Consider the following 520,000-nt stretch of genomic DNA (forward strand, 5'->3'; position numbering starts at 1 on the left):
CATTAAAAATCGGCCTTGTGCCTAATTTGCTCGGTGGGGGAGCAAATAAATACCACTACAGGCCGAAAGCCACTTGCCCGCGCGCCCTCCGGGGCCCGGGTGACATGATCAAAGTGTAGCATCTGTTCCGACAGATACTGCAAGCTATGACTAGCTAGGACTAGCTATGACTAGCAAAGACCAGATGTGGGGGCAACCCCACATGCTTGATCTTTAACTAGCTTCCATTTCCCTCCTCTCGGGAGCTGGTCCCCTTTTTCCCTTCCCCCTCCCTTCACTCCTCACAATAAAAATTGGCCTTGTGCCTAATTTGCTCGGTGGGGGAGCAAATAAATACCCACATGCTGAAAGCCACTTGCCCGCGCGCCCTCCGGGGCCCGGGTGACATGATCAAAGTGTAGTATCTGTTCCGGCAGATACTGCAAGCTATGACTAGCAAAGACCAGATGTGGAGGCAACCCCACATCCTTGACCTTTAACCAGCTCCCATTTCCCACCTCTCGGGAGCTGGTCCCCCTCTCCCCTTCCCCCTCCCTTCATTCCTCACATTAAAAATCGGCCTTGTGCGTAATTTGCTCGGTGGGGGAGCAAATAAATAAGAGCTATGACTAGCTAGGACTAGCTATGACTAGCAAAGACCAGATGTGGGGGCAATCCCACATGCTTGACCTTTAACCAGCTCCCATTTCCCTCCTCTCGGGAGCTGGTCCCCTTTTTCCCTTCCCCCTCCCTTCACTCCTCACATTAAAAATTGGCCTTGTGCCTAATTTGCTCGGTGGGGGAGCAAATAAATACAACAGGCCGAAAGCCAGACTGGCCTGCGCGCCCTCCGGGGCCCGGGCGACAAGATCAGAGTGTAGTGTCTGTTCCGACAGATGCTGCGGGCTGTGGCTGGCAGGGACCGGCTGTGACTAGCAAAGACCAGATGTGGGGGCAACCCCACATGCCTGACCTTTAACCAGCTCCCATTTCCCACCTCTCGGGAGCTGGTCCCCTTTTTCCCTTCCTCCTCCCTTCACTCCTCACATTAAAAATTGGCCTTGTGCCTAATTTGCTCGGTGGGGGAGCAAATAAATACTCATAGGCCGAAAGCCAGTTGTCTCAAGAAAGCTAAGTAACGTTTCTTCAATGTCGACTTCGTCATATCAGACTGTAGCTTTCATTTCGCTCCTCCTAATAAACAGGGAGCGGGTTTTTAAAAACAAACAAACCGATTTATTCCCCTCATTCAAAACTGTCCCGCACAAAATGCTTACTGCTGAATACCTATCGACGTCACGTCAATCAAAAACGCGCACCTGTTTTTTTTTTAAACACTTTACTATTTTCCAACTGCGCGTCGTGAAGGCTTCGTTTTTTTTTTTCACGGGCACCTGGGTTTTTTTTCACATTTTCGGGGTTTTTTCACATACCCCGAAAAACACCCGGGCAACGCCGGGTACCCCTCGCTAGTCTATCTTCTATATATATAAAAGCCAAACGTCTGTGTGTATGTATGTATGTATGTTTGTTTGTAACGCTAAAACTTTTGAAAGACGGAACCAAACTTGACAAATTTGGTATCATATCGAAGCCCCATCACCCGGATGACAAATATCAAAATTTCACATCAAACGGACCGCTAGAAGTTGGTCAACTGATCAGTTATCTTCGAGGGGGGCCCCCAAAAAACCTGTCATTATCTATATATATAAAAGACAAATGTTTATTTGTAACACTAAAACTTGAGATGAAAGATTCCTCTCCCCTAAGAATAAAACATATGTTCAATATCTGCTTTTGTTTTTTCATTGTTTATACGGTCCCGAGCAACGCCGGGTAGCCCTGCTAGTATATATATAAAAGCGAAAATGTATGTATGTTTGTTTGTGTGTATGTATGTGTGTATGTTTGTGTGTCTGCTATAAACTTTCGACACACGCGACGAAATTTCACAAACTCGATATCATATCGAAGCCCCATCCTTCGCTTGAAAAATATCGAAAAATTGGCCAAAAACGTTAACTTTTTCAACCCGAAATCGACAATTTTCCACAGGGGGGGGGGTCAACAAAAACGGGTTTCTCGTAACGATGACCGATTCTACGCATGCGTCAGATGACGTCATGACGTCGTGACCTGATTTACTTTAAATACTTGAAAAACCGAACACATTTCATCTATGTCGTTTTAGCGCAGTTGGTTAACGCGTTTTTTCATTATCTAAACATTTTGGGTTCGAATCGTGATATGAGATGGTTTGTTTGTTTTTTTTTTTCGATTTTTTAAATTTAAATATTGAACCCTGTGTTATTTAAGCCATTTTTCACGTAACGTTCGTTTTCCTGTTTTTTTTTTTTCTTCTTTTTTTTACTTAGCTTATTCTTAGCGACACCCGGGTATCCACCGATTTTTTTAATTTTAATATCGAAACAGGCTTATTTAAAGCCATTTTTCACGTGTTCGTTTGCCTTACGTTAGATTTTTTTGTGTATTTTTTGTTTTTTTTTTATGTTTTGATTATTCCTCCTCCCCGCTTAAAACGTTGTTTTCTTTTCTTACTTCGCTTATAACAATGCTTACGTCGTCGTCGTCGTCGTCGTAACGCTCGACGGCTTTCAAACATCTTTCACTAACTCATTCTGGCTGGCCGATTTTATTTTCAAACTTCGCCTCAGGGCTTCGGGTTCGATCCACCCCCCCCCGGTTTATTTTTTATTTAACACCACACACACCTACAAACACCCGGGCAACCCGGGTACCCCTGCTAGTTAATAAATATTAGGAACAATAGAGGTCCAAGGATAGACCCCTGAGGCACTCCCGCATTTATATCACACTGTTTAGATGTACAACCGTCGAGGACAACCTGGATTTTTGTCTTATCTAAGAAGGATTTAATTATGCTAAGTATTCTACCAGTGATACCGTATGATTTAATTTTCCTGAGGAGACCCTCATGCCATACCCTGTCAAAAGCCTTAGATATATCTAAAGCTACCGCTCTGCTAGGTGTGTCATAAATTTCGTGAAAATAGTGAATAATTCCACCCCATCTTTCCAAGCTTATAACTCCTCGAAAAATGTAATTCAAGCCCTAATTTTTTTTTCAATTAAAGGAGCAAGGACCAAGGTTTCATTAAAAAAACAGAAAAAACAACGTTGTTTTTTTTTTAAGGTTTTAAACTTCGGACTTTACAGGTAAATTTCTAAAAAAAAAAAAGTTCTTTTTTGTTGTTTTAAATTTGAATTTATTATTTATTGACCTTTTCTCTTCAATTTGTGATATATAAGACTTTGGTACATAAATTAATTATTTACTTTTTAATAGACATGTCAAAATGGGAAGCGTGAATTATTCGACCCCCTGTCTTTCCAAGTTTATAACTCCTCGAAAAATGTAATTCAAGCCCTATTTTTTTTTCAATTAAAGGAGCAAGGACCAAGGTTCCATTACAAAAAAAAAAGAAAAAACAAATAACGTGGTTTTAAAAAAAAAGGTTTTAAACTTCAAACTTTACAGGTAAAATTCTAAAAAAAACATTACGTTTTTGTTTTTTTGTTGTTTTAAATTTGAATATATTATTTATTGGCCTTTTCTCTTCAATTTGTGAGTAAATTAATTATTTACTTTTCGGTGAGTAAATTAATTATTTACTTTTTAATAGAAACTTGAAAATGGGGGGGGGGCGTGAATTAAAAAAAAACGTTTGTCTAAAATATTATATTCGGTTTATTGAAAAGAACATAAAATTTCACATTGACCCTGAAAATATCGTAAAAATAGAATCAATAGAAAAATTTTGATAGATTTTTAAAGTTTAAAAATTGAAAAATATTGAGTTCGGAAAATTCATTACTGTTTTTAAAAAAAATATATATATATTTCTATTACTTTTAAAACAACCTTAATAGTTTATTTTGAAAGTATAATCCATAAAGAAAATAAATAACCCACTTTTAAAAGAGAAATTACGAGATTTTTATATTTTATTCGCAGTTTCGTGTTAGGGGTGTAAAAAATTCCTACAAAAATTCTGATACACCTACCGCTCTGCCCTCCCCCGCTTTGTCCAGTGAATGGTATATACGTTCAGAGATTACAGTTAGGATATCTGCTGTGGAACGGGCTTGTCTAAATCCATATTGTTTGTCAGTCAGAAGTTTAGCATCTGTAAGATGCCGGACTAGAGCATGGTTAATTATGGTTTCAAATATTTTGGCGAAAAGTGGGAGGAGGCTAATGGGGCGATAATTTGATGGGTCAGTTCTTTCGCCAGAATTCATGAATACTGGTACAACAGAAGCAGTTTTCCAACAGCCCGGAAAGCATGATTCATTAAGGCATTTGTTGTAGAGTTTAGAGAGAACTGGAGCTACTTCGGCTGAGCACTTTTTTAATAGCACAGCTGGGATGAGATCAGGTCCACGTGCTTTTGAAGTGTCAAGGTTTTTTATGATAGCGTGTACCTGAGCAGGGGTGATTTTTAGATCGTCTAGCGTGGCGTCTGTCCGCAAAGGAAAGTCAGGCAGGGGGTAGTTGGAAGGGTCCAGTGTGGAGTTCGAGGCAAACCGGCTGGCAAGCATTGTCGCTTGCTGAGCAAACAACCTCGTGATGTTTGGTTAGTGGGGGAATTGTTGATTGCCCATTATTTACTACACTGTAGATTTTCCAGAAGTCTCGATTTCCTAATTTTTGTGATCGATGCGTTTTTTATTGGTTTCAGTAAATTCTCTCTTAGCTGTCGCTATTTCTTTCTTAACGTTACTTCTAACTTCTATATACTTCTGTTTGTTTGAACGTATTCTAATTTGGCTCCTCTTCGTACACACAGACTTACTACATGTATCCATCTTCTGTCAAATGCCGCGTGATGCAGCCTTCTTCTATCACATCTGATCTTCATTCGTAGTTGGTATTTAAAGAAAGCGATCAGATCCTGATCAGAAAAGACAACACTTCACGGCCAGGATCGTAATGTAGTCCATTTGTCTTTCCCGGTCCCACGGCGGCCTCACGTTGTCAACGACATTGGATACGGTAATCGGACGAGGATGCTCGGGATCGATGCGAGCCGTCACCTCCCTGACATACGACTAGTACTGGTGGGGTTCGCGGCAATCGAAGAAAGCGTGATTAGTCGTTTCTATGGCTGTTGTTTTGCAACGGGGACAAGCAGGCGACTCCAAAAAAACAGAACTGCATTCTATGTTGTTAAGTGGAAGTGCATTTTGGGCCAATCGCCAGGTAAGAGAGAACGCCGAATTGTTCAGATGACCCGAACCTGGCACCCAACTCCACGCGTAACGGATCTCACTATGCTGCCAACCCAAACGCGCACATAGTGGGTCGGTGGCGGTTTCCCTCACTAGATCCCTACGGGTAGCAGTCACAAGGTCGCTGGACCTTGGTAGTCGTTTTAGTGCGGCTCGGCACTCTTTCAGGAAGGCTGAATCTTCCTGCAGCCTCTCGATAGAGGAGTCGAGAATGAGGTCGGGAAAGGCGGCAGTAATCGCGAGTTGCCACGGTTGATCTTGTAGTGGCTCAGGAAGGCCAGCCTCTTGGCGTCTCGATGACACTTCAAGTCCGGCATTCCCAAACCTCCCTCACACAGACGTTGAATGCAGACCTGTCAGCTCACCCAGTGTCTTCCTCTGTCCTAAAGTAGCGAGGACAAGAGTTCGACAAGAGCTTTTAGGTGTTGTACAGGCAGGGAAAGTACGGCCAGTTGGTAAAGGATAAGAGGGAAGACGTATGTGGCGCACGCCTTGGCTCTACCCTTTAAGGAAAGATGCTACACTTTAATCTTGACCAAAAGGCCACAACGTTGTTTTTTCTGAGCAAGCAGGAAGTAAATTGGTGTGATCATTGACATGTACTAGCAAAGAAGCCAGACGTTGCCCGGGATTGAAAGATGATGAAAAAATGTTTCATGCCATTTTTTTATTGCCATCGAAATCGGTGAAATTGTACATTGTAGTCTATATTGTACTGAAGAAAACATAGTGTTGATTTTATAAAATAATTTCTATACTAGCAAGAAGACCCGGTGTTGCTCGGGATTGAATGATAATCAACGATGATTTCACACTCCGATGTTTTTATTGTCATCGAAATTCTTCAATCAAATCAAGTCTGCTCTCGTGGGGACCCATCACGTTGCATGGGGAAGGAGCTTCCCATGTCTCATGAATATGTGAGTATAGTATCCAGGCAACATGTTAGCAAAAACAAGAACACCAACACATCATTAAAGCTGAACCAAGATATTTCGGTTGATTGGTTCGACCATATTCATTTGGTAAAATGGGCTTTATGAAACAGAACTCAACCTTTTAAACAATGGAGAAAATGAAGTAGGATGCAGTAGGGAGGGAGGGTGTTTTATCGTATCACGAATTTTCATTAGGTGTGGCAAGTGTTTCAAACTGAAATTCGAATCTTAGAACCCTGAACTGGATGCCATTGCCATCGCTATAAAATAGGGAAAATTATGGTGCTTATGTAATTTCTTTCGCATTATCAACTGCATAGAACGCTCAATTCTTTTACGAACACGTACGCCTTGCGCTAAGTAGGAATGATTCATTCCGCTCCTAGAGAGTTCCACCCACAAGTGATACAGCTGTTCCGTCGTATCACGGCTTTTGTGTATGGTTAGAATCGTTTTCAATGAGATTTTTTAAAAATTCAAGCTTGAATTTCAGTGGAATTTTTAGTTTGATTTAATATGTTCAATATCAATTATAGTTCATACTTGAGCGGCATTGGTATCTGGGTATGTCAACTTCCGGCTTGATATAGCCTTCACTGCTTTACATATAGTACGAAGATAAAATATTTGCGAAATCTCGTCATAAAAATACACAATTTCGTATTTGAATAAGAGATTAAGTAACTACAATGAATGCATTTGAGTATTGTTTTTGTTTTTTTTACCAAAAAACACGAGAAATGTTTTTAAACAAAAAATAATTCACTTTGAATTAAAACTCATTAATTCTTGCCTTTCCCGTGTATCATCAAAACACGGAATGGCGCTTGTGAACTTATGTTACGTTCTATTTTTTAAATATTATTTTCAAGTTCAATTCAAGTTTTCCGATAACTTTTTTAATTATGTAAATGTTAGGTGACAGTACAGAATAGTTACAAAACACCCCTGCCTCCCCTCCCCCATGTTAAGAATGGTTTTCTAAATAATAATATTGTTATTTCAGTGCGCGGGTCTAAGTGCATAATATTACTGATAAGTACCCTAGTAATATATATATATATATATATATATATATATATATATATATATATATATATATATATATATATATATATATATATATATATACGTACATTGGAGCTTCTACAGTCTTCATAGACTATGGAGACCCATTGTAGGGGAGCCTACACGTGGAATTTTTGTTGCAAGATTTGCACAATCTCCGAGTCGGCATTGTTAAATACCAGTGGCAAGTGAAGGTTCAAGACGACTGGAAAGAAGGCCATATAAGTGGAGAGCAGATCCAGCGCCTCCTCCTCCTCCTCCTCATCATCATCATCATCATCATCATTGTCAGGACGGGTCCCTTGCCCGGACCAATGTGACTCTTTCTCTTTTTAATTTCCTGTCTTCCACCAGCTGCCTCAGATCTTCAGGTTCACAGTTGGCGTCGTGTGCTATTTTCATGGTTGTACGTGGATCTAGGTCGTCCTTTGCTTGCGCTCCGTGTCGTGGAGTCCATAACAATACGTCACTCACCAATTTATGCTTGCTCCTCGGACAGTGACCGGCATATCGTAGCCGTCTTTCCCTGATGGTATTAAATATGGCAGGTAGGTTACCATAAAGTTGCTTCGTGTGATGATTTTGCCAAGATATATTTAATGCTGTCTGTAGCATACGGGTGTATGTGCCGTCTAATTTTCTTTCCAATCTTTTGGTAAGTGCCCAGATGTAGCACCATAAACAAGGACAAACTCTACCACTGGCCCGAAGAACTGCCTTTTCAGTGTATTAGTTATCCGTGAAGTACGTACTGAACGCAGCCCATCTAATGCGGCCCGTGCTTTTGAGATATCTCTCTGTGGAAACTATGCTGCTGCCAAGATACGTAAACTCAATGACTTCTTTCAGTGTTGCTTTAGCCAGGACCCTGATCTCTCCTTTCACATTGAAAGTCCTACACTTTGTCTTATCCGCATTAATATGGATCCAGCGCCTAAAATTCCCAAATAGTCATCCATCTGGTACTAGTCAGGCTCAACGTTTATCGTTCCATCCTGTATGTATGTATGTATGTATGTATGTATGTATGTATGTACATATAATAATGTTTTTCGAATAAATATAACTTATTTTTATGCCTAGAAATACTTGTGTCGCATGCTTCTGTAATCATAGGAAATGATAATTATTAATGGCCAATAGATTTAAATTTAGTCACAAAACCACTCTTGATTTTGTAGGCATCTTACCTCAGTGCCACCGGCAATTAATGCAACAATTGAAGGAAATTAAGTGTTTATAAATGGCATGTCAGCGGGAATTCATAGTAAACAGTCGGAGAGTATTCACCGTCCGTAAGTTGGAATGTTGTATACACACAGAGACGCATACACACACACACACACACACACACACACACACATATATATATATATATATATATATATATATATATATATATATATATATATATATATATATACGTTAAAAATATATTTAAATTTCAACGTTATTTCTCGCGGTTAATGATCGCCGTGTGGATTTGTTACTTGCTAATGGAGTCAGAGATAACTTCGATACCGGCTTCGAATCTCTCGACCGGCGGTAATCGCGACACCCTGCACTGATGATTAACGAAAGGACAAAACACTATTATCTATAGGTAGTTAATAATTATATTGTGTATACCAATCCTTTTTGTTTGGAAGCTTTATATATGTTAAATATAACTACATAACATATATGAAATACATGTGTGCGTTATTATGCTATATTGATTTATTTCAGCTTAAAAACGTATTCAGTTTTTTAATAGACTTACGTGAGATTCAAACTCGAGTATTGAATTCGTAAAAACTACTGCCTTAGTAACGTGTACTCTTCATTTTTTGCCTACGAACCACATGTTTCTAATTGTGTTCGAACAAACAAACTCCAAAAGCAATTTTAAAAGCATATAGATTAATATGAAAATCTTGATGGTGGATGGAAATATATTTAGGGTTGTGACCGCCCTCTTTCATAAAAGGGGTCCTCCCCATGACTCTGGCACTCATCCCTACACACCCCTAGTTATATTTGTTTAGTATCACGTGTTAGATTAGTAAGAAAAATAAACTTTCAAGCTACATTTGTAATCAAAGAAATACATTGAAAAAAAAAAAGAACACTTGAATTTAAAATAACTGACATTGCGCCATGTCGCATTTCCATCTAGCCAGACAACAATGGACAATGTGACGATAAAATCAACCGGAAGTTGTTTTCTATCTTTTCACGAATTCTCATGTTGGGCACCTTATTTATTTATTTATCTATTTATTTATTTATTTATTGCTGTCCAGAAATTTGATTCGCTTTTGTTTGGGCTGCGCGTCTTTTTGTTCCTTTGGTACACATTATTTTGTTGCTTTTGGTAGCTGTCTTCGTTTGTGACTGATCGTGGGAAAACAATTATATTAGTGGCCTGGCAAGGCCACATGGGAGACAATAGAAGCAGCAAAACTAATGCTGGCCTGCTAAGACAATGTATATACAGATGCAGGCAAATTTGGGCAGATTTTATTGGTTTGAACATATAGGTTCTTTATTAACAATTGTCATGGAGTACTGCTGCCATATCTGGACAGGAGCTGCTAAAAACGGCCTATCCTGCCTTGACAGAGTACAAAATAGACTTCGTATCCTAGTGGGAGATGCCCTTTTCTCTTCCCTGCAACCTCTCTCCCACAGAAGGGACGTTGCAAGCCTGTCGTTGTTTTATCGTTATTTCCATGGCAAGTGCTCATCTGAGCTCCAATATCTTGCCCCCCTCTCGCCAATCTTTCACGATAAACACCCGTCTAGCTGAAACCACTTTATCTGTGCCTAAATCAAAGCGTAGATTCCATGAACAAAGCTTCTTTCTTAGAAGTGCACGACTGTGGAACTCTCTCCGTTTGCCTGTTTCCCACCTGACTACAACTTGGATGTCTTCAAGTCTGTCAAACAAATACTGGGAACTCCAAGAAAGCGGACGTTCGCCGGTAGTCGAATGGAAAATAGTAAGACAAGCAAACACATGTAGAGACCTAGAAGATCCATGTAGATTATGCCTTCACGAAAAATTTGCTATCCTATACTTTAAAAAAACCCAACATCTATTAAACTGTAGGAGAGAAATAGCGAACAACTGTGTTCGCAGGATAACGATACAAAATAATTTTAAAATTAACAATAAAAGATAAATAAATAAAATAAACATACATATACATAAATCATCATGTATATACAGGGTGAACAGAAAGTCCTTGGACCAATTCAAAAGTGGTTTATTAATAGAAAATTACAAAAATATAAATTAAACATGAATGAAAATTATAAGTTAGGAAACCAAGAATAAATTCAAATTATTTATTTTCAATGTGATGTCCCTTCCTTTCGATTAGACGTTCAATTCTCTGTCTGAAGTTACCAACCGAGGCACGCAGCGTTTCCTGAGGTATTTTAGCCCATTCACTCAGAAGAGATGTCTTCAAAGCATCAACACTTGGATGAGCAACAGAACAGACCTTTGCCTCTAACAAAGACCACACCGAAAAATCCATGGGATTCAAATCAGGCGATGCAGGAGACCACATCTGTTACTCCAGAATCTTGGAAAATGACGTTGGCACCAGTCCTGAGTTTTTCTGGAGGTGTGGGATGGTGCTCCATCTTGTTGGAAGGTGAAAGGCTGATCTTTGAAGTGTTTCTTCATCTCTTCAAATGCTGGAACCAAAATATCGTTAATGTAGCGATCTGTGTTGATCTTAACCCCCTGCTCCACGAAAATCAGAGGCGACTTCCAAGATTTGGAGACTGCAGCCCACACCATGAGGGAAGACGGCTTTTGTCGACAGAAAACTATTCTCATAGAGTCATCAATATCTGCTGAAGATTTTGCGCAAACTCTGTCGTTCTGATTGTTAACAGTCGCTTCAATTGTGAAGAGTTTTTCATCAGAAAAAACGATCTCTCGCTCTGCCGTGCCAGCCTTCAGTTCTCCAAGAAGAAGCTTTGCTCTTTCAAGTCACTTGTGCTTTTGGGCAGGTGTGAGGTACTGTCTCTTTCTCATCTTGTAGGGGAACAACTGGAGATCGTATTTTACGATGGTTCTCATCGAGGTCACGCTCACATTCATGTCTTTAGCCATTTGTCTTGCAGATCTCTTCGGGTTCCCCCATTACCCTCTCTCTTTAATCACCTTCATTGTTCGAGCAGTGCGAGGTCTTTCACTCCTAGGACGGTCTTCAGATGTACCAAGTTCCTTAAATCTGTTCACAACATGGTACACGGTGGATTTAGCCACTTTCAAGAGCTTAATAATCTCTGAGTTTGTCCTTCCCGCGCAATGAAGCTGAATTATGGCCTCTCGTTTGCTCATTTTTTCTGAAAGTTTAAACAAAATTATTTTAATATTTTTGTTGAAAATAATTAGATCAATAGTTAGACTAAATACTTACTTTATTCGAAATGAGAAAAAGTGATTTTAACAATATTTAATTTTAAAACTAAAAATGGTCCAAGGACTTTCTGTTCACCCTGTATATATATATATATATATATATATATATATATATATATATATATATATATATATATATATATATATAAACTAACATAAAATTAAAAAAAATAAATAAATAAAAATAAAAAAAACACATTTAACCTAGGTTTAAAATAGGCCATGACACTAGATGTCTACGCTCCCTGATAAAATAGCACACACAAAGGAAGGGGTGAACCGGAGGTCAACTGAGGTTTTGTCCTGTAAGTGCCTGCTCATTGGCTGATTAGGAAGGGTGCGGTGGAAACTAGAAAGCTGATTAGTTAACTAAAAACTCAATAGAATGTGCGTATATAAAAACGCGAGACAACCACAACTCCTCGCATAAGCCTGTCGAATCCTAGCGTGGATGAAATGCGGAATATTTTGTGTAGCTTAATCGCCATATATATTATATATATATATATATGTGTGTGTGTGTGTGTGTGTGTGTGTGTGTGTGTGTGTGTGTGTGTGTGTGTGTGTGTGTGTATTTGAATACTTATCTATTTCAGATTCCATTTATCTCTGTTGTACGCATACTTTCTTTACACCCCCTCTCTCCATTTCTCTTCCGCGCTTTCTCTCTCTCTCTCTCTCTCTCTCTCGCTCTCTCTCTATTCGTTTCTCTCATTCGCTCCTCTGATTTGCCTCTCCTTTACCTCTCATTTCCCCCCTCACTCTCTCTCTCTCTCTCACTCTCTCTCTCTCTCTCTCTCTCAATCTTTCTCTCTCTTTTTCTCTCCTTTTCTCTCTCTCCAACTCTTTCTCTCTTAGCTTCTATATCATCGTGTTTCTCTCTCTATTTACACGTTCTTGTTTAATCGTACATACTATCCTCACCTCCTCATTCTCTCTCTCTCTCTCACACACACACACACACACACACTCTCTCTCTCTCTCTCTCTCTCTCTCTCTCTCTCTCTCTCCCTTTCTCTCTCTCTCTCTCTCTCTCTCTCTCTCACTTTTTGTCAACCCGAGCTTCGACTTGTCTTATTACTATTATTTTCCGAAACATAAACACCAACGCTGCCCATCAAAAAAAAAAAAAAGAAAGTGGCCAACGCCCTATTCTCTATTTGGATGGAACCCCAGGGACACGCTCGCCTCGCTCGAGTGTCAACCTCGCACCCTTACTTTTCTATACACTTCCCTTTCTCTTTCATTTACCCTTTCCTCCTCCGATATGGGTTGGGCTACCAAGCCCTCTGCCTGGGGACCTCGACGACGTAAGAATTACACTCAAATCATTTGCGTTCTTGATGTTTTTTCTTTAATTGTTACCAAATAAAATGTCTTATTATCCGAACTTATAAAATATATATATATATATATATATATATATATATATATATATATATATATATATATATATATATATATATATATATATATAATGTGTGGAATCTGCTGAGGGTGCGGCTGTGCTGACCCGCAAGAGACTAAAAGACTACTATCGGTCTGTCATTAAGCAATATGCTTCGGTATTTCGTCTCGTGCTTCGGGTGTGATGATCCCTTGTTGATGCCTTCTCCACTTTTCCCCGTAACCCATACCCTAACACCGGCTAAGCAAATGTTAAACTAAAACCATTCTCAGTTCACAGCTCACGCGCCTCTTCTTGTGCAATCTCACTGTTGACAAAAAAAAAAAAAAAAAAAGCGAGGAACGTCCAGTACACACGAGAACAATGTTTCAAGTTCAAGCTGTTACGCAACGGAATGTATTTTGGAGTAACGTTTTCCCAGAGTTTCATGTCATAAGCGTAAAAGAAACACAGAAATATGGTCTCACCTATCATTAAGAAGAAAAGCTGTTAATTTCGAAGTCGATCGATCGATGCTTCCGTTCAGTCTCAAAAGACAAAGGATACCCCCTGTAAGAACAGCTGCGCATGTAATTGTGTAGCAGGGGTTGCGCAATTCCCAACCACACCTCTCCTGAATCAACACTGTTTGAGTCCAGTGTCAAGGACAAGTCCAGGACGACCATAAACAATGCCGAGATAAGCAGAGAGCATATACAGCACCTAGAAATCTCAAATGGTCACCCACTTAGTATTGACCAGGTTCAACGTTGCTTAACTTCGGTGATCCAGTGAGAAACGGTGTGTCAACGTGATTATGCCGTACTTTACGGCATAATCGTAATTTGGAAGTAAACATATTGGGAACACCTGAATTTCCCTTGTATCGATATTAGAAAACAGGCTTGTTTGCTTGTTTGTGTTATTCCGTCGGTTATTGACACAGCTGAGCTAATAATAATAATAATAATAATAATAATAATAATAATAATAATAATAATAATAATAATAATAATAATAATCGTTCAGGTTACTTGGCATCCCCCGGAAGTGCCCTATATAACAATATTCTAACTGTCTCTATAATACAATTGAGCATTCAGCAACATTTTTCACACTCCGCTTTGCTGAAGTCTAGAACAAACTTGTTAACTAGCGAAACATTGCATTCTTGAAAACACTCACGCGTTTCTAAATTCGATAAAGTTCAACCTAAACTCCACTCCATCGGCGTGAACATAAGTACATGCAGTGTTGGTTAGTTTTAATGCGCCTAATTTTATTATCTATATATTAATAAGGTAGTACCTTTAACATACGTGTGTCACGGTTCCCGGATTATAAATTATTCAATCGGGAGATCCTACTTATTAGAAAAGGAGGATAAAAGCTGATAACTTACTACAAACATTAAATTATCATGTAGATTCGCTAGTTCGTAATATGTTATCACCTTCTAGATAGATACACTCATTTAATGTTCATAGTATGTTGTCGCCTTCTATTTTCATTTTTAATAAATAGGATCTCCTGATCACCAACGATGCAATGTTAAAAAGAAAACTAAATGATGTCGCTTTTAGGCCGTACATGAAACTAAAATATTCCTTCTTTGTCTTCTGTCTGAGATCAAGGGTAGTAACTGTTCTGTCTAACGATGGTATAATGATACAGTGGGGTTTCCATTCGCGCCGGGCGTCCATACAATGGAAATATGTCACAAACTCCTATAATAATCAGATATATTCTGACATTACATTAACCAGATTACTTAGATACATGCTTTTACAATTTTAACAAAAGGGATACAATAATATCGCGGGGTCTCCATTCACTCTGAACGGTCACAGAATGCCCAGCAGTATTATATTATATATGAAAAATGCCACCGTGGAATTTCCACAAGTCTTGCTAGTTAGATTTATTTCTAGAAAGATATCGGATACTTATGGATGGGACCATGTGAACGTTTCCAAAATCCTACGTGTAGACGTTTCTGTAGAGTGAACTGGATTCGAACCTGGGGTACCCAAATCGTCCTGTGACTTTACAGACGTTTATACACGTGTTAATATGTGGGAGCCATTGCAAAATGATATAAGAAAGGAAAAGGAAAGAAATTCGACTCGTTGTTTCATGTTTTAACAAAGGATGTTTACTTTTTTCTTTCTCCGGCCACGCATGACTTCTTGTCTCAGCTGAAACGTCACCCACGCGTCTGTAACCTGATCCTCGGTCTGCGCACACGTTCTTCTTTTTATAACTTTTTTCCTTGCCGTGACGTCATCTCGCACACGGCTCGTTCATTTGCATAGCTGCCATGCGCATGCCCGCGCTTTGTTACAATTAGTCTGTGTCGTTGACCACGGCCATCATCATTTCCATTAGTGGCACGAAGCCCTAAAGGTATGGTGAGCCGTAATCAGTTTTTGTTTTCTTTCTTTTTTAATAAGCTCTAATCAAAACCTGGAGCCATTCGACGATAAAGTTTAATGAGTGTCAGGGGAGGTACTCGTCTGAACTCCAAACTATAGTTCCTTCTAGCCTGATTTTCATGAAAAACACTCGTCTACCTGAAACCACTTATAATAATTTCCCCCAATCTTTATCTGTGCCTAAACCTAAACGTAAATTCCATGAACAAAGTTTCTTTCTTAGAACTGCACATGTCGAACTCTCTTCCGTTTTCCTACTTTCCAACTGACTACTATATGGTTGTCTTCAAGTTCAACGTGAACAAATTCTCGATGAGCCATCCTCTTAAGTAATCTAATTTACCAAATTTCCACGACTAACGATTACTACGATATTTTCCCATTGACTACTGTACACTCATTAACCTTTGTCCTCGAATGGCCTCCGGGCCTTGGTAAGTGGTGACTCCTTTGTAAAAAAATAAATAAATAAAGATGGTGGGAATTCGGTAGAAATTGACTATTTAAAAGGACTGCTCAACAAGAACTTTTTACGTTGGACTTGAAAACCACCATGTTATAGTCAACTGAGAAGCAGCCCGGTGGTATTGTGAGTTATGGACGGACAATTCTGAGAAAGAAGTTTTACTCATGGAATTTTCGTTTAGTTTGAGGCATATTTAGACAAATGTGTCGCAGCTTATCAAACGAAATACACTCAATTATAAGTAATTATTAGACTAGGAAAAATGCCACAGAAACGTATGGAATGCTTCAGGCTGCTTTTGGACCATCTTGCATGAATCAAGTATCAGTTTTTTTAGTGGCATAAGAGTTTCAAGGGTGGTAGGGAGTCTGTGAGGGATGATGAGAAGTATCTGGAGAGTAAGAACGTCAGAACACCAAAATTGATTGGCCAAGTAAAGAATTTCATGGATAGGAACCGTTGTGTGTCTATATAGACAATGAGTGCACAGCTTGATGTCAGTGTGGGAACTGTACACACAATTATTTGCGAGGAACTGAAGATACGTAAGATTTGCGCAAAGTTTGTTCCAATAGTGCATCCTTGTCACAGACTATTGAACGAAGATGGGCATCGCAACAGTTCCTCACCCTCCCTATAGTCTAGACCTTGCTCCCTGTGACTTTTGGTTATTTCCTAAGCTCAAGGAACATTTAGAGGCTGTCGTTATGAAACAATTGAGGAGATGACGGAGGCTGTGATGAAGGTCATTGATACGCTCACACAAGAGGACTTCCAGGGGTCTTCCATAAGTTGTTGGAGCGGTACAACAAGTTCATAAAAGATGGAAATTACTTCGAAGGGTTCTAGAGTTTCATGTGTGTATTATCAATAAAAGTGCCCATACGAAAAAAAACGTTTGGAAACTTATTTAGGGCACCCCGTACATCCTTTAGCCCTAACAAAAAAAAGACTGATGCTCGACTATATTTAAAACCCTAAAAACAGAAAAATATGGAGCACCCTACATAAAACGTCTCTTGATAGTTCTATTGCCCCTTTTTTTTTAAATTTCCTATGTATATTGCCGACTGCATCAAAGGCTCTTAACACCTAAAAGATTGCTCTCAACCTGCATTTCCATCACGTAAGCATCTAAACGGATTGTAGTGATGCCTACATGTACAATCCTAAACAACAAGTGTAACAGAACTGCGGACGCTATAATAAGCAAATGACCAAGCCAGCTGCAAAAAGTGACGTCACAGCAGAGACAAAAGGGCGTGCGGCCAGAAAAGCAGTGGTGTTCGAAGAGTCGCGAGACGTGACGAGAGAAGCACGTGTGAGAGACATGTGAGTGACGTCACGCGGACGGAGAAGAAAAAAAATGAATTGTTTAACTATTTAGAAAAAAATGCGTTGTTTGTAAAAAAAAAAAAAAAAAAAAAAAAAAAAACAAGAAAGTGCGTTGAGATTTTTCTTTTTCTCTGTTTCCTTGCGACGGAGTCTACAACGTGTTGAGTCCGTTAAAAATGTAACAACTACATTACGCAAGAAATGTATGATGCCCTACATCTAATTATTGTACCTGACTGGATTCCTTAGATGTTTTTTTTATTGTTATTGTTTTCTTTTCTTTTTTTTTCTCTCTTTTCTTTTTTCTCTTTTTCTTTCTTTTTTCTTTTTTGTTGTTTTTACTGATGTAGATTCTAAACATCGTTAGGTGGGTCTTGTCATGATTCCAATATTATTTCCGATTCCGATACAATTACCAATTCCGTAATGAATTCCCGATTCCGATTCTTTATAAATCTCTAAATATTTAACCATAAAGTTGTTATTTTTTCCCAATTACCATAAAAACACACGTTAAATGTGCACATTTTTCTCAAACGTAAAAATACACTTGTGAGGGGAGTGATCTATATATCTTAGTTTTACTGGTAGTTGAAAAATCAATAAATATTTTTTGTTCTATTATTAATAACAGCAGTGGAAGATTTTAATTTTTTTAAAAAAGTCAAATAAAACACAGATAATTAAAGGAATTGTTTTGGCATCAGAAAATATGTAAACGTTTTTCCAGATGCCAATACCAATACCGATTCCGATACCCCCCCCCCAAATTATGATTTTTCCGATTCCCAATTATTATTCCCATTAATCGTACCAACACTACTTGTCATACCTGGGAATATTTCTATAGAACTCTGGAATATGTATGGAATTTTGAACGGAACCCTTTACTTAATCTACGGGGGTAACTTGGCTTCGTTTCCTCAGTCGTGATCAGGTAGAAACACTTTCAAGAACGACAAATAAAATTGCGTTGCACCTGGTTCGATTGCCACAAACTGAGCAGGAACACTTTCTTCTTTCTGAGGGATTTCCAACACTTTATTGTAATGGAATGAGTGTCGTAAATGGACGGTAATATTTAATGTTGCTAAGACTAAGCGTCTTTCCTTGCAAGACTTGTTATCAGCCACAGACAACCATGACAAATAAGACCCTACCCGAGAACCCATATTTCAAATCGTTCAGCTCATTTTTCACAAACAATATGAAAAGAAACAAATACATTGAGGACATTGCCAAAGCTGCTGCAAAAGAGGTAGGTTCCCTCTATCATGTTAGAAAATTGTCATCACGTGATAGTATCCTGCCTCTACACAAAGCCACGATTCACCCATGCATACAGTATTGTTAGTATATTTGGTGCAGCTACCATTTATCTGCCACTTTTCGACAGTCTCCAATCTAATAAGTCTAATACTATCAACCAAACAATAATCCCTGCCCCATCACCCTAATGTTGCATTTCTGTGTCTGTGTTACAAATACTTTAATGGGATGTGCTCTGGTAAACGTACCCTCCCTTCGACGTACATACACGCATCTAACTTGTCAAGCAGCAGTTAATGCCGGATCAGAGAATACAGACGATTTTAAAGCCTTCCTTTTCTTAGTTAGTTCACTTGTAGACTTGTATATAATCATGTTTGTCGGCTGTTTTCAGTTGTGAAGTGTTTCATTTCGGCCTCCAGATAATGTCGGGTCATCAGGAAAGAACGCCCACCGTTTCGGGGATTTCCTCTCGACGGCTTTTACGCGTATTTGCTCCCTTCACTAATATGAGGTCTCACACCAGTGCTTTACTTCAAGTTTTTTTATATCAACAAGTATACTTTTCATTGTTTCGCAGGCAACATAAAAGATCTGAAAGCAAATGCAATTGAGAAATTATTCCAAAACAATTTATTTTAGTTTAGCTACTCATGTGTGACGTAGCTGCGTTAAAAAAAACGATTTAAACATTTAACAGAAAATGTAAATGTTAAAGTTATCGCGAATATTTGTTGTAAGTAATCTTCTGTGTTAGCCATGTTAATTTCTTCCGGAAGTAAGGCATACAATCGCACCAGAAGTGATTAAGATCAATAATATTTTTAAATTAAAAATGCAATATGTTTGTGGAAGCGTCAAACATACATGAAAATAAAAACGTATGTTCGCTAACGCAGCTCTCCACATTTTTAATGGAATACCCTTTGAAATTCTTGTATCTACATTGGAAATTCTTGGGATTTCGGATTCGAATGACAATGTTGCTCTACAGAGGACGCACATTGCTGCCATTCTCCACACCAGTATTACAAAACCATTTTATGTCACCAATACTTATGTAAGTCGAAACTTTGTTATTTCTTCAAAACTACGGTACCTTCAATCATAGTCAATTAATTTAATTAATTAAAAAATTAGAACTTGAAAAGCAAATATAAAATATCACTCAATAAGTTTTAGGCCTAACTAATATAACAACTTTCTTACCTACAGCATTTAATGTGTGGAACAAGATATCACGAGACTGCTTTCCAACTGACTACAGCATGGTTGTCTTCAATTCTAATGTAAACAAGTACTTGCTGAGACGTCCTCTTGGATAATCAATTTCTCTTCATTCATTTTTTGCCTTTTCCACATATTGTTTCAAAATGGTAATCATCGCCTAGTTGATGATCTCCGTAACTCTTATTCTCGAGTAGCTCCGGGCCTTAATAAGTGGTAAGTTAAAGAAAAATCCGACAAGAAACAGATGAAATTCAAATTTTATCCATTATTTTGAAAATTTGTAACAGTCGATTCATCAAAATAATTGTAATTTGCAAACTAGCCAGCCATGGTTCTCTCCGGAGTGTGCTGCTGCCATTGCGCACAGAAATCACTTTTTCCACTGCTTCCAATGTAATAGATGTATGGAAATAAAAGCCGCTTTCAGGACTGCCAGCAACCATTGTAAGAAAGTAATAAAGAACACAAGAGAGTTGTATGCTCAGTTCGTCAAGTCCAAAGTAGCTGAGCAGCGGCTTGGTTCCCACCAGTTTTGGCAAATAGCAAACAGAATCCTGAACAGAAGCGTGTGCTCTATCCCAACTATCATCAATGGACCTGAGGTAATCTCGTCAGCATCAGACAAAGCCAAACTCTTTGCCAAGAACTTTGCAGCTAATTCTACCCTTTGCGACGAAGGCCGCCAACCCCCAATATTTCCTCTTGTATCAGAAAACACACTATGTGATATACAAATATCTGTTCGTGATGTTGCTAAGCTAATCAAAAACCTTGATTCCAGTAAAGCAACCGGCCCTGACGGGATTCCAATTATAGTACTCAAAAAACTTCAACCAGAACTAGCGCCCATACTTACAAAACTGTTTAAACGTTGTCTTAAGGAGAATTGCTTCCTATCACCCTGGAAAATCTCATCAGTATGCCCTGTATTTAAGAATTCAGGTGATCGTTCATCCCTCTCTCAGTACAGGCCAATAAGTTTCCTGTGAGTCATGAGTAAGTTGCTGGAATCTGTGTTAAATAGAGAAGTAATCAACCATCTCAGCAAAAATAACCTTAGTGACACACAATATGGTTTCCGTTCTGCTAGATCTACAGCAGATGTGCTTACAGTTATATCTCATATGATTAGCGAATCTCTCGATGGAGGCAACCTTTCTAGGGCAATTGCTCTTGACATATCAAAGGTCTTTGATAGAGTATGGCATAATGGTTTACTTCACAAGATCTCCAGCTATGGTATAGCTGGAAATGTCTTCTTAATTATTAAATCATTTCTCTCTGATAGGTTCATAAGAGTAGTAGTTGATGGGTAAAAATCAGAAGCTCACACTATTAATGCTGATGTCCCTCAGGGGTCCATCCTGGGCCCAACTCTTTTCCTGATCTACATTAAGGATCTTCCTAATCACATCCTTACATCATTCGTAGATATTTATGCTGATGACACTACCATCTATGGTAGCACATCTAAGACAGTAAACGACCAAATTCTCTCCGAGTCTTTCTCCTCTGATCTTGATCATGTTGTACAATGGGGAAAGGAGTCCCTAGTTACTTTTAATACATCTAAAACCAAGCTTCTATATTTGCATCATCAACGCTCTGATCCCCATCTGGCATCAATTAAAATGAATGGCTCTCGTCTTGGAGAGTCCTCAAGTTTTGACAAGCTTCTCTTGACCTTTACTCCTGATCTTAAATGGAATACGTACATCAAATCTATTGCCAAGGCCGCTGTAAAAAATGGTAGGATCCTTCTATCGATCCAGTATATATCTCACTGCTGATGCAATTCTCTATCTATATAAGAGCCAGGTACGACCAAGGATGGAATACTGTTGCCACATCTGGGAAGGAGCTGCTAGAAAGAACCTGTCCTGCCCTGACAGAGTTCAAAATAGACTTCGTAGCCTCGTGGGAGATGTCCTTTTCTCTTCCCTGCAACCTCTATCTCACAGAAGAGATGTTGCGAGTTTGTGTCTGCTTTATCGTTATTTTCATGGAAAGTGTTCGACTGAGCTTCAATCTATGGTCCCCACTCGCCAGACTTTCCAAGAAACACTCGTCTAGCTGAAAACACTATCAATAATTCCCCCACTCTTTATCTGTGCCTAAACCTAAACGTAGATTCCATGAACAAAGCTTCTTTCTTAGAACTGCACGTCTGTGGAATTGTCTTCCATTTTCCTGCTTTCCAGCTGTCTATAATATGGTTGTCTTCAAGTCCAACGTAAACAAGTTTCTGATGAGCCGTTCCACTTAACAAATTTACCGAACTTCCATTACTATCGATTACTATATTGTCCTTTTGACTACTGTTCACTCTTTAACCCTTATCCTTGAGTGGCCTCTTGGGCTTGATAAGTGGTGACACTTATGTAAAAAAAAAATAACGCTGTTAGGGCTAAAATTTGGATACGGACAATTTGAAGGTTAGTACGTTATAAAATTATGTAGATTTTTTATGAGAAGCGCCATCTACAGGATTTATTGAATGGTGCGTTAATTCTGCACTATTTTTTATTTAGATGTTTTTAGGTTCGCCCTTTTTGGGGGCGAAGGGCTTTTGTCAAATCCTAAATACGAGACTATTAACGCCGCCAATCAATTGGAATGAACAAGTCTACTTGTGAAAGGGGAGGGGGAGTAAGGAGGGATGAAAAAGTGACCCAGAGGGGGGAGGTGCTAAGATTCTTGCCGGTTGTTTTGTGTCGGACGAGATAGCAAACACAGACCGGAAGTCGGCTGGTCAGAGATAGATAGAGGCCGTACGTGAGATTCTTCCTTCTTTTTTCTTTTTAAAACTCACACTAGGTGGGGGTGAAGATGGACTGCAGGACCACCCTTGCTGTGAGTGAGTGCTGAATCGGGTTAGAGCGGCTAAGTTGCCTTTACGATTGTACAACAAACTCCTTTCCTTTCCGCAATTCTCCCCCCCCCCTCTCTCTCTCTCTCTCTCTCTCTCTCTCTCTCTCTCTCTCTCTCTCTCTCTCTCTTAGCACTTCTCTTGTTCTATCTCGCTCTCTCTTATTTCTCCGTGTCTCTGTCCCCGTCTCTATTCTCTGTTTCGGTTTATCTCTTACCCTCTCTTCATCGCCTCTTCTCCTTCCCGTTTTTATCTCTGACACACTCTTCTTCTTCTTCTTCTTCTTCTTCTTCTTCTTCTTCTTCTTCTTCTTCTCTCTCTCTCTCTCTCTCTCACACACACACACACACACACTTTGCGTGTAGATAATTTCTGAACAAAATAGCACTACACAGAAACAAAACAACGTGCCAAGTGATGGGAGGAAGAAGAGTCTCTAAATATAGGAAGGGGATTCTTATAACGGTGGTGGGGGTGCTGAATCTGCCTAGTATCTATCCCCCCCCAAACACCACCCCCACCACTAAACACCACTCTTGTGCGGATATGTTGATAGCCACCAACTTCTGACCCTGAAGACCTTGATAACGGTTGTTAGCTGTATACAAAAGTTTCGGACATTTTCCTTATGTTTTTTTTTTTTTTTTACATTTTTTTGTTTAAATAATACAAAAAAGAAAATGAAAAGAAACAGTAAATGATTACACTTGTGCAGAAAGAAATCTGGTTCCAGGGAAGGTGTAGGGGCTTTCCGTGTGAGAAGGGGCCGATGACACAAGAGATGTGCTCCTTTGCCGCGTTCTCTGCATTCTCAGCACTTCCTGTTTTCAGCAGATGGCGATGCTGTCGTCATAATAATATATATATACATATATATATATACATATATATATATATATATATATATATATATATATATATGTATATATATATGTGTGTGTGTGTGTGTGTGTGTGTGTGTGTGTGTGTGTGTGTGTGTGTGTGTGTGTGTGTGTGTGTGTGCGTGTGTGTGTGTGTACCATATGTATATATGTATAAATCTGTATATGTATATATACGTTTATTTATGTATATAAATGTTTGTATATATGTGTGTGTGTGTGTGTGTGTGTGTGTGTGTGTGTGTGTGTGTGTGTGTGTGTGTGTGTATCTTCCGCCTTCCCGGTTACAGCTTCTTCTACCTCCCCTTACAACTTCCACGAAACAAAATTAACAACAAAAAAAACAGAGGTACGTTTCCGCTTATGGATTCCCTTGTTTACGTCTCGGATCTAAACAGTGAAGAATACACGATAGCCCCTGTCTGCCAGTGCTAGTCATACGGACGACGTTGGCACACAGGCACGCAAAAAATATCCTACTGGTACTTTTGCACTGAAATAAAAGAATAAGTATGTTGATTTTAGCACAATTGATCTTCCATAGAAAAACGAGAACGCATATTATAAGGTTGCGTTTTAGGAGCTTGGATAGTAGATAGATCATGGCCAATCTTTGAAAATATACTAGGACACACACTGACAATTGGTTTAAGCAATAACAGCAAGTGCACGCAGAAGTAGAGAGTGTTAGCCACGTGACACCCAACTGTAAGGTTCTGTTGTGAGGTGGCTATTATACGACACGACACAATGGAGTCGTAAATATCTTCACTTGACGATCTGCAAAAAGCTGAATATCGAATGCAGCAGCAAATCTTGAGAACATGTTTACCAGCAAGAACAGTCGGTAATAAGTCATACACCATCCACTATGACTATGCAGTTCCTACACCTACGTATCTAGAAAACAGAGCCATAAAACCTGACATAGTGATATACGACACGAAAGAGAAAGGAGCAACCTTAGTAGAAGTTAGTGTCCCCAATGATGCTGGATTGGACAGAGCTTAAAGGGTAAAGATAACAAAATACCAAGGTGGTATTTATGACATGGAAAGAAACTGGAATCTTAGGAAGATCTTTATAATTCCAGTTATTATAGGAACAACTGGAATCATGAAAAAGAATTTCAAAAACTACCTGGAAAATATACCCGGTAGCCCAAGTGAAAGAGAGATTGGAACAATTGCACTTAAAGGGACAGTCAGAATCTTAAAACAGATCTCTCTTGCAATATCTGAGTTAGCGGGTGAATGTTTGGCATCCGGTAGGATGCTCCATCCTCAGCTTTAAAAACTGATAAGAAAATTAAAAACAAAAAAAAAGCAAATGTTGCTAGCCTTTCTCTACTGTATTGTTATGTTCATGGTATGTGCTCTGCTGAGCTCCAATCCCCGATATCCCCCCAACACACACTATGTAAATTATTCTCAGCAAAAACTTACCTAGCTACAATAACAGCAAAGAACGTTTCATTCTCTTCCTATGTTTTTCATTTTCTCTCTCTCTCTCTCTCTCTCTCTCTCTCTCTCTCTTACTCTTTCTTTTACTACATCTCTATCTCTTTCTCATTCTCTCTCTCTCTCTCTCTCTCACTCTCTTTCTTTCTCTCTCTGCATCAAAGACAAAACAAAATTTCCATGGCTAAAGTTTCTTTCCTAGAACATTCCATCAGCTGAGCAAAAACTTCCCAACCAACTATAACATGACCGTCTTCAAGTCTGATGTAAACAAATACTTTAAGGGCCTGTCCTCTTTTATAATCAATTTCTATTAAAGAAATTTTCTTCCCATTCCACCCACTGGTTTCAGTCCTCTCGTGACGACGAACAACTTACGATCTATTCAATCCTTGTCCTTGAATAATCCCATGGTCTTGATAAGCATTGACTCATAAGTAAAAAATAAAAAATAAAAATAAAAATAAATTATACATCACTCAATACTTCCCGGGCTTGTCATATAGATGGCGTCACTAATAAAAAGAAATCTATGTATAATTTTTATAAAGTACTAACCTTCAAATGGAACGTGAAAATCACACTTGTGGATGTGATCTATAAATTTTAGCTTTTACTGGTAGTTTATTTTCAATAAATATTTATTATTTTATTATTACAATTAGAAACGGAAGATTTTGTTTGAAACAAAATCAAATAAATGAAGATAATAAAAGGGATCGTTTTTTTTACGGCATATCAACCCTTTTCAGGTTATTTATTTCTGAATCCAATAATTTTATAGAAAAAAAAAATGCTTCAAGTTGTTTATATCTTCAAATATTTATTCACGGTGTTTGGTTTGGTCGTTTTGTGAGGAAAAATATTGTTGTTTTGTCTTTTACTTGCAAATAAAAATAAAAAAAAAAAATAATATCAATGCTTGGTGCATGTTAGGTCAAGATGTCAGTATCTTCAGACAGCCTAATCTGGTAGCACCACTGAATAAAAGGGGGGGGCAGGTCTAACGAACAATGGATATCTACAAGTTTTCAACAAGTTTCCAACATTTTTCATATGTGCACTTTTATTGATAATACACACATGAAACTCTAGTCCCCTTCGAAGTAATCTCCTCTGGCTGCAATGCACTTGTTGTACCGTTTCTACAATTTCTGGAAAGCCCCATGAAAGTACTCTTGTGTGAACATGTCAATGACCCTCATCACAGCCTCTTTCATCTCCTCAATTGTCTCACAACGACAGCCTCTAAGGTTTTCCTTGAGCTTAGGGAATAACCAAAAGTCACAGGGAGCAAGGTCTAGACTATAGGGGGGCGAGGAATTGTCTTCATGTCCATCTTGGTCAAATAGTTTGTGACAAAGATGAAGTTGTTGACGGGTGCATTTGAGCAAATCTTCCACATCTTCAGTTCCTTGTAAATAATTGTGTATAAAGTTCCACACTGACATCAAACTGTGCACTTATTATCTCTATAGGCATACGACAGTCCTTATCCATGAAATTCTTTATTTGGCCTATCAACTCTGGTGTTTTGACTTCCTTTCTCTTCACAGACGCCCTTGAATCTCTTATGCCACTCACAAACTGATACTCGATCCAACAGCAGTCTAAGGTATTCCATACATTTCTGTGGTATTTTTCAAGTTTAAAACAGAATCTTATTACATATCTTTCTTCTAAAATGTCCTTACGTCCAGACTGCATTTTTGAAATTCATTAGCTGCAAGAATCAGGCTTTAGTCGGGTGTATTCCAATTCCTGCTGTAGTATTTGAATCTGAAATCATAAAAATGGGTCAATCGTCTCTTAAGATGTATAACAATAACATACTGAATTTTCAAGGGTCTACGAAAATTTTAAATGCCTGTACAAAAAAAAAGTCTGGAAAATTATAGAAGGCACCTCGTATTACAACTATGCAATCTTGTGGAAGATTCTTCGAGTGATTCATATGTTAATTGATGTTTTCTGAATTTTGGAGATGACGATTGATAATTTATTTGGGTTATTCGGATTACTATTTTCATCTTGACTCTTATTCTCACAACGATTCGCCCGATGTAACCCCACGACCTTCTTCAAGTGCATCTTGTTGAACTCAAATATCTTGGGTGTTATTCTCACAATGGTTTGGGCGATGTGACTTCCGACCTTCTTCAGATACGTCTTGTTGAACATATGCTTATTTATGTCGAACTCGGGAATCTGTGCGGAATTTCAGACCGTACCATAATCTATGAAGGAAGATTTTTCTCGTTTCATCAGCCATGGCTGGTTATAAATCATAAGTAATTGGTGCATACGACACTAAGAATACAATTACGACTTACTGAAGACTTCTAGACGGTCATGGCTGATTAATTAAATAAAATGTTTCGTTCGAAATTCCGTGCTTATTTCCGAGTTCGACATAAAGTGTTTCGACAAGACGCACCGAAGAAAATCGGAGGAAACAGCAGCCAAATCTTTGTGGGAATAACATTCAGGATGAGAGAACAGTTAACCGAAATGTTTTTTTTTTTTTTTGTTTTTTTTTTTGTTTTTTTTGCACTACGTTTCATTTTGGCAGTAAAATAAAGGAGTGCTTAGTGATAACGTACGTACGAACACAAAACGTCTTCGTGCATCATTATAGAGACGCGGGTGTCGTTGTGTATATGTATATGTGTGTGTGTGTGTGTGTGTGTGTGTGTGTGTGTGTGTGTGTGTGTGTGTGTGTGTGTGTGTGTGTGTGATCGTTTTCAATGTCCGTTTAAATTATTTTATGTGCATAAATTCTGATCGCGAGATATAAAATAAATTGAAATAGGAAACGATCGTTATCATTTGGTTATAAATAGAATCATTAATAAATCTTTTTCTTTTTTTTTTTTTTTCAAAAATCGTCTTTTCTTCTAACTTTGCAAGCCAAATGTTTCGTCATACGTTTCTTGTCTTTAAGATCAGTGTTTATTACCTTGCATCAGACTGCAAAGAAACGACCTGATTTTGGTTAACGATTAAAGTTTGCACTGGGAGCCGATCACCTGCTGATGTTTACGATATAAGTGAGAACACAAACGCAACCGAGAGACCAATCACAAAAATAGTATTATTAACTTCTACATATACACATTGCAGACGAACTAAATCTATTGGCATCTCGCTCGGCAAACAGCACAAGCCACTGGCATCTTCACATTTTATGAAATATCACAATAATGGTTTCTTTATGTACATTGTTAGACTCTCCCTCATGTACATGCTGAAAGGTGTATGTCAATGCATTTATCTACTGCTAAACTTGGTTACTGCCACCAACGAGGGGACTTCATGCAAACCAGACGACAACTGCAAACGCGATTAAATAAAATATTTTAAAAGGCATTTGTTTCAGTTTATTTTCATGGTTTTTACATACAAAAACATGCAACACGATGCGATGTAGTTTGCATGAAGCATCGTGTGAGTTATGTAAGGAAGTGTTAGAAGGCTATCACAATGTAAGAAAGGGGGAAGGAAAATAATAAACAAGCGATATTACATAAATCTCTCTCTCTCTCTCTCTCTCTATATATATATATATATATATATATATATATATATATATATATATATATATATATATATATACTAACAAAATCACCCGTCGTTGACTGAGTTCAAAAACAGCCTACAGAAAATGGACTCTGATTTATGAAAGTATGATAGGTCATAAAAAGGAAGGGTTGTAAAGAGATAGCTTCGAATTTGGGGGTATCAAAACCAAAGCAAAATATGATGAAAGTAAAAATAAAATAGATAAACCCCATAATTTATTATACCATACCTGTTCACACTGAAACACTTATCACAATATTCTGTGGATCTATATTAAAAAAAACTTGTTAAACTTTGTGACATATTTCCATTCTATGGAGGTCAGGCGCGAACGAACACCCCATAATTTTATTATACCATATTTCTTAAAACTGAAACATAATTATCAAAGTATACTTACGCAGATAGATATGAAAAGTCTTTATTAAAGTTTGTGCCTATTTCCATTCTATGGAGGCCAGGCGCGAACGCAGACCCCACAATTTTATTATACCATCCCTATGTAAATTAAAATATACTTATCAAAGTATTATTATGTACATATATATCAAAAACACTTGTAAACGTTTTTTTTTTTTTTTTAATTTTTCATTTCCATACTTTGTAGACCAGGCGTGAACGCAGACCCCACAATTTTAATGAACCACTGTTCTGCCAGATCAAACATACCTATTCCTGTGTCTCGATACATCTTCTATGATTATATGCAATCAGTTTTTAAAAATAGTCAACCATATAGGAGCCTATTCGTGACCAGATACACACACACACACACACACACACACAGACATTCAGCTTTATATATATATATATATATATATATATATATATATATATATATATATATATATATGTGTGTGTGTGTGTGTGTGTGTGTGTGTGTGTGTGTGTGTGTGTGTTCAACAATAGGTATCATCTGAGTGAAGACCTTGCTCCTGACACAGCGTTACTTTGGGGCGGGAGATTATTATTTTTTAAGGCCTACACCTCCTCCTCTAAGAATATAACCACGCCCCACCGGTGCAGTGCAAGACTCCGATCGTAAGAATCCCTAGTTTAGACTATATAACTATTCCTTTGTGAGCAATTACGAAGCTCACAATAATTTTTATATCAACATTTCCTTTGAGAAAGGAAAGATAATGATAAAACAGTCGAATAAAAACAAAGAATTTATTGTATTTGAGATCCATTTTCTTTTTTTATTATTTTTCATTTTTTTTTCTTTTTGTTTGTTTCATCATTTTTCATTTTTTTATTTCTTTTTTATTATTTTTCATTTCTTTTTTTTATTATATTCATCTTGTTTTTCTTTTGGTTTGTTTATAGGATATATATATATATATATATATATATATATATATATATATATATATATATATATATATATATATATATATATATATATATATATATATATATATATATATATATATATATAAAACTAAGATTGTTTTATCTTTTAATCTCCCTTCGCGTCTGCTAATTTCATCTTTAAAACCATCTTTATTTATCTTGTCTTTTTATTATTATTATTTTTTTTTTTGCTTTAGTAATAAAAAAAAAAAATAGTCCACCCCCTTTTTCTTTTCGTTTGCAAATGCGGCTGAGCCGACTGTTCTTTACGAGCGTTTGTCATTTTTTTTTTTTAACTACATTTTTTTCTTCAGCTAAGTTTTTGGTTTTTTTGTTTGTTTGTTTTTGTTTTTGTTTTTCGTTTTTTCATTAGTTTTTGTTCCAGTTTTCGTACTTTATTTAAAAACAACAAAACCAAAAATATTCTCAAAATGCGTCCATTTAATCAAGGCGCTTGACAATGAGAAGGAATTTTTAAACTGATGACCTGAATATATACGAGGTGTCTTCAGTAAGGTTTCAGACATTTTTGTATGGGCACTTTTTTTTAATAGCACACACAGGAAACTCTAGTCCCCTTCGAAGTAATCCACTCCCGCCTCAATGCACTTGTGTTACCGTTCCAACAACTGCAGAAAAGCCCCATGAAAGTCCTTTTCTGTCAATGGCCCTCGTCACAGCCTCTTTCCTCTCCTCAATTGTCTCATAAGCCTCTAAGGTTTTTCTGGAGCTTAAGGAGTAACCAAAAGTCACAGGAAACAAATTATGGATTACAGGGAAGTGAGGAACTGTCTTCATGTTCATATTGATCAAATAGTGACAAGGATGGATTTGTGAACTGGTGGAAATGCCACTGATCCGATTTGAAGAGTGTTGACCTCTTCTGACAGAATCTCTTCCTCAACTCCATTAAAACCTCAAGTATTCCTTGTTGACTGTCTGCCTAGTGGACATCCAGTGCATGTAGATGATGCTCGTGCTGTCAAAAAAAAAGGGGGGGGTCATCATTAAATTCTGGATGGATTTGCTCTATCTGACTTTCTTGGATCTGGGGAAGCCAGTATGCTTTCACTGGGAACTCTGTCTCTTGGTCTCTGTATCATACCAGTAGATTCACCTTTCATCGTAGATCACCAGAGCAGCAAGAACTGCGGGATCTGAATTGATCAGCTCGACCATCTCCTGCTGTCATGACAACGTCTTTCTTTCTGATCTTCTCTGATCATCCTTCGCAGAAACTTCACATAAATCTTCCGCATCTTCAGTTCTTCGCAAATAATTGTGCTTACAGTTCCCACACTGACATCAAACTGTGCACTTATTGTCTCTATAGACACACAACGGTCCTCATTCATGAAATTCATATTTGGTCAATCAAATCTGAGTTCCTTACACCTCCAACACACCTCATTATCCTTCAAAGACTCCCTGCCTTTCTTGAATCCTTTATGCCACTCAAAAATTGATGCTTGATTCATGCAAGATGATCCAAAAGCAGTCTGAAGCATTACATACAGGAATCAGGAATTTAATATGGAGTCAGTAATTTTATCGGAATCGGAAAAAATATTGGAAACGTCCCATCACTAATGCATATATGTGTGTGTGTGTGTGTGTGTGTGTGTGTGTGTGTGTGTGTGTGTGTGTGTGTGTGTGTGCGCGCGCGCGTGTGTGTGTGTGTGTGTGTGTGTGTGTGTGTGTGTGTGTGTGTGTGTGTGTGTTGAGGACAGGATGGCCTGTTTGTTTAATTGGGATCCCATCCTCCACGTTGTTTAATGAATGGTAGTGTGATTGAAAAGCAAAAGGTCGCATAATGATGACGAAAACATGTATATTATATATATATTAGTGAAAGAATGCAGATTTATTTACATAAATTTATATGAGAAATAATATATATTAATATATGATATAGATAGAAAGAATAAGAGTTCGTTGAGAAAGGAGTAACGTTACTTGCGATTGATGAGAGGCTGAGGGATTAGTCAAGGGCGCTGGTTGGGTGGCCATTCCACCGGAGCGGTTCTTTGTTACATGTTGACTGGTCAAAAGTTCAGCAGAAAAAAGAGGGAGAGATATAAGAAACAGGAAGTGACGTGGCTGTGTCGCTCTCCAGTTATCAGAGTTAAAGGGCGACAATAGAGTTAACCTGGGAGTTTAAATTCCCACATATATCTACGCGCCAATTTCTGCTCGCTCGCCATCGTAGGGTTTCATTATATAACAATATTAACTTTTTCACCCCGTCATTGTTGTCAATGAACCAGTGCTCGTGTTTGTGAATAGGAAGGGATGAGGCATAGACCAGGTCTTCGAGCGTTTTCCGGGAACCTTCAATGCCGTCCGTTTGCTCAATTGAATCGAGAGAATATTCTAAACTATTCCTGAGCTCTGCCTGTTTCCCACTGGTTTTCAAAGGTGCGACATGAATGCATTTTCTAATTATTGGCGTTCAGAGTATTCTCCTCGTCACGCAAAAGAAGGCCTTACTTCGAAGAAGAGCATGATCAGTAAAGAAAGCATAGGCTATGAGAAGAACGTATGATTGCGTTGTCCGCCTAGAAGAAATGATGTCATCAATCACGTGCCAAACCTTGGATTAGGGATGCGCCCAAGAAGTCTTATGCTGGGGTTTTTTTTTCTGTTGAAAGCTTGGATTTGAAAGTTGGTTTCAATAAAGTTGTGTAATGCTTTCCGCCTACGGTTTTTTCTGATTAACTCAAGCAGTCTGTTGCACGTGTCTGTCTCCGTAACACTTACAACTCAACTTCCTGTTCTCTGCTTTTATGTGTCTGGTTTAGTCTCATTTGCATGGAAACGATGAGAGCTCGCGTTACACACGCGTGATAGTCACTATTGTTATTATTATTATCATCATCATTGTTATCATCATCATCATTATCACCATCATCATTATTACCATCATCATCATCATCATCATCTTTATTATTATTATTATTATTATTATTATTATTATTATGACGTATAGAAAACTATTACGTATACATGTTTTACTAAAGTGAACACCATTTTGTTTTTTTTTGTTTTTTTTTTGCATTTTGATATCAAAGCGAGTTCTTGCTGAGAATGTATTTGACGCACCCTTGTTTTTTATTTTATTTTTCTGTTTTTTTTTAATTTTTCTTTATTTTTTCTTTTCTTTTTATATTTTTAGTTTTCACTTTTGTTTTTTCTTTCTTTCTTTCTTTTTGTCTTTTCTCCCTATTGTTTTTGTATTTCCTTACTTTTTTTTCTTTCTTTCTTTTTGTCTTTTCTCCCTATTGTTTTTGTATTTCCTTACTTTTTTCTTCTTGCCTTTTTTCTTATTCAGTTTTTTTTTCTTTTTCTGCCTTTTTCTCATTTTGTTTTTTTCCCCCTTATTTTGTCTTTTCTCTTTTTTGTTTTTTCCTTTTTGTTTTTCTTTTTTCCTTTTCTTTTTCTTTTTTGTCTTTTCACTTTTTTCTTTTTCTTTTCTTCTTTTTTGTTTTTTCTATTTTTGTTTTTTGTCTTTTTTTTTACTTTTTTGTCTTTTCTTTTCTTTTTCCCCTTTTTTCCTTTGTTGTCTTTTTCATTTTCTTTTTGTCTTTTCTCTTTTTGTTTTTCCTTTTTTCCATTTTTGTCTTTTCTTTTTTCATTTTGTTTTTCTTTTTTGTTTTTTTTTTCATTTTCTTTTCCTATTTTTGCTTTTAATCTTTTCTTATTTTTCCTTTTTGTCTTTTTCATTTTATTTTTTATTTTTCTCATTTTATTTTTATTTATTTATTTTTATGCTTTTCTTTTTCTCTCTTTTTTTTCTACTTTATTTTTCTTCTTTTGGTTTTGACGCTTACTTAATAGCGAAAACAAAACTACTTTATCTAAAAACTTCCCCTGTTCAAACAAAAGACGACCCATCCGATATTTCGATAAAAATCTAGGAGTCCTTAACTTAAATAAATTTAGTTGTGATGTGACATGCCTTGTTATGTGTGGAGAGATTGTAGTTGAGATAGGAAGATGTTTACACGAAGACATTTTCCCGTCTGCGATTGTCATTAGAGATGCGATATGGGCCACTCTTGTCGACGACAACTGCAGCTGATCAATGCAGTGAATTACCAGCAAAACCTCAAACCAAGCACCAACAGCCAAACCAGACCCAGTTTTCTGAAATAATACTGATCTAATGAATATGAATACATCCGGGTTCCTGCTCACTACATTATGATTGGCTGATACAAGACATAAATACGGACTGGTATTGCAGCCTGCGAGAGACGTTGTAAGATACGCTACAACTACGAACGACCTAATGTAAGGTCAAAATATAACCAACAACAAGTCTAAGATGGAATAAAATAGCAATTCTTCTCCCTTTGTCAGAAACATCGCTTACGGAATGCAAGGACTAAAGGACAAAATAAAAGAAGCAAGAATTACGCGGCTGCCGAAATTAAACTCAAGGTCCACTTCCTACTCTCATATTTTGATTCTTTAATGCAATGAATATAAATACATCCGGGTTCCTCCTCATATAATTGGCTGGTGTAAATCATAAATGCAGACGGGTATAACTATATAATTGTATTGATGTTGGCATTAGGTTGGCGCAAAAATAATGTCGTTTTTTTTACGTTCAACTATTTATAAAAAACATTATTTTTGCACCAATGTAGGTTGTTGCCGCGATAAATCCGAACTTTCACGAGCATTTCTGGCCAGATAACGGAAAGAACCGGAACATGCCGATGTGGAAACGCCTAAAGATAGAAAATCCAAATAACCAGAAAAAATTAAATAAATAACTAATCTTTTCAGGAGAAAATAATTAAATGTTAAAGTTTTATTTTAACAAGAAATCGAAATCGAAAATGAAATAAAATGAAAGAATGAAACAACAAAATATGAAAGATTTCTTTTTCTTTTTTTTTTTTTCTTTTTGTGTATGTGTTTTTTTCTTTGTTTTTTTTTTTGTACTTGTACAGTTTAATCAAGACATTCAAAAATGAAAATATCGAAAAAAGGTTATTTTGTACGTATCCGTTTTGGACTGAAGATCTCTGAAAAAAAATCACTTAATTTGATCGAGTAGTTTTTTTGTTTTTTGTTTTTTTTACAGCGAAAAAACACGTTTTTATGAGAGCGCGTTGAAGTCAGCCATTATGGAAATTTTTAACACGCCACGGGGAGATAACTCCAGTTAAAGCGCCGACACTCCCTCCCCATCTTTAATACTAGCTTTTCTTCCTAAAAGTCGAACCTTTTGCTCGATATCATAACAAATTGTTTATTCGCTGTAAAACAAACAAAAAAAACTACTTGATGAAATTAAGTGAATTTTTTTTTTTTCGGAGAACTTCGTTCCATAACGGATAGGTACAATATAACCTTTTTTCGATATTTTTAGTTTTTAATGTCTTGATTAAACTGTACAGGTACCTTGTTTTCTTTTCTTTTTTTTTGCATGAATGAAAACAAATAGTAATGAGACTATTTTGTTAATTTATTATATTGGGGGGGGGGTTATGATTTTTGCTTTTTTGTGGATGTAGAGGGGAATTTCTTTGTTTTTAAAAACGTAAACGAAAAAAAAACAAAACAGAGATTTTTTTCTTGTTTCTTTTTTTTTTTTTACAGATTAAATAATTTTTGTTGGCCACATTTATGATTTTTTTTTTATATATATAAGGCAGATTGAAGTTTTTCGCTGCTATGAATTCATTTTGTTTTGGCAGAAAAATATTATTGAATTGAAAATTTTGCTTCTTTTGCTTTTATTGTTTTGCCCAGTTCTTCATGTTTCTTGTTTAGCCTTTCCCTGCCATTCACATTTCTAATATTCTATCTTCTCCACATTGCTTTCTTCCTGTTGATCATTTTGGTTTCTTTTTTATGTTTGGGTATTTGAGCTTCTAGTCTCATTTCCCATGCAGGGTTTGTCGGTCCGCTTGTCCCCGGTTGTTTTTCTGATTTGGAATTCATAATTACCATTTTGGCGCCTGCGTAAATTGGGTTGTTTAAGTCTGTGATTGTATCTGTTGGGATGTGTGGGAGGAGCTTGTTAACCTTCTCTATTTCTGTTTTTAATTTCTTCTGCTCTTGGTTCCTTAACGATATAGATATAAATCTGAACAATGTAAACAAAACAGGACATTTGAAACTAATGAAAACCATTTCTACCAAAATGTGAACGGAGGGAAAACAAAAACAGAACGACTAAATCCGATAGAAAAAAAACTCTAATGGAGTAAAATATGGAAAGAACGACGAGATCACAATAGAAATGCCGAATGGCTGAAGGATATGAAAGAAGAATTACAACAAATAGAAGGAACAGTGAATGAAATCAGCAAGGAAACCCTAAAGAAGACCATAGGAAAAATGGCAAACTGGAGAGCACCAGGGCATGACGGGATACATGTATACTGGTTAAAAAAATTCACAACCTTACACGAAAGACTAGCCCAAAACCCGACAAGATGTATACAGGAACCAAGCGTGCTAGACTGGATGACAAAAGGTAGAACTACACTGCTACAGAAGGACACAGAGAAAGGAACCGTCCCCAGTAACTATAGGCCAATCACGTGCTTACCCACTATGTGGAAAACACTGACAGCACAACTAAAGGAACAAATCTACCACTCCTTGAATAATCGTGGACTCATCCCCGAGGAACAGAAAGGATGCCAAAAAGGAAAAAAAAAGGAACACATGATCTGCTATATATAAATCAAAAGATCCTAAGGGAGGTAAAAAGGAGAAAGAACTTAGCCATGGCATGGATCGACTACAAAAAATCGTACGACAGGATACCCCAAGCATGGATAATAGAATGCCTAAAAATGTATAAAATACCAAGCGGGATCACCAACGTTATAGAAAATGCAATGAAAACATGGATACTGGAATTGACAGCTGATGGACAACACATAACAGAAATTAACATACGAAGAGGCATCTTCTATCACCATTACTGTTCATCATCGCCATGATGCCCCTGAATAGTATTCTGAGAAAGTGTCAAGCTGGATACAAGTTTTCCAATACAGAGGAAAAAATGAACCACCTGATGTACATGGGCGATTTGAAACTTTTTGCAAGGACCGAAAAGGAGCTAGAGACACGAATTAACACTCCAGAATCTTCAGCCAAGCTATCCAAATGGAATTTGGAATGGAAAGTGCGCACTACTAGTTATAAGAAAAGGAAAACTGGAAACGGCAGAAGGCATGGAACTACCCAACCAAACGGAGATGAGGGTAATAGGGGAACAAGACGACTATAAATACTTGAGAATTCTGGAAACGGATACCATCAGAGCAACAGAAATGAAAGAGAAAATTGGAAAGGAATATCTAAGGAGAGCAAGAAAACTCCTGGAAACGAAATTATATAGCAGAAACCTAATAAAAGGTATTAATACATGGACAGTATCACTAGTAAGATACTCTGGACCGTTTATAAGGTAGACAAAAGGAGAACTGAGACAGCTCGATCAGAAGACCAGGAAACTCATGACTACACCCAAAGGACAATATTGACAAACTCTACGTGAAAAGGAAAGACGGCGGGAGAGGACTGGTCTGCATAAAAGACTGTGTGAATGATACAAAAAAAAACGAAACAATAAACAATAAGTGCATGCAGCAAACTGGCCCAAAAGGAATACAAAAATAGGCACGACCAAGTGGGGAGGGCAGTACACTAGGAATTATGCAAACAACTGCATTTTGAACATACAGACAAATGGTACAAACATAAACCCGCAACAGTGCTCGAAAACGAGAACCACAAAATCCTATGGGACATGGACACACAGATAGACAAACCCATCCAAGCAAGAAGACCAGATGTCGTAATAATTAACAAGAAAGAAAAATTCTGTCAAATCGTAGATTTTGCTGTCCCAGCTGACCACAGGGTGAGTATGAAAGAAAAGGTGAAACGGAGCAAACACACAGAGCTAGCCAGAGAGTTCAAAGGGATTTGGATGATGAAGAAAATCAAAATAATGCCTATAATAGTAGGAGCACTAGGAACAATTCCGAAAACTTTTGAAAAAAGAATGCGAGAAATTGGAATCAGAGGAATGGCTGCAAAAATACAACGACTAAGGATAATGAAAACGGCTGAAATATTAAGGAAAACTCTTGAATGCGGAGAATAATACAAGTATACAATATAATGAAGAAGCGTTACAGAGAATGAAGAACACTGGAGCTGCATATCTACAAGTTCTACATCCCTATCACGCATCCCCTCCCATTTTCTCATCACCCTCCCCTCCTCCCCCATCAGATGCTGCACTTCAATTTCTTGTTCTCTGTCAGTGGAGGAGAAATCCTTCACGACTGAGACAATTTTTATTTTTGTTCCTTTTTCTCCACATTAAAAAACGACCCTGGTGTCTAACTCTGTCCCGTGGGGAGGCATTGTAAATAGGAACTTAACAATGACTTTTTTTAACATTTCTTTTTTCTTTTTCTTTTTCTTTTTTTTTTGTATTTCCACCCTATAAATGTATGTGCTGCACATGCGCAGTTGAGCGAATGAATGTCTTACCTTGTTCGGCCTTTGGATTTTGGACGAACGGGATTCAGAGGTCGGGTTGCGCGAAAGGAGGGAGCGGCTTCGGACAAACGCCACACTGTCCATCATGTGGAGTGAGGGTTGGTCGGCGCAGGAAGAAAGCGTGCCAGTGTTGGAAGAATCTTCCGAAATAGTCGAACAACCCATTCACCCGCCTACTTATATTCCCCACCTCTCGAAAAGCAATTCCCGAGCTTACCCTTCTGTTCTAGCTCCACCAATTTTCGCCTGCGACTTTAAAAAACAAAAGTTAAGAGTAAGAAAGAAAGTGAAAAAGAAATAAAAGGGGGGAGGGAAGAAGACGAGAAAAAAAGCAAGAGAGAATAAAAAAGACAAATACATGGACGAAAGAAATATAGAAAGTAAGGAAGAGAGAGAGAGAGGGGGGGCTTAAAGAAAACAACAATAAAAGGGGAAAAAGAAGAAAGTGAAAACGAAAAGGAGAAAAAGAAATATACAAGGTCGAACGATAAAATTGTCGCCCTAGAAAAGACGACATGATTCCATTTCCGTTTAATAATTTTTTTTTCTTTTTTTTTTTGCAATAAAAACTACTAGTTGGTCAGTTGTGTACAAATCCCAAGAGCGATAGGAGCTTTCTATCATGTCTGAATGTGACACAATGTTCAATGAGCAAGATCGTCGGATATGCGCCACTGTACAACCCGTGCTTTTTACCGATCCCTATTATGAAAACAGGACCATTGCCAGCACCCTCAAAATGCATCTGGATTGCCACGAATAACAGGGACGTGTCCAGGGTGATGAAAACAAAGTCTCTGGCCACGGTTATGGTCTTTGGCGTGCTTTCAAGTGAGGGCCACATCACGCCATCTTACATCTTCGAAGTTGGTTTGAAAGCAAGCACCATAGCATATCTGAATATGCTGAAGAGTACGGTGATCTCCTGATGGAATCAGGTGGCCGCTGGCAGACCCTAGGTGTGGTAGCAGGACTCGGCGCCAGCCCACAAGTCCGAAGAGACCCTAGCTTGACTTCAGAAGGAGTGCTACGACTTTGTACCCTTCTCTCACTGCCCCCCTCCTCCTCCGACCTGAACCCGCTGGACTACTTCATTTGGTCATACGTCGAAAACATCACCAACATGACCTCCCACAATACCAAAGCCTGCTTGATCGCCGCCACCCACCGAGTATTCGCTGAGCTCCCGCCGGCACTGTTGGAAAAGACATGCCCCCAGTTCCAAACCCGTATCGAGGCGATGATTGAGGCTGAAGACGGCTACATTGAATAAATGTCAGTTCTACTACATAATCAAGTTACCTAAATTGATTTTTTCAACAAAAGTTTTAAAATAAAGCTGTAGTGTTGTCTATCGTTCCACCCTATATAGAAATTAGGAAGAGAGAGAGAGGGGGGAGTTGAACAACAATGAAAAGGGTAAAAGAAAAAACGAAAAGGAGAGAACGAAATGTGGAATGAAGAGGAGGAAGAAAAAGAGAGAGAGAAATGAAAAAAAATGAAAGAAACAAAGAAAGTGAGAAAGATGATAAAAGAAGAGAAAGAAAGAAAAAAGAAAGAACAGAACAAGAAAAAGAGAAAACGAGAAGGGAGAAATTGAAAAGAGAAAAAGAAGAAAAAGAAAGAAAAGAAAAAGAAAGAAAAAAGAAAGGAAGACAGCAAATATAAAATAACGAAAGAAATAAATAAATAGAAAATAGAAAAAGAATAATGAGAAAATAAAAAATGTGGGCGTAAAAGAAAGAAAGAAAGAAAGAAAAAGACACAGAAAATGGGAACTAAAGAAAAAAGGAAAAAAACAGTATAAAGAGAATGAAAGAAAAAGGAAAGCAAGAAAAAGGAAAGGGAAAAGAAAGAAAAAGCAAAAAAGTGAACGTAAAAGAAATGAAAAAGAAATAGAGAAAGAAAGACACAAGAAAGAAGGAAATAAAAAAAAAAGGAAGAACAGATTATAAAGAGAGATAAAGAGAAACGCATTAAATAAACATAAAAAAATTTAAATTAAAAAAATCGGCAAAAATACGATTTCTCTCAACCCTAACCCGACTCATCCCTTGGAGCCGAGCCCACAAGTTTCTATTTCGAGATGTGACAGACAAGGAGTACATTCTGGAAATATCTTAACCTTAAACCTTATTCTATTGGAATGCAGTTTTTCTGTTTTTTTTTTTTCTTTTCTTTTTTCTGTTTTTTTTTTTTTTTTTTTTTTTTGTCAGGTCAAAGGTTAAGTGTAAGCAAGTCGTCCATTTTTTCTTGTAATCATTAAGGTACACAAGTACTGCGAAGAAACGTCGCAGTTGAAGATAGTTTAATCGCCAGATGCAACAACTGAAGGCAGCAGATCAGAAATAGACATGCTCGGTTTCTATATGCCGTGTCGGCAACATACGTGACCAAAAAAAAAAAAGAAGAAGAAGGTTGGCTCCCTATACCGTGCTAGAAAGCTACTTACACCTGAAAGTATCCAGTATCTTTACAAGGCCCATGTATGGAGTACTGTTGTCACATTTGGGCTGGTGCATCTGCTACTGGTCTCTCGCTCCTGCACAGGGTTTAGAAGAGAGTCGCCAACCTGATAGGTCCTGAACTGTCATCTAAGCTTCAACCTCTGTCCCATCGACGTAATGTTGCATCCCTCTGCCTGTTCTACAAGTATTTTAATGGTGAATGCTCCAAAAACTACAAGCCCTTGTACCCCCTCAACGTAAATCCCCCCGACAAACTCGATAAGCAGCAAAATCCCACCCCTTCACAGTTGAGATCCCTAGATGTAAGAAAGCCTTCTACTCTAATAGCTTCTTCCTCAGAACTGCCAGACTTTGGAACTCCCTTCCAGGTTCCTGCTTCCCCAACTGTACTAACATTCAGAAGTTCAAGCATAATGTGAACAGATATCTTGCTGCTCAACTCCCTACATAGTATCCCTGCAACTTATGTCCCCGATAGTAGCCCCCTACATCAAAGTGGCTCTGTGTCTTGTTTGGGGTGAAAATGGAATTAAAAAAAAAAGTTCTGTTTTAATGGCATTGGTGACCACAGCTTTCCAAATTGTAGCGCCATAGTAATCTCAGGAAGGCAAGTAAACGTGGTAGTTTCTTCATTTACTTTCTGTCTTGATTCGAGGGTCTATCTCCCTCCGTGAGTTACACGCTCCCCCAGATACCAACACGGAAATTTCTTTGACTCTGCGCGGTACATACAGCGCCTAGTTTTTTCCCAAATGGTCACCCATCTGATACTAGCAAGGCTCATCGTTGCTTAACTTTGGTGATGCTGGCATGTCAACGTGATTGTGCTGTAAGAACTATACTATTACAAACAAAAAAGACACGTTTCAAAATTACAACAAAAACAGTTAATAAGATTTTCTACAAGAAGTGGCTCTCTCCCCCCCAAAAAAGAGAAAATGTAAAATTAACAAGTCAGTTGACTTGTCTACAATTACGTCCGCAAACTAAAAGCTTTTCCGGGGCCGTTAATGTAAACAAAAACATCACATTTTCTTTATAGCTTGGGCTATTGTATTCGTAGTCAAGTGTTTAAATTCAGGTTGAAACGCTCGACATGTATAGCCACACTGAAGATGAAGAACCGTGATACGGCTAAATAGCTTTTTTGTGGATGAAAAGCTCATATCTAGTGATAGTCTTGTGCTTGCCTTTCTTCACCAAACGCAAAAACTTGATAAAAAAGATAGAGATAGAGAGGGGGGAGGAAGAGAGAGAGAGGGGAGGAGGAGGTTTCAGAAATAGACGCTTAATTCCTAGGTGCTTTATCTGGATCCAAAATTCATACTCTCTGGGCGAAGGGACGAAACTGTAAACTGCATAATAAGCGAATGCAGCCAACTAGCTCAAAAAAGAATATTATAAGTACATCCACGACTACGTGGGGATAGCAGTACGCTGGAACCTCTGCCAACGACTGCACTTCGAACATATGGACAAATGGTACAAGCACTAATCGGAGACAGTGTTGGAAAATGAAAACCACAAAATCATTTGGGACATGAAAGTACAAACAGATAAACTCATTCAAGCAACGAGACCAGAATTCATAATAATTAACAAGAAGGAAAGAAACTTCCAAATTGTAGATTTTGTTGTCCAGACAGACAACAGAGTGAAAATTCATAGAGAAAACCGAAACAAATACGCGGAACTTGAAAGAAATATGAAACATGAAGAAAAAGATTTGTAGAAACACTAGAAACAGTCCCAAAGAACATGGATAAAAGACTAAGATAAATCGGAATCAAGGGGAAGATTAAAACTATATAACAGGCGGTAATGTTGAAAACAACTGAAATCTTCAGAAAAAATCCTCGGATAAGGAGAGTAATCCATATGATGAACTACAAACGTCAACCGGCCACATGCAAACTACAACAGAAGTAAAAAAAAAATGGATAGAAAGTAAATAGTCGTGAAGGGTCAGGGAAGATGGAAAGACTCAGAAGGGAAAACGCTAACCAAACCTCAACTGAGTGTGTGCAGAGAGGACCTCGACCTTGAGGAGGCTTTTGTTACCTAAATTTCAGTGAAGACTAATGGTTGTTGCTAGCGAGAAGTCAATGGTAAGTGGCTGTTGCGATAATGCAAATTTATTTGCAAAGGTTATTGAAAGAGGTGGGGAGTACTAGAAATCTGGGAAAAATTTTTGTCACCCAGACTCTAGGGAACACCACCAATTGTTACCAAGGATTAATTTTTGATGATGCTCTGTGTGAGAACTTTTAATGAATAATAATAATAATAATAATAATAATAATAATAATAATAATAATAATAATTCTGATTTAATTTATCAACGTCTGTCTGGAAAGGGATGGGATTCATTTCCAGAGGATTTCCCTCGATCCCGGCTCTAAACCAGGAGCTTCAAAGATCAAGGGTTTTTCTAAGGATGTTGGTGGTACCTACAATTGCAGAGGTCTGAAGACCACCTAAGACATTGGGGATTTGTAGTTTTTTCAATTATCCTTCCAGACGACTTGATACTACTCCTAATGTACCAACTACAACCGGGATTATTTGTGTTTTAATCCCGTGTATACGCCTTATCTCCAAGACGAATGAAGCATAATTGCTCCACTTCTCGTTCTCCTTCTCTCTCACATGAGGGTATTGAAAAGTCTATAATCTGCCAGTTTTTTGAGATTTTGTTAAGGACGACCAAATCCGGCCGATTATGTTCCAATTGCTTGGTCATTCTGACACTTTTGTCCCACCATACCTCTACCTTGCCATCCTCACTTGTTCTCACTTCATCAGGCACCTCCTCAAACCATTTTCCAACACACTTCACTCCAACCTTCGTACACACCTCCCAATATATCCGGAGTCCCATGCGATTGTGTCTTTTGCGGTACTCTCTCTGGGCTAATCCACTACACCCTGCTGCAAGGTGCGCAATTGACTCTGAGGTCTTACCACAAATCCGGCATTCTGCAACAACTTCCTCTCCTAGAACCACTTTTTTTAACAATCGTGTTCCTAATGCCTGCTCTTGTACTGCACAAACAAAAGCTTTAGTACTCTTAGACAGATACCCAGCTCTAAGCCATTGCCATGATCTTTCATCAGACACTTCTGCTATATCTTGGAAGAACCTTCCATACATTTTCTTCCTAGTCAGTTCCTCTGCCCTTTCTCTATCCATACGTTTCACATAATCAGCCTTGGTCTCACATACCTCCACTTCATTGGCCACAACCTTAAGCATCCATTCCTCACTTCTAACCACATGCTCCTTCAACGACATCTCCTCGGTTCTTACACAATCTTTTACACTTTTCAATCCTCTCCCACCGTCTTTCCTCTTTTGATACAGCCTTGCTTCACTACTTCGAATGTGAAATATACCAAACATTGCTAAAACTTTTCTTGTTTTGATACCCATGGCATGCAAATTCTTGTCAGACCATTCTAAAATTCCCGCACTATATCTCAAAACACTGACTTCCCATGCATTCACTGCTTTCATTAGGTTTCCTCCATACAGTTTCGACTTTGCAATTAGTTTCACTCTTAATAAAATAAAATAAAAAAATAAATAATAATAATAATAATAATAATAATAATAATAGTGAACGTATGTGTGTCCGGTTCACTTTTATAACCATGCATGCTTGTGGAACTCTATACAGCGAGGCTGCTTTCTGGCTAACTACAACATGGTCGTCTTCCAGTCCAATGTAACCAAGTTCTTGTTTAGCCACTTTCTTAAATAATTAAATTCTAACCAATTTCCACGATCATTACACTGTTGCCTCGGCGACCACCTTACACTCGATTAACCCTTATTCTCGAGTGGCTTTTGGGAGTTGATAAGTGTTTTTTTTTCTTTTTACAATAGGCATCAGTGTGATTCCCTTGTAAAATAAAATCAGTTCAGAACGCAAGATTATAATTTACGCCAGCCATTATAAAGAACGAGCATATATAACTGTAACATTTTCGTAAGCAAAGCAGTTCGACGGGAAGCACGTGCGTACTTGTTGTGCGGATGTGTATTGTTACTGGTGAGCGATCAAGAGATGCAATTAATTAAATTAATTTTTTTTTTTTTTTTTTTTTTTTTTTACACATACGTGCGGTGTTCATTCCCTGGTCGTCGGTTGCAAAAAAGAAAAAAAAAAAAGAAAAAAACATGGAAGAATGAATCAACCAACATCGTGCTAAGTATTTTCTAGCTGAATTCACTCAGGACTATATATTACATAGTCGGGAATGATATAGAGAAGAAAGATTATCCTTCATACTTTTCTGTCCGTAGGTCCTTTGTCTTCCTGCTGCTAGAGGCTGTAATGACTGTCCACCATACTGACGCAATAAAACAATTGAGACATACCTGACTTTTCTTCTTTATGAACCACATGACAACGACTTTATATTTTATCAATATAAATTTATTTCAGTTGTCTCAATGTCTTCACCAGGAATCTGCTTACGTGTCTACGTGCTTGCTTTTTGTCTAGCCTCGCTTCGCGGCCTTCTTGGAGAACGTCCGCACATCTTGGTGACAAAACCCAATCCCTCTGCTCTAATCTTTTTGACCTGTCAGTTTCGGTAACGTAGCCGATTAAAGGACACTTCTCCTTAACGTGACTTCCGGTCACCCATCTAAATGTGGCGTGAACAGTGTCACTTAACAATTATTGTTTTTGGATTTCAAAATTCTTATGTTTATTGCTACGAAGTACAGATAAATCTATAAACATATCACTTTACTATTCACATAATTAACTTTCAGCTAAACTTATTTTACCAACACAATATTTCTATTCTTAGACCAGCAAAGTCACTGGTGTTATTCACTGATCAGTAGATAGATAGATAGATAGATAGATAGATAGATAGATAGATAACACTTTAACCCTGCTATTATCTAACCTATATTGGTAAGGAAAACTCTAAACTGGCTAAAAACTGGATCGGTCTACTATGATCGAAACTGTAGCCCTTCATATATCCAAGGCCTTTGACAAAGTCTGGCACGAAGGGCTACTAATGAAAATAAAACCGTACAGTTATATAACTGGATGAATAGTCAATATAATTAGATCCTTGACCATCCAGGTTGTCATCGACGAACGACCATCCAAACAGCATAACATAATTGCGAGAGTGCCTCACGGGCCGATCCTTGGACCACTATTATTTCTGATATTCATTAACGGCTCCCTGATAACATTGTGTCCGAGATGGGTATACTTGCTGATGACACGACGCTCTATAACATGCACGAGGGAAGAACGGATGTACGCAAATCTAAAACAATGGCAGAATCCTTAGAGAATGATCTTCAAGCCATTGTGGAATGGGGCTGCAAATGGATGGTAACATTTAATGCTAGTGAGACTAAGCTGCTCTCCTTTAACAATTACGAAAAGTCCCTCCAACTAGCGATATCCATGACAAATAACACCATATCTGAAAATCCTTCCCTCAAACTCTTGACCTAACATTCACAGGCAATATTAACTGGAACAAATACATTGAGGACATTGCGAAAGCTGATACAAGAAAGGTGGGCTCCCTCTATCGTGCTAGAAGACTACTCACACCTGAGAGTATCCTGTACTTCTACAAGGCCACCATTCGCCCATGCATGGAGTATTGTTGCTACATCTAGGTTGGTGCATCTATTACTAGTCTCTCTCTCTCCCTATCCCTCTTTCTCTCTCTCTTGGATAGTGTCCAAAAAAGTATTTAATCTAATAGATCCCACTTTGTGAATTAAGCTCCAACCCCTGTCCCATCGCTGCAATGTTTCATCTCTGTTTCTGTTTTACAAATATTTTAATGAAATGTGCTCTGATGAATTCGTTGCAGGTGTGCCTCCTCAACGTACATATCCCTGACAAACCCGCTTAGCAACAAAATCACACCCCTTCACTGTTGAGGTCCTTAAATATCAGAAAGCTTTCTACTCTAATAGTTTCTTCCCTCGAAGAGCTAGACTTTGGAATTTCCTTCCTGCTACCTGCTTCCCTGACTGTTCTAATATACAGAAGTTTAAATGTAATGTAAACAACATCTTGTTAATATTTCCCAAATGTCCAAGTGGTGGTATGCCTTATTAGGGGTGAACGTTAGTAAAAAAAAAGTAATAAGATTTGGTTTTGACGTAGGCCATAACTACACTTTACTCTCGCATCTTGGTACTTATGCCGAATAAGGACTGCACATCGTCGGAATTTGCTGAGCTGTTTATGTAAAACACTGGAAAGTGCCGAAGAAAAGTTTTGTGATTTTTTTTTCTGCATAAACGCTGGCCAATTTTTTTAATGGAAAAAATACTATTTCTGTTATTACGAAGATAATTCAATGAAAAAATAATGGAGAAAATGAAAACCATATTTTTTTTTTTTTTTACCGTTGGATATTTGGCAGATGACCCTTGCAAGAGAGTCATTTGATTAGCTGCACACACGCAAATTAATCCCATTTGAGGAATGCAAGGCTTTCCATAATTGTCTATTGGAATGCATAATTTGGCCAGAAATATCGGGCAAGGGATTAGAACAATAGACAATGGGAAATAGTAAACATTCCAAGGTGAAAGAATGTTTATATAAATCGACAGTTACGAAGAAAATACATTTTTTACGAAACTTTAAGAAAATTAAAATTCAAATCAAGAAAAAGCATTTATGGTAAGGTAAGGTTCATGAATGAATAAGTGATAGCAAACAAAACATTTTTTTTTTCATTTTTTTATGATTTTTCAATTTTTTGTTCAAATCAAGATAAATATTTAATTTCTTTATTATAAACGAACGATAGCTTTCTTAATGATTTTTTGTGTGACTTTTTTTTCTTAGCTTTCAGTTGTCACATTTGTCGGCACCTTCCGGCATTTTATGTAAACTGCCAGAAAAATTCCGACGATAGCAGGGTTCATATTTTGCATAAGTACCGGAGTCCTTAATAAGTATTCACCAGCAAAAAAAAAAAAATTAAAAAAATAAAAAAAAATAATAAAAATACACCGCGCAACAGTAATTCTATGGAGAAGTAGGATTGCGATAGAAACGAACGCAAAATGTTTCTAGCTTGTATTAGCTACTTTCTTTCTCCATTCGTTTAACTTGACGCGTTAGACGCTAGATACATTGCTCGTGGGCGTAGGAAAGGTGGGGTCAGCTAGCTCTGGTAGTTCAAAGTGAGGGGTTGCTATTGATGCGTTATGGCCCCGCTATGATTTCACATTACAGCATGCATATTTAAAAATAATACTTAAACGGTAAATCTAGTACGGTTATGATTTGCGAATAATAATATCCGTTTAGGTGTAAAATTGGATGTGTAAAATGTCGGAGTATTTCGCATTTATTCATATAGATTTTAGTTTGACGATACTCCTCTGGTAGACATTAGTTGAGGACATGTTCTTGAAAACGAATTTTGCTTTTAACTTTTAAAAGGAAGAAATTTTGAAAAGTATTCAAGTTAAAGAAAGAAGAAAGAAAGGAATGAAAAGAAAGCAATAAAAAAAAGGAAAAAAAGAAAATGGTGTAACCGTAATTAAAATTACAACATTCGATTTGAAATCGGTTGATCACGTGATTCGATCGTCTGATGAAACTTGAACGAAATGTGATGCCAAGCTGAAATCAGGAAAGGGAAGAGAAAGGGGGCGGAGGTGCACACTGCGGAAGGAGATGGGGGCTGAAGATTAGATATCAGTTATTTAGTGAGAGGAAGTAACGTTTTGTACAACAAAAGATATTCGGGAGATAAGAAAACTGTAAAGAGTCGCAATTCTGACGACATTTTCAGGTGGCTAATTTTCAACGCGTATATTACGTCACAGTTCTTCTTCTTCTTCTTCTTCTTCTTCTTCTTCTTCTCCATGTCATTCAGGATTTCAAGAAAGGGCAAGGGGAGACCAACAGACGACATTTTCAGGTGGCTAATTTTCAACACGTATATTACGTCACAGTTCTTCTTCTTCTTCTTCTTCTCCATGTCATTCAGGATTTCAAGAAAGGGCAAGGGGAGACCAACAAAGATACGCGCATCAATATAAGAGTTGAGATATTTATTTCCCTCCTACGGCACTTATCAAGGCCCAAAAGCCACTCTGGGATAAGGGTTACTGAGTGTACGGTAGTCACTGAAACAACAGCATATTAATAGTTAGTGGTGAAAATGGAGTAGAAACGGATTATTTAGGAAGGGCGGCTCAACAAGAGCTTGTTTACATTGGACTTGAATACAACCATATTGTAGTTAGCTGGAAAGCAGGGCAGCGGAACAGAGTTTTGTTGGAGTTAAGCGAGCCATTAGAAATTGGTTATTAGAGCTATTAGAACTTGGCTGCGTGAAGTGCTGTTAGAAACTATCTCCCTTGGACTGTAATTTCGATGACCTGTGTTTCCTGTTTAATCTATAATATAAATCTTACCTATCTGTTTAAATGTGTGTATGTATGTTTGTATGTTTGCCTAAAACTGTTGACAGACGCGTCAGAACATGATAAAACGATATCGTTTTAAACCTCGAACTTTCGGACGACAAATATAAAAAAATTGACCAAAAACATTAATTCCTTCCCTCTCAACGGGGCAGTTTTCTACAAGGAGGGGTCGCTTTTTTTGCAGATATTTTTGAAAGTCATCCATTCAATCGATTGACTAGTCTTAATTTTGACGTTTGTCACTTCCGGTTTTGCGATGGACGCAATAGCAAAGACGTCACGTCTTTTTTCACATTTTTTCCTCCTTCACAGTACAGGTTCGAGTCTGCCTGCCTACTACCATTTTTTTTTTTTTTTTTTTTTTACTCAACAAACACTCGGGCTAATTTATATATAAACAGTGAGTTACCATGTATCGTTGTTTTTTCTTTCTCAACATGTAAATAAAAGCTGATCACACATTTCTTGGGTGCGGGTGTTATTGCGTGTGTTATTGAAAAGGCCTTTCCAAAATGTCTTTCATTTTCTTTTTTTTTTTTTTTTTGTCAACTTCCAAAAAGTCTGCACAATGTAATTATTTGATTAATTGATCTCAATGATTTTATAATTACCCAACAAGTCCTACAGGCAGGCAGTTCTAGGAAAGAAACTTTGTTCATGGAATTTGCGTTTAGATTTAGGAATAGATAGAGAGTGGGAGAAATTGTTGATAGTGGTTGTAGCTAGACGAGTGTTTGTTGTAAAAGTTTGGCAAGAGGTAGCATAAGTTGCTGAAGTCGGTCAGACGTGTAGTGCAGGCTATTTCCGTCACCAAAGGTCGCATCTAATACGATGTTGTCTCCGTCATGCACTTGCAACGTGATTTCCACAGGGTGGTTGTCGACGCCATACAATGTGTCTAGTACAATATCCACAACGGGACACATGCCTACAATTGTCAAGGAGGCTGTCTGCTGACTGAGTCCATTTTCGGCGAAGAGAGACAAAACGTAGGTCCCAGAGAAAGGCAGGTATTGAACGAACTGAAAGAGTAATCAAAGAACATTAAGTTTTAGGAATAATAGAAAAATTTGCAGAAACAAAGAAATTTTGGATCAAATAGACTTAAGGCACCCCATAATAAACAACAATCAAAAGAACACATTTTCTGTATGTGCTCTTTTGGTTGTTGTTCATTGTGGCGTGTTTCAAGTCTATTTGCAATTCATCATCACTAGACGGCCATGTTGTAGTCATCTAGAAAGCAGACTTGCAGTAGTTCCTCAGGTGGGCATTTCTAGGAAAGAAACTTTGTTCATGGAATTTGCATTTAGATTTAGGCACAGATAGAGTGGGGGGGAAACTTTTGATAGTTGTTGTAGTAAGACGAGTGTTTGTTGTGAAAGTTTAGACGACGAGCACTTGCTATGAAAATAATGATAGAGCACAGATCGGCTCACAACGTCTCTTCTGTGGGAAAGTGGTTGAAGAGAAGAAGCATCATCTACTAGATTTCAAAGTCAATTTTGAACTTTGTCAAGGCAGGAGATAGGGTGCTCCAAGTGGCTCCCGCCCATATATGGTAACAGTACTCCATTTTAGGACATACGAGGGGCGTGCAATAAGTAATGCCCCAGACCCACTTCCCATAGCAGTAGAGCAACGCAACTTGGCATAGTTATTAGTCTTTCTCTACATAGGAACCACACAGAGTTATGCATTTCTCCCATCGTTTGATGCAGCTCTGGAGACCGTTTTTGTAGAACACCTCAGATTGGTCCTCCAACCATGACGTGACTTCAGAAATCAAGGCTGCATCATCTGGGAAACGCTTTCCTTTCAAAAACAACTTCATGGTTGGGAAGAGGTGAAAGTCAGAGGATGCATGGTTAGGAGAGTAGGGAGGATGGGGCAGAATTTCATAACCACACGCCCGTGCTTCTGATCTGGCGACATGTGAGTTGTGGACCGGAGCGTTGTCCTTACAGGGGAAGGATACCTTTGCTGATCTTGCCCCGCCTCTTGATTTTGATAGCCTCCCTTAATTTCCTCAGAAGTGAAGCATAATAGGCTCCTATAATTGTGGTACCCTTTGCCAGGAAATCTGTCATCACTACTTCGTCATGGTCCCAGAAGACTGTGAGCATGACCTTGCCAGTGGAGGGCTGCACCCTTGCCTTCTTTGGAGGTGGTGAGTCCAAGTGCTTCCACTGCATTGACTGGGCTTTGGTCTCTGGATCATAGTGATGGACTCAGGTTTCATCCTGTGTAATCAGTCTTTTGAAAAACTTTGACTCATCTTCTTGGCACATCTCCAAATTCATCTTCGAGCACTCGACGCATTCTCGCTTCTGGAATGGTGTGATCAACCTGGGAATCCATCTGGCAGACACCTTATGCATATGCAAATGGTCATGAATGATAGTTTCCACAGACCCTGTACTAATCTTGACATCTTGGGCTATTTGGGGAATAGTAATGCGCCAATCTTCCAAAACGGCAGCCTCAACTTGACGGACAGATGCCTCATCAATGGCAGAAGGGGGCGACTAGGTCTGGGAGCTGTTTCCACAGACTTCCGGCCATGTTTGAATTCACGATGCCAGCATTTCATAAGGTCATATGATGGGGCATTATCACCATAAGTTTCTTTCATTTCATCAAAAGTCTCCTGTGGTGTGCGTCCTTTCAAATACAAAAATCGGATCACTGCTCGACATTCAACAGGCTCCATTTCACACCTGACTCAGTTTAAACACCTGTAAAACAGAAACCACAATTAGTTCAGAGCTGTAATTTGCCACATAACCCGTAGAGATATAAATCATTGCACATGCAAAATTTCAGCTAAATCAGACAACTGGAAGTGGGTCAGGGGCATTACTTATTGCACACCCCTCGTACTTGGCTCTTATACAGGTGGAGGATTGCATCAGGAGTTAGATATCTTCTGGAGCGGTAAAATTGATGCAACCATTTTTCCAGCAACATTGGCAACAAATTTGATGTAAGTCTTTCATTTCAGGCCAGGAGTAAAGGTCAGACGCAGAAGTTTGTCAAAACAGGGAGCCTCTTTTAGAAAGGAGCCATTTATCTGGAACCAAGTGGAGATCAGAGCATTTATGGCGAAAAGATAAAAGCTTGGTTTAGCATGCGTTAAACCCATCGCACCACGTGCTCAAGGTCTGAAGAGAGAGGCTTAAAGAGATTTTGGTCGTTGTTGGCCTTTGAAGTATTTGCCATAAATCGTAGTGTCATCTATGTATACGTCGACAAATGATCTTAGAATGTGATTTGGAAGATCATTGATGAAGATAAGGAAGCAGTTGTGTCCAGGATAGAGCACAGCATTAAAAAAGTCAGCATTAAAGAAAGGAGGAGGTAATTCCTGGAAGGACAGTCTTAACAGGACCGATATTACACGTCACTCCTTCATTAAAAAATAGTACAATAATGAATAAAATCAGATCTTTTCTCATTCATTAAAAAATACCTAATCATAAAATCATTGTCTTCTCCCAAATTACATTCATCTTGGAAGAACATCACACACTCTTCAAACTCTCTGGCTCCGTTTTTTTTTTTTCATCCCACTTAAATCTCACTCCCGCTTAGAGATTGACCTGCTTGTTTTGGGTTCTAAACAAACCGGAAAACAGTGGGCAGTCTGTTATTTAGAAATTTTTCTTATTTATAGTTTTTCCCACTCCACTATTCTCGTCAATGAAATAATTGTATATAAACGTTTCTATTTATTTTCAATAAAATTTTTCACCATTTAGGAAATTTTAAGTAGGATGACACTTGGAGTAAATGTGGTATTATGGTGATTGATCATTCTAGCTAAGAGTAGCATAGATATGTTCTAGTTATCGTGACAAAGGATTACGAACGATATTTATTTCCCTCCAATTTTGAATGGCCTTGTGCCTGATTTGTTTAAAATGTAAATTTTTTCTATTTTAGCAAATAATTCAAAGTGTAGTATCTGTGTTCTGATCTTGGCTTAAAGTTTGCATCTTTATGTGTACAGCATAATCGCGTTGACACACCGGTTTTCTTTAGACCACCAAAGTTAAGCAATATTGAGCCTGGTCAGTACCAGATGGGTGACTAATTTGGAAATACCAGGTGCTGTATGTAGGAGGAAGTCAACACCTCCACACAAGAACTGCAAAAACCTAACGTCGTCATGTCCTCTAACGGGGTATATATATGCAATTGAGGACCGCTTGTGAATTTCATACTCCCATGGAACTTCTTCCTTTGGAGGAAGCCGGTAAAACTTGCATAGGGTTAGTGCCGTTTCCTTTCTTTTTACATCTTTTGTGCTGTTTTGCTATCCTTGTATTTTATGGGACAACAAATGCAGCAATGCCTTTCTTTTTTTTTAGTAGTTTATTAGCTTTTTCTGTCTTTATGTCTCCGTTTCGAGAGAGACTTAACGTGCCAACTTGTAAACCCCCCCCCCCAAAAAAAAAGACTAATGTTTTTTCACCCTTTTTTTCTTCATTCTATCTTGCTGTTTTTTGATTGACTTGTTGGACAAGAATCAGAACTTTGAATACTCAAACGAGCTACTTAATAAATGGCTAACTGGCAACCTGGCGTTACCTTGTCGTACAATACGCTTAAACATCATATTTTAATTTTTGCAGGTTGCGTATCCATTATTATAGAATCAATCGAAGATTGATTATTTTATATGACGAGGAATTGTTTGCCGGTGGACTAAGTCGTAAAAAAATATAAAAATAAAAAAATTATGATGAAAATGTCGTTACAACAAATTCCGCCTATGTTTGTTCACAATATCACGTCAGGTTTAACGATGAATGCCCTGAGAAAGCAACTTCTGTTTAATGTTTAGCTTTAAAATATGCAAACGACGAAATGATTTGCAGTAATTTATATTAGCACCTATTCTTTTATCGTAAATTGAACTCATTATTAAGAAAAAATAAAAAATAAAATGGTGAGGTACACCTGGGCTTGAACTCGGGATCGTTCCATCTGTAGTCGAATGCTTTTATTGATAATACACACATGAAACTCTAGTCGCCTTCAAAGTGATCTCCTCTGGCTGCAATGCACTTGTACCATTTCAACAACTTCTGGAAGGCCCCTTTGAAGCCTCTCTGCGTGAACATGTCAACAACTCTTGTCACAACCTCTTTCATCCCCTCGACAGCTTCTAAGGTTTTCCTTGAGCTTAGGAAATAAAAGTCACACTGACCAAGGTCTGAGCTATAGGGATCTGAACTGATCAGCTCAACCATCTCCCTGCTGTCATGACTACATCTTTCTTTCTGATCTTCTCTGAGTACCCAATGGAACAAACTTCGCCCAAATCTTCCGCATCTTCAGTTCTTCACAAATAATTATGTATATTGTTCCTACACTGGCATCAAGCTGTGTACTTATTGTCTCTATAGACACATGACAGACCTTATTCATGAAATTCTTTATCTGGCCAATCAACTTTCATGATAAAAACAGTTTTGTTTTTTGTTTTTAAATCGTCCCATTTCCTTGCCAGCTGAAACTGTGATTTTTATCCAGGTTTATCAACGTAAAATGGAAGGAGTGGATGAAAAAGGAACCTGGCTGCAAATAACGAGAAAAATCAGTATGAATGAAACCCCAACCCGGGTGCATCAAAGAGTGGTCTCACTATCAAAAGCTAGATCTCTTCTTAGTGTGAGAGCAAAAAAGGAAAAAGAAGAGATTCTCTTTACTTCCAGCATCTTCCAGGCTCCCCAAAAGTGAGGCTCTGCTTAAATGAACCAAGGTGCACTCAATTCCACCATCAGAAATCAGAGGTAGGCCAAAGCAGTACTACCAAGGAAGCCCACGTGAAGGAAAGTATTTCCGCAAAAAAAAAACTGTACTTAAGACAGTATAGACAGTATATTAAAGGGAATGTGCTGTAGCCTGCGTCTGGTTTCCAAGAGATGATTGAAGACAGGGTGCTGTTCCTTATCACCTCAAACAATTTGGACACAAAAAGGAGAACAGATGGAGCCCATGAAGACACTGAACATTCTGGAAATCTACATCTTCCAGAGGATGTGAGGCATCCTTCTCCCTACAAAAAGGGTGACAGTGAAAAACTCTCCCAGAAGAAATGGGGGAGGGGAGAGTGAAGTTACAGCTCAGATACCACGGCAGGAGAATGAGCCGAGACCATGTTTACAATACTACAAACTGAGTTATGCATAGATTAGTTTGGAGGTGTACTTCAGCTAGTTTGGTGTCATGGAGCAAGTGGACTTGTTAAAGTCCAAGAGCAGAATCTATATGGCTGATTACATAGTCGTCATGGGGTTGAAGAAGCGGAGTTTTCAACACAATTCTAAGTGTTGACATACAAAAGCTGGGATATGAGACAGTGCCCAATTAACAAGCAGGCCAAGTCTCTGGCCTAAGGTTAGCTCCACTTCCAACTGTTATGCCAGCACCAGCCAAAAAGCCAACAGAGCCTTTGAGAAGAACAGAGGAGTGGAGGACAGTGGTGTGCAGAGGATGCTACAATCTCATCCACAGTTACAGCAGTAATTGCAGATGCAGAATTAAAAACAGAATGATCAAATGCTGCAAAATCGACAGAGGCAAAAGAAAACAAAAAAGAAACAGGCAAAATTCCTCTGATGATGGAGCTGGTGAGGAAGAAGCTCAAGCTTTCTCCCCCTTTCCCAGCTCAGAAAAAGAAGAGAAAGAGCAAATGGGGAAGAAAAAGATTATCCAGTCCCTCATCGAGCATGCACCATCCTCAACAAAATCAACACTCAGACAACTCCGATCCCAAGAACAACAATGCCCCTATTCTGCAAACACTGGACTCCACACCAACACCTGCAACAATGCCTACAACAACACCCACACTAACACCTGCAACAACACCTCCACACTACAGTCAGCAACACAGACACACACACATCACCATCTTACTCCGAATCCTTTAGACGAGATCAAAGCAAGTTGAGGACAAAAAGAAGCCAATGCCTCACGAAAAGAAAAAAGAAAAAAATCTTTTAATTGGAGAATGGTATTTGAAGGGAGGATCCAATTTTCCGGAATTCTAGCATCCTCCCATCATGAAAACAATAATAAAACTTCCAATCGGTCAGAAGAACTCTGTATGGCAAAAGATAGAGGCTGTGAAAGGGGAAGGGTGCATACTCGGAACAAAACGTTTTAAGGACCAAGACTATTTGCTGGATGGACTTTTGCCAGAAAGCAAAGGGAGGGTCTGAAATTTTAATGCATCCATCAATATATAGAGCACTAAATGTTTTCCATGGATATTAGTGGCATTGCACGCAGCAGCCAGGAGACTAAAGACTTGGCCACATTCAACATGGCACATATCATCGGCATTCTTTCACAAAATTCAGAACCGGGTGTGACATGGCTCAAGCAGCAGATCTGTTGTCTTTGGGATGCCCTTTGTTTTGTTTAGGAATTATAAGGTGTTGATTAGAGACCTTAACATTTTTCAACATATGGGTACTCCCAGGGGAAAGGGTGTCTCCTTGCTTGTGAAAACCACCTTGACCACAATGGTCAGCACTGTTTATAGGGATGTAGGGGAGAGTTGATGAAGGGGATATTAATTTAGGACACCTTTTATCCATTTCGTATGATTCTTACACAGACCATGTTCATCAACTTGGATCGCTCTGTCAACAGGGTCGACCATCGTTTTTGGCATCTGTTTTAGAGGCTGCTGGTTTTAAACTAGACTTCCACAAATGGATGATGTAGATAAATGGAATACGGCACAATCACATTGACACACCAGTTCCCACCAGGTCACCAAAGTTAAGCAACGATGAGCCTGGCTAGTACCAGATGGTGTGTATGTACCGCGGTGAGTCACAAGAAATTTCCAGGTTGGTATCTGGAGTCACATTAATTCACTGGGAGAGATGCACCCCTAGTCTTAGTTAGGATATGCATCTAGGGGGAGGTAACTCTGATGGCATCGGCAGCAGGATGTTGGATGGGAATGGAGGAGGATGAATCTCTAGCAGATTAACGGTTCTATGGTATTAAGAGTTACTTTATTAGACTGCAGCTATGTGGAAGATCTAAGGACAACAGATAGGTGTGAACAGGTGAGTCAGATACCACTGCGCTGGGGAAGATAATGGCAACCCACCCCATGTATTCTTCCAAGTTAAAAATTATATGATGTCTTCAGAGGAATCGGACCAACAATGGACTAAAGCTTATGGAGAACGCTAACCATGATTTCATCTATGGTATGAACATGCTGTGATACAAGATAGATAGATAGGTAAACAGAAAGTAGTTGCAATCTTTCATTATTTCCGGTATTTTTGCTATGTGGCTGTGCTTGAGTGACATGGGGCCTTTAAACAAAGCAGTTGCCTCTGGGAGTGCATGTCGCTGCGATCAAGGAGATGCACTTTGTTTCGTTAAGGGACTTCAAAAGGTGCTAACTAGACACCTTAACATCTTTCAAAATATGGGCATTGGTCGCCAAGGTCGCTGGGAAAATGGTTGGATCCTTCTACCGCTCCAGTAGATATCTCACTCCTGATGCAATTCTTTACCTATATAAAAGCCAGGTACGACCAACGATGGTGTACTATTGCCACATCTGGGCGGGAGCTGCTAGAAGCAGCCTATCCTGCCTTGAGAGTTCAAAATAGACTTTGTAGCTTAGTAGGGATGCTCTTTTTCCTTCTCTGCAACCTTTTTCCAAAAGAAGATACGTTGCGAGTCTGTCTCTGCTTTATCGTTGTTTTCATGGCAAGTGCTCATCTGAGCTTCAATCTATGATCCTCCCCCCCTCACCAAACTTTCACGAAAAACACTCTTTTAGCCAAGACCACTATCAATAATTTTCCGACTCTTTATCTGTGCCTAAACCTAAACATAGATTCCATGAACAAAGCTTTTTTTAGAACTGCACGCCTGTGGTACTGTCTTCCGTTTGCCTGCTTTCCAGCTGACTACAATTTGATTGTCTTCAAGTCCAACATAAACAAATTCTTGATGAACCATCCCTCTAAGTAATCCAATTTACAAAATTTCCACTACTTTTGTTTACTACGCTATAATCCCATTGACTAATGTATATCCATTAACTCTTATCCTCGAGTGGCTTCCGGGCATTGATAAGTGATGATTCCTATGTAAAAAAAAAAAAAAAAAAAGACACTAATATCCCTCTCCATCGAACAATGCACTGATATTCGATGGCTGACTGGGACGGTTTCCGAACATTTGTGTTGGAACTACCCCTATGTTCTATGTTAAAAAAGAATGCATCTGATATTAGTTAACTATTGGTATAAACGGCTACAATATGGTCGTCCTCAAGTCTAATGTAAACAAGTTCTTGTTGAGCCCCTCCACCTAAATAATCCATTTCTCCCCCATTTTCGCCACTAACCGTTAATACGCTTTGTCCTTAATAGTTAACGTACTCATTAACTCTTATCCTCGAGTGGCTTTCAACCTTGATAAGTAGTGGCTCCCATGTAATGCAAGAAAGAAAAAAAGAAGAGAATAAAAGAAAAAAAGAAACAAAAACAAAAAAGAAAGAAAGAAAAAAGAAAAACGAAAAGAAGAAGAAAAAAGTAAGAAAAAGAAAGTAAAAATAAAAATGGCTGCCATTCCCAGCAAAAACTTGTCTATTGCCACAACTATAAAAAATACTTTCCTTTCTTTTTCCATGTACCTAACATCAAATGGAATTTCCATGGACAGAGTTTCTTTCCAGAACATGTTACCATAATATTGCTTCCTTGCAGGATACAAATCCAATGTCAACAAATACTTTTCATAAACCATCCTTACGTGTTATTATTATGAGATGATTGAAAATAATGCATCGTCATAATTTTCAATCCTCTCATTATTCATTGATAATCTATCTCGTTAATACTTATTCTCGAATGGTTTTTAGCCTTTGGAAATGGCGACTCATTTAATTTTTTTTTTTTAAGTAGCAATCTACCGCTGATCAAGGGAAATTATGTTAAGGATTTTAAAAAGTTGTATAAAATTAGACGCCGACAGCTCAAGGAACAAGATCACCATTGAACCAAAAGGTATCACGTAATCTGTCTTCATAAATAATTTGACCCACGTTCAAGTCTCCAAAGTGTCACCTGAGGTACCCATGAGAGCTCTCTTCAGCCAGTTTAGTGAGGTGGAGCTAGTGGCTTCGATACGATTAAAAACCAGTCTACACCTGGGTTGCTACACAGTGACTATGAAGCTGAAGAAAGAGGGCTTCTTGGTGATACCGGCGGTGCTGACCTTCAAGGGTAACAGTATGATGGTGGTGGTGGCGGGCTGTATGCCCACAATGCTATGAAGGTCAAGTAGTTAGGGCTAGATAAATGAAAGTTTCCAACATTGATACTGTTGAGCGTAAGGCTGTTCTACACCGTGGTTCGGATGGGTATATTCGAAAAGTAAATGACCTGGAAGAACACACCCTCATATTGACACGGGAGATATGCGGGGGCTTCCGGGAGCATTTGAAACAGTGTTTCACCCAACCACCCAGACTTAGGGTCGAGTAGTTTGGCAGCTACTTGATTGACTTTCCCCACCTTACTGTGGCTCGAGCTGTGATGGTTCGGTCACGGAGTGTAAAAGCGTTACTGCGTTGAAGCAAATCAGCTACAACAAATCTCTGGGACTTGATGGTCTTCCCTACGTATTCTACTTGAGACTGTCGCCCATGTTGGTCCCTATTCTGAAGGATGTGCTCAACCATTGGTTTGCTCAGGGCTCCATTCCCGGGTAGGTGACCATGGGAGTGATCACATTGCTAAGGAAAGGAAGGAGGAGGAAAACTTGCAGGTTTTCATCACTGACTTGATCGAACCAGACCAGAGCTATGCTATGAAGGGGAGATCGATTCAAGAGAATCTGCATCTGATCTGCACGATCATAGAGGGAATAGAAGACGACACTGAAGCTGCGCTGATCAATTTAGATCAGTCTAAGGCTTTTGATAGGGTCGACCACCATTTCCTGGGATCAGTTTTAGAGGCCACTGGTTTTAATCTGGACTTCTGCAAGTGGGTTTCTGTAATGGTAAGCTCTCAGAGTCGTTCTTGGTCCGTGCGTCAGGATTGCCCACTGTAGCTTCTGCTGTATGTCCTGGTGTTGGAGCCCCTCCTTCACAAGTTAAGGGACGAGGCGGTGAGACCAGTCGTGCGCAGAATAACTTTCCTTGGTGGCCCACACCCTAAGGTTTCTGCATTCGCCGATGATGTCACCATCTGCATGCTGGTAACCAAGGCATTCACTCAATACAAAGAAATCACAGTGGCTGTTTTCAATTGAAGCAGGTCTTTTAACCTGCGGTTGGGAGCCTGGAATGGTGAGTCCACCCTTCCGGGCATATTCAGCTGGTCCGATGGCCTGGTCCACATCCTGGATGTCTGTTTTGGACCGGGTCTACAATTGGATAAGAACTGGTCGGCAGTACAGACAAAGGTCGAATCGTTGGATTCAAGGATATCGTGGAGGCATGCATCACCTACGTCTTCCCGCTCATATCTTACCATCTGTCTGTACTACTTTTGCTCTCCTCGCTTCTTTGGGAGAAGGGAAAGTACTATGTTCGCAGGGAGGTCTGTACTCAAAGTCTAAGCAAGGGAGGCCTGGGAATACCTGATCTTAAATGTCACAGACATGCCAAGAGGTTGGCTTTCCTAGGTCGTTCTTTGGTGTAGAATGTTCCCTGGGTCCTTGTAGTTGGAAGCGGCTTTCCCAACTTCAAACTTTACCCCTTGGTCGAAGGCCATCGTAGGTCAAGGTGGGAATCTAAGTTCTTCGCCAAATGTCGAGCTAGGCGTAGAACTGCGCCGGGGATCAGTGTCCTCTTACAGCCTAGCTTTACTAACTTTATCGGGCACTAATGATGGGATCGCCTAAGGAAGTAGCTGAGATGGTCAGAGGAGGAGATCTCCTCACAGTGGAATCGGGTGCTGGGTCAGACTTATATCAATAATTCTGAGCTTTCCCTGACCTGGCCACTTGTCTGGAATGCACTAACCCTCTTTGCTAAACTTCACAAGAAAGATGCAAGGATCACTCGCTGGTGTCCATGTTGTGATGACAGAAAAATCAAAGTGGGCCGAACATTGTTTTTCCTATTGCAGCTCCAGGGACTCAGAGTATATCAGAGAGGTAACAGCTCGCATTGACACTTAGCGCCTGTTGTTCGTAGATGCTGCTTATGTTATAGACAATCTAGGGAGAAAAAAATTATTTTTTTCTAGCTATCCTGGCAGTAGCATGAATGGTGACATGGATCATGCGCCTCAAAAAGGTCTGTGAGGGGACATCTGTTCGGGGTTGTGATTTAATTGTTTACTTTAAAAATCTGCTTGAAGTGAAAATCAGATGCGATTGGAGGAGGTTGCCTCGAGTGGATTGTGATAACCCTTATACCCGAGTGGCTTCTGGGCCTTGATAAGTGGTGACCTCCATGTAAAAAAAAAAAAAGAAAAGACAAAGGTGGGTGCATGACACTAGATGGAGCGTACGGGGAGGAGCCAGGTATGAATACATATTTCCTTCGTGAGCATGGCATATGCAGTCCTAGGTTCTTCAGAACCCATCCCTTAGACTCAGTCTAGCATAGTTGTAAAAAGACTCTTAGTTGGTCGTACAAATGAGATCCTAGTCCTGTTTTGTTTATTAGTGCTAGAGAATCTCCGAAGATGCCCAACCCCCACATTTTTATGTCCCTGGTTTTACCTACGTTATTATTTCTCAGAGATCACCTTCCAACCCCACCACCTGTTTGTTCATTCCCAATTTTTTTCATACCCCCTATTAGCGCCCACTCCCAATTAGAGAACGTCCTGCTTCTTTTCGGTTTCCAGGAAAACAGTGGGAGTTCTAATACCTAGACAAGGGTGGAGAAGGACCTTACTAACACACCCCAGTAAATTTAAGACTTTTTATTTACCAATTAACTTTTTCCACATCACACATTTGATTTATATAATAATAAAAAAAATAAATACAAATTTTATACACATACACACACACATATGTATTATATTTTTGGGGATTCATTAAGTAGGATTATCTCAACTGTGTGAATGCTGTATTGTGGTGAAAGCTGCCAACTAAAAGTAATCACAGGATTCGTAGACAATAGAAAAACCCTCGACCATCATTCTTATTAGGACTTCATGCATAAGTTTGTTGTTTTTGTTAATTACAAATGATTGTATTCTCACTTTAAATTGTATTTTTTCAATAAACTGAATATACAAGATCACAGTGTTAGTAGTACTTCATCTTTTCTGTCCTCGGACACGGTCAGTGGAGGAGAAATCCTTCATGAACGAGAAAATTTTTATTTTTGTTCCTATCCAGAGTGCTCCTTCTTGAGGAGCTGGAGTTTCTCCACATTAAAAGCAGACCTTGTATCTAACTCTGCCCTCGTGGGAAGGCAAGTCAATAGGAACATCTACAGCGTAGACATTTTTTACAGTAAACTTTTCTTAAAGGGAAATAACTGGCATAAATTATATTAAGAGTTGCCTCCCTTAGAAAAAAATTTTTTTTTTTTTAATTATTTCATCAAACTGGTTGGAGAGACATCAGTTCTTGAACTACCTACCCTTTCTTTATCGGAATGAAGTATAGTCGTGCTCAGTCCTATGAAACGTTATCATCCCGAGCACTATGTCTTCATTCGGGAGGGGATTGGTTTATTGTCGTTCGTCTAAGGAATATCACATTTAAAATTGTCGCCGACAAGTAGTTTTCATGAGCACTTATGTCAGTGACATGCGGTAAATGTGTGTATTTTAGTTTCAAGAACCGTCACCAGATGTCACTTGTCAACGAAAGAACAGGGGTCGATAACTCTTCCTTTCCTAAAAGTGCGTTCAAACTAAAATTATATTTTGCTACATTTTTATACAATCTTTCTATACAAAACAAAATAAATAAATAAATAAACTTAAACCTGTAAATGTTTCATGTTTCATGCAACATACAAACTTACTGAATAATAAAAAAAAAGAATTCTAAAAAAAAAATTTATAAATATTTCATATTTTTATCATATTTATTTTATTTTCAATTATAAGTCATTTTTTTAAAAGATAATTATATTAATACATTAAAATTATATTGTGATACATTTTTTATACAACAACGGTTTCGATTTTCATATATCTATGTGTTATTTTTTTTTATTATATATTTTGCGCTGTCGTAAACACTTATTTATATTCGAGGTTCACATAATGGCCGCTAGATGAAAGTTCTGTTTCGAACAACAGGGGTCGATAACTCGTTTTGTTGCTAATATATCACTGACATGCAGAAGTGCCTTTCATGATATTAAGACAGTTATTATCCAATCTTTTCCCTGTTGCTTTCACTGGCCGCCATTTTTGCTTTTGCGCTTGAAAAAAAAACATGACAACCAATTAAAACAACACGGAATATATTGTATATTAAAAAGGTTTAATATTCCTTCAAAACAGACCCGAATACCCCCCTCCCCAAAATCAACTTTTCAAAAGTAAGTCTTTAGTTGGTACTCTAACGCATACTGACCATCAATTATTGCCCTTAGATTAGTAAATAAAAAAATTATATATAAGACTAGCCTGGGTGCCTGGCGTTGCCCGGGTTTTTGGAGGTGTGTGTTGAGCAAAAAAAAAAAAAAAAAGTGATAGTAGACAGGCAGGCTCGAATCCGTACCGCGAAGGAGAAAAAGAACGTGAAAAAAAAAAAAAAAACCATGCGATGTCTTTGCCGTTGCATCCATCGCCAAACCAGAAGTGGTGAAAGTTTAAATTAAGTCTAGTCAATCGAAAAGAGGGTTGATTTTCGAAAATATCGGCGAAAAAAGCGACCCCTCCTTGCAGAAAAGTGCCCAGTTGAGGGTGAAGGAATTAATGTTTTTAGCCAATTTTTCGAGATTTGTCAGGTCTAGCTTGAAAATGATACCGATCTCATGAAAACCATCGCCTCTGTCGAGAGTTTTAGGTAGACATACATGATGATTGCTTGCTGCATCTTTCCAGATGATCGCAGTCACATTGAGTTCTCCCAATCTCGTCATCCATACCATCTCAGATGACTCTGCACTCCCGCCGTAGATTTGCACATCTTCTAGCAGATGTGACATACAAATTGAACAATTTCCACTCAGTTAACTTCCTCTGGAGGCTGAAAAGTATTCATATGTACCGTCACGTCTTCTCAAACCAGCAGTAGACTTGCAAACTTTGCTGCATATTAAACAAATCGTTTGATTTGGGCTAATAGGGGCAAAGGTGACTTGAACAGGAGTTTTGTGCAACTTAAGGTAGTTGACATAGACAGCTTTTGACAAAAGCACTCGTTCACAAGTGCCGCATTTCCAGCTCTGTGTGTCATGGTTGAGGCCTTCAATTAAATGTTCGCGAAGCTCTTGTTTCACATTGCTGTGAGCCTGCTTTCTTTTCTCTAAAGCATCACAACTTTCATGCACAACTTTCGCCATACATGCAGGTGAGATTTATATTATAGAAGGTTGTGCATGTTCTCGTCAAGTGGTTCCAATATGGTGGAACGATTTATTTTAAAAAACTAGGTACGTGCAAAATGAATAAACATTTTGACCTCTCCCTTTACTTAAAATTTCACTAAAAAATCTGGAAATTGACGAATTTGAATGAACTTTACAGTATTTATCAAATAATAATCATGGAATATATTGAACTTATTATTTTTTATTTAACTCTTAGTGAAAATGTATTATTTTGTTTAAACAAAAAACACCTCTACTAAAGTTATGGTTTTCAGTAGTAAAAAAAAAAAAAAAAAAAAAAAAAAAATGAATGAATTTATTTTTGCGTTTTTTATGCATTGAAAATTGTAACAAAATAAAAATAAAAAATTTTTCAGGAACATTACGAAAAAGCCTCTAAAGTCTGTATTAATCAATTCAATATGACTCCCCAAAAAATGAATTTCTCGAACTACCGATATTATAATTAAATTAAGCATTGTTTATTTAATATTTTCACACAAAAAAAATTATAATTGCAAAAAATATTTCTTTTTTTTAGATTACATGTTTCGCATAATTTTTATATGTAAGATTCTAATATTTTCCTTGCTTGAATGAACGTGAAACTTAAAAGCAGGAACATTCTGTTCTACAAGATAATCGTCATAGTTTTTTTGCTCATAATTTTTTTCTCGTTTTTCAGAACCGTTAAATGAATTATCAAGTAGATAAAAATCACATTTTCGACACCACCTTCTTTTCGTCTTTAATCGAGGTCAAAAAGTGAGTGAAGCGACCAAGGATACTTGTCATATATGGAGAAAACGCTATAGCTGAGAGAACTGTTTGAGATTGGTTTACCAGATTCAAACACAATGATGCTCCTTGTTCCGGAAGAGCAATCAAGATAGACGAAGTTCAACTCAGGGTTCTTTTGAAGGAAGATGGCCATCAAACATGTAAATAATTGGATGAAAAGATGAAGTGTGATTTTGCAACAATTTCACGCCACCTTCAGTCAATGGAATTCACACAAACACTTGGAGCTTGGGTCCACATGAATTTACTTTTGCTGTTAAAATTCTTTTTCTTTTAAAAAAGTGGGAACTTATGCAACACCCTAATATTTATATATTTGAAATGTTTTCATATTTTGAGGCTCCTTTGATTAAATGAAAAACAAAACTGAATTTTTTTTCCATGTTCAAGGCAGATAATTCATCATTGACATAAGCTAAATTCAGCGCCAATCAGAGATTTGCCTGATCATAAATTTCAAATGACTATTTATCTTAGCAACAATGTTATCGTTTGCCACTGGGCTTTTACTTCAAGTATTAGTCGGTTTATTAAAACACCATTTTTTTAAATTTTTTTTTTTAAATCATATCGGAAAATGCCTAAGAGATCTGGCTTAAAAAAAATTTAAATGGCAGATGGAGTAAGAACTTTTAGTTTACAGCTTAGCTAACCTGTAAGTATGAAGTGTCTTCAATAACTTCCCACACTTTTTTTTTATCATATAGGCACTTTTATTGATAATACCCACATGAAACTAATCCTTTCAAAGTAATCTCCTCAAGCCGCAATGCCCTTGATGTAGTTCCAAGAACTTTTGGAAGACCCCATGGAATTCCTCTTGCATCAATGTCTCTTGTTACAATCTCTTTCATCTCAAATACCTCATAGCAACTGCCTATAAGGTTTTCTTTGAGCATAGGGAATAATCAAAAGTCAGAGGGAACAAACTTTGGAGTATAGGGAGGTTGAGGAACTGTCTTAATGCCCATCTTGGTCAAATAGTCTTTAACAGTGATGGAACACCATGGAAACAAACTTTGCGCAAATCTTCTGCATCTTAAGTTCCTCACAAATAATTGTGTGTACAGTTCCCACTGACATCAAACTATGCATTTATCGTCTCTATAAACACACAACCGTCCTTATCCATGAAATTCTTTATTTGGCCAATCAACTCTGGTGTTCTGACTTCCTTACTCCTCCCACACCTATCATACCCTCAATAACTTCCTGCTTTCCTTGAATCTCTTATGCAATTCAAAAACTGATGCTCGATTCATGCAAGATGGTCCAAAAGAAGTCTGAAGCATTCCATACGTTTCTGTGGCATTTTTTTTCAAGTTTACATACAGAGTAGTCAACCACCTCAGCAGAAATAACCTTTTTAGTGACATGCAATATGGTTTCCGTTCTGCTAGATCTACAGCAGATATGATTATGGTTACTTCTCATAGAATTAGTGCAACTCTCAACAGAGGCTTCTTTTCTAGGGCAATTGCTCTTGACATATCAAAGGCCTTTGATGCAATTCTCTACCTATATAAGAGCCAGGTACATCCAAGGATAGAGTTTTGCTGTCACATCTGGCCAGGAGCTGCTAGGAAGACCTTATCCTGCCTTGACAGAGTTCAGAATAGACTTTGTAGCCTAGTGAGGGGATGCCCGTTTCTCTTCCCTACAACCTCTTTATCACAGAGACGTTGCGAGCCTGTCTCTGTCTTATTATTTTCATGGCAAGTGCTCGTCTGAGCTCCAATCTGTGCCCCCCCTCGCCAAACATTCACCAGAAACACTCATTTGGCTGTAAGCATTATCAATAATTTCCCCCACTCTTTATCTGTGCCTAAACCTAAACGTAGATTCCATAAACAAAGCTTCTTTCTTAGAACTGCACGCCTGTGGAACTCTTTTCCATTTCCCAGTTGATTACAATATATGGCCGTCTTCAAGTCCAATGTAAACAAGTTCTGGATGAGCCGCTGCCCTTAAGTAATCCAATTTACAATTCTAACGATTACTATGATATTGTCCTTTTGACCACTGTACACTTTTTCACCCTTATCCTTGAGTGGCCTCTGGGCCTTGATAAGTGTAAAGTGTACCTGATTATGCTGAAGAGTGTGATCATCCCTGGATGTGGCAGCAGGATTCAGCACCGGCCCACAAGTTCAAAGAAACCCAGGTTTGGCTTCAGAAGGAGTGCTACAACTTTGTACCCTCCTCTTACTAGGCCCCCTCCTCCTCTGACCTGAACCCACTGGACTACTTCATTTTGTCAGAGGTTGAAAACATCACCAAAACGACCTCACACAACACTAAAACCAGCCTGAGCGACGTGCTCCCATCAGCACTTGTGGAAAAGGCATGCTCCCAGTTCCAGACCCATATATAGGCAGTGATTGAGGCTGAAAGTGGCTACATTGAATAGATGTTAGGTCTACTACATAATCAAGTTACCTGAATTTATTTTTTCAATAAAAGTTTTAAAATAAAGCTGTAGTGTTTTCTTTAGGATGACAAATTTATCGTCCCACCCTGTACTTGCTTAAAACTGGAACTGTGGTTCTATTGGAAAAATACTTTTCTTAGTTATGACAGACTATATGGACGACGAATCAAACACAAAATTCAGGCAAACACGAGGTTAGTGAAACGGTGGTCTCATTTGGAAGGCACTTGTTATACACCAAGGCCAGTGCTGAAATAAGCACTAAATTCAGACAAACAAGCAGAGGCTTACAACCTGTGAAGTAAACACAAAACTAAAAATTTGTGATTAGGCAGCTGAAGTATTTTAATGCAATGTGCTTTAATTCATTACACTTGTGCCCCCTCGACATACATATTCCCGACAAACTCACTTAGCAACAAAATCTCACCCCTTCACTGTTGAGGTCTCTAAATGCCAGAAAGATTTCTACTCTAATAGTTTCTTTCCTCGAACAGCTAGACTTTGGAATTCCCTTCCTGATACCTGCTTCCATGACTTGATAAGCAAAAGTTTAGATGTAATATAAACAAATATCTCGTTAATCTTTCTTAGGCATGGTCCCAAATAGTAGCCCCTTACATCCAAGTGGTGATATGCTTTGTTAGGTATAAATGCAAGTACAAGAAAAAAAAAAAAGATGTATTTCCTAATTTCCAGCGTAACATTACCGGAAGCGATGACAAAAAATCAGTCCTCTCACTTATATTGCTCTCTTCAGTATTTGTATTGTGAAGCGATTTATTAAAATACTATAAAATCTCACCTGTCTGTTTGCATGCATGTATGGATGTCCTTTTCTCTTCCCTGCAACCTCTTTCTCACAGAAGAGATGTTGCGAGTTTATCTCTGCTTTATTATTTTCATGGCAAGTACTCGTCTGAGCTCCAATCTATTGTCCCCCTCCTTTACCAAACATTCACGAGAAACACTTATTTGGTTGAAAACACTATCAACAATTTCCCTCCACTCTTTATCTGTGCCTAATCCTAAACAGATTCCATGAACAAAGTTTCTTCCTTAGAACTGAATGCCTATGGAACTCTCTTCCGTTTGCCTGCTTTCCAGTTGACTACAATTTGATTGTATTCAAGTCCAACGTAAACAAGTTCTTAAGCCGTTTCACTTAAGTTAACAAATTTACCAAATTTCCATTCCTAACGATTACTACACTGTCCAATTAACTATGGTAGACTCTTTAATCCTTATCCTCGAGTGGTCTCTGGGCCTTGATAAGTGGTGATGCCTATGAAAGGGGGGGGGAAAAAAAAATGTATGCCTGTTTGCATGTCTGCCTAAAACTTTTGCCAAAATGCGACAGATTTTCACTAGATTAGTATGACGTTCGACCTTTTGGACCACAAATATCGAAAAATTGGCTAAAATCATTAATTCCTTCACCCTCAACTATGCACTTTTCTACAAGGGGGGGGGGGCCAATATTTTCGAACGGCATCTCCTCTTTTCGATTATCTAGCCCTAATTTAAACCTTTGCCCCTTCCGGTTTGGCAATGGACGCAACAGCAAAGGAGTCATGTTTTTGTTTTTTTTTCACACCCTTTTTCCTCCTTCGCGATATGGGTTCGAACCTGCCGACTACCTTTTTTTTTTTTTTTTTGCTCAACACTTTCGAACACCAGGGCAACGCTGGGTATCCAGGCTAGTAAAATATAAGGACAATATTTTTATTGTATAATTTTAATTAATGAAAGACATACAATAAAATAACAATTAGTTTTTATTTACACTTAATAATTATAACTAAATTAAAAGAATAAGTTTTTATTTTATTTGAAATTTTGTAAGAAATATGTTTAGAAAATTATAAAAGATTTTTAATTTAAAAAAAAAAAAAAAAAAAAAAAGCAATTGATTTTCCTTGTAATCGCTTCCGGTAATGTTACACGAGAAATTAGGAAGTATGTTAGCTGATAATAACCAAATTCGTAAACCGGTTTAAAGTTGTTATTCCGCACCAAGTGGAAATAAAGTACAGTTACAGCCTTTCAGACGATTTTTTTTTTTTTTTTTTTTTTTACACAATTTTGTTAGATAGCCAACACAGCAAGACATATCATAAAGCAACAATCCTTTAACATGTCGGCCATTCCAAAGTGGCTTTCTTTACGAAAAGAACCTTCCTGTTTATTTCTGTGCCATCGTGGCGTCTCACTTGTATTTGTGACGGTTATCATCCTGGTCAGATTAAGCAGGTTCCTTCCTAAGCATGATATACATCTTAAACCATCGCAGTCCAGTTTCAATCTTGGGCCAGGTTGCAGGATATGGATAACCGCTCCTGATCCCGTGACTGGACACCAACTAATTGTGAACCTAATAATACACCTAGGTAGTTTTTAACTGTTGTTGCTAAGAGCTTCAACTGCCCACCAACACGTTTGTCCCAGCCAGGCAGAGAGGGGGGGGCAGGACCTTATGAATGAGCTCCCCCTTTGGTTGACGAGCTGCCTGTACAAACCATTGGAGACGTTATTGTAGGACAGACGGCAAGCCAAAAGAGCCATTCTCTTAGGCTTTTCTTCACTTACTCTCAATTGAGATGCACGTACATTTTTCCACACCATAGAATTATCACATGCGAACATCTGTTTATTCAACCACAGCTTCGTTGAACATGTCCATACTACTGTAGGTGGTCATAATACAAAACTTACTCTAGTCTGGGCAATAGCAGGGAGTTGGAACACTGTCAAAATCATAAGTATCTTCTGACAAAAATATGTCTATACATTTTTTTTTTTTTTTAATTTTTTTTTATTACTAATTTGAGACGTTAGCAGCCAATGAGAAAAAAAATAAAATAAAATATAAAAAAAAAAAAAACGAAAAAAAAAGAAAGGAAAGCTGAAATCAAGATACATCCCCGCCTCATATCTGATGGGAGAGAAGATTAGAACTTGGATGAAATAAATTTCATCTAATGCCGTCAGCCTCTACATGAATTTAATGTATTAGGTTTCATAACATATGCCGTTTTCAGAGAGAACTGTAATAAGACTGAGAAGGAAGGCAAGATGGAGAGAGGAAAAGGAAGAGGAAAAGAGGAAGCTAAAGAGAGAGAGGAAGAAAATAAAATTAAGCCAAATAGCAAAAAAAAAAAAAAATTTAAAAAAAAAAAGGGGGGGGGGGGTTAGGACGAATTTCTCAACTTCATTTTTGTTTTTTAAATTTATGAAAATTCATTAAAAGTAAACTTGTGTAAAAACAATGTTTTAAGTTTAAAACAATGTTTGATCTAAGAAATAAAAATAGCTCTTAGTAAGAGAAAGATGCCCAATTGTGTAAGAGGTGGGGAGGTACGAGATAATTCTTTGATGAAACAAAAGTCTTCTCCCTCTCCTACATTGTGAATCGTTTGAAGTATGGCAAAATAAAAATTTTTAGAGAGATAGAGGAAAGGAAAATAAGACAAGAAAAACAGCTAAAGAGAAAGCTCTCTAAATGAAAAAGCACAAATTAGACTATTTTTAAAGGGGGGGAGGAGAAAAATCAAGTCAAGCCAAAATTAAGAGTGATGTAATGAGATTTTTTTTTATTGTTTTTCATTTTTTTTTTTTTGTCTTAAGACATCTGACCAGTCAAAAAAAAAAAAAAATTTTTTTTTTTAATGTATATGGGGGCGGGGGCTGAAGAAGTACAGGAAACTGACCGACAATTTTGAGCTTCACAATATTAACTGGCACCACAGCACACACACACTAAGGGGTTAAAAAGTAAAATGAAAATCGTTTTTCTGAAAGTGTTGGCTCCAACTTGATAAAAAAAAAAAAAAAAAAAATAGGAATGTTTTTTTTTAGGAATTTCTTTTCTATTTTTGACCGCTTAAATTCATTTAATTGTATTTTCAATTGTTTTGCTTACAGAAAATAAAAATAAAATACAAACGGATTTTTGTATTTCCAAAACTAAAAATGTTTTGCACTTGTAAGATCAAGTATTTTGAGTTTAATATTCAAGTTTAAAAACAAAGAAATGTTTATCGATTTAAAAAGGGAGATAATCATTGGAATTCATGTTTATTTGCACAAAGCCATGAAAATCAACAGACCCGAAGTCCAAGATTCTAGTTTCACCCTCATTTGGGCTCATCAGTTGAGCAGAGATTTGAAGCTAGAGTTCGAATTTGTTCAACTGAGGGCGAAACTAAAGTCTTGAACTTCCGGTTTGTTAGCTTTCATGAACTGGGATGTTGTTTAACTGGAAATAATTATATCTCTCACATTCTGAAAATTCTAATTATATATAATGATGTTTTTAGTTTTAATATTTTAAATTTCAAGCAGTCCTCTGCTGTTGTTCACAAAAATTGATACTTTTTGTGAACAAGAGTGGAGGACAGCTGGAAATATAAAAAATAAAATATTACATACAAAAAAAAAAAAAAAAAAAAAAAAGTTTTCATGCTTCCAAAAAAAATCCTCATAACCTTGAAATTACTAATCTAGAAGCATATACACACACTTACATATATATATATATATATATATATACACACACACACACACACACACTAGTGTTTAGTGCATACTAATCATTTTTATAATCCTAAATATCAATGTCAAAGACTCTAAAAAAGTTACCATATGCAATAACTATTGATTATAATTTAGCATCATAAACGAAAGTCATTTGATTAGTTAAAACTCAGAACTATAAAAAATACATTTACAATACTTAAATTTGTGTATGCACACACACTTTAGGTAATCAGTGTGAAGAAATTCGTGACTTGAATTAAAGAAAATTTACTGGCTTTCATGGTTACTGATAATTATTCAAAGACTGGAACTAGGTCAAAGAATCAGTCAGCTGCTGATTAGCATCACTAAAACAATGACAAGTTTCTTTTATGTTATCTCCTTTTCTAATTAGATTTGTCGCCTAAAACATCTCATGGCAAAAACTTTTAAGATAAAAAATAAATTGCAGAAGAATTGACATTGTTCTAACTGCAGCCCTTTGATTTTGAAAGCAGATTGGAAGGGTTAGTTATCATATATATATATATATATATGCTACATTTTGGGATCTAAAACAAGAGTTGAAGAAAATGTACACTGAAATAATATTTTCATTATTTTGGAGATCCACTGTCCAGCTAGATAATTGAGCCATTCTGTGACCAAGTAAGAGTTCAGCAACAACTAAAAAATGTGGCCACAACTGTCTACTGTCCAGGAAGAATTTAAAGTTTTGCTAAAACCAAGGAATGTTACATTGGAGGAGGAGGAGGAGGAGGAGGAGGAGGAGGAAGTTTTGAGAAATGTTTGCATTACTGGTGGATTAAGTCTGATTTTAAAGCTTAAAACTTCCAGTTCATCTACACTAGGGATTCTCAACTGGGATCCACATGGACCCTAGGGGTCCATAGGCAAAATATAGCAAATTGGGGGTCCATGATGATATTTTGGTGGTCCATGAATAAAACCAACGCAATTGTTTTTATTTAAAATTTAATTTCTAATGTAATTTTGGTTTGACGTGAAAAAAGCTGAAACGAATTTGGATGTATTTAGATTTCAAAACATTTGCATAAAATTGCCTTGAAAGCAATAAAATAAAAAAGTGATTGGAGCTGGTTTTAAATATGCACCTCAGGCAGTCGGTTCTTTTCCTATTATATTGTCTCCCATACTATGACAATCGTTATGGGCAGAGATGGGGGAGGGGGGTCCACCAAGAAGGGATCCACGGGTAAAAAAAAAAAAAGGTTGAGAACGACTGATCTACACAACGTACTTTAGAACACTTGAAATAAATTTTTTAAGATTAAAAGTATTATAACTCGATGAAAAATATTTACCTATATTTAAAGTAAGCAGAAAAGAAATATCATAAACGTTGAAACATTTTATTTTTGCCATATGAACAAGATACTAACGCAACGGATAGATGGCGTCTAAAGCTGACACACCACGGATGCTGGCAAAAACATTATCCAATAATTTAAAGAGTCGACAAAGGTAGGCAGGAGACAATTGTCTTTAAAAATTTTAGATAAGGCATAGGTTGCTGGTGAAGAAATTTGTCTTAAGTGTTCACAGAACAGAGGATCATTTTAAAACTGATTACACCAAATCTTACACATTTTGTTTTTAAACTTGCCATTTTATCAAAAGCATCATTTAAAAAACAATCATTTTTTAAATTGCTTCTATAACACAAGTGCTGATGTGAATTATACAAAGACAAAAACAACCGAGGAAGGATATCCAAACTATGTACAAACATTGTAACCAATAGTTACAAAGAGCAAAGCTCTGGTAATGATGTCCGTGAGAGAAAAAAGAAAATTGACAAGATGAGGGTTAGGCATAGAAGATGATGAAATATTTACTATTGTTGCAAGTTCAGAGTGGGGAAAGTGGGATGGCGGAAACAACGATACAATTTAACTGATGGATACAACTTTCGACTTTTATTTTTTTTTAATCTTAAATTTGTTTTATCAATCTAATATTTATTGAAATATAAAAAAAAAAAAAAGCTTTTGTTTTGTCATATTATAGTCAGTGCGTATCAAGGACAAGAGATTAGTCAGGGATAAGGGTCAGAGTAGAAATAAAAACTGATGATAGTGTCCATATAGCCGTTTTACAGGGTTTAACAAGTAAAATTAACAGCACTTTTTTTTTTTTTTTTTTTATTACAATATTAAAAAAAAAAAAAAAAAGAAAGAAAACACTTGTCTAGCTGAAGCCACTATCAATAATTTCCCCGACTCTTTATCTGTGCCTAAACCTAAAACATGGATTTCATAAACAAAACTTCTTAGAACCGCACGTCTGTGGAACTCTTCAGTTTCCCTGCTGACTACAATATGGTCGTCTTCAAATCCAACGTGAACATGTTCGGGATGAGACGTCCCCTTAAGTAATCTAATTTACCAAATTTCAATTAATGATTACGATACTGTCCAACTGACTAACATACACCCATTAACCCTTATCCTTGAGTGGCCTCTGGGCCTTGATAAGTGGTAACGCCATTGTAAAAAACAAAAACAACAAAAAAGAAAAAAGGTCCAAACTGTTCAATAATAATAGTCTCAAGAATGAAGAGATGCTTATATTTTTTTTTTTTCAAAAAGAAAAAAAAAATACTAAAGATGTGGTCAAAATTGGCTTGCCAAAATATAACCAAATATCTAAAATCTGTGTGAAATAGTAAGGGGGGGGAGGGCTGTTGCACATTGTTCATACGTAGATCAAGAAGGGGGGGGGGGTCGTCCAGTCAATCAGTCAAACTCAGGTCAGTCGGTCATTTGAGATGGAACTGCCCAAGGCAGTGGTCAAAAAATGTCCAATCCTAAAAATAATTATGTAATCAAAGGAGAAAAAAAAAAAAAAATTAAAGAAGAGGTCGCAAGTAGAGTCACATGTCACATCCAATAAACCAGATCCTTGTTTTATTTTTTTTTTTTTTGGTAATGCAAATGATGATGATTGATGGTTAGGCTGTGGGGTTAAGATGCTGCTGCTGTTGTTGGTTGCAGCAACATTCGATCGTCAGATACCAACTGAGGAGGTTAGGAGAAAAAAGGAGAGGGGGGTAGAGAACACACCCTTTCATCACCTCCCAACCCCCCCCTCAGATCCTTGTGTCCATACTGGTCAGTAGGTTTGTCCTGATGAGAAAACGTCCACACAAGATAGCCATTATTAATAAAAATGAGCAGTCAGCACCCCCCTCTAGCAACCACCTGTTTGCTCTTGGTAGACTTCAATGACATCATCATCTTCCATCTCAAGCTGAAAAGAAAAATAAATAAATAAATTAGATTACATGTTTTATTTTTTTTATTATCTAAGCTAGCAAATTTATATCCATACTAGCAGACGTACCCAGCATTGCCTGGTATTAAACTTAATTTCTTAAAACACGGAAAGAAACCGAGACGTGCAGGTGAGTATTATGTTTTTTTCTAAACAGTTCACTTCTTGTATGAAATGACGTGCCGAGACTGAAACCAAAACTTAAAAGGCAGCGATCAAGTACCATAACCATTAGGCCAGCTTGACTCCTTCTTTAAAGGTGTTTCAAACCTACTTATTCTTAACATAAGGAACCCATCCTGTGAACGGTTTTCACATGCGTACTCGTGAAACAGTTAAAAATCTAATGAACCCCTCCCCCCACAAGTACCAATTTTGACCCCTTAGCAGTCCTTTTTTCCAGATGGAAACTGATTAAAATGTTTTTCCACGTGTCTGAATACCCTATATACCAAATTTCCAGTCTGTAAATCCAAAATTTTTTTGAGTTGTCCGCACACACACACACAGCAACTAGAATCTAGATAATTTATATAGCAGTTAAAAACAAAGAAAAAAATTCCCTGGTGAGATTAGTTTAATGCTTTTATGTGTTCTACATATTAAAGAAATAAAGTTGATAAATTCGACAACTGACGAAATAAATACAAAGTTATTCCTTGAATATCCATGTCAATATTAAAAGAAAATCTTTAAAAAGATTGTAGTTAGACTTTTACAAAATATATACAACAAGTTTGGCTAAAGAAATTGGTACTTGTACAGTTTAATCAAGACATTAAAAAATGAAAATATTGAAAAAGTTATATTGTACGTATCCATTTTTACAAAGATCTCTGAAAAAAAATTTCACTTAATTTGATTGAGCAGTGTTTTTTTTTTTTTTACAGCAGAAAAACTTTTATGAGAGCACGTTGAAGGCAGACATCTTGTTTTTTTTGTTTTTTTTAAATTTTGTTTGGAGTTTATAAACGCCACAAGGAGATAACTCCAGTTAAAGCGCCGACACTCCCTCCCCATCTTTAATAACTAGATTTTCTTCCTAAAAATCGAACCTTTTGCTCGGTATCATAAATTGTTTTTTCGCTGTAAAATAAAAACTACTTGATGAAATTAAGTGAAATTTTTTTTCAGAGAACTTCATTCCATAACAGATGCGTACAATATAAACTTTTTTTCAATATTTTCATTTTTTAATGTCTTGATTAAACTGTACAAGTACCAAGGAATTTAAATAGTATGGACTACTGTTTAACTTTTTTTTTTTATTATTAATGTCTCAATTCTCAATGAAATTTCATTTGGACTTAACAGCAATAAAAATGGCCTCAAAATAAAAATTGCCTCAAAATGGCAAAACAGTTAAAGCAAAACAGTTAAAGCAAAACAGCTTAAGCAAAACAGCTTAAGCAAAACAGCTTAAGCAAAACAGCTTAAGCAAAACAGTTTAAGCAAAATAGTTTAAGCAAAATAGTTTAAGCAAAATAGTTTCAGATCAAAATAATTTTCAACGTTATTGATAATTAGTGTCCGGATGATTAATCACGAATCGGGGGGGGGGGGGATCAGAACTTGAAACAAAATCTAATACTGTTAGGAGTAAAATTAAAATAAATATTCATTTTAAACAACCAGTACAACTGGAATCTATATATCCCCCAAGGTTTTTTTTTTTTTTTAAATGTTTGAGAAAATATCTGCACATTTAATGTATTTTTGCAGTAATCTGCAAAAGATGACAACTTTATAGTTAAATATTTAGAGATTCATAACGAATCAGAATCGGTAATTGTATTGGAATCATCTTATTGATAACGTTTCTTATTTTTTATTATCACTCGTGTTTGAATTCATATCTTGAAACAAAACAAAATGTAAATCAAAGCTATGACATCATGTTAGTGCTATAATTATTTTGTTATGGTAAAGTATTTTTTTTTTTAAACTTTGTCAAGGATAGAAAGAAGATTTCCATTAATATTTTATTTGTTGGGAATTTTATTATTTATTATCAACGCAATATTAGCCACTTCTGAAAGTGAACATTTCTGATATTTCGAAAGGAAACAAATTCTGCAACATATTTTTAAAAAATGTGACTGACAAAATGTATTTTGATACACAGAATCTCAACTGATAAATTTGAGGGATTAGAATACCCTTTCAAAATATTAGATCTCTTGACCTTGGAAATGGCTCAATATCAGTAATAAAGTATATCTGTCTATTTTGAAGAACTACCATGTGCAAACACTATTTCTCTGTAATTCAAGCTTACTTAACGTGACGCAACATTCATTCAGGATGGGTTAAGTTGAATCCTCTCAGATGATGATGAAAGCTGACTACACATGACAGTTTGCAGCAGACAAGATAATGATGGGCAGTCAGTCTCAAGACCAGTGACGAATACCATAGACCTGTGAACCCGAGCTAGGTTAGATGTCAGCTTTGATGGTGTGTAACTACATATTCAGCTGGCCTCCTTGGCATCATCATCATCAACCTTCAAGTGGTTCTGGAGCTGTTGTTTTGTTGAACTCCAGTTGCAGTGTGCAGTATGGCCAAACTCACAAAGTTTCTTTAAAAGAGACTGGTTGAGAAGGGATGATCTTGCATTGCGTCGTAATTTTGGCATTGATACGAAATGGTGCCAGCAGTCTTGCAGAATTTGGCGGAGGCAGTAAAAGTCAAACTACCAGCCTTTGGAGATCTACAGCTCTTATCGGCCAGGTCTCAAAGACAAGGATCGTCCAAACAAGTGCCTGATAAATCTGGACTTTCGTGTCTATTGTGAACTCAGGTAGAGACCACAGTTAGGGTTATAGGCAACTAAAAACTTAGATATTTTAAGCTTAAAAATTTCCAAACATATTCCATTTCTTGAAATCCCATTTCAAAATGAAAATTTCTCAAAACTGGAGTATTAGCAGCTAAAAAAAATGTGCTGAATGACCGGAAATATTGCCGCCAGTAAAAAGGCCAAAGATGCTAGATCTCTCAGCCCATTATAAGGACAGCCTTGGATGCCCCAGCCTTCATGCAACAGAAAGGGGGGGGGCGGGGTCCTTCAGCATAGAATTGATCATAACTTTACCACTAACAGTTATTGCCATGTAACAACAGATTAAAAAAAAAAAAAAACTTTTTTAAATAAAAAAAAAAAAAAAAAGTTTATTATACATTATACGTGCTATATCAACAGAAACTCTAGTTGGCCAAATTGAGTGCATTAATTGAATTCTCTGCTTAAAGTTTGTCAACTTGTCTGTCTTATATTTATTTAAATTGTTTTGTTCTTACAATAAATAAATAAAAATTTAAAAAAAAAAAATTCATCTATGTCTTTTTATACAAGCACAATTCTCTTCTGTTTTTTCTGGGTTTTATGAGATGAGGGTTGATTATTTGTCATATTTTGATTATTCGAACTACTGTTCTACTACTTTACTGTTATTTTCACGTTTGAGATTTAAACTCCGACTTTCTCCAGGTGTACATTGCCAAACTTAAAATCTGCACAAAATTTTGAACGGGGCTTTTATTTAATACAAACGGATAGCCTACTTTCATTCGATCAACAAAATCCCATTCTTACACTGTAGAGATGCCTAGATGCCAGAAAAGCTACTCAAATAGTTTCTTCCCTTGAACTGCTAAACTCTGGAATTCCCTTATAGGGCTGTGCTTCCGACTGTACTAACATACAGACATTTAAGTATGTGAACAGACATGTTGCTGCTCAACTCCCTACATAGTATCCCTGCAAATACTGTCACAATAGTTACCCCTTACATCCAAGTGGCACTGTGCCTTGTTTGGAATGAAAAAAGCAATAATAAAAAAAAATGTCAAATAAATTGCAATTGTATTCTTAGTATCATCCACACTGAAGATTGAACCTTCAACCTCCAGAAGAATATATCCAGTACTTTATGCATTATGCCACAGGTCCTCGCCAACAATCACCTACTAAACAAACCTAGTATAGTATTTAATACAAATAAGAATTATAAAACGTCACAATTTTATTTTTATATTTAAATGTTTCTCTCTTTGTGCACAAATTTTTTATGTGAATTTCAAGTGCAGATTTTTTTTTCTGTAAATGTTAGAAATTTTGAAGAAATTAGATTGAAATTGAAAATATGTTTACCTGCTTTGGGGTTTCATCATCATTTATTCTTCGACCATCAAATAAGAATCTCAATGAATTGACAGGGACACCCTAAAAAAATGAAATAAAATAATTTTCAAGCGAGTGATTAATTTTCAGCTTCATACAATTAAAAAAAAAAAAGTGCATATCAACCCATTTTGTTATTTTATGCTGACAACATTAATCAAACGTCACTATTTTAGTGAAGTTGGGCAGAGAGTATTTCTAATATCAAACCGTGTGTGTTTCCTATAGAAAAAAAAACTTATCAAGATAACGAAAATGTTCCCAAATCTCAAAATCTAACAGGGAGGAGGATACAAGAGTATAACACTCTTAAAGCTCCAAATATCATTTTTATGCAAGCCCTACATGTACAAAAAATTTTCTGGAACTTATACATGCACATAAATTTTTCTAATTTACATATGTACAAAAATTCTCTGGGAGAGGACAATGGATATGATCTTTTATCTGTTAACCACGATGTGATAAATATTTACATGATCCCAGCTTTAAGTGACCCAAAGTATTAAGTAAACGCCGAGTAGAAAGTATTTATTCAGGTATTGGTTTATCTATCTAATTATCTATCTAGCATGGTAAACAATTAGTTGAGCGAGATGTAGGTGCACAAAGGGTCATGCTGTGACATGAATCAAACCGTAACGAAACAAGTTGCACCGGAGGGTATGCAAAAGGAGATCGGATCTGACGTGTTAGGTGTCCCGATTTGAAGAAGCCGAGTTAATTTTAGTGAACTCATTCTTAGACGCCAAAGAGACAAGATGGGATAAACAGGCTCCCCACAAGCAAAGACTGTCATTCACTCCAGTCTGCTGTGATGAGACACCTGGAAGCGAATAAAATATAAAAACAACTATTCATCTGGGCTTCCTGTTTTGCACGCAAACAGAACCAGCTCTACCAAGACATGTATACGCAGAGACTAGATGTTCAAGACCACTAGTCGAGCATAAAATATTTATACACTAGACGTTCATGGCCTGATAAAAACAGTTAAAGAGTTAAATATGCAAATAGACCAGATTATTGCACATGTAAATAGGAACAACACTCCTTTAAAACTGTATTAGATTAAATTAAATTAAAACTATTTGTACAAGTCAAAGTTTTCCTATTTTTCAGTTTCTCCCAACTATATTAAAGGGCGAAACAGGAAGCGGGTACTATGGGCATAGTGAGCATACAACGATCTTCCTTCAATTCCGAAGAACATCGGATCTTCCTGCTAGTTTCTAGTGATATTAGTTGAACACAATAGATCAAATAGGATTTGTACTGCATCAATCACTGCTCCCCTCTCCCCCTATTTTTTTTAAACTTTAATCCCATACAATTGGTTTTGGAATTTTTGGAGATGCAAAGTGATAATTTGTATTAATTAGACAATTGGTCTTATCTTTCTAAATACACCATTCATCATTTTCCAGTTTGTTTGACACCGAAAATAAGCAGATACTACACTTTGCTCCAAGCCAAAAGGTCAAAGAGTGTAAAATTCTTGTTACTCTAGCAAAAATTAATAGAATACAAACTATTTGCATTCAGTTTATTCACTTTAATAAAACGAGAAAAAACAAGACATCAGTAGAAAAGACGAAACACATGGATGCAACGCCATGGCTTTTTTTTTTTTTTACACACAAAGCTAGAGATTGATAAGGATAATTTTACTAATTCTGCATGACAAATTCAAGCACAACAAATCTACAACAAGGCACAACTCCTGATTCTCTATTCAGATGCTATGCAGGCACAACAATCTGTTTTTTTTTTTCTTTTTTTTGAACAATCTGTTCCTGCCGTTTTTTTTTTTATTCTTGTAAAAATATTTTTCAGACTTAGAATATAAAAAAAAGTCAAAGTTCTTTTAGGTTAAAAGTCAAAAAAAAAAAAAAAAAAAATGCAGTTCATCTAAATTAAAATCTATTGCTTCTTGTTCTTGACATAAAAATCCCAAGTTGCCCGGATGTTGTGCCTAAATATTACATAAATAAAAAATCAACAGAAGCAGTTGTTGTGGCTTAATTTGTCGTACATAATTAGTGAACCCCTTAGTAAAAGGTAAGAATATAATGGAGCCACATGCCATGTTAGCAGCAGCAGCATGACATGTATATAAATAACAAAGCCGGTGCATGATGTGACCTCACAGAGGAGGAAGAGAAGGGAAAGAAAAGGTAGAGAGACAAAAATGCACCATGTGGCAATGACTAGAAAAATGCATGTGTCAGCAAAAGATGTGGTCAGTGGCAGCGACTTTAAAGCTCGTGTCAAGGGCAGGGTTTTGTAATGGCAGACAAGATGAACTAGAAGATTTTTAAACCAAGATGCAACACACTTTGGAAAGTACTATGAATAAATGCCTTTAATTTTAACTAGAAAAACGCTGATTTCACATTTTTTTTGGGGGGGGGGGGATCCTTTGTGACTATCTCCACACGTTAAAATGTAACAACACTGTTGAAGATGATCAACAATACCACGTCACAGATTTTCTAATAACGTTAAGGAGTTTGCGCAAAAAATTAGAAAAAAGTTTCCACTTACTTGTCGCTCACTATATGATCGTTTCAACTTTTCCATTTTTGTTGTCATCCTGACACGGAAGTGGATCTCTGTGTTATCCTACAATCATAAAAATAAATCATGACATTTAAAAAAAATAAATATTTTACTAAAATTGAATGCCCTAAAAAATCTGGATACTGGAAATAATTAAGCAGTTGAAGATAGTGTAGCTGCATATTTATCCTTTGAATTTTGATCCCCCCACCCCACCCGTAATTTTGTCAAAGATCAAAATTTCAATTTCAGATAATGCAGAAAATAGGTGACTCCAAGTCATCAAAATAGCATCGGATAAAAAAATTTGCATTATACTTAATTATTTTTTTTTAATAAAATGAAAAGTTTTTCACTGATTTGAATTTGTTTTTAATATTATATAAAAGATACTTTATGAAATATTTAAAGATTTTTTTTTCTTTAGCAAAAAATCGTTTTTTTATCTGACACTGTTTGCTGAAAAATTTGAGTTGTCTATTCTTCTGTATCAAATTTCATTTTGTAAAATACAAAAAATACTTATCATTCATATGTTCCCATCAAAATGGATTATTTAAATCTGCAATACAACAGCATTTTGAAATACTGTAGAAATAGTGTAGAGACGAACGGCCCGAAGAGAGAATTTTTAATACTTTATTTGCATGAATTAGTCTGGTGTTATTTGTCATGCAATATTTTTTTTTCCATACATATGCAATAATTTTTTTTCCATACATATGCAATATTTTTTTTTCCATACATATGCAATATTTTTTTTTCCATACATATGCAATATTTTTTTTTCCATACATATGCAATATTTTTTTTTCCATACATATGCAATAATTTTTTTTTCCATACATATGCAATAATTTTTTTTTCCATACATATGCAATAATTTTTTTTTCCATACATATGCAATAATTTTTTTTTCCATACATATGCAATAATTTTTTTTTCCATACATATGCAATAATTTTTTTTCCATACATATGCAATAATTTTTTTTCCATACATATGCAATAATTTTTTTTCCATACATATGCAATAATTTTTTTTCCATACATATGCAATAATTTTTTTTCCATACATATGCAATAATTTTTTTTCCATACATATGCAATAATTTTTTTTCATACATATGCAATAATTTTTTTTCCATACATATGCAATAATTTTTTTTCCATACATATGCAATAATTTTTTTTCCATACATATGCAATAATTTTTTTTTCCATACATATGCAATAATTTTTTTTTCCATACATATGCAATAATTTTTTTTTCCATACATATGCAATAATTTTTTTTTCCATACATATGCAATAATTTTTTTTTCCATACATATGCAATAATTTTTTTTCCATACATATGCAATAATTTTTTTTCCATACATATGCAATAATTTTTTTTCCATACATATGCAATAATTTTTTTTTCATACATATGCAATAATTTTTTTTTCATACATATGCAATAATTTTTTTCCATACATATGCAATATTTTTTTTTCCATACATATGCAATAATTTTTTTTCCATACATATGCAATATTTTTTTTTCCATACATATGCAATATTTTTTTTTCCATACATATGCAATAATTTTTTTTTCCATACATATGCAATAATTTTTTTTCCATACATATGCAATAATTTTTTTTCCATACATATGCAATAATTTTTTTTCCATACATATGCAATAATTTTGTCGATTTTAACAGTAATTAAAATGATTTCATTAAAGAAAAAAAAAATTAAACCTTTTGTAAAATATTTGCAGTCAACTTTTCAGGGTTGGTTGGTTGTTTTTGTTTTAGGGCATATCAACCTTTTTGGGGTTATTTAATGCCGAATCCAAAGATTTAAGAAAATTTTTTTTAATAGAATATATTTGTTGTTTTCACGTCGGTTTCTATTTAACCCATAGTTGGGACCCTAACAAGTACTACCACTCCGGGTCAGAGTGGACCTGGGAGCAATGTTAATTAAAGGGTGGCTCCACACTCCCCAAAGCCCACAAGCTGGGGCCTCACCACTGGATATAGTTTAAGGTCATATCCAGGACCCTCATTGAGGGACTTTTACCCTCTTCAGGGGGAGGCAGTCGGCGTATTCTAATGCCCCACCGACAGGGCCTAACTTTTCAGGGAGGTGATCTGTTTCCGTCTTTAGCAATATCTTAGAGGAGAGGGTAACTTAGTACTCTCTATCTCATTAGCAACCAACATTGTTTTAAGTTCATAACATCGCTCAGGCAAATGGACTTCCTCTTTCTTTTCATGACCGACTTAAAGATATAAATTCATATAAAAATTATCAAAATGGAAATGTTTACAAATATCAATTCTGAAGTTATTCAATCTCGATTACTTCTAGAAGTGTGGAGATATAGACTGCAGTTTATATGTTTAGAACACAAAACCTTTGACCCTCAACTCCAAACCTTTACGTAATAAAGTGATTATAGCCTATACATGTGTCCAAACTTTTTTTTTTTTTAATTTTTTTTTTTATTACATTTTCACCCCAAACAAAGCACATTGCCACTTTGATGTAGGAGGCTACTATCAGGGCATAAGCTACAGGGGTACTATGTGGGGAGTTGGGCAGCAAAATGTCAATGCACGTTACACTTGAACTTCTGCATGTCAGTACAGTTGGGGAAGCAGGAATCTGGAAGGGAATTACAAAGTCTAGTGGTTCTGGGGCAGAAACTAGTAGAGTAGAAGGCTCTCTTACATCTAGGGATCTCTGAAGGGGTGGGATTTAGCTGCGTGTCGGGTTTGTCGGAGGTATTTATGTCGAGGAGGTACAAGTGCTTGCAGTTTTGAGTAATCACCGTTAAAGTACTTATAGAACAGGCAGAGGGATGCAACATTTCGTTGATGGGACAGAGGCTGAAGCTTAGATGACAGTTCAGGACCTATCAGGTCGGCAACTCTTTTGAACCTTGTCTAGAAGTGAGAGACTAGTAGTAGATGCACCAGCTCAAATATGACAACAATACTCCATACATGGGCGAATGGTGGCCTTATTGAGGTACAGGATACTTTCAGGTGTTAGTAGCTTTCTAGCACGGTAGAGAGAACCTACCTTTTTCACAGCGGTCCTGGCAATGCTCTCAATGTAAGTTTTCCAACTCATGTTTCCTGTGAACGTTAGGCCAAGGAGTTTAAAAGATGTACTTTCAGATAAAGAGTCATTGGCCATTGCTATTGGTGGTAGAGAAGGTTTCTTGTAATTATTGAAGGAAACAAGTTTAGTCTTGGCAGCATTGAATGTGACTATCCATTTTTGTCCCCATTCCACTACAGATCGGTGGTCATCCTCTAGTGTTTCTGTCATTTCTTCAGATATGTGTTCATTTGTTTTCCTGTCCTGTCTGTTATAGAGCATGGTGTCATCAGCATATATACCCATCTTACAAACAATTTTGTTAAGGAGGTCATTTATGAATATTATGAATAATCAAGGTCCAAGAATTGACCCTTGAGGCACTCTCATATTTATATCAGATTGTTTAGATGTATGACCGTCGAGGACAACCTGGATTTTTCTCTTATTTAAGCAGGATTTAATTATGTTAAGTCAACTCTAGTTGATTTATATCATAACTGGTTTATATCAATAAAAAAAAAAAAAAAATGTCTTGGTAGGTGAGTCTGAGGATCGAACCCGTACCCTTAAGTTGGAAATTAATGTGAAAAAAAAAAAAAAAAAAAAAAAAAGTGCGACGTTAACCATTGGGCCACCACGACATACGTAGACAGGTTTGAATTTATTTAACTATAAAAACAGGTGTGCGCAATAGAAGTTAACTCCGCTGCTTCCATTTGACGTTAATTAGGTCAAATAGAAGTCATGCAGCGTTTGGGTTTGTTTACCCAAATTATTTGACTATTTTTTCCCCCCAACAGATGTTGGGGAGGGGGAAAGTAGCTCCCAATTGTCCAGATTGAAAAGCAATTGTATGATATACAAGATTGATCAAAGCTGATTGCTTCTGGACGTTTCCCAGTGTGATGCCGAGAAACCTTACTTAGCTTTGAATTAGTTTTGCTTTTTATACAAAAAAGCCGAATCAACACATGAGAAGCCAAAATAGCAATAATTTTGTAAAAGTCATCGCAAATAAATCTAGACGCGACACACTTTCCCAAATCCAACATATTATCTAGGACCTATATAAACAGTTGTAAATGATCGTAACGAACCCGGGAGCGTGTGCGAGAAAAGCCTTTTGAAGACACACGAAATCGTCACACATTTTGCCTTTTATATATATATATATATATATATATATATATATATAGATAGAGAGAGAGAGAGAGACTAGCGGGGGTACCTGGCTTTGCCCGGGTGTTTGTAGGTGTGTGTGTGGGGGGGGGGGCAGAACAAAAAGGAAACTTAACCCTGTTTAAATATAATAAAAACTGTTAACTTCTTAAAAAGATAGAACAAAAAAAATCTTTTGTAGGTGTAAAAGAATAAAAAAAAAAAAGGGATGTTAGTAGCAGATAGGCTCGAACCCAGAGCCTTGAAGCCAATAGGCCGACGTTAAACACATGCGCTACGGCAATGGAAGCAATGTAACACGTTAAATATAGTAATTAAAAAGTGAAGGAGTTCAAATTGAGGTCAGACATCACGCTATTCCGCAGTTTTTTTTAAGTGCGTGTTTAATGAGGTCAAATTCTTTTACTGCGGGATAGTTGTCTTGAGTTTGTTTACCCAACTTTGTCTGGTTGGGAAAACCAGCTCCCCCTTTATTAGGGGAGGGTGTCCAAATGAAAGCAATTGTCTGATATGACAGTGAAAACCGACAGTGACCAAACGCCTGTGTGCAGGAAACTGCTGATACAATTCAGTTTCACTTTTTTATACTGAAAAGCGAAACAAACACGCGACAATCGAAAAAAAAAAATCTTGAAAATAGCGCATAAAAGTTGGGCAAATTAAAGATAGACGCGACCCCTGTTCTTAACTCGTAGGTAATTAAGATTTAGACAGCATATAAAAAGTTTTAAGGAGTGAGCCGACCGAGCGCCCCCTGAGAAAAAGCCTTTTGCGGACATACAGAAAAAGTGCACACACTAAAAACACATTTTCGCTTTTATATATATATATATATATAGATTAGCGGGGATACCCAGTGCTGTCCGGGTGTTTGGAGGTGTGTGTGGTGTTAAATAAAAAAGAACCGGGGGGGGGGGGGGGGGATTGAACCCGAAGCCCTGAGGTGAAGTTTGAAAATAAAATCGGCCAGCCAGAATGAGTTAGTGAAAGATATTTGAATTTATTTAAGAACCAAATTGACAGGTGTGCGCCCGGAAGTCGTCGAGCGTTACAACGACGTCAATGACCAAGTTTGTTCGTTATAAGCGAAGGAAAAAAGAAAACGTTAAAACTTAAGCTTGGGGAGGGGGGGGGATCAAAACCTTGAAGGAAAAAAAAAAAAAAAAAAAAAAAAAAAAAACTAACCTAAGGCAAACGAACGATGAAAACAGAAAAACGAACACGTGAAAAATGGCTTAAATAAGCCTGTTTCGATATTAAAAAAAAAACAAACAATCGTTACATGAAAAATGGCTTAAATAACACTGGTTCAATATTTAAATTTAAAAAAAAATAATCGGGGGGAAAAAAACAAAAAACAAATCTCACACCACGATTCGAACCCAAAACATTTAGATAATGAACCAACACGCTAATCAACTGACCTAACGCGACGTACATGAAATTTGTTCAGTTTTTCAACTATTCAAAGTAAATCAGGTCATGACGTCATCTGCCGCATGCGTAGAACCGATTTTAGTCACGAGGGGACCGTTTTTGTTTGACTCAAAGTTGAATTGTAATGCATTTTATAGACAAGAAACAAACCTAATATTAAGACTTTAAAAATTAAAGATTTCTTTAGTATTATTGTAGATTGACATTTTCTAAAAATGCCCCACCTGCCTGGCAGAGTTCCTATTTACAATGCCTCCCCATGGGACAGAGTTAGACATCAGGGTTATGGAAAAGTTTTTATTTGGAATTCAGACTTAGGGTTAGTGGTAAGATTAAGGGAGTTTTTTGTTGGGGGGAGGGTACTTTTAGACTTGTCACTCAGATTTAGTGATAAGGTAATTATATATATATAACACACTTTTCAATTTGTAAAACCATCAAAATTTGGATTACTAACTGCTCTAAAAATGCAAAAATGGTCATGAAAAGCGGAATCATTATAAATTAAATTTATATGCAAAACTGATCCTTTTTTTTAATCTAAATTACTTTTGTCAATTTATTCTTTATTCCAAGGTTTTTCTTTAGGATAGTAACTTATAAATAAAATTCTTTTTTTAGTCTATTATTTTATTTTTTTAAATTGGCAGCTACAAAATCATTTATTACAAATTAGAGTTGAGTATATTTGAAAAAATATTTCTTTAAGGAGACACTATTTTATAGAAGAATCACAACTGCATTAATTTTAAACAAGTGTATTTGCTTTTAAAAATAAACCTGTAAACATAGTTTACAAAACTGTTGATATCAAAGTAAAAGACACCGGCTGCTGCTTCAACTGCTGGCTTAGTTTTAACTGAGCCATCAAGTCAAATTGTTTACTTTCACTGAAAAGGTGTTAATATTGGGGGGGGGGGACTAATTAAAAATTGTATCTACCAAATAAGAAAACACTAAGAATTACAATTTTAATGCACACATTGATTTACTAAAATTAGTTGGATTATGAAAAAAAAAAAAAAAAAAAAAAAAAAAAAAAAATGCTCATTTCACATGTTGAAATTTGATTTTCAAGACAAAAAATAATAAAATGGGCCTGTTTATTTTGTACCTCAATGCTAAGTGAGATTGAGTTATTTTCGGATAGTTTCCCAAATGTCATGACAAAATTCCTCATACAAACATGATACCAAGCTTTTAAGTATACGGGGACGTAAAAAACAAGTTACCAAAATCATTTCATAGCAGCTTTTCATCACTTTATTTTCTCAAAACTCTTCATATATATCATGTAAATTATTAAAACATGTGAAAGGATATTCATTTGCAAACAAAATGGTATTTTAAAGACTTAACATGCTTTAGTTTTTAAAATATGCCTATTTTAGTAAAAACTACCTTGAAATATATGGTCCATGGTTATTGCTATTAGGTTGAGTTCTTGTGGAATTTTTTATTTTCATCTCATAAAACTTTTACACGTATCATTTTAAAGAGCATTTTTCGAGCTATCGAATCATTTAAGTTGCAATCGGTTTAAAACGATTATGTATTCTTTTCAGAACACTGAATACAAGATGGAAAGAAAGCAAATTTGCACAATTTTCTTATTTCAATTCAAGCCAGGCCAAAAAGCTGCTGAGTTTGGCCGAGGAACCACCACTGAACGCACAATGATGATTTAAGAAATTTTGTGGTGGCAACAAGTGTCTTGAAGCTGATCGGTGTAGTGGTCAATCATCGAATATTGACAATCAACTAAGAACCTTAGTCAAAGCCAATCCACATACAACTGTTCAAGAACTTGCTTTTGAATTAGACGCAACATATACAATTTCCAACCACTGAAGAAACTGCAAAGACAAAAAGAACTTGATAAATGGGTGCTTCAAATTAAACACAACCAAAAGAAACGTTATGAAGGGTCATCTTCCCTTTTACACAACAAGGGCCAGTTGCGACTTGCGATGAAAAGAGTTTTTTACAACAACCGTCGATGTTCAGCTCAATGGTTAGATGCTAACAAAGCTTCACACACTTCCCGAAGCCGGAGTTGCACCAAAAGGTCATGCTGTTTGGTTGTCTGTAACCAGTCTCATCAAGTTTTGAATGCAGGTGAAACTATTACAACAAGGAAGTACTGTTAATAAAAAGATGAAATGGATCGCAAACTTCAACCACACCCAGCATTAGTTAACAGTAAAGGCTCAATTCTCCTCTACACTGATACCCGACTGCACGTTGCTAAACCGACCCTGCAGAAGTTGAACAAATTAGGCCGCCTCATCCACTACACTCTCCAGACCTCTCACATACCGACTACCACTTTGTCAAGCATCTCGACAACTTTCTGTAGGAGAAATGCTTCAAAAACGCCTCTAGAATGCAAGATTTTTACGTTACTGGCATAAACACACTTTTTTTGCGTTGGCAAAAGTGTGTTTATTTTGGTGGTGTTTATTTTGATCAATAAAGTTTTGTTTGAGCTGAGATATGTTTATCTGAAGTTGAAAATGTAATCCTCAGTGCGGGCGACAATCAAAATACCATTGCAAATTACTCAGAATGTCTACCCAGTCATGGCTGACAGAACAAGAGCATACAATCCTCATGGATTAAATAAAGAGTTCAATTTAAAATGTTGGCACATTTCTAGTTCAACAAGATACACCTGAAGATGGGAGGTTACATTGACCGAAATGTTAAACAGTTAATGAGAATAGTAGTCTGAATGCAACTCTGGCTTTGGTAAGGGTCGTGGAGCTTCATCTGCATCTAACCATTGAGCTGAGCATCATCGGTTGTCGTAAAGAACCCCCTTTCAATCGCAAGTCACAACCCGGTCGAGAAACTCAGTCATGTTCAACCGGACATGTCTAGAGATTATTTTAAAATGAAATTGTGTATGTGTACACATTTCCCTACCAAACTACTGTCAATTTTCTACAGACTCTAGATTTGACATAAAGGGGTATTGAGATTTGGAAAAGTCTTTTTAATTGGTTTTTGACTAGAAATTTGACTGCCAAGGGGTCAAAGTTCAATGATTTGATCTTTAAAAACTACCAAACTTCCTCGCCAATTTTGGGTCTAAACACTTGAAATTTTAGATGTAGGTTACTTGAACACGGATCAACCTTTTTAAGTTGATTTGAGCCCAAATCAATAAATGTTAAGGGGGGGGGTCAAAGTTTAAAAAAAAAAAAAAAAAAGTTGACCTCTGCGGTTTCTACCAAATTACTCAGCCAATTTTTGGTCTAAATATTCGAAATTGTATACAATGTGTATTCAAAGATAGTACAAGCTTTTTAATTGAGTTTTGGCCGAAAATGTTACTGTCAAGAGGTCAAAGTTCAAAAGATTTGACCTTTGCAGTCTCTAGCAAACTTTTCAACAAATTTTGGCTCTAAACATTTGAAATTTTACATAAAGGGTATTCAGGCATGCAAGCTTTTTAATCAGTTTTTGGGCGAAAATTTGGCTGTGCCAAGAGGTCCAAGTTGAAAGGGTTGACCATTGAAATCTACCAAACTCCACCGCCAATTTGGGGTCTAAACAAATGAAATTTTAGATGTAGGTTACCTGGACAAGTCAAACATATATATATATATGCACATAAAGTTACGGACAGTACATAGCGCCCAAGCAAAGACAGGCTGAACTGCTAGTATATATTCTATCTTCATTTGTAAGAACTTAAAGAGAAAGTGTCACTTCCCAATTTTATATAATTAATCTGTTACGTGACAGGACAGATTAGTTAACAGTCCCCTCCCTCATCCATGCAAAGAAGATTGTTATAAATAATAGTTCATCATGGACAGTTAACAGAAGATTATTTATTGAGCCATTCTTAACAGTTTCATCTAACAATTGTCAAACTACGATGGTAGTTGGGTGTTATTCCATAAGACATGATTGATATTGTTGTAGATGGTTGCGGGTTCCATGTTATTGCACATACTTTCAGTTATAGTACGATTTTAATTTTCTCCATTCATACATTTTTTTTTTTTTACTTTATTATTATTATTATTAGTAGTAGTAGTATTGAGATAGTAGTGGTAATCTTTTTGTTCTATTTTTTTTTTACTATTCTCAATATTACTGTTACAATTATTATTATTTGTATTAATATTATTTATTACTATTCTATTTAGTACAGTAGAACTCTGGGATACAGCATTAATAAGTTCCAGGGTTGGGATCATAAGGTAAAAATCGCCGTATGGTGGGGTCTATACAAAATTTTATACAGTACATATTCAAAATTAGTAACAAAATGCAATACAGTATATAATCAAATAACATAAATAACACCGTAAGGCAGGGCAAATACTGTAACCAAGGGCTGGACAAACATTGTATTCCACATTGTAACCTGAAAAACTATCCCAGGGCAACCGTATCCTGAGGTTCTACAGTATTTGCTTTCTTTTCTCCATTAAACCTATTTCATTGGTATAGTTCTATTAGTATTATTATGAGTATCATTTTTTTCTCAATATCACTTTTATTAACATCATTAGTTGTAGGAGTATTACAATTGTCACTCCATCTAATTTCCCAGGTTACACCGGGACACAGGTAGGCAAGTATATATTTGGTTTCGTTTTAATGACTCGATTTTTTTAAGGTTCTTAAATACACACCTACTGTAAATATAGCTTACAATTCATGGTAAAGGAGAAGTTTCGGGATATCTTTCACATGGATATAATTACCTAAATTCAAAAGATCGAAATAGGATTTCAACATTGCAACTACGAAATTGAGGATAGGATTAAATGATTAAATTCTCCAAAATATTTAAGTTGTAAAGGTAAAATAGGAAGTGTCACTTGGTGATGACTACAGTTTTTGAAATTGACAAGCCCTGTTTGTTTAAAAAAAGCCCAACATTATTTTAGACTGCTCACATTTTGGCAGAATTTCTTGCTAGTTTAACTGTTTTTGTAATTAAAAAAAAAAAAAACCCTCAGCAAAGGATTCCAGCCAATGAAAGAATTTATGGAATTTTGTGTATATTGTTAAAATTTCTCAGTTTGATTTTATGTGTTAGTAATTAAAAAAAAAAAAAAAAATTGGAAATCTTTTTTTTTTTGACAATCAGCTGTTAAGTTCTTATTTCAAGAATTGCTCGCATCACCAAGTGGACACTATTTTACTAGTACAAGGAGCATGCAATGAGTAATGCCCCTGACCCACTTCCAGTTGTCTGATCTAGCTGAAATTTTGCATGTGCAATGATTTATATCTCTATGGGTTATGTGACAAATTACAGCTCTGAATTGTGGTTTCTGTTTTACAGATGTTTGAACGGAGTCAGGTGTTAAATGGAGCCTGTTGAATGTCGAGCAGTGATCTGGTTTTTGTATTTGAAAGGACGCACACCACAGGAGACATGATGAAATGAAAGAAACTTATGGTGATAATGCCCCATCATATGACCTTGTAAACACTGGCATCGTGAATTCAAACATGGCCGGAAGTCTGGAAACAGCTTCCAGACCTGCTCCCCCCACCTCCTGCCATTGATGAGGCATCTGTTCGTCAGGTTGAGACTGCCATTTTGGAAGATTGGTCAAATAGCCCAAGATGTCAAGATTAGTACAGGGTCTGTTGAAACTATCATTCATGACCATTTGCATAAGGTGTCTGCCAGATGGATTCCCAGGTTGCTCACACCATTCCAGAAGCGAGAATGCGTTGAGTGCTCGAGGAGATTTGGAGATGTGCCAAGAAGATGAGTCAAAGTTTTTCAAAAGACAGGATGAAACCTAGACCCATCACTATGATCCAGAGACCAAAGCCCAGTTGGATTCACCACCTCCAAAGAAGGCAAGAGTGCAGCCTTCCACTGGCAAGGTCATGCTCAGTCTTCTGGGACCAGGACGGAGTAGTGATGACATCATAAACGCTCTGATCCCCATCTGGCATCAATTGTGATGGATGGCTCTCGTCTGGGTGAGGCCCCGTGTTTTGACAAGCTTCTGGGTTTGACCTTTACTCCTGATCTGAAATGGAACACGTACATCAAGTCTGTTGCCAAGGTTGCTGGAAAGATGGTGGGATCCTTCTACTGCTCCAGAAGATATCTCACTACTGATGCAATTCTCTATATAAAAGCCAAGTACGTCCAAGGATGGAATACTGTTGCCATATCTGGGCAGGAGCTGCTAAAAACAGCCTATCCTGCCTTGACAGAATACAAAATAGACTTCGTGGTTTAGTGGGGGATGCCCTTTTCTCTACCCTGCAACCTCTCTCCCACAGAAGAGACGTTGCGAGCCTATCCTTGTTTTATCGTTATTTCCATGGCAGGTGCTCGTCTGAACTCCAATCTCTGGTCCTCCCCTCGCCAGTCTTTCACGAAAAACACCCGTCTAGCCGAATCCACCGTGAAAAATTTCCCCACTCTATATCTGTGCCTAAATCAAAACGCGGATTCCATGAACAAAGCTTTCTTAGAACTGCATGCCTGTGGAAATCTGTTCCGTCTGCCTGCTTCCCACCGGACTACAACTTGGATGTCTTCAAGTCCAACGTTAACAAATTCCTAATGAACCGCCCCCTTAAGTAAACACTTCATCAAATCTCCACACTAGCGTAATGTACTTGCAATAACCCTTATCCCTGAGTGGCTTCTGGGCCTTGATAAGTGGTGATCACTGTGTAAAAAAAAAAAAAATTTCCTGGCAAAGGGTACCACAATTACAGGAGCCTATTATGCTTCACGTTTGAGGAAATTAAGAGAAGCTATCAAAATCAAGAGGTAGGGTAAGACCAAAGGTACCCTCCCCCTGCAGGACAACGCTCCGGTCCACAACTTGCATGTCACCAGATCAGAAGCACGCGCGTGTGGTTATGAAATTCTCCCCCATCGTCCCTACTCTCCTGACCTTGCACCCTCTGACTTTCACCTCTTCCCAGCCATGAAGTTGTTTTTGAAAGGAAAATGTTTCCCAGATGATGCAGCCTTGATTTCTGAAGTCACGTCGTGGTTGGAGGACCAACCTGGGGTGTTCTACAAAAACGGTCTCCAGAGCTGCATCAAACGATGCGAGAAATGCATAACTCTGGGTGGTTCCTCACCTCACCTCAAAATACTCGGGCAACACTGGGCAGAAATGCTAGTCAAGTATATTTCTAATGATTTGTTCCAATAAAAAAATAAAAAAATACAGAATATTATTAAAAGAAATATATTGTGTAAATAAAATTGTTGACAAAAAATAAGTTTGTTTTATTTCGTTCAATAAATTTTTCTATTTATCTTTCGGCATAAAAATGCAAATATTTGGGAACTAACCTCTTCAATTTAGTTATGACGAAGACGTTCTATAATTATAAAACTCAAATGACCTTGTAACGGGTGTTGTAACCCAACATCTGGTTTACGACTTTCGGTTGCGCATGAGTACATAAACAAATAATCAACGCAACAGTAAAACTTATTGTTTTACTGTGTACATTTTCAGCGTCCTAATCGTTTTTTTTTTGTTTGCATTTAAATTATCCAAATAAACAATTGTTAATACTTTCTGCATTTTTTTACATCGTTCATTTCCATATTACGTTTAAGTTATTTTAACGCAATTTTCTTAAATCTACTTTAACCCATTGACAACCATAAGAGCATTTTACGATGGCGATTTACCCACAGCCTTCTTTTTTTAAATTTATTCTCGATTTTTTAATACACCTTAAAAAAACATTCATACATTTTCTTCTACACTACCAACATAAATAACCCCGAAAATGTTTTTTTTTAAATTTGTGTTACAAATAAATAATCAACGTGACAATAAAACGTATTGTTTTAATGTGTACGTTTTCAGCGTCCCAATTGTTTGTTTTTTTGTGTTTCAAAATTTTAATTTAACTTTAAGTATTATGGTATGTGTTCAGTGCACATTTACCTATAAGTATGGCAAACAACCTATCATTCAATGGTTGTAAGTTTTTTTTTTTTAAACAATTATAAACAGAACGACTCGTAGAAATCTATTCTTTCATTTTAATAATACTTTCATAGAAATGTTTGTTATGTCACAAAAAACTATTTTCTTTACATCACAAGTATTATGCTCATACATTAATTCCATATCTAATATAACATACTGACCCAACAGGTCACGGGTAGTCTAGTATTAATATAAAAGTCACAAATGTTTGGGAGCTAAACTCTTCAATATACAAATACATATGGAATGCGCATTTTCAAACGTCACCAATGTACACCCAGTGTGTTTTATGGTAGAAGAAAACGTTTTTGTTGAGGTTTGGACAAAGACGTAGTTGCTGTTGTAGACGCCTATGACAAAGAATTTTATGGATAGCCTATTTTAAACTTTGTATAAGAAAGCAAGTAAATTCGCTTAATGATTTTCGCTCTTATATTTTTCATCTTACATCTCTGTAATGACTTGTGCAATAATACCATAAGGTAATGTTAGTAAGTATTCGCTTATGGATTCTGGAATATGTGATTTTTCAGAGTTCAGCCAATCAGAATGGATGGAATTTGGTGAGGGGAAAATTTATGAATCAGAAATTGGAAAGATTATGTCATCTCTATGCATCTTTGAGCTAGTTATGGTTGGTGTAATCACATTATCTGTGGAACATGTAGAATTGGTCCCGACGACATGATTAAATATTTAAAGAGAAAAATACGGACTCCTTTCTCTAAAGATGTTGCGATTGTGATGGTGTGCTCATCGGATGCAATGTAACATTTTACTATAACGACTAAATGTGTCTAAAATGGAATTTTCAAGTTACACAAGATAATGGCTAAAAGTCTAGACTTAATGTGCATGTGGCATACTTTGGTCTGGAGGGGAAAGTCTGCAGTCATTTAATTATATGGAAGGACCAAACAATGGAATATTTCACTCTTTCACTCACTCACTCACACACACACACACACACACACACACGTGTAATCACAATTTGTGGCAAATCCGCCACTCCCATTCTCTCTCACTGCATGTATCTTGTCAGTGAGAGTTAACATGTCAAAATAAAGACTTTTCATAAACGGAGTCGTTGAGCTATTATATATACATCTATGAGAATTTGAGAAAAGTATAGGATAAAAATTATACACGTTTTTCTAAAACTGGTTCATATAACATATTTGGACAGCAAGATATTTGTTCACATTATTTTTAAATTTCTGCATGATGGTATAGTTTGGGAAACAGCTTCAAGAAAGCTACCAGAGTAACTGCGGGCACGATCTTGAATTAATAAATGCAGAAATGGGAACTACAGAATTATTTGATTATGTCTAGATTATGTTCAAAACTAATTTAACATCGCTGTTGAAAAGGCCCGAATCCATACCAATCCTACTTTATTATTTTGCCTCAAAATCTAGATTATATTACATAGAAAAATTCGAGTATGAAAAGTAATATGGTTAAGATTAAACTTATAAAAGTAAAACAACTAGTTAAAACTGGAAAAGAAAAAGACAAAAATTCTAATAAAAAATATAAATTTATAGGTTAAAATATAGCAATATGTTAAATTGAATTTTTTTTTTTTAATTCTTAAAGCTGCAATATTTGAAGTTATAAATTTATATTTTTTTACTAGAATAGCTTCTTTTTCTTTTCTGGTTTTAACTAGTCCTTTACTTTTCTAAGTTTAATCTTAACCACATTACTTTTCATGCTTGCATTTTTTCTATGTAATCCATGATTTTTCCATGCTTTGCTTTGAAATTTTTTTTTTTACGTTCAATATCATACACATTGTCAATCCATAAATAAAAATGATCAACTTCTTAAATTGACAAAATAAAAAAAATAAAAATAAAAAATGTAATTAAGTAAATAAACAAAAGGGACAAAATAATAAAAAAAAAGAAACAGAATTAATGGGCAACGTCGTAAGCGAAAGACTATCAGCCCTAGCATGGCTAAAAGCATCACTTTTGTTAACTCTATATAACCCAAATAAGATGGCATGCAAGCAACATCCCCGCTATGATTTATGAAGATGTTGACGACCAAAATGTTGGTATGGTAACCAACAGCCAATCAGAAGAAACTGTCTCGTGTTCTTATTCTGAAGACTTTTGAACAATGGTAATTTTATTGTAACTTGTTTTAATGAAAATTTATTTTTTTTTATTTTCAAAAAGTTGAGAAGGTAACTTATGAACTGTAAAAATTGTTTTAAATTTGGTTGAAAAATGAGTGAGCTGTGAAGCTTTAAAACAGTTCTAAATGAGTAAAATTGGCACCATATATTCAAACACGGTAGTATTTGAATGGTAAGTAGAGGTGCGCAGGAAGATTAAATCTTGAAAGTTATGGACATGAGTCAGAGCCTGAACCTGGATCAAGGAATAGAAATGATCCTAACTTGCCATATCTCAGTCATAAAAAAAAAAAAAAAAAAAAAAAAATGTCAATCATAAGTTACTAACATGGATCAAACTCTGAGCCAAGAAGAAACAGAATTAGTGCACTGCAAAAGGTGAACCCAAAATTATGTATTCTCATTAGTTAAAGAAAAAAAAGAAAAAAAGTTTGTTGGAAATCTGACTTGAGACTCAGAAAGAGAAATCAATGTTTAATAATTTTGACTCACGTTATTTTTAACTATGGCAACAAATCCATTATTTTCATATTTATCTGATGAAATTAAGTTTTAATGGCCCCATTGAAGTCAGTAAGCAGTTTCTTTAGTTTCAATTCTTTCATAAGGAAAGGTGTGCATAACAGAAGACTTTGTTGCTTGGGTCACATTGGAAGAATGAGAGTTGTGGATTAGAGAGCAGTAACATTTCCAGTTTATTTTTTAGGTTAGCAAGGCTACGTGGTGTTGCCTGGAGGTAAAAAGTAACATTCTTATCCCTCTCACCACCACTCAGCCTATTCCTCTCTCCGTACACAACTCCTTTATATAGATTCGACACACTAATTGTTTTTTTTAATAGCCCTACACAATACCATGTAGCTCTGCCAGTCAAATCTAAAGGTCTTTAAGACTCACATAACCCATCATATTTCTCTCCATGCAACAAATGCCCTCAACCCTCACAGCCTAGGTTTCACTTCCATACATCATGCTGCATACACATGCCCGATAGACTTTTTCCTTTGTTGATGGGGTTAACACTCTGCTAGTTAGTAATGGCAGAAGTTCCTGAACATACTCCATCCACTCAAACTTCTCGCAATCACAAGCACCTGTTCCAATGGTAAAACAAAACAAAAACCAGACAATTTTTAAAAGCCGTCCAACATATGCAAAAAAGATGTTAGAAGCAGCTTATCCTGCCTTCACAGAGTTCAAAATAGACTTTCTAACCTAGTGGGGATACGCCCTGTTCTCTTCCCTGCAACCTCTACCCACAGACGAGACGTCACGAGCCTGTCTGCTTTAACGTTATTTTCATAGCAAGTGCTAATCTGAGCTCCAATCTATGGTTCCCCCCTGGCCTGACTTTCACAAAAAACACTCGTCTAGCTGAAACCACTATCAATAATTTCCCACACTCTGTGCCTAAGCCTAAACGTAGATTCCATGAACAAAGCTTTCTTAGAACAGCACGTCTGTGGAACTGTTACATTTTCCTGCTTTCCAACTGACTACAATATGGTTGTCTTTAAGTCCAACGTGAACAAGTTCTTGATGAGCCATCCCTTTAAATAATTCAATTTACCAAAATTTCCACTACTAACGATGACCGACATGTTTCCCTTGATTACTGTACACCCATTAACCCTTATCCTCAAGTGGCTTTGATAAGTGGTGATTCTTTTGTAAAAATAAAATAAAATAAAAAATTAAAAATAAAAAAAATTTTAAATTAAAAAAATTTTTTTTGAATGAAAAAAAAAAATAAAAAATAAAAAAAAAAAATAAAAAATAAAAAAAAAATACCCAGACTCTTTATTTAAAGTTTGAAATTGAAGATTTTGCTTTGTCAGAAAATATAAAGGACAATATGGTTCATAATTCACGGAACAATGAAAGTAAAAACCAAAAATATACACATTATCGTCTACAGTAAAAACTTGAAGCTGTTTCATGTATATGCCATCAGGTTATGTAGTCAGATTATACTATGTTTAAATAGACAATTTTATTTATGTTTAAAGTCAAAGTTCATCTCACACCAAAATTACACAAAAAATAATTTAAAGCCTGTCGAGCTTTTACACAAACGTTTCAAGATTCTAAATCTTTTCACTTTTTTTATATTTCTTTGATTAAAAAGATTTTGAAAGTTATTCTCATGCAAATTTTAAATCTATTTACCGATTTTTTTTTTTTTTTTTTTTTTTTTGCTAATAGAGCATGATATTTTGGGAACAAGTTGGTGTCGGGTACTGGGATTCATATTTTCAAATTCTCGGTGTTTGACTATAAAGATAGTTTGTTTGGTTTTTTTTAGAGGCAGCGAACTTTAAATTGACAATTTTAATTTTCTTGAATTGTATATTTAGCAACTATTGGTTATTTCGAGTTCAGCTTAATTTGGCAATTCATCATGTGGTTTCAGCAGGATGGCACCACGTGCCACCACAGCGTGCCTAATTTAATGTGTAAAGTTTGAAAATTGGACTGCTAGATTACACCATATGCTCAAAATTTCAAATTATAAATGCAAAAAAAATGAATCTTTGTAATAAACCACATTTGTATGATAAAAATATTTTCCGTGTGATTTATTATAATTTGAAGTTTGCTGCCTGTATGGAAAAAAAAAAAAAAAGAAAAAAAACTTTGATTCAACAACCTGTTTTCACATACAACCAAGAATGGCAATAACGTATAACATTTTAAGATTGATTTAGATAAATTTAAAAAGCAGCATTTTCAGCATTTTTATGGTAAAAGAAAAATTAAGGGGTATTTTTTTTTTTTTTTAAACTAAATCCATCACATGTCAGATTAACTTCAGATCTTTCTTGTGGCTCTACTACGGATTGAGAGTAATTAACCATACTATTCTACACAGATGGACAGAGATGATTCATATCGTCCTCAAAAACTACTGCTGTAAAACTAGAAGATGGTACGCCACAGGCTGGGTAAATAACATTCTGCTGACTTCAACTTGCAAAAATACAATTGTTAATTTCCGATAATTTCATTAGTTGAACACAAATTACTGGTTTCTCCATTGTAAAGTGAATAGTGCAAATAAATCGAGACAAGGACGTAATTAAAATAAAAATTTACACAAAAATCTTTGATGAATACAAAGTTGTAACGTGCAACTTGAACCATCATAATTCGTTTTAATACTTATACATTACTTAAAACATAATCGTAAACAAAGAAACATTAATCTTTATAAAACATGTGAAAATATTTAACCAATAAACTCTTAAACTACCAATTTATTTGCGGACTGTTATCCTCATCTTCAAAGTTGATCTCCATAGCCTCCAACAACGATGGTTACCATTGTGTGGATCAAGTATCAACTAAAGAACTATCTTCAACCCTTTCTATCCATTCGTCTATTGCCGTTTACGATGGTTGGGGCATACAGCTCGGTGCCCAGAGAGAGACCTCACCCACAAAGTCCCTTTCTCCTTCACTAGTTTATTTAAATGTGCTGATGGGTAGCTAGTTGTATAATGGTAGCCTTACGTAGACAGACTGACAGTTTTTAGAATACATTAGAGATAGATTTGAACAATAGCACCCATTGTTAGTTTTCAATGATTTCAAGTTCAGAAAATCACAGCACAGATGAGTAACAGATAGTCATGAGTAACGCCAGAGAGGTGAACGCATATAAACATCTGTGTGAGCCAGACTCATGATAAGATGATTTGAAAAGTTTTGGAGATTCACATCGGGAAAACCAAATTTGAGAGAATAAACTGTTTTAGATATTGACAAAAACAGACCAGGCAGGTTTCCGAGGCGGCCAAAACAAACAGAATCTAAGACACTCACCCGATTGCTGTTGTGATAAGGTGTTCAAAATTTCATCATTATAAAGATCTAAAAGATACAGCTTTTTAAAGATGGGTAGTTTTACAAATTGTGCAAATTTCCTACCATTTTCAGCCACAAGCTTACATGCATTTAAATAGACAATGACTTCAGACAAAATGTCCAGTGAACAATGCATTATTTGATACTTTGGTCATAACTTCGGCTCTAATGAACCCATTTTAAAAACACTAAAGACCATATTTCTTTTTTTTTTTTTTTTTTACAAAGGCATCACCACATTATCAAGGCCCAGAGGCCACTCAAGGATAAGGGTTAAAGAGTGTACAGTAGAAATTGGTCAATATAGTAATCATTAGTAATGAAAATTTGGTAAATTTAATAACTTATATGGAACGGCTCATCAAGAACTTATTTACTTTAGACTTGAACACAACCATATTGTAGTCAGCCGCAAAGCAGGAAAACGGAAGACAATTCCACAGGCGTGCAGTTCTAAGAAAGAAGCTTTGTTCATGGAATCTACATTTAGGTTTAGGCACAGATAAAGAGTGGGGGAAATTATTGATAGTGTTTACAGCTAGACGAGTGTTTCTTGTGAAAGTTTGGCGAGGGGGGACCAAAGATTGAAGCTCAGTTGAACACTTTCCATGAAAATAACGATACATCAGAGACAAACTCGCAACATCTCTTCTGTGAGATAGAGGTTGCAAGGAGGAGAAAAGGACATCTCCTACGAGGCTACGAAGTCTATTTTGAACTCTATCAAGGCAGGACAAGTCCTTTCTAGCAGCTCCTGCCCAGATGTGGCAACAGTATTCCATCCTTGGACGTACCTGGCTCTTATATAGGTAGAGAATAGCATCAGCAGTGAGATATCTACTGGATCGATAGAAAGATCCCACCATTTTTCCAGCGGCCTTGGCAACAGATTTGATATACGTGTTCCATTTAAGATCAGGAGTAATGGTCAAGCCCAGAAGCTTGTCAAAACTTGAGGCCTCCTGAAGACGAGAGCCATTCATTTCAATTGATGACAAATGTGGATTAGAATGTTGATGATGTAAAGAGAGAAGCTTGGTTTTAGATGCATTAAAAGTAACCAGCCACTCCTTTCCCCATTGTACTACGTGCTCAAGATCAGAGGAGAGAGAATTGGAGAGAACTTGGTCGTTTACTGTCTTAGATGTGCTACCATAAATGGTAGTGTCGTCAGCATAAATGTCTACAAATGATGTAAGGATATGATTTGGAAGATCATTAATGTAGATTAGGAAAAGAGTTGGGCCCAGGATGGATATTGCAGACTTATTCTCATCTTTCTTAGATGTGGTTTCATGACATTTCGGCCAACTATTCCTCTGGCCTTTGTCAGGTGCTAACTGCGACAGGATAAGAACTTTTAATCTTCAACTGCCATCCATAGTTGTTGTCTCAACATCTTTTGGCCAAGTAAGCCTCTGGCTGGCTTTGGGTAGGATTGAAACCGCTATCTTCAGACAATTCTCACCTGGAACTGTAGAGACTCAATGTCTTTATCAACTGCGCCACGGGCTCCGAAGAGCGATCAAGGCTGTATTTTTTGGTCTCATAAATCCATGTTTATTATCTGATCTTCCATGGTTGGATCCGTACAGAATGGTATATATATTATTTCATTGGAATTCATTATTGAGATGAGGATAATAGTCCACAAATAAATTAATAAATAATAGCCATTTCAATGAATTCCAATTAAATTAAATTTATATTTATTTATATATATATATATATATATATATATATATGATTGCAACGTCTTGTCAGACGAGTGCCACTCCCTCAGGTACTGAAAGTCCATGAGCCCGAAGATAACCTTAACTTTAGTCCTGCCGAAAAAAAAAAAAAAAAAAAAAAAAAAGAAAAAAAAGAAAAATTCACACGCACAAGCAGACATGACACTGAAGACGGTCACTGGTATATATACATGCACGCATGCATACATGCACATACAAATAACCCACATATATGCATACATACACATTACATATATGCATACATAGACATACTTATACATAAGCATACACAAGACGGTCATATATTTAAACGCAAATATACATATACAGATACACACATATCTGTAAACATACACATATGTACATACACCATGAATACACATACATACGTATACAGACACACATGCATACATAGATATACATATACACATATACACACACACTTACCTACATATACATACACGTATGTAAATATGCACTTATACATAGATATACATACATACACACCTACAAATACATACACACATCCATACGTACACATACGCACTGTCGCGAACCAATATAATATCAGTGAACACTGTATTAATAGTGATGATGATGACGAGGATAGTAAACAGTAACATAATTGGTCGAGATCCGGCCAATCACTTCTTAGCCATGGTCGAGAATCGACGATAAAATAAAATTAGTTGCAGAATTTGGGGGAGGGAGATAACAGCGTATATTGACGGCTGGCCGCACTCCAAACTTCAGGTTGTAAACCGTTGGATATAAAAAAAAAAAGGAAATATATAAGAGAGTGACAAGTGACTCCACCAGTTACGGTTAGTAAAACTTGAATACGCGTCACACCTATTTTGTTCCTAAGAATATCGATAATTTTCATCAACATATTTATTTTCAAGTGCGGCTATAAAAAAAAAAAAAATATATAAATCCGCGTAAGACGCACCAACAGTTATCTTCGGACTTTTTCTGTATTATCATTTTCTTTATTATTTGAATTTTGAACTGTTGCAAGATCTCTTTCGAAGTTGTACTTGTTTCATATATCAAAAAAAAAAAAAATAAAAAAAAAGGGGGAGATTATATATTTATGTATATACTAAATTTTTGCTGTTGGATTCGAATTTAAACTTCACCCTGCTTACCTGAATGGAGATGTATTTAAATCCGAAGGAAGATAATTTTAATCACCAGAATTAAAGAATAATAACAAAATGAATTAATAGCTATAAACCTTATCGGCTATAGATTCCAAGGACAATCAGCCTGGATCGGGTGATGGTCAAATCTAAAGAATTAACGTCTGATATTGGTTTCGCGAAATTCTCCTCCCTCTTCATTCGGGCTTTGTCTGAGACATTGAAAAAGGAGTATTTTGTCACAGCACATACATATATAGACACACACACACACACACTTACCTACATATACATATATGTACGTAAATATGCACTCATACATGCCCACACATACACATATATATGCATACATACACAAATGCATAAATACACGTACACATACATATAAACATAGATATACACACATACATATATATATATATATATACACACAGATACATATAATAATGGCAGATCAATTACTACATGCTTCCAGCATTTCAGACCTACACGCGTCACAACTTTTCCATCGCAATAGGACCGTTTTTTGTTTTTTTTTCTTATAGCCTGAGGGAGTATCTGTACCTGATGGTGTTACAGAGTTTTAGCTTTGTACGACAGCTAAATCTCTCTCTCGGTTCAAAATGTTGACATCCAGCAACAAGCAAGAGCAAGATAGCCAGCAACAAGTCAAACTGCAGATCAGCTTAATGCGGGTACTGGTCTCCTGCTTTATGTTTTTTAACTCCGAGATTTGCTTCTCCTAGAGGGGTTGCCTTCACCACGGCTTACGGGAGCCTCCTCCACCCCGCATACACATGGAAATAAACACATGCGTACATAGACGTACGCCAACATACATGTGCATGCGCACAGACATACAAACGTAATCACGTAGAGGCACACATACGCATATACACACATACGTACACACACACATGCAAAATACACACGAATAAATAGTCCAAAAGTAATAAATAGTAAGTAAGTGATCAGCGATTGGACCATTTTTGTCCCTTTTCCTCCCTGCTTGTATTTTTTTTTTTTTTAAATAAAATTAAATTATATATACACACACACACACACCATATTTCTGTTTTTTTTACATTCTTTTCAATGTTGGATTTAAGTTTCTCGGATGTAATGGAAAAAAAAAAAAAAAAAAAAAATGGTTTAGTATTGCTACTTTTATATTTAGATTTTTTCTTTTTTTTTTTTTTAAATTGGACACCGTTACTCAAAATTCTATTTTTAAAATTTCACATTGCAGAATGAAATTGAATATTAAAAATTATTTTCTAGAATTCAATTATATTAATGATAAAAAAAACTTTTTGTAAAACAATATTGATCTTATGTCGATTTTTATTTACAACTTCAAAATGAAATAACGGGGATGTTTGTTATATATATAATAGAGATAAGACACTGATTAGAAATCAGATGAAAGATCCTGATAGATATTACTTTCAAGGCGATCCTTTTTCCTTTATTTCCATATAATTATCATTCACCACTCAAAAACTATTTTCAATAATTGTGCTAAAAAGCAAAATAAGTGTCTATTCACAGCTGAACATTTTGCTAACCGCATTTCATTTCCTCTGATGATATGAACCTTTATCGAAAATCCATGGAAATCAACATAACCCCTTCTATATATTCCTTTTGTCAAACATTCTTAATTCGAGGTTGTTTTTATCAGAATTTAAATATAATTACTAAACTATATATATATATATATATATATATATATATATATATATATATATATATATATATATATATATACACAGGATAAAGATTAATAATTGTAAATTATGAATCCGTTTCAAAAGGGGAAAAAAAATTTTAATTTTTGTTTCTCCTTTTAAAACTGATTCATAATTTACAATTATCCTTAATATTAATATTAATATAGTATAAATATAATTATTTAGCTTCAGTACTGAGCAATGTTTTTTTTTTTAAATTAAACTGCTCTTCTAGACTTCCGGTCTAATTCTCTCTCTCATATATATATAATTTAAAGGAGATTAGAGTAATAGTCTAAAGAGCTAAGTGTATTTTAATGTAATAGTGAAATTACTAGTTTAATTAAAATACAGGAAATGCTCGTTGTAATTTAGATATATAATAAGCTCGATAGTTAAATGTCCTAGAGCTAATTCAATATTAAGTAATGTGATTTATAATTTAAAATTTTTTAAAATTTTTAAAATTTAAAAATCAAAATTTAATTAAATTAAAAATCAGTTTCATAAGTTGTTGTTCCTTCTTATGAAACTGATTTTTAATTTAATTAAATTTTGATTTTTAAAATTTTAAAAATTTTTTAAATTTAAAAATCACATTACTTAATATATATGTATATATATATATATGAGATAATTATTTTCATTTAAACGCTTCAGCTTTACGAAATTTTCATCAACATAAATTTATTTTGTTCAGTTTTTATAACATGAAATATGGGGGGGGGGGCGTAACATACAAAAAAATATTTCTCACTCATTTAACGAAAATTGCTTTTAAAATATAATTCAAAAATGAGTAAAATATCGAAAATTTCATGGAAATCTGAATATTAATTTTTTCTAGACTTTATAAATACGGGTGTGTATAGGTCTTTGAAATAATTATATAGGAACAGTTTTAAGGCGTCAATAATGTAAACACGATTTTAGTCTTGCATTTTTCATTATTTCCATAAGCTGGGGTGGCAATGTCAGTTGCAGAAAAGTAGATTTGTTCATCGCATGTGCACAAACATGGCGGCCAGTGAATTGCAGTGCATAATACAGGTCTTTATATCTCGAAAACTACTTGTCTGTAAAATTTAAAGATTTGATTCAGCATAGTTGAAAACCTTTAAAAGTCATTTTAAATAAAATTGTAGGTGAATTTAATGTAAAAAAAAAAAAAAAAAAAAAAAATTTCTTCAGTTATTACTAGTTTATTACAAGCTTTTAAATCGTACAAAAAAACCATGAAAATAGTAACTTCTATTAAAATTAGATCGTGGTACATATAATAGTATTCTTTTGTACGCGTTGAAGGTGCCTATTGTGACCACTTTGTCATAAGTACTGTTGCTACATCTGGGCAGGAGCTGTTAGAAACGACTTATCCTGACTTGATAGAGTTCAAAATAGACTTCGTAGCCTTGTGGAGGATGCCCCTTTTCTCTTTCCTGCAACCTCTTTCTCACAGAAGAGATGTTGCGAGTTTGTCTCTGCTTTATCGTTATTTTCATGGCAAGTGCTCGGCTGAACTCCATTCTATGGTCCCCCCGCCTCGCCAAGCTTTCACAAGAAACACCCGTCTAGCAGAAAACACTATCACTAGTTTCCCCCCACTCTTTATCTGTGCCTAAACCTAAGCGTAGATTCCATGAGAGAAGCTTCTTTCTTAGAACTGCACACCTATGGGATTGGCTTCTGTTGTGTCTTCAAGTTTAACGTAAACAAGTTTTTGATGAGCCATTCCATATAAGTTAACAAATTTACCGAATCTCCATTACTAACGATTACTATATTGTCCAATTTCTACTGTACACTCTTTAACCCTTTATCCTCGAGTGGCCTCTTGGCCTGGATAAGTGGTGATGCCTATGTAAAAAAAAAAAAAAGTATATTTTTTCTACAATGTAAATTTATATAAAAAATAGTTCACAAGTTTCATATCTTGAGCAAACACTTTCCACCTTATCACTATAGTTATATGCGAAGCAACAACCGGAAGTGAAATTCAGTAGTTAATCGTAACCATAACATTTCTCGAGTTTCGTTAAATTCAAAGTTCTTTGTATTTTTCTTTTAACAAGGTCTGTTGCCCGTGAAGGGTTAGTGGTAAACTAGGGGGAAGTAGGTATATATTTTTTACCGCTAAGTTTTTGTTTGTTTTTTTTCTATTAGAAATTGCCAACCTTTGACATTTAAAAATTAGTCATGCGTCTAAGTTTTATATTTCATTGTTTATGTAGACTTTTTTTTTTTTTAACCAACGCATTTCAGGTGAAAACAATTACATGTCGAAATTAGTATAAATTCAAAAATTTATAAAATAATCCAGTAGATGTTATAGACGTATTGGTACCTTAACATGAGGGGAGTGTGTTTTGTAACTATTCTGTGCTTTCACCTAACAATTTAATAAGAAAAAAGATATCGTGAAACTTAACTTGAAAATATATTTAAAACTAGCGCGGTACCAAAAATACATAGGCACCGACGTAGTTTTACACGTTTTGTTTTAAAATGGCAGACCTTTAAGTCAAGGGAGATAAGTCAGTTTGTCATACTGAATTGGTCGCACAACACCTCCATAATTCGATTTTTACTTTTATTTAATTTTCTATTGGATCATTTTTCATATTTTTTGGAATTTATAATAATTTTTCTTTAACACGTAAGTACGAAATGTTTTCAGCTGAAATGCGTTGGTTTAAAAACATAACCAATATTTCGATTAATTATGGTCAAGAAATCGGTTATCATGCGAAAATTTATACGCGAATCTGAATTTTTTCTTGACCGCCATTTTTTTTCCAGTTTTTACATGTAAAATAAATAAATAAATAAAAATAAAAAAATTAAAAGTCGAAGTAGATTGGGGGTAAATGTGGTATCAACTTGCCTGTACTTAAAACTAATAAAAATATATATTCAATAAAACCCATCCTTAATAATGTATAAATAATATCTTCCTTGTACAGACTGAGCGAAACAACGAATACCAACATGTGTGTATTTTTATTTAGCAAAAACCTTCCAAGATGGCAAAAAAAAAAAAAAAAAAAAAAAAAAATCGAATAGGAATAATTTTAGTAAAAAAGATGGTACTCATGTAGAGAATGATCCGTGTTGAAATAATACCGTTATTATTTAAAAAGCCATTCTTAACATGGGGAGGTGAGGGTGTTTTGTACCTATTCTGTACTTTAACCTTACAATTGAATAATAAAAAAAAAATTTCAACGTGGAAATACGATTTAAAAATTAGCGCGGATCACTCTCTGCATTAGCACCGAAAAGATAAAATTGTCTTTAGTTTAATGTTTACAAAAGACATTTTTTTTTTTTTTTTTTCAAAAATAAAATATCCGACGAAATGCACGCGTCCCACGAACTATTACGATTCATTCATAGAAATTTTACTATCATTTATTTTGCCTTTGATAAAAAAAGGGGGGGGGGTACATAGAATTTATCCTCAACTGAATTCAGTGTCAAATATCTTGAACTTTTCAGCTTTAAGATGGCTTCCATCGAAACAATTAAGATTAGTTCTAGGGATTTTTTTTTTTTTTTTTTTTAATATAAATTGGTTGAAATCAAAGAAATTTGATAAGTATTGCACTTGCAGTATTTGTTTGGTTATTCAAATTCATTAAACCAAATTATAAAACTGAAACTAGATAAAGATGCCGTTTCAATCTTACAGTTGACAAGTTCGAGATAGCCAGTACTTTATATGCACCAATTATTAATGGAATATTGAACACTCCTTTAACAGTAAATTACAAATATAAGAAATGTTTTTTTTTTCCTTTTATATATTTATTCAAATAAAATATGAATACACATATACATTTCCGTTCAGTCTATTTACTAACAGACATTAAATATATATATGCGTTTTAAAGAAACCTTTCTAAATAAATGGCTAGAGCAAACGAATTTAGAGCGAATAATAAAATTAAAAAAAAAAAAAAAAAAAAAAAAAAAAAAAAACCGCATGGACATTTCCACTATTTTCAGAAAAAAAATTTTTTTTTTTTGTTTTTTAAACTATTTATTTTTTTTATCCAAATTTCCTGATAAAAAAAAAAAAAAAAAAAAAAAAAAAGCCGGAAAAAATCTTTTAAAATACGTACATTTTTTTTCTTTCTTTGAAATTTATAAATAATAATACAAGGTGGCCGGTGGCCTTATAATGGGGGTTCGGTTTTAGTTAATACGGACACGTAAAGTGAACCCTCTTTTATGACCACATGAGTAATGGAAGAAGGAAAATGGTTTTCGGTGCTTCCAGGTTTTCATGAAAAACAATTTAGAAATATTTATGCAAACGTGTTTGTGCACAATTTTATTTATATATATATATATATATATATATATATATATATATATATATATATATTGGATACGTACCTGTCCTACAACTTTTAGCCGGATATATTCAGGGTCGTTAGCAGAGGAATCCCCGCTTTCTGGTTTAGTATTCTGTTAAAATAAAAAGGTTTTTTTCTTTAATTGAAACACACACACACACACATCTTTATATAATATATATATTACATATACATACACACACACACACACACACACGTTATGTTTAAAAAATAAAATCAACTAAAATCGAGGATATATATTTATATACTTATAATACACACGTGTTTGCGGGCGGCGTAGATATTAAAAATAATTTAATTATTAAAATAAAAATTCAAATAAAATAAAGAGGTTCGATTTTTTTTCTTCTTTTGTTTTAATAAAGACTTTCAATTCTACTACTATTACGAGGCTAGGAAAAAAAATTGGACACGACAGACCACGCTGTTTAAGACTAAAACGGGCCAAACAAATAAAAGGACTCGTTTATTAGACAACGGGGACTTAAAACGATTCCCCAACTTTATATTAAGCTTAAAGCATCAGAAAAAAAAGATCAGTCTACTTTCTTTTACAAAAAAGATAATAAATGTTTTTATAAAGGAAGAGTTACTCGCCTGTTGTGTGGAATCCGACATTGTTATTCTAGAAAGCAGCAGCAGCAGCTAACCGAGGGGAGGGGGGTATTTCTACTGAGGCTCACGGGAAATAAAAGATACAAATTCGATTTTTTTTCTTCTTTTTTTTTCTATGTATAATTCTTTTGTTATTTATTTTTTGTTGTTTTAATGAATTAACTACGAAAAATTTAAATTTATGTCGATATCGAAAATATATCCCTTAATTAAAATGCAATGAAAAAAAAAATAGATAAATGTTATTTATTTTATTGTTTAACTTTATAACGTCCATGACAAAAAAAGAAAAAGAAAAACGGACATTTTTTTTTTTTTTTTTAAATCTCGTTTGGATGAGAACTGAAAATTAAAAATGAGACTACAAAGGAAAATAGTTATAATCGTTTTAATTATTTTATCTTAATTATTTTATATGTATAATTTTTTCATTTATAGATGTTTTAATTTTTTTTTTATTAATAAAACAAATTAATGAAATCCGTAAGAAAATATTTTTTTTATTATTATGTGCAACCAAACTTTATCATTCTTTTTTTTTTTTTTTTTTTTTCAAATCTCGTTTAAGTGAGAGTTTAAATATTTTGAACATTTACATTTGAAAACTTCAAAACTATTTAGCTTCTCTTTTTAATTTAGATTTTTCAAGTTTTATTTTATTAAATTGTTTTACTCAAAAATCGATTAATTTTAAAATAAAATAAATGCTCAAAATTAAAGTTTTCTAAGTTTCAAATTTAAATAAGTTTAATTTTTTTCAAATTCCCATATATAAAAATTCTAAAATATGACGATATATTAAGCTATTAAAATGAAAATACTTATACTGATTAACATGTCTTCCTATTTTGTTTTTTTAGAGACATTTCCAATATGCCAACTCCAGCCCATCTAGAAACTGAAGGTAGAAGAAAAAAAAAAACTATCTGTGCCTAAACCTAAACGTAGATTCCACGATCAAAGTTTATTTCTTAGAATTCTCTCCCGTTTCCCTGCTTTCCAGCTGACTACAATATGATCCGTCTAATATGATCCGTCTTCAAGTCCAACACGAAAAAGTTCTTGATGAGTCGTCCCCTTAAGTAATTCAATTTACCAAATTTTCACTGCTAACGATTACTGCGTTACTGTCCCATTGACTATTGTACACTCAGTAACCCTTATTCTCGAGTGGCCCAAGGCCTTGATAAGTGGTAACTTCTTTGAAAAAAAAAAAAAAAACTGAAACAGCTTTAATAAAAGCTTAAATTTCTTCCATTTTCTTTTTCTTTTTTTTTTATTCTCTTTCTTCCTAGAGAGAGGTGATCCAATCGTCTCCAATCTGAAAATAAGTGAATAAATAAAGAGATAGAAAAAGAAAAGTCGGTGGATATTTATTTTATTTTATTTATTTTTTTTTTAATTACATTTTCACCCCAAACAAGGCAAATTGCCCCTTTGGTGTAGGGGAAACATCTACTGGGGTACTATGTAGGGATTTGGGCAGCAAGATATCGGTTCACGTTGCACTTGAACTTATGCATGTCAGTACAGTTGGGGAAGCAGTGACCTGGAATGGAATTTCAAAGTCTAGCAGTTCTGGGGAAGAAACTACTGGAGTAGAAAGATCTTTTACATCTAGGGATCTCTACAGTGTGGGGGTGGGATTTTGCAGCTTGTCGGGTCTGTCGAGGGTGTTCACGTCTTGGGGGCACAAGTGCCTGCAGTTCATCAGAGCATTCACCATTAAAATACTTGTAGAACAGGCAGAGGGATGCAACGTTTCGACGATGGGACAGAGGCTGAAGCTTAGATGCCAGTTTAGGGCCTATCAGATTTGCGACTCTCTTTTGAACCCTGTCAAGGAGCGAGAGACTAGTAGCAGATGCACCAGCCCAAATATGACAGCAATACTCCATACATGGGCGAATGGTGGCCTTATAGAGGTACAGGATACTTTTGGGTGTTAGAAGTTTTCTAGCACGGTAGAGAGAGCCCACCTTCCTCGCAGCGGCCCTGGCAATGCCCTCGATGTAATTGTTCCAACTCATGTTTCCTGTGAACGTTAGGCCAAGGAGCTTGAAAGACGTACTCTCAGATAAAGAGTCGTTGGCCATTGCTTTAGGTGGTAGAGAAGGTTTCTTGTAATTATTGAATGAAACCAGTTTAGTCTTGGCGGCATTGAACGTGACCATCCATTTTTGTCCCCATTCCACGACTGATTGGAGGTCATCCTCTAGTGTTTCTGCCATTACTTTAGATATATGTTCATTTGTTTTCCTGTCGTGCCTGCTATAGAGTGTGGTGTCATCAGCATATATACCCATCTCAGAGGCAATTTTGTCAGGGAGGTCATTTATGAATATCAGGAACAGCAGAGGTCCAAGGATAGATCCCTGGGGCACTCCCGCATTTATATCATATTGTTTAGATGTACGACCGTCGAGGACAACCTGGATTTTTCTCTTATCTAAGAAGGATTTAATTATGTTAAGTATTCTACCAGTGATACCGTATGATCTAATCTTCCTGAGGAGACCCTCATGCCATACCCTGTCAAAACCCTTAGATATATCTAGAGCTCCCGCTCTGCCCTCTCCCGCTTTGTCCAGTGAATGGTATATGCGTTCAGAGATTACAGTGAGGATGTCTGCCGTAGAACGGGCTTGTCTAAATCCATATTGTTGGTCGGTCAGAAGTTTAGCATCTGTAAGGTGCTGGACTAGAGCATGGTCTATTTATTTATTTATGATGCTAATCACTCCAGACAAAGACAAGGCATGAAGCCACTTGACGTAAGGAGCCAACAAGAACGAAAGTTGATTATTGCAAAGACAGGAGATGACTGTTGGCTTTAGTCTTAAAAAGACCAAGGCTATAGGTAGGAGGAAAACAGTCAACAGGAAGAGAGTTCCACAAGCATACAATCCTTTGAAATAAGTTACTGGAATAGGAAACTGTATTATAATGAGGTATTAAAACAGTAAATTGATAAAAACCAATAGACTAACGAGTCAAACGAGCTGGAACAAAGGAAGCAGGGAAAAGATCAGACAATTCTGAAGAATAAACATGCAATAATAGTATTTATAGAAAAGACAGAGATTAGAAACATCACGTCTGTTGCAGAGGAGAAGAAAGTGTGAAGCCAATCAAATTACAGATACGTTTCTGTACCTTATTAAGAACTCTCAAATTGGATAGAGATTCACCTGCTCAAATATGACAACAGTACTCCATACCTGGTCAGATAGTATATTCATAGGGATAGAGAATAGGCTCGTGTGTAAGAAAGTGTTTAAAAGCTCAACAATCATGACAAATCTCCAAAAAAGAAACATGAATAAACCTAGAACACCATCCTCCAATGTAGACCCCTACTACCAGGTCTCCTTCTCCAACGTCAGGGGTCTACGTTCCAATCTTCCAGGAGACAAAACCGGACATATTCTTTCTAAGTGAAACTGGCATAGGGCCAACCACTTTTCTAGACAAATTCATAATTAAAGGCTACTCCAACTTAACATCTAAATCTGACCCTCAAGATCGTCATGGGCATGGAATATGTGCCTACATCAAAGATGGCTTTCCATATGGTAGGGATATCTCCAGAGAAGACCCTAATTTATCTTATATGTGCTTCCGGGTTGCACTAGCTTACACTACTGCGTTTATATTTGCCCTCTATCGCCCCCACAACAGTGGGGTTACTATCTTTAAGAGTATATCTGAGAAAATTGACCACATCCTGTCTGCTCATCCTTCGGCTACCATTCACATTTGCGGTGACATCAATGTTCATAATGTGGAATAGCTGACCCACTCAAATAAGACCGATGACGAGGGGAGGTTTTGTCATGATTTTGCCATTGCCTATGACTCCACTCAGATTGTTCACGAACCCACCCGTATGCCCAATACACCCGGTCAATATGCAAGCCTTCTAGACCTTTTCCTCACAACTTCCCCTGAGCTGTGTTCATGTTCCGTTCTATTTCCTCTGGGATCCTCTGACCACTCTGTTGTGTTAGTTAAGATAAAAATGAAATACAATAAGTCTTCAGATGTACCTCTCCATCGTACTGTATACCGATACTCTATGGCTGACTGGGATAGCTTCCGTACATTCATATCTGCCCTACCTATGCATTCCATGTTTAAAAAGGATGTGCCCTCTATAGTATCAGACCTGACCAAATGGTTATTAATTGTAGGCATAGACCGATTCATACCATCCAAAAAATTTCAACAAAAACCTAACAGCCAGCCATGGTTCTCCCCTGAATGTGCTGCTGCCATCACGCACAGAAATCACTTCCATAGCTACCAACGTAATAGATGTACTGAGACTAAAGCTGCTTTCAGGACTGCCAGCAACCACTGTAAAAGAGTAATACAAAATGCAGGAGAGCTATATCTCAGTCTGTTAAATCCAAAGTAGCTGAGCAGCGGCTTGGTTCCCACCAGTTCTGGCAAATAGCAAACAGGATCTTGAACAGAAGCATGCATTCTATCCCAACTATCATCAATGGACCTGAGGTCATCTCGTCAGCATCAGACTGATACTTTATAAAACTCTAAATATTGAACTATGTAGTTGTTATTTTTTTCGATTATCATAAAAACACATGTTAAATGGTTAGATAAAAAAAAAATGAAGATACTCCATTAAGAGTTACTCCTAATCTTTATCATAAAAACACATGTTAAATAGTTAGATAAAAAAAAAAAATGAAGATACTCCATTAAGAGTTACTCCTAATCTTTATCATAAAAACACATGTTAAATGGTTAGATAAAAAACAAAAATGAAGATACTCCATTAAGAGTTACTCCTAATCTTTATCATAAAAACACATGTTAAATAGTTAGATAAAAAAAAAATGAAGATACTCCATTAAGAGTTACTCCTAATCTTTATCATAAAAACACATGTTAAATAGTTAGATAAAAAAAAAAAATGAAGATACTCCATTAAGAGTTACTCCTAATCTTTATCATAAAAACACATGTTAAATAGTAAGATAAAAAAAAAAAATGAAGATACTCCATTAAGAGTTACTCCTAATCTTTATCATAAAAACACATGTTAAATAGTTAGATAAAAAAAAAAAATGAAGATACTCCATTAAGAGTTACTCCTAATCTTTATCATAAAAACACATGTTAAATAGTTAGATAAAAAAAAAAAATGAAGATACTCCATTAAGAGTTACTCCTAATCTTTATCATAAAAACACATGTTAAATGGTTAGATAAAAAATAAAAAATGAAGATACTCCATTAAGAGTTACTCCTAATCTTTATCATAAAAACACATGTTAAATAGTTAGATAAAAAACAAAAATGAAGATACTCCATTAAGAGTTACTCCTAATCTTTATCATAAAAACACATGTTAAATGGTTAGATAAAAAAAAAATAAAGATACTCCATTAAGAGTTACTCCTAATCTTTATCATAAAAACACATGTTAAATAGTTAGATAAAAAAAAAAATGAAGATACTCCATTAAGAGTTACTCCTAATCTTTATCATAAAAACACATGTTAAATGGTTAGATAAAAAAAAAAATGAAGATACTCCATTAAGAGTTACTCCTAATCTTTATCATAAAAACACATGTTAAATAGTTAGATAAAAAAAAAAATAAAGATACTCCATTAAGAGTTACTCCTAATCTTTATCATAAAAACACATGTTAAATGGTTAGATAAAAAAAAAAATAAAGATACTCCATTAAGAGTTACTCCTAATCTTTATCATAAAAACACATGTTAAATGGTTAGATAAAAAAAAAATGAAGATACTCCATTAAGAGTTACTCCTAATCTTTATCATAAAAACACATGTTAAATGGTTAGATAAAAAAAAAAATGAAGATACTCCATTAAGAGTTACTCCTAATCTTTATCATAAAAACACATGTTAAATGGTTAGATAAAAAAAAAAAAATGAAGATACTCCATTAAGAGTTACTCCTAATCTTTATCATAAAAACACATGTTAAATAGTTAGATAAAAAAAAAAAAATGAAGATACTCCATTAAGAGTTACTCCTAATCTTTATCATAAAAACACATGTTAAATGGTTAGATAAAAAAAAAAATGAAGATACTCCATTAAGAGTTACTCCTAATCTTTATCATAAAAACACATGTTAAATGGTTAGATAAAAAAAAAAATGAAGATACTCCATTAAGAGTTACTCCTAATCTTTATCATAAAAACACATGTTAAATGGTTAGATAAAAAAAAAAAATGAAGATACTCCATTAAGAGTTACTCCTAATCTTTATCATAAAAACACATGTTAAATGGTTAGATAAAAAAAAAATGAAGATACTCCATTAAGAGTTACTCCTAATCTTTATCATAAAAACACATGTTAAATGGTTAGATAAAAAAAATGAAGATACTCCATTAAGAGTTACTCCTAATCTTTATCATAAAAACACATGTTAAATAGTTAGATTAAAAAAAAAAATGAAGATACTCCATTAAGAGTTACTCCTAATCTTTATCATAAAAACACATGTTAAATGGTTAGATAAAAAAAAAAAATAAAGATACTCCATTAAGAGTTACTCCTAATCTTTATCATAAAAACACATGTTAAATAGTTAGATAAAAAACAAAAATGAAGATACTCCATTAAGAGTTACTCCTAATCTTTATCATAAAAACACATGTTAAATGGTTAGATAAAAATAAAAATGAAGATACTCCATTAAGAGTTACTCCTAATCTTTATCATAAAAACACATGTTAAATAGTTAGATAAAAAAAATAAATAAAGATACTCCATTAAGAGTTACTCCTAATCTTTATCATAAAAACACATGTTAAATGGTTAGATAAAAAAAAAAAATAAAGATACTCCATTAAGAGTTACTCCTAATCTTTATCATAAAAACACATGTTAAATGGTTAGATATAAAAAAAAAAATGAAGATACTCCATTAAGAGTTACTCCTAATCTTTATCATAAAAACACATGTTAAATGGTTAGATAAAAAAAAAAATGAAGATACTCCATTAAGAGTTACTCCTAATCTTTATCATAAAAACACATGTTAAATGGTTAGATATAAAAAAAAAAATGAAGATACTCTGTTGTGAAGGAACATAACTGGCTATACACCGGTTACAAACTGTATATATATATTGGACTGTTTGGCAGACAGCGGCAGACAGCGGCAGACAAGCAGTCGCAGTAAGACGGATAGTCTTACGTGTTGATTATCAGACTTTCTTCCCCATACTTGTTACTATGTACTTCTATTTACCTTAGGCGAGCAGCCTTACGTTTCTGTATGATAAATAAACCCCATTACACATACCACTCGGTGTAACTCACGTTTGTCTTTATTTCCTAAGTATTTAGGAATATAACAATGGCGACGAAAGGATGTTCTTTCTCTTAACAGAGATAAATTACCGTACCAAGGACTGTGTACAATGCAAGGATTTTTTGTTTTACGAAAAAAACAAACTACACAAGGATTTTTGACCACGTGCGTCAATGAATTTAAAAATTTTTCCTACCTAAAGTAGCGAAAAGTACGGATTTTTCTTCGTAAAGAACTCACAAGAAATTATAGAAACATGTTCAAGGTAAAGTGGAATTTATATTTATTTTGACAAGTAAAAAAAAAAAAAAAAAAAAAAAAAAAATGGTCGCAAGTTGAATTCGAAACTACACTAAAGGATTACGAGTTTCGAAAGAAAAAATATAAATACAACGACTATTGTACCATTTTATGCCACGTGGGAACGGCAGCCATATATTTTTTTTTTTTTGGAAAATTAATTGTTTGTTATTGCCTTTATATAAATAATTGGAACTATTTGTCGTGGGAAGTAAGAAATATTTTGTGTATGAACTTACGTTGTTGAAAAAAAAAAAAAAAAAAAAAAAAAAGAATTATTTTACAAAGCCTGTTGAATTACTATGGATGAACTTTGTTGAAACGTGTTGTGTCTGCATATTGCTACTAATTTACGATATACGTAAATTTACGATTTTTCTTTGGAATTATTGTGTAGAATTCGAAAAGACATTTTTGTACTAGAAGCTAACATGGAACAATTAGCAGAGTTAACTAAGGCTCTAGCCCTTAGCATCCAGGAACAGACAAAAATGACTCAACAATTTTTAGCGCAACAACAACAACAACAACAAATTCAACAACAACAGCTACAGCAACAGCTGCAACAACAACAAGAAAGAACACAAAAAACTTTAGAGGCACAACAAGAACAAACAAACATACTACAACGACAAATGTCGACACAGCAAAAGAATTTAGAAAAGCTAATTCTAACGTCGACCGGGAAGAAGACTAATTTTTCTGCCGAGGGTATTTCAAATTCACTAACGGAATTTCGTTACTCCCCGGATACTGGTGTTACTTTCCCTGCATACTACAGAAGATACGAAACAATTTTTACGAAAAGATGTTTAGACTGGACCGATGAGGAAAAAGTTACCCTGCTACTACAAAAACTGGGTACTGATGAAAACACCAAGTATGCAAATCTAATTCTACCAAAAAAACCGGAGGAGGTTTCGTTCGAGGAAACAATTAGTACCTTGTCGAAAATATTTGATAAAAGGGATAGCCTATTTCACTCTAGATACAAATGTTTGAACATTCAGAAGGCAGAAGCTGAAGACTATCTAGAATATGCTTGCACTGTGAACTGTTTATGCGAATCATTTAAATTGAATGAAATTTCCGCAGACCAATTTAAATGTTTAATCTTTGTACAAGGTCTCACAGCACCAAGGGACAAAGATATACGTTCACGGATCCTAACAATTATGGAGGCGGATCCTAACATAACATTGCAAAAAGTCACTGAAGAGTGTCAACGTCTGATTAACATAAAGAAAGACAACACTCGCATTGAAGAGAAAAATATTTTTAAGGTGCAGCAAGTAAAAAGGCAAGGGACCACAAGAAAGTCCAGGTTCCAAGAACACAGGATCCTTAAAGGATACAAAGACCCAAAGCTAAAGTGTAAATGTTGTGGTAGTTTAAGACACAACAATAAGACCTGCTGGTTTAGGAACAAAATATGTTATGAATGTGGTCTCAGAGGTCACAAGGGAACATACTGTGCCCAGAAGAAAAGACAAGGGACCGATAATGTAAATACGCTTCGCATGAATAAAGAAAAAAGCTGCGAAAGACGGAAATATGTTGATGTTCGGATAAATGGACATCTGGTTACATTGCTTCTGGATAGCGGTGCAGATATTAGTATTATAAATGAAGATATATGGAAAAGGATAGGTCGACCTGAATTAACGAAAACCAGAAAGACGGCGAGAAGTGTGTGCGGCAAAAGATTAGAGTTTAAGGGAGAATTAAAATGCAAAGTGACATTCGCTAACCAGACTCATAAATCCAAAGTGTACGTCGTACCAGGAAAGAATACATGCCTGTTTGGGGTAGATTGGATTGTCCTGTTTAATTTATGGGAGAAACCCATAAATTCGTTTTGTAACGTTTTAACTGCAGAAAAAGCAAACCAAAGGGAAGACTTCCTGAAGGATTTGAAAACTGAATTTCCCAATGTTTTTGCCGAAGGACTAGGACTCTGTATTAAGACAGAGGCAAAATTTGAATTAAAGAAAAATGCCACTCCAGTATTCAAACCTAAAAGGAATGTGCCTTTTTCAGCGATGGACGCAATCGAAAAAGAGTTGGATAGACTTCAACAACTGGAAGTCATTGAAAAAGTTAACCACACAGATTGGGCAAGTCCAACCGTGTATGTAAAGAAAAAAAATAACAGAATAAGGGTCTGTGGAGATTTTTCAACGGGTTTAAATGACTGTCTATTGGACCATAATTATCCCCTTCCGTCCGCAGAAGATCTGTTCTCTAAGCTTAACGGAGGAAAAATTTTTTCTAAGATAGACCTCTCAGATGCTTACTTGCAAATTAAGATCAGCGATGAATGCTCCAAATACTTAGGCATAAATACTCATAAGGGCATTTTTAAGCTAAAGAGGCTTCCTTTTGGATTAAAGGTTGCTCCTGCTATTTTCCAGCAAATTATGGACACGATGCTGGCAGGGTTGGAATTTTCAATGGCCTACCTTGACGATATCCTAATTAAAAGTGAAAATTTGCAAGATCATAAGAAGCATGTAAAAGAAGTATTCAAAAGAATACAGGAATTTGGTTTTAAATTGAGCCCAGAAAAATGCGATTTTTTTATGAAAAAAATTAAATATCTAGGTCAAATAATCGACAAAGAGGGTCGAAGACCGGATCCACAAAGGACTGAAGCAATTGAAAAGATGCCTGCTCCAGATTCAGTGACAAAATTAAAATCGTTTTTGGGATTAGTTCAATACTATGCAATTTACATCCCTAACATACATAATTTAAGAGCTCCTCTTAACGAGTTACTGAAAAAGGGTGTTAAATGGAACTGGAATAAGGAATGTGAATCTGCTTTCCAAAATATCAAAAGATGTCTACTGTCAGACTTAGCATTGGCACATTTCAATCCAGAAAAGGAACTAATACTAGCAACGGACGCCAGTGATTACGGTGTTGGCGCTGTATTACTTCACAAGTATGAGGATGGTAGGACAAAAGCTATCGCCCATGCTTCAAGAACGTTGGTTGCAGCGGAGAAAAATTACAGCCAAATTGAAAAAGAGGCGCTGTCGATAATATTTGGAATTACAAAGTACAATCGATTTCTCCATGGACGATCTTTTATTTTGCAAACCGACCATAAACCCCTACTTACCATATTTGGATCAAAGAAAGGCATTCCCACACATACTGCGAATCGATTACAGCGATGGGCTGTAACCCTCTTAAACTATCAGTTTAAGATGGAACATGTATCCTCAAAAAAGTTAGGACACGCAGATGCATTATCACGGTTGATCCCTAAAAGAAGCGAAAGTTTCGAAGAAACGGTAATTGCTGCGCTTAAAGACGAAAGTGAATGTACAAGTTCAATGTGTAATATGATACGTGAACTTCCGGTAACTTTCGAAAAAATAAAAAAAGAGGCAGTAAATGACATTTTCATTAAGAAAATGAAAAATCAATTGGGATGGATAAAAAAAAATAAAAAGGTAGATCAAACAACGCCTTTTTCCATCTGTGAAGATGTGCTCATGTATGGTGAGAGGATCGTAATTCCACTAACGTTACAGAGGAAAATTCTGAAGGAATTTCATACAGGTCATCCGGGCATTTCGAGAATGAAATCCCTTATGAGAGGATATGTGTACTGGCCTGGTATGGACAAGGAAGTTGAAAAATGTGTCAAGACATGCAGAGGATGTCAATTAGCAGCTCGAGATCCTCCAGTAAAAACGACGCCATGGCCAAAGACGGACCTACCCTGGTCACGTCTGCATATTGATTATGCGGGACCTATAAATGGTTATTTTTACTTGATTATTGTAGATTCTTTTTCAAAATGGCCAGAAATATTTAAGTTTAGACATCCAACAGCAAAAAACACTGTGAGTGCGCTTAATGAAATTTTTAGCCGTTTTGGAGTGCCAAAAACCTTAGTGAGCGATAATGGAACAGCATTTACTGCTCATGAATTCAAAGAATTCTGTGACTCACTAAATATTCTACATATGACAACACCTGTGTACCATCCACGATCGAATGGGTTGGCCGAAAAATTTGTAGATACGTTTAAAAGGGCACTTAAGAAAAATCTTACTACGGACACAGACGAACAATGTATTCAAACATTTTTAGCAATTTACAGGGTGACACCAAATCCTAATAATAATGTCAATTCTTCCCCGGCTGAGCTAATGTTTGCAAGAAAGATAAGATCTGTCTTCGATAGGCTGCTACCAGAGAAAAAGAAAGTTTTAAAAAAAGAAAACCTTAATACCAAGTGCTTCTCCCCAGGTGAAAATGTATATTTCAAAAATTTTCAAAATGGACGAAATCAGTGGGTTGAAGGTATTATCAAAAAAAGGATTGGGAGCATGGTCTATACCATCCAAGGATTAAGTTTTGTCTGCAAAAGACACAGAAATCAAATACGTCCCAGACTGTCTCCAAATGTGGAAGAGACACCAATGGAAACATTGTGCGATATTTTTGATATACCAAAACCAGCGTGTGTACCGCAAACAATGAATATTTCGCCTGAACCGACCATACGGGCTGGACAGAAACCTTTACCCCGGGTAACGCTGACCAGAAGGAAAAGCGCAAGAAAGAGAAAAGTTACCAGGAGATTAAGCCCTGACCCTAAAAGGAAGAGGTATTTAAGCTAAAATCAGGAAGATTTCAGCTTCAGGGGGAGGTGTTGTGAAGGAACATAACTGGCTATACACCGGTTACAAACTGTATATATATATTGGACTGTTTGGCAGACAGCGGCAGACAGCGGCAGACAAGCAGTCGCAGTAAGACGGATAGTCTTACGTGTTGATTATCAGACTTTCTTCCCCATACTTGTTACTATGTACTTCTATTTACCTTAGGCGAGCAGCCTTACGTTTCTGTATGATAAATAAACCCCATTACACATACCACTCGGTGTAACTCACGTTTGTCTTTATTTCCTAAGTATTTAGGAATATAACATACTCCATTAAGAGTTACTCCTAATCTTTATCATAAAAACACATGTTAAATGGTTAGATAAAAAAAAAAATGAAGATACTCCATTAAGAGTTACTCCTAATCTTTATCATAAAAACACATGTTAAATGGTTAGATAAAAAAAAAAAAATGAAGATACTCCATTAAGAGTTACTCCTAATCTTTATCATAAAAACACATGTTAAATGGTTAGATAAAAAAAAAAATAAAGATACTCCATTAAGAGTTACTCCTAATCTTTATCATAAAAACACATGTTAAATGGTTAGATAAAAAAAAAATAAAGATACTCCATTAAGAGTTACTCCTAATCTTTATCATAAAAACACATGTTAAATGGTTAGATAAAAAAAAAAAATAAAGATACTCCATTAAGAGTTACTCCTAATCTTTATCATAAAAACACATGTTAAATGGTTAGATAAAAAAAAAAAAATGAAGATACTCCATTAAGAGTTACCCCTAATCTTTATCATAAAAACACATGTTAAATGGTTAGATAAAAAAAAAAATGAAGATACTCCATTAAGAGTTACTCCTAATCTTTATCATAAAAACACATGTTAAATGGTTAGATAAAAAAAAAAATGAAGATACTCCATTAAGAGTTACTCCTAATCTTTATCATAAAAACACATGTTAAATGGTTAGATAAAAAAAAAAAATGAAGATACTCCATTAAGAGTTACTCCTAATCTTTATCATAAAAACACATGTTAAATGGTTAGATAAAAAAAAAAAAATGAAGATACTCCATTAAGAGTTACTCCTAATCCTAGATATTGTCTCAAACATGAAAAATACAGTTTTTAGTTTTACAGTTTGTTTAAAATCAATAAATATCATTTTTTTTTTAACATTACTACCAGCAGTGGAAAATTTTATTTTAAACAAAATCAAATAAAAAAGACAATTCAAAGAATCGTTTTTGGCATCGAAAAATAGGCACAAATTTTTATGATTCTGGTACCGATTTCAATACCCCCCCCCCTCCAATACCAGATTCCAATTCCGATTAATCGTCACAACACTAGTGCTAATCTCATACCCAAAACTCTTAATGCAATCAAGCAGTTTTGGGAGCGTGACTGTAACAAGAAGACTACTCAGAGATGGACTGCATCCTGGAAATGGCCTGGCAACAAATCGCCAATTACATTTGTGGAATATCCAGCCGTACACAAATTTAGGTGTTATATGATTGGGAACTACAGATATGGATAAATAATAACTGGCTACTTCTGTATCCAGAAAAGCTCAGACCTCCAAAGTGTCTAATCACTCTGATGGTTATTCTGCAGAAAAATAAATAGAATGTTCGCTTCATAATGAATTATCAAAAACCAAATGAATATGTTGATGCATATAAAGTCAATGTAGACGTTTGCTCACAAAAATTAAGGGAATGGTGTCAGCAAGGCTCAAACATTGCAGTGTTAGACTTATGTTATGACTATCTGAAAGTACATATCGCCAAGTGTAACTGTATGGGTAGATGCAAGTTCCTCAGCCACCAGTGTTGTTGTCAAGAGCAATGCCTCTATGTCAGAAGATTCAAGCCGGCCCCAATCAGTACATAAAGAAAAACATATCAACTTGGCTGAGCCCGATGCTATGCTACAAGGTGTAAACATTGTCTAGAAGTGTAAGCCATGTTTAGTTTCAGAACAGTTTCCGATGGTTAGTTGTTCTACACAAGTCCTGGAGGTGACTGGTTCTCAGTAGACAGTTCTCGAGTTGGAATCCAGCGCAAAAAATTCTTCTCATGTTGACACAAAGAAAACACATGCAAAGTTGCTATAGAAAGGAGCAATTCTGGTTTCTGATTGGTTGGTAGCAGAACATGAATTCTGGGCTTGACCTTTACTCCTGATCTTAAATGGAAAAATGGTGGGAATAGTTATCTCACTGCTGATGCAATTCTCTATCTATATAAGAGCCAGGTACATCCAAGGATGGAGTACTGTTGCCACATTTGGGCAGGAGCTGCTAGAAACGACTTATCCTGCCCTGATAGAGTTCAAAATAGACTTCGTAGCCTTGTGGGGGATGTCCTTTTCTCTTCCCTGCAACCTCTTTCTCACAGAAGAGATGTTGCGAGTTTGCTTTATCGTTATTTTCATGGCAGGTGCTCGGTTGAACTCCATTCTATGGTCCCCCCGCCTCGCCAAACTTTCACAAGAAACACCCGTCTAGCAGAAAACATTATCACTAGTTTCCCCCACTCTTTATCTGTGCCTAAACCTAAGCGTAGATTCTATGAGCAAAGCTTCTTTCTTAGAACTGCACGCCTATGGGATTGTCTTCTTTTTTTCTGCTTTCCAGCTGACTACAATATGGTTGTCTTCGTCTAATGTAAACAAGTTTTTGATGAGCCGTTCCATATAAGTTAACAAATTTACCGAATTTCCATTATTGACAATTACTATATTGTCCGATTTCTACTGTACACTCTTTAACCCTTATCCTCGAGTGGCCTCTTGGCCTTGATAAGTGGTGATGCCTATGTAAAAAAAAAAAAAAAAAGTTGACTAACTAAAGAATGACTAAAGCTAAGGTGCAGACAATGTTTAGGGATTGCAGAAAATGCCAGTCAATTGTCAGTCAGAAAATGCCAGTCTTGGTGCATTGGAAGTTTGATATCACAGAAAACTGGAGGATTGCAGTCGATGTAAACCACTTTCGAAATCAGCTATACCTGACGTTAATAGACTGTGAGCCCCCCCCCCTCAAAAATTTTGCCATTCAGAAGCTCTTGCCTCACCAAGACTCTGCTATTTATATATATATATTATGTTGGTGCAAAAACAATATCGTTTTCTCACATATGTTACTTTTATATATGATTTCTGAATTAATTCATTGATATGTATATAGCCATGATATATATCATTTTGAAGCGCGTTTTTCGTTTTGTCGAATCGTGTTATTCATTACCGTTCTCAATCTCTTCATTCATTTTTTTTGCAGACTTTTCGACGGCATGCACAAAATTCAAATCCGCACAATTTTCTTGTTCCAGTTCAAACTAGGCCAAAAAACTGCCAAGACAGCTTGTGATATCAATGATACGTTTGGTCCAGGAACCACTAATGAACATGTGGCACAACAGTGGTTCAAGAAATTTTGCAATGAGAGCTTTGAAGATGAAGACGGACGTGGCCGGCCGATTGTGGTTATAACAAAAATTTGCCCGCCTTAATTGAAGCCGATCCTCGCAAAACCACATGAGAAATTGCTGTTGGACTCAAGGTCAACCACTCAACAGTCGTTCACCATTTAAAGCAAATAGAGAAGTAAAAAAAGTTGGATAAATTCACGGAAGAACTTAATTGGTCAAAACGTCGGCCCTTCTTTTTTATACCCCCTCTTCATCCCACTCGAGTGATTGCATCATGATAGACTTTAACAGTCGTCACACCCCCTCCCTCCAACCCATTTAGGGATCCTTCAACCCCAAATTGTGATCCTTCAGCACTATTCACCGTGAAACGCACGTTGACAGGAATGTCTGGCAAACTACATCCTTCATTTGAGAGGACGTTCATAAGAGCTCTTCCACATGCTCAGGCAATAAATCCACACTGAAGACATCAATCTGACATGCTGCTAAACAAAACTGTAAGCCTGCATAGTTCTGCCAAGAAGATATTTATTGTTTCATCTGAAGGCGGCATGCTGCAAATTGCTTCCATACAGCTAAAGGATCTAAAGCAAAAGTGGTGTACAACGTTTTCTTCAATTGAAATCTGAACATTTCTCCTGACTCGATGGCTTGATGTTGCACTCAATACGTTTTACTTCACTCAATTGATATATCAGTTCTGCCTTCTCCAATCATTCCACTATCGACTGTGTCATGATCATGTACACACAATACAAAATCAAAAAGACTCAGGGTGGAAGGTGTCGGCCACCATAGCAAGAGAAAATCATGTAACGTAGGCAAAGACCTGCCAGAGTTTGATTGACGTAACGCCCATGCACTATGTTGGAGCTGAAGGGGAAAAAAAGATTTCTGGGCGCTTCTTGATTTGTGTTCGACAATAATGGACCATTACCCTCATCTTTATTGGTTGTTGTTTCATAACGTTTCGGCGAACTATTCCTCTGGCTTTCGTCAGGTGGTAACCGTGACAGGATAGAAACTCCGAATCTCCTAACTGCATCCTCAGCAATTACTGCCATCCACGGTTTTTGCCGTCTCACCACGTTTTGGCCAAGTAAGCCTCTGACCAGGTTTGGGTAGGATTGAAACCGCTATCTTCAGACAATGCTCACCTGGAAGGTCAGAGAATAGTTGGCCGAAATGTTGTCGAACAACAACTGATGAAGATGAGGATAATAGTGCACCAATAAATAAATTAATAAATAATACTCATCTCAATAATGGATTCCAATTAAAAAATATAAATAATGGACCGGTTTTCTTTTTTTGTTGCAGACGATCTACTAGTTGGTCAGTTGTGTACAAATCCCAAGAGCGATAGGAGCCTTCTATCATGTCTGAAAGTGACACAATGTTTAATGAGCGAGATCAGAGATGTGCCGCTGTACAACTCATGTTCTCTACCAATCCAAGTTATGACAACAGGACCATTGCCAGCACCCTCAAAATGCAAATCTGAATTGTTCAATGCTTGAGAGCACAGCTCAGCAAAGTTTCCAGCCATGATTATTATCTTTGGTATAGTTTCAAGTGAGGGCCACATCATGCCACCTCATATCACATGGCTTGAAAGTCAACACCAAAGTGTGCCTGGATGTGCTGAAGAGAGTGGTGATCCCCTAGTGCAATCAGGTGGCCGCTGGTAGACCTTGGGTCTGGTAGCAGGACTCGGGATTGGTCCACAAGTCCAAAGAGACCCAGGCTTGGCTTCAGAAGGAGTGCTATGACTTTGCACCCTTTTCTCACTGCTCCCCCTCCTCCTATTACCTGAACCTGCTGGACTACTTTGTTTGGTTATACGTCGAGAATATTATCAATATGACCGCCCACAACACCAAAGCCTGATCGCTGCCATCTGCCAAGTATTCGCTCTCCCACTGGCACTTGTGGAAAAAGTATGCTCTTAGTTCCAGACCCGTATCGAGACAGTGATTGAGGCTAACAGATGTCAGCTCTGCTACCTAATCAAGTTATCTGAATTGATTTTTTCAATAAAAGTTTTAAAATAAAGCTGTAGTGTTGTTTTCTTTAGGGCGACAAATTTATCGTTCCATCCTATACACAGGCATCTACAGAATTTGTCCGAGTCTGTCTTTTATTTATCTTGTGTGTGTTTGTTTTTTTATAATTGTGAACCAGTGATCACCCACGGCAATATGTGAGCAATGATGACACAGCCAGAATGAAAAGAGAAAATGGAGAAACAAACATGAATCGAAACAAATATATTGAGGATATTACCAAGGATATTACCAAAGAAAATAGGCCCTCTCTATTGTGCTAGAAAATTAGTCACGCCATGCATGGAGCATTGTTACTACATCTGGGCTGGTGTATCTACCTCTAGTCTCTCTTTCTTAGACAGGGTCAAAAAAAGAATCGCCAATCTAATAGGTCCCACACTATCAACCAAGCTCCAAACCCTGTTCCATCATCGCAATGTAACATCCCTGTTTTGTACATACTTTAATAGAATGTGCTCTGATGAACTTTTCGCACTTGTACCCCCCTCAACATAAATACCCCCAACTAACCTGACAAGCAGCAAAATCCCACGTCTTCGTTGTTGAGGTCCCTTGATGTCAGAAAGTCTTCTATTCTAATAGCTTTCTCCCTTGAACTATTAGACTTTGGAATTCCCTCTATGTTTCCTGCTTCCCTGACTGTGTTTATATGCAGAATTTTAAATGTAATGTGAACAGAAATCTCGCTGCTCATCTCCTCGCATAATCCCCTGTAGACATGGTTTCAAGCAGTGACCCCTTACGTTCAAGTGTTTTGATTGGCGTGAGCAAGCGTTAAACACAAAAGCAAGTCAGTTTCAGAAACCATAATCTTCTTTTTTTTTATTTTTTTTTGTTATTGTTGTTGTTTTCCTTCTTTTTTTTTTTTCAATTTTCTTAGCATTTCATTCTAGCTGGAGATGGGGCATCCTACTGGATGCTGGACATTCACTCACTATTGCATGCATTTTTAGGGTTCCCAAAATTTTGGAGAGGGTTTTATGTTAGTGTTTTGATCTGGTGGAGTAGTATTTTGGGATGAGACGGATTCAGAGAAATATTTTCAGTATTTTATGTTTATCATTAAATGTGAGAACTGTGAGAAAAACAAGAGACAATGTCATATGGTAAACAACAAAAAAAAAATAATGAGTTCATATATTCACAAAACAGATATTTTATGTATGTCTAAAAGGGAAGTTTACAGCAATAGGAAAAACATAGACGGTTGTGAATATTCATAGAGTTTTTGTAAAAACAAGGGGGATTCCTTAGCTGAGACAAGCCGTGAATTTTAGGGGCTAGGAAAAATAATATACAAAACTTCTCTGCTCATTTATATAAATTATAATCCATTGAAAGTTGTTTATGAGGGTCAATGTTCTTTGTTTTTATATTAGAAAAATAGTTCAGTGATAAAAGCTGGGAATATTTCAATTTAAATTTATTTAAATTCTAAATTTGTTTTAAATCAGCAGACGACATTAAGGGATTTAAGTAGTCATTGAGTGTGTCTGCATGTTCACTAATGTTTAATGGGGTATGAGACGAATGAATTCGCCAATCATTTTTATAACCAATGGTTTTGATTGGTTGTTTAGCACAAACAACCAATCAAAACGTCGCAAAATTATTATAAAAAATCGTCGAATTTTGGATTCAATCAGTTCGCCATTTGCTACGTCACGGACCGCATTTAATTCTTCACCGCCATCTTGGTTACTGATCTGAACTATGCCGCCATCTTTATTCAACACAAATGTCTCAAAACTTAACATTCATAAATGACCTCCCTGATAAAATAGTCTCTGAGATGGGTATATTTGCTGACGACACCATACATTATAACAGGCACGAGGGGAAAATGAATGAACACATATCTAAGGCAATAGCGGAAACCCTAGAGGAAGACCTCCAGTCTGTAGTGGAATGGGGTCAAAAATGGATAGTAAGGTTCAATTCTGCCAAGACTAAACTTGTTACCGTCAATAATTATAAGAAACCTTCTAAGCCACTAATAGGCTAAAGATATATTACCTAAAAGTACTTAATTCAAACTTCTCGGCTTAATGTTCACAGGGAACATGAGTTGGAACAGATACATCAAGAGCATTGCCAAGGCTGCTGCGAAGAAGGTGGGCTCTCTCTATCATGCTAGAAAGTATCCTGTACCTCTACAAAGCCACCATTCGCTGATGTATCTGCTACTTGTCTCTGGATGAATTTATTTTTGCTTTTTTTATGAAAATAAAACCATCGTAAATTGTTACAATGAAAAAACAAAAAATAATTTTTTCAGGAACATTACAAAAAAGAGCCTAAAGTTTGTATTAATGAATTCAATATAACTCGAAGAAAAATTAATTTCTCGAACTACAGATATTATCATTGATTTAAGCATTGTTTAAAAATGCTTAAAAAAAATCATAATTGCAAAAAATATTTCTTTCTTTTTATATTACAGGTTTCGCATAATTTTTATATGTAAGATTCTAATATTTTTCTTGCCTGAATTTTCGGGGTAACATAATTTTTATATAATCTTGAAAAATTAATTTTTATTTGTTTTAAAAAAGCAGAAACATAGAAAAATAATTAAATAAAAAAGTGGTAAAAATTATATAAACGTTCACGGTAGGAATGTACGGATGCACTGCTGGGGGAAAAAAAGAAAAAGAAAACCAGCACTCCCTGCCTCTCTTTAACTACCTGACGTCATGTTCAGACAGTCTTTTGACTTTGTGACATTTTGGCAAGAAATCTGTCATCACTACTCCGTCCTGGCCCCCTATTTTTTTCCTGCCATTTTTGCCCGTACTTACTGAACAGTATCTCAGTCTAATAATACGGGAACAACATTTATTTATGAAAATCTGGCTTTTATAGTTATGGATGGTGCAAAAGAACCTATAATTTTCCTCCATCTTTCCAAATCGTAGCCCAGTCTAAGGCCACTCTTGCAAATAATTTATTGATAGTGATCAATATTTTATAGTCAACAATAGCTAAAATAATTTATAATCTACCTCCAACTCTTCTGAACAGGAGCCTAGTTCAAGTTGGAAAAATTTATTCATAAAAATAAAACTTTTATATTTATGGGTGGTTCAAGTAGACTTAATTTTCCTCCATCTTCCCCAAGTACTAGCTTAGTTTAATGATACTTTTGTGAAAATTTATTTATGAAAATCAAGCTATGATAATTATGGCTGACCGAATTAGCCCCCAAATTTTCTTTAATACCTTTGCAAGAATTTATATATGAAAAGCAGACTTTTATAGTTATGGATGATTCAAAGAACTTATAATTTTTCTCCGTCTCTCCTGAACACTAGCCCAGTTTAATAATACCGGAACAAGTATGAAATTTATGGAAATCAGATTTTTATAGTCTTTTTTTCTTTTTTAATTTTTATTTAAAAACAATTGATTGTACTATACTTTCTTTTTTCCATCCCCTAAAATGAAATAAAAAAAAAAAAAATTCTTTTTAATTTTATTTCAAGTCAAACGAAGTTCACTAATCGGTTTGAAAAAGTAAGCTTCGAAAATGTTACCACACATATTTCTATATTATTAATGGTTTTTCAGCTAATGGAAAGTAACTTCTCAAATTTTAAAAAATTGAACAAAAGTTGAGCCGTATTTTTTTTGTTTTTGTTTTTGCATTTTGTTATTATTTTTTTTTTTTAATTAAGTAATTATTTGTGTCACTCATTTAACTAACGATCTGCATTCAAGAACTCATTATAAAATGTTTAAGAGTTGCCTCCCCTAGTACAATCATTTACTTTTTTTTCCTATCTTTTAAAAGATTTTATGAAAATGAGATTTCTTTTTCTCCATCTCTCCTGAACCCTAGCCCAGTCTAATAATACCTGAACAAACGTTTATTTATAAAAATAAAACTTTTATATTTATGGATGATCCAAATAACCTATAATCTCTCCATCTTTCCTAAATGCTAACCAAGTTTTATAATATGCCATAAGGCAAATGTTGTCAATGTCTACATAACTCACTCTGCAGTTAGAAACTTAAGTTATAGAAATAATAATTATTAAGATAATATCAGTCTCTCTCTCTCTCTCTCTCTCTCTCTCTCTCTCTCTCTCTCTCTCTCCAGTACCAATTCTCTCCAAATAAAACCATTTTTTGAAAACTCTCAACAGACGTCTTCACATGTCATCTTCCTTCATGAAAAGAAACAAAAAAATGACGAAGAAAAAAACAAAAAACAACAAAGGCAATCATTAATAAAAAGTCTAGAAGTGTAAGCCATGTTTAGTTTCATAAAAGTTTCCGATGGTTCGTTGTTTTAAACAAGTCTTGAGAGGTGACTGGTTTGCAGTAGACAGAACAGTTTCCGATGGTTCGTTGTTCTAAGCAAGTTTTGAGAGGTGATTTGTTTGCAGTAGACAGTTCCGCAGAGCAAAATATTTTTACCGTGTCGAGACGGGGGGGGGGGGGAAACATGTGAAATTTCTCCTGAAAAGGTTTAATATTTATGGAGCAATTCTGGTTTCTGATTGGTTGGTAGCAGAACGTGAATTAATTCGATTCATCAGTTCCTAGCAGCATCGTTTATAAATAGAATCGTCCAACTGTGTGGGATCATACCCCATTATAATTCCTTTATGATGGGATGTGTCTCCTCGCGGCTTCGGCTGCAGGGAGACAGGGTAGTACACGTCAAGCATTCGTCACTTGACATCAGACCAACAGGTGAGGGGCCGGGAACCGGCCCAGCACCTGTTGGACTGAGGTACACCGCCTGGGTAATACCTAGGAAGTCCACCCTCCCAGGCCTTGCCACCGGGCTTTCCGGTGGGGCAAGTTTATTGCTTGCTGCCTGAGGCGCCCCGACCAGGGAATGCCGACGGGGTTACTCAGGCAATTTTTAAAATTGCATGAGTGCCCCTCCTTTAGGGGAGCCTGCGGGGTTCCCACTTTCCAGGACTTGTGCCAAATATTGCCGATGTGGGCGGCAATTAAATAACTACCCCATTACAAGTTCAAAATATTGAAAAAAATAACGATAATTCTAATTTTATATCGGTAATTTTTTAAGACAATTTACTGAATGGTAAATAATGTTTTTGGTGCCTTGATATCAGGATTGGACCTAGTAATTCTCTCCCATTCTTCCATTCATTTGTTTGCACATTTCTCAATAACAACTCCTTGTATTTTTTTTTTAATTTTCACAAACATTAGTCATGGTGAAAGCAAATTTTTGCCAGAATGGATTTTCCAGGATACCTCTGTTTTCCCTTCCCATGGCGCATTATAGAGGTAAAATTGACCCCAAATCGTTCATCCGTTCATTTGTTTGCACTTTTCTCAATAACCGCACCTTGAATTTTAAAAAATTTTGCACAAACATTAGTCATAGTGAAAGTAATTATTTGCCGGAATAGATTTTCCGGGATAACTCTGGTTGCCCCCCCCCCTTCCCAGGGGGCGTTATAGGGGCAAAATTGCTCCCCAAATCGTTTGTCAGTTTGTTTGTTCACAATTTCCCCAATAACCATGCCTTGGATGTTTTTGAAATTTTTCACAAACATTAGTCACGGTGAAAACAAATTTTTCACTAATTGGGGGGATCGCGCGTGTTGAAATTTGTAATCTGCGTTCAGCCACTTTGAATGACTCTGTTCCGTGAAGAGCTATTGTACCTATTTACAATGCCTCCCCACGGGACAGAATTAGACACCAGGGTCGTTTTTTAACGTGAATAAAAAATTGTCTCAGTCGTGAAGGGCTGTTCCTCTATTGACAGAGAACAAGAAATGGAAGTGCAGCATTTGAAGAACAGATACTACACTTTGATCTTGGCCAAAAGGCCAAGAGGTATTGTAAATAGGAACTTATCTCAGGGGAGGCAATTCTGCCTATACCGAAAAGGGAGTTATTTCCCTTTGATCAAATTTATTTCAGTTGACATTCGGTATTATATCTTAAAACTAGCAGAGAGACTTTAAATTTTCTTGACACAATGAGTGAAATGAAACAGATGCAGCAAATAACTAACTCTACCGGGTGGAACAATAAATTTATTGCCCTAAAGAAAGCAACACTACAGCTTTATTTTAAAACTTTTATTGAAAAAAATCAATTCAGGTAACTTGATTATGTAGTAGAACTGACATCTATTAAATGTAGCCACCTTCAGTCTCAATCACCGTCTCAACACTGGTCCAGAAGTGAGAGTATATCTTTTTCACAAGCACCAGTGGTAGCTTGGTGAATACTTGATGGATGGTGGCAATCAGGCTGGCTTTGGTGTTGTGGGAAGTCATACTGGTGAAGTTTTTAACATATGACCAAATGAAGTAGTCTGGCATGTTCAGGTCAAGAGAGGAGGGTGTGTAATAAATTGCGAACAGACGGGCTTACCTGACAAACGCTCGAGGTGTGCACTCTGCAAAGCGGGCACGTCCAAAGAAAAATGGCAAGATGGCGGCGGCCGGTTAATATTGCCAAGTAATCACGCAAAATCTCGTGTTCTCTCGCACACACGAGAGTTCAGCTTAGCATAAAAACGGGTCACTGTGAGCAAGAAGGAGGGAGGAAAAACGTAGTCAAGACAAAGACGACGCTTCTGACGACTGAGAAGAAAAAAGAAGAAAAAGAGCAAGAAGTAGAAGAGGAAGAAGAGAACGATACATGAGAAGACGAGGTGTGTGCGGTTTTGAGTAAATCGAAACAGACAGAAAAAAAAACTCTGATTACAAGCTATTTCGGCTTTGGTATGGAGAAATTTGACATCAGATTAATTCCGGAATTCGATGGCTCCCCCACTGGTCCCTCGGTGGTCGAATGGCTGGAAAAGGCTGAGCGCGTTTGCCGGTTGTGCAAGATTAAAGACCCAGCTATGGTTATCCCATTGAGACTCACTAAAGGGGCTTATGCCGTGTACCAGCAGCTAGGGGAGGATCCGACCATGGAGCAGATTACACAAGCGCTATATGGGGCATTTGGTACAGACCCTTTTGTCGCCTGGAGGCAGTTTTCCGAACGCCGACTTGGGCCGGGGGAGACAGTGGATGTCTACATGGCCGACTTGAAAAAGCTTGCCACTCCCTTCGGCGGTGCAAGTGATCACATATTCGCATGCGCCTTTTTGTCGGGACTTCCGGATGAGGCAAGTCGACTGCTGCGAGCATCGTCAAGACTCACTGAGATTGGATTGGAGGAGTTATTGGCGAGAGCACGAAACATCTTGAAAGACGATCGAGAACTAGTCTCCGGAGCTGTTGACACTCTGGACTCGCCAACGAAGGGTCTACGATGCTATACCTGTGGTGGCCCCAACCACTTTTCCAGAGACTGCAAAAGCGGTACAAGGCGCACCCCTAATTATGGAGCACGACAAGTAATACGGTGTCACCAATGCAATAAGCCAGGCCACATAGCGCGGAATTGTCCGGGAAACGGGCAAGGGGAGGACGCCGCAGCGCTAGCACCCTCTCCAACGCGGCATTGAACAAAGCGCTGCCTGCAGTAACAGTTCAAGTTGATGGATGTGAACGTTCAGCGCTGGTTGACACCGGCTGTACCCAAACCCTTCTTTGAAAGGAATATTGCGCCACATGGAAGAAATGAAGGATCCCTGTACTTACTGTCGGCCAAGGCTCATTGGTGTGTTGTGGGGTCAGCGTTGTTCATATCAGCATTGGCAATGGCTCTCCGGTTGCTGTGACGGTATTAGTGGTCGATGGGGAGCTGCTCGGATATGACCTTCTCCTTGGAATGGACGCTATCACACAGCTAGGCGGAATTACTGTGAACGGCGCCGGTGATGTGAGCTTCTCTCGACCAAACAAACAAATGTGTGCAGCAATCACTCTCGATGAGCCCGACTTCCATACAGAATACGATAAGGGCACAAACATTTGGACAGCGTCCTGGAAATGGGCAGGCGACCAGCCACCAGTGTCATTGCGGAATCGACTTACAGAGTATCCCCCTCCTGCGTGGCTTAGGGGGCAGTACGAGGCAGAACTTCAAGTGTGGCTGGATAATGGCTGGTTAGTTCCATACCCAGAGGATGAGCTCGGGCCCCCGCGGGGGCTAATTCCCCTGATGGCTGTCAGACAAGAGAACAAGCAGAAAGTTCGACCTGTTCTTGGTTACCGGGAACTTAATGAATACGTTGACCCACACACTGCGGGGGCTGATGTCTGTGCTCATAAACTACGGGAGTGGCGGCGGCAGGGTGCGGAAGCAGCCATACTGGACTTGCGAAGAGCGTACTTGCAAATACGTGTTGAGAAATCGCTGTGGCCGTTCCAGACGGTGGTGATCAAAGGAACTCGCTATTGCTTGACCAGGCTAGGATTCGGCCTGAATGTAGCCCCTAACATCATGACAGCAATCATGCAGGCGATCCGGCGTCAAGATGAAGCGGTGCAACATGCGACATCGTCGTATATAGACGACATTTTTGTCAATGAGAGCCTCCTGTCTGCCCAGGCGGTCAAAGAACACTTCGAGCACTTCGGATTGTCGTGCAAAGAGCCGGAGCGGCTACAGGACGGGGCGAAAGTGCTCGGACTGCAGGTGAGCGGAAGTGCAGATGGCCTTCAATGGGGAAGGAGTGGTGAAATCCCGGAAATCCCATCTACCATCACACGTCGGAGCACGTTTTCCATTTGCGGAAAATTGGTGGGTCACTTCCCTGTGTGTGGGTGGCTCCGAGTGGCTGTAGCGGCCATAAAGCGATGGGCAACTTCTATGTCAACTGGATGGGACGATGAGGTGCATGATCCTGCCCTGCGAAGCATGCTGGTGGAAGTTGTGGCCAGAGTGACCAATGATGACCCTGTACGGGGGAGCTGGTGCGTTGATGGGAGTGAATTTACAGTTTGGGTAGACGCCAGCTCACTTGCCCTTGGCATTGCTCTGGCGGTCGACGGAAGGATAATAGAAGATGCCTGCTGGCTTCGGCCGGAGAATGACGCCAAGCATATAAACCAGCCCGGAGCATATTAATGATGTCCATTGCCAAAGCGGGCACCCCGGTGTAAACCGAACACTTTACTTCGCCAGATTGGTTGACCCCTCTGTGTCTCGGAGGGCTGTGAAATCTGTTGTGGGAAGCTGCAACACCTGCCGATCGATCGACCCAGCACCTGTCCGGTGGAAGAAGGGAATACTCAGTGTGAAGCGTAATTGGGATAGGATTGCGATGGACATAACGCACTACAACGGGAGGCATTTTCTGACGCTTATCGACTGTGGACCATCTAGGTTTTCATTGTGGACCAGTGAGGAAAAGGTACAAATTCGTAGCACTCCTTCTGAAGCCAAGCCTGGGTGGGTCTCTTTTGACTTGTGGGCCGGCATCGAGTCATGCTGCCACACACAGGGTCTGCTAGCAGCCACCCGATTGCACCAGGGGATCACTTTGATGTTGACTTTCAAGCTGACTACGAAGATGTGAGGTGGCATGATGTGGCCTTCACTTGAAACCACACCAAAGACCATAACTGTGTCTGGAAACTTTTTTATCACTCTGGGCATGTCCCTGCTATTCATGGCAGTCCAGCAATACATGAGAATGCTGGCAATGGTCCTGTTGTCATAACTTGAATTAGTAGGAAGCATTAGTTGTACAGCGGCACATCTTTGATTTTGCTCGTTGAACATTGTGTCACTTTCAGACATGATAGAAGGCTCCTATCGCTCTTGGGATTTGTACACAACTGGCCAACTAGTAGATGGTCTGCAACAAAAAATAAAACCCGGTTTTTATCAAACAGAAATGGAATCATGTTGTCTTTTTTAGGGTGACAATTTTATTGTTCCATTCTGTATTCCTTCTTAGAAGTGAAATTCAGCAAGAAGTGGTGATCGCATACATAGCTAAGGCAACGCCCTATTCTCAATGTGTGGTCAAATCAAACACACACACATATCAAATGCAACAGCTGAGTCCTTTTAAGGTAACACCCAGACTGGCTTCATCATAGGAAAGGCAAAGTTTGCTCCTTATCGAGAATGTCCATACTAAGGATGGAACTTTGTGCTGCTATCTTGGCAGCTGAGCTAGGCGAACTGATCTCCTTCAAGATAAACCTTCAGTTTGATTCTACTGTCTATTACACAGATAGTAGGGTGGTTCTCAGATACATTTATAATGAGACCAGACACTTCTACGTATACGTAAAAAAAAAAAAAAAGTCATCATATGTTATGCACACACAAGTTTTCTCATCCAAAACAGTGGAGACACATATCTACTGATCAGAACTCTGTTGGCACATGATCGGTGCTTGTTCAAAAGGAGCAGCTGGATACATGGCCCAACATTTCTTTCCTCCGCAAACGAAACTTGTGCTGAAACGACTGACTACAGCTTGGTTGAGCCCCATTCAGACACCGAAATTCGGCCACAGGTGCTCATGACTTCCTCCACAAAAAAGCAACTCGGATCCCAGCGTTTTGAAAGGTTCTCTACCTGGTCATCCCTACAGCCAACCTCATCCATATCGTCTATACTTTCCATCAAGCATGAGACACAACAGAAGATTGGTGCACCAAGTGGCACCATTGCCAATGAGTACATACTGTTGAGGAGCTTCTGCAGGCAAAGAAGGTGATCATCCAAGCCATCCAGGAGGACGTTTTTACTGAGGGTCTAACACAAATAAGATATAACAGAAAACCTTCCAATGACAGCCCCCTCAAAAGTCTCAGCCCTTTCTTGGATGACCGATGCCTACTGTGAGTTGGAAGACGCTTAACCAAAGCAGAAATGCCTTCAGATGAAAAGCATCTCATTATCATCCATGGGAAACATCATGTAGGGTTGCTACTGGTGTAAGACTACCATGCACAGATTAAACACCAAGGGTGTTTCTTTACTAAGGGGGCCATTCATGCAGCTGGATTTTGGATTGTCAGTGCAAAAGGCGCATGAGCAAATTCATCAGCCATTGCATTATATGCCAAAAACTGTGGGGCCCTACCCAAACCCAAAAGATGACTGACCTTCCTGCCAATCGCCTCCTCATCAACCCACCTTTTACCAGCATCTAGACGTTTTTGGCCCCGGGACAATTTCTGCATGTTAAGCAAGGGGTGGCTTTGTCAACAGCAAGCGTTGGCCAGTGATGTTCATATGCATGGGGTCCACATTGAAGTGATCGAATCGTTGGACCCCTCAAGTTTCATAAATGCACTCAGACGTTTTTTTTTCTCTATCAGGGGACCAGCTAAGAACATACGCTCTGATCATAGTACCAACTTCATAGGAGCTTGCAGGGAGCTAAGTATAGAATCCAACCTAGAGTTTAACATCATCCTGAGGTATTTGGGGGAGCAAGGCTGCACCTGGTTGTTCAACCCTCTCCATGCTCCCCACATAAGAGAGGCTTGAGAAAGGATAATCGGCATAGACAAAGAAATTTTTGAATCCCATATTGCTGGAACATAAGCAGAGGTTGACTCATGAACTGCTTAATACCTTCCTAGCAGAGGTCACTTCTATCATCAATGTCAGACCTCTCCTAGAGGTATCTACAAACCCAAATGACCCCTGCATACTCCTTCCTGCTATCCTCCTAACCCCAAAACCAGGAGGACATTTCGTCCACGTACTTGAATTCGGACCAAGAGATATAATAAAAAACCAATGGGAATTCATTCAACTCCTGGTAGAGACATTCTGGGCAAAATGACAGAAAGTATACATAGTTTCACTCCAAACACGGACGAAATGAACCTTCAAAGAATGTAATCTCAAGGAAGGGGTTATAATGCTGCTGAAGGACAGTTAGATAGAAAGAAGTTTATGGCCTTTATGGCTTGTCACACGTGTTTATCCTAGTGCGAACAGGCTTGTCAGGAAAGTGGAAGTAAAGGTGTCCAGAAAATACAGCACTAGATATTTACTTAGACTCATTACAGAAACTGTCTTTCTCATGGATTGGACATGTTTGGATCCGTACCATCATAGACCTTCCTCATCACAGATTCAGTGACATGTCAGACATCAGACGGAGAGAGTCATGACTCACAGTCCTTCTTTTTACTGCCCCTCACTGTTCCCTTTCTTTGAAGGGGACAACTTGTAACACTTCACTGCTGACACTGGTATTTTCTTTTTCCCTTTCTATGGGGTGACCACCACGAGGTCTTGGCTGCTACTACCTCAACATTTTTTTCCTCAACGTCACACCTTTGCTGTAAGTTTTCCGTCCTCCTGTTTCCTCATTGGGACTTTATTTTTCTTTTCTTACTTTTCTATTTCGTTGGTATTTTGTTCTCTGGATTTATTCAATTCTCCCGTATTTTTAAGCATTTATTGCATTCCCTTCCACTCTAGGCCTCACGCTAATTCTGTATTTGTTCTTTCCGTTTTCAGTTTTTACCTTCTTCATTTTCAATAAACCTGTTGATTTAACGATAAACTGTCTTCAGAGTTTTGATTTTGAAAAGGTGTTTATACTTTCTGTTGTAAGACTTCAAACACACTCAAGACAACAGAGCAGGTGGTCTTTATGAGACAGAACATTCATGCCTCAGAATCTTGATTGTCGATTTTATGCTAACTGTCCAAGGATCGCACGTTTTCTTTGAAAGACATGCATCTCAAAGATCGTATACATTTAAACAAGTTCTCTAATCTATACTATCATGGAATCTCTTCAGTTAATCTCCTTTCCCAGTCAATGCCGAGACATGGATAGCTAGTATATTTAGCATGATTAGTTGTCGGCTTGCTTCCCTAGGAACTGTAACAGCAACAGCGAAATCTCGTGGTTTGAGATTTTGAATAGTCTTTGTTCATAAGCTCAGAGCTGATTGGTGTTAGCAGTCAACTTTCCTTTGGACTTGTTCGATCAGAGGCTATTTCTCTGGCAAGCTGAGCACTTTACAGTTTATAAAAAAAGGTTAAATGCACAGCAACTCTTTCACGAGAAACACCCGTCTGGCTGAAACTACTGTCAATAATTTTCCCCACTCTTTATCTGTGCCTAAATCCAAACGTAGATTCCATGAGCAAAGCTTCTTTCTTAGAACTGCACGCCAGTGGAACTCTCTGCCGCTTGCCTGTTTCCCATCTGACTACAACTTGGACGTCTTCAAGTCCAACATAAACAAACTCCTGACAAACCGCCCCCTTACGTAAGACACTCTATCAAAACCCCAAATACTAATTATTACTACAATACTATCTCATTGATTACTGTACATGCAATAACCCTTATCCCTGAGTGGTCTTCGGGCCTTGATAAGTGGTGACCCCCATGTACAAAAAAAAAAAAAAAATGCCGAGACATGGATAGCTAGTATATTTAGTATGATTAGTTGTTGGCTTGCTTCCCTAGGAACTGTAACAGCAGCAGTGAAATCTCGTGGTTTGAGATTTTGAATAGACTTTGTTCATAAGCTCAGAGCTGATTGGTGTTAGCTGTCAACTTCCCTTTGAACTTACTCAATCAGAGGCTATTTCTCTGGCAAGCTGAGTACTTTACAGAGTTTATAAAAAAAGGTTAAATGCACAGCAACTCTGTCTCTTCCTTTGAGAATTCACTTATTTTACACACTTCGAACTTTCATTCTTCACTAGCGGGAACTGTGGAAATTCCACAGGGGGCTGATTCATATGTAATATATTGATGTTGTTGTTCTGTAGATGTTCAGCATAAATGGAGGCGCTCTGATATTTTTTAACGTGGAGAAAAGGTACAAAAATAAAAAATTGTCTCAGTCGTGAATGACTGCTCCTCCACCAAAAGAGAACAACAAATGGAAGTGCAGCATCTGAAGAACAGATACTACACTTTGAGATATTAAATCTTTTATTCACAGGAAGAAAAATACAATTGGGAAAATGAACAAAAAACTTAGGCACAAGGCCAACTCAAAAAGAAGGGGGGATGGTGAGGTTGGTTGATCCATCTCGTCTCTGTTGTAAATTTTAAATGATTTTTCTCTCGGCGAGCATCTTTTATCATGGTTACCTCTTTAAATTTGTATTTATGTGTGTGTGGTGGAAGGGGAAGGGTGTTCCTACTTAAACCCAGTTATAAAACATTTTTTATTTATATCAAAAATACAAAAAAGATAACAATATTAATAAAATTTCATTTGTGTGGAGGGACTTGGAAAAAAAAAAACAAAAAAAAACCCCGGTTAGTAAGGCCCTCCCAACCCTATCTGAAATGCTAGACGACCTGTTTCACTCTGGTTTGTAAAGGAACCAGGTTTTCGCAGGCAGCCTCTAAATGGGGGGGGGGGCTGTGTCCTAAATAGGGAACAAAAGAAAAAAAATTGGCGGTGAGGGCGGGGGGGGTGTTAGTGTTTGATTTGATTTCCACCAAGTTGGGTTGAATTTGGAGGGAAGGGGGGCAAAAGAAAAGAAAAATTGTTGTTTTTGGAGGTTGGGGGTCTTGGAGGCTTTCTAATAAGGGAAACAAGATTTATTCGGCTGGCTGAGAGACTGAAGGAAGTAGAATTGGAAAGGGGGGGGGGTCCAACAGAAACTCCAGAACCGCGCACTCCACACCTAGGCGGGGAACACGTATTCAAATTTGGCCCCTCTTTGTACACACAGACTTGCGATCTTCTTTCAAAAGCCACGCAATGCAGCCTTCTTCTATCGCATCTGATCTTCACCCGTAGTTGGTGTTTAAAGAAAGCGATCAGATCCTGATCAGAAAAAGGCAGTACACCCTCGCCAACATACGACCAGTATTGGCGGAGTTCGTGGCAATCAAAACATGCGTGATCAGTTGTTTTTGCGGCCATCGTACTGCAACGGGGACAGGCCGGCGACTCCAAGAAACCAGAACTGCATTGTATATTGTTGAGGGGAAGTGCATTTCGGGCCAATCGCCAGGTCAGAGAGAACTTTGAATTGTTCAGATGACTCGAACCTGGCGCCCAGCTCCACATGGAGCGGATCTCACTCTGCTGCCAACCCAAACGTGCGCATAGTGAGTCATCGGCAGCCCCCCTCATTAGATCCCTGTGGAGTTCCCTACGGGTGGCAGTCACAAGGTCGCTGGACCCTGGTAGTTGTTTTAGCGCGGCTTGGCACTCTTTCAGGTAGGCTGAATCTCCCGCGGCCTGCGACGACTCTCAATAGCAGGTTCGAGAATGAGGTTGGGAAAGGTGGCAGTGATCGCGGGGTGCCACGATTGATCATCTTGAAGGTAGTGGCTAGGGAAGGCCAGACTCTCGGCATCTCGATGACACCTCAAGTCCGGCATTCCCAAACCTCCCTCACACGGATGTTGAATACAGACCTGTCTGCTGACCCAGCGTCTTCCTCTGTCCCAAAGAAGTGAGGACAAGAGTTCGACAAGAGCTCTTAGGTGTTGTGCAGGCAGAGGAAGTACGGCCAGTCGGTAAAGGATAACAGGAAGACGTATGTGGCGCATGCCTCGGCTCTACCCTTTAAGGAAAGTTTCCTTGAAAGCCACGTGTTGACCGCAGCTGCCACCTTTGACCGTACCTCCAACCAATTCTTATCAAGCTGGAGACCTGGTCCGAACCACACGCCGAGGATCCAAACTGGACCATCTGTCCAACTGAAGGGTGCCGGGAGGTTTGCGTTTCCACTCCAGGCGCCCAACCGCAGTCTGACCGACTTGCTGTCGTTTATCTTAGCCCCTGTGATTCTTTCGTACTGTGCAAGCGCCTCCGACACAATCTCGATGTCTCTGAAGCCCAACACAAAGACTGTGACATCATCGGCGAATGCAGATACCTTGGCAGCTGAGCCGCCAGGCAGAGCCATTCCGCGCAGGGCCAAATTTGCCTCCCCACATCTCAGCTTGTGGAGCAGAGACTCCAAGGCCAGGACGTAAAACAAGGGCGACAGTGGACAACCAGGACGAACCAACTGAGAGATAACAAAGGATTTCAAGCGCTTTCCGTTGACTTGCACAACAGCCATGGGCTGTCGATACATCACAGAGATCCACTTGCAGAAGTCCGGTTTAAAACTGACGGCCTCTAAGATAGATGCCAGGAAACGATGGTCGACCCTATCAAACGCTTTGGACTGATCTAAGTTGATCAGCGCGGCCTCCATGTCGTCATCTACTCCCCCCCTCTAGAATCATGCAGATCAGGTGCAAGTTGTTCTGAATCGATCTCCCCTTCACAGCGTAGTTCTGTTCCGGTTCAACCAACGCAGATACCTTGGCAGCTGAGCTGCCAGGCAGAGCCATTCTGCGCAAGGCCAAATTTGCCTCCCCACATCTCAGCTTGTGGAGCAGAGACTCCAAGGCCAGGACGTAAAACAAGGGCGACAGTGGACAACCAGGACGAACCAACTGAGAGATAACAAAGGATTTCAAGCACTTTCCGTTGACTTGCACAACAGCCATGGGCTGTCGATACATCACGGAGATCCACTTGCAGAAGTCCGGTTTAAAACTGACGGCCTCTAAGATAGATTCCAGGAAACGATGGTCGACCCTATCGAACGCTTTGGACTGATCTAAGTTGATCAGCGCGGCCTCCATGTCGTCATCTACTCCCCCCTCTAGAATCGTGCAGATCAGGTGCAAGTTGTTCTGAATCGATCTCCCCTTCACAGCATAGTTCTGTTCCGGTTCAACCAACTCTTCGATAACAACCTGCAGCCGATTCGACAGGACCTTGGCCAAAATCTTCAACTCTGTGTTCAGCAGAGTTATGGGCCTGTAGTCGTCTAACTCTTTCTCACCATGCCCATCACTTTTCCTCAGCAATGTGATAACAATGGTTGAACACATCTGTCAGAAGAGGCAGAAACATGGGCGACAGCCTCAAATACAGTTCATATGGCAGACCATCCAGTCCCGGCGATCTGTCACAGCTGACCTGCTTCAGCGCAATAAAGACCTCCTGCTCCATCACCCGGCCCTTGCAACTAACTGCTCTAGCCGCGTCAAGACGGGGGGAGTCGGCCAAATAGTTGCTAAACTCAAGGACGATCGGGCTGCTGTGTAAAATGCTCCTCGAAATGTTCTCGAAACCCCTCGCAGATCCCCCGAGTCGATTCAAGGGTGCGTCCATCCGGATGTCTAACTTTTGCAATGTATTTGTCCGAGCCATGCCTAGAAATCTCACAACATGCAACAGCGTCAGAGTTGACTGCTTCGTTGCCTATCTTTCTAAGCCTAGCTCTGACTACTTGACCTTCGTAGCGCTTGCTAGTCTCGTGCAGAAGGTCCTGCCTCGCTAGTTCCTGACTAACCCTATCACCCTCCCCCATAGCCTGGGCTAGTTTCTGCTCTAGCTGCTTCTTCATCTTGGCCTTATCTAGTGCGAGGCGCTGGGCATACTTGACAAAGAAGCTCCTAATGTTGGCTTTTAGACCTAACCACCACTTACTTCTGGTAACCGCCCCCACTAGTGCCTTTTTAATAAATTCTCTAAAGTGGTCTCGGAAGTCTTGTATCTCCAGAAGGGAGGTGTTTAACTTCCAGTACCCCGCTAACTTAGGCCTATTTCCTAGCTTCAGCCAGGCCATAACTAGTTTATGGTCCAACTGGCCTAATCAATTGAACGTGGGGCAAGATAGGAATTCTGTTTCACCTCTTCTAACTAGTATCCTGTCCAAATAGGTATTTGGATAGGAGGGAACACTATTGGTCCACATCCACATCTCTCGCCCTGGATGCTCAACCTGAAACCTGTCGACCAGATTGCATCTAGCTATCAGGTCAGCCAGGCTGGGCTCACATCTTTCCAACCCTCTAGCTTCGCCTCCTACTTTATCTAAATCTGGGTCTAAGATGGCATTCCAATCCCCCATTAGCACTACCCGCTTCCGACAATCTACAAATGCGTTAAGCTGACTGAAGAATGAGACCCTCTCACGAGCGGTGCTGGGCGCATGAACCGCAACTACCCGAAATATACAGAATCTTTTACGGCAACATTGGCCACGACCAGCCTGCCCACCGTATCTCTATGAACAATGTCGACTGTCGCAGACAGAGTTCGTTTCACTAGCAAGGAGACTCCTTTTCCCTGCGGGCTGCCCTATGCTGAGAAAACTTTGAAATCCCGGTTCGGCACCTGACAGTCCACAGAAGAAACAAAATGCATCTCCTGGATCACAGCAACATCCACTCCCAGGGACAAGAGGTTGTGTCGGAGGTGAGCCGCCCAGCCCGGTGATCTCAAGCCCCTCGCATTCAAACTGCCCAAATTTAAAGACATGGTACCTACCTTAGGGTGTGTTGCACTTGAATTCGAAGTCGATCGGCGTAAGAATGCCGACGTTGTATGCAATGCTCAAGGAGGTTAGGTTTTTCAGGTCCTGGCCTTCTCTCACGGCAGCTGTAGAGGCTTTGGTTGGATTTCTTTTGGGGAATTCCTTGGCCATGTGTCCCTTCTCCTGACAGTGCCAGACATTGTCTCCTCCTCGCACCTCAGTGTCGCTGGTATTTGATTGAAGCCAGCTTTGTCGAGGCGCATCTGGAGTTTGTAGTCTCCAGTCAGGATGTCCCTCTTCTTACTTGTTGGGGGCCACAGACACCATGTCCCTGTACTGGCTGAAGACTGCTCCTAGTTGCTTTGCTCCCAGGAGACAGGGGACGTTCAGTACGGCGACATTGGTGACTGTTTGACTAAGGTATTCTGGCTGAAGTTTGATGTTTTTCCAGCGCAGATTAGTCCTATTGGCTGTCTCTTCAGCCTCTCTTTGGTTTGGGAGCAGGATGTCCCACATTGCATAGCTCCTCCTGCATATGTATTTGGCTGGGATCTTCAGATCAAGGAGGAGGTCGACGATGCTGTCCTTGTCTACTCCTGTGAGGCCTCTTTTCTTTGTGTCCGAGGTGATGAAAGACACTATCCTCTTCTTAGTCCTCTGCGGTGCCTGGAAGGGGTTTTATTACGTTCCCTTCCGTGAGGTCCTTGTAAGTGGACGTGAAGAGGTCTCGGTATTCCTGAGGGGACATTTGGGTTTGTGGACCCCATTCAGTGTCTTCATTACTGGCAATGCGGGTCCAGGACAATGTCGTCTGGCTTGGGTGTTGCTGTTGCTGCTTCTGCTGACTGGGGTTTGATAGTTTGCCCAGTGGGATGAGAGCCGGCCAATCGGTGTTGAATGTTGCCAATCTGCCAGTCCCTGCCTCCTGGGCCTCTTTCTTTTTCTTCCTGGGAGGAGATTGTTGGCTCCTGGGTGCCACCTGTTGTGCTCCACCACTTATGGGGGGTGCCTCTGCTCCAGTGTTCGTTGCCAGGCTTTTGTTGCTGGGTATCTCCCTTTCTGGAGGGGTGGCTGGTTGGGGCTTGGTCTCTTGGGGAGCGTTGAAGTAGGCTGGATCTTTGGTCATCCCGCCGAGGATCTTTAAAAACGCTATCGCTTCATTGATTAGCGCTTTAGTCCTTCTAGCTATTCCATCCTCATCATTTTCCCCTTTTTCCATGAAGGGGTCGTCCTCTTGGGGAGTTATAGTGCTACATTTGGGTGATGATGTAGTGGACTCAGGAGCCGGGTGTTCCATCAGCTGTGGTCGGCCCACGACGTCCATTGTCTCCTCGTCCCTTGATTTCTTCTCCGCTTCTCCGCTTCTGCTGGGCGTTTGCCCTTGTGGGGAGCAGGAGTGGGGGGGGGGGGGCGTCCGGGAGTGGGTCAAGTGGCGGAGCCCTTTGAAAAAAATAAAAAATGAGGTAACTGGGAGAACAGATACTACACTTTGATATTGTTTATATAGTTTATTTACTTAATGAAAAAATTTTACACTTAAATAATGAGAAATAAAAAAATAAAAGCAAAAAATTAACATTTGTAAACAAACTTAGGCACAAGGCCATACAAGTGGGTGGGGGAGTGTTGCAGGGTCTTTGTTACTACAGTGAAAATGGAGTCTTTGGCGACTTTACTCTTGACTGGCAAGATTTACCACAATACCTCATCCACTCTGTGGAATCTAAACTAACTAATGAAAACCCCAGTGGTTTTTTTTGATCTTGACTAAAAGGCCAAATTGTAGCTCTTTCGTTAAAACTTGCAAAAGTATTTATCTAAGCTAGCAGGGATTCCCCGCATGGTCTGATCATAAAGTATGCTTAAATATGATATTTTAATCCTTGCAGATTTTGTATATATTATTATAGAGTTAATGTTCTATCGATTTTTATATATTATAAAGTTGCGATTTAAAAAATAAAAAATATATCCATATTACTCGGGTGCATCAGCTTGAATCAAAACTAAAACTTATGAAAAAAAAAAAAAAAAAAAAAAATATATATATATATATATATATATATATATATATATATATATATATATATATATATAACTTGAGTTTCTTCAGCTATAATCGAAACCGAAACCAAAACTTATGAAGAATTCTTGGCAAAATTATATATAAAAAAATAAATGATTTGAGTTTCATCAGCTATAATTATTTATTACAAGAGATGGAGGCCCATAACAATTAAACGACAGTCACTCAGGTGTAAGCGTGACATACAAAATAAATAATGCACACACACTATTCTATTAAAAAGAAAAAACAAAAGAAGTGGGAGTAGACAGGCTCGAACCCATACCGCAAAGGAGAAAAAGAATGTGAAAAAAAAAAGGTGACACCTTTGCTGTTGCACCCATTGCCAAACCGGAAGTGACGTAGGTTTAAATTAAGGCTAGTCAATCGAAAAGAGGGGATGGCTTTTAAAAATATCGGCAAAAAAAAAGCGACCCGTCCCTGTAGAAAAGTGGCCAGTTGAAGGTGAAGGAATTAATGTTTTTCCCAAATTTTCGACATTTGTCGTCCGAAGGGCTGTGCTTTAAAAGATACCAATATCGTGAAAATCCATCACCTCTGTCGAAAGTTTTTGTGAGACATACATACATACATACATACATACATACATACATACATACATACATTTAAACAGACAGATGAGATTTATATTAAAGATGAACATTCATTATTATTCTACACCATTTTAACTTTAATTCTTCATGAACTTTATCTTTTATCGTCTTAACAAGTTGTTCGATAAAAAAATAATTTTTGCATGGATAGGCTGTCATAGTTTCATTTGCTAATATTAGAGAGAGAGAGAGAGAGAGAGAGAGAGAGAGAGAGAGAGAGAGAGAGAGAGAGAGAGCCCCCTACAACATAACCTAATACTCATGGACTAATACTTCCACGACTCATCGCCTTTTACATAATTCATACAAACGAAGACAATCATTAAAGTTTTTTTGTTTGTTAAAATGAACGTTGGTTGTTATTGTACAGCGTTTGAACTTTTATTCTTCATGAACTTTATCGTCTTAACGAGTTGTTCGATAAAAAAAAAAAAATGCATGGATAGGCTGTCATCGTGTCATTCGATAATATTAGAGAGAGAGAGAGAGAGAGAGAGAGAGAGAGAGAGAGAGAGAGAGAGAGAGAGGGGGGGGAATAAGCCCCCTACAACATAACCCAATGGACTAATACTTCCACGACTCATCGCCTTTTACTGAATTTAATTCATACAAACAAAGACAATCATTAAAGTTTTTTTGTTTGTTAAAATGAACGTTGGTTGTTATTGTACAGCGTTTGAACTTTATCGTCTTAACGAGTTGTTCGATAAAAAAAAAAATTTGCATGGATAGGCTGTCATCGTGTCATTATTGCAAACGACATCCTGTTTGTCATGGTTTCACGAAGTGTTCTAAAGCGTAAAAGACGACGTAAGCGTAAAAACGCAAAGGCGAGCCGCAGTAATGGGAGCCTTTCAAAGTGATAAACATATCGAGAACTGATAATCGTATTTTCTTTGGGGAAATTACATTTATTGAACGCCGCTTTGAGTCGATTATCAAAAGGGATTATTCGTTATTTGCTTCTCTCCATTTTGACGCAAAGCAATTAATTTTAGACGAACCTAGTTTGCTGTGTGTGTATGTGTGTATGTATGTATGTATGTATGTATGTATGTATGTGTGTGTGTGTGTTTGTGTGTGTGTGTGTGTGTGTGTGTGTGTGTGTGTGTGTGTGTGTGTGTGTGTGTGGTCGTGTGAGCCAGCCTATAAAATCCCCTACATATTGTGCTCCGATCTCTTTTTGAGCTGAGAAGGACATTGACTGACTCTGGTGACAAAGCCCTGGGTGTCACTTCTTTCTCACCACTATGTCTTGAACTGCTTAACTACTTCTCAACCCCAATAGAGCTAGACTTTGGAATTCCCTTCCTGCCACTTGCTTCCCTGACTGTACTGATATGCAGAAGTTTAAATGTAATGTAAACCAACATCTTGTTAATCTTTCCTAAGCATGGTCCCAAATGGTAGCCCCTTACGTCCAAGTGGCGATATGTCTTGTTAGGGGGAGAATGTGAGTAAAAATTAAAAAAAAAAAATAAAAAGATTATTAATATTATTTCAGGTCCAAACTGACAAAAACAAAATCACACCCCTTCACTGCTGAGGTCCCTAAATGCCGGAGAGTCTTATTCTGTGATTTTTTCTTCCCTGGAACTGACGTTGGAATTCCCTGCCTGTTCCCTACTTCCCTGGCTGTATTGACATGCAGAAGTTTAAATGTAATGTGAAAAAATATCTCGCTACTCCACAATCTCTTGTCAGGCATGATCCCAAATAGTAGTCGTTTACGGCCAAGTGACAATGAACATTGCTAGAAGTAAAAAAGAGTTTAAAGAAAAAAAGAATTAATTTTACAAAAACAGAAACTGCATAGAATCCATTTCCTCTTTTAAAAAGAGGAGGTAATGCCTGGAATAATGGCTTACTGATTGTGCAGTACAAAAGCTTGACGTGATGAATTTAAGTAAGAATGGCACAGGTTATATGGGATCAGTAAAAATGGTGTGATAAAAATGACACAGGTAAAAATGGCACAGGTTAATAAATATGAAAATGACACAGGTTAATAAATCTGAAAATGGCACATGAGAAAACATAAATAACAAAAACAAAAGAATATAAATCTCGCATAAGATATAGGATTGGTAAAAATTGTATAATAAAAAATGATACAGGTAAAAATGGCACAGATGAATAAATAGAAAAATGGCACATGGGAGAACATAAATAGCAAGAATATAAGTGTTGTGGTTTAAATGTTGAAAGAAGAACGAGAAGGCTTGGAATCAGTGAAATGAAATATATATTAACAGAAAATACAGAAACGTATGTTGGTTGGATGGAACTCCTCTCAACTGGAAGGACAAAGTAAGGTTACAACCCACTCCCTCTAAGTTTTAGGTACAGTCTGCTCGATCGCAGAAAGTGGTTACCGGAAGTGATGTCAGAAATAGTCCATCATCAGAATCTGTAGGGGTGACACACCAACACCCCCATCCCAAGTTTTTTCCTCATAAAAACTGTTAATATCTCTTAGGTTTAGGATTGATCATTAGTAGATCAGTGACTTTCCTTTTCCGAACTGACTGCTGTGGTTCTGGTGTTAATTGGGGAGGGTTGAAATCGAATGTCTGGATAACAGACTCAATCGGTTCTTCCTCCAATGGTGATGTTTCACTAGTGTCGTTCGAGCGACATCTTAACTGGTACTGGTGGCATGTAAGGGTATATCTCAGTCCTTACACGATTATACCATGTCCCTGACTCTCTTACTGATCATACCCACATCCCAGAATGAGGTGTTATTCTTGTAACTCTTGAAGAAAACTCTCTCTCCCAGGATGAAACGTTTCCTGCTTACACAAGTAGCCACTTGTGGTTTTGTCTGCTTTGGTAAGAGTCTGTCAAAGATGGATCTCACCTTCCATTCAAACATGGTTTTTGCCGGCGAGACCATAGTTAGAGTATTAGAACTAGGTGTAATTCTGTACATGTGTAAAAACTGATTGAGGGCTTCATCCGTTTGTGTACCTTGAACCTTCTTCAGTGCTCTTTTGAGTGTATCCATGAATCTTTCCACCTGCCCATTCAATCCAGGGTGATATTGGGGCATGGTGATGTGTTTGATCTGGAACGTATCGCAAAAACTTTTGAACTCTGCGGATGTGAACTGAATTCCATTATCGCTCATGATGCAGTCTACTACACCAAAACGTGCAAACAGCTCATGTAAAAAAAAGTATTGTTGTCCCTGATGTCTTTTGCATCTTAATACTTCTGATCACTTGTTGTAGCTATTGACTATAATTAACTAAATGGTCATCAAAAGGACCTGCAAAATCGATTCTTGACCATCGCTGGTCAGTTTTCAGGTTGGGATACTGAAAGCACTCTAATTGCGTTGCCTGTTTTTTTTTTTTTTCAGAATCGGTACAAAGTGCAGGAATTATGGAATGTTCAAAAGGTTCCCTTTTCTTTGGTATCAATCTTGATAGACCATCTGCATGGCTAATTTATTTCGATTACAGCTACTCCATTTTAAAGTCATAATTTGGCAGCATACACCTTTTTTGGATCTGAAAATCATCAGTAACAGCTTATGATCAGTTTATAACGTAAAAGTTCTGCCATGTAAGTACCTATGAAATTTTGTTATGCGAATATGATACTTAGAGCTTCTTTTTCAATTTATGAGTACTGTCTCTTAGCTGGCAATGCATAGACAATCAGTATTTTGGTACTGTGAGGCATTATACCAGATGAGCTTGTGTCGCTTGCTACTATTATTTTAAGCTTGTGGTCAAAGTGCGTAAGAAACAGTTCTGATGTAAGAGTATCTTTGATTTTTTCAAATGCCACTTGACATTCAAGCGTCCAGTTCCTTTTCACTTCTTTAGTAGTTCATTCAGCAGCACATACAAGTCACGTATGTTTTTTATGAAGACTTGGTAGAAGTTTGCCAGTCCCAGAAAACTTTGAAGCGCTTTTACATTATCAAGAGCAGGCATTTTCTTTATTTTTATTCATATTTATTCTTCCCTCTCACTGTTCCATTTTTATGAATTACTTGACCTACATACTTTATCTCATTCATGAGGAAATCACACTTTGCTTCTTTTATTTTAAATCCGAAGTTTTTAATTCTTTTAAAGACCTCATGTATATGTTTGGGATGCTCGTCTGCAGATTTACTGGCCATAACAGTGTCGCTCAGGAAGGCATATGAGAAGTCGAGTTTGCCCAGCATGGTATTCATAACCTGCTAGAAAATCGCAGGTGCAATCCTGATTCGAAAGGCTAACCTCTCAAACTTGTAGTAGAATCCCCTGTGTGTATTAATGCAGAGAAGTTTAGAGCATTCCTCCTCGACAAGGATCGCTAGATATGCATCACTTAAACCCATCTTAGAGAACATTGTACCACAGTTGAGTTTGCTGAATACCTTCTGTGGAGTGGGGAGGGGATACTGGTAATCTTTCAGAGCCGCATTCAGGCCTGTTGAAAAATCTGCACAGACATAAATTTGGTTGGTCTTTTTTGTAACATATACGATAGGGGCAACCCATTAATTTTTGCTTACTTTCGATAGTATTCCGGCCTTTTCTAGCTGATCCAGTTGCTTATCAACTGCCACAAATAGGATGTTTTGCTTCTTCTTGAAAATGAGTAAAACGTTTCCCTTCAGCTCAAATCTGGCTATAGCCTTGGTACATCTTCCTAGTCTGGATGAGAAAACTTCTGGAAATTTTTCCTTCAACTTGTCCTTTAATTGCTATGCCCTAGTAAAGTTTTCTACCTTTTGGCAGAAATTGTTTATTGGTTGGTCCCAGAGTTTAGATTGCTCCATCCAATCTGTTCCGAAGAGGTTTTCGGATGTCTTGTGCACAAAGACTTACTTTTTTGGTGGTACCATTCAATGTCACAGGGAGTATCAGCTCTTCCTCAAATTTTATCTTATCATCTGTTACTAGACAAGCTGATTTGTTAGTTCTCCTCAACCTTTCCCATGTCTGTATACTGATGATGATTGACGTCTGAACTGAAATCCAGCTGTAAATCTACTTCCTTGTTGAGGATATTAGCAGTTACATATTTCTGCCAATTCCTCTCTGATTCAATGTTGGATCTCACTTGTTAAGACCCTGATATTTCTTGTTCTTTCTACAATGTGTCGATTTGTGGCCTTTCTTGCCACACGCATTGCATGTTTTATTTTTGTAAAAACAATCCATAGACCAATGTTGTCTGCTGCAATGACTGCACGGACTTGTGGGCGATTTTGGTTTGGAGATTGGATAACTACTCTTTGATTGTACCTGGGTTGTCTTCTTGTTTCCTTGTTTTTTTCTGAAGGAGTACTCCTTTGATCTGTAACTAATCCTTCATACGTATGACATGCCTGACTCCTCAATGGTTCTTGAATCATTCTTTACGCTAACTATGTATTGGCAATTTTATGCCAACTTTTGAAGTGTGAGCCCTTGTTCGCTTTTGAGTCTTGAGAGAACTTGTCATCTTATGTCTGCGTTTTTCATTGAGACGAGACACTATGCAAGCATTTGAAATCATTCACTGATAGTTCAGTCAGATGAATGTTAACAATGGATGCAAAGGTGAGGTAATCTTCGCCGTTGCATTTCGGCAGGTTGAAACACTTCCATCTCTTGTGATAAAGAGTCATATTCAGCCCAAAATTTCAAATAAAAGTTTGATCACCTCAGAGAATTCCAGTTCACTTGTCTTTTTGGGTAGTAAATAGTCAACGAACTTACTGTGTTCTGTAGTCCCTAGTTTCCCTAAAAGTAAGCAGACCTTTTCAGCATTACTCCACTCTTGACAATCAATTAACAGTGAATAAATCTTTGTATTGCCCAAAAAAGCGTCAAACGTGTTCTCCTGCTCTGGTACGTAGGTGAATGTTTCAATTGAATCCCATATGGTGTTTTGGGAAAAAGTTACACTGCTATCTTTGTGTTCCGTTCTGTTCAACATTTTAAAGAAAAGTTCCTCTTGTTGTTTCTGTTAAAATAACAATTTCTCCTCCACCACTTGTTGTTGTTGTCTATCTTTTTGTTCTGACAGTTGCTTTTGTCGCATTTCTTCCTGCTCCTTGTAGAACTCCTTGTTGTTGCTGAAACTATGGCTTATTTACATTAGATTTGAAAACGACCATGTCATAGTCAGGTGGGGAGCAACCCTGCGGTATTGTGTTCCATGGACGAATAGAAAATAATTTGCGATCTGAATTAATAATTAATGGCAAAAGTCAAGTATTATAGTTAATTTGTGCCGAGTTGCTAAGTTAGAACAAGAACAAGCTGCCTACCATGAGACGGTCCTCTTTGAAGTCTTCATAATTGCTTGAAACGCGAAAATGAAAACAAAATGCTACTAGAAATCCACACAATAAATTACATAGTGACAATTAGTATGTGGATTTCTTTTTTTTTTTTTTTTTTTTACACAGTGATCACCACTTATCAAGGCCGGAAGCCACTCAGGGATAAGGGTTATTGCAAGTACATTACGTTAGTGTGGAGATTTGATGGAGTGTTTACTTAAGGGGGCGGTTCCGGTTCATTAGGAATTTGTTAACATTAGACTTGAAGACATCCAAGTTGTAGTCCGGAGGGAAGCAGGCAGACGGAACAGAGTTCTATCAGTAGTTTGCTTCATTTTCAAGTTTTGAGCGATTATCGAGAACCCCCCCCTCCTCGAAGATGTCATCCTTATTTCCACGATCTTATGGTCGTTTTAACTCAGCAACTCGGCACTCTTTGTGTCCCAAACTTAAAAAAATAACACTTTAAAATATATGAAAACACGAGAAAAACAAAAACAAAACAAACTTATCCAGGTAGGTAGAAGCGTAAATTATCTTGCCTTTGGTAAGTTAACATTTATTTTATTCGTTTCTTTTAACCACTTTTTCGATTTGTTGTCTGTTGTCATAGTTAACACAATTCAATAATATAACATTGTCTCTAGTGAAAGATGCCCTGTGCTAGTAAATCAAAGGAAATATGAATGTTTGCGTGCGGCTCTGCTGTACGAAAGAACCCCAGAAAAGCATGACGGTTTCATTGTTAAAGTGGTTTTTGACAAATCAATTCAAATAATATAATATCCGGTCAAGGGCAGATAACTCCTCCTCCTTATTATTCGCACTTGGTCGACTCCGGCTGTTGCGGCCAGACGTCTGAATTTTAACAAAGCCATCATAATACTTGGAACATATATATATACACGTATATATATTGGAATATTAACTTAAGTAAGTAATATTTAATCTCCTTTAACGGGCTTTTTGTTGTATGTAGTGAGACTAAATAATAACAAGCCAAATTGAAAATATCATGTTCAATAGTATTATTTTTTTTAATTACACAATATTACACGTGAATCAATAGCAGTTAAAAATAAAAGTGCCATAAAATGGATGTCTGATTTTTAACTTTGTGTTATATATAAATCGGACCCCCACTTTATAGCCATTTTTCAAGTTAATCTTCGCTCATTTATTATGTTTATGTACAGATCGCGTGACTCGGGCTTTTATCTTTGATCTGAAATTCCCTTAAACCTGTGACCCCTTTTATTGGGGGGTCAGTCTATTTTGCCCCCCCCCTTTTTTTGAGGGGATTTACATGACCCCCTCTTTGTTTTTTTTATACTGTATCGTCCCCTCCTTTTTTTTCCCTTCATATAAGGTATTATTATTCCCCTCTTTTTTGTATAATTTACGACCCTACCCCTATGTGTATATCGTGTAATGACCCCCTTTTTTTTTTTTTTTTTTTTTTTGCATACAATGTATGAACCCTTCCCCCCCCCCGTCTCTTTCGTATACCTTTTATTTTATTTTTTTTATTAACACGTGGGGGCAAAGGGTAAAATTTTATCAATTTTGGCAAATTTTTACCGGTAAAAAAAAAAAAAAAATGCCGGTAATTTTTTTTTTTTTTTTTTTTTTTAATTTATTTATAATTTTTTGAATGTCGGAAATTGAATTTAACCAAATTTAATTTAGAAAAAAAAAAAAAAAGATTACTTTTACAATATAATCAATCAGCATCATAAATTATATCAAGTCTTAACTCCGTCAGTCCGTCCGTCTCCGTCACTGTTATAAATTAATTCATGACTCGTCTTAAATAGTTTTTACTGTCATTAACCCTACGTTTGCGTTTTTGTTGAGAACAAAGTGTAGTATCTATTTTGATGCTGCACTTAGTCTATTTTGTTCTCGGTTAGTGAAGGAACGAGTAATCCTCCTAGACCGAGGCAATTCTTATTGTAGCATTTTTAAATGGCATTTTCAAGTTAAATTGAATTTTTACGATATCTTTTTAATTAACTTGTTAGGTGGAAGTACAGAATACTTGCAAAGCATCTTCCTCTCCCCATGTTAAGAACGGCTTTCTAAATGTTCATTATGGTACAATAAACGCATAAGAACCACTTTGCCTTCGTGGAAAGGTTAGTAAATAGGAACCTTACGATAACGTAACGTTAGTATGTGTGTATAGATGTTTCTTTTTAAGGCGATTACGTGTGAAAAAAACTTGGCGGAAAGAGATTAATTAATATATTATATATAATTTTTTTAAAGTTAAGGATCAGTTTCACATACATTTACTTGCCCTCTCCATTTTCAGACAATTCGGTTCTAGCGTTTTTGGACAGTTAACCAATTATTTCTGTCTCTTATGGAAAATAAATCGTATGCGTTTATTTTACTCTTTTTTTTTTTTTTTTTTTTTAAGTGTGGATGTTCCTATTTATTTACAATGTCTCCCCACGGGACAGAGTTAGACACCAGGGTCGTTTTTTAATGTGGAGAAAAGGAACAAAAATAAAAATTGTCTCAGTTGTGAAGGATTTCTCCTCCACTGACAGAACAAGAAATTGAAGCGCAGCGGCGCACGCAGCGTCCAGCGAAGAACAGATACTACACTTTGATCTTGACCCGATGGTTTAGTGGTAACAAAACAAAAACAAATCGGTTAACTGCTCCAAAAAGCTAGAATGGCTCGGAAATGGGGGATTCTTTTTACGTTAAATTTATATACAAAATTCTTTAAGCATTTACGAAAACGGCTGTAGTCTCTCTCTAGCTGCATCTTTTCTCATCCTCCTCCTCGATCTGACTGGTGACAGAACAGGCACTACACTCTGAGCCCAGTTATTACCAAAAAATAAAAATAAAAACATGAATAAATTATCCCAAATAAATGAAAATTAAAAAAAAAAAAAAAAAAAAAATCGGTTCAATTGTATCATAGACATCTTTGCAATACCTCGCTTATTTCGCCTGTTTTTATCCAGAAAAACTTAATGTTGCTATTTATGTTGTAAGAGTATCAATAAACCAGAAGCCTGGCACCTTACTCACAACTAATAATTACGTGCTTGACGGCTTGACTACTTTTTCGTTGTCTTTTGCATTTAACGTAAATAGGTCACAAATAAGTAGGTATACAAAATTGTTTTTCACTAATTTTCTCCAATTGCATGTAATTTAAAATAATTGGTAAATTTTTACGACGTACCCAGCGTATTATAAACACCTCAACCTCCCCATGTTAAGAACGGCTTTCGGAATAAACACTCCCCAACCTCGAAAGCCGTTCTTAACACGGGAGGTTGGGGATGTTTATCCCGAAAGCCGTTCTTAACATGAGTGGTTGCGGGTATTTATACTACGCTGGGTCGCTGGGCCCCAGCGTCGCTGGGGCAGGTCGTAAAAAAACTACCAAATAATTTATGTCGGTAGTACATTTTTTTTTTTATTGTTGAGAATCGAACTTTAAATGTTTTAATCGCTGACATCCATATATTTCTTTTCCTTGGAAGCCAAATAATTTTAATTTGAATGTTATTCTTACAAAATAAACTTTAGACATTTTCTTTTTTTATTTTACAAAATACAGCGTCGTACATAATGTCGTATTTCGTTATCTTTTCCTTATCAACTCTGTTCACAAACTAACGGAATTTAACAAAATATACTAAAAATAAAATACTGATAATTTAATGTGTTGCTACTTGGACTTAGGGTTAGTGATTGGATTAATGAAGTTCGTTAATCGTTGCAATCTCATCTGATTGCGTGGCATCTCTTAATAATCTTGACGTCACTGTATTATTATTATTATTATTATTATTATTTTCTTTTTAATCAATTCGGAATTTAGGACCGTAAACGTTTTTTCTCTCGAAAATAGCCGTCATCAAGAGTATTTTTGAATAAAAATTTAAAAATAAAAATTAGCCATACTCTTTTAAAAAGGAGGAGGGAATTCCTGGGTAGACAACAAAACTGATATTACACTACTCACCCCCATTAAATAATTTTTGTGCTAGTGAAGTGCACTTATTGATCGGCGCTATTTTTTTTTTTTTTTAATAGTATTTAAGTTTAAAGTTTTGATATCTGTTTTTATTAAGTGAAAGTGCACAATAGGCACAAAACACCCTCTCCCCTCCCCATGTTAAGAAAAAGCAGGAAAACGAAACAGAGTTCCATAGGCGTACAGTTCTAAGAAAGAAGCTATTTTTCATGGAATCTACATTAAGCTTTATGCACAGATAAAGAGTGGGGGAAATTATTTATAGTGGTTTCAACTAGATGAGTATTTTTCGTGAAAGTTAGGCCGATGGGGGGGGGGCATAGATTGGAGCTTAGACGAGCACTTACAATGAAAATAACGATAAAGCAGAGACAGGCTCGCGACATCTCTTCTGTGGAGAAGAGGTTTCAGGAAAGAGAAAAGGGCATCCCCCACTAGGCTATGAAGTATATTTTGGTCAAGGCAGGATAAGCTACTTCTAGCAGCTCCTGCCCAGATGTGGCAACAGGACTCCATCCTTGGACGCACTTGGCTCTTATACATGTAAATAATTACATCAGCAGTAAAATATCCACTGAAACTGTAGAATGATTCCACCATTTTCCTGGCAGCCTTGGCAACAGATTTGATGTACAAGTTCCATCTGAGATAAGGAGTAAAGAAGTTTGTCAAAACATGCAGCTTCCTCAAGATGAGAGCCATTCATTTCAATTGATGCCAGATGGGGATCAGAGCGTTGATGATGTAAAGATAGAAGTTTGGTCTTAGATGAATTAAAATTAACCAGCCACCTCTTTCCCCATTGCACCATGTGCTCAAGATCAGAGGAGAGAGAATCAGAGAGAACTTGGTCGTTTATGGCCTTTGAAGTGTTACCATAGATGGTAGTGTCGTCAGCATAAATGTCTATGAAGGATCTTAGGATGTGATTTGGGAGATCATTGATGTAGATCAGAAAGTTGGGCCCAGGGTGGATCCGGGGAGGGACTCCAGCATTAATTTTGCTGAGCTTCAGATTTTTGCCCATCAACCACTACTCTTATGAACCTATCAGGGAGAAATGATCCAATAATTGAAAAGACGTTTCCAGCTATACCGTAGCTAGAGATTTTGTAGAGTAGACCTTTATGCCACACTCTATCAAAAGCCTTTGATATGTCAAGGGCAATTGCCTTAGAAAGGAAGCCTTCATTGAGAGATTCACTAATCCTATGAGATATAACCGTAAGCACATCAGCTGTAGATCTAGTAGAACCAAAACCATATTGCATGTGACTGAGGAGGTTATTTTTGCTGAGGTGGTTGACTACTTCTCTATTTAACACAGATTCCAGCAACTTACTGATGACGCACAGGAGACTAATTGGTCTGTATTGAGAGGGAGATGAGCAATCACCTGAATTCTTAAATACAGGGCATAATGATGAGGTTTTCCAGGGTGTTGGGAAGCAATTCTCCTTAAGACAACGCTTAAATAGCTTTGTAAGTACAGGAGCTAGTTCTGGTGGAAGTTTTTGGAGCACTATAATAGGAATGCCGTCAGGGCCAGTTGCTTTACTGGAATTTAAGTTTTTGATTAGCTGGGCAACATAATGCACATATATTTGTATGTCGCATAGCGTGTTTTCAGACACAGGAGGAAATATAGGGGTTTGGCAGCCCTGATCGCATAGGATAGAATTAGCTGCAAAGTGTTTGGCTTTGTCCGATGCTGACGAGATTACTTCAGGTCCATTGATGATGGTTGGGATAGAGCACACACTTCTATACAGGACCCTGTTTGTTATTTGCCAAAATTGTTGGGAACCAAGCCGCTGCTCAGCTACTTTGGACTTGACGGATTGAGCATACAACTCTCTTGCGTTCTTTATTACTCTTTTACAGTTCTGAAAGCGTCTTAGTACATTTATTACGTTGGAAGCAATGGAAATAGTGATTTCTGTGCACAATGGCAGCAGCAAATTCTGGCTAGCTGTTAGATTTTGACTGGAATATTTTGGAGAGTATGAATCGATGTATACCTAAAATTTACCATTGAGTTAGGTCTGATACTATGGAAGACACATTCTTTTTAAACATGGATCGAAGAGGTAGATCTGATATAAATGTTCAAAAGCTATCCCAGTCAGCCATAGAGTATCGATATACTGTACGATGGAGAGGTATGTCGGATGACTTATTACATTGTGTTTTTATCTTAATGGAGACAATCAAGTGGTCTGAAAATCCCAGTGGAGACAGAACGGAAGACAAACATAGCTCAGGGCATGTTGTGAGAAAAAGGTCTAGGAGACTTGCATATTGACCATCAGTGTTAGGCAAATAGGTGGGTTCGTGAACAATCTGAGTTAGGTCATAAGCAATCGAAAAATCGTGACAGAATCTCCCCTAGTCATCTGTCTTGTTTGAGTGGGTTAACCATTCCACATTGTGAACATTCAAGTCTCCACAGACGTGAATGTTAGCCGAAGAATGAAGACAGGATGTGGTCAATTTTCTCAGATATGCTCTGATATGTGTGTGCATGTGCAATCCGAAAGAACAAATAGGGCCATTTAGGGTCTTCTCTGGAGATGTCCCTACCACATCGAAAGCCATCTCTAATGTATGTACATGTTCCATGCCCCTGTCGATTTTGGGGATCAGATTTGGATGTTAAATTAGAATATCCTTCAATTACAAACTCATCCAGGGAAATAGTTGGTCCAATGGCAGTTTCGCTTAGAAAGAATAGGTCAGGTTTGGTCTCCTGTAATTGGATTTCAACCTCTGGAAGGTTGGAATGTGGACCCCTGATGTTGGAGGAGGAGACATAGTAGTGGAGTCTACGTTGAAGGTTGGAGTTCTGGGTTTAATCGTGTATTTTTTCTAGATACTTTTTATGATGGAGTTTTAAGATTTGTGGAATAGGTTGACAGATTTGGTTTGAACAACCCAGAGAGGGAAACTAAAGGAAGAAAAAGCTCCACACTAACGTAATGTACTTGCAATAACCCTTATCCCTGAGTGGCTTCCGGACCTTGATAAGTGGTGATCACTGTGTAAAAAAAAACAAAAAAAAAAACTTTTTTGTTTGATAAAGTAAAGCCATAACAATTACACACTAATATGACATGAAAAATCCCCACCAGAAGCTACTACATGGTTCAGAATCCATTCACCAAATGGCAATACAGCAACCCCAGTACTTTACACCTGCTAATAGGACGGCCTCCTTAGTGGTTAGTCCAAGGTTTGGGTCCCTGACTATCAGGTGGAGAACGTCGGCGCAGAAGAACATTTACTTCCAGCACCCTTACCAATGACATGGTTACAAGGATAGAAATAGGAACAGAAAAATTTCCGACATCTCAGGCTATTGTTAACGCAAAATTCTGCCGACCTAAAATACAACTTTTTCTTCTCCTTTTGTCAGAAAAATCATTTGTTCCAAATGAGGACGGAGAGATAAATTAGAAGTGTGAGTTATGGGAGCTGCCGACAATGTATCCACAATGCATCATCTACTCTCCATTAAAAAAAAAAAAAGAAACTGATACTTATATTAAGTAGAATACTTAATATAAGTACAATAGGCCTGGTTAGGAGAAAGTAGTATGATAGGTTCCTCTCTCACTGAAATATATTCCGCGATACAAAGTTTAAACAAAGATTTTTTATATAACAGGTCTCCAATATTAAAAAAATATATTCATATAATAGAATAAATGACTCTTAATAATATTAAAATCGGAAATCCAAAGTCGGCTTAAAAAAAATCGTTTTGATTTGATTATTTGAATTGATGTACTGTGAATTTTATTTTTTGCGCCATTTTCAAAAAAAGTATGAAAGTTTTAAGTAACATCTTTATATACATAAGTGTCAACAGAAGACGCTAAAATTAATTTTATTAACTCTCATCTGTAGTTTGCTAAAAAAACTTTGTTTGTTTTACAAAAGGTATGTCTTATATTGTTTTTGGTATTTATGTATTTTTGGGACCGCGCGGAAATAATGTTATTTTGAAAGCCATTTTAATATGGGATAGGGAGAGTGCTTTGTAACTATTCTGTGCTTTCACCTAACAATTTAATAAAGAAAGGATATCGTGAAACTTGAATTTAATCCGAAAAAAAAAAAAACTATTTAAAAATAGCACATAAACACCTTGTTTTTTTTAACCATTTTTATTGTTTTTTATTCATTTTTATTGTTTTTTATTCATTTTTATTGTTTTTTTATTCATTTTTTATTGTTTTTTTATCCATTTTTATTGTTTTTTATCCATTTTTATTGTTTTTTTATCCATTTTTATTGTTTTTTTATCCATTTTTATTGTTTTTTTTATCCATTTTTATTGTTTTTTATCCATTTTTATTGTTTTTTTATCCATTTTTATTGTTTTTTTATCCATTTTTATTGTTTTTTATCCATTTTTATTGTTTTTTTATCCATTTTTATTGTTTTTTATCCATTTTTATTGTTTTTTATCCATTTTTATTGTTTTTTATCCATTTTTATTGTTTTTTATCCATTTTTATTGTTTTTTATCCATTTTTATTGTTTTTTATCCATTTTTATTGTTTTTTTATCCATTTTTATTGTTTTTTTATCCATTTTTATTGTTTTTTATCCATTTTTATTGTTTTTTTATCAGTTTTTGTTTTTTGATCCATTTTTGTTTTTTTATCCATTTTTATTGTTTTTTATTCATTTATTTTTTATTTATTTTTATCCATTTTTTATTTATTTTTATCCATTTTTTATTGTTTTTTATCCATTTTTTATTGTTTTTTATCCATTTTTATTTTTTTTGTATCCATTTTTTAAATTTTTTTATTCATTTTTATTGTTTTTTTATTCATTTTTATTGTTTTTTTATTCATTTTTATTTTTTTATTCATTTTTATTTTTTTATTTATTTTTATTGTTTTAATTTATTTTTATTGTTTCTTATCCATTTTTTATTGTTTTTATCCTTTTTTTGCAACAATATTTTTGTTGGTGATGGTCAAAAAGTTATGTCAATTTTTTAATTTATTCCGCCCTTAACTCATCAGAAGAATAGGTACTCATCAACTTTAAAAGAAAATAAAGGAACGTGAGCATGATTACAAAATCCGAAAATCGGAAATTCAAAGATGGCATAATTAAAAGAAAACACAATTATGACTTCACTTCCGATTTTCAGATTTTGTAATCATGTCCATGTTGTTTTATCTATTTCGACATGCTTAAAAAATAAATGGTAAGATAGACAACATTTTGAAATTTGCAATATAGACTTTTGTCATTTATATATATATATATATATATATATATATATATAGGTGAAGGCTTCGTGTAGAACCAACCACACTTTCTGTTATTACTGCTAATCTTTGTCAGTGCAAATATAACTGCCACAAGACAGAGCATACAGTAGACCACAGGTTTTTTACATCAGTTTTTCCTTCTCTGAAGAGCATGTCTTAAAGATTAGAGGTGCATCTCTCCCAGTGAATTAATGCGCCCCCAGACACCAACCTGGAAATTTCTACGACTCTGCACATACAGTGCCTAGCCTTCCCAAATGGTCACCTATCTGGTACTGGCTAGGCTCGTTGTTGCTTAACTTTGTTGATCGGCCAAGAACCGACAGGAGAGTCCATATATATATATAACCTTTAAATGAGAAATTTGCAAACTTTGACGTGTCAGAAATAATAAAATCATTTTTATTAACTTTTTTTGTTGTTGTAAGTCCAATATTTCACTAAAAATAGCCTCATCAGGGTAAGAAGTTCGATCCGTAATTTCTTTTTTTTTTTTTTTTAATCTTTTCTTCATTTTGGTGTTATGAAGGAGGTGATCCCTCAGAGCAGAAGAGAAGAGAAATATACGTGCATTTCTGGTGGTTCCACATCTTTCGCTCCAGCTTTTGAGCGGGAAATTTAAAGTAAAAGATAGTCACCCACTTTAGAAGACACTTATTTTGAATAAAATTTAAATGAGAAATTTGAAAACTTTCAAGTGTCAGAAATAATGATAAAATCATTAAAAAAAAAAAAAGTAAATAAAAATAATTTTATCATTATTTTCGACACTTTCAAGTTTTCAAATTTCTCATTTAAATTTTATTCGAAATAAGTGTCTTCTAAAGTGTGTGGCCATCTTTTACTTTAAATAAGTTGGGGTCCTGGATATGACCTTAAACTATATCCAGTGGTGAGGCCCCAGCTTGCGGGCTTTGGGGAGTGTGGAGCCACCCTTTAATTACCATTGCTCCCAGGTCCACTCTGACTCGGAGTGGTAGTACCTGTTAGGGTCTCAACTATGGGTTAAATAGAAACCGACTTGAAAACAACAAATATATTCTATTAAAAAGATTTTTCTTCAAAATCTTTGGATTCGGCAAAGGGTTGATATGCTGTAAAACAAAAACAACCAAAACAACCAACCAAATAAATTGGCTGCCCGGCGTTGCCCGATTGTACAATACGCTTAAGCATGATATTTTAATTTATGCAGATTACATATGTATAATTAATTATATATTACAAGGAATAATTTGCCTGGTGGACCAATTCGCAAAATTCACAAAAATATTAATGATAACATTGTTCATCAAATTCCGTCTGTGTATACGATATTACGTCAGCTGATATTTGGATTTGACGACTTTAAAAATGGTCTTTCTTCTCTTATAGATAAAAAGTAAAAAAATTTTCAGTGTAACGTAAAATATTCCCCAGTAAAAATTATTTTTTATCTATAAGAGAAGACTATTTTTACGATGGGTTTCTTTTCGATTTTTGATACTTGTTGGATGAATACCTGTACAAAACATATCTAAGAACACTGCCAGATATATAAATTACCTTGCAAAAAATAGGCTCAGCCGTTTCGGAACTTATGAGGAAGGAACTCGCATGCACAAAGTGACATATATATATATAAACGTGCGTGTGTGTGTATATATATATATATATATATATATGGTGACCCCAAAAAACGGGCCCCAACTCTAATTAGGCCCCATTTCTTAGTGTTTTGTCCGAATGAAATGAAACTTTGGTCCTAACTAGTTTATTATATTCAAAACATCACATCAAAACACTAGGTTCTTTGGCCTTTTTTTCTCCGTTCTATAGCATATGTTCTAGATGGTCTCCATTTAGCTTTTGTTTTGGATTTTTGGGTCACCCTATATATATATATATATATATATATATATATATATATATGAAGCTTTTTCAGCACATCCGGCAATGCTAAGTTGTCGTATTTTGTGGTCTAATCTGCAAATCTAAAAGTGGCCTGACATGACATTCGAGGATTCACAATATTATCATGTAATCACCTTTACAAGAAGAAAAATTTTATGTCACATATGTGTACTTTCATGTAGGACTGAAGCTGGATTAAAAAGTCACCTACATGCACGCAGACGCACAACACTTAACTGAAGAGACAGCAAACCGATATATATGTGTGTGTGTGTGTGTATATAGAATGTAAAAATAGCATGTCCTGTCAAAATCAAATAAGTTAAACTTGTTTTGACATCTGGCTGGAAGTGTATGTCTCTCCATGTGGACAAGGTGAGTTCACCCCGTAGCACCGGCAATGTGTGGATCGTCCCGAGTTGTACCTGTTGAGAGAATAAATAGTTAACAGGTATTTGTTCAAGGTAACTTTCAGGTTAGAGTGGGGAAGAGACATAAAGGGATGGAGTGGGGTTTGTATTTAAAAACTTGTCACCTGCTTTTGGTTAGTGGATGACAAGTTTATTTTTAGAGGAAATGTTTGATTTTAAATGTAAACAGTGAGTTGTAGTGTGTCGTGGCTAGATCATCCTCAAGCACCTATGTGATACCTGGCTGGTTTTGTTTTTAGAGTTAGCATGTGTTCTCTTGAGATCTTTTTTTTTTCTTTCTTACTCGCCTTCACCCCAAACAAGGCATATCGCCACTTGGACGTAAGGGGTTACTAATTGGGACCATGCCTAAGAAAGATAAACAAGATGTTGGTTTACATTACATTTGAAATTTTGTATATCAGTACAGTCAAGGAAGCAGGTAGCAGGAAAGGAATTCCAAAGTCTAGCTGTTCGAGAGAAGCTATTTAGAAAGCTTTCTGGCATTTATGGACCTCAACAGTGAAGGGTTTGTCAGGGATATGTACATTGAAGGGGCACAAGTACAATGAGTTCATCAGAGAACATTCCATAATACTTGAAAAACAGGCATAGGAATGCGACATTGTGGTGACAAAGTGGGACCTATTGGATTGGAGACTCTTTTTTTGGAGCCTATCCAAGAGGGAGAGGCTAGTGGTAGATGCACCAGCCAAGATGTGGCAACAATACTCCAGACATAAGCTTTGTAGAGATACAGGATACTCTCAGATGTGTGTAGTTTTCTAGCACGGTAGAGGGTGCCCATCTTTATTGCAGCAGCCTTTGCAATGTCTTGAATGTTTTTTTTTTTTTTTTTTTTTTTTTTACACAATGATCACCACTTATCAAAGCCACTCAGGGATAAGGGTTATTGCAAGTACATTACGTTAGTGTGGAGATTTGATGAAGTGTTTACTTAAGGGGGCGGTTCATTAGGAATTTGTTAACATTGGACTTGAAGACATCCAAGTTGTAGTCCGGTGGGAAGCAGGCAGACAGAACAGTTCATAATTCCTGTGAATGTTAAGCCGAGGATCTTATATCTAAAATATTTTTTTGTGTAGAAAGAAAGAGAGGAAGTGATAGAGAGAGCAAAAAATTAGAGAGATCCACCCGATCCACCTTGTTTTAAAATGTGACCTCCTTGACCTTTCCAAGAACAAATAACATCACTCGAAAATAATTGACTCCAGATTTAACTCTGAGCAAATTGGGGAAAAAGCCAAAGGTGTCATCGTGCTGCTGCAAGAACTCCTACTCATTGATCGTTACTAGTCTTTTTCTACTCTGTTATTTCTTTCCTTTAACATGCTCGACTGAGCTCCAATATTTGGTTTCTCCTTGTAAGACATTTACAACATTTGCATGGAGTATTGTTGCCACATCTGGGCTGGTGCATCTACCACTAGTCTCTCCCTCTTAGATAGGGTCCAAAAAAAAAAAAAAAAAAAAAAAAAAAAGACTTGTTAATCTAATCAGTCCCACTTTATCAACTAAACTCCAGCCCCTGTCCCATCGCCGCAATGTTGCATCACTGTGCTTGTTTTACAAATATTTTAATGGAATGTGTTCTGATGAACTTGTGGCACTTGTACCCCCTCAACGTACATATCCTCAACAAATACACTGAGCAACAAAATCACACCCCTTCACTTTTGATGTCCCTAAATGCCAGAAAGCTTTCTGTTCTAATAGTTTCTTCCCTTGAACAGCTAGACTTTGGAATTCCCTTCCTACTGCCTGTTTCCCTGGCGATACTGGTATGCGGAAGTTTAAATGTAACATAAACAAATATTTTGTTAATCTTTCCTATTAGATGGGAGACTCTCTTTTGGATCTTGTCTAAGAGCGAAACACTAGTGGTAAATGCACTCGCCCATATTTAGTAACAATAGTCCATGCATGGGCGAATGATGGTTTTGTAAAGATATAGCATACTCTTTGTGTGAGCAATTTTCTAGCTCGGTAGAGGGAGTTTACCTTCTTTGCAGCAGCTTTGGCAATGGCCTCCATGTATTTGTTCCAGTTCATTTTGCCTATTATCTGGATTGGAGCAGGAGGCTTTCTAGCATCTAGAGACTTTGACAATGAAAGAGTGGGATTTTGCTGCAGAACTGTTTCCCTGCAGACTGCAACATAGTCGTCTTACAAATTCAATGTCAGTGTTCGCAGAGAAGTGTTATTGCAGCAAGATTATTTTTGCTCTTCATCAACGACCTGCTGACATTAATGGACAGTGCAACATCTCATTTTAACTGTGACGACTTAACTGTGTTCCCAAGTTCTTATGCCGATGACATAAATTTCTGTCATCCGCAAACTCTTATATAGCGTCGGTATACCTGCAATTGCTGCTTATTTTTGCATCTGAGCAAGTGGGTTACTGAGGAATGTTGTTCAACCCAGCAAAAACAGTTGTTCTATTGTCCTTTAGATATATCTCTCCTGTCCCTGTCCATAGGATTTAGTGTCAAGACATATTTGTACGATTCTCGAAACGTCATAACTATCTGGAAGTAATAATATCTAGCAATCCCTAGTTTGATGACCACTTGTCACACACACACATATATATAATATATATATATATATATATATATATATATATATATATATATATATATATAATCTCCAACAGGGTTAATAGAGAGCTTTATGTGTTGTGCATCCTGAGCTACCAAATTCCTCATAAATGGCTTTTGCTAACTAGGCTTTACAGGCAGTGATTCCATGAGGGTATATTGTTCTTGTTCTATGACCAGGTAAAAGTGTTACTTGCTATATTATTTTTATACTTATTATTGGCTGTCGTAAGGATTGAACCTACAATCTTCTGAAGACTGTTACTTAGAATTAACTAGCCTGGGTACCCAGTGTTGGCCGGGTGTTTGGAGGTGTGTGTTGAGCAAAAAAAAAAAACAAAGTGATAGTCGGCAGGCAGACTTGAACCCGTACCATGAAGGAAGAAAAGAACGTGAAAAAAAGTGACATCTTTTCCGTTGCGTCCATCGCCAAACCGGAAGTGATGTAAGTTTAAATTAAGGCTTGTCAATCGAAAAGAGGGGATGATTTTTTAAAATATCGACGAAAAAAGCAACCCCTTTCTGTAGAAAAGTGCCCTGTTGAGGGTGAAGGAATTAATGTTTTTAGCCAATTTTTCAATATTTGTCGTCCAAAGGGTCGAGCAGCAAAACGATACCAATCTTGTGAAAATCTGTCGCCTCTGTCAAAAGTTTTAGACAAACATACATACATACATACATTTAAACAGACAGGTGAGATTTATATAATAGAAGACTAGCGGGGGTGCTCGGCATTGCCCAGGTGTTTGGGGGGGGGGGCGTGTAAAAGAAAAAAAATGTCTTCGGAGGAAGGTAAGCTGGAACCCGAATCCTTGAAGTGGAGGCGGAAAAAAAGTGTGATAACTTACGTCGACGCTACGAAGGCAGTGGAATGAATTTGGATGAAATTAAATGATTGAAAAGTTAAGAGACAGGTGTGCGTAAATTTAATGAGGTCAAACATCATGCCATAGGGGAAATGAAATCCTGCACTTAACTTTGGCTGCAAGGCAGTGTTTTGTTTTCCCAAGATGTTGGGGGAAAACCAGCTCCCCATAAAAATATGACGATTTTCACCGCATTCATCAAACCTGATATTGCTTTCTGGACGTCCCGGCAGGAAAACCGAGGGATGACTCTGCTCCATTAGTTTCACTTTGTTCAGCTTTTTAGTATAAACAAACACGTGACAGAACGGAATAGCGCAAATTTTATAAAAGTCAATCAAAATAAATCTAGACACGACGTCCCTTTGCAAGTTTTAGATATTATGATCTAGGGGGTATATAAACAGTATTAAGAAATAGTACCCCCCCCCCTCGAGAACCCTCGTGAAAAAAGTCTTTCTGGAGATACAAAAATGTACGCGTCACTTTTGCCTTATATATATACATATATATATATATATATATATATATAGTTAATCAATGCTTTTATCCAGCTCACCATGGGTTCATGTATGTCGATATATCATGTTGAATGTGTAGAGTAATTTGTAGGGAGGCGTGGTTGCTGTGCATGCACGGTAGATTTGAAAGAAATGTGAAAAATCAGGTAAATGTCTGTCTCGCTTTCTATACACCTTTTTGAAGTGACGACTCGTGATTTTCAATTAGTTATGGTTGAACACTGTTTTTTTTTTTTTTCTAAATTAATGAACCCAGAAACTTTTTTTCAACCCATCCTTATTATATTTACATCAAAAGGAGTTATGTTTATTCAATTTTTACATGCAACATAAAATTTAAAAATTTAAATAGTTCTGATTGAAATAAAATTTGATCTATAGTCATTAATAACCACCAAAATTTCAATTTCTTATGACCCCTTTAAGCTTAAACCATAATTTTAGGCATTTTCTAGAATCAGTCATGTGATGGTTTTTTTTATCAAAATCGTAATTAGGATTTTAGACATAAGGTTTGGTATTTTGATTTTAATCTTTGTAAACAGACATAAGTGTTGCAAATCTGTTTTGATTAGGTAATTTATCTTGCCCTTCCTGGGACGGGTATGCCTCTTGTTTAATATAACAATAGGTGGATTTTTAAAGGAATTTTTTGTTGGAGGGGGGGGGATATCGACTATAATTTTAATTTTTTATTTTACCGAATTTGAAGTATAAAAAAGATCAAATGTTTAATTTAGTTTCAAGCAAAATGGATAAAACAGATGAAACTCCTTCATTAAAATTTACATATCTTTGATTCTTTTTGTAGAATATTTGCTAGACATGAATAATTACACAAATTTTTAGTTTTATGAATATTTTAAGTGTTTTTACTGGTCATAGTATGGGTATAACCAGGTATTTCAGATTTGCATTAAATTTGATCTATATTTATTAGACACCAATTAAGTTTCCCTGAATTTTAATTTCTAAAAACCTCTTAAGCCTTAAATTTCAGACATTTTCTGGAATCAAAATCAGGTAATGAACTTTGATCAAATTGGAATAAATATTCTAGACATAAAGTTTAGTATCACTATATCTTGATTTTAATCTTTGTTAAGGGGACATAAAAACTGTTCTGATTGGATAATTTATATAGCCTGTCCTGGGACGAGTATTCTAATATTTATATATGCATGAATGTACGTACATATGCATACACGCATACACATGCAATCCTACAGCTACGTACATAAAAATACGAAGCCATAAAATGTGACAGTGATATAGAACGAGGAGAAAGTAGCAACCTTTGTAGAATTTAGTATCCTCAACGATACTGGGTTAAACAGAGAGGGAAAAGATAGGACTTCTACCGGGTCATGGCTGATGGAATGAGAGCATACTACTCTCATGGATTAAGTAAAGAATTCCGTTCCAAATTCTGTGCAGATTCCCGAGTTTGACAGAAAGATTCTGGTGTTTGACAAAATACACCTGAAGAAGGTCAGAGATTATTTCGACCGAAATGTGAAAATGACATTCAAGATGAGAAGAGTTGTTCTAAGAATCCAAAGAATATGAATATAAAAACTATACTTTACCATAGTAATCATTGCATGTGAATGTACTGCTTTGAGCAGGGATTGAACTCGCAGCTCTTAGATTATGAATTTTCTATGTTTAAACCTTTCTCCTCTTCCTATTCCTATCCTCCCACCACTTCTTGTTCTAATCATCACCTATTACATCATATTTTCACTGGTCAGATGGAAAGACGTACAGCACCCCTATGCCCCACCACTCGTTATGGTTATTGATTTATAAGCAAGCATGCATAGCTGATACAAGTAATTGCGTGGGTGTTTATTGTATTTATTTGCTTCCCCACCAAAGCAAATTAGGCACAAGGCCGTTTTTAATGTGGGGTAAAAACCAGCTTCCCCAAAAGTAGGCAAAAAGGAGGCACTCTAGTTACCAAAAATAATAATTGTCCCAGTATAGAGGGTTTCCCCTCCATTGACTGGTACAAATTATCTTTAAGTGCAGCATCTGCAGAACAGATATTACACTTTGATCCCGACCCGAAGGCCAAGTTTTATTTATTTATTTATTCTTTTTCAACTCATCGTGTGTTGTTTTTAATCAATTCTTCATATTTACCCATTTTTTTTTTATCATTACCAGCAATCTTATTTACATACAGAATCCACTCCGGGTAGTAGTTGTCCTGGATATAACCTTAAACTATATCCAGTGGTGAGGCCCCAAATTGCGGGCTTTGGGTAGTGTGGAGCCACCCTTTAATTACCATTGCTCTCAAATGCACTCTGACCTGGAGTGGTAGTACCTGTTAGGGTCCCAACTATGGGTTGAATAGAAACCGACTTGAAAACAAACATATTCTATTAAAAAAATTTTCTTCGAAACCCTTGAATTTGGCATTAAATAACCCGAAAAGGGTTGATATGCCGTAAAACGAAAACAACCAAACAACCAACCGGGGAGTGGGGGGGGCGGAATCAGTGTAATTATCCAGTACAACCTGAATAATGTTGATGTTCTCATACAGGAGTCTCGAAAATTTTCGAACTGGGTGGAGAGCCATATTGCTGACATTTTAGAACTACGCGGGTCAAAATAGTAAAAAGAAATGACCTGGACGTGTTTTATATTGTTTTGCTCATCAGCTTTACACCATCCACTATGGCGATGCAGTTCCTGCAGCTACGTACCTAGGAAACGGAGCTATTAAACCTGACATAGTGATTTGCGATAAGAAGGAGAAAGAAGCAATATTAGTAAAAACTAGTGCCGCAATGATGCGGGGTTAAACGGAGCTGAGAGAGAAAAGAAAAGAAAATACCAAAGATTTATGTACGACATGAAAGGAAACTGGAATCTTAGGAAGATCTTCATCACTCCAGTAATTATAGGAGCATCCGGATTCATTCTGCACTTAACTCTTTATACTGTCCACATTTAATCTTCCTCTGAAGTCATCAGATCTAAGCCTGTTTTCATGATTCACATTGCACATCCATCATACTATTCTCATCACATCCCGTGTCATAAGCCAATCGTAACAATGGCAAGAGTGCATGAATTGCACTTGGAAATGCTTCCGCATCCATCCTATTCCCTGAACCTGGCTTACAGTGAATACTGACTGTTTGCATATCTCAAAAGAATGCTTCAGGGAAAGATTCAAGGATTCAATAATAAAGTGATATCGTAAAGTTGGGCATATTTTCAGGCCAAAAACAAATATCGTTCTACCAAAAAAGCTTTGAATTGTTAGTGAAGCGTTGGAATCGGGGGAAATCCAGTGTAGACGACGCTCAAACTATAACTGTGAATTACTTTAGGACTTCTATGCAGTGATGGTTGACAGAATGAAAGCATACTACCCCGTGGATTAAACAAAGTATTCTGTTCAAAGTTCTGTGTAGATTCACTAGTTTGACAGAAAGATTCCCGAGTTCGACAAGATAGACCTGAAGAAGGTCAGAGGTTACATCGGCCGAAATGTGAAAATAATGCTCAAAATAAAAACGGTAGTCTGAAGAATCCGAAGAATACGAATATAGAAAACTGTATTTTACCATAATAAACATTGCATGCGAATGTACTGCTTTGAGCAGGGATTGAACTCGCAGCTGTTAGATTCTTGCCATGCAACAAATATCCTCAACCCTCACTGACCAGGTTTCACTTCCATGTAACATCACGAATGCCTGACAAACTCTTCTCTTGATCAAGGATGGTAACGCTCTGCTGATTAGGAATAGTAGAAGTTCCATTTGCTGAATCATATGCAGAAATTTACGAGTTTGGCATCCATGTTCTTAGATTTTGTTGTAACGTACATCTGTGATGCACGTTACATCAGAAAAACTAAGAAATCCTGAAAATTTGAGCATGCACCTCAAAAAAACAAAACTAACCGAATTAATTTTTAGGGATACATCATGTTTCGAGCTGAAAATGTTCAAGAAAATCTAATTATTAAAATGTCGTCCGAGCTACATCTTGCTAGATTTATGCAAAAATGGAAAATGTTCTAAATTGGCAACCGTTTGGAGTTACAAGCTCAAATTTGAAGGATTTCTTAGTTTTTATGATTTTCATGTTTTGTTGTAAGTGAAATAATTTGAGGACATGGATTTCAAGTTCTGGATGATTTGGCATGGATTTACTCTTTGTCTGCGTTGCTTACGAGTGGCAGATTATGCTATTTTTTTTTTTTTTAAGGGACTAACGAGAAGATTCACTTTCATAATAAAAAAAATAAACTTTAAGAAAATTGTTTTCACATTTGTTTGAAGTTTAATTTTGCAAATGTTTCTTTTGTTGCACATGAAAGTCGAGTTTTTGTTTTCTTTTTACCAAGATGAGAACAGTAATATGACTGCACACTCGTGTTACGATATTCGCGATTAATGTTATAACGTGATATTATGTTAAATGTTATAACGTGATATTATGTGGAGCATGACATGAAAAATTTTTTATAAAACATATTTAGATTTATTTTTAATGTTAAGTTTTAACTTCAGAAATAGACAACTAATCAATCCATAAAATATTAATGTCACTTAATAATAAAAGACCATTCAATTCCTGTGAAAAGAATGAGGAAGTTGTTTGAATGATTGCTGAATGAGGGTTAAAGAGAGGACCTCAGAGAATAAGCAGAGGTTGGAATGTGACGTCTCTCCTGCCCGCTGTCCTCGCCCTGTCTCTCCCACCCCCTTATTCTCACTCTTGCCCTGTCTCTCCCACTCCCTCTTTCTTCTATTTCTTTGGATATGTAGAGGACTTGGACTTGTGGAACAAATTTGATTTTGTTTTTAGCCGGTAGAAATAGCTGCTAAGGGGGAAAAAAAATTTTAAACTTGGAACTTGCCAGGTGTAAGCCAACTCATAGTACTCTTCTACGCATGCACAAATATACGTTTATAGTTATTTTAAAACTTTATTATATGCGTATGGGTGATGCTCAGAGTGTTAATGAATAAAGCTGGAAAGCTGAATGTATTGGTTTTAATTCTAGCTGATGGCGCCTTAGTTCATGTTTGGGAACTTAGCTAAGATGTGGATGCTAGCGTTTTGGGGTCATTTTCTATGACGACGTTATCATACACATACGCAAAGCACAACTGACTTATACACAATGTATCAGTTTGTATTTTTATTGTGAGTTTGCGCTTTTGTTTGCTGTATTTTTGCAAACCAGTGCGTGTACTCGCGTTGGTCATTATCAAGACAACATGGCCAGATCAAAAAGATAAAGAAAAACACAAATGTGGCAGTCAGTGATTATCAGGAGTAAATGGTCTTATATTGGTTTACAATATTTTTTTTTTTACCAGTTCCAATCAGTTCAAAACTGACCAGAATTGAAATGTCCAACCATGTCCCCTATTCAAAAAAAAAAAAAAAAACGTTCTAGCTGATATATGGGAATTTAACTAAGGTGTAGACGCTGGCATTTGGGGGTTCCCTTCTATGCTGACAATGTCACATATGCAGACACACGCTCAGAGAACTTCTATAATATAAATCTCAAACGTCTGTTTTTATTTCTTGCTAAAACTTTCGACACGTGACCAACACCGACAAAATTTGTATTGTTTGAAAGCTCAGTCTCTCGGTTAACAAATATCCAACGATTGGCCAAAAGCATTCTCTCACCGTCAACTGGGCCGTTTTTTACAAGGAGGAGTCAGTTTTTTTCATTGACGTTTTTGCAAAGTCATCATATGCCTTGCAATGACTAAGCTTAATTTGAACGGCGGCGACGTATCAGAGTGGGCGCGGCGGCTAAACCTTTTTTTTTTTTTTTTTTTCACTTCCTTTTCCTTTTAGCGTTACAGGTTCAAGCCTGCCTGCCTGCTTGCTATTTTTTTTTTTTTTTTTTTTTTCGCTCGCACGGGTGCTTGCTGCTATTTATATTTTTTTTTTTAGGGAGTTGGTTAATTTTAGAAATATTATTTATTTATTTATTTTGCTCCATTGATCAATGTTCTTATCATAAAACTTCTCCACACCCAGGCAACGCTGAGTACCCCCACTAATACACAATATATCGGAGTTTGTTTTTTTTCTTGTAAGTCTGTATTGTTTTTGGTTTTTATAAACCAGTGTCTTTTGTTTGTTTTTTTTTTTATCATCCGTTCCAATCAATTCAAGACTGACCCAAATGAAAATGTCCAGCCATGTCTCCTATTAAAAAAAGAAAAAATGCCAAAAAAAAAAATATTTGCCACAGACATATGTCACATGTGTCGTTATTTGATTTTCTTTTGTTCTTTTTGACTGCATTTTTTTTAAAACTTATTTTTATTTTGTTCTTTTTATTTGATCTTGCATTCATTTATCGCACCTGGCAAGACACAATTGACCTAACAGCTGTAGAACTAGGATTAAAAAAAAAAATGTGCAATTAAGAATTAGTATAAACCTGATTTTGTACAGCATGCAGTGTTCGCACCAGGCAAAAAGAAAGAGAAAAAAAATGGCCACTGCGTTTTTTTATAGGCTGGCGATCTCCTGAAATAACCGGACTTCAGGGCATTTTTTTTTTTTTTTAAATTTTTTTTTGCAAAGGAGTCACCTCTTATCAATGCCCAGAGGCCACTCGAGGATAAGGGTTAATGAGTGTACGGTTTCAATGGGACAATATCGTAGTAATTGTTAGTAGTGGAAATTTGGTAAATTGGATTACCTAAAGAGACGCCTCATCAAGAACTTGTTCACGTTGGACTTGAAGATGACCATATTATAGTCAGCTGGAAAGCAGGCAAATGGAAAAGAGTTCCATAGGCATGCAGTTCTAAAAAAGCTTTGTTCGTGGAATCTATGTTTAGGTTTAGAGTTGGGGAAATTATTGATAGTGGTAGGCAGACAATTTCAATAAAAAAAACTGTTGATTACAGAAGGGCATTCTTTTTGGCAGAAGTGAGTTTTGTCAGATGTGTTTTTAGCCAGATTTAGAATTTTGAGATCAGGAATTGTGAGGAGGAGAAGAATCAGCTGTGCATTGTATTTTGATACTGAGAGTTGTGAAGAAAGAGTAAAGTGTTTAGACATGTGCTCAAATCTCTGAGAGTCAACCACGTGTGTGTTTGTCGTAGTCCAGATTCACTGGGTGCATCGAAAGAGCATCTTCTCCTCCTTTTTCTATTTTATTTCAGTAAGTTCTCGGGAATCAAGGAACCCCTTCTTTAGGCTAACACTTTTTTTTTTTGTGAGATACATAGATATCCAAATTTTTTTTTATTCAAGGTTGTTTTCTATTTTCCATATTTTAAATAAGTGAATAACAATGTTTTTTTCCCCCCAATTAACTATGGCCATTTTTTTGTATAGTACACACATGAAACTCTAGTCCCCTTCCAAGTAATCTCCTTTGGCTGCAATGCACTTGTACCATTCCAACAACTTCTGGAAGGCTCCATGGAAGTCCTCTTGTGTGAGCATGCCAATGACCCTCGTCACAGGCTCTTTCATCTCCTTAATTGTCTTAGAACAACAACAACCTGTAAAGTTTTCCTTTACCTTAGGAAATAACCAAAAGTCATAGGGAGCAAGGTCTGGACTATAGGGAGGGTGAGGAACTATCTTGATGCTCATCTTGGTCACGACAACGTCTGTCTTATCTTCTCTGAGCTACCTTGGGACAAACTTTGCACAAATCTTCTGCATCTTCAGTTTTTCACAAATAATTGTGTGTACACTTCTCACACATCAAATTGTGCACTTATCTCTGTAGACACACCAGTCCCCATCCATGAAATTCTTTATTTGGCCAATCAACTCTGACTTCCTAACTTCTCTAAGATCTCTCATCATTCCTCACAGACTCCCTGTCTTCCTTGAATCTCTTATGCCACTCAAAAACTGATGCTCAATTCATGCAAAATGGTCCAAAAGCCAGTCTGAAGCCTTCTGTACGTTTCTGTGTCATTTTTTCCCTCAACTTTAGAACAGAATTTCATTGCATATTGTTCTTAAGTGTTTTCATGTCCAGATTACATTTTCGAAATTCACCAGCTTTAGTAGGATGTATTCCAATTTCTACTGTAGCTGTTCATTTGAACCTGAAATCATAAAAACTGGTCAATCATCTCATAAGATGTATAGCAATGACATACTGAATTTTCAAGAGTCTAAAACAATTTAAAATGCCTGTTCAAAAGTCTGGAAACTTATTGAAGTCACCTCGTATGTCTTGTGCTCTTGATTTTGGTGGATTCCAGGACAAGAATTCATCTGGTCTGGTAGGGTATCCAGCTTACTGCTGTTACTTGTGATATCATCACTAGAAAAACTTTGAATACCATGTTCATATTTTTCTCACTTTATATTTCTGATGAGGACAATAGTCAGAAGAGAAACCTTTTTTTTTTTTTTATTATTACATTTTCACCCCAAACAAGGCACATTGCCACTTTGGTGTAGGGGACTACTATCAGGGACATAAGCTACAGGGGTACTATGTAGGGAGTTGGGCAGTAAGATGTTGGTTCACGTTACACTTGAACTTCTGCATGTCAGTACAGTTGAGGAAGTAGGGAGCCGGAATGGAATTCCAAAGTCTAGCGGTTCTGGGGAAAAAAACTACTGGATCGATACTTATATTTATACTCCATTTCAGCCGATGCACTCTCCAGCCTTCTGCAGGTTTATTGTTCAGTTACGTTGAAATGTTACTGTTTGTCGCCGAAAACTTTGTTTTTCTTTTACTTTTACTGGTTTTACTGGTACCTTGATAAAAGCACTGATCTTCATCATTACAGTGGGTTGGCCTTTGGTCGGGCCTATAAAAATCTTGCCATCTATTAATGCAATGAATTCCAAAAATAGGTTAGTTTAAAAGTCAAGCTGTCAAACTTATAAAAGCTAACATTAAACCAATTTGTTATACTAAAATTCCAGAACAAGAATTCATTTGGTCTGGTGGAGTGTCCGGCTTAGCACTGTTAGGAAAGGCAATGTGGAGAAGATGTACCATTCGGTTTGTAACGATATGGAAGGACTCTTATTTTGGCTTCGGATACCATGTTATTTTTTTAATAATTTGCTCAGGTTTTACTTGTAGGTTAAAATAGCTTTATGTCAATATTTCCTGATAAACCCTTTTACAGAGAGACAAAAGCTATTCGAGGATGGTGTTTAGTAGCCATTGTTTTTTTTTTGTTTTTTTTATCTTTTTGTTTTTGCTGGGGATGGGGTATCTTGCCCGGATGCCAAACACTCATCTGCTATTTTACAGACTTCAATGGAGAGATTTGTTTTAAAGATTCTAACTGCCATGTTAAGTTCAATTGTTTGTATCTTTCTTGCACTTGGTTCACCGAGTATATTCACCTGGTGGTTTTTGAAATTCATTTTCATGAGTCCAGTTTCTGCTAGAATTACTTGAATAATGGAGATCTTCCTTAGATTCCAATTTCTTTTTGTGTCGTATATAAAATCTTAGTATTTTGTTATCTTTTCCCCCTCATCTCTGTTTAACTCAGCATCATTTAGGACTTTAATTCTCTTCCTATTTTTTTTTTTATATTACTATTTTTCTTTGGTTATTTTTAAGAGATATGCAAGCCCTTTCTGCTCTCATACAAAAACACCCGTTCACATCTCAAGCCACTTTTCTTGTCATACACATATGCGAACACAAACATACGTGCGCACGTACACACACGTACATATATTCACGTTCACACACTCACATTCATGTGAATACACATACATGCTAATGTACACACATGTACGCACACATACGTGCACACATGGGCAACGTCACTTCCCTTTTAAAGGAAATCCACGCATGCGCGAAAGACCACCGGAAACAACTACAAAAGCAAGAGACCTGAGCTGTTTCCTTCCTTTTCGATTTGGCTTCCGACCTGGGCGGTCAACAGACAAACCGTTTCCTCTGGGGGCGTGCTCCATGTCCCCTGCTACTATGTGTGGGGCAGGAGCCAATAGATAGTATGTACACTTTACACACTTTCTCTCTCCATGGCCTGGATTGATTTTCTCTCTCTCTCTCTCTCTACAACAATAGACTTTCCTTCTCACCAACTAACAGCAAGAGACGCACGCCAAACTAAACACGTGCTGTACCCTTTTCTTTCATTTGCTTTTCACAAAATAAATTCTAGTTCGTTTATTTCAATAAATGCGTTGTTCGTTCCTTTCTCAATTCAATTCATTTTTCCTATTTTGTACGACTGGAGGATTTATATAATATATAATAAAAGATCTTTCTACTCCGGTAGTTTCTTCCCCAAAGCCGCTAGACTTTGGAATTCCATTCCGGGTCCCTGCTTCCCCAACTGTACTGACGTGCAGAAATTCAAGTGTAACGTGAACAGACACCTTCAGCCCAAATCCCTACATAGTACCCCAGTAGATGTTATCCCTGATAGTACCTATTTACTATGCCTCCCCACGGGACAGAGTTAGACACCAGGGTCGTTTTTTTAACGTGGAGAAAAGGTACAAAAATAAAAATTGTCTCAGTCGTGAAGGATTTCTCCTCCACCGAAAGAGAACAAGAAATAGAAGTGCAGCATCTGAAGAACAGATACTACACTTTGATCTTGACACCAAAAGGCCAAGAATTATCCCTGATAGTAGCCCCCTCCCTACACCAAAGTGGCAATGTGCCTTGTTTAGGATGAAAATGTAAATAAAAAAATAAATAAAATAAAATAAAAATATCCACCAGTCCCGCTACAGAGATCAGGGGAGCGAACTCTTGATTTCATTATGATTTGAATTTATATCCGAACCTCTTTTAAGAATAGACGTTGTTGTCTTTATGGTTGCTATCTGTATTTTGTGCCAGCTTGGTCTTCCAGCCGACTGTGTGTGTGTGTGTGTGTGTGTGTGTGTGTGTGTTACCGATATCCTTTACTTCTATACTAAGTACACACAAATCAACGTCCTTGTAATTTTGATAGCAGAGATTTTCAGAAAGGAAAAGAAATTGGTTGTGTGTGTGGTGTATCGGGGTTGGGTGTACTGCCCCCCCCCTACCAACATACACCGTCTAGATAGAAATCAATAAACTTTGAGAATCAAATCTCTCGAGTCCTGCTAGTCCTGCTGACCCTCCAATCCCCTCTTCTATCAACTGCTCGGTTTTAAACCTGGCTATTAATTTATCAAGTGGCGGCTGCTGCTGTGCGTGGGAGGGAAAAGAAGAGTAGAGAGGAAGAGAGGCTAGACTTGTGATGACGAGGGGGGCAACTGGAACAACACTCCAGATATATTTTCTTTCCATCAATCTCCTGCTTTTTCCATACATACACAACGACACAACGTCCATTTTCCCACTATTTTTGTCCATTTTAAAACCAAAAAAGACCGGCACATGATTGCCACATTTTATTTATTTGTTTTTGATGGAGTTCGGCTAGAGAGTTAGAGATCGTCCATTTTGAATAGGCTGACTTTATTTTTTTTGTTTTGTTTGTCCATAGGACAGCAACACTGACTAGCCGTTTGCTTATGGGCAAAGTCTAGTTTTCATATTTATTTATTTTTTTAATACTGCACCAGTGGCACCACTTCATCTTTGTTATTCTTGATCAGTGAAAACGAAATCCTTCTAGATTGAGGGAATTTTTGCTTTTGTATTTTTTGGAAGTTGAATTCCTTTCTACATTAAAACAAATGCTTTATGTTCTAAAATAAAATAATATATGGTCTAAAGAAATAAAAAACTTATAGAAGACGGGGGAAAGCAGAAAAGAAACCGCACAGCACAGTGTGTGGGGGCGTTTATCTGTGTGTGTGTGTGTGTGTGTGTGTGAAAGCATTTATCTGTTTGTGTGTTTGTGATGCATGCGTGAGTGCTTTTATCTATGTGTTTGTATGTGGAGGCGTTTATCTTTGTGTTCGTGTGTGGGAACGTTTAACTATATATATATATATATATATATTTGTAAGGGAATTTATCAATGTGTATGTATATGTGTGTTGGTAAGTGCTCATTAATGTACATATGTTTGTCACAAACATTGTTTGTGCGTGTGTGTGAAAAGGGATTGTTAGCATGATTATCAATATGTATATGTGGGGGCGTTTATCTACGTGTGTGTGTATGTGTATATATATATATATATATATATATATATGTTGTTTGTTTTGGTTTTAGCGATATGTTTTGACTGAATTCAATTATTTACGAAAGTGCATTTTTACCTAAATGCGAGTTGGGAATAATTTTCCCTTTAACCAATTTGGTACCCCTACATGGGGAGAGGTATATATATATTATTTTTATATCTGCTTCTGCTTGCCTCAGCATTGTTTCCAGTCGTGTGACTGTGACACACACGACTTGTGTGTGTATATATATATATATATATATATATATATATATATATATATATATATATATGGAGGGACATTACTAATCAATAGGGCATTATCACGTTTAACAAGGAGAAAAAAATCTATCAGGGATGTGTACAAAATGATGATACATGGCAGTGAAACTTGTTTGAAGATATGCGTTGCATGGATATGAGAATGATATGATAGATGTGTAGTGTGAATCTCAAAGACAGGCTTAGATCTGATGAGCTCAGAGGAAGGTTAAGTTTTGAAGTATCAGGAGATGCATGCAGAAGGAAACTTTTTTGGTTTAGTCAAGAATGTCCAAGAGTTCTTGGGTTGGTAGATGTAGAACAGTTGAAATAGCAGGGGCAGTTGACAAAGAAAGAAAAATATGGGAGGAATTGATTAGGATGGATTTGAGAGAAAGAGTGATAAAGACTTGACCAGAGATGGATCAGTTTGGAGATCAATTTAAAAAAAAAACGACCAACACCTGCAAGCATTTACAATAGACATTAAACGAAATACAATGATAAATAAATGTACTTCCTTTTTATCTCCTAGTTATGTATGTAAAAAAACAAGTGTAGGGGAAAGGAGAAAGCAAGTAGCAAGTGAGAAAACCCTGCTGTCTGAAATGAATTCGGAAAGAAATCCATCACACTATTTCCATAATGAGACATTTCATTTTTCCCCCTTCCTTCTGTGATTACGCCTTTTGTTTTTATTTCTTTCTCTTTCTTTTTAACTTTATCGACTGAGACGTTATTTTATATAGACATTAGTGCAAACGCTGAAGTATATTTTTTTTTTGTTTTTGTTAATTTTAGTAAAAAAAAAAATTTTTTTAAATTAATGATGTAATAATCCCTCTAGCTTTTTATTTGATGTAAACTAAATTAAGAGTTATGTTTAGATTGTGTGGGTTAGGGCTAGGGTTAGGTAGTGTGGGTTAGGGCTAGGGTTAGGTAGTGTGGGTTAGGGCTAGGGTTAGGTAGTGTGAGTTAGGTTAGGGTTAGGTAGTGTGGGAGATGTTAGGGCAAGGTAGTGTGGGTTGTTGGGAGAGGTTAGGGCAAGGTAGTGTGGGTTGTTGGGAGAGGTTAGGGCAAGGTAGTGTGGGTTGTTGGGAGAGGTTAGGGCAAGGTAGTGTGGGTTGTTGGGAGAGGTTAGGGCAAGGTAGTGTGGAGATATGTAAATAAAATAAATCCATTTTCTGTTTTATTTTCATTTTCCCTTAATTTAGCTATGATGAAATGTGCATGAATGATGACTGTGCAGTTTGGGTGTGAACCAAGCGTTTCTTAATACATAGAAATATTTTCCATGGTTTGGACAACTCTAACAAATTTCGTTTTTGAAAGAAATATCACAAAACTTTGTCAAAATCTGTAAAAAAAAGTTTCTTAAGAGATTCTAGCAAAACATATGCTCCCTCTTGTATATTTTGCTCATATTTGATGATCATATACATGCCTCAAAAGAAAGGTAATGCCTGGGAGAATGGTGACGTGATGAAGGAACATATATTACACTACTTTCATTCAATTTAATTTATTTGGCAAAAAATAAAACAACCCTGCTTCAATCGCCATATAGAGAAAAGGGTGGAAGAAATTACTTTTCTAAACCTGTCGGATTTGATGGTCAAGAAGATATTTCTAGATTTTTCATAACCAGCAATTTTATGAAGCAGACATTTGTGTCAAACCCATATATATTGAGAGCTATTGCTCCCACCTCGTCAATAGATTCACTGATGCTGTATGATATTACAGTCAGCACATCAGCTGTTTATCTTGCAGGATGAAATCCACATTGTTATGAATTGTTTTTAGTAAGATGGATGGCAACTTCTCAATTTATCATAAATTCAAACAACTTACTCAGGAGGTTGATTGGTCTGTACTGATATGCAGAAGACCAATCTCCCATCATTACTGGGAAAACTGAAGTTTTCTAAGGTGATGGGAAGTTTTTCTCTTTTTTAAAAAAATGATTGAACAACTTTACGTTGTAAGACTATTACACTTCTGAATTTTGAAGATGTGGATTGGTTATTCGGATTATTTGGATTCATCGAACTACTGTTCTCATCTTTACAATGTTGCGGTCGATGTAACCTCCGACCTTCTTCAGGTGTATCTTGCTGAACATTCAACAGAAACATTCCTGAGTTCGACAAGATACACCTGAAGAAGGTTGGAGGTTACATCGACCGAAACATTGTGACAATGACACTCAAAATGAGAACAGTAGTTTGTTATGATAGTTCTAGTTGCAGCTCCTTATTCAGTATGGTCGGAATACAGTAATACCGTGTCGGTATTTAATTCTTTTAATGACTGCCGATGCATGTTTAAAAACAAAAAACATATCTCAAAATAATTATTCCTATTTGGATTAAAAAGAAACAGAATCAATCCATTCCAATGATAAGAAATTTACAACAAACTCAAATTAAGTTCAAATTATACTTAACAATCACAAATTATACTTAACAATCACAAAAGAAAGATAAATACAACGGTAATTTTTAAAAAAAATTTTAATTTATTTTTTTATTACATTTTCACTCCAAACAAGGTACATTGCCCCTTTGATGTAGGGGGCTACTATCAGGGATATAAGCTACAGGGATACTATGTGGGGAGTTGGGCAACAAGATGTCGGTTCACGTTATACTGGAACTTCTGCATGTCAGTACAGTTGGGGAAGCAGGAACCCGGAAGGGAATTCCAAAGTCTAGCAGTTCTGGGGAAGAAGCTACTGGAGTAGAAGGCTCTCTCACATCTAGGGATCTCAACTGTGAAGGGGTAGGATTTTGTTGTTTGTTGGGGGTATTTACATCGAGGGGGCACAAGTGCTTGCAGTTCGTCAGAGCATTCACCGTGAAAGTACTTGTAGAACAGGCAGAGGGATGCTACATTTTGTCGATGGGATAGAGGCTGAAACTTAGATGACAGTTTAGGACCTATCAGGTTGACAACCTTCTTTTGAACCTTGTCTAGGAGCGAGAGACTAGTAGCAGATGCACCAGCCCAAATATGACAACAATACTCCATACATGGGTGTATGGTGGCCTTATAGAGGTACAGGATACTTTCGAGCATTAGTAGCTTTCTAGCATGGTAGAGAGAAACTACCTTCTTCGCAGCAGTCCTGGCAATGCTCTCAATGTAATTTTTCCCACTCATGTTTCCTGTGAACGTTAGGCCAAGGAGTTTAAAAGATGTACTTTCGGATAAAGAGTCTTTGGCCATTACTATTGGTGGTAGAGGTTTCTTGTAGTTATTGAAGGAAACAAGCTTAGTCTTGGCAGCATTGAATGTGACTATCCATTTTTGTCCTCATTCCACTACAGATTGGAGGTTGTCCTCTAGTGTTTCTGCCATTTCTTTAGATATGTGTCCATTTGTTTTCCTGTTGTGTCTGTTAAAGAGCGTGGTGTCATCAGCATATATACCCGTCTCACAATTTTGTCAGGGAGGTCATTTATGAATATTAGGAATAATAGAGGTCCAAGGATAGACCCCTGAAGCACTCCTGCATTTATATCATATTGTTTAGATGTACAACCATCGAGGATAACCTGGATTTTTCTCTTATCTAAGAAGGATTTAATTATGTTAAGTATTCTTCCAGTGATGCCGTATGATCTGATTTTCCTGAGAAGACCTTCATGCCATACCCTGTCAAAAGCCTTAGATATATCTAGAGCTACCATTCTACCCTCCCCTGCTTTGTCAAGTGAATGGTATATACGTTCAGAGATTACAGTTAGGAGGATGTCTGCCATGGAACGGGCTTGCCTAAATCCATATTGTTGGTCGGTCAGAAGTTTAGCATCTGTAAGGTGATGGATTAGAGCTTGGTTAATTATGGTCTCAAATATTTTGGCGAAAAATGGGAGGCGGCTAATGGGGCGGTAATTTAATGGGTCAGTTCTTTCGCTGGAATTCTTTTCCAGGCAGGAAAGCAATGAACCGGAAAATATGTAATAATGAATCTTAATAAAAAAAAATAGTTGTATACACTGCCTAGGCGAATGTTAGCATATGGGATACATGCAAAGAGGAGGGAGGAAGAGAAGCAAGGCTACTACACACACACACACAGAAAACGGTATGGTAACTAAAGAGGCAAGATTATACACAATTAAAAACGTTTAATGAACTTACTAAATGCTTACTATTCAAGTCTTAATGTAATAGAAAGGATGAATAAAAAAATAAATTAAAAAATTGTAACCGACTTAACCATGGTGGCAAGGATGAGTGGTTAACGAAGGTGAGCTGGGGGAGGGGGAGATGGGGAGAGAAGACTGAGACGGCACAGCGTAGCCTACGATACACATAAATATATACTTTTTATTTGCTTTGCATTTTGTACTTTTTTTGGGGGGGGGCGATTTTCATGTTTTTTATTTTTTTGGTATTTTACAATTTTTGAAATCATATCTAAAAAAAAAAAAAAAAAATCGTAATTTAAAACGTAAATATAGATACAAAGTATCATCGTATTTAAAAAAGAAGTTGTATTTTAGTGCATTCGTATGTATGTTGTAAATCTGCTAAGTAATGTCTGAGGAAGGTTTGTTTTCAAATCTCATCATTCGATAGGAATACAATTAAAGAAAAGATATGGCGTTCGTCATATTCAATAAAATCAATTAATCTCCGTCAGGTCAGGAATAATAAATGGTAACAGCATGCGTAGGCCGCTCTGAGGAGACCAATAATTTCCTTTTTTTTTTTTTTGTTTTCTTAATTTTTTATCAATAAACTGAACACCAGATCAAATTTAAACACTGAGCACAAATTATATCCAGATGAGATGGACCCCCCCCCCAAACGGCTTTCGATCAATCAAAGTTCTAAAAATAACAAACCCAAAGCAATCAGAAGACAGCGGTTGCTCAGTGGTGAGAGCAAAGAACTCTAGTACAAAGTTGGATTTTTATTTTTTTGAGTTTTTAAAAGATGCCATACACCTCGCCAACGCTGCTTCTCCCCAGCATTAATTAAAATCAGCTCTTGGTTACGGAGGACTCTAATTGTAATATTAATAAAGCTAGAGATTTTTTTTTTTTTTTTGCTGGCCTGGGAAGATGGTACAGGGCTTACGAGTGATTTTTTTATCAAGTGGCAACTAGAAATAATGAAATGCTTATTTTTTGGTGATTGTGTTTTTTTTTTCACTGACAATCTTCCAAAGCTCATTGCTGAGTGAAAAATGTCTTCAAATTTTATTTCTATTTTAATAAAATGGACAGTCAAATTATTTAAACAATACAAACATTTAATAGAATAATCTCTAAATATAAAAGCGAAAATGTGTATGTTCGCTTTTTGTGTATGTTCGCTTTTTGGGTATGTTCGCAAAAGGCTTTTTTCGCCGTGATTCTCGGTTGGCTCACTCCTTAAAACTTTTTATATCACGTCTAAATCATAATAACTACGACTTAAGAACGGGGGTTGTGTGCTTATTTGCTCGACTTTTACCAGCTCCCCATGTCTTCCAAAAGCGAATGATCTGGCTTGCAGTGCAAAACTAGGTCAAACATCACGCCACTTCCTTGCACCTATATATTTCACTTTATAAGCCTTAATTTAACACGCTTATCAATTCCTCTCCTCTCGTGGCTGAGATGGTTAGGTGGTTGGCTTTTTTTCCATTTCGTTTCCACCTTCACGTCAAGGCTTCAGGGTTCAATCCTACCTTCCTACTAAAACTTTTTTCTTTTACACCTCCAAGCACCCGGCCAACGTTTTATTTTTTTTAACACACACACCTCCAAACACTTGAGCAACGCCGGGTAACCCCCCCCCCACTAGTATATATATATTTTAGCAAAGGCTGTTTTAAAAAAACACATCTTTGAAAAAACATTTGAAAGTTTATACCTACAAGTCTAAACATTCAATGCATATTCAGAATTATACTTATTTAAAAAAAACATACGAAGGAGTCTTTGATTTTGATGTACATACTCGTCACAGAATGAAGATGTCATATTCCAAAAATCATATGGGTTTAGTAAGTAACTTTTCTATTTGGCTAGTAAACGAAAATATTTAGTTGTCAAAGGTCAACTAAAGATGAATTTGTCCATAGAGTCCTGTGGTATCACGATAAAAAAACAGGTACTACCCTTCTCAAATTGAGCATCATACGATAGTACATTAATCTAGATATTTCTTGTGTATCTGTCCGTCTATTCGTTCCACTCTTTGTCGGAAACTACTGGGTTGATCTAGCTTAATTTTATATGGACCTTTGTTATAAGATGCAACAAATTATTATGGTATCCTGTCGACGCACATTTACATAATAGGGATTTAATCAGCACAATACTACATTTATGCTAGAAGTTTTCTTGAAACAACTGGTCCGATCTGGTTGAAATTTTGTATGGACCTTTATTATGATAAAGTGCAGCGAATTAAGTATTATGGTATCTGTTCGATGCACAGTCAGGGATTAATAGGGGTGAGTCATCACACTATGACATTTATTCTAGAAGGTTTCTTGGAAACTACTAGGCTGATCTGACTGAAATTTTGTATCAACCTTTTTTATACGGTGCAACAAACTATTATGTTCGATGCATAGTTTGGGATTAATAGAGATTAGTATTTAATGCAAAATATGAGCACATATTTAACCATAAATTTGGCATAAAGCTCTCAATGGGCTGTAACTTTTGTCTATTTCTAACAGACTAAAAAGTCTATTAGATATGAAAATTTAGTTTCTGCCTCCGCTCCACTTAACAAATTTACTGAATTTCCATTACTAACGATTACTATATTGTCCACTACTGTACACTCTAACCCTTATCCTCGAGTGCCCTCTGGGCCTTGATAAGTGATGATGCCTATGTAAAAAAAAATAAATTTCAATTTATGATAGTTTTACCATTTCTTGTGTGTGTATGTTCTTTGTGACTACATGTTATTATTTTTAATTATTAATCTATAATTTATTGAAATATAAAAAACAAGATGCAATATACCTAAAGTACTAAACTTTTTAGAAATCCTATTTTCAAAAACCATAATTTTAATGTAGTAAATTGGACAGAGATAAAGAAAAGTTTACTATTAACAAAAATAGCGAGCGAATGCAGAAGTCCTCACTCTCCTCCTTTCTCAAATACCAGACAATAAATACATGGCCAGTTTCCTCCTCCCTGTATTCGTCACATAGTCAGCATCCATTCTCTTTATCGATGTCCTTGCTGCTTTGAATCTTAGCTGACCTCTATTGATATAAAACCGGGGGTGGGGGGAGGAGAGGGTGGTCATAAAATATGCTTAAATATGACGATTTACAAATCAATAAGTACATACATATATATATTTTTTTAATTTTTTATTTTTTTAATATATATATTTATTCAATTGTATGGTAAAATGTCTTACTTGTAAGCCTCTGCGACGTATTCCATTGTTAATTTCGAAATATATATATATATATATATATATATATAAAAAAAATATATATGCTTAAATATATTTTAATTCCTGCAGATTTTGTATTATTACAGAGCCAATTCTCTATTGAATATTATATTGTACCTGATATTATATGTACTGAGTTAAAAAAAAAAAAAAATTACTTGGATGGCATCAGCTAGAATTAAAACCAAAACATTTAACACTCCAGTCATATTCCCTACCTTTTGAGCTATCAACATATAGATAAGAAAGTTTAAAAATTAAACCACTTCAAGTTATGAATGAATTTTTGCATGCACAAAAGTAATAGAAACATGTCAGCAAATTAGTAATGAACATTTTGCATTTCAACTTGCTGACATATTTCTGTACGCGTTATTCATCCATCCAAACAAAGATTTTACTCGTTATAAACCTTCCTTGGTGTATGATTACTATTTTCTGTTAATTTCAGTGTTATGTGACCAGTAGTTTAAGAGTTAGATGTTTTTGTGTGTGCGCGCGCACACACACACACACGCACACTTACTGTTTTATTTATATAGATTAGATACATGTATATGTTTTACTCCTAAACTAATTAACCAATCATGATAAATTAAGAAATAATAACCGTCTTCAACGCTGACGTAAGCATAAATCTAGTTATTTCGTTTACGTAAACTATGCTTACGTCAGCGTTGGGGTTTTGTACACGTGATGATATGTAGATTTGAATAGATTTTAATCCGTCGTTAACTGAACCCCGGGAAAAACGGATAACTCAAGGGGGAGTTGGTCTCTCTCATGATACAGGAAGCGGTGTCTCCCAAGACAGCCAAGATGTGATGATGTAATCTCCAAAGATGCTGGCCGGAATCGAAAGAATAAATGTTTTATATATAAACCAGGTATGTGTTGTGTTTGTCTACGACTGTTGAAACGAACTATTTTGCTTATAACTGTTTCGATACATCCACATCAATCGTTTCATGTTAGAACTGTTGCAAAGTTCTAGAGGAATTTTAGTTTACGTAAACGAAATAACTAGATTTAAAATTCCTCCAGAACGTTTACTTTTATTTTCCAAATTAACATTCATTTGTAGCGTTTTATTTTTCAGCTGTAATTCAAATTTTTTGCAATCAAATTGGTTTTATTTTTGCAGCTGTCATTCAAATTTTTTGCAATCGGTTTTATTTTTCTAATCATAATAATCGATTGGATAAATTAATAATAATGTTTTGACTCTTGGCACTGCTTGCCACAGTCAACACAGATACTATGCTGTGATCCTTTGGCTGGATCATATTACATAGTGAGTGTGAATTGTATTGTTGGGGATAAATTTGCCAGTGGACACAGAGGATGTGGCATAGGCAGGGATGGTTGAATACCTCCAATTTGTGTAGGTCACTTGTCTACATAGACCAAGTCTTGCAGCCATAAAGGAGAATGGTGTGGAAAAGGGCCTGGTAGATCCTTTGGCATTTAGCCTTATTTCTTTTCATGGCTAAAGCTTTGATCAAAGGCAACAGAGGCCCTGTCGGTGGGGCATTAGAATACGCCGACTGCCCCCCTGCAGAGGGTAAAAGTCCCTCAATGGGGGTCCTGGATATGACCTTAAACTTGTGGGCTTTGGGGAGTGTGGAGCCACCCTTTAATTACCATTGCTCCCAGGTCCACTCTGACCCAGAGTGGTAGTACCTGTTAGGGTACCAGCTATGGGTTAAATAGAAACCGACGTGAAAACAACAAATATACTCTATTAAAAAAAAATTTTCTTAAAAATCTTTGGATTCGGCATTAAATAACCTGAAAAGGGTTGATATGCTGTAAAACAAAAACCACCAACCAAAGTCAACAGAAGGTGATGCAAGCATTGCTGATGCGTTTGAGGATGTCTTCCTCCCCTTCATCATTGCGATGGTGATGATGGGACCAAGGGTTTCCATGTTGAGGACCAGTTGTTTTACATTTAGAAGATTTGGCATGAGTAACTTTGTCTTATTGGCGTTCATCTTCATGCCGATCTTTGAAACGTAAAAGTGCATCTTGTCGAAGGCCAATTGAATGTGGGCAAAGTTTTCACTTGATGTTACGATATCATCGTCGTAATTGAGATCTGATATTTGTAGACAACTTAGTGCTACACCATGAAAGTTGGCCAGAGCATTTGATGTAATCCAGTCAATGGTGTAATTGAAGGGAATAGACGAGAGAATGCATCCTTGTCGAACGGCAGAGTGAATGTCAAAGGAGCATAACTCTTGATCAAACACGCGGACTTTAGTGCGGATGTAGAGATCATAGACATTGATTAGGACGAGCAGTTTTGGGAGCTTGACATCGGCATGCATGATTTTCTAACAGAATCAAATGCACCGGAAAAGTTAAAGCAGACGATGCTAATGTATTCTTCTGATATTGGATTTGCATTGAATTTGATCCGTGGTCATTAGGCACCAATTATGATTCCACAAATTTGGATTTCTTTAGAGTCCTTATGTCTAAAATGTTAGACATTTTTAAAAATCAAAATTCTGTCGTAGATTCTAATCAAAATTAGAATAAGGATTCTAGATATAAGGTTTTGATTTTAATCTTCACAAGAAGACATAAAAGTAGTGCAATGCCTAAGAAGAGAACTTGAATGCCTACTAGACACTATCCTTGAGTTCCTAAGGTTTCTCTGTACAGGGGTTTGTCAGGACAACCTGGCATGAGGATAGTTTTCCCTGCAAGTAAACCCTGACCAAATATTCAAAATCACAATAGTATTCACAGCCCAAATAAGATCTCCTCCTTATGGCTAACACTCGGTGGCTTTTACAAGGAATGGTGCAAATTCTCCAAATGATGTTACCTCAAGTAACAACACGAAGTTGGGATACTCCACCAGACTAGATGGATTCTTGTCCTGGATTCCAGTAAAAACAAGAGATGAAAAAGACAGATATGCTATAACATATTTAAATGATCAATTAGTGATAAGGGAAATTATGCCCCCAACTTCTTTACTAATTCAGTGTTTGAGACGTAAAGGAGAATGAAATATTTGGATAGCTATGTATCGCATATGAAGATCAAGTATTTGCCCCAGAAAGGGGACCCTTTGATTTCTGAGAACTTTGAAGTAAAATGAAACCTGAGAGTACAGAAGCTTTGTTCAGGGAACTCATTTTACTTGTCCTGAGACAGATATTCGTCTGTGTCTGCATTAGCGTGTGTTATAAAATTTTTGATAAAATTAAATAAAGAGCATGCACCAAGTTTTTATGGTTGTTTACAACCGTTTCAAGGCAGTATTTATTTCAAGTTATAGAATGAATCATAAAAATGATAAAAGCTGATTCTCATATATATTCCATTAGAATCCAGATACTACACTTTGATCCTAGATTCACTGTAAAAAATGTGTAATGCTGTAAATGAATCAACTTGAAAAATGTCAAAGAAATCTGACTGTACTGACTCTTTAAGTTGTTTTAGGCCTTACTTTGATCAACTTGAGATTGTTGAAGTTTTTTTTCTATACAATAAACTCTGGCTTGTAAAAGGGATCTTTTAATGCCCCCCTCCCCTTTTTACCACATGCACTTTAAGTCCCTTCTTGATTTTGTCCCTTTTTTTTTCTGTTTTTGTACAGGAACTTTCTTCCCCGCCCACGCCAAAAGACTGTGGAATATCTGGTTTGAATGAATTGTTTATTAAGCCACTTCCTCTTTCCAGATGCACCTTGGAGCATCCCCCACATAACAATCTCCATCCCTTTCCCTCCAAAATTGAATGTTTATTTCTTGCAACGCTTCCACCTTTCTTTATTCCCCCACCCCCGCCCCTCTCTTTCTCCACTTTCTCCACCCACGAACCCCTCTCCCTGTTCATTCCATGATTCTTTTCCTGTCCAAAAATTACACATTTTATTGATTTCTTTTTGAGGTAAGAGGCGGGGGTTGGGGCTCTCCAAAGAAGAATATTTTCCTGGAGATTACTCCATTGGATAAAAGAAAATATTGTTTTTGCTGATGTTATTCTCACGGATTTTTCTGCTACAACTTAAGGAGACACTTTGCGTAATTAGGAGTATGATCTAAATTCTGTTCTTCGAGTAATCTCCTTTTTTCCGTAGAATAGGTGCTCAGCCTCTATTTGGCAAACTGCTACCACCACTATCACTATAGTAACAACAACAACAACAATTCCTACTGCCTCTCTTTGATTCCATCTCCGTTGTCTTCAACCCACCTCTATCGTTGGATCTACACGGTTTCATCTTTTTTTTTTTTCATTCCATTCCAGTCTGCAGATTGATACAAGATGTCCGCCAAAGCCATTTCGGAGGCGAAAGGAAAGGAATTATTAAATCATCATCTAAAAGGTGCGGCCGTAAAAAATCGTGTGGCGACTGTCACCGAAAATCCGAATTGGGATGAACTCTTGCAAAATAATCCGTGGTTGCTGACTGAGGTAAGTTCAGACTCTTGTCAGTTTTTTTTTTTTATTTCTTTTTTAATTGATCCCTCCCCTACATCATTTTTTTTATTTATTTTTTGATCTAACCTTATTTTGCCTCGTGATTTCAATCCATTTGAATCTTGCCCTCTATTATAGTTCTCAAGGTCGTATTCAAGCCAACATTCTTTTCAAGGACATGATTAATTTTGTTTTTGATTGTTTTTATGATATTCAAATTAAAAAAACAAAACATTTACGTCCTTTGAAGAGTTTTGGGTTTATTTTAGGTTAGCACTTGAAGCTAAATCACCCCGAACCCCATTGGATTCTACTTCTTTTTTTTTTTTTGTTTCAGCAATTATATGCGAATAATCTAAAAAGCTTGGCAGAAAGAAAGACAGATTTAAAACAAAGCAAAAATTTTTTTAGAATTTAGAGTGAGAGATCAGTTTTGCATATTAGTTTAACATGAATGATCCTCCATTTTTTTTTTTTTTTTTACAGTTCTAACATTTTAGATCAATTATTTTTTTCATATGAAAGATAAGTTGTATTTAAAAATAAATTTATTTTAAAGCATATTCTACTTTTTTTCAGGCGATTGCAAGTAGTTTTACAATCTTGCCAATAAGATGTAAAGTTAGCAGTAAAAAAAAATTTGTGAACAGCCTAAAAAGTTGGCATGGATCAAAATGGAAGATCAAGCTAATTTATATATGAAATTGATCCTTAAACTCTAAATTCCATTTTCTTTTTTCTTATGATCACTTAAAAGTAGAATCTCTTTTCATTTTTATTCATAAAGGGTGTTGGTGATTTGATTTGGATTTTAAAAAAAAATTAATTTTTTTTTTGTGCTCCTAGAAACTATCCAGTCTTCCAAATTTCTTACCTATATCGAATAATATGAGCCTATAAAAACAAATAAGTGCAATGTATAAATGTTGATTACTACCTCTTAAAGAAAATTTCATTAATTCTTCGTCTGCTCTTATACTCTACAAGATTTTTTTTTCACAAGTTTACGGTTCCTTGCCTCTTCTTAGTAAACTTATTGGTTCCCCGCCTCTACGTAATAAACTTACCACATTCATTTCTAATATTCACTCCAACTACTCTTTTTTCTTAGTGTCGACACATCTGAAGAAGATATAAATTTTACAGAAATATGATTTTACATATATTTCTCCAGTTATTTTTTATCTCTCTTTTTATATATATATACTAGCAGGCCACCCAACATTGCCTGGTTGTAAAATACGCTTAAATATGATATTTTAATTAATACAGCTTTTGTATTTATTATTATATTATATTGGACCCAATATATAGTAATGATTTAAAACGTTTAAAAAAAAAAATAAAAAAATAACTCCTCTGCCACCACCGAGAATCGAAACCTAAACGTTTAGCTTACTATTTATTTTTCCTTTGACCTTAATACCTGAGCTATGAAGATGTGTTTGCTGTAAGGCTAAAAATTAAAACATGAACCAATAGCTATTACGTTTCACATGTATATTCGCAATGCCGTCGTTTGACCTTCGCCTACGAAATTCTATTTCTTTAATTTTCACACTTTTGCCCCGATTTTCCCCAACTAAAACCCAAATATAAAGTTTTGCATGGGTCTGAATACCCTATGTATTAAGTTTCATATCTGTAGACCAAAAACTGATATATTTTTAAAACAAATATATATACACATATATAAATATATAGAAAAAGAGGTTTGTGTTTACTCTAACCTTTTTTACGCAAATATTATGCAAGTATAAATCATGTAGAATATCTGCATGAATATAATTACACGTAATAGTTAACTAAAGATGATCATCTCATAAGAACACCAAAAAACTAACAGGAAATTAATTAAAATAAATGTTTAAAAGAATATGCAAATTAGCTGGATTTTTTGCAGATGAATGCAATTCCATGACCCATATATAACAAAGTTGTAATTTCTTTTGAAATGAATAGAAAAGAGGCTTGCCTTTTTTCTGCTGTTCTTGGCCTTCGGGCCGGGATCAAAGTGTAGTCTCTGTTCTGCAGATGCTGCACTTAAGGTAATTTGTCCCAGTCAATGGAGGGGAAACCCTCTATACTGGGATAATTATTATTTTTGGACCCAACCAGAGTGCCCCTTTTCCCTTTTTTTTTCGGGGAGTCGGTTTAACCCTACATTAAAAACGACCTTGTGTCACATTTTGCTTTGGTGGGAAAGCAAATAAATACTAATAGAAAAAAAGGTTTTAATATGAATATCAATATACAAAAATACCCTCAAATTTATAGGAGTGTGTGTATGTATATATATATATATATATTGATGCATACAACAAAAATTTTCCACTCTATAATAAAGGGTAATGTGTACTCCCTTGTATGTATGTATGTATGTATGTATATCTATATGTGTGTGTGTGTACATGTTTATATTTACAAGCTATACATTAGTATACATATATTAATTCAGTTATTTTTCTCACACTTGTATATGTATACTAGCAGGGTGACCTGATGTTGCCCGGGATTGAATAATGATTGACTAATGCTTCATACTCCCATGTTTTTATTGGCATTGAAATCGGTGGAGTCACTCATTTTTAAATCAAATTGATTGATTGCCTGTTCTAGTTGGGGACTCATTGCGGTGCACCAGGAATAAGCTCACATGCCTCTCGCAGTAATTTATTTCACAATTGATTGTAGTCTACATTGCACTGTAGAGAATCTACTGCTGATTTTATAAAATTATTTTTTTATATATAATGGCTTTACTTAAAGTTTAAAATGCAAAAATCACGTATCATACTTCAATTGTGCTTTAAAGAGAAACATGCATTTTGAATGCACCCCTATCATATCAAAGAACCTACTGTAGATCTTATATGTCAAGTTTATCGGCTTCTGTGGTAATAAAACTTCTCAAATGTACTTGTGATATTAGGCTGTGTAAGGTTAGGGTTAGGCTGTGTAAGGTGTTAACTTTGGTCAAAATCGCCTGTTCCTTATTCATTCTAGGTCCTGGATATGACCGTAAACTGTATCCGATGGTGAGGCCCCAGGTTGCAGGCTTTAGGGAGTGTGGAGCCACCCTTTAATTGCCATTGCTCCTAGATCCACTCTGACCTGGAATGTTAGTACCTGTTAGGGTCCCAACTATGGGTTAAAATAGAAACCGACTTGAAAAAAAAAAAAATTCTATTAAAAAAAACTTTTCTTCAAAATAACTGGAGTCGGCATTAAATAACCTGAAAGGGGTTGATATGCCGTAAAACACCCAACCAACAATTATTCATTCGATTATTGATTATCGATACTTATCGAAGGCATTCCGTTACAAAACTTATCTACGAACGCTACCAGGCACATAAGGTACCTTCGTATGAAATTTCATAAAAATCAGTTCAGTCGTTTTTGAGTCCATAGGGAACGAACTCACAGACACACAAAGTTCTTTTTTTATAATAGTAGTGAGAGAAGTGAGAGAAAAACTGAGTAAAACAGATAAAACGAAAAACTGGTCATGAATTTCGAGTAATTACTGCATTATCATGAAAGTGTATTCAGTCTAAAAGTCTAGATAAAGCCCGCTAGAAACCTTATATATGTTGTTGATTAAAAAATGATAACTGTTGACTGTATTAACTGGAAAGGTCTTATTGGTAGGCCAAAAAGACTTTTGAAATATTGTTTTTTCTAATGTGCTGATAAAGCCCAGGCTTAAGCAACTTATAATTTGATAAACACTTATATCCTTGTATCTCAACATTGTGGGTCAAGACAATTGTATTCAATGTGATGACCAATAAAAAAAAATACTTTCCGAAACTGACTATAATATGGTCGTTTTCAAGTCCAATGTAAACGAGTTCTTCATGAGCCGTCCTCTTAAGTAATCCAATTTACCAAATTTCCACAACTAACGATTACTATGATATTTTCCCATTGACTGCCGTACGCTCATTAGCCCTTATCCTCGAGTGGCCTCGAGGCCTTGATAAGTGGTGACTTCTTTGTAAAAAAAAAAGAAAAGAAAAAGTATATCTATCCTTATTAATGTGGTATCTTGAAAGAAAAAAGATATATCTATATAGTCATCCACATACAGTACTGTTTCACTGTTTCACAGCTCATCAGTGCGGTTAGACAAGCAACTACCTCAAGCTAGGATCGGAACCTGACTGCCCAAATGACAGTCGGAGCTTCTAACGATTGCACTATTTGGCTGCTGCTATGCGGGTAGTGAATTAACAATGTTTTGACATTGTCCAAATACCTAAGCTCAATTTGTTTACACAAAGATCATCACTTTAAACGCTAATGGTAATTTATATGCTCAACCCAAGATAGGGAGCATTATAGTCATCCACATACAGTACTGTTTCGCTGTTTAACAGCTCATCAGTGTGGTTAGATAAGCAACTATCTCAAGCTAGAATCGAAACCTGACCGCCCAAATGACAGTCGGAGCTTCTAATCGTTGCGCTATTCTATATATATGTTTCATGATTTTCTTGGGGGTACAAAACTTTATTAAGGCAATCATGAAGGGAAGACGTATTCCTTTGGAATTCGTTTTATAGTAAAAAAAAAAAAAAGACCGAGGAGAAACGGAAAATGGATAGCGACTAAAAAATAAAAGTAGGGAATGTTTCGCCCTCACATCAAAATTGGAATCGACGGGAGCAAGAGCAATCGTATGGGGATGAATTTTAGAACGCGATCAGCCTTTAAAATTCATCCCCATATTATTGCTCTTGCTCTCCTGTCTCTTTTTTTTTTTTTTTTTTTTTAGATTTTATCATTAAGAAAAACAAATTACTAAAAAATAAATCCCTCGATTCCAATTATGATGAGGGCGAAACATGTCAATTGACTCGTTTTGATTTTTTTTTTTTTTTCTACTTTTATTTTTTAGTCACTATCCATTTTCCTTTTCTCCTCGGTCTTTTTTTTTTTTTTTTTTTTTTTTTAATATAAAATGAATTCCGAAGGAATACACCTTCCCTTCATGATTGCCATAATATATATATATATATATATATAAATATATAACCTATCAGATTGCAGATACTGATGTCATGAGTTTGATCCTAATCTACACTGATGACGACTTAAAGCTATAAACATGCATGTCTATAGGTATAGTTTTATGCACGCAATAATATTTAATAATAAACATATATATTAGTGATGGGACGATTCCAATGCAATTACCAAATGTTTACTAAATTCCCGATTCTGATTCTTTATGAATCTCTAAATATTTAACTACAAAGTTATTTTTTTACCAATTACCGTAAAAACACATTAAATGTGCATATATTTTTCTCGAGCATAAAAACACACTTGTGAGGAATGATCTATAGATTTTAGTTTTACTGATAGTTCAAAATCAGTAAATGTTTATTATTTCATTATTACTACCAGTAATGGAAGATTTTGGTTTAAACAGAATCAAATAAAAAAGACAAAAGAATCATGTTTGAATCGGTATAAAAAAATTTGTACCTATTTGCATCGGCAAATAGGTACAAATTTTTTTATACCGATTTTTTATATCCATGAAAGTTTTGATTTCCAATTCTGATTAATTGTCTCAACACTAATATATATATATATATAGAGAGAGAGAGAGTGAGAGAGATAAAAATCTAATATATGTATATATGTACATATATAACTACTTCATTTACTCACATAAAATTAATATACGAAAGTATAAATTTATGCGTAAACTTTAAGTATTTACTTCAAAAGTGCTCAATACGTAGGTAGAGCTAGTTAGTAATTTATAAAATATATATGGCCATTAAGCTACGCGGAATATTCAGTGTAGCTTAATGGCCATATATATTTTATAAATTACTATATATATATATATATATATATATATATATATATATATGAGCAAACAGTTAATAAAACATGTTAAAAAACACCTTGAAAAAGAGTTAAAAACATATTTAATCTGAAAAGGAAACACTTGATAAGTGTAGATTTATTTTATACTAGCGAGGGGTACCCGGCGTTGCCCAGGTGTTTGTAGGTGTGTGTACAAAAAAAAAAAACGAAGACTTGACGTGTATAATAAAATGTGAAAAAAAAAACAGGTGCCCGTTTTTTACAAGTTAAAAAAAAAGATGAAGCCTTGATGCGCAGTTGGAAAATAGTAAAGTGTGAAAAATAAAAAGGTGCGCGTTTTTGACGAGTTATTGACGTGCGGCGATAGCTATTCAGCAGTTACAATTTTGTGCGGGACAGTTTTTAAATAAATAAATAAATCGGTTTGTTTGTTTTGAACTAAGTTCAGGGAAAACCAGCTCCCTGTTACTTAGGGGGAGTGTCTCGTCTCGAAATGAAAGCTACCGTTAGATATGAAGAAGTCGACATTGACCAAACGTTACTTAGCTCTCTAGAGACCACTGTAGGTATTTATTTGCTCCCCCACCGAGCAAACCACTGTAATTAGAGTCGAGTTTCGCTTTTTTTTATACCGAAAGCCGAATGTAACGCATGCCGATCGGGAAATGTTGAATAATTAACGTTTGAAAGTCAATAAAATTAAATAGACAGGCGAGCTCCGTAGCTAACTGTGAGATATTACAATTTATAGATGATATAAAAAGTTTTAAGAAGTTGTGAAGCGAGCGAGCGCTTCTGAAAGAAGCCTTTTGTGGACATCGAGGAAAAGCGTACATACATTTTCGCTTTTATATTTATAGATATATATATATATATATTGAGAGAGAGAGAGGGAGAGCATAATCACATTGATACAACGATTCTCATTAGATCACCAAAGTTAAGCAATATTGAGTCTGGTCAGTACCAGATGAGTGACTATTTGGAAATACCAGGCACTATATGTAGGCGGACATCAACACCTCCCTGCAAGAATGGCAAAAACTTAGCATCAGCTTCTCTGATGGGGATATTACAAGCAACTGGGGATCACCTGTGAATTTGATATTCCATGATTTTAAATATTTAGTCGAGGTTTACTTGTAGGGGAAAAATATCCTCATGCTAAAATTTATAGAGAAACCCTATACACTCGAAGATAGTGTCTGGTACACATTCAAGTTCTCTCCAGTGTGTATGTATGTTTATATGTCCAGCTAAAAGTTAAAAGCTACTAAACAAACACTCACAAAGTTGGTATATTCTTGATTGGTATTGCAATAGATAAATAATATCTAAAATTAAATAATAATTATTTGTTCTTTGGGGGATCAACTGGTTTTCAGTCATTTCTAATGTTATCTATTATATAAAGGGTTAGTGAATGACTTGCGCTATTTTTTTTTTTTTTGGTCCCCTGACAAAAGGAGGGTGGACCTGTAAATTCACCCTTGCCTGTTCGTCTCTCCGCATTTTTCTCAATAACTACGCCTTGAAATTTTTAGAAATTTTGCACAAACATTAAACATGCTATGAGTAAAAACATAACAGAACGGATATTCCGGCAAAACTCCGGTTGCCCCCCCCCCCCCCCCCATTCCCCCCGGGGTGCCTTTCTGGTTAAAATGGCTAAAATTGACACTTTTGTAATTAATAAAAAAAAAAATTGATTCCTTGGATTTTGATAAAACTTTCTGAAAAGTTGTAACTAACTGATTTCTATATAATTTTGTTTGTCTATACTTTGCGATAACTCTTGGGGGTGCCCCAGGGGCTCTTTTAGGGCTAATAAAAACACTAAATTTTTGGAACTATTTTACCATATTTGTTCCAAATTTTCTGTGTATGTCTATTTAGCAATTTTGCATGATGCTGAACTCAAATATGTTAAGGCCTTGGGGACTTTTTGGGCTAAATGGTGGTGGTGGTGGGGGGGGCAAATGATGGACTTTGTCATTTCTTTTTTTGCATGGTGCAGAACTCATCTGTTCATTTTCACCAGGATTTGATGTCCCCTGGGATCTTTTGGGGCTAAATGGGGGGAGGGGGAGCAAATGCTGAACTTAGTCATTTTTTTTTTTTAAATGCGTCGTTCACTGTGAACTCACAGGGGACCATGCCTACTTCACTTGTTAATACATTAAAACGGGTCGCCAAACTATGACCCGCGGAGCTCTTATTGAAAACTTTAAAATATTCAGAAAAATTAAAAAAAAAAAATGTAAATGTGTGAAAATAGTGTGGTGGTGGTTTTTTTTTTCTTTTTGTTTAGAAAATGATTTAAAGAATGAGGTTTGGGAGAACCAGTTTCATCAAAAAAAGAAGATAATGAGCAAAAGTGTATAAAAAACATCCAGGTTATTTTTTTTTTTTTTTTTATTTTTATTTATTTATTTATTTTTTTATTTTGGCCCGTTCTAAAAAGTCAGTGGTATTTTTTAAAATTAGATCCACCTCCGCAATTTTCTTTTAAATAACGACTTTTATAAGTTTTCTACTCTCCTGAATAGGGAAATCGCATTTAAATTTTGCAGAAATAAGTAGTTATCGAGATATAAAAAGTTGTATTATGCATTGTATTCTTTGGCGGCCATCATTTTTACGCGCGTGCGCCATAAACAAATCTACGCGCATAACAAAGATGGCCGCCAAAGAATACAATGCATAATACAACTTTTTATATCTCGATAACTAATTATTTCTGCAAAATTTCAAGGCGATTTTCGTATTCAGCATGGCCGAAAACTTTCGTCAGTCATCATTTAAAAGAGAATTGTGGAGGTGGACCTAATCTGAAAACTTAGTTAGCAATATGCAGCCCCCTCCCTCCACCTGCAAAACTTTGGAGACCCCTAGCGTATGTTGTATTATGGTGTGGCTCCCAGGTTGGGAAATCGTAATAGTGCGTAGGACTCCCTGGCTGTAGTACATAGCAGTTTTAGTTACGTCGGTCGTCCGTAGGTTCACTTGTTTACTAAGCGGTTGTGATGACAACGAGTTAAGACTAGTGAGTTATCTCACCTTAGACTGGCACTTTTTCCTTATCTTGCCTCTCGTCAATTGTCAAAAATGTCATAACGTTGAACCTGAAAACAAAGCGGTTGACGACTTAGAACGATCAGCTGTAACTTAAAAATATGCATTAAAAGACGTAAGTCACAATTGTGTTTGTTTTTGTATAAAATTATATTTTACAATATAGTTACAATTTAAAACAGATCGTCTTTTTTCTTTTGGTGGTTCTGAAGTTCACAGCGATAGTAAGTTTTCTCACAGTGCTCTGAGGAGGGAAAATGACGCTTCAACGATCCGGTCTTCAGCAACACATGCTGTTCCGTGTTTCTTCTCTCTCTGCTCTGCTCGCTCTGCTGATTCAGCGTTTTTATTGGCATTTTGTCGCTTTGTTTTTTCTATCCACGCGTCCTGTCAATCGGTTGATAGATAATAGAACATGCGTTCTTAAGTCACGTTTTGACCTCAGAAGATCATTCGATTTTGTCTTCAACGGAGCGACACGTGAATTACCCACTCATGCCAATATCTGTAATTCCAGAGCTTACGAGGAATGTCACGTTTCTTTGTTTTGTAAACAAAAAAATCGTCGTCCGATTTCTCTGTTTATGACGTAAGCCCTTCCTCTTTTCAACCGGTAGACAATCGATTATTCGATGCCCACTCTTTTAAATCTTTTATTAAAGTTTTTTCTTTTCAGTTATGTATGATGGTTCCAGCCATTCATTACATAACACGTAGAACATCAACAATATTCAAGAGTACTGTATAATGACACTGAGTTCTCCCCCCCCCTCCCCATATGTAAATGAGATTGCTATTTATGATATAAAGTTGATAAATATGATGCTTGATTGATTAAAAATAACATGCAATGATTTAAAAAAAGAAATGTCTAAACCTAATACCACAGTTTATAGAAACACCCACGCAATTACTTGTATCATGCTATGCATGCTTGCTCATAAATTAATACTCACTCCCACCCCCATCCTATTTAAAAACTTTGGAGACCCCTGCATTAAAAAAAAAAAAAAGGAAGGGGCTGGGCAGGGGTGAGAGAGAGGGATGTGGGAAAAGTGGGAAAGAGAGACACACAGAGGTAGAAGTTTTAATATAAACTTGTGACACACATTTTTTAGCACTCTCTATCTGTGCTTAAATCTAAATGCAAATTCCATGAACAAAGTTTCTTTCCCAGAACTGCCCGCCTTTGGAACACTGTTCTGTTGGCATGCTTCCCGGTTGAATAAAACACGGTAGCTTTCAAATCCAATGTAAACAAATTCTTGTTGAGCCGTCCTCATGAATAATCAAATAATGAAATTCTACCCAATTTAAACCATTAACGATTACTACACTAACCATCTTACATTCTTTAACTCTTATCCTCGAGTGGCCATAGAGAAAAATTGTAGTTTGTTTTTACTATTCACACAGGTACAAAAAATTAGTAAAACATTCAAGTATATAGCACATAAATGTTACCGAAGGCAAGATAAGTTACTCTTCTACCTATCTGGAAAAGGTTTTAGTGTTTTTACTTGCTTTAAAACATTTATTCAGTTAAAAAAAAAACAAGTAGACACTACTGTAGCCCCCTGCCACCTTACATTCATTAACTTTTATCCTCGAGTAGCCTTTGGGCCTTAAGTGGTGACTACCAAGTAAAAAGAAGAAAATATTTTTTTTTGTGGTCCCGGATAATGCCAGGTAACCTTGCTAGTGACATAAAAATCGTTAAAGAAAAGGCTACTTATATTATTGACATAAATATTTTTACTTTAAGCCGTGTATAATTTTACTTGATGTATATTTTATTTTTGTTGTTATTTTACAATTTACATTCTATCAGTGTACTAGCAAGACTACCTTACATATGCCCGGTGCTATAAATTGCTAAATAGATGATGTTAAATAAATGGTGTTGAGTTTTTCTTCATCCCCCAACCCTATATTTTAAAGAGAAATTCATTTTTTATGTGAAAAGTGAAAAAATAAAACAGGAAGCCTTCAGAGCGCTACTGAAAGCAAAAAATTTAGATTAAAGATGTCTCCAGGGCTCTAATAAGACTAAGATGTCATCAGTCAGAAGCGAAACTGAAAGCAAAATTTTGTAAGCAAAAAAAATAAAAATTTTTTTAAATGACACGTGCCAGGTGCAAACTTGCATAACTGAAGTTTTTATTTATTTATTTTTTTTTTTTATTCAATTTTCACCCCACACAAGGCACAGTGACACTTTGAAGCAGGGGGATACTGTCAGGGACTTGATTAGCAGTGGCATTATGAAGGAAGATGAGTAGAAAGATGTTTGTTAACATTACACTTGAACTTCTGCATATCAGTGCAGTTGGGAAAGCAGAATCCCGGAAGGGAGTTCCAAAGATCTGCAGTTCTGGGGAAGAAACTATTGGAGTAAAAGGTTTTCTTGCACCTAGGGATCTCTACTGTAAAGGGATGAGACTTAGTAGCTTGTCAGGTTTAGTTACGTCGAGGAGGTACAAGTGTTTGCAGTTCGTCAGAGCATTCACCATTAAAGTATTTGTAGAACAGGCAGAGGGATGCAATATCTCGTCGATGGGACAGAGGCTGAAGCCTAGATGACAGTTCAGGACCTATCAGGTTGGCGACTCTCTTTTGAACCCTGTCCATGAGCGAGAGACAAGCAGCAGATGCACCAGCCCAGATTTGACAACAGTACTCCATACATGGGCGAATGGTGGCCTTATAGAGGTACAGGATACTTTCAGGTGTAAGTAGTTTTCTAGCACGGTAGAGCGAGCCAACCTTCCTTGCAGCAGCCTTGGCAATGCTCTCAATGTATCTATTCCAGTTCATATTCCCTGTAAACGTTAGGCCGAGGAGTTTAAAAGAAGTACTTTCAGACAATGTGTTCTTGGCCATTGCTATTGGTGGTAGAGAAGGTTTCTTGTAGTTATTGAAGGAATCAAGCTTAGTCTTAGCAGCATTGAATGTGACCAACCATTTTTGTCCCCATTCCACTACGGATTGGAGGTCATCCTCTAGTGTTTCTGCCATTTCCTTGGATATGTGTTCATTTGTTTTCCCTCATATCTGTTATAGAGAGTGGTGTCATCGGCAAATATACCCATCTCTGATACAATTTTATCAGGGAGGTCATTTATGAATATCAGGAATAATAGAGGTTAGTAACTAAATGCTTTTACCAATGTGGCCATGATTACGCAGATGCTACAACATCACAAATTTAGTCATTTCAAACAAAAGAAGGAAAACGAACAGTTAGCACATGTACGGTTTGCAAATTGCGTCTAACGGGAAGTTTTTATCTGACCCTCTGCTCCAAAGAAAACAATATTTCTACACAAAATAATTGACCTTTTTTTAGATATTATTTGTCCAAGAGATCACTCTTTCTAATGATGCCAAGTTGGTGCATGTACAATGTGCATGACAAAAGTTCTTAGCGAACATATGAACACACGCATGAATGCACACACACACACACGTTTGAGATTTATTTAATTGAAGACATGTGCGTAACGTGTGTTCGTACATTTATAAACGTTTGAAGATGTATTAATTTTATTAACTCTTAATTCGGTGGATGTTTTTATAGCAAGATTATTTGTAATTGCTTAGCAACTAAAATATGTGCATTTCATTTGAATTTTGAATCTTCTACAATTTGCGAGTTGACTGAGGCTGGTATCGAATTGCAGTTGACGTTTTCTAATCTATGATACACCCACACATATAGATTATTTCGGACTTACATAATGATAAGAGTCAAGTTTGCGTAAATAATTTGCATATACACACATATATCCTGCTGTAAAGGTAGAAATTACTAATGTGTGTATGTATATGTGTGACTCTGTATGCATTTATGTACATATATAATTATTAGCATGGATACCTGGTGTTGCCTTAGTCTTCACAAAGTTCTGTTTAGGCATACTAAGGATATTGAGTACTTTTTTTATTATTATATGTCAACTCCATTGTGGGCAACATCGATACCGCCACAGCAATTTCAAAAATAAGATATGGTAATCCTACTTAAAAATGGATATAAACACAAAAATGTAATCGCCCCAAAATATAAGTATATGACAACCTCACCACCAGATATTTTGGCTGAAGGGATATGAAGAGAAGCTATTCTCTGGATATTGAGCACTTGTTGTAGCCTGTGCGCTTGACCCCCCCCCCTCCCCAAATCAAAACAACTTTTCATTTCAATCAAAATAGCAGGGAGTGCGTGTGCAGCCCCTCCCCCCATAGTCGTGGTTGGGCGGGCTCGAACGTGAAAGAAAAGAAGGCAAAATTTCACGGACAAACGCTTTTGCCCACATGAGTGCTTATGACGTCATAACGTTGCAAAATAAGCGTTTTAAACATAGTTTTAGTTTAATATACATGCATGACTTAGTTTAATACGTGTGCACGACTTGCAAAAAAGAGAGGTGAAAAATGCATTTGTTTTATTTTAATGTATTGATAGGTGCTATTTCTTCTGATGAGTTAAGGATGAAATAAATTCATTGATTGATATAATTAAATGAATGATTTTGGACTATGAAACAGGTGCTGTCAGGAATTGTGCATGTTAACGTAGTTAAAGTAATAAATGGTAAGATGGTCAACATCTTGAAATTTGGAAGGTAAACATGTCATTTATTTGTTATAGGCTCTGTAATTACATTGAGCTTCATAAATTAAAGGATTGGTTGACTTCATTGTCACTTTCAAACTGTGCCGCTCATGAATGATTTCAAGAGACAAAACAGGTGAAAATCTGAAAGGGCAATGTTTGGGCTGTAAGGAGGATGAGGAAGCAGTTCCCAGCCCATTGATGCCTGCATTGTTTGGGCTGTTGTGTGAGGCCTTGCGTTATTATGACGCAAATTGACTCCTTCTGACTGATGACACCCTGCATTTATTCTTGGTCTTTCTTGATCTGCCCCGGCAGTTCACAGTAGTTGGCTCTGTTCACAGTACTTTCTTTCTCAAGTGATTGGGCTTGCATATCCCAAAAATTCATGAGCATCACCTTCTTCGTGGACTGTTGGAATTTGAATTTTTTCTTCACTGGAGAGCCTTTATGCTTCTACTCCATGGACTGCCATTTGGACTCTGGCTTATAGTGCCAAATTCATGTTGTGTCATTTTTCCGTCCTGTAAAGACTACGTGCTCCATTGTCTAGACTGTTTTAAGTCTTACAGCGGAAAGTATAAACACTTCTCCAAAATCAAAACTCTGAAGACAGTTTGTCGTTAAATCAACAGGATTATTGAAAATGAAGAAGGTAAAAACTGAAAACCGAAAAAGAATAAAACAGATTTAGTGTGAAGCTTGGTGTGGATGGGGAAAGCAGAAAATGCTTAAAAATATGTTGAAATTGAATAAGTCCAAAATACTAACGAAATAGAAAGTAAGAAATTAATCGAAGTCCCAATGTGGAAACGAAATAAAGGAAAAATCTTACAGCGAAGGTCTGACGTCAAGGAGAGAAAGGTGGAGGAGGTAGCGGCTAAACCCTCGTGGCCGTCAACCCATGAAAAGGGAAAAAAGCAAAACCCCGGTGTTAGCGGTGAAGGGTAAAGTTGTCCCCTCCAAAGAAAGGAAAAGATGAGGGATAGTAAAAGAAAGACTGTGAGTCACGACAGTCACATCCTTCTCATAATGGGAGACGCACTGCTGGGGCATCTCGATCCTCTTTGTTTGTGTTCTGCATCTTTGGCACCCACCGGCAGCTGACCTTTTAATAACCCAGCTCATCATCGACGATTTTGTATTCTATTCCAAGAGAGAACCTTAAAATCCTTTTTTTCTTCTTCTGTCAGACTGAATGAGGTCATTGACTGATTCGATCACTTCATGAGACCTTACTTCTCTCGGCTTGTCATCATCCGCAACACTGCTCTGTCCTTCTTTAAACAATTAAGCCCACTTGTAGACATTTTTTTGGCTGACACATGTGGCAACATATACAGTCGACATTTTCCAGTGAATTTCAAATAGTTTTACACCCTTCAGCAACAAAAATCTTGATAACTGATTGCTTGTCAATCTTGGAGCATGTTTCTTGGTTGGCCATCTTTGTTAATTGCCAGAACTCTCACTTTTTCCTGAATTTGCAAAAGAAATTTAATCCACGGGAGAAGTAAAACAAAAAAACAAAAAAATAAAAATAAAATAGACTAAATCTTCATTAGATGTCTTTACACAAAAAATTCATCTTATTTATTGAATGACTCTTGTAATATTGTATTTACAATATGATTTTTTTTGTTGTAATAAATTAAAGCAAAAAAAAATCATATTGTAATATTGTATTTACAATATGATTTTTTTTGTTGTAATAAATTAAAGCAAAAAAAAATCATATTGTAATATTGTATTTACAATATGATTTTTTTTGTTGTAATAAATTAAAGCAAAAAAAAATCATATTGTAATATTGTATTTACAATATGATTTTTTTTGTTGTAATAAATTAAAGCAAAAAAAATCATATTGTAATATTGTATTTACAATATGATTTTTTTTGTTGTAATAAATTAAAGCAAAAAAAAATCATATTGTAATATTGTATTTACAATATGATTTTTTTTGTTGTAATAAATTAAAGCAAAAAAAATCATATTGTAATATTGTATTTACAATATGATTTTTTTTGTTGTAATAAATTAAAGCAAAAAAAAATCATATTGTAATATTGTATTTACAATATGATTTTTTTTGTTGTAATAAATTAAAGCAAAAAAAAATCATATTGTAATATTGTATTTACAATATGATTTTTTTTGTTGTAATAAATTAAAGCAAAAAAAAATCATATTGTAATATTGTATTTACAATATGATTTTTTTTGTTGTAATAAATTAAAGCAAAAAAAATCATATTGTAATATTGTATTTACAATATGATTTTTTTTGTTGTAATAAATTAAAGCAAAAAAAAATCATATTGTAATATTGTATTTACAATATGATTTTTTTTGTTGTAATAAATTAAAGCAAAAAAAAATCATATTGTAATATTGTATTTACAATATGATTTTTTTTGTTGTAATAAATTAAAGCAAAAAAATTCATATTGTAATATTGTATTTACAATATGATTTTTTTGTAATAAATTAAAGCAAAAAAAAATCATATTGTAATATTGTATTTACAATATGATTTTTTTTTGTTGTAATAAATTAAAGCAAAAAAATTCATATTGTAATATTGTATTTACAATATGATTTTTTTTTGTTGTAATAAATTAAAGCAAAAAAAAATCATATTGTAATATTGTATTTACAATATGATTTTTTTTGTTGTAATAAATTAAAGCAAAAAAATTCATATTGTAATATTGTATTTACAATATGATTTTTTTTGTTGTAATAAATTAAAGCAAAAAAAAATCATATTGTAATATTGTATTTACAATATGATTTTTTTTGTTGTAATAAATTAAAGCAAAAAAAAATCATATTGTAATATTGTATTTACAATATGATTTTTTTTGTTGTAATAAATTAAAGCAAATAAAAATCATATTGTAATATTGTATTTACAATATGATTTTTTTTGTTGTAATAAATTAAAGCAAAAAAAAATCATATTGTAATATTGTATTTACAATATGATTTTTTTTGTTGTAATAAATTAAAGCAAAAAAAAATCATATTGTAATATTGTATTTACAATATGATTTTTTTTGTTGTAATAAATTAAAGCAAAAAAAAATCATATTGTAATATTGTATTTACAATATGATTTTTTTTGTTGTAATAAATTAAAGCAAAAAAAAATCATATTGTAATATTGTATTTACAATATGATTTTTTTTGTTGTAATAAATTAAAGCAAAAAAAATCATATTGTAATATTGTATTTACAATATGATTTTTTTTGTTGTAATAAATTAAAGCAAAAAAAAATCATATTGTAATATTGTATTTACAATATGATTTTTTTTGTTGTAATAAATTAAAGCAAAAAAAATCATATTGTAATATTGTATTTACAATATGATTTTTTTTGTTGTAATAAATTAAAGCAAAAAAATTCATATTGTAATATTGTATTTACAATATGATTTTTTTTGTTGTAATAAATTAAAGCAAAAAAAAATCATATTGTAATATTGTATTTACAATATGATTTTTTTTGTTGTAATAAATTAAAGCAAAAAAAATCATATTGTAATATTGTATTTACAATATGATTTTTTTTGTTGTAATAAATTAAAGCAAAAAAAAATCATATTGTAATATTGTATTTACAATATGATTTTTTTTGTTGTAATAAATTAAAGCAAAAAAAAATCATATTGTAATATTGTATTTACAATATGATTTTTTTTGTTGTAATAAATTAAGACAAAAAAAAAATCATATTGTAATATTGTATTTACAATATGATTTATTTTGTTGTAATAAATTAAAGCAAAAAAAAATCATATTGTAATATTGTATTTACAATATGATTTTTTTTGTTGTAATAAATTAAAGCAAAAAAAAATCATATTGTAATATTGTATTTACAATATGATTTTTTTTGTTGTAATAAATTAAAGCAAAAAAAAATCATATTGTAATATTGTATTTACAATATGATTTTTTTTGTTGTAATAAATTAAAGCAAAAAAAAATCATATTGTAATATTGTATTTACAATATGATTTTTTTTGTTGTAATAAATTAAAGCAAAAAAAATCATATTGTAATATTGTATTTACAATATGATTTTTTTGTTGTAATAAATTAAAGCAAAAAAAAATCATATTGTAATATTGTATTTACAATATGATTTTTTTTGTTGTAATAAATTAAAGCAAAAAAAAATCATATTGTAATATTGTATTTACAATATGATTTTTTTTGTTGTAATAAATTAAAGCAAAAAAAAATCATATTGTAATATTGTATTTACAATATGATTTTTTTGTTGTAATAAATTAAAGCAAAAAAAAATCATATTGTAATATTGTATTTACAATATGATTTTTTTTGTTGTAATAAATTAAAGCAAATAAAAATCATATTGTAATATTGTATTTACAATATGATTTTTTTTGTTGTAATAAATTAAAGCAAAAAAAAATCATATTGTAATATTGTATTTACAATATGATTTTTTTTGTTGTAATAAATTAAAGCAAAAAAAAATCATATTGTAATATTGTATTTACAATATGATTTTTTTTGTTGTAATAAATTAAAGCAAAAAAAAATCATATTGTAATATTGTATTTACAATATGATTTATTTTGTTGTAATAAATTAAAGCAAAAAAAAATCATATTGTAATATTGTATTTACAATATGATTTTTTTTGTTGTAATAAATTAAAGCAAAAAAAAATCATATTGTAATATTGTATTTACAATATGATTTTTTTTGTTGTAATAAATTAAAGCAAAAAAAAATCATATTGTAATATTGTATTTACAATATGATTTTTTTTGTTGTAATAAATTAAAGCAAAAAAAATCATATTGTAATATTGTATTTACAATATGATTTTTTTTGTTGTAATAAATTAAAGCAAAAAAAATCATATTGTAATATTGTATTTACAATATGATTTTTTTTGTTGTAATAAATTAAAGCAAAAAAAAATCATATTGTAATATTGTATTTACAATATGATTTTTTTTGTTGTAATAAATTAAAGCAAAAAAAAATCATATTGTAATATTGTATTTACAATATGATTTTTTTTGTTGTAATAAATTAAAGCAAAAAAAAATCATATTGTAATATTGTATTTACAATATGATTTTTTTTGTTGTAATAAATTAAAGCAAAAAAAAATCATATTGTAATATTGTATTTACAATATGATTTTTTTTGTTGTAATAAATTAAAGCAAAAAAAATCATATTGTAATATTGTATTTACAATATGATTTTTTTTGTTGTAATAAATTAAAGCAAAAAAAAATCATATTGTAATATTGTATTTACAATATGATTTTTTTTGTTGTAATAAATTAAAGCAAAAAAAAATCATATTGTAATATTGTATTTACAATATGATTTTTTTTGTTGTAATAAATTAAAGCAAAAAAAAATCATATTGTAATATTGTATTTACAATATGATTTTTTTTGTTGTAATAAATTAAAGCAAAAAAAATCATATTGTAATATTGTATTTACAATATGATTTTTTTTGTTGTAATAAATTAAAGCAAAAAAAAATCATATTGTAATATTGTATTTACAATATGATTTTTTTTGTTGTAATAAATTAAAGCAAAAAAAATCATATTGTAATATTGTATTTACAATATGATTTTTTTTGTTGTAATAAATTAAAGCAAAAAAAAATCATATTGTAATATTGTATTTACAATATGATTTTTTTTGTTGTAATAAATTAAAGCAAAAAAAATCATATTGTAATATTGTATTTACAATATGATTTTTTTTGTTGTAATAAATTAAAGCAAAAAAAAATCATATTGTAATATTGTATTTACAATATGATTTTTTTTGTTGTAATAAATTAAAGCAAAAAAAATCATATTGTAATATTGTATTTACAATATGATTTTTTTTGTTGTAATAAATTAAAGCAAAAAAAATCATATTGTAATATTGTATTTACAATATGATTTTTTTTGTTGTAATAAATTAAAGCAAAAAAAAATCATATTGTAATATTGTATTTACAATATGATTTTTTGTTGTTGTAATAAATTAAAGCAAAAAAAAATCATATTGTAATATTGTATTTACAATATGATTTTTTTTGTTGTAATAAATTAAAGCAAAAAAAATCATATTGTAATATTGTATTTACAATATGATTTTTTTTGTTGTAATAAATTAAAGCAAAAAAAAATCATATTGTAATATTGTATTTACAATATGATTTTTTTTGTTGTAATAAATTAAAGCAAAAAAAAATCATATTGTAATATTGTATTTACAATATGATTTTTTTTGTTGTAATAAATTAAAGCAAAAAAAATCATATTGTAATATTGTATTTACAATATGATTTTTTTTGTTGTAATAAATTAAAGCAAAAAAAATCATATTGTAATATTGTATTTACAATATGATTTTTTTTGTTGTAATAAATTAAAGCAAAAAAAAATCATATTGTAATATTGTATTTACAATATGATTTTTTTTGTTGTAATAAATTAAAGCAAAAAAAAATCATATTGTAATATTGTATTTACAATATGATTTTTTTTGTTGTAATAAATTAAAGCAAAAAAAAATCATATTGTAATATTGTATTTACAATATGATTTTTTTTGTTGTAATAAATTAAAGCAAAAAAAAAATCATATTGTAATATTGTATTTACAATATGATTTTTTTTGTTGTAATAAATTAAAGCAAAAAAAATCATATTGTAATATTGTATTTACAATATGATTTTTTTTGTTGTAATAAATTAAAGCAAAAAAAAATCATATTGTAATATTGTATTTACAATATGATTTTTTTTGTTGTAATAAATTAAAGCAAAAAAAATCATATTGTAATATTGTATTTACAATATGATTTTTTTTGTTGTAATAAATTAAAGCAAAAAAAATCATATTGTAATATTGTATTTACAATATGATTTTTTTTGTTGTAATAAATTAAAGCAAAAAAAAATCATATTGTAATATTGTATTTACAATATGATTTTTTTTGTTGTAATAAATTAAAGCAAAAAAAATCATATTGTAATATTGTATTTACAATATGATTTTTTTTGTTGTAATAAATTAAAGCAAAAAAAAATCATATTGTAATATTGTATTTACAATATGATTTTTTTTGTTGTAATAAATTAAAGCAAAAAAAAATCATATTGTAATATTGTATTTACAATATGATTTTTTTTGTTGTAATAAATTAAAGCAAAAAAAATCATATTGTAATATTGTATTTACAATATGATTTTTTTTGTTGTAATAAATTAAAGCAAAAAAAAATCATATTGTAATATTGTATTTACAATATGATTTTTTTTGTTGTAATAAATTAAAGCAAAAAAAATCATATTGTAATATTGTATTTACAATATGATTTTTTTTGTTGTAATAAATTAAAGCAAAAAAAAATCATATTGTAATATTGTATTTACAATATGATTTTTTTTGTTGTAATAAATTAAAGCAAAAAAAATCATATTGTAATATTGTATTTACAATATGATTTTTTTTGTTGTAATAAATTAAAGCAAAAAAAAATCATATTGTAATATTGTATTTACAATATGATTTTTTTTGTTGTAATAAATTAAAGCAAAAAAAATCATATTGTAATATTGTATTTACAATATGATTTTTTTTGTTGTAATAAATTAAAGCAAAAAAAATCATATTGTAATATTGTATTTACAATATGATTTTTTTTGTTGTAATAAATTAAAGCAAAAAAAAATCATATTGTAATATTGTATTTACAATATGATTTTTTTTGTTGTAATAAATTAAAGCAAAAAAAATCATATTGTAATATTGTATTTACAATATGATTTTTTTTGTTGTAATAAATTAAAGCAAAAAAAAATCATATTGTAATATTGTATTTACAATATGATTTTTTTTGTTGTAATAAATTAAAGCAAAAAAAAATCATATTGTAATATTGTATTTACAATATGATTTTTTTTGTTGTAATAAATTAAAGCAAAAAAAAATCATATTGTAATATTGTATTTACAATATGATTTTTTTTGTTGTAATAAATTAAAGCAAAAAAAAAATCATATTGTAATATTGTATTTACAATATGATTTTTTTTGTTGTAATAAATTAAAGCAAAAAAAATCATATTGTAATATTGTATTTACAATATGATTTTTTTGTTGTAATAAATTAAAGAAAAAAAAAATCATATTGTAATATTGTATTTACAATATGATTTTTTTTGTTGTAATAAATTAAAGCAAAAAAAAATCATATTGTAATATTGTATTTACAATATGATTTTTTTTGTTGTAATAAATTAAAGCAAAAAAAATCATATTGTAATATTGTATTTACAATATGATTTTTTTTGTTGTAATAAATTAAAGCAAAAAAAATCATATTGTAATATTGTATTTACAATATGATTTTTTTTGTTGTAATAAATTAAAGCAAAAAAAAATCATATTGTAATATTGTATTTACAATATGATTTTTTTTGTTGTAATAAATTAAAGCAAAAAAAAATCATATTGTAATATTGTATTTACAATATGATTTTTTTTGTTGTAATAAATTAAAGCAAAAAAAAATCATATTGTAATATTGTATTTACAATATGATTTTTTTTGTTGTAATAAATTAAAGCAAAAAAAATCATATTGTAATATTGTATTTACAATATGATTTTTTTTGTTGTAATAAATTAAAGCAAAAAAAAATCATATTGTAATATTGTATTTACAATATGATTTTTTTTGTTGTAATAAATTAAAGCAAAAAAAAATCATATTGTAATATTGTATTTACAATATGATTTTTTTTGTTGTAATAAATTAAAGCAAAAAAAAATCATATTGTAATATTGTATTTACAATATGATTTTTTTTGTTGTAATAAATTAAAGCAAAAAAAAATCATATTGTAATATTGTATTTACAATATGATTTTTTTGTTGTAATAAATTAAAGCAAAAAAAAATCATATTGTAATATTGTATTTACAATATGATTTTTTTTGTTGTAATAAATTAAAGCAAAAAAAAATCATATTGTAATATTGTATTTACAATATGATTTTTTTTGTTGTAATAAATTAAAGCAAAAAAAAATCATATTGTAATATTGTATTTACAATATGATTTTTTTTGTTGTAATAAATTAAAGCAAAAAAAAATCATATTGTAATATTGTATTTACAATATGATTTTTTTTGTTGTAATAAATTAAAGCAAAAAAAATCATATTGTAATATTGTATTTACAATATGATTTTTTTTGTTGTAATAAATTAAAGCAAAAAAAAATCATATTGTAATATTGTATTTACAATATGATTTTTTTTGTTGTAATAAATTAAAGCAAAAAAAATCATATTGTAATATTGTATTTACAATATGATTTTTTTTGTTGTAATAAATTAAAGCAAAAAAAATCATATTGTAATATTGTATTTACAATATGATTTTTTTTGTTGTAATAAATTAAAGCAAAAAAAAATCATATTGTAATATTGTATTTACAATATGATTTTTTTTGTTGTAATAAATTAAAGCAAAAAAAATCATATTGTAATATTGTATTTACAATATGATTTTTTTTGTTGTAATAAATTAAAGCAAAAAAAAATCATATTGTAATATTGTATTTACAATATGATTTTTTTTGTTGTAATAAATTAAAGCAAAAAAAAATCATATTGTAATATTGTATTTACAATATGATTTTTTTTGTTGTAATAAATTAAAGCAAAAAAAATCATATTGTAATATTGTATTTACAATATGATTTTTTTTGTTGTAATAAATTAAAGCAAAAAAAATCATATTGTAATATTGTATTTACAATATGATTTTTTTTGTTGTAATAAATTAAAGCAAAAAAAAATCATATTGTAATATTGTATTTACAATATGATTTTTTTTGTTGTAATAAATTAAAGCAAAAAAAATCATATTGTAATATTGTATTTACAATATGATTTTTTTTGTTGTAATAAATTAAAGCAAAAAAAAATCATATTGTAATATTGTATTTACAATATGATTTTTTTTGTTGTAATAAATTAAAGCAAAAAAAATCATATTGTAATATTGTATTTACAATATGATTTTTTTTGTTGTAATAAATTAAAGCAAAAAAAATCATATTGTAATATTGTATTTACAATATGATTTTTTTTGTTGTAATAAATTAAAGCAAAAAAAAATCATATTGTAATATTGTATTTACAATATGATTTTTTGTTGTTGTAATAAATTAAAGCAAAAAAAAATCATATTGTAATATTGTATTTACAATATGATTTTTTTTGTTGTAATAAATTAAAGCAAAAAAAATCATATTGTAATATTGTATTTACAATATGATTTTTTTTGTTGTAATAAATTAAAGCAAAAAAAAATCATATTGTAATATTGTATTTACAATATGATTTTTTTTGTTGTAATAAATTAAAGCAAAAAAAAATCATATTGTAATATTGTATTTACAATATGATTTTTTTTGTTGTAATAAATTAAAGCAAAAAAAATCATATTGTAATATTGTATTTACAATATGATTTTTTTTGTTGTAATAAATTAAAGCAAAAAAAAATCATATTGTAATATTGTATTTACAATATGATTTTTTTTGTTGTAATAAATTAAAGCAAAAAAAAAATCATATTGTAATATTGTATTTACAATATGATTTTTTTTGTTGTAATAAATTAAAGCAAAAAAAAATCATATTGTAATATTGTATTTACAATATGATTTTTTTTGTTGTAATAAATTAAAGCAAAAAAAAAATCATATTGTAATATTGTATTTACAATATGATTTTTTTTGTTGTAATAAATTAAAGCAAAAAAAATCATATTGTAATATTGTATTTACAATATGATTTTTTTGTTGTAATAAATTAAAGAAAAAAAAAATCATATTGTAATATTGTATTTACAATATGATTTTTTTGTTGTAATAAATTAAAGCAAAAAAAAATCATATTGTAATATTGTATTTACAATATGATTTTTTTTGTTGTAATAAATTAAAGCAAAAAAAATCATATTGTAATATTGTATTTACAATATGATTTTTTTTGTTGTAATAAATTAAAGCAAAAAAAATCATATTGTAATATTGTATTTACAATATGATTTTTTTTGTTGTAATAAATTAAAGCAAAAAAAAATCATATTGTAATATTGTATTTACAATATGATTTTTTTTGTTGTAATAAATTAAAGCAAAAAAAAATCATATTGTAATATTGTATTTACAATATGATTTTTTTTGTTGTAATAAATTAAAGCAAAAAAAAATCATATTGTAATATTGTATTTACAATATGATTTTTTTTGTTGTAATAAATTAAAGCAAAAAAAAAATCATATTGTAATATTGTATTTACAATATGATTTTTTTTGTTGTAATAAATTAAAGCAAAAAAAAATCATATTGTAATATTGTATTTACAATATGATTTTTTTTGTTGTAATAAATTAAAGCAAAAAAAAATCATATTGTAATATTGTATTTACAATATGATTTTTTTTGTTGTAATAAATTAAAGCAAAAAAAATCATATTGTAATATTGTATTTACAATATGATTTTTTTTGTTGTAATAAATTAAAGCAAAAAAAATCATATTGTAATATTGTATTTACAATATGATTTTTTTTGTTGTAATAAATTAAAGCAAAAAAAAATCATATTGTAATATTGTATTTACAATATGATTTTTTTTGTTGTAATAAATTAAAGCAAAAAAAATCATATTGTAATATTGTATTTACAATATGATTTTTTTTGTTGTAATAAATTAAAGCAAAAAAAAATCATATTGTAATATTGTATTTACAATATGATTTTTTTTGTTGTAATAAATTAAAGCAAAAAAAAATCATATTGTAATATTGTATTTACAATATGATTTTTTTTGTTGTAATAAATTAAAGCAAAAAAAATCATATTGTAATATTGTATTTACAATATGATTTTTTTTGTTGTAATAAATTAAAGCAAAAAAAATCATATTGTAATATTGTATTTACAATATGATTTTTTTTGTTGTAATAAATTAAAGCAAAAAAAATCATATTGTAATATTGTATTTACAATATGATTTTTTTTGTTGTAATAAATTAAAGCAAAAAAAAATCATATTGTAATATTGTATTTACAATATGATTTTTTTTGTTGTAATAAATTAAAGCAAAAAAATTTGGACACTAATGGGTTTATATTAACTATATTATCTTCTAATATATAAAAGGCAAAATGTGTGTGTGTTTGTATGTCTGCCAAAAACTTTTAACACACGCGACGGATCCTGAGGAGATCGGTATCATTTTGAAGCTCGATGTCTCGGACAACAAATATCGAAAAATTGGCCAAAAACATTAATTCCTTCACCCTCAACTGGGCAGTTTTCTACAAGAAGAGATCTGTTATTTCGTCAACATTTCCGCAAGTCATCGTCTCCGATTAACCAGCCTTAATTCCAATGCTCGAAACTTCCGGTTTCGCCATGGATACATCGGCTAAGACGTTACCTTTTTTTTTTTTCACCTTCTCTTCCTTTGTCGCGTTATGGGTTCTAGCCTGCCTGCCTACTACCATTTTGTTTTTTAAACAGGGTTCCTTACTATACCACCTCGATACATGCAGGCAGTGCCAGGTATCCCTACTAGTCCATCAATAAGAGATTGTGGTTCGAACATGATTCCTGGTTACCAGGCTGCTTGATGTTGCTCGATCATAAAATATGCTTAAATGAAGAGAAAAAGAAAAAGAATATAAAAAGATTAAAACGTATTCATATCCTTAAGTGTTTGAATAGGAGGGGGAGGGGACAAAAAGAGAAAGGAAGGAAAAGGAAGAAGAAAACCTAGCTGAAGTTTAATTTAGCATAATGAGGTGTTTTCAATTTCAATACCTCATTATACTAAATTGAACTTCAACTAGGTTTTCTTCTTCCTTTCCTTTCTCTTTTTGTCTCTACCCTGCTTCTTAAGGATATAAATAAGTTTTTATTTTTTTATATTCTATTTTTTTTTTCTTGACTTGTTTTCTCTTAATTTAATTAGAGACACTGGATAATAATGCCTTAAAAAACATACCCATTTATCTTTTTCACGTTAACGTTCTCTAAATTTTTAAATCCACCCTTAAGATATTGGATTTGAACTTTCTATCAATCTATCTTTATTTTTATCAAAAATATTTTGAATTTTCATTTTAAACGACAGGATTTTAATCTTTAATAGAAAACATCTTTCAGTGCATATTTTCCTCCGAGTTTGTATTACCAAAAAAATGAGGCGGAATGAATATGTGATCAGCCATTCTCAAAGTATCATTACTAAATTACCGAGGATGCTATTTCGAAAAAAAAAATTGGATTTCTTCAACAAATTTAGAATCTTACAACATCATCCCACTCTATTCAATGGATTACTACTCCACTCGGATACCATAATTTCTTTCCTTGTTTCAACCTTTATTTTCTTTATCTATGTCCTCTAAAAAGATTTAATCCTTAATATATTTTCTTTGTATGTGCTGAATGGCAACATTATTTCAAATCAGATCTAATATTTTACAAATGACTTTTCCTCTGAGGAAATGAGCCTACATCGAAAATCCATGGGTTAAGGAAATTACTTTGAATTGTATTCTTTGTTCAAATAATAGGTTTTTGTTTTGAAAAATATTTTTCTGAATGAATTTTAAATATAAGAAACTATAAATTATATATATATATATATATATATATATATATATATATATATCTCGGAAGATTTTATTGAAGAACTGGGCTTATTGTATATGAAAAAAAAAACAGGATAATTATTCACTGAAAGTTGCCAACTCTGATCATTCATAATTTTCTGACTAAAGATTCAAATGCTTGGGTACTGGCGGTTTCTATTAGTAAAGTTAGGGTGGTCGACCCTAAGTCTGGGGGCTTGTCTCTTCACATTGTGGATGCAGTGGCTTGGAACTGAGTAAGACTTAAGTCAAAGGTATTTCTTTTCTCTGAATGTATAGGCCCCTCGGTGGTCAGGCAGAGTTTGTCCTCGAGTCTATTTTTGCCTTTTATTATATTGAGAATCAGGTGGGTTTGACCCCATCTCTCTATCCACAGAATTTTATTTCACAATTCTCAATAAACCAATCTCAGGCGTTTTTTTTTTTTTTTTAATTCTTAAGCTCTGAAAATTTTTCCCTTTTTTTCTTCCTCAAATCTCTCTGACTACCATTCACAACAGAAGGGTCCATTGCCTTTACCCTAGTCCATTAGGTCTCTACTTTTCACAACCACTCACATGGGGAGGGGGCCTTCTCCTCTTGCTTCATTTGCATAACGAAGGGGTTCATATAAGTAAAAAATAAAATTATCTTTTGGGGATAACTGAATTTCCTTCTCTCTTAAGGCCTGAACAACAATTAATAGACACTTGAATTTGTATTGACTATCTTGTTTTTCTTATCCAGAGAAACTCATAACATCTGACCTAATTTTTGAGTGACCCTTAAACAAATTCGACCTCCCCAAAGGACTTGGTTAACTGTTTTTCATAATAAAAAAAGGTGCCATTGAGATGGAACTTGTCAAATTGCCAAAAGGCGCCATTTCTGAAATTTTTGAGAGACATGTATAGCATCCAAGACGCCGATTTTTTTTCAACTAGTGTGTCTTTAATAGCTGTTGGTGTCAACTCAACTGTTATGAAAGAAAACAGATTTCTTCTTTATCAATTCATTATATCCACAAATAATTGTGTGTGCATTAAACGAATACCATAACACATTTCTTAACAAGGTTCTTTCTTTCCATCATCATCATTGTTACATCCAACAATTTGAATAAATGTTACAATATTGAGTTTGGGAAAAAATATATAATTGTACTTTTGATCTAAGTGTTTCTGGATTGGCATCTTGGTTTTTAAGTGTTTACGGTTTGGGTGGTTTTAGTTAGCGACAACATCCCTAAACCTGGGAACTATCCCAGAACAATGTGAACTCCTAGAGTGAGCAGAAGCAAGTAACTGACTTGTAATTGTCTGTATTTTTGAGATGAGGTGTTTTCATTGATTGAGATTGTCGGACTGACTTCCTCATCATGTCCTAGTGACATATGGCCAAGTGGTCCTAGACGTTGTATCAAAGTTTACAGTTACCCAAAGGTGCTGAGTTCAATCCTGAATGAAGGCAGTGAAAAGTAACATTCAAAACAGAGAATCAGCAACTATGTCCCAGAGCCTAACTGGAGTCCGAACACGGTACCCCCGTAATAATAATAAAGGGTTGGGTGCGAGACTCCTAACAAACGGTTCCCCAGTTCGATACAAAACACCTGATGAAGGGTGGAGGGCAAAACGGCTGAAACGTTGTGACGATAACAACGAAGATGAGGAAGTCAGTCCGACAATCTCAATCACTGACTTGTGTTTTTTTCTTTTCTTACATTTATACTCTCTGCGGCTTGCTCCTTTCTTTTGCATATAGAAATTCTACACCAATAATCTTTCTACTTTTTCCCTCGTTTCTAAACCAAAAAGAATTCCCTTTCACCTCTTTCTCAAATCAGAGAGATGTCAGTGCTCTCAGATGCTAAAAAATACCTTTGAACAACTAACCATTGACCTCGATGACATCAGTGTTAAAGGTCACACCTGTTATTTGAATATCTCCATTCCCGGAAACCAACTTAATAAACTTGTAAACTTTTTTTCCTCTTTTTCCTATCGGAGAAGATCATCACATCCAAATATTCCAGCAAGGCCACCTAGCTTTGCCCTAGGCACAAATATCACTATGTTAAGACTAACTTAAAAGTTTTTTTTCATGGAATAAATTCCAATGTAAACAAATTTTTGTTGAACCATCCTATTAAATAATCCAATTCTATCCAGATCCAACCACTGTCTGCAATCTTTAAAGTATTGTTTCATCATTCACTTTAAATAAACACAAGTAACTCTTATCCTTGAGTGGCCTTTGGGCCTTTATGAGTGGTGGCTTATTAGTACATAAAAAAATTGTGAATGTTTGTAGGGATGCCCCCCCCCCTTTTTTAATTACCCCCAAACAAAGCATATTGCCACTTGGAACATAAGAGGGCTACTATTTGGGATCGTGTCTAACGGCATACTGTGGGGAGTTGAGCAGCGAGATGTCTATTCATATTACATTTAAACTTCTGCAGGTTAGTACAGTCAGGGAAGCAGGAAACGAGGAGGGAATTCCAAAGACTAGCAGTCTGATGGAAGAAGCTATTAGAGTAGAAGGCTTTCTGGTGTCTAAGAATCTCAATAGTGAAAGTGTGGCATTTTGCTGCTGGTCTGGTTAGTCGGGAATATGTCAAGGAGGGACGAGTACTATGAATTCATAGCATTCCAATTTTAACCATTAATACCAATCTTCACAGTGTTCACCTAATGTTCGCCTGACAAACTGTAATTTTTATCAAAGTACATTTTTAAAAAAAATCATTGTAGTCTTCTATAGTTTTTCGCAGTATACTGAAAATTGGTGAATTACTTGTGCCAATATACATCCGGCAATTGGAGTAATAGTTACAAAAAAGACATTATGAATAAGTATGAAAATAATTGAAATGAATGCCCCTCATCTTAGGTAGGCTGCATGTTTTGACAATCTTCTAGGCTTCACCGTTACTCCTGATCTGAAATGGAACACATACATCAAATCCGTTGTCAAGGCCACTGGAAAAATGGTAGGATCCTTCTACCACTCCAGTAGATATCTCAACCCTGATGCAGTTCTCTACCTATATAAAAGCTAGGTATGGCCAATGATGGAGTCCTGTTGTCACATCTGGGCAGGAGTTGCTAGAAGTAGCTTATCCTGCCTTGACAGAGTTCAAAATAGATTTTGTATCCTTTTCTCTTCCCTGCAACCTCTTTCCCACAGAAGAAATGTTGCTCGCCTGTCTCTGCTTTATTCTTATTTTCATGGCAAGTGCTCATTTTAGCACCAATCTATGGTCCCCCCCTCGTCAAACTTTCACGAAAAACACTTGTTTAGCCAAAACCATTATCAATAATTTTCCTGACTCTTCATCTGTGCCTAGATTCCATGAACAAAGCTTCCTTCTTAGAACTGCATGCTTGTGGAGCTGTCTTCTGTTTTCCTGCGGACTGCAGTTTGATTGTCTTCAAGTTCAATGTAAACAAGTTCTTGATGAACCGTCTGCCTAAGTAATCCTATTTACAAAATTTCCACTACTTATGTAAACTCATTAACCCTCATCCTCGAGTGGCATCCGGACCTTGATAAGTGGTGACTCCTTTGTAAAAAAAAAAAAAAAAAGTTTCTGAAGAAATGTGTTTCTTACTGAAAGATGGTTAATTATTCTTCTGGTCTAAAAAAGAAAGGATTAATGCAAAAACGACACAATGCACAGTGATCTCAAAGAAAGCTCTTATACCATAACGCAACATAGCCTGTAAGAGCAACAGAATCAGATAAGTAAACACCTTTTAGATACCTTGATTGTACTATAATCCTGGATGGCAAGTGTGACACAAATGAAGAAGAGGATTGGACAATCTAAGACAACTTTTAACAGCATGAAATGCATTTTTACTGACAGATAAATCTCAAAACAAAGATACATGTTATGAGAGCCTACGTATGATCCATTCTGCTATACATGATGCGTTCCCAGCGCTCTCCGGCCAAAAACAGACGCGAAACAACTTGTTGAAAAATAAATGTCTTCATTTCTTTTCCAAAATGCTGCGACTACTAAAATCGTTTGCGTGTAGCAACGAGAAACTTAGTGACGACGTGGAACAGAGAGGGTGTCGGTTGACGGTGGTCGGTGGACAATCGAGCGGTGTCCCAACAGCCGGGTGCGTATGTTTTCTCTCCTTCTCCCTCTGACAAGCTACCCGTTTTGTTGATATCAGTCTCGAGTTCCCTGATGCACCTGCGATGTCAACGACTTTAACCTGTGACCCCATCAATGTGTACATCCGACCTCCACTACCGTTGACAATCCAACACATGCAGATGTTTCCACACAATTCACTGTGCGACATAAGGATGTGAATGCTGACCCCTAACCAAGGACACAGAATAGCGACTAGAAGCAGTGGAGATGTGGTTCATCTGGAGAATCATGAAAATAATCATGGATAAAAGGAAAAACAAATGCAGAAGTAATACTATCAGACAAAGACCGCTCAAATTTTTCGGCCATATAATTAGGGCTGACAGACGAGAGAAACTGTTATGGAGTTGCAAAATATGTGGAAAGAAGAGCAGACGAAGACAATACACAAAATTCACAGACAATTTAAACAAATTCGCAATACTATTTTTTAGAACTTTTTATATACTCCCTGCATTGTAATATCTACGATTAGCGAAGGGGCGTCGTGTCTAGATTTATTTTGATTGACTTTTATAAAATTTCTGCTATTCCGTTCTGTCGCGGGTTTGTTTGGCTTTTTTGTATAAATAAAGTGAAACTAATTGAAACGAAGTAGGTTCCTTGGCTTTCCTGCCAGGGGCGTTCAGAAAGCAATCAGCTTTGATCAATGCGGAGAAAACCGTCATATCAGAAAATTGCTATTCATTTGGACACTCCCCTGAGAACAGGGAAGAATGGAGAGCCATGATCGTCGATGTCTGCAAGACCAGACTGGACACTTGAAGGTTTTAAAAGCAAAAAAAAAAATGAATGCGTTTATGAAAGTGAGAATGTGTGCGCGCGTGTGTGCGTGTGAGGACACTTCTGAACCTACATATGCAATTAATTTTTGATCTACAGACTTGAAATTTTGTATATAGGGTATTCAGACATGTGGAAAACTTTCTAATTGGTTTTCATCCGGAAAAAAGAGCTGCTAAGGGGTCAAAATTGAAACATTGATACTTGAGAGTCATCAGATTTTTATCTGTTCGTCAACTGTTTTACGAATGCACATGCGTGAATCGTTCACCTGACAAGTTACTTAGGATGAGAATAAGTATGTTTGAAAACACTTTTTAAAAATTTGTGTCAAGCTGGCTTAAGGGTTATCGTACTTGACTCACTGTTTTTGTTTTGATTTCAATTGCAGCTTGAGTTTTTTTTTTTTTTTTTTACTTACAAGAAGTGAACTAATTAGAAAAAAAAAACATAATACTCACATGCACGTCTCAGTTTCTGTATTAATTAAAATGTAATATTTATGCATATTTTACGACCGGGCAATGCCGAGCAGCCTGCTAATTATTTTATTTCTGTGACTATTTGACAGGTAGTAACATCAGTTCAGAGATTAATGATGAGCGTATGTGTTAAGTTATATACAGCATAATCACGTTGCGACACCGGTTCTCATTAGATCACTGAAGTTAAGCAACGTTGAGCCTGGCTAATACCAGATCGATGAACATTTGGGAATTCTAGGCACTGTGTGCTCTCCACTTATCTTGGCATTTTTTCCAGTCGTCCTGAACCTCCACTTGCCATTGGTATTTAACAACGCAGACTCAGGAGAGATGCGGTTGGAGATTGCGCAACTCTTGCCACAAAATTCTATGCACAGACACTTTTATCCATAGTCTGTCGAGACTGAAGGAAGCTACATTTGTCCCCTCCCACGTTTATCAATGTGTTAAAGAAACTTTTCGTTTTCCAAAGTCACACGAAAGTGATCCTTTCGTGTGACCAGTTTCTAAACCTTCCTCATCCCCTGTATTACTTTTTAACATGACAGTTGAGATATCAGTTTTACCAACCTTTAAGACTAACCACAGATATATCTTCAAGACTACATATGTTGGTGAAATATGGTTAATAATCCTTCCGGTCTGAAAACAAAAATGGATCATGAATGCTGATATCTGCATTTCTTGTATTATTTGGATCCATCGAACTACTGTGCTCATTTTGAGTGTCATTTTCACAACATTTCGGTCGATGTAATTTCCAACCTCTTTCAGGTTTATCTTGTCGAACTCGGAAATATATTTCTATTGAACTCAGGAATTTGGACAGAATTTCAAACGGAACTCTTTATTTACTTCATGGGGGGTAGCATACTCTCGTTCCATCAGCCATGACTGGATAGAGGTCCTAAGTAATTCGCAATTATATTTTTCGGTCGACCACACTGAGAATAAAACCTTCTACAATTGATTTTTTTTTTCAATTACTCTAACCACTGCATTACAGAGCCTTGAACCTTTTTTTATTTCTAGTTGTAAATATCACTATTTATCACTAATTATTATTACTATATATATATTTAATTATTATAGTAAAAAAATAATTATGACAGCCCCTTTAAAAAATCCGTTACTTATCATTGAGCACTTTCAGTTGAATTAAAGTCGGTCAATTTAGCTCTAATGCATAGATCATCGTATAACGATTAGATCACTGTCTGACTGACGTAAATGAACATTTAAAAAATTAAAAAAATTTTTAAATTCAACGTTATTTCACGCGGTTAATGGTAGCCGAATGGATTAGGTCTTCGCTAATCGAGCCAGAGATGTCTCGTGTTGCGGGGTTCAAATCGTTCGACTGGTATTAATCGTGACACCCTGCACTGAAGATTCCCGAAAGGATGAAACACTAGTGTCTGTAGGTATTTTATTATAGTAAAAAAAAAAAAAATAATAATTATATATATATATATATATATATATATATATATATACTAGCGAGGGGTACCCGGCGTTGCCCGGGTGTTTGGAGGTGTGTGTGGAAACTTCGGGGGTGGGGGTTTAAAAAAAAAAGTAAGTATGAGGATCGAACCCAAACCGTTGAGGCAAAGTTGTAAATTAAAGTGTGAAAAAAAAACAAAAAAACGTGCGACGTTAACCATTGCCCCACTGCGAGATGCTAACAGAAACACGTTTGAATTTATTTAATTACTTGGATTTAGCAGGTGCCCGTTTTAATGAGTTAATGAAGTCAAGTTTGACTGCGGGATAGTACCTTCATTTACTGCTGAACGCTTTTTTTCCCCCCAAGATGTTATAGGAAAAAGACTAACCCACATGTGGCAAGCGACAAATGTTGAATATTTATCTTCCCGAAATCAAGCAAATTAAATAGACAGGCGAGCTTCGTTGTTAACTGTGAGATATTATGATTTGTATGTGATATAAAAAGTTTAAAAAGTTGTGGAGCGAGTGACCGCTTCTCTAGAAAAAGCCTTTTGTTGATATACAGAAAAAGCGAACACACATACATACATACATTTTCGCTTTTATATATATATATATATATATATATATATATATATTAAGTAATGTGATTTATAATTTAAAGATTTAAAAAAATTTTTAAAAATTAAAAATCAAATTTTAATTAAATTAAAAATCAGTTTCATAAGAAGGAACAACAACAAAATCAATTATCTGTACGATCGTTTCGGAAATCCGTGCTTTTTATTGTGGTATACATGAAGTTATGTAGAACAATTATATATAGTTTTTTTGGTAAGCACGGTCTCCTCATCAGCAAATTTAGGAGGATTTTTATTGAATTTAAAAGACACCATAAATAAACCTAGCATTAAAAGTAAGGCAGATGAATCTGAAAAAATTGAAATAAAAGGTTTGGATTTAAAATTTATAAGAAAATTAATATGTATTAGAGATAGAAATGAGTAGAAAAAATATATATTTTTGAATTTATATAATAAATTTGATTTAAAAATATATAGAGATAGTTACCTTTTAGTTTTTCTTTTTTTGAAATCAGGAACTGTGTTTAAAGTAGTCATTTAGATGTTTGCTATAGCTTTTTATTTTATTGAATGATGAATTTTAAAAGGGCGACGCTCGTGCAATAAATTGTTTCCGTTAGCGTATTTTTGATTTAAAGACGCTACAGTTTATATATATAGAGAGAATATTTATTTTACAAGTTTTTAAGGGGAGATAATTGTCATGTGTTATTGACTTTATTTATTATTTGTTTTACGGGTCTAAGGGAGGTAATTGGTCTAACTTAATTTATTAAAAAAAAAAAATAATTGTAATCTATTTTTACTAATGAGTAATTTTTAATGATTTAAGGTGGTTTATATTTATTAAATTTAAACCAACGTTTATGATTACATGTCAGAAGCTCGTGTCTTGAATTTAATAGTTTGGTTGTACTTTTTATATCTATTTTTATATATATTAGATAATAATACAAATAAACAGCAAACTAAAACCCGTAAACGTAAGAATAGACACAAGGAGATCCTATGGTTCAACCCCCCGTATTCCAAAAACCTAGAAACAAACATAGCCAGAGAATTTTTTAAAATATTAGATAAGAACTTTAAAGCCCCCCCATAGATATAATAAAATTTTCAATAAGAACACAATTAAAGTCTCTTACTCTACTATGCCTAACCTTCATCAGAAAATAATTAGCTCTAATAATAAGAAAATTAATAAACTACAAAATACAACTATACAAAATACATCGGACTGTAACTGTAGAAGAAAAAATAAATGTCCCCTACAAGGCTCACGTAAAATTAAAAATGTTATCTATAGCTGCACAGTATCAAAAATTCCAAATCTACAAGAACCTATTAACAGCCATAACTCAACTACCAGATTAAATAATAACACCAACTTAAATCAATCTACCGATCAATTACTAATCAACCCACCACATAATAATCCAACAATAGACCTAACGGAAAATAATCACAATAATCAAGAGGTAATATATATTGGTTCCACATCTGGCCTAATAAAACATAGAATTTCAACGCACAAACATTCTTTTAAAAATAACTCTCTATCAAACCAAACTACTCTATCCAACTATATTTGGCAACTAAAAAATAGCAATATTTCTTTCAACTTAAAATGGCAAATAATTGAGACTTGCAAATCATATAAACCAGGAGATAAATTTTGTGTACTATGTACAAAAGAGACCCTAAAACTTTTAAAATATGAAGATATAAAAAGTACAACCAAACTATTAAATTCAAGACACGAGCTTCTGACATGTAATCATAAACGTTGGTTTAAATTTAATAAATATAAACCACCTTAAATCATTAAAAATTACTCATTAGTAAAAATAGATTACAATTATTTTTTTTTTTTTTTAATAAATTAAGTTAGACCAATTACCTCCCTTAGACCCGTAAAACAAATAATAAATAAAGTCAATAACACATGACAATTATCTCCCCTTAAAAACTTGTAAAATAAATATTCTCTCTATATATATAAACTGTAGCGTCTTTAAATCAAAAATACGCTAACGGAAACAATTTATTGCACGAGCGTCGCCCTTTTAAAATTCATCATTCAATAAAATAAAAAGCTATAGCAAACATCTAAATGACTACTTTAAACACAGTTCCTGATTTCAAAAAAAGAAAAACTAAAAGGTAACTATCTCTATATATTTTTAAATCAAATTTATTATGTAAATTCAAAAATATATATTTTTTCTACTCATTTCTATCTCTAATACATATTAATTTTCTTATAAATTTTAAATCCAAACCTTTTATTTCAATTTTTTCAGATTCATCTGCCTTACTTTTAATGCTAGGTTTATTTATGGTGTCTTTTAAATTCAATAAAAATCCTCCTAAATTTGCTGATGAGGAGACCGTGCTTACCAAAAAAACTATATATAATTGTTCTACATAACTTCATGTATACCACAATAAAAAGCACGGATTTCCGAAACGATCGTAGAGATAATTGATTTTGTTGTTGTTCCTTCTTATGAAACTGATTTTTAATTTAATTAAAATTTGATTTTTAATTTTTAAAAATTTAAAAAAATTTTTTAATTATAAATCACATTACTTAATATTGAATTAGCTCTAGGACATTTAACTATCGAGCTTATTATATATCTAAATTACAACGAGCACTTTCTATTTCCTGTATTTTAATTAAACTAGTAATTTCACTGTTACATTAAAATACACTTAGCTCTTTAGACTATTGTTCTAATCTCCTTTAAATTATATATATATATATATATATACATATCAAGTTTATTGCCTTTATTTCTAATTTTCAAATTAGCCTCGGCAGTAGCATGGTGAAAACCCTCTATTTATTTATCCTTCGTATAATTTAGTTTTCTTTTGATAATAATATATTGAACTAAATTTTTTTCTTATGCCCATTTGTGAATTATTTCACGGAATTCTGTTTGTTTGTGTGTTTTTTTTTTTTTGGATGACTTTGAAATATTTCCCAGTAATGGGATGCTTATGGATTCTTTACATCTGGATACTCCAATTTTACGAACGCTTTTGGATTTTACTGTCCTTGGATCTTCCACTCTTCAACCAAACTTCCATTCACGTGAAATCATTTTTCATTTTTTTCCCCATACCCTCTGCTTCATTATTTATTTTTTTAACTTTTAGCAAGTACGCCCTATAGCTTACTTGCAATTTCATTAAATACTTTATAAGCAAAATCTGATTCTGCATTTTACTAATTCCTCCCCTCTGATGAGAAGGAAAGTATTTCTTTTGAAACTCCGTGGATTAAGGACAATCCACTTCTTTGTGTCTTCTTTTTGAAAATTAAATATGTTTTTAACTCTTGTTAAAGTGTTTTTTTTTTTTAACATGTTTTATCAACTCTTTGCTTATATATATATATATATATATATATATATATATATATATATATTAATGTTAGTTTACTTATTACTGTATATATTATCTATTATTTATAATTAACGGTTCCCATATATTAAATTCTATCCTAGGTCTACGTAGTAATTAGTCATCTCCTAGCATATGTGCTGCTTCTTAGAGTTGTCTTACTTGCCACTATTCTTCTGTCTATAATGGTTGATGGTTTCCTTTTTCCCTCCAGATATGGTCAGCCATACCCAACGTCCAAATTCCTAAGTTCAACAAGATACACCTAAAAAAGGTCGAAGGTTACACTGACCGAAACGTGAAAATGACACTCAAAATGAGAACAATAGTCCAAAAAATCTAAATAATACGAATGACCAATACTCATCTCAAATATTCAGAAACCTAGTCTGCATTTCTTAGTCACAAAGTTATTCCAATAGTTCTTAAACCATTAATTTCAAAGACATTGGGCTTCCTCTTTGTCTGACTATAATTGTCATATCTTTCTCTAATTGGTTGCATAAAAAACTGCCAAGTTACCTTTTAACATTGAAGACGTGACTTAATATTTATAATGACATGTTCCGATGTTATGGCGTAAATGTCAGATTTTTTGTATCTGTTTCCTAACTTCCTGCATAGAACGGAGGTTTTGTTGTTGTAAGGTTGATCAATCAGACGACTGGACTCGTGATTCTCAGAGACTCTTGTTAGGGTTGGAGTGTGTTGGGGCATATAGAAAATGGCTGCTTATATCCTGTTTGTGTATGGTTTGTATGTTGGTGTGGTAGTCGCTTGATTAGGGTTAGGGTGGAGCATATAGAAAATGGTTGCTTATCTCTTGCATTGAAAGAGAAATAAGTTACAATTAAAAGAAATATAATTTAATTTTCTTCCTTTGAAGATTGTAACGCTGGGTATGGGGGCAGCCAAACCAGCTGCCAACATTGCCCTGCTTTGTATTGAAAACCAACCGAGAGCTCTTTTAGAAAAGAAAAAAAGGGGGGGGGGTCAATGTGCACTGCTTGTCCAACCTGCAAAGGGTGTTTATTCCGAAAATCATGGGGAAGTTGGAAATAAGAAAATGCCTTTTGGAATTACCCCCCCCCCCTCCTCATAACCTCCTTATGTTTAGAATGGCTTTTGGAATAAACACCCCTAACTTCCCGATGTTTAGACGCACATCCCTCCCCACCGCCGCCAAAAAAAAAAAAAGCAAAGGAATTCATTTTTTTTCTCAAACATTTAAAAAAAAAATTTTTTTTTAATTTATATTATCAACTACTTTTTTCTTTAACTTTGATTTTTTTAAATTTTTTTTTTTTTTTACACAAACTATATTCTAAAACTTTGAAAACAAAATTTGAAATATCTCGCGACACGTAAATATTAGGTTGGTGCAAAAATGTTGTTTTTTGACATAAAATTTAATGTCAAAAGCAATATTTTTGCACCAACCTAATATATTAGTGGCCTGGCAAGGCCACAGGGGAGACAATCAAAGCAACAAAACTGAAAATAAATTTAGGTAAATTTGGGTATATTTTATTGGTTTGAAGATATTGGCTCTTTTTTACCAATTGTCATAAAATTCTAACCATAGAATAGTAAAAAAAAAAGGCTGCAAATTTTCATGTAGAACCAAAGACCTGCGCTTTTCAATATTCAATTTGGCTACAAGTATGAATATATATATGTTATTTGTTTTTGTGATACTTCTTTGAATAAATTATACGTAAGTGCATTTTTAACTAAATGCAAGTTGGGAATAATTTTTCCTTTGATCAATTGGGTACCTCCAGATGGGGAGTGGCATATGTATTATTTTTAAAATATTATTATCCACTGTTTTGTCGTCTACAACTCATCAGAGTGGCTGAATCTAGCGAGATTTGAAATTGGGACCCCATGGTAAGAAGTGTAAACCTCTACCACTAGGCTATCTCACAGAACTGCTGGAATGTATCGCGTTTTATGTAGATGTTATTTGTTTTTGCGATCGCTTTTGTCTATTTTTGTTTTTGCGATCGCGATCATCTATTTTTATTCTCATTTATAATTTAATTTTTTGTCGGGGGGGGGGTGTAATAAGGGAGGAGTAGTGGCGGCTGCCATAAATAAAATTACCCCCCCCCCTAAAATTGTGATAATTTAAAATTAAGCTGATGGTCAGGCCAAAATAAGAATATGGACAAGATGGCAGCCATCTTGACTGGAAATTAAAAGCTGTAAAGAGAGTTAATATTTGCGATGAAAAAAAAACAAACATTTAAAACACCAAAAAAATGAAGAAGGTAAATTGCAAAGTAACTGTTATTGGCTATGGTAACATTTATTTGTTGTATATTTTGATTTTTTACCACTTTTTCGAATTCCAGTGGATTGTAAAAAACAAAAAACAAAATTTTGTTTTTAAAAAAACTTGAATCTTGTCTTGAAAAATCCTTTAAAATAGAAGTTGAAAATCTATGAACCCTGTTAATAGCAACCATGAGTTCATGTTTGTTGGTTTCAAATTTTTAATAATTTTTCTCTTTTTTACAGAAACTTGTGGTAAAACCTGATCAGTTGATCAAACGCCGAGGAAAGCTTGGCTTGATCAAAGCTGGAGTGGATTTTGAAGGTGCCAAGCAATGGCTCTTAGAAAAGATTGGAAAGGAAATCAAGGTAAGTTTCAAAATACATTTATTGTGGTGAGCCAATAATTTGATCAGCTATGCCGATTTTAGATGAGTGTCCATAAAATATTATTAAATGATTAGCTTAAATAAACTTTTTTTTTTAAATGAGTCAAACTAAGTGCTGCCTTGGGTTTTCTGGAAGAAGTTGGTTTGTATTGAACAATAGGAAAAAATATTTGAAAGAAAAGTTTATCAAAGCAAACTATAAAAACGTTCATGCTGACAAACTGTATAAAAAAAAAATTTGCCTCAACAAGTTATAAAAGAAGACACTACCTAGCCAAACTATAAAAAGCTAATGGTGAAAGTGAATTTTTCAATCATGGAGGGTAACTAAGAAAAGAAAACTGTGTGCGTCTCTGGCTAAGTAAGAAACTACACAAGATACATTGGCAATTTGGATTCTGTGTCATTCAAACCTGTTCTTGTTAATATGTTACTTCAGACCAACCTAAATATTGGACAAAATCCCATTACAATTTGAAAAAAAAAATCCCTAGAAGAGCACACAAGCAGAGCTGTTCATATAAAATTCCTTTCAACAGCTAACACATTGAATCTTCTTGATATGATACATCGTACATTAGAGATCAAACTAGATTTTTGTTTTTAATAGTAAATCAATGAAAATGAAAAACTAAGATTTTAACCATGTAAAACAGAAACACAATTTGATAATAGGGCAAACATTTCTTTTGTATTTCATTCACTTATGTTTTTAACTTGGATTTTTTAAGAGAACTTAAACCCGTGTATTTGGCCGACCATATTAATGAGTGATCTATTTTCTTTAAAACTAGCGGTGACTACCCGGCATTGCCCGGGTGGAGGATATTGGCACAAGGACAAAGCGATGTTAAGAATGGTTTCCACGTGATTAAAATAAAAAACAAAAGATAGAGGGAGAGGTGGGTAATTAGTTTTCCACACTATCCATGAGGACAAAGAGGATAGTGAATTAAGTGAGTTGGTAATTAATTTTTACCCGGGTGGAGGATATTGGCACAAAGAAGAAATTAAAATATAAAAAAAAGATAGAGAGAGGTGGGATTGAACTCAAAACTGTAGGGTAATTAGTCTTCCTCTCTAACCATTAGGCCAAAGAGGATAGTTAATTCAATGAGTTGGTAATTAACTTAAGAATCATAGGAGTCGCCACGCATGCGCAGAAATGAACGTTGTTTTTAAATCTGACCGGGAGCCAAGTGAGTTTCTCACTTTATTAAATGCTGCTTTTAAATCTGACTGGGGACCAGGTAAGCTTCCTGCTTTCTATTATTTGCATTCGAATAGTTTCGCTTTATTATATGAAAAAGACAAACAAACACTCGAGACGATGGCAAAGTGAGAATTTTTTTTTACTTTTTCAAAAAAAAAAAAAGGAAAGAAGCAGTGCCCATTTGCAAATCTTGGATATTATGATCTCAGAAGTATAGGAAAACACCTCACAGAATTTAACTGACAGCGGAACCCCGATCTGAAAAGCCTTTTGTGGACATACACAAACACTCGCATCCATTTTGCCTTTTATATGTACAGACTTGCGCGGGTGTTTGTGGGTGTGTGTGTTGGGGGTAAAGCAGAACAAAAAAAAAACTTAACCCTGTTTAAATATAAAAAAATGATGTTAAACTTAAAAAAATTTTATAAATGGAAAAAAAAAATCTTTTGTAGAGAAAGAAAAAAAGGGGAGGGGACAAGTAGGCTCGAACCCGGAGCCTTAAGGCCAATAGGCCGATTACATACACCTGCGCTACGGCGACGGAAGCAATGTAAGATGTTAAATTTAGCGATTAAAAAGTAAATGAGTTCAAATTGAGGTAAAACATCACGCTATTCGGCGAGACAGTTTTTTAAGTGTGTGTTTAATGAGGTCAAATCCGCACTTAATTTTACTGGTGGATAGTTTGGAGTTTAATTTTTTTTACCCAACTTTGTCTGGTTTTGTTTCCCCAACATGTTGGAGAAAACCAGCTTCCCTGTTTATTAGGGGAGTGTCCAAATGAAAGCAATTGTCTGATATGACGGTGAAAACCGACATTGACCAAACGTCTATCACTTTCTGGACATTGTTCCTGGGCTAGTTTCACATCAGTTTTGCTTTTATACGAAAAAGCCGAATCAACACGTGAGAAGCCAAAATAGCAATAATTTCGCTGTAAATAAATCTAGATCTAGATGCGACGTGCATTCGCAAATCGTAGATATTATTATTTGGACATACAAAAACTCCTGCGCACGTTTTGATTTTTATATATATAGACTAGCGGGGATACCCGGCGTTGCCCGGGTGTTTGGAGGTGTGTGTAGGGGGGGGGGAAGTAAAGAATAAGCGAAGTAATAACCCTGTTTAAACTTAAAAAAATTGGAAAAACCAAAATAAAAAAAATAAAAAATAGCGAACGAACGTAAAATTTCTTTCAAAAACATTGGAAAAACCAAAAAAAAGGGGGAAAATGAACATGTTCGGAAAACGAAAAAAACAGCGAAAAGTGAAAAAAAAACAAAAACGGCCTAAATAACAATATTAAAGGTTTAAAAATCGAAAAAAAATTTTATCTGATACCTCAGATCGAACCTGCAATCTTGTGCTATAAATGTGTGGGCGAATGTAGGTTGGTTTTTATAATATTTAAACAAAACGTCTTTTCCGTATGTTGACGCATGCATAGAAGCTATCTTGTCATGAAGGAACGATTTTTTCCACCTCTTCCTGTAAAAAAGCGAGCCATTGAGGGTGAAGAAATAAATGTTTATAGCCAATTTTTCGATATTTGTCGTCGGAAGGTTTGAGCTTCAAAATGATACTGATCTGGCAAAAATCTGTTGCCTCTGTCGAAAGTTTTTGCCAGACATGTGAACACACAAACACACATTTTCGCTTTTATATATATAAACTAGAGGGGGGTACCCAGCGTGGCCCGGGTGTTTGTAGGTGTGTGTGTTGGGGTGGTGGTGATCAAAACAACCCTTTTTTTAAAAAAAATGTTGGCCTGGTGTTTGGAGGTGTAAAAGAAAAAAAAAAGTTTTAATAGGAAAGTAGGCTGGAACCCCGAACCTTTAACGTGGAGGTGGAAATGAAATGGAAAAAACCCCGGGACCTAACCATCTCGACCACGAGAGAAGAGGAACAAAAAGCATCTTAATTTAACGTTTATAAAATGAAATTGACAGGTGCGAGAAACTTAAGTCACATGATGTTTGACCTTGAAACATGACACGGCTGCAAGCCAGTTTTCACTTGTTTTATACTGAAAAGCGAAAGAAACACGCGTTGATCGAAATAGCTGGAAAAAATAGCGCGTGAAAGTCAGGCAAATTAAATACACACGCGACCCCCATTCTTAAGTCGTAGATATTATCATTTAGATGTGATATAAAAAGTTTTAAGAATAAGCGAGCCGAGTGAGAAGGCCGACGAAAAAAGCCTTTTGCAGACACAAAAAGCGAACATACATACATACATTTTTGCTTTTATATATATATATATATATATATATATATATATATATATATATAGATGAAATTGTTTTATATGCATAGATACACAATATCGTGCATACCAACTTCTAAAAACACCAACTTTTTTTTCACGTAAAAAAATAAAGTGCTTACATAAAAAATAAATTGCTCATTACAGAAAATAGTAATTTAATTTAAAGTAACCTAAAAAAAATATTAATGACACAGGAGAAAGAATTGTAGATTTATAAAGATAAAAGATTAACTTTAATAAACGAGACATCGCAAGTTGTAGTTGAGTGAAAGTCCACTATATTTACCAGTTTTTGTATTCTAAATTAGACTGATTTGTGATACCTACTTCTAGGTTTATTATTAGACTGGGTTAGTGTTTTAAAGAGATGGAGAAAAATGTCAAATAGAGCAAAATGCTTCAACCATGTGACATAATAAGAATATATGAATTTAAAAACTTTGTTCAAAGTTATTGGAAATTAATTCGGACCATGTAAAAAAAGGCAGAAACACAAATTGATGATAGGGTAAAAATTTCATTCACCAAAGATTTCAATTTGTTTTTTTTTTTTGTAAAAGACAACTTGACATTAAGCCCAACTTGTGCAGTTTAGTATCTGTTGTGCATCAGATAGACACCCACTGAACCTCCAATGCTCATGTCCAGTGGAGCGAACCCGAAACGACTGGCTGCAGAGGAGGCCACAGCTTCTGACCGAAAGTAATCTCAGTGAGGTTGAGTCTCCATAAAGGGAAGGAAGAAATAGAGAGATTGGAGAAGCCTTAGAGCTGAGACACTATCAACAACACAGCTCCGGCACTCACATATGCCAAACCTGTGACTGGACGTTTCACACAGAAAGAGGACTACGCCAACACCAAGGGATAAAGCACTGAGGCCCCAACTAGTCATCGTCAAGATTGACGGACTGCATGATGATGATGATGATGATGATGATTAAGCCCACCATATTGGCATGTCGCTCTTTTTTGTTCCCCAACAAAGGAAGGATTGGACTTAGGAATTCACTCCTATTTGTCTGTTTGGTCACACTTTTCTCAATAACCACACCTTGGATTTTTAAAAAAATTTGCGCAAACATTAGTCATAGTTAAAGTAAATTTTTGCCAGAACAGATTTTCTGGGATAACTCGTGCTACCCTAGGGGTAAAAATTGCCCCAAATCGTTTGTCCATTTGTTTGCACTTTTTTCGATAACCAAGCCTTGAATTTTTTAAATAATTTTACACAAACAGTTATAATGAAAGTAAATTTTTGCCAGAACGGATTTTACAGGATAACTCTTTTGCTTCTCTTGAGGGCTATTATAGGAGTAAAATTGCCCCTAAAATCCTTTGTCCATTCATTTGTTTACACTTTTCTCAATAACTACCCCTGGGATTTAAAAAAAATTTTTGCACAAACATTAGTCATGGTGAAAGTAAATTTTTGCACTTGTGGAAGGGAAGGTCCCCTTCCACATATCGCTTTTTTTTTTTTCTTCATGATTGGATTGGTGTTACCAGATCAGGCTGTCTAAAGATATCAGCTTCATGATTTAAATGCATCAAGCATTGATGTTATTGCTTTTTTTTTTCTTCATGATTGGATTGGTGTTACCAGATCAGGCTGTCTAAAGATATCAGCTTCATGATTTAAATGCATCAAGCATCGATGTTATTGCTTTTTTGTTCTTGTACTTTTGCAAAACTCAGTCATGTTTTGCAAAGCCAAAAGCAAAACAATTTTTACTCTACAAAACCATCAAACCAAACACGATGAATAAATATTTGAAAATATGTAACGTTGCCGTTACAAACGAAGGCTAGAAATAAATAAATCAAATTCTGGGGCAGCATTTTTTTCTTTTTCAGCAAAAGTTTTTTTTTTATTATAATTGTGTCTCGTTGCCACATGTTTATTTTATCTGGACATGTTTCTATTTCTTCCGACCGCATGCTGGTATTAGCCAGCCACTTCTCGCCTTTGCAAATTATAGAAATTACTTATCTCAAAAGAATTTCAATAATTAATCGGTCCTGGATATGACCTTAAATTATATCTGATGGTGAGGCCCCAGCTTGCAGGCTTTGGGGAGTGTGGAGCCACCCCTTAATTGCTATTGCATTCTGACCCGGAATGGTAGTACCTGTTAGGGTCCCCAACTATGGGTTAAATAGAAACCGACGTGAAAAAAACAAATATATTCTATTAAAAATTTTTCTTCAGAATCACTGGATTCGGCATTAAATAACCTGAAAAGGGTTGATATGCCGTAAAATAAAACAACCAACCAACAATAATTAATATATACCATTCAGTACGGATCCAACAGATAACATAGCTTTATTTAATGCAAAACACCAGCCTCCTATATTGGATAACAGCTTGCATGTTCGTTTTAGTTAACAGAATTGTAATCTGGAATAAGGGATTGGCCAATCAGAATAGCAGAAATGTTATAAGGGAGAATTTATTATATTTTGAATGATGAGAATTTAACGTTTGGGTTATTATTAGTTTATGAATCAGTTATGAAGGGTGTAAGCATAATATCCATACTGGATTTATAAGGCCAAAAAATCTAACGGCCTTCGGGGCCCGTGACGCAGTAGATAGACGTTGAATCTTTACTGTTCCAGCTGAGCATTATCTGAAGATAGCGGTTTCAATCCTATCCAAAGCTGGCCAGAGGATTAGTTGGCTAAAATGTGGTGATACGACAACTATAGAAGGCAGTAATTACTGAAGATACAAATTCAAATTCAGCATTCCTATCCCGTCGTAGTTAACAACCTGAGGACGGCCAGAGGAATAGTTGGCCGAAACGTTATTAAAACAACAACTATAAAGGATGAGAATAATAGTCCGCAAATAAATAAATAAAAACATGAGTTTTGTCACATTTTTACACTACTTTTTTAGTAAAACTAATATTTTTAAAAACAATACGAAGCTATGAAATTTGCTATATAAGTGTGTTTTTGTGCCAGGAATTCGAATATGTCACTTGAAATCACGAGAAAATAATATTTTCCAAGTAATTGCATATATGTTGCAATACAATAAAAATCCATTCATTGAAAAAACAGGAGTTAGAACTCAAATTGCAATGCAAGAAACTTTTTTTTTTTTACACAGTGATCACCACTTATCAAGGCCCAGAAGCCACTCAGGGATAAGGGTTATTGCAAGTACATTACGTTAGTGTGGAGATTTGATGAAGTGTTTACTTAAGGGGGCGGTTCATTAGGAATTTGTTAACATTGGACTTGAAGACATCCAAGTTGTAGTCCGGTGGGAAGCAGGCAGACGGAACAGAGTTCCACAGGCGTGCAGTTCTAAGAAAGAAGCTTTGTTCATGGAATCCGCGTTTTGATTTAGGCACAGATAAAGAGTGGGGGAAACTTTTGACAGTGGATTCAGCTAGACGTGTGTTTTTCGTGAAAGATTGGCGAGGGGGGACCAGAGATTGGAGTTCAGACGAGCACCTGCCATGGAAATAACGATAAAACAAGGATAGGCTCGCAACGTCTCTTCTGTGGGAGCGAGGTTGCAGGGTAGAGAAAAGGGCATCCCCCACTAAGCCACAAAGTCTATTTTGTACTCTGTCAAGCCAGAATAGGCTGTTTTTAGCAGCTCCTGCCCAGATATGGCAACAGTATTCCATCCTTGGACATACTTGGCTGCAAGGATTGTTTAAAAATGAATATACTGAAATATTTCTTTTGTATTATTGTAGATTTTTTTTTTTTTAGTATTTCCAATCAGTCAGCCGACATTTTTTTAGCTGCTAGCACTTTCATTTCTCTGAGAAAACTTCATTCTGAAAGAGGATTCTAACTTGTGCATCTATTTCAGCAGAGATTCTGTCTTTATATGATAAATTATATTTGCATTATTAGTTTATAAATATACGGCTTTAATGAAAAATTCTGCATAGAATTTCAAACGGAACTCTTTATTTAATCCACGGAGGTAACATGCTCTCATTCCATCAGCCATGACTGGATGGAAGTCCTAAGTAATTTGCATTTGTATATATATATAGGAAATTTATTACTGTGAGTCCAGAATGAGTTTACATATTGTTTCAGCTAGAGGAAGATCCTCAAAAAGAGGAAATTTCCAACTAGCATCATCAGAATTCAATATTTTTTTCACCACTGGTAAATAAATAAATATATATATATATATATATATATATATATATATATATATATATATATATGGGAAAATATGTTTGTTCGATTATATTCTACTTTTTATTTATACCAATCCTTTAATTTTAATTAATGAAGCTCAATGTAATTACAGAGCATATAACAAATCAATGACAAAAGTCTATATTCCAAATTTCAGGATTTTGTCTATCTTGCCGTGTATTTCTTTAAGCATGTTGAAATATTCAATTTTTATAATTGACATAATAATAATTATTACATGAATGATTCTGTGATACGAAACAGGTGCTGTCAAGAATTAACAGCACCTGTTTCATATTGCAGAATCATTATGTCGATCATTTTCATTTTATATATATATATATTGACGATGGTACTAACGGGCTTTAAAGTCAGACGATTAAAAGGTATATATATTTTTATTAGAAATATTGGTTCTTGTGCATTTAACAAACCAGATGTAACTCAGCATTTGCTCGGCTTTGTCTGGCACATGTGTCAACAGCTCAGGTTTTGCTGCTCACACGTGTTTACCAGCAGACGAGAATTTCGCTATCAATTGGAAGAATGTTACAACTCAAGAAACGCTGATTTGAAGAGGGTTAAAAAAAATTATTTTGTAGAAAGATAACTGCATTCCAAGTGACGAAATAATGAATATTACTAACCTTGTGAACCAGCTCCAGACCCCAGAGGCTGTACTAAACTTTTACCAGCAACGGAAATTGTTGGCAGAAGCGAAAAAGTGTTTCCACTGTGGCCAGGATTGTTTACTTGCCAAGAGAGCAAGCCTTTCCGACGGATACGGCTGGAGGTGTCGAAGTGTAACATGTCGTTGTTGGACCTCCGTTAGTATTGGGACCTTCTTCGCAAAATTGCAACTAACTATCGCCTGTATCATCAAACTAATATACTTATGGGCGTTCGAGATGGCATTGACTAAAAATTTCCATCGCGAATGTGGGTTGCATTCACACCACACAATTGTGGACTGGAAAAATTTCCTGCGAGATATATGCAGGGATTATTTTCTCAGGAATCCCCGGCAGATAGGAGGCCCAGGCCATACGGTAGAAATCGATGAGTCTGTCTTCAACCGCCGGAAACACAACATCGGCAAACGTCTGACACCAGTCTGGGTCTTCGGTGGATATGACTCTGCCAAAAAGGAGGGTTTCTTGGTCACTGTACCAAATAGGAACGCCGAAACCCTCCTTCCACTAATAAAAAAAATACATTCTGCCGGGGACCATGGTCGTATCAGACTGTTGGAGGCTTTATAACAAAGTGGGAGGAGAGGAGTATCACCATTTGACGGTGAACCACAGCCTTAATTTTGTTGATCCCGTAACACAGGCAACCACAAATCATCTGGAGTGAATGTGGAAGGAAGCCAAGCAATGCAATAAACGAGTATGCGGTACCAACCAGGAACTTTTGGACACATATCTTATAGAGTTTATGTGGAGACAAAAGTTTGGTAGGCAGCCTTTTGACTCCATATTAACCCATATAGCCGAAAGCTACCCGGTTGGTAAGGAGGAGCTTCCTATCACATTCGCTTCCTCTTCTCCGTCTACTTTGTCGTCTGAAGACCCCCAAAAATCTGAGGAAAATACATCCTCCTGAGAAAAAACACCAAAAAAACTATATCCCGCAGGGATTCCTGTTAAAAAATTTTTTTCCTTGTTTCTGGCAAAAAAAAAAAAATTCCTTGTTTCTGGCAAAGAAAAAAAAACCCAAAATTTTTGTATTGACTTTTTTTTTTTTTTTTTACGCTTTTTCATTTTTTTTACATAAACAGTTGAAAAAAAACAAACTATTACTAACTATTACGTGTTAAAAAAAAAAAAAAAATAAAACAACTGTTTTTTTATGTTAAAAACTGCAATAACCCCCCCCCCCCAAAAAAAAACGGTTCATAAAAAATTTTACTATTATTTAAACAAAAAAAATGTTTTATATGTATTTATTTTGCAAACAAAACAATTTTAAACAATAATACTATTGATAAAAAAAGGTTTTCGCTTTTTATTTATTTATTTTTGGATGTTTCTACAGTTACAATTTCATTTTACAGTTATTTTTGTAGCATTGTTTTTATTTTATCGGCAATGCTCGGTTTTATCTGGCTGTTGGCGTCATGCGCAGGACAAAGCCGAGCAAATACTAAGTTACGTCTGGTTCGTTAAATGCGCAAGTACCGAAATATTAAAGATATCCACTTTTAACCTTACTTTTCCACCCGATTTTATTTTACTTTGTTTATCGACATTAAAATAATTTTCCAGATATATCTGCCTTACTTAAAAAATGCTAGTTTTATTTTTGGTGTCTTTAAACCCCCACCTACTCTTTTTGCTGATGAGGAGACTTTGTTTTCTAAAATCAAATGATAAAATTTGTTGCAATATTTTGGAGCTATAATGGGGTATGATTCCACACAGTCGGACGATTCTATTTATAAACGATGCTGCTAAGAACTGACGAATCAAATAAATTCACGTTCTGCTACCAACCAATCAGAAACCAGAATTGCTTCATAAATATTAAACCTTTTCTGGAGCAATTTCACATGTTCTTTTCCCGGGTTTCGACACGGTAAGAATATTTTGCTCTGTGGAACTGTCTACTACAAACAAGTCACCTCCCAGGACTTGTGTGTAACAGCGAACCATCTGAAACTGTTTCTGAAACTCAAAATGGCTTACACTTCTAGAAAATTATTGTTCAAGACTTATTGTCTGTCTCAATAAAAACATTGTTTCCGAAATGATCGTACAATTTATTGATTTTGTTTGTTTTTCCTTAAATTATTTAATTATAAATTATCAATCATCTTACTCAATGTTAAAATAGCTCTAGGATATCTATGCCTATTGAGCTTATTATATATCTACATTACAACGAGCACTGTTTTCTTTTAGTTGTATTAATGAATTTACTAATACATTAAAATAAACTGTTTTTTAGACTATTGTTCTAATCTCCTTAAAATTATATATATATACACGCACACCCACATGCACACACACACACACACACACACACACACACACATATATATATATATATATGGCGATTAAGCTACACTGAATATTCCGCGTTTTTCATCCACTCTAGGATTCTTCAGGCTTATGCGCAAATTTTGTGGTTGTCTGACATTTTTATATACGCACCTTCTAGCTCTACCTACGTATTGAGCACTTTTGAAGTAAATACTTAAAGTTTATGCATAAATTTATATTATATACTTTTGTATATTAATTTTATGTGAGTAAATGAAGTCGTTATATATATGAACTAGCAGGGAGACCCAATGTTGCCTGGGATTGAATGATGATCAACAAATATTTCACACTCCTATATTTTTATTGTCATTGAAATCCATGAAATCGCCCCGTAGGAAGCTTCACATGTCTCTATGCATTAACTTAGTCTAAAATATTCTGCATTGCATTCTAGAGAACTGTTTCTTTTATAAATTTATTTTATATAAGCTTCTTTCCAGTTAACAAACAAAAACATTAAGAAATTTATGTGCGGAGTTTGAATCTACAGACCACGTCGTGCAAAAAGAAAAAAACATATTATCAACTTACCCACCGCAGAATTTTCACGGCCCGTTCTATTATTGTTGCTAAGCGATGACATGGAAAAAAATGGCTTTACGATGATAGATAAATTAAAATAATGGTTTCAATTATTAATAATTATCGAGGTTATTCTGAGATAAAACTTAACTAAGATCGCTCCCAGACTTATACACTAAATTCTGTAAATTTTAAAGAAAATCTGTTCAGCTGTTTCGGCGTCTATAAGGAACAAAATCTCTCACACACACACACACAAACACAGAGTCAAAGTTGCATTTATATAATTGTAGAGATATATATTTTAATACTTAAATATTTTTTGTTTCCAGGTTGGAGCAGCTCGAGGTAAACTGAAGAATTTTGTGATCGAACCTTTTGTGACGCATAGCCAGGTGAATGTTGAATCTTTTTTGAATATTTCTTTGTTGTATTTAGAAGAAAATGAAGACATCTGATGTGTTGACCACTAAGTGTACCCACCCGGCATTGCCCGGGATTCATATATCTTATTTTTTGCGTGCACATTTTTACAAAAAAAAAGGAATAAAATTTTAGCTTTTTTTGTTTTATTTGAAAGGGAACAATCTCTCTTGTCAGAAGACACCAATTAAGCAAGATTCCTTGAATTTCAATTTCTTCATAATACCCCTTAAGCTTAAGTCTAGGATATCTTCTGGAATGAAAACTATGTAATGGATTTTGATAAAAATTGGAATAGATATTGTTATATCTTGATTTTAATATTTGAAAGGAAATTTTGTGTAACATAGCACGGACGTGCAAATGCGAATTGAGGTCATCAGTAGGGAAAAATAGAAACTTTAAAAAGATCACGTTGGATACGGTAATAACGTTCAAGATCACATTCGAGGCATGGATGACATTCGAGAAAACGGTCACGAGATGAACCTCACAACGGTAACGAGAGAATGAGGAAATAAATGAGGTTACAACAAAAAAAAAAAACGAGTTAAAGTTTTTTCTATTTTTTTGTCTACTTTGTGACTGAAGCTACAACATGTTGGTTCTCTGACAATATTAGGCATGAAAGTGGTGCAGAACTGTTCCATTTGGGAAATTGAGTTTACCCATCCTAAGACAGGTATTCTTCTGTTGACCCCAAACATTGTGTGCCATGGATTTTTCGTTCTTCTTCTTATATTCTTATGACTCTATCGTCATTTTCTTACTGACAACCATGCGATACGGAAAAGTAGAAAAATAAAATAAACATACACTCATCACACCCTGTATTAAACCTACCAATATTTCTCTTTGTCTTCATTAAAAACAAACTCTTATCGATTGTCTATTGATAAGTTCTTTTATTACTTGCTAAACCTACTTCCTTTTTGTCACCTATCCTTAGTCCATTGTTCAGTCCTTTTGCTATCGCCATTCATCATGCTAATTTCAACCTTATCCTTATTTCTCTTTGCATTCATTAAGAACAAATTCCTATCCATTGTCTATTGATAAGTTCTTTTATTACTCACTAAACCTACTTCCTTTTCTTTTGTCATTAATCCTGTTCTTTTTCTTTTTATCATTTTCCTTCCTCTCCATCACTCAACGACCTCAGTTGAACAGAGTATCACACTTTTAAGATATTATAAATACGAATGTCTTTTTGGTCTCTGTTTGTTTGGTCACATTTTTCTCAATAACAACGTCTTGGATTTTTTTGAAAATTTGCACCAACATTAGTCATGGTGAAAATAAATTTTTGCCAGAACAAATTTTCTGGATAACTCTGGTTGCTCCCCTAGGGGGCATTATAGAGGTAAAATTGCCCCCAAATCATTTGTCTGTTCATTTGCTTGCATTTTTCTCAACAACCACGCCTTGGATTTAAAAAAAAATTGCACAAACGTTAGTCATGGTGAAAGTTACAGATTTTCCGGGATAACTCTGGGTAGCATTATAGCCCAAAATCATTTGTCTGTCTGTTCGTTTGGTCGTACATTTCTCAATAACCACATCTTGGATTTTTAAAAATATTTGCACAAACATTAGTCATGGTGAAAGTAAATTTTTGCCAGAACAGCTTTTCCGGATAACTTTGGTTGCGCCCTAGGAAGCATGATAGGGAAAAATTACCCCCAAATTGTTCGTCCATCTGTTCATTTGTTAGTACTTTTCTTAATAACCATGCCTTAGATTTTTTTTTTGAAATTTTGTACGAACATTAGTCATGGTGAAAATAAATTTTTCACTTGTGGAGGGGGGACCTTGCATGCTCAGCTTGATTTTTTTTTTTTACAATTACATTATTTATTTTTTTTTTTTTTTGTTCACAGAATGAAGAATTTTATGTGTGCATTTTCTCTCAGCGTAATGAAGATGTCATTTTATTCCATCATGAAGGAGGCATCGACATCGGTGATGTCGATTCAAAGGTGAGAGCAACCACTTGGCAAATTCTAACGACATTTTCTTCAAAATTTATTTCTGCCTTTAAAAACAACAAAAACTAATACAAAGATTGTTTAGAAAAATACAGCTTATTGATACAGGATGTCTAAAATGTACTCGCACTTCAAATGGCAATAAAACCGTTATTTATAAACGTAGAGTGAAATGAAATACTTTTGAATACTCCCCTTATTTTGTCCTTTAGTCATCATATTTCAGGAGCAATGTTTTTGAAAAAGAGGGAAGAATTGCTGTTTTTTCAGTCAGAATCTAATCTATCTCACATTTATTGTTTGCAAGTTTTTGACCTTGAAGTATTTTTTTTTAAGCTCCTTACATTAAGTGGCTTCATGCCCTGTTGGGAGCGATTTCTATAAAAAAATTTTTTTTTTTTAAATTGAAGAATCACGTTGACAAATCTTCAAATGGATAACCTTTATTGTCCAGACAATGTTGATAATTCGCAATATGGGTTTTGCAAACGTCATGAAACGCATCATTCATTGCAGTATATTTTTTTTAAAACACCCTGTATTAACCCGTGAAAATGTTTCTATAGAAATTTTAACCCCTAGTGCATGAGGGTCATACCTCCAAGATACTTCAAAGTTATGAATTTGTGTTGAATATAAATGTTTATGCTGGTTATAAAAAGTTTCTGAATAAAAGTAAATCTCAGACATTTTTGAAATTTTAACATTGTTTTTCCTACTTCATCTTTCCTGTTTTCTGTCAGTGAAGGGGAAATCCTTCTAGACTGAGGCAATTATAAGATTTTTATCTCGATTCAGAAGATCCCTTTTTGGGGTGGGGTGGGGTGGGGGGCCTGGATTTTTTTTTATATTAAAAACCGATCATGCGGCGACTAACCTTAACCCGTAAGTGGAGGTAGGTAAATTTATAGTGAACCATTACGACTGCTAAATTCGGTTTATGTCTAGCTCGAATACACAGACACGAAGCAAGCTATCTGCCTGTGACACACACACAGAACAATGTCACCTCGCATACGACTCATTGACCTGACATGTACGCATTTCCTGTGCCGTTGACCCATCCTTTCTGTTTCTTTCTTTTCTTCCTCTTATCGCCTCGACACGCTAATGGATGGACACGTTTGCACATGGCTCCGCAAACCTCAACCATGGAATAAACATTTTCCTGCACGTATGCATGCATTCTCGAGGTAAAAGATATTGTTTTCCGACGAACTGCAAGCCTTTGTACCCCTCAATGTAAATACCCTCGACAAACCTGACAAGCAGCAAAATCCCACCCCTACTCAGTAGAGATCCCTAGATGTAAGAAAGCTTTCTACTCTAATAGTTTCTTCCCCAGAACTGCTAAATTTTGGAACTCCCTTCCAGGTTCTTGCTTTCCTAATTGTACTGAAATGCAGAAGTTCAAGTGTAATGTGAACAGACATCTTGCTGCTCAGCTCCCTACATACTACCCTTGCAACAAGTCCCCGATAGTAGCCCCTACATCAAAGTGGTATTGTGCCTTGTTTGGCATAAAAATGGAATAAAAAATTAAAAAAAAAAATGAATCATCTCTTAATAATATTTAACAGACTTATCAGAACTTTGTCAGCTCCACACACGTATACGTTCACCGAACACTTACAATATTATCCATGTACACTTGCACTTTTGTTCTTTCATCCATTGATTGTAATAAATGTCTCTTGTATATATTGTACTCAGTATTCTGGTTTATATATTAATTTAAGGTCGGAGTTTCAAACACTTAACCCAGATAACTACTTGAAAATATTGAACATTTTTATGACTGGTTTTATATGCTGTTAGAAAAAAAAAAGGAGAAAAGAAAAGTATCCATCAATTAATTTAAACGTTTCTTTAATCTTAGGCTGTGCGCCTGGAAGTTGCCCTCGGTACCAGTGCTTCTCCAGATGATGTTACGTCCACCCTGTTACTCCACGTCCCACAAGATATTTCACAGTAAGTTGGAAATTTCTGTTGACCTTAGAAGGAGATTAAATCTTGACAGTATAGGGAGATGTGCACAGAACATGAGACTGTTATTTTAATTTCATTGAAAGAGTGGATGAGAGTTTTTGGATTACTAGATGTAGAACAGTTGAGGTAGCAGGGTCAGTTAGTAGGAGAAGGCCAAGGAAAACATTTAAAGTGAGTAGGATGGATTTGGGGAAAAAAGGGGATATATATGATGTGCCTTCAATAAGTTTCCAGACTTTTTTTTTTTTGTACAGGCATTTAAAATTGTTGTAAACTCTTGAAAATTCAGTATGTTATTCCTATCCATCATACGAGATGATTGACCAATTTATATGATTTCACGTTAAAATGAACAGCTACAGCAGGAATTGGAATGCACCCTACTAAAGCCTAATCGTCACAGCTGGTGAATTTTAAAAATGCGATTTGGACGTGAAGACACTTTAGAAGAACAATATGCAATAAAATTGTTTTAAACTTAGAAAAAAGGCCCCATAAATGTATGGAGTGCTCCATACTGCTTTTGGACCATCTTGCATGAATCGAACATCAGTTTTTGAAATAAAGAGCTGACCAGAGATGTTTTTATTTCCAAATAAAGAGCTGACCAGAGATGTTTTTATTTCCAAATAAAGAGCTGACCAGAGATGTTTTTATTTCCAAATAAAGAGCTGACCAGAGATGTTTTTATTTCCAAATAAAGAGCTGACCAGAGATGTTTTTATTTCCAAATAAAGAGCTGACCAGAGATGTTTTTATTTCCAAACTAACCTCATATCAATGAAGTGTCTTTTCAGTCATATTGTTGTCTTTCATAATTTGTCCAAAAGTAAAGGCATTATAAACATTTTTTTCATACATTTTTGTTGAAAGCATTTATTTTTGATTTCTCAAAATAAATTTCAGAAGGATACTTCAAGCAGTTTTTTTTCTCCCATCTCTGAAGTATATACATATATCTCACATCCCTGAGAAAAGGAACGTGTGTGTGTGTGTATATATATATATATATTTAGGCAGAATTTCATTATTCGTGCATATTTTTTTGAAGAGGATCTTTGTTCTTCTTTTTATGATCTTTCTTTCGAATTTTTTTTGTTTTTGTACAAGTATTTTTGTTGTGGGATCCAAAGTTCTTATAACTTTTAAAAAATAACACTAACATATTAAAAACTTGCAATAATTACCAACGACTAACAATGCTAGAAGCATTAATAATAAAAAGTAAAAACCCAACCATTAAATTCAAATTAGGCGAAACTACACATAGTAAATTAATAATAAAAACAGTAAAACGACAGAGAACAAATCAATCAATAAGTAGGATGCACAGGAAGAACAACCCTGACGATGGTCAATCGAGACCAAAAACGTTCGGTAAACTAGGGGACTTTATAAGAGCTTTGGATCCCACAACAAAAATACTTGTACGAAAACAAGAAAAATTCGAAAGAAAGATCATAAAAAGAAGAACGAAGATCCTCTTCAATAAAATATGCGCGAATATATATATATATATATATATATATTAAGAAGTACATGGAAATTAATAAATAATCAACAATAAAGCAAAGGAAAGATGGTCTTCTTCTGTCAAGAAGTGACGATCATAAATATATATATATATATATATATATATATATATATATATATATATATATTTATGTCTTTTAACATTAAACAACTATATCAAAAAAACTTTTATAAAAACTTAAATTTTAGTTCTTTGTTGGAAAATTTTCTCGGTAATTCATTTTATCTCTTTCAAGCGCTGAACAAACTTGCTTTCTCGAATTAACAATAGTCTTATATTTTCAGTTATCATGAAACATTGAAATATGAAATATATATTTAAATTTTTGTATATATTAGAAGTGTGGGCCCAAATTAGAGTAATTATTAAATTGTTTTCAATGCCAATAAATGCTTAAACTAAAATAAATTGTTTTGAAATATTAAAATAATTTTCAATGCTATTAATAATGTTTGCCCCCTTCATTAATTTAGTTTTATTATCTCTAATGTTTGAATTTTTGAAACATGGCAAAACTGTGCCGTCATACCAAAGCTATAATTTGTTATGGTAAAGTTTCAGGCTCTATTTATACAAAAGTTCAAATAGGTAAGTTTGTAGAACTTTAGACTGAATATCTCAAAATTTGTTTTGATTTCTGATCATGGCATTTACTTTTTTTTTTTTTTTTTTTTTTTACACGGTGGTCACCACTTATCAAGGCCCGGAAGCCACTCAGGGATAAGGGTTATTGCAAGTTCAGTACGTTAGTGTGGAGATTTAATGAAGTGCTTACTTAAGAGGGCGGTTCATTAGGAATTTGTTAACATTGGACTTGAAGACATCCAAGTTGTAGTCAGGTGGGAAGCAGGCAGACGGAACAGAGTTCCACAGGTGTGCAGTTCTAAGAAAGAAGCTTTGTTCATGGAATCTACGTTTTGATTTAGGCATAGATAAAGAGTGGGGGAAATTTTTCACAGTGGATTCAGCTAGTCGGGTGTTTTATTTATTTGCTGGGAATTTCTTATTTACTATGAATGAAATATTTTCCATTTATAAAAGTATTTAAGGTTTCTTATAATTTGAAATGCAACAAATTCTACAAAAGTATTCAAAAAATTTTTTTGTTTTTTTTTTAAAAGCGTCAAACTTTAATTTGACAACTCTGTTTTCTTTAATTGAAGATTTCGCAATTATCGGTTATCTTAAGTTCAGCTTGGTTTGGCAATTCATCATAAAGAGACTGACACCCGAGCAGCGTTTGCAAATTGTACAAGTTTATTTTACTTACATTTGATAAACGAATAATTTATATTTAATAAACAAATGATATAACAAAATGGACCCGTCAACTGACCACTTTGTTCATGCGATTTTAACCCCATTAAATTAATTTCTTTGAAGATATGTAAAGTTCCATATCTACGTTGATAAACCAGACACAATAGACCACTTGAAAGACAATATTCAATGTGATATTGCTGAAATACAGCCTAATTTAATGCATAGAGTTTGTAAAAATTGAACCTCTATATTATGCTGTATATGTACTAGATGCAGGTGCCATATGCCCGAAATTCATTTATTTATTGCGGACTATCATCCTCATCTTGGGGCAGGTTGTAAAAAGAAAAAAATACTGTTATTTTCGTTCCTTGTTACAAGACTTGTTGCTTGAAGAAGCGCAATGATACTCTGCCCTTTCTTTTCTTTCCTTTTTTTTTTCTTCCAATTTTTACTGCCTGCTAGTTTGTGTCTCTTTTTGCTCACACGGTGTAATCCGTCAGTTTCCATCATTCACCGGGCATTGCGGAGCGAGACTCACGGAAAAACGGGCATTAAATTGCAGAAGTACCAAAACCTAACCCAGTTGATCTCTGGAAAATGAATATTATTTAAAATTTTTTAGATATTATTCATCCAGGGCAACACTGATCAAGAATGTATGTTTTGATGGGTCTTTGTTTTGTAGTTCTTGATATTTAGCTGTGTAACATAGCACAGACAACTATATGCAAATGCAAAATATCACTGGTAAGGAAAACTAAAGATATTATAAAGGAGATCTCGTGAGAGACGGAGATAACGTTTGTTGTGGTGTCAGTGTTCATCGTGGGTCGGTTGAGCCAGCTCCTCCAACTGAATTCTTCGCATCTCGTATAGACGCCACCCAGATATGTCAGTTTGAAACTGCAGTCGATATCAAGTCCAGCCATTTGTGGTTCAAGCAGTGCACCCTGTAGAGGCGAAAACACCGGATCAGATCGACATCTTGCTTCACTGTGCTGAGTTAGATTTTCAGCTTGCCACCGCATTGTTTCTTCTAAACCTGAAATGGGGCTGGGTTGATGGTGGCATGGATGAAGTCATCTGGTTGCCGACACAGTGTGAACAAACCATTGAAAACTTCTGAAAAGGAGGGTCTGTTTGAAGGATGGTATCTGGTTACTCGAACGGATGGTGCTGTTTGGGACAAATTAGTGCCAGCGAACCCGAAGGATGCAGCGTAGACATTGGTGATCAAAAAATTCCAATCTGTGCAGGTCACAAACTCATACTGGCCATGTTTTGCATCCATATAGGATAATGTTGAAGATCACGTGGGTGACGTCATGGTCATAAAAATGGAGAAATGTTGTTACAAAGAAAGAGCAAGTTGAAGTTCTTTTCTATTCTTGGTCTTCTTTGCGACTGAGGCCACAACGTGTTGGTTCTAGGACAACATTGTCTAAGGTCTGTATGTACAACTTTTCCCTACAACTAAATCCCCTGACTAAATATTAAAAATTTCAAAATTATGATGTATTCACAGCCCAAGTAAGATCTCTTTGGTATGACTAACCATTACTGGCTTTTCTGAGGAATGGTGCACCTTCTCCAAGTGATGTTACCTTGAGTAACAGCATGAAGCTGGATACTCCACCAGAATTGAAGAATTCTTGTCCTGGATTCCAGTAGAACCAAGAACCAAAAAGAAAGATTCGGTAGAACCCTGGGATACGTTTTTTTCAGGTTACGATGTGGAATATGATGGTTTTCTGGCTCCTGGTTATAGTATTTGCCCTGCCTTACGGTGTTATTTATAACGTTATTTGATTATATACCTGTGTATTACATACTGTACTGTATTTTGTTACTAATTTTTTATGCCGTATCGCATGTTGTATATTCTACTCTACACAATAACACATTGAAATCGTCGAGAGAGGAAAATTATGTTTCCGCCTTCTTTACTAACTCAGTGTTTGAGAAGCGAAGGAGAACTTTACAAGAATATTCGAATATCTATGAATCTCATATAGAGATAAAGTATTAGCCCCTAGGGAGGGGATCCTGGATATGACCTAAAACTATATCCGATGGTGAAGCCCCACCTTGCGGATTGTGGAGCCACCCTTTAATTGCTATTGCTTCCAGGTCCACTCTGACCGGAGTGGTAGTATCTGTTAGGGTCCCAACTATGGGTTAAATAGAATCTGACTTAAAAAAAAACAAAAAAAACATACTCCATTAAAAATCGTTCCTCAACATAACTAGATTCGGCATTAAATAACCTGAAAAAGGTTGATATGCCGTAAAACAAAAACAACCAACCAAGCTAGGGAGGGGCTTCTTTTTTTCTGAGAACTTTGACTGAAGTGAAATGAAGCTCAGACTTTTGTTGTTATATAATAATAGAAAGAAGATATTTTTTTTTATCCTGTAATTTTGAATGTATATTTTACTTTTATTTTTTTAAATTAGGGTTTTGTGCCACTTCATTGTGACCCTTTATGACTTGTACAAGGATCTACATTTCACCTATTTAGAGATCAATCCTCTCGGTGAGTATTTTAAAATTGACGAGGTTGACAATGTCAGAGCATTCTCATTATTAATCCAAAACAGATTTATATTATTATCTTTGAAAAAAAAAAAAATTGCTGCCAGAGCATAAATGGGTTTTCTTCAATTAAATTTAAAAAAAAAAATGGTATTTACTGAATTGCCATGTTACAGTAATGGACATTTCCAAAAAATTACAAAAAAAATGATAATGTAGAAAATTAATTATTAATGAAAACAGTTTTCGAAGAAAATTAGTGAAAAATAAATTTTTGCTAAATTGGCCAAAGATTTTCACTTTTCAGAAAAGATTTACCTCCTTTTTGTTACAGTTTAGAAGTTTTACTTTTTGAAACAACCCTTTTTGGGCCAAGATCACAGTGTAGTATCTGTTCTGATGCTACACTTCACCTTTTCTGTCCTCGGTAAGTGGAGGAGAAATCCTTCATGACCGAGACAATTTTTATTTTTGTTCCTATCCAGATTGCCCCTTTTTGGGGAGCTGGATTTTCCCCACATTAAAATCCGACCTTGTGTCTAACTCTGCCCTTATGGGAAGACAAGTAAATAGGAACCCCTATCTACTCTGGACGCCATTGTTTATCGCTAGAAAAGGTGCATTCAGAAGATTATGTAGAAAAATAATTTCTGGGGCACAAAAGGTTACTCATTTTAATGGTACCACTCTCGTCCTCATAGCTCTTCATCTTCTTGAGTTAAAAAAAAAAAAAAAAGACGTTTATTTTTGGAAATGGTGCCAATCATCATCATCATCATAGGCCCTTAACGTCGAGGACGACGATTGGCAAGGCGCTTCAGTCTTCTACAGTTCAGGAAGTCTGTGTATTGCTGGCAGGATCTTTTGGCACCAGATCTTATAGCAGCTTGCCACTTTGCTCGGTTGCCGGCAGAGGTTTCCCAAGTGTTGTGAGGGATGCCGAAGACCTGGAGGTCACGTTTCAGGACATCCTTGTAGCGGAGGCGTGGCCTGCCAGCACAGCGAGGGGCATCAGCTATCTCTCCAAAGAGAAGTGCTTTTGGTAGCCGGCTGTCGTCCATGCGGCAGGTGTGGCCAGCCCAACGTAAGCGACGGATGCGCAGCACTGTGTACATGTCAGTACTCTTGGTCGTGGAGAGGATAGCTGTGTTTGGTACATGATCCTTCCATGTGAATCCAAGAATTGTGCGCAGGCATCGGAAGTGGAAGGCGTTCAGACGGTGTTCGTGTCGGCGGTAGGTGCACCAAGTCTCACTGCCATACAGGAGAGTGCTGAGGATGCAGGCCTCGTAAACCTTGATCTTTAGGTGTAGCGAGAGGGACTTGTTCTTCCAGACCCTCTCACTAAGCCTGCCGAAAGTTGTTGATGCCCTTCCAATGCGGGAGTCCAGTTCACAATCAAGACTGTTGGTGTTATCAACTGTAGAACCCAAGTAAGTGAACTTGGTCCGCAATGTTGGGTCCAGAGGTGGATGTTCTGTTCTGGGCAATGGTGCCAATACAGCTTCTAATACTTGACTCTGAGTGGATTAGTCAAAATATTACATACTTATCGGAAGAGTCCATTTAATTAAAAAAAATATGCAAGTTGTTTATGTTGTGTTTTGTTTTTGCTTTCCAGTGGTCACTGGTCAGAAAGTTTACATTTTGGACTTGGCTGCCAAGATTGACCAGTGTGCAGAATTTTTGTGCAAAGCTAAATGGGGGGACGTCATGGAGTTCCCCCCTCCATTTGGGAGAGATGCCCTTCCTGAGGTGAGTTGCTGCTTGGTCAATTAAGATTTTGTCATTGGATTACAATAATATTTAACGTTATGAAAGCAAACCAATAAAATTATCTATGGCATTTAACAATTGTTGATTTAAATCATTTGTTTTCATATATCTTAATATAACATAATAATATTAACACAGAAATTGAGAAATTAAATGTCTATAAATGCCAAGTTGGCAGGCATATACAGTAAACTGTATTTAACAACAGAAAGTTGAAATATTACGATTTGCATTGAATTTGTTTTGTCTCTCTCTATATAATATATATATATATATATATATATATATATAGGAGTTTCAAAAGAAATACTTTCCTTCTCGTCAGAGTAGAAATTAGCAAAATTTGGAATCGGTTTTATATATATATATATATATATATATATATATATATATATAAAACTGATTCCAAATTTTAAAATTTGGAATTGGTTTTATATATATATATATATATATATATATATATATATATATATATAAAACCGATTCCAAATTTTAAAATTTGGAATCGTTTTTTTATATATATATATATATATATATATATATATATATAAAACCGATTCCAAATTTTGCTAATTCCTACTCTGACGAGAAGGAAAGTATTTCTTTTGAAACTCCTATATATATATATATATATATATATATATATATATATATATCCCAACTAATCGTTTGTATTCCCTTATTGAATAAATGAACCAATCTATATTCATCAATATATAGTTTTTGTGACTTCATTTTCCATTACTATTGTTCTCATCTCTCTCTCTCTCTCTCTCTCTATATATATATATATATATATATATATATATATATATAAATTTTGTTGCTATCAACCCATTCTTAGAAGTCTTGGTTTTTGTTAAAACATATATATATATATATATATATATAATTTTGCTAATTCCTACCTCTGAGAAAGAAAATGTTTCTTTCGAAACTCTGCAGATTAAGGACAATCCACTTCTTTTGTGTCTCCTTTTTGAAAATTAAATGTTTTTAACTCTTGTTAAAGTTTTTTTTAACATGTTTTATTAATTCTTTGTTTATATATATATATATATATATATATATATATATATATATATACATATATATGGTAGCTTCCTTCAGTTTTGACAGACTAGATACACACTGTAAGGGTGCCTGTGCATGTAATTTTTGTGGCAAGAGTTGCGCAATCTCCAACCACAGCTCTCCTAAATTGGTGTTGTTAAATACCAGTGGCAAGAAGAGTTCAGGATGAGATAAGCGGAGAGCATATACAGTGCCTAGAATTCCCAAATGTTCACTGATCTAGTATTAGCCTGGCTCAATGTTGCTTAGTTTCAGTGATCTGATGAGAACTGGTGTGTCGATGTGATTATGCCATATATATATATATATATATATGTATATATATATATATATATATAGGGAGATAAATTCAGTGTAAATCTAAAATATATGAATTTTCAAATGGGAGATTATGTCCATATTATGCCTAAAACCTTTTCAAAATATTCCCAAGAAACTGAAATTTAAAGAATACTAGCTCTACATGTTGCTAGATAAAAAAAAAACAATGCTGGATGGAAGGTTTAGTCAAACTATTTAAGATACACCAAATATCCTAAGTTGTTACGATTTTCATGAAAGTTGACCATTTTTTTTGATTCTTGGAAACATAAAACATAGTCATCTTCATCTTTTGAAATTCAAACAGAAATAAAATCTTATAGATGAAATGAAAATTTCCATTTTTAAACACAGCTGATGTCGGTTATACTAATAATTAGGGCTATGACAACAGCATATTCTTTTCATTATTTTGACTCCCGAGTATATATCCGACATAGTTAAACAATTAATCAACTGAGAACCACATCACTCTATATAAAAGCATATAAGATATCAAAGGATACACACTTAAAACGATGAAAAGAATATACTGTTGTCCTAGCCCTACTAATAATTAAAAGTAAATAAAATTTTTGTATTTCTAAATACAAAAAACCATTCTATTACTAATTTCCATTAAAAATTTAGAGCAACTTATTGAAACAGATTTTCTTTAATACAATATGCAAATGAGATAATCTTCTTAAATGTTGACTCCTTTTGAATAAATAGTATATAAAGAAATCATGCAGGACTAAAAGTATATAAGCGTCTGTTTGTGAAATTGTAAACAAACAGACAGGAATGTTCTGAAATATGCGTGTGTGAAAATCGAAACTACCGTCTTCCCCATTCTGGGTGGCCATTGTGAATATGCGGACTACCTAAAGTCTGAACACTAGCTATAGACGACATAGTGTCAGACTTCTCAAGTAATTTACAACGCAAAACAAAAGAGGAGATACTTAACTTTTGGGTTATAAAAAGAATATAAAAAGAATAAAAAAATAAAAATTGTCCTTCACCGAAGTTAAGAAAAGAAAAGATAAAATCCTGTGAGGAATGGATTGTTCAGAGGCCTTGCTTATCCTCCTCCATACCAACCCCTATTCTATGACAAGATTCTAATTTTGTAAATGATATTAGAAAATGTTTTTATATTTTGAAATTTCAGTTATCGAAGGTAATTCTTGGCCTGAAGTTGTAATCTCCTCAATAACGGGGGATTACAGAAACATGCATGCACATATGTAGCCATCAATGTTTGTATAAATAAATTTAATATATATATATATATATATATATACACACACACACACACACACACACAAGATTCAAGCAAGCAGGGACGCCCAGACACTTCACAGAATTTTATAATTAATAAGATTAATTACTTAATTTTCACATAAATCAGTAATTTGAATCTTCATGAGGGGGCTACCACTCTCTCTTTAGAAAACTAAAACTAAATATAGCCCACATTACTACCCCTCGCATACCTATGTTTATATTCCAACAATATTGATATTTTCAGGAAGCCTACATTGCCGACTTGGATGCCAAAAGTGGTGCTTCTCTCAAATTAACGGTGTTGAACAAAGAAGGTCGGATTTGGACAATGGTAGCTGGAGGCGGAGCATCAGTTATTTATGCGTGAGTAGCGTTGATTTGAAACTCTTTACGGAAGACATGTTCAGTTTAGTTTTATTTCCAACCTGTAGAGTTATGCGTCATTTTAGGTTGGTATTTTTCACTTGACCATTATGAATCGAGCAGGGTTCATAACAGACTTGAGAAGTTCTTGAATTTTTGACTTTTGCCTTAAAAAGTCCTTATTTCTATTTGAAAATTCCTTGAAAATATGGAAAATGTCTTGAAATGGCCTTGAAAACTATATTTAGTAAAAATTTGTGTTGAAATATTAAAAATAAAATCAAAATAAATGCTATTAAAATATTTTTACATGTTAATAAAAATACCATTAAAATATTAAATATTGAAAATAAAATAAAAATACTTTGTTCTGGAATTGCATAGTATTATGGATACAGGAATTACCTCCCTTTACTACAAAACTACCTCGGGTAGTTTTGTAATAAAGATTCAAATCTTCAACTATTTTTGTTCTCATTTATAATTTAATTTTTTTTTTGTGGGATTGAAGCACAAGGGGAAGGAGTAGTGGCATCCACCATAAATAAATCACCTCCTTTGCTAAAAAAATACTTCCCTTGTGCGGATGGGACTTTCCAATGTTGAATAAAAACATTTAAAACTACTTAAAAACACCGAAAAATGATGCAAATAGATTGCAAAGTAACTTTTATTGGCTACTAGCCTGGGTGCCCGGCGTTGCCCGGAGGTGTGTGTTGAGGAAAAAAAAAAACAGTTGTAATAGGCAAGCATGCTTGAACCCGTGACGTGGAGGTGTGTGTGTAAGGGTGTTGGTTGAGTAAAAAAAAGGGAGGGGGGGGATTGCGAGCGCCGACCCCCCCCTAGTAGTAAGCAGGTTCAAACCCATATTATGGCAGAGGAAAAAGAGGTGTAAAAAAAACAAAAAAACAAACTGTCTTACCGATGTGCCCACCATGGTTGTAACGTCACAGGCGGTCGAAATAATCTCTTTTATTATGCAACGTCGGTCAAAGCGAGGGTTGAATGACTTGCAAAAAATGTCAGCGAAAAAAAAAAAAAACGACCCTCCGTGTACAAAAGTGTCCAGTTGAAGGTGAAGCAATTAATTTTTCGATATTTGTTGTCCGAAGGGTTGAGCTTCAAAATGATACTGATCTCGTGAAAATCCGTCACCTCTGTCGAAAGTTTTTGCAAAACATACATTCATACATTTAAACAGACAGGTGAGATTTATATTATAGACTAGCAGGGGTGCCCGGCAGTGCCTGGGTGTTCGGAGGTATAAAAGAAAAAAAAAAAGTTTTGGTAGGTAGGTAGGCTCGAACCTGAAGCCTTGAGGTGAAGTCGGTAAAAAGAAAGCCTGATAACTTACCACGATGCTAAGAGAGCAGAGAAGTAAAAATGGTTGAAATTTAACGGTTAAAAAAGCAGGTGCTTAAACGAATGCCAACGTCTGCTTTTCTAGGTCAAACATCACACCATAGAGAAATGAAATCACAGCACGAATTTTGTAACATAAAAGTCGCTCAAATAAAAGATAGATGACCTTGTTTTGTAAATCGGAGATATTATAATCTAGGGAGTATATAAAAAGTTGTAAAAAATGACATGTAGCCATAGCTTAGAAACTTGACCTGATTGAACAAAATCAATATAATTTTTTAATTCAACACGCCAGATTTGTCCTAAACCAGATTTGTCCTAAATCAGCTAAAAAAAAATGCAAATAACAAATTTGTTGATCAGTGTTATAATTAACTAGTTATTTTTTTTTAATTATTGTTTTATTTTTTATTTTTATTTTTTTTGGTTTATTATTCTTTTTACATTTAATTTTTTCATTAGGTTACAATAATATTTAATATTATGTATGAAACTCAAACAAAAAAAAAATTGATCAATTGATAATTATTGATTTAAATCGTTTTTATATATCTTAATATAATGCAGATTCTGTGTATGTTTATATCCCCCCCCTCAAATTTTGAAAAAAATTATTTCTTCATTTTTTTTTCATTTGTTTAATTTTTTCATTCTTTATTTAATTTTTATCTTTAAGTTTTTCTTTCGTTGCTTAATTTTTTCTTTTGTTAATTTTTTCTTTCGTTGTTTAATTTTCTTCATTCTTTAGTTTTTCATATTTTATTTTTTAATTAGAATTTTTTTTGTTATTAATGAGTCAGTATTTACCAACACCAATGTCAATTGCCATTTTAATGACGAAGAATATCATGAGAGGATTGAAAATTATAAATTTGCTAACAAAAAGTTTATTCATGAGGGTGATTTATAACAAATACTTGCTAACATTAAATTTGAACATGTTTGTGTTGTAGTTTACAAGAAGACAGTCCTGTGGTAATATGCTCCACAAGTTTGAAATTCTAGAATATGTCCATTTTTTTTGGATCGGTCAAACTTAAATTTGGTGTAGAATTGTTAGAATATTTAATAATTCACTACTTATCAAGGCCAAAAGTCGAGTATAACGCTTAAGATGGATATGAAGGAAGTTGAATGATGAAGAGTATTATGAGAGGATTGGAAATAATTAATAGAATGTAGAGATTGAATATTTATGAGGACGGTTTTATGATTCTAATTTTCAGAGATACAATTTGTGATCTGGGTGGTGCCTCCGAACTGGCCAACTACGGAGAATATTCGGGTGCGCCCAGTGAGATGCAGACATATGAATACGCCAAGACAATCCTCAGTCTCATGACAGAGAAACAACATGCAGAAGGTAGGCACACAAAACGTTTGGAATGCAAATTTTCCACTTTTTTCTTTTCTTTATTTTTTTTTAATCCAGAAAAAATGGATTTCAGCTTAAATCAGTAGAGCCTACGATGAATGTGAGTTCATCACATTTTATTCCAAATCTGCAATTTTTTTTTATTTTGATAAGAAAAAGCTGATTTCTGTCAAATCGCTAGGGCCTTATCTCCTTATTTTTTTCATTGCTATTTGGATGGGTTTTATTTCTTTCTCTTCCTCTTGCTTTATCTTCTTTCCTAGTTTTTCATCTCTTATCTTGCCTTCCTTTTCCCTCCTATAACAGTTATCGCTAAAAGCCGAAAATGTTAATTTTGCCATGAATGATTACATTCAAGAAGGTGGTAGTTATGGGGCATTAGATTTCATGAAAAACTTTCACCTTGCTTGGTGGCTTTCTCTTAATTTTTACTTTCTTTAGTTGGAGTTGTTTAAGAATAAAGTTGTTTTTTGCATTAACCCCTCCAAACACATACTGACACTGGGGGAGAGAGGGTTTGGCAATTCATCTCAATTTCAGTATTCTTTTTTTTTGCATTGACTGCCTACATACCGAATACGTTCTTACAGAACAGACACACACGCATATTTTTTTTTTTCCACAACCTCAAGATATTATTTTAGTCGATTACAGTTGTTTACACAGACAGAGGAATTCCCTTTATTTTTTATTTTTATTTATTTTAACTTACACCATCTGACGAAACAGGTAATTCCTCTGTCTGTGTAAACAACTGTAATCGATTAAGTTTATATCTTGAGGTTGTAAAATAAAAAACATATTCAGCTCTACAAACGTATTGAGCATTTTTTATCCCATTTTTTACTACTTGTATATATATTTATTTTATTTTTTTGTATTGTTTTAGCTGAGAATAGAACATCCTACTGGATGCCAGACATTAATTCGCTATCTCATTACATTACAACTAAGCGTTCTATATTAAGATTCTAGCCATCCCTTTAAGTACATTTGTTTGTATCTCTCTTACACTTGATTCACGGGGTATATTTCCCAAGTAGTTTAGAATGCATCTGCATGTGTCGTATTAGAAATTGTCAAATTGACGTTTTCTTTTTTTTCCACCTCATTTGCATTTTTTAAAAAAGTTTACACATTTTTTTGTATACGTTTGTCGCATGTCTTTAATGCATTCACCCGACATCATTATACACTCGGATTCTGTCGTTATTTAAAACTGTTTGCATCTTTTCTTGTTTATATCCTTATACATGTCATTGCATTTATGTTCATGACCTTTTGCTATTCATAATTTATGTGTGATTTATTTCCTGCTATTGAATATGTCATTAATACTAAAACTCCCACATCTGTCATTAGTAAACTTTACACGTCCTTATAAAATATTACACATCTGTCATTAGTAAACTTAACACATTTGTCATTACTTGCTAAACTTTACACATCATTTCTAAACTTTACACATCTGTCCTTACTTGCTAAACATTACACATCATTTCTAAACTTTACACATCTGTCCTTGCTAAACATTACACATCATTACTAAATTTTACACATTTGTCCTTGCTTGCTAAACTTTACACATCATTTCTAAACTTTACACATCTGTCCTTACTTGCTAAACTTTACACATCATTTCTAAACTTTACACATCTGTCCTTACTTGCTAAACATAACACATCATTACTAAATTTTACACATCTGTCCTTGCTAAACATTACACATCATTTCTAAACTTTACACATCTGTCCTTGCTAAACATTACACATCATTACTAAACTTTACACATCTGTCCTTACTTGCTAAACATAACACATCATTACTAAATTTTACACATCTGTCCTTGCTAAACATTACACATCATTTCTAAACTTTACACATCTGTCCTTGCTAAACATTACACATCATTTCTAAACTTTACACATCTGTCTTTACTTGCTGAACATTACACATCATTTCTAAACTTTACACATCTGTCCTTACTTGCTAAACATTACACATCATTTCTAAACTTTACACATCTGTCCTTGCTAAACATTACACATCATTACTAAATTTTACACATCTGTCCTTGCTTGCTAAACTTTACACATCATTTCTAAACTTTACACATCTGTCCTTACTTGCTAAACTTTACACATCATTTCTAAACTTTACACATCTGTCCTTACTTGCTAAACATTACACATCATTTCTAAACTTTACACATCTGTCCTTGCTAAACATTACACATCATTTCTAAACTTTACACATCTGTCCTTGCTAAACATTACACATCATTTCTATAATTTACACATCTGTCCTTGCTAAACATTACACATCATTACTAAACTTTACACATCTGTCCTTGCTAAACATTACACATCATTTCTAAACTTTACACATCTGTCCTTGCTAAACATTACACATCATTACTAAATTTTACACATCTGTCCTTGCTTGCTAAACTTTACACATCATTTCTAAACTTTACACATCTGTCCTTACTTGCTAAACATTACACATCATTTCTAAACTTTACACATCTGTCCTTGCTAAACATTACACATCATTTCTAAACTTTACACATCTGTCCTTGCTAAACATTACACATCATTTCTAAACTTTACACATCTGTCCTTACTTGCTAAACATTACACATCATTACTAAACTTTACACATCTGTCCTTGCTAAACATTACACATCATTTCTAAACTTTACACATCTGTCCTTGCTAAACATTACACATCATTACTAAACTTTACACATCTGTCCTTGCTTGCTAAACTTTACACATCATTTCTAAACTTTACACATCTGTCCTTACTTGCTAAACATTACACATCATTTCTAAACTTTACACATCTGTCCTTGCTAAACATTACACATCATTTCTAAACTTTACACATCTGTCCTTGCTTGCTAAACTTTACACATCATTTCTAAACTTTACACATCTGTCCTTGCTAAACATTACACATCATTTCTAAACTTTACACATCTGTCCTTGCTAAACATTACACATCATTACTAAACTTTACACATCTGTCCTTGCTTGCTAAACTTTACACATCATTTCTAAACTTTACACATCTGTCCTTACTTGCTAAACATTACACATCATTTCTAAACTTTACACATCTGTCCTTGCTAAACATTACACATCATTTCTAAACTTTACACATCTGTCCTTGCTAAACATTACACATCATTTCTATAATTTACACATCTGTCCTTGCTAAACATTACACATCATTACTAAACTTTACACATCTGTCCTTGCTAAACATTACACATCATTTCTAAACTTTACACATCTGTCCTTGCTAAACATTACACATCATTACTAAATTTTACACATCTGTCCTTGCTTGCTAAACTTTACACATCATTTCTAAACTTTACACATCTGTCCTTACTTGCTAAACATTACACATCATTTCTAAACTTTACACATCTGTCCTTGCTAAACATTACACATCATTTCTAAACTTTACACATCTGTCCTTGCTAAACATTACACATCATTTCTAAACTTTACACATCTGTCCTTACTTGCTAAACATTACACATCATTACTAAACTTTACACATCTGTCCTTGCTAAACATTACACATCATTTCTAAACTTTACACATCTGTCCTTGCTAAACATTACACATCATTACTAAACTTTACACATCTGTCCTTGCTTGCTAAACTTTACACATCATTTCTAAACTTTACACATCTGTCCTTACTTGCTAAACATTACACATCATTTCTAAACTTTACACATCTGTCCTTGCTAAACATTACACATCATTTCTAAACTTTACACATCTGTCCTTGCTTGCTAAACTTTACACATCATTTCTAAACTTTACACATCTGTCCTTGCTAAACATTACACATCATTTCTAAACTTTACACATCTGTCCTTGCTAAACATTACACATCATTACTAAACTTTACACATCTGTCCTTGCTTGCTAAACTTTACACATCATTTCTAAACTTTACACATCTGTCCTTACTTGCTAAACATTACACATCATTTCTAAACTTTACACATCTGTCCTTGCTAAACATTACACATCATTTCTAAACTTTACACATCTGTCCTTGCTAAACATTACACATCATTTCTAAACTTTACACATCTGTCCTTGCTAAACATTACACATCATTACTAAACTTTACACATCTGTTATTACTTAATAAACTTTACACGTTTATCGTGATTTACTTTCCATCAACACAAGAGCTGTTACATACAACACTTTTTTTTAACGTTGTACATAATTGAGTTTCCCAAAACGTGGTATTCTGGATTAGGTACCAAAATAAAAAAAAAAAGAGTAAGCCCCAAAAAGATATTTCTTTTACTGATTTATTACAGAAAATAAGTGTAGTATCAGAACAGATACTACACTTTTGCTCCTTTCCAAATGGTGCATGTCATATTTTTCAACTAACTAACTCTTTGTAATTGTTGCATATTAATTAGTTTTTGTGTCTTTTTATTTGTTTGTTATCTGTATTTCTGACATTTCTTTCTTTTTTTAAATTTACCATCTGGTCTTTAATTTGGTGAAGTTTCATTTTCCCCCCACTACAGATTGTCGCCATGCTAACAGAGCATCAACTGACCCCGCCCGGGTTCAAGATGATGGGCCTCCCCCTGAGAAAATCAAACGCTTGTTACAGTCAGACTTCTTAAATCACGATGGTAGGCAAATCCCTTCCTGTCTATGTTAGACTCCTATCGTCAGATGACTTAACAAGCAACTCCTTTTCATTCTTGCTCTCCTTTTCTGATTGGGGAGATAGTTTCTGTTGAAGCTCGAAGGACAGCTCACGAATATCTATCTCCTATTCTTTCTTCCCTTCTATTTTGAAGCTTGATCTTTTTCTGTACTCAAATTACTCGTAACGTAAATTTTGTTGACTGGAAATACAAATAGCATTTCCAATCAACCCGACAATGCGCAAAATGATATCGGCTTTGTTTAAATTTATTCTTTTACATATGTTTAAAAGTTTCGAATGTAAGGGAGATAACTCTTTTTTAATCCGTGACACTTATTGGAGCATATATCTATTTATATAAAATTATAGAGAAATAAAAAGGAACAAACCAAGTTATGTGTTCATCAACGTTTCGTCTTTATTTCGATACTTCCTCTGGATGAATGAGATTAAGAAAGCAAAAATATCAGTACAATTATTTGAAATTTTTTTTTCATGTGCAAAGTGTGACACTGTTCTATTTCAGAAACGGAAATAGACGTTGCAAATTCGAAAAAGGAGGGGAGGAGCTTGCGTTGGTAAAGAGAGGGTAATTTTTAATAACGTCATAGTTAGTGTTTTTAAAAGATATGAATGCAGTTAATATTCTCTCTGGAAAAAATATGTCTGCTAAAATTCCAATATTGTTGTGTAACAGAAATGAAATGAGTGTGTTTTTGTTATGTAATTTATACACTATTCCTTGCCAAAATTGCTATCATAGATCCGTTGGTGAAACCCAACGTAAATTAGAAAAAAAGGCTCAATAAACACAAAAGGCATATAAAAAAAATAGCAATTCTCTAAGTGCATTTTTCTCTCATTCATTGCAGCATAATCGCACCTTTGACTTTAAACAAGCAAAAATAGTTAAATTTATTTCAAATAAACCGCGCCGTAGACTTCTTGAATCAGTGCTTATTGTAGCAATACATAGGAAAAAAATTGAAATAGCTTAAAATATTTCAATATTGGTATACATAGAGTTTGATGAGCTAAAAAATAATCTTTTTAAATTTTTTAAATCCAATTAAAATCAAGGAAGTTATGACTATTTTTTATGTCTGATACGTTTGGATATTTTTCCCTCTTTAAGACCATATGCGCTTTGTCACATTTTTTACACTACTTTTTCAGTAAAAATGTCATAACTTTGTTAAAACACAAGACTAAGCAATAAAATTTACCGTATAAGTGTATTTTTGTACAAGGAATCAGAATATGCAACTGAAAATCTCCAAAAGTGCATGGTTTCCAAATAATCTGCAGTAAATGTGCATAAATATACTGCAATTCCTTAAAAATGCCATGTACCCATAAACAGAAAAGAAGTTGGAGAACTCAAAGTTGAATTGTAATGTGCTTTACGTACAAAAAACTTTAATCTAAACATAGGACCATTTAAAAATGAATATATTGCAATATTTCTTTGGTATTATTGTAGATTAACACCTACTGTTTAACCTCACCCAACCCCTTCTGACCACCCCTCCAAAATGTGATTCTACCTTTTTAGGCAATTATGTATGAAATGCCATGAAAGATAAACAAATTATTTTGGAATTTAATGTAAAATAATTCCCCATTAGTGGTCATTCTAGCATTTTAGGGCAGTTAACTAGGTTTTTTATGGGAGATAAATCCTGTATGCTTTTTGTTTTGTCAAGACAATTATATGTGGTTTTAAGAGGGTTTCTATGCAATGAGAATATGGGGAGGGTTGCCATTCGGACTTTGAATTAATTGTAGGGCTAAGGAAAATTGTGTGTGAACATACTGAAGACTTGACAGGAACAAAAACAACAAAAACAATATTAGAGGGGGGGGGCAGTTAGTTTCACAAAAATTTAATGTAAAATAATTCATCATTTCCAGGCTATTCTAGCATTTTAGGACAGTTAATTTTTATGGGAGATAAATCATGGGCATTTTTCTTTAAGGAAGGATCTGTTTATTGTTTGTTTGTTTTAGACGCTTGTATGTGGCTTATCGATGTATTTTGTTTGGGGGGGGGTTGCCACTCGAACTTAGTGTTATTGTTAGGGTTAAAGAGTGTTTTTTGGAGGAGACTTGCCACTCATAACTGGGGTTAGAGGTGAGGTTAAGAGAGCTTTTTTTTCAAAGAGAGCATTCCTCACTCATATTTACTGTTAGTGGTTCATAATTATTGGCTTTTGAAAATGTGATGGATTAAATTTGGAATATCACATTACTATTAAATATGTAAACTTATGTCCAAAAAAAAATGTGTGTGTGTATATATATATATATATATATATAGATATATAATGTTATGCAAAGCATTAAGCAAGATAAGTTACTTTTCTACCTAACTGAACAAGTTTTTACTGTTTTTATTTAATGTAAAATATTTATTTTCTTCGAAAAGTAGGTAATATTCAGCGCTACCCGAAAAGAAAATATGGCCACAATTTCTATTTACATTTTTCAAGTCATGATAATCCAAAGTAAGAAATGAAACAAAATGGTGAATGAAATCCACTAATAAATGTCACGGTAACATTTATTGGGTGGGTTTCATTCACCATTTTGTTTCATTTCTTATTTTGAAATCTTTCAGATTCACCATTAAAGTACTTGTAGAACTGAATAAACATTTTACATTAAAATAAATAAATAAATAAATAAAAAATAAAAAGTATCCGGTTAGGTAGAAAAGTAACTTATCTTGCCTTTGATAAAATTTGTTTTCGACAACTTTTTCGTATCTCTGTGGATTGGAATACGAACCGTTACTTCATTTTTGTTTTATTGTCTTAACTGCAAAATGCTGTTTCAATTTCAAATAAATATCTTACAGAAAGTGTGTGTATATATATATATATATATATATATATATATATATATATATATATATATATATATATATATATATAGTGTGTGTATTTGACAGTTAAATAAGTCAGCAAAAGTTATATTTAATTTTAATTTAATTACAAAATTTTTAAGAAAATTCCATAAATTTGTTGATTTCTATTTTCGAGGTTGTTCCATACGCTGGAGCAGGTCATAAAAATACCTTTCGCTTAATAAGTAGAAAAAAGAAATAACAAAATAAAAAGCTTCTTAATTGTAGTTTGATGTGTTTTCTAACTGCTTTTAAAATTTAATGAATATTGATATAGATTTTTAGGGTTTGTTACTATACACATAGATTCGAAAAAGTCGTCAAAAAAACAACAAATAAATGTTATCAAAAGAAAGATAAGTTACTACATTTATTTTCATATGAATAAAAATTAAAGAACGCGTGTTGTTTACACTGTGCTATTACTAATGCTACAGCTGCTGCTGCTAATATTAACTTCATTTGTCCAAATTCGAGAATTAGAAACGTTTTTTGGGGGGTAGGTCCTTTTAAATTATTATCAATTACCTCGGTCCTACTCAACATACAATAATACTTTTGATTGATAAAGATAGTAAAAAGATTGATTTACTTACTAGTGGGTGTCCAAAGAAATTTTTTTTCAAAATGTTCGATACTCGTCATATTAAAGTCTTATTTTTAACACAAAAAAAAAAGAACTCTGCCGTAAGGACTCTGACAGATATATGCACGGACTTGGAGTCTACATTCGTAACACCCTCCCCCTGACTAGAGAAACAAACCTAGAAACGAAAGATCAAGCCTTTATGTGCTTTAGACTAAACATACAACACAACATTAGCTACTTTTATTTTCTCTACCGCTCTCCCTTGACCCAGGACTGCACCATAATAAACAAAGTCTCTGACAGCATAGACACAGCACTTTCCTTTGACACTAGCGCACAGGTACATGTATTTGGTGACTTCAATGCTCACCAGAAAAACTGGCTTGGATTCTCTACTCACACAGATGCAGCGGGCAGCACAACACATAGTTTTGCTATATCTCACTCCCTATCACAAATTGTTACGTTTCTAACCCGTTTCCCTGACCAGCAAGAACAACAAGCATCACTTCTAGATCTATTTCTGACTACAGTTCCCGAGGATTGTACAACAAATGCTGACAGCCCACTCGGGAACGCTGACCGTGCAGTGATAATGGTAGAAATCGCCCTAAATTCTAGACCCAAAACTGAAGAGCCAGTGCTCAAAACAAAGAGATATTATAAAAAGGCTGACTGGGAAGCCATCAGAGATCTTATCAGAGATACCCCATGGGGAATATTTTTTCTCTTCCTGCTGAACAGTGCGCAAATGAGACCACTGAATGGTTCAAAACAGCAATGGAAGCACATGTTCCCATGCGGAAATTTTATAGCAAGCCCCACTCTCCCCAATGGTTTACTTCGACTTGCGCAACTGCCATTGCTCAAAGGCAGCAAGCATACTGCAGATTTAACCGACATAAGTCCAGTTCAAACAAACAGAAGCTAGAAGTAACATTAAGAAAGAATTTACTGAAACTACTAAAAAACGCATCGAAGCACAAAAATTAGGAAATCTCTACAACAGTGTAGTAAATAATGAGCAATCAACAATTCCCCCGCTAACCAACAATCATGAGGTTGTTTGCTCAGCAACCGACAAGACTAATATGCTTGCCAGCCGGTTTGCCTCGAACTCCACACTGGACCCTACCAACCACCCCCTGCCTGACTTTCCTTTGCAGACAGACGCCATGCTAGACGATCTAAAAATTACCCCTGCTCAGGTACATACTATCATAAAAAACATTGACACTTCAAAAGCATGTGGACCTGATCTCATCCCAGCTGTGCTATTAAAAAAGTGCTCAGCCGAAGTAGCCCCAGTTCTCTCCAAACTCTACAACAAATGCCTTAATGAATCATGCTTTCCGGGCTGTTGGAAAACTGCTTCTGTGGTACCAATATTCAAAAATTCTGGCGAAAGAACCGACCCATCAAATTATGGCCCCGTTAGCCTCCTCCCACTTTTCGCCAAAATATTTGAGACCATAATTAACCATGCTCTAGTATCGCAACTTACAGATGCTAAACTTCTGACTGACAAACAATATGGATTTAGACATGCCCGTTCCACAGCTGACATCCTCACTGTAATCTCTAAACGTATATACCATTCACTGGACAAAGCGGGGGAGGGCAGAGCGGTAGCTCTAGATATATCTAAGGCTTTTGACAGGGTATGGCACAAGGGTCTCCTCAGGAAAATTAAATCATACGGTATCACTGGTAGAATACTTAACATAATTAAATCCTTCTTAGATAAGAGAAAAATCCAGGTTATCCTCGATGGTCGTACGTCTAAACAGTATGATATAAATGCGGGAGTGCCTCAGGGATCTATCCTTGAACCTCTATTGTTCCTAATATTTATTAATGACCTCCCCGACAAAACTGCCTCTGAGATGGGTATATATGCTGATGACACTACACTCTATAACAGGCATGACAGGAAAACAAATGAACACATATCTAAAGAAATGGCAAAAACACTAGAGGATGACCTCCAATCTGTAGTGGAATGGGGACATAAATGGATGGTCACATTCAATGCTGCCAAGACTAAACTGGTTTCCTTCAATAATTACAAGAAACCTTCTCTGCCACCAATAGCAAGTGATTCCCTGTCTGAGAGTACATCTTTCAAACTGCTTGGCCTAACGTTCACAGGAAACATGAGTTGGAACAATTATATTGAAAACATTGCCAGGGCCGCTGCGAAAAAGGTAGGCTCTCTCTACCGTGCCAGAAAACTATTAACACCTGGAGGTATCCTGTACCTCTATAAGGCCACCATTCGCCCATGTATGGAGTATTGTTGTCACATTTGGGCTGGTGCATCTGCTACTAGTCTCTCGCTCCTAGACAAGGTTAAAAAAAGAGTCACCAATCTGATAGGCCCTGAACTGGCATCTAAGCTTCAGCCTCTGTCTCATCGACGAAACGTTGCATCTCTCTGCCTGTTCTACAAGTATTTTAATGGTGAATGCTCTGACGAACTGCAGACACTTGTGCCCCCACGACGTAGACATCCTCGACAAACCCGACAGGCAGCTAAATCCCATCCCCACACAGTAGAGATCTCTAGATGTAAAAGATCTTTCTACTCCATTAGTTTCTTCCCCAGAACCGCTAGACTCTGGAATTCCATTCCAAGTTCCTGCTTCCCCAACTGTACTGACATGCAGAAGTTCAAGTGCAACGTGAACCGACATCTTGCTGCCCAAATCCCAACATAGTGCCCCAGTAGTTGCTGCCCCTGATAGTAGCCCCCTACACCAAAGTGGTAATGCACCTTGTTTGTGGTGAAAATGTAATAAAAAAAAAAAGAAATGGTCAAAAATATTTCGGACACTTGACAGTATGTTTCCCAAATTTCATGACGAAATTCTTCATACAATCACAGTATGGGCCTTTAGAAATTAGGGAGGGTATTTCAAAACCTTACTGAAAACGCCATTTTATGACATTCACATTTTTATCACTTTATTTGCTTAAAACTCTTAAAATATATAATGTACATTCATATTTATTAATTCATTTGAAAGTATATTCATTTCCGAACAAAACAGTAGTAATTTGAAGACTTGAAGTGCTTTGGTTTAAAAAATATGGCTATTTTAGTAGAACTACCTTGAAATCTGTGATTATCTAAAGCGTTTTTTCTGTCTGTGTGTATTGCTACTTATTGCAAATTCAAGCACAATTACAAAATGTGGAGGTTTCTATAATGTAGCGCCATTAATAAGTAAATTTATATTAAAAGAAAATGATTTAACTGTAGACACAGGTTTACCCTCTCACACCATAGAAACACCTCCTGTAATAATTAATACATAGAATCTCAATCAACAAATTACATGACAAAAACACATTCATTTCATTTCACACCTATATTTGAATTTTAATAGACATATGTTTTCCAGAAAGAATATTAACTGCATTCATATCTTTTAAAAACATATCAATGACTATATGACGTTATTAAAAATTACCCTCTCTTTAACAACGCAAGCTCCCCCTTTTTTTTTTTTGAATTTCCAATGTCTTTTTCCGATTCTGAAATAGAACAGCATCACACTTTGCACATGAGAAAAATTTTCCAATTTTTGTACTAATGTTTTTGTTTTCTTAATCTCCTTCATCCAGAGGAAGTCTTGAAATAAAGACAAAACGTTGATGAGCACATAAAATTATGTATGTGTATATGTTTACATATTTGTATGTACAGGATTAACTCCTGAGCTAACCAATTATGATGAATTTTGGAATACAGTTGCTAGGCATAAACGGTTTTTATGTGGGCTGTATTTACTTTAATTTAGTTTTGTAAAAAAGAAGGGGGAATTCTTTGGGAAAAAAATTCAGATATCTTATATTTTTATTTTGTGAAATTTTAACAATAAGTATTAAAATTCAATTAATTTTAACAATAAGTATTAAAATTCAATTAATTTTAACAATAAGTATTAAAATTCAATTAATTTTAACTATAAGTATTAAAATTCAATTAATAGATATTCTTGCAATTTCTGTTTCTTTGAAGCCTTACGAAAACAAAAAAACAGTTATGAGTGTAAATACCTCCGACTGACAATGTATAGATGGGACAACATTTTATTTGAACTTTACTTTTCCATAATGTTTGAAAAATTCCTAAATTTTTGCCATAAAAATATTGATAGTATCCTTATTTTCATGGCAAGTGCTTGTCTCAGCTCCAATCTATGGTCCCCTTTTGCCAAACTTTTATGAAAAGCACTCTTAACTGAAACCACCATCAATATTTTCCCCCACTCTTTATCTGCGCCTAATCCTAAATGTGAATTCCATAAACAAAGCTTCTTTCTTAGAACTGCCCGCCTGTGGAACTGTCTTCTGTTTTCCTGCTTTCCAGCTGACTACAATATGGTTGTCTTCAAGTCCAATGTAAACAAGTTCTTGATGAGCCGTTCCCTTAAGTAATCCAATTTAGTTCCAATCTATCGTCCCCCCTCGCCAAACTTTCACGAGAAACACTCGTCTAGCTGAAAACACTATCAATAATTTTCCACGCACTTAATCTGTGCCTAAACCTAAACGTAGATTCCATGAACAAAGCTTCTTTCTTGGAACTGCACAACTGTGGAACTGTCTTCCGTTTGCCTGCTTTGTAGCTGACTACAATCTGATGGCCGCCGGGACAAGATCACAGTGTAGTATCTATCCTTCAGATGCTGCACTTCAATTTCTTGTTCTCTGTTAGTGGAGGAGAAATCCTTCATGACTGAGACAATTTTTATTTTTGTTCCCTTTCTCCACGTTAAAAAACGACTCTGGTGTCTAACTCTGTTCCGTGGGGAGGCACTGTAAATAGGAAAAATCTGATTGTCTTCAAGTCAAACATAAACAAGTTCTTGATGAGCCGTTTCCTTAAGTAATCCAATTTACCAAATTTCCACTACTAACAATAGTTACGATATTGTCCCATTGACTACCATACACTCATTAACCTTTATCGAGTGGCCTATGTGCCTTGATAAGTGGTGACTCCTTTGAAAAAACCAAAAAAACTATTTACACTGAAATATTGGTTACTGTTATCAAAAAACACCTGATTTATACAACAAATTTAGAAAAAAATGAGAAGTTGAAATTTCATCCAAATTTGGACCATAACTGAACCTTATCAAAGTTAAGGTTATATAAGGTGCAGGACTTCACTGGTTATAATATGGGCCAACTAGTGAGTTTTTACAATGAACAGTTCCATGAACTTGACCTAGATATCCCCCAAATTAAATCGGTTCTAAATTGGACTTCGACCCGTATTTTCACCATGCGTGATGATTGATCAAATAATGTGGATGCTGGTCTGTACTCAGACAAACTTGACCAAAAAGATAACCTACTTGTTGGAGGTTAAGTCTTATAAATTTAAGTGCCATTTAGTGACAAGAAAATAAAAGATTCTTAAGTTTTCTTCAGAGTTGGTGACTGATTAATATGGATTAAATAATACAAATGCAATTCTCTATCTATATAAAAGACAAGTACGTCCAAGGATGGAATACTGTTGCCATATCTGGGCAGGAGCTGCTAAAAAAAGCCTATCCTGCCTTGACAGAGTACAAAATAGACTTTGTGGCTTAGTGGGGGATGCCCTTTTCTCTACCCTGCAACCTCTCTCCCACAGAAGAGACGTTGCGAGCCTATCCTTGTTTTATCGTTATTTCTATGGCAGGTGCTCATCTGAACTCCAATCTCTGGTTCCCCCTCGCCAATCTTTCACGAAAAACACCCGTCTAGCTGAATCCACTGTGAAAAATTTCCCCCCACTCTATATCTGTGCCTAAATCAAAACGCGGATTCCATGAACAAAGCTTCTTTCTTAGAACTGCATGCCTGTGGAACTCTGTTCTGTCTGCCTACTTCCCACTGGACTACAACTTGGATGTCTTCAAGTCCAATGTTAACAATTACCTAATGAACCGCCCCCTTAAGTAAACACTTCATCAAATCTCCACACTAACGTAATGTACTTGCAATAACCCTTATCCCTGAGTGGCTTCTGGGCCTTGATAAGTGGTGATCACTGTGTAAAAAAAAAAAAAAAAAAAAAAATGCCATAAAATTGATAGACTAAGCCAATCAATGATTTTTTTTATGATATGTTTTGTGTTTCAGCAAATATATAACTCGCAACTTTTATTTTTAGGAAAACAACCAGTTCTTGTTTAGAATTCAACTTAATTAAAAAATATAAAAAATAGACAAATCTTTATCCTGTACATAACTGTTACAGAACAAAGCTGTCATATTCCAAGAATCATGTAAATTGATCAAGTAGGTTATTTTTTATTTTTTTTTTTTTTAACTTAGAAAATCGAATTTTATTATGAAGTGGTACATTATGTTTTCGATACGCTACATTTTAGAAATAAGAGAAAGACGACTAAATGTAATGTGTCTGTTATGCTCAAACTGTGTTTGTTACAGTTCAAACCTTCCTCTCTCTCGGCACTGTTGAAAAGGAACAAACAAAAATAAATAAATACAACTTAGCTTTTCTTTCTTTTTTAACATAAGTCGTTTATTACAGTTCCCCCCCCCCCGTCTCTACACCAGCTTAAAAAGTCTTTCACTGCCACTATGGGGCTGCATGTCTATCTCCCCTGGCAGTGTTTTTCTTTCTGCTCCACTACACGCCGCCCATAGACAGCCATTTCTCATCTTTGACTCTATGTGTCCATCTTTTTCAACCATGTTTTTTTTTTTTCCCAACCACGTGGTCCCCTTTTTTTCTTTTTCTTGTTGCGCCAGCTTCCTAATTTGCATATGTGCTTTTGTTCGGCTACGGCTGCTGATATCCTTGCAAGCCCGATGTCTTGCATCTCCTGCTGATATTTTCCCCATGCGTTCATATGCAGTCTGTGACAATAATTTAAACTATCGAGATCCAGATTGGCCTTGTAATGGATACAATTTATTATTAACTAGCGGGGGTACCCGGCGTTGCCCGAGTGTTTGTTTCCGGGACGGAAGGGGGGGGGGAGTTTTAAAAAATGTTATGTTAGGTAAGTAGGAAGGATCAAACCCGGAGTCATGAGTAAAAGTAGGAAAATAAAGTGTGAAAAAAAAACAAAAAAACATCTGCAACATTAACAGTTCGGCCACCAAGAAAAGTCTATTCCAGTTGTTTAGGAACAAAAAAAAAAAAAATGACTACGGTAGGTCGGCGCGAACGTGAAAATATAATGTGAATTGTCCAGCACGCTAACCACTACGCCACAGAGCACTGCAGCTTAGTTTAGTGATTTTAAATAACTTCACATGAAAGAACTACGAAGCCAAACCGGTGTTCTCTTCTCAACTGTTCCTTGTGAACGATCCCCAAACGCAAACGGTGTTAAGTGGTGGCAGGGGGAGGAGGAATTTATTAGAGAGAAAATATTTTACCACTTCCATTGATCTTAACCGATTTTGGCCGTGACTTCTCAGCAGAAAAAGTATAGAAATCTAAGATTATCGAGGAATTTGAGAAATAATAAGCCTATAACACACCTCAGATATTGTTCTGCCGTTTGTACATATTATATTTGCATGAAATATCTTGATTTTTAATCCTATTAAGGTCAAAATCCGACGGGAAAAAATGAGTTCATTTTATTTATATTATTAATGATTTTCTATATATATAAAAAACTACTTGATCAATTTACATAATTTTTGGACTATGACATCTTCGTTTCAGGACGGGTACATACAGCATAAAGATTTGTATTTTCTATTTTTTAATTAAGTCGAATTCTAGATGAGAACAAAACCGACAAACCAAATCAACTAAGGAAGCAACAGAAATTATGAGACCAATAAACATCAAGGACAAATATTTATCATCAACCAGTCATCATTTATCAAGACCAAAAACTACTTGAGGATAAGGATTAGTGAGATGGATAGATTGACAGTTAAATGATGAAGTATACTATGAGAGGGTTGAAACTCACCACATACCACTCACTCGAAACAATAGCTGACTCAGAAAACAGAAATTCTTACCCCTTTGTCAGAAACATAGCTCATGGAATGTGAGGACTAAAAGACAAAGTAGGGGAAGAAATATCAAAAGTAAACCCATGATCCATTTTCGACTTTCCATATGAAATGTAATGGTTTGTGATTGGCTAAAAAAATAGAAGGTTCTTCTTTGTTATTGTAGCGAAATCCAATAATTGAAAAACTGATTTTCAAGTGAAATCAATGGTATCTACTAAATTGTCTTGTCACAGTAATGAAAATATCCAAAAATTATGAAGAACGATAAGGTAGAAAATTAATTAAGAAAAATAATTTTTGAAAACAATTAGCAAAAAATTGAGTTTTGCAAAAAAAAAAAAAAAAAGAAACTGGAGGGTTCCAATTGTAGTAAAAGGGAGGTAAATCTTTTCTGAAAATCTTTGGCCAATTTAGCAAAACTTAATATTCGCTAATTTTCTTTGAAAACTATTTTCTATCTTATCGTTTTTTGTAATTTTTGGATATGTTTATTACTGTGACAAGACAATTCAGTAGATACCATTGGTTTTACTTGAAATTCAATATTTTAATTTTCGGATTTTGCTACAATAACGAAGTAGAAAAAAATTGGCTAATTTTTTTTTTGAGTTTCTGAATTTTTAAGCTGAGGATTAATAATTCGTGTTTGGATTATTCAGACTACTGTTCTCATCTTGACTGTTATTTTCCCAATATTTTGATCAATGTGACCTCAGACCTTCCGGTGTATCTTGTTAAACTCGGGAAATCTGCAAGGTATTTTTTTTTTTTTTTTTACAAGGTGATCACCTCTTATCAAGGCCCGGAAGCCACTCAGGGATAAGGATTATTGCATGTACAATACGTTAGTGTGGGGATTTAATAAAAGTGTCTACTTAAGGGGGCGGTTCATCAGGAATTTGTTTACGTTGGACTTGAAGACATCCAGGTTGTAGTCAGGTAGGAAGCAGGCAGACGGAGTTCTACAGGCGTGCAGTTCTAAGAAAGAAGCTTTGTTCATGGAATCTATTTTGATTTAGGCACATAAAGAGTGGGGAAAATTTTTGACAGTGGTTTCAGCTAGACTGGTGTTTTTCGTAAAAGATTGGCGAGGAGGGACCAGAGATTGGGGTTCAGACGAGCACCTGCCATAGAAATAACGATAAAACAAAGATAGGCTCGCAACGTCTCTTCTGTGGGAGAGAGATTGCAGGGAAGAGAAAAGGACATCCCCCACTAAGCCATGAAGTCTATTTTGTACTCTGTCAAGGCAGGATAGGCTTTTTTTAGCAGTTCCTCCCCCAGATATGGCAACAGTATTCCGTCCTTGGACGTACTTGTCTTTTATATAGATAGAGAATTGCATCAGTAGTGAGATATCTTCTGGAGCGGTAGAAGGATCCCACCATCTTTCCAGCGACCTTGGCAATAGACTTGATGTACGTGTTCCATTTCAGATCAGGAGTAAAGGTCAAGCCCAAAAGCTTGTCAAAACATGGGGCTTCTCCTAGACGAGAGCCATCCATTTCAGTTGTAGCCAGATGGGGATCAGAGCGTTGATGATGTAAAGATAGGAGCTTGGTTTTAGATGCATTAAAGGTAACCAGCCACGTCTTCCCCTACTGAACCACACGCTCGAGATCAGAGGAGAGAGAATCAGAGAGAACTTTGTCATTTACAGCCTTTGATGTGTTGCCGTAGATGTTTGTGTCATCAACATAGATGTCAACGAATGATTTAAGTATGTGTTTAGGGAGATCATTGATGTAGATCAGGAAGAGAGTTGGGCCCAGGATGGACCCTTGAGGAACTCCAGCATTAATATGGCTTCTGATTTTTGTCCATCGACCACTACTCTTATGAGCCTATCAGAGAGAAATGATTTAATGATAGAGAAAACATTTCCAGTTATACCGTAGCTGGAAATCTTGTGAAGTAGGCCTTTATGCCATACTTTGTCGAAGGCCTTTGATATGTCAAGAGCAATTGCCCTAGAAAGGAAGCCTTTGTCAAGAGATTCACTAATCCACTAATCCTATGAGATATAACCGTTAGCACATCTGCTGTAGATCTTGCAGAACGGAAACCATATTGCATGTCACTAAGAAGGTTATTTCTGCTGAGGTGGTTGACTATTTCTCTATTTAATATGGATTCCAACAACTTACTCATGACACATATGAGACTTATTGGTCTGTACTGAGAGGGAGATGACTTTTCACCTGAGTTCTTAAATACAGGACATACTGATGAGGTTTTCCAGGGTGTTGGAAAGCACTTCTCCTTAAGGCAACGCTTAAACAGTTTCATAAGTATGGGAGCAAGTTCTGGTTGAAGCTTTTTAACACTATAATTAGGATGCCGTCAGGGCCAGTTGCTTTACTGAAATCAAGGTTCTTGATTAGCTTGGCGACCTCATGCACAGATATTTGTATGTTACCTAGCATGTTCTGTGTTACAGGAGGAAATACAGGGAGGTGAATGGCCTTCGTCGCATAGGGTAGAATAGCTGCAAAGTTCTTTGCAAATAGTTTGGCCTTGTCTGATGCTGACGAGATGACCTCAGGTCCATTGATAATGGTTGGGATAGAACGCACACTTCTGTTCAGGATCCTATTTGTTATTTGCCAAAACTGGTAGGAACCCAGCCGCTGATCAGCTACTTTGGATTTAACGGACTGAGCATATAGCTCTCTTGCATTTTTTATTACTCTTTTTCAGTGGTTGCTGGCGTTCCTGAAAGCAGCTTTATTCTCAGTGCATCTATTACGTTGGTAGCTATGAGAAAAGTGATTTCTGTGCGCGATGGTAGCAGCACATTCTGGGGAGAACCATGGCTGGGTGTTAGGTTTTTGTTAGAATTTTTTAGATAGTATGAATCGGTCTATGCCTACAATTAACCATTTAATCAGGTCTGATACTATAGAGGACACATCCTTTTTAAACATCGAATACAGAGGTAGATCAGATATGAATGTACGGAAGCTATCCCAGTCAGCCATAGAGTATTGGTATACAGTACGGTGGAGAGGTACGTCTGGGGACTTATTTCATTTCATTTTTATCTTAACTGATACGACGGAGTGGTCGGAGGGTCCTAGAGGAGAAAGAATGGAACATGAACATAGCTCAGGGGAAGTGGAGAGAAAAAGGTCTAGAAGGCTTGCATACTGACCTGTAGTATCAGGCACATGGGTGGGCTCGCGAACAATCTGAGTGAGGTCATAAGCAATGGCAAAATCATGACAGAACCTCCCCTCATTGTCTATCTTATTTGAGTGGGTTAGCACCATTCCACGTTATGGACGTTGAAGTCACCACAGATGTGGATGTTAGCCGAGGGGTGTGCAGACAGGATGTGGTCTATTTTCTCAGATATGCTCTTAAAGATAGTAACCCCACTGTTGTAGGGGCAATACAGGGCAATTATAAATGCAGTGGTGTAAGCAAGTGCAACCCGGAAGCACATATAAGGTAAATTAGGGTCTTCTCTAGAGATATCCCTGCCACATGGGAAGCCATCTTTAATGTAGGCACATATTCTATGCCCATGGCGGTCTTGGGGGTCAGATTTAGATGTTAAGTTAGAGTATCCTTTAATTATGAACTCATCTAGGGAAGTGGTCGGCCCTATTCCAGTTTCGCTTAGAAAGAATATGTCCGGTTTCGTCTCCTGTAATTGGGTTTCAACCTCTGGAAGGTTGGAACGTAGACCCCTGATGTTGGAGAAGGAGACATGGTAGTAGGGGTCTACGTTGGAAGATGGGGTTCTAGGTTTATTCGAGTTTTTTTTTCTGGAGATATTTCATGTTGTGGTTTTGGGATTTGTGGAACAGGTCGGCATACTTGGTTAGAGCAGGATAGAGAGAGAAAGTAAGAGAGAGCATTTTTTTTTTATGTAGCACATGATAAGGTAAAGCCGTAACAATTACCCACTAGTATGGTATCGAGAGCCCCCACCAGAGACTACTGCATGGTTCAGAATCCACTCACCAAATGGCAATACAGCAGCCCCAGTACTTTGCACCTGCTGATAGGACAGCCTCCTTAGTGGTTAACCTAAGGTTCCGGTTCTTGACTATCAGGCGGATAATGTCAGCCCAAACAAAACGTTTACCTCCAGCACCCTTACTAGTGACATGCCCACAAAGATAGACATAGAAACAGAAAAATTTCCGACATCTCAGATTACTGTTCACGAAGTACTACCAACCTGGGAAGCAGCTTTTTCTTCACCTTTTGTCAGAAAAATCATTCATTGGAAATGAGGACTGAGAGACAAAAAAGGAGAAGCGAGAGTTACTGGAGTTGCCGATAACACAACCACTGCATTATCTACTCTCATTTTAAAAAAAAAAAAAAAAAAAAAGTAGGGAATAGGTACGAGGGACTTATTAATATCTACTTAGTATAAGTCCGGTGCTAAATTATCAATTTCAGGAGGCTGTTTGAAGAGAATCTCCCCTCCCATATTCATGTGGGGATGTTTTGGCGTTATCTATCTCCAGTTTAAATCATTCAAGCTTCACCTTATAATTAAAATCCAATAATGAACTTTTATCAGTTTGTAAAGTCGGCTTAATTTTTGGTAATTTACATTTGAGTTTAGATAATAGATTAAGGTTTTAATTTGGAGGGTTCTCGTTTTCATGGGTGACTTTGTTTTTTCTTTTCGTTTTACATGTAACAATACAGTATTGGTTAATAGCATATTTGACAAAAAAGAATTCAGAACGATAAAGAGAAAAAAAAATTTTTTTCAATTTCAATCGGAACCCTTTATTAAATCTATGAGCGCTAGCATGTTCTCGTTCCATCAGCCATGACTGGATAGTAGTCCTAAGTAATTCACAATTGTAATTTGAGTATTGAACTTTCATCCCCCCACCCCCACATTCCAGAAATTTATAACCTACATCTGAATTTCATCAAGCACTTTATCCACTACGCCACAGGTTTGCAAGATGATAACAATATTCGGAAAAATCCAAATAATTTTATCCTATCTTTATTATTGTTTTTTGTTCCAATTCAGGATAAACCTTTTCATTATTTATTGTTAACTGGTGTACAACCTCTATAAAAAAAAAAAAAAAGAAGATTTTCTCCAGTGTTCATACTAATCTTATGTATAAAACTTAATGGCTGTATATATGTGTGTGTGTGTGTATCTTTGTGTGTGTTTCCTATAGAAAGTTTTAAAAAATCTACATGAAAACTAAGTGTTGTTACGTAAAAGATTTTTAGGGAAGACAATGGAAGTGGTAACCCCCCCCCCAAAAATAATGAGAAATAACAAAAAGAAATGAAATAAAACAAAATGCTATATTATGTTTGTGAGTTTCCTCCCAACCTATTCTAGTTGTTGAAATGATCGCTGTATTCCAGCTATTGCCAAAAAATAAAAACACTTCCTTAGAGGGAGTGGCCAGTCTATGGAGCAATAGAAAGGTGGGAAGGTATACTTAATTGACCGAAGTACAAGACACCAATTATAACTGTTGTTTATGCATGTACTCTGACTGATCAACTGACCTTTAAATCCCTTTGTTTTTTTTTTATTATTTATATCCTTTGCATGTGTACTCTGTTGCTAGTATGTTCGTATCCTGGTTTTAAATGGCAATCGCATATTGTTTTATTTGTTTTTGTTCATATCAATCTGGCACAAGGCTGTTGGTTCTGGGTGTAGAAGAATTCAAGAAAAGTATGTGAATCAAACCCTGTTAAAAAAAATATATCTATCTATCTATCTATCTATCTATCTATCTATCTATCTATCATATAAAAATAACTTTATGTGTAAGTTCCCTGTGGACTCCAAAACAGCTGGAGCGATTTCTTAAAAAATTTCACATAATTATACTTTGTGTCTGGCAGTGTTCTTAGATAGGTTTTGTATGGGAATGTCTTTGATAAGTATTGATAATTGATAATCAAAAATCTCCAATGAAAGAAGAAACATGTGATTTTGATTAAAGTTAACGCCTAACATCACAAGTGCATTTGAGAAGTTTTATTACTGCAAAAGCAGAAAGGCCCGATATATAAAATTAATAGTAGGTTCTTCAATATGACAAGGGTTCATTCAAAATAAATGTTTCTATAAAATAAAATATGCATCAAGTACGCTTGAAAACCAAATCACAACATATTATTAGGAAAATAAACAAATATTTTACTTGTTTGAAATTTATAACATAAATATATTTCGGAGATATACTCCATCCTCAGTATGTTGTTTCCTTTTTTTTTTTTTTTCTTCCTTGCCATGTTGTAAAGTTTGAGAAAGAAAAGTCTGTTTGTAAAGAGCCGCGCGTTGTATCTCAGCGATTGTATTTTGAAATTTTGGAACAGTGCGTAGGCAACGCAAGAATAACATCAAGGGTGTGAGTTTCATATAAAAACGTTAATTTAATTTGAATAAAATAAAATACACATCAAGTGCGCTTGAAAGCCAAATCACAACGTAATATTAGGAAAATGAATATTTTACTTGTTTGAAATTTACAAACAGACTTTTCTTTCTCCAAACAACATAGCAAGAAAGAAGAAAAGGAAACAAAACAACATACTGAGGATGGAGTTTAGCTTCGAAAATATATTTATGTTATAAATTTCAAACAAGTAAAATATTTGTTCATTTTTCTAATATTACGTTGTGATTTGGCTTTCAAGCGCATTTGATGCATATTTTATTTCATTCAATTTAAATTAGCGTTTCTATATGGAACTCACACCCTTGACGTTGTGTTTCTGTTTAGAGCACAATTAAACTATATACTCAATTTTTGCATTTTAAACTTTAATTTAAGCTATTATATAAAAATAATTTATAAAATCAGCAGTAGGTTCTCTACAGTGCAATGTAAGCTCCAATGTATTGGGGACTAAGTCACTGTAGCTCCCGGTGCACCGGAGTGGGCCCCAATTTGATTGAAAAATGGATTTCAATGACAATAAAACATGAAAGGGTGAAACATTCCTTGATCCTCATTCAATCCCGGGCAACATTAGGTCTCCTTGCTAGTCTATTATTTAGTCAGCTTCTTTATTGTTTTGTCATCGATAGCATTATTCTGAGAAAATTGTTTTTTTGTCTTTTTTTTTTGTTTGTTTTGTTTCAAACAAGATACATTTCCATTTGGAACATTAGGGGCTACTATTTGAGATCATGTCTAACAGAAGACTGTGGGGAGTTGAACTGCGAGACATTTGTTCACATTACATTTAAACTTCTACATGTTAGTACAGTTAGGGGAGCAAGAAACCAGAGGGAATTACAAAGTTTAGTAGTGCGAGAGAAGAAACTATTAGAGTAAAAAGTTTTTTGGCATCTAGGGACCTCAGCAGTGGAGGGGTGTGATTTTGTTGCATGTTGGATTAGGCGGGAGTATGTACATTGAGGGAGAACAAGTGCTGTGAGTTCATCAGAGTAAACTCTGTTAAAGTACTTGTAAAACAGGCGCAGATATGCAGTTTGTGGTGATAAGACAAAGGTTTCAGTTTGGCCTATTAGATTTAAGATTGGTTTTTGGAACTCTGAAAGAGAGCGACTAGTGGTAGCTGCACCAGCCCAGATGTGGCAACAATACTCCATACATGGGCGAATTGTGACCTTGTAAAGGTATAGGATACTATCTGGTATGTAATTTTATAGGATGGTAAAGGGAGCTCACCTTGTTTACAGCAGCCTTGGCAATGTCCTCAATGTATTTGTTCCACTTCATGTTACCTGTGAATGTTAAACCGAGGAGTTTGATGGATGTGCTCTCGGGTAGGGTTTTATTTGTTATGGCGTCAATTTTTCTCGTGAATTGTTGCAGCATGTTTTAAAAAAAAATTGGTTTAATTCCTTTCAGAAAAATATTTTGCTTGGGATCAAGTTATTTTCAAATGACCGCCATTTAAAAAAAACAAAAAAAAAAAAAAAACAACAAAAGACATAATTCTATATTTGTCTATACAGGGTTACTTCCCTTTGATTGGAACAAAATAATATTAAGAAAAAATCTAAACAAAACACACTACTGGACAATGCCTGGTATGGGTAACTAGTTTGAATAACATTCTAAATTGCAATTTAAATTAAAAAAAAAAAAGTCTTAGTGGGGGTGGGTTATATTTTGTGCCCGTTAAATTGGGCTCCTACGCCATAAAGTAACCCACACTGAGCACTCTCTCCTGTTTGTTTAATATGAGGCTCATTCTAAAAATAACGCATCGTCTTTTTATTTTAAACTAAAAAATAAAAATGTTGAAGAGCTACGAAGATGGGAGTAGTACCTTTTAAAACGAGCGACATTTTTTGTGCTCCAAAAGTTATTTTTCTACATAGTCACCGGCATTCTCAATTCACTTTTGTTAATGATGTGATGGTGGCTGTGCATGAGCATCTGGAGCATGCTTTGTCAGTCACATATCTGTTGCGACTCTGAAATCGACAAACCCATCTCATTACTATGCTAATATCCACTGCATTAGCTTCATAAACGTTCAGCAGGCACCAATGAATGTTGATGGGTTCAATTTTTTTCTGCATTAAAGAATTCAATGACACATCTCTGCTTCTGACACACATCCATGACAGGGGTTGCTTTCTTAAAGTCTCAAACCGTCAATATCTACAACAGAAAAATGAAACTTTTTAGGTCATGGATGCTTAAGTTCAGTCATCGTAACAATGTAATTTTCAATCCTCTCTGATCCATTCAGGTGGAATAAAAAAATAAACATTACTTTTGGAATGCGGTTTGTATTTATGTCTGTCAGCCGGACAGCTGCTGCTTCAGATTTTCAAATGTTTGAATATAAATATTTGTTTTTTTGTTTAATATTTATCATCAGATCTGCACATCAATTTAGAAAAATTGGAGGTTGGAATTCCGTCAAAAATGTTAAGTCTGACAGAACTTTTCAAGTTCATATAAGATGCGAGGCTTCAATGATTACAATATTAGCCAAGTACTTTTGCTAATAATTATTCCAGATTTCAATAACAGAAGTAGCCACCTTTTTGATGGTTTTACTAATCATGCATGACAAATTAAGGCAAGACAAATGTGCGACAGAGCACGACAACTGCTCCTGCTAATTCTCTATTCGTGTTATATTTAGACGTCATTCATTTTTTTTTTTTTTTTTTTTTTAACAGTTTGAGGGTAGGGGAAGTATTGTTTATTACTACTAGGTTTTGGGTCTTGAATATTTTTTAACTATAAACATTTTTATGTTTGACTCATATTTTTTAAGATATTCTCCTTAAATCTGAAAAAAAAAAAGCTTTATTTTTTTACTAAGATTTTTAGGAAAAAATAAAATAAATTGCAGTGACAATTTGTCATGCATAAATTTGTTGTACCTTAATTTGTTGTGCATAAATTTGCCATGCCTACCTATCACACAAGTAGAGAATCAGCAGGAACAGTTGTCATTGATTTGTTGTGCCTCAGTTTCTCATACATGAATAGCAAAACTGACCCTCTTGGTAAGCAAAGAAACAGAATTACCTCCCTTTGTGCTAATTTATTAATCTTTTCTTTTGATATGCTTACTCTTTTCTCTTCATCTTCTGTTGTCTAACGTTTTTGTCATCTGACCGTGATCATATAGATTTAATTTACTCATGTACTTTGATTATAAGCATATTTTATATGAATAATTTTTTTTTTCTAGGCAAAATCCTTATCATTGGAGGAGGGATAGCAAATTTCACAAATGTCGCCACAACATTTAAGGTGAGTCTTATTAGCTATCAAAATTGTCTGAGATAAGCAGGGGAAAGCAGTGATATTGTGACTTAGGTGTGGATAGAATCAATTGAGGGAACTTTTGCCATTACTAACCAGCAGAGCTTAACACTGTCGACCAAGGAAAGACATGTATGTGAGTAGAGCTTAGTAGAATGATTAACCTGATGATTTTCCCCTGGAATGAAACATACATGAATAGCAAAAATATCCACGCTTTGCGTGAGACTTCACTGTATGCTCGGGTATCCGCTTCGTGGTTATCCGAGTGTACAGTAAAGCCCCGACCTTAACATTTGACCTTGACCTTGAAAAATAGTGTGTACCATCCCTAGGTTAGAGATCATCATCGAATTAAAAAAAATATAGAAAAATTTCTACGATGTATGTCCTCATCATGGAACGAAAATGTCATATTCCAAAAATCAAACTTTTAGTAACTTTTCTATTTGGCAAGTGACCAAAAATATATATGATTGTCAAAGTTCACCTTAAGATAAATTTGTCCATAGATCCCTGAAGATAAGATGTTGGTCCATCCTTATGTTGTCTGTTGGACGTATATAGTTTCCTGACTGACTTATGTTCTTCTTGAATATTTGTTTATAACAAAGGAAGGGGGGAGAGGGGATTTTGTTTTTATTTTTAAATTTTAGACTTTTATGCTTGTATATTTGTTTTCCTCCAAAAAATTTTTTTTTGTGGCATCCTTGCTAGAAGATGAAATTTGTTTTTTTTTTTTTTACTTTTCAGGGTATCGTTCGTGCATTGCGGGAGTATCAGCAAAAGTTGATTGAAAACAAAGTTTCTATTTATGTGAGACGAGGAGGACCTAATTTCCAAGAGGGTCTTCGAGTGATGAAGGAACTTGGTAAATGTTTTTGGTTATTCATTTTGTTCTCGTCAGTTTCAAAAAAGAAAATTGTAACTAATTAACTCTCTCTCTTCACCCTTCTATCCCCCCTTCTCTCTATCCCCCCTTCTCTCTATCCCCCCTTCTCTCTATCCCCCCTTCTCTCTATCCCCCCTTCTCTCTATCCCCCCTTCTCTCTATCTCTCTCCACCCCCTCTCTCTATCTCTCTCCACCCCCTCTCTCTATCTCTCTCCACCCCCTCTCTCTATCTCTCTCCACCCCCTCTCTCTATCTCTCTCCACCCCCTCTCTCTATCTCTCTCCACCCCCCTCTCTCTATCTCTCTCCACCCCCTCTCTCTATCTCTCTCCACCCCCTCTCTCTATCTCTCTCCACCCCCTCTCTCTATCTCTCTCCACCCCCTCTCTCTATCTCTCTCCACCCCCTCTCTCTATCTCTCTCCACCCCCTCTCTCTATCTCTCTCCACCCCCTCTCTCTATCTCTCTCCACCCCCTCTCTCTATCTCTCTCCACCCCCCCCACCCTCTCTATCTCTCTCCACCCCCTCTCTCTATCTCTCTCCACCCCCTCTCTCTATCTCTCTCCACCCCCTCTCTCTATCTCCCCCCCCTCTCTCTATCTCTCTCCCCCCCTCTCTCTATCTCTCTCCACCCCCTCTCTCTATCTCTCTCCACCCCCTCTTTCTATCTCTCTCCACCCCCCCCTCTCTATCTCTCTCCACCCCCTCTCTCTATCTCTCTCTCTCCACCCCCCTCTCTCTATCTCTCTCTCCACCCCCCTCTCTCTATCTCTCTCTCCACCCCCCTCTCTCTATCTCTCTCTCCACCCCCCTCTCTCTATCTCTCTCCACCCCCCTCTCTCTATCTCTCTCCACCCCCCTCTCTCTATCTCTCTCCACCCCCCTCTCTCTATCTCTCTCCACCCCCCTCTCTCTATCTCTCTCCACCCCCTCTCTCTATCTCTCTCCACCCCCTCTCTCTATCTCTCTCCACCCCCTCTCTCTATCTCTCTCCACCCCCCTCTCTCTATCTCTCTCCACCCCCTCTCTCTATCTCTCTCTCCACCCCCTCTCTCTATCTCTCTCTCCACCCCCCCTCTCTCTATCTCTCTCTCCACCCCCTCTCTCTATCTCTCTCTCCACCTCCTCTCTCTATCTCTCTCTCCACCCCCTCTCTCTATCTCTCTCTCCACCCCCTCTCTCTATCTCTCTCTCCACCCCCTCTCTCTATCTCTCTCTCCACCCCCTCTCTCTATCTCTCTCTCCACCCCCTCTCTCTATCTCTCTCTCCACCCCCTCTCTCTATCTCTCTCTCCACCCCCTCTCTCTATCTCTCTCTCCACCCCCTCTCTCTATCTCTCTCTCCACCCCCCTCTCTCTATCTCTCTCTCCACCCCCCTCTCTCTATCTCTCTCTCCACCCCCCTCTCTCTATCTCTCTCTCCACCCCCCTCTCTCTATCTCTCTCTCCACCCCCCTCTCTCTATCTCTCTCTCCACCCCCCTCTCTCTATCTCTCTCTCCACCCCCCTCTCTCTATCTCTCTCTCCACCCCCCTCTCTCTATCTCTCTCTCCACCCCCCTCTCTCTATCTCTCTCTCCACCCCCCTCTCTCTATCTCTCTCTCCACCCCCCTCTCTCTATCTCTCTCTCCACCCCCCTCTCTCTATCTCTCTCTCCACCCCCCTCTCTCTATCTCTCTATCCACCCCCTCTCTCTATCTCTCTCTCCACCCCCTCTCTCTATCTCTCTCTCCACCCCCTCTCTCTATCTCTCTCTCCACCCCCTCTCTCTATCTCTCTCCACCCCCTCTCTCTATAGCTCTCTCCAACCCCTCTCTCTATAGCTCTCTCCACCCCCTCTCTCTATATCTCTCTCTCTATATATATCTCTCTCCACCCCCTCTCTCTATCTCTCTCCACCCCCTCTCTCTATCTCTCTCTCCACCCCCTCTCTCTATCTCTCTCTCCACCCCCTCTCTCTATCTCTCTCTCCACCCCCTCTCTCTATCTCTCTCTCCACCCCCTCTCTCTATCTCTCTCTCCACCCCCTCTCTCTATCTCTCTCTCCACCCCCTCTCTCTATCTCTCTCTCCACCCCCTCTCTCTATCTCTCTCTCCACCCCCTCTCTCTATCTCTCTCTCCACCCCCTCTCTCTATATCTCTCTCCACCCCCTCTCTCTCTCTCCACCCCCTCTCTCTCTCTCCACCCCTCTCTCTCTCTCCACCCCTCTCTCTCTCTCCACCCCTCTCTCTCTCTCCACCCCCTCTCTCTATAGCTATCTCCACCCCCTCTCTCTATAGCTCTCTCCACCCCTTCTCTCTATAGCTCTCTCCACCCCCTCTCTATAGCTCTCTCCACCCCCTCTCTCTATAGCTCTCTCCACCCCCTCTCTCTCTATATCTCTCTCCACCCCCTCTCTCTATATATCTCTCTCCACCCCCTCTCTCTCTATCTCTCTCTCCACCCCCTCTCTCTATCTCTCTCCACCCCCTCTCTCTATCTCTCTCTCCACCCCCTCTCTCTATCTCTCTCTCCACCCCCTCTCTCTCTCTCCACCCCCTCTCTCTCTCTCCACCCCATCTCTCTCTCCACCCCCTCTCTCTATAGCTCTCTCCACCCCCTCTCTCTCCACCCCCCCTCTCTTCACCCCCTCTCTCTCTCTCCACCCCCCTCTTCACCCCCTCTCTCTATCTCTCTTCACCCCCCTCTCTCTCTATCTCTCTTCACCCCCCTCTCTCTCTATCTCTCTTCACCTCTGTATCTTTTTCAATGACTCTCTTTCTCTCTCTCTTCATTTGTCCATATTTTTATTTTCTCTATGAATGAATTTCTATAAATAAATAACTTTTCTATCGGTTTTTTTTCAGGTTCAACTTTGGGAGTGCCAATCCATGTGTATGGACCAGAGACTCACATGACTGCCATCGTTAGCATGGCACTTGGGAAAAAAGATATCCCAGAAACACCACAACCTGTACAAACTACTGCAAACTTTCTCCTTCCAGGAGGAACTGTAAGTAAAAACACCCATGCACACTCTCATAAGAGAGTATGTGTGTGTGTGTATATATTATTTATACAATAATACAGCTCTACTTATTAGCGAGCACTATTTTATAAACACCAGAGTTTCATTAAATTAGAAAATCACAGCCAACTGGGTTTGAATCTCTGACCAGCAGTTATTAATACTTCCTGCACTGATGATAGCATGAGCATGAAACACTAGTGTTTGTAGGTATAAAGATAATTGTTAATGTTTATTTTAAAATATTATTCAGGGTGGAATGATAAAAGTGTTAGATGTTTGATCAAGACAAGATAGGACAGATAACTGAAAATATCTTTGACCATAATCAGACCACCCAAGGGATATTCTTTTTGTTTGAAGAAAATAAGACCCTCATTGAGTGTGAATAACCCATGCCGAGATCAGCCTTGTGAGAGAAACAATGTCCAGAGACTGGGTAGATATTATCTTCAATGGATGTTTTTCTGGGCATCTGAACAATGACTGCCAACAAAAGGCCAGATTCAGTTAGATTTAAAGAAGCCTCGGTGGAGGAAGAGGAGCTAGAATAGTAGTAGAGTGTTAAAGAGGAGATGGTTCGTTTTTGTTAGTGCTTCCGAGCAGTTCAGCCAACGTGCCTCTCCAGATCAGGTGGATCCCTTGAGGGCTCCTGGCCAAATGACTCTGTAGTGGGTCTTATAGGTTTTGGTCTGATCAGGCAGGAATCTGATGCCGTAAGTCTGTTATTTATCTAAGGAGATGTGTACCCCCCCCCAAAAAAAAAAAAAATTAACATAATTATTTGTTCATAAACGGGATTTGTGGTATGCTTGGGGTGAGGATTCTTTATTGTAATACTGACTGGATCGACGGACTACTTTTGGTCCAGGTACACCATGTAGGATGGTTACAGCAGTGAACGAATGGACAAACGGTGCATTCGTTCACAACTTGGCAAAAAAAATTTTTTTTTTAAATAAGCACGCTTCAGTTGCCATGTTAAGAAAATAAACTGACACAGTGGATTTTTATTAATGATATTTTTAATGATGGATGACGAAATTTTAAAGAATCCAGGTCTTTAGCTGCTGATTTTTTTTCTTCCTCTTTGATTGAGATATGAGGCTGGTTTTTATGAACCATGTTTCATCCTCATAGGAAATCAGTCGGCTAAAATATTAGGTGCCTATATACATTGGTGATCTTTTTAATCAATGCATTTCAGGTGAAAACGTTATTACGTAATTACATGTCATGTCGAAATGAATATAAATTCCAAAAATTGATCCAGTAGAAAAATAATTATGAGTAAAAATAGAATTTATAAAATTATAGAGTTTTATTGTATGCTTTAATGTAGAAGAGTTGTGCGACCAATTCAGTATGGCAACCAAGGGAGACAATCCTTGACTTAAAGGTCTAAAAAAGATATATATATATATATGTGTGTGTGTGTGAATGTAATTGTAGCTGATTTTTTATTTAAAATATGCTTAGCACAACTTTTCAAATTTATACTAATTTCGACATGGCACGTAAGTATGTAATGTTTTCACCTGAAATGCGTGGGTTTTAAAAATCAACTATGTAAACAAGCTCCAAATATTATTATAGGCAATTAATAAGAAAAACTAATATGGATTTCTTCAAGTCACTGCTTTGTTTAATGTTTTTCGATATTTTTTATTACTTTTTAAGAAGTTTCGTTAATACAGCGTTTTCATTTGTTTATTCTTTTTCATTGTTGTTTCTTTTATTAACGAATATTTCTGCTATCAGCCTTTATCAACAAATAGCACAAATTCATAACTTAAAGACTGACAAACCCGACATGCAGCTAAATCCCACCCCCACACAGTAGAGATCCCTAGATGTAAAGGATCTTTCTACTCCAGTAGTTTCTTCCCCAGAACCGCTAGACTCTGGAATTCTATTCCAGGTCCCTGCTTCCCCAACTGTACTGACATGCAGGAGTTCAAGTGTAACGTGAACCGACATCTTGCTGCCCAAATCCCAACATAGTACCCCAGTAGTTGTTACCCCTAATAGTAGCCCCCTACACAAAAGTGGCAATGTGTCTTGTTTGAGATGAAAATGTAATAAAAAAAAATAAAAGATAAATAAAAAAAAAAAAATTGGAAAAAGAAAAACGGCACATTTTTTTTTTATGTATTGAGGTGAAAATGTAATAAAAAAAAAAAAAAAATGTTGGTGCTCTAAACACGTCATTATTTTGACTTGTTTATTTGCTCATCCAATCATTCTGTTTACTAACCATTTGATCTTGTTTGAAATTTTTCATGTCATCTTTCTTTGAAACTTCTTCATATATTTGAAAGTCCATTGAGAAACGATGGAGGATTTTTAAAAAGATAAATGAATTATTTTTATTCTTTAATCCAGATTTTCAGCTTTATGAGTCAAGGTGATGCAGACAATTTTTTTTTTTTTTTTCATTGTTGGGATCTTAGAGCATTATATATAGGACAATGTCGCCTGTTATTGTGGTTGGCGATCCTGTCCTTTAATTGATAAGTAGGAGACTGAAGTTATTTATTGCATGGCCTCCTATGCCAAGTAATGGAGACACAAAATATGCCAGTATTTAATTAAAACCAAAGTAAATTTATTTACGTTAAAGTACAAGTATTAAGTTGTTAAAGTTTATAGTTTAGTACTTGCGATTTTGGCCTGAGCATTCGAATGTCGATTTGGTTGTTTGCCAAAACCAGGAAATGTTTTCGTCACATCTGCCTTAGCTGAGAGCTCCAGCGAAAAGAGAAAGAATGATACAAAGCAAAAGTGATGTATCGCCCCCTTTTGGCAAAGAATGATATTGCCAGATTAAAGGGCGATAATTGTGTTTGCCTTAAGGTCATCCGTTTGTGTTTGTGTGTCCGCTTGTGTGGAGAACTCAATTCCCATAGACTGTTATCCTCATTTTTATTGTTGTTTCACCACGTTTTGGCCAATTCAGGGGATTAGTTGGCCAAAGAAAACGAGTCTTCAACTTAGTAAGCCATTTTCTGTTTTACTTCAGTGAAAAAAAAAAAACCACCCAAGAAAAAAAGGAATTTACGTATTCATTTCTTTTGCAAACTCATAAAGGACGATGTCGCCTATTATTGTCGTTGGCGATCCCATCCTCTAATTGATAAGTACGAGATTGAAGTTATTTTATTTTATTATTGAAGTTGTGTTTGTCTTACAGTCATCCATATGTGTTTGTGTGTCCGCTTGTGTGGAAAACTCAATTCCCATAATTAGAGATCGTCGATTTCTTCCGATCTTGTTGAAGAAATTATTTTTAATGTCATATAATTGTAGTGAGATGCGCTGATATGCATGTACAGTATTGAGATCAATTTTACTACAGTAGAAACATCAATACGATGAGAAATGTGAAAATTTTTTAAGAAACCAGATAAGACAATGTGTAATTAAAAAAAAAAAAAAAAAAATTAAACTGAATTATTTATTTTTTAATCCAAATTTTACGCTCAATTTTTTTGCTCAGGATGATACAATTTTTATTTTTCAATTATTAAGATCTTACAATGTTGCTGAAGATCTTCCGGTCTTGTTGAACAAACTTTTTTTAATGTCTGCTAGCCATAGTGAGATGCGCTGATATGCATGTACAATATTGCAATCAATTTTACTGCAGTAGAAGCACCGATATGATGAGATATTTGAAAATCTGTAAAGAAACCAGATAAGATGATGCAAGATTTCTTAAAATAAATTATTTTTATTTTTTTGATCCAAATTTTCAGCTGCATGAACTTTCCTCTGGGTAATAGGAGCAATTTTTGGTCTCCCGACTAGTAATTCACTTCCATTTATCTGTTTGTTTTGCACTTTTCTCTATAACCACACCTTGGATTTTTAAAAAATTTTGCACAAACATTAGTCATGATGAAAGTAAATTTTTGCCAGAACGGATTTTCTGGGATAACTCTGGCCTCCTCCCCTAGGGGCATTATAGGGGTAAAATTATCCCCAAATTGTTCGTCAGTTGTTTTTTTTTTAGAATTTCCTCAATAACCACGCCTTAGATATTTTTGAAATTTTGCACAAACATTAGTTACGGTGAAAGTAAATTCTTTACTCGCAGAGGAGGACCCCAAATACTCAGATTGTTTTTATTTATTTTTTCTGCATTGTGTTACCTGGTTTGTTAAAAGATTTTCAAATTTCTCATATCGATGCTTCTATCACAGTAAAATTGATTGCAATATTCTACATATACATACATACGCATAGATATATATGTATGTATGTGTAATATATATAACATTTATGGTTTGTGTGAGTTGCAACGTTGTCTGATTGTAGTATATTCCAGAGTCTGACTTTCCTGCAGTTTGCTTATTCTGTGTTAGTTAAAATGGTTAGTATGTAGTGTGTGGTTCAGATGACAGAGTACTCTTCTTGCAGGCGAGTGACTCTGGTTTCATATCCTGAGTTCACATCTACTGATAAGCCCAAAAGAGGGCGAAACTCTAGTCTGGGATTTCCATGGCTTCTGTGAGCTTCAATGTTGTCTCATTGTGGTAATATATTAGTGTTGGGATGATGATTCAAGAATTGGAACAATCGGAACTTTTTGGGTATTTGAAAAATTTGTGCCTATTTTCCAATACCACAAAAACGATTCCTTTCATCTTTTTTTCATTTTATTTTGGCTTAAGAAAAATCTTCCACTACTGGTAATAATAATAAAATGATATTTATTTATTTTAAACTACCAGCAAAACTAAAATCTATAGATAACCCCCTCACAAGTGTGTTTTTACGTTTGAAAAAAATATATGCACATTAAAAGTTGTGTTTTTACAGTAATTGGGACAAAATAACCATTTTATAGTAAAATATTTAGAAATTTATAAAGAATCAGAATCGGTAATTGTATCAGAATCGAGAAAAATGTTATAATCGTCCCATCACTAATATATATATATATATATATATATATATATATATATATATATATATATATAATAAAACAATGAAAGCAAGTTTTAGGCTCCCCTCCATGAAAGCCAGAGGTTTGAGGGAAATATCAGATATTTTTGTATATATATGAAACTAGCCTGGGTGCCCAGTGTTGCCCAGAGGGGTGTGTTGAGCAAAAAAAAAAAAAAAGGCTTTTTTCGCTGATATTTTCGAAACTCATTCCCCTCTTTTTTTATTAACTAGCCTTAATTCAAACCTTCACCACTTCTGGTTTTGCGATGGTTGCAACAGCAAAGACGTCGCATTTTTTTTTTTCCACATTCTTTTTCTCCTTCGCGGTACAGGTTCGAGCCTGCCTGCCCACTACCACTTTTTTTTTTTTTTTTTTTTTTTTTTTTTTTTTTTTTTTATGCTTAAAATACACCTCGAACCACCTGGGCAACGCCGGGCACCCAGGCTAGTCTAAAATAAGTTTTGAATTAATTTACAACAAATTTGTTTGACAAGGAATACAGAAAATGGAAGATATATAGAACAAACTGGATTCGAATTTGGTAAACTCGGATTGTCAGTTGGTGTTATTCACCACCGCCCAAGAGTATATTAAAATCTTCAAACTAAATAATAGACAGAACCACGAGAGAAAAGGCAAGTGGAATTTATCTTAAACCATTTCAGAAAATGGAGTGGGGGTGGGGGTACAATAAGAAAATTAAAAAATAAAACCAATTTCAATAATTTTTTTTAATTAAAATGAGACTGAAAAACTTTTCACTGATAATTAAATAAGAAAAAAAAAAAGGATTATTGGAAAAATGTAATAAAAAAAAAAAAAAAGATTCCAAAAGATTCTTTAAAACATCACACAAGATTCCACAAGTTATTTATGCTTCTTTTAATCCAATGACCCTTTTAAGGGAGTAGATATCCCCTTATTGAAAGCGGACCTTGAATATAAATTTGTCCTAAAGGAGAATATAAATGAATTAGAGAATCGAGAGGAGTCAGTTAAAAATATTTGAAGAGTACCAACACTAGTGTCACTAATAACTTATGACAATGGGGAAAAAAACCCTATTAGAATGGAAGAAGGCTTTTTAACATCTTGTGGATTTCAACTGCGAAGAGATTGGATTTTGCCAGGTTAGTCATGGGTGTGTGTACATAGAGAAGAAATCGTATGTCTCATGCATTATGGTCCAGTTTTTTAAAGAGTTTTTTGTTATTTTTTATATATTTGCTTCTACAAACTTTTTGGATATTTGTCATAAGGAAATGCTGTGAGGTTTGACATTGCTATTACTGATCATATATATGATCTATATTAGCATGGCCTGTCTATTAACACTTTTTGACTTGTGCCCCGCACCCCCCTTTTTTTTTGTGCCCTGCACCCCCTTTTTTTATTTTTGTGATTCGGAAAAAAACGAAAAGTGACATGTGCAACCCTCTTGTTTTCATTTTTTATTTTTTTTATTTTGGAAAAGAATTTTACATACTAATAATTGTGCATATTTTTTTTTGTCTTTCAGAACATGCAGGTATAACAATTTACTTATCCTTTTACCCCCCTCCCTCCACTGCTAACGTGTTTACCCACTCCCACAGCCAGAACGTTGCATACACTTTTGATCCTCTTTTTGACTTCAGGGTGGCCATTGTCTTATCAGGGGAGATAACTTATCCCAATTTTATTTGGTTCTTTGTTAATGTAGTGAAATTCGAAATATTGAATTTCAAGTGAAACCAAGTGTTTGCTGAATTGTCATATCACAGTAATTAACATATCCAAAAATTACGAAAAACGATTTGGGTAGAAAATATTAATGAAAACAGTTTGTGAAGACAATCAGCGAAAATTAAGTTTTGCTAAATTGGCCAAAAATTTTCAGTATTTAGAAAAGATTTACCTCCCTTTTTTGTTACAATTAGGACTCTCCGGTTTCTTTTTGAAAACTCAATTTTCATAAATTGCCCCCAAATCTATTTTTAATTAACAGTTAATTTTCTGCCTAGCGTTTTTATAATCTTTGAATATTTTCATTACTATGATATGACAATTCAGTAAATACCATTGGTTTTATTCGAAATTCAATACAATGATAAAAAAAAAACTTATTTTTTATTTTATCTTTTTAACAATTGATTTTTGCCAAAATGTTTTGTATTTCTTTATTTTTATTTATTTTTTTTTTTAATTTTTAGAATCTTTTTTTTTTTTTTTTTTCATTTGAAACAATTCATTTTGCCAAAAGTTTTTGGTTCTTGTCCCAAATTCCCCCTATATTAGCAAAAACAAAAGTAAAAAATTTCTGATGTATGTACCTATGATAAACTGAAAATACTATATTCCCCCCAAAATTATGTAAATTTATCAAGTCCTTTTTTTTGTTTTTAAGCAATTAATGGGAATTTGTAGTAATTACAACATAAATCTCACAAATTTAATTATTGTTGAGTATCTCCCTTTATTTTTTTAAAAGATTGTTTTCTAAATCGCAGGCAAGACAGCTGCTATAAAATTTTAGTTTTTTATTTAAAAATAAAAAACTATTGGATCAATTTACGTGAGTTTTGGAATATAATTTGCTTTGTCACAGGTACATATATCATACAGATTTTTTTTTTTAATTGTTTTTATTGTAGGGGGAATTCTGGACAAGCACCAGATTTTTTTTTAACAACTGAGTTTTCTTTACAAAAAAAGCATCTATTTAATTAGTTTTAAAGTGGAAATAAAAACATTTTTATTGGCTGTTTTTTTATTTATTATTTCTTTTTTTACTAAAAAAACATGTAACACTTTTTGCTGTGAATTAGGTTGATCCTAAGTGGGGAGTTGTGCAGTGAAAGATCACATACATTTAAATGTCATGTTGACACAATCTGGAAACGGGGAGTGTGAAGGGAATTTCAAGGTAAGCAGATCAAAAAAAAAAGTTATTAAAGTAGACAACCTTATGGCATCTGAAGACTGACTGCCACAGTGAATAGGTGTAGTTTTGCTGCTTGTCGGGTTTAATTATGTTGAATGAAGGAGGCAAAAGTGCAGCAAGTTCGTTGGAGCACATTCTGTTAAAGTATTTGTAAAACAAACACAGGAATGCGGCATTAAAAGAAAACAATTTTTTAATTGGAAAGAAAAAATAATAAAAATACGGTTTCATTGGATGTTAGAATTTTATATATTTTTTTTAAATTCATAATTTAAAAAAACAAACAAATTTCTGACATATGTTGAAATAAAAAAACAAAAAAAAAACACTGGAAGAAATATGAAAAAAGTAATAGTAAAAATTATTAGAATTTCATATTTTTTTAAACTCATGAATAAAAAAAAAAAAACAAATTTTAAACCTATGTTGAGATAACACTAGAAGAACTATGAAAAAAAAAAAAGTAAAAAATGATAATTTTTGAAACTCATAAATTAAAAAGAAACATAAATTTCAGACATATGTTGAGATATAAAAAAAAAGCTAGAAGAAATATGGGGGGGGGGAGAAAAAATCAGTTCTGTTCTTTAAACTTGTCAATAAACAATGTTTCCATCTTTGTTTGCAAACCAAATCATAAAAATCTTTATTCTTGTAAATAAAGATTGTTGCTTATGCAATATAATAGAATTTCAAACCAACACATTTCAGGTGAAAACATTACTTTGTTACGTGTCATGTCAAAATTAGTATAAATTCCAAAAATTCGAAAAGAAAAAAAAAAGAAGAAAATCGTCCATTAGATGTGCTGGATCTATTTTTCAGAAAAAAATAGACACTAGCAGTCTGACATTTTCTATTTTTTTAATGATGGGATTTCAATTAAAGCGAGGGGGGGATAATAAATCGGGTTGTCATACAGAATCGGTCGCCCAACTCTTCCACATTAAAACAAATGATAATGCTCGTTAATTTGATAACTTTTATTTTTATTTATAACTAGTGGGGGTATCCGGCATTGCCCAGGTGTTTGGAGGTGTAAAAGAAAAAAAGTGATAGGGAGGGAGGCTCGAACCCGTGACACGAAGGCAAGAAAGAAAGTGAAAGAAAACGTGACATTTTACCGCTACGCTACAAAGCCATATGAAATGAAAAGCGTTCAAATTTAGCGATGTCAATCAAAAAGTTGACTTGCTAAGTGAATACGCACGTGCAGAAATGAATGTTGGCTGAAGGACAGTTCAGCTTTTCGCAGTTTCATTTATTTGTTTCCCTACGATGTTGGGGAAACCAAGCTCTCCCGAAAAAAGGGGGAGCTCTCAAATAAATAGCAATTGTCTGATATGAAGGGTATTCTCCACATTGATCAAAGCTGATTGCCTTCAAGACATGCCAGCCATGAAGGCCAGTGAGCTGATTTGATTCGATTCAATTTCGCTTTATTCATACAAAAAAGACGGACAAACACTGAAAACCAGGTTTTTTTTTGTTTTTTGTTTTTTTATAAAAAACTTGCTCAAAATAAATATAGAGACAATGACTGTTCGCAAATCGTAGATATTACAATCTAGGGAGTATATAAAAAGTTCTAAAATATAGTACCCCCCCCCTCCCCGAGAACCCTCACGAAAAAAGCCATTGCTAGACTTACAAAAACGCACACAGCTGTTTTGCCTTTTATATATATAAATTATTTTTCTGATATGTCCTTTAACCTTCCGAGATTGTGGGGGCCACTGCATTATTTTTTCATGCAGTGTGTCTTGGGCAAGAATAGCTTGGTGGTGACCATCCCTCTCCAGGGTATGAGCACATACAGCACCTGGCAAATACTGAAATGGTCACCCATTTAAGTATTTGCCAGGCTTAATGTTACTTAACTTCAGTGATCTACCGGGAGCCAGTCTGTCAACGTGATTATGCCGTATATGAAGAACTTAAAGGGGTCACATTGCTTAAATGAAATTCAAAGTTTTGCGGTGATTTTTGGAGTGTTCAAAAGCAACTTTACAAAATCTATCGTGCCACCCTGTAAAGAAATTAAAAAATCGAAAGTGTTGAAAAAAAAAAAAAAAAACAGTTAAGTGTGAAGAAAAAAGAAAAAAATTAAAAACAACCAAATGAAAAGTATCGAATGAAAGGAAAGGGAATAAAAATTGTCCTAGAGGAATAAAAAAAAAAAATGGTAGCAGAAAGTTCAAAGGTGAAGAGATACAAAGAGAGAATCGAACCGTTTAGACAGAATAGGCTGCTTGGTTTGGACCAGCAGAAGTTCTACAGTGAACATAATGACATGTCCCTTAACTCTCCGTGGTCGTGAGAGCCCTGCATTATTTTTTCATGCAGTGTGTCTTGGGCAAGAATAACCTGGCAGCGTCCATCCCTCTCCAGGCTCCGAGCACATACAGCACCTGGCCTTACCAAATAGTCACCCATTTTAGTATTGGCCTTGCTCAACATTGCTTAACTTTGATGATCTAACAGGAACCGGTCTATCGACGTGATTATGTCATATATAATTACATTTTTACAGGATCATTTTTCCTGATTTTTGGAATTTATACAAATTTCGATATGATACGTAAGCCTATAATAGTGTTTTCACCTGAAATGCGTTTGTTTGAAATTCCATTATACTTCACGAGCACAAACACAAAAAAAATCAATTGTTAAAAAGTTATCTCCCTTGATATCAAAATTTGCCACCCTAAAGTAAAAGAGGACCCTTAACTGCCACTATTTCTATGCTGACTCATTTTATTTTTTTCCTCCCACGTAAACCATCATATTGCATGCCTCTGTGGGAATGGTCATGCCATGTTGGATGCTGACTGGTCTCTTTTGTCACATGAAAAATTAAACCATTGTTGCGTTGATGTTGTCTTGATGTTTAATCTACGAATTCAGTTTGTAGTTCTTGCTTGCTTGTTTATTTTGACACTGTGCACACTTTTCTGTTTTTCTACAATAGTAGGCCACTCAGGGGTAAGGGTTAATGAGTATAAGGTGATCAGTGAGACAACAGTGTAATGATCGTTAGTGGCAGAAATTAGATTATTTAAAGGGACAATTCAACAAATATTTGTTTACATTAGACTTGAAGATGCCCATGTTATATTCAGCTGGAAAGCAAGTAAACAGGTAGTTCTAGGAAAGAAGCTTTGTTTATTGAATTTGCATTTAGATTTCGGGGTAGGAGTGGGGTAAATTGTTGATAGTGGTTGTAGCTAGATGAGTGCCTTTTTTTTTTTTTTACATAGGAATCACCACTTATCAAGACCCGTAGGCCACTCGAGGATAAGGGTTATAGAGTGTATAGTAGTCAATGGAATAATATTACTTAAGGGTGGGGGGGGGGCAGGTCATCAAGAATTTGTTTATGTTGGACTTGAAGACAACCAAGTTGTAGTCAGCTGGGAAGCAGGTAAATGGAAGAGAGTTCCACAGGCGTCCGATTCTAAGAAAGAAGCTTTGTTCATGGAATCTATGTTTTGATTTAAGCACAGATAAAGAGTGGGGAAAATTATTGACAGTGATTTCAGCTAGTGTTTTTTTGTGAAAGATTCGTGAGGGGGGACAGAGGGCATAGATTGAACTTCAGACAAGCACTTGCCATGAAATTAATAATAGAGCAGAACCAGGTGCGCAATGTCTTGTCTGGAAGGAAAAGGTCTCAGATTTTGAAGCCGGTTATGAACTTTGTCAAGGCAGGAGAGGGTGCTCTGCCTGGATGTGGCAACATTACGCCATCTTAAAACGTATTTGGCTCTTGTACACGTAGCGGATAGCATAGGGAATCGGATACCTTCTGGAGCAGTAAAAGGACGCAACCATTTTTCTAATGACCTTTGCAACGGATTTGATGTGAGTCTTCCATTTCAGGTCAAGAGTAAAGGTCAGTTCGAGAAGCTTGTTGAAGGAGGGTGCTTCTTTCAGACAAGAGTCATTCATATCAATTGGGGCCAAGTGGGGATCAGAGCGTTGGTTGTGAAAGATAAATGTTTAGTTTTGGATGTGCCAAATTGAGACTCATGAATAAGATAATAAGAGCAGTTGGAAGAGGTGAATAGCGTTAAGAAGTAGAAGGGGGAGAAAGAGAGAATAAAAAAAATGGTTGCCAGTAAATAAATACGCAGTGCGTAATGCATTTGAGAAAGTGCACTATTTTTATTAGAGCAAAAATATAGTCCATATTATTTGGATCCTTCGGACTACTGTGATATTTGCACAACGGCCAACCTTTTTCAGGTGTATCTTATAAAATTCAGGGAATCTTTCCGCAAGGACCCGTGGCACAATGGATAGAGTACTTATTGATTAGTGAAATTCAGTTGTACAAATTACATTTCTAGAGATTGAAGGTCCAATCCTCAGTGTGGTTGATCCAAAAATACAATTTCAAATTGTTTAAAACTTCTACCAGCACTGTTTCATTATTATTTTAAAGTTTTAGCCTTAAAAATTATTTTGAAGAGCCTTTCTAGTGTGTTTTCTAATTGTTTAAGAACCATATTAACATTTTAAAAATTATTTTCATTGCTTTTTAGAGAGGCATTTTTTGCTTTATTTTTGCTTGATACAGTTGCTGTTTTAGATAAATTTTTTCTAGCAAAAGAAACCAGAAACCATATGTGTTTGTTTTATATGATTTTATAAAATTCAAATAAAGAATGCACCAAAGCTTAATTTTTTAACTAACAATAATTATAAGATTTTAATATAACAATAATTATAAGATTTTATATAACAATAATTATAAGATTTTATATAACAATAATTATAAGATTTTTATATAACAATAATTATAAGATTTTTATATAACAATAATTATAAGATTTTTATATAACAATAATTATAAGATTTTTATATAACAATAATTATAAGATGGGTTGGATTTATTGCAGCTTGAATAGATTTATCGCAAGTGTTACAAGCCTGGATAGTTTTTACGCCACTGCTATGAGCCTGATTAGATTTTTACTGCAGCAGCTACAAGGCTGGTTAGATTTTTACCACGGCAGCGGTAATGCTGGTTAGATTTTTACCATGGCCACTACAAGGCTGGTTAGATTTTTACTGTGGCTACTACAAGGCTGATTAAATTTTTACTCTGGCCAATCTAAGCGGATAAAATATGCATAGTGCTGTTGAATGATTTTTTATTTTAGTGCAAAACATTATGGTTACATGTCTCCAGATTTAGTGTAAAACATTATGGTTGCATGTCTCCAAATTTAGTGCAAAACATAATAGTTGCATGTCTCCAAATCTCTGCTTTAGTTGCAATTGTTTCATCATATCAATTTAGTTTGCATCACCATCGACAAATCGTCAGTGATGATTCATCGTCGCTGTCAGGTTTGCTGCATCTCATTAGTAAGTCCTTGTTTTATCAGCAGCTTTTATTGCGAACGGTAGTTAGGGTTGCGAATGGTAGTTATGACCTTTCTATTGCTTCACTTGCCTATTTTAAAGATTTTCTTTTATGATCACATTGACCTTTTGTTCTAATTCAGGCAAAAGTAGATATTCGTCTATTGCCTTCCTATTCGTACTTTACAGCAGCAAATCACTTTGTCCTATCACAAAAATAGATGTACTAACATTAAAAAAACTGATTGTCATAGTTCATTGATGTTGAGTTTTGTGTATATGCATGAAAGTTCAAATTACATTTTATTTTTTACTTTAAAAACTTTAAAGTCACATTTCATCCCTTACGAATTTGCAGTTCATACCCTTACAAATTTGTGTTTCATCTCTTACAAATTTGTGTTTCATCTCTTACAAATTTGCGTTTCATTTCTTACAAATTTGCGTTTCATTTCTTACAAATTTGCGTTTCATTTCTTACAAATTTGCGTTTCATTTCTTACAAATTTGCGTTTCATTTCTTACAAATTTACGTTTCATTTCTTACAAATTTACGTTTCATTTCTTACAAATTTGTATTGCATTTCTTACAAATTTGCGTTTCATCTCTTCCAAATTTGCATGTTCTCTCACTGAAACTGGTGTCAAACTTTAGCGACCTTTCTCTTCTTACTGTAAATCTATTGAATATTTGTGAATTTAAAGTTAGTAAAAAAAAAACAGCATTGCTAACCGCATCAATTCCTTGTGTTCATTAACATCTTGGACGCTGATGTCAAACATTGTAGTAGCCATTGACGTATCAGTCACTGTCGTTAAATTTTCTGGTGGTTTGCTAAACTACATCTTTTATTCGTCCAATTAAAAAATTGAAAAAGATGAATTAATAAAAGCATACATTAATTTTTTAATCTTAAAATAAAGTCTGTTTGAAATTAAAATGAAAAAAAAAAGGCATGCAGGATACCAATAGCATTTTAATTTGAAATTCAACTTTTTTTTTTTAAGTTGATCGTCTATAATTTCAGAAGATCAAGAAGAGAGTAGTTTCTTAAAAACTACTAACTTCTGCAAGATATTACAAAATGTCTGACATTCCTCAACCACCATGTTGTGATTTATGTTATAGTATTTTTGAAACTGTTGGATTTTTTTGCTTTTTTTTTATTTAATATTTAGATTTTATTTTACTTGTATTTAAAAATTTTTTTTTTTTAATTTAAGTTACAATTTTACCATTTATCTCCAGATTTTTCTTGCAGCAAATTGTAAAACCTTGATTGTTTATATATATATATATATATATATATATAATTTTTTATTTTTAGTTTCATAAAGCTTTATTTTTTTTTTTTTTCAGTAGTAAAAAATATCTTTTAAAAAGATTTAATCGAAATTTCACACAAATGTATTTTGTTAATTTATTTATTGCGGACTATTATTCTTTTATAATCAATTTATAAAAATATATATATATATATATATAAATAATACTTATCTCAATAATGAATTCCAATTAAAATAATGTATTTTGTGTCTGGGAATGTTCCTAGATAGGTTTTATATCAGAATGCCTCCAATAAGTATAAAAAAAAATTTGATTAATGATGTAATAATCTGGTTTCTGCAGCCTAACATCACAAGTAAATTTGAGATGTTTTATCACTAGGGCTGCGAACAATAGAATATTCGTTTCATTTTTTTGACTCTCTAGTGTGTATCCGACACAGTTAGACACACTTAACCAACCGAGAGCCACATCCGTCTACATAAAAACATATGAGATATTTATGGATATATACTCAAGAGTCAAAACAATGAAAGGAATATTCGTTTGTCACAGCCCTATTTATCACCACGTAAGTAGACAAACTCAGCAAATAAAATAAAAAAAAAAGATTTTTTGATATGACAGGAGCGCATTCAAAATTAATGTTTTTGTTTAGAGCACAATTTGTCCATGATAATTGACTTTTGTAATCCCTAACTGTGCTTTAAATACATACTATGATACTTAGTTCACTGCATCTTATTATAACAAAGATCCATACAAAATTTCAACCAAGTTGGTCCAGTAGTTTACAAAAAAAAAATAGAAAGGATGGATCAAAGAGAAAATATATATAACAAAGAAATATATATATATATATATATATAATTTATTTATGTTTTTTGAGGGAATTAGACCTGGAGTCTAAAGAGCAGAGTTTATTTTAATGTATTAGTAAAAGTATTAATACTATTAAAAGAAAACAGTGCCCATTATACTTTAGATATATAATAAGCTCAATAGGTATAGATATCTTAGAGCGATTTTAATATTGAATAAAACGATTCATAATTTTGAATCAAAAATCATTTTCAAAAGGAAAACAAACAAAATCCAAAATATTGTACGATTGTTTCAGAAACGATGTTCATTTTATTTAAATTGACAATGAATATTGACAATTATTTGACAAAAATTTTGTCCTTTAATAATAAAGTCTCCTCATCAGCAAAAATAGAGGGGGGGGGAATAACAGTTAAAACACCAAAATAAAACTAGCATTTTAGTTGTGTGTAAGCCAGATATTCCTGGAAATATTTAAAAATAAAATAAAAAGTAAGTCATTGATTTTATGTTAATAAATAAATAAATTAAAATAGAGTTAAAAGAAATAAAAAAAATTATTTTTTATATAAAAGAATATATTTCAAACTGATTTTTAATTCAAAATTATGAATTGTTTTAATATATATATATATATAAAGAATTTTTTTTTGTGTGTGTGTGTGTGTTTTTTTTTTCTTTTTTTTTTTTTAGCTTCCCAAGTTTCATAAGACTGACCTGAAGGTCAAAGGTTACATCTGCGGAAACATGAGAATCCAAGATAGGAACAATCGTCTGAAAATTCCAAATTATACAAATTAGATTGAATTTCCACATATTTTTTTTTCTATAAAAGATAATCTTTAAAAAGTTTTATGGCAAAATGTATGCGTCCATATAAGGAGATTTTTTTTTTTGCCCCCCCCCTTCCTTTCTCTTTCTATGCGACAGAAAGATTGCTTGCAAATCATCACGGATTCTTGTGTCATGAAAGTTAATTTTGTTTGATCTTAAAAATTGCTTGTTACATTTTTTTGTTTTCATCTTTGCAATCACACCACCACGAAAATATTTCCCGCATCATGTAATAAACCCCCACCTCTCACTTGCGGCAAAGACGAGTGGAGTGTTTATTTCTCTCCAACGATGAGAAATGTGACACAAGGGTCAGAAAATGGGATTGAGAAGTCAGCGCTTCCGAGGAGGTGCACTTTAACCTACAAAATGTGCCTGTCAGCATTTCCTAGTAGAGTCACTTCAGGCACTTAGCAATAAACTAATCCCTTCTCAAAGAGAGAAAGCAAAGCCTCGGAGGGTGGGCTTCCTAAAATTGCGCAGGAAGAGCGTTGCATCATAAGCAACAAGAAATAGGTCATTACAGCCCTAGTCTAGAGCAGGGTTTCCCAAACTTCAGAACATCATGGAGCCCCTGATCAAGGCAAAGGTTTTTCAGAGTACTAATAAGATAATTTCTAAAATATGAAATTTCAAATTTTAATTTATACTTCTTTATTAGTTGTTTCTGTTTGTAATTTTACTATATTTTCGTGTTTACAACCATTTTTGGTTTTTGATTAATCAGAAATTGTTGCATTTTTTGTTAAGTTATTTTTTATTTATTTACTTTTTCATGGACTATCCTGAAACTCTTTACACCTGTAGTTATGTATCATTTCTTTTTCCAGTAAAAAAAAAGATCAATAATTGAATGTCTGCAGCCATTTAACTTTTTCATATAAATCAAAACGTGGATTCCATGAACAAAGCTTCTTTCTTAGAACTGCACGCCTGTGGAACTCTGTTCCGTCTGCCTGCTTCCCACCGGACTACAACTTGGATGTCTTCAAGTCCAATGTTAACAAATTCCTAATGAACCACCCCCTTAAGTAAACACTTCATCAAATCTCCACACTAACGTAATGTACTTGCAATAACCCTTATCCCTGAGTGGCTTCCGGGCCTTGATAAGTGGTGATCACTGTGTAAAAAAAAAAAAAACAAAACATTTGGTCCTCTTTAAGAAAGGGCTTCCGGAGCCTCTCTGTCTCACTCACAAAACCCCAGCGCTCTATGGAGTTGGCTGGGCTAGATTATGGCGCCAAGGTATAAAAAAAAAAAAAAAAAAAACCCTGGTTGACAAGTGAACTTAGTTTTGCTCAAATTGTCTTTCACAAAGTGGGATGAGTTTACTTGTCCAAAATATGTTTAACATTGTCCTCAGGGGAGGGGGTGCAAGTTAAGACTTTTACCTGGTCATGGTTGACAGAACAAGAGCTAGCTACTTCTGTGGATTAAATAAAGCATTCAGTTCAAAATTCCATATAGATTCTTTTGTTTGACATAAAAGCTCCTGGTATTTCTATTTACTTGCCTCCCCACGAGGACAACGTTAGACACAAGGTCAATTTTTAATGTGGGAAAAATCCAGTTTCCTCAAAAAGAGGTACTCTGGTTTCAGCCAAAAATAAAAATTTATTTTGTCTAAAGCGACTCGCACCACCACGAAGATATGTCCCGCATCATGTAATAAACCCCCATTGCTCACCTGCGGCAAAGACGAGTGAAGTATTTCTCTCCAACGATGCTAGAGCTATTTTAATATTGAGTAAAACGATTCGTAATCTTGAATTTAAAATCAGTTTCAAAAGGAAAACAAACAAAATCCACTAGATTGTATGGGAAGGGTGTTTTGTAACTATTCTCTGCTTTCACTTAAGATAATGAAAAAGATATTGTAAAAATTGAACATAAGTTGAAAATACCATTTTAAAAAAATAGTGTGGTACAATAGGTGCCAAAATACGAACGACCTCGGTCTAGGACTTCTCCTTCACTGATTAAGAACAGATTAGACTAAATGTAGCATCAGAACAGATACTACACTTTATTCCTAGCCAAAAATTTCAAGGTTGCTGATATTATGTTTGTGGAATTTGAGATGAGGATTGATAATTTGCATTCTTTCGTTTATTCAGACTCCTGTTTTCGTCAATGTTATTCTTATAACCTTTCGGACGATGTAACCTCCGACCTTCTTTAGGTACGTCTTACCGAACTCGGGGAATTTGTCTAGAATATCAACCGAAACACCTTATTAAATCCATGCTATTAATTTGCTCACATTCTCTCAATCATGATCGGGTAGAAGTCTTTTAGAAGTAATTTGTAATTGCATTCTTAGTATTGTTCGTACTGAGGATTGAACCTTAACCCCCAGAAGACTGTCACATAGAATGGATTACAACTTACCATTTTATTCGTTACGCCACAGAACTGATTTGAACTTTTAATTCTTAGTATCGTTTGTTGTGAGGATTGAATCTTCAATTTGTTAGAACTGATTATTATTTAGCAATTTTAGCTGTTGCGCACCTGAAGAAGGGTGGAGGTTTTATCGTTCAAAAAGTTGTAAGAATAACACCCAAAATGAGAACAGTAGTTGGAATAATTCTAGCTAGCAGGACCTGTGGAAATTCCACAGCAGCATCTTTCATATGTCACATATTGCTGCTGTTTTCCTTGAATCGTATCTTTGTCAATCATCTTCCGCTTCCATTTGATCTATGTCATGCTCTGTCGACGACTCAGCTAAAAAGTATACCACCCACTTATTAGTTTTATATCCATTGTCAGAATGGCCTTAAAAAAAGGTTTTCATTCTTACCTGTCATGGTTTGGTGACTTCGACAAAAGGAAAAAGAATATGCTAATCATTCATTTATTCATAGTATTGCTGTTTGCTGTCTGACGTGCTTAATAATGATTATACTACTACTACTACTACTAGCAATAATAATAATAATAACTAGAGGGACCTGTGGAAATTCCCCAAATGCATCTTTCATATGTGATATATTCCTGCTTGGCATTCTATGGACATTCAGTGTGAATGGAGACCCCTCTATATTATTGTAGCCCTTTTGTTAAAATTGTAAAATTATTTATCTAAGTAATCTGGTTAATGTAATGTCAGAATATATCTGATTATTACGGTTTATCTCTAATATCCTTATAGGAATCTGTGACATATTTTGATTAAATGGACATCTGTGCGAACGGAAACCCCACAATATCATTTTACTATCTATAGACAGAACAGATACTACCCTTGTTTCCTAGCTAGACGACCAAGATTTTAGTTTCATGTACAGCCCAAAAGTGACATTTCTTTTTGTATTTAAACTTCTTTTTTCTTTTTATGTTGCGTCGTCGGTGATCGGGAGATCCTGTTAATTAAAAAGGAGTATAGAAGACAACATATTACGAACATTAAATTAGTATATCTATATACTAATCTAATTTTTGTAGTATCTTATCACTTTCTATCTCCTTTTTGATAAATTGGATTTTCTGATCGAATAATTTATACTTCGAATACTGTGGCACACGTAAATAGAAACATTAAAGGTACAACAAGATTAATATATAGATAATACAAATTATCACTCCTCGTCTAAAAAAAAATTCCAAAATATAATATCAGTAACCTTGGACTTTCGGTTAAGAAACAAAGTGTAGAATCTGTTCTGATACTACAATGTGTCTATTCTGTTGTCAGTCAGCAAAAGAGAAATCCTTCTACAGGGTGGAACGATAAAGTTGTCGTCCTAAAGAAAACAACCCTACAGCTTTATTCTAAAACTTTTATTAAATAAAAATCAATTCAAGTAACTTGATTAAGTAGTAGAGCTGACATCTATTCAATGAAGCCGCCTCCAGCTTCAATCATCGCTTTGATAAGGGTCTGGAACTGGGAGCATGCCTTTTCTGCAAGTGCCGGCAGGAACTTGGCGATTACTCGACAGATGGCGGTGATCAGGCTAGCTTTGGTGTTGTGGGAGGTCATGCTGGTGATGTTCTTGACATATGACCACACAAAGTAATCCAGCAGGTTCAGGTCAGGGGAGGAGGGGGACAGTAAGAGAAGGGTACAAAGTTGGAGCATTCCTTCTGAAGACCAGCCTGTTCATTTTTTTTTTTTTCTTTTTACTCACGTTCACCCTTAACAAATCACTTGGACGTTAGTGGCTACTATTTGGGACCATGCCTAGGAAAGATTAACAAGATGTTGGTTTACATTACATTTAAACTTCTGCATATCAGTCAGGGAAGCAGGTAGTAGGAAGGAAATTCTAAAGGTCAGCTGTTCGAGGGAAGAAACTATTAAAGCAGAAAGCTTTCTGGCATTTTGGGACCTCAACAGTGAAACGGTGAGAATTTGTTGCTAGGTGGGGTTTGTCGGGGATAAGTACATCGAGGGGGCTCAAGTGCAACAAGTTCATTAGAGCGCATTCCATTAAAATAGTTGTAAAACAGACACATTGCGGCGATGGGACAGGGGCTGGAGTTTAGTTGACAAAGTGGAACCTATTAGATTGAAATCTCTTTTTTGGACCTTATCCAAGAGATGCACCTAGTTGTTTCCATAAAAAACAAATTGTTACAAAAAAAATACAATTTTCTGATACTTTTTTGGAAAAAAAATGTTTTCGATCGTCCCATCAAAAATAAATTGTTTTTGTGGTTACAAAACAAGATATTTGTTTATTGAAGCTTTTTTTGCAAAAAACAAACAAAACTTTCTATGAAAAAAACACTTTATTTTCTTTAACAGTTGTTTTCATGGTTTTCTCTTAAAAAAAAAAACAACTTATTTTTTTTCAAAACATTTGTTAAAAAAAATGTTTTCTTGGAAAATTTTTTTTTTTTTTTCTAATAAATGAATTTAATTTTTCCAACTGTCTACTGTAAACTGATAGAAGATGCTGACATGACCTTGGGTCGGATTCTGGATCAGTACCCATATCTAATTTATCCAAATGTACGGCACTGTTTCGTGGTGATGTGATTATGAAGAAGCATCCCCCCTTTTTTCCTCCTCTCTTTGTTTGCGTCTCTTTTGTCCGTTTACGAGCCTGCAATCCATTCTTTGATTCTTTCTATTTAAACAGGCAACATTTTGTCAGGCCCAACTTACTGTAAGTCTGGTTTCTTTTTATGCATGTTCGTTGGAATTGTTTTGTATTCCCCAAAAAAGCATTGTTTGTTCATTTTAGTTTTTATGTTTCCATTAGCCCCCCCACACACACACGTGCACTCAGTTGCTTGGAAAATGGGGTTTGTGAAGTAGTCATACTGTGGCTCCTTTTATTGCTTTTCTTTTCTTTTTTTTTTCTTTTTTTAATTTTATTTTAATAGAACTGGCTCCAGACAAAATATGAAGCCACTTGATGTAAATAGCTAAGACAAAAAAAAAAATCTACTACTTCAAGCATATGAAGTGTGTTGATAAATTCTGACCTAGAAAACAGTAACTCTTCCCTTTTTGTTTGAAACGTCACTCCCGGAATGTGAGAACTAAAGGACAAAATAAGTGGGACAAGAGTTACAAAGCTATCGACTGTTACTGACAATAGAAAAATTGTAATGGGGAAATATAGAAGGAAAGTAGACGTTGGGTTTACTTTTGGCAGCCTCGTAACTCTCTTTACCCAACGGTGGGACCATGCAAAGGAAACACGGATTAGGTGTAATAGAGATATATTAACCAAAAGGTTATAAGTATAGGATAAAGGGTAAGCGGAGCTTACTATCCTGTGGTGTCCATTATGTGTAGTCATAATTCTATGGTATTATGATACTATCTCCTGAGAGTGTTATCTCATATCGTAATATAGTACTAGAAGAGTCCACGATGCAGGTAAGTTTCAGTTTTGCAAAAACTATTTTGTTCTTTAGTCCTCATATTCCATGAGCAACCTTTCTGATAAAGGTGAAAGACTTATTGTTTTCTGGGTTGGAATGTGTCCATATAACACTAATCGTTTGCTAGTTTTCGACCTTGAAGTCTTTATTTTTTACCTCCTTACATTAAATGGTTTCATGCTTTGTCTGGAGAAATTTCCATAAGTGAAAAAAAAAAAAAAAAAAAAAAGATCACAGCGAAAAGAGACTCCAGGTTAGGAATATCAGGAGCAGTGCACTTTGTTTTTATTTTATTATTATTTTTTTAAACATTTGTTTACCTCAAGCAAAACATAATGGCACTGATGTGTAAGGGATTACTGCAATATATTTGTTGAAAGATTTAAAAAAAATTAAGTCTATTACACATTCATTTTTAATAGAATCCAAATCATGTAATCGGGTTTAATACAAATTAGAATACAAATTCTAGACAGAAGTTTTGGTGTCCTTTACTGATTGGACGATTCTAATATTTTTCCTGATTCCGATAAAATTACCCATTCTGATACAATTACCAATTTCGATTCTGATTCTTTATAAATCTCTAAATATTTAACCCATAGAGTTGTTATTTTTTCCCCCAATACGTGCAAATATTTTCCCAAATGTAAAAATACTCTTGTGGGGATGGAAGATCTATAAATTTTAGTTTTACTAGTAGTTTAAAATCAATAAGTATTTATTTTATCATTACTGCCAGTTGCGGAAGATTTTTGCTCTAAACAAAGCCAAATAAAAAGAAAAAAGAATCGTTTTTGGTATCGGAAAATTGGCACTTTTTTTTTCTCTATAATCCCCCCCCCCCCACGTTTTAATTTTTCTGTTTTCTGATTCCGATTAATCGTTCCAACACTAGTATGATTACATCTTGATTTTAATCTTTGGAAAAGGGCATGAAATAGTACAAGAGTGGTCTATTTGTGGAATTACCCATCCTAGAACAGTTAATCTTCTAATATATATATATTGGTATATTCGGGCAGCATTTTTTCATTTAAGCAGACATTAAATACAACAGAGATACTTTGCTTTACGATTCTTTTTTGATTTTCCGTATAAAATTTTTTTTGTATTATAATCGAAAATATTAATGAAAGTTCCATAGTTTTCATGGCGCTTTCGATTCGACTGCAAATCATCTTCAGGTGGAATTCATGGAGTTGATGAGGTGAAAGTGATTATTAGAAAAAAATGAAAAGTAGAAAAGTGAAACGTAAAATACACAATAAAATTTTATCGAGTGATGGAAGTATATAAAAAGTTGATTAAAAATCTGACTATTTAAATCCGCAAGTCCATGGGCCAGTATTGGCAAAGCGCGTCGTTTATGCGCTACGCCAGACATTTTAACAGGTTGTTGCTCTTCTCGAATGTGATGTTATTTATTGTACGGTATTGGGTTCTAATGTAAGAAGCTTTGAGAATTTTTTACTTTTGAAAATTATTTTTGTGTTGTACGATTTTTGTATTATCAACAAGGATTTGTCTAAGATTAGAGGATAGACAGTTCTTTTATTAAAAAATCAAAACAATAATAAAAAAGAATCCTAAAGCAAAGTATCTCTGTATTTAATAATGTCTGCTTGAATATATATATATATATATATATATATATAGAGAGAGAGAGAATAAATGACAAAAAGTTATATTCCAAAATTCATGATGTTGACCATCTTATAATTTATTCTTTTAATTCAGTTGACTTATACAATTCTTGACAGTATCTGTTTTGTAGCGCAAAATCAATCACTTAATTATTATATCAATCAGTGCGCTACGAAACAGATCCTGTCAAGAATTGTATAAGTCAACTGAATTAAAGGAATAAATTATAAGATGGTCAACATCATGAATTTTGGAATATAACTTTTTTGTCATCTATTCTCTATATTGCTCTGTAATTACATTGAGCTTCTTTTAAATAAGGATTGATATATATTATAAGAAAATATATTTCTACAGAAATATATAAAAAATAATGTATGGCACAATCATGTTGACACACTGGTTCTCACCAGATCACTAAAGTTAAGCAATGTTGAGCCTGGCCAGTACCAGATGGGAGACCATTTGTGAAGACTTGGTATTGTATGTACCTTCTGGGAAGGTTGAGCATGGAGCCAGCATCCTCACCCTGAAAAAAGAACGACTCGCTACAAAAGCGTCCACAAAGTTGTGGATGGTCTATGCCCCTCCAGGGGCTCAAGGCTATGGATGGATGGGTATATAATAGTTCAAAGAAAGAATACAACACAAACTTAACTGAACGTTTTTGGGTTGAAATAAATTTATAATGAGATAAAGTTAAGTTTGTGTTACAGTTTTTCTTTTAACCATTATACGTGCTTTGCTTCACATTTGAAGACGCATTTGTGTTTGAAGATTAAAACTTTGTAATTGCCAATTTTCTTGATTATATGCATGTGAAAAAATAGCTGCTATTTTTTATGTCCAAAGATAAACAGTTGTAATTTGCAAGTGGTTTTTGCATAGTCCAAGCAGGACACTCTTTTTGATTATAACAATAGATTATATAATAAAACCGAAACGCATGCATATATATATATATATATATATATATATATATATATATATATATATATATACTAGCAGGACTTCTGGAAATTCCACAGTCATATTTTCTGCTGTGCTTAAAAATGTTTCCATTCTATAGACATCAAGTGCGAGTGCAGGCCCTACAGCATTATTGTAGGTGCTTCTACAGAATTGGGACGAGATTTTCTAGTCTATAAATGGAGTTTTCAGATATAAAAAACAATGGTTTCAACTGATTTATTTTGTCAGTTTTAAAGTTACAATGGTAGCTTCCAAATTATGCAGTCAAAATTACCTGAATATTTCTGAATTATTAAAGAAAACAGCTTTAATTGTGTTAGCAAGTGAAAAATTGCCGCCATCTTGTTTAAATCAAAATGGAAAATTACCCCCCCCTCCCCGCGCACTCCCGTGTGTTTTACGATAGTTTTCATCAAATTCTATTTTTATTTTCTTGCATAAATAATTTTTTTTCTACCTTATCAATTTTCTGAATCTTTGGATAATAATTATCTTTAAAATACGAGGAATGTGTAGATACCATTGTTTTCATGTGAAATTTAGTTTTACAATTTCCGAAATGTCGTCCCAATAGTGTAGAAGTGCTTTACAATGTAGTTTCAGAATGATCATGGGGGTCAATCACTAAAACCCTTGTCAGTAGATTTTTACATGTCAGACCTCATATTATTGTATTATTTTTGGACAGAACAGTTACTATACTTTGATCCTAGCTTGAAGGCCAAAAAATTTTATTTTAGCTTGAGTTTTACGTTTAGCACAATCACTACATCAGATGAAATTTTGAGAAAGTGATTTTTTTTTTTGCATTGTACAAGCATAAAATTGCCATATGTATGTGTGTGTGTATACACATATATATTTATGTTTGTAAGTACAAAATTTCAGCTATTATCTCATCAGAAGAAAATTGATAGCATACAACGAAAAATATTATTGGGAGAAATTTTTTTTATTATTTGAAGTGCCAAAAGATGATTATAATAAACAATTTAATTCGATAGCCATTTTAATTGTTTTATACACGTCTATAAATCTATCTATCTATCTATCTATCTATCTATATATATATATATATATATATATATATATATATATATATAATAAGAGCAAATAGTTAATAAAATATGTTAAAAAACACTTTGAAAAAGAGTTAAAAACATATTTAATCTGAAAAAGAAACACTTAATAAGTGGATAGTCCTTAATCCGCAGAGTTTTGAAGAAATATTTTCCTTCTCATCAGAGGATAGGAATTAGCAAAATGCGGGATCGGATTTTGCATACAAAAGAATTTGATGAAACTGCAAGTAAGTCAAAGACCTTACTCGATAACAAAAAGTGAAGCAGAGGGAATATGGTGAAGAAAAAGGTGATTTCACGTGAATGGATAGTCTGGTGGAAGGTAAAGTATCCAATGACGGTAAAATCCAAAAATGTAAATCCAAGAAAGTTAATTAAATTTCCATTCACACAAGTAAAATCCAAGGAAATCACGTAATTGGAAGATGGTCCAAAATAATCCAAAAGGCCGAAATCCGTGGAATAATTCACTTTATTTTATATTAATAGTTTATTTTATTATAACTTAATAATTTATTTTATATATATATATATATATATTAGAAGATGTACTTGGCATAGCCCAGTATTAAACATGACATTAAATTCCCTTAAAAAAAAAAAAAAAACGAAGTAAAAAGTAAAATAACAAAAAAAAAAAAATAAAACAAAATGTAAAGAAACTGAGATAGGCATGCAAGTATTATGTTTTTTCTAACCAGTTCATTTCTTGTAAGTAAAAAAAAAAAAAAAGATACTCGAGCTGAGATCGAAACCAAAACCTAAAGACAGCAATTCAAGTACGATAACCATTAGACCAGCTTGACATGGCCTTTAAAAAGTGTTTTCAAATCTTGTGAAACAGTTGACACAGATAAAAATCTGATGACCCCTCCCCCATACCAATTTTTAAATTTTGACCTCTTGGCAGCCCCTTTTTTTTTTTTTTCGAGATAAAAGTATAATTGTTGAACACCTTGAAATGGGATATATTTAAAAAAAAAAAAAAATATAAATACTTTTTTGTACTTGCTTTTTGTGCATTACCCTCATATTCTTTGACTAGATTTTGTCTGTAGGGTTTAACCTCTTAGCCTTAGTCATCTATCTTTCATTCAACCTTGAAAACTTCTGTTTTATAGATCTGGGTTATCCTGACAGGCACCAAGGGTGACCCTTGTTAAAATTTCACGCGAGCTAACTTTAGTCCTTTGTTGAAAAATTAATGAATCTCCTGCAATTCCTGTATTTGTTTTCAAGAATCCATACTAGTTCTAATGTTATTTCTACTTATATATAAAGGGCATTTTGTGTGTATATGTGTGTGTTCCCTATGAACTCCAAAATGGCTGGACTGATTTTTTTTTTATTTCACACAAATGTACTTCATGTGTTTGGGAGTGTTCTTAGATAGGTTTTATATCGGAATCTGATGTTTTTTTTTTTTTGTTTTTTTTTTGCTGCTGATTATACAAACTGAAGCAAACATACACATTAAGTGGAGAACAAGGGGGAAACATGGTGACCACTGAAAACCATTAGATAATCCATTGGATAATAAATGTCTTAATATCATGAAAACAATTTGTTGGCGACAATTTCAAACATGATATTTGTTCAAAACGTATGCAAATACTCATAAAAAAAATCAACTTTTTAAAAGCATATTTATTTGGTACACATCAACATTTTGATCCGTTAGTTTATTACTAGCGGGACCTGTGAAAATTCCACAAAGAACCCTTCATATGTAATATATTTATGTTCAGCGTAAATGGAGACGCTCTGATATTATTGTAATTCTTTTGTTAAAACTTGCAAAAGTATTTATCTAAGCTAGCAGGGATGCCTGGCATAGCCCGGTCGTAAAGTATGCTTATATATGATGTTTTAATTCTTGCAGATTTTGGATATATTATTAAAGAGTTAATGTTCTAGCGATTTTTATATATTATAAAGTTGCGATTTCAAAAATAAAAAATCTATCGATATGACTTGGGTGCATCAGCTATAATCGAAACCGAAACCAAAACTTATGAAAAAAAAAAATATATGTAACTTCAGTTCCTTCAGTTATAATCGAAATTAAAACCAAAACTTATGAAGAATTCTTGGCAAAATTATTTATAAAAAATAAATGACTTGTGTGCCATTAGTTATAATCAAAACTGAAACCAAAACTTATGGAGAATATTTGGTAAAATTATTTATTACAAGAAATGGAAGTCCATAACAATTAAACGACAGTCACTCGGATGTAATCGTGACACACAAGATAAATAACAAGCTATTCTATTAATATATAGACTATCATAACCATTATAAAATTGCGTGTCTAAAAGTGAGCTGTCGATTGCTGCTGACTGAAAGCGAACTCGCACCTGATCTATAGACAATTCTTCTACACTCGCGGAGATTTGACCGACTAATGTAGTTAAGATATGTGGGTGTGCTGGAGTAGGGTGGGCCAAACCAGAGAGGCTCGGGGTCGAACTGGGCGTAAACGGAGTACTACACTTTTGAGTTGCATTTAGTCTTCACAGTGAGTCAACGGGCGATCTTCTCCCTCCTTTCAGGATCATGCGAGATGATGGCCAAATAGTATCCCATATAGGTAGGTCTGGGGTGGCGTGGTTGATCTGCCGCCCAATATAAACAGAACGTGTTGGTTGAGTGTACTAATTAGTTAAATGGCAGTTTATAACAATGAAATGACAGTCACTCGGATATAAGCGTGACACACAAAATAAATAACACACAGGCTATCCTATTAATATATAGAGATATGTGGTTGCATCAATTTTTGTGCTTTTGTAGAAATTATGGATTTTTTTGGAAGAAAATTTGTTTCTAACAAGAACTTGAATTCAAATTTTTGTTTTTCTTTGTAAATTTTAATATTTTTTGTCAGCATGAAACCTCACTTATCTATGGAGCAGTAATTTTAAAATTCTTTTTTTTTTTATTGTCATTTCACCCCAAACAAGGCACAGGGCCACTTACTCGCAAGGGGTTACTATTTGGGACCAGATTTGTAGGAATAATATTTATGAAGTTGGGTAACAGATATCTGTTCACATTACATTTAAATTTCTGCATGTCAGTACAGTCAGGGAAGCAGGGGCCCGAGAGGGAATTCCAAAGTGCAGCAATAATAATTCGTCCATATCATTATGATTATGAATGAATGGTTTAATATGTTTATTTAGGAGCGGTGTGATATGTGTTCGTTCGTCATGATACCACCCCTAGCAAAAACTAGTCCTTCTGACTTATATTAGGAGTACCAGAACACCAGAGTTAAATAAAAATAGATGCGAGAATAGATCAAATGCCAGAGGAAGAAGTGTACCATATCGGAAAACAAACATGTAGTATAATCCACATGAAACAAACATGTAGTGTAGTGCAATCCACATGAAACGCATGTAGTGTAGTGCAATCCACATGAAACGCGTGAAAAATGGGATGTGTCTACTGATTACTATGCAACAAATTGAATTAAAAGCCATGTTTAATTTCAGAAGAGTTTCTGATGGATAGCCATCCTGTACAAGTCTTGGAGACGAAAAGGAGTTTTCCAGTGGGTAGATGTTTTGTATAAGTCTTGGATTTTAAAATTTTGCAGGCAAAGAGCAAAGATCTTTCTCGTGTGAACACAAAAAAAAATTATGTGGGGGAATTTTAAATTATCCAAAATTTTTATGAAGAAATTCCGGTTTCTGATTGGTTGCTAGAAGAACATGGCTTGATTTGATTGGTCAGTTTCTATCGCTAATGTCTATAAGTAGAAGTTTTTTAACTTTCTTTAATCCTAATCTAATATATATATATATATATATATATATATATATATATATATATATATATATAATATTGCAACAGTTGATATGCGATAAAACGGAAAAGCAACCTATTTTCTCTGATTTGAAAATACACTCAAATTTCTTATTTATATAATAGCAAGAACACAGAACTTTACTTTCGGTTCGATTCATTTGGCAAAAAAAACAAAACAAATAAATAAAATAAAACCATCATGCTTTAATTGCCATGCAGGAAAAGGATGATAGATATTTACAGGATGCAGTAGTGTTAAGAAGAGGTTTGGGCAAACAATAAGTCAATCCCAGGAAAGGTGACCTATAACAGGCAAACAAAAAGAAACAATGGAAATCCCGGGCGATCAAAAAACCAATAAGTGAGTCCTAATGTTACAAAGTTGTATCCAGGCAAACAAAAAGAACACAATGGGAAATCCCAGGATTTAGAACGACCTATATTTATGATGTCAATTGGTTATGGGTCAGATCAAAACCAGCAAAAGTGCAATAAACAAGTTGGCGAGAAAAAGGTCAACGGGTCGAAGTGATACAAACAAAAGAGCAGAGAGAAAGGAAATCAGAGGAGAGACACAAGTGAATACAGGTTGACGCAAAGTTCTGCGACCCACCCTTGCCTTACCTTCCACCGCCGATGATGATAGTTAACTCTGTTACATTAAAAGTGTAAACAAACAATTCTGTATTATAAACAGTGTCTCGTATTCTTTTTAAACAAAATAGCTGTCCATTTTATACAGCCTAGACGATCACAAGCCATTCATAATACGTAACAGTAGCCTAGTACCTGTCCAAGCTAGTTTAAGGATCCTACAAGGTGGAATGATAAAACTACACTACAGCTTTATTTGAAAACTTTTATTGAAAAAAAATCAATCAATCAGTTAACTTGATTATGTAGTAGAGTTGACATCTGTTCAATGTAGCTGCCTTCAGCCTCAATCACCGCCTCGATATGGGCCCAGGAGTAGGAGCATGCCTTTTCCACTAGAGCTGGTAGGAGTACGGTGGATGGCAGTGATCAGGCTGTCTTATGGGAGGTCATATTAATGATGTTCTCGACATATGACCAAACGAAGTAGCCCAGTGGGTTCAGGTCGGGGGAGGAGGAAAAGGAGGGGCCAGTAAGAGAAGGGTACAAAATTGTAGCACTCCTTCTGAAGCCAAGCCTGTGTCTCTTTGGGCTTGTGGGCCAGCACTGAGTCCTGCTGCCACACCCAGGGTTTGCCAGCGGCCACCTGATTGCACCAGGGGATCACCACGCTCTTCAGCACATCCAGGTACACTTTGGTGTTGACTTTCAAGCTGACTTCAAAGATGTGAGGTGGCATGATGTGGTCCTCACTTGAAACCACACCAAAGACCATAACTGTGGGTGGAAACTTTGTTTTCATCACTCTGGGCATGTTCCTGTTATTCGTGGCAATCCAGCGATGCATTTTTAGAGTGCTGGCAATGGTTATGTTGTCATAACTTGGATTGGTAGAGAGCATGAGTTGTACAGTGGCGCATCTCTGATCTCGTTCGTTGAACATTGTGCCACTTTCAAACATGATGGAAAGCTCCTATCGCTCTTGGGATTTATATACACAACTGGCCAATTAGTAGATGGTCTGCAACAAAAAAGAAAACTGGTTTTCATCAAATGGAAATGGAATCCTATCGTCTTTTCTAGTGCAACAATTTTATTATTCAACTTTGTAATTGAGAAAACGTCCTTCCTTCAGTTCACTCAAAACCAGCAGTGAAATAGTTTTTTTTGGTGTCCATGCAGACATCTTTCTGGTGTAGGAATGAATAATAGGTTCCTAGATAAATTGCGATGTTATAAAAGATATATCATAATATTATAAGAGATTGTAGGTCAGAGTGAGATCAGTGCATAACCATCGGTGCTTAAGGGGAAAAGGTTAATTAAACTGAAACTGGTTGATATTTGTTAAGTAAACCAAGAAACCGTCTTTTATTATGATGGAGATTTGGTGTCTGTTGAGTTACAGGTGAAATACGTTTTTCATCAGTGAATTGTTTATGATAGATTTTTTTTTTTTGCATGTATGTGTTGCTGTATCGTGAAAAGACAAATCCATTCTTTCTCCCTCTTTGTAGCAGTTGGTCTGTCGATTTTTTTTTTTTTTTTTTTTTTTGCATGTTAGTTTTAATATTAGACGCTCGATGATCTTTGTTATATATCTGATAACATGAATTACCTCCCTTGTATGACTATACAGGAAGTGGAGACTATTTAAAACTATTTCTGCTTAGTGTGTTAACCCTTTTCAAGAATGATTTTTTTTTTCTTTAGCAGAAATCCTATTTATCTGATCTAACATGTTCTTGAACCACGTCTGTTTAAGTTGAGCTGACTTCTGAAAATGCTTCTAATAAAACTGACATCTGAATGTCCATGATTTTCGTCAAAACCAATTGTCAAATCAAGATTTATGACGACTTTGCTCTTATTTGTTGTGGAATAGAACACTATACATGAAAGGGTTATCATCTGCGGACCAGTAAATATCTGCGGAGGCAATAGGAAATAAGACATTATTTCTCACATTCAGTAATCAGCGGGTCTGCCTTAAATAGTCTCCACTTCCTGTTTACCCATTCAAGTGTAATAATTCATCTGATATATTAACAGATCTTTCATTTTGTTTCAGTTTTCTTTTCTTCTTCCATAGTTTGTGTATCCCCTTTGCAGTAGTTGTAAAACAGTTTTTTTTTTGGGGGGGTGGAGGTGGGGTGATTATGCTTTTGATTATTTATTTATTAAACAAAATCTTTTTGTAAATTATGTTTTTTTGTTGTTTTGTGTTTTAATTATATTTTTTGTTAATTATGTTTTTATTTTTTTTTAATTTAAAAATTTTTTTATTAATTATTTTTTGTTAACTGTTTAAAATTTTTTTGTTAACTATGTTTTTAATTTTTTTTGACTTAATTTTTTTGTTAACTGTGTTAATTTTTTTAATTCAAAGTTTCTTTGTTAATTATTTTTTTAAATTATTTTTTTATTAACTATGTTTTTTAGTTTTTGTTTTGATTTTAAAACCATTTTCTAAATTTTTAAACATATATATACACACAAATTAAAATAAACCCATTAATGGAATTTTCAATGACAATTATTGTTTCTCTGGTTCTATAATTTTTTGCTTTGCTTGATTCTACCATTTTTTATTTATTTTTTTTTTTACAGATAGATTTTTTAGCGATCATTTACTTTGTTTTTAAATAGACTGTATTTCTTTGCTTTTTATTTTCCATGTTTTTATTTTTTGAAAACCAGCCTAATTATTGCATAAAATAAAAAAAAAAGAAAAATTTCTTTTTTTTTTTACAACGGTTTAATTTCTGCATTTATTTATTTACGACTGTTATCCTCATAGTAATTGTCTGTATTTTTGAGATGAGGTGTTTTCATTGATTGAGATTGTCGGACTGACTTCCTCATCTTGGTTGTTATTGTCACAACGTTTCGGCCGTTTTGCCCTCCAGCCTTCATCAGGTGTTTTGTATCGAACTGGGGAACCGGTTGCAGAAAGGTTTACAAGAGTGAAACATGCCGCCCCCTTAAAGTAAGGGTGGAAGAACACCGAAAAGCGGTAACTAAAGGGGAGACGGAAGAATCGGGTATAGCCAACCATGTCTGGGATGAAGTAAAAATAATAAACAGAGAGACCCACTGGAAAGTGAGAAAACTTAAAGAAACAGCTCACATGCTCGGACATAACAACCTACTGAGCAAACCAAGCATAGAGCTGAATGCAATTTGGACACCTCTGATAGAGAGAGAAAACCTTGAATAACAACATAGGTTTAACATTAACAAAAACCAACTAAGAATTGTCCTAGTGACATATGGCCGAGTGGTCCTAGACGTTGTATCAAAGTTTACAGTTACCCAAAGTTCGATATAAAACACCTGACGAAGGCCGGAGGGCAAAACGGCCGAAACGTTGTGACAATAACAACCAAGATGAGGAAGTCAGTCCGACGATCTCAATCAATGTTATCCTCATTTTCATAGTTCTTGTTTCACATTTCGATGAACTATTCCTCTTGCCTTCGTCAGGTGGTTAATCATAACAGGGTAGGAATGCTGAGTTTCTTAACTGTATCTTCAGTAACTACTGCCTTCCATAGTTGTTGTCATTTCACGTTTTGACCAACTAATCCTCTGGCCGGCTTTGGGTAGGATTGAAACCGCTATCTTCAGACAATTCTTATCTGGAACTGTAGCGATTCAAGGCTTTTATCCACTGCATCATGGGCTCCGAAATTTTCTTTCTGAAGAGATTTGTACAAAATTCAATTCACAAACCCCCTCTTAAAATTTTTTTTTTTTTTTGATGTCCTTCATCAGAGAACCAAAAATAACTTCAGAAGTCAGACTACTTCGCCTTAACCTCAATAATCTGACAATTATTTTTCATATTTTAAGAAATAAGTAATAACTCAGAACACTTGTTGATTATTTAGCCTTTTGGCAAGGATCAGAGTGTCTTTTTTACTGGTCTCAATCTTTAAAAAAAAAAAAGAAAAAAAAGTCCTATGTTTAATTTGGATCTCAGATTGACAAATTTCTGCTGCCCAAAATAAATCTTGAATTTTTCAAATTTTTAATTTTTCATAAAGTCTAAATCTTCTTTTCAAGTCCATAATTTCAATCGTTTCCCAAATGAAACGTTTGCTTTTAACATTCGTTATATTCTCATCTGAAGAACATCTAACAAAATTAACGGAGAATATGTTGTTTTTACAACAAAAAGTTTAAGGAAAAAAAATGATTTTAATCATTTCAAGTTTCTAAATTTTCAAATTAAACTTATGAAATAATGTTTTCAGTTAACAACAAAATGAAAAAAAGTCTTTGAGTAGGTTGTCTTAAAAGTTTCAGAAATTTTTTTTTTTAAATGATATTTGATTATATAGAAAAAATAATTTTAATCATTTAATAAAAAAAAATTATAGAACATTATTTGGTTTTCTAAATTTTCAAATTAAACTTATGAAATAATGTTTTCAATATGTGATCAAGTTTCTCTATTCAAAAAAAAAATTATTTAAGACTAACTAACACTTCTAATATTGCCACCAATTTAAATATAATTTTGTCGAGTGGTTATAGTTAGTTTGAGAAATTTCTGCCATTACTAACCAGCAGAGCATTATCGCTGTCAATCAAGGGAAGAGGTTATGAGGCATATGTGTGCAGATTGATGATATATAGAAGTGAAACTTTTCAAGTGAGAGTTGAAGACATGCATTGCATGGTGAGAAATATGAAAATAATTTGATGAATGTGTGATGTGAGTTAAAGAGAGGCTTACAGCCAACAACTTCAGAAGAAAATTAAATGTGAACAGTATAGAGAGATGTGTGCAAAACTGGAGACTTTGTTGGTTTGGTCACATTAAAAGAATGGATGAAAGTTCTTTGTTAATAGATGTAGAACAGTTGAGGTAGCAGGATCAGTTTGTATTTTCAATTCCTCTCTGCCAATATCTCTTTGATATAATTTGATTTTGGAAAAATTGATTTTAAAATGTATTTTCGATTCCTCTCTGGAAATTCAACTTTCATTATAGCCAATATTTGGTAACGCATCAACCATTTAATCTGTTTTTTTTTTTTTTTTTTTTTTTTAATTGCAGCGCTCACCAATGTCAGCCCGTAAATCTTCCTCAGACAGTGGTCCATCTGGGAGCCGAAGTGCATCTCTTCAAGCCACTGCAGCATCTGCCAGCAGTGGGTCCAGGAGCCCGCAACTCTTTTCCCATTCTACCAAGGCTATTATTTGGGGTATGCAACAACGGGCCGTGCAAGGGATGCTTGATTTTGACTATGTCTGTTCTAGGGATGAGCCATCGGTTGTGGCCATGATGTATCCATTCACGTGAGTATTGTCGTTATCATCATTGCCCTGGTTTTTATCAAATCATTCTGTCGAAATAGAGTCTTCTGTCTAATAAAGAATAAGCAGATATGCAAGTTTGTTTTTTTTTTTCTCGAAAGTTTTTCACTTTTAGACAGAATTCTGCAATTTTTTTTGTTGTAATTTAGAAATATCTGAAATATTGATGATATAGGATGTAGAATTGATAAAATTGGAACTTTTTGGGGAATCGGAAAAATTTGTGCCTATTTTCCGATGCCAAAAAACAGTTCCTTCAATTATATTTATTTATCTAACAAATCTTTATTGATTTCAAACTTCCAGTAAAATTAAAATCTATAGATTATTCCCATCACGAGTGTGATCTTACGTTTGATAAATATCTGCACGTTTAACACGTGTTTTTACTGTAATCTGGACAAAACAAACATTTTATAGTTAAATATTTAGATTTATAAAGAATCGGAATTGATAATTGTATCGGAATCTGAGAAAAATATTGGAATCATCCCATCACTAATGTATGTACATAATGCCTCTTCGTCTGTTTATCTGTTTGTCTTTCTGTCTATCTCTCTACCTTTATCACTTTGTATTCTATATCTTCTCTCTCTTTATATATATATATATATATATATATATATATATATTTTATAGATATATAATACTAAAAAGGATAAAACAAATCTGATGATATGAATTAAAAATGGAAAAAGAAGACTAAATTACTCACTATTTTTTAGCTATTTTTTTGCTCTTGAAAAAGCTCACAAAATAGTTGGGCAAAACGTTGAGTCTTTCTGTTTCCATTTTTAATTCCTATATATTATAGGCAACGTTTCAGATACCTATAAAGTTAGTAATATTAATTTAGATAGCATTATTATGAATAATAGTATTATTAGTGAAAAGGTAGGATTAAAGTTAGAAGAAAAAAAACAAAAATCTTCCATGTATGTATTGGATACCTAAAATGCATAAAAATCCAGTTAGTGCTAGATTTATTGTAGGATCAAAGACGTGCATCACTAAACCTTTAAGTAAAGCTATATCTAAAATATTTAAATTAATTATAAATCAAATAAAAAAATTTCACCGGAAAAGAAAATTCTATAGTAATATAAATCTATTTTGGGTAGCAAATAATTCCCAACCAGTGAAAGAAAAATTAGATAAAATAAATTCCAGAAGAAAAGCAAAATCTATAGCTACTTATGATTTTAGTACGCTATATACTAAAATTCCGCACGAAAAACTTATAAAAGAATTAGATGATACTGTAGATTTAGCTTTTGAAGGTGGAAAAGGTAAATATATAGACTTTTCAAACTCTAAAGCTTTCTGGTGTAAAAATAAAAATAGCAAAACGAGTGTTTCTAAAGGCATTTTTAAAAATACTTATAAGTCATCTTATTAAAGAATGCTATTTTCAAATAGGAAATAAAATATTACTCCAAACGATAGGTATCCCAATGGGATTGGATCCTGCACCATTTTGGGCAAATTTGTATTTACATAGACTCGAGTAATATATATATATATATATATATATATATATATATATATATATATATATATGTCATCACTATTAAAAACTGATATATCTAAAACATATAACTTTCATGTGTGTAGGAGATTTATAGATGATCTTATATGTATAAACGATAATGATAAATTAAAAAAAAAATAAACATCTTATATATCCAAATGAATTAAAATTGAATTGTGAACATAGAGGACAACAGGTTACATTTCTGGATTTAGATATAAAAATTGAGGATGCGATTTTTCTTTATAAAATATTTGATAAAAGAAATGCTTTCCCCTTTTAAATAGTATGTATGCTGCACAAAGATAGTACCTGTCCTGTTTTTATGTTTTATAGAACCATTATGTCTGAGTTTTTGAGAATAGCTTGCGTTACTTTAAAATTAATATATTTTATACCACCAGTTTCTAGCTTAGTAAAAATGATGCTAAAACAAGGTGGGGATAAAACTAAAATATTTAAACAGTTAAATAAAGCATTTGTTCGTTATCCTGATGCTTTTGAATCGTTTAAAATTAATCAGAATATATTAATAAAGGAAATCCAAAACTATACTAGTAATATATAAAATGTATTTATAATTACATTAAAAAAATGTATATATGTATAAATATTTTTAACCTTTATGTATTTAATTTTAAATAAATATGAATGTAAATATTGCAAAATACTAATCATAGTGGGGGTGATAAGAAGTTAAATGGATTAATCCTAATCTTATAAATACAAGACTGGTAAATTAAAAAATATATCCATTTTAAATTTGGAAACTGATGAATCACACAGGTAAGAAATTCATTTTCTAGCATGAAAAGGTTAGATAATGCAATTAAGAATAGGAAATTAGATGAAATATTTGCAACATGTCTTCTTCCTAAGATTAAGGGAGGTGGTGTTTGATCAACACTGCTAGGGAGCCATGATGTAATATGCTGTTTTGTTTTTAAATCCCCGAAACAGTGTTTCATGGTAAACAACTGATGATTCCTTAAAAAGTAAATTATTAGTGCTATGGTAAATTCTAGAGCGGTCTGATGCAGTGATTGCAGGTGATTGAATGACTTACTGACTATATGGTTTTCTAATGAATGATAAAAAATTATATTTTTTTGTATAGTTTTAAAGGTTAAAAACTTCAAAGACTATGTATATATATATATATATATATATATGACGACTTCATTTAATCACATAAATTAATATACAAAAGTATAGATTTATGCGTAAACTTCAAGTATTTACTTCAACAGTGCTCAATACGTAGGTAGAGCTAGGTAGTAAGTTATAAAATATATATATGGCGATTAAGCTACACAGAACATTCCGCGTTTTATCCACGCTAGGATTCATCAGGCTTATATATATATATATATTAGGATTCATCAGGCTTATCAGGGGGGAATTAAAACAAGAATAAATAATAAATAAATAAAAAATAAAAATACGAAACTACAGATTAAAACGGAAAATAATAACACCAAAAAGATGGCAGAAGTAAGGAAGCATGGCTTTAGAAGTCTTTTTACCCAAATACGATGTTCAACATGTTAAAAATATACCTTTTGTTGTAAAAATCTAATGGAAAAATATCTGGAGAAGTCGATGGGGACAGAATATTTTTATGGACACATAAATCGTAAAATTGCCTTCCCACTAATGAAACAGCTGTAATGGAAAACAATTGAGGAAATAAACAAAGATTATAAAAAAAGAAAACATGAGTCTTTGAATTTTCAACGAAATTTTGCACTATATATATATATATATATATATATATATATATATATATACTGTATAAAAGCCAAGTCCGTCCAAGGATGGAGTACTGCTGCCACATCTGGGAAGGAGCTGCTAAAAGCAGCCTATCCTGCCTTGACAGAGTAAAAAATAAACTTTGTGTCTTAGTGGGGGATGCTCTTTTCTCTTCCCTGCAGCCTCTCTCCTACCGAAGAGATGTTGCGAGGATGTCTTTGTTTTATCGTTATTTCCATGGCAAGTGCTTATCTGAGCTCCAATCTTTGTTCCCCCCCCCCTCGCCAATCTTTCACGAAAAACACCCGTCTAGCTGAAACTACTGTCATTAATTTTCCCCACTCTTTATCTGTGCCTAAATCTAAACGTAGATTCCATGAGCAGAGCTTCTTTTTCAGAAGTGCACGACTGTGGTTGATGGGCAGAAATCAGAGGCCCACAGTATTAATGCTGGAGTCCCTCAGGGGTCCAACCTGGGCCCAACTCTCTTCTTGATCTACATCAATGATCTCCCAAAACACATGCTTAAATCATTCGTTGATATCTATGCTGATGTCACGACCATCTATGGCAACACATCAAAGGCTGTAAATGACAAAGTTCTCTCTGATTCTCTCTCCTCTGATCTTGAGCGCATGGTACAGTGGGGGAAGAGGTGGCTGGTTACTTTTAATTCATCCAAAATCAAGCTTCTATCTTTACATCATCAACGCTCTGATCCCCATCTGGCAACAATTGAAATGAATGGCTCTCGTCTTGGGGAGGCTCCATGTTTTGATAAGCTACTGGGTTTGACCTTTACTCCTGATCTGATATGGAACACGTACATCAGGTCTGTTGCTCTAGAAGATATCTCACTACTGATGCAATTCTCTATCTGTATAAAAGCCAAGTACGTCCAAGGATGAAGTACTGCTGCCATATTTGGGCAAGAGCTGCTAAAAACAGCCTATCCTGCCTTGACAGAGTACAAAATAGACTTTGTGGCTTAGTGGGGGATGCTCTTTTCTCTTCCCTGCAGCCTCTCTCCCACAGAAGAGACGTTGCGAGCATGTCTTTGTTTTATCGTTATTTCCATGGCAAGTGTTCATCTGAGCTCCCATCTCTGGTCCCTCCTCGCCAATCTTTCACAAAAAACACCCGTCTAGCTGAAACTACTGTCATTAATTTTCCCCACTCTTTATCTGTGCCTAAATCCAAACGTAGATTCCATGAGCAGAGCTTCTTTCTTAGAAGTGCACGACTGTGGAACTCTCTTCCGTTTGCCTGTTTCCCACCTGACTACAACTTGGATGTCTTCAAGTCCAACATATACAAATTCCTGACAAACCGCCCCCTTAAGTAAGACACTCTATCCAATCTCTAATGCTAATGATTACTACGATACTATCCCATTGATTTCTGTACACGCAATAACCCTTGTCCCTGAGTGGCTTCTGGGCCTTGATGAGTGGTGACCTCCATGTAAATATATATATATATATATATATATATATATATATATTAAATAAAAGATGATGAATAAATTATATTTAACTTTATTATATCATCAAATCAATAAGGAAAGAATAAGAGAGAAAAACCTTTTAAGCCATGCCATTTTGAAGCTAGATGCTTCTCATCAGAAATACACAATAAAGATAAAAGCTGACTCAAGAACATATAAATTGGAAATGAAGTGTATATTAAGATATTATTAAAGGAGATATAAAATACACAAATGATAAAAAACATTGAAATATAACTAGAAAGAAAGAATTAAGCATCTGTGTGAATATCGAAGGTAAAAAATGAAAGGATAGTATGTAAGTAATAATAAAAAAAAAAAAAAAGAAAATATGGATCACAAAGAAATAATGGGATCATTAAAAAGTTAATAGACAATAAAAGAATTTAACTTGTTGGATAGGGTCCAAAAAAGAGTTTTCAATCTAATAGATCCCACTCTGCTTCCCATCACTGCAATGTTGCATCTCTGTGTCTGTTTTAGAACTATTTTAATGGAATATGCTCTGATGAACTCATTAGACTTGTGCCCTCTCAACATACATATCCCCAACAAACCTGCTTAGCAACAAAATCTCACCTCTTCACTGTTAAAGTCCCTAAATTCTGGAAAGCTTTCTACTCTGATATTTTCTTCCCTCAGACTGCTAGACTTTGGAATTCCCTTCCTGCTACCTACTTCCCTGACTATACTGATATGCAAAAGTTTAAAAGTAATGTAAACCAACATCTTGTTAATATTTCCTAGGCATGGTCCCAAATAGTAGCCCCTTACGTCCAAGTGGAGTTATGCCTTGTTAAAGATGAACGTGAATAAAATAAGAAAAAGAGGGAGGGAGAGGTAAAACAATTAGGAATGGGGATACAAAAAGTAAAGGATATGGAAATATTTTTATAAGGAAAAAAATTATATGTATAATAAGTAAAAAAAAAACTTATATGTATAATAAGTAAAAAAAAAAAAATTATATGTATAATAAGTAAAAAAACAAACTTATATGTATAATAAGTAAAAAAACAAACTTATATGTATAATAAGTAAAAAACACACTTATATGTATAATAAGTAAAAAAAAATTTATATGTATAATAAGTAAAAAAACAAACTTATATGTATAATAAGTAAAAAAAACAAACTTATATGTATAATAAGTAAAAAACAAACTTATATGTATAATAAGTAAAAAAAAAATTTATATGTATAATAAGTAAAAAAAAAATTTATATGTATAATAAGTAAAAAAAAAATTTATATGTATAATAAGTAAAAAAAAAAATTATATGTATAATAAGTAAAAAAAAAATTATATGTATAATAAGTAAAAAAAACTTATGTATAATAAGTAAAAAAACAAACTTACATGTATAATAAGTAAAAAACAAACTTATATGTATAATAAGTAAAAAACAAACTTATATGTATAATAAGTAAAAAAACAAACTTATATGTATAATAAGTAAAAAAACAAACTTATATGTATAATAAGTAAAAAACAAACTTATATGTATAATAAGTAAAAAAAAAATTTATATGTATAATAAGTAAAAAAAAAATTTATATGTATAATAAGTAAAAAAAAAAATTTATATGTATAATAAGTAAAAAAAAAATTATATGTATAATAAGTAAAAAAACAAACTTATATGTATAAGTAAAAAAACAAACTTATATGTCTAATAAGTAAAAAAAAAATTTATATGTATAATAAGTAAAAAAACAAACTTATATGTATAATAAGTAAAAAAACAAACTTATATGTATAATAAGTAAAAAAAAAATTTATATGTATAATAAGTAAAAAAACAAACTTATATGTATAATAAGTAAAAAAACAAACTTATATGTATAAGTAAAAAAACAAACTTATATGTATAATAAGTAAAAAAAAAAATTTATATGTCTAATAAGTAAAAAAACAAACTTATATGTCTAATAAGTAAAAAAACAAACTTATATGTATAATAAGTAAAAAAAAAATTTATATGTATAATAAGTAAAAAAACAAACTTATATGTATAATAAGTAAAAAAACAAACTTATATGTATAAGTAAAAAAACAAACTTATATGTCTAATAAGTAAAAAAAAAATTTATATGTATAATAAGTAAAAAAACAAACTTATATGTATAATAAGTAAAAAAACAAACTTATATGTATAATAAGTAAAAAAACAAACTTATATGTATAATAAGTAAAAAAACAAACTTATATGTATAATAAGTAAAAAAACAAACTTATATGTATAATAAGTAAAAAAAAATTATATGTATAATAAGTAAAAAAACAAACTTATATGTATAATAAGTAAAAAAACAAACTTATATGTATAAGTAAAAAAACAAACTTATATGTCTAATAAGTAAAAAAAAAATTTATATGTATAATAAGTAAAAAAACAAACTTATATGTCTAATAAGTAAAAAAACAAACTTATATGTATAATAAGTAAAAAAACAAACTTATATGTATAATAAGTAAAAAAACAAACTTATATGTATAATAAGTAAAAAAACAAACTTATATGTATAATAAGTAAAAAAACAAACTTATATGTATAATAAGTAAAAAAACAAACTTATATGTATAATAAGTAAAAAAACAAACTTATATGTATAATAAGTAAAAAAAAAATTTATATGTATAATAAGTAAAAAAACAAACTTATATGTATAATAAGTAAAAAAAAAATGTATATGTATAAGTAAAAAAACAAACTTATATGTATAATAAGTAAAAAAACAAACTTATATGTATAATAAGTAAAAAAAAAATTTATATGTCTAATAAGTAAAAAAACAAACTTATATGTATAATAAGTAAAAAAAAACTTATATGTATAATAAGTAAAAAAAAACTTATATGTATAATAAGTAAAAAAAAAATTTATATGTCTAATAAGTAAAAAAACAAACTTATATGTCTAATAAGTTAAAACAAACTTATATGTCTAATAAGTAAAAAAAAAATTTATATGTATAATAAGTAAAAAAACAAACTTATATGTATAATAAGTAAAAAAACAAACTTATATGTATAATAAGTAAAAAAACAAACTTATATGTATAATAAGTAAAAAAACAAACTTATATGTATAAGTAAAAAAACAAACTTATATGTCTAATAAGTAAAAAAAAAAATTTATATGTATAAGTAAAAAAAAAATTTATATGTATAATAAGTAAAAAAATAAAATTTATATGTATAATAAGTAAAAAAAAAATTTATATGTATAAGTAAAAAAAAAAATTTATATGTATAATAAGTAAAAAAACAAACTTATATGTATAATAAGTAAAAAACAAACTTATATGTATAATAAGTAAAAAAACAAACTTATATGTATAATAAGTAAAAAAACAAACTTATATGTCTAATAAGTAAAAAAAAAATTTATATGTATAATAAGTAAAAAAACAAACTTATATGTATAATAAGTAAAAAAACAAACTTATATGTATAATAAGTAAAAAAAAATTTATATGTATAATAAGTAAAAAAACAAACTTATATGTATAATAAGTTAAAAAACAAACTTATATGTATAATAAGTAAAAAAAAAATTTATATGTATAATAAGTAAAAAAACAAACTTATGTCTAATAAGTAAAAAAACAAACTTATATGTATAATAAGTAAAAAAACAAACTTATATGTATAATAAGTAAAAAAACAAACTTATATGTATAATAAGTAAAAAAACAAACTTATATGTATAATAAGTAAAAAAACAAACTTATATGTATAATAAGTAAAAAAACAAACTTATATGTATAATAAGTAAAAAAAAATTATATGTATAATAAGTAAAAAAAAAAATTTATATGTATAATAAGTAAAAAAACAAACTTATATGTATAATAAGTAAAAAAACAAACTTATATGTATAATAAGTAAAAAAACAAACTTATATGTATAATAAGTAAAAAAACAAACTTATATGTATAATAAGTAAAAAAACAAACTTATAGATATAATAAGTAAAAAAACAAACTTATATGTATAATAAGTAAAAAAAAAATTTATATGTATAATAAGTAAAAAACAAACTTATATGTATAATAAGTAAAAATAAAATTTATATGTCTAATAAGTAAAAAAACATTTATATGTCTAATAAGTAAAAAAACATTTATATGTCTAATAAGTAAAAAAAAAATTTATATGTATAATAAGTAAAAAAAAAAAATTTATATGTATAATAAGTAAAAAAAAAAAAATTTATATGTATAATAAGTAAAAAAAAAAAAATTATATGTATAAGTAAAAAAAAAAAACAATATTTAAATAAACAAAATGAAGGAAGGAAAATCTCTTCATTCTGATTTTATCTCTTTATTGCATGTGCATAGTTTGGTCTGACTCTGTTTTCAATTCTTCACCTTTTTTGTTTCAGTGGTGACCATCGTCAAAAGTTCTATTGGGGACACAAGGAGATCCTTATCCCAGGTGCGTTTCTCTTTCTTCTCATTTGACTCCATTTTTATTCCAGCGACTAAATGTGCAGTGCTGGGGAAATCCATTAGTTAAAATCAGGCAGTTGCTTTGGCTGTCAAGACTTTCTGGAAAAAAAACTTTGTATTGTATTATTTTCAATTAAATTTTCAACTAAGTATCTCAAACAAAACTTTATTTTCATTTTATCTAAAACCCTTTAATGTGGGCATGCAAAACTTTACAAAACGTTAGCAATGATACCAAATTTATTTTGGTAGCTCAATTATCCATCGGTTTTTGACCATTCAAAGTTTGTTGGAAATTGGAAATTTTTGCCATTTTATTTGCTATTGGTCCAGATGCCAAATTTTAGTGTATAACTAAAAATGCAGGTTTTACATAAAAAATCTTAAGAAATGTTGTCTTTGGTAAATGTTAATTGACCTTAATAAAAGCAATAATTATTAGATCAAATTATTTGAAACAAATCTTATTATTCAAAGAAATAAAAAATGGTTCTTGTCTAGAATTCCTCCTGTATAAAAAAAAGAAAAAGAAATCTCATGTATACAACCACGATGGAAAGAAAATATCATATTCTAAAAATCATGTAAATTAATCAAGTAGCTTTATTTATATAAAACTAGTAGGGAAACCAGACGTTGCCCAGGATTGAATGATGATCAACAAATATTTTACACTCTTATGTTTTTATTGTCATCAAAATCTTTGAAGTCGTCCAGGAGGAAGCTACACATGCCTCCATGCAGTAACAGTCCAAGATATATGTTATTCTACATTGCACTCTAGAGAATCTACTGTTTCTCTTATAAAATTATTTCATATAAACTTCTTTTCTGTTAACGAAAAAAAAACAAAGAAATTTACGTGCGGGTTTGAACTTACAGATCCAAAAAAAAAAAAAAAAACTAAAAAAAGATGTAAATTTTCAAGTCTTAAAAACTTCTTTGCAGTTAATGGAAAAAAAAAATTTAGAAATTTACGTGCAAAGTTTGAACCTACAGAATCACATCATACAACCCCCACCCCACCCCCACTTAACTTGCCCAGAGTAGAATTTTCATGGCTCATTTTTCTATCATTGTTGCTAACAAAAATGGCTTTACTGATGATAGATAAATTAAAATAACGGTTTTGACTAACGGTAATTATCAGGGGTATTCTGAGACAAAACTTAACTAAGATCACTCTCAGATTTATACACTAAAGTTCTGTAAATTTTAAAGCAAATCTGTTCAGCTGTTTCGGAGTCTATAAGGAACGAACTCGCACACACAGAGACAAAGTTGCATTTATATAATTGTAGAGATAAATTATTTTCAAGTGATTTTGAGTTTCTCCAGTGCCCCCCTCCGCCTCTTCCCATATTAAGAGTATCTTTCGATAATCTCAGTTTGAAGTTATCTCCCTTGCCTACCCCCCCCGCCTCTTCCCATATTAAGAGTATCTTTCTATAATCTCAGTTTGAAGTTATCTCCCTTGCCCCCCCCTGCCTCTTCCCATATTAAGAGTATCTTTCTATAATCTCAGTTATCTCCCTTTTTTTTAATTCTATCACGATACGACATAGTCACATTGACACTTTGTCGTGATATGGCAGAATCACATTGACAGACCAGTTCTCGCTAGATCACTGAAGTTGAGCAACATCGAGCCTGGTCAGTATCAGATGGGTGAACAATTTGGGAATACCAGGCGCTGTATGTAGGGGACATTGACACCTCTGAAGAGCTGCAAAAACCTAACGTCCTCATCTCTCCTAATGGGAATATACATGCCACTGGTGACCGCTTGTGAATTTCATACTCTCATGACACTTCCTCTTTGGAGGAAGCTAATTAAACCAGCCTTAGGATTGGTGCCACAGTGTTTTAAAAAAAAAAAAGTTTTGTGTGTAGGTTAATGATCTTTCAAACCAATGCATTTCAGGTGAAAACATTATGACCTACTTATGAGCCATGTCGATATTAGTATAAATTTTAAAAATTATGAAAATTGATCCAATAGAAAAATAATTACAAATAAAAATAGAATCTATCAAATTATCGTATTTTATATTTTAGTTGTGCGACCAATTCAGTATGACAAACTGACTTATTTCACTTGAATTAAGGGTCTTTGGTTTTCAAACACAGCCTCATAACGTAATTATCGATGATTTTTTGTTAAAAATACATCTAGCATGTCTTCTACTGGATCATTTTTTTTGTAATCTTTGTAATTTATACTTATTTGGACATGACACATAAGTACGTAATGTTTTCATCTGAAATACGTTGGTTTAAAAGATCACTCATCTACACAAGCACCAATTCCTTAAGTTAATTATAAATTAATTGCATTTGGTAAGTCTATCTATATAAGAGCCAGGTACGTCCAAGGATGGAATACTGTTGCCACATCTGGGCAGGAGCTGCTAGAAAGGACTTGTCCTGCCTTGATAGAGTTCAAAATAGACTTCGTAGCCTCGTAGGAGATGTCCTTTTCTCCTCCTTGCAACCTCTATCTCACAGAAGAGATGTTGCGAGTTTGTCTCTGATGTATCGTTATTTTCATGGAAAGTGTTCAACTGAGCTTCAATCTATGGTCCCCCCTCGCCAAACTTTCACAAGAAACACTCGTCTAGCTGTAAACACTATCAATAATTTCCCCCACTCTTTATCTGTGCCTAAACCTAAACGTAGATTCCATGAACAAAGCTTCTTTCTTAGAACTGCACGCCTGTGGAATTGTCTTCCGTTTTCCTGCTTTCCGGCTGACTACAATATGGTTGTGTTCAAGTCTAAAGTAAATAAGTTCTTGATGAGCCGTTCCATATAAGTTATCAAATTTATCAAATTTTCATTACTAATGATTACTATATTGTCCAATTTCTACTGTACACTCTTTAACCCTTATCCTTGAGTGGCCTCTGGGCCTTGATAATGTGGTGATGCCTATGTAAAAAAAAAAAAAAAAAAAAAAAAGTCGATTTTGTTAAATTTGTTTATCCATTATGGATTATCTTAGAATGCTAATTTTAACAGAATTTTATTTTGAATTTAAATAAGAAAATTTGAAAACCTGAAACTGTTGTGAAATGAAAAATCATTTTTATTTACTTTTTCTTTTTGTGTGTTATTAAATTCCGAATTTTCACCAATAACCTGGCTTTATCAAGGAGAGTCAGTCCGATTTAAGTGTTTTTTTTTTCTTCATAATTTTTTAAATGATAAAGCCTGGTTATTGGCAAAAATTTGGAATTTAATAACACCAAAAAAAAAATGTAAATAAGAATGATTTTTCATTTCACAACATTTTTAGATTTTCAAATTTTTTTATTTAAATTCATTAAAAAAAATGTTTTCTAAAATGTGTGACTTTACATTGCTTAAAAATTTATTTTATTTGCAATTTATTTTCACCGAATTGCTTTGATAAATATTTGGTAGCCTTTCACTTTTTGAACCAGTCTTCGCTAGCAAACCCTCCTTAGAATCCAAACCATTTGTAGCACCCCCAAAACCTGATAATTATTTTTTGGTACTTCTATGTTATAATAACAAAGAAAATATTGAATTTCAATTAAAACAAACGATACCTACATAATTGTCATGTCACAAATAGTAGCATATCCAAAAATATAGAAAACAATAAGGTAAAAAAATAATTTGTGTAAAAATACATTTGTAAAATCTAGTGATTTAGTTTCAAAATCTACCGATTTGAATTAGAGAGTTAACAGGGGAGGTAATTAAGTTTTCAATTTCTTAAAAATTCAATCAGTTATTTCTTTTTATAAGACAAATTAAAAATTCAAACCGTTTAAAAAGTTATTTAAAAAAAAAAATTCACAAATTATGTACACGTTATGCTTATTTTTGTTTTCTGAATAAATTCTGTCTTTCAACTGAGTTACTTCCCCTTTTGCTTACATCACATGACCTAATTTGTCCGACCCAGCATGTTCTCTTATCGGAACTGTTTTTCATGGATAATTATTTTTCTACCTTATCTTTTTTCATCATTTTTGGATGTGCTACTACTTGCAACATGACAATTACGAGGGACGTGCAATAAGTAATGCCCTGACCCACTTCCCATAGCAGTAGAGCAACAAAACTTGGCACAGTTATTAGTCTTTCTCTACATAGGAACCACCCACAGTTATGCATTTCTCCCATCGTTTGATGCAGCTCTGGAGACCGTTTTCATAGAACACCCCAGATTGGTCCTTCAACCACAACGTGACTTCAGAAATCAAGGCGGCATCATCTGGGAAGCGCTTTCCTTTCAAAAACAAGTTCATGGATGAGAAGAGGTGAAAGTCAGAGGGTGCAAGGTCAGTAGAGTAGGGAGGATGGGGAATGCATTTCATAACCACACGCCCGTGCTTCTGATCTGGCGACATGCGAGTTGTGGACCGGAGCGTTGTCCTGCAGGAGGAGGGTACCTTTGCTGATCTTGTCCCGCCTCTTGATTTTGATAGCTTCCCTTAATTTCCTCAAAAGTGAAGCATAATAGGCTCCTGTAATTGTGGTACCCTTTGCCAGGAAATCTATCATCACTACTCCGTCCAGGTCCCAGAAGACTGAGCATGACCTTACCAGCGGAGGGCTGCACCCTTGCCTTCTTTGGAGGTGGTGAGTCCAAGTGCTTTCACTGCATTGACTGGGCTTTGGTCTCTGCATCATCCTGTGTAATCAGTCTTTTGAAAAACTTTGACTCATCTTCTTGGCACATCTCCAAATTCATCCTTGAGCACTCGACGCGTTCTCGCTTCTGGAATGGTGTGAGCAACCTGGGAATCCATCTGGCAGACCTTATGCATATGCAAATGGTCATGAATGATAGTTTCCACAGACCCTGTACAAATCTTGACATCTTGAGCTATTTGATGAATAGTAATGCGCCGATCTTCCAAAATGGCAGCCTCAACTTGATGGACAGATGCTTCATAAATGGCAAAAGGAGAGGGAGCGACCAGGTCTGGGAGCTGTTTCCACAGACTTTCGGCTATGTTTGAATTCACGATGCCAGCGTTTTACAAGGTCATATGATGGGGCATTATCACCATAAGTTTCTTTCATTTCTTCAAAAGTCTCCTGTGGTGTGCGTCCTTTCAAATACAAAAACTGGATCACTGCTCGACATTCAACAGGCTCCATTTCACACCTGACTCAGTTGAAACACCTGTAAAGCAGAAACCACAATTAGTTCAGAGCTGTAATTTGCCATATAACCCATAGAGATATAAATCATTGCACATGCAAAATTTTCAGCTAGATCAGACAACTGGAAGTGGGTCAGGGGTATTACTTATTGCACGCCCCTCGTACGTAGGTACTATTGGTTTTGTTTTTTAATTTCTTCTTTACTTAAATTTTCAACATTTTAATTGTAGATTGAGATTGTCGGACTGACTTCCTCATCTTGGTTGTTATAGTCACAACGTTTCGGCCGTTTTGCCTTCCGGCCTTCATCAGGTGTTTTGTATCGAACTGGGGAACCGTTTGTTAGGAGTCTCGAACCCAACCCTTTATTATTATTACGGGGGTACCGTGTTCGGATTCCAGCTAGGCTCTGGGACAAAACGGCCGAAACGTTGTGACTATAACAACCAAGATGAGGAAGTCAGTCCGACAATCTCAATCAATGAAAACACCTCGTCTCAAAAATACAGACAATTACTATTTTAATTGTATTCATTTTGAGGTTTTATGTGTTCTAAAAATAGCCATGTTTTCTTTTTTTTTTTTCTTTGATGTCTTGAATGTCTGCAATTAAAATCCATCGCCAAAAAACAAGAGATAAATTATTTCAAATGTATCAGCTGTTTTGATCCGAAGAACGCTGCCCCCAATGTTTTTTCATTGTTATGTTATAGAAGCAATGATTTTTTATTTTTTGTAGTTTATAAGAACATGGCCGATGCCATGAAGAAACACCCGCAGGCTGATGTTCTGGTCAATTTCGCCTCTTTGAGGTCGGCTTATGAAAGTACAATTGAAACTTTAAACTATCCTCAGGTAAAAAAAAAATTTCAGTAATTTTGGTTTAAAACTTTCTTTTTTTTTTTTCAATTTAATAAAAAACAAATTTTATTTGACACAATTTCTGATTTTATTTCTAATTTTGATTTTTTTTTTTTTTTTTATTAAAAAATTAATTTTCAATCAATCACTCAACTTTTTTAAACTGGAATTGAAAAATTTAAATACATAAAAAATTTTATAATTTTATTTAACATGCTTTTAAAAAATTTTTCTAGTATTTTTAAATTTGAGTTTCAAAAATGAAAAAATCATTTTAAGGATCAATTGTACATAAGGCACCCCAGTCTGAAAAATGATTAAAAGGACGCATCTTTGAAGTTTTTACTTTGAGTTGAATCATAAACAAAACAAATGCGTACATTTATATTTTTGCTATCATTTATATTTATAAACTGTCCCCAGTCGTATGTATATCCCTGTCAGGGGAGATGACGACGTTAGGTTTTTGCAATTTCTTGCAGCGAGGTGTTGACGTCCTCCAAATTTCCAAATTGGTCACTCATTTTAGCAATGACCAGGCTGAACGTTACTTAACTTCGGTGATCTGACGGGAACCGGTGTGTCAATGTGATTATTCCGTATATTTTTGGGATGCCTCGTATACAATCGATCCCTTTTTTTTACTTTTAATTCAGTAAATATAAACTTTTTTATGATTTCATGGGAAAATTATAGTTTTTACTTTTCTGTGACCTTATTTGAGAATATTTGCTTTTTCGTTTTTTTTTTTTTATTTGAAAAAATTATCTAAAATTTAAATTTTTGCTTTGAGAAAATATTAAAATATTTTTAATTTGGCAAATTTAAAAAAATTATTTTAAACTCCAGTAAAAATGCAATATAATTTTTTTTTTTTTTTTTTTTTTTTTTTACTTATGATTTAAATAAAATCATAAGTAAAAAAAAAAAAAAAAAAAAAAAATTATATACTGTATATTTCAGCATATAGGACGACTTTTAAAGTAAAAAAAAAAATCATCTTTAAAAACTAATATTTCATAAGATACCGGCTGTTGCAATCTCTAGCCTAAGCGAAACGAACATGGTTTCATGATTTAATAGTTGTCTTATACAACCGATATATGATAAATTTATTAAAATTTGCTCCAATTTTGTACCTCATCTTATCTGACAGTCGCTTTATATACCAAAATATATGGTGTATATATATATATATATATAAGCATACTTGCTTTAAATATTAAAAAAATGAAATACAGATTTTTCAATTTTGATTGATTTCTGTGAATTATATTTTAATATTTCTGGCATTACCAAATCAGACCATCTTAAGATATCAGATTCCTGACATAAATGCACCAAACATTGATGTAATTCTTTTCTTTCCCTTTGCAGAACTCAATCATGTTCTAAGCAAAAAAAAAAAAAAAAAAATTTCTCTACAAAACAATCAAACCAAACACCATGAATAAATATTTGAAGATATAAAGAACCTGAAGCATAAAATCTTTTTTCCAGAATGACTGGACTTAGCATTAATAACCCAAAAATGGTTATGCTGTAAAAAAAAAAAAAAAAATAAAAAAAATAAAAAAAACAACCAAATGTTAAAACCGTTTTGTATGTAGAGGATTATTTGTGCTTCAATTGCAGACATTTTATTTTTTTTACAAATTTATATTAAAAATTTTTTCAGATCCGTTGCATCGCAATCATTGCTGAAGGGATCCCTGAAAATCTGACACGACATCTCATTCAGGAAGCCAACAAAAAGGGCGTCTCTATTATTGGACCAGCCACCGTAAGTAACACAAAATTAAAAAAAAAAAAATGGCGACACTTATTACTTCAGGTAATGGAAGTTTCAGTTTATGAGAAAGGGGGTTTATTTAAAAACTGGCGTTTGGTTAGGAATAAAGTATAGTGTCTTTTCTCTGTCTCGGTTAGTGAAGGAGAAATCCTTTTAAACTGAGACAGTTTAAATTTTTGCCTAAATCTAGAGTGTCCTACCCTGCGACTAATTCTGCACTTGTGGGGAGGGATGTAAATAAATGTGTGAAGCTTTATCTGTCATAATATTTCATTGTGCATATAATAATACAAATTATTCTAGAATTTAAAAATGGTAATAAATGACTATGTGAATATGTTCTCGCATAAATACCATATTACCAATTAAAATCTCAATATCACTAAAATATTTAGCTTTTTTAAAAAAAAAAAAAAAAAAAATACATGAGCCGGATGTTTAGCCATTGTGTTCTGATTTTCAGAGAGTGGTGGTAATTAGACATACCTGGTAATACGTATTAAAAGCAATAACTTGCATGTGCTTATTACTGCATAGAGATTCATGACTGAGGACATACCTAGCAATGTGTCTGAGGCTGGTAACTAGATATATATACCTCACTTTTTTTATTTTGTTTTAGATGGGTATGGGGGATTTACCGAATGCCAGATTTATAAGAGTCAAATATGCTCTAAAATAGAGTACTGCACAGAGTATCCTATCCTGTCCTATCCTGTCTTGACAGGTTTCAAAACACACTCTGAAACCTAGTAGGTAATGCCCTTTTTTTCCTACCTGCAACTTTTTTCCCGCAGAAGAAACATTGCAAGCCTGTCTCTGCTCTATTGTTATTTTCATGGCATGTGCTCGTGTGAGCTTCATTCAATGCCCCCCCCCCCGCCGCCCCCTGCCAAACTTTCACAAAAAAAAAAAAAACGCTAATCAACCTACAACTACTACCAACAAGTTCCCCTATTCTCTATTGGTGCCTAATTCTAAACACAAATTCCCCGAACAAAGTTTCTTTCCTATAACTACCTGCCTGTGGAACTCTGTTCCACTGGCTTGCTTCCCAGCTGATTACAGCATGGTCGTTTTCAAGTCCAATGTGAACAAGTTCTTTTTATTCCGTCCCATCAAGTAGTGCAATTCTGCCCAATTCCTACCAAAAACAATCACTGAGCTATTCTCTCAATGATAACCTTACACGATAATGGTAATCCTTATCCTTGAGTGGTCTCTTGGCCTTGATAAGTGGAAACTTCCTTGTAAAAAAAAAAATTCCAATCAAGAAATCGTTTAAAGATTTTAACCGACTTTTTAATTGTTTGTATCTCTCTTACACTTCGTTCACCGGGTATATTTGGCAGGTGGTAGTTTTTAAAATTCCTTTTTCATGAGTCTGGTTGCTTCTATAATTATTGTAATGATGGAAATCTTCCTAAGATTCCAATTTCTTTTAGTGTCGTACAATAAGACCTTGGTACTTCGTTATATTATAATGCGTCCGAAAGTTGGTAAGTAAGGTATATCTAAGGTGTTTGTTTCAAATAATATGAACGTGTTCTGACATTGAAAAACTTTTTGTAAATCAACTTTCAACTTTGCTTTGTTATTTTCAAAGTTTTTGTTTTTTTAGCCAAGTAAACATTTCTGAAATTGTGTATTCGATTAAAATACACCGAGAAGGAACACAGGCCTCTACACCAGAGATTGCATTACAGTCTCTCAGTACGCATCATCTCTAGATTTGTGGTCAAAGCAAAGTGGATGATTCCTATAATGTTTGTCTTATTTGGCTTTCACGATATTGAGTGACTGCAGGTACCACTTCTTCCGGCAGCTGGTTCTGCACGTTGGGAGAAGTGTGTTTGAACAGACCCATCTGTCCCCTTCCAATATCGCTGCTTATCCAAACACGAGGAATACCCATGGGTCCTACAATCTTGTTTCAAAGGAAGCATCTTGCGATAGTATGTATTCCTCGTGCAGATATTTGCAGACTTGGATGGCATCCCCTCTCATTCAACGAAACACCAGTTGCTTCAGTTGATCCTCGTAGGGCAGATCACGCAGATCTGGTACTAATTTTGTCTCTGCAACACTTCTCTAGAAGTGTAAGCCATGTTTAGTTTCCGATGGTTCGTTGTTCTAAACAAGTCTTGAGAGGTGACTGGTTTGCAGTAGACAGTTCCACAGAGCAAAATATTCTTACCATGTCGAGACGGAAAAAAAACATGCAAAATTGCTACAGAAAAAGTTTAATATTTATGGAGCAATTCTTGTTTCTGATTGATTGGTAGCAGAATATGAATTAATTTGATTCGTCAGTTCCTAGTAGCATCGTTTATAAATAGAATTGCCCGACTGTGTGGGATCATACCCCATTACACATCCAAAATATTGCAACACTTCTATGGTTCCAATGTCATGCATGTAGCACAGTAACCATATTGATGTGGCATATTCTAGCTTTGGACGGCTCAGCCCCTTATAGAGAGGCAGGAACATAACACAGTCCATGTATGTAAACGAACGATGACATCTGCCAACCAACTTGTTGCCGTTTTAAGATGTTGAGTCTGGAGACACAGACATAAATAAACGTGTACACCTAGATCTTTTTTATATTTTATGAACATGAATGATGACATATTTATATTTCATGAACACGAACGATCACATATTCTAACTAACTTGTTAGTCGCAGATGCTGTTTTAAGATGTTGAGTCTGGAGACAGACATGAATTAAAGTGTACACCTTGATCTTTTTTCTGTATTTCTGTGGTTAGAACCCCTATTGTTTCCTTTGATTTTCATTAAAAACCTAGGTACTTGTTTAGAATTACACTTATTTAAAAAAATAAAAAATACAGAAAAATCTTTGATAGATGTACTCATCATGGAAATTACGTAAATTGATCAAATAGCCTTTTTTTAACTAAAAAAAATCAAAATTTCCGATTTAAATACTAAATGTATCCATTATAATACTTATGTTGATCTTAATAGTTCGAATTGAGTTGTCTCCGATTTATTTATACATTATGGTCGATCAAATCAGTATGTCTCGCTTAGTCATAAAATTTGATTTTTTTTTTTTTTTTAGTTAAAAGAAAAAAAACTAATCAAATTACATGATTTTTAGAATACTTCTAGGACACCTGGCATTGCCCGGTCGTAAAATATGCATATGTATTATATTTTAATTCATACAGAAACCAAGACATTTGCATGTGAGTATTGTCTTTTTCTAAACAGTTCACTTCTTGTAAGAAAAAAAAAATACTTGAGCTGGCAGTGAGTCAAGTTTGACAACTATTAGGTCAACTTGACATGATCTTAAAAAAGTGTTTTCAAACATACTTTTTCCAAGCATAAGGAATCTGTCATGTAAACGATTTGCGTATGTGCATTTGCGAAACAGTTAATAAAAATCTGATGGCCCCCCCCACATACCAATTTTGTAAATTTTTGACCCTTTAGCAGCCCTTTTTCTCAAATGAAAGCCAATTAAAAAATTTTGCACTTCTGAATACCCTACATATCAAATTTCAACTCTGTAGATCCAAAATTTGTTGATAAGTGTCCTCACACACATATTCTCACTTTTATTTTTAGAATATGATATCTTTATTTCGTGATGAGTATGTACATCATGAGATGTTTTTCTCTCTTGCGTTTTTTTAATATGGGGGGTGGGATACTAAATAAGTATCAAAACCTATTATAGGCAATAAAATGCAGTAACCAGAATCTCTCTTGTAGAGCACTGCGTTTTTACATGTGGTTTCCAGATTCTGTACATGGAAATTGAAATATAACATTGAAACTGGAAAGGATACATATTAACACATCTTTCTGCCCACTTAGATTGCCCTCGCCCCACCTAAATCTGGCCCCTATCACAGTGACCTCTTATGCTTCAGTAATAATATGCCTTGTTTGGAGTGAAAAAAGTAGACAACTAAAAAAGTAGTCTTTTTTTTTTTTTTTTTTTTTTTTTTAAAAGAATTCAATTTATCAGTTAAAAAAACAGACGAGAGATAAGGATTCTTTATTCATGGGATAAAACTTAGAAACTTCCCGTGTTTGATTTGTCGAGCATAAAAATGAAATTCTTCTTGTCTTTGTGTTTTAGGTTGGTGGTGTCATGCCTGGGTGTTTCAAAATTGGTAACACCGGTGGAATGTTAGACAACATTCTCTCATCCAAACTCTACCGACCGGGAAGGTAAGTCATTTCTTTGACTACTTGGTTCCCCTGTAGGAGATGTCTCCCTGAACCTCTTTCACTTTTTCTTGCTCACTTGCCCCTATCCCGAATTCATGGTAGTTGGCTGATATCAGTGAACATTTTTTTCTACCTAAAACGTCATTAACAATGTTTTTATGTTTGACATATTTCAAACTGATATATATTATTGCATATTAAAATTAAATTAAAACAAAAATTTTTCTTATTTCGAATTATTTAATCAAATAAAAATTCAGTCTTCTATTTGATTACTAAATTTAAAAAGTTATTCTAACAAATTACGGTACCTAACAATTTAATAAACAAAAATATAGTAAAAACTTGAATTTAATTTAAAAAATACTGTGCAATAATTTGTATCAGTTTGAAATATGTTAAACATTAAAAAAAACAAAAAAACTTTAATGACCATTTTGGTAGAAAAAAAAGAAAAAAAGTCTTATGGTGTCGGCCCATTGCCACAAATTTGCAATAGGGGTATGTGAGTGAGAAAAAGCGAAAGTAGTTCAGGGAGACATCTCCTACAGGAGAATTGACTACTTATACCACTAACAAGCTGTATTTGTCTGATGTTGTCCGTGTGGAAGACTTGGGGAAAAAATGATCATCCCAGTTATTGATTAAAAATTATCCAAAAAATAATCATGTTTACTTTTTTTTTTTTATAATACGATTTGAAAAAAATTAGTTTTCCCTTAATTTTGATTTCAATTAATAGTAAATTAAAAAAAAAATGTTGGCCCTTTTTTTTACTTTAACCCTTTATGACCTGGTTGAACTAATTCGTTTTTTTTTTTTTTTGACTTTCTGACTTTTCTCTTATAACAAAGCAGCTCCTATTTTTTTTTTTTAAATTTAAGGTAGGCAACATTTTCAATTTAAAATAAATTCATCTTGCTGATTTTTATTTTTAGGTGATAATATAAAAATATTATTTGACCTTTTATGACCTGGTTGAACTAATTCATTCAGTCATAAATAAATGAATATAACGGCATAAATAAAGTGGGAATTGATTCAAACACATCTTGTACGTATTAGTTCAGTATCTGGGTAGATGTCAGATACGTCCAGATTGCAACTGTCCATTGCTTATATTCAGTATGCAGCCATCTGTCTCGGAGAGTGGAGGATTTCGTTTGTTGTCCTAACACACTTTTTTAAGCACCATGGATAATAATCAAGGAAGTTTATGAAATGCAAAAATTCTCAGTGGTAGTTTAACTATTGAATTTCATCATGAAAAATCATTATAGTGAAAATGTCTTAAAATCATAGTATCATTACCCTTTAAACTAACTAAAATTAACAATATTTTTTAGTCATCTACATCATAATTAACAATATTTTTTAATCATCTACATCATAATTAACAATATTTTTTAATCATCTACATCATAATTAACAATATTTTTTAATCATCTACATCATAATTCAGGTCATAAAAGGTGGTAACTTTTCATATCAACAGATAAGTTTGTTTTTTTCTCAACAATCAATTTTTATTTACAAAACAGATTTAAAAAAATTAGTTTTGAAACTTAAATGGAGAAAACTTTTTTGGCGAAGTTAAAGGAAAGCAATTTTTCCATTGGAATAAACAAATAAAAACAAAATTAAAAATGCAAGATTTACTTAAGGAAGCTGTGATGTGAGCTTCACTTTTTTATTAGTTTCGATACAACAAATAAAAAAAAAGTTGGTCTCTAAATAATATGTTGTACAGTATATTACTTTGTGGTATAACAACGTTCTAAGTATGACTCCTTTTGTACAAGGTGCCTTCAATAAGTTTCCAGACTTTTTTTCATATAGGAAAGAGAGTCGCCAACCTGATAGGTCCTGAACTGTCATCTAGGCTTCAGCCTCTGTCCCATCGACGAGATGTTGCATCCCTCTGCCTGTTCTACAAATACTTTAATGGTGAATGCTCTGAGGAACTGCAAACACTTGTACCTCCCCGACGTAACTACCCCCGACAAACCCGACAAGCTACTAAGTCTCATCCCTTTACAGTAGAGATCTCTAGGTGCAAGAAAGCCTTTTTACTCCAATAGTTTCTTCCGCAGAACTGCAGGTCTTTGGAACTCTCTTCCGGGATTCTGCTTTCCCAACTGTACTGAATTGCAGAAGTTCAAGTGTAATGTGAACAAACATCTTGCTACTCATCTCCCTTCATAATGACCTTGCTAATTAAGTCCCTGATAGTAGCCCCCTGCTTCAAATTGACACTGTGCCTTGTTTGGGGTGAAAATTGAATTTAAAAAAAAAAAAAAAAAAAAAAAAGGCACTTTTATTGACAGTACACACATGAAACTCTAGTCCCCTTTAAAATAATCTCCTCTAGTCGAATGCATTTATTGCTCCATTCCAACAACTTCTGGAAGACGCCATGGAAGTCCTTTTGCATGAGTGTGTCAATGACCCTCATTACAACCTCTTTCATCTCCTCATTTGTTTCATAATTGAATATCTAAAAAACATTTCAAATAAAAAACACATTTTAAGTAAAAACACTATTATGACATATGAAAATTAGTAAACATTTAAAAAAAAATGATTGAATAAAAGATCTGCTAGAAGTATTCAAAAAAAAAAATTGCTATTATCAATCTGCCATTTTCTAATTTCAAATAGTGAAAGTGAAGTGAAAACAAGGGAGATAAGTCAAGTTATCAAACGGAATTAACCACAAACTAAATTATTAAATCTATTATTGATTAATTAAAATTTTTTTTTTTGTAATTATTTTTTTACTTTATCATTTTTCATAATTTTTGGAAATTTTATTAATTTCTATACATGCAATTAGGTAGTAGTGTTTTTACTTAAAATGTCTTTGTAGTTATCTAATTTTTTTTTATGAATTTGAAAAATTATTAAATTTAAATAGCCAATAAGATTTTTAGTGTTAAATGTTTATTAAAATTGATTTTAATTGTTGAACAAAAAATCTAAAAGATTTTCTAGATATGGCAGGATACCAACCTAAAGTAAAATCTATACAAGTTCCATTTAGGCGAGAAATACACACACAAGATCTTGTTTGATAGTTTTAATAATAGAGAATTAGTCCCTTTCAGACACAAGGATCAATTGAATGTTTAATTTTTAAGACAAGAAATCAATGTCATTTTACACCAGAAGACTATATATGAAAGAAAAATATTAAATTCGCATAAATCAATGAAATTGCATTTTTAGTGTTAATTTTTTTTAAAAATATAAATTGATTTTAATTGTTGAAAAAAACCTGAAAATAAGTTGAGATTAGTTATCTTTGTAAATATTACATGTTGCCACACTTTATACAAATATATACAAGTTACATTTGGTCGAGAAACACACATACACAATATCTTGTTTGATGGTTTTAATTATAGAGAATTATTGTGGAAATGAGGTGAACTTTTTCCATTTGTATAGTACCAATTCCATTTCGCAGACAAGGATCAAATGTTTCATATTTAAATCAGGAAATAGATGTTCAGTTTATACCCGAAGACCATATTCTCTACAAACAGAACAAGAGTTATTTGTGTTCATAAAAAGCTTTCATCTACAAAACAGTGCAGACATTTCTACACAGTCTGTGATTTGTCCAAAAGATAAAACAGAAACTTAATCATAAGAATCAGTTTTGGAGAAAATAAAAATGGTGCATATCTTTTTGCTAAAAAATTTTTTTTTTAAATCTGCCATTGGAACATATTCTGTTTTTGCTTTAAAAAAAAAAAAAATACCACTGAAGCATATCTTTTTTTTTTTTAACAGAAAACATATCATCTTTGTTGCTAGAAAAAAAAAACCTTCATTGGAACACTTGATTTATTTTTATTTTTCCTAACAAAAAAAATGTAATTGAAATTTTAGTTTTTAATTTTTTTTTTTTGTTGATAATAAAAAATATCATTGGAACTGTTTTTTTACTAACAAAAATAATTTTAGAATTTCTATTTTTTTGTTTACAAAAAATATCATTGCAAATTTTTTTTCCTGACAAAAATTATTGGAATTTTTTTTTTTTTGCTAACAAAAGAAATATCATTGGATTTTTTTTTTTTTTTCCTAACAAAAAATATTATTATTGGAAGACATCTATTTTGCTAACAACAACAACAAAAAAAATGATACACATTGGAATACATCTGATTTCTCAATAATTAATTCTTGTTTTGTTGTATTTAAAAATTTATTTTGTAGTGTGGCCTATGTTTCCCGTTCCGGTGGAATGTCAAATGAACTGAACAACATAATTTCTCTCAACACAAATGGTGTGTACGAAGGTGTCGCCATTGGGGGAGACAGGTATGTACTCATGTGCACATTCTCGGTTTCAAAAACATGGCATGAGAATGGAATTACGATAATATTAATAAATATTATAATTTCTTTTTCATGCCAACACAAAAATAAAGAATTTGAAGACATTCAGTATATTTTATAAAGCAATTGATTGGTATTTGATTAATTCTTATCCCTGGCTATAAATCTATTATAGTTTATGATGGCAAAAATAATATTGCAATGAAAGTTCTTGATTAAAATTTTTTTTTTTTGTCTTAACTTGTGGGAATCGACAACATGCTAGGTTTGGGAATTTATTTCAATTTCAGCTTCTTTTTGACATTAGCTACTCGTGTAAACATGTGCTGCACAGTATGTTTGGCCGGTGTTCCTGCATCGTTTTTTTTAATAATCTTATTTTTTTTGCTAACAAACTATTTCCTTCTATTGTTATGACGTTTTTTGTTTTTTTTTAAAAACTTCCAACATATTTTTCCTCTTTTTTCCCCTTGCTTTTGATGCCTCCGTTCAGTCTCAAAAGACAAAGGATACCCCCTGTAGGGGCGGCTGCGCGTGTAATTGTGAGGCAAGGGTTGCGCAATCTCCAATTGTTTGAGTCCAGTGGCAAGAAAAAGTCCACGATGACTGGAAACGGTGCTGAGATAAACGGAGAGAACATACGGCACCTGGAAGTCCCAAACGGTCACCCATTTAGTACTGACCAGGTTTAACATTGCTTAACTTTGTTGATCTAGTCGGAACCGGTGTGTCAATGTGATTAATGCCATATTTCCTTGCTTTATTCATATAAGATTGCACAATCTTTTTATTCACTTTACTTCCGATATGTTTTTCCTCTCTTTTTATAAATCACTTCCTAACACTCTGAGGGAGGGGATCGATAGTCATTGCCGCTTGATTTGTTTTACTTTCTCTCATGATACAGTTGGGGGAAGTAGAAGACTTGTTTCATCAAAAGAATTACTTCCTCTTGCTAGCAGCCATGTTTTTTTTTTTTTTTTTTTTTTTCAATATACAGAGTTTTAGAACAAATGCATTTCAAGTGAAAGCATTACGTACTTACGAGTCATGTGGAAATTCGTATAAATTCTAAAAAAAATTCCAAAAGACGATCCAATAGAAAAATAATTAAAAGTAAAAATAAAATTTATTGAGTTTTATCGTATGTTTTAATGTGGAAGAGTTGTGCAACCAATTCAGTATGATACACTGATTTATCTCCCTTGATTTCCTTGAAATCAGTCATTGACAAAATAGAAAATATTAAACTGTTAGTCTCTACGATTTTTTAATAAAAAATAGTTCTAGCACATCTTCTACAGGACCATTTTTATAATTTTTACTAATTGTACATTGCACAAGCACTCTTTATTTCTTCAAAATAGATTTTGAACATTTGGTGCTTGTTCGGAATAACAAAAATTGAAAAATTGAATTTCAACCAAAACCAATGCTATCTATTTAATTGTCATGTGAACATTAGTAACATATCCAAAAATTACAAAAAATAAAGTAGAAAATTAATTATTAATGAAAATTTAAAAAACGAATAGCAAGTTATTGCAGTCCGTCTGACTGCAACAACTAGCTTGAGAGTATTTTAAATTTAATTAACTTTCGATTATAAGTTACTTACCTTGTTTAAGTTATAGTTCACAAATAATAATGGCAGATCATTTGATCTTGAAATCATGGAAGTAAATGCTTTTGTGTAATAATGTAATAATATATTACTAATTTCGACATGATAGTAAAATAGATGATATTGCTTTTAGTTGAAATTCAATTTTTCAACTTTATTCAAACATTTTTACACAAAAAACTAATTTCAATGGAATTTAACTAATTTGGTCCCCATGTTAGAAATCGATCTCAATTTTCAGCATTTTCTTTTTTTCCATTGTCCATACATCTCCTTGTATTTACTGCTTTATTTAGATTTTTTTCTCTTACAATTCTCCAGATATCCTGGAACTACATTCCCTGATCATATCATGCGCTACCAACAGGCTGAAGACGTAAAGATGCTCGTCTTGCTGGGCGAAGTAAGAAACTCCGATTTATCTTTTTCCATTAATTAAATAATAATTTAACAACTAACACGCTTAAATAATTTTTAAAAAATGGATTTGGATTGTTCAGACTACAGTTCTCAACTTGAATGTTATTTTCGTCACGATTCTGGTGACGTAACCTCCCACATACTCCAGAGATACACCTGAAGAAAGTGGGAGGTTATATTGTCAACCTTCTCAACCACCAATAGCTATGACTAAAAATAAATTACCTGAAAGTACTTCTTTCAAACTCCTCAGCATAACGTTCACAGGGAACATGAGTTGGAACAGTAACATTGAAAGGCTACTGCAAAGAAAGTGGGCTCTCCCTACCATGCTAGAAAGCTACTTACGCCTGAAAGTATCCTGTATGTCTACAAGGCCACTATTTGCCCATGTATGGAGTACTGTTGTCACATTTGAGCTGGTGCATCTGCTACTTGTCTCTCGCTCCTGGACAGAGTTCAAAAGAGAGTTGTCAACCTGATAGGTCCTGAACTGTCATCTAAGCTTCAATCTCTGTCTGTAATGTTGTATCCCTCTGCCTGTTCTACAAGTATTTTAATGGTGAATGCTCTAAAAACTACAAGCCCTTGTACTCCCTCAACGTAAATACCCCCGACAAATCCGACAAGCAGCAAAATGTTTTTTTTTTTGTGTGGAGTTGGAACAGTTACATTGAGCGGCTACTGCAAAGAAAGTGGGCTCTCTCTACCATGCTAGAAAGCTACTTACGCCTGAAAGTATCCTGTATGTCTACAAGGCCACTATTTGCCCATGTATGGAGTACTGTTGTAACACGTGTAGGTCTACCAGCAATTAAATATAGTTTTATCACTTGCTAACAGTGAAGTATAAAAACAATGAAAATAGCAAATATAGTCTAATTTAAATAAATATGCATTTCTGTCAGCATTCGAACATTCTCAGTTCCAACCCGTTCAGTCTGGTTCTCCTGAACTCGACACCCGTTAACTTGACTGCCGACCTTATATTGCTTTACTACAGTGTGGAGCCAGGTCAGGGGTCCAGGTTTGCCAAAAATCTTATCTAAAATATAATGGATTATAGTTTTCTGATAAACACCGCTTGTCAATTTCCATAGATTATTTATTTTATCTGTCATTTCATGAGGGAAGAGAGAGTTCCAAAACAAATATATATTTATATTACAAATTACGGCACGATCTTGAAGAAATTAGTCATGCAATCCCGAACAATATCGTCAAATCAACATGCCATGCCACCAAACAATAGCGTTGAATCGACATGCCACATTCCCAAGCAATACTGTTGACTGACATGACATGCCACCAAACAATCTCGTCGAATCAACATGCCACAACATGAGATGCAGTAATGCGAGGCACGTTATCAGAGCAATATTTTTCAACCGCACTCTGAATGACTTATTGACTTGTTTTTTATAGGCATTGGACGAAACTCAAATGTTGCTCTGGGTAGGGACGGATGTAGCTCATTGGTACACTTTTGAGTTGCAATCAAATAAATAAATAAATAAAAATGATTTCATTATCGCATTCAAGACTTGAAGGTTTTTCAAATTTTTTGTTTAATTTATAATCACAGGGAGATTGAGGAGGGAGAAGGCAGTATTTTGAAACAGATACATGTTTATCCTTTTTTTTTTTTTTTTTTTTTTTTTTCTCCAGGTTGGAGGTGTTGAAGAATACAGAGTTATCGAAAAGATGAAGTCTGGTGAAATAACCAAGCCGGTGGTTGCTTGGTGCATTGGAACTTGCGCTGGAATGTTTACATCTGAGGTGAGTGAAGCGCATTTTCTTTAGCTTTTTGACGTCGGGACACGTAGATACATCGTAATGTTCTGAGAGCTACCAGTTTTTGCATGTGATGTTATTTATTGTATGCTGCCGGGTTTTAATATAGATAGCTTAAAGTATTCTTAATTGTAATTTGAACTAAAATTTATCAGATGCATAGTGAGTCAACAAAAAATGGTAGTGGTAGTAGAACCAATGTAGCTATTAGCTTTGTTGTTGTTGCTACTGCAGCATTCTCTCAAAAGGCATTTGAACTTGCCAACACAAAAATATTATATTTAACAATACTTTTACAATTTATTTTGGATATTAATTTTGTCGCTTCTAGAAGATAAATTCTAAAACACTTATCTTATTTTAATGATCTGGAATATGGTTTTCTATGTTTGAAATTTTCCTTTTTTTTTTTTTTTCTCAAGCTCTTTTTTTTATTTTTTTTTATTTTCATTGTTGAAGATGATCCGACAAAGAATTGAAAATACTTGTGATACATATGGACTATTTAATTATTTAGATTTTGGGTACTCATGCACTTATTGATCCGTGCTGAAATAATAACGTTATTATTTAAAAAGCCATTCTTAACATGGGGAGAGGAGGGTGTCTTGTACCTATTCTGTATTAACCTTACAAATGAATAAAAAACAACATATCATAAAACTTTAATTAAACTTGGAAATACGATTTAAAAAAATAGCGCAGATCAGTAAGTGTATTAGCACCAGAAACTAAAATAATTATTAGAAAAATTGAAAATCTAAAAAAAATTTATGATTAAGAAAAAGAATTTTATTGTGTTTGATAATGTTTGCTTAAATGAAAGATTGCTGCCTTACTATATGATATTTTTGTTGGTTTCCCTGGTTTTCAAAGGTCAGACCTTTACTTTCATTACGTTGATGACACGTTTTGTTTGACAACGAAACAAAAGCAGACGCTTTTTTTATGTCCCTTAATAACAGTCGTCCAGCCCTTAGGTTTACGTTAAACAAAGAAGTTAATTCTGCTCTTCCATAACATCACTGTAGGATTGTAATATTTATTTATGTGTTACAGAAGATCAGAAAAATATTGGTACCGTTGGTTTCAAATCCAACACAAAGGAGAACTCTCCTCAACCTCTGTTTATATCAATCTCCTCGGAAATGATCTCTGTTTTTAGAATTATTAAAGTCAAAATAACAAAAGGGGAAGGAGTTAATGAATTTTCCCATTAACTTTTAAGATTTTATTTTAATGTTGCATTTCTAGGGAGAATTAAACAGAGGCTGAAGAGAGTCTGACATAGATTGGTTCCCTTTGTGTTGGATTTAAAACCAACGGCACCAAAGGTTTTCTCATCTTTTGCAAAACAAATATGTATAAAAGGAACTTTGTGAGTTCATTTCCTATGGACTCAAAAACGGTTGGGCCGATTTTTATGAAATTTCACACAAATGTACCTGTGTCTAAGAGTGTTCTTAAATAGGTTTTCCACTGAAATGTCTTTGATAAGTACTGATAATCGAAATAATCCTATGAAAGAAAGAACAGGCGATTTTAACCAAAGTTAACCGCTTACACAGCCTAATATCACAAGTGCATTTGAGAAGTTTTATTACCGCACAAGCAGAAAGGCCTGGCATATAAAATCAACAGTAGTTTTTTTTTATATGACAAGAGCACATTAGAAATGTTTCGGTTTAGAACACAGATGAGCCATGATACTTGACTTTGGTATTTTAAACTTTATTTCAAGCTATTATATATAAAAAATAATTTTATAAAATGAACAGTATGTTCTCTACAGTGCAATGTTACTACAATGTATTGTATACTAAGTCACTGCAGAGAGGCATATGAAGCTTTTTTCTTGTGCACTGCATTGAGTTTCCAACTAGATCAGACAATCAATTCGTATGATTGAAAAAAAAATGGGTGATTTTACCAATTTCCATGCCAATAAAAATATAGGTGTGTAAAACATTTATTGATCATCATTCTGTCCCTGGCAACATCGGGTCTCCCTTCTAGTATATATATATATATATATATATATATATATATATATATATATATATATATATGGTCAGAGATGGCTTCAATGCCGAGTCTGAATCTATCGACTGGTGTTAATTGTGACACCCTGCACTGATGATTCCTGAAAGGATGAAACACTAGTGTTTGTAGATATTTAATAATTATTATAAGATATATATATATATATATATATATATATATATATATATATATATATATATTCTTGAGGACTGTATTACGAGGTTCCTTCAATAAGTTTCCAGACTTTTTTCATATAGGCACTTCTATTGATAGTACACACATAAAACTCTAGTCCCCTTCGAAGTAATCTCCTCTGGCTGCAATGCACTTGTTGTACCGTTCGAACAATTTCTGGAAGACCCCATGGAAGTCCTCTTGTGTGAATGTGTTAATAACCCTCGTCACAGCCTCTTTCATTTCCTCAATTGTCTCATAATGACAGCCTCCAAGGTTTTCCTTGAGCTTAGGGAAGAACCTAAAGTCACAGGGAGCAAGGTTTGGACACTGGGGGTGGGGGGGGGGACTGTCTTGATGTCCATCTTGGTCTCAAATGGTTTGTGACAAGGATGGAGTTATGGACTGCACCTTTGAGACAAATTTTGTGCAAATCTCCAGTTCCTTGTGAGTAATTGTGTGTACAGTTCCCACACTGACATCAAACTGTGTATTTATTGTTTGTATAGACACACGACAGTCCTTATCCATGAAATTCTTTATTTGGCCAATCAACTCTGGTGTTCTGATTTCCTTAATCCTCCCACACCTTTCATCATCCCTTACAGACTCTATGCCCTCCTTGAATCTCTTATGCCACTCAAAATCTGATGCTCTATTCATGCAAGGAGATCCAAAAGCAGTCTGAAGCATTCCATACATTTCTGTGCCATTTTTTCCAAGTTTAAAACAGAATTTTATTATTTATTTATTTTCATTCTTCTAAAGTGTCCAGATTGCATTTTTAAAATTCACCAGCTGTGACAATCAGGCTTTAGTAGGGTGTATTCTAATTCTTGCTGGAGCTGGTCATTTGAACTTGAAATGATAAAAGTTTGTCAGTCATTTCATACGATATATAAAAATAGCATACTGAATTTTCAAGAATCTACAACAATTTTAAATGCCTGTACAAAAAAAGCCTGGAAACTTATTGAAGGCACTTTGTATATACAAATGAGTTTTTCTAATGGCAAAACTCTTTTATATTTAATTCCAGGATGTTTGATATTTCCTGTTGCCTATTGTTCTAATTCTTTGACTGCTATTTCACTCACATGTATCTGATGGTTGAAAGCCTTGCATTCCTCAAATGAAATTAATTTGCGTGTGTGCAACTCATCGAATGCATCTTCCCACAGGGTCACCTGCCAAATATTCAACATATATAATAAGACGCTTGGGGGACTGTATTACATACAAGTGACTTTTAAATGCAAAAATCTTTGATTCTTTGTTTTTCTTGAATGTTTTAGGTCCAATTCGGTCATGCCGGTTCCTGTGCGAATGCTGCTAAAGAAACTGCTGATGCCAAAAACAAAGCCCTGAAGGATGCTGGTGCTCATGTCCCAAACAGCTTTGACGAGTTGGGCATGCTCATCAAGTAAGATTTTGATTTTTTACGATCAACGTCGATCCACAAACACTCAGAGCCTCATTTTAAAAAAATATTCTTTTTATTGCTTTTTTTACCCCCAAACAAAGTACAGTGCCACTTTGATGGGGGGGGGGGGCACTATTTGGGACATAACTTGCTGGGATACTATGTAGGGAGTTGAACAGCAAGATGTCTGTACACTTGAACTTCTGCATGTCAGTACAGTCAGAGAAGCAGGGACTCGGGAGTGAATTCCAAAATCTAGCAGTCCAAGGGAAGAAGCTCTTACAGTAGAAGGCTTTACAGCATCTACTGTGTAGGGGTGGGATTTTGCTGCTTGTTGGGATATTTATGTCGAGGGGATACAAGGGTTTGGAGCTCGTTGGAGCACCTTCAATTAAAATACTTGTAAAACAGGTTTAGGGATGCAACATTTTTTCAATGGGACAGAAATTGGAGTCTGGTTGATAGAGTGGGATATATTAGGTTGGTGATTCTTTTTTGAATCCTGTCTTATAGTGAGAGACGCACCAGCCTAAATATGGCAACAATACTCCATGTATGGGTGAATGGTGGCCTTGTAGAGGTATAGGATACTCTTAGGAGTGAGTAACTTTTTATCATGGTCGAGAGCCCACCTTCTTTGCAGCAGCCTTGGCAATGCTCTCAATATATCTATTTCAATTCATGTTTACTGTGAATATCTATAGTTACATGAGGTGTGTGTGACCTGATGATCGTAGTCATGACTGTGCTATGGTAAAACAACACGAGGCGACACATTTACTTGATGTAAATTAAGCTAGTGATGGGGGGAAGTGATACCATCACATAGCGTAGAAAGAAGAACCTCAAACGTTGTTCATAACTGTCTGATTACGTCAGTCCCAAGTGACTTTTTTTTTTTTTTTGACCCAGTTTACTCTCACCTTGTTTTTATTCCAATCTTCTGATTTCTCTCGAAAAGACCTGAGCTGCCAAATGTCCTAAACCGGACACTGTCTTTAACTGGCACAAACCCAAGATTGTTTGTAATCTGTTGCAAAACTTATTGCTATTTCTAAAACTGTCAGTAAACCAATTCTAAAATATATTGACCTTTATTGTTAAATCTTTTGTTCCTGTTACTGACACACCTTGATTAACAATACTAATTTAGCTTTCTTTTGTGTGTCTAGGTGAACAACTTCCATTGTCTTTGTTCTGCTGATAAACTTATTTCCTTTTTTTTTTCTTTTTAATTCATAACATTTGGCGGGGGTGGGGTCGATGGTATCACATGTGTAATGTGTTGCAGAAGATCCGATTAAATTTATTACTGGAATAGAATTCTTACAAGAAATGAATATCAAAATAAAGTGCTATACACTTTTTTTTTATCTTCATTTCTTGTAAGAATTCTATTTCAGTAATTAATGAAATAAAGCACCTAATAATAGGGAGTTACTTTCCTACATAAGCCGTTAGCATATAAAGTGATGCTCTTTGTGTAAACAAATAGAGCTTAGGCGTTTGGACAATGTTTGAACAATGTAATTTCACATACATATCTTAACAGGTCCTGGATATGACCTTAAACTATATCCAATGGTAAGGCCCCAGCTTGCGGGCTTTGGGGAGTGTGGAGCCACCCCTTAATTGCCATTGCTCCCAGGCCCACTCTGACCCGGAGTGGTAGTACCTGTTTGAGTCCCAACTAAGGGTTAAATAGAAACCGACTTAAAAAAAACAAATATACTCTATTAAACAATTGTTCTTCAAAATCACTGAATTCAGCATTAAATAACCTGAAAAGGGTTGATATGCCGTAAAACAAAAACAAACAACCAACCAACTAACCATCTCTTAGCAGCAACCAAATAGTGTAATGGTTATAGAAGCGTTGACTGTTGCCTAGGTGGTCGAGTTTCAATTCTGGCTTGGGGTAGTTGCTAGTCTACCCACACTGAAGAGCTACGATACAGAGAAATAGTTTGTCTGTAGATGACATATATATATATATATATATATACTAGCAGGGAGAACTAACATTCAGAATTGAATGAAGATCAACAAATCTTCCGTACTTTTATTGTCATCCAAATCAGTGAAATTGCGTATTTTTTAATCAAATTGATTGATTACCTACTTTAGTTAAGGACCTCCCCCCCCTCCCCACAGGAGAAAGCTTCACATGCCTCCCTGCAGTGACTTAGTCTATAACACATCGTAATCTATATTGAACTTTAGAGAATCTGTTATTGATTTTATAAAATTATCTGTAAATAATCCGTCCATCCATAGCCCTTCAGCCCCTGGAGGGGCATAGGCCATCTACAACTTTGTAGATGCTTTTGTAGCGACTGAATTCTTTTTTTTTGGGGTGATGGTGCTGACCCCGTGCCCAACCTTCCCAGAAGGTACATACAGCGCCTAGCCTTCCCAAATGGTCACCCATCTGGTACTGGCCAGGCTCAACGTTGCTTAACTTCAGTGATCTGGCGAGAATTCGTTGACATCTATGCGGATGACACGACCATCTACGGCAACATATCAAAGGCTGTAAATGACAAAGCTCTCTCTGATTCCCTCTCCTCTGATCTTGAGCGCGTGGTTCAGTGGGGGAAGAGATGGCTGGTTACTTTTAATGCATCTAAAACCAAGCTCCTAACTTTACATCATCATTGACCTTTACTCCTGATCTGAAATGGAACACATATATCAAGTCTGTTGCCTGGGCTGCTGGGAAAATGGTAGGATCCTTCTACCGCTCCAGAAGATATCTCACTACATCAATGATCTCCCAAAACACATACTTAAATCATTCGTTGACATCTATGCTGATGACACGACTATTTATGGCAACACATCAAAGGCCGTAAATGGCAACAATCTCTCTGATTCTCTCTCCTCAGATCTTGAGTGCGTGGTTCAGTAGGGGAAGAGGTGGCTGGTTACCTTTAATGCATCTAAGACCAAGCTCCTATCATTACATCATAAACACTGATCCCCATCTGGCATCGATTGAAATGAATGGCTCTCGTCTAGGGGAGGCCCCATGTTTTGATAAGCTTCTGGGTTTGACCTTTACTCCTGATCTGAAATGGAATAAATACATCAAGTCTGTGGCTAAGGTCGCTGGGAAAATTGTGGTATTCTTCTACCGCTCCAGAAGATATCTCACTACTGATGCAATTCTCTATCTGTATAAAAGCCAAGTACATCCAAAGATAGAGTACTGCTGCCACATCTGGGCAGGAGCTGCTAAAAACAGCCTATCCTGCCTTGACAAAATACAAAATAGACTTCGTGGCTTAGTGGGGGATGCTCTCTTCTCTTCCCTACAACCTCTCTCCCACAGAAGAGACATTGCGAGCCTGTCTTTGTTTTAGCGTTATTTTCATGGCAAGTGTTCGTCCGAGCTCCAATCTCTGGTCCCTCCTTGCCAATCCTTCATGATAAACACCCGTCTAGCTAAAACCACTGTCAGTAATTTTCCCCACTCTTTATCTGTGCCTAAATCAAAATGTAGATTCCATGAACATTTTTTCTGAGAAGTGCACACCTGTGGAATTCTCTTCCGTTTGCCTGTTTCCCACCTGACTACAACTTGGACATCTTCAAGTCCAACATAAACAAATTCCTGATTAATCGCCCCCTTAAGTAAGACACTTTATCAAATCTCCAATACCAACTATTACTACGATATTATTTCATTAATTATTGTACACAAAATAACCCTTATCCCCGAGTGGCTTCTGGGCCTTGATAAGTGGTGATCCCCATGTAAAAACAAAAAAAAAAACATGGTGTGTCAACGTGATTGTGCCGTATATCTATAAATAATGGCTTCACTTTAAGTTTAAAATGCAAAGGTCAAGTATCATGGTCCAATTGTGTTCTAAACAGAAACACTCATTTCAAATATGCCCCTGTCTTATAAAAGAATCTACAGTTGATTTTATATGCTGGACCTTTCTGCTTGTGCGGTGATAAAACTCCTGAAATGCACTTGTGATGTTAGGTTGTATAAAAGTGTTAACTTTGGTCAAAGTAGGACTTCCTTCTTTAATCGGATGTTTTTGATTATCAATTTTTCATAGTCATCAGATGCATTCCGATACAAAACCTACATAAGAACACTCCCAGTTACAGCAAGTATCTTCATGTGAAATTTTTAAAAAATGAAAAAACAATTCTGCTGTTTCCGAGCCATCGGGAATGAACTCACACAGACAGACACACACACACACACCGACAAAGCTCCTTTTATATAATCGTAGATAGATTGAGGTTTCTTTGATTTTTGAAGGTAAACCCACATCAAAAGGTTTTAGATGCTCCGTTTGAATTTGATCTAGGAAGAGACCCGTATTTTTTTGTTTTTCTTTTCAAAATAGAATTCATTTTTGAAATTTTCTTAAGAGGATCTCAAATTAACTACTGTAAGAAAAAAAACAAAACCCACTCACTTCCCCATGAATCAGATATTGCCGAAGAAAGCCAGTGAATGAGTGGTTTCTAATTAAAACTCATGAAAACCAAGTATTTTTTTTTTCCACTTTGGTGCAGCTTGAAACTTAATATAACGTATAACTCACCCGATCTAAAAATATTAACAAAAACACAAGATCTGTTATATTTTTGTTTATCTGTCTGACCGTTGAACTTTTTTCTGGAAACTGCTGGGCCAATCTGGCTGAAAGCTTGTATGGACTTTTGTTATAAGGTGCAGTAAACTAAGTATTATGGCATCCATTCGATATACGTTTAGGAATTAAGGGATAAGTCACCAAAATACCTTATTTACTGCAGAAGTTTATTCAGAAACTACTGGGCTAATCTGGCTGAAATTTTGTATGAATCTTTATGATGATATGAAACGAACTAAGTATTATGACATCTGTTTGATGCATGCTTAGGGATTATTAAGGAATACTATTTAATGCAAATGTCAATTTGGCATTAAGCAATCATTCTAAGTACACGGGCTATAACTTTGGCTCGTTTTTAATAGGCTAAAAATCTAATGTAATATAAACCATCATCTTGCTACTCAACTCTCCACATAAGATGCCCTTGATAAATCTGGCTCCAAATCACAGTAGCCTCCGATGCTTCTGTGAAATTTGGCAATTGTTTAGGTGAATAAAATCTTAGACAAATTAAAAAAAAAAAAAAAAAAAATGCTTAGTGGATATATTTTTCTATTTCTGTTATTGAATAATCTTTGCTATTTTCTGTATTAATCTTTTATTTTGTTTTCGTTTAAGGCAAGTCTACGAGAGTCTTGTTGTTGATGGTACCATTATTCCAGAACCTGAAAAGGCTCCCCCAACTGTGCCCATGGACTATGCTTGGGCCAGGGTAAGTGAATTTGATTGGGAAAATCTTTCCTAATCAGACAATTATAAATCTTCTGTCTTTGATATCGTTGCTGAAACGTTTTGGTCAATTTATTCTTTATCTGGTCCTTAGAGGTCCCATTTTAGGCGTCCAATTTGTGACAGGGATTTTTGAGAAAAGACGATTTCAGGTAGACTTTTTTTAAAGGGTTTGTACAGGTTTGAAAAGTCTATAAATTTTAATTTTTGCCTTAAAAAGGCTTTATATCTATGACCTTGACAAATCATTGAAAATATGGAAAATGTCTTGAAATCGTATTTTTTATGGCCAGTAAAAATTTGTGTTGCACTATTAAAAATAAAATCAAAATAAACACTATTAAATTATTTTTTAAGTATTAAAAATACCATCACAATATCGTTTAAATATTGAAAATAAAATTGAAAAACAATGTTCTAAGATTGCATTGTATTTTTGTGGATACAAGAGTTACATCCCTTTATTACAAAACTACCTAATGTTTTCCATATAATAGCATTTATCACAAAACTACCCAATGTTTTCCATATAATAACATTTATCACAAAACTACCCAATGTTTTCCATATAATAACATTTATCACAAAAATACCCAATGTTTCCATGTAATAACATTTATCACAAAACTACCCAATGTTTTCCATATAATAACATTTATCACAAAACTACCCAATGTTTTCCATGTAATAACATTTATCACAAAACTACCCAATGTTTTCCATATAATAACATTTATCACAAAACTACCCAATGTTTTCCATATAATAACATTTATCACAAAATTACCCAATGTTTTCCATATAATAACATTTATCACAAAACTACCCAATGTTTTCCATATAATAACATTTATCACAAAATTACCCAATGTTTTCCATATAATAACATTTATCACAAAACTACCCAATGTTTTCCATGTAATAACATTTATCACAAAACTACCCAATGTTTTCCATGTAATAACATTTATCACAAACCTACCCCATGTTTTCCATATAATAACATTTATCACAAAACTACCCAATGTTTTCCATATAATAGCATTTATCACAAAATTACCCAATGTTTTCCATATAATAACATTTATCACAAAACTACCCAATGTTTTCCATATAATAACATTTATCACAAAACTACCCAATGTTTTCCATATAATAACATTTATCACAAAACTACCCAATGTTTTCCATATAATAACATTTATCACAAAACTACCCAATGTTTTCCATATAATAACATTTATCACAAAACTACCCAATGTTTTCCATATAATAACATTTATCACAAAATTACCCAATGTTTTCCATATAATAACATTTATCACAAAACTACCCAATGTTTTCCATGTAATAACATTTATCACAAAACTACCCAATGTTTTCCATGTAATAACATTTATCACAAACCTACCCCATGTTTTCCATATAATAACATTTATCACAAAACTACCCAATGTTTTCCATATAATAGCATTTATCACAAAATTACCCAATGTTTTCCATATAATAACATTTATCACAAAACTACCCAATGTTTTCCATATAATAACATTTATCACAAAACTACCCAATGTTTTCCATATAATAACATTTATCACAAAACTACCCAATGTTTTCCATATAATAACATTTATCACAAAACTACCCAATGTTTTCCATATAATAACATTTATCACAAAATTACCCAATGTTTTCCATATAATAACATTTATCACAAAACTACCCAATGTTTTCCATGTAATAACATTTATCACAAAACTACCCAATGTTTTCCATGTAATAACATTTATCACAAACCTACCCCATGTTTTCCATATAATAACATTTATCACAAAACTACCCAATGTTTTCCATATAATAGCATTTATCACAAAATTACCCAATGTTTTCCATATAATAACATTTATCACAAAACTACCCAATGTTTTCCATATAATAACATTTATCACAAAACTACCCAATGTTTTCCATATAATAACATTTATCACAAAACTACCCAATGTTTTCCATATAATAACATTTATCACAAAACTACCCAATGTTTTCCATATAATAACATTTATCACAAAATTACCCAATGTTTTCCATATAATAACATTTATCACAAAACTACCCAATGTTTTCCATGTAATAACATTTATCACAAAACTACCCAATGTTTTCCATGTAATAACATTTATCACAAACCTACCCCATGTTTTCCATATAATAACATTTATCACAAAACTACCCAATGTTTTCCATATAATAGCATTTATCACAAAATTACCCAATGTTTTCCATATAATAACATTTATCACAAAACTACCCAATGTTTTCCATATAATAACATTTATCACAAAACTACCCAATGTTTTCCATATAATAACATTTATCACAAAATTACCCAATGTTTTCCATATAATAGCATTTATCACAAAACTACCCAATGTTTTCCATATAATAACATTTATCACAAAACTACCCAATGTTTTCCATATAATAACATTTATCACAAAACTACCCAATGTTTTCCATGTAATAACATTTATCACAAAACTACCCAATGTTTTCCATATAATAACATTTATCACAAAATTACCCAATGTTTTCCATATAATAACATTTATCACAAAACTACCCAATGTTTTCCATATAATAACATTTATCACAAAACTACCCAATGTTTTCCATGTAATAACATTTATCACAAAACTACCCAATGTTTTCCATATAATAACATTTATCACAAAACTACCCAATGTTTTCCATATAATAACATTTATCACAAAACTACCCAATGTTTTCCATATAATAACATTTATCACAAAACTACCCAATGTTTTCCATATAATAACATTTATCACAAAACTACCCAATGTTTTCCATATAATAACATTTATCACAAAACTACCCAATGTTTTCCATATAATAACATTTATCACAAAACTACCCAATGTTTTCCATATAATAACATTTATCACAAAACTACCCAATGTTTTCCATATAATAACATTTATCACAAAACTACCCAATGTTTTCCATATAATAACATTTATCACAAAACTACCCAATGTTTTCCATATAATAACATTTATCACAAAACTACCCAATGTTTTCCATATAATAACATTTATCACAAAACTACCCAATGTTTTCCATATAATAACATTTATCACAAAACTACCCAATGTTTTCCATATAATAACATTTATCACAAAACTACCCAATGTTTTCCATATAATAACATTTATCACAAAACTACCCAATGTTTTCCATGTAATAACATTTATCACAAAACTACCCAATGTTTTCCATGTAATAACATTTATCACAAAACTACCCAATGTTTCCATGTAATAACATTTATCACAAACCTACCCAATGTTTTCCATATAATAACATTTATCACAAAACTACCCAATGTTTTCCATATAATAACATTGGGTAGTTTAGTGATAAAGAGATGTAACTCTTGTATCCACAATACTGGAAATTCAAAATTTAAAAATAAAAACAGACACAGCATAGACCAATCTACAGTGAGGAGAAAATATCATTTAATCGCACTTGGTTGACCAAATATAACAAACCCTGTTTTAGTGAAAACTGTTCTTAGGTTTGTATTTAATTGCAAGAGAATTGATAAAAAAACAAAACAAATTAATGAATTCAAATTTCATAAAAAGAGATATATTTAAAATGGAAGTTTACATAGATATGAAAACATGAATGTTTGTTAATATTTTAAGAGCTCTTGTAGAACAAAGTGGGATTTATTCATATTATTTGGATTCATCAAACTACTGTTATAGTGAGCGTCATTTTCACAACGTTTCGGGTGATGTAACCTTCGACCTTCTTCAGGTGTATCTTGTCGAGCTCAGGGAAGGTTTCAGTCGAACTTGGGAAGGACCTGTGGCATAGTGAAAGTGATATTCTCCTGAAAGTTGAAGGTACAATTCTCGGTGTGGGGGACTAACTTAGGACTTCAATCCATGGCTGATGGAATAAGAACATACTACCCCCATGAAGTAAATAAATGGACTCGTTTGAAATTCTGTTAAAATTCCCGAGTTCGACAGAAACATTCCCGAGTTAGACAAGATACCCCTGAAGAAGATCAAAGCTTACATTGAGCGAGACATTGGCAAAATGACACTCAAGATGAGAGCAGTAGTGTGATGAAACCAAATAATATGAATAACCAATTCTCATCTAAAAAATTCAGAAATGTAAAGGGCAATTTATTAGCTGAGATATAGAAGAAGTCCGAGCCGATAATTTAAGGGCAATGAATTATCCACGGGTCTGAAAAATAATAATTAAAACTTCCCCACTCAGTGACACAAATTATATATGATTAAAAGTTATTAGTAAAAGTCAGTGTTCATTTGTTTTCATTGTAGAAAGAAAGTTCAATGAGAAATGTAAGAAGTATTTAAAATAAGTTTCAATTTGTTTTTGATGAGCAGACGATAATGGGAAAGCTAAAATAATACATTTTTTAAACTCTTACGCAGACAGTTATAAGCATACACACTCTGACACTAATGCACACATATACACACAACACATAACCTCTTTCACATTGGAGCTCTCATGACTCTGTAATGGGTTTTATGTGCATTGGTCTAGTCTAACAAAAACCTGTAAGTCTGCCATTCAATCTTGGTCGTAATGTGAATGCCACTTATTCAAAATAATGCAAGAATGATCATTAGTAGAAACTGGCAATGAAGCTAGCGACCAACAAAAGATGTTGTTTGGAAGCTTACCGTGTGTGTGTGAGTGTGATTCCCTTGGATTTTACTTGTGCAAATGGAAATTTAACTAACTTTCTTGGATTCTGCATTTTTGGATTTTACCGTCATTGGATACTTTACCCTTCACCAGACTATCCATTCACGTGAAATCACTTTTTTTATTCACCCTATTCCCTCTGTTTCACTATTTGTTACCAAGTAAGATCTATGACTTACTTGTAGTTTCATCAAATACTTCTGCAAGCCAAATCCAATCCCACATTTTGCTAAATCCTACCCTCTGATGAGAAGGAAAATATTTCTTTGAAACTCCGCGGATTAAGGACTATCCACTTATTTATAATCAAATTTATTAGCTGTTTTGTGAGATGTTTCATTCTGGTCTCCAGATAATGTTGGGTATCAGGAAAGAATATGCGCTATTTTAGGGCCTATCTCTCCCTGTTGACTTGTATATTATAAAGTATATCAGCTTTTTTTCAGTTGTGGGTTAATCTGCTCTAGTCTCCAGATAATGTTGGGTCATGAGGAGAGGCTATGCACTGTTTCAGGGTGTATTGCTTATAAATTGGACTTACGTTGTTTTGCTTGCTGTGCTGACTGAACCAATGGACGATTTTAGCTTGGCACAATGAAGGAGACGATTACAGCTAATGAGTGCGTATAGTGCATGTTCACAGCATAATCCGTTGGGTCAACTTTGGTTCACTGTACATTTGTTTGTGAAAATAAATAGGATATTTTTAAAAATACATCACTATAGACAAATAAAGTTACGGTCAAATATCTATTTAAAGAGGAATTAGCGAGATTTCATGATTCACAGTGACGGTTGCGAGAACTGATATGAGAAAGATACGATAGATGTGTAATGTGAGGGTTGAAGACATTCGTTGCATGGAGAGAATGATATAATGGATATGTAATGCGAGTCTTAAAGACAGGCTTAGATCTGATGACTTCAGAGGAAGATTAAATCAGGAAATAAGATGAAACTTTGTTGGTTTGATCACGTGGAAAGAATGAATGAGAGATGTAGAACAGTTGAGGTAGCAAGGCCAAGGAAAACATGGGAGGAAGTGCCAAGGTGTTAAGGGCCAATTTGGGAAAAAGAGGGATAAATAAAGACCTGGCCGGAGATAGGTTAATTTTTAATTCAATTTTTAAAAACTGTCCGACACATGCTAGTATTTTGAATGGGTGTGAAACCGAATATGATGATAACGAGTTTTGTTTTGTATTTTTCCAGGAACTTGGATTGATCCGCAAACCTGCTTCTTTTATGACCAGCATTTGTGATGAACGAGGATCCGAGCTGCTCTATGCGGGCACTCCTATCACCGACATTTTCAAAGAAGACTTGGGAATTGGTGGTGTGCTCAGCTTGCTTTGGTTTCAAAGAAGGTCAGTGGCAAACTCGATTTGAACCAAATACCGTTTTTATAACAAGCCGAACAATCTAACACTTGGGTTTTTTTAATAGAGGCAAAATTTCCAGTTGGTCTTTCTGCTGACACTTCACTTTCATTGCTCAAAAAAAATATTATTCTTAAAGGAGATTCTTCTAACTCGTTAGATTTATTTCTACTGAGTATATTAAATCAGAATGAAATATTTTTTTTAAAATAAAAATAAAAGCAGTAGTTCGTTGCCGGTTTCATTTTTTAAGTCAAGTGTCCTACTTTTATATGTTTTGTAAAATTTTTCTGTCGCCCCCCCCCCCCCCAACAAAAGGAGGGGGGGACGACCTGTAAATTCACCCTTGTCTGTTCGTCCGTTCGTCTGTCCGCACTTTTCTCAATAACTACGCCTTGCAATATTTTGAAATTTTGTAGAAACATTAAACATGATATGAGTAAAAAAAAGTAACAGAATGGATTTTCTGGGAAAACTTCGGTTGCCAATCCAGGGGTGCCTTTCGGGTTAAAATGGCTAAAATTGACACTTCTGTGCTTATTTAAAAAAATTATACCTTAGATTTTTATAAAACTTTCTGAAAAGTTGTAACTAACTGATTTCTATATAATTTTGTTTGTCTATACTTCGCGATAACTCTTGGGTGTGCCCCAGGGGCTCTTTTAGGGCTAATAAAAACACTCCATTTTTGGGACTATTTTACCATGTTTGTCCAAAATTTTCTGTATATGTCTATTTAGCAGTTTTGCATGGTGCTGAACTCAAATTTAAATATGTTGGGAACTTTTGGGGCTAAATCGTGGGGGGGGGCAAATGATGGACTTCTTTTTTTGCATGGTGCAGAACTCAAATTTACATATGTTAAGGCCTAAAACTGCACCGTTTGTTCGTTTTCACCAGGATTTGACGTCCCCTGGGGAATTTTGGGGCTAAATGTGGGCTGGGGTGGGGGCAGATGCTGAACTTGTTCATTTTTTTATGCCTCGTTCACTGTGCACTCATGGGGGACCACGCATGCTTCACTTGTTTTTAAGATTTTCTTTTCATGTTGACATGATTTATTCAAGAAATTTTTTTATGACTTTATTTCCTCAAAGTTGTATTTCTTCATGTATAGAAATTTGTCGACAAGCTACAACCACTATAAACAGTTTTCCCCACTCTCTAATTGAGCCTAAATCTAAATGCAGATTCCATGAGTAAAGTTTCCATCCCAGAACTGCCTGCCTGTGGAACACTGTTCCACTGGCCTGCTTCTCAGTTGAATACAGCATGGTAACCTTCAAATCCAATGTAAACAAGTTCTTGTTGAGCCGTCCCCATAAATAATCAAATTCTAACCAATTTATACCATTAACAATTATTACACTAGCACCTTACATTCATTAACTCTTATCCTCGAGTGGCCTTGATAAGTCGTGATATCCAAGTAGAAAAGAAAAACAAATTGTCAAATTTACCAATTAACATTTCTGTTCATATTATTTTGGTACATAAAACACACAGAAACATCAAACTAATCAAAGGAATTCTTCCATCTGTTTTGAATTGCTATATCAATTATCAAAGAAAATTCACATCACATCCAGTAAGAGACCCTAGTCACCTGGCCTATTATAAGGAAGGCCTTGAACTGAGACAATTTTCAGGAGAGGTGAACGTACACGATTATGTATTATTCGGATTATTCAAACGATAGTTCTCATCTTGGATGTTATTCTCCAAAACATTTCGGACGATATAACTCTGAACTTCTTAACGTGTTACTGAATTTTTATTATTATTATTATTAAAAAATGAAATCTACTCAGTTAAATATTTGTATATTATTTAAAGACTTGATAAATTTTATTTGTATATTGTTTAAAGACATGACAAATTTTTTTTGTATATTATTTAAAGACATGATAAATTTTATTTGTATATTGTTTAAAGACATGACAAATTTTTTTTGTATATTATTTAAAGACATGATAAATTTTATTTGTATATTGTTTAAAGACTTGATAAATGGAAATTTAAACTAAAACATAGACTAAAATAATGTTATTCATTAATAACTAAATGTTTTTCTTTTGTTTGTAAACTTTGCTCTTCTATTTCACGTGTCATTCGAAAGCATCAAATCATATTTTCATAGGTCCTGGATATGACCTAAAACTATATCCGATGGTGAGGCCCCACCTTGCGGGCCTTGGGGAGTGTGGAGCCACCCTTTAATTGCCATTGTTCCCAGGTCCACTTTGACCCGGAGTGGTAGTACCTGTTAGGGTCCCAACTATGGGTTAAATAGAATCTGACTTTAAAAAAAAAGAAATATACTCCATTAAAAATCTTTCCTCAAAATAACTGGATTCGGCATTAAATAACCTGAAAAAGGCTGATATGCCGTAAAACAAAAACAACCAACCAACCATATTTTCACATCAACATCGAACTTAAGAAACAAATCCGAGCTGCCGTTGCTCAAGCGCCAAAATATGCCACTCAGTCTCTGAAAGATCAAAATGTATGGAGAGCAAAAAGTTAATGTTTTTATTAGTTTCTCTGTAACAGTTGTGCATTTCTTCCGTGTTACATATGTTGAGATAAAATTATAGTCGGTTATGGTGAACTCTTTATATATTTCTGATAATTTGTGAGAACCCTTTCAAAGGAGAATTAAAAATTGCAATCAATAGATCACTTCATGGCACAGCTCGGATATATGCAACTTAATCACGTTGAAACACTGATTCTCATTAGATCGGCAAAGTTAAGCAATGTTGATTCTGGTCAGAATTGGGAATTTCAGGTGCTGTAGGAGGATGTCAACATGTTTCTGCAAAAATTGCAAAAACCAAAACTAACATCTTCTCTAACGGGGATATACATGTGACTGGGGACCGCTTGTGAATTTCATACTTCCATGGAACTTCCTCCTTTGGAGGAAGTCGGTTAAGCCTGCATAGGGTTAGTGTCATTTCCATTCAATATTGAAATAGACTTCTTAATATACTCGGTCATGGATATGCGAGCGACTGCATGAAGCTTAACTGATTTGCATATTCCTTTAAAAGACACCTCTTTGCAAGCCACAGCAAAAACCTAACAAAAAGAGCATTTCACCCCCCCCCTTTTCTCCTAATAACAATAAAAAAAAAAATTATTCACTAGTTTTGTGTGCCATAACCCACTGTGGAGTCTAGCTACTGACGGGAATATATCCAGGGAGGATGCAAATCACGTTGGTTGAGACAGGGTATGCGCATTCATTTCACTTGCACAAAGTATAGTTTTGAATTTTTACTAGGGTCAGAATTAGTCCATATTTGAATTATTCGGACTACTGTTCTCATCTTGAGTTTTCTAAAGTCATAAGGGACTACTATTCTCATGTTTTGGACGTTATAACCTCTGACAAACCTAATAGGTCCCGCACTGTCAACCAAACTCCAACCTCTGTCCCATCATTGAAATGTGCCATCCCTTTACCTGTTTTACAAATATTTTAATAGAAAGTGCTTGGATGAACTCGAAGCACTTGTAAACCACCCCCCCACACACAAGCAGCAAAATCCCACCCCTACACCGTAGAGATCCCCTAAATGCCATAAAACCTTCTACTCAAATAGTTTATTCTCTCAAGCTGCTAGACTTAGGAATTCCCTCCAGGGTCCCTGCTTCTCTGACTGTACTGACATGCAGAAGTTTAAGAACTTCTGCATGTCAGTACACTTGTGTAATGTGAACAGACATTTTGCTGCTCAACTCCCTACATAGTATCCCTGCAAATCTGGTCCCAAATAGTAATCCCTTATGACTTTGTGGTACTGTGCCTTGTTTGGGGTGAAAATACAGCTTAAAAAAAAACAAAAAAAAAAAAATCTTTTTCAGAATCATTTTATTTTTAAAAAAAATTTCCGAAAAACTTTAATCGAATCACTTTGTTCATTAAATGTAATTAATTTCAGGTTGCCGAAATATGCGACTAAATTTATTGAAATGTGCTTGATGGTAACTGCTGACCACGGCCCTGCTGTTTCCGGAGCCCACAACGCCATCGTCTGCACCCGAGCTGGAAAAGATCTCGTCTCTGCACTTGCCTCCGGTCTTCTTACTATCGTAAGTATTTTCAGAAAAGAATAGCAACAACTTTTGTTCAATTGATTGTATACACTGAATTGTTTAAAGTAGAAATTGTTTTAGCATTTTATTAAATACCCCCCATCCAAGGGTTCATTATTGTTATATATATATATATATATATATATATATATATATATATATATATATATTGTCGGGTCTTCTTGGCTCTCACACCATCTTGTTTTATCTTCCCTCACACCAGGTGTGTTGGAAACAGTTTGCAGATAGTCTCGGATTTGCAACAGTTACAAGTTGGACGCAGGTTGTGGATTGGACCAGATTGGGAAAGACCAAAACAAGGAGACGGATTGGTCAGTTGACTGACAAACATAGCCTCTACAGAAAAAAAATGGACGTTAGTGTGTAGAGTAGGGTTTCCTAAAGTGGGCTTCATGGAGCCCTGGGACTCTGTGAGTGAGACTGATGGGTCCGGAATCTCTTTCTTAAAAAAGACCAAATGGAAAAGTTAAATGGCTGCAAACATTTAATTATTGAGCTTTTTTATTGAAAAGCGATATGATACATAACTACCGGAATTTTATTGGTTTTATTAAAGAATTGTCTGGTAGTATTCATTTTTTGTCTTTTCTTTTTTTACTGCAATAGCGTCTCAAAAAAAAAATGCATTTCAAGGAAAAACAGTACTTACGTAGATATCATGCCAATATTAGTATAAATTCCGAAAATTATGAAAAATGGGCCTGTAGAAAAATAATTACAAGTAAAAACATAATTTTTCAAACTTGCAATCATTCACTGTAAATTAACGCTTTAGATGCTTGAAATCAGGGGGAGATAAACTGCTTTCAGGTCGCCTTATCTTGCGTATTCTCGATAAATCGATAAATATTACACACTTTTTTTCCGAAAATTAGCTTTAGCACGTCTTCTACTGGATGATGTTTCATGAATTTTTGAATTTATATTAATTTCGACATGACACGTAAGTATGTAATAATGTTTTTCCCTGAAATACCTTTGTTTGAAAATACACGATTGGGTTGAATGAAACACTATAGTTAAGTTGCACCCTTTTCTTTATTTAAATTTTTTTAATAGTTTTTTGTTGATGTTTATTAAACAATGAACATCTCCATGGTTCTTGTCATTGTACAAAAAAAATGATTCTTTCTTCTGGGAAGTTTGATCAAGGTTCAATCCAGAGTCTCTCTGGGATCGATAACAGACAGCATGATCCTTACTCTTTTTTCGTGTAGACCTGCATAATGACTTGTTGGAGGACATCGCACCTGATTCTGTTTTCTTGGTGTATATTTTTTGTATTAAATTTTTATCGTTTCAGGGTGACCGTTTTGGCGGTGCTTTGGATGCTGCTGCCAAACAATTCAGTGAAGCCTATGATAGTAGCCTCATCCCAATGGAATTTGTCAACTCGATGAGGAAGAAAGGAAAGTTAATCATGGGTATTGGACACAGAGTTAAATCCGTAAGAAACACGGGGAAAATTCTTCCTCCTCCTATCTTTTTCATTTCCTTTTTTCTCTTTTTCCTTTTCATCCTTTTTCTGTTCCTACCCCTCTTCTTCTCCATTCCATCCTTTATCATCCTTTCCCCTTTACCTATTTGTTTTCTCCCTTTCTATCCTCTGCCTTTCTCTTATTTCTCTCTCCATTTTCACTTCTTTTTTATCCATTCTATCTTCCTTCCCTCTTTTCTTCCTCTTTTTCCCTTTCATCTCTTTACTCCATCTTTCCTTTTAGTTTTTATCTTTTAATAAAAATATTTTTGCTGTTTTCATTTTTTATCATTGTATGAGTAAAGCATAATTTAAAATGTAAAGTTTATCCATTTTATGTGGATATTATAATATGACCATGTGGTATATTTAATATTATAATATGACCATGTGGTATATTTAATATGACCATGTGGTATATTTAATATTATAATATGACCATGTGGTATATTTAATATTATAATATGGCCATGTGGTATATTTAATATTATAATATGGCCATGTGGTATATTTAATATTATAATATGGCCATGTGGTATATTTAATATTATAATATGGCCATGTGGTATATTTAATATTATAATATGGCCATGTGGTATATTTAATATGGAAAAACTCTTGGTGACCTTCTGTAGCTATAATAATACTTTAATTCTATTAACAAAAAAAAAAAAGAAACATTTTTTTTTAATATTATGAAAAATTTATCACCATAATGAAAAGCTAGAATAAAATAAAAAAAATTTAAAATGGTTAAACAGTTAACGTCAAACAGGGTTTTGAATTTTTGAGATGAGGATTGATAATTTGTATTTGGATTATTATGGACTGCTGTTTTTATCTAGTGTTATTCACATAACGTTTCAGTCGATGTAACCTCAGACCATTGTCAGGTGTATCTTGTCAAACTCTGAAATCTGCAGAAATTTTGAACGGAACATTTTATTTAATCCGCATGAGTAGCATGTGCTCATTGCGGCAACAATGACATTGTACAAGTCCTACGTAAGTCACAATTGTATTTTGAGTATTGCTCACATGGAAGATTGAACCTTCAACCTCCAGAAGAGTGTAGCTTACAACTGAATTTTACCAAGTACTTTATCCACTATGGCAAGAGTCCTTATGACTGAAACATGTAAATAACTTGGAGGTCTTCAAGTCCAACATAAACAAGTTTGTGATGAATCGCCCCCTTAAGTAAGACACTTTATCAGATCTCAATTACTAGCGATTACTACGATATTATTTCATGATTACTGTACATGCAATAACCCTTATCCCCTAGTTGCCTCCGGGCCTTGATAAGTGGTGACTTCTTTGTAAAAAAAAAAATAAAATAAAAATAACGCTCAAGATGTGAACAGTAGTTTGAATAGTTCAAATTATACACCAGACATATTGCATTTTCGTGTTGTAGTTTTGGCCGATGTTATTTTGTTCTATAGCTAGAGGAGGAGGATATAAGCATATAAATTGTGTCATATTGTATAGCCACGTATCAACTCGGCGTCTAGACATATGTTATACAGCGGGGTATTGTTACATGATAAGGGCTGTCCCCTTTTCATGTAAGTATAAAAATAGGGATTTAGTTAAATGTAAAAATGAAATAGAATAGACGAAATTCGAACCTCGTAATTTAGGTTTAGAAATAGATTACGAGAGAGAATTAGAAAATGGAATGTAAAAACAAACCATTGTTTAGCTTAGAGATAAAATAGTTTTAAGAAAAGGAATGTGCATTTTTTAATTCTGTTATGAAATTGAATTGAGGAATGCAACTATAGGATAATTTAATAAACATGTTTTTAACATATTGGAAATATAGGTTACTGGAAATATAGGTTAAAATTCCTTTTGTAAAAAAAGGAAAAAGTTTTGGACACACATTTCCAGAACACGTGAAAGAAGACATATGTTTTAAGATGTGTATGACGTCATGGAAAATGAGAAGTTCTCAATATAGTTAGAAACTTTAGAGTTAAGCAGAGAGAGAGTCTGAGGACAACAGACGATAGTCTGGAGTCCAGAGATGGACAGTCGAACGTCTGGAAGGGAGACGGTCACCTTTGAAACATAGAATGTAAAACTTTGAATTCCTGATTAAGAAAACCACCGACCGGTCGAAAAAGAAATAAACGTATCATGTGTTTTATAAACGTCGTCTTTGTGTTGTAATTCTACCAAAATGTAAAGTGAAATTGTTATTATATGTCTTATATATCCTGTGTTTTAAAATGTCTTCACATACACAATGTCTCTACATCTCATATCTACAATGTGAACACTAAGACTGTCTCAACACTGTCTCCTCACTCTAGGAGCTTCTACTACACTTCTAAGCATGAACATTTTATATATATGAATCTCTTCATAACACGAACACAGACCGCAACATCTCTCTTAATAAGACTCTCCAAGACTCACTTTTAATAAGACTTCCTAACAACGAACAATAACAACAACAACAAGAATAATAATAATAATAATAATAATGAAAACCTATATTACACAGGGATATATTACTGTAGGTATGATTTTTTTATAAGAAAAAGAATATATGCTTCATACCTTTTCTTTCTCCGGAGTTTTTCTGACTTCACTGCTGGACTCTGTTATAAAACCTACAATGACCAACACCATAACCGATTGAGAGACCTGTTTTTTCTTCTCTTGTGAAACCACAGAAATTATGACAACTTTATATTTTACAAAATATAAATTTATTTCAGTATCTCAGTGGTCTTCACAAGGAGTCTGCTTACATGTTTACATTGCTTATTTTTTCCAGCCCTACTTCCCGGCTTTGAAGCACATCTGTTCACTTTTGTGACCAAACTCAAAGTCTTCAAATCTAATCTTCTTGACCTCTCAGTTGCGTTACGTCATCATCAAATGCACACGTCTCCTAATGGGTGACCTCTGTCACGTACACAACTGTTGAAGGTCATTTTGTTTATTTAACTTAACTAATTTATGTAAACACCTTCAGCTAAACAATAACTTCCAATCTAAACTATTTTAACAATATCACTGGATAGATAGATAGACATATACAGGGTGGTCAAAAAGTCAGGTAACATTTTAAAGAAAAATGATATTAGCAATACACGTATATTTAAGTACCATACATTGAAATATAAAATGAAACAAACATGAAATATGTTTATTTTGTTAATTGTCATCCATTTCTCTCTATCAATCGCTGGAAGCGATTAACCACTGATTGTGTAACACGTGTAATTACCTGACTTTTGACCACCCTGTAGATAATAACTAATTTAACTTTTAACAATGTTATTATCTAACAATTTAAAGCAACATTCTAAATTTTAAAATTTAGCAGTGTAAAAACCAGACAAGTGCAAGATATATATTTTTTTTTTCAATAAACCTATTTATTTATTAAAATTAAATTCAAATTTTCAAATCATAAAAGATTCTTTGCCGGGAATTTTTTTTGTTTTTGTTTGCACTTGTCTAGTCTTTAAACGGTTAAATTTTAAATTCTGAATATCAAGATTTCCTATTTTATTTTAATTTTTTTTTCTCCAAAACACACACAAAATCTTCATTATAGTAATGCTGTTTTTTTTTTGTTTGTTTTAAAATATTTTGCTTGTTCCTTTTCCCAGTTGAACAATCCAGATATGCGAGTTGTGATTCTGAAGGATTATGTTAAACAGCATTTTCCTGCACATCCCCTGCTTGATTACGCCTGCCAAGTAGAGAAGATCACAACATCCAAGGTAAGGAAGCAAAAGATGAATGTTATCCTCATCTTCACCCTTGTTGTTTCACCACGTTTCAGGCAAATATTCCTCTAGCCTTCATCAGATTGTTAACCGCGACAGGATAAGAATTACTGCCTTCCATAGTTGTCGTGACAATAGCTTTCAATTTGGGTAGCAGTAAAAAAAAGGACAATGTTAAATATAGACCTGTTAAGATTTAACAATCCACGACCAATGTATTTGATTTCATCTGATATTTTATTTATTTGTGGACTATTGTCCTCATCTTTTATAGTTGTTTCACGACGTTTCGGCTAACTATTCCTCTGGCTTTCGTCAGACTGTAAACCGCGACGGGATAATAATGCTGAATCTCTTAACTTTATCTTCATTAATTACTGCCTTCCATAGTTGTTGTTTTACCACGTTTTTGCCAACTTATTCTCTAGCCTGTTTTGGATAGAATTGAAACGGCTATCTTCAGACAACGCTCACCTGAAACCATAGAGATTCAACATCTCTATCCAGATGAGGATAACATTTTGCAAATAGATATACAAATTACTCATCTCAAAGGATTCCAATAAAAAAAAAAAAAGCATTCCGGCATATTCCTCGATACGTTTCATTGTTGCATTACCACCCTTGTTTTCTAGACGGTGATTTGATAATTTGGCGTCCCTGGCGAAACATTTTCCAACAGATATTATGTATTATATAATATTATTTTTTTTATTATTTATTATTAACATTTTATTTGAAAATAATTGGAACAATATGAACAATTTTTATTTTTATTCAATTAAAATATTATTTAATATTTATTTCGTGTAATTGTTAACTTTATTTACGTGAAACATTTGTAAAAGTAAATAAGCATACTTTTTACAGAAAAATAGCGTTCTTACGCCAAACTACTTATAATAATACAAATACTACTACTCTTGATAACAAAACTACTGCTACTAATAATACCAATTACAATGATGCTAATAATAGTTATACCACTACTTCTAATAATACTAATACTATTACTACTACTAATAATAATGCTAATACTACTACTACTAATAATAATAATGCTGATACTACTACTACTACTATTAATAATAATAATGCTAATACTGCTACTAATAATAATGCTAATACTACTACTACTACTAATAATAATAATAATACTACTAATAATACTACTACTACTACTAATAATAATAATACTACTACTAATAATAATAATAATACTACTAATAATAATAATACTACTACTAATAATAATAATGCTGATACTACTACTATTAATAATAATAATAATGATAATAATTCGTCTAAGAATGTGATAAATTTCTTCAGTTAAAATATCTGTTGGAAGATGTTTCGTCGGGGACGCCAAATCATCTACCACCGTCTAGAAAACAGGGGAAGCAATGCAAGAATGAAATGTCTCCAAATTATGGCGAAAATAATATATAATGAATGAGAGTTAAATTGTATGAGAGTTTATCGTGGTGAAAATTTTGATTTTTAGAATCTAAATTTCAGATATATTTTTTGGTTGTGTCATCAAGTGTTTAAATGTAAAAGATAGACAATCCATATAATTCCAGACCAAATATACATGGTACTACCAGATTAGGCTGTCTGAAGATATTGGCTTCCTGACCAAACATTGATGCTTATTTTTCATTACTCTTTGAAAAACTCAATCATGTTCTGCAATGCCAAAAACAAAAGCAGCAATTTTCCTCTATAAAACAACCAGGTCAAACACCATTTAATAAATATTTGAAGATATAAAGAACTTAAAGCATAACATTTTTGGGGTGAAACTTACTATAGTGTCATTTCAAAAAATGCATTTCAGAGAAAAACATTATGTGCTTACATGTCATGCCATTGTTAATATAAATTCCAAAAATTATAAAAAATGGTCTGGTAGAAAAATAATTATAAGTAAAAACAGAATTTTTCAAAGTTAAATTAACTCTTTAGAAGATCGAAATCAGGGGGAGATAACTGCATTCCAACAATGACACTTATCTTTCAAGTCAGCTATCTTGCTTCTTAATAAAAACTGCACACTTTTTCTCTGAAAATTAACTCTAGTACATCTTCTACTGGACCATTTTTCATAATTTTTGGAATTTATACTAATTTCGACATGACATGTAATTAAAAAAATGTTTTTCCCTGAAATGTCTTTGTTCAAAATTGCATGATTGGGTCAGATGACACATTAAAGTAAAGTTGCACCACATTTTTTTTCGAAAATTACTGGATTTGGCAGTAAATTATCTGATTGATATGCCAACAAAAACAAGCAAACTAAACATCATGGATAAATATTTGAAGACATAAAGAACTTGAAGCATAAAAACTGCATAATTGCTTGTTATAGGGATGACCTTGATTTAGAATTTTTCAAAGACAAATATTTTTATGTGTTTTCTCTTTTTAGCTTTTTGTATTTTTTAAAGATTTTTGTCGTTTTATTGAATATTTGGATAGTTTTGGTTTGCCGACAGAGGAGGAATTGAACCTAGTATTTCACTCCAGTTCGTTTGTTTGATTGTTTGCAGTTTTCTCAAGAACCACACCTTGGACTTTTTTGAAATTTTGCACAAATATTAATCATGATGAAAGTAAATTTTTCACTCATGGAGGGGGACCCTGCATGCTTGGCTTGTTTAAAAATGAAATCTACTTAAATTTTTGTATATTTAAAGATTTGACCAAAAAAAAAAAAAATAGAATAAAATAATTCTGATTTTAATGGTTATTTGTAATAGGGTCCGCCATAAGTAACTATACACTTTCTTCTGCTTGTAACTCTCTACAAAGCATGTATAGTTGTAATAATGATCATTTTTTTTCTGTTTGGTCGAAAATGTTGATTCCTGGTTAACTTACATCTGTCTCAAGTGGGAACGACTAGCAAAAGGGAGTGTCGGCGCTTTACATGGAGTAATCTCCACATGGCGTGTTAAAAATTTCCATGATGGCTGACTTCAACACGCTCTCAAAAAAAAAAACGTTTTTTTCCGCTGTGAAAAAAAAACTACTTAATCAAATTAAATGAAATTTTTTTTCGGAGATCTTCAGTCTAAAACGGATACGTACAAAATAACCTTTTTTTCTATATTTTTATTTTTGAATGTCTTGATTAAACTGTACAAGTACCCAACTGACAAACAGAACCTCTTTTACGGATGCTATGGCACGTCTATATATGTGAAGTAATAAAAAAAATGACTCCCCAATATATTTGGAGTCCATATTGACCGTCATTTTCTTCCTAGGCTTAGTTTCCTTTATTTTATTTTTTTTCATCTTCTTCCAGAAACCAAATTTAATTCTTAACGTGGATGGATTCATTGGCGTCGCTATGGTTGACTTGTTCCGTAACTGTGGATGTTTCACTCGGTAAGTGGATCTTTCAACACTCCAATACATCAAATTGAATAAAAGCAAAAGAACACTTTTTAGAAAGACGATTCTGTTTGAATTTTTTCACCGACAATGAAGTGGATATGGTCTCCCTACATGTTTTTGTTTTTATTTATGTACTAGCAGGTCGCCCCGGCGTCGCCCAGCTGTAAAATACGCATAAATATTATATTTTAATTCATACTGAGACATGTGCATTCGAGTATTATGATTTCTTTCAAAACGGTTCACTTCGTGTAATAATAGTGTAAAAAAAAAAAAAAAATACTTGAGCTGAGATCGAAACCAAAACCTAAAGACAGTGACTTCATAACCATGAGATACAGAAGTTCAAGTGTAATGTGAACATACATCTTGCTGCTCAACTCCCTACGTAGTATTCCTGTAACTTATGTCACATAGTAGATAGCCCCCTACATCAAAGTGGCACTGTTTGGGGTGAAAATGTAATAATGAAAAAAAAAAAACCATTAGGCCAGCTTGACACGATCTTTTAAATGTTTTGAAACCTACTTATTCTTAACATAAGGAATCTATCATGGAAAAGACTCACGCATGCGCATTCGTGAAACAGTTGATAAACAGATAAAAATTCGATGACCCCCATCTTCCTATGTACCAATTTTTCAATTTTGACTCTTTAGCAACCCTTTTTTCCCAGATGAAAACCAATTCAAAAGTTTTCCACATGTCTGAATACCCTATATACCAAATTTCAAGTCTATAGATAAAAAATTCGGTTGAGAAGTGTCCTCACACACACGTTATCACTTTTCTACATATATCTCTATTATTATATGAAAGTCACTTTGTGTGTGTAAGTTGTTTTCTCCTAGGTTCCGAAACAGATGAGCCTATCTTTTGCAAATTTCACACAAAAGTAATTTATATGTCTGGCAGTGTTCTTAGATATGTTTTGTACAGAAATTCATTCGATAAGGATCAAAAATCGAAAAAAAATCCGATCTTAAAAATAGTCTTTCTTCTCTTATAGATAAAAAAGAAGAATTTTTACAGGGAAATAATTTTATTTCCCTTGCCTGGTGTAATGTAGATAAGAGAAGAAAAACTATGTTTAAAATTGTCAAGCCCAAAATATCAGCTAACGTGATATTGTAAACAAACACAGATAGAATTTGATGAACGACATTATTTTTCAATTAAAAAAAAAAAAAATTAAAAAAGATTTTTTTTTTTTCAAATTATTCCTCGTAATATATATTGATTCTATAATAATATATAAGCAATCTGTATAAATTGAACTATCATATTTAAGCATATTGTACGACTGGGCAACACCGGGTGTCCAGCTAGTCGATAAATTCATTTGTATGTGCCTCATCGTCATGTTGATGATGATGATAGAGAACAGTTGATGTAACAGTCAATTGACAAGAATGTAGTTGGGAAAAAGAAATATAAATACCTGGCCAGAGATAGGTTAGTTTAGAAGTCTGTCTAAAAGCTGTCAAATATGTGCCAGCAAGTAAAACTGGTTGTTAAACTGATTATGATGATTATGATAGGTTTGTGTTCAGAATTCCTCTTCTATTAAAAAACAAAAATTAAGAAAAAATCTGTTTGATGTGTGTATGTATGTATGTATGTATGTATATATATATATATATCAGCTGGGAGACTGGACGTTGCCCGGGATTGAATGATGATCAACGAATATTTCACACTCCTATATTTTTATTGTCATCGAATTCCGTGAAATCGCCTGGAAGGAAGCTTCACATACCTCCAATGCAGTAACTGTGTTCAAAAATTGTTATTCTACATTGCACTCTAGAGAACCTACTGTTTCTTTTATAAAATTATTTTATATAAACTTCTTTCCAGTTAACAAAAAACAAAAAACATTAAGAAATTTATCTGCAGGGTTTTGACCTACAGACCACAAACTGCAAAAAAAACAAGAAAAAAAAACAAATTTTCAAGTCTTATAAAATTCTTTGTAGTTAATGAAAAGAAAATTAACAAATTTATCTGCTGAAACCACGTCCTGCAAAAAGAACCCCCCAAAAAACACGCTATCAACTTACCCAAAGTAGAATTTTCATAGCCTATTGTTCTACCATTGTTGCTAAGCAACAACATGGAAAAAATGGCTTTACTGATGATAGATAAATTAAAATAACGGTTTCGGTTATCAGGGGTATTCTGAGACAAAACTTACTAAGATCACTCCCAGACTTATACACTAAAGTTCTGTAAACTGAAGAAAATCTGCTCAGCTGTTTGGGAGTCTATAAGGAACAAACTCACACACACAAAGTTGCATTTATATAATTGTAGAGATATCTGAGATGAAACAAAAATGTCATATTCCAAAAATTATGTAAATTCATTGTGCAGTTTTATTTTTATCCAAAAAAAAATATTTTTATGCAATTAATGAGAACTTGTAGGATCTCACAAGTTTGAATTATTGTTGAGTTATCTAATTTGTTTCTTGAGATTATTTTTAAGATGCTGACACAATACACTTCTGCTATTCTATTACTCATGAAATTTGATTTTCTTAAAAGTCAAAAGTAAAACTACATGATTATTTTCATTACCGGTACATCCATCAATCATAAAAAAAAAAAAAAAAAATCCATCAATCATATAAATTTAAAAAAAAAAAAAGAAAAGTTTTTTAATAGAGGGGGAATTCTGAACAAGGACCTAATCATGTTTTGTTTTTGTTTTGTTTTTAAAAAGTTTCAACTTTTTTTTATTCAGAATCTTAATTTTTTTTTTTTTCTTTTTTGTATTTGGAATCTTTCGGCTGCTGTTCTCATCTTTTTTACAAAGGAATCAACACTTATCAAGGCCCAGAGGCCACTCGAGGATAAGGGTTAAAGAGTGTACTGTAGTCAAAAAGGACAATATTATAGTAATTGTTAGAAGTGTAAATTTGGTAAATTGGATTACTTAAGGGGAATGGCTCATCACAAATTTGTTTACGTTAGACTTGAAGACAACTATATTGTAGTCGGCAGGTAAACGGAAGAGAGTTCTACGGGTGTGCAATTCTTAAGAAAGAAGTTTTGTTCATGGAATCTACGTTTAGGTTTAGGCACAGATAGTGGAGGAAATTATTGATGGTGTTTTCAGCTAGACAAGTGTTTCTTGTGAAAGTTTGACGATTGGAACTCAGACAAGCACTTGCCATGAAAATAACAATAAAGCAGAGACAGGCTCACAACGTCTCTTTTGTGAGGAAGAGGTTGCAGGGAAGAGAAAAGGGCATCCCCTACTAGACTACGAAATCTGATTTGAACAAAAGCAGCAATTTTCCTCTACAAAACAACCAGGTCAAACACCATTTAATAAATATTTGAAGATATAAAGAACTTAAAGCATAACATTTTTGGGGTGAAACTTTACTATAGTTTTATTTTTACGTTTCGATTGGTGTAACCTCCAACCTTCTTCAGGTGTACCTTGTTGAACTTGGGGAATCTTTCTGCCGAACTTTGGAATCTGCACAGAATTTCCAACAGAACCCTTTTATTAAACCACTGTATAACGTGTCCTTGTTCTGTCAGCCATGACCGAGTAGATGTTCTAAATAATTCGCAATAGTATTTTGAGTGACTGAGGATTGAACCTTCAATCCCCAGAAGAGCATAATTTACAACTGAATTTTACCAAGTATTTTATCCACTATGCCACAGGTAGTCCGAAGAATCTAAATAATACAAATAAATTAATCATTTCAAATTTCAGAACCATAATTCATTCCCGTTTTTTTGTTTTTGTTCACGTTATTAGAGAGGAAGCCCAAGAATACATTGAAATTGGAGCACTGAATGGTCTGTTCGTTCTTGGACGAAGCATGGGATTTATTGGTAAGAACAACTTTTCACTTCTGTTAATCCAGACATTTGATTAATTTGTTTCCAATATATCTTTCACATCTCTAGTGTAGGTTTTCAAGTTGTCTGTCCGCAATTTGTGTCCGTCGCTTAAAATGTTAGTCATTCTCACAGTATGGTTAACAAGAAATAAGCAATCAAAAAATATATAACAAATAACTTGTGCCAAATGACCTGCATAGTTTTAAAGTTCTGAAACTGTTAATTATTTTTGGTACATTCACTAAGTCAAATTTGTCAATCAAAAATAGTAATAGAATTTTTCTTTTTGTGGAATGGGGGGGGGGTCACTAAGGCTCAAAATTTAATCATAAAAAAAAAACCTTACTCTAATCTGACTTGCCCCCATCCTTGGACGTAGTGCTGTAAGCCCCTTTTCTTTTTACCATCTTTTATTTAATTATCTTTTCCTTCTCACCTTTGTTTGACCCAGGATCATTGGAAATCCTAATTTTTACTTCCTCCGTCTTGTTCCATAGGACTATGTCAGGTTTAATAGCTTCGTTTTTAGATAAATAGTTTTATGCGTAGTCATAGTGGATGGTGTCTAACTTATTTCCAACTGTTCTTTCTGGTAAACATGTTCCTAGGACTTTTTGTTGCATTCGATATTCAAATTTTTACAGATGGTTTAGTCGAGGCATCTACCCATTCCATTGTGCTGCATTGTATAGTAGCCCCCCCCACCACCCCCAGCAGAACAGATGGTTCACTCTCTACTTCTGTGCGGTAGAACCTGCACTTGTTGTCATTACTGAGACCACTCCTATTTGTGTGGGGTTGCGTGTGGCTTTTTATAGATAGTTCATTGGATATATTTACACATTTCATTGTGTTATGAAGGATCCAAACCAGAGATCATTGCACGAATTTCACAGCAAGCAACGACACTGGTCAAACTCAAACTCAGTTGGGACAATAGGAAGATCACATTCGGCTCAAAAATCAAACTGATGTGCTCTCATCTCCATATTTCTGTCTGCATGTGAGTCGTAAACTATTGCGGATCTCGAAATGAGAATATAGGCTCCAGATTGGAGACGCTTTCAAAGATCCTCAACATCTTGTACGAAGACCAAATCACGAATGGAGAAGTCGAGAACATTCTGATAAGGAGTCGGATCTACAGATCACTGGAAAGAATAAGAAAATGATTTGGTACTGCCACGTCACATGATCATCCGGTTTTGCAAAATCAGTTCTGCAGGGAACTGTAAATTGAGGGCGGAGGAGGGAGAGTCGACAAATTTTAGTGGGACAACAGCATCTGTGAGGGTTACAAGGAGGAACAGAGAGTGAAGCTCAGTCTACCACCTACGATGAAAAGAAGAATAAAATACGGTGGGATTACCAACGTCTCTTCTGCAAGAAAGAGCACATCTGAAGAGGGTGAAGTCCCCTCTGTTGTTAGTAGAATAATGATGTAAAATGATTGCTTGGTCCTTCGGCCAAAAATGAATACACGAATATGCATTTTTTTTTTTTTTTTTTACATGATAATCACCACTTATCAAGGCCCAAAAGCCACTCAGGGATAAGGGTTATTGCGTGTACAGTAATCTATGGGATAGTATCGTAGTAATCGTTAGTAATGGAGATTTGATAAAGTGTCTTACTTAAGGTGGCGGTTTATCAGGAATTTGTTTATGTTGGACTTGAAGACATCCAAGTTGTACTCAGGTGGGAAACAGGCGAACGGAAGAGAGTTCCACAGGCGTGAACTTCTAAGAAAGAAGTTTTGTTCATGGAATCTACGTTTTGATTTAGGCACAGATAAAGAATGGGGAAAATTATTGACAGTGGTTTCAGCTAGACGGGTGTTTTTTGTGAAAGATTGGCGAGGGGGGACCAGAGATTGGAGCTCAGACGAGCACTTGCCATGGAAATAACGATAAAACAAAGATAGGCTCGCAACGTCTCTTCTGTGGGAGAGATGTGCGATTCAGAAATACTTTATTATTTTGTAATTTATTTATTGTTCTGTGATTTATGTGTTTTATTTATTTTTTGTAATTTGTTTTATTTCATTTATTTTTTTTTTTTGTAATTTATGTGTTTTTCAATCGTTTTTACTAAGATTGTTGCTTTCTCCATCTTGTTCTATATCGCTGTCTCAGTTTTGATAACTCCATTTTTTTTTAGATATGTGTTTGTGGGACTTGTTCAAAAACCAAATTTTGTAATTTATTTGTTTTATTTATTTTTTAGTAAATAATTTTTTTTTTAAATAATTTATTTGTTTTATTTTTTAGTAATTTATTTGTTTTATTTTTTTTTAATTTATTTTTTTATAATTTGTTTTTTTTTTAGTTATTTATTTGGGTTTTTAGTAATTTATTTGGTTTATTTTTAGTGATTTATTTCTTTTGTTTGTAATTTATTTTATTATTTTTTATTTTTAAATTGTTTTATTTTTTTGTAGTTTATTTAATTTATTTTTTTGTAATTTATTTTCTGTAATTTATTTTCATTTTTTGTAATTCATTTATTTTTCTTTTTTAGTATTTGTTTTATTTATTTTTTGTAATTTATTTTTTGGCATTTGTTTTTGTTATTTAGTTCTTAAAATGTATATTTTTTTGTAATTTATTCTATTTGTTTTTTTTCCCCAGGTCACTATCTTGATCAAAAACGCCTGAAACAAGGCTTGTACCGTCACCCGTGGGATGATATTTCTTATATTCTCCCAGAAAGCCTTCAAGAATCTCTGTAGGGTCATTAATTTTTTTTTCTCTCTTTCTCTCTCTGATTACCCCACCCATACCAGTTTTTTTCCCCCTCTTTCCTCCTGCTCCCTGGGTACATTTAATTTTTCTTTGGTCTCTCTTTTTCTCACTCTCCCTTTTGCCCTCTCTTCTGTTCGCCAGCTCTCCAAGATTCAATTTTATTCTGCTGAGAAAAAAATGTTTATCTTTCATCTTTTTTTTACCTCCTCCATTTTCCTTTTCTTATTTTTGGATGAGGGCGTAAAACCACTCTGCCAGCCCTCGACGTCCTTTAAATGCAGAGCTGGCACTAAATGGAACTGTAGACATTAACAAGATACCACAACCACTTCCGCCGATGACGACAACGTCCCCTGGAGTATCAAAAACCTGCAGCCATTCGTCGGCCAGGTTGAGTAGTCTGTAGCCGATGTAATGTGAAATAATAGTTGCATTCCTATTGATCTGTGTGAAGTTGTTGTGCGTCCATGTTTGTAGTATATGTGTCTTTATAGTGTGTGTGCGTGCGTGTGTCTCGCCATCACACTTTTTGTTGCCTTCCCCACCGTGGCTGAGGCGGCAAGAATAGGAGTGACATGGCGGGAGGGGATGTGGCATGTTCACCAAACAACCCTTTTCTCCGAAGAATGACAGAATCAATAAAATGTAGGTGTATACAATATATATATATATATATATATATATATATATATGTATATTTGAATGAAAAAGGAAAATCGACAATTATTTATGTTCGTGATTTCATCTTTATTTTTCAAAGACTTTCTCAAGATGGGTGATGTGAAGAAGTTAAAATTTGAAATGTAGCACGTCTATGACATGATAAAAAAAACTTTATTTTTTTATGCTAAAATTCGATATATAGTATCTATGTATTGCAGTGTGTTTTTTTATAATAGTAATATATATAACTATGTATCGTTTTTTTTAATAATATATAAGTTAGTTAAAATTTGAAAAACATGGTGCGTCTGTGTAAAGAACTTTATTCAAAATTAAACAAAATGTTAAAATTTAAACTATGTGTTGTGTTTATGAACTAGAATGTTTTTTTTGTTTATATATATATATATATATATATATATATATATATATATATATATATAGGGAGAGAAATGTTAACAAGAAATAACAAGGTGCAAAATTTTAATATCTTTTGGGCTCTGCTCTCCCTAAAAACAAGTTTTTTTCGCGTCATAAATGCACCATATATTTCATATTGTGATTTCTCTTTTTTTCTTCACATCACTAATCTTAAGAAAGTCTTTGAACAATAAAGATGAACAGCATCAATGAACCTATAATTTTCATTATATTGGATCATTAATTCCATAACTATTTTATATATATATATATATATATATATATAATAGTTATTTGCACAATATTTGTTAGTGTATGGAATTTTCACTGAACTTTTTACTGTAGTCGGCTTTTATTTTTGCCGAGGAAAAGAAAGCTGTACTAATTATATTTGCTATTTCAGAAAAAAATCAATTTTAACTTCAAAAATATTGTTTTAATTTTTATGTTGTCTACGAACGTTTGCAGAGCTATGATTGATAATACTCAGTTATATTTGTTGACAGGAATGGTAATACAAAAAAAACGTATTGGAGGTGACTTAGTAGGGTTCAATCAGCTTGTAAATTATATGCATAAAATTTCCAAGGTTGAACTAGATAAAGGTGAAAGAAATCTTTTCTGAATTGAGAACAAACTGAATTGCTTGAGACAACTTAATAGAAAATCCAAGATGGCTGCCAGAATTATGCTTTTCAAAGGGAGATAATTCTGAATCACTTAAATTGATTTTTTTTTTTTTTTTCTGGAATGGTAAATATAATTATATATCTTTACACCCCTTCTTTTTTTCTTATTGCTAATGCAGTAATTAAAAAAAAAAAAAGAAAGAGGTTTCTGTTGTTTTTGTTATTAACGTACGTGAGAGTAGATGGATTCATACCTGTCCAAACTTGATTTGCCAACAATCATTACACAATTAACAGTAATTAATAAATAAATAATAACATTAAGTGCTTATATATGTTTATTACCTAGGCTGAATATCAATTTCAGTTTAAAAAAAAATAGCAACAATTCTTTATGCTGTACTTACTCATGAAGGCAAAATAACTACTGTTCCGAAAAGTTACAGAAATTCATCCAGTAGTTTTGTTTTTATAAAATAAATTCAACTTTTATCTGCTATTATCATGCTATAAAATGGGGGATAATCAAGTAAAGGTTAATTTCTTTCCAAAATCTTTTAGTTATCTCCCTTGACTTTCACGAGATGTCGATGATTGTGGCAATATTCTGTGAACGGCTAACAGTGGAATTTATTTTATAAAAACAAAACTTCTGCATGAATTTCTGTAAATTTTGATGGATGCTATTTATTTTTTTCCCTCATAAGTAAGTACATTCTTAGTCAATCTAGGTGTAACCATGGAAAGCATCTAATGATCTTATAGGTATAACGACCAATATGCCGGTTGGAAGTGAACATGCTGCCTCGTTTTTAATGAGTAGGTGTACCTTTTTCTTTTCTTCTTTTTTTTTTTTTTAAAGCTCTATCTAGTGAACACTTATTCCTAGCCGAACGACCAAGGAATGTGAAACTAATCTTACTCGCAAGTACTTTCTCGTTTGAATTAAACTTTAAAAGCCAAGTCAAGTAATATGGTTCATTTGTGCTTTTAAGCAGGGGGGGAAAAAAAAACCTCTATAATTTTCATGTGCACCTTTATAGAGAGTCCAGGGAGTCTGGGTTTTGCTATAACGATTATATGTCTACACGTAGCGTATCATCTGTATCAGTCGGTGGAGGAGGCTCTAATTAACCAGGTTAACTCTGAAGGGAAACAACTGAATCCACGCTGTAAAATGCAGCAGACAGAAGTTTAGTGAAACTATGCGTTAAATGTGGCAGCATGTTTGATTCTAGGCTGCGTGTTTGGCATCGTATGTTTTGATATATTTTCTTTCTATGCGTGCGTGTTTGTATGTTTTGATATATTGTTTTCTTTCTATGCGTGTGCGTTTGTCTGGATATTGTGTGTTTGGGTTGTTGACGACTCTAGTGGAAAGCAGTAATGATTGTCTAATCAAACACATAAAAAAAGTAACAAACTTGATTCACCGTCTCCGAACTGAAAACCAAAAAAAAAAAAAAAAAAAAAAAAAATCTATTCGCAAAGCAATAAATTCAATTTTGAACCGTCATCGTCCGTCTTCTTTTTTTTTTTCTTAAGTTTTATTTTCTTAACGATTTTGATATTTGAATTTTTTCTTTAACTCATAAATGCTAGGCCAGATAAAGATTCACATGTGATAATGATGATGATATTAATAATAAGGATATTATATTAATAATGATAATTATAGTAATAAAGATAGTAATATTAATAATGAAGATAATCTATTCAGTAAAGAAAGCTATCCTTTTAGTCTGTCTAGATAAAACTCAGAAACTATTAAAGATGCATATTCTGATTTTCGTATAACTTCACATTATGGTTAAGATATCATCAAAGACCAAATTAGTGACCGCCGAGTTTTTTATTCAAGGGAAATAACTCCATATCAAATTAAATAATTTTTTTTTTATTCGTAACAAAGTAATACACTTTACTTGCCCCATATAGTTAAAATTAAAACATTTTTCGAATGAACTGGATCAATTTAGAAATAATAACAAATGAATTTACAGCAACATTATTATATATTTTTTTATTTATTTATTTATTTTGATAAAAATTATTGATGAAAGCAAGAAATACTTAACGATCCATTATAAAGAAAGAAATTGGTCTATCTGGCTAAACTATCAATGGTGCACATTCAGATTTGATATACTGATTCACTGTCACCTCAAGCGGGTTCGGGTAAAAATATTTATACTGTAATATTCATTCATTTGTGGTTACTAGGGACCAAGTTGATGACTGCCGATTAAAAAAGATTTTCTCATGTAATAAATTCATAAGAAATAACTAGTTTAAAGTGTGTATTACTTGTTTTGATTGGACTTTTGTTCTCATCTTTAGTGTTATTTGTGCAACGTTTCGGTCGATGTAGCCTTCGACTTTTGTCAGGTATGTTGGTCGCCATCTTGGAAAAGGAGGAGAAAAGCTAGTGGCTCTGTAGATGGTTTCATATTCTTGGAGTTTTTTTTTTTTTTTTTTGTAGTGGTTTTAATTTGGCTGACAAAAGGAGGTAACTCTAATAAAGTTTGCCAGCAGGATTATCTCCCCTTTTTTCCCCATACATACGAAACCAGGGTGAAAAAAAAAAGAAAACAACTCCAAGAATACTAAATCATCTACAAAGCCAGTAACTTTTCTCCTTTCTTTTCTAAGATTGTGACCAACATGCCTGATGAAGGTCGAAGGCTACATCGACCGAAATGTTGCACAAATAAGATGAGAACAATAGTCTGATCAAAACAAGTAATATAAACAGTCTTCATCTAAAAAATTCACTGAACCCATTAATTTTCCTGATCTGATTACAAATTAGTAAATTTTAAATAAATTCATAAATTGCAGTTTTTACATTCCGGAATCAATTACTGTTTGAATTCCTGAACTGATTTAACTCCATGAACCAGTTGCATTATTTCCCCCTCATTTATGAACCGCTTAAACTTTAAACTCGTGAACTGATTAAAATTTAAATTGCTGAACTCATTAAAATTTAAATTCATGAACCAATTTAAATTGATGAGGCAATTAAATTTTAAATTCATGGAACAGTTAAAATTTCAATTGCTGAACCAATTAAAAAATGAGATTTTATTATAGGGGAGCAGGAGCAAATAAAAGTCCTTATTCATTGTAATATAGTTATCTATAAACTGAAGCCCTTGTTCTTGTGTTAAAGGGTTGTTGTCATCTGTTGTTCGCTAATTGTAATCATGGATTTGCTTAAATACAAAGGCGATTTGTAATTTAATATTTATCTGATATTGCAAAATTTTTTTTTTGTTTCCTAACTTTATTTTAAAATCTAAGATTTCAGGAATTTTAAGTTAGCTTGTTTTGAAAAGTTTTTTTTTTTTAAATTGTTATTCTGCACTATAAAATACAGTTTAAAATCTTTAAAAAAACATGTTATGAGAAAGGTTTTTAATCTCTTCCGGAAAATAAAGTTTTATCCATGGCAGTAAAGATAATTTAAGTTGTCAATGAAAAAGACAAGAAGGACTTCAAACATAAAAAGGAGAAATATTTAATTTACACAGGTCCGATAGACAGAGCCTCATCTAGGAATGCATGGACACGAAAAAAAATTTTTTTTTTTTTTTGTTTAAATCGTAAATATTTAAATTATTTAAATTTAAGCATACATGGATTTCAGATTCCAAGTTTGATTAAATGTGACAATAAAAATTTGGTTAATATCCTGGACAGGTTTCTGTTTATTTTGAAAGGAAAAAAAATGTAATTCCGTTAGCAACTTTGTTTTATGTTTCAAGTTGAAATGCTCTTCTATTCGCGAAGCAATAAAATCAATTTTGAACCAGCATCGTTTCTTGTTCGTCTTTCTTTATTGTTTTTTTATTTTACTGAGTTTTTGCTGAGTCACCACTTATCAAAGCTAAAAAATGGGGGGGGGGCAAAACACGCATTGTCGCTATTTAAACAATTCGCTGAGTTTTTTGTTTTTTTTCTTAACCTTTCAACCTTATCAAAAACGTTGCTTTTAAATATTTGGAAGAATATGTTGGAATTCTTTTATTTTTACAAATGAAAAAAAAAAAGAAAGAATAAATAAGGAAAGGAAGTTCTGACAAAACAAGGCCGATAGCCATTAGTCGCGTGCTCTCGTGTAATGAATGAATGAGTGAATGTAAGATTGACATGAAATTCTTAAAGATAAACTAAAATGACCGAAAAATGGGCTGAAATGACTTAAATAAATAAAAAATAAATGACTTAGAATGACTTTAATGACGAATTGAATGACCTTAAGAATGACTTGAATGCTTAAAAATAACTGAAATCCTTCAAAAACAACTTGAATGATCTGGAGAATGACTTGGATGGCTTTGAGACTGACTGGTTGTAAAGTGGGTTATCATTTTACATTAAATTAATAAAGAAAAGTGATCCCCCAGTTTATATCACAATAAGTACAGCATGTAGTAAGAACAGATACTACACTTTGATCTTCGAAAAACTTAAAAAGCTAAGAACAGTATATATTAACAAGACCTTTTATCTTAACCAAAAAGGCCAAGTACAAAAGTATTACGGACAGACTGACAGAGTGACTTATAGAATCGCTTGCACGCAACTGAAAACAATGCAAAATGGAAATATCTAGCAGACGATACACTAAGAAATTTTTAAGCAGGTTTAATTAAATTTTTGTAAAGAATTTTTTTATTTTGGAAGGGAAGATATGTAACAGAGTGTATGAGCGTGTGGGGAAAATATCAGCAAGAGCTGTAAGATAGCTGGCTTTCAAGTTTATTAGCAGCAGTAGCCGAAAAAAAAGCACATATGCAAATTAGGAAGTGCGTGTGAGCTGATGCGACAAGAAAAAGAAGAAAATGGACACCGCGTGGTTGGGAGAAGAAAGGTGTGGTTGAAAAAGATGAACATGTAAAGTAGAAGCCAGTGGGCAGTGGAACAGAAAGGGAAACGTGTGACAGGGGAGATGGACATGTGGCCCCGCAGTGGTAGAGAGAGACTTTTTAAGCTGATGTCAAGACGAAATGGTAATAAACAACTTCTAATAAAGAAAAGCAGTTGGATTTATTTATTTTTGTTTGTTCCTTTTATACAGTGCCAGACGGCATGAAGGTGGGTGGTGAGTGGGTTGAGAGAGGTTTGAATTGTAACAAACAAGCGTAACAGCAAATCACCACTTATCAATGCTAAAAATACCTTTTTTCCACCCCTCAAACAAGGCAAGGTAGATGGGGCTATTTGGAGTTGATCAGTGAGATGTTTGTTCACATTACATTTAAACTTCTGCATGTTAGTACAGTCAGGGAAAATTCCAAAATATAGTTGTCAGAGGGAAGAAGCTATTAGAGTAGTAGGCTTTCTGGGATCTAGAGACTTTAATAGTAAAGGGGTGGGATTTTGCTGCTTGTCAGGTTAGTCAGGAGTATACATGCTTAGAGGATACGAATGCTATGAGTTCATCAAAACACATTCCATTAAAGTACTCGTGTTACATGATAAGGGCTGTCCCCTTTTCATGTAAGTATAAAAATAAAGAGATTTAGTTAAAATGAAATAGAATAGACGAAATTCGAACCTCGTAAATTAGGTTTAGAAATAGATTACGAGAGAGAATTAGAAAATGGAATGTAAAAACCAACCATTGTTTAGCTTAGAGATAAAATAGTTTTAAGAAAAGGAATGTGCATTTGTCAATTCTGTTATGAAATTGAATTGAGGAATGCAACTATAGGATTATTTAATAAACATGTTTTTAAAATATTGGAAATTAAGGTTAAAATTCCTTTTGTAAACAAAGGAAAATGTTTTGGACGCGCATTTTCAGAACACGTGAAAGAAGACACATGTTTTAAGATGTGTATGACGTCATGGAAAATGGGAAGTTCTCGATATAGTTAGAAACTTTAGAGTTAAGCAAGGAGAGTCTAAGGATGACAGACGACAGTCTGGAGTCCAGAGATGGACAGTCGAACGTCTGGAAGTGAGACGGTCACCTTTGAAACATAGAATGTAAAACTTTGAATTCCTGACTAAGAAAACCACGACCGGTCGAAGAAGAAATAAACGTATCATCATGTGTTTTTATAAACGTCGTCTTTGTGTTGTAATTCTACCAAAAGGTAAAGTAAAATTGTCATATGTCTTATATATCCTGTGTTTTAAAATGTCTTTACATACACAATGTCTCTACATCTCATATCTACAATGTGAACACAAAGTCTGTCTCAACACTGTCTCCTCACTCTAAGAGCTTCTATTACACTTCTAAGTATGAACATTTTATATATATGAATCTCTTCATAACACGAACACAGAACGCAACATCTCTCTTAATAAGACTCTCTAAGACTCACTTTTAATAAGACTTCCTAACAACGAACAATAACAACAACAATAATAATAATAATAATGAAACCACTATATAACACTCGTAAAACGGGCATAGACAACATTGTGACAATAGTGTGGGATATATTAGATTGGAAACTTCTTTTTTAACTCTAAAAGTGAGAAACGAGTGATTGAAGCACCAGACCGGATGGGGCAACAATACTCCATGCATCTGTAACGTCTGCTGTTTGAATGCATCACTAAAACATGCAACCACCTCTACCAGGCATTACCTGTTTTTTTTTTGTTTTGTTTTTTTACATGGAGGTCACCACTTATCAAGGCCCAGAAGCCACTCAGGGATAAGGGTTATTGTTTGTACAGTAATCAATGGAATAGTTTATTGCCAATTGCCTGGCACACCATTATCAGGAAATGTCAACAGGGCTGGTCAGGCATTTTTTATGGGCTAGAGTGCACACAGCTTTTGCATGCTGGTTTTCCAATTCCTACCTTTTGATCTTGTCTAAGATATTCCTCCGGTAGAAGAATGTAAATGTTTTTGTTTTTTCATTATCTCGGGTTAATGGTGGCTTTGTAGAGATATAAGTACAGGTGTGAGTTATTTTCTAGCATGGTAGAGGGAATCTACCATCTTTGCAGCAGACTTGGCAATGTCTTTAATGTATTGTAATTGAGAATAAGGGTTAAATGAGATGGATAGCTTGTCACTTAAATAATGAAGTATGAAAAGATTACTTAGGTGAGATGGTAGGTCGAAAAGGTCTATCTGACCAAGTCGCTTGTCACAACATGCACTAGGTAAACATTTTTTTTTTTTTAAACCCTGCACTCTTGCAGTATTTAATCCAGATCCTCGGGATTTTCTGTCAATCATGGCTTGGGCTCGACCAACAATCACTGGATTAAGCCAGGCTTTTTCCAAATGTTGAAACACCAAATCGTTCCAAACTGAAACACCAAAACCCTTCTTCCAATAGTAAACAAATATATTCTGCCAGGGATCACGGTTGTATCCAACTGTTGGAAGGTCTATAACCTGTCTGTGAATAGCCTGCGTTTTGTAGATCCTGTGACGAAGGCAACAACGAATCACATCGAACGGATGTGGAAGGAAGCAAAACAAGAAAGGATGCAGAACCAATCGGGAGTGTTTCTATCTAATTATATTTATGCGGAGGCAAAACATTTGTTGACAAAAAAAAAAAAAAAATTAAAGTTTTCTTAGCAAAAAAATCATTCATCTTTTATAATAAAAAAAAACAACTTCTGTTGACAAAATAATTGTTTACTGCAAGTTTTCTTGAAATAAAAACTTCCACCTCACAATTTACGGTTAAAAAACCCCAAAACATTGACCTTTTCTTGAAAAAAAAACAACTTTTGTTGACTAAAAAAAATTTGCAAAAAAAAAAAAATTAATCAATACAAAATGCAACTTCTTTTGAAAAAAAAATATATATGTTCAGTAAATCTACAGTAGGTTTTTGTTATTTTTTATTTATTATTTTTTTTTGTTTGTTTGTTTTGAAATTTATCTGCATCTCTTACTTTGCTTGGCTTAATCTGGTGATCCGGGTCAAATACTGCAAGAGTACCAAAAAACTTATCCTAATTGTATGGTTAAAGCTGTTTTTTTTGTTTGTTTTTTTTTAAATTTTAAAAATTATTTTTTAAATGTTCAAAGTTGTTGACTGAATTGATCAATTGTATCAAGGAAATAAAAAGTTTAATCACTCCTTCACATTACTACGAGAGACGTTTAAAAAGTAATACCTCCTATTTTTTATTCCGCCTGAATCGATCAAAGGGGATTGTAAATTGCTTGTTATGATGACTGACCTTATGCATTCATGATCTAAAAATTTCATCTTTCTGTTACAGATATTGATATGAGATTCTAAGAAAGTTTTGGCTACTAATTCTTAAACTAGTAGTGATTTCAATCTATTTTTTGTTTGAGTATACAGGTTGTACAGGCCAAGAAGTCACAAAGAGATTTTTTTTTTTATTTTGCTCTAGTTGGTTCCCCGACAAAGGAGGGATTGGACCTAACAATTCACTCCCGTTTGTCTGTTCATACTTTTCTGAATAACCACATTTTGGATTTTTAAAAAAATTTTGCACAAACATTAGTCATGGTGAAAGTTACCCCCAAATCGTCCATCCATTCATTTGTTTGCACTTTTCTCAATAACCATGACTTGGATTGTTCCTTAATGGTATTTTAACAAAATATGGAAAAGTCAATGGAAATTTGTTCCTTAATGGTATTTTAACAAAATATGGAAAAGTCAATGGAAATTTGTTCCTTAATGGTATTTTAACAGAATATGGAAAAATCAATGGAAATTTGTTCCTTAATGGTATTTTAACAAAATATGGAAAAGTCAATGGAAATTTGTTCCTTAATGGTATTTTAACAAAATATGGAAAAATCAATGGAAATTTGTTCCTTAATGGTATTTTAACAAAATATGGAAAAATCAATGGAAATTTGTTCCTTAATGGTATTTTAACAAAATATGGAAAAATCAATGGAAATTTGTTCCTTAATGGTATTTTAACAAAATATGGAAAAGTCAATGGAAATTTGTTCCTTAATGGTATTTTAACAAAATATGGAAAAATCAATGGAAATTTGTTCCTTAATGGTATTTTAACAAAATATGGAAAAGTCAATGGAAATTTGTTTGTAAAAAAAAAAGAAAAATTATTTTTGAAAAATTACTTTTAAATGGCTTCCATGTTTTTCACATTTATTTTTCTGGATGAGTTTGTTTTCATCCAAGGTTTATGATTTTAGATAAAGATGTTCGTTAAATTATATTCCATGAAGTAGATTGCTGTCGTGTTTCGCATTCCTTGCCTTTTAGATATCTTTATTAATGTGACCACTAGGTGTGTCAGAATTTTTGACACCCTTAACACAAAACTGCAAATAAAATATACAAAACTCGTAATTTCTCTTTTTAAAGTGGTTTGTTTAATTTTTTTTATGGAATATACTTCCAAAATAAACTATTAAAGTTTTTTGAAAAATAATAGAAATATTATTTTTTATTTTTTAAAAAACAGTGTTTACAAAGTGTCTGTGCGTGCTCATGCAGCTATTTTTTTTACGTAATAAAATGAATTGAATTTTACGAGTTAAATTTTTTTCAATTTTTTCAATTTAAAAATCTATCCAAATTTTTTTATTGGTTCAATTTTTACAATATTTCCAGGTTTAATGCGAAATTTTATGCTCTTTCCAATAAACCAAATATAATATTCTGGACAAACTTTTTTTTTTTTAACTTCACCCCCCCCCATTTTGAAATGTCTATTAAAATGAAAATAATTAATATTCTCACCTAAGTTTATATATCACAAATTGGAGATAAAAGATCAATAAAGAAAATAATCTAATTTAAAACAAAAAAAAAAAAGAATTGTTATGTGCAAATTTACCTGTAAAGTCAAAAGTTTAAAATCTTTTTTTTTTTAAAAACCATGTTGAGTTTTTTTTGTTTTAACTGAAACCTCACATTTTTAAAATTTTGTTCTGAAAAGATTGAATACCTACTGTGACACTTACGTCACCCGCGCGTCGTCCAGTAGTGGAATGACCCCGGTTGTCGGTTTTGATGTTTCCTCAGCGATGATGTCACGGCCGGTTTCCTAAAACAGACTTGTCATGCAAAAACAATGGAAGAGACCAAGTCAATAAGCGTTTCTTTTTGTTTAAACTTCTTTGTATTCAATCAGGGTACAATCGCAGTTAGCTGTTTAGTTAGGGACTGGCCACTTGTTAACTGCGAGGTTTTCTCCTCTCTCTCTCCGACAGACAACTCAATTATCTACTTGACAGGGACAGTCGATGGGGGAATCTACGTTCGTCGGACCCAAGGAAGCAAGGCTCTCTCTCTTACTCTCTCAAGGCTCGCTGCTTATATTGTGGGGGCGTGGACTGGGTCTCTTCCCGTTTCAGGTCGTTGGCCAATCAGAATTAAGGGATCACTGTCCGTCAAATCTTCGCCAGGCGGTATATACCCAAAAAAGGAGCTGCCTTTCTTTCTCTGTTGGCATTCGGTTGTTCCCTAATGGAATTTGACAGGACATAAAAACAGAAATGCCTAACTTAATTATTTTTGAGAGGACATAAAAACCGCTGAATCCGATTCCACAAAGGCCACGCGCCTGTTCAATAGGGTCACGTGTCGCCCCGCTGTTCGGCGACTGTTTGCCCCTGTAGATCGGAATTTCATTGGTATCCTCGCCACCCACGGGCTGTCATGGCCAATTTAACGTCATCACGTTCTTCCACCATAAGCTACGATCTTATCTTTTTTTTTCTCTTCTTTTCGTCGTTTACAGCTGCCTGTTTTCCCTTTCTTTTTCCACGGGTTCACCGCTACTCTTGGCCTTTTGGTCAGGATCAAAGTGCAGCATCTGTTCTTCGGATGCCGCACTTCCATTTCTTGTTCTCTTTCGGTGGAGGAGAAATCCTTCACGACTGGGACAATTCTTATTTTTGTACCCTTGAGCGTCTCTCACCTACAACAATTTTTTCTGCTTCATTCAGTGTTTTCTTTTTAGATTTAAAAACAAATCACTCCATAAAGACGAAATAAAATATATTAAATAAAAAAACTCATGTATTTCTTAAAGAGAATAAAAAAAATATCGAAAATCGGTCGAGTGGAATTTTTTTTTAGCGGCAAAAACTGATAAGTGAAATGTGATTATTTTTCAAATACGATGGACCATATTGACTAAGTTTTGTTTACAGCCAGCAATAGAAAGGGAGATTAATTCTGGCCCTTACAGGCTACCGTAGTTCTTAACTCGAATAAAAGGAGACAGTTGTTTCCCTTTATTTCCGTTCTGGAACTTCTGATGTTGCGCTATTTTTTAATATTTGCTTAAAAAATTCTTTTATTTAAAAAGGACATGGGATATAAAATATAAATATGGATAAATTATTAACAATGAAGAATGGAAGTACCCGTTGATTAGTATTTTTTTATAGGTAAGTGATCTTTTGGAATTTATATATATATATATATATATATATATATATATTATATTCGAAGTAAGTTAAAATTCGTTGATTTTCTTTTTTTAAAGAAAACCGATTTAAAAAGTCAAATATTGCATATTTTGCTATTAAACCTGATATTATTTTAAAATTTGGCCTTTGCTCCTTTTCTTGAAAAAAAAAATTAGGGTTTGAATTACATTTTTCAAGTAGTTATAAGTTTCGAAAGATAGTAAGTCGAATTATTCAAGTTTTTATCACGCATTTTTAAAGGCGATTTTCTGACACTGCTATGTGACCACCATGTTGGTAATTGAAGTAATGTTGTAAGACATAGGACGAATATATGAAAATATATTTGCTTGAAAAATATTAGGTACAGGTCAACAATAATCTCTTCCAATTGCCTGCTTTTCAGCTGACTACAATCTGATTGTCTTCAACTCCAACATAAACAAGTTCTTTGATGAACCGTCCTCCTAAGTAATCCAATTTACAAAATTCCCACTACTTATGTTTACTACGCTATAATCACATGGACTAACCCTTATCCTCGAGTGGCCTCCGGGCCTTAATAAATGGTGATTTCCGTGTAAAAAATAAAAATAAATAATTAAAATATTTATTGAAATCTGTTCTCACTGAACTTAATGCAAGGGGGATAACTCTTCTTCAAAAATATCAGAGTTACTTTCCTTTAAATACAAAAATGTCTTCGTACTACAGCTAGGATCGTGTCTGAACTGACTGCAATGCCCCAATTATTGAAGTGACGTGTGAGGCAAGGACGAATGTATGAAAATAAATTTGGTGCTTGTTAAGTTATAGTCGACATATCGATTTTTTTTTTAATTTATCGTTTTAAGCAAAAACAATGCTATGTTCTTAATTGTCATGTCGAAAATAGTAATATATCCAAAAATTACGAAACTCCATCAAATAGAACAACTGATTGTGTTTTTTATTAAAAAAAAAAAAAGTCTATAGCAGGTTCAGGAATTGAGGAATTGAGGAATTGAAGTAGCAGGCTGTGAAGGAGAGACCCAGGAGGCTGGCAGCAATAGAGAGTGGAGTGTTTATTGCGTTCTGCCACCTACAGCGACAATGGCAACTTGACTCTCATCAAGTCAAGATGAGAGTGCTGCTGAACTGAAGATGTTTAGTTCTCTTGCGCTGCAAGAACTTAGACACCAGAGTCGGAAAGTGATCTTAAGAAGTCAGCACCTCTGAGGAGGAGCACTCTGACCTGCAAAAGGTGCTTGGGATGCCCTGTTGGCATTCCCCGGAGGGGGCACCTCAGGCGACTAGCAATAAACTAACTCCTTCTCAAAGAAAGAAGGAAAGTCCTGGGAGGGTGAACCTCCTAGAACTGCACAGAAGTAAACTCCCACTGCAAAATCAACAGGGACCGGATCATTACAGGAATGGTTTAATCTTTGTTGAATTCAGGGCCTAAAGATATGAAGAGTCGATCGTGACACAGACTCTACAAACTAGTGATTGTGTTGCTAAACTACAAATGACTATAGTTAATTACACACCATATTACTTACAGTTAAAAGTGTCTTCTGTGTTTATTAACTATATTTTAATCTAGGTTTGAAATAATAGTTCCTTGTTTTTGTTTAGTTTATGAAAGATGGAGTTTTGTATTTTCTCTTTGTTGTTTGAAAACGGTCATTGCTATTTTTAGAACACATCATGGTGTATTCTCAGGAGTGTCAGGTTTTGTGTCTGTTTCTGCAGACTAGCATATGTTGTTTACAATAAAAAAAGAGCAGTGATTTGTAACTGCAACATAACAACTAAATATTACCAAAGGCAAGATAAGTTACTGTTCTACATGTCCGGATATTTGTCTTGTGTTTTAACTTATTTTTATAAATGTTATGATAAAAATTTATTGAGTGGATTTCTTCTAGTATTTCATTTAATTTTCTATTTTTGAGCGATTATTGAAACTCCAGAGATGTGACTCTCTCATAAGAGCTATTTTTTTTTTCCTTTTCTCACATAACACTCGGCACTACTTGGTTTTCGAATTGAATACAGACTTTAAAATAAGTTAAAATACTAAAAAAATCTTATTCTGCTAGATAAAAGATTAACTTATCTTGCGTTTGGTAACATTTATTTGTTCTATATTTGTTTTTTCGACCAAGTTGTTTTTTTTTTTTGTATCTATAGCAAAATATGCTCATAATTGTTTACTTATTTTTGGTTTTTATTTATTTATTGTAAGGTGCTTGCATGTAGTTGCCGAAAAAAGTAGAATTTCATTTTAGTGCTTGTAGAAAGAAAGGCGACAGATCAAATAAGGGAGATAAATCGTGAAGCAAAGGAAATTCTGTTTTTAATTGTTAGGTGAAAGTACAGAATAGTTATAAAACACCCTCCTCATGTTAAGAATAGCTTTTTTAATAAAAATGTTATTATTTCAGCACGGTACAATAAGTGCATAAGTATCAACTTAGTTAAACAGCAAACAGGAAAAAAAGTATGTAAATTAAAGGGTGCTCATTCAGATTAGCACTTTATAATGATAAACAAAAATGAAGAAAACCTTTTATGCTGGAGCTATACTTGTCGCGGAATGAAGATTTTATATTCCAAGAATCACAAAAATAGGTTAGGTAATTTGTTTTATTTATGAAAAACAAATTTGCCATTTCTTTTCTTTTTTTTTTTTACTGATAAATGACAGAAGAGGCCATGTTTTTCGGTAAAATTTGTGAAAAGCATTCTGTTAGTAGCCCCTCTACTTCAAAGTGGCACTGTGTCTTGTTTGGGGTGAAAATTGAATAAACAAAAAAAAAAAAAATAACAATCCTCTTCAAACAGTTATAACTAATCCAATTTTCGAACAGTGTGGTACCTGAATACCAGTTCCTGCTGAAAATAAAGAACTGATACCTTTCAAGGTTGTTACCAGTTCTATTTCAGAGGCAAATTAGGCATTCCTTTCTTGCAACAAAGAAAGAATAAAATTTGTGTCGAATTTTAGAGGTATGCTTTGCTGTAATTATTCTGTTAATTTTTTGCCACTGTCTGGGAGCAAAAAAACAGGTGAGATAAACACACCACGACAACATCATATAGACATTTCGGTGCTTCTATATTATAATAACGAAAAAATATTGAATTTTAAGTGAAACAAATGGTACCTACATAATTATCAGGTCTCAAATAGTAATATATCCAAAATTTAAAACGATAAGGTAGAAAATTCATTATTAATGAAAAAAGTTATTTGTTAAAGAAAGCGAAATCTTACGCTTACAAAAAAGGGGGGGGGGATGAATTGACAGGGGAGATAATTAAGTTCTATTGCTAACGTCACGTAATGAACGTAATTCAAAATGTCAGACAATTTTTATTTCCTCATCAAAACTTTATCAAAAACAGGTTTTCATTAGTAATTGTCTGTATTTTTGAGATGAGGTGTTTTCATTAATTGAGATTGTCGGACTGACTTCCTCATCTTGGTTGTTATCGTCGCAACGTTTCGGCCGTTTTGCCCTCCGGTCTTCATCAGGTGTTTTGTATCGAACTGGGGAACCGTTTGTTAGGAGTCTCGAACCCAACCCTTTATTATTATTACGGGGTACCGTGTTTGGACTCCAGCTAATAATAAAGGGTTGGGTTCGAGACTCCTAACAAACGGTTCCCCAGTTCGATACAAAACACCTGATGAAGGCCGGAAGGTAAAACGGCCGAAACGTTGTGACGATAACAACCAAGATGAGGAAGTCAGTCCGACAATCTCAATCAAGATTTTCATTAATAATTATTTTTATACCTTATTGTTTTCCACATTTTTTGGATATGTTCCTATTTGAGACATGATAATTACGTAGGTGCCATTTGTTTTACTTGAAATGCAATATTTTTTCGTTTGTATAATTAGAAGCACCGACATTTCTGTATTTTAAATGCCGCCATTTTAAGTGCCAATTTGATTAAGGACCAATTAAATTAATTAAAATTTGATTAATTTCCGGTTTATCAGGTCTCAAATAGTAATATATCCAGGTATATTTCGTAAATTTATATAATTTTTTTCATAGAATAGTAATTTAATTAAATGACAAACTATAAGCAAAAATTAAAAGTATGCTTTCTAAAATGAGTAATCTGAGTTATGTCCCCTGTTTCAGCAATTTAAAAATCGATTTGTCGTCTTTCTTTGTACAAGCACCCTCATTTTTTTTGGGGGGGGGGAGGTTAATTAATAATATTTTATACAAAATTTGGGTTTGTATTACTGTACACATAGATTCGAAAAAGTTGTCAAAAAACAAACATATAACAAATAAATGTTATCAAAGGCAAGAGAAGTTACTTTTCTACCAAACTGGATATATTTTTTGTGTTTTTATTCAATGTAACATGTTTATTCAGCTCGAAAAACATGCAGTATTGCAGTGTTTACCGATGTATTGGAAAATTCAAAATGGCGCCCGATTCTCTCTTTAACACGGTAAGTTTGGGAAAAGGTGTTATAAATAATAAACTAGACAAAATACTATTAAAAATCACCGAATATATGTCAAGTTATGTCATGGTAACATATATTGAGCGAATTTCTAACAGTATTTTGTCTAGTTTATTATTTATAACACCTTTTCCCAAACTTACCGTGTTAAAGAGAGAGTCGGGCGCCATCTTGAATTTTCCAATACATCGGTAAACACTGTATGCTCTTCGAGCTGAATAAACATGTTACACTAAATAAAAACACAAAAAATATTTTCAGTTAGGTAGAAAAGTAACTTATCTTGCCTTTGATAACATTTATTTGTTATATATTTATTTTTTTTGACAACTTTTTCGAATCTATTTGTACAGTAATACAAACCCCAAAATTTTATTAAAGAAATTCAATTATTTTAACGATAAATGCTTTTCACCAAATGAGATTTTTTCCTCATTTGTTTCGGATGATCGATCGACGTCACTCTGAACTGGAAAGTTCAGAATTAAAATAATAAAAAAAAGGACAATTTTGCAAATAATTTTTTTAAAATATTTATTAAGTTATAAAACATGTTTTTATTTCTAATTTTCTTAATATTTTAAAGAAATCTTTTATTTTTTTGCTGCGGATTTATTTTTTGCGTCCGAGGCAAACAAAAAACAACAACCAAACAAAAATCACAATCATGGCTGCCATCGTAAAGGGAATGCAGAATGAAGCCGAGAAAGAAATCGTTGAACGAATCGCAAAAGGTTCGTTGGACGAAATCAAACAACTGCTGAGTCAGCCGGGTGTTCGGGTGGACAGCCTGGATGAGCAAGGGACCACTTTTTTACAGCATGCCGCCTTTAAGGGCCGAAAAGATTTGTGCGACCTATTGCTTCAGAACGGAGCCGATGTCAACTCAAATTATCATAATGACGGCTACACGGCGTTAATGTTTGCTGGAATCTTCGGATCACCTGAAGTTGTTTTGACTTTGTTACAGGCCGGTGCCAAGACATACCCGATCAACAAAGTTAACAAGACAGCTGCAGAAATCGCGTCTTTTGTCGGGAATCATAAATGTGTTTCTGTTATTAAGAATTTCGTACAGTTAGCCGATGTCGAATATTACTCCGTGCCCCAGGGATTGGAAAAAGAGCCGAAGTTACCGGGGAAGTTAGTGAAACCACTCCAAGAACTGTTGAACAAGTCGTATCTTCACCCCGTGAGGTTGACGTATTATATAGAGTCGTGTCTGGGCCTGTTAGAAGAATCTAGCAAGGTCGCCAAAGTCTTGGATCTTATGTGTGAGAAAAGCATGAAGGATGCCGACACGAACGACGTGATGGCCATCAAAGCGAACTATTTCGCTTTCATTATTCGAACTATGGCGAAATCCTACAACGAGAAGGATAAGTCTTTGCAGCCTTGGTTAAAGAGTTTAGTGAAAGGTCGCGACGGTGACGGGTTTCCTGAGAAACCCGAACGGTTGATTCGCCAGTCGACGAAGGAGTTTCCCTATGCCGAATCAGAGTTGTTGCTCCAGTTCGTGCGGACCATCTCCCCCGTGGCGATCGGCGACGAACCGACGGCTCTCACCGTCCTGACGAATTGTATCCACGGTCGGGGTCTCACCTCCGTCCCTGTTGTGTGCGAATGCTGCGGGGAGCCCGAGCCCCCCAAGAGGTGCTCGGCCTGCAAGGCGGTCCATTATTGCGACGTCCGCTGCCAGAAGCTACATTATTCGAACCACAAGAAATTCTGCGCAAAACTCGGCGAACAGTTGATGAAAAGACTGGAAATTGAGAAACTGGAAGCCGAGAAGGTGGAGGCTGAGAAACTGGCAAAGGAAACAGCAGCCTCATCCCCATCAACGCAGAATAACGATTTAGAATCGGCGATGGACAAAGTGGATATCACAAACAGTGACGTCATTAATGGTGAAGAAAAAGCACAAAAAACCGAATCGGCTTAATTAAATAAATTGGCTAGAAAATAATAGATTTTACGGTAAACGTTTACTTGGTGTCCACCTTTAAAATAACGATTTTTATAGTTTTCAGGTATGCTGAAAACGAATATCGCATTTAAATTTTCAGCAAATGAGTAGTTTTCTGGATATTGAGCGATCTAATTTCTTAGTTGTAGCCATTGACGCGTTACAACCATGGCCACCGCCACCACTTATAAGGAATTACATTGCTTAATATCCGGAAAACTACTTATTTGCGGAAATTTTAAGTGCGATATTCGTTTTCAGCATACCCCAAAACCGTTTAAAGTCGTCATTTTGGAGGAAAATGTTAAGGTGGAAATCAAGTAAAAATTTACAAAGTCCGGCATGTTTTTTTTTTTTTTTTTTTTTTTTTTTTGATTTAAAAAAATTTATTTCCAGTTTCTGCTGAGCGTTCTTCTTCAGGGCGAATGCGCTGAAAAGTCCCTTCTGATTAATGTTTACCAGTTTTAAAATAAGCAAATGAACTTGGTTGTTTTTCAGGATGGTTTTATTTTTGATGATAATAATATACATATTCAAATGTATTTAAAAAATTCGGTCAATGTCAAGATTTTTTTCCAACTCCAAAAAAAAAAACCTTTACAATAACGACTTTTACAGGTTTTCGGAATATGCTGAAAACGAATATCACATTTAAAAGTGGCGTAGAGATTGATGATGTGAAGAAATTACTTTTTGCAAAAGTGGGTCACTTTTCTATGTAAATTTAACGTAAAATGAGCACCCACTTTCTGGCCACCTAGCGATAAATTAAAAAAAAGAAGGAAAGCCTTTTTGGTCAATTTTTAATTACTTTCCACCTTGATTGCCTTTAAAATGACGACTTTTTAAAGGTTTTCAATGTCTCGTTTAATTTTCCGCAAACAAGTAGTTTTCCGGATATTAAGTAATGTAATTCCTTATGTTATCAGTGGTGGATATTTCTGTGTGTGCAAACGCACACGTCTTTTTGGTGCATATATGTCAAAAATATGCATGCACTTGCGCATACAGAAAAAAATGTTATAGTTTTCTGCACCCTTGGGAACCTCCAAAAGTCGTCATTGTAAATGTTTTTTTTGAGTTGGAAAGAATTTTAACATTGACAAAAAATTCTTTATTTTTTCTTTATTTTTTTTTGTGGAAATGTCAATGTATACCAACTAAACATTTGCCTTCTAAAAGTGTATTTATAGGATATTCAGATCTGTTTATTTATTAATTTTACTGTTGTTTCATCCCAAACAAGACAGAGCCACTAAGGCATAAGGGCTACTATTTAAAACCAAATTTACAAGGATATCATATAGAGATGTCTGTTCACATTACACTTAATCGTCTGTATGTTCATGCGGTCAGGGAAGCAGAAACCCGGGAGAGAATTCCAAAAACTAGCAGTTTGAGGAAAGAAGCTATTTAACTAGAAAGCGTTACAACATCTAGGGATCTCTACAATGTAGGAATTGGATTTTGATGCTTGTCAGGGGGGTATTTATGTCAAGAGGGTACTAGGGCTTTGAGTTTGTCAGACTACTTTCCATTAAAATATTTGTAAAACAGGCGTGGAGATGCCGTAGATGAGACAGAGGTTGGAGTTTAGTTGATAGTGCGAGACAGCAACTCTTTTTTAACCCTGTCTAGGAGCAAGAGACTAGTAGCACATGCATCAGCCCAGATGTGACAACATTATTCCATGCATGGGTGAATGGTGGCTTTGTAGAGATACAGGATACTCTTCTAGCATGGTAGAGAGAGCCCACCTTCTTTGTAACAGCTTTGGCAATTGTCTCAATGTATTTGTTCCAATTCATGTTGTCTGTGAATGTTAAACCCAGGAGTTTGGACAAAATACTTTCATGTAGTGTTTGATTAGCCACGTCAATCAGTGTTTGAGAAAGTTTCTTGTAATTATTAAAGGAAGCAAGTTCAGTCTTGGCTGCAATGAACATTACCAGCCATTTACGTTCCCATTCCACTACAGACTGGAGGTCTTCCTCTAGAGTTTTAGTCATTTCCTTAGATATTTGCTCTTTTGTTTTCCCCTCAAGTCTTTTATAGAGCGTAGTGTCATCAGCAAATATACCCATCTGTTTCGAATGAGCATCACATTTAAAATTATTGCTGGCAAGTAGTCTTATGATATAATATATTTAATATATTATTTAAAAAAAACTATCCTAGTTTCAACATGTCTTGTGTTAATATATTTAATATATTATTTTAAAAAGACTTCATTTCTAGAAATGTAAAAAAATAAAAATTTTCATTATTTTTTTTATTGTTAATCAAAACAAAATGCTGACTACTGAAAACCATTAGCGAATTGGATAATAAAATCTTAATATCATAAAGACTACTGATTAGCAACACTTTTAAATGTGATATCCGTCTAAAACAGATCTGAATAGCCCTAAAAATCAATTTTTCAAAGGTGAGTGTTTAGATGGTACACATCTGGACTTTGACTATAATTTTTACTTATAATAAAAATATATATTTACTTTGAAATTATTTTTTTTTAAAGAGTGGTTTTATTTTTAAAAATATATTTAAAAAGTAGTTTAGATAAAAAGTTTTTATTTGAATTTTTTTCAAATAATATTTTTTTTATATTTTAAAGTAAAAACAAATATTCTTTTTCTTTGAAATGTTTTTCCTTATGAGTAATCTTTTGCAAAAACTAGTTTATATAAAAAATATTCTTGACTTTGAATTGTATTTTTTCCCCAATAGTAAGATGAAACAAAATATTTTTCTTGTTTTTATACAAGAAAGTAAATATTTTTATATAACATTTTATAAAATAAAACAATTTTATAAAATACATTTCAAAGTAAACATTTATTTTTAAACATTTTATAAAATAAAACCTTTTATGAAATACATTTCAAAGTAAATGTATTTTATTATAACATAAAGGTTTTTATAAAATAAAACTTTTTATAAAATAACTCTCAAATTAAATATGTATTTTATTATAACATTTTATAAAATTGAATGTAAATGTATTTTTTGTTAAAAATGAAATAATTCTGAAAAACAGCCAAGTTTGTTTGATTATTTAAAAACATGAAATAAACATTAAGTAAAAGGGATTTTTCCAAGGTATTCACTATGAAGCCAAACGCCCAGCAGACACTGGAAGTAAAAAAATAAAAAGCAAAAAAAACAAAAAAACAAAAAAAAAAAACTGCAGAACTTGGGGATAACCAATGATCACCTATGCAATATAACCCCCCCCCAAAAAAAAAAAAATTGTTGATTTTATTTATTTTTTATTTTAGTTACAAAAATAAAATATGTGGATGAATACGACACATCCACTTTTCAAAATTTCTTTTTCAAATTCTCAGTATTATTAAACCTCAAACTTTCTAATTATATATATATAATAAAATATATATATATATATATATATATATATATATATAATAAAAGGTGTGTGTGTATATATATACACACACACACACCTTTTATTTACTTTATATAAGCATTGATATATCATTACACATTCTTGAGCGTGTTTCAGTCCGCCAATTACAAGTAACTAGATATTACAAGTAACAGGTGATGTTACTTGTACAAAAGTAAAATCTATAATTTTATATAAGCAATACATCTCGAGCTACTTGAAAATGGCTGATCGAAACATGTTCATGAATGTGTAGTGATATATAAATGTTAATGTAAAACAAAGAAAAAGTATATCTTGCCCTACTTTGGTATTGAGCACTCTTGTATGAACCTCGTTTAAAATTCATTGGTTGCTTCACCTTTAGAAAATATTGATCTGGAACAATTATATGTATATATGTGTGTGTGTGCGTGTATATATATATATATATATATATATATATATATATATATATATATATGGCACAATCACATTGACACACTGGTTCTTGCCAGATCACCAAAGTTAAGCAGTGTTGAGCCTGGCCAGTACCAGATGAGTGATCATTCGGGAAGGCTAAGCACTGTATGTTCCGTGCCGAGTCGTAGAAATTTCCAGGTTGGTATATGGAGGAGCAGTAATTTACTGAGAGCGATGCACCCCCAGTCTTAGTTAAGATATGCATCTAGGAGAAGGCAACTCTTATGTAAAAACCTGCGTTGTACTGTGTGCTTTGTCTTGTGGCAGTTATCTGCACCGACAAGGGTTAGCAGTAATAGCAATGAGTGTGGTTGGTTCTACACAAAGCCTTCACCACTATAAACAAATGATCTGTGTGGATTTCTGAACAACTTAGTTGTGGCGGATTCTCATACAGCGAAATCAACGGGAGAGTCCATCATATGCATATATATATGTATATACATACATATATATATGCATATACATTATATATATTACTCTATGAATGCATTACTAACCTAGAAAAAGAAAATAAAATTACCACTCAGCCTGGGTTACGGGATATTCTAAAAGCGGAGGCCATAAAAACTCGATTTTATAAAAACATAATTCAATACTAACTACTGATTTAAAAAATGCTGCCAAAGAACTACGTAACTATCCTAATATAGTTATAAAAAAGCTGACAAGTTCAACATCTTTGTTATTCTTGACAAATCCGATTTTGATGAAAAACTTTAAAATATTATTAATGATAATACGAAATTTAAAAAAAATTAGTAAAAATCCAATACACTTAAAATACAAGTCAATGAACTAATAATGCACAAATTGGTAATTATCAACTTCCTAAAATAATTGGAGACTATAAACCCGGTTACTTATATGGCACAGTCAAGATACATTAACCTGATTTCTCACTCCGACCTATCATATCCCAAATTCCTACTCCCATTTATCGTCTAACAAAAACATTAAAGAAACTTATTAGCCTGTATATTCCTAGCAAATATAGTGTTAATCCACACACAAACTAATGCAGATATTAAAATCAATGCAACCTGAAAACAAAATAATTGCTTCTCTCGGTGTTCAAGTCCAACATAAACAAACTCCTGACAAACTGCCCCCTTAAGTAAGACGCTCTATCAAAACTCCCAATACTAATGATTACTACAATACTATCTCATTGATTACTGTACACGCAATAACCCTTATCCCTGAGTGGCCTTCGGGCCTTGATAAGTGGTGACCCCCATGTAAAAAAAAAAAAAAAAAAAATAGATATAATTATTAAGAACATTTATAATAATCCGTCACTCTCCCCACTTAAAATTAATAAAAGAGTATTAAAAAAATGACTATTAATCTGCACTATAGAAGTACCCTTCTATGACTCTAACGGTGACATATATACCCAAATAAATGGAGTGCCAATGGGATCAGTCCTTGGACTGACCTGAAGTGAATTCTACATGGCTGATTTAGAGCACAAAATATTTGTGTGTGTGTTCATCTGTCGAAACGACGAGGACCATCTGATCATCCTGTAGAGTAGGGTGGGGGTAGGGTGGGGGTGGGATGGGAGTGGGGTGGGGGAAGTCATCATCGGTGGGTACGGATATGGCTGATAAGTCCAATCTTTGCTTGAAAAGTTCTATTGCAGTGGGAACAGGGAATCGTAGCAGATGTCGAGAGCTTCGGAACATTATTCTTCTTGTCCTTTCTGCGCTTCTCTGCAGCAACTTTTCGGTTACTTTAATATTTGCAGGCACCATCACAAACAGCGGCCCGCCACTTGGCTCTATCTAAAGCTGTCCGCTCCCATTATGTCGGATCAACGTTGAAGGCTTTCAGTGATGTCTTCAGAGTGTCTTTAAATCGTTTTCTCTGGTTGCCATGGGAACGCTTGCCATGTTGGAGCTCAGCAAACAAAAGCTTCTTGGGTAGTCTGTAGTCTGGCATGCGAGCTACATGACCAGCCCAGCGAAGCTGAACTTTCATCAGGATAGTGGTGATGCTTGGGAGTCCAGCATGAGTGAGGACTTCTGTGTCTGTTGTCCTTTCCTGGATAAAATATTTATAAATAATATAAAGACCCCTATATATATACACTATGTGAACGACATTCTTATTGTAGCTGAAAATAATGAAAAGATATACCAACTATAGTACCTTTTTCAGAAAAACTCAATTCTTAAATTTACAGTAGAGTTAAATAATAATAAAATTTAATTTCTTGATGTCCTTATTGACGCATCCAATAATACTTTTAATACCTCTGTATATAAAAAAACAACAAGCATAAACTCCAGCCTCATGAACTTTAAAAGTGAGTGCCCACAAAGGTACAAAATAGCCATAACAAAAAATTATTAAATCGCGCTAAAATGATATCATCCACAAAAAATCATTACTCATTGAAATTAAAAAAACATTAAACAATTACTCATCAATAATCATTTTCCTAATTACATTGTTGGTGAACAAATAAAACGAATGCTACAATCCCTTGAAAACCTTAATAATAATAATAGCTAACACCACAATGCAAACTTCATTAATATATTTTATCAAAATCAAATGACACTGAATTTGAGAATCGAAAACGCAATTACAAATATCATACATAGATACTTGATGCATGTTGACAGTAATTCTAAAATTAAATTTATTATCTACTACAAGAAATTTAGAACACAAAACCTTGTGGTTAGAAACAACTCTTCACTGGCTATAAAATTAGTGAGACGTGGAAAATCATAATTAAAAGTTGTTTCTGTATTTAAATGTCAAAGAGTAAGTGAAGTTAATGAAAAGGATATAAAAATTCACATCCAAATTGCATGGTAAAATCCGAAGTGAATGTCTTTGATAGCAGTGTTGTAAAATGATCCAAACTGTATTTTGAGTAATCCACATCACAAGGTAATGGTCCGAAGTAGGCATTTTCCTGGAGCAATTGGTAAAAGTTAAAAAATAGTGAAGCAGAGAGAATGAGGAGGAAAAAAAATTCCTTCCCTCTGATGAGAAGGACAGCATTTCTTTTGAAACTCTGCAGATTAAGGACAGTCCACTTAATTTGTGTTTCCTTTTTGAAAGTTACATTTAAATAAGTTTTTAACTCTTCTTAAAGTATTTTTAACATGTTTTATTATTTCTTTGTTCTTATATATATACAAGTCATCTCCTTCTCAGTACAGACCAATAAGTCTGTCATGAGTAAGCTGTTGGAATCCATATTAAATAGAGATGTAATCAACCACCACAGCAGAAATAACCTTCTTAGTGACATGCAATATGGTTTCCGTTTTGCTAGATCTACAGCAGATGTGCAAACGGTTATATCTCATAGGATTAGTGAATCTCTTGACAAAGGCTTCCTTTTTAGAACTATTGCTTTTGACATATCAAAGGCCTTCGATAAGGTATGGCATAAGGGCCTACTTCATAAGATTTCCAGCTACAGTATAACTGGAAATGTTTACTCAATTCTTAAATCATTTCTCTCTAATAGGCTCATAAGAGTAGTGGTTGATGGGCAGAAATCAGAGGCCCAGAGTATTAATGCTAGAGTCCCTCAGGGGTTCATCCTGGGCCCAACTCTCTTCCTGATCTACATCAATGATCTCCCAAAACACATACTTAAATCATTTGTTGACATCTATGCTGATGACATGACCATCTATGGCAACACATCAAAGGCCGTAAATGACAAAGTTCTCTCTGATTCTCTCTCCTCTGATCTTGAGCGCGTGGTACAGTGGGGGAAGACGTGGCTGGTTACTTTTAATGCATCTCAAAGCAAGCTCCTATCTTTACATCAACACGTTGAGCCCCATTTGGCATCAATTGAAATGAATGGCTCTTGTCTTGGGGAAGCTCCATGTTTTGACAAGCTTCTGGGTTTGTCCTTTACTCCTGATCTGAAATGGAACACGTACATCAAGTCTGTTGGCAAGGTCGCTGGGAAAATGGGGAATCCTTCTACTGCTCCAGAAGATATCTCACTACTGATGCAATTCTCTATCTGTATAAAAGCCAAGTAGGTCTAAGGATGGAGTACTGCTGCCACATCTGAGCAGAAGCTGTTAAAAACAGCCTATCCTGCTTTGACTTTATGGCTTAGTGGGGGATGCCCTTTTCTCTTCCCTGCAACCTCTCTCCCACAGAAGAGACGTTGCGAGCATATCTTTGTTTTATCATCATTTCCATGGCAAGTGCTCGTCTGAGCTCCAATCTCTGGTCCCCCCTCGCCAATCCTTCACGAAAAACATGCGTCTAGCTGAAACCACTTTCATTAATTTTCCTCACTCTTTATCTGTGCCCAAATCAAAACGTAGATTCCATGAACAAAGCTTCTTTCTTAGAAGTGCATACCTGTGGAACTTTCTTCCGTTTGCCTGCTTCCCACCTGACTACTACTTGAATGTCTTCAAGTCCAACATAAACAAATTCCTGGTGAACCGTCCCCTTAAGTAAGATACTTTATCAAATCTCCAATACTAACGATTACTACGATACTATCCCATTGATTACTGTACACGCAATAATCCTTATCCCCAAGTGGCTTCTAGGCCTTGATAAGAGATGACCTCCATGTAAAAATATATATATATATATATATTATTTATCTACAAAAAATCTACAAAAAATCTTACAAGTAAAACCAATATGGTACCATGGGTTTACAGCCGGTTGCAGCCCCGAATAAAAGCTAATGCTTCCAAGCCCATTTCAGGCTTGAAATTGATGGTACTATGTTCATTTGACTTCATCTTTTGTAAAATTATAAATAAATTAATTTTATACTCTTATTAAAGAACTGAACATTGTTGGATTTCTTCCTACCAAACAAAACCAAAGATTATATATAAAGATATAGGTATAAAACTTTTTTGTTTATATAGACATTTAGTTACACATTTTCAGGCATGTTTCAGTCAAAGCTATGAAATAGCTTCACGCCGAACTGTTGTAAGTGGTTATGGAAAATAAAGTAAACTGAACACTTGATCAATTCTATATCTATATGAAACATTAAAAATAATTATTTGTTATTTTTTTTTTCTATTTAAAATTTGTTTTCTTTTTGTAGATTTAAAATTTATATTTTTTTATATTTTTATTCATTTTTATATATGTACCTTCTTTCTTTTAAAAAAGGAGTCACGTCTTGTCAAGGCCCAGACGCCACTCGAGGAAATGGTTAATGAGTGTACATTGGTCAAATGGAACATGTTGTATTAATCGTTAGTAGTGGAAGTTTGGTAAATTGGATTACTTAAGGGAACGGCTCATCAAGAACTTGTTTACGTTGGACTTGAAGATGACCATATTGTAGTCAGTTGGAAAGTAGGAAAACAGAACAGAGTTCCACAGGCGTGCAGTTTTAAGAAAAAAGCTTTGTTCACGGAATCTACATTTAGGTTTAGTCACAGATAAAGAGTGGGGGAAATTATTGATAGTGTTTTCAGTTAGACGAGTGTTTATTTGTGAAAGTCAGATTGGAGCTCAGACGAGCACTTGCCATAAAAATAACGATAAAGCAGAGACAGACTCACAACATCTCTCCTGTGGGAAAGAGGTTGCAGAGAAGAAAAAAGAGCATCCCCACTAGGCTACAAAGTCTATTTTGAACTCTGTCAAGACAGGATACGCTGCTTCTAGCAGCTCCTGCCCACATGTGGCAACAATACTCCATCCTAGGACATACTTGAGTCTTATACTTGTAGAGAATTGCATCAGCAGTGAGATATCAACTGAAGTGGTAGAACGATCACACCATTTTTCCAGCAGCCTTGGCAACGGATTTGATGTACATGTTCCATCTCAGATCAGGAGTAAAGGTCAGACCTAGAAGCTTGTCAAGACATTGAGACTCCCCAAGATGTGAGCCATTCATTTCAATTGATACCAGACAGGAATCCAAGCATTGATAATGGAAAGACAGAAGCTTGGTTTTAGATGCATTAAAATTAACCAACCACCTCTTTCCCCATTGCACCATGTGATCAAGATCAGAAGAGAGAGAATCAGAGAACTTGTCATTTACAACCTTTGAAGTGTTGCCATAGATGGTAGTGTCGTCAGCATAAATCTCTACAAATGATCTTACGATGTGATTTTGGAGATCATTTATGTAGATCAAGAAGAGAGCTGGACCCAAGATGGACCCCTGAGAGACTCCAGCATTAATATTGTGAGCTTGGTTTCTGCCCATCAACCACTACTCTTATGAACCTATCAGAGAGAAATTATTTAATAATTGAAAAGATATTTCCAGCTATACCGTAGCTGGAGATTTTGTGGAGTAGACTTTTTTGCAATACTCTATCAATGGCCTTTGATATGTCAAGTTGCCCTAGAAAGATAGCTTCTGTTGAGAGATTCGCTAATCCTATGAGATATAACTGTTAGCACATCTGCTGTAGATCTAGCAGAACGGAAACCATATTGCATGTCACTGAGGAGGTTATTTTTACTGAGGTGGTTTACTACTACTCTATTTAACACAAATTCCAGCAACTTACGCATGGTGCACTGGAGATTTATTAGTCTGCATTGAGAGAGATGACCAATCACCTGAATTTTTAAATAGAGGACATGAGGTTTTCCAGGGTGTTGGGAAGCAATTCTCCTTAAGACAACGCTTAAACAATTTTGAAAGTATGAGAGCTAGTTCAGGTTAAAGCCTTTTCAGCACTATAATAGGAATGTCGTCAGGACCAGTTGCTTTACTGGAATCGAGGTTTTTGATTAGCTTGGCAACATAACACATATATTTGTATCTTGTATAGTGTGTTTTACGACACAGGAGGAAATACGGGGAGTTAGTGGCCCTGATCGCACAGGATAGAATTAACTTCAAAGTTTTTGGCAAAGAGTTTGGCTTTGTCCAATGCTGACGAGATTACCTCAGGTTCATTGATGATGGTTGGGATAGAGCATACAGGAACTTATTGTTTATTTGCCAAAATTGGTGGGAACCAAACCGCTGCTCAGCTACTTTGGACTTGATGAACTGAGCATACAACTCTGTTGCGTTCTTTATCATTCTTTTACAGTGGTTGCTGGTAGTTTTGAAGGTGGCTTTAGTCTCAGTACATCTATTACATTGGAAGCAGTGGAAATAGTGATTTCTGTGTACAATAGTAGCAGCACATTCTGGAGAGAACCATGGCTGGCTATTAGGTTTTTTTCTGGAATTTATTGGAGGATATGAAGTGGTCTATACCTACAATTAACCATTCCGTCAGGTCTGATACTATGGAGGACACATTCATTTTAAACATAGAACACAGAGATAGATCTGATATAAATGTACGGAAACTATGCCAGTCAACCATAGAGTATTGATATACTGTACCGTTGGAAGACTTATTACATTTCGTTTTTATCTTAACGGAGACAACTGAGTGGTCGGAAGCTCCCAATGGGGACAGAACGGAAGATGAACATAGCTCAGGGCAAGTTGTGAGAAAAAGGTCTAGGAGACTTGCATACTGACCATCAGTGTCTGGCGTACGGGTGGGTTCATGAGCAATCTTATTGATTGATTGATTGGTTTTACGGCATATCAACCTATGTGGTCATTTAATGGGTTCATGAGCAATCTTATTGATTGATTGATTGGTTTTACGGCATATCAACCTATGTGGTCATTTAATGGGTTCATGAACAATCTTATTGATTGATTGATTGGTTTTACGGCATATCAACCTATGTGGTCATTTAATGGGTTCATGAACAATCTAGGTTAAATCATAAGCAATGGAGAAATCATAACAGAACCTCCCCTCATCTTCTGTCTTGTTTTAGTGGGCTAACTATTCCACATTGTGAACATTGAAGTCTCCAAAGATGTGAATGTTAGCCGAAGGATGAGCAGACAGGATGTTGTCAATTTTCTCAGATATGCTCTTGAAGATAGTAACTCTGCTGTTATCAGGGCGATAGGGGCAAATATAAGCGCAGTGGTGTGAGCAAGTGCAATCCGAAAGCACATGGAAAGCAATTTAGGGTCTTCTCTGGAGATGTCCCTACCACATGGAAAGCCATCTTTAATGTAGGCACATATTCCACCTTTCACCCTTTAACTCTGCGTCCCATTAGGTGTTTTTTCACCCCAATACCTTACATTCCTTAAGTGCTTATAATTCCTAGTTGGCAACTTATTTCTTTTCCTTCCTCCCAGTACTCTCCTGACTCAGTGAGGGTATAGCGCACATGGTATGGCGCAGTTTTATCGTAGTTTGCCTTGGAGGTGAATCAGATTGAAAGGTAATGTTTCTGTAATGAACTCGTATTCATTTTTCTTGCTACTTCAATTCATGGAAACATTTTTATGTTCATCATAGATATAAAAAAAATAACACAAACTTGTGTATATTTTTTTAAATAAATGTGATCTAAATCTAAGATTAACAAAAATTTTTTCTTTAGTTTTATAATTCATTTTATGGCATTATTTTATTAATTCTAGAATAGCGAAAATATTTGCTGCTTTCTCTGTGGGACTATATATTTGAGAGAAGCAGTTTTATCGAAATAAATTAATTGTAAACAGCGAAGAAAAGAATTGTACGACTTGTTTTGCGTAACACACCGTGGAAAGTGCTGTGTCTGTTTCTATTGTGCGTTGTCTATAATGAGTATCTATTAACTTATAAGTGTTAAACGTTCTAATATGCGATTTGTCTGGTGTATTCTCTATTGTGTACTGATGTGCATATACATATATTAACAGTTTGACAGGGTGTAAACAAGAGACGAACACTATTGTCGGTTGGAACACCACAAAAACACCCCCCCCCAATCTTCCTTCCATGCGTCCTGACATTAAAGATGCTTTTCTCTGCCTATGCCTGAATTATATTTTCATAGAATCATTTATTCATTGCTGGGTTCCTTTTCAGAGTTGGCACGCTTTGTATAATATTACATTTTGCTAAGTTGCCCCCTTCTGACTTCCATGGACGTCCTATCCAAAAACCTCGTCCATCCGCTAACACGTTGCGCATCGAACTGATCTCCCTTGTAACTAAAACTCTACATCTCAAAATTCATCTTTTCCATTACGTCATCACTACATATAAACCTAACGAACCTTGCTGGGTTTTTGTCACGTATTTTTGTTTATATTATTGTTAGCTTAAATTCCATGTATATAATTAACATCAAGTTAACATTTTTGTTTGTGCTAGTTATGAAAACTAACACTCGTTTTCTATTTAAACATTTTAACATAAATAATTTTATATTATTTAATTAATTGGAATATTTATTGGGATGAGTATTATTTATTCATTTATTTATTTATTGCGAACTATAATCCTCATCTTTCAGTTGTTATTTCGCAATGTTTCGGCAAACTATTCCTCTGGCTTTCATTAGGTTGTTACCGCGACGGGATAGGACAAAGGTCAGAGGAATAGTTATCCGCAATATCGTGAAATAAAAAATGAAAGATGAGGATAATAGTCCACAATAAATAAACGATTATCTGTAAATATTAATAGCGATCAAAATAATATTGTCGACTAGCACATCTTTCGGCATTGCCCGGCCACTTTTTTCAATTCGCAATTTAAAATAGTATTTTCAGCCGATTGAATGAATACCTTTCTTCAAAATGTCTGTTCGTATTATTTTCAACATTTCATTCTTAAAAAAAGAAACTGCAAATAAAGTAATTAAAAAATAAAAATATATAACCAATAAAAACTTTTATATTTTTCGTTTTTTATTTCCAATTTGAAAAATCATGAAAAATAAAAAATACACGTATAGAAATTTTAAGAATGAAAACATTTTTTTTTTCAAAGAAGAAATTTTTTTTAAATCACAAGTTATTATTTGCATTGCTTTTTTTTTTTTCCAGTGTTTGAATAATTTTACAACGTTTCAGCTGATGTTTCCTTCTCTGTCCTTCTTTAGGTTTATGTCCGTCAATCATCAGGGATATAGTTCATTTCTGTTTGACTGGCACACCCGTGGGTTCGACGTTGCTCGGGAAAGTAGAGTAACCCAAGAAACTCTTGGCTCTAACCTTAAACTATTTAATTATTTTTTGTTTATGGTTGTCCAGCATGAACACAGACCCCACGATATTAATGTAAACATTTCTCTTACTCTGTCCGTTCCACCTTTTTTTGGAAACTACTTGCTGATCTGGTTGGAATTCTCTGCGGACTTTTCTTATGATAAGGTGCAGCGTGCTAAGTGCTATGGTATCCGTTTGATGAACAGTTGGGATTGATAGGGACTTATAACAAAAAACCCCCAAAACTTTAAGTATGAAATTTGCAAATCTTATAACATTTGTAAGACTCCAACATTCATGGATAACATAAATTGTAATAAATTTCATAGAAGATACTGCTAGGACTGCTGCAAAGAAGATTAGCTTTCTCTACTGAACTAGAAAACTTTTTCCATCTGCCAGTAACTTAAACCTCTACGCAGCCACCATTCGCTCAATGCATGGAGTGCTGTTGCAACATTTGAGCTGGTGTACCAACAACTAGTTTCTCTCCTTTAGACAAGATCCAAAAGAAAGAGTCGTTAATCTAATAGTTTTGGCATTGTCTACCAAGCTTCAACCTCTGTCCCATCGCTACAAGATTGCATCCCTGTACAAAACACACACACACACACACACACGCACACACCTCTCAGTCTGTCTGTCTGTTTCAATTTTTCATGGAAACTACAGGGATAATCTGGTTGAAATTTTTTTAGGACTTTTTTTTTATAACGTGCAGCGAACTAAGTACTATGGCATTCGTTCGATGAACAGTTTGAGATTGATAGGGATCAATACGGATTATAATTTAATGCAAAAGTAAGCATTTATTTTCAGAATATTTTTATATGATACATTTTTAAAAATTATAATTTTTTTCAAAGTAAAAAGATGAAAAAGAAGATTATCAAATCAAAATCGCATAGGATTCGAGGCCGAAATAAAATTCCTTTGATATCGCAACAAACTGAATAGTGCATTTTCTTCTAATGATGACATCTCTTGTAACACCACGAAGCTGGATACTTCACCAGACCAGAAGAATTCTTGTCTTGGAATTTTAGTCTAACAAATTACTTTAACATCCGTTTTACATTCTGGCATGTGTTTGATAGCTTTTAGAGTCTGACTTCAAAACTAACCTATCTTTGGAATTCACTGCCTTAATAGATGGCAAGATTTTTATAGGCCGAAAGCCCTTCTTAACGCCGAACCCAGTCGGATGATGGGGATCAGTGTTTTTATAGAGGTATCATCTCTAGGTGATTGCCCACCATGACCAACAAAAAAAAAAAAAAAAAAAAAAAAAAAAACAGTTTTCAAGCGACAAACATTTGAATATAGCTGAACAATAAACCTGAAGAAGGCTGGAGAGTGTATCGGCTGAAATGGAGTATAAATATAGACATCAATGTTTCTCTTCTGACAACTGTCATCACGAATAATATAAATAAGAAGTGAGAAAAATATATAAAAGAGAGAAAAAATATTTATGGCAATTTTTTTTTCTTTTGAAAGAGAAATGAATTTATGCTTTTCAATTTGAATTTAAAAAAATCGATCCAAGAATTGTTCGGACAAACTACTCTTATTCTATTGTAACTTGCTTATCATTTCGGCCAATCAGTGACATCAAAGGGTCTGGTGATGCTCGGGACCTACCCCTTGATTGTATGCCTCAAAGGCTCAGGTATAAATCCTAGTACTGACAAATATTATGAAATTTTGAAGATTAATTTTTTTGATAGCGATCGCTTCAGACAAGCCATGAAGTTACTTGATGTAAGGAGCAATATATATATATATATATATATATACCATTTTAAGGTAAAAAAAACTTGCCAATGATAAGTGTTAGATGCAATAGATTTTGATCCAGAAAACAGTGATTCTTCCCTCTTTGTCAGAAACAACTGAAGTCAAGGAAAAGCTCCCTCAGCCATGTTAAACTCCTAACAACATTTCAGAAAGAGACCAGGGTAGAGATGTGGATCAGATGGTTAGAGAATACCCCCTCCTTCTACTGGAATGGGAATCATTCCTGGACCAGAAGCACCCTGGGTCTAATGAAAAAAATTTTTTTTTACTAAGGAGTCATCACTTATCAAGGTTATCATGGAATGTGAGGACTAAAAGATCAAATAAGGGAAGCAAGAGGAAATTAACCCAAGGTCCATTCTGGGTTCTGTTGTCTCCCACCCTCTTCTCTCCATGTCACTACATTCGATCGATATTTGTAAAAGAGTATGGCCATTTCTTTTTTTTTTATATGCATGCAAGCAATCTTAAAAATATCTTGCACTAGATTAATAGTTCCCAACCTTTTTCTATCTGTTACCCGCCTCTTTGGCTCCCTTGCCATGCCCCTTCTAACACTCATACAAGGATATGTCATTTTTTTTTAGAGAGATAGTTCCAGACAAAACATGAAGCCACTTGATGTAAGAAACAAAAAAAATATCAATACAAGGTCAAAAACAAGCCAACGATAAATATTATATGGATAAATTCAGGCTGAGAAAACAGCAATTCTTCCCCCTTTGTCAGAAACCTCACTCATGAAATCTGAAAACTAAAGGACAAAAGCAAGCAAAGGTTATGAGGCTGCCGAAGGTAAACTCAACATCTCGGTTCTATTCTCCATAATGATGTTGAGTGTTTATCAAGATGACACCAAATCAAGTATTATTTTATGTAGAGAATTGAACTGTAGTCTCTCGGCCAATTAGCAAACACTCTAGCCATTATGCCAAACGAGTTGATATTGATACTACTATTATTTTAGCCTGTTTCACTTTTCTTCTTTATTTATGTCATTTATTTATTTACATCATTCTCTTATTCTCCCTTTTCATACATTGATGCTGCTACTTCTATTTTCTTTGCTTCCCTGCAGCTTCCCTCTGACAGAAGAAATTTCGCTAGTCGTTCCTACTTGAGACAGAAAAAAATTATCATTATTACAATTATACATGTTTTATAGAAAGTTCTTATGGCGGACCCTATACAAATAACCATTAAAATCAAAATTATTTTATTCTATTTTTTTTTTTCAGGAAAGTCTTTAAATAATAAATAAAAGTTTGAGTAGATTTCATTTTTTAAAAAACTGCCAAAAAATTCAAATCAAATACTATTTTTCGCAGAGAATTAAACCACAGTCCACCGACCCATTAGTAAACACTCTAGCCATTATACCAAACAGGTTGATATTGATACTACTATTATTCCAGTCTTTTTCACTGTTTCTTCTTTATTTGCGTTGTTTATTTATTTACATCATTCTCTTACTCTCGTTTTTTATATGTTGATGCTATTACTATAATTTTAGTTTTTTTTTCTTTCTTTTTTTCCTTTATGTGGGAGGGATGTCCTTTCCTTCCTTGCAACTTCCTCCTCATAGAAGAGACGTTGCTAATCTTTTAAGGTTAAAAATCGCCAATAATAAGTGTTATATGGAAAGGTTCCGTCATTGAATGCGAAGGCTAAAGGATAAAATAAGGGAAGCCGAAAGTAAACCCAAGGCTGCGTTGTACTCTCCATAATGATACTGAGTGTTTATCAAGGTGACACCAAATCAAATATTTTTTGCAGAGAATTGAACCACAGTCTCCTAATCCATTAGCAAACACTGTAGCCATTATACCAAACAGGTTGATATTAATACTACTATTATTTAAATCTTTTTTCACTTTTTCTTTTTTATTTACATCGTTTATTTATTTACATCATTCTCTTACTCTTCTTTTTCATACGTTGATGGTTCTACTATAAATGTTAGTTTTTTTTCTTTCCTTTGCTTCGTTGCAACTTCTCTCTCACAGAAGAGACTTTGTTTGTCTTTCTTGCTCATGGAATGTGAGAACTAAAGGACAAAATGAAGGAAGCAAGAGTTACAAGCTTGCCGAAAGCAAAGGGTCAAGCTTTACTTTATACTCTTCCGAATTTAACAAATAGGAAAAGCTGAAGTGAATATTTTAAATGCAAATATATTTTTAGAAATTTTTAAATACTTTGAAAAATTTTTTACTAACCATTATTAGTTTAAATTGAGATTGACCGGAATTGTCAGAAAAAACGTATCTTGGTTGGTAAATTTTTTCCTAATCAGTTTCCTTGTGCAATTTCTGAATCATTTACATTATTGGTGGAGAGTGTTGAGACCGGAAATAGCCATTATGAAACTGCCGGAAGCCCATTTTCTGCTTTCTTTTCCCCCCATTTTGTTTTAAAGTCTCCCATGATCATTAGAATCCCCCCCCCCCCAGCGTAGGATACTGCATATTTTTAGAAGCATTTTGGTTAATTTTTTTTATGGTAGGATCGTTTTACCGTTTCAGTGGATATCTTACTGCTGATGCAATTCTCTATCTGTATTAGAACCAATACATCAAAGGATGGAGTACTGTTGCGACATCTGAGCAGGAACCGCTAGAATCAGCTTATCCTGCTTTGACAGAGTTCAAAATAGACTTCATAGCCTAGTGGGGGGATACGCTTTTCTCTTCTCTGCAACCTCTTTCTCACAAAAAAAGATGCCGAGAGCCTGTCTCTGCTTTATCGTTATTTTCATGGCAAGTGCTCGTCTGAGTTCCAATCTATGGACCCCCTGTCCTGACTTTCATGAAAAACACTCGTCTAGCCGAAACCACTATTTCCCTCACTCTTTATCTGTGCCTAAACCTAAATATGGATTCCATGAACAAAGCTTCTTTCTTAGAACTGCACACCTGTGGAATTCTGTTCCATTTTCCTGCTTTCCAACTGACTACAATATGGTTATCTTCAAGTCCAACATAAACAAGTTCTTGATGAGCCATCCACTTAAGCAATCCAATTTACCAAATTTCCACTACAAACAATTACTATGACATTTTCCCATTGACTACTGTACACTCATTAACCCTTATCCTCGAGTGGCCTCCGGGGCTTGATAAGTGGTGATTCCCTTGGGGGGGAAAAACGGAAGAGGATTAAACAAAATAGTTTAAAATTTTATTTTTGTATGTATTTGTTATGTATGATTTTAGTTTTATTTGCTTTAATGTAAACTTGTTTCTAAATAAAAATCTAGTGGAGATGCTACTACTACTACTACTATTTTAGTTTTTCTTTTTTCTTTATGTGGGGGATGGTTTACTTTATACTCAATCTATCTCCCCCCATTGCCAAACTTTCACAAAAATTACTCGACTAGCTACAACCACTATAAACGATTTTCTCTACTCTCTATCTGTGCCTAAATCTAAATGCAGGTTCCATAAACAAAGCTTCTTTTCCAGAATTGTCTGCCTGTGGAATACTGTTCCAGTTGAATACAACATGGTAGCCTTCAAATCTAGTGTAAACAAATTCTTGTTGAACCGTCCCCATAAATAATCAAATTCTACCCAATTCACACCATTAATGATTACTACACTACCACCTTACGTTCATTAACCATTATCCCCGAGTGGCTTTTTGATCTTGATAAGTGGTGACTCCCAAGTAGAAAAAATATGTTTATTTAAGAAATCTCACGAAATAAAACCCAAACCAATTGATAAATGAATAAATAAATTAATTAGAAAATAATCACTTGAAAGAATTAGGTCAATTAATCCGTGCAACTCTTGGAATCATAGGGTATAGATAATTCATCTCCAATGAGGATTCACTTTCTGGCAGTTTTGTGGGGTTTGAAAAAAAAAATACATTTTTTTTTTTTTTGCTATTTTAGAGAAATGGGCAAGAAAAACATAACAAGTTCAAAAAGTACACTTTAAAGAGAAATAAAAAGAAAAATGTTGATGTTCCTGGAATTACTTGGACTCAAGATGAAAAAAAGTGAATGCGCGCATGTCACGTGATAAAAAAATATTGATTGAGGTGGGGTGGGGTAATCATTTCTATAAGTACTGAGTTTCTTTATTTGCAAGTACCTGGGTAAAGTTGCAGTATAGTTAACAGACGAAAAAAATGGATAAAAAAGAAGGATATTTCTGGTCAGAATCAAATATTAACTTCAGTTGAATATTTTGAGTTAAAATACAATTTTAGCCTTTTTAAGGTAACTTATTTAAAATTAGCTCTATTGTAATGATCTTCCTTGTTAGAATAATAATTTTTAGAAAAAAAACTAAAGTGACTTACATTTTTTAGTGTAAAAGAAACTGCTGTAAGAATGAAAAGGAAGAAATCGCTAGTCAGAATCAAATATCGATAAGTCAGATACATTGCTATTTAGGTTTAAAAGAAAAAATCCATCCAATGTGTGTGTGAGTATATACGAAGGGCAAACAATTGCTTTTTAAAGTATAACATTGTTTTGTGTAAAAGTTCTTGATATATCAAATAAAAATGTCTCCATTTTACCAATCTTTTAGGCAGGAATAAGTCAGAATCAAATATCGATTTGTTAGATTTGTTGCTATTTCAGTTTTACACGTAAATTCGGACAAGATAACGTCATATAAAAGATTTAAAAACTTTAATTTTGATATATTTTTGAATATCATTATATTACAGACATTTATTCCATGCGGAATTATGATCCAAGCATAATTTTTTTTTTTATTTGAAAACTAAATTCTTCTCAAAGTTATAAACAAAACATTTCAAAGTTGCAGTCTAGTTGACAACCAAGAAATAGAAAGAACATCAAAATATACAATTTTTACCAAATGCATTAAAATTTAATTTCCTATTGACCTGTACAATTTTAACCGTTAGTCTTATATTACAAAATTGTATGTTTCTTTACATTTATTTTTTTCTTTTTATAATTATCTGAAAACAGTTTAAAAGAAACAACATTTAAAATTTTTTTTTAAAACTAACCCGTTTAATGATTGACATTAAATATATTTTAAATATAAATATATGTGCACATATATGTGTGTGTGTGTATAATTTTGTGGGAGGTATTAAAAATTGAAATGGAGTCATTGATTGAAAAAAAGATGAAAAAATCTGTTTGATGAAAAAGATATAAGACATTTAAAAATGTTCAACTGACAACCAATTTAACAATTGAAATTAAATACATTTTATATATTTTAAATGCATATATGTGCGTGTGGGGGTAAATATACAATTCAAGTGCGTAAATTAGTGGATCTCCATACTACGATTAAAGAGCTTCTTTTCGTTTTTGATAAAACATATTATTGGACCCAAAGTCTTAAATAAAAACATAAAAAATGCTTCATTTATATTATTTATAATTTTTTTGATTAATTTGAACTGATTTGAAAAAAAAACATGGCTGCCATCGCACGTAGCATTTTACTGTTGGCCATTATAAATAAAACAAAAGTTATAAAAAATAAAAAATGAATCTTTTGATGGTTTTATTTAAGTTTTTGAGCCTTGTTTTATATAAAAAAATAACATATATGGTTTTATGTAGTTTAAATAATTTACACACTTGAAGTGTATATTTACATATATGTGTGTGTGTACACATATATATATATATATATATATATATGTATATATATACATATATATATATGTATATGCACACATATATGTGTAGATATACATATAAATATACATATATATATATATGTGTATATATATACATAAATATACATGCATATATAAATACACATATATCATATATATGTATGTGTGTATATATATATATATATGTATGTGCATATATGTATATGTGTGTGTAAATATATGTATATAAATTATATATGTGTGAGTATATATATATGTATATATATATATATATATAATGGGAATAATGGAAATATTATTCTGACGAAATATATATATATATGTAAATATATGTATATATTATAAATATATATGTGTGTGTGTATACGCATATATGTGTAAATATATGTTATATATGTGTGTGTGTGTGTGTGTGTGTGTGTGTGTAAGATGGACCCCCCCCTGTCGATTTCGACATATGAGGTCCGCCACAACAATAAGTTGTTTGGAAATGCACACAGAATGATTTGCTTATACTGGTGAAGGCTTTGTGCAGAACCAACCACACTTTTTGGTACAACTACTAATCTAAGTCGATACAATAGCTGCCACAATACAGAGCAGATATCAGAGCTTCCTTCTCCTAGATTTTAACAAAGTTTTTTAGAAAGACTGGGGATGCATTTTGCCCAACGAATTAAACATACCTCAAAATAAAATTCCTACATTCCAGCATGGTACATACAACACCTAGCCTACTCAAATTGTCACCCATCCGGTACTGGTCAAGCTCATCGTTATTTAACTTTGGTGATCTGACGAAAACTAGTGTGTCACCTGATTATGCCATAGGTAACCATTGGAGAATGCTAGGCGCTGTATGTACCGCCCCAGGATGTAGAAATTTCTAGGTTGGAATCTGACAGTGCATTTAATTCACTGGGACAAATGCACCATCATTCTTCAGTAAGACTCACATCTGCTCTATCTTGTGGCAGCCATTGTACCGACTGAGATTAGCAATGTGGTTGGCTCTGCACAAAGCCTTTACCGCTATAAACATTGTGCCCTTCTGAATAACTTAGTTGTTCTGGGAACCTCATACGTTGAAAATCGCCGAGAATACTATCACACATATATATATATATATATATATATATATATATATATATATATATATATATATATATATATATATATATATATTTCAATATCATGAGGACTTTAAAAAGCATAAAATGATTTTGTTGTTTTTTATATTTTAATATTGTATTTATTTTAATAATAATATGTAATATTAAATATAAAACAACAATAACATCGTTTTTATGCAGCATAAAACCCTCATAACATTGAAATTATTATTCTAGAAGCATATATGGATATCTTTATATATATATATATATATATATATATATATATATATATATATATATATATATATAATGTTGTGTGTGTGTGTGTGTGTGTGTGTATATAATTTTTGAAGAGGTATTAAAAATCGAAATGTAATCATTAATTAAAAAAAATGCTAAACGAGAGTTAATAAAATAAAATATAAAGAATGACGATAAAATTGTGTTACAAAAATGTCAATGTAGATGAAACTGTAAGGCAGTATAGAAACGGTGTATACACTTAATAAAGGTGGTGTCGTACGGCAGCGTAGAAACGGTGTATACACTTGACAAAGGTGGTGTCGTACGGCAGCGTAGAAACGGTGTATACACTTGACAAAGGTGGTGTCGTACGGCAGCGTAGAAACGGTGTATATACTTGACAAAGGTGGTGTCGTACGGCAGCGTAGAAACGGTGTATACACTTGACAAAGGTGGTGTCGTACGGCAGCGTAGAAACGGTGTATACACTTGACAAAGGTGGTGTCGTACGGCAGTGTAGAAACGGTGTATACACTTGACAAAGGTGGTGTCGTACGGCAGTGTAGAAACGGTGTATACACTTGACAAAGGTGGTGTCGTACGGCAGTGTAGAAACGGTGCAGAAAGTGTAGAACTGCAAAGGTGATCAACTTTACTGGTAATTTAAACTAAAAGGCCAGTTTATAGACGGTGTAAGAAAACAACTTTTGACAAAAATGGCTGCATAATAAAAGATTCTTTATAAAGTGTACGGATTGGAAGAAAATGTAAGGCAGTAAATTGCATTCCGTAGGTCACATTAGAAACGCCATTATTTGAGTAACACCTAGGAGTCAGAGGTGACCCCAGTAAAACCGAAGTCAGCAAAATCAGAGAATTTTGTTTCTTGCTGACGCGTCTTCAAGCAGAAAAGACTTTAAATAAAGGTTGATGAAAAAATAACATTATACAAACGATACAATGGGTGTATACATGCCTCAGTAATTGAAATCGTAACATATATATATATATATATATATATATATATATATATATATATGTATATATGTACGTGTGTGTGTGCATAGGTATATATATATATATATATCTATATATATATAGTCTTTGAAGTTTTTAACCTTTAAAACTATAAAAAAAATATTTTTTATCATTCGTTAGAAAACCATCTAGTCAGTAAGTCATTTAATCACTTGCAAGCACTGCATCAACTCGCTCTCGAATTTACTATAATACCAATAATTTATTTTTCAAGGGATCATCAGTTGTTTACCATGAAACACTGTTTCGGGGATTTAAAAACAAAACAGTATATTACATCATGGCTCCCCAGCAGTGTTGATCAAACACCACCACCCTTAATCTTAGGAAGAAGACATGTCACAAACATTTGATCCAATTTCCTATTCTTAATTGCAATTACTAACCTTTTCATACTATAAAAATGAATTTCTTACCTGTGCGGTTCATCAATTTCCACATTTAAAATGGATGCATCTTTTTGATTAATCAGTCTTGTATTTATAAGATTAGATATAAGATAAGATATATATATATATATATATGTTTATATATGTCTGTGTGTATATATCAGAATAATGACATAAATTAGATCACAGATTAATGAATCTTGTGTTATCAAATCTTATAAAATATTTTAATATAAGACAATCTCAGCCAAATAAAAATGGCTCAATATACTAGATAGAGCAAATTAAAAAATTCATACATTTTTTTTATATTTAAATTAAATTTCATTCAGGAAAATAATTTTTCAAAAAAACAAAAACAAAAAAAAAACAAAAAAAAAACAAAAAAAAAAAACAAAAACAAAAAAAAAAACAAAAAAGAAATAAAATCTCAATCTTTCAACGTTGGATTTCTTCAACAAATTTAGAATCTTACAACATCATCATCCCACTCTATTCAATGGATTACTACTCCACTCGGATACCATAATTTCTTTCCTTGTTTCAACCTTTATTTTCTTTATCTATGTCCTTTAAAAAGATTTAATCCTTAATATATTTTCTTTGTATGTGCTGAATGGCAACATTATTTCAAATCAGATCTAATATTTTACAAATGACTTTTCCTCTGAGGAAATGAGCCTACATCGAAAATCCATGGGTTAAGGAAATTACTTTGAATTGTATTCTTTGTTCAAATAATAGGTTTTTGTTTTGAAAAATATTTTTCTGAATGAATTTTAAATATAAGAAACTATAAATTATATATATATATATATATATCTTTTTTTTTCCGAATTTTACTGGGTTTATTTAATTGAAAATTCGGTAATCGTTCATATACTAATAATTTTTAAGTCAAAATGAGATGACTTAAACTGTAAGCTACAAAATTACCAGATTTCATAATTGAGCATTCATATATTGTTTTAACAAAATCAAGACACCAAGGAATAGATTGATAGCAAAATATTATATTTTATCGTTAGTAACAATTGTTTCAAGACTATTTGGACAAATTCAAACATTATGTCGTTTGAAAATTTTCACAAGGACAGCCTTTCGTCAGACGTATAGAATAAAAAAAACACTTTTATCTCATCCTTCCAAAAACTTTGAGAGGATGAGATGCAGGTAAAATATTTTCCCATGTTTTTTTCACATAAGGAAAATGGATTCCCTTCTGTTCATTGTTAAAGTGTTTTTATTCTATACGTCTGACGATAGGCTGCCCTTGTGAAAATTTTCAAGCGACATAATGTTTGAATTTGTCCAAGAAACGATTGTAACTAACGATGAAATACACTATTTGTTGCTATCAGTCTATTCCTTGATGTCTTGATTCTGTTAAAACAATATATATATATATATATATATATATATATATATATATATATATATATATATATATATATATATATATAACCAATATTAAACAAATAGACATTAAATACTCAAAGACATCAAATAAATAGTAAGAATATTCTCCAAATCCACATTAACAAATTAAAAAAAAAAAAAAAGACACAAAATTTAACAATTTCTTTCATAAATATGAAAATATAAATTAATTACAATTTTCTTAGCGGTTACCTTTGTGTATATATGTGTGTGTGTATATATATACATATATAAATGTGTATATATGTGTAACGATTGAAATAAATGACATATCTTGAAATCACTGCACACCCCCAAAGGAAAAATTTCAAAATTATATGTTTGCATATATACATATCTATCTATCTATCTATCTATCTATATGTTTGTGTGTGTGTGTACGTATAATGTGCTTATATATGCATATATATATAATTATATATATATACATATATATAATTGTGTGTGCGCGTGTATAATGTGTGTATATATGTATATATATATATAACTATATATATATATACATTTATACGCACAATATATGTGCACACACACACACGCACAATTATACATAATGCATATATAGGTTAATCATTTACTTGAAACGTACTCGGTTTGTATATACCAATCATAAAGGATTAAAACATCTTTTTCATAAATAAAGTTTTTATAATGAAAAAAATCTTTTTTATATAAATTTTGTAAATTTAGAAGAAGAGTATGTGACTAAATATGCAGCAATAACATAATTTTTCAGGCTTGTTAGTCGCAAAAAGGAACAATATTGTAGTGGATACCTTTTGAAAAATGAAAAATAATAAATGGTCTACCGAGAAAACTTGATATTTGTAACTTAGAAAATTATTATACTACACTGTAATGTGTGTGTGTGTGTGTGTGTGAAGGGTACATTTTTAGAGGCGGCGAAGTTTAAATTAAAAAAAATCACAGAAAATTATTATGTTACAAATATGTGGTTTAGGGAACACCGCAGGTTATTTCCAATAAGTGATCCCTGGTAAATAGCCTGTATGAGAATTCATGATGAATGCATGATAATAATAATAATTAAAAGTAAATAATAATTATAAAAGCAATAAACAGTACAATGGTAATATGCATATATATATATATATATATATATATATATATATATATAATTATTTTTTTTTACTATAATAATCATAATGTTTTTAGAGATACAAAATTTAAATATTGCAATTAGGAAGGGAAGACTTTTATGATTCATGATTAAAAGTAAATTTGTATATATATATATATATATATATATATATATATATATATATATATATATATATATATATATATATATATATATACAATATTAAGTAATGTGATTGATAATTTAAAATTTAAAAATCAAGATAAAAAGCTATAGCAAACATCTAAATGAATATTTTAACCATAGTTCCTGAATTCAAAAAGCGAAAAATTAAAAGATTCATCTGCCTTACTTTTTAATGCTAGGTTTATTTATAGTGTCTTTTAAATTCAATAAAAACCCTTCAAAATTTGCTGACGAGGAGACCTTGCTTATTAAAAAACTATATGTAATTATTGTACATAACTTGATGTATACCACAATAAAAAGCATTGTTTTCCGAAACGATCGTACAGATAATTGATTTTGTTATTGTTCCTTCTTATGAAACGGATTTTTAATTTAATTATAATTTGATTTTTAAATTTTAAATTATCAATCACATTACTTAATATTGAATTAGCTCTATGACATTTAACTATCGAGCTTATTATATATCTAAATTACAACGAGCACTTTCTATTTCCTGTATTTTAATTAAACTAGTAATTTCACTGTTACATTAAAATACACTCAGCTCTTTAGACTATTGTTCTAATCTCCTTTAAATTATATATATATACATATATATTATATATAGATATAAATTTGTATATATATATATTTTTTTTTTGGAGAGAAGATTAAAGGAATATATATCTATCTATCTATATATATATATATACAAATTTACTTTTAATCATGAATCATAAAAGTCGTCCCTCCCTAATTGCAATATATATATATATATATATATATATATATATATATATATATATATATATATATATATATATAATTACTGCACCATGGTATTCTTTCGCTATCATTTACTAGCAATGTTGAAAAGACATACGGTAAATCAAGGCAAGCTGTCCCGTGAACAAATAAATGCACTGAGTCACGTGATACACGGATCAGTCACGTGATACACGGATCAGTCACGTGATACATATTCCGATTTCACATTCTTGCTGAACACTAGATAATTTCCCTGCTATTGTTAACAATTTTTTTTAATGATATTATGAATTGGATATGATGATGAATACGATATGCTTTTACAACAACCACAGATATATTGTGTTTGTTTAGTAAAATATTACACGTACGAAATTGCATAAAATTATCTCCCTTTGTTGTTGCAAAACGTTTAGGGACCTTTTGTTGAACATCACGTACAAATTTATGCATTAGTCTTATAGCGGATATCCATTGTATTTTGAGACCCTGAGTTGGTGCTACCAGATCAGACTGTCTGAAGATACTGGCTTTCTGATCTAAAATGCACCAAATATTAATGCTATTGTTTTTTTCCATTCTCTTTATAAAACTCAATCATGTTCTGCAAAATCAAAAACAAAATCAACAATTTTCTTATACACGCAAACTAAAGCAAACCAAACACCAAAAGATATAAAGAACTTGAAGCATAATTATTTTTTTTTCAAAAATTACTGGATTCAGCATTAAATAACCTGAAAAGGGGTTAACATGCCATAAAACAAAATAATGAAACCAAACTAAACTCCATGAATAAATATTTGACGATAAAGAATTTGATGCATAAAATCTTTTACCAAAATTACTGTATTAGGCATTAAATAATGCAAAATTGTTTGATATGCTGTAAAACAAGTAACCAAATCTTGAAACCTTGGCATCATTAAATACATTCTTAATGATTGTTAAATTTTGTAATAACTTTACTAGCAATGTTGGAAAAACATGCAGTAAATCAAGGCAGTGAGGGCGATTTTACACTGAGCGGACACTTACTGGTGAAGGTGATTTCATAGTGACGTCATGCAAACATTGTAACATAGCGCAGACGGCTATATGCAAATACCAAAATGGCGTCACGGTAAGGAAAAAGAAGCACGTTCGAGAAGATGATTTTATGTGAGAGCCGTCACAAGATGTCACGCATGGCGGAGGGTGAGGAAATAAATGTCGTCATCGTCAGCAGCAGTAGCAGCAGCAGAAGCAACAACAACAACAACAAAAAACAAGTTTAAGTTCTTTTCTATTCTTTGTCTACATTGTGGCTGAGGCTACAACGTGTTGGTTCCTTTTAATGTTACAACATCACTAAATATATTCCCTATCGTTATTGTATTTGTTAATCTATATATATAAAAGGCAAAACGGCCGCGCGTGTTTTTATATATCCAAGAAAAGCTTTTTTTCGGGGGGAGGGGTCCTCGAGGGGGGGTTTACTATTTTGGAGAACTTTTTATATATACTCCTTAGATTATAATATCTTTTTATATACTCCTTAGATTATAATATCTTTTTTATATACTCCCTAGATTATAATATCTTTTTTATATACTCCCTAGATTATAATATCTTTTTTATATACTCCCTAGATTATAATATCTTTTTTATATACTCCCTAGATTATAATATCTTTTTATATATACTCCTTAGATTATAATATCTTTTTATATATACTCCTTAGATTATAATATCTTTTTATATATACTCCTTAGATTATAATATCTTTTTATATATACTCCTTAGATTATAATATCTTTTTATATATACTCCTTAGATTATAATATCTTTTTATATATACTCCTTAGATTATAATATCTTTTTATATATACTCCTTAGATTATAATATCTTTTTTATATACTCCTTAGATTATAATATCTTTTTTTATATACTCCTTAGATTATAATATCTTTTTATATATACTCCTTAGATTATAATATCTTTTTATATATACTCCTTAGATTATAACATCTTTTTATATATACTCCCTAGATTATAATATCTTTTTATATATACTCCTTAGATTATAATATCTTTTTATATATACTCCTTAGATTATAATATCTTTTTATATATACTCCTTAGATTATAATATCTTTTTATATATACTCCTTAGATTATAATATCTACAATTTGCGAATGCACGTCGTCTCTACATTTATTTTGATCGACCTTTATAAAATTCACGCTATTTTGTCCTTTTGTGTGTTTGTTCGTCTTTTTCATATAAATAAAGCGAAACTCATCGAAGCAAAGTCGTCAGTGGCCTTTCATGCCGTGACGTCTTGAAAGTGATTAGCTTTGATCAATGTTGGGAAAACCCTTCATATCAGACAATTGCTATTCGTTTGAGAATCCCCCTTTTTCGGGGGGGATCTTGGCTTCCCCAACATCGTGGGAAACAAATAAATGAAACGTTTATTTCTGCACCTGCATGAACTCATTCACTAAGCAAGTCAACTTTTTGATTGACATCGCTAAATTTGAACGCTCTTCTCTTCCTATGACCTCGTAGCGTAGCGGTAAAATGTCACGTTTTTTTCACTCTCTTTTCCACCTTCGCGTCACGGGTTCGAGCGTGTCTGTCTACTAACACTTTTTTTGTACTCAACACACACCTTCAAACACCCGAGAAACGCCATGTAACCCCGATAATAACATAATAAGTTAGCTTCATAATCAGTCTTTGATCACCCCTTGCCAAACTTTCACAAAACGCACTCGTACAACCACTATCAACAATTTCCTCCACTTTCCATCTGTGCCTAAATCTAAGCGCAAATTCCATGAACAAAGATTATTTCCTAGAACAGTCCACCTGTGAAACTTTGTTCTGGTATGCTGCTTACCTATTGACTACAACTTGGCCGTTTTCAATTTTTACCACTAGAACTACACTACAGTCTAAGTGACCACTGGTCACTCATTAATCCGTATCCTTTTGGATCGGGATAATAGGCGACTCCCTTGTAAAAAAAAAAAAAATGATTTTAATGTTGCAATATTACGTACATAAAATTAAATAAAAATTCAAATCTGCATAACCTTATCACATTTGTTTTTTGGGGGAGGGATCATTAGGAATCTTTTGTGGAAGCTTATTCAATAAAATGAACATGATTTGATTTGGGAACAATTCATTTTATGCAATGCAACATCAGATTAATCATCATCTTTACTGATTGGACGATCTCCATTTTTTAAAAATGTGTGTGCAAGGTGATAACGTACATATGAACGTGAAACGTCCCAGCCGTTCATTATATAGATTATTAGGAGGTGACGGTGGTAAAATCATTAATGACAAGCACTGACAACCTGGGTGTTCCAAGTTCGAATCCAGCTTGTTCCACAAAAATCACTTTCATTTAGGATGTTGGCAACCTGTAGCTGGTCCCTCTCAATAAGTACCTAATGTCTTTCTAGAAAGAATTCTGATTAAAAAAAATATCGGGGAAACCAATGCCAACAACAGAAGCCTCGGATTCATACGAGATGATGATATAAATTATATAATAAATAATTAATGGCGCTGTTTCTTTACTCATTGAACGATTTCAATTTTTTAAATATGTGTGAAAGGTGATAACGTACGTACGCCCAATCAATTATAGATTATACAATGAATAATTGTGATCCTGTTTCTATGGCATCGATTGTTGCGGATCCATTTTTTTTTGTATCAGATTTGCTTTTCACTCTTTGCGGACATTGGACAAACATTAAAGCGATTAATGAGTTCTAACCCCCTCCCCCCTACCACCACTTTCCCCCCGGGAGATTTTCAATTAATGATAATCTTAAGTGGATTCTTTTTTTTTTTTTCTTTGTTGATTCAGTTTCTAACTGACACAAAGGACCGGAAGTAGATGCAATTAAAACATGGCTTCTGGCTTTCGTCATGATTGGCTTCAAGAGGGAGAATAATGGATACCAAACAATGGTGTGAATATTCTTCAGATAAGACTCCCGTCCCCACCGACATCACCGGCAAAGATTTCTAGTTTCTATAGTGACAGACAGATTATTGTTTTTTATTGTTTTTTATTTATTGATTTTTTTTTTAGTACGGACTGATTGTTTATCAAAATAATAACACGCATACATACACACACATACACACATCTTCACACATATGATGATGATGCTGATTGCAACGTCTTGTCAGACGAGTGCCACTCCCTCAGACATTTAAAATCCATGAGCCCAAATGTCTGAGGGAGTATCTATGCAAATATGATGTTGCAGAGTCTTAGCTTTGTACGACAGCTAAGTCTCTCTCTCGGTTCAAAATGTTGAGATCCAGCAACAAGCAAGAGCAAGATAGCCAGCAACAAATTAAACTGCAGACCAGCTTAATGCGGGTACTGGTTTCCCGCTTTATGGTTTTTTAAATCAGAGATTTGCTTCTCCTAGAAAGGTTGCCTTCACCACGGCTTACGGGAGCCCTCTCCACCCCAATACACATATACACACACACACACACAAATATACACGGTGCTAGTTGGCCGTTGACCCAGAAAAAGAGTTCATTCGCCCTTTGGTGAGGAGGGCGGCTAGTCTCCCTGGAGGATTAAAAACAAGACCTTCTTCACACATATACATACATACATATACATAAAAAAGGCTTCCTTCAATCTTGACAGACTATCGATACCCACAGTAAGGATGCCTGCGCATGAAATTTTTGTGGAAATAGTTGCACAATCTCTAACCACGCATATCCTGAGTCGACAATGTTGAATACCAGTGGCAAGTGGAGGTTCAGGACGACTGGAAACAATGCCGAGATAAACGGAGAGCACATACAGCGCCTAGAATTCCCCAAATGGTCACCCATCAGGTATTAGCCAGGCTCAAGGTTGCTTAACTTCGGTGATCTGACGAGAACCGGTGTGTCAACGTGATTATGCTGTGTATACATAATTACATACATACATATCCACCTTCAAAGCGAGAGAGAGAGAGAGAGAGGATGTGAAGAAAGTCTGCTAAAGGTGACCATTTATAGATTCCCTTTGTTTGGATTTGAAACAGACGGTACTGATGTTGTTCGGATATCCTGTAATATATATATTATGCTCTTATTTTTTTAATTTTTCTTAATAATCGAGCACTCTGCTGTGGTCCACTTCAAATAAGAAAGACACTAGCCTATTAAACCAATGGTGGCTTTGTTGACTGGATTACAATCTCCTGACTATCAGTAATTATCACTTCCTACTCTGATGATTACATAAGCATGAAAGACTAGTGTCTCTAAGTATAAAAATTGTTAATGTTTATTTAAAAATATAAATCCTCTTTAAAGAAATGAAAGTTGAGCCCTATTTAGGGAATTAAGAAAAAGCTGTCAATTTTAGTGAAAACGCATCATTCCTATTGTTGAATGCTCTGTTGGAGTGTGAAAATGGCACTCAGTCCCTACTATTTATGTGTTGATTGCTGGTGGCCTAGAGGAAAGTTGTTAGCCTGCTAAGCCAATGGTGTTTTTTTTTGACAGGGTTTAAATCTCTCAACTAGCACTAATTATCACTTCCTACACTGATGACTGCATAAACATAAAATACTCGTGTATGCTTGTAAAAGACAGCCCTGAAAAACATTGTTCTGCTGCACAATTTTGTTTGTACAGAACATCTGAAATCATACTCTCATACATAAAAAAAAAAACGACGAACGAAACCATCAGTATTCCAAATAAAGTATATACGAGGTGCCTTCAATAAGTTTCCAGACATTTTTCATATGGGCACTTTTATTGATAGTACACATATGAAACTCTAGTCACCTTTGAAGTAATCTCCTCCGGCTGCAATGCACTTGTTGTAACGTTTCAATAACTTCTAGAAGGCTCCCCCCCCTGGAAATCATCTTGTGTGAGCGTGTCAATGACCCTCGTCACAGCCTCTTTCATCTCCTCAATTGTTTCATAACGACAGCCTCTAAGGTTTTCCTTGAGCTTAGGAAATAACCAAAAGTCACAGGGAACAAGGTCTGGACTATAGGGAGGGTGAGGAACTGTCTTGATGCTCCTCTTGGTCAAACAGTCTAATATTCTCTGAGCACTCTTGGGACAAACTTTGCACAAATCTTCCGCATCTTCAGTTCCTCATGAATACTTGTGACTACATTCCCACACTAAAATAAAACCGTACAATTATTGCCTTTATAGACATACAATGGTCCTTATCCATGAAATTCTTTATTTGGCCAATCAACTCTGATCTTCTGACTCCCTTACTTCTCCCACACCTCCCATCATCATACAAACTCCCTGCCTTCCTTGAATCACTTATGCCACTCAATAACTGATACTCGATTCATGCATTGATGGTCCAAAAGCAATCTAAAGCATTCCATACGTTCCTGCGGCATTTTCCTCCAAGTTTAAAACACAATTTTATTGCATAGCGTCCTTCTAAAATGTCCTCACATTCAGATTGCATTTTTGTAATTCACCAGCTGTGACAATCAGGCTTTAGTAGGGTGTATTCCAATTCCTGCTGTAGCTGTTCATTTGAACATAATATCATAAAAAGGAGTCAGTCATCTCATAAGCTGTATAGCAATAACATACTGAATTTTCAAGAGTCTACAACAATTTAAAATTTATGTATAAAGTCTGGAAACTTATTGAAGGCACTTCATTTTCTGTAAATATGTACTAACATAAAGAACTGGCGTTACCCGGGATTGTATGAAGAATCTTATCTCCTTTGACCCTCAGCCAGGGTCATCTGTATAACAGATCATGCAACGTTAATTTTCTTAGATAATTGATCTAGCAGTTAAAATAGATGAAACATTTCCTGTAATGTTTTTATGTGTTTTACATAACAAAATAAATAAATAAGTGAATAATAAAACACTCAATGAGTTACTGAAGGGAAATATCACTGTGAATAATAATAAAAAATGCATAAAAATTGCATTTCTTGAATAAACGTCCATATGAAAAGAAAACCCTAAAAAAAAATTCTGACATGAAACTTTTTCCAAAATATAACCCCCCCCCCCCAACCAACTATGATAATAAAAGGGATACATGTAAACCAAGTCTGTTATATATATATATATATATATATATATATATATATATATATATGGAATATCTCCGGAGGTAGTAATATTATTTATCCCGGGGTGGGGGAGAGGAAATAAAAGAGAGAGGGAAGATATTAAGTGAGCAGAGAGAAATTGATATTGTTTATTTATTTATTCTACTTTTAACTGGTTTTGAAAACTATACTTCTCCATGTTTAAACAATCTATCCAGAGCGTAATGGATGGCCCAACGGGTCTTATTTTGTGTTTGTATTATTTTTGCCCCGATACATGACATCATACGTGACGTCATACATGATGTCATAACAGATATATATATATGTTATATATGCTATGATGTCATAGTGAACAAACAAACAAGAATACGGATTTATTGCACACACACACACACACACACACACACACACACATATGTATAATGAATATGACTTATTTTTCAGCCACTAAGGGGCTACTGTTTGGGACCAAATTTGTAGGGTTCATATGTGAGAAGTTGGGCACATTACATTTGAACTCCTGAATGCCAGTACAGTCACGGAAACAGGGGCTTGGGAGGAAATTCCATAGTCCAGCAGTTCGAGAAGAAGCTATTTGAGTAGAAGCCGTTTCGGGATCTAAGGATCTCTACAGTGTAGGGGTGGGATTTTGCTGCTTGTCAGGAGTATTTATGCACACACACACACACACACACACACACACACATATATATATATATATATAAAATTACATAAACATCAGACAGTCGCTTGGGGGATCAATCTACATTTCATCAGCGATCCAACATGTTATTTTATTAATAAAACCTCTGCAAATGTATTGAGCATTTTTGAAAAAAATATCTTTTTTAATTTAGTAGATCTGAACTTATTTAATGTACTTTATATAATTAATTAATACATACGCATATATCTTTCTTAGACAAGTTTAAAGTTGCTTAAAAAAAATGGCAATAATGAATTTCAAAAGGAATTTAATTTATTTCAATATCGTAATAAATGGATGCATTTAAACCAATAACAGGCCAGGCGATCATGTAACTAAGGTCTTTTACTGAAGTCGAGGTGTAGTTTCTTAGATTAGAAATTAAAACATTATGAACTACTATTTTAGTTTTTAAAAATTAATAATAAAAAATAATTCTCAATAAAATTCGATTTTGACTATCCTTATTGATATTTGCAAACGTATAGTCCAAACGCAATTCATAATATAATACAGAATTTAAGCTGGAATAAATTTAATGGGTTAGAATAAGGGATGGGACGATTCCAATATTTTTCCCGATTCCGATACAATTACCGATTCCGAGTCTTTATAAATCTCTTAATGTTCAACTACAGAGTTTTTAGTTTTCCCCCAAATTACCATCAGAACACACGTTAAATGTGCATATATTTTATCCAATGTAAAAATACTATTGTGGCGCGGGGTGGGGGGAGGATGATCGATCAATTTTCGTTTGACTTGTAGTTTAAAAATCAATAAATATTCATTATTTTCTTATTACTACCAGCAATGGTATATTTTGCTTTGCGCAAAATCAAATAAAAAGACAATTGAAAGAATCGTTTTTGGCATCAGAAAAATAGGCACAATTTTTTCCGATTCTCATACTGATTCCAATATCTGTAAAATTTCCAATTTTTCTGATTCCGATTAATCGTCTCAACACTAGTTAGAATCCTTTTTCAGAATGAAATTTTATTGGAACAACGAGAGTCAAATAAACAGATTTCTGTTGTGGCTGGAAATTTGGACACCAGCAAAAGAACTCAAGTGTTAGATAGTTTGGCCTGTTATAGGGATGGTTTTGTCGGCCGTGCAACAAACATGGCAGCAAACATGTAAAGTGTTGTAAAATTTAAAAATAAATCTACACTCTTATATAAAAGTCACTTTGTGTGTGTGTGTGTGTGTGTGTGTGTATGAGTTCCTTCCTTATAGGTTCCAAAACGTCTGAATCTATCTTTTGCAAAATTTCACACAAAACTAATTCATATGTCTGGCAGTGTTCTTAGATATGTTTTGTACAGAAATTCATCTGATAATTATCGAAAATCGAAAAAATTTGATCTTAAAAATAGCTTTTCTCTCTTATAGATATAAAAAAAGAATTTTTACGGGGGAATATTTTACGTTACACTGGCCAAGGGAAATAATAAAATCTCAGCAAAACAGATTTATTGTCATCTGGAGATATATAGCTTAGTGATATAGCGTTCAATTAGAGATCGAATGATCCTCTGTTCAAGCCAAGGTGTACCTCATCATTTTATTATAATTTTTTTCTTATTAATGAGTTCAGTTTGTGATAAAAAAAGAGGTACCATTTAAAATTGCTGCAAATCATTTCTTTGTTTTCATATTTTAAAACTAAAGATTAACCAGAAGTGACTTTTCAAGGACATTCATCGTTAAGCCCAAATATCAGCTGACTTGATATTGTAAACAAACACAGACGGAATTTGATGAACGACATTATTATTATTATTATTATTATTTTTTTTGCGAATTAGTTCACCGGGCGAATTATTCCTCATAATATATCAATAGAGGATTGATTCTATAATACATATGCAATCTGCATAAATTAAAATATCATGTTTAAGCATATTGTATGACCGGGCAACGCCAGGCGTCTAGCTAGTTATTAATAAAATCTGTATGAAAATAAAGATTCTAAGAATGTATGACCATTTAAATACTCTTAATTCCATTTTCACCCCAAACAAGGCACAGTGCCACTTTGATGTAGGGGGCTACTATCGGGGACATAAGTTGCAGGGATACTATGTAGGGAGTTGAGTAGCGAGATATCCATTCACATTATACTTGAACATTTGCATGTCAGTATAGTTGGGAAATCAGGAACTCGGAAGGGAGTTCCAGTCTAGCAGTTCTGGAGAAAAAATTATTAGAGTAGAAGGCTTTCTTACATTTAGGGATCTCTACTGTGCAGGGGTGCGATTTTGTTGCTTGTTGGGTTTGTCGGGGGTATTTATGTTAAGGGGGTTCAAGGACTTGTAGTTCATTGGAGGATTCACCATTAAAATACTTGTAAAACAAGCAGAGGGATGCAATATTGTGTCAATGGGACAGAGGTTGAAGCTTAGATGACAGTTCAGGACCTATCAGGTTGCCGACTCTCTTCTGAGCCCTGTGCAGGAGCGAGAGACAAGTAGCAGATGCACCAGCCCAAATGTGACAGCAGTACTTCATACATGGGCGAATGGTGGCCTTGTAGAGGTACAGGATGCTTAGTCTTGGCAGCATTGAATGTGACCATCCATTTTTGTCCCCACTCCACTACAGATTGGAGGTCATCATCTAGTGTTTCTCCCATTTCCTTAGATATGTGTTCATTTGTTTTCCTGTCGTGTCTGTTATCGAGCGTGGTGTCGTCAGCATATATACCCATCTCACAGGCAATTTTGTCAGGTAGGTCATTTATGAATATTAGGAATAATAAAGGTTCAAGGATATACCCCTGTGGTGCACCTGCATTTATACCATATTGTTTGGATGTACGACTGTCGAGGACAACCTGGATTCTTCTCTTATTCAAGAAAGATTTAATTATGTTAAGTATTCGTCCAGTGATAGTGTAAGATCTTATTTTCCTGAGAAGACCATCATGCCAAACCCTGTCAAAAGCCTTAGATCTATCTAAGGCTACCGCTCTACCCTCACCTGCTTTGTCCAGTGTATGGTATATTCGTTCAGAGATTACAGTAAAGATATCTGATGTAGAACGCGATTGCCTAAATTCATATTGATTGTTGGTCAGGAGTTTAGCAACTGTAAGGTGATAAACTAGAGCTTGGTTAATTATAGACTCAAATATTTTGGCGAAAAGCGGGAGGAGGCGATAATTTAATGGGTTAGTTCTTTCACCAGAATTCTTGAAAGCTGGTACCACAGAAGCAGTTTTCCAGCAGGCAGGAAAGCAAGATTCGTTAAAGCATTTGTTGTAAAGTTTGGAGAGGATTGGAGCAACTCCAGTCGAGCATTTTTTTAATAGCACAACCGGGATGAGATTGGGTCCACGTGCTTTTGAGGTGTCTTGGTTTTTTATGATATCATGCATCTGAGAAGGGGTGATTTTTAGATCATCTAGTGTGGCATCTGTCCGAAATGGAAAGTCAGGGAGGGAGTGGTTTGCTGGGTCCAATGTGGAGTTTGAAGCAAACTGACTGGCAAGTATGTTAGCCTTCTCGGTTGCCGTAAGCAATGTAATCAGTGGTGGTCATTGTTATAGGCGCAAGTGCGCACATATTTTTGTCATGCACATAGCAAAAAATATGCATGCGCTTGCATATACAACAATGGCCACCACTTATAACATAAAGAATTACATTGGTTAATATCTGGAAAATTACTTATTTGTGGAAAATTTAAATGCAATCTTTTATGTCATAAGTGGTGGCCATTCTTGTACGCGCAAGCACGCATTCATTTTTTTTTTTTAAACAAAAAAGATTAACTCTTCATTACGTCGTTTCTGTTTTGAACAAATATGGCTGCTGTATTCATTACTACATGAAACATGCGGAAAAGTATCTTTTCAGTACGATAAAAATTAGTTTCTGGCCCCAATTTTAAATTCGATATTCGTTTTCAGCACACCCGAAAACCTCTACACAATAAGTCTTTTTTAGGTAGGTTTTGTGTTGGTCTACCAGGCCACAATAACCGTCATAAGAAATAGGATGGCATTCTTTTTTTTTTTTTTTTGACATATCGTTATGAAATGAATATTGAAATTTGAAAATTAAGAACACCAAAAGGATATATGTTTTTTTTTTTTTTTTTTTAAATTTTATGTTATGTGAGCCCATGCTTACATTTAAAGAGACTTAAAAACTGTCCACTTACCATCCCAACGGACTACTAACTAGAAAGATTTTTACATCTCCAGGAGAAAAAAAAAATGATTAATAAAAAAAATAAAATTGCTTGAAAAAGCCTTGACTGAGGCGAAAGCTTGCTTCCTATTTTTAAAAGTAAATAAATATTTCTTTTACAGAAAAAAACAAAAAAACACATATCGTTTTGGCTTTCTTAAATGTCAAATTTTAATGTTTATAGGCAAAAGCATATCAATTCGAAGCCTTCACCTTATAATAAAAACTTGAAAGGAGTTTTTTAAAAAATACAATGGTGGGAAATTGGAAATCATAACATTCCTTTGTTCTGACATCAATAAAGAAAACAATGGACAATGCTAAGCATTGTTCGTCAAAATGCTTCAAACGAATTAATGAGTAAAATACAGATTTGCATGAGGAGAATACCAAAGCTCTAGTTAGAACAACACTGAAAGTCACTGAGTTTACGTACCTGGGCAGCAACATAGGTTCCACGGAGAGAGAGAGAGATTCAAATTGACATCTCAAAAACATTGGCTGCATTGGATAAGCTGTGGTTAGTATGGACTTCAAGGTTAACTGACAAACTGACTAAGCAGTTCTTCAGAGCAGTGGTGGAGTCTGTCCTTGTTTACGGTGCTACAACCTGGACACTCACCAAAAGATTGGAAAAAAACTAGACAGCACACACACCCATATGCTACCAACAATCTAAATATATCTTGGCAAGATCATCCCATGAAGCAGCAACTTTATGGCAACCTACCTGCCATATTGACTATCATCACAATTTGCCGGTCACTGCCAGAGGAGTAAGCAAGAACTGGCAAGAAATGTATTGCTGTGGACTCCACGGCACAGGCGCATGAGCATAGGACGATCTAGAGCCACATACATCCAGCATCTAATACATCTAATTAACAAAATAGTGTAAAACACATCCAGGTCATTTTTGGGCCCATGCGTAGTTCTAAAAAGTCAGCAATATAGACCTCCATTTGAAAATTTTGGAGACCCCTCTACTAGATATAAGCCCAGGCAGGAACATTGTGGGTTGAGATTATATAATCTTTGCTTCGATATAACGTTTTTTATCACACAGGCACATCTGCAGAGGGTATTCATTGTTTCTCAAAGCAGAAAGAGGTCAACTAATGACATGCATGTTAATGACCTTGGGAAATGATATCCTTCCTCTCCGATAATGTTATTAGACCGTCACCACATTCAAATAAGAAAAACAAAACGTGGTGCTTATTTGGAATAATAACAAAAAATCGAAAAAATGTAATTTCAACCAAAAAGCAATATTATCTACTTAATTGTCACATCCAAATTAGTAACATATCCAAAAATTATGAAAAATGATAAAGTAAATAATTATTAATGAAAATAGCTTTCGAAATAAACTGCAAGTTTTACTTGAATAATAACCGGAATAGTTCTTATGATAGGCAGGGGAGGTAACTGCACGAAGTTAGGCAGTATTTGCGGATTGCTAGATCAGCAAAGTAAATATTTTAGGTAATAACTAGCAGGCTGTCCTGCGTTACCAAGGGAATCTCATTATTTCTACCCCTCTATAGGTGACGTCATCTGCTATAAGGTAATACATAAAAATAACCTTGCGTTCTTCTCTGGTGATATCACAAAAGAAAGAAAGGAAAACCTTGCCAGCATGTCTTGTCCATGCCAGGTACTTAAAGAGCTGTTGGGGGGGGGTAATCTTTATATGATTCTGTATTGTTTATTTTTTTTACTTTTTCCCACTCCTTACCTCCCCTTCTACTCCATTCTTTCTCTCTAGCTCCATCTATCTCTTTAAAGTTAGAAAGTTCTTCTCGGTTCAAATCATTAAAAAAAGGTTAGGATAAAGTAATTTTGTATCAATTAACGTCATACCATGTATAGTATATATGCTATGACGTCATTGTGAACAAACAAATAGACAAGACTTCAAATATATTATATGGGGCATCTCTGATGAGATCCCTGATGGCTTCCCAGTCAGCCTTTTTTTTTTATAATATCTCGTTGTTTTGAGCAGTGGCTCTTCAGTTTTGGCTCTAGAGTTTAGGGAGATTTCAACTATTATCACTGCATGATCAGCGTTCCCAAGTGGGCTGTGGGCATTCGTTATACCTTCATCGCGAACTGTGGTCAGAAACAGATCTAGAAGTTATGCATGTTGTTCTTGCTGGTCTGGGAAACAGGTTGGAAACGTAACCATCTGTGAAAGGGAATGAGATGTAGAGAATCTATGTGTTGTGTTACCAGCTGCGTCTGTGTAAGTAGAGAATCCAAGCCAGTTGCAGTGGTGGACATTGAAGTCACCAAATACATGTACTTGTGCGCTAGTGTCGAGGGGAAAGTGTTGTATCTATGCTGTCAGAGACTCTTTTTTTATTTTTATTTTTTTTTATTAGGGTGCAGTCCTGGATTGAGGGATATGTTCTTAATTTCGACATGAGAATTAAGTAGATAAGATTGTTTTTTAGTTGAAATTCAATTTTTCGATTTCAATTATTTTTTCTGAACAAGCAATAATAAAACAAAACAAAACACAATAAAAGTTTACAAACAAAAACATTTATGAGATCAGTAAAAACAAAACAAAACAAACAAACAAACAAAAAATGCACTAAAGAGAATGGGAGCTTCTCCCCAGTACAACGGGGGGAGGGGGAAACACACATTTGAGAAAGCAAAGCTGATAAGTGTAATTGCGACGCGACTCTTGTGAATGGAAAACAGATATTCAAAGTCAGCTGTCGACCATCTTTGTTCTTTGTTTTTAGGAATCAGCGTAACAGACGCCTTTCATCTCAAAGACAGCAATTTTACGGTTTAATAAACTAACAACCATTATATATATATATATATATATATATATATATATATATATATATATATATATATATTTGGTAAAACTGGTAATTAGTAAAAACCTGAAGAGAGTGTTCAATACTATTGCAGAGCAAATATGTGTTTTATTTAAAATTTTTTTTTTTATTACCGTTTTATCTCTTTGGTTACATATGTTTCGGATGTTGGACCGTGTTTACGATCTAACAGCCTCGTCAGACCTTATAGAACCATTTCTGTAAGGTCTGACGAGGCTGTTAGATCGTAAACACGGTCCAACATCCGAAACATATGTAACCAAAGAGATAAAACGGTAATAAAAAAAAATAAATAAAACATATATATATATATATATATATATATATATATATATATATATATATATATATATATATATATATATATATATCGTCTGCAAGCCTAATGTCTTCAGAGGGGCAGCCATCTTAAATTCTTCACCCCACTTGGCGGTTCCACTTTTGTATTATTTTTTGAGAAGGGGATGTTCTCTCCAAAAATTTTCAGAGACCTTACATCATCCCGGATATTTTATTGATATTGAGCAGCAAGTCCCATATTTACTGATTTGATATGCAAAAGATATTTTGAAAATAAGTAGATTTTGTGAAGATACGCAACCCAAATATACCATCCGTTATATCATTCCATTTTTTTTTTCTGCATTGCTATCAGCTTTCATAAATATTTACTTGTTTACCGGCAATGCTTCAAACAAACTACGTTTATCTTTATGTATATTTTTTTTGTATTTGTTTTTCAAAAGCATTAATATGTCGCTACACATTCATGATCATGTTTCGGTCAGCCAGTTGCAAGTAACTAGAGACCTCTCCAGGAGATACTGCTTATACGGATGTAAAGTTCGTAATTTGGCTGACCAAAACATGCTCATAAAGTTCCAGGTTATTATCTGGAGGCACATTTAAAAGATGCAACCTCGGTTTTTGTTAAGATATAGATCTAGGAGAAGGAAAACTCTGATGCCAAAATCTGAGGTCTATCGTCTGCTCTGTTCAGTGACAATCATTTGCACCGACTGAGTTTAGCAGTTGTACCAAAAAGTGTGGCTGGCTCTGCAGAAAACCTTCACCGCCATAAACAAATAATCTGTGTGGATTTTGGACAATTTAGTTGTGTGAAGTTTATTTGTTGGAATCGACAGGAGAGTCCATTTACATATATATATATATATATATATATATATATATATATATATATATATATATATACTAGCATTTCAGCTCGGCGTTGCCCGGGTGTTTGGAGGTGTATGTTGAGCAAAAAAAAAAAATGGTCAATTTTTTTAAACTTTGACCCCTATTATGACCCCTAACATTTATTGTTTTGGACTCGAATCAAGTTATTAAGTTAGATCCATGTCGAAGGAACCTATCTCTAAAATTTCAAGTGTTTAGACCAAAAATTGACGGAGGAGTTTGGTAGAGTTCTCAAAGGTCAAGTTGTTGAACTTTGACCCCTTAACAGCCAAATTTCTGGACGCAAAACAGATTACAAAGATTTTCCCAAATCTCAACACCCTGTATATTAAATTTTGAGTCTGTAGACTGAAAATTGACAGTTATTGCGTAGTGAAATGTAGACACACACACACACACACACTTTCATATATATATATATATATATATATATATATATATATATCAGTGATTGGGCAATTCTAATATTTTTTCCGATTCTGATACAATTACCGATTCTGTTCTAAATTACCGATTCCGATTCTTTTGAATTTCTGAAAATATATAGTCATTAGGGTGGGGGAGTTATTGCAAAAACCATGAAATGTGCACATATTATAATTTCGTAAATGTAGAAATACACTTATGAAGATGCTCTATAGTTTTTAGTTTTACTAATAGCTTAAAATCAATAAATATTTATCATTGCATCATTAATATGAGCCATGAGAAATGAAGCTTTAACCAAAAACAAACAAATCAGAACAAAGAAAAAGAATCGTTTTTAGCATCGGAAAATAGGCTCACATTTTTTTTGATACCGATACCCTTAAAAGTTCCAATTTTTTCCATTCCTGATTCCGATTTTGATTAATCGTCTCAACACTAATATATGTGTGTATGTATGGTAGTTTCTTACTAAAAACCATAAAGTGTGCACGGTAACAAGCAAGATAACAAGTGGAGGAGTATTTGCTCTTTTCTCCCTCTTTTAATTTCTCAATAACTTGCCTCCTCTCACGATCAATCTTATTTACCTCATTCGATTTTCGTGACGTCATTCAATCTGCATGACTATCCAGTACACAATGCTTTTTATGACGTCATCCACTGCACGCAATGCATTTCGTGACGTAACCCAATCTGCATGACTTTCTCTCTCCCAATGCTCTTTCACGCAGCTTCAGTCCAACGACAAATCCATGATTGGATGCATTTCCAAGAAATCTGAAAGAGCTCGATACATCAGGTTAAAGCATTCCGTTTGCCTGTTTTCCTTTTGACTACAATTTGGTTGTCTTCAAGTCCAACGTAAACAAATTCTTAATGAACCGTTCCCTTAAGTAATCCAATTTAACAAATTTCCACCACTAACGATTACTATATTATCCCATTGACTACTGTGCACTCAGTAACCCTTATCCTCGAATGGCCTCCGGGACTTGATAAATGGTGACCCCCCCTATGTAAAAAAAAAAAAAATTGCCGAAAGTGCTACATTTACGCAGTATAGATATTATTCTAAGGATGAATCAGTCACGCTGACACAGTTAAGTGGAGCATGCTGACATCCTGGATAAACCGTTGTAGAAGCATGGAGGTTTTTAATTATAGGATGGTTGGCCGGCCAAGGAAAATTTTATTTATTTTTTTTTTTTATTACATTTTCACCCCAAACAAGGCACGTTGCCACTTTGGTGTAGGGGGCTACTATCAGGGCCAGCAACTACTGGGGCACTATGTTGGGATTTGGGCAGCAAGATGTCAGTTCACGTTACACTTGAACTTCTGCATGTCAGTACAGTTAGGGAAGCAGGAACCTGGAATGGAATTCCAGAGTCTAGCGGTTCTGAGGAAGAAACTACTGGAGTAGAAAGATCTTTTACATCTAGGGATCTCTATTGTGTGGGGGTGGGATTTAGCTGCCTGTCGGGTTTGTCGAGGGTGTTTATGTCGTGGGGGCACAAGTGTCTGCAGTTCGTCAGAGCATTCACCATTAAAATTTTAAAGCAAGCGATTAAACAAGACCGCACAGAGGGAAATTCAGAAACAGTTGATCTGCTGGAGAGTAATGTCTGTTTCATGGATAAGAGAAAAGTGATGGAGAGAGAGAGAGAGAGAGAAAGAGAGAGAGAGAGAGAGACAGCGAGAGAGAAAAAGAGAGAAAGAGAGAAAGAGAGCACTTGCGGATCACAACACAAGTAAAAAATTGTTTTTTTTTTCTTGAGTTGAGGATTGAGACTTTGTATTATTATTCTCATTCCTGGATTGTTATTCTCACAACGTTTCGGCCGATGTAACCTCTGATCTTCATCAAGTACATGTATGCTCCGGAATGTGCACAAAATTTCAAACTACTCCATGGGGGTAGCTTGATCTCTTTCCATCGGCCGATATTTATATACTTAACACAAAGTTTAATCTTGCACAAGTCCATATGGTGAAAGAGGGAAAAGTCAACGCCTCAGTGAAAGAGTCAGGTTGGTCTCTAAAAATGACCTGGGCAGCCCATTTTTCTCCATTGTGTTTAGCAATTAGCTAATTTCTTCCCAAAGAGGGAAGGCAAGGCCAGGGAAAGTGGACTACCTAAGACATATACCACAGTCCAACAGATAAAAGGCCACCAAAATATCAAAGCTGACTTCTAATAATAGTCTGAGCAGCCCTGTCGGCATTCTCCAGTAAGAGCACCCTAAGCAGTTAGCGATTAATTAACTCTTTCCTAAAGAGAGAAGGCAAGGCATGGGAGGGTGGACTACCTGAGATATATACCACAGTCTGACAGATAAAAGGCCACTAAAATATCCAGACTGACATCTAAAAATAGCTTGAGCAGCCCTGTCGGCATTCTCCAGTAAGGGGCCCTCAGGTAGTTGGTGATTGATAATTAGGAAGAAGAATCAGCAGGGAATTTTTGCAATAAAAATATTTTCCTTCTCCAAGATGGAATCCATCTGTTTCCATCAGTCATGACCGGATAGAAGTCATAAATAGGTTTTAATTGTAATTTTAGTATCGTTTGTACACTCATGGTGCAACGGATAAAGTGCTAAGTGATAATCAATTCTAAGTGACGGTCTTCTGGGATCTGAAGGTTCAATCCTCAGTTCAGGAAGAATATAATTTAGAATGATTTAAGACATCTACTTGTTAATGTCTGATAGGATGAGAACAATATCCTCCCATGGATTAAATATTAGTGGATAGAAATCTTAAGTAATTCTAGATTATATTCGTAGTATCCTCCATATTAAGAACTAAACCTTTTAACTGTAGAACTGATAATACTTAACACTTTATCTGTTGCACCATGTGTACAAGTGATATTAAGAATTTTTTTTTTATGGAAATCGTTCCAGACTAGGCATGAAGCCATTTGATGTAAGGAGTTATAATTATATATATATATATATTTTTTTTTAACAGATCTATTTCGAATTTTTCCTGTTCTGGATTTTTACCATCTTTCCCGTTGGATTTTATAAGATCCTTTTTCTCCCTTTTTTCCGTTTCTTGCTTTCTCAATCTCCGTGAATCCCTTCAATCTGTCTCAAACTGTTAAATGACTTTTTTTTTTATGCAAATATGATAAACTTCATATTATTTGTTTTCTGTGATACATTAACCTACATAATTTATTGTATATTTTGAAAACCTCTTCCTTCTGATGAGAAGAATTGCATTTTTCGAAACTCCATGGAATAAGGTTTTTCTTGCTTTATTTTTACTCCTTGTCAAATCATAAAAATTTTGTATACCTTCCTTACAGGTTTAAAAGGTTTTGTTGAAAATTTGATTAAATTTGCAATATCAAGATTTTTATTTTATATATATATATATATATATATATATATATATATATATATATATATATATATATGAAATTTATTTATACAAACATTGATGGCTACATATGTGCATACATGTTTCTGTAATCACCTGCGTTGGGGGATTATGTCTTCAGGCCAAGAATTATCGTCGAGAACTCTCTTGGCCTGAAGATGTAATCCCCCAATGCGGGTGATTACAGAAACATGTATGCACATATGTAGCCATCAATGTTTGTATAAATAAATTTCATATACCTGCTCTGTTCACTCATTGAGCACTCTTTGGTAGACACATGTTGTTTTATTGGATGTACTTCTAGGAAACTAAACTCTACTGGCTAAATATATATATATATATATATATATATATATATACTCGGGTTTTTTTATATTCAAAAGTAATGGACTAATGAATTCAACGAGGTTGTTAGATAGTGCTCAATAAAAAGAGCTGATAATACTTGTTTATTGTTATATAAACATGCTCACATCCCGCTGCTACAAATAGCCACTTGTTTCAATCAAACAACAGATATGATGATATCTGTTGTTTGATTGAAACAAGTGGCTATTTGTAGCAGCGGGATGTGAGCATGTTTATATAACAATAAACAAATATATATATATATATATATATATATATATATATACTACTTCAAGGTAAAAAATTAGCCAACAGTAAGTGTTTATAGAATAGATTCGGACCCAAAAAACAACAATTCTTCCCCCTTTGTCAGAAACATTGCTCAGGGAATGTGAGGACAAAAGAACAAAATAAGAATTGCTTCAGACTTCTACCTGGTCATATGTGAGCGGATGATAACAATCTAGACTGTGGAGTGTTCAAGTTGAAACTCCGTACAGATTAACAAGCTTTGTAAGACACAGCTGAAGAAACGTTGTAAAAATGACGTCCAAGATGTGGACGTGAATATTGAAACAAGTAATCTCATAAATATGGGGTAAAGTTAAGAAAATTAACGTAGGATGTTTTTAATAACATGAGAAATTCAATAATTTAGTGAAATGTGTGTAAATTATAATAGTATGATCTGAAAACACAATAAAAAATACACACACAGATTAATGTAATAGAGGCACTGGTGTGCAGGAGTCTGGTGATGCCCTAGTAATGCCTGGGAGGAGGGCAACTTCTTGATTGTATACCTGGAAGCTGAAAAATATTATGAGAAAAAGAGGCAGTTTGAATATGAGTGGATGTTTCTCTGAGGTAAATGACCCCCCCTCCCCTGTGCACACTATTGACTAAAGGTCAGGTCAGGTTATACTGACTAAAGGTCAGGTCAGGTCATCTTATATAGGAGGATGTTATGCCTTTTGTACAAATTATGCGTTATTTTTCTTGGAGGGTGATGTTGCAAGCTAGTTTTAACTATTAGTACTTCCATGAGCAAATTTGCTTTTCTGAAGAATCATATATCTGTGCAACACAATACCATGAGGTTGCTTCCCAGATGACTATAACATGGTCGTTTTCAAGTTCGAGATTAAAAAAAAAAAATTTAACAAATTGTTTCCACATATTAAACTAGTCGGGTTTGGTAGAGAATTTTATTTTAATGCATTTTATATAAATTATGTTTTCTTTTCGTTTTTGCTCATAAGTCCCTGCATGTTAACCATTCTGTTAAAAAAAAAAAAAATCTTATAAATTGTTTCTACACGTTAAAACTAGTCGGGTTTGCTAAAGAATTTAATTCTAGAGTGTTTTATATAAATTATGTGCCGTTGATTATAGCATCTGCATTACCAGTTGACAGTAATTTGAAGAATTTGAAGAATGTATTTGTGAAGATGAAACTTTTCCTTTTGATCCACTTCTCAAGTATGGTGTAATAAGTTATGGTTATTGGTGGCTGAGAAGGTTTTTTTTGTAGTTGTTAAAAGGAAACAGACTCAGTCATGCTATGATTAAATGGTACCATCCATTTACCTCTTCATTCCACTACAGACTGGAGGTAGTTTTCTAAGGATTCTGCCATTACTGTAGACGTGTGTGGATCCGTTTTTTTTCCTTCATGCCATTGGCAAATATATCCATCTCGGACACAAAGTTATCATGGAGGCCGTTTATGAATATCAGGAATAATAGAAGTCCAAGTACTGCCCCTGAGGCACTCCCGCATTAATATAATACTGTTTGGATGCATGTCTATCAAGGGCAACCTGGATTTTCCCTTTATCTAAGAAGGATCTGTATTTAGCATTCGTCCAGAAACTGATGCTGCAGATATATTTGGAGATAATTTATATTCTATGCATCAATCATGAATAGATAATGATGGTGAGGACTTGGAAGATTTGATGTAAGAGGAGGGGACCCAAAAAAGGGAGGGAGGGGAGAAACCTGATGCGTATGGAAAAATAAATAAAAAAAGAACATGTATGACTGCACAAGAAAAAAGTGCATTTGGTTCTCCTTGATATGTTGGTTCAGCAGTTGGACGTCGGTCAGTTCATTCATGCTTGCCAAGGGTTGCAGCAGCTATAACCACTGGACAGTTCTGAAGATGGCAAGCCCTCATCATTCACAGAGAAATTAAAGAGATTCTGTCCACTTCTTTCAGGGAATCCTTGTTGATCATCATATATTCCTTGAAAAAAGCAACCGTGCCATTCCAGCCTTGCTGTAATTTATAAAAAAAAAAATGTAATTAAAAAAAAACTAATTTATGAAAAAAAGTAATTTATGAAAAAAAATGTAATTAAAAAATGTAATTAAAAAAATATCATTTAAAAAATATGTAATTAAAAAAAATGTAATTAAAAAAATCTAATTAAAAATATGTAATTAAAAAAAAGAAATTTATAAAATAAATGTAATTAAAAAATGTAACTAAAAATGTAATTTATAAAAAAAATGTAATTTAAAAATTGTAATTTAAAAAAATGTAATTAAAAAATGTAATTAAAAAATTTATAAAAAAATGTAATTAAAAAATGTAATTTATAAAAAATGTAATTTAAAAAAATGTAATTTATAAAAAATGTAATTTAAAAAAATGTAATTTATAAAAAATGTAATTTAAAAAATGTAATTTATAAAAAAATCAAATTTAAAAAATGTAATTAAAAAAATGTAATTAAAAACATGTAATTTATAAAAAAAAAAAAGAAAACAGGGAAGTTTATTTAAATATTTACAATTGAAAGACAAAAGACAGAAAATATTCCTCAGTTTAGGGATTGAGTTTTTTATTTTTATTTTATTCTCATTTCACCTAAAACAAGGCACAACGCTACTTAGTCATGAGGGGGGTGGCTACTATTTGGGACCAGATTTGCAGGAATACTATTTATGGAGCTGTGTCAACAAGATGTCTGTTCACATTACATTTGAATTTCTGCATGTCAGTACAGTCAGGGAAGTAGGAGCCCAGGAGGGAATTCCAAAGTGCAGCAGTATAAAGGAAAAAAGCTATTTGAGTAGAAGGCTTTACAGCATCTCGGGATCACTACAGCATGGGAGTGAGTTTTTGCTGCTTGTTGCGTTTGTCGAGGGTATTGTTGTCGAGGGGGTACTAGTGCTTGGAGTTCGTTAGAGTACTTAACATCGAAATATTTGTAAAACAGACACAAGGATGCCAGGTTTTGGCGATGGGACAGAGGTTGGAGTTTAGTCGATAGTTCAGAACCTATTAGGTTGACAACTCTTTTTTTTTAACCTTGTCTAGGAGTGAGAGACTAGTGGCAGATGCACCAGCCCAGATGTGGCAACAATACTCTATTCATGGACGAACCGTGGTCTTGTAGAGATATAGGATACTCTCAGGTGTGAGTAGCCTTCTAGCACGGTAAAGAGAGCCCACCTTTCTTGCAGCAGTCTTGGCAATTGTCTAAATGTATTTGTTCCAATTCATGCTGTCTGTGAATGTTAACCCCAGGAGCTTAAGGGAAGTACTTCCAGGCAGTGTATCATTAGCCATGGCAATCAGTGGTTGAGAAGATTTCTTGTAATTATTAAAGGAAATAAGCTTAGTCTTGGCAGAAATGAATGTTACCAATTAGTTACGACCCCATTCCACTACAGACTGGAGGTCTTCCTCTAGAGCTTTAGCAATTTCCTTAGATATGTTTTTTTTTTTTTTTTTACACAGTGATCACCACTTATCAAGGCCCGGAAGCCACTCAGGGATAAGGGTTATTGCAAGTACATTACGTTAGTGTGGAGATTTGATGGAGTGTTTACTTAAGGGGGCGGTTCATTAGGAATTTGTTAACATTAGACTTGAAGACATCCAAGTTGTAGTCCGGAGGGAAGCAGGCAGACGGAACAGAGTTCCACAGGCGTGCAGTTCTAAGAAAGAAGCTTTGTTCATGGAATCCACGTTTTGATTTAGGCACAGATATAGAGTGGGGGAAATTTTTCACAGTGGATTCAGCTAGACGGGTGTTTTTCGTGAAAGATTGGCGAGGGGGGACCAGGGATTGGAGTTCAGACGAGCACCTGCCATGAAAATAACGATAAAACAAGGATAGGCTCGCAACGTCTCTTCTGTGGGAGAGGGGTTGCAGGGTAGAGAAAAGGGCATCCCCTACTAAGCCACGAAGTCTATTTTGTACTCTGTCAAGGCATGATAGGCTGTTTTTGGCAGCTCCTGCCCAGATATGGCAACAGTATTCCATCCTTGGACGTACTTGGCTTTTATATAGATAGAGAATTGCATCAGTAGTGAGATATTTTCTGGAGCGGTAGAAGGACCCCACCATCTTTCCAGCGACCTTGGCAACAGACTTGATATACGTGTTCCATTTCAGATCAGGAGTAAAGGTCAAACCCAGAAGCTTGTCAAAACACGGGGCCTCACCCAGACGAGAGCCATCCATTTTTTTTACCTCGTGTCTGTTATAGAACGTGGTGTCACCAGCAAAAAAACCCTTCTCAGAGAAAATTTTATCAGGGAGGTCATTTATGAATATCAGGAATAATAAATGTCCAAGGATTGACCACCGTGGTACATTTATAGCATGTTGTTTTGATGTACGACCATTTTTCTGGATTTTCTCTTATCTAAGAAGAATTTGATTATGCTTCGTCTACATCCAGTAATACCATATGATTTTATTTTCATGAAAAAACCATCATGCCAAACCCTGTCAAATGCCTTAACTTTGTCTCTACTGACCTAGCTTCCCCTGCCTTATCCAGTGCTTAGTATATACGTTCAGAGATTACAGTTAGGATATCTGCAGTAGAACGGGCTTGTTTAAATCCATACGTTTGGTTGGATAAAAATTTATTGTCTGTGAGGTGGCGGACTAGTGCTTGATTGATTAAGGATGCAAAGATTTTGGCAAAGAGAGGGAAGAGGCGAATGGGGTGATAATGGGTCAGTTTTTTCGCCAGAATTCTTGTAAACTGGTACAACAGAAGCAATTTTCTAACAGTCGGGAAAGCAAGATACATTAAAGCATTTATTGTAGAGCTTGGAAAGAACCAGAGCAATCTCAGCTGCACATTTTTTTAATAGTTTAACAAGGATAATATCGAGCCCACATGCCTTTGAGGTGTCTAGATTTATGATGGCATCACAAACAAAGGAAGAGTTGATTTTCAAGTCATCAATTGTGGCTGCTGTCTGCAAGGAAAGATTTGGGAGGGAGTGACCTGCTGGGTCTAAAGTGGAGTTTGAGACAAAACGTCAGGCAAACAGATTTGCCTTTTTAGTCGCTTTTCAGTTTTCAATCTCAAAGTTGTTGGATAGTGGGGAAATTGTCGATTGTCCATAAAAAAAATCTATATTATATTTCTTTAAATCTGTCTGTCTGCTCCTTCCGCTTTTCCTTTGAGCCAATCTGGTTGAAATTTTGTGCTTACGCTGTTTATATAAGAGTGCTCAATAATAGATATAGCGTTTTACTAACAATAAATATTTTTTATTTATACAAAACATTTAACCAAAATTATACAAAACTGTACAGATTCCGCCATTTTTTTTAAAACAAAGTTTGAGTGTTTACTAATCTGTACTTTTACCATTGAAAAAAATCTTGCAAATCGTTGGCATATCTTAAAACTAGTCGGTTCAGAATTTCATTCTACTGTGTTTTATATCAATTATATGTTTTTTAGGGAGGTTACAAGTTCCTGAGTGTTAACTATTCTTCACACATAATGTCTTTCATGACATTATTATTATTTTTTTTTTTTAAATTGTAAAATAAAAAGTTTTTCTTCAAAATCAAATAATTATATTTTTGAAAAAAAAAAAACAATAATAATATTTTTGAAAAAAAAAAACAATAATTATATTTTTGAAAAAAAAAAATAATAATTATATTTTTGAAAAAAAAAACCCAAACAAATAATTATATTTTTGAAAAAAAAAAAACAAAAAACAAACAAATAATTATATTTTTGAAAAAAAAACAACAAATAATTATATTTTTGAAAAAAAAAAAATCATATTTTTGAAAAAAAACCCCAAATAATTATATTAAAAACAAAACAAAACAAAACAAATAATTATATTTTTGAAAAAAACAAAAACAAATAATTATGTTTTTGAAAAAAAAAAATTATATTTTTGAAAAATAAAAACAAATAATTATATTTTTGAAAAAAAAAAACAAATAATTATATTTTTGAAAAACAAAAACAAATAATTATATTTAAAAAAAAAAAATTAAATAAAAGTAAAGTTATTTCAAACTTACAGTTACAAGAAAATTTTTATCTTCATCTTCCAACTTGAAGTCAGTCGTTTCAATATAACCAGTGTTGATGCCAACTGTCCGGTGTTTGTCTCTTTCCTGAAAAATATGAACATGTTGAAAAGAATTGGATCATAGATTTTAGATGCAGGTTTTAAATTGCGAGTTTTAGAAAGTTGACCTCAGGTTTTTGATTGCAGACAAGAGCCATACATTACTCTCATTATTAGTGATTGGAACGATAAAATTGTCGCCCTAGAAAAGACGACATGATTCCATTTCCGTTTGATGAAAACCGGTTTTCTTTTTTTTTTTATTGCAGATCATCTACTAGTTGGCCAGTTGTGTACAAATCTCAAGAGTGATAAGAGCTTTCTATCGTCTGAAAGGGACATAATGTTTAACAAGTGAAATCGGAGATGTGCCGCTGTACAACTCCTGCTCTCTACTGATCCATGGTATGACAACAGGACCATTGCCAGCACTCTCAAAATACATCACTGGATTACCACAAATAACAGGGACGTGCCCAAGGTGATGAAAACAAAGTTTCCGGCCACAGTTATGGTATTTGGTGTGGTTTCAAGTGAGGGCCACATCATGCCACCTCAAATCTTTGAAGTCAGCTTGAGAGTTAACATCAAAGTGTACTTGGATGTGCTGAATGATGTGGTCATCCCCTGGTGCAATCAGGTGGACGCTAGCAAACCCTGAGTGTGGCAGCAGGACATAGAACCAAGAAAACTGAAACCGCAAAATTGTCAATTCCACACAAAAAAATGGTAATGTCAGCATAGACTGCTGCCACACTAAATAGTTGTGAAGGGTCAAGGAGGATGGAAAGCCTGAGGAGAGAGAGAGAGAGAGCATTAACCTGACCTCCGAAGGAGTAGTGTGAAAAAGACTGAGACCTTGGGGAGGCTTGTTGTCACCAAAATCGTTTTCCTGTTTTCCAGCTGACTATAATTGGGTCGTGTTCAAGTCCAACATAAACAAATTCATGTTGAACTATCTCCTTAAGTAATCCAATTTACGAAATGAAGACTAATGATGATTTCCATCGAAAAATCAATAACAAGTGTCTGTTGCAATAATGCAAATTCACTTGCAAAGGTTATCGAAAGAAATATTGGAAATCTAAGGAGACTTGTTGTCACTCAGATTCCTGGGAACACTATCGGTTGTTGTCAGTGAATAATTTCTGATGAGGACTTGTATGTATAACTCCTAGTAAGTACTACTACTACTACTACTACTACTACTACTACTACTACTACTACTATATACCAACAACAATAACAATAATAACAATAATAATAATAATAATAATAATAATAATAATAATAATGATGACTTACCTCAACAAACGCTCGTTTCGTATTAGTTATCAACGTTTCAAATAAGGCAGTTAAGAACGACTGCAAGTCTGTGATGTCCTGACCATTATAACCTAAAAAGCGAGACTGGACGTCGACTCCTTTGAAGCCAAGGAATGCAACTAATTCCTGGTATTCAATCTAAATAGGAAATGAATGAAACAGAAAACATTGGATAAACATTTTGGAATAAACTTTCGCAGACAATAAAAATTGAAATCTCTCACTCCCTGGGGCAAAACGTTTAACCTTTCACCCCTTGGGGCAAAAAGTTTAACCTCTTACACCCTGAGGTAAAAAGTTTTACCTTTTACCCTCCCTGGAGCAAAAAGTTTTATCTTTTACCCTCCCTGGGACAAAAAGTTTAACCTCTTACCCTCCCTGGGGCAAAAAATTTAACCTCTTACCCTCCCTGGGGCAAAAAGTTTAACCCCTCACTCCCTGAGGCAAAAAGTTTAACCTCTCATCCCTTGGGGCAAAAAGTTTAACCTCTCATCCCTTGGGGCAAAAAGTTTAGCTTCTTACCTCCTGGGGCAAAAAGTTTAACCCTCTTATACCTGGGGGCAAAAAGTTTAACCCCTCCCTGGGGCAAAGATGAGTTAATTTGTCTGTACCAAATTTCTATAATAAGATAATAAGACTTGCTTAAATCATTTGCCCACGTATGAAGTATTTTTGCCACATTTGATGCATCTGCCACTAATCTCTCTCACTTAGACAGAGTTCAAAAAAGAGTCACCAACCTAATAGGTCCCGCACCATCAGCTAAGCTTCACCTACTGTCCCATCAACAAAATGTTGCATTCCTCTGCCTGTTTTACAAGTATTTTAATGGTGGATGCTCCGACGAACTACAAGCCCTTGTGCCCCTCTCAACGTAAATACCCCGGACAAATGTGACAAGCAGCAAAATCCCACATCATACACTGTAGAAACCCCAAGATGCAAGAAAACCTTCTACTCTAATAGTTTTTTCCCCAGAACTGCTAGACTTTGGAATTTCCTTTCGGGTTCCTGTTTCCCTGACTGTACCGACATGCAGAAGTTTCCAGTGTAATGTAAACATACATCTTGCTGCTCAATTCCCTACATAGTATCCCTACAAATTATGTCCCAGATAATAGCCCCCTACATTAAAGATGCGATGTGCCTTGTATGGGGTGAAAGTATAATAAAAACAATTTTGTTTTAAATCACATAGGTTGTGAAAGATATTTGTTTTCAATTTTCAACTGCTAATCTATGCTAATTTTATTCTTATTTTTAAAAACTTTCATGATAGGATCAAGTAGATGTGGAGCATGTTTTATGGCTGTGGTTTTGTATGTGTGAAAGAATTTGTTGACAAAGGGTAGGCAACTCTACAGCAATAAAACAGAAACTAACTCCAAGAATACAAAAATATCTATTGAGCCAGTGACTTTTTTTCCTTTCTTTTCCAAACAACAATTAATACAAGTAATATAAACAATCAGCCCTCATCTCAGAAAGGAGTTTTGTCGGCATACGAGTTTAGAGTGAGGCAGCCATTGAGGAGGGAGACACAGGTATAATGTTATGTGATGGCCCTTTGGTTATGATCACAGCGTAGTATCTGTGTTATGTTGTGGCGAGCAGTGCCAAGGATCAGAATGACTATTATGATTAATTGTAAAATTATTTAGGACAGGAGTTGTCTCTGGGTCCAATGGAATCATCTACGGACCAACTAAGGAAAATGTAGGAAGAAGGTTAAGAATTGCAGACTCCAAGACATGGAACACTTGGAAATAAACATCAAGAAATGATAGCTCGGTATTTTGAGGGTTTCATTCGAAAGAAGATGTTTTAATTTTTCACCCAAATGTGGCAACAATACTCCATACATGAGCGAATGATTTAAGCAAGTTTTATCATCTGTTGATGAAAAATAGAAATTTGGTACAGGCAAATTAACTCGTCCTTACCCCAGGGGGTGGATTAAACATTACCCCAGGGGGTAAGAGGGTGAACTTTTTGCCCCAGGGGTGAGGGAGTTAAACGTTTTGCCCCAGAGGTTGAAAGGTTAAAATTTTTTCTGAAGGGGATGAAGGGTTAAAAATTTTTCCCCAGGTGGTGAAAGGTTAAACTTTTTGCCCCAGGGGATGAGGAGTTAAATTGTTTTCTCCAGGTGGCGAAAGGTTAAACTTTTTGCCCAAGGGTATGAGGGGTTAAACTTTTTGCAGGCTGCCAGAGGAAAAATAAACAATAAATAAGGCATGTGTCAAGCAGACAAGGGTGTTGTTCATCATTATTAAAAACTGTTATTGCCCCATTTGTTTTTTGTCGTGAATATGTAAAAACACCCACATACACATAAAAAAATATTAAATATACACGTAACAAATCGACACGTGACAACACCCCATATACAAAGAAAAGTAACTGTTCTTATAATTCTAACCACTAGACGATACACGAGCATCGATTATAGAAACACGTATACATTATATATACTAGACATACATAAACACCCGATATATAAACCCGAAACACAACATTTGTTCGATTTGGTAATACAACAATAATTGTTTACACGAAACCAAAAAAAAAAAAAAAAAAAAAAAAAAATGAAAGCAAAGAATTTAAATTTCAAAGCTAAAAATAAAACTCACTTGATTATTTTTGTTGATGTCTAACCTTTCAAAAACTGTTTTGATATCTTCTTTGCTTTTAATTTCTTTGCCAAACAATGCAATTTGGTCATTTATGGTCATGTCGGAATCCTGGAAAAGGAAATAAAAATTGGTCATTAGATGAAAATACAACAAAAAACAAAACAATTCAATCCAATAGAATGGCACTCACCCTCACAACTAATAACATTAAAAGGGAGTCGTTAAGAACTGTAACATAGTGCATATGAGTCTGTGGAAGCGGTATCCGAAAAATGCGCATATGAAAATTAAGAAGAGTGCACAAGATGAAAAAGGGGAAAAATAGAAAAAAGATACCACATACTTGGAGAAACAAAGTACAACGTGGAAGAAAATGTACGTGTAAAATCGAGGACAAGAATGGGCTGGCTGTGGCCAGCATGTGGTCGGAAAAAGGAGAAACGTGATCTATGCTAGATGGACATGTAGCAGCAAGAGACTTCTTAAGTGGTATCAAGACGAGAGAGTAACGGTAATAAAAACGGATTTTTAAAAATTTCTTTTTAATTTCATTTTTATGAATTATTAAAGTAAAGTTTTATTTTTATGAATTATTAAAGTAAACTTTTATTTTTATGAATTATTGAAGTAAACTTTTATTTTTATAAATTATTAAAGTAAACTTTTATTTTTATGAATTATTAAAGTAAATTTTTATTTTTATGAATTATTAAAGTAAATTTTTATTTTTATGAATTATTAAAGTAAAGTTTTATTTTTATGAATTATTAAAGTAAAGTTTTATTTTTATGAATTATTAAAGTAAATTTTTATTTTTATGAATTATTAAAGTAAAGTTTTATTTTTATGAATTATTAAAGTAAAGTTTTATTTTTATGAATTATTAAAGTAAAGTTTTATTTTTATGAATTATTAAAGTAAATTTTTATTTTTATGAAATATTAAAGTAAACTTTTATTTTTATGAATTATTAAAGTAAAGATTTATTTTTATTAATTATTAAAGTAAATTTTTATTTTTATGAATTATTAAAGTAAACTTTTATTTTTATGAATTATTAAAGTAAAGATTTATTTTTATTAATTATTAAAGTAAACTTTTATTTTTATGAATTATTAAAGTAAACTTTTATTTTTATGAATTATTAAAGTAAACTTTTATTTTTATGAATTATTAAAGTAAACTTTCATTTTTATGAATTATTAAAGTAAATTTTTATTTTTATGAATTATTAAAGTAAACTTTTATTTTTATGAATTATTAAAGTAAACTTTTATTTTTATGAATTTTTATTTTTTTAAAGTAAAGTTTTATTTTTATGAATTATTAAAGTAAAGTTTTATTTTTATGAATTATTAAAGTAAAGTTTTATTTTTATGAATTATTAAAGTAAAGTTTTATTTTTATGAATTATTAAAGTAAACTTTCATTTTTATGAATTATTAAAGTGAACTTTCATTTTTATGAATTATTAAAGTAAACTTTTATTTTTATGAATTATTAAAGTAAATTTTTATTTTTATGAATTATTAAAGTAAACTTTTATTTTTATGAATTATTAAAGTAAACTTTTATTTTTATGAATTTTTATTTTTTTAAAGTAAAGTTTTATTTTTATGAATTATTAAAGTAAAGTTTTATTTTTATGAATTACTGAAGTAAAGTTTTATTTTTATGAATTATTAAAGTAAACTTTTATTTTTATGAATTATTAAAGTAAAGTTTTATTTTTATGAATCATTAAAGTAAACTTTTATTTTTATGAATTATTAAAGTAAATTTTTATTTTTATGAATTATTAAAGTAAAGTTTTATTTTTATGAATTATTAAAGTAAACTTTTATTTTTATGAATTATTAAAGTAAACTTTTATTTTTATGAATTATTAAAGTAAACTTTTATTTTTATGAATTATTAAAGTAAAGTTTTATTTTTATGAATTATTAAAGTAAACTTTTATTTTTATGAATTATTAAAGTAAACTTTTATTTTTATGAATTATTAAAGTAAAGATTTTTTTATAAATTACTAAAGTAAAGTTTTGTTTTTATAAATTACTAAAGTAAACTTTTATTTTTATGAATTATTAAAGTAAATTTTTATTTTATGAAGTATTAAAGTTTTATTTTTCTGAATTACTAAAGTAAAGTTTTATTTTTTATAAATTACTAAAGTAAAGTTTTATTTTTATAAATTACTAAAGTAAAGTTTTATTTTTATAAATTACTAAAGTAAAGTTTTATTTTTATAAATTACTAAAGTAAAGTTTTATTTTTATAAATTACTAAAGTTTTATTTTTATGAATTATTAAAGTTTTATTTTTATGAATTACTGAAGTAAAGTTTTATTTTTATGAATTACTCAAGTAAAGCTTTATTTTTATGAATTACTCAAGCAAAGTTTTATTTTTATGAATTACTGAAGTAAAGTTTTATTTTTATGAATTACTAAAGTAAAGTTTAACAGCAACGTTAAAGGATCCAAGAATGACAAAAAAAAGCAGAAGAAGATTTTTTTTTTTGGAATTTCACAGACACCATGACATCTTGCTGCTGACAAAGTAGGGAATTCAAAAAGATGTGGAAAAGCAGAAGTCTTCTAGTTCTGGTGAGATGAAAAAAAATATAATATAAACAAATATCAAAATCTGAATATTTAAGAGGTGCAGAAATGAAGGTTTAATGTTTTATTCCGGAATTATACATTTTAAACTTATGATTTGGTGCAGTTTTTAGTTTTGATGAGTTTTTATAGATACACTAAAAAGAAACTCAAAGAAAGGTCAGCATGGCGCAAAACAAAATTTGGATGTAGGTTAAAGCATGTAAACAATGTTAATAGGATTTGTAAACACAAATTTAGGGTTATTAAATTGTTATGTATATTTGACTGAAACTGATCTTACTCGGTAGAGTAAAAAGATAAGTGAAACTGGAAAGCGGAAGTAGCCTCGATCTGAGTTCAAGTTGTGTTTGTTTAGTATTACTTGGGCGATTAAAGGAGATAAAAATCGCCGGAAGTGATTAGTTAGAAATGAATGATGAAAAAAGGCATAAAAAAGATGAGTCCTTTGAATTTCACGGATATGTTTTTTTTTGTTTTTTTTTTTTTTAAAGGAGTCACCGCTTATCAAGGCCCGGAGGCCACTCAAGGATAAGGGTTAATAAGTGTACAGTAGTCAAGGGGAACAAGTCGTAGTCATCATTAGTAGTGGCAATTTGGAAAATTGGATTACTTAAGGGGATGGCTCATCAAGAATTTGTTCACATTGAACTTGAAGACAACCATATTGTAGTCATTTGGAAAGCAGAAAAATGTAACAGAGTTCCACAGGCGTGCAGTTCTAAGAAATAAGCTTTGTTCATGGAATCTACGTTTAGGTTTAGGCACAGATAAGGAGTGGGGGGAATTATTGATAGTAGATTCAGCTAGACGAGTGTTTTTCGCGAAAGTCAAGCCACTTACTGTTTATCATTAAGAAAATAGGGAATTCAGAAAAATGTAGAAAAAGCCAAAGTCTTTCAGTTTTGGTGAGGTGGGGGAGGATAAAGTTAAGAGATAAGTGAAGATAATGACAACAAAAAAAGAAAGTAGCTTCGATCTGAGTTCAAGTTTCGATCATTTAGTACAGGATGCAACGCTAAAATTGTTGCCATAGAAAAGACAACATCATTCCATTTCAGTTTATTGAAAACCGGTTTTCTTTTTTGTGTTGCAGACCATCTACTAATTGGTCAGTTGTGCAAAAATCCCAAGAGCGATAGGAGCCTTCGATCATATCTGATAGTGACACAATATTCAACGAGGGATATCAGAGACGTGCCGCTATACAACTCTTGCTCTCTACCGATAGACGTCCCAGCCCAGAAGGCCAGGCAAATGTGCCTTCTCTTCGATTTCATTATTTAGTACATATTCTAGTTGGAAACCCCTCTTCCATTACTAAATCTGCACCAGTTTACAATGAAAGAATGAATATTTTTTTAAAAATTTGGAGCAATGCTAATCAAGAAAATACCAACTTTGTAGGTGTTTGTTTTGTTGTTTTTTAATTTTAGCCATACATACAAACATACATACAGATTCCATGAACATAACTTCTTTCCCAGAACTGCCCGTCTGTGAAAAACTGTTCCACTGGCCTGTTTCCTGGCTGATGGTAGCATTCAAATCCAATGTAAACAAGTTCTTGTTGAGCTGTCCCCTTAATTAAAATTCTACCCAATGTACACCATTTACGATTACTAAACTACCACCTTACATTCATTGACCCTTATCCTCAAGTAGCCTTCAGGCCTTGATAAATGTTGACTTCCTTGTAAAAAAAGAAAAAGATATTGTGCACTTGAAGTATGTTTAACAGTTGGCATTCAGGATGATGACAGAGTACCTAGCCCATGCGGCAACGATCCACACACACCCTTCCCGACAAACCAGAATTTTGCTTTTTGTAGGAAGAAAGCTATCGATGACAAAGAAACAATACAGAGTTTGGCTTTACTTTATATATTATTCTATTAAAATATAATTGATTATTGTTTTATGGTAGACAAGAAAATGTTGTCATCATCCGTCCCTCTTAGGACACCTGAGCTTGTTGAAGCATGTTAATCAACTAGTCAGTGTTTTGATATAGAATTGGTAGTGTAGATATCGCGAACATGGGAAAATGATGCAATTAAAACAAGGAATAACAGGAGAAAGAAGGAAAAAGGAGTATGCGCCATAAAGGAAAGACAGTAGAAAAAAAAAAATGAAAATAAAGAAGAAAAGAATTGCCAGTGATCCCTATAAAATACAGGCATCTTCCAATCAGCTGTCCAACCCCTCCCCCCTCCTCTTTGACTATCAGGTTTTCATGTCAACCATTAACTATTGTTGCTAATCCGAAAAACCTTGATGCGATTATGGACAACTCCTTCATACGAACGCGAGATCAAAGCCACATTTGTTCTCGATCTCATCCGAAGATTCTTATTCAACCTAACAGCCGGCACATTCCATCTACCCATAACCGTGGTATTATTGAGCATGTCATCCAAGCAACAGATACTTATGTATAAAAAAAATATTGTGCACTTTTTTATTTTTTTTAACAAAGGGGGGGGGTCACTACTTATCAAGGCCCGGAGGCCACTCGAGGATAAGGGTTATTGAGTGTACAGTAGTCAATGGGATGATTTCTTAGTAAACGTTAGTAGTAGAAATTTGATAAATTGGATTATTTAATGGAATGGTTCATCAAGAATTTGTTTGCGTTGGACTTGAAGACAACCAAATTGTAGTCGGCTGGAAAACAGACTAACGGAAGAGAGTTTCACAGGTGTGCAGTTCTGAGAAATAAGCTTTTTTTCACGGAATCTACATTTAGGTTTAGGCACAGATAAAGAGTTGGGAAAGTTATTGACCCTGGTTTCAGCTAGACAGGTGTTTTTCGTGAAAGATTGGCGAGGTGGAACTATAGATTGGAATTCAGATGAGCTCTTGCCATGAAAATAGCGATAAAGCAGAGACATGCTCACAACATCTCTCCAGTAGGAAGCATGTTGAACAGTTCCCAACCAAGATGATGGCAGGACACCCCATCTGCAAAGATCCACAAGAAAAACAAAAAAAACAGAACTGGATGTTGATTTTGTAGGAAGAAAACTATCGACGACAAAGAAACAATAAAGGGTTCGACTTTACTTTATATATTAATTCTATTAAAATGTAATTGATTATTGTTTTATGGTAGACAAGAAAATGGCGTTTTACACAAACAAAATAAGGGACCGTATACTGCATACGCCCTCTGTTGTCAACATCCGCCCCTCTTAGGATACCTAAGCTTGTTAAATTGGCCAATGTTTTTATATAGAATTGGAAATGTAAATATCGCATACCTGGATAGGGCGTCTATTATCTTGAGTGGGCATTATTTTTTCTTTGATTTCAAATAGTTTTATTTCTCAATATGAAACCCCGCTTAAAGAGGCAATCAATTTTCTGAGTGGGAATATCCAATTTTGGATGGTCAAGTCCCAAGCAAGATATCTTTCCCATCATCAGATTGTCATCTGCATGCATTGTTTACACCAAAACAGTTTTCAGCAAAATTTGGCATTAAATATGCCTTAAAAGGGTTGATATGCTGTAATTTTCATGACAAGTGCTCGACTGAATTCCAATCTATCATTCCCCTTTGTCAAACTTTCACAAAAAACACTCGACTAGCTACAACTACATAAGTATCTGTTGCTTGGATGACATCTCAGAACTGCCCACCTTTAGAACACTGTTCTGCTGGCCTGCTTCCCGGTTGAATACAGCATAATAGCCTTCAAATCCAATGTAAACAAATTCTTGTTGAGCTGTCTTCATAAATGATCAAATTTTACCAAATTTACACCATTAACGGTTACTGCACTGCCATCTTACATTCATTAACCCTTATCCTCGAGTGGCCATGGGCCTTGATAAGTGGTAACTCTAAAGTAAAAACCAAAGAAAAAAAAAGGCAACTAAGTCAGATAAGAACTTGCTTAACCATTTGTTATTGTTATATATTAATACCCTACGCCAGTAAGTAGCGATTATGTAAACTATAAATTTGTATAAATTTTGGCAACGGTCACATTATTACATGTCAGGATAAACTGGTGGCAAATAGAAATGTACCCAGCTGCAGGTGGCGTGATTGAAGCGGCGGAGGGGGGGGGGGGTTCAAAAGTTAGCTCCCTAGACAAAACGCACTAGAAATGCAGGTGATGACGTCAGGAGGTGATGATGTCATGTTTTTGAGGTGGGAAACTAAAGGATTTTTAAAGTCAGTCTGAATCGGGAAACGAGACAGGCGACATGCGTCTGACAGTGTAGAGAAAATCTAAACGAATATGACTTCGATGCTTTCCCGTTTGTGTCTCTCAATTCCCAAGTAGACGAACAAAGGAGAAGGAATTATTTTTAGCGTAGGTAGTCTTCCTACCCCTTCTCCCGTGAACAAACGATCTCTAAAATAAAACCTTTGAAACCTCCGCAAGTTTCCACGATGTTTCCAACTATGCAAGTAAATAAATAATCAATTAATTATTTAAAATGGTCTCTCCCCTAATGAGTAAACTCTCGAAATAAAACCTTTGTAAACCCAGCAAGTTTCCATCACGTTTTTATGCATGAGTAAATTCATCTTAGGTTAAACAGAATATCAACAACCATGAGAGGATCACGGTCCACATATGGAAAACATCGATCAAAATAATGGAAGACTGTGACCGCGCATGTATGTATGAAGACTTTTTCTTGATTTGGTTACTTGATCACTTACTGGCGAGATAAGCAGAAGTGCACGTTTATGTAAATGACTAACGTTCAAACGATTGTGTAATGTTGAAAGTGTTATAGTATGAACCACCTTCAGTTTGACCCTAACCCTGACCTTAACATAACATAAGTACATAAGTAATTGTTCATTAAAACGATTTACCTTGATTGCAGCAGAAAACAAGTCTAAATCGATGGCTTGTTGATGTTCGGGATTATGTTCATCGATCACCTACAAAGAAATGTGAAAAAAGAAAAAAAAATTATCATAACTTGTAAGAAAAATATTTAACAAAATCTTTGCAGATGAGTGGCTGAGCTATGCTCAAATGATGATGATTTTTCTTTACTTTTTTGGATCATTTGAATTGGTTTTATTTTGGTGTGCTATTTTCGATCAATGTGACCTCTGGCCATCTTCCGGTGTATCTTGTTGAATTCTGGAATCTGCACGGAATTTCAAACAGAACCCTTACTTCAATCCACATAGGTAGTATGCTCTCGTTCTGTCAGTCATAGAAGTCCTAAGTAATTTGCACTTCCGAAATTTTCTGCTGATTCCTAATTTCGACAGATTCTCTTAAAACTTCAATCTCTTTCTTTTTCTCCCGCTCCCGTGTTTTCACTCTCTCCCTTCCTATCTCCTCTCTCTTTAATTGTGCCAACCTATCCCCCCTCTCTCTGGACACACACACACACATACTCACATGCAACTTGTTTCATAGATTTCTTGTAGAATGAATAAGTTGACATGAGGAAATTAACTCCTTGATTAAAAAATTGATTATTTCCCTTTAGTTAACATATCAAATGGCTGGGAAAACGGACCGTTTCCCTGAATACATCTGCGCCAGTTTAAGGTGAAAGAATGTATATTTTTCCTAATTTTTAATACCATTCATCCGGGGCAATGTCAATTAAGAAAATACCAAACTTGTGGGCGGGGGATGTTTTGGATATTTATAAAGTTTTAGCCAGCCAGCCAGCTACACCCACACACACACACACACACACACACACACACACACACACACACACACACACACACAATTGCCCTTTATATTATAGAAAATAAATAAAACAACATAAGCGATGTGATTTCACCAGCCCTTTCTACGCCCTCTTTCTTCTGTGCTTAAGCTTTTCTCTCTGTCTCTCTCTCTATCTGGGGACACACACACACGGCTTATTTTATAGATTTCTTGAGGAATGAGTCGACATACAATATTCAACTTCTTGAAAAAAAATAAATCTGCACGAGTTTACGGTCAAAGAATGTATATTTTTTTCTAATTTTTAGATATCATTCATCCGGGGCAACGTCAATTAAGAAAATACCAAATTTTGTGTGTGTTATTTGCATTAATCGGACTACTGTTCTTATCTTGAGTGTCATTTTCACAAAAGCATCGGTTGATGTAATCTCAGACCTTCTTTAGGTGTATCTTGTTGAACCCGGGAATTTGGACGAAATTTTGAACGAAACCCTTTATTTACTTCACGAGAGTAGCATGTTCTCGTTCAGTCAACCATGATTGGATAAAGATCATAAGTAATTCGCAATTGTATTTTTTGGTCGCCCACACTGAGAATTAAATCTTCACCCTCCAAGAGAATATCATTTTTACAATTGATTTTTCCAAGTACACTAATCACTAAGCCTCGGGCCCTGGCGGACCACTGGAAAGATGCAAACATTTTATTTATTGAGAGAAAAAGAAAAGAGAAAAAATCGTTTGATTTAAAAAAAAAATATTTTTTTTTCGACATCTTTTTTTCTTTTTGTGGGGTATATGGTTAGAAAAGAAGAAGAAGAAAAAACGTACCGGGCGTATCTGCACCATTCTTTGGGAAAGAAGAAGGAAAGGATGGCCAGCGCATTTGTATACGCGAAGGGCATCTTGGGAAGGCAGAGCATGATGGGAGAAGCTATTTTTTTTCCTGTCTCTTCCTTTTTTTTTTTTCTAGATAGGAGGATATAAAAGCTGGGAAAAATTCCCTGGGGGAGCAGAGAGAAAAGAGTCGTGAACATCTTCTCTTGAAAAGAATTTCGTATTGCTGATGTTCGGATTGTGTGGTGTGACATTGGTGGCGAGAGGCCAGGTGTGGTCGATTGGAAAAGAAGAGGGCAGAAACGTGCTGTTGTCGAGAGAGTGACCCACTCCTTCCCGAACCCCAGAACCGAATCCTGATTATAACCCTAGATTTTTTCTAATCGAAACATATCTTATTAATTTCCGATACCCTAGGATCCGAAGTTAAGATGTTTCAATTGATAAAATAGAAAAACAAAAGATGTCGAAAGAATTAAAAAAAATAAAATGGTGTATTTTTCTTTTCTTTTCTTTAATTAAATAAAGTGTTTGCACTTCAAGTGTTTTTTCAAGTGGGTTATCTGTTTATTTAAAAACAAAAACAAACAAACAAACAATCAGTAGTCCAATGAATTCAAATAATACGAATAACCTTCCCTCATCTCCAAAATTCAGAAATGTGTGTGTGGTGTCTTAGATTTTTTCAGTTTTAGTTGGACACACACATACAGACACACACAGACACACAGAAAACTGCCCTTTATATTATAGAGGATAAATAAAACAACGTAAGCGATGTGATTTTTAAGAGTGCAGTTAAGATGGCAAATTCGATGTAGAGCTGTTGGTTGGTTGGTTGGTTGGTTGTTTTACGGCATATCAACCCTTTTCAGGTTATTTAATGCCGAATCCAGTGATTTTGAAGAACAGATTTTGGTAGAATATATTTGTTTTTTTCAAGTCGGTTTCTATTTAACCCATAGTTGGGACCCTAACAGGTACTACCAGTACGAGCCAGAGTGGACCTGGGAGCAACGGCAATTAAGGGGTGGCTCCACTCTCCTCAAAGCCTGCAAACTGGGGCCTCACCATCGGATATAGTTTAAGGTCATATCCAGGACCGATGTAGAGATGTACATCAACTAGTTTAAATATAAAAAATTAAGAATTACGTACCGTCATCAATTTATCGAAGGCATTAGCAATTTCTTCATGTTTATTGCTTTCCTTGAATTTCTTTTCCCCCTTTTCATTTTTCTTTCTGAAAAAAAAAAAAAAAAAAAAATTATACCACAAACCAGACAAACCATGACGGAACGGGTAGTTATGCTAGTGAGGCATAAAACGTGTGCCACTTACTTTGAGAGATTCGTCACTGGATATTCCGTGATGAAATCCTTTAATCGTTCTTCCAAGTGAGTCCGCATAATTTCCGATTCGTCTGCAGAATACTAGAGAGAAATAACATAATACTAATAAAAATCTCGATATTGGAAATGTATTAAAAAAACTTTATAAACCTGTAAGGAAGGTATACAAAATTTCGGTTGTCGTTCACGCTCTGGATGAAAATGGGGTGTATACTTTCAAATTGTGAGCAATAGGAATTTTTGAAACGAGTTGTGGTGAAGAAAGGCAGCAGGGGTTGGGTGGATTTTGAGGAAGAGGAGAGTACGATGCCGTGTGGTCAAGCTGTCGCAGTGCGAAGGTATTGGTATTATTTTAACTTGGTGGTTGTTTATTGGCCTAAGTTTTCGCTTTGATCTGAAGTAATATTATTATCGCCGTTACTTCCCCATCTCAGGTTTTTATGGTTGTTTTTTTTTGTTTCTGGTTGTTTATATATATATATATATATATATATATATATATATATATATATATATATATATATATATATATACATATGCATATATACATATGCATATATATACATATGTATATATATACATATGTATATATATACATATGTATGTATATATATACATACATATGTATATATATACATACATATGTATATATATACATACATATGTATATATATACATATATATGTATATATATACATACACATATGTATATATATACATATGTATATTAGGGTAGGTCGATTTTGGCATTATGACTAGGTCTATGCAGAGAAAGTCGTTAAATAGCATTAAGAATAACAACACAAAATACTTTTTTTCTAAAACTCCATCGTTTTTTGCTAAAATGAATTTAAACATTGAAAAACTCAATAAGCTGCGTCTATGTCGCAGGGTGCCGGTGTTAAATCAAAGAATAAGCATGTCATATTCATGCCGGTTTTGAAGAAAACATATGAAGGGAGTATAAACAATACGTTTTTTCTTTTGTTTGTAATATCTATTTTATTTTTAGAAAACACTGAGGTACCGATTAACGAAACCTCAAAAACATACCGCATAGCTAAGGCCCTCAGAATAGTACCACCCGGCCGACCCATCGTTTCGGGTATTGGAACCCCCACAGAATACATCTCGGGGCATATAGACAACATTCTCAACCCACTGTTGTCAAACATCCCCAGTTACCTCAAGGACACCACACACTATCTACAAATTTGAAATATTGAGTGTCGATATAAAAAGACACCCTGCAAAATAATTCATTTAAAATGAATTAAACAACTAATAAACCAGGGCTTTATTTTATCCGGTTGATATTTTTGTCTACACTGCCAAGCAATCGGCTTCATTTTCGTGTTCATACGTGTGTTTACTTTGTTAACCGGAGCTTAATTCAAATATAGAAATTATTACATTTTGTATTTTATATCTTAACAAACCTTTATTGTTTCTTTTTTGATATTTACCAATTTTTCCAAATTTTAAATTTAATTCATAATTTCCTTTGTTTAATTTCTTACCATATCATAAAATATGTATTTTGCAGATATTTTTCTAACCATGAGTCGGAAACGAACTATTTTTACACAATTTGTGGGCACACCTTTTCCATTAAATACATAATCCCTACTTTCCGTCAGATTATTCAATATGGTTATTATTGGAGAATTCTCGCCCAAAGTTAAATAAATTTGCCCTTTCAAAATTAATGGCAAATGATGTTAAAGATATTTGGAAGGCAGTAAATTCCAGTTTGCCCCTATTAACTGAAAAATGGATTGTACACAAATTGCAGGACACCTGCTTTAAAAACACTAAGCAAATAAATAGAAACGTTTTATCCGCATATGCCAAAAGTCTTCTGGTCAATTACAAATTGACAAATTATTTGATATTTCATCTTGTTCGTGTGACCTGCCAATTGCAAGTTGTCATGCCAAAAATATTAAATGCAAAAAAGAAAATTGTCAGTCAAAGCATATTGTCTGTACCTGTTCCATAAAAAAAGGTTAGTTTATTCTATTTTTAAAATTTCTCTTGTTTGTTTGAAAAATCTTTTTAATGAAAATCATAGACATCTTAAATTAAATGAATTTCCATAATTGTATTTTATGTAAACCAGTGAGAAAAGAAATTACAATTTTTTTACGTGAAATAGAATTTATTTCTAAGATTAGCGTAGATTAGAATAAACATTTGTCGAATTTTCTAATTCAGGTTCCTGTGGAGGAGAGAGTATTTGAAGGACTAAAGAAATAAAATAGGACTCGAAGGCAATTTTCAATTGAGACCTGTTGATAAAGCTGTAGTCTCAAAATCTAAAACGTTAACTGTGTTAGGAGAAAAGCAAGTTGATTCCCCCCCCCCCGCCTATTGCTTCAACATCCCATGACCAGAATATCATTCTGACATCAGAAAATAGTGATGGAACAGATGAAAGTTTTGAACCAGAGGAAGAGTGTAAGAATATTTACAGCCTGATAAAAATTCCTCGTTATGCCATTGAACTCATCAGAGGTGATGTCTCATCAAACCTAGGTGCAAGTCTTGCAAATGCTTTTCTTTTGGATCTACAGGCTGCAGGCCTTCTAAAATCAAATATTGATTTAAGGAATTTTTTTCTTGATAAGTCCAAAATTGACAGAGAAAAAGAAAGATAAAAAAATAATGCCTATCAAAAACATAATAAAAAAATTAGAAATCTTTTCTGCATTGGTAATGATGGGAAACACGACAAAGACACTTTATTTTACATTGAAACTGTCGATGAAAAAGGAAACAAAAATCGAAGAAAAGCTAAAGGACAAGAGCATCACTTGACATTTACGAAGGAGATGGGTTGTGGAAGTAAGGGAGCGTATCTAAGACATGGAGTGATTCCTACTGTTAGAGCCACTGGTGCTGTTCTGACAGATGAAGTTCACAAAGTTCTAGAAGAGTATGAGAGTGTCAATACTTTAAAGGCTGTCCTTTTAGACACCACAAGCACCAATGCTGGTTTCCTCACTAGAAAACAAGCTGTATAGAAAAATACACACTACTGGTTGTTCTCTACACCAGAATGAGCTTCCTTTTAGGGCATTATTTCAATTCCTTGATGGAAGTGCACGAAGCCCAACATCATTTACGGGTCAACTCGGAAAATTATGTTCTAACAATTACCATCATTTACCTCAAGTTTGTGGACCCGTAAAATTTATCCATCTGAATTGACCAGAAAAATGCACCAGCTGATTAGTTTTATTGTAGAAGTTTATGCAGTTACCTGGTTTGAAATTAAACTGGATAATAAATTTCATAACCAGCAAATGTATATTTTTAAAATGATTGGGCAAATAAAAAAGCAGCCTCCAGAAATTCAGGAAATTGTTTTAAGCAATCTGCAGCTTAATGCTTTCGCCCTTTTTTCTAGTGAATATTCTGTTCTCTTTGTTAAAATCAGATGAAATGGAAGTGAGGGAAGTAGCTATAAGAAGAATTTTAACCATTAGGTAAGTAAACATTCATATAAAACTGATCAAATTGTTTATTTCGATTTATACATTCATTTTCAATTATTAAATTAAAAAAAAATTAATTGAAATAAAATTGTGTTCATTTGTTCAAGTTAATAACATTATTTGACTTCTCTTTTCTTTTTCAGTAGTGGGGAACCAGTGAGAAAGCGTTTAAAAAATATCAACAATAAATTTTGACGCTTTACATTTATCAAAGTGGAGGGTCAGAGCCAGCACTAACTGAAGAATTATCATATCATGAACTTTAGTAATTATTTATGAGCGGCAGAAAGCCAGAGTTACCTGATTTGCCTGCACATTCACAAAGTGTGGAAAGTGCTGTAACATTGACATCGAAAGCCTGCCAATCAGTCTATGGACTTGAAGCAAGATATAGGCATATTATTGCTAAGATTTTATGCCATGAAATGAGGCCATTTTTTGCTTCAAAGTGATCCTATAGGGAGAATTTTTATATTATGGTAAAAAAAAATAGCTTTTTTACTTGCCAATTGTTTTGTGTTTTTTATACAAGCATAGATAACTGCCTAGAGATAGGTAAATAATTTGTTTTAGGTTTTATTAAGACTTTTTTCCAAACAGAATAAAAACTTTTTATTTCATTGATAGTAAAAAAAATTGAATTTTGCAGTTATAAAACAAAGTAAAATGCAGCATTTATAGAATTTTGTAATTGCCGCCACCTCAGTATGGGGCGGGGCAATTATAATTTTGTTTAATATTTAGCATATCAGTCATTATATCGTTTATTTAAATATATAAAACAACTTGTTATGATTGACACTGCAAAATACTAAATAATTTCTCACAAATCTTTCACAGATAAGGATTTTTTCCGTGTCTCAAAGTAGACGATCTTTAAAATCAAATTAGCATCCAATGCTTGATGTTAGAAACCTAGTTTTTTAATATTTGTACTCCCCATATGTTTGTGAAACTTTCTCTGCTTCAACCTTTTACATTTTCCCAAAAAAGTTGAAAATCAACCTACCCTAATGTATATATATATATATATACATATGTATATACACATACATATGTATATATATATGCATACATATGTATATATATGCACACATATGTATATATATGCACACAGATATGTATATATATGTACAGATATGTATATATATATGCACACAGATGTATATATATATATATATATATATGCCTACATATGTATATATATATGCCTACATATGTATATATATATATGCATACATATGTATATATATATATGCATACATATGTATATATATATGCATACATATGTGTATATATATGCATACATATATATATACATACATATATATATATACATGCATATATATACATACATATATATATATACATGCATATATATATACATACATATATACATACATATATATACATACATATATATATATATACATATGTATATATATACATACATATGTATATACATACGTATGTATATATATATATATACATATGTATATACATACGTATATATATACATACATATGTATATACATACGTATGTATATACATACGTATATATATACATACGTATATATATACATATGTATATACATACGTATATATATATATACATACATATGTATATATACATAAATATATATATATACATACATATGTATATATATACATATGTATATATATATACATATGTATATATATACATATGTATATATATATATACATATGTATATATATACATATGTATGTATATATATACATACATATGTATATATATACATACATATGTATATATATACATACATATGTATATATACATACATATGTATATATATATACATACATATGTATATATATATACATACATATGTATATATATATACATACATATGTATATATATATACATACATACATATGTATATATATACATACATATGTATATATATATATACATACATATGTATATATATATATACATACATATGTATATATATATACATACATATGTATATATATATACATACATATGTATATATATACATACATATGTATATATATATATACATACATATGTATATATATATACATACATATGTATATATATATACATACATATGTATATATATATATACATACATACATATGTATATATATATACATACATATGTATATATATATACATATGTATATATATATACATACATATGTATATATATATGCATACATATGTATATATATATATATGCATACATATGCATATATATATATATGCATACATATGCATATATATATATATGCATACATATGTATATATATATATATGCATACATATGTATATATATATGCATACATATGTATATATATATATGCATACATATGTATATATATATATGCATACATATGTATATATATATGCATACATATGTATATATATATGCATACATATGTATATATATATGCATACATATGTATATATATATGCATACATATGTATATATATATATGCATACATATGTGTATATATATATATATGCATACATATGTATAGATATATATGCATACATATGTGTATATATATATATATGCATACATATGTATATATATATGCATACATATATATATATACATACATATGTATATATATATGCATACGTATGCATATATATGCACACATATGCATATATATGCACACATATGCATATATATACATACATATGCATATATATACATACATATGCATATATATACATACATATGCATATATATATACATACATACATACATATGCATATATATATACATACATATATATATATACATACATACGCATATATATATATGTACATACATATGCATATATATATATGCATATGTATGTATATATATATGCCTACATATGTATATATATATGCATACATATGCATATATATATGCATACATATGTATATATATATGCATACATATGCATATATATATGCATACATATGCATATATATGCATACATATGCATACATATGCATATATATATGCATACATATGTATATATATATGCATACATATGCATATATATATGTATACATATGTATATACATATATGCATACATATGCATATATATACATACATATGCATATATATACATACATATGTATATATATACATACATATGCATATATATATGCATACATATGTATGTATATATACATACGTATGTATATATATACATACATATGTATATATATACATACATATGTATATATATACATACATATGTATATATATACATACATATGTATATATATACATACATATGTATATATATATACATACATATGTATATATATACATACATATGTATATATATACATACATATGTATATATATACATCCACATGTATATGCATCCATATGTATATGTATACATACATATGTATATATATATACATCCTTGCCTGAAACGATTTCCACAATAAAACGGATGTGTCATGTGAGGAAGATAAAATCGAGGCAGTACAGGGAGATGTGTTCAGTATAGGAGATTTCGATGGTATGGTAACATTGAATGGATGACAGTGTTTAGGTTAGTAAATGATTATAAAGCAGGGTCAATTATTCAACTGTTTAGCCATAACGATGTGAATTTACCAGCAGAAATCCAAGAGTCTGTTTGTTATATGTGCCAAATCGAGCAGATTTGTCAAAGAATTTCTGCATATTGTTAAGTGGTCGGAGCCGTGTCAGGAATGTATCATTTCGATGCATCGATAACCACCAACCTGTTAAGAAAGAAAAGAAAAATATGGTTAGCATGGAATTTAGTGCAGGTCTGAGATTAAAAGTAAAAACAAAATAGCTGTTAAAAGAGTTTCATACTGGCTTGTGTACAGTGTCAATTGATATTAAGTTGTTTTAAGTGTTGGGATATTAAGTTGTTTATAGTGTTTTGATATTAAGTTGTTTATAGTGTTTGGATATTAAGTTGTTTATAGTGTTTGGATATTAAGTTGTTTATAGTGTTGGGATATTAAATTGTTTATAGTGTTGGGATATCAAATTGTTTATAGTGTTGGGATATTAAGTTGTTTATAGTGGTGGGATATTAAATTGTTTATAGTGTTGGGATATCAAATTGTTTATAGTGTTGGGATATTAAGTTGTTTATAGTGGTGGGATATTAAATTGTTTATAGTGTTGGGGATATTAAGTTGTGTATAGTGTTGGGATATTAAATTGTTCATATTGTTGGGATATTAAGTTGTTTATAGTGTTGGGATATTAAGTTGTTTATAGTGTAAGGATATTAAATTGTTTATAGTGTTGGGGATATTAAGTTGTTTATAGTGTTGGGATATTAAGTTGTGTATAGTGTTGGGATATTAAGTTGTGTATAGTGTTGAGATATTAAATTGTTCATATTGTTGGGATATTAAGTTGTTTATAGTGTTGGGATATTAAGTTGTTTATAGTGTAAGGATATTAAATTGTTTATAGTGTTTGGATATTAATGTGTTTATAGTGTTAGGATATTAAGTTGTTTATAGTGTTGGGATATTAAATTGTTTATAGTGTTAGGATATTAAGTTGTATATAGTGTGAGGATATTAAATTGTTTATAGTGTTGGGATATTAAGTTGTGTATAGTGTTGGGATATTAAAATGTTTATAGTGTTAGGATATTAACTTGTTTATAGTGTTAGGATATTAAATTGTTTATAGTGTTAGGATATTAAATTGTTTATAGTGTTTGGATATTAAATTGTTTATAGTGTTGGGATATTAAGTTGTGTATAGTGTTAGGATATTTAAATTTTTTTTAGTGTTGGGATATTAAATTGTTTATAGTGTTGGGATATTAAGTTGTGTAGAGTGTTAGGATATTAAATTGTTTATAGTGTTAGTATATTGAATTGTTTATAGTGTTGGGATATTAAATTGTTTATAGCGTTGGGATATTAAGTTGTTTATAGTGTTGGGATATTAAATTGTTTATAGTGTTGAGATATTAAGTTGTTTATAGTGTTGGGATATAAAGTTGTTTATAGTGTTGGAATATTAAGTTGTTTATAGTGTTAGGATATTAAATTGTTTATAGTGTTAGGATATTAAATTGTTTATAGTGTTGGGATATTAAATTTTTTATAGTGTTGGGATATTAAGTTGTTTATAGTGTTGGGATATTAAGTTGTTTATAGTGTTGGGATATTAAGTTGTTTATAGTGTTAGGATATGAAGTTGTTTATAGTGTTAGGATATTAAATTGTTTATAGTGTTAGGATATTAAATTTTTTATAGAGTTGGGATATTAAATTGTTTATAGTCTTGGGATATTAAGATGTTTATAGTGTTGGGATATTAAGTTGTTTATAGTGTTGGGATATTAAGTTGTTTATAGTGTTGGGATATTAAATTGTTCATATTGTTGGGATATCTAATTGTTTATAGTGTTAGGATATTTAATTGTTTATAGTGCAAGGATATTAAATTGTTTATAGTTTTGGGATATTATATCGTTTATAGTGTAAGGATATTAAGTTGTGTATAGTGTTGGGATATTAAATTGTTTATAGTGTTAGGATATTAAATTGTTTTATAGTGTTAGGATATTAAATTGTTTATAGTGTTGGGATATTAAGTTGTTTATAGTGTTGGGATATTAAATTGTTTATAATGTTGGGATATTAAGTTGTGTATAGTGTTGGGATATAAAGTTGTTTATAGTGTTAGGATATTAAATTGTTTATAGTGTTAGGATATTAAATTGTTTATAGTGTTGGGATATTAAATTGTTTATAGTCTTGGGATATTAAGATGTTTATAGTGTTGGGATATTAAGTTGTTTATAGTGTTGGGATATTAAGTTGTTTATAGTGTTGGGATATTAAATTGTTCATATTGTTGGGATATCAAATTGTTTATAGTGTTAGGATATTTAATTGTTTATAGTGCAAGGATATTAAATTGTTTATAGTTTTGGGATATTATATTGTTTATAGTGTTAGGATATTAAGTTGTGTATAGTGTTGGGATATTAAATTGTTTATAGTGTTAGGATATTAAATTGTTTTATAGTGTTAGGATATTAAATTGTTTATAGTGTTGGGATATTAAATTGTTCATAGTGTTGGGATATTAAATTGTTTATAATGTTGGGATATTAAGTTGTGTATAGTGTTAGGATATTAAAATTTTTTTTAGTGTTGGGATATTAAATTGTTTATAATGTTAGGATATTAAGTTGTGTATAGTGTTAGGATATTAAATTGTTTATAGTGTTAGGATATTAAATTGTTTATATTGTTTGGATATTAAATTGCTTATAGTGTTGGGATATTAAGTTGTGTATAGTGTTGGGATATTAAATTGTTTATAGCGTTAGGATATTAAATTGTTTATAGCGTTAGGATATTAAATTGTTTATAGTGTTAGGATATTAAATTGTTTATAGTGTTGGGATATTAAATTGTTTAAAGTGTTGGGATATTAAGTTGTGTATAGTGTTAGGATATTAAAATTTTTTTTTAGCGTTGGGATATTAAATTGTTCATAGTGTTAGGATATTAAGTTGTGGATAGTGTTAGGATATTAAATTGTTTATAGTGTAAGGATATTAAATTGTTTATAGTGTTAGGATATTAAATTGTTTATAGTGTTGGGATATTAAATTGTTTATAGTGTTGGGATATTAAATTGTTTATAGTGTTGAGATATTAAGTTGTGTATAGTGTTAGGATATTAAAAAATTTTTTTAGTGTTGGGATATTAAATTGTTTATAGTGTTAGGATATTAAATTGTTAGGTTATTAAATTGTTGTTAAATTGTTTATAGTGTTAGGATATTAAATTGTTTATAGTGTTGGGATATAAATTTTTTTATAGTGTTGGGATATAAAATTGTTTATAGTGTTTGGATATAAAATTGTTTATAGTGTTGGGATATAAAATTGTTTATAGTGTTGGGATATAAAATTGTTTATAGTGTTAGGATATTAAATTGTTTACAATGTTAGGATATAAAATTGTTTATAGTGTTAGGATATTAAATTGTTTATAGTGTTAGGATATTTAATTTTTTTACAATGTTAGGATATTAAATTGTTTATGGTGTTAGGATATAAAATTGTTTATAGTGTTAGGATATTAAATTGTTTACAATGTTAGGATATAAAATTGTGTATAGTGTTAGGATATTAAATTTGAGTTGTGTATAGTGTTGGGATATTATTATTGAGTTGTGTATAGTGTTGGGATATCAAATTGTTTATAGTGTTGGGATATTAAACTGTTTATAGTGTTAGGATATTAAATTGTTTATAGTGTTAGGATATTAAATTGTTTATAGTGTTAGGATATTAAATTGTTTATAGTGTTAGGATATTAAATTGTTTATAGTGTTAGGATATTAAATTGTTTATAGTGTTGGGATATTAAATTGTTTATAGTGTTAGGATATAAAATTGTTTATAGTGTTAGGATATTAAATTGTTTACAATGTTAGGATATTAAATTGTTTATAGTGTTAGGATATAAAATTGTTTATAGTGTTAGGATATTAAATTGTTTATAGTGTTGGGATATTATATTGTTTATTGTGTTGGGATATTATATTGTTTATTGTGTTGGGATATCAAATTGTTTATAGTGTTGGGATATTAAATTGTTAATAGTGTTAGGATATTAAATCGTTTATAGTGTTGGGATATTGAGTTGTTTATAGTGTTGGGATATTAAGTTATTTATAGTGTTGGGATATGGGGTTCTCCAGAATGTTGGGATACTGAGTTTTCTAGAATGTTGGGATACTGTAGGTACATTGAGTTGCCTCGTGTTTTGAGATACTAGGGTATATAAAATGTTGATATGCTAGGACATGAAAACTGTAAGGATACTGGGTTGTCTAGATTGCAGACATACTGTGTAACTGGAGTATATAAAGTGTAGAAATCCTGGGTTTCCTTGAGTGCTGGAATACTATGATATAAAGTGTAAAGATAGTGGGTTCTTTAGAGTGTTGGGATACTGAAGAATATACGAAATTTTCCAAGAATTGTAGAAAATTTTTCCCAAAATCTTAAAGATTAACCTAAATTCTCAAAAATATACAAATTAAAAATTTCCACTTATATATAAAAAGCACTTTGTGTGTGTGTGTGTGTGTGTGTGAGAGAGAGAGTTCTCTATGGACTCTGAAACGGCTGTGAAATTTTACACAAATGTACATGTGTATGGCAGTGGTCATAGATAGGTTTTATATCAGAATGCCTCTGATAAGTATCGAAAATTGATAACCTCAAAAAATCAATTAAAGAAGGGACAATTTGATTATGATCAAAGTTAACATCCTTATACAGTCTAACATCACAAATGCATCTGAGAAATTTTATCACCGCACAAGCAGAAGGGCCCAGCATATAAACTCAACAGTAGGTTCTTTGATAAGACAGAGGTGCATTCGAAATGAATGCTTCTGTTTAGAGCACAAATGAAGCAGGATACTTGACTTTTTCATTTTAAACTTTAATTCAAGCCATTATTTAGAAATAATTTTATAAAGTCAACTGTGGGTTCTCTACAGTGCAATGTAGACTACAATGTATTGTGGACTAAGTCACAGCATATAGGTATGTGGAGCTTCCTCCTGGTGCATCAGAATGCATTTCCGAGAAGAGCAGGCAATCAACCGATTTGATTGAAAAATGGCCAGTTAGTTCACCAATTTTTATGATTTCAAGTTCAAATGAACAGCTACAGCAGTTATTGGAATACATCCTACTAAAGTCTGATTGTCACAGCTGATGAATTTCAAAAATACAATCTGGATGTGAGGACACTTTAGAAGAACGATATGCAATAAAATTCTGTTTTAAACCTGGAAAAAACCTGGAAAAAAATGCCACAGAAACATATGATATGCTTCAGACTGCTTTTGAACCATCTTGTATGAATCGAGCATAAGTTTTTGAGTGGCATAAGAGATTCAAGGAAGGCAGGGAGTCTGTGAGAGATGATGAGATTTGTGGAAGGAGTAAAGAAAGTCAGAACACAAGAGTTGATTGGTCAAATAAAGAATTTAATGGATAAGGACCGTCGTGTGTCTATAGAGACAATAAGTGCACAGTTTGATGTCAGTGTGGGAACTGTACACACAATTATTCCTGAGGAAATGAAGATACGGAAGATTTACGTGAAGTTTGTCCCAAATGTGCTCAGAAGAGATCACAGACTATTTGACCAAGATGGGCATCACCCTCCCTATAGTCTAGACCTTGCTCCCTGTGACTTTTGGTTATTCTCTAAGCTCAAGGAACACCTTAGAAGCTGTTATGAGACAATTGAGGAGATGAAAGATCCTGTGATGAGGGTCATTGACATGCTCACACAAGAGGTTGTTGGAATAGTGCAAGTGCATTGCAGCTGGAGGAGATTACTTCAAAGGGGATTAAAACTCCATGTGTTACTTATCAATAAAAGTCATTTATGCTTAATATCGGTCCCAGTTCTTAAAAAGAAATCAATCAAAATTAAAAAAAAAATCTTTTCTGTGTATATATGTATGTATGTGGGTATGTGCGTATGTACGTCCAGGTAAAAGTAAAAAACTACGAAACAAACACACACAATCTAGATCAGCATTCCCCTCGTATGAATAACTAAAATTTAAAAAAAAAAACATGTTTATTTTGGTCGGCAGGTTTTTTTTTCTGACATTTTTCAATGATTTTCCTATGTACTGATTTGAAAAGAAAATTCTGACTCATTCTGCTAGAAATCTACATAAAGGGAAGTTGTGTGTGTGTGTAAGTGTGAGTGTGTGTGTGTGTGTGCATGTATGCACACATATGTGTGTGTATGCGCGCGTGCAGATGAGAAAGAGGAGGTTGATGAGAGGGAGGGGGGAAAACAGGAGGGAGATAGAGAGAAGTAAATAGATAGAAATATGTTACACGTTTGTCCCGGGCAACATCATGTAGCCCTGCTTGTAAATAATAATATTCAAAATGCTTACCATCAAAACAGTGGATAGGATAATTGCATAAAAGTCCACCGTCGACATAGCACTTTTCTTCGCCTTTCTCGATGGCATAGCGTGGTGGGCAGAACATACCAGGGATTGACATAGACATACGAAGCGACATACGAATCGGCATGTGAGGCGTCGTCTTGGGGTGGCAATATTCGACCGCCATATGATTCACGTTGGTCACCACAACGCACAGTTCCTTACCGTACTTCTTGTAGACCTGCAGCAAGAATGGACAAAAAAAGAAGAGGATTATTAGATATGGTATGTCCTTTATTTAATTATACCATCTCCTATAAAAATTACTGATATGTCCTGCGAAAGAGATATATTCGTTTGAAGTAGTTGAGTGGTCTTGGCTGAAATCCAGCAATACCATTTAGTAAGATAAACAATTGTTTGGAGTTGGAGCTGGTAATATGCTTAAGCTATTAGTTTTCAACGTATCTTTTGATGTCTTTCCAGGCTGCTATATCCATCCGTAATTATAGCTTACACAAGCCAATCATATTCTAGTGAGAAATAACCCGGTATATATATATATATATATACACACACACACACCATATATTTTGGCATATAAGGTGACCGTCAGATAAGACAAGGTACAAAATTGGAGCAAATTTTAATAAATTTATCATATATCGGTTGTATAAGACAACTGCTAAATCACGAAACCTTATTAGTCCACAACAGTTTCTGATATTTTTTTATTTTTATTTTTTTTTTATTTTTATTTTTTTTTAATTACATTTTCACCCCAAACAAGGCAAATTGCCACTTTGGTGTAGGGGGCTACTATCAGGGGCAACAACTACTGGGGTACTATGTAGGGATTTGAGCAGCAAGGTGTCGGTTCACGTTACACTTGAACTTCTGCACGTCAGTACTGCTGGGGAAGCAGGGACCTGGAATGGACTTCCAGAGTCTAGCGGTTCTGGGGAAGAAACTATTGGAGTAAAAAGATCTTTTACATCTAGGGATCTCTACAGTGTGGGGGTGGGATTTAGCAGCCTGTCGGGTTTGTCGAGGGTGCTCACGTCGTGGGGGCACAAGTGATTGCAGTTCGTCAGAGCATTCACCACTAAAATACTTGTAGAAAAGGCAGAGGGATGCAACATTTCGTCGTAAAATTTCAAAAACTTCAAATCTTTTGATACACGATACAGACCTCCATGAATGTGATGTCAGGATTTCCTGTCTTTTTGCCGAGAACATCTCCAAACCAGTTATAAATCTTCGTACCAGGGTTCCAGCCGTACAGATTAATTAAATTCGGAAGCAAACTGAAATATCCCCATTTATGGTCTGAAAAAGAACAGGAAAGATAAAATATTTGCTTTTTAATATATGCTAGAAATTGTGGAGAGATTTAAAAAACAAAAGAAAAATAAAGAATTCGGTTTTCATATAAAAAATAACATCAAAAAAAAAACGTCTCGGACAAAATAGATACGAAATCTTTACAAAATTCTTCTGAATTTTTTTAGATGAGGACTGATTGTATTATTTTTTTTTATTTTATTTTTTTTTTTTACATAGGCATCACCACATTATCAAGGCCCAGAGGCCACTCAAGGATAAGGGTTAAAGAGTGTACAGTAGAAATTGGTCAATATAGTAATCATTAGTAATGAAAATTTGGTAAATTTGATAACTTATATGGAACGGCTCATCAAGAACTTATTTACGTTAGACTTGAACACAACCATATTGTAGTCAGCCGGAAAGCAGGAAAACAGAAGACAATTCCACAGGCGTGCAGTTCTAAGAAAGAAGCTTTGTTCATGGAATCTACGTTTAGGTTTAGGCACAGATAAAGAGTGGGGGGAATTATTGATAGTGTTTACAGCTAGACGAGTGTTTCTTGTGAAAGTTTGGCCAGGGGGGACCATAGATTGAAGCTCAGTTGAACACTTTCCATGAAAATAACGATACATCAGAGACAAACTCGCAACATCTCTTCTGTGAGATAGAGGTTGCAAGGAGGAGAAAAGGACATCTCCTACGAGGCTACAAAGTCTATTTTGAACTCTATCAAGGCAGGACAAGTCCTTTCTAGCAGCTCCTGCCCAGATGTGGCAACAGTATTCCATCCTTGGACGTACCTGGCTCTTATATAGATAGAGAATAGCATCAGCAGTGAGATATCTACCGGATCGATAGAAAGATCCCACCATTTTTCCAGCGGCCTTGGCAACAGATTTGATATACGTGTTCCATTTAAGATCAGGAGTAATGGTCAAGCCCAGAAGCTTGTCAAAACTTGAGGCCTCCTGAAGACGAGAGCCATTCATTTCAATTGATGACAAATGTGAATTAGAATGTTGATGATGTAAAGAGAGAAGCTTGGTTTTATTGTTGGTATTACTTGTATTGATAAGACTATTGTTCTCATCCTAAAAAAAAAAAAGAAATAAGTGAAGCATGCGTGGTCCCCCGTTAGTGCACAGTGAACGAGGCATAAAAAAATGACTAAGTTCAGCCCCCCCCCCATTTAGCCCCCCAAATCCCCAGGGGACATCAAATCCTGGTGAAAATGAACAAACGGTGCAGTTTTAGGCTTTAACATGTGTAAATTTGATTTTTGCACCATGCAAAACAAAAAAATGACTAAGTTCATCATTTGCCCTGCTCCCATTTAGCCCCAAAAGTCCCCAAGGTCTTAACATATTTAAATATGAGTTCAGCACCATGCAAAACTGCTAAATAGACATACACAGAAAATTTGGGACAAATATGGTAAAATAGTCCCAAAAATAGAGTGTTTTTATTTGCCCTAAAAGAGCCTCTGGGGCACACCCAAGAGTTATCGCGAAGTATAGACAAACAAAATTACATAGAAATCAGTTAGTTACAACTTTTCAGAAAGTTTTATAAAAATCCAAGACATTTTTTTTTTTAATAAGCGCGAAAGTGTCAATTTTACCCATTTTAACCCGAAAGGCACCCCTAGGGGGACAACCGAAGTTTTCCCGGAAAATCCGTTCTGTTACTTTTTATTCATATCATGTTTAATGTTTGTGCAAAATTTAAAAAAATTCCAAGGCGTAGTTATTGAGAAAAGCACAGACAAACGAACGGATATCAGGGACCAAGGGACCAAAAAAAAAAAAATTACTAAGCAGACCAAGCTTAGAAATTAATAGCATGCGAGAGGAAAAACAAGGAAAAACAAAAATTGTACACCCTTAAAATTTCGGCGATAAAAGGGAGATAATCCCTTGCAATCTTTATTAGAGTTACCTTTTGTCAACCAATTTTCACACATACAAAACCGCAGCCAAAAAACAGAGACCAACTCTAAGAATACAAAACTATCTACGGAGCCAGTAACTTTTCTCATTTCTTTTCCAAGACAACAACCAACATGCCTGACGACGGTCAAAGGCTACACCGACTAAAACGTTGCGCAAACAACACTCAAGGTGAAAACAACAGTTCAATCAAAACAAGTAATATAATTAAATATGAAATCTTTAAAAAACTTTTTCACTCCAAACATGGCATATTGCCAATGAAACGTAAAGGGCTACGGTGGTAGAGGACCATATTTATATGGGGGCGGCCAGGCTGAGGAGTTGAGTAGCAGGATTTATATTTAAATTTATGCATGTTGATACTGTTGGAGAAAACCAATAGCAGGAAGGATAGTCCAAAGATAAATAGTCCGAAGAAAGAAGTTATCAGGGTAGAAACTTTCGGCATCTAAAGTTAAGGGGTAAGATTTAGTAGCTAGTCGGGAATATCTTCGTTTAGGGTGTATTAAGTTCATCGGAGCACATTCAAAATGAGGTATGAAACATTGTGACAGAAGATGGAGATTGGTAGGCAGTGCGGAACTTATTAGGTTAGAAATTCTATTTTGCATCCCGCCAGTGTTAGCTGTTCAAGCACCAGCTCAGATGTAGCAACAATATCCGCGCACTGTCAAATGGATGGTTTATTAAAATATAGGATGCTGGCAGGTGGGAGAAGTTTTCTAGCTTGGTGGAGGGAGACCATCTTCTTTGCGGCAGACTTGGCAGTGTCTTCTATGTATTTATTCATGTTACTTGTGGATGATATACGAAGGAGCTTAACTCTCTAAATCCCAGGGTATCTGAATTTTTCACTACAGGATGATAAAACATGAAAGAAAAAAGGTGGAAAGAAAAGACGACATGATTCCATTTCCATTTGATGAAAACCGATTTTCTATTTCTGTTGCAGACCATCTAACAAATCCCAAGAGTGATAGGAGCATTCTATCATGTTTGAAAATGACACAATGTTCAACGAGCGAGATCAGAGATGTGCCATTGTACAACTCATGCTCTCTACCGATCCAAGTTATGACGACAGGACCATTGCCAGCACCCTCAAAATGCAAATCCGAACGGTTCAATGCTTGAGAGCACAGCTCAACAAAGTTTCTGAACGCGGTTATGGTTTTTGGTGTGGTAACAAATGAGGGCTACATCATGCCACCTCCCATCTTTGAAGTCGGCTTGAAAGTCAATACCAATATGCACCTGAATGTGCTGAAGAGTGTGGTGATCCCCTTGTGCAATTAGCTAGTCGCTGGCAGACCCTGGGTGTGGCAGCAGGACAGCGTCAGCCCACAAGTCCAAAGAGACCCAAGTTTGGCTTCAGAAGGAGTTCTACGACTTTATACCCTTCGTTTGGTCATACATCGAGAACATCACCAATATGGCCTCCCACAACACCAAAGCCAGCCTGATTGTCGTACCATCACTCATGTGAATTGATTTCTTCTTTCTTTTTATTTCATTACGGTCTTATTTAAAATATAAATATTAGGTTGAGAAGAAAGTTCTTGCAGAATTATTAATTTTGATTACAAATGATGTATTTTCAAATAAGTTTTCGTTATAATACCTTTACTTTATATATCATTTCAAAGAGCGTTTTCCTCTCTATCTAATCGTTTAAATTACAATCATTTTAAAACTATTGTTTCTTTTTTTCAAAACATTAAATACAGATGGAAAAAAAAGCAAATTCGGACAATTTTCTTATTTCAATTCAAGCTAGGCCGAAAAGTTGGTGAAACAGCTCGTGATATCAATAAAGCATTTGGCCAAGGAACCATTACCGAACGCACAGCACAAAGGTAGTTTAAGAAATTTTGTGGCAACAAAGAGAGTCTTGAAGATGATGAGTGTAGTGGTTGGCTATCGAATGTTGACTATAATCAATCAAGAGCCTTAGTTGAAGCCAATCAATGCACAACTGTTCGATAACTTGCTTCTAGATTAGACATAACGTATACAACGATTTCCAACCATTTGAGAAAGATTGGAAAGACAAAAAACTTATGAAGTGTCATCTTCCCTTCTTTTACGCAATAAGAACGACCCGTTTTTCGACTGGGTTGTGACTTGCGATGAAAAGTGAGTTCTTTATGACAACCGGCAAAGTTGAGCTCAATGTTTAAACGCCGACGAAACTCCATGACACTTTCTGAAGCCAGATTTGCACCAAAAGAAGGTCATGCTGACTCTTTGGTGGTCTGCGACTGATCCCATCTATTACAGTTTTTTTGACAGAAAGATTCCCGAGTTCGACAGAAAGATTATTGTGTTTGACAGAAAAATTATCGACTTTCAGAGAAAGATTCCTGGGTTCGATTAAAAGATTCCTAAGTTTGACAGGAAGAATACCAAAATTTGACAAGATACACCTGAAGAAGGTCGGAGGTTACATCAACCGCAGCATTGCGCAAATAACACTCAAGATGAGAACAGTAATCTGAATAATTCCAATAATCAATCCTCATCAAAAAATTAGGGAACTTAAAATTTTGGTTTCAAATATTTCAAGTTTATGTATAAATTGAAGTATTTATTTTTATTCTCTTGGAGTTTACTATTGTATGAGTCGCATCGCTATATCTATTCACAATCTCACAATCTGCAATCTGCTTACTAATGGGTCAATCCTTTCCCAAGAATGTTTGGCGTGTAAAGCAAAGTGAGAACCGTTCAAATTATTGATTATTGACCTCTCTCCATATCAGTTGGGATTAGAAGTTTTTTCGTACCAAGTAAGAGATTGAACCTTCAACCACATAGTTGACAGTCAGCAGCTCTTACCACTATGCCATAATAGAAGCGCCCCTAAATGATATCTACAATGTGTATTTCATATAAACATTGACCACTGCTTCATAGTGCTCAATTTGTTTATTTACAAAGAGCTTTGCATTACGTTAGGGAGCAACATGTAACATCAATTAATGACAGAGGAGGACAAAAGCTTAATAAGATATAAACAAACGTGTCACAAACGATTGTTGAGTTATTGTTCCCGTACTAATCTATTACATAAAGGGCAAACGTCTGTGTGTTTGTATGTTTGTATGTCCGCTAAAAACTTTTGTCATCTGTGTCGTCGTAGTCCCATCGATAACATTCTCGATTATGAACTTAAGTTACGCGAGTTCGCGCCCAGCACGTGGCACTTTTTTTTTGCTTTCAGTTTTGCTTGTGATGGATGGCTCTCAAGTCCTGCTTTAAAATTGTATTTATTTTTATTTATTTTTTTTAAAAAGGCATCACCACTTATCAAGGCCAAGAGGCCACTCGAGGATAAGGGTTAAAGAGTGTACAGTAGAAATTGGAAAATAAAGTAATCGTTAGTAATGGAAATTTGGTAAATTTGTTAACTTATATGGAACGGCTCATCAAGAACTTGTTTACATTAGACTTGAAGACAATCGTATTGTAGTCAACTGGAAAGCAGGAAAACGGAAGACAATTCCATAGGCGTGTAGGTCTAAGAAAGAAGCTTTCTTCATAAAATCTACGTTTAGGTTAAGGCACAGATAAAGAGGCGGGGAAATTATTGATAGTGTTTTCTGCTAGACGGGTGTTTCTTTCGAAAGTTTTGCGAGGTCGGACCATAGATTGGAGCTCAGTCGAGCACTTGCCATGAAAATAACGATAAAGCAGAGACAAACTCGTAACATCTCTTCTGTAAGAAAGAGGTTGCAGGGAAGAGAAAAGGACATCCCCTACGAGGCTACGATTTTGAACTCTATCAAGGCAATCTATTTAACTGTATTTTACGACCGGGCAATGCTGGACGCGCTCCCGCTAGTCCATATATAAAAAGCAAAATGTGTGTGTGTGTGTGTGTGTGTCCGTGTGTGCTTGCATGTCTGCCAAAAACATTTGATAGACGCATCGGACCATAATAGACGCATCGGACCATAACAAAATTGGTAGCGTTAGAAAGATCAATTTCTCGGATGAAAAATATCTAAAAATTGGCCCCCAAAATTAATTCTGTGCTGATCAACTTGACCGTTTTTTGCAAGGAGGGTAAGTTTTTGCGTCAATATTTTTGCAAGTTTCAACATACGTTTATAAAACGTTATTTCGAAGGCTTGTGATGTCATAAGTCACCGTGGCCGCTAGCTTTTATCATCTTCTTTTCCTCTTTCACGTTACAGATTCAAGCCTACTGTGACTAATTTTATTTTTTTGCTGTCGCATGGGCACTCGCTGCTATTTTGATTGAAACAATTTTTTCTGGGGGTTGCTAAATAGCCTTAGTATACCACCTCTCTCCACCTGGGCAACGCTGGGTACCCTCACTAGTCTATTATATAAAAGGCAAAATGTGTGTTAGTATGTGTTTGTGTGTGTGTATGTCTGTGTGTGGGTGTGTCTCTCTATGTGTGTTTGTATGTCAGCCAAGAACTGACTAAATTGGTATTGTTAAAAAGATCGATCTCTCGAACAACAAATATCCAAAAAATAGGCCCAAAACATTAATTCTTTGATGGTCAACTTGGCCGATTTTTGCAACGAGGTGTGAGTTTTTGCATCGATATTTTTGCAAGTCATTCCAACCTAGCAATCTCAACATAGTTTAAAAGCCCTGTGACATCATAAAGTCGCCGTAGGCGAGATGGTTAACGTGTTTGCTTTTCTTATCCCCTTTTCATTTTTTGCGTTACAGGTTCAAGCCTAGCTAATGCAGCTATTTTTTTTTTTTTCGCTCACAAAGGTACTTGCAGGTATTTATTATTCGTTGCCCAGTCGTAAAATACGCATAAATATTATATTTGAATTAATGCAGATTTCTTATTTATTATAAACAGAAATCCCGTAGGTATTAAACGCAACATTAAATTCCTTAAAAAAATGAAGTAAATAAACCGGAAAGAAACTGAGACATGTGCATGCGAGTATCATATGTTTTTTTAAACAGTTCATTTCTTGTAAGTAAAAAAAAAAAATACTCGAGTTGAGATCAAAACCAAAACAAAAAAACAGTGAGTCAAGTACGATAACCATTAGGCCAGCTTGACATGATCTTTAAAAAGTGTTTCTAAACCTACCTATTCTTAATATAAGTAAAAAAAAATACTCGAGTTGAGATCGAAACCAAAACATAAACACAGTGTAACAGTTGAGCAAAAGATAAAAATCCAATCACCTTCTTCCACGTATCAGTTTGTCGCATCCACTTTATATGGCCGGACCAAATCTCCTGAAGAGACATTCTAAATGCAATCACTATTTTCAACACACACGCGTGTCAGGTGTGTGCAAGTTTACAGCATCGTGATTTGCCTATCTGCACACATACGATAAAGGGACTACTTTTTTTTTCAATTTTCTAATACGACGTCAGTAAATCAATGACACGCTTATTCCTTCCTTACAAAATAACAACACTGATTTAAAAACAAAACAAAACATTACTGTAATTTGATTTTGTCACCGGTGCCTACACAGACCTCTATTACGTAAGAGAAGTGGCTGTAATGCGTTATTTTGACATACAAATCCATGGGACTATATTTTTTTTACCTCTTCGCGTATGAAGACAGTAAACAGAGAGCTATATGCTCAGTCCGTTAAATCCAAAGTAGCTGAGCAGCGGCTTGGTTCCCACCAGTTTTGGCAAATTGCAAACAGGATCCTGAACAGAAGCATGTGTTCTATCCCAACCATCATCAATGAACCTGAGGTCATCTCGTCAGCATCACCAAGGCCAAATTATTTGCCAAGAACGTTGCAGTTAATTCTACCCTACACGACAAAGGCTATCAACTCCCTGTATTTCCTCTTATAACAGACAACACGCTATGCAACATACAAATATCTGTGCGTGAGGTCGCCAAGCTAATCAAGAACCTTGATTTCAATAAAGCAACTGACCCAGACGGCATTCCAATTATAGTGTTGAAAAAGCTTTAACCAGAACTTGCCCCCATACTTACAAAACTGTTTAAGCGTTGCCTTAAGGAAAAGTGCTTTCCAACACCCTGGAAAACCTCCTCAGTATGCCTTGTATTTAAGAATTCAGGTGATAAGTCGTCTCCCTCTCAGTACAGACCAATAAGTCGCCTGTGTGTCATGAGTAAGTTGCTGGAATCCATATTAAATAAAGAAGTAGTCAACCACCTCAGCAGAAATAACCTTCTTTGTGACATGCAATATGGTTTCCGTTCTGCTAGATCTACAGCAGATGTGCTAACGGTTATATCTCATAGGATTAGTTAATCTCTCGACAAAGGCTTCCTTTCTAGACCAATTGCTCTTGACATATCTAAGGCCTTCGATAAGGACCTACTTCACAAGATTTCCAGCTACTCTATAACTGGAAATGTTTTCTCAATTATTAAATCATTTCTCTTTGATAGGCTCATAAGAGTAGTGGTTGATAGGCAGAAATTAGAGGCCCACAGTATTAATGCTGGAGTCCCTCAGGGGTCCATCCTGAGCCCAACTCTCTTCCTGATCTACATCAATGATCTCCCTAAACACATACTTAAATTATTCGTTGACATCTATGCTGATGACACGATCATCTATGGCAACACATCAAAGGCCGTACATTACAAAGTTCTCTCTAATTCTCTCTCCTCTGATCCTGAGCGTAGTGGGGGAAGAAGTGGCTGGTTACTTTTAATGCATCTAAAACCAAACTCCTATCTTTACATCATCAACGCTCTGATCCCCATCTGGCATCAATTGAAATGGATGGCTCTCGTCTTGGGGAAGCTCCATGTTTTGACAAGCTTCTGGGTTTGACCTTTACTCCTGACCTGAAATGGAACACATACATCGTCTGTTGCCCAGGTCGCTGGGAAAATGGTGGGATCCTTCTATTGCTCCAGAAAATATCTCACTACTGATGCAATTCTCTATCTGTATAAAAGCCAAGTACATCCAAGGATGGAGTACTGCTGTCATATCTGGGCTGGAGCTGCTAAAAACAGCCTATCCTGCCTTGACAGAGTACAAAATAGATTTTGTGGCTTAGTGAGGGATGCCCTTTTCTCTTCCCTGCAACCTTTCTCCCACAGAAGAGACGTTGCGAGCCTGTCTTTGTTTTATCGTTATTTCCATGGCAAGTGCTTGTCCAAGCTCCAATCTCTGGTCCCCCCTCGCCAATCTTTCACGAAAAACATCCGTCTTGTTGAAACCACTGTCAGTAATTTTCCCCATTCTTTATCTGTGCCTAAATCAAAACGTAGATTCCATGAGCAAAGCTTCTTTCTTAGAAGTACACACTTGTGGAACTCTCTTCCGTTTGCCTGTTTCCCACCTGACTACAACTTGGATGCCTTCAAGTCCAACATAAACAAATTCCTGATGAATCGCCCCCTTAAGTAAGACACTTTATCAAATCTCCATTACTAACGATTAATATGATACTATCCTATTGATTACTGTACACGCAATAACCCTTATCCCCGAGTGGCTTCCGGACCTTGATAAGAGGTGACCTCCATGTAAAAAAAAACAAAAAAAAAACCCAGGTTGAAACGTTCTCGAAATTCAATATAAAAGGCTTAGCGCGTCAAAATTAAAAGTCCCAGCAATGATTCCGTGATCTTTAGCGGGCTTTCCGCGGACTGAATAACTGCTGTTCGAAATTATTACGATATGGACCTCAACTGCCTACAAAAAAGCCGCACGAGTAAAATAATTATAAAAGCAACAATGGATGAAGATTCTATTTTAACAAACTTTTTCTCCTTAGTATTTCGCATACGTAAAGTTTTTCTTTCGTAAAATTACGCTAACATTAATAACTTCCCCAGTCTCGGAGGATTTCTTCAGTCATTAAAAGCTTCAAACAGTACACTTAGAAATATGCAATATTCTTTTTTCCACTTGAATGATGTTCCAGAACTCTTGTTTTATAAAACGTACGCATGTTGAAGATCCTACGTTATTAATATATAGACTAGCAGAACCCGTGGAAATTCCACGGTAGTTGAACATTTTTAAAACGCATAAATAAAATCAATAAAAAAAACAAATAATGACGAATTTATAACAATTTTTAGCAAATTAATTTTTTTTAACCTTTTAAAGCTAAAAAGAATTTATTTAAAAACTTAATTTAGATTTTTTTTTCGATGAAAATTTAACGCGCAACATTTTTTTTTTTTTTCTGAATAATGTTTTTATATAAATTATAAAGGAACAGATGTCAATTCATTTGCTCACTTTTTTTTTTTTAATTTAAAAAATAAAATATAATAAAAAAAATTACGGTCTTTTCCCAACATTACTTTTTTTTTAAATTATAAAATAAAATTGCCAGTTGAATGTAACTCGCAAAAAATGGAACAAACAGACACCGACAAATTCTATATACAGCAATTCAACAGACAAGAATGATTAAACGAAAACTAGAATTAACTTTAAAAAATAATGGGTTTGTATTACTGTACACATAGATTCGAAAAAGTTGTCAAAAAAACAAATATATAACAAATAAATGTTATCAAAGGCAAGATAAGTTACTTTTCTACCTAACTGGATATATTTTTTGTGTTTTTATTCAATGTAACATGTTTATTCAGCTCGAAAAGCATACAGTGTTCACCGATGTATTGGAAAATTCAAAATGGCGCCCGACTCTCTCTTTAACACGGTAAATTCAGGAAAAAGTGTTATAAATAATAAACCAGACAAAATACTGTTAGAAATTCGCTCAATATATGTTACCGTGACATAAGTTGACATATATTCGGTGTTTTTTTTAAATAGTATTTTGTCTAGTTTATTATTTACAACACCTTTTCCCAAACTTACCGTGTTAAAGAGAGTGTCGGGCACCATTTTGAATTTTCCAATACATCGGTAAAAACTGCATGTTTTTCGAGCTGAATAAACATATTACATTGAATAAAAACACAAAAAATGCATCCAGTTTGGTAGAAAAGTAACTTATCTTGCCTTTGATAATATTTATTTGTTATATATTTGTTTTTTGACAACTTTTTCGAATCTATGTGTACAGTAATACAAACCCAAAATAATTAAACAGAAACGCTAGGCGCCATATTATAACGTGTGTTTAAATGAAAACATGCTGTCTAAATCCATCCATCCATCTCTCTCTCTCTCCATTTTTGAAAATATACACTTTGCGGATATTTTCTACTCTGAAACCGTAAACAGCCATGTTTTTTTTTAAATTTTTATTTTTAGAGAGGAAATGGTTTTAATGATATTTAACTAATAAAGAGCGACTATAAAGGGGGATAATTCGTTTCTCATTAATTAATGTTTGCGATGATGATGTTTTTGTTTGTGACACTGGACGGACGGGCAAGTAAATTAATAGTTAGATAATCAATCCGCATCTCAAAATTTCAGAAATGTAAATAAAATCAAAGTATTAAAGGATGAAATTGTTTGGACTCACCCAGAAAAGTTCTTTCACAATCTTCCCCGAGGAAATCCAATATTTCGTCTTCAGTAAATCCTACACTGACGAGCGCAGCCAACATAGCCCCTGCGCTGGCACCAGACAATCGCTTCACTTTCGTAAGGATCCCAAGTTTATTCAATACCTGAAATATTGGACAAACGCATTCGTTAAACAAGAGAAGATATTAAACAAGGTGAAATTCGTCTCTATTATATAGTTTTTTTTTTTTTAGAAGCGGCGAACTTTAAATTGATAACTCTATTTTCTTTAATTAGTCCTAGCACAAAAGAGCAGGACACACAGTGTTTTAAATAATAATAATAATAATAATAATAATAATAATAATAATAATAATAATATAATAACAATAACAAAGACTTTCACTGGCGAAGACTACTATTGACCGTAACCAGTTATACAGTCCTTTTGAAACTTTCATCTCTATTTTTCTTGTTATGTACTGAATATTTGTTAATGAAACCTATATGAAATATGTTCCTTATTAAATTTTAAAGATTTTCTATTCTGAAAGGAGTTTAAAAAAATTTAATTTAAAAATAGTTATTTTAAAGTTTTTGTTAAAAAAATTCAGATTTTCTCATTATTCAGACCTGCATTACAAAGAGGGTGTTGCAAAAAATGAGTTGCGGTGTGAGGAGAAATACAAACTGAAACAGAGAGAATATTCAGACCTATAATGATACAAGAAAGGGCTGCAAAAATGAGTTGTGGTGTGAGGAGAAATACAAACTGAATAAGAGAGAATATTCAGACCTGTAATAATACAAGAGGGGGTTGCAAAAATGAGTTGTGGTGTGAGGAGAAATACAAACTGAAATAGAGAGAAGGAGAGTTTTAAAATATAATCTTAAAAAGATAAGATACATGTTAGAAAAGCATTTCATCTAAGGCATGAAAATTGTTAAACAAAATGTTTTTACTATAGGCTTTAAAAATAAAGGTACAAGATTCAATTTGAAATTTATTTATCTTACAAAGTGCACTTTTATAAATTTTACAAAGTAAGGTATAAAAATTTATTTAAATTGAATCAAAAAATTACCTTGGATTTATTTTTATGTAATGTACATTTTCTTGCAATTAAAAAACATTATCTTTCATCTAGCAATTAATGATATAGATATAAAATTTCTAATGATTTTTTAAAAGGTGCAACAAAACTTGTAGATTTGGCAACTATTGGTCATTTTCAGTTCAGCTTGGTTTTGCCATTCATCATGAAGAAACTGACACTCGAGCAGTGTTTGCAAATTGCAAATGATACGATCAATTTACAAGGAAAAACATTTGATGAACGAATAATTTCACAAAATGGACCTGTCCACTGGATACCTCGTTTGTGCGATTTAACTCCATTAGATTATTTTCTTTGGGGATATATAAAGTCACATGACTAGGATGATAAACCAAACACAATAGACCACTTGGAAGACAATATTCGATGCATTACTGTCGAAATACAGCCTAATTTTAATGTGTACAATTTGTGAAAATTGGTCCTCTAGATTACACCATATACGTGCCAGCCACAAGTCATATGTCCGAAATTGAATTTAAATTATAAATGCCAAAAATTAATCTTTGAAATAAACCACATATTTGTATAGTGAAAATATTTTTCTGTAATTTATTGTAATTTGAAATTCGACGCCTTAAAAAAAACTCTATAAAAGCAGTTTGTTTGCATGTAACAGTAAAAAAAGAAAAAAAAAGTAATAATGGTGAAACAGAACACAATGCCCCGTTGAGCCTTCCTATTAGTTTTTATTATGTTTCATTAATTTTACAGTCTATCCATCTATCTATCTATCTATTTCTTTTTTTTCTTTCTTCCTTCTTTCATTTTTTTCTGTCCACAATTTTCATCTTTCTTTTCATATGTCATCCTCCATTTTTTTTTTTTTTACATTTATTCCAATTTTATTTATTGCGGACTATTATCCTCATCTTTTCTTAGTTGTTTCACGACGTTTCGGCCAACTATTCCTCTGGCCTTCGTAAGGTGGTAACCGCGACGGATAGGAAATTTGAATCTCCAGACTGCATTCACTGCCTTTTGTAGTTACCACCTGACGAAGGCCAGAGGAATATTTTTTACATTTATTCCAATTTTAAAAGAAATACCCCCTCTCTCTCTCTCTCTCTCTCTCTCTCTCTCTCTCTCTCTCTCTCTCTCTCTCTCTCAATCAATCAAACCGATTTCTTTTTTTCTTTCTTTCATTTTTCCTATCCACAATTTTCATTTTTCGCTTCATTTTTTTCAAAAATTGTTTACATCTGTTCCAATTTTATACAGAAATATATACCTCTCTGCATGCCTCTCTCTCTCAAACTATCTATTAACTATCTATTTACCTACTAATTTCTTTTTTTCTTTTTCCTTCTTTCATTTTTCCTGTCCACAATTTTTATCTTTCCTTCTGTATGCCATCCTCCATTTTTACATTTTTTTTTACATTTATTCCAAATTTTAAAAGAAATATCTATCTATCTATCTATCTATCTATCTATCTATCTATCTATCTATCTATCTATCTACCAATGTCTTTCTTCTTTTTTCTTAGGGAGACCCGACGTTACTAGGGGTCGAATTAGGACCAACAAATGTTCCACATTTTCAATATTTCAATGACAATAAGTCATTGAAATCAGTGAAATTGACCATTCGTCAATAAAATCGATTGATCGTCTGCTCTAGTTAGGAACTCACCGCGGTGCACCTGGAGTAAGCTCGCAGGCCTCCCCAGAGTGATTAGTAGACAATGCATTGTAGTCTACATTGCACTGTAGAGAACCTACCGTTGATTTCATGAAATTATATTTATATATAATTTATATATAACATATAAATATAATTATAATTTATATATAATGGCTTGAGTTCAAGTTTAAATGCAAAAAGTCAAGTATCATGATTCAATTATTCTCTAAAAATAAGCATTAATTTTAAACGCTCCCCTGTCCTATCAAAAAACCTACTGTTGATTTTATATTGCTTGCGCGGTGATAAAACTCCTCAATGATTAAAAAATGTATTAGGATAAAAACTTTGATACAAAATCGAACTGTTCATTCTTTAATCGGTTTTTTATCAATTATCGATTTCCAGTACTTATCGGAGATATTCTAATATAAACCCTATCTAAGAACACTCCAAAACACAAGAAGTACATTTGTGTGAAATTTAAAAAAATCGGTTCAACCGTTTTGGTGTCCATAAGGAACAAAGTGTTTTATATATATATATATATATATATATATATATATGAACAAATGATTAATAAAATATGTTAAAAGACATCTTGAAAAAGAGTTAAAAACATATTTAATTTTAAAAAAGGAAGCACAAGATAAGTGGATAGTCCTTAATCCGCGGAGTTTTGAAGAAATGCTCTCCTTCTCATCAGAGGGCAGGAATTAGCAAAATGCAGGATCGGATTTTGCATATAAAAGTATTTAATGAAACTACAAGTAAGTCAAAGATCTTACTTGGTTAAAAAAAGGGTGAGGTAAGGGGAACAGGAGGCATATATATATATATATATATATATATATATATATATATATATATTAGTGTTGGGACAATAAATCGGAATCAAAATCGGGAATCGAAAAAATTTGAACTTTTGGGGGGTATTGGAATCGATATCGCAATCAAAAATTTGTGTCTATTTTCCGATGCCAAAAACGATTCTTTAAATTGGCTTCTTTTATTCGATTTTGTTTAAAGGAAAATCTTCTACTGCAGATAGTAATGATAAAATAATTTATTGATTTTAAACTACCAATTAAACTTAAATCGATAGTGTTTATTTTTACGTTTAACATGTGCTTTTACGGTAATCGTTAAAAATGACTATAGTTAAATACTTAGAGATTTATAAAGAACTAGAATTGGAATCGGTAATTGTATTGGAATAGAGAATTTAGTATTGAATCAGGAATAATATTGTAATCGTCCCATTACTTATATATATATATATATATATATATATATATATATATATATATATATATATATATATATAATATAAAACTGAATGCCTGTGTGTGTGTGTGTGTGTATGTGTGTCTAGTCACGAATAGGCTCCTATATGGTCGACTATTTTAAAAAACTGATTACATATAATGATAGAAGATGTATTGAGACACAGGAATGGGTATGTTTGATCTGGCAGAACGGTGGTTCATTAAAATTGTGGGGTCTGCGTTCGCGCCTGGTCCACCAAGTATGAAATAAAAAATTTAAAAATTTAAAAAAAAAACGTTTACAAGTGTTTTTGATATAGATGTACATAATAATACTTTGATAAGTATGTTTTAACTTAAATAGGGATGGTATAATAAAATTGTGGGGTCTGCGTTCGCGCCTGGCCTCCATAGAATAGAAATAGACACAAACTTTAATAAAGACTTTTCATATCTCTCTGCGTAAGTATACTTTGATAATTATGTTTCAGTTTGAAGAAATATGGTATAATAAAAATATGACCTCCATAGAATGGAAATATGTCACAAAGTTTAACAAGGTTTTTTAATATAGATCCATAGAATATTGTGATAAGTGTTTCAGTGTGAACAGGTATGGTATAATAAATTATGGGGTTTATCTATTTTATTTTTACATTCATCATATTTTGCTTTAGTTTTGATACCCCCAAATTCGAAGCTATCTCTTTACTACCCTTCCTTTTCATAAATCAGAGTCCATTTTCTGTAGGCTGTTTTTGAACCCAGTCAATATATACATGCATACATACATACATACATATATATGTTTTGAAAATAATAAGTGGAAGTTTCTCAAGAGCTCTTTCGGCTATCATCTCATCAGGAGAAAATCGATAGCGTACAAAATAATATTATGTCGAAAATAAAGAGTTCTAATGGGGAACTTATTGAATGTGCCAAAAGTACGGGGACACTAAAAATAAATTTATTAACGTTTAAAAAACGATTAAAATATTGGCACAACGAGGGAAAAGAAAAAAAAACAAACAAAAAAAAAAAAGGGGGAGAAAAGATTCAAAGTTCCCCCAAAGAGAAACAATGCGTTGGCACAAAGAAGGTTGCCGGCACAAAGAAGGTTGACACACCGCAATAGAGACAGACTCCAAAATCTTTAAATGGTTTCTGGAGTCCGCTCTATGTAGCACCTCGAACCATTCTATTTTATATCTATCGGCACAGCACGGGTTGTCAACCAAATGCTGGCCAATAGCAGAGTCCAAGTCTGCAGAAGGAGGGAGACTACTAGGCCCCATCCTCCCTTGTCTGATCTTCGGTGAAACATGCTGGTTTATACGAGTCAAAAGGTGCAAGGATGTTCGCCCAACATAACCAGCATCGCACTGGCAGTTAAATTGATATACAATATTGCTATTTTGGATGTAAGGCAAATTATCCTTGCGATATATATATATATATATATATATATATATATATATATATATATATATATATATATATATATATATATATTAAGGGAATTAGAACAACAGTCTAAAGAGCAGAGTTTATTTTAATGTAGTAAATTTATTAATACAATTAAAATAAAACAGTGCTCGTTATAATGTAGATATATAATAAGCTCGATAGGCATATATATATCCTAGAGCTATTTTAATATTGAGTAAGATGATTGATAATTTATAATTAAAATTAAAAATTAAAAACCGGTTTCACAAGAAAGAACAAACAAAATCAATATATTGTACGATCGTTTCGGAAACGATGTTTTTATTGTGATAGACACTAAGTCCTGGACAATAATTTGATCATTTGTTTTTTTACACGAAATAGCTTAGTCACCAAGAGGCATCATGGGTCACTGCCTGTCGCCGACAGGTAGTGACCCAAATTTTAGGAAAGTTGTGTTATCGAATTTGTGGCCCAACCGATAGCGCAAAACACACACACACACTCTCTCATATATATATATATATATATATATATATATATATATATATATATATATATATATATATATATATATAGTGTTGCTGTTCGCTATTTAGTACTACGATCATATACAGGATACTGTAGCGTACTGAAGTAGCACTCGTCCGTCTCCTGTAAACAGAGACTGAAGAAAGTCCCACATAAGTGACGAGAGACTAGTCCCTTTTGTGTTGGATATGAAACTGACGGTACGAATGTTTTTCTTAACTTCTGTAACACACACACACACACATATATATATATATATATATATATATATATATATATATATATATATATATAACGTTTTTATATTAGTTTTTTCTTCATAATCCAGCACTTTGCTGGAATTCTCTCTCACAAACCTTATACGCCCCCCACACGTGTGTGTGTGTGCGCGTCACATAGACATGATGTTGCTAGTCTCAGTAACAACGTGATTATGCAACACAAATATTGTAGATACTTAGTTATATTTTTGGGAAAAAGGAATTCAAACTGTGCTCTATAATAAGGAAAAAATTTTCAAAATGAAAGCTTAATATTTATATATTTTATTTTCAGAAATTTAGATAAGATAAGCCATCGGCACCGGCGGTTTCAAACCTGATATTAGGGAGCGTTTTTAGGTCCCAATATCAAGCTCTTTTCAACCGATCTATCTCATCTGTCTATAATCAGAAGTGAATCACACACACACACACACACACACACACACACACACACACACACACACACACACACACACACACACACACACACAAGGATTTAATAAAATATGTTGAAAAACACTTTAGCAAGAGTTAAAAACATTTATTTTTTCAGAAAGGAAACATATATAAAATGGATTGTCCTTAATCCGTAGAGTTTCGAAAGAAATACTTTCCTCATCAGAAGAGAGGAGTTAGCAAAATGTGGAATAAGGTTTTGCTTGTAAATTATTTAATGAAACTGCAAGTATGGAGTGGATCATACTAGCATAAAAATGAAAAACAAAGAAAATCAGAAGGAGTAGGGAAAAAATGAAAAATAATTTCACGTGAATGGATGTTCAAATCAATGAGCAGTGGAAAATCCAAACATAACTAAGTCCAAAATGTTGGTAAAAGTGGAGAATCCAGATGTAAAAAAATCCAAAGACATCCTGTTAATGGAAAATGTCCCCAAGTTATCCAAAAAAACAGAATTCTGTGGAATTATTCACAAATGAGTTCAATATATATATATATATATATATATATATATATTTCCTTGTACACATCTGTGAATTTTTTTGCGGAATTCTGCCTTTTGGATGACATCACAATATTTTCCAGCAATACAGTTCCTTTAGATTTTTACTTCTGGATACCGGACTTTAACAACATTTTTTGGATTTTACCGTCATTGGATATTTTACTCTCCACTCGACCATTCATTCAAGTGAAATCATTTTTCTTTTTTTTCCTATTCCCTCTTCGTCACTATTTTCTTTTTAACTTTTACCAAGTAGACTCTATGGCTTACTTGTAGTTTCAATAAATACTTTTCAAGCAACATGTGATTCCCCATTTTGCTAATTCCTACCCTCTGATGAGAAGGAAAGTATTTCTTTCAAAATTCTGTAGATTAAGGACAATCCACTTAATTTATGTCATCTTTTTGGAAATTAAATATGTTTTTAACTCTCCTTAAAGTGTTTTAACATGTTTTTATTAGTTTTTTGTCCTTATATATATATATATATATATATATGTATTAATATATATATATATATATATGTATTAATATATATATATATATATATATATATATATGTATTAATATATATATATATATATATATGTATTAATATATATATATATATATATATATATATACAGGGTGTTTCAAAAGTCTTGGGAACATAACGATTTTTAATAACTCAAAAACTATTAGGAGTTAAAAAATGAAATTGGTACCGTTGGAAAGGTTAAAGTTTCAAGTTTTGTGGGGAATCTTCAAACTTGCTCAATATGAGCACCATTCGTCACACGGAAGACATCTAGTCGATAGTCCATTTCCTGCCAAACGCGTTCCAGCATCTTGACGTCAATGGTTCCCACAACTGCCGTTATTCGAGCCTTTAGTTCGTAAATATCTCTTGGAAGGGGCGGCACATAGACTTGTCGCTTTTGGACCAACTTGAGCTTGTAAGGTACCATTTGCAGTCGTTTACTTAAGACACGCCAGACAGTTGCTGGAGCAAGCTGAAGTTCCCTGCTGGCTCTTCTCACTGATTTACGGGGGCTCCGCTGAAAGGCTGCCCGGACTTGCTCAACTGCAGCTTCTGAAGTTGAAGGGCGACCTGTTCGCTTACTTGGGCACAAACACCCATCTTTCACAAATTTAGCATGCCATCTGACAATGGGTTTCCTTTCAGGGACTTCTTTTTTAAATTTCCTGCGAAATGCACGCTGAACACATGTCCACGATTCAGTCTTTGCAAATTGGAGGTCGCAAAACGCCTTGTCTTGTTTAGAGAACGCCATTACTGCACAGTAAAAGTAAGACGAAAATCATTAGTATGACCAAAAACTTGATTAAGCAAGCTTTAAAATGACACCAGTTTCATTTTTCTACCTGGAATAGTTCATGAGATATACGAATTTGTAATGTTCCCAAGACTTTTGAAACACCCTGTATATTAATATATATATATATATTAATATATATATATATTAATATATATATATATATATTAATATATATATATATATATATATATATTAATATATATATATATTAATATATATATATATATATATTAATATATATATATATTATAATATATATATATATATTAATATATATATATATATTAATATATATATATATATTAATATATATATATATATTATAATATATATATATATATATTAATATATATATATATATTATAATATATATATATATTAATATATATATATATATATATTAATATATATATATTATAATATATATATATATTATAATATATATATATATTAATATATATATATTATAATATATATATATATTATAATATATATATATTAATATATATATATATATATTAATATATATATATTATAATATATATATATATTAATATATATATATTATAATATATATATATATTATAATATATATATATTAATATATATATATATATATTAATATATATATATTATAATATATATATATATTAATATATATATATATATTAATATATATATATTATAATATATATATATATATTAATATATATATATATATATTAATATATATATATTATAATATATATATATATATTAATATATATATATATTAATATATATATATTAACATATATATATATATATTAATATATATATATTATATATATATATTAATATATATATATATATATTAATATATATATATATTATAATATATATATATTAATATATATATATTATAATATATATATATTAATATATATATATATTAATATATACATTATAATATATATATATATTAATATATATATATATATATATTAATATATACATTATACTATATACATTATAATATATATATATATATTAATATATATATATATATATTAATATATATATATATATTAATATATATATATATATTAATATATACATATATTAATATATATATATATTATAATATATATATATATTAATATATATATATATTTATATTAATATATATATATATATATATTAATATATATTATAATATATATATATATTAATATATATATATATATTAATATATATATATATTATAATATATATATATATTAATATATATATATATTTATATTAATATATATATATATATTAATATATATATATATATTAATATATATATATATTTATATTAATATATATATATTAATATATATATATATATTAATATATATATATATTATAATATATATATATATTATAATATATATATATTATAATATATATATATATTATAATATATATATATATTATAATA

The 520,000-nt window shown here is 34.1% G+C and overlaps 4 protein-coding genes and 1 pseudogene across 8 annotated transcripts in view; 2 read left to right on the forward strand and 3 right to left on the reverse strand.

Annotated features, from left to right (window-relative positions):
• Positions 1–74,655: 74,655 nt before the first annotated feature.
• On the reverse strand, positions 74,656–112,173 carry LOC145263868 (small ubiquitin-related modifier 1-like). The gene is made up of 5 exons (XM_080120940.1): positions 112,082–112,173; positions 111,504–111,575; positions 82,768–82,845; positions 80,191–80,262; positions 74,656–76,010 (listed from the first exon to the last, which is right to left on the reverse strand). The coding sequence occupies exons 1-5, from the start codon at positions 112,100–112,102 to the stop codon at positions 75,951–75,953; spliced, it is 303 nt and encodes a 100-aa protein (XP_079977066.1). The 5' UTR covers positions 112,103–112,173; the 3' UTR covers positions 74,656–75,950.
• Positions 112,174–135,635: 23,462 nt separating this feature from the next.
• On the reverse strand, positions 135,636–135,734 carry LOC145264033 (U2 spliceosomal RNA; annotated as a pseudogene).
• Positions 135,735–157,665: 21,931 nt separating this feature from the next.
• On the forward strand, positions 157,666–396,304 carry LOC145263869 (ATP-citrate synthase-like). 4 transcript variants are annotated; one of them, XM_080120941.1, is made up of 32 exons: positions 157,666–157,943; positions 196,720–196,887; positions 237,592–237,714; positions 249,316–249,378; positions 251,287–251,385; positions 253,274–253,365; positions 258,641–258,720; positions 260,341–260,474; positions 263,407–263,525; positions 266,117–266,253; positions 270,848–270,958; positions 292,149–292,210; positions 292,976–293,093; positions 295,964–296,109; positions 317,418–317,444; positions 331,354–331,595; positions 340,798–340,850; positions 346,752–346,867; positions 348,552–348,656; positions 352,790–352,881; positions 357,109–357,213; positions 359,177–359,258; positions 360,944–361,054; positions 364,582–364,709; positions 369,956–370,049; positions 376,061–376,215; positions 380,181–380,331; positions 381,659–381,802; positions 385,471–385,584; positions 388,907–388,989; positions 392,782–392,858; positions 395,498–396,304. In XM_080120941.1, exons 2-32 carry the CDS (start codon positions 196,738–196,740, stop codon positions 395,596–395,598), a joined length of 3,414 nt encoding a protein of 1,137 aa, XP_079977067.1. In that variant the 5' UTR covers positions 157,666–157,943; positions 196,720–196,737; the 3' UTR covers positions 395,599–396,304. The 4 variants fall into 4 exon arrangements, with proteins under 4 accessions (XP_079977067.1, XP_079977068.1, XP_079977069.1 ...); XM_080120942.1 differs by lacking the exon at positions 317,418–317,444; XM_080120943.1 differs by lacking the exon at positions 270,848–270,958.
• A 17,511-nt stretch (positions 396,305–413,815) lies between these two features.
• LOC145263870 (ankyrin repeat and MYND domain-containing protein 2-like) lies at positions 413,816–418,483 on the forward strand. Its single transcript, XM_080120945.1, has one exon. The coding sequence runs from the start codon at positions 413,851–413,853 to the stop codon at positions 415,123–415,125; it is 1,275 nt and encodes a 424-aa protein (XP_079977071.1). The 5' UTR covers positions 413,816–413,850; the 3' UTR covers positions 415,126–418,483.
• A 45,702-nt stretch (positions 418,484–464,185) lies between these two features.
• The window catches only part of LOC145263871 (uncharacterized), a 212,734-nt gene continuing 156,919 nt past the window's right edge, over positions 464,186–520,000 (reverse strand). For both annotated transcript variants that reach the window (XM_080120947.1, XM_080120946.1), the window contains exons 3-13: positions 510,014–510,161; positions 498,495–498,631; positions 497,309–497,543; positions 490,951–491,081; positions 483,796–483,887; positions 483,613–483,697; positions 480,786–480,854; positions 473,317–473,427; positions 470,666–470,824; positions 469,311–469,406; positions 464,186–465,280 (exon numbers count right to left, since the gene is read on the reverse strand). In XM_080120947.1, coding sequence (XP_079977073.1) covers positions 465,182–465,280; positions 469,311–469,406; positions 470,666–470,824; positions 473,317–473,427; positions 480,786–480,854; positions 483,613–483,697; positions 483,796–483,887; positions 490,951–491,081; positions 497,309–497,543; positions 498,495–498,631; positions 510,014–510,161 — 1,362 coding nt within the window. In that variant the 3' untranslated portion in view covers positions 464,186–465,181. The remainder of the gene's footprint in view (positions 465,281–469,310; positions 469,407–470,665; positions 470,825–473,316; positions 473,428–480,785; positions 480,855–483,612; positions 483,698–483,795; positions 483,888–490,950; positions 491,082–497,308; positions 497,544–498,494; positions 498,632–510,013; positions 510,162–520,000) is intronic.

Source organism: Euprymna scolopes, chromosome 39 (assembly GCF_053919585.1).
Source record: "Euprymna scolopes isolate OS-2025 chromosome 39, ASM5391958v1, whole genome shotgun sequence".
Lineage (NCBI taxonomy): Eukaryota > Metazoa > Mollusca > Cephalopoda > Sepiida > Sepiolidae > Euprymna > Euprymna scolopes.

What these genes read in the sequence shown, in the direction of transcription:
- LOC145263870 (XM_080120945.1), top strand. Translation starts at nt 413,851, where the DNA reads ATGGCTGCCATCGTAAAGGGAATGCAGAATGAAGCCGAGAAAGAAATC.
- LOC145263869 (XM_080120941.1), top strand. Translation starts at nt 196,738, where the DNA reads ATGTCCGCCAAAGCCATTTCGGAGGCGAAAGGAAAGGAATTATTAAAT. An exon ending in GGAGCATCAGTTATTTATGC is followed by an intron (nt 263,526 to 266,116) that starts GTGAGTAGCGTT and finishes TCTAATTTTCAG; the next exon opens with AGATACAATTTGTGATCTGG. An exon ending in TGCTCGTCTTGCTGGGCGAA is followed by an intron (nt 359,259 to 360,943) that starts GTAAGAAACTCC and finishes TTTTTTCTCCAG; the next exon opens with GTTGGAGGTGTTGAAGAATA.
- LOC145263868 (XM_080120940.1), bottom strand. Translation starts at nt 112,102, where the DNA reads ATGTCGGATTCCACACAACAG. An exon ending in GATCATATAGTGAGCGACAA is followed by an intron (nt 80,263 to 82,767) that starts GTAAGTGGAAAC and finishes TCATTTTTTTAG; the next exon opens with GGTGTCCCTGTCAATTCATT. An exon ending in ATGATGAAACCCCAAAGCAG is followed by an intron (nt 76,011 to 80,190) that starts GTAAACATATTT and finishes TTTTCTTTTCAG; the next exon opens with CTTGAGATGGAAGATGATGA.